At 50.2% G+C, this 567,049-nt stretch overlaps 10 protein-coding genes, 1 long non-coding RNA gene and 1 pseudogene across 39 annotated transcripts; 7 read left to right on the top strand and 5 right to left on the bottom strand.

Annotated features, from left to right (window-relative positions):
* The first annotated feature begins 8,658 nt into the window (after window positions 1–8,658).
* Masp2 (MBL associated serine protease 2) lies at window positions 8,659–21,352 on the top strand. 10 transcript variants are annotated; one of them, XM_021636186.2, is made up of 11 exons: window positions 8,659–8,705; window positions 8,780–9,008; window positions 9,119–9,296; window positions 9,747–9,878; window positions 11,731–11,927; window positions 12,195–12,342; window positions 13,701–13,819; window positions 16,405–16,483; window positions 17,892–18,023; window positions 18,508–18,582; window positions 19,585–21,352. In XM_021636186.2, the coding sequence occupies exons 1-11, from the start codon at window positions 8,692–8,694 to the stop codon at window positions 20,346–20,348; spliced, it is 2,067 nt and encodes a 688-aa protein (XP_021491861.1). In that variant the 5' UTR covers window positions 8,659–8,691; the 3' UTR covers window positions 20,349–21,352. The 10 variants fall into 10 exon arrangements, 7 of the variants coding, with proteins under 7 accessions (XP_021491861.1, XP_021491863.1, XP_060235054.1 ...); XR_009590479.1 differs by lacking the exon at window positions 19,585–21,352 and having other exon boundaries at window positions 8,661–8,705; window positions 16,405–16,491; XM_060379071.1 differs by lacking the exon at window positions 13,701–13,819 and having other exon boundaries at window positions 8,661–8,705; window positions 16,405–16,491.
* Window positions 21,353–21,593: 241 nt separating this feature from the next.
* Tardbp (TAR DNA binding protein) lies at window positions 21,594–31,594 on the bottom strand. Of its 11 annotated transcripts, none has more exons than XR_009590485.1 (8): window positions 31,458–31,594; window positions 30,231–30,482; window positions 27,730–27,893; window positions 26,497–26,637; window positions 25,299–25,469; window positions 24,768–24,912; window positions 23,680–23,819; window positions 21,594–22,957 (listed from the first exon to the last, which is right to left on the bottom strand). XR_009590485.1 is itself a non-coding variant. In XM_060379077.1 (7 exons), exons 2-7 carry the CDS (start codon window positions 30,466–30,468, stop codon window positions 23,764–23,766), a joined length of 897 nt encoding a protein of 298 aa, XP_060235060.1. In that variant the 5' UTR covers window positions 30,469–30,482; window positions 31,458–31,594; the 3' UTR covers window positions 22,839–23,763. The 11 variants fall into 11 exon arrangements, 8 of the variants coding, with proteins under 8 accessions (XP_060235060.1, XP_060235062.1, XP_060235059.1 ...); XR_009590486.1 differs by having other exon boundaries at window positions 24,786–24,912; XR_009590484.1 differs by having other exon boundaries at window positions 23,680–24,912.
* A 14,742-nt stretch (window positions 31,595–46,336) lies between these two features.
* LOC110548147 (uncharacterized) lies at window positions 46,337–72,878 on the top strand. The gene is made up of 11 exons (XM_060378645.1): window positions 46,337–46,419; window positions 53,442–53,542; window positions 56,165–56,263; window positions 59,468–59,592; window positions 60,573–60,716; window positions 66,372–66,410; window positions 67,815–67,952; window positions 68,463–68,547; window positions 69,605–69,801; window positions 70,025–70,148; window positions 72,745–72,878. Exons 1-11 carry the CDS (start codon window positions 46,337–46,339, stop codon window positions 72,876–72,878), a joined length of 1,269 nt encoding a protein of 422 aa, XP_060234628.1.
* Window positions 72,879–75,618: 2,740 nt separating this feature from the next.
* On the top strand, window positions 75,619–77,909 carry LOC132652938 (uncharacterized protein C1orf127-like). Its single transcript, XM_060379070.1, has one exon. It carries the CDS (start codon window positions 75,985–75,987, stop codon window positions 77,131–77,133), a length of 1,149 nt encoding a protein of 382 aa, XP_060235053.1. The 5' UTR covers window positions 75,619–75,984; the 3' UTR covers window positions 77,134–77,909.
* A 128,016-nt stretch (window positions 77,910–205,925) lies between these two features.
* Casz1 (castor zinc finger 1) lies at window positions 205,926–352,716 on the top strand. Of its 3 annotated transcripts, XM_021636204.2 has the most exons (21): window positions 205,926–206,056; window positions 240,606–240,756; window positions 289,841–289,890; window positions 300,662–300,700; window positions 327,170–327,658; window positions 330,790–331,624; window positions 332,561–332,629; window positions 334,096–334,186; window positions 334,923–335,087; window positions 336,051–336,223; window positions 336,405–337,252; window positions 339,263–339,395; window positions 339,643–339,706; window positions 340,862–341,016; window positions 341,134–341,256; window positions 342,148–342,486; window positions 343,913–344,111; window positions 344,879–345,050; window positions 346,561–346,712; window positions 346,815–346,956; window positions 349,406–352,716. In XM_021636204.2, the coding sequence occupies exons 4-21, from the start codon at window positions 300,685–300,687 to the stop codon at window positions 350,497–350,499; spliced, it is 5,259 nt and encodes a 1,752-aa protein (XP_021491879.1). In that variant the 5' UTR covers window positions 205,926–206,056; window positions 240,606–240,756; window positions 289,841–289,890; window positions 300,662–300,684; the 3' UTR covers window positions 350,500–352,716. The 3 variants fall into 3 exon arrangements, with proteins under 3 accessions (XP_021491879.1, XP_021491876.1, XP_060235052.1); XM_021636201.2 differs by lacking the exons at window positions 205,926–206,056; window positions 240,606–240,756; window positions 289,841–289,890 and adding an exon at window positions 300,108–300,281; XM_060379069.1 differs by lacking the exons at window positions 205,926–206,056; window positions 240,606–240,756; window positions 289,841–289,890; window positions 349,406–352,716 and adding exons at window positions 300,108–300,281; window positions 347,471–349,386.
* A 6,096-nt stretch (window positions 352,717–358,812) lies between these two features.
* On the bottom strand, window positions 358,813–498,464 carry Pex14 (peroxisomal biogenesis factor 14). Of its 3 annotated transcripts, XM_021636211.2 has the most exons (9): window positions 498,319–498,463; window positions 475,820–475,867; window positions 440,953–441,037; window positions 383,220–383,348; window positions 369,301–369,386; window positions 366,281–366,383; window positions 365,078–365,175; window positions 362,091–362,182; window positions 358,813–360,057 (listed from the first exon to the last, which is right to left on the bottom strand). In XM_021636211.2, the coding sequence occupies exons 1-9, from the start codon at window positions 498,352–498,354 to the stop codon at window positions 359,604–359,606; spliced, it is 1,131 nt and encodes a 376-aa protein (XP_021491886.1). In that variant the 5' UTR covers window positions 498,355–498,463; the 3' UTR covers window positions 358,813–359,603. The 3 variants fall into 3 exon arrangements, with proteins under 3 accessions (XP_021491886.1, XP_060235051.1, XP_060235050.1); XM_060379068.1 differs by lacking the exon at window positions 383,220–383,348 and having other exon boundaries at window positions 498,319–498,464; XM_060379067.1 differs by lacking the exon at window positions 475,820–475,867 and having other exon boundaries at window positions 498,319–498,380.
* LOC132652937 (uncharacterized) lies at window positions 497,690–498,838 on the top strand. 2 transcript variants are annotated; one of them, XR_009590476.1, is made up of 3 exons: window positions 497,690–497,873; window positions 497,994–498,126; window positions 498,560–498,838. It is a non-coding gene; the product is annotated as an uncharacterized LOC132652937 (long non-coding RNA). The 2 variants fall into 2 exon arrangements; XR_009590475.1 differs by lacking the exon at window positions 497,994–498,126.
* Window positions 498,839–504,413: 5,575 nt separating this feature from the next.
* Dffa (DNA fragmentation factor subunit alpha) lies at window positions 504,414–518,940 on the top strand. 2 transcript variants are annotated; one of them, XM_021636207.2, is made up of 6 exons: window positions 504,414–504,650; window positions 506,315–506,476; window positions 507,728–507,870; window positions 511,643–511,832; window positions 512,020–512,171; window positions 513,384–515,809. In XM_021636207.2, exons 1-6 carry the CDS (start codon window positions 504,515–504,517, stop codon window positions 513,594–513,596), a joined length of 996 nt encoding a protein of 331 aa, XP_021491882.1. In that variant the 5' UTR covers window positions 504,414–504,514; the 3' UTR covers window positions 513,597–515,809. The 2 variants fall into 2 exon arrangements, with proteins under 2 accessions (XP_021491882.1, XP_021491883.1); XM_021636208.2 differs by lacking the exon at window positions 513,384–515,809 and adding an exon at window positions 517,961–518,940 and having other exon boundaries at window positions 504,426–504,650.
* A 1,300-nt stretch (window positions 518,941–520,240) lies between these two features.
* LOC110548157 (large ribosomal subunit protein uL22-like) lies at window positions 520,241–521,628 on the top strand (annotated as a pseudogene).
* A 655-nt stretch (window positions 521,629–522,283) lies between these two features.
* Cort (cortistatin) lies at window positions 522,284–528,531 on the bottom strand. Of its 2 annotated transcripts, none has more exons than XM_021636185.2 (2): window positions 526,194–528,531; window positions 522,284–525,169 (listed from the first exon to the last, which is right to left on the bottom strand). In XM_021636185.2, the coding sequence occupies exons 1-2, from the start codon at window positions 526,314–526,316 to the stop codon at window positions 524,954–524,956; spliced, it is 339 nt and encodes a 112-aa protein (XP_021491860.1). In that variant the 5' UTR covers window positions 526,317–528,531; the 3' UTR covers window positions 522,284–524,953. The 2 variants fall into 2 exon arrangements, with proteins under 2 accessions (XP_021491860.1, XP_021491859.1); XM_021636184.2 differs by having other exon boundaries at window positions 522,285–525,172.
* A 146-nt stretch (window positions 528,532–528,677) lies between these two features.
* Window positions 528,678–538,320, bottom strand: Cenps (centromere protein S). The gene is made up of 5 exons (XM_021636183.2): window positions 538,199–538,320; window positions 534,561–534,684; window positions 533,799–533,832; window positions 530,486–530,552; window positions 528,678–529,279 (listed from the first exon to the last, which is right to left on the bottom strand). The coding sequence occupies exons 1-5, from the start codon at window positions 538,244–538,246 to the stop codon at window positions 529,142–529,144; spliced, it is 411 nt and encodes a 136-aa protein (XP_021491858.1). The 5' UTR covers window positions 538,247–538,320; the 3' UTR covers window positions 528,678–529,141.
* A 7,005-nt stretch (window positions 538,321–545,325) lies between these two features.
* Pgd (phosphogluconate dehydrogenase) lies at window positions 545,326–563,000 on the bottom strand. Of its 3 annotated transcripts, XM_021636182.2 has the most exons (13): window positions 562,847–563,000; window positions 562,374–562,449; window positions 561,165–561,344; window positions 558,136–558,201; window positions 557,273–557,391; window positions 556,403–556,472; window positions 553,982–554,116; window positions 552,844–553,033; window positions 548,857–548,987; window positions 548,554–548,687; window positions 546,443–546,542; window positions 546,210–546,332; window positions 545,326–546,122 (listed from the first exon to the last, which is right to left on the bottom strand). In XM_021636182.2, exons 1-13 carry the CDS (start codon window positions 562,852–562,854, stop codon window positions 546,003–546,005), a joined length of 1,452 nt encoding a protein of 483 aa, XP_021491857.1. In that variant the 5' UTR covers window positions 562,855–563,000; the 3' UTR covers window positions 545,326–546,002. The 3 variants fall into 3 exon arrangements, with proteins under 3 accessions (XP_021491857.1, XP_060235048.1, XP_060235047.1); XM_060379065.1 differs by lacking the exons at window positions 557,273–557,391; window positions 558,136–558,201; window positions 561,165–561,344; window positions 562,374–562,449; window positions 562,847–563,000 and having other exon boundaries at window positions 556,340–556,472; XM_060379064.1 differs by lacking the exons at window positions 556,403–556,472; window positions 557,273–557,391; window positions 558,136–558,201; ... (1 more) ...; window positions 562,374–562,449; window positions 562,847–563,000 and adding an exon at window positions 554,870–556,325.
* Between the last annotated feature and the right edge of the window lie 4,049 nt (window positions 563,001–567,049).

Genomic DNA, 567,049 nt, shown 5'->3' with positions numbered 1-567,049 from the left:
CCCTGGGCTGTCCTCTCTCCAAGGTGCTGAACCAACCCTCAGCCACACCATAGCCTCTTGCTCAGCAGAACCAAGGCTCTGGTTTCTGGAGAGAGGCACCAGGTGCAGGTCCTCATGCCTACTCTGCCCAGGAATGGCAGGGAAAGCTTGCTAGAGCCAGAATCACCAGCCCCTTCCTCACCTTAGCCAAGCAGCAGGGACCAAGTGGCAAGGAGAAGGGAATTTATGGGAAAGTTGAAGGCTAGCAGGGGTAGCAAGGTAGTTGGTCCCCTTCTGGAGTGATGCTAAAATCTCCCTCACTTAAGCAGCCATATACAGTCCAGAGCTGATAGGGGTAATTCTGGAGACCCAGGATCTGGCACACACGTGTGCCAGTGAGCTAGTTCATCCCCAGGGTTATAGCCTCAGCCTTTTTATTTTTTTTATGACTTATTTTATGTGCACTGGTGTTTTGCTTGCATGGATGTCTGCTGAATCCCCTTGGAGCTAGAGTTCCAGTCAGCTGGAAGCTGCCATGTGGGTGCTGGGAATTGAACCTGGGTCCTCTGGAACAGTAGACCATGCACCTAACCACTGAGCCATCTCTCCAACCCCTCAGTCTAACTTAGGTGCCCATTCCCAAAGCTCTCCTATCCAAATGTTGGGGTACTCATCTCTGCCCACCCAAGTGGAGGACAGAGTTGCTCCACTGTGGGCCTGATGCCAGGAGGCAGGAAGGCATTCACTGGCAGCTCAGCGCAAACACTTGGCCTCCCAGGGAGATGCCCATGGACCACCACCTTCCAGCCGGAGGCAGAAGTGCTGCTAAGCGGAGCGGGCGGGACGGCCTCCAGATCCCTGAGCTGAGTGGGACCAGGCTGGAGTGCAGGCGCCATCTGTCTCCCACTTGCACTGTAACTGAGTCCACCCAGTCCTGCCTGGCACCCTGGCCACCAGGGCTGTGGCTGCAGGCACAGGCATCAGCTCCCTGAAACAAGTCCCAAGTTGTAGCAGAGGGCAAGAGAACCAGCTGCAAAGACCAAGGGCTTTTCCCAGACACCTACAGGGCAACTTGTTCCCTGCTTTGAGTCCGAGCTTGTTGATACAGAGACAAGGAATTCTTGAATAGACGAGCTTACACTGGGGAATAGAATCATGATTAGTTTTTTTGGTTTTCAAGACAGGGTTTCTCTGTGTAGCCCTGGCTGTCCTGGAACTCACTTTGTAGACCAGGCTGGCTTCAACCTCCTAAGAGCTGGGATTGAAAGTATGTGCCACCATGACAATCTGGACATCCCACCTAGAGTTTTAAAACTCAAATTGACCATTACCCTGGTTTGAAGATTCCAATAGTCCCCTGTGCTGCTCAGGAGAAGCAATGAATCATGGGTTGATGTCTGGGAATCCATCTCTCCCACTTTTTTATTTTATAACTTACTCATTTGGTATTTTCCCCCCCTGGTTACAGTCACAGAATCTAAAACCCTTGGAATTTTTTTTATTTTTATTTATACAGTGTTCTGTCTCCATGTGTGCCTCCACATCAGAAGAGGGCACCAGGGTACCAGATCCCACTATAGATGGTTGTGAGCCATCATGTGGTTGCTGGGAATTGAACTCAGGACTTCTGATGAGGAGTCCTGAGGAGGACTTAGGATGAGGAGCTAGTGCTCTTAACCTCTGAGCCATCTCTCCAGCACCCCCTTTTAATTTTATTTATTATTTATACAGTATTCTTCCTGAATGTGTGTCTGTAGGGCAGAAGAGGGCACCAGATCTCTATATGATTATATGATGGTTATGAGCCACCATGTGGGTGCTGGGAATTGAACTCAGGACCTCTGGAAGAGCAGCCAGTGCCCTTAACCTCTGAGCCATCCCTCCAGGGCAGGGTTCCTTGGGATTCCTTGATGGGGGTGATTTGTATCTTGTGCTAGTGAGGTGGCTTGAGTGGGACACACAGAAAGCCTTGCACTCAGGTCACCACATAATTCGTACAAGACAGGTCTCTGGCCTCCAGGACAGAAACTGGAGGGTGCCATGAGTCTGTGGACACTGTGAGCAGAGACACCCAAGCATCCAGGTTGCTGAAGCCTGGGACAGGGACCAGAGGGACCTAGACTACGTGCCCCGCACTGCCCTCTGCCCTCTGCAATGTCCTGTGATGGTCCAGTACATGCTGCTTCCTTGCGTTCTGTGGATGGAACATGAAGAAGGGCTTGCAGGGACAAGATGACAAGCCACTACTCACGGTTGCCCTCCCAGATGAGGCTATTCTGGGAGTTTTTAGCTCTCACCCGGCTCTGCAGCCACAGCCCACGCACCACTGCACGGAGCCGTCTTTATGTGCTGTAGACTTGTGGGTGTGACTGTCTGCATGACTGTGGTAGAACACCTGCCTGGCATGCGTACAGCCCTGGCTTCCAGGCCAGCACTGCCAAAACAAGGGTTTTAACTCCTTCCCCTCATTCTGCCTGTCTGCCCACCTTGGTAAAGGGCTTAGGCTTTCATGTACAAGCTCACAGCAGGGAGAGAAAGTAGTCCACTGTGGTTTTATCTGCTACCAGGTTTTTCCCAGGATGTTGATTGCTTGGCTTGTTTTCACATTTAAAAAATTTTATAATATTTCATAGTTTTTAAGGAGCTATTTTATTTGCTTTTTCAAGGGTTCATCTGTTGTCCTGGCTGTCCTTGAACTCATATCCACCTGCCTCTGCCCCTTGAGTGCTGTGATTAGAGGTGTGCACACCACCACCTGGCATAAAAAACTAACTTGTGTGTCTGCCATGTGTGTATGGGTGCCCAGAGAAGCCAAAAGAGGGGTTGGGAGCTCAGTGCTAGGACTTGAACTCCGGTCCTCTGGAAGAACAGTATATACTCATAATCACTGAGCTATCTTCCATCTCCTTTCCTTACCTTTCTTATTGTGAGAAAAATGGTGTGTGACAAAACTTCCTGGGGAGATAACACACACTTCTTACTCCAGGAAGGGAATCTACGACAAACCAAATACAGATACTACCAAAGTCCAATTTAGTGAACCAACAAATTTTATTGGGGTTATTTACAGGAACAAAAATGACTCAAAGACATCTGTGCCACCCAAGCCCACCTCACATGGGTAACAGCTCACAAAGATAGGAATCTAGTTATACTGCACAGCCTGAAGGCAGCTCAAGAGGTTGGAAAATGTCTTTACCAGGTGCCTCAGGTGGTCTAAACATCTACCAGGCAGCTCAGCTGGTTTCTGCTTCTTCCAGGCAGCTGTTCTGTTCTGAGTCTTTGCAGCTTGGTGTCCTTTCATCAGAGTGGGACTCTAACATTTTGTTTACTCTGGCAGAGGGCCTAATGAGTCTTGTCTGTTTCAGGGACTTCCTGAACCTATTTTGCATAGTTTACTTTCCTTGCTTAAGAAGCTTTCCTGCTGGATGGAATATTTTAATCTCAGAGAAAACTTTAAATTCAGAATCAAAATGGAGTTGCTTGTGACAATGAAAGAAGAAAGAAAAGGAAGAAAAGAAGAGGCTCATGTCATACACAGATAACTCCAGCCTCCAGTTCAAAGACAGCCTGGCCTATATGGTGAAACACTCAACAAACAAGGGGATTCAACAAACAAGGTAGTCCAGTGTTTAGGCGCACTGGATGCTCTTGCAAAAGACGTAGGTTTAGCTCACAACACCTACATGGTGGTTCAGAACCATCTGCAACTCCAGTTCCAGAAGATCTGATGCCCTCTTCTGGGTCCCCAGGCACCAGACATGCACATGACACACACATACGCATTCAGGCAAACACTAAAAATAAAATAAAATTAAAAAGTCTTTAAAAGTTCAGCAAGGTGGCTCAGTGGGTAATGGTGCTTGCCACTAAGCATGACCAACTGAATTCAGTCCTGAGATCTATGCGGTAGGTAGGAGAGAACCAATTCTGGGAAGCTATCTTCTGACTTTCATACTTGTGCAAGTATACACACACAAAACAAATGTTAAAAACAAAGGTGTTCTAAATGATTCAGCGGATCCCAGCACTCAGGAAAGCAGAGACAGGCAGATCACTGTGAGTTTGAGGCTAGCCTTGTCTACAAAGCAAGTCCGGGACAGCCAAGGCTACATACAGAGAAACCCTGTCTCTAAAAACCAAAAACTAAGTAAGTAAATAAATAAATGACTCAGTGGAGCCAGGAAGTGGAGCCTTTAATCCTAGCACTTGAGGAGGCAGAGGCAGGTGAATCTCTGTGAATTCAAACCCAACCTGGTCTACAAAGTGAGTCCAGGACAGCCAGGGCTACACAGAGAAACCCTGTCTCCAAAAATCAAAACCCACAAATCCCATGTTTAGAAGCCGGAAGAAGAAAACCAAAAGGAGAAAGAGGGGTGGGAGAGGGAGGAAAAGAGACGATGCCTCCTGGAAAAATGAAAAGGCTGCTTTCAGATGGTGGGCGTGGCTCTATGGAGTTGGGTATATGGTCAGCATGAGGGAGTCCAGGGTTCATTCCCCAGCACAGAAAGCGGAGACCTGCAGGGCCACCCTTGGTAGGCAGAGCTCTTGATGTGCTCTTTTAACTCCTTTCTCCAAGAGCCAAGAACAATGTTTCTGCTGGAGTGGAGGGGAGAAATGGAATGGTCTTTTTTATTTTATTTTATTTGCCAAGTTTACTTCTTAATTTTTTAAAGTTTTATCTATGTGTATGAGTGTTTTGCCTGCGTACTTGTCTGGGCGCCATGTGCCGGAAGAGGGTGACAGATGTGGAAATATGTGGGTGCTGGGAGTGGAACCTGGGTCCTCTGCAAGAGCAGACAGTTCTCTTCACTGCTGAGCCACTTCTCCACACCCCCTACTTTAGATACGTTTTTTTCTTCTTTCACAGCTTCATACTTGACCAAATCCATCTAGCATCCTCTGTCCCCATCACAGACCCCTTCTCCTCAACTGGTTCTGAGAGATCAAAAGATTAAAAATCAGCCGTTATTGTTAAAGTTTAAGGCCTGAACTAGCTGGGTGAGGTCCAGTAATGCCCTGAACTAGCTGGGTGAGGTCCAGTAATGCCCTGAGGGGAAGAACCCGGCCTACAGCATTCTTCCCCCCCCACCCCCACTAGAGATAATGTTGCTAAGAAACTGGCCCATCCCCCTAAGGAAGGACACCCAGATCGTTAATGGTTTGGGGACCTTCCTATAGCCAATCATTTCAAAATGCAGCATGTTGGCCAATAGATGCTTGCCAGGCAGGAATCACCCCTGCTTTGGGCATGCTGGGAGGGACCAGAATCTTTAAATCACCCAACTAACCTGAGCACAGGGCTCTCGGCTCCCACCACTTCGGCGTTGGGGGGTGTGGGCCCAAGCTGCAGCTTGTAACTTGTAATAAAAAGATTCTCATGTGGTTTACAATGGACTTGACTCCTGATGGTGGTCTTTTGGGGTATCTCGATTCGGGCACAACAGTTTCCCCTATACTTGCCAGTCTTGTGGGGTCTGTGTGCCCCGGTGCTACTGCATTTAATTAATGCTGCTTGCATGAGGATGTGTGCAGTGTTACTTACTTGAGCAAGAGCTACTGTAGTGTGGGACTGTCCTCCTGAGCCAAGCAAGTACCATGCCATTTGGGGGCATTCGGCTGTGCTTCTTGTGAAAGGATTGTTAGCCACCCCCACCCCCACGAAAGGGTGGGGAGGGTCACAAGACACTCACCTGGGTGTCCAGCCACTCCCTTTCACCTGCTGTATGCAATTCTGCCTTAATTGCAGAGGCCTCTGGAGTTGCTGTGGGAAACTGAGGCAGGCAGACGGGATCTCATCAGGCTAAGACGGCGCTGCTGGAACAGTGAGGGGCTTCGGCAGAGTGAGCTCAGAGGGGCTGGGGGCAGGAGCATGCCCACGCTTACATAGGTGGCGCAGCTGCGGGGTTCTAACTATTCTGTGGTTTGACGGGGCGGGTTGTTTTCAATACCTGAGCGTATTGTTTCTGTAGGAGCGGCAGAATGGTCAGGCTGGGGCCAAGCAACTCTTTGTGGCTAGGGGCTATTGCCTCGTACAGCCTGACTCAGTTTATCACGACCTAAGACAGCGGTTATCCAACTGCCATTTTGGAGCGTTCAGCCGCGCACCCTGGCAAAATGATGATCCCAGCTGGCCTTGTTACCTGCTCACCCCTCCCACGCGGAGGGATGGGAGTGTCTCTTCCGCCCACTCTCTGCAATTCTGCCTTAAGGGCACCTAGCCTTGGGGAGGGGCTAGAGTACAAGGCCTGGGGAAGAGGAGGGGAAGGAGCGCTCACGCCCTGTAAGTAACCCTCTCCTAGGAGTTCAATTAGTTCCCCAAGTGAACTTTGGTGGGATCTTGTCCTTGGGACCTTAGGAGAAGGAAGAGGTCTAGACTTTGTTTAGTCTCCGCTCTGGGAAGGAGTTTTAGTAAGAGCAACTTCCGTACCAATGGCCTGGGTACAAGATAAAATGGCTTCCTGTGCCCGCCCCTCCACACTGGTTCCCCCCTGCGAGTCTCCTTCCTCTCTCCATGAAATGCCTGTGGACAACAATGCAGAAAGCATGCAGGTCCCCCGTCCCTGTCTCCCCAGCTCCTTGTCACGAGGAGGCGGAGACCCACCAAGAGCAAGGACATGTCAGCAGGTCCCTGAGGATGGACTGGCCTAGCAGCCGTGGCTTACAGGGGAAGATCTCCCCAAGCCGTGAACACAACCTTCTCCAGAGGAGGGAAGCGATCCTGAAGGCACACTGTGCCCTTCTTTTGACAGCTTGTGCTGGGGGAGGACAAAGGCCCGAGTACCTGCCTCTGGAGGTGTTGCTGGTGTGGACATGCTTTTGTTTTAATTCCAGGTGTGGGGTGTGGGACTGATTCAGAGGGTCCACGGCAGCAGACTTTTTGCCTGGTGCAGGCTTGGAGGAGCTCTTTGCCAGCTGCAGACAGTTTAATTCTGAGGACTCTGGTGAGGGAATTAATGCCAGAGCCCAGAGAGGGTTGAGGGAGCTCCAAGAAAGAACAAGGCTGCTCCTGCTTCCTCCCTGCTGCTCATGCTTGCTGTTGTGAGCCAGGAAGTTTGAGGGCTCCTGAAACGAGGATTGGGCTGGCTCCAAGAACCCCACGACCCTAACCAGCAGGACCCTAACCAGCAGGAAGCCGCTAAGAGAACTGAGCCTGCTCTCTCACCAATCCTGTCTCTCTCCTACCTCGTGTGGGGGTATTGGAAGAGATGGGAGTGGAGCAGGGAAAAAAGATAAGAAATGTAAATAAGCTTTGAAAAAGTATGCTAACAGGGAGGAACTTGTCTACCAGGAATACATTTCACACAGTGTCACAACTTCGGATCACCACGGCAGTGATAGGCAGCCGAGAGGAGAGGAGGAGGACCTCACTGAGCAGTCCTGCTTAGCTATCCACGCTCTCAATCTCCAATTAGACCTAAACCTCAGGCCCGGACCCTACAGGTAGACTGGGGAAGCCCAATAGACCTTTGTTCTTCCCTGTGGCCATGCTGAATAAATCTCAATTCTCTGCCTTTCACTGTTAAGTGTGTCTGATTAATTGGCCTATTTGAGGACTGGTAGCTGAGGCTAACTGCTCAAGTTCTGACCTTAACAATAATGATAAGGAGATTTGATATAATGAAGCTTGCTATAATGAAAAGGAGATTTGGTTTGTTTGTTCATTTGTTCGTTCATTCTGAGACAAGGTCTCTCTGTGTAGCCCTGGCTAACCTGGGACTTGTCTGTAGACCAGGCTGGCCCTGAATTCAGAGATCTGTCTGCTTGCCTCTGAGTGCTGCCTCTGATTAAAGTTGTGTGCCACCAATGCCCAAGATTTCTTTAAAAAGCCATCCTTGAGGCTGGAGAGATGATTCAGCAGTTAAGAACACTTGCTGGACTCAAGTTCAATATCCAGTATCCAGTTCCTGTAACTCCAATTTCAGGGAGTCCAGCGCTCCCTTCTGGCCTCCAAAAGCAGCACTCAGACACACACACAAATCTAAAAAAATGACTATCCTCATGAGTAATGAAAACCAGCCCCTCCAACAGTCCAATCAAAACCCCTTTCTTTTTCCTATAGGCCAAGCCTCCCCATTTCTCAATTTTTACTTATATAATTGCTGGGATAAAGTTCCCTCCCCACAGCATGCCAGAGGCAGGAGAATTACTACAAGTTTGAGGCAAGCTTGATCAACACAGTTCAAAGCCAGTCAGGCCTAAATAGCGAGACCCTGTCTTCAAGAGTAAAGTTACCTCTGAACCAGCACTGGTACCAGGAGCTGCAGTTTCCTGATTCTGCTTCAGACCCTCCTTCCACCTGCCACTCAGCATTCATGCTCCCGAGCGTATCAGTGTCTTGTTTTCTGCTCCATGTCCCATTTCCTCATAGGTTAATGTGCTTTCTTAAATTTTTCTGCTTCTCCCTGAGTTGGGGAGGGTGTGTGCATGTGTATGTGTGTTTCTGTGTCTGTCTGTCCTAGGCTGTCCGCATTGTCATGGAGACTCCAGACCATCTTGGTGGGTGGGTGAAGGTCGAGTTAAGGTTTGCTACCAGGCTATGGCCCGAGTCAAGCTTCTGACTCCCAGAACCACCAAACCTTCCTGCCTGGAAGTGAGGCAGGCAGGAGCCATGGATGGATTCCCAGAATCCTTGGGTTTGGGAGGCTGGGGGTAGGGCCAGGTCCTGGACAAACAGACCAAAGGTGAGTGGAGCTGGGCCTGCAAAGCTGGATGCACACCATGAGGTGGGGGAGCGACCCACGGCCTCCGGGGGAACGGGGATTAGGCCTGGGCCCTCATGTCCCTCTCCTGCCCACAGGCTGCTGATCTTCCTGGGCCTGCTGTGGAGTGTGGTGGCCTCACCTTTGAGCTCAAAGTGGCCTGAGCCTGTATTTGGGCGCCTGGCGTCCCCTGGTTTCCCAGGGCAGTATGGCAACAATCAGCATCGGTCTTGGACACTGACTGCACCCCCTGGCTACCGCCTGCGCCTCTACTTCACCCACTTCAACCTGGAGCTCTCTTACCGCTGCGAGTATGACTTTGTCAAGGTACCTGACAGGGTGCTGGGTCAGGGGTCCCCTTATAGGGTATGGCAAGGTCTGGCCAGAAGGGAGGGCGGGCGGGCCTGGTTCTAACCTTCCCTCCCCTCACCCCACAGTTGAGCTCAGGGACCAAGGTACTAGCCACATTGTGTGGGCAGGAGAGCACAGATACCGAGCAGGCACCTGGCAACGACACCTTCTACTCACTGGGTCCCAACCTGGAGGTCACCTTCCGCTCCGACTACTCCAATGAGAAGCCCTTCACAGGGTTTGAGGCCTTCTACGCAGCGGAGGGTGAGCAGTGGTTGGCCCAGGCGACCTGGCTGCAGCTAGGCGACTGTCTTGTCTTAGCCTCGTCCCCATCCTTGGGTCTCTTGCCTCCCACCTCTCCTGGGGCTCTGGATTCAGGTCAAATCAGCAGGAGCGTGCCTGCCATGGCCTGCCGTCATCCACCATGTGAATGCAATGAAACAGACCCTGGAAACTGCCGATGCCGTAATAATGCTGCAGAGCCCTGATCAGGATGACGCCACTGGGGTGATAGTGGCTGTTCCCCCCCACGGCCTGGGTGGCTTTGAACAGGACTCTTGACCTGCCACTGCCTTAGGGTGCTATTTGCAACTCTGACCCCAGGCCTGTGAATTGCTACGCAGCAGGCCTCCCTCGAGTGGGCCACCAAGACCTGAGCTCTCTATTCTATCTCCTTCCCTCCTCCCCCCCCTCCCCGGCCCTCTCCTCCCCTAGATGTGGATGAATGCCAAGTGAGCCTGGGAGACTCAGCCCCTTGTGACCATTTTTGCCACAACTACCTGGGTGGCTACTACTGCTCCTGCCGAGTGGGCTACGTTCTCCACCAGAACAAACGCACCTGCTCAGGTGAGGGGGAGGGGCTCCGCATCTCCACCCCGTTGCTCCAGCCCCCAAGGTAGGAGCTGTTTCTCGCTAAAGGCTGGGCCTTTCTGTTCCAGTGCTTTTAGCAAGCCTAACTCCTCACCTACCTCCCGTGGTGTACTCTCATTTCCTGCCCCCGCTCTGGAAACCCCCAGTTCCACCAGCCAATTACCCCTTCCTCCTGGGTGGTTCAGCCCGGCACACCTTAAGCTTCCCATCTACCACAGAACCTCAGGGTAGAGGGGTGCAGACAGGCTCAAAGACACTGTTCCTGATGGCAGCCAGCAGCTCAACACTTTTAGCCTCCTCTACCCTGTCTCTTGATTCTTTGCCCTGTTTCACTCAGTCTTTTTGATCACTCCCCATCTCTCTTCCAGAGCAGAGCCTCTAACCTCCCTCAGCTCCAGCCTGCTCTCTCAATGGGTCAGACGACAGTGCAGGGCCACGCGCTGCAGCGCTGTCAGGCTGGAGTGGCTGCCAGCGACAGCACCCTTACCCACAACAGTAATAAACCTGCCTCCATCTCCATTGTGGCTGTGTGTCTCTTGTGGGGGAAGAGTTGGAGGGCAACAGAGCAACCTGGGTTCCTTCATCTTTTTTATTTTTTTGAGACAGGGTTTCTCTGCGTAACCTTGGCTGTCCTGGACTTACTTGTGGACCAGGCTGGCCTCAGACTCACAGCCATCTGCCTGCCTCTGTCTCCCTCGGTGACAGAGGGATCACTGGTGTGTGCCACCACCTCCAGGCAGGTCCCTTCATCTTAATTCTCCTCCTTGCCTCACAGCCCTAACGTGAGAACCCCTTCCAGGCCAGGCTGTAGGCACTTTGAAAGGGCTTGCTTTGGCCCTTTGTTTTGTAGATGGGAACTGCAGGGACAGGGGTTAGCCTGAGCTCAGGCAGGGAGACCTTCCTACTGAGTCTCATGAGGCTGACCTCAGGACATCTTTAGCCAATTCTTGTTTATAGGACAATGCAGGTCTTTGGTCCCTGACCTGGGGGAGCATAATTCAGAACAGAGTCCAAAGGAGGGTTCGCTGAGGGATCCTGCCTCCAGGTGTGTCCTCTCTACCACTGGGAACAGCCTCACGGAAGGAAGCCAGTACAGAAAGTCTTCACTTCCTACAAGCCTTCTTACCCGTCTATCCCCACCCAGAGCAGACAGGCAGAACCTCCCTAAGAGACGGAGCTTGATCTCTACCTACAGGGCTTCTTGGCAGCCTGAGAAAGACAAGACTGTGTGCATACTGGTGTCCTAAACTTCCCTCAACTGTCCCTAGGGCCACTTCTAAGAACAGGGAAGGCCTGGGAAAGGCCTTTTCAGCCTGGTCCCCAGGATCGAGAGCTCTGGGTTGGTCCCTGCCAGACGTGGGTGGGAGCCCCCTTGTGGACTCACTTGGGAACTGCTGAGGTGGGCATTGGGGTGATTTGGGAGGAGGAAGCAGCGCTCAGTTCAAGGGGTCTCCATCCTTTCCCTCAATTCCTAGGGACCTTGAGGAGGTGGCCTGCTTCACTTCATGCCTCACTTCCCTCTGGCCTCCTTTCCTTTCCTCCTCCTCTGACCCTGTGACTCTGACCCTGTCGTAGGAGCTTGTGCCCTGGTAAACTATCCCTGATGCTACTTTGCTTCAGTTAAAGCCTGGGAGCAACAGAGGCCTCTTCCTGTCTCTCAGCATCATTTGGGGTGGGAGTTTGGGTCCTCTCCTGTCCTGCCTCTGCAGATAGTCAAGTACAGGGCCTTGGCCAAACCCAGGACACAGATGTCCCAGGTATTTCCCTACCCTCAAGTGCTGTCCCCCAAGGAGCAGAGCCATGCTATCCTGTCCTCTTTCCTTCCTAGCCCAGTGTTCAGGACAGGTGTTCACTGAGAGGTCCGGGGAGCTCAGTAGCCCCGAGTTCCCACGGCCGTACCCCAAACTCTCCAGCTGCACCTACAGCATCCACCTGGAGGAAGGCTTCAGTGTCATCCTGGACTTTGTGCAGTCCTTTGATGTGGAGACGCACTCTGAAGCCCAGTGCCCCTACGACTCCCTCAAGGTCTGGTTCTTGCATCCTTACTTTGCCACAGCTCTTCCCCCTCACCATCCCCCATATCTTTCAGTACTGCTGCCTATGTCTGTCCTCCAGTGAACCTCATCAGCCTCTCTCTGGGGAGTCTAAGCCAGGTTGTGGCTTCAGCATGAGGGATAGCGTACCCACCTTTTGACCCCAGCCTGTCCCGGACAGTTTGAGCTGGTGTGCTTCCTTCTAATACACGCTAGATCCCTGCCCAGGTCCTGCGGGTTAAAGAGTCTCTTTGTTCAGATTCAAACAGACAAGGGGGAATACGGTCCATTTTGTGGGAAGACGCTGCCCGGTAGGATCGAAACACACAGTAACAGCGTGACCGTCACCTTTGCCACTGATGAGTCAGGGGACCACACAGGCTGGAAGATCTGCTACACGAGCACAGGTGAGCAAGTCGACCCTGGTCCAGGCAGCAAAGGAAACAGTTTCTCTATGTTATGCAGAGTCAACAAACTACACAGCACTGGACTCTTTCCTGGCAGGCCTAGGAAGGGAGCCCAGACTGAGCGAGGTGGTCTGTCAAATGACGGTCCTTGATAGGGAAGTAGTAACAGCCTTCCCTTCCTCTTCCTGTCTCTACCCATCCAGCCATTTACCTAAGCAACCTCTTCAATTCTGGAATTTTGAGATAGGGTCCAAGTCTATAGGTCAGAAGCCTCAAACTTGTTCTAGCACAAGCCTTAAACTCTGATCTTCCTGCCTCAGTCCAAGTCCTAGCATTAGAGGTCCATGCCTCCTTCTGTATTCTCTCTCACCACCACCTACCCGGACATCTGTCCATTCATCCACCCTCTCATCTACCCACTTTCACTTCCTAGATATTTTTACCCATCCATCTTTATTTCCTATAGATATGTACTAAGAAGGGTGAAGATGCAGCTCAGTGGCAGAGTGCCTGCTTAGCATGCACAAAGCCCTGTGTTCAATCATCAGTATTGGTGATTGGTCAAAAATCCCAAAGATGTGTGCCAAGGATACTAAATGCAGAGGCCAGAGTCCCATAGTCTCTGCCCACAATCGAATGGGAAAAAGTCAAACCCCTGTAGCACAGCCTCTGAGCCAAGCACTGAGACTCCAGAAGACAGCCACACCTAACAGTCATTTTGTCTTGGTCTGTCCCTAAAAGGGACACTCTGGCTTCAAACCACATGTGCCATCCTCCTGGCACAGGCAACTCCATCATTTTTGCCTGTGGGTTTTTTTTTTTTTTGGGGGGGGGGGGTCAAGACAGGGTTTCTCTGGGAAACAGCCCTGGTATGTGCACCACCTTTAAAAAAAAGAAAAAAGTGCAGTGGTGGTACACGCCTTTAACCCTAGCAGTTAGGAGACAGAAGCAGACAGACCTCTTTGAGCTTGAGGCCGGCCTGGTCCATAGAGCAATGCCCATGGAGGACAGGTCAGATCCCTTGGAGCTGGGTCACATGGGGTTGTCAGCCACCTGATATGGGTGCTGCACTCAAACAGGAGTCCTCTAGAAAGCAGTGTTCTTTACTGCCGGACCATCTCTCCAGCCCTGTATCTGGCTTTCCTACCTGTATGGTGAGTCATGGTCAAACAAACAAGTCTTAATTTGTGCAAGCGACTTAGCTTGCTTTTTTGCCTTTGGTATTAAGTGTTAGAACCACCACGTGTGAAGCAGGCTCCCTCTGCCTGTTGTTTCATTTATAAACCAAGAATGCAGATTGCTAAATTCAGACCTGGCTCTTAACAGATTTCAAAAATAAGCCCTTTTCCTCTGCACAGCACAGCCTTGCCCTGATCCAATGGCGCCACCTAATGGACACATTTTACCAGTGCAAGCCAAGTACATCCTGAAGGACAGCTTTTCTGTCTTCTGTAAGACTGGCTTCGAACTTCTGCAAGTGAGTTACTAAAAAACTAAGTGCCTATAATCATGATGGCTTTGAGATTAGAGATGAAAATGGGAAGTCCCTAGGCAGAAAAGGAAAAACAAGTTTGCAGCAAACAGAGGAATGGCTATGGAGAAAATAACTGGGGGAAATTCCTGCCTTTCATTTTTGTTTTTGCTATGTAGTCCAGGCTGGTTTCAAGTTAAAAATCCTCCTGCCTCAGCCTCCCAAGTGTTGGGATGATTAGCATATCTATATGCAGTTCTGCCTTTTAAAATTAGGGTTTTTTCCTGTTTTTTTTTTTCTAGACGGGTTTCTCTGTGTACCCTTGGCTATCTTGGACTCACTTTATAGACTAGGCTGACCTCGAACTCAGAGATCCACCTGCTTCTGCCTCCCAGAGCACTGGGATTACAGGCATGTACCACCGTGCCCAGCCACATTATTTGAGTTAGAGTTTCTCAGTGTAACCCTGGCTCTCATAGGACTTCCTCTGTACACCAAGGTAGGCTGCTGGGATTAAAGGTGCGCACTACCACATCCAGCTGTCACTTTTTTTGGGGCAGTGGTTTAAGTTGTAGCCCAGGCTGGCCTTCATGACTCCCAAGGCTAGGATTATAGGTGCACATATATATGCTGACACCCAGCCAAAAGGTCTTTTAGTGCAGAGGACTGAACTCAGACACACTGTGCTCTGTGTGCTCAGACACACTGTGTATCACTGTGTGATAACCTACCTTGCACACCCCCCACCCCTGCCTGTTTCAAGTGCTCTTTTTAGAAAGGTAGGCATTAAAAAACCTCGCTCATCTGCACACTGCAGCAGCTCTCTGCAAAGTGGCTGAAACAACAGAAGGGAGTGTGTGCACCTTGCCCATAAGCTCTGCAGAGCTCGTGTTAAATTAAGCCTTTCCTGATCAGCTGACAACCTTCCCATGGTGGCCTCTCAGCCCTCAAAGATCAGACAGTTCTGGAAAGAGTACATTCTGCAAAGTTATAAATAGTGTGCACTGTTAAGGGAGAGGGAATATAATTTTAAAAACTGCTTAGCAGGCTGCTTCAGGGGCACAGGTAAGAGATTAACTCATCCTCCTTGTGTTCTTCAAAATTGCCAGCAAATCCCAGCAGTATAAAGCAATAGCCTGGAGTGACAGCTAGGGATGGAGTCCAGTCCATGGAGGGTCCAATAAGGGAGTCTCAGCTTGCAAATCTACTGTTCAGGTTCTTCTCTACTGCTCCTCGGACTGTGAGAGCACAAACTTGTTGGCTTTTCAGCTTCCTGTATAGGTGAGGGTAATGCTGAACTGATTCTCCTGCTCCCCAAGTGCTGGGATTGAACAATGGTCCATCATACCCAGGTTCTGGTGCTTTGATCAAACCTAGGACTTTGTGGATGTTAGTAAAGCCTTTTATATGCCAGATGTTTATCATTTAATTGAAAATAAATATATAAATGGAAACACTATAGCTTTTGCAAATGGCACCCTCTTTCTCTCTCTGGCCTATGTAGAGCAGGCTGGCCTCAAACCCACAGAGAACCACACCTTTCACTAAAAATGTGTACCACCACCCTTGACTTACTGTTTGACTGTCATAACTGATCTTGGCAGTTTTTCTCAAACATTGGCACTTTTTTTTTTGGGGGGGGGATGTTGAGACAGGGTTTCTGTGTAGCATTTGACTGTTGTAGAACTTGCTGTCTACCAGGCTGGCTTTGAACTCAAGAGATCCACCTGCCTCTGCCTCCTTGAGTGTTGGGCTCCTTGGCACTGGCAACATGCTGGGTTCCTTCTGGCACCTTTGAAAAAATTACATTTGTGTGCACCTGTGGCCACACACAGTGTATGGAGGTCCTGACAGTTTTTTGCCATGTAGGTTCCAGGTATCTAATCAAGGTTATCAGGCTTAGCAGCCAACTACTTACCTCACCTGTGAAGGTAGCTCACTGGTCCCACCTGGCACCTTGTCTGAAAACAGGGTGGAGAGATGACTAAGTGGTTAAACATACTTGTTGTTCTGGCAGAGGACTGGAGTTGTTCCCAGAGCCTAAATGGCAGCTCACAGCTGCCCTAACACCAGTTTCAGGGGATTCATGGCTGCCTTCTGACCTCTCAGACACCAGGCACACACGTGGTACACCTATATGCAGGCAAAACACTCAAACCCACAAAATAATAATAATAATAAAAAAATCTTAGCTGGCAGGTGATGGTATAGGCTTTTAATCACAGCACTCAGGAGACAGAGGCAAGTGGACACCTGTGAGTTCAGAAGTCAGCCTACATTGAGATCCAGGACAGCAGGGCTTCATCAAAATAAATGGTGGAAGGGGCTGGGAGCTAATCCTCCCCACCACCACCCAGAGAAAGAAAGCACTTAACAACTTTTGGCCTGATGTGTAGCAAAGAATATGTGGTAAGAACTGCAGCAAAGCTATGTATAAAATGCAGAGCTGCTGACAACAAAACATGAAGCAAGGCAGCTGGGCCACTGGGCCAAGTGCAGGCTTTCCATGGCTACTGCCCTGACTTGGGAGCACTGGTCTGGGGAGTGGCGTGATGTTAACAGGGAGCTCATTTTCTGAATTTCCCCTTCAGGGCTCTGTCCCCCTGGAATCGTTCACCGCCGTCTGTCAGAAAGATGGATCTTGGGACCAGCAGATACCACAGTGCATCAGTACGGTTGTATGGCTACAACTCCCTCCCGTTACTGACCATTATTGTGTTGTCCCTTCACGAGTACACAAAGAACAGTGGTTCTCAACTTTCCTCATGCTGTGAGCTTTAACATAATTTATGGTATAGCGACCCCAACCACAAATTTTTTTACATGGTTGCTGGGGACCTGAACTCAGGCACCTATGCTGATGCTGCAAGCCTCCCCAGGCCACCTATCATCACTCCTATGACTTCTGTAGTCATTCCCACGGTCCCTGCAAAATGAACTCACTCATTAAGGCGGAAGTTCCAGATTTACTTCTACTCCAGTCTCTGGACCAAGAGGAACCAAAGTAATGGGGAAAGGCAGTGTGCTCTGAAACAATTTCTAAGTATAAAATGGATGCTCCTTATAAACATATATATATATATATAGGGGGAAATGTGAGCATCTTTAATTCCCATCACCTCACAGGAAACACGAGGCTACACAGGTCTCTCTCTAGCTGTAAGCCTCTAACCCTGAGCACACATGTGCCAGTGCTGGGTGTCCTGCGCTATACAGCGTAGGCGCCCACACCTACCTGCCACACGCACAGCACGGCAAAAAGGGCAAACAAACACATCAGCATTCTGAAAAGAAACTTCTCAAGAGCCACATACTGTTAGTGCTCCTTCCACACATACCTGAAAACAAACTTCAAAAATCAATGAATCCAAAGACTACTTCTTGGCAGCAAGGCCTCACTGGCCTGGCATTCATGAGCCCTTCTTCCTAGCGTGTGCCAGCACACATCTTTGGCTGTGGACATGGATTATACAGTACAGTAAAACAAACTCCAAGAGATTGAAACGGTCTTACAAATTTACTAAGCCTTTCAGTGAACGATGCTCAGCCGGGTTTGCAGGTGTGGACACATGAGGTGCTGTTTCAGCTGTGGCATGGCGGAGTAGCCGCCACAGAAATGCAGACAGCCAAGATTATAAATATAGATTCCAACAACCACAAATAAAACCCCAAACACCCACCTCAGGGTTTCTACAAAGCTCAAGCTGTGAAAAGGACCAGAAACAAGTCTTTGAAAGAGCAGGGGGTTTTCTTCTGAGTTCTCCTACAGACCATTTTTGTGAGAGCTTCTGAATTCTCTGGAGAGTCCCTCCTCTCCAGAGTTCCTTCAAATAAAAAGCAGGAATGATGTTTCTTCACCAAACCTGAGTTATTCTTGCCACTTTCAAAGGTGGCATGAGTGCCATGCACCATGTAGATGAAAACAAGGCCAGCCCAAGTCCCGCCAGCCCTAGCAGGCCTCTGCACACCGGGCTGACCTCAAATTCAGTGATGCACAACCACCACCCTACACGGCACAGGCCTTTTCAGTACCAGCTCCAGGGTCCAAAGGGTTCTGTGCTTTGCTTTCCTTTCCCAGTTATCGACTGTGGCCCTCCGGATGACCTACCCAACGGCCACACGGAATATGTCACAGGCCCTGAAGTGACTACCTACAAAGCTGTGATTCAGTACAGCTGTGAAGAGACTTTCTACACAATGCATGGTGATGGTAAGTACGTTCTTAGAGGTGGGCTGGGTGGTAGTTGGAAGTTAAGCCTTAAAATTGAATATAAGCTTGAACCAGCCTTTTTGGTTAACGGAGACAAAGGATTAAAAAGGCCCTTCTCCCATACGCTAAATGAAATATTACAGTTAAAATGACTTTAATGTCAATTTGCAGGAATCGGAAAACAGATCATATCCAGTAAATGACTACTACAAACACACAATATATTCCAAATGGTTTAATTTAACAAGTCAAAACCTTATCATTAAGCACTTGAGATCTTGATACATATTCAAGTTACACATCTAAAAGGTTTCCACTTTGCAAGCAAACATGGTAATGCAGACACCTATTTATGAAATCATGTAAAATGGTTATTCACACACCTCTCCCCACCACGGATACTCAAGAATCAACATTTTTCAAGGGGTTATTCAAGCAAATGACAACTACAGTTAAACATTTTTGCTTTTCCAATGATTTGCAGGTAAATACGTGTGTGAGGCTGATGGATTCTGGACGAGCTCCAAGGGAGAAAAATCCCTCCCAGTTTGTGAGCCTGGTAATGGACACATTTATAAGAGCTTCACAGCTGACAGAGAATGGGTGGCAGACAATGGCAGAGTCTAGCTGGGGAGGCAGAACGGAAGCCCAGCATTGGCTCAGGCTGGTGTGGTGCTTCAGAGCGCTCTCATTACCCTCTCCCACAGGTTAGGTGCGGACTGCATCACACTTGTTTATTTGTGACCTTCTGACTAGGCAAGCATAAAAAATTAAATGATTCCTTAAACTATCTCAAACCACTTATACATTTACAAACATGAACTCTTGTTGAGTTACTTTTGCTCTCTGTAAAAATGCTATTAAACCCCAAAGCTAATAACTCCATTATTTCCCTAAGCAATTGTATTCAACGGCATCTAGATTTTTAAACATTAATGCAATTTGCCTTTTAATAGTACTTAATTTTTTTTTTAACCAGAATTGGCTCCAACAATAATAGTTCAGAATGCTTTTTTTTAATTGAAAGGTAATAATACAATCATTACCCATGTTAGCTGGCTTAAATTAGTTTTCTAGCCCTGTATTTGGCTGACATGCTGCTTCTAAGTTTTAATCAAAGTGCACGACCGCAATAAAAAACATGTTGCATTCCTGAGTAATTAGTTTGCAATAAACACTGCTAAAAGTGTTTGGAGGACTCACCCAGACCAAAAAAATAACAAATTTTAGACCCAGAAGCATCTTGGCTATTGCTTCATTTTAAGTTTTAGTAGTTTTACATAAAGGCAACAGTCATTTTGTAAATCATAACCAGAGTTCTATGCAGTACCACGTCTTCCCACATACTATTTCTGTCTGTCCCGGGTACAGGTTCCCTCATCTTAGTTCTCTTTTAGCAAAATTCAGTGTGTGAAATCACTTACTGATCTTTACGAGCTCATCAAGCTAAGCAAGGACTTATCAGAGCAGTCTCATCCAAACAGGGAGGATGCCTGCCTCTATTAGTTCCCGGGATATAGCTTTCTATGACACTAAATGTAACTTTGTGTTCTTTCCTCAGTCTGTGGGCTGTCCACATACACTCTAAGAGGCCGTATAGTCGGAGGGCAGCCTGCAAAGCTTGGCGACTTTCCTTGGCAAGTCTTGTTACTGGGTGAAACTACAGCAGCAGGTGTACTTGTACGTGACAACTGGATCCTAACAGCTGCTCATGTTGTGTATGGGAAAACTGAGGCACAGTCCTCCCTGGACATTCGCATGGGCATCCTTAAAAGACTCTCACCTCATTACACTCAAGCCTGGCCTGAGGCTGTTTTCATACACGAAGGTTACATTCATGGTGCCGGTTTTGACAATGATATAGCGCTGATTAAACTCAAGAACAAAGTCACAATCAATAGAAACATCATGCCTGCTTGTCTGCCAAGAAAAGCTGCCGCATCCTTAATGAAGCCAGGTGACACTGGAACTGTGGCTGGCTGGGGGCTAACCCAGAGGGGGTTTTCTGCTAGAAACCTAATGTTTGTAGACATACCAATTGTTGACCATCAAAAATGTACTGCTGCATATGAAAAGCAGCCCCACCCAGGAGCAAGAGTAACTGCTAACATGCTTTGTGCTGGCTTAGATGCTGGTGGCAAGGACAGCTGCAGGGGTGATAGTGGAGGGGCACTAGTGTTTCTAGATAATGAAACACAGCAATGGTTTGTGGGAGGAATAGTTTCCTGGGGCTCCATTAATTGTGGGGAGCCAGACCAATATGGGGTCTACACAAAAGTCATAAACTACATTCCCTGGATCGAGAACATAATGAGTAACTTCTAACCTGCATCCTCCAATCAGCAAATTTTTCCTTATTTTTACATGTACCCGGGAAACTTAGTTATAACAGAACCTGAGAAGCACGGACAGTCCACCCCAAAACCAAAGTAGATTAAACTGATACTTAAGATCACTCTAATGTCAGCTTTGCTGATATGTGTTCAGTCAATACAGTGGCTCTTATCTTTGCGAACCCTCAGACCTACGATATTAATTTGTATCTGATTCCTTACAATCTATTTCATTCTGGCTGTTCCTGGTCAACAAAGAGTTTTGTGGTTGACCCCCCCCCCCGCCCCCAACACACACAGGGTTTTCTCTGTATAGCCTTAGCTGTCCTCGCTTGGTAGACCAGGCTGGCCTTGAACTCACACCTGCCTGCCTGGCACTAAGCATGGAACGTGCTCTTACAGAGCGCAGCAATATTAGTTCCAGAATTACTGATAAACTCCTCTTTTGGGAGGTAAACTGAAAGCAGGCATATTATTTTCCTACTAAAACCCAGCAACTTAAAAATGAGTCCATTCCAAATACTGGGATTACAGGCATGGTCTACCACATTTATCAAATTGTCAGATAAAAAGCGACTTTAAAAGAGCAATTAATTCATCAATCTACTTCAAAAGCCTTATTTTAAACATCTTATTTTACAAACATGAGACCATGTTTTGGGCTGGTCTTAAGCTTGTGATGTAGCAGACACCCATCTTTTGTTTCTATAAACCAAGTAGTTAGAAATTATAGGCTGGTGCTGGCAATCGACTCAGGGCTTTGAACATGCTAAGCCAACTATGCTGCACCCTGACCTCAAAAATCACCATCTGCTTCAGCCCTCTAAGTGCCTATGAAGGGTGTGCCAGCCTATTTGCCCATTCTTCAGGGAGCACAAACCACTTCGGAGAGACCACAAGTGACAATGGAAAGCAACTGCACACAGTAGGCTCATTCTATCATGTAACAAAACCAACAGTGATTCACCGTGAAATAAACTGCTTTTCTCCTGCTAAGATGCTGCCTTAAACCTTAAACATCACACTTGACTTCACTTAGCTTGTCCCAAATTTGAGACGGCCTCCCTACAGAGCAATGGCTAGCCGGCACCTCAGAAGCCCATTTCAAATTCTGGGGTCAAAGGCATGTGCTGCCACACCCATTTGGAGACTCCCACCTTTTAAGGATGAAAATACTGTACTGCATCTTCCCACAGAAATAGATTTTTTTTCCAGTAAGATTCCAGACACTAAACTGTTGGTGGCAAGAAAACTTTTTATTCAACTGCGGTTCAAGGAGTCTTGTTTTTATTTTAAGAATGAGCGCATTTTGATGACCAAATACTTTCAAAAACAAATTGTTGCCAAGTTTATTTCTAAAACTTCATTTAGGGCAAGTAACTATCTACAGCTATGCCACACTATAAACACGTTAAGTACTCAAACATTGAAAGCCTTCCATGACCAGTAACTCTTTAACAAGTGCAAATAAGGGATCAAAACCATGCCATTGACAAGTAACTTACCCCAGGACTCCTGGACGGCGTGCCAATTTTAGTCTTTGGAGGTCCCCGAAAACCATTTTAATGTTACCATGTTACTGCTGCTGAGTAATAGTGCAAGTGCTAAAATGCAAAATTCAGATGTACAGGGTTTGGAAATCATGCAGGTTTATATGCAGAGAAAAAAAAAATTTACAATAACTCATGACCCTTTTACAGAGGATAATAATGAAACGTGTTCGTAACAAGTCTCTAAAGGATATAAAAATTTAAAACACAAAACTTGCAAAATGACAAACCTATTTGTCATAATCTAAGTAAGGGCATTAGGGAAACTACCAACACAAAAACGGTCACATTCTTCCACTTAGAAAACAAGCCCCTCCATTCTCAGTAGTTACAGGAAAATACAATAATCGATGTATTATTGCTTTTACATTCTTAACAATTCATTATGAGTCTAATCTGATTTTTTGAGCATATTTACTCATCACTATATGGCCCCCACACCCTGGAGGGTAAAAGCCCACCTCACTTAAGACTGACAACTCACCCTACTAGTTATATTAAAGCTATCAGGCACACGGTTTCTTGGTTTCTTCTAGTTCATCCCTATTGCAATTAATTCCACTTTTCAAATCCCAAACAGAAAGGTGCTTATCATCCCTCTTTTTCCATTGATATGCTCTGCTACAAAGCATTTGAAAACAAAATGTTTCCCCCCTTTTCCCAAATAATATTTTTAGAAGGCATGATTTCCCAATGGAGATTTATAAAGCCATGTAAATAGTAAATTACTCAAATGCACAGAGGCACTCAGAATAAGCTGGAGGGTAACTGCTTACCAGTTTAGGTGTGGTCACCCAGACTTAAGAAAAACTAGGTTAAAAGCAAAACCCAAAGAAAAGCTTTCACTTTGGACAATGCAAGAACAAATAGCAATTAAGTCTGGGTATCAGGTGTCAATGCATGACAGGTGATGAATCCATTTGACTTGAGACAACTTTTCAAATAAGTTTATTTGAAGCAAAATAAACTACTGCCAAGAAACTTTATGAAAGTTCCATCTCAAAAGGGTCAAAAAGGGGAATTAACTGCTATGAATTCTTTGCATTCAGGGCTGCAAAACAAAGACACATATTATTTAAATCAGTTTTATTTAAGAATTTCCAACAATGACAACTCTTATAAAAAAAGCATCCAAGCACAGGACACAGAACTGCAGCAAACAGCATTCTTATGAATAGCTAACAGACATGAGAACTTCCACCCTCCTTTGAGACACCTGAGCTCACTGGAGAACTCTGCTTCCAAGTTCTCCTGCAAAGCACTCCACAAGCTCAGTCCATGTTCGCAGCCCATCAGCTTCAGCTCACGTTCCCACACCTCCAGATCAGTGACAGAGGAGCGCACACACCATACAGCATTCACAGCAGTTGACAGAGGGGGAGGGAGGTACAAGTGTTTCACTTAACACATTCAACTAAAGTGGATTTTCTAAGAACAAAACTCAAGTCTTCCAACAGATGTGGGTGTCCTTTGATGCAAAATCATTCGTACGTTATTTGCTATCATTGCTCTCTGCACACTCTCTCACCAAAGCCACAGGGTCGAGTGACACATCTCTCCAAGTTAAAAAATATCCATTTTGCACCACCAAGTCTCTGCACGCGCTCTCCTTTTCTCGCTCATACTAGCCTTTCATGCCTCGGCACCACCATCAATCCCACACAAGGTTTCAAAAGTTCAAACAGCCTTCTGGTTCCATATCACAGCCTTGCGTTCATAGCGTTGATACGACTCCATGAAATAAAGAGTAGCGGATAAAAATGGAACACCCACCGTCAAAGACGCAGCCTGTGCAGCGTGATGACGAATTCTTGGATGAGAAAGCATATAGACAGAAGTATTCCTATGGCAGAATATTTACAGCACTACTTTCAATGAAGTGCTTCTTCCATAAACATTTGAAATGAGATGAACTGCAGAGATTAAATGAAGGCTTCATATTGTACTTTCGTATATGAAGGAAGACAAGTGTTAAAAACAAAACCAAAAGAACCAAACACCATGACATCATGATCTCCCAAATGGAGATATTCCTAAGGAAAAAATTCATAGGGTGGGATTCAAATTAAAATAAGGAGAAAATGTAGTTCTAACCAATGGTTTCTACTCTGAACATGCAAAGAATCCATTTAACAAGTCCAATGATAGATTACAGAGAAACCTTCTGAGATCAACTGTAGTGTTGGTTTACCAATTAGGCAAACAGCGGTTCACTTTCACCCACTCAGTATTTTAACCCTTTATAATATAACAAAACTTATAAAATTCATTTAGCTTTTCCTCTTTTTCTAAAGAAAAATGTCAAAAATACTGCTGAATATACTCCACACCGAACAAACCAATCTGAAAATTTAGTACATATTTATTTTACAATATACTTACCATGAGTTTAGAAAAATTTGAACCCCACCATTCTATACCTACCTACCCTACCTACCTACCCACCACCAACCAATCAACCACCCCCACTGCCTACATTCCCCAGCCAGAGGATTTATTAGACTCCATGCTTGAGCCAAAGCCTCCATTAAAACCACTGCCTGACCCTGCATTTGATGCTGATCCCCATCCAAGGGGGGCACCAGAATTAGAACCACTGTAGGAATTATTTCCAGAACCAAAAGCCTGATTTGGTTCCCTCTGCATGCTGCCCTGGCTTTGGTTATTACCAGATGGGCCTGACTGGTTCTGCTGGCTGGCTAACATGCCCATCATACCCCAACTGCTCTGCAATGCTGCCTGGGCTGCAGCCATCATCGCTGGATTAATGCTAAAAGCTCCAAAGTTCATCCCTCCACCCATATTACCACCCTGGTTATTTCCCAAGCCAGCCCCACCCCCTCTACTGTTACCAAACCCACCCTGATTCCCAAAGCCACCTGGATTACCACCAAATCTTCCACTTCTTTCTAACTGTCTATTGCTATTATGCTTAGGTTCAGCATTGGATATATGCACGCTGATTCCTTTAATGATCAAATCCTCGCCACAAAGGGACTGAGCAACCTGTAAGAAACAAGGGATGTAAATGATGATTAAACCACTGACTCAAACCACCAATACAGCAATAAAACCCAGATGCTAGTATAACCCAACTAAGCAGGAAGACAACAGGCAATCAATGCTAATTTCACTTAAACCCCATCAGCAATCTTTAGTTTTAGTAACATTAACAGTATTACTTGTAATTTAATTTAACAGACCCAAGTCCAAGTAATGAAAAGGGCATCACCAAAAGGTAATGGGCACCTCACTATCTAAGCCTACTCTACCCTCAGAAAAGGAGGGTGGCAATCAGCTCGAACAAAGACCAAGCTCAGCACCTGGTATACCATGCTGCGCAAATACAGTAGCACCAAACCAACCCTGAAACAAATTCAGAAGAAAAATACCTTATCATCTGCAAAGGTAACAAAGGCAAAAGCTCTGAATGGTTTGGGAATGAAGACATCTACCACTTCTCCATACTGACAGAAGAACTGTTGAAGCTCTTCAGCAGTCATGTCCTCTGTACAACGTCCAACAAACACCTTTCTGCTCCTTAAAGGCTCATCTGGGCTTTGCTGGTCAAAAGAAGGGAATAGCAGAAATAATAAATACATAAAGGCTACTTTACGTCCTTCCCCCCACTTAGGTGTTTTGGCCCTACCCCTTTTAGACAAGGTCTGTGTATCACTGGCTGGCCTATGGCCTCTGGTGTTGGGATTAAAAAAAGTGTTTTATCTTTACGCATCTATGCACACCAAGTGCCTGGCCTAGTGCCCTTTAAGCTCAAAAGGGATTTAGTCATTCAGAACTGTAGTCATGGTGGTGCTGAAAACTGAAACAAACCCTTTGCCAAAACCACTCAGCCATCAATCCCCAGCCTCGGTCTCGTGTTGTCCTCGCTATTCAAGAATTTCCTAAGTCAATGTTGCATAAAAATGTTCCCCATCATGATTGGCCAAGAAAAGAGCTGAAGAGCCTAGAGGGGCAGGAGTCTCCAGGAGGACAAAGATGTTGGTCTTAATATTCTGGAAACAAAAAAACTTGGGTTCTGGTGGGGCACAGTAGCACAGGCCTTAAATTAAATCCCAGCCTGGTCTACATAGGACAGCCAGGCCACATAGAGACCCTGCTTCAAATTAAATAGGTAAGCACTTTACTGACTGGCCCATCTCCTTAGTCAAAAGAAAAACACAATGTTCCAAATAAGTCATATTTGCTTCTTTGGATTAAGTTTGGGCTGAGGATGCAGCCTAGTGGTCAAGTGCTTGCCAAGAAAAGCACCGGACATTAGGTTTCCCAGAACATTAACCAGGTTGGCACACACTTTTAATCCCAGCACTCAAGAGGGAGAGGCAGGTGGATCTGAGTTCTGAAGACAATCTAATCTACAGGGTTCCAGGATAGCTAGGGCTACAGAAAACTCCTGTCTCAAAAAAACCAAAGAAACAAACAAAACATTAAATATTCAGCACACATTAATGCCTTTGGATTTCTGTAAAGTAAATTGATTCCTAGAATCATACCCTGCCATTAACTTTCTTTTAAGAAAGTTTGTCAGCAAAAAAATTCCCAAAGCATATATGAAAACAGAGCACAAAATACCTTAGAATTCGGAAGTTTACAGTCACACCATCGCCCATCTATCATATGTCGTTGTGACATTACTTTCACTTGGGTTTCATATTCCGTAAATCGAACAAACCCAAACCCTTTTGAGTGACCAGTTTTAAGATCTTTCTTGACCTAAGAAGACAATTCAAATTCATTTTACAAACACTATACACACAGAGTTGTGCAGCTTCAACTGAGTAACTTATTAAACTTAAGTTAGTTCACAGCAGAATCAACAGTAGGGAACTAGATCAGCAACAGTAGAGATAGTTAACGGTACAGAATGATTTACTTGCACAATACAATTTAGCCATGTTTTACAATGAGCACAAATGTAAACTACAACATTGGAAATGCAGAAAAATCTTCCATTAATATAAAGATCTACCATAACCTATTTTCTTTTAAACCAGTGGTTCTCACCTTTCTAACACCTCCACCCTTTAATACAGTTCCTTATGTTGTAGTGAGCTCCAACCATAAAATTATTTTCATTGCTACTTCATAACTATAATTTTGATATTGTTATGAACTGTAATATTAATATCTGATGTGATCCCCCTGTGAAAGGGTCATTTGACCTCCAGGTTGAAAACCATTGCTTTAAACATTCACACATGACTTGACAATATTAATTATATAGTATACACACAAAACCAAATTGTATTTTCAAAACCCCCCACTTATCAACATTCACAACGCATTGAAGGTGGCGCACGCCTTTAATTCTAATGCTGGGAAGCAGAGGCAAGCATCTCTGTGAGTTCAAGGCCAGCCTGGTCTACAAAGCAAGTCCAGGACAGCCAAGGCTGCACACCGAGAAACTTTGTTTCAAACAAAACAAACTGAACCCAGCCAGGCAGTGGTGACTCTAGCCTATAATCCCAGCACAGAGAGGGAGAGGGAGAGGGAATCTCATGAACTGGAGGCCAGACTGGTCTACAGGAATCCCAGGACAGTCAGGGCAACAAGAGAAACCCTGTCTCGAAAAACAAAACAAGGCGAGAACAAGTAACACCAGTGCTCATTCATGGGTTAAGAAAAGTTGTTCATGGGGACAGGAAAGATGGTTCAGTGATTATGCACTGTTTTTGTTTCCCAGTGCTCACATGGAGGCTCACAACTATCTGTAAGTTAGTTCCAAGAGACCTGAAGCCCTCTTGACCTCCAAGGATGACACACTCAGGCAAAACACACATACAAATAGAATAAAACAAAGTTTACCTGAACCATAAGAACCTCTCCAAAAGTACTGAAATAATCTTTAAGATCCTGTTCTGTTGTTTTCCAGGGGAGACCCAACACTATTAGATCAGATGTTTTTTGGACTGCTCTTTTCACTTTCACAGCTGAGGAAGCATCCGTCTCATCCATTTTTCTTTTGTTATCTAATCAAACAAATAGAAAGCAGTATTTAGCACTTAAAAAGTAGTACTCTTTAATCCCAGCACTTGGAAGACAGGAGGACCTCGAGGAGTTAGAGGCCAGCCTGGTCTACAGAATGAGTTCCAGGACAGCCAACAATACACAAAGAAACCCTGTCTCAACAAAACATAGCAACACTCGCTACCCTCTGGCAGATCAAGGCCAGAGAGAACCTACTTCAAAAATGAAAACCAAGGGCAGGAGGGAACGGCGTACATGTTGAATATCAGCACTTGGAAGGCACATACAGGCAGGTCACTAGGTGGAGGCCAGCCTGCTCTACAGAGTTCCAGAACGGCCAGGGCTACACAGAGATCCTGTCTCAAAACAAAACACACACAAACCAAACCAAACCCACGGACACATACATAATTCTTATCCAAGAAATTCAAAACCAAAACAAGACCACATCTGTGAACACGGAAAAACCTATGGGAATGTGTTGAGTGTAGAGGACATTTGTTCTTGCCTTCTGCCCTGTCAGGCAGGGTCTGTTTTGTTACTTCTGGTACTATGCAACTTTCCCTAGGCTAGCTGGCCTAGGAGCCTAACACCACAGCGTGTGGCTTTTACATGGGTAAAAGAGACAGATAGGTTGTCAGGCTTGATTTGCAAATGCTTTTTATCAGATCAGCTATCTCCCTGGCCCAGGTTCTGTAATTATGTAGTTATTAAATTAAAATAAAGAAAATTAGCAACTTTTATTTCTACATGTAAATTCAGGTATTTTCTCTTTCTTTTAGAGACAGGGTTTCTCTGTGTGACGTTGGCTGTCCTGGACTTCCTTGTAAACCAGACCTGCCTCTGCTGGGATTACCCAACTGTGTTTTCTGTCTTAATCCAAACTTTTAGCAACACAAATTTTGTTTAAAACCAACAAAATGAGATTACCACAGGCCTGAACCTCAGGTTATTTAGGAGAGAACTGATATTTGGTTATTTACACCCCTGAAACTAGTCCAACAATCCTCTCTTCTCATCCTCCCTGAGATCACAGGTGTATAACAACTCAATGACACAAATAACAGTCAAGAACTCTACTATTTAAAGTTCTACTGTTTAGTCAGACCTGAACAAGACCCTAGCTTTTAATTACCCCGACTTTTTCAGACATGCATTAGTCTTTGCGTACCGACCTAACTTTGTGGACTGCTGCTATATAAAACCAGGCTAGCCTTAAGCTTACTCTGTAACCTGGATTGGCACCTTTCTGCCTCAGCCCCAATGCTGAGATTGCAGGAACAGGTAGCACTTTGTTGCAATGTCATTACAATAAAAACAATTCACTTACTCACTCAATACTCCCCCAGACAGGGTCTCTATGTCGGCCTGGCTGTCCTCAAACTCTTGAGATTTTTTTTTTTATATTTAAGGAGGTTAAAAAGAGTAAGAATATTCCTGTTGCTTGACCTGGGCAGTGAAGGCACACAAATCCCAACACTTGGGAGGCAGAAGCAGGTGGATCTCAGGGAGTCTGAGGCCAACCTGGTTTACAGAACAAGATCCAGGATAGCCAAGGCTACAGAGAAACTGCCTCGAAACAAAACAAAACAAAACAAAACAAAACAAAAAAACCCCAAAAAACCAACAGAGCGCCTGCTGCTACTCTGGAGGATCAGGGTTTGGGTCTCAGCAACTGCATAGTAGCTCACACCACCCAGCTCTTAGTTTCTGAGGATCAGATGCCCTCTGCACCAGGCATAGTACAAACACACATTAATACACATAAAACATAAATCTTAAACAGGTGAGACAAAGATCATGTTAGGACTGCAAGGAAAAGCCAGGCACGGTGGCACAACCCTTTAATCCCAGAATTTGGAAGGAGGACAGCCAGGGCTACACAGAGAAACCTTGTTTTGAAAAACAAAAAAGGCTGCAAGGAAAATGGCTATGCCGAGTTCTTGACAAAACAGATATATCTTTGAAGCATTTAGTTTTAACAGCCCAAATCCAGCATCACATAAATTGGCAATGACAGCTCTCACAACTTAACATTTAAATAGACAACCCTCAAAAATAATCCTGCTTTTCAATTTTCACTTGTGTAGACTGGTGACTTGCCAAAGTAGCCTATGTCTAAGCAAAGTTTAAGAAAAGGGCAAGGCCACAGAAGACTTTCTGCCAGGAAGGCCAAACCCCAAGGATGGAGCACAATAGACTATTGCCTGGCAAACACGAAGCCCTGGATATTACACAGCCATGCTCCTCTCCCACAGAAAGAATAGCTACAACTTAGGACGGCTTACAAGCCTACAACCACAGTCCACAATGTGGCGAAACTAAAACAATTAACAGACCTTTGGGATAGTTGACAACATATACCAGATTGCCCCAGCCAGCATCTGGAGCGTGCAGAATTCCCTCCACCAGCCGGACGCCTCGCATACACTGAGATACTGGATTCCGGTAGCGCAGGCCACATGCCCCTGGAAACTGGGCTGTGACTGTGGACAGTAATACTGTTCCATCGTCTTCTGATGGTATTTCAATTGGTTCATCGTTCTCATCTTCTGTTACCCGAATATATTCAGACATCTTTGATTAAATTTCTTAAAGAAAAGATGAATAACCAAAAGAATTAGAGCAATTATCCCTAAAATTAGCCACCATCAAACCATATTATTGTTCCCACTTCCTAAAAAATTCTTGCCACCTGAAATTTGTTTCTTTGGTCGTCCCTGAAAATTGAGAGAAAACATGGCGTTTTCTAAAATAAAAATGTGATTTTCCTGCCAAGTCACTTATTAAGTATTTTCTCAGGGTTTACTATATGCTTCAGGCGCTAAATTCCCAACAGTGTTATCACGTGGCCTGTTAGCTACAAAACCAGACAAAAACAAGACGTTAGAAAACTAAGTATTTCTGCCCCGATTTTTCCCCCCTTGCAACCACTGTTCTTACCTGGAGCGCACAGATTAAAGGCTACAGTCACCACCCTGAAATAATGTATTCTAAAGCCTGAGACCCTAGACTGGATTTAGCACGTGCTTTAAGTGGGTGCAAGACATTAGCTATGCACTGAAATCAGGTGAATCCTGACTGTGCCTGAGGAGCACGGAAACCGACGATCAGACCAGAGAGTCAGTCCCTCTGTTCCTCATTTTCGGAAAGGAATAGCTAAAACGTCGAGGACAGCAACGACGGATCCTCCAACGACAGGCCGCCACTTCCCAGAAGGCCAAGCGCTATAGACGACGCTGACTTCACCCCCCGCCTTTCAACTCGCCCTGGGGTGGGGCTGAGAGAGTACAAGGCCCTTGGTGACGATTACTCCCAAATGTGAAAACCCAGAGGGGCAAGTACTGCTGGCGCCCCCGGGCCGCGACAAACTTCCGCCCACGGCTTCACGGACCAGCAGGCCCGGCGTCCCGCTCGGCTACAGCCCGCGCTAGGCCCTAACGACGCGGCGGCGCGAGGCCAACTAGGCCCCGCTCCATCAGCTCCCTTCCCGCCGCGCAAGTCGCCTCAGGCCTCTCCCGAAGCAACACCCGAGGCACGGAAGCGGTCCTCCGCGAGCAACTCACCCACTAGGCCGCCGCTAGGAAGCACAACGACAAGACAGAGACGGCGAGAAACCCGAAATGAGCCGAGCTACCGCTTCGTGCCCACAAAATGGCGGTAGGCCCGCCTCCCGGCCCCGCCCGCCCTCGGCCTCTCCCACCTGCTCCCAGCCAGGAGGGGAGCCCACCCGGCGGAGCCACAAACGTCCTCTCCTCAAAGTGGCTCTGACCCCGGCAGGGGCCTGAGCATACAGAAGTTCAGGGAGGAGTACGGGGAGGAGAGTGGCCGGGTCTGAAAACCTCAACGCTGAAAAGGTGTGGCTGTGTAACCTTCAGTTTCCCCCCACGTAACGTGGCAGATGGCTTCGCCCGACCAACCGCCGGCCCTAGCAGAGAAGCTCGCGCCCATTGAAAGTGCGCGAGACTAGCGTAGGCGGGGGAAAAGCGAGGCGGGACCGGAGCCGCTGGGCGGGGCTTAGGGGGAAGGGGCGGGGCCAGGGGCCGGCCAGGCGCGACAGGACCTGGGGTCTTCCTGTGGTTCTGGTCTAAATGCTGGTCTTCTGCTTGTGCCATTGCTTGGTAATTTCCAGACGTGGAAACACTGATTTTAGTTTACGAAATGGTCACTGTCCGAAGTACTATTTTGTGTCAAGTACCATTTTGCACCCTCTGGCTCTAGAGGAAAAAAAAAAAAACAGAGTCTTTGTGAATGGGAGGCAAGTGTTCTACTGACCTTGAGGTTAGGGATAGTTTTTGCCACCAAATACTGGTTTAGAGACAGAGATCTCAGAATAACTGTGGAGCCCAGGCTGTCCTTTAACTTAACCATGGTTCCCCCAACTTATTGTATAGTACGGGGGCACGTGGACTGTGGGACCAGGAAAACCGGCCTAGTGAGGTCAAGACGAGTCAAAACTCCGAAAGTTTCAATTTTTTTATTTTTTTAAATTTTATTTTGTTTTTTTCTTCCTTTTCTTTTTCCTTTCCTTTCCTTTCTTTTCTTTTCTTTCCTTCTTTTTTTTTTTATTTTTATTTTTCCAAACAGGGTTTCTCTCTATAACCTTGGCTGACCTGGACTCTCTCTGTAGACTAGGCTGGCCTCAAACTCAGAGATCCGCCTGCATCTGCCTCTCAAATTCTGGGATTGAAGGCTTGCACACAGCCCAGCAAAAGTTTCAATCTTGAGAATGTCAGGAGTAAGGCTTCCTCCTCCCACGGAGTCTTAGACCCCACCGAGAAATTCTCAAGATAGGCATGTAACCTCGCGCCTGAATTCCTCCCCCGTCCTCAGGCTCCCAAGTGTTGATGTTGCGCTAGCAGTGAGTTCTGATAGGGGTTCTTGATACTCTCCTCGTTCGGTAAGTGAGGAAGCTGAGGTACAAAGCAGCTAGGAGTCTTGCATGAAATCACCGGAAGAGTAAGCGGCTGCCCCGGGATCTGAGTCCCAAAACGGAGACTACTTGGAAGTTTGATTATTTCCGTTCCAGTTGCTGACGTGTCCTAGTTTAACTTTGTGAGGGCTGAAGGTTCACCACCAAGCAGTAGCCAGCAGTTAAATTTCTGGGTGTATCAGTGTATCGGATTCCAAGCTTAGCCGCAGAGGTTCACAGTCTTCGGAAATTGGGTCTTGCGGCGCCAAACAGGGTAGCCTTGAATTTGCAGTGGTCTTCCTGGGGTGGGGCTGGAATTACAGACAGGCCGTCACTCCAGGCTTAGTGCTCCTTCTTTAAATTTGTAAATGAACTCATTTCCTCCTCAGCAACCTCGTAAAGAGATGGCGTTGTGAGAATGGAGATTAACGTCTGCCCCTGAACTCCCTTTATAGCCCAGGCTGGCCTGGAACTCCTGCCTCAACCTTGTGAGTGCTGGGATTTTAGGCATGAGTTCTTTCACTCAATATTCTCTTTTTTTTTTAATTTATTTATTTTCATTTTTTGAAGACAGGTTTTCTCTGTGTAGTCCTGGCTGTTCCAGACTTGCTTTTGTAGCTCAGGCTGGCCTGAACTCACAAAGATCTGCCTGCCCCCTGCCCCCCGGCCCCTGGTCCTGCTGGGATCAACAGCAAGCACCACCATGCTGTTCTGGTTAGACGACAACATTCAGGAGTTGGTTCTCTCCTTCCACCATCTGGGTCCTTGGGCTTGACAGCTGGCAAGCTTGCCTGCTGAGTCATTAGCTGGCACCAACTATAATATACGGGTGTTTTGCCTGCATTTATGTCTGTGCATATGGGCATGCCTGGTGCCAAGAGAGGCCAGGAGAGGGTGCTGGAACCCCCGGAACTGGAGCTACAGATGGTTCTGAGCTACCATGCGGATGCTGGGTTCCTCTTGAAGGGCAGCCATGCTCTTCTGAGCCATCTCTCTTTTGTTTGCTTTTTAAGAAGGGGTCTGTGTTACTTCCTCTTGTTTGGCCTGGAACATTTCACAACCCTCCTTCGTCTCCCTTCCTAACACTTGGATCACGCCTCGCTAGTATTATTTGTTGACACAGGGCATTGGCCTTCTGATCCACCAGCCTCAGCTAACAATGGCTAGGACACTGCCATACCCAGCTTCTTAACAGAACCTGGGCTGGGAATTGAGGCACGGTAGGTAGTATGGTAGCATGCTTGTGCCCATCTAACATTACTTTTTGCTTGAGACAGGCTCTTGCCACGTAGCCCTGTCTAGCCTGATACTCCCTATGTAGCTCAGGCTATCTCTGAACTCATATGCTAGTCCTCTTGCCAGAACCTCTCCTGGGCTGGGTTATAGGCAAGTCCAGCTGGCTGCTGCTTCTGGGATCTCAGCTTCGTGGCATGTCCCTCATCTGGGGTTGGTCTGATGTTTCTCAGGATGTAAGAAGACTTGGCGAGAAGACCACTGAGGACATATGTCCTTGTGGAGAAGACCACTGAGGAGCTGCTGTGTCCTTGGCAAGAACAGCACTAAGGACATGCTCTTGTACATCTGTTGATGTGTTGGCTGTTTCCAAGCCATCGCTGGTATTTTTTACTGTACAGTTGCCATTTTGGCTTTTTTGGAACTAATTACCTAAGGGCTTTAGGTCTACTGATGAGTCTTGCTCATCACTTATTTCTAGGCTGATTGCAAAATGTGATTTTATGATTTTTTTTTTCAAATTTTGGTTTTTAAGACAGTTTCGTTGTGTAGCCCAAACTAGCCTGGAACTTGCCCCATAGACCAGGCTGGCCTTAAACTCAAAGACCTGCCTGCCTCTGCTCCTAAGTGCTGGGATTAAAGGTATGGGCCACCATGCTACTGATTCTATTATTTATTTACTTTATTTATTATTATTTATTTCTATGGTGCTATGCCTCAAGCCCAGGACTAGCCAAGAACACTCTGCCTCTGGTCCACAATTTTTTTTCTTGGTTTTTCAAGACAGGGTTTCTCTGTGTAGCCTTGACTGTCCTGGAATGCACTTTGGAGACCAGGCTGGCCTCGAACTCACAAAGATCCATCTGCCTCTGCCTCCCTAGTATGGGGACTAAAAGTGTGTGCCACCACCACCCAGCTGTCAAATTTTATACCTTTTAGATCTTTTTTAATCTTTTAAAAATTTAATGTACACATGTCTCTCTGTGTACATGTAGGGTCAGGTGTCTGAGTAGACCAGAGGGTGTCAGAGCCCCTGGAGTCAGAGTTGTAGGAGATTATAACCTCAAAGCCTGGTTTAGTCCCAGCTCTGGAAGCAAAGGCAGGTTGATCTCTGAGTTTGAGACCAGCCTGGTCTACAAAGCTAGTTCCAGGCCTGCTAAGGCTACATAGTGAGACCCTATCTCAAAAACACTACAAGGGGGACGAGAGAGACACCTGGAGAGATGTTAAGAGAATTGTCTAGTGCTCTTGCAGTGGTCCCTCAGTTCAGCTCCCAGGACCTACATCTGGCCTCTCCAAACTTGTAACTCCAACTCCAGGGGCTCTGAAGCCCTTTTCTTGATAACCTGGGCATATGTACTTATGTACAAAAACCCACACTCAAACATGTACATATAACAAAAATAACCCTTAAAAATTAAACAGAACAAAAGAAATTCCGACATGAAGAACACTTGAAGTAGCAACACAGTGCACGCCAGCACAGCTGCACCCGGGTGTAACTTGTGGGCCGTGGATTACTGTGCTCGAGAGCACTAAGGGAATCTGGAATGTTAAGCTCACAGAGCAGTTCCTTCAAGGGAAGGAATGTAAGACCTGTTGTCCATCCAGAAGGCTGGGAGTGGACATGCCTTCTAGCCTGGTGACCTTTGCATTGTCTGTGGGGCCACACCAGAGCACCCCCAGAGGCCTATGAGCTTGCTTTTCTCCGCTTACTTATAAAACCTATCTTAATGGGAAGTGTCACGTGTACTTTACAAAGAGTTTGCTGTAGTCCTGCCTGATCTTTATTTGGCTTATGTAATTCCTCAAAGAGATTTCTGTACACTTTGTTGTAGACACGAGGCTGAGTTAATTATCACCAGAAAAGTTTTCACCAAATTGTCAAGTGCTTAAATATGCCTAAAATAAACCATTCAAGGTCAGACTCTTAAAGTTTGAACCAACAACTGTCTGTGGAGTTGTGTTGAACCGAACCTCCTTCTTGTCTCCCTTGGAGCATCTTTCTGTTGGCCATGGAGGCTACAGAGACCCCTGCAGAAATTGGCTAATATTTTGTAATATCTGCTTATCTGCTTATGGATGTGTATAGGCAGCTTGTGTTCACTCCCCCACCCCCACCCCCAGGCCACTTGAAAGTAAGATGTCCACATTGCCACATTCAGCCTGCTTCTTCCCTAAACAAGGGCATTCTTCTACATGACTTTAGTAACCGTATGTAGAAAATGGGCTTGGTGGTACAGGTTGTCCTCAGAGCTACTCAGTCCCTGAGCAGCCCATCCCCAAAACTGCTGAAGTGGCAGCCCCTCTTCTCTGCCCCAGCCTGTGGCTGTCCTGAGACTCTGCCTCAGGAGCTGTCCACAGCACCTCCCCTACAGTTTCCTAGTGATGGTGCCTCAGCCAAAGCCACCTACAGCTGGGAAGGTCTTCCCATCCTAGTTCATGAGCCTGATGCAAGGAAAGGGGGTGAAAAAAGCCACCAGTCCTTAAGCAGGAAAACCCACCAATCTTTAAGCTTCCCACAAAAAACCACCAATCCCTGAACTCCCCAAGCTCAGGACTTGAAATCCCAACCATCCGTAGTCTAGAAATCTCCGCCCTGAAAGCTCCACCCACTAAGAAATCCTATATAAGCCCCTCCTCCCTTGCTGCGTTCCCTGCTGTCTTCTCTTGGAAGAAGAGGCAGCCAATCCTGGATTTGTCCTTCCACATCCTGGGCCCTCCCAGTAAATCTCTTTATGAGATTTGTTGACTCTCTCATCAGAAGCCAAGAAGCCCAGAGGAGAGGAAGTGAAGAAGTGGAGGGATGGCCAAGGCTCCTGAGCTCCGCCCCTGGGAGCTGCAATGTCTCTGCTGAAGAGACTGCTTCTCAGAGCTGTGTGGTTCCTGGGCTTCCAAGACCCAGGACACCTTTCCATCCATGCAGGTAGGCCAACACTCAAGAGGCAGTGAAGTGGAATAAGGTAGAAAGGATCAATTGTTAGTTGATGTTTTATGATTTTCTCAGTGATCGGCTTAAAGCACTTCTTGCACTCTATTGCCAAGCAGAACATAACTCACTACCAGAAACACAATCAACTGGGAAAGTAGTTGAAACAATAGGTCGTTGCCCTTAGCAACCTCACCACAAACTGTCAACAAGTCTGTCAAGTGTGGCACATGCCTTTGAAAACCAAAGCTAACCACCAAGTACGTTTCTGTTCCCAAGTACGCTTCTGTTTGCTTGCTTGCTCACCCCACCTTGCGGTTTTACAGTATAAAATGAAGGCTTTGCTGAGTTCTCCAGCTACGGTGCATTGGTGACGTCTCTGCTCTTCTTCTCCTTTGTTATTATCATCATCATTATTATTATTATTATTAATTTATTCTCTCATGATTACATCCTAAGCCCTTCCTCCCTGTTTGCTTGTTTTTGTTTTGAAACAGGGTTTCTCTGTGTAGCCCTGTCCAGGAACTCACTCTGTAGACCAGGGTGGACTCAAACGCACAGAGACCCACTTGCTCTGCTTCTTGAGTGCTGGGACTAAAGGCATGTGCTGGCTTTTTTGTTATTGTTTGTTTTTTATTTTTTGACACAGAGTTTTACCATATAACTCTTGCTGTCCTGAAACCATGCATTTTTTAAAGGTAAAAGAGTAGCAAGATAAAGTATTTTGTTTCAAGCTGGGCATAGTAGCACATGCCTGTAATCCCAGCACTCAGGTAAGGAAAGGTAGGCAGATTGCTGTGAGTTTGAGGTCAGCCTGGTCTATAAATTGAGTCCAGAACTGTTACACAGAGAAACCCTGTCTTGAAAAAAAAATAATAAAAATTTTAATATATATATATATATATATATATATATATATAGTATCATGCTATTCTTTCTTTTTTATTTTCTGCCTAGAACCTGCCAAAATAAAGACATGCTTCCCTTATTTGGCGTAGGTCTTAGGTTTTGTTTCTTTGTTTTTGTTTTTTTATTTTGTTTTCGTTTTTTGAGACAGGTTTTCTCTGTGTAGCCTTGTATGTTTTTAAAGTCATTTTTGTAGGAGTTGGAGAGATGGTTTAATGGAAAAGCATCTGCTGCTGCTCTTCCAGAGGACAGACGTTTGGTTCTCTGTACCCACGTAAGACAGGTGGTCACAGCTACCTGTAAATTCAGCTCCAGAAGAATCTGACATTACACATAAACATGAAATAAATCAGTAGTGGCACACACCTTTAATCCCATCTCTTGGGAGGCAGCGGCAGGTAGATCTCTGAGTTCGAGGGCAGTCTGCTCTACAGAGTGAGTTCCAGGACAGTCAGGGCTACACAGAGAAACCCTATCTCAAAATGCAAAACAAAACAAAAATAATTAAATAAACAGATAAATACTAATTCTAAAGTAATAAATATAACTCATTTTCTTGAGAAAAGCAGTACAGGAAAAAAAATAACAAAACCATGAATCTAACTAGGCTGTCCTCAGCTTGCAGTGATTCCCCTGCCTCAGCCTCCCAGGCGTTGGCGTTATAGGCATATGCACCATACCCCTCTTTAAAATTCCTTTTATAAAATGACATAGTATTTACATATAACCTATGTAAATGCTCCCATATACTTTAAATCGACTCTGCATTCCTTACAATACCTAATAAAATGTAAATGCTATGTAAATAGTTGTTGTATTGAGTTATTTAGGGAATGAGGACAAGGAAAATTTATGTGCATATTTAATGCATGATTTTTTTTTCCTACTTTTAAAAAACAGACTTATGTACTTATTTGTGTGTGCGAGTCTAAGTGTGCATACATGTGCCTGTTGGGGGCATGTATGTGCACGTTAGCCAGAAGACTGAATCACACACCTTCCTCTACCACCCTCTATCTGAATCTGGGACAAGTTTTCTAGGCTAGCAGCCAGAAAGCCATAGCTTTCTGCTTCTGCCCTCTCAGCGGGGGTCCGCAGACTCACACGGAAATGTCGCCTCTCCTATGTGGGGGTTGGGTTCCATACTGTTTCCCCACATTGCACGGCAAATGCTCTTCACCACTAAGCTGTTTCTCTGGTCCCACCACTACCACCACTTTCTTTCTTCTTTGCCCCTTAGCCCAGGCTGGCCTTACGCTCACTATGTAGGGAGCTCAGATGTCAATCTTCCTGCCATAGTTACCGGAGTACTGAAATGACAGGTCTAAATGTTTTCAAGTCCATTTCTTCTTCCACTTCTTCTTCTTCTTCTCCTCCTCCTCCTCCTCCTCCTCCTCCTCCTCCTCCTCCTCCTCCTCCTCCTCCTCCTTCTTTCTGACAAGTTCAATGAAGCTGAAGTTGGTCTTGAACGCCTCATCCTCTTGCCTTCACCTCCCAAGTGCTGGAAGTACAAGTGTGGGACGCCATATCTGGCTCTAACACAATTTGTTTGTTGAGACTGGGTGTCTTTGTGTAGCTTTGGCTGTCCTGGAGCAAGCTCTGTAGGCAGGCTGGCCTCAGCCCCACAGAGCCCACCTCTGCCGCCTGAGCACTGGAAGCGAAGGTGTGGGTCACCGTCACCCGGCCTTTGCACATATTTTAGAAAGAGCTAAAGGAGAGGAGTTCAGATGTGCCCAACACAGGGAAATGGCAAATGTTTAAAGAGACAGAAGTGCTAACTACCTGATTTGGTGATTGTATATTGTATACATGAGTCAAACTGTCACACCGTGCCCCACAGATATATGCAATTATTATGTGTCAGGTTAGAAATTGGGACTGAGGATGCAACTAATTAGGTTGCATGTGCTTAACATTGTCTGGGGCCCTGTGTTTGATTTTGAGCCTCACAAGAAAGCTTTAAAATATTGTTTTATTTATTTATTTTCAAGACAGAATTTCCCTGTGTAGCCTGGTTGTTCTGGACTCACTCTGTAGACCAGGCTGGCCTTGAACTCACAGACACCCGCCTGCCTCTGCCTCCCAAGTGCTGGGTCTGCAGGTCACTGCTCCCAGCTAACTTTTATTTTTATTATTTTTAATTACATGTACGTCTGCATGTGAGTATCTGAACATGCATGTAGGTGTTCCCAGAGACCAGAGGAATTGGTTACAGGCAGTTGTGAGCTGCCTGATGTGGGTGCTGGGAACTGAACTCAGGTCAGAAGAGATGTGCTCTTGACCACTGAACCATCTCTCCAACCCCACAGATAAAGTTTTATCAGAACACAGCATGCTCACACATGTATTTGTCTATCCTCCGAGTCTGTAACATTTGACATTCATAGTATCATCTTCGAAGCCCAAGTGTTTACTTTGTGTTCTTTACAGCAAAGTTCACTAACCCATAGTCCATCACTTCTAGCTGCTCACAGCATTCAGTAGATGACCACCCGGCTTCATGTGCATTCTCTGTCGTCCCTAGAGATCCAAGACACCGCAGAGGAGCAAAGCAGGAGCCTCAGCGAGCTACAAGGCTGTGTTCACGGAACCCATCTTGGCCCAGTTAACTTCTTAGCAGTTGATGTCAAGGGTTGCTTGACTCTTCACCGCTGTGAAGCTGGCTAGTACCATCTCCACGTTCCAGACCACCTGGAAGCACAGGCTGTGGTCCCGCCCCACCCAAACCTCAGCCGCACCTGAGTGCTTCTGTCCCGCCCACCTCTGCACAGCTTCCCCAACACTCCTCCTCGCTCGTTTCTGCCTCCTTAATTTTTGCACTTCTGATGAATGTAAAATGCTCTCCCATAATGTCACTTTGATTTGCATCTCTCTGATATCTACCGAGTCGGAGTATTTCTAGAATCTGGGCTCTTAACTGTTAATTTGCCTCTTGAAATCAAACTAGTATATTTTCTAAACAAGATTAAAAAAAAAAGGGGGGGGTTATTTTATTTTATTTTTTCAAGACAGGGTTTCTCTGTGCAGCTCTGGCTGTCCTGGAACTCGCTCTGTACACCAGGCTGGCCTTGAGCTCAGAGATCCACCTGCCTCTGCTTCCGGAGAGCTGGAATTAAAGGTGTCCAGCTGAAAAAGAAAAAGTTTTAATAGAGATGGGGGCTGGGAGACAGCTCCGGTGAGAAAATCAGAATTTGATCCCGGACAAAAAGTTTTTTTCTTTGGGTCAGGGTTTCTCTGTGTAGCCCTGGCTGTCTTGGAACTCAGAAAATCATTCGCCTCTGCCTTCACAGTGGAGTGGTGGGATTAAAAGTGTCCTCCACCTCCGCCCCTTCACAGAGAAAAAAAGCTGGATACAGTGACAGGCATCCTACAATGAAATGCACTCCTACAATGAAACAGGAGGCAGAAGCAGCCATCACAGGGCTTGTGAGCTACAGTGCTCTACCACACAAGGTGAACGTGAGAACTGACTTTTGAAATTGTCCTTTGAGCTTCTCTCCCTCTCTCTCCCTCTCTCTCTCTCTCTCTCTCTCTCTCTCTCTCTCTCTCTCTCTCTCCCTCTCTCAGAGGAAGGGATAGAGGGATGGAAGAGGTGGGCAGTAAAGGCACACACCTTTAATCCCAGCACTCAGAGGCAGGTGGGTTTCTCTGAATTCAAGGCCAGCCTGCTCTATAACTTCTAACTTCTCTATTTTCTTTAGTTTTTAAATAGTTGATTAATTTGTCTGGGTATGTGTAGCTGGGGAGGCCGCCTACACTGCTGTACGGAGGGAAGAAGGTGGCTGGTAGGAACTGGTCTTTCCTTCCTCTGTCTAGGTCCCGGGGACTGAACATAAGAGTCAGGTTGGGCAGCAGGTGTCTTTACACAGGGAGCCATCTCGCCAGCCCTTCTCTCTTTTTAAGGTTTAAACATGAGCCTCAGTGGGCCCTGCAGGTTCTCCTATGGTGAGTGAGTTGTGTACCAAGGATGTTTGACCTGGCCTTGGCATTCCTGTGTGAGGCTGTCTGAAGTGTGTGCTTCAAGGCTCCCTGTGAAGGGTCACCAGCTGCATGTCCCAGTGTGGATGTTTCTGTTTGGTGCAATGAGAACCTCCCAGCTGTGTGTAAACAGGGCCTGCATGACAAACTTTCAAGAATGACACTGAAGCCCAGTTCCTACCCGTGCCTCCTCAGGTGCTGAGAGTAAACCCTGGGCAGTGTGGGATGAAAGAATAAGTTAGTGCAATGGTCTAAGCGAAGGGAGCGAAACACCGAGGAGGGAGATTCCAGAAGGCAGGTCGAGCAGTTCTCCTTGTGCCCTGCTCTGGGTATTTTGAAAAGTTTGATAACAAAAATGGAAGAAAGAGCCAGTAAAATGACTCAGTGTATGAAGGTGCTTGCCACCAGCCCTGATGACTTAATGCCGGGGACACACATGGCAGAAAGAACTGAGTCCTGAAAGGGTACTCTGACACACACACACACACACACACACACACACACACACTGTATGTAAGTATGATGTAAGTATGTATATTGTATCTTGGCTTTTTGTTGGTGTTTTGTTTTGTTTTTCAAGACAGTTTTTCTCTGTGTGGTCCTGGCTGTCCTGGAACTCAGTCTGTAGACCAGGCTGGCCTCGAACTCTGCGTCCAGAGTGCTGGGATTATAAAACACCACTACCACTCAGCTGTACACATTAAAAAAGATGTAGCTGAACAGAGAGCTCTGGTAAAAAATAAAATAAAATAAAGTTTTCCCAAATCCCCCAATCCTAAAAGGCACAATTTCCTTTTAGTCTAATTAAAAATAATTTTTTTAAAATTGTAAATGCTTCCAGGCCCAGTGGTGCAGGCCCCCAGCCACACAAGAGACTAAGATAGGAAGATTGACAGGTGAGGGCAGCAGGGCTGCAGAGTGAGTTCAAGGCTCCCTGGGCAAATCAATGAGACCCTTCTCAACACACAGATGAAACAGCCAGGAGTCCAGCTCAGCCAGGGAGCGGACTGACTTAATTTGAGTGAGTTCAGCATGCTGAGTGGGAGGAAGAGGTGCTGGAGCCTGAATGCTAGCCTTTCCTGCTCTTAACTGCATCGCCATCTCTCAAGTCCCTGGTTTATTTTTTTGGAGACAGAGACATGCTGGCCTCAGTCTCCCTGTGTAACTGAAGATAACCTTGAGCCCTGGGTCCTCCTGCTTCTACTTCCTGTATTACAGCTGTGAAGGGCCAGGGCCAGCGCTTGCTGTGGGTTAGAGTATGTCCTTACAGAACCATGTCTAGTGCTGAGGATTCAGGCTAGTGTAGAAAGCTTGCCCAACATGTGTGGGGTCCTAGGTTCCATCCTCAGGACTGAAAAACACTTCTGTTTCTTAGTTTTGTTTTTCTGAGACTGGGCTTCTCTGTGTTGCGCTGGCTGTCCTGAAACTCTTGATATAGACCAGGCTGGCCTCGAACTCAGAACTCCACCTGCCTTTGCCTTCCCAATGCCGGGATTAAAGGTGTTTACCACTATATCCTGATTAAATTTTTTTCTCTTTGGGACAAGATCTCATAATCCAGGCCCAGGCTAGCCTTGAACTCACTGTGTAGCTGAGGATGACTTTTTTTTTTTTTAAGTATATATGTTTTGCCTATGTATGTGTTCCTCAGGTCTGCTGGAAGAGGAATTACGGACAGTTGTGATTTGTTCTGTGGATGCTGGGAATTGAACCCACAAGATTGAGCCCTGAACTGCTGAGCCATCTCCCCAGCCCTGAGGGTGATTTGAATTCCTAAACCTCCTGCTTCCCCAGCCTGGACTTTCAATAGTGGTTTATCAAGCAGGGTGTCTCAGGGGTACAGCACGCGCCCGTGTGATCTTCCTCAGAGCTGTGGGGGTCGTGCTTAGAGACCCTCTTCAATGAATTCAGGCTGAGAGAAAGAGAGCCCCTGCTAAGAAAAGGTGTCCTCCATTCTGCGCTGAGCCCGGAGAGCTGTCCAGCCTTGGCAGGACAGCCACCTTAATAGTAGGGTCTTCCAACAGGAAACAGGGACTAAATTCAAGTCTTCTGTAAGAAAAGAGCACTGCATGTTCTTTCCCTGCTGAGCCATCTCTCTGGCTCTTTAAAAAAATCTTTTTGTAACCAGGCAATGATGGCGCACACCTTTAATCCCAGCACTCGAGGCACAGGAGCAGGAGGATCTCTGTGAGTTCCAGGACAGCCAGGGCTACACAGAGAAACCCTGTCTTGAAAAACAGAACAACACAACAACAACAACAACAACAAAACAAAACAAAAAAAACCCTTTTTGTAAATCAAGTTTAATTTTATTTCTTTTGTGTATCTGAGGCGGGTTGTGGCTATACTGCGGAACACATACAGAAGCGAGAGGACAAATGATGGGAGTCAGCTCTCCCCTTCCCTATGGGTCCTGGAGATTGAGTTCAGGTAGCCACAGTTGTGGCAGACATGTTTACTCTTTGAGACAGGGTCTCTCTGCATAGACCTGGTTTTCCTGGAACTCTCTATGTAGACCACAGACAGAGTGACTTAAGCACCGATGTTCTGAGTCTGTTAGGGAGGATGCAGGCCCCACGTCTGGATGGGACCGCACGGATGGCTTCCTCCCAGGCTCTGTCTCCCCTGTGTCCTTTCATGGCCATCCCTCTGTGCTTCTGACCTAACGTCCTCCCCTCTGAGGACACATCAGACAGGGGGAGGACCTGCCACAGTTTGACTTAAAGACCTCTTGAGAGACGCTATCTACAAACATAGTTCTTGATGACCACATTTTTCTCCTTCCCATTTCCTCCCCACCATCCTTATTTTTCTCCCCCTCCTCCTCTTCTTCCTCCTGTTCTTTTCCTTGGAACCCAGGGCTTCCCTATGGTAGGCAAGCCCCCAACTTCTCAGCTACACCCTGGAATGTGTGTGTGTGTGTATATATATATATATATATATATATATATATATATATATGTATGTTAGCTTTTGTCAACTTGATACAAGCTAGAGCCTCAACTAAGGAATTTCCTCCATCATATAGGCTTGTGGCTATGTCTATGAGGTTTGATTGATGATCAGTGTGGGAGGGCCCAGCACACCGTGTGTGGAGCCACTGCTGGACTGGTGGTCCTTGGCTGTATAAGAAAGCAGGCTTGTCAGGGACCACCTGAGGGAACTCGCCAACTTCAGAGACCACCTGAAGGAGCTCACCAACTTGCCTCAACTTGCCTGTTCCCTTACCTGCAGTAAACATACTGCTTGGAGATGTCAGAGACCACCTGTGGAAACCCATCAACCTGCCTCAACTTGCCCATTTCCTTACCTGCAGTAAACATACTGCTTGGTAACAGCAGAGATGTGCTCACAGAACCATGGCTTATCACAAGATGTTTCAGGCCCCTGGCCGAGAAGAATTTGTAATTTTTCACCCACCCTACTTCCTCATCCTGAACCCTATATAAAAGCTGATTCTGCTCAGTAAAGTTGGTCCTTGACAAGCACCTGTTTGCTTGGACTCATTTCTTTCTCTCAGCCCATCTTTTCACAGGATCGGATTCTTTTCTATCCCCCGCTAATAACAGACTCTGCTGGACGGAGCACAGGCTGAGCAAGCCAGTAAGCATCATTCCTCCACAGCCTCTGCTTCAGTTCCTGCCTCCAGGTTCCTGCTCTGTGTTCCTTCAGTGATGGACTCTAATGTAAGATGTAAGAAACCCTTTTCCTCCCAAGTTGCTTTTGGTCATGGTGTTTACTATAGCAACAACAACAACAAAAACATCACCCCATTATTTTGAGGTCTCAAGAATAAAGCAATTAATGTCACCCCAGGGGACACAAAGCAACTCAGAGGTGTTGACACATATCTGTGCATTCTGGCACCTGGCTGGTACCTAAGTGACTCTTGGCAACCAAGGGCAGGGGACAGGCTGGCCCTTTACTCATGAGCTGGCAGCGCCACTAGACAGACTCCTCCAGGGGTGGAGAGAGCCACCAGGCTGAGGATGTGGGGGTCTGAGGCAGTTGTCTGGTGAGTGGCCTTTCCCAGGCCTCCCAAGAGGGTCTTATCAGGTCCTCATGGGAAATGAGGAAACAGGGGAGCTCTGAGCTTCCCTTATGACTTTTGGGGCAGAAACCAAATATTTTCTTTTAGCCTTCAGATGCTTCATGTCTAGAGAGGAAGAAGTGGTATGTGAAGCTTGGTCAGGTCTGTGGACAAGGGTGAAGAGAAGGCATGGCAGGGCCCAGGCTTCTCAGGGGAGGTCTGGCCAGAGTCACTCCCACCTTCCCAGCCTCCAAGTCATCCCTTGTCACACAGAGCACTTGCTAGCATGACCAGGGCTCAGCCTCTGCTGGCAAACAGAACGACCCCACTCAGAGCAGGAGCAAGGTCTCTGAGGCCAGCTTGAAGGTCAATAATAACTGGCAGTCAGCCCTGGGCTCCCTACTGCAGGGCTTTTGTGTGCTCTGTGACATTTGTAGATCTGCGGATAGCAAGGGCGATGGAGAAGCTGGGTGGGGTGGGCAAGCTGGAGGAGGTCTGGGTCCTGTGCCAAGAACCACCCACTTCTCAAAACTGCTCAGTGTGGGGCTCAGCTTTGGGCACGAAGGGTCACGTCTATCCCTAGACTGGGAAAGTTCAGGAGCTGTAAAAGCCAAGCTGGAATCTCATTCCTTGTGGGAGCCTGAGGAGGAGATCGGAGAGAGTGAGGGAGGAGAGTGAAGGGGTGCAGGAGGAGACGGAAGGGGTACAGGTTGCCCTGGCTCTAGCAAAGCTGGTGTAACCCACTTTCCTGCAGAACAGCATTCGTGGGAAGAGCGTGCTACCAAACAGCAGCCACGGCAGCTTGCTTCTCTTCCCTGGGTCTCTTCTTGGCCTCCAGCGGCAGATGCACCTGCCCTTGGAGAATCTTGCCTTACCTTCAACTGCAGTAAATGCATCTGCTTTGCAAAGTAATCAAATGGCGACAGTACTGCTCCCTGCTGGGAGCCAGGGGAGACTCCTGCTAGGTTCTGTGTCTTGGAGAGGTGGCAGAACCTGGGCTAGGGGTGAGGGGACCAGGTTGTCTCTAGAGAGAGGTTCCACTCTGGCTTGCTTGTGGTTTGAGACAGGATCTTGGTATGTCGTCTTGGTATGTCAAGACAGGATCTTGGTATATCAGGCTGTCGTCACGCTCCAGATAATCTTGCCTGTGTTTCCAGAGTGCTGAGACTGTAGGTCTGTGCCGCCATGCCTGGCTTTATTCTGGGTTTTGTATGCAGTGCATGGGTGAAGAGTAGGCAGTTGAATCTGGCAGGCTGCAGGCCCTGCTCAGATCACAGCTAGGGAAATTGTCCAGGCCAGCAGTTCTCAACCTTGTGACCCCTTTGGGGGTTGAACAACCTTTCACAGGGATCGCCTAAGACCATCGGAAAGCACAGATATTTACATTACAAATCATAACAGTAGCAAAATCATAGTTATAAAGTAGCAATGAAAATGATTTTATGGTTGGGGGCGGCCACTACATGAGGAACTGTACTAAAGGAACGAAGCATTTGGAAGGTTGAGAACACTAGTCTAGGCATTTTCTGCCAACCTATTCTGGAGGACTAAGGGCCTTGGCAATTGGTCTGATTGGCACCCTAGCCTTGGCTCTGAACTCATTTGACATCTAAGAACTAGAAAACTCAGTGACCGTAGCTTTAGATGGAAACCTAGTGTCCGTTCCTATCTTGTCTTTGTCTTAAATACTTTATTATTTGTTTTTCATGTGTATGAGTGTTTTGCTACATGTCTATGCAGTGTCCACAGGCCAACAGCTTTCCTGGAACTTCCTCCACATGGGTGGCTCGGACCTGAACCCTAGTCCTCTGCAAGAGCAGCAAGTACTCTTAACCACTGAACCATCTCTTCAGTCCCTTGTTTTTGTGTTTGAACAGAGTTTCTCCTTGTAGCCCTGACTGGTGTAAAGCACAGATTCTTCCTGCTTTAGCCTCAGAATTGCTGGAATTAGAGGTATCTATAGGCATGGTTGGATTGATTACGTAAAATATAATTTTAATTATTTACATATACATACACACATATGTATATATCCACTCATTCACAAATGGGAATTCATATACATTTTCTACTGGGATCAAACCTGGGGCTTTGTATGTTCTCTGTAGCCACACACTGTCCCAATGCTTCATCCGAAGCCCTCTGCTTGAAACAAATATTAAGTCTCCGGCTGGGAATGTAAAGTCGAAGTGTCCTCGAATGCGCAAGGTCCTGTGATTTACTGCCCAGCACTGAAAAAAACTAAATTGAAATATGAACACATTTCAGAGATTTTTATTAAATGTTGTTTTCAGTTCAAAAGAGAAAGTCCCCAGAGAAGATACACACACAGGCAATCCAGACGCTGAAATGAATTCCTTTCATGGTGGTCAGCAGTCAGCTGCACTCTACCTGGTGTGGTTTGCGTATTTACTTTTTTAAGACTTTTTTTTTTTATGTAGCCCAGACTGGCCTAAGATTTCTCATGCAGAGGAGAACGATTTTTAACTTCTGATACTTATGCCTCCACCTCCCAAGAGCTGGGACTGCAGGCATTCCTGAGCACTCCTGGAGGTCTGGAGGGCTGGGGGTGGAGCCCAGGGTTCCACGCATGCCAGATAAGAGCTCTACCAACCCCAGAGTCACATTTTTCTGCCTAAGGACAATTTTCACATCACTCAGGTTCCATAGGTTCCAGTGATAACTCAGAGATAAGGAAAGAGACACAGAATCAATCCTGAGTTCACTGGAGAACACCCAGTTTGTTTGTTTTCCTGAAGAAACTTAGTAAGTTTGTGGGTCCATTCAGGAGCCTTTCAATTTTTTCTTTACTCTCATTATTCTAAAGCAAACACCCATAGGACTAGCCACTCTGCCCAATCCCCTGCCTCCTACCCTGCCCAACCCCGCCCCAGTGACTTCCCTTTCCTCCGACGCTATCTGCACCTGCAAATGTAATGACTATGTCTTTCTTTGACCTGTCTATAAATACAGTCACGGAAAAGATGTTCTTTCATGCCTGGCTTCTTTCACTCAGCAAAACGTCCTTCAAGTGGCACATTGCTTTTTACTGCGCTCTGGCATCTCTTAGGGTGAGGAGGATCCCAGTGCGTCCTTCCATTCCACTGCTGATGGGCGTTTGGGTGATTTCCAGTCTGAGGAAATGACCCTGCTCTGTGGACCGCCTGGTGCATGCCTTTTTGGGCACTGTGCCCGGGGTGCCACTGGAATGAGATCCCAGTGGGATCAGCCTTAGATGGTTGCTGGCTTCTGAAAGTAGTGGCTTGAATCTCTCTCTTAGCTTCTGGGAGCTGGAGCTTTCTCAGTGGCCTGGGCTCTGCTGGCTCTCACAGGAAATGTCCAGGGCCATTTCCCAAATTCCACTTAAGGAGGCTGGCTTCCTGAAGAGTTTAGGCTCTTGATGGAGTCCTTCGAAACAGGACTGAAAAAAAAAAAAGAAAAAAGAAAAAAGGTTTACCCACTTAGCCTAGTGGCGATGGCACACACACTTTTAATCCCAGTATTTGAGAGGCAGAGGCAGGCAGATCTCTGAGTTGGAAGCCAGCTTGTACTGCAGAAGGAGTTCCAGGACAGCCAGGGCTACACAGAGTAACCCTGTCTCAAATCCCCAACCCCCCGTAAAATATTTACTTATTTTTAAAGACAGGTCTCAGTATGCCCGAAGCTCGCTCTGGAGGCCAGGTAGAGCGCGTAATCTAGGATGAAGAGTGCTGGGAGCTATCCCCAGCACTGCAGAACTCAGAGATCTGCCTGCTTCTTCCTCCCGAGTGCTGGAATAAAGGCCTGCATTGCCATGCCCATATGCTTTATCTTTAAAAACACTGGGCATGTGTGTGTATCTGTGTAGGGATATGTGCACATGAATACAGGACCTCATGGAGACCAAAAGAAGGCTTCAGATTCTCTGGAGCTGCAGTAGCAGGTGTGAGACACCCAATATGGGCACTGGGGAGACGAACCTGGGTCCTCTGCAAGAGCAACAAGTGCGCTTAACTGATGAACCATCTCTTCAGCTGCCTAAAAATCACGTGAGCATGGTGGAGCATGCACTTGAACCCGGCACTTGGGAGGCAGGGGCAGCTGAAACTCTGAGTGCAAGGCCAGGCTGGTCTACAGAGTGAGTTTTAGCACAGCCAGGGCTACACAGAGAAACCCTGAAACGCGTAGGATCCCGTGCCTTCCCACTTGGGGCTCTCCAGAGCTTCTGGTCATCTTCATGGCCCAGTCCGTCCGGCTCTGAGGTGTCCTGCCCAACCGCATGCCTACTGTGTGGGCCTCTGTCACTCTGTCCAGCTGCACTGACCTTTTTGTTTGGTTCCTTGATTACATCATGAGACTCCCTCCACATGCTTGTGGTTTGGCACCTGCTTTCCCCTCCAGCTGGAGCATACCTCCCTGGACCAGAGCTTGGAACTCTGCTGCCTCCTCTCTGCTCACATACCACAGCTCAGAGATGTTTTCCCTGACGCAGGAACTTCGCCGTAAGCAAAAGAGCTATGTGTTTATTTTAACAATGACTTATTTTGATGGACACACACACACCCATATGCTTTGCACACATGTGGAGCTGGGTCAGTCCTTTCACCAGGTGGGTTCTGGGGATCCAACTCCGGTTATCAGGCTTGGTGACAAGCACCTTTCCCCTCTGAGCCACCTCACAGACCCTAAGATTTAACAATTACTGGCTATGTCCCGTGGAAATGGCCTGCTCGGTGCAGACATTTTCTCTCTGGCTCAACCTTCCTTATCTTAGTTGTGATACTTTATTATTATTATTATTATTATTATTATTATTATTATTATTATTGGTTTTTGGAGGCAGGGTTTCTCTGTGTAGCTCTGGCTACTCTGGACTCATGTTATAGACCAGGCTGGCCTGGAACACAAAGATCTGCCTGCCTCTGCCCCCCGAGCGCTGAGATTAAAGGCCGGTGCCTCCCCGCCCAGCCCTATACTTTATTATGTTTATTGTTTATGTGGTGTATGTGTGCATACATGTTTGTGTGTGTATACCTTGTCAAGGGAGGCACACGTGTACAAGAAGGTGTATGGGGGGGGCGTGTGCATGCCCTGTGTGTGTGCAGGCTGGAGGTCGACACTGAGAGTCACCTTTTATTGTTCTTCACCTTATTTTTTTATTTACTTAATTTTTTTGCTCCATCTCTCTGTTTCATCCACATTATTATTATTATTATCATTATTATCATTATTATTATTGCTGGTGTTTTGAGATAGGGTCTCACTGTATAGCCTTGGGTGGTCTGGAACTCACTGTGTAGACCAGGCTGGCCTTGAACTCACAGAGATCCATCTGCTTATGACTCCCAGCTCTAGGATGAAAGATGTGACCACTGCACTGGCTCCACCTTGTTTGTTTAAAGCGGGGTCTCTCATGGAACCTGGAGCTCACCAGTGCAGACAGACGAGCTGGCCAGGGAGCCCCTGAAACCACATGACTGCTCCCGAGTGCGAGGATTATGGGTGCACATCGCCATGGCTGGCTTTCTACATGGACACTAGGAATCCAAGCCCCAGTCCTTGTGCTTGTACTGAATGCTGGAGCTGTCTGTCCAGCCCCTTTGGACAATCCTAGGGCATGTGAAGGATTCTTGTTTCGGGACTGGTGATGAGGATGTTTTACTCAGAACCTCTGCCTCCCGCTGCGGGTTAAGCTGCTTTCCAGTCTGTCTGCAGCTTCATTCCACTGGGTCTAGAAAAAAAAAAGTGTTCTTTTCTTTTTCTCTGCTTTAAACTGGCTGTAAATCTTCAGGGTTTCGTCATTAATAATGATTTTATCCTTAACACAGATTCATTGAAAAATCTGCATCACAATGTTGCCTTTTTGGGAACTATCTTTTTTTTTGGGGGGGGTGAGTGCTTGCTTTTCTTTTTTTATTTATAAATTTATTTTTTTTTCACTTTACATCCCTCCTCCCCTCCTAGTCCTCTGCCCTTTCCCTTTCTCCCTCTCTCCCCTCTTGCCTATTCCTCAGAAAAGGGGAGCTCCTTTTCCCATCCACCCCAGCTCATCAGTTGTATCAGGACTGAGCATATCCTCTTTCCCTGTGGCCTGGCAAGGCAATTCTGCCAGAGGGAAGTGATCAAAAAGCTGGCAAGTGAGTCCTTGCCCGATGCAGTCACCACTTCACTTACTAAAGGACCCACATGAAGCCTACGCTGTCTAGTTCATGCGTGGTCCTTGGTTGATGCTTCAGTCTCAGCAAGCCCCTCTGGGCCCAGGGTTAGTTGGCTCTATTGGTCTGCTTGTGGAGCTCCTATTACCTCCAGGTCCTTTTCTCTTTCCTCCCACTTTTCCACAAGACTCCCTAAGCATCTCCCAGTGTTTGGCTGTGAATCTCAGCAGCTGTTTTGAGGCACTGCTGGGTAGAGTCTCTCAGAGGACAACTCTGTCAGGCTCCCGTCTGCAAGCTTAGCAGAGTATCCTTCATAGTGTCAGTGGTTGGCACTCCCCATAGGGCGGGTCTTTGGTTGGGTCAGGCATTGGTTGGGCATTCCCTCAATCTCTGCTCTGTCTGCTCCATCTTTATCTCTGCACATCTTGTAGGCAGGATAAATTTGGGGTTAAAGTTTTTGTGAGTGGGTTGAAGTTCCCCTCCCTCTTCTAGGAGGCTAGTCTAGTTAGAGGGTGTCCTTTTCAGTCTCTGTGGCCTCTGTTACTAGGAGTCTCAGCTTGAATGCTTCTCTGCCCTCCCAGGATCCTACCCTGACTTCAGTCTCCAGCTTGTCACAGAGATGTCGCCACCCCACCCACCCCCCACCCTCGTTTTCTTTTCTCTACAGGCCTTCTGCTCTCCGCCCTCACTCTCCCCAGGTCTGATCTCCATCCTGTTTGTTTGTTTTTCAAGACAGGGTTTCTTGGTGTAGTCCTGGCTGTACCAGAACTTCTTTTGTAGACCAGGCTGGCCTCAGACTCACAGAGATGCCCCTGCCTCTGCCTTCTGAGTGCTGGGATTAAAGCGGTGGGCCACCATCGCTGGCGGAAACCACTATTTATTTACTATCTTTTTTTCTGGGAAATAGCCTCCCTCAGCATCCTGACTCCAGTTCTCTGTGTCTCAGCCCTGTTTCTTCTTCAGTGCTTGATTGCTATGGAGATCCCGCTATTTTTTTTGCACGACCTTGCTAGGCATGCAAACAGTGTATCTGTGTGGCTAGAGTGTAGTTCAGTGGTAGAGTGCTTGCTTAGCGTTCTGATGCCCTGGACTTGACCCCTGGCAGAGCAATAAATAAACCATACCTACATAAATATAATTGACTGGGCAGGCTGTAATTGAGATGGTGCCCACCTGTAATCTGGGCACTCAGTGGACAAAGACAGGAAGATTACAAGTCAGAGGCCAGCCTGGGCTATGTAGTGAGGTTAAGACTAGCACATGGTAAAAGACTGTCTTAAAACACAACACAACAAGACAATAATAAAAGCAAAAAAGAAAAGAAAACAAATCCCAAAAATGAGATATAATTACCTGACTGAATGACGGCAGACTAGGTGCTCCTGCTGGGCTGGGCACCCGCTCTATGCCCTTCTCTCTTCCTTGCAGGGCCATCTGTCTGGCTTGTATTCAGCCTGCCGTGTTCTCAGGGATCCTCCCCTTCAGGTCAAACAAGGACAGGCCTCGCCCAGCACATGGAGCTCTGACAGGTAAATCAATCATGGTTTTTCTGGTTCACAACAGGCTCTGGGCGGTCCCCGTCTCCTCAGACTGACTACCTGCCTGCTGTGGTTACATGGAAGGCAGGAAACATTCCTAGCTAGCACACCAGCCTGGAGGGCAGTCCCTTCTTTCAATTAGGGGGCCAATTGCTGGTGTTCCCAGGGACGGCTGGTGCCAGAGTCAGGACTGGGTTTCCTCTCACTGAGGTCAGCACTTCTTTCGAAATAACTGGCACAGGCTCGTGCACAAAGCCTAGCAGAGTCTTGGTGTCCACTAACTTGTTGTTTTGACCTTTGTTGTTCGTTTGTTTTTTTAAGACAGGTGTCTCTGTGTAGTCCTGGCTGTCCTTGAACTCACTCAAGGCCCAGGCTGGCCTTGAACTCAGAGATCCATTTGCCTCTACCTCCTGGGTGCTGGGATTAAAGGCATTTGCCACCACGCTTGGCTTTTCTGCTGATTTTTTCAAAAATAATTTTTAACTTTATTTATTTATTATTATTCGTGTGCATATGTGGGGGGCACATGTACCATGGCCTGCTCAGAGGGCCGCTCAGAGGGCCGCTCAGAGGGCCGCTCAGAGGGCCTGGTTCTCTTCTTCCATCCTTATAAGGCTTCCTGGTGTTGTGTGTGCGTGTGTCTCTGCGTGTGTCTGTACATATGTGTGGACTTGACACAAACTAGAGCTATGTGGAAATAGGAACCTCTACTGAGAGAAATACCTTCCTTTCTTTCAGGTTTGTTTTATTTATTTTTATGTACTTGGCCGTTTCGTCAGCAGCTTTTGCCTGCACACCAGAAGCCGGCATCCCACCCACAGGACCACAGTTAGGGAGTTCTTCCGGCCTGTGCTCTTCCACTGAGTCAGCTCTCCAGGCACACAGTGGTGTAGGGTTTTTGTTTGTTTAAAAATTTATTTATTTATTGTGCAGAAGTGTTTTACCTATATGTGTGTTCGTGTGGGGGTATCAGATGCGCTGGAACTGGAGTTACAGACAGTTGTGAGCTGCCGCTTGGGTGCTGGGAATTGAACCTGGGTCCACTGAGGAAGAACAGCCAGGGCTCTTAACCATTGAGCCATCTCTCTGGCCACCTGTTTGTTTGTTTTTGAGATGGGGCCTCATTATGTAGTCCGGGCTGGCCTGGAACTCAGAGATGCACCTGCCTCTGCCTCCTGAGTCCTGGGATTAACGGCACTATAACACTTGGCATTTTCTTGATTAGTGATTGAAAAAGGAGGAAACAGTCCACTGTGGGCAGTACCATCCCTGGGCAGGTGGTTGTGACTTGTGTAAGGAATCAGGCTAAACAGATCATGATGGGGAACAAACCAGTAAGCCCCTCTTCCCCTCTCCCCGCCACCATGGCCTCTGCTTCAGCTCCTCCATCAGGGACCTGCGCGATTTCTCTTTATGATAGACTACAACTGTAAGTGAAATAAACCTTTTCCTCCCCAGGTTGCTTTTGGTCACGTCATTTACCACAGCAATAGATACCCAAGTCACATGGCTTCTGAGGGTCTCATTTGGGTTGGCAGATTAATATGTTTGTGTGGCAAGGACCTTTTCATGCTGAGCCATCTCACTGGCTCCCATCTTTTACGAATTAGTTTATTTCGTGTGTATGTGCATGCTCTAGGTACCTGTCCGGGTATGTGCGCCCCTTCACCCATGTAGAGGCCAGAAGAAGGTGCCAGTTTTCCTGTTCCATCACTCTTTACCCTATTACTTTTTTTTTTTTTTGGCAGGGGGGTTTTAAGACAGTTTCTCTGTGTAGCCTTGGCTATTTTGGACTGGGTTTGTAGACCGGCTGGCCTTGAACTCACAGCAATCCACCTGCCTCTGCCTCGCTGAGTGCTGGGATTAAAGGTGTGTGCCACCCTATTGCTTCGAGACAGGCTCTCTCAGTGAACCTGGAGCTAAGTTGGTGGCAGCAAACCTTGACAGTCCTTCTGTCTCTACAACCATCGGCACTGGGGTGGGCATGCATATATGGCCACTCATGGCTCTTCACATGGGTGCTGGGGACTTGAACTCAGGTCCTCATGCTTGCTCAGCAGGAGCTCTTGCCCACTGAGCCATATCCTCAGCTCCCAGGTTCTCCATTACTCAGCTGATCTTTGAGAGAGGGGGTGTGAGCGTGGCATAAGAACAGGGGTGGGACCTCAGGCTTGTTCACTGGAGGGACTCTCAGGCCGCAGGGGGGGGGGCGTTTACCAGCAGTTGCAGCTCATCCTGGTGAAAGGATGAAGACTGAAATCAGACTCGGGAAGAGAACATAGGCTGGGGTTGCCATCGGTGTCTGTCATCGCTACCGTCATTGTCACCCTCCACCATCACTATTCATATCTTCATGGTCATCATATATATTCACTTCTAGGAAGAAACCAACTAAGCAACAGACACATGTATAGACACACGCAGACACACGCAGACACACACAGACACTCAGACACACACACCCAGATGTTCTGACTCCGGTGCCTACACTCACCCCTAAATCAAGCTGGTCCACTGCAGCAGTTGAAAGGAGGTCTGTCCATCCTCCCTCCTTTCCTTCCTCTCTCCCTTGTGTCCTGTCTCTGCCCTCAGAAGCATCTTCTTGTCCTACAGAGAAGGTCGAGTGCTTCTCAGACTACATGACCCTGAAGATCCCGAGGAGCAGCGTGCAGGGTTTGAGGCAGTGGCTGGCCAGGGTCCTGCACCAGCCAGGTAAGTCCTCATCTCAGGCCCAGGTTTTCCTATACTCAGCCATTGCCTGGCTGGAGCTTTTGCCCTCACGCTCGGGCACAGGGCTGCAGCTCCCTGACTTCTGTCTGGGATTTATGTTGATTCCTTCCCTGACAAACCTCCCCCTTTCTGGGCCTCTCCTGACCTTTCCTAAGGGCGCCCTTCTGGTTACACTCTCATCCCATTTCCTCTCGGTTCTGGCCTCTTACATGACCTTCTTCCCTTGTTCACATGCTTGTCATCAGTGCCACCATCAGGTGGCTGTGAGCAGGCACAGCCCTCGTGCTCTGTGTTGACAGCTGCTGTGTGTGCCTCCAGGACTAAGGACGGTTTCATGCTTAAGAGACTCCTAATAGATATTTGCTCAGTGTACAAATGGCCCCAAACCTGGATTGAGGTGCCCACCAGGTGCTAGCATGCCCCCAAACTTAAATCACACTATAAAGATAATGGGATAATTTAAAAATATATTCTTTAAAAATTCTGTTTATAGCTGGGTGTGGTGGTGCATGCCTTTAATCCCAGCACTCACGAAAGAGGAGGCAGGTGGATTGCTTGAGGCCAGCCTGGTGTCAACAAAGCAAGTCCAGGACAGCCAAGGCTACACGGAGAAACCCTGTCATGAAAAACAAAAAAACAAAACAAAACAAAATCTGTTTATTTTAGTTTATTAGTTGTGTGTGTGCACACATGCTCACTTGAGTGCATGTGTTTACAAAAATGTGCCACGGTGTTCACGTGAGGTCAGAGGATAACTTGCAGGAGTCAGTTCTTTCCTTCAACCAAGTGGATCTCGGGTTTTGAACTCAGGTTGTCAGGCTTGGTGGCCAGCGCCTTTAATCCGCTGAGCCATCTTGCTGATCCACAATTCCTTTTCTTTCTTTCTTTCTTTCTTTCTTTCTTTCTTTCTTTCTTTCTTTTTTTTTTTTTTCCATTTTAAACCATTACTGCATGTATATGGATGTTTTGCCTGCATGTAAGTCTGTGCCCCACCTACATACATTGGTAGTGGGGGCCAGAAGCGGGATTACAGTTGTGAGCCACCATGTAGGTGCTGGAAGCCTGGAAGAACAGCAGCCAGTGCCCTTCACCTCTCCAGTCCCTGGCCCACAGGTCTCTCCCTCAGAACCACTGTCACATGCTTGCTGGAAGAATCTCACTCCTAAAGCAGCCAAAAAGAAGGGCGCGCCATCACTTCCAGAAAACTTTGAGTTTACCCATTGCAAAGTGGGAAGGCCTTCTGGGAACTTCTCAAGAAACCAGAAGAGAGATGATGTGTCTGTAGCTCACCTCCTTTTGTACCTTTGGCCTCAGAGGCTGTGAGTAAGACACCCCAACTTTTCCTTTCTTTTGTGCAAAAATGAAGAAATTGAGGAGAAAAGTCTTCCCATCTCAGAATGTTTTTTTCCTTTTCCTTTTTTTTTTTTTTTTAAAGGCAGGATTTTTAAAAGCTGTGGCCAGACTGCCCTAGAACTCTCTGTGCAGGCCAGCTTGCCTCAGACTCAAGGCGGTTCTCCTGCCTCGGCTTCCCCAGGACTGGAATTACAGGTGTGAGCCACCATGCTTGGCCTCCTCTGGAAATTCTAAAGTGCTGTCAGGGATGGGTGTGTCCTGAATCCTGAACTGGCCCTGGTCAGCCATCCCCGACACCCGGGAGCTAAAGCTGCATTTGTGTATTAAAAGGCCACTTTTCCAGGAGAAAACGCAGTGGATACATTAAGCTGTCGCCTGTTCTTTGGAAAGCCATTATTAATGGAAAACAATAGATTAATAGTTTTAAAACGCTTGTTCAATAAGTAATTTTTATGGCTCTGGATAGAGCCCATTAAACATTTCTGTGTGTTATTATAAAGAAGTTTTAAGTGTAAAATCATAAAGTCAATAATCGGGGAATTAGTCACAGCAGCCAGCCACAGGCCATTAGTTTTAGGCGCTGTCAGAGACACCTGTGGCTTCGGAGGGAGAGCGGTTCTTTCCTCAGCAGCGCCAGGTGGGGCTGCAGAAACGACGCTGCCTGCTGCCTTCCATAAAGTCGGAGGGACGGCAAGCAGGTGTGAGCAGCGGGATGCAGGCAAATATTTACAAAGTGCAGACGTGAGTGGGGAACTGAAGCGATCCGGGTCAATTTGCACATCCAGGCTTAGACACTTATTTCCCCAGCGATCTGCCTTTCAGAGCCACAGGCTGGGCCTTGATCTCCTGCTAAAGATAGCCATGAAGGCTTCACACTCTTAAAAGGAAAGCATGTCACCAGAGAGTCCCTTACAAACAGGCGGCTGGAGCTGTTGCCTGCAAGGGTGTGTTCGTCTCCCATCAACACAGAATCAAAGTGTGGGCTTTGGGCGGGAGAGACTTTAAAAAAAATCATCTTAAAAGCAACACGAGATAATTATGGAAACAGAGGAAATCTAAAGACGATAATGAAAACTGCCTGTAATCCCTCTGCTCAGTGATATTCCTCTTTGTGTCTCACTCATCCAATAAATGTTTACTGAGAGCCCTCTATGCGCCAGACGCAGCTTAAGGCGCTAGGAATACGGTGAAGAACAAAACAGATAAATACTCTCGGCGCCACAGGGCTGGCATTTGAACGGAGGGCAACAAGACCGTTCATTGCTATAGTCATGGTCATATTTTTCAGCAGGTGAGGCGGTGATGTGTGATGCAGAAAAGGGGGTCTGGGAGTAGGGCCAGGTTAAGAGAGGGGTGAGGGAGGCTCCGCTGGCAGAGGCCTCATTGACAAGTGGGCTTTACCTAAAGTCATGGGAGTGGTGGGCTGAGCCACACAGGCATCAAGAAGAGAGTTGCAGGTAGAAGACACAATCAGAGGAAAGGCCCTGCGTGCACCCACAATGTGTTAGAAAGAGCAGGAAGGCCGGTATAGTGATGGCGGAGGGAGCGCAGTCAAAGGCTAGCCACACCTCGCTGGGGTCTCTGCAAGTGGAGTGAACCGGGCCTCTGTGGGCTGCTGGGGGGGGGGGCAGGTAGACTATGGTGGACTGAGGGAAGCAGGAGAGGAGCTAGGAGACAGGTGGAGGGAGAGTGGCAGAACTGACAGGCCCTGCTGGCGTCAGCCTTCCGAGACTATCTTCACTGTTCTCTGGAGCTTCAGGACAGGGCGGTCTGGGCTTATGTCTGACCTCGCCCTCTGTTGCTCTACCGTGGCTCTGTCTGTTTCTGTCACAGGCACCAAGAGAGCCCCCAGCCACCTGGATTCTCTTCTTACCCAATGTGGTTACCTGTTGCATCCTGCTCATGAGGGCGGCTTCATCTTCCGAGCTCTGTACTCTGCCTGCTTTGTACAGAAAGAGGTGGGTTTGAGAAACTACTCATTTCCTGTGCTGGGGTCAGAGCTCAGGGCCTCACACACGCTAGGATGCAAGGCAAGTGCACACCCACTGAATTACCTGGCTCCTTTTGTTGTTGCTGTGGGATACGGTCTTACTATAAAGCCATGGCTAGCTTGGGCTTATTAGCTGTGTAGACTGGGCTGGCCGCAGACTCATAGAGGTTTGCCTGCCTCTGCCTCCTGAGTGCTGGGACTAAAGGTGTCACCACCACCTCCAGCTCCCTCCCCCTTTTCCTTTTCCGTTTTGGTTTTTCGAGACAGGGTTTCTCTGTGTAGCCCTGGCTGTCCTAGACTCACTTTGTAGACCGGGCTGCCCTTGAACTCACTGAGATCCATTTGTCTCTGCCTCCTGAGTGCTGGGATTAAGTAGAGGGCTAGCCTTCCAGCCCACCTCCCCACCCATACCAGCTTTCATGTCCCCCCCCCAGTACAGAGCTCACCCTTGGTCTTCTTGCAGGGATGAAGGAGGTCAACGTGGGCACCTGTTGGGACCCCTCGGCCTGACAGGTTGAAGCTCTGTTGTAGAAATGCCCATGTGCTGTTTGCTTAGTTGCTCACATGATGCTGAGCCTCAACTGTCTCAGCTGTAAAATGGGACCAAGAGGTTTCTTACTGGGGTCAAAGGGAGCAGGCTATAAGCAGATACTTGTCAGGGATGATGGGCTACAAACTGCCATGCTGCCTCTTTAAGGATGACCTTCCGGAAAGGTACAGCAGTCCCCAGCCCCAGGGGCTTCCCCAGGGGCTGTGCCACAGGCCAGGATCTGCCTAGGTTCCCAGTCCCTGAGACCCTACCACTTGCTTCTTGGCTCCTCCATGGGTCAGGCCTCAAGAGGCTTGTGTTGGTCATGCCCACTGCGACCAGAGGCTGACCTGTAATTTTGGCCTATTAACTGCATTTTCTTCTTTCTTCTGCGTGTGTGAATTTTGCCTGGCTTCCAGGAAGCAAATTACAGGTTGGAAATCAGAATGTTTCAAAGGGGGGCAAAAAGGTTGAAGCAGAGCAATCGCTACATAATGAAGTGTCCCGTGAGCATGTCGAAGCTGGGTGAACAGAGCGTCCGCTGCCATCCCTCATTCATCCAGGTGACAGCTCGGGAGGGCCTGGCCGGGGGCTCGGGGGGCTTGAGGTGGTGGTGGAGCTTCCTGGGTTGGCTTCCCTGCAAAAGCTCAGGAAGAAGACTGTGGTTCCGGAAACTTGGGACACAGCCCAGCAGAGGTGACAGCTAAAGACGCAAGGTGGGACCTTGCTCTTTGGACCTTCGTAGTGCTGGCCGGGTGCCACCTTCCACTGGGCTTTTGAGCAGTGAGGCATGCATTGGGGGAAGGGGTGAAGTGGATAATGAAGAAGTCTCTGAAGCTCTGTTCTTCATGCTATCCAGTCAACATCCAAACATATGTGGCCAGACATGGTAGTGCACACACACCTGTAATCCCAGCACTTCGGGAGGCAGAGGCAGGGGCAGGGGCAGGGGCAGGGGCAGGGGCAGGGGCAGGGGCAGGGGCAGGGGCAGGGGCAGGGGCAGGGGCAGGGGCAGAGGCAGAGGCAGGGGCAGAGGCAGAGGCAGAGGCAGAGGCAGAGGCAGGGGCAGAGGCAGAGGCAGAGGCAGAGGCAGATGAATCTCTGTGAGCTCGAGGCCAGCCCGGTCTGCAAAGTGAGTCCAGGACAGCCAGGGCTACACAGAGAAACCCTGTCTCACAAAAGCAAGCCAAACAGAACAGCATTCATATTTTCCTCTCTGGATTAAGGGAAGTTGCTGTCTCGTGTCAGACTCTCTTCTCCCACTCCTCTCTTTCTGTCTGTCTTTCTTTCTATCTGTCTCTGTCTCTCTCTCTGTATTCATGAGAAGGAGCATGAGTCTCTTTTCTTTTTTTGTGACAGATTTCTCTGTGTAGCCCTGGCTGTCCTAGACTCGCTTTATAGACCAGGCTGGCCTCGAACTCACAGAGATCTGCCTGCCTCTTTCTTCCCAAATGCTGGGATATCAGGCGTGTGCCACCACCACATCCAGCTAAAGAGTTATGTATCTATCTATCTATCTATCTATCTATCTATCTATCTATCTATCTATCTATCTACACAGTATTCTGCCTGCACGTGTGCCTATATGCCAGAAGACGGCACTAGATCTCATCATAGATGGTTATGAGCCATCATGTGGTTGCTGGGAATTGAACTTAGGACCTTTGGAAGAACAGCCAGTGCTCTTAACCTCTGAGCCATCTCTCCAGCCCCCTGTGTAACAGCTCTGGCTGTCCTAGAACTCACTTTGTAGACCAGGCTGGCCTTGAACTCAGAGATCTGCCTGCCTCTGCCTCCTGAATGCTGGGACTAAAGGTATGCACCACCACACCAGGCTGGATTCTCCTTTTTAACCTAGGTCGTATCAAAGATTTATAGACATCAGGGTTGGGGGTGTACATGGTCCCAGGTTCCATCTCCAGCAATGAGGAGCAATGTATTTCAGATGTAACAACCCCATTGGAAAGAGCACAGGCCTACGGCACATTCCAGCTATGTGCGGTCATTGCTTGGTGCCATCTTTCTTCTTCTTCCTCCTCCTCCTCCTCCTCCTCCTCCTCTTCTTCTGTTTGAGACAGGGTTTCTCTGTGTAGCCTTGGATGTCCTGGACTCACTTTGTAGACCTGGCTGACCTCACACTCACAGAGATCTGCCTGCCTCTGCCTCCCAGAGTGCTGGGATTATAGGTGTGGGCCATCATCCCCAGTGCCTGGTGGCATCTTAAGCTCAAGTTACTCTGTAGCCCTGGGACGAAGACTTGGCTGGGAGCGGGAATGGGTCACAAACCCACAGCGGAAATGAGTATGCCAGACAGAGAAAGGGGTAAGGACTTGAACCCCAGCTCCCATTTCCTCAGCGCAGCTTACCTTTTCACTCTCCCGCTACGCCGGGCGTCTGTGGTTTCTTCATTTTGGTGTTAAGACTAGAACTCAGGACTTTGCATCTATTAGGCCAGTTTTCCACCGCTGAGCCGAGACCCTGCCCCTGCTTTGCCAATGCTGACCCATCTCAGCCTTATGGCACTGCAGGCTGGAGGCCCTGTTTAATCCCCAGCCCTCAGAATAGACAAGTAGGCCCAGAAATGAGAGTTTCGAGGTGTCATAGCTGGCAGTGGCAGAACGGGGCTATAAGTCCGAGGTGTAATGGGCCCTGGCAAGCTAGAACAGGCCCTACAGCCCCTTCCATGAGCTGTGTTAAGCTACATTGTAAAAAAGTTGACTGGGGGGGGGAAGTAGCTCTGTGATCCAGTGCTTTTTTTTTTTTTTGGGGTGCAGTTGTTTACTTACTTTGTAACAAGGGCCTCAGGGTGGCCTCAAACTCCCTGTGCTTCCATCTCCCAAGTACTAGGATTACAGGAGTGACGCCACACCTGGTTTATGTGACAGTGGGCGTTAACCTATGGCTTCACGAATGCTACGGGAACACTACCAACTGAACCCACCCCAGCATCCAAAAATGTTAACTTTAATTTGTGAATTCTGTGTGGCCTCCCAGCACTGCGGAGGCAGAGGCGGGCAGATCTCTGTGAGTTCAAGGCCAGCCTGTTCTACGGAGTGAGTTCCAGGACAGCCAGGGCTACACAGAGAAACCCTGTCTCAAAAAGACACACACACACACACATACACACACACACACACACAGTATGTGGCCAAACAGAATACTGAATGTTTGACGGTGCACATCAGTCTAGCACTTAGGAGGTTACAGGGAAGGACTGTAAATTTGAACTCAGCCTGGGCTACAGCGCAAGACCCTTCCAGAAAGTGGGTAAAGCTGCTTGCCACTAAGCCTGAGTTTGATTCCCGGAACACACATAGTGGAAGGAGAGAACTGACTCCTGCAATTTGTCCTCTGACCTCCACACATGAACCAGGGCACACACACGTACATACACCCACACAATAAATACATAAACAAAAACCCAAACATCCAAAACCCAAATGTTCAGTTTTTTTTCCTGCCAACTGAGGAGAGGTGAGGAGAGGTGAGGAGAGGTGAGGAGAGGTGAGGAGAGGTGAGGAGAGGTGAGGAGAGGTGAGGAGAGGACGTTCAAGCCGAGGTTGGAGGGAAAGACCTGCTAATGACAATACCATCCACTTAAGATGCATCCATGAAGCGCAGGCCGAATGCCAGGCTCCATGCGCGTGCCAGCTGATCAGATGTGAGTGGGCATTAGCCTTGCCTGGGGAGGGCCCTACAGCTCCATTCTCATCCGTTCCAGGCTCTGAAGTGAGTGTGCCGGCAGAGCAGAGCAGAGCAGAGCCTGGGACCGCAGCTCTGGGCCTGCTCCCTGCAGTCTTGCCTCTGGAGTTTCCTGCCACTCAACTTTAAGGAGTAATACCTGAGGCAGGAGGGATGTTGAGGCCCCATTGTGGTCATGCCAGGCGGGTGTTGCTGTTCCTGAGAGTCACAGGCCTCGTCCTAACGCTCTCCCAGCATGGCTGTGGAGCATGGGTTCGACAAGTCTGGGGCCGGTCACCTCTCTTTACACTGGCCTGTAATTTTGAGAGCGGCCACCAGGGGGACAAGGTTGCCCGTGTCATACAATACTGGACAGAAACCCAGAGGAAAGCAGAGCTAGTAGCCAGCCAAGTGCCCACTTTCTCCCATTTGACCTGCCAAGATCTCGTGTCCTTTCCTAGTGTAGGTGTTGGAACTGGGGGACCCTTATGACCCTGGGCAGAGTCCCAGAGAATCGGCTGTACGGCGGGAGCAACGGGTCTCAGCTGCCCCCGTCTCCTCCGTTCCGCTCCCCCGACCCCCCCCCCCCATCATAGAACCTCACCACCTCATCTAATTGACTGATTCATTCCTGGTGACTTCTGCAGCCGTCTCCACGGCTGCACCTTGAACTTGCATTAAGTTTTAATTAAAGCCGTTACACCAGCCTTGCCCTTGGCTAAATGCAGCTGTGGGCACAGGGCGCATAGATATTTAATACTCTGCCTCTCCCCGCTGATGGCACAGGGTGCCCAAGGGTGTACCCGAGCCATGCCCTGCTTGAAGAGATCTGCGAGCTTGCTTAAGTGTGCCCACAAGCCCCGAGCGGGAGGCTGCGCAATAACTATTCATTGCCCTGGGTTAAGTGTGCCCAGGGGCACCGGTAAACTCAACGCAGCGATTAGCAATTGCTCCCGAGGAAGACTGCCCGAGGTCCTGCTGAATGGCTGCGGGCCCTAAATATAGTCTGCTCGTGGCCACTTAGAGGGCATGGTGGGTTTGGACTGCGCACTTGACCCCACTTCCTTTTCTTTCTTTACACAAAATTGCTTCCTCCATGGAAAAGCCCCTCTTCTGGGGCTGCCCTATGCTGTAAGACTGCGGTGTAGAGATGAGAGGGAGCCTTGGGTGGCCGACCTGGGAAATGTGGAATCCCTTTACCATCTCACCGAACCTCAGGTGTCTTCCCCATTACTTCCTCTCTACTCCCGAAGTGAAGTCAGTCCCCCCAAAGTGAGGAAATTAGGCTCCTTGTGCGCTGTGCTGAGCCTGTTGGCAATGGTGGGGGATGGGAGGACGGGGGGGTGCGGAGGGGTCGGCACAGCTGTGGCACTGACTAGGTTGAGAAGATGGGGGCCATCCCCAACCCCATCCGCTTGTCTCTGGGCCTGGGAGAATGGACTCTGTACGTGTGGGGGGAAGGGGAGGTGGCCTTAGGTGGCAGAGCTGTTGTGGCTCATTAGTCTTCTTGGACTCGGCGTACTTAATTTTTATGGGGCGAGGGGAGTGGAGGTAGTCGCTCTCTGCTGATTTGACTCTGGCCTACGCCTCCGTCTCCCTGCCCATGCTGCAGTAAAGGTAAAGGTGGTGGGGGTCGGGTGGGGGAGGCAGTAGAAGGGTAAGGGGAGGGCTGGGAGATGGCTCGGGGGCACTGCCACCCAGGCCTGACAACCTAAGTTCCATCTCCGGGACCCACATGCTAGAAGGAAACAGCTGGCTCCCCTACGTTGTCCTTGGACCCCTACATGCAGACAGTGGCCGGTGCGCGCCCACACACACGCCACGCGCCCACACACACACACACACACACACACACACACACAGACATAATGAATACATCAATAATGTAGTGAAGGAAATGTAGGGAAGAGGGCAGCTGGGTACAGCTGGGCTCAGGCGGGTCCCTTTGCTGACACCCCGAGGCTCAGGTGCAGTAAGGGACCAGCTGTCCACGTTTGCCTGAGACCATCGGCATTTTAGCATTGAAAGTTCTTCATTGGGGGAACCCGGATGATTGGGCATTCTAAGCATGGTGCCAAGGGCGGGCACACTCGTCTATCTTTGCTCATTGGAGTCCGAAGGGAAAGAAAAGAGTGAGGAAGAAATGGGTGACTGTGGGTGAGATGAGGTGGATGTGGAAGAGGCCTGGGACCCGCCCCACCACGTCTTGAACAGCAGGGCCATGCTGCACATGCACACACACACACACACACACACACACACACACACGTACGCATGCACACACACCTCCGCCTTGCCAGCTGTGCTCTGCGCTCCAGCTGCCCTGCTGGCCTGGCCCAGGGCAGCAGCTGAGGCGACATTTCCCTGGGTCTGTTGACACTTGAGTCCCAGAATATAAATGATTTTCTTGTCTTAATGAGCAAACAATCGGGGCGGCACGGCTCTCTCGCTGGGCTCCTACTGAGGCGATTGCAGAAGCATTTGCTCACTCACCTTTGCCCACAGCTTGCAAATGTTGCTTCCTCTCTGTTTTGCAGGTCTCTCGGCCCCTGCCTCCGAGGATCGATGGTGGGCAGGTAGGTGAGGTAAGGGCATTGCTCTGGAAGGTTCTGCTGGGCTCTGAGGCAGGGCGTCATCACTTCCATGGCCCTTTGTAGAGAGTGTCCACGGACAGTAGTGACCTTTGTGGGTCTGGGTCTTGGCAGAACTGGCACTCCTCCTGCTGTGGTAGGAAGCCTCTGGGTGCTGCCATGCTAAGACTTTCTCTGAAAGGCACAGTGGCAGGAGCTGGCAAGGCCACCCATCCCTGAGGTGCACAGCTGTCATCTCTATTTTCCTTTCCTCACTTCCCCTCCTCTGCCTTCCTTTGGTTTTGAGACAGAATTTCACTATATAGCCCTGACTGGCCTGGAATTATCTATGTAGATCAGGCTGGTCTTGATCTTACAGAGGTCTACCTGCCTCTGCTTCCTGAATGCTGGGATCAAAAGGTGTGTGCTACAATGCCCAGGCTACCTCCTCCTCCTTTTTTTTTTTTTTTTTTTTTTTTAAATAGGGCCTTAAGTAGCCCAGGCTGGCCTTGAATTCACTAAGTAGCTGAGAATGACCTTGAACTTCTGGTTCTCCTTGAACTTCTTGTCTCCTGAGAGCCAAGGAGGGGGAACCGAGGCTCTCCTACCACACAAGTTTAGGTGGCCGAACTCCGGTCATTAGGTTCGGCAGCAAGTGTTTTTACCTGCCGAAGTGTCTTGATGTCCCCTACCCCTTCATTGGGTGTGTACCACATGATATAGATATAACAGAGCAGGGAATCAAATCCTGGGTGTGCTAGGCAATCACTCCACCAACGGAGCCGTGTGCCCCCCACCCCCACCCAGTATTTGTTGTTTGGAGAGAAGGCTTTACTAGGTAGCCCAAGCTGTCATTTAACTTGGAAACCCCCTGCCTCACACTCCCAGGTGTTAGGAACACAGGCACGAGTCGCCACACCAGAAACCGGACGTTTCTCCTGCTCTTACTCGTTCCCACAGCCGCCTGGGAAGACCCAGCCCCTCTTCTCCTCATACCGCTTTGAGTCTTTGGAGTCCATGCATGCCTTTTGTCCTGAAGTCCCCCCCGCCCCGACAATCTTGGACTGGGATGTGGTTCCTTCTTGTACCTCTTGTATTACCAGGAACCCATGTTTATTCAAAGCCCCAAGTGCCAGTGGTCCCACTACAGGGTGGCGATGAGAGCCCATGACGATGGGATGCCAGGCATGCTGTCCTGGAGAGTGCTCAGACTGAGTGGCTGGCCCTGCTCTTTCGGGCACAGTTCAGGTCTGCTGCCCTGAAATAAAAGGGTACCAGTATCTTCAATTAGCTGCCACCTACCCCGTAGCCAGCTGATCCTCTCTGTGACTCCTCTCGAGAGCACCCTTGCTCCTTGGCCCTGAGTGACCATGTCTCCCTGGTGAGCGTGACTTTGCCTTATGTCTTCAGACGCCATGGCTGCTGTCCCTTCGGGGGGAGCTGGTGGCTTCTCTGGAGGATGCCAGCTTGATGGGATTAGATGTGGATATTGGTGCCACCACAGTTACTATCCAAAGCCCAAGACAAGAACTTCTTCAGAGGCAGGAGGTCAGTGGTGGACTGCAGGCCCTGGCAGGCTTGAGTGTTTGGGGAGGGGGGTGGCTCTGTAGCCTGGCACCCCAAGGAGCCCTTTGTCACCCTGAAGTGCCAATTCACGTGTCCACCTGTGAGACTGGACAGATTTAGGCAGGCGGCTTGGAAAATTGGGCCCCATTAGTGTAAACTGCTCTGCTCGGCAGATGAGGGGCTCCGGCAATCATGTATTCAGCGCGTCCCGATCACGGTGGCAGGGGCATAATTACCATCTCTTTAAATAGCCCAAAGTTGCCGTGTAAGAGAAGACGGCTCACATGACATTTGCTCCGAGCTTGCTTCCTGCTAAAAATATCCTGGCTAAATAATATTTCCTGGTTGCGCGGGAGCAACAGGCCCTGGCCTGGGTTCTGACTCTTGGGGCTTTGTTCAGAGATGAGCTGGACGGTGGATTTGGTGGGGGGGGAGGAGGGAGTGTGCCTCTGGAAGGAACAGTGGCCACAGGGCGCCTTCCTGCCTCCCCAGGTGTGGAACACCTCCTTGGAGCTCCTGCCGCTGTGGCTGGTGAGCGGCTCCTACGCCTACTCCTTCCAGGCTGCGTGCCCGCTGGGTAAGACCCAGGAGTGCCCCTAATGCTCACCTCTCCAACTTGAGCATTGCCTGTCCCCCCTGTTTTCTCCCCTTTGCCAACCACCTTGTGCCCCTGCCCCCTCGCCCTGCTCGGCCTCCCCTTTTCTTAGCCCCGACCTCGGCTGAGGACTTCTGAACCGCCAGGTGCTGAGAGGAGTTTGAAGGGATGTGAACGCAGTCGGCGTGGTGTGTAGGGCGTGACTGAGCGGTGCCTTCTACTGAGGGCTGCAGACCTGGGGTCGGGAAACTTCCGGGGGCCCCAGGCGGTCTCTGGGGATGCTGAGGACAAAGATGGGAAAGGTTCTGTGGTCTTACTCTGCAAGGCTTAGAGGCAACGGCCTCTCTTCCCATGCACTGTCATACCCTCCCTTCTGCCCTGTGAAGAGGCCTGGACTTTACTGACCTCTAGGGAATTTAAATTCTAAAGCTCTCACTATGCAAAGTTAGACCCATCAAAAGGCTTTGTCCTGTGTGGGTAGATGAGAGATGAGGAACCCTGCAGGTTTGATTAGAATTTTATCATGAAATAAGTCTCAGAATGAGAACTCTGGGGAACTCGGGGGGCCTTGGGAGACGTCCTCGCCAAGTCCATACACATCTCCTGCCCTGTTGGTGCTATTTGAAATATCTTTATTTGGAGACAAATGCTTTCATTTAGCAACTGCAGCGCTGGCTCAGAATGTCCCCGTGAGAGGGCTGATACAACAAAATTCTTGCTAAAGTGTAAACAACCGATATGAGTTGTGCTTCCTAACAGCAGCTTGTAATGGAAGGAGGATCAGGCAGGGTCCTGGAGTACAGTGTTGGGAGAGGAAGGCCTTCCTGCTCCTGGCACCTGCCTTTCCACCGACCTTCTGGGAGTTAGGCAGGGCGGCCTCTTTTTTTCCTCCCCTCTTTTGTCCATGCAGGCATGGTCTCGGGACACTAAGTGGCAGTGTTAAAGTCAACGGAGTCATGTGTGGGGCCGGTCACAGCTATGGTCCGGCTAAGGCCTTGTGTATCTGTGACTCATTTTCTGGGTTACATTTCCTTCACAGCCTCATCCCAGCCGGGGTCAGAGATCTCAGTTCATATCCCCAAGCAGAGGCTGGGTCTGGTCAAAAGAGGATCCCGTGTTGAAGAGTCTCTGAGCCCCAGATTCCTTCGAGTGCGCCAGTCCGACACCTTCACAGTGGCAGAGGACAGGGACTTTGTGGTTGTCAGAATCCCAGCTGTGCTGCTGCTCCGGGACCAGGTCAGTGTCCTGGTGGCACCGCCATGCTTCCTCCCAGGCCTCCTGCGGGGGCCAGAATTCTGTCAGTGCCAGAATTAAACTGCAGAGAGCAGGACTTTGGGGCTGGCTGGGTAGTGGCCTCCCCTGGAGGTTCAGCTTTGCTTTGGAGGTGGCCCCAGTGGCGACAGCTGTAGGACATGAGATGCCTCTTGTTCCGTGTAATCAATGCCTTGCTGCCCTACAGCCATGCCAAGAGGCCAGAGAATCCCCAGGGACACGAGCTTTCTACAGGGTGGACCTGAGCCTGCGCTTTGCAGAGGCCGTGTCCCCAGCGCACTGGACGGTGGAGCACTTTTTCCAGTGTGCGGGTAAGTGGGGAACCCTGAAAGTGTACCTCCTGTCGACAGGCACACGCCACACAAGGTCACGTTCCCTGCCCTGGGTTCACTCTCCTAGGGCAGCGTTTCGTTCTCTGGCTCGGAGAGCCTCCACGCGTAAGCAGCGTAGTGATTCTTTCAGGCATGCTGCTGGAACCGGCTGGGACAGAGAGGCCTGGGTGCTGAATGGTGAAGAGGTGCCTGGCTGTGGGCGGGAGATGGAGGGGGGAGAGCATCGCTGTCCAGCCCAGCCTCTGTGCACGTGTGTGAGTGCGTGTGCGCATGATGTGCACACGGATATGGAAGGCAAAGGTTAACGTCCAATGTCTCCCTTATTCACGCAACTTGTTTTTTGAGACAGTCTCTCAGTGAATCTCAAGCTTACCTACTCAGCTAGTCTGACCAGCGGGGAAACTTCAAGTGCATGCTAAGAGTGCAAAGGGAGCTGGAGAGATGGCTCAGTGGGTAAGAGCACTGGCTGTTCTTCTGTAAGGCTCTGAGTTCAATTCCCAGCAACCACATGGTAGCTCATAACCATCTATAATGAGATCTAGTGCCCTCTTCTGGTGTGTACACATTCGTGCAGGCAGAGTATTGTATAAATAATAAATAAATCTAAAAAAAGGAAAAAGCTCATTAAAAAAACACAAAAACAAAAACAAGTGCATGCCGAAGCACGAGGCTTTAAAAAGCATTTCATTGGGATTTTTGTTTTGTTTTTTTTTTTCCAAGACAGGGATTCTCTGGGTAGCCTGGCTACCCTGGAACTCAATCTGCAGACCAGGCAGGCCTTGAACTCAGAGATCCACCTGCCTCTGCCTCCCGAGTACTGGGATTAAAGATGTACACCACCACCACCATTACCACCCAGATTTTTTTTTAAGATTTATTTATTTATGTATGAGTGTTCTATCTGCATGTTTGCCTGCATGACACAAGAGGGCACCAGATTTCATTATAGATAGTTGTGAGCCACCGTGTGGGTGCTGGGAATTGAACTCAGGACCTCTGGAGGAACTGCCAGTGCTTTTAACTGCTGAGCCATCTTTCATGTATGTCCATGTACCCTTTGTGTGCCTGGTGCTCATGGAGGCCAGAAGAGAATTTCCAATGCCCTGAAACTGGAGTTGGAGACAGTGTGAGCTATCGTGTGGGGGCTGGGAACCAAACCTGGTCCTCTGGAATCGCTGCCAGGGCTTTTAAGCCCGAGTCATCTCTCCAGCTCCACATCTTTTAAAGTTTTTTATTTTTATGTTTATTTTTTTTTTTCAAGACAGGATTTCTCTGTGTAGCCTTGGCTGTCCTGGACTTGCTTTGCAGACCAGGCTGGCCTCAAACTCACAAAGATCTGCCTGCCTCTGCCTCCCTGAGTGCTGGGATTACAGGCGTGTGCACCAGTGTGTCGAGAGTCTTTATGTTTAATCTTTTTTTTTTTTTCAAACAAGGGTTTTAGAGCTCTGAACTCAGGTCCTCAGTCTTACTCTTGCATGGAAACCGCTTTACTGACTGACCTATCTTCTATCTTTATCTGTCTGACCTATCTATCTTTATCTTTGTTTCTGAGACAGGTCTCAGTGTGGAGTTTGGTTGGTCTTAGACTCCCTCATTGCCCGGGTGCTGGGTTTGCAGGCATGTGCCTCTGTGAATGTCCCCTCGGTTTTCCATTTTGTTTTGTTTTGGGAGACAGAGACCCAGTTAATCTAGGCTGGCCTTGAATTTACCACATAATCAAAGATCACATTGAATTTCTGGTCCTTCTTCCTCTAGCCCACAAGTGCTGGGATCACAAGCAAGTGCCACCACGTCCGATTTATGGGGATCCAGCCCAGGGCTTCATGCACGCCAGGCAAACACTCTTCACACTGAGCTCCTGCCTGGTCCCACCTTAGTTCCACCCCTCCCCTCCCCCGCCCCAATCTGGAACAGAAGGCTCCGAGGCCGGTCACAAACACTGATCACACAGGTGACTCAGGAGACCACTGGCTCCCAGGATGCACCATTTCAGTGTGCTCCATCATCTCTGGGGGCTCCAGCTCCCCAGGTCAGACTGTGCATCGCACCCTTCATCCAAGGGGAGGGGTAAACACTGGTTCCGACCCCTGCCCGGGACGCTTGCAGCCCTGTTTCGGAGGGGGTGTCGGTAAAAGCCGCGCTACCAGACAACCTGGTATTCACACATGCAAAACCACCAGGAGCAAAACCCATTCAAATCCAGCACGAGGAAATACACATAATTCACAAATGATGTCAATCACTTTCATCTCAGACTTCCTAACTGTCCTCAATAGAAGACAGACGGAAAGGAGATTGAACTCAGATGTTAAAAGTGCAAGAATGCCCCGTTACCAGGATATGATGTCTCGGTGCTGCATAAAAATGTAATTATATTCAGAACTATATTTAAAGATTAAAAGGGGGACTGCCTACCACATCTAGCCCCAAACTCGGAATTAGAAACAAAGACAAAGGCGGGATGGGTTGGGGGTTGGGAGTGGGGCGTTAGGACGGGTCCAGTTCTAACCGGCTGCTAAAAATGGAAATATTTCTCAAAAGTTTTTACGTGTTTTGGCTGCTTTTGTTTTAACAGTTTCCTGCGGTGCTGATATTGATTTTGAAAGGGAGGGTTGCAACTCTGCCCAGGCAGTGCGCAGCCAGGGCTTGCAATGGGAGCGGAGGGAGGGAGCAGGGGCCACCAGATGGGGTCTCTTCAGCAACCTGTGAGGGCAGATAAGAGACTTCTGGGGAGCCTGGCAGAAGGCAGGTGGACTCAGGGCGAGGTGCTGAGATGGCCGGTGTCCTGGCCTCTGAAGGGTAGGTAGGTTCTTCCCGGAGAGATAATGAATAAAACACAAAAATAGCAACAGCAATAAAAACATTTTAGGGAGATTTTTTTTTTCCCTCCCTGGGAAGATTTACACGGGGAAAGAATGTTCCCTTTCTGGTTTTATTAATTTCCTATCAGCAGCCGGGATGAATCTCTCTCCTCCCCGGCCCCGATGCACCTCCTCTGCAACTCCCTGCAGCTTCTAGAGCTTTCTGTTCTTTTTTTAGTTCCTGCTCTGCGCCCCTGACTTTCCCTGCAGTCTGGAGGCTTGAGAGCGGGGCCTGGTCCCCTGCCGGTCCTCTCCTCCAGCTGTTTCCATCTTGCCTTAGCAAGTGCACGGTAGACCCAGTTTTCACCAGGAATTTTCACGAAATGTGTTTCTTTTGTCAACATTCGACTTGTGAGTTAGACACTGGATTAGCGCACTCCTTTGATCCCAGCCCTTGGGAGACAGAGGCAGGTGGATCTCTGCCAGTTAGAAACCAGCATGATCTGCAAAGTGAGTCCAGGACAGCCAGGGCTACACAGAGAAACCCTGTTTCTAAGAAACAAAAACAAACAAAACAAAACAAAAAAGAATGTGAACTGACTGTCTAAGTCCTTGTGCCTATGGGACTTTCCTTTCAGATGTGTTTACTTTGTTTTTTTGCGGATGGGTGATCTGCCTGCATGTATGTGCCATGTTTGTGTCTGGTGCCCTCAGAGTCAGAAGAGGGCACCAGATCTCGTGGAACCTACAAGTTCCAGGTGGTTGTGACATACCACATAGGTGCTGGGAACTGAACCCAGGTCCCCTGAAAAGAGCAGCAACTGGTCTTCACAACCAAACCCTCTCTTCAGCCCCAGGTTACAGATAAAAAAAAAAAAAAAATCCTCCCTGACATAATGAAAACCAACCAAAACAGTATCCTAACTGTTTCAGATGGCAGGTTCTGAGGGCAATGGTGTAAGTGGGGTGCCCGGCCCCAGAAAAGAAAGTTGATGATAGTGGGGGTGTCACTACAGTCATCTTCACCTTTGAAGTTGGGGAAAATGGCTCAGCAGGTAAGGTGCCTGCTGCCGAGCTGATAGCCTGAGTTTGACCTCCAGGAGCCACCTGGAGAAGGGAGAAGTGACCCATGCGGTGTGACTCACGTGTTTCCCTGCAATAAAACTTAAATATGTGAGTGAGAGGCCTGGATGGAAATGTTGGTGGGTGTCAGGTAAGAAGTAAAAACCAGTGAGGGTCTAGGCACCCCGGGCCCAGGTGGGGTGATAGAGCAGTGGAGTTTAGGATAGGGAGAAGAGGCGGGTGGTTCGTGGCAGCAGATGGGGTCAGACTGTCAGAGACAGGCCTGACATCTCTGGGGATGCGTCTGAGGGGTTTCTGCCCTGTGCAGAGGTGCACCACGATGGCCACGTCTGTTCACTTTTTTTGTGTGAAACTGATTATAGAAAGTGTTCTCTAGGAGTTGGGCTTGGTGCCTCACGCCTGTGATCGGAGCTGTGGGGGCTGAGACAGGAGGAAGGAGGAGTTCAAGAACAGGCTGGACTGCATATGGAAATCCTGTCTCAGACACAACACAACAGAGTCCCTTTAGAACAGAGCCATTTTAACCGCCCTGCAGCCTGAACCAAGAATGTCAAATGACTATACTGGCCTCACAGAGTTGCTAGTTAGCGTGTCTGGGGGATGATACCAGCAGCGGGTACCCAGAGGCCAGGGATGCTGCTGAGGTGCTCCACCTCACAGGAGAGGATGGTCTGGTCTAGAGCATCAGCAGTGCTTGGGCTGGCTAGCCTGAGAACACGTGGACAGGGAACACTACCCAGTTCTGATTGATTCCTGGGGCTGGGCCAAACAGTGAGTTGTATCTCAAAATACGAGCTGGCTCTATGCTGAAACCAGCTGGTAACATCCAGGCTGGGCAGTGGGCTGGGGTCAGGTGGTCTTTGCAGAAGCCTGGATTTATGTATTTTTAGTTTGTTGGTTTTTGAGACAGAGTCTCAAAGCCTAGACTGGCCTCACACTTGCTATTCAAGGATGATGACCTTGAATTTCTGATCCTTTTGCCAACATCTTCTTCGTATCTGGGATTACAGGTGTGTATCACTATGCTTGGCTTATGCTATGCAAGCTTGTGCATGCTAGGCAAGCCTTCTACCAACTTAGCTGCATTTCTAGCTTATACAATTTTATTTCAGAGGCTTGTGAGAGTCAGCCGTGAGGACAGCTCCTATCTCAGTCCTGGGCACTGACCACCAGGCTTCCATTCCATGGGGAAGGGGATGGGTACTCGCAGCCATCATGGCTGATGGATGTCAGGAAGACTTTTACTTCCTTAGGGGGAAGGCTGACTTCCTCTCTCCATTTTGAAAGGTTCAAGGGAAGAGTCACTTGTCTCAACAGCCACACCGAGGATGGCTCCACCCACCCTGGCCCCTGGAGGGGAGGCTCTTTCATCGGAAATGCCATCTGCTGCTTCTTCCCAGCTCTGGAGCCCACGAATGGATGCCCTGGGGCATCCCCCTCAGCATCTCCTGCAGCAGCCTGCTGAAAAGACCACCAAGGCAAACCCACAGTTGTGTCCTTCACTCGCACAGTTCCCCAGCCAAGAGTCTGGTCCCCATGAGGCAGTGATGGGGACCTAAGCCCTGTCTTTCGCCATCATTCATTCAAGGACAGTCACACTTTGATGGCCTCCCTCAAATCCCGCCCCCTCATGAATCACATTTCTTTCTTAAATTCAGAATGTCTCCCAGGGAAAGCGGGGGCCTAGGACACCTAAGGACAGAGCCCCTTTTGTCTGTCTCACCTGGCTCTTTGCCTTTCTATGCCTTGCGATGTGACTGAAGTAAGTGGCAGCAGGGACGGCAGCTGTATTTGCAAACAGGGGTCAGAAACTGAGGCACGCCTCAACAGTCTGGTAGTGGGAATTCTGGAGGCAGGCCCAGAAGCCCAGCCGGAGGCCAGTGCCCCATATCCTTCTCTGGGCTGAGGTCTGCCTTGGTGGTCCGGGCCACATGCTTTTATTTCTGATTCTTGTTCTTTCTCTGAAGCAGGAACCTGCATCGCCTTTTATGCAAATCCCTAGGCCTGCAGGAGGAAGCTGGGTGTTCATGGCTTCCCCCTCCTCCAGGGCACTGCAAGAGCACCAAGGTTCTCAGACTCCTTCAGAGAAAGCAGACTTAATTCCAAACCTCCAGACTCCAGCTACACTCTCCTCGGAGCACACAGAAGCTTCCCAGGCTGGCCCCGGACCCTCGAATTCCATCTTCCTGGCTCCCAATTCCCTGACTACACATTTGTCTTCAGACACCCCTTCTTCTGTGTGGCCTTCCTGGCGATCTGATGGGCTCCAAATGCTCCTGGATTCTGAACCATCTGTTACACTAACTGAAGTTCCAAGAGCTATGAGGGCTGAGCAGGACCCTGCCTGGCTATCAGGAAGTCCCTTCCCACTGGGAGAATTGTTAGGGGAGACTGTGAATTCAATAGCGTCCACGGAGCCCAACCCGAGGGAGCCTGCCCGAGTCAGTGAGGAGCTTCCGATGTTGATAAGGCCCTTCATGAGCAGCCTGGCTGAGGAGGGGTTGATTTTCCACCATGCCCCCAGGAGGCCTCAGGAGACACTACCTATAATTAAGGCTCAGGAGTCAGGGCAGAATGACCATGATCCCCCTCCAGAGGGGGCCAGAGGGAACCTGGACCTGTCAACCTCAGAATCAAACCAGGACATGGAAGGACTGGGACTCACCGTCTCGCTGGGGACAGATGCCACATTCCCCACCCCAAGAGGGAGGCAGCCAGATGCCAGGGTTCATCTGGGGATTGCAGGTCCAGAGCCTGCTGGGAGGCACAGGGTGGGCCCAGCAGCTCTCCAGACAACCTTCGCCAAGGGCCTTCTGGCTTCCACCGCGGAGAAGCCTTCTGGAGGAGGTGCAGACAGAACCTTGCAGCCAGAGTCAGCACCTACACAGCCCGAGGGCTGGCATGATCTGGGGGCTGCCCACGCCAGTCCCCTGTCTTCACATACCCAAAACCTTCTGCTTCCTACAGAAACCATATTGCCCCGCTCTGGTGAGCCTGGAAACTCCCTCCTTGACGGTCAGGAGGCAATGGAGTCCAGGTTGGCCCCTACCCCAGAGAGCCATCAGCCTCCTGAGCTTTAGCACACATGGAGGGGCGCTTTGAGAGGCCCCGGTGCTGAGGCTTTCTGGAGACTTCAGGGGTGAGTCATAGGAGTGTCCGGGGAGGGGAAGCATGGAGGAAGGGAAGGGCATGGTTTGGTATGCTCACACTTCCCATCAGGAAGCAGGCTGGGACAGCGCAAGAGCCCTTAGCCTCCTTGAACTGGCCCAGCTATGTTTTACAACTTCCCTCTATTAAATCTGGGATGGCATCTGGGCAGGGTGCTGGCCCTACAGCTGGGCCTACCCATGTATAGAGCTCTGGTCCCAGCGTCTCCATTCTGGCTTTGTAACCTCAGTGGGGAGGACTAGCCTTTCTGAGCCTCAATTTTCCCATCATTTGGATGGAAATGATATGAGTTTCTCCCCAGCGGGTTTATTGAAGGGGGTGAACAAGGATGACACAGTCTTGAGTGCAGAACCCTGCCCAAGCATGCTGGGCACCCCAGGGGAGGAGGATGGAGTGTCACTCCTTGGTTTTCTGCTCATCACATCCTGTGGTTTCTGTGGCAGCAGCAGCTGGTACCCTTCTGGCTTGGACAAACCCATTGATCTGCAGTGACCCAGAGCTCCCCAACTCCGTGGCCCAGTAGCCCAGTTGTGGCCAGGCACAGTGGCCTGGGCCGGAACCCCACTCAGTGCTTCCCTGAGAGGGCAGCATCTCACCCGCTACCCCCACCCCAGGCCGACCTGTGGCTGGAAGTGGGATTTGAAACGCAGCCAAGAAGAGGAGGCCAGCGGCAATGCCAGCTCAGAATGCAAACTAAATAAATAAATAAATAATCAGGGTTGTCTTGGCTGATAAACGGCCCCTACCTCGAAGACGACTTCTCCCCCTGCCTGCCCCCCTCCTTCCTCTTTCTCCGGGCAGATCCATCCCAGGCAAAGGCTTAATAGCCCCATTTAAGGCTTTTCCTTTTCACCACGGAATTGAGCTGCTCCTGCCATTACAAGGTTTTCAGCTTCTCTCTGAAATCAAATTACTGACTCCATTTAATTTTTTAAAAGCTCGGATGATTTCCCTTCTTGAATCTGAACCGTGACTCCAAGGCCAGCCCCCTCCCCTGTCCCCCAACAGGCACATCCCCAGCTGCCCGGGGATGGCAGCCCCCAGGCCAAGGCAAGCCTGACACCTACAGGGGAAGCCAACAGAAGGCAGTCCAGGTTCCATCCTGGACACATGGCTTCCTGGTCTTGGCTTTCCCTGCGTCTGTAAACTCACAGGAGTCCAGCGATCCCACACTGGCATATCTCCAGATGCCAGTGAGATCAGTGGTCAGAGCCCAGCCTGATGCCCTGGGCTCATGGTTATTCTGCAGGACCACCTCCCCACGCCCCACCCCACCCCCTTCCCCACCCTCGCCCACTGTGTCTTCCATCCCTTAACAGATGTCTATGGAGCCATTACTTTGTACCAGGTACCATTCCAGCTCCAAGGAGACCCTCTAGACACAGAAAAGTCCTTCCTTCTTTGTGCACACTTTTGTGTGTGTGTGTATTCCAGGGTTGGAGGTGTAATAACCACACAGGGCAATTCCAGATGTTTCTCTGCTCCGAAGAGAACCAAGCAAACAGCTGGGGTTGGGGTTGTTTTGCGTAAGAATGTCAGAACACGGCCAGGAGAAGGTCGGTCGGAGGCAAACTCAGAAAGAGCCAGGGGAGTCGGGCGCAAGGCACGGTGGCATGGGCTGTGAACCCAGTGCTCAGGGTGCTGAAGCAGAAGCCTCCTGAGGCCACCGGGGGCTACAAAATGAGACCCTGTCTCAAGAGTAACAAGCACAGACAAATAGAAAAGAACTAGCTGGGTGAGGTCATCCAGGCCAAGGTCATTGAAGAAGGTACTGAAGCAGGAAGGTGTGGAAGGTAGGGACCCTGAGGATTTGCATGCCCAGGAGACAGAGTTTTACTCTAACCTCAACGGCCATCTAATAAGGTGTGACCGTTAGGAGACAAGTGGCCTTCGGTGGGTGCTTTACAAAGGTGGCCATGGTTGGTCAGAGGGACAAGAGCAGAAGCCAGGAGCCTGGAGAACGTGGGCTGTTTCAGAGCTTGCCTGCTGTTTTAGAGGGAAAGTGGCTCCCCAGGTCCTCTCTGCACCATGCACGATTCCTGTGTTCTGAGGATGTGCTGGCAGGGACAGCGCATCCGTCCATCTCTGAGCTTTATTCTGGCTTCCGTGTTGCCCCCGGGAGTCATTCTGTGCCTTTGTTTCCTCCACCTTTCACTTTCTCTTCTCCATTTCTCCAAGTCCGCCTGGCTTTGGGACACGGAAGACCTCATGAGCATACCCAGGATTCTGTAAATTTTGAGCTTTTCCCCAAGTCCTCCATGTCTTTTACCAACCTGCATCCTTGGGTACCAGACAAAGAGAATGGAGTCGATGATGCCATCAGGCTCAGGGTCAGGGTGTAGCTCAGCAGGTAGAGCAGTGGCCTAGGTAGAAGCTCTGGGTTTGACCCTGCCAGCACTGCACAAACCAGGCATGGTGGCACACACCTGGAATCTCAGCAATCCAGAAGTGGATGTTCAAGGTCAGAGGTTCAAGGTCATTCTAAGATACGCGGCACATTTGAGACCAGCTTGTGGTAGATACATGAGACTATATCTAAACAAAATAAAATAAATAAAACAGTCTCCATACAAGGTCCAGCGATTCACGAGGCAGGAACTGGCCTGGGCTCTGGGTGCTCTTTCTGGCTGGAACAAACAGAAGTTTCTTCCCCCCTCAACCTGCTCTCATGCTCTCAAGAGTGAGAAGTCTTTAATCAGAAAGTGCTCGGGTTCTGCTCAGGACTCCTGTTCTCTTTTAAGATGTAACAGCACTGGCTCTGGGACCCCCCGCCCCCTTGATGTACCAGGGCCAGAATGGCGCCCATGACCAATTCTGGGGCTATGGCAGGCATATTTGTGAACATTGTCCCTGCCTTGGGGACATCTAATTCTCTTGCTGAGACCTCCCAGGTCTTGCAGGCATCTGTTTATGCGTGACACATCTATGTGCCATGACATCTTGAAGGGGTTGGGAGTGGGGTGGGGGTGGGGTAGGGGTCTCGGCCAGCCCAGGCTGTTCAAGGCAAATTAGACATCCCTGGGTGCCTTGGGTTCTCCTCCCCAGGGACTATGCGGAGTCCACAGACAGCATGCCTGCACTGTTCTTCTCTTCTGTCTGTGGAATAGTCAGTGCAGAGGCAAGAACCCTGGGTTTGCCTCTGTGAGCACCAACGCCGTGGCCCTGAACTCTCAGAGTTTGATGCTTCCTGTGATGGCTTTCTGTCACAGCATACCCTTTTAGCATTGGCTGCAAGTCTCTGTTGGGTATTTGAATCTTACTTATACTGGAATTGTAGTTATCAACTCAGTAATTCCCCAAATTACCGAGTAACCGGAGAGGCTGTGTGGCGGGGAGAGATTCTTCTGGCTGCGTTTGTGTGCGCCGGTGCAGATTGGTCAGGCCCAGGACTGCGGTGACCTCGGCTGTCGGTTCATTTGCTGAGGCTGGATTCAGCATGGCGTGTCTGGGAGCAGGGTGGCTGGGACCTCTGACCTCTGATAAGGCAAGTCTGTTGGTAGAAATGAAGTCACTGTGCAGGGTCCCTGGTCCCTAGCTCAGCCCAGGCCTTGCCATCTGCCCACATCTCTGCTTCTTTCAGGTCTGAGTTTGGGGGGTTCCTGTGGGCTGCTTCAGACATCAAGGTGAGCCAGGCATCCACCAGAGACAGGTTGTTCTCATGTACTTAGCCAGGGGTCACTTCTCCTTTTCTCCACAGCCGCTCCCCTTTACTCCCCCACCTATTCTTCAACAAACATTCAAGCACAGTCTCAAAACTCAGGATGTGTAACTCAGGATAACCTTGAACTCCCAGTCCTCCTGCCTCACCTCCTGAGTGCTGGGGTTACAGGCATGTCACCTTGCCTTATATCCATGCAGCGCTGGACATGGAACCCAAGGCTTCATGCATGCTAGGCAAGACCTCTACTAAGTCAGCTCTATTTTCTCTCTTCAGCCCTCCTCTTTCTTCTTCTGAGACCTGGGGTGTAAGCCATTCTACACCCCAGCATCGTGGCTCTCAGAACTCCAGTCCTCACACTGAGGTTCCCAGTGACACCAGCATTCCTTGGGAATTTACTGGAAATGCACATTATTATTATTATTATTATTATTATTATTATTATTTTAAGGCAGGGTGTCATGTAGCCCAGGCTGCCCTTGAACCCAATGTGAGCTGAGGCTGCCCTTGAATTTCTGATCCTCTGTTTCTACCCCCCAGCTGATGAGATCACAGCCATCTCCCGCCATATTCTGCTTAGACGTGCAAACTCTCAAACTGGGAATGCTGTAGCTCAGTTGTCACAGTCCAGCATGACCACTGTAGGAGGGAACAAACTGGGCCACAGTCCAGAGGACAGATCAAGAAATTCAGTCAGTGAGGTTTAGCCTTTTGCATTCTAACAAGGCTTCCCGAGGATTCAGCTCCTCCATTGCACACATGAACACAACTGTGTTAGCGAGTGTGGAAGAGGAGGAGGGGGAGGGAGAGGGGGAGGGGGAGGGAGAGGGAGAGGGAGAGGGAGAGGGAGAGGGAGAGAGAACTCCCTAAGTCAAAGGACACCCCTGCCACTAGAATAAAGGTGACATCCTGTTTCCAAAATCTTGCCACTCCATCTGTGGAACCACCTCTCTAGGGAAGAAAGAAATGCCTCTTCCCATTTTATGGATGAGGAAACTGCGGCTCATAGCCTTGTCCAAGGTCACAGAGCTGAAAACAGGAATTCAAGGTCATCTATCCTGGACTTTTTTTTTTTTTTTTTAGGCAAGGAATCCTTCCCGCACATGTTGGGTTTTCAGGATTCCTTAGACCAAAGAAACGAACGCAGGTCCTTGGGCCAGAAAGCAGATCCGCCTTCCAGCTTTCTGCCCAATTTCCAGTTGCAATCACAAGAGCGAGCATCCAGGAAGCATAAATTTTGCCTGGCAGTTGAGTAAGAGCTCTGAAAGGAGTTACACGTCAGGGAGATGGGACTTTATTTCTCAATGAAATAGCCTTTTTATGGATGGAATAAAAGTGCCGGGGGAGCCTAATGCCAGGAAGTGGCAAGCACACTTGATAAACTCCTCCAGCCAGGGCGGGGCTGCATGGGAAGTCGGGGCAGAAACCTCCAAAACTCCGGTGCATGTCTCTCTGCAGATTCGAGTCGCGGGAGAGATCTTGAGGCGGGTGGGAGTCCTAGTGGCCCTTCTGGAAGGAGAGTGGCTGACGCTGGACCCAGGGAGAGGGCTTGCAACGGGGTCTCCAGGTCTTAAGAGCAGAGCTGCAATGCGGAGAGCAGTCAGCAGGGGGCAGCATTACACACTGTTCCAGCTTGACCTGTGGCTGCTGCACGGGGAGGGGGAGGGGGCTTGGGTGTGGGGGCCTCTGGGGTGCAACCCTCAGAAGAGGTCAGCAGTAACTTTCTCCTCATTTCAGCCTTCCTCTCTTCAACCTCTCCATATCAAAGAACGTTTTCCCATAAGCAGGAGACTGTACCCTCATTTAAGTAATGGATGAGGTCGGGCTTTCCATGTCTCGCCCACCCTGCGGCTGGCTTCTTACGCTTCTACAGGTTTATCTTTGGACTTGACTAATAACCCCCTGACTTCCTCCCGCCGCGGTCTTTCAGACTGTCTTAGTGTAAATACGTGCAAATGGGCAGGCTTTGTGGGATGGGGGGGGCGCTGCCACCTTAGTAGTCACTGGGGGTGTGAGAAAGTCCTGAAGGACAAAGAGAAAGCAAGGAAATCGCCTCATTTGAGAGAGTGTGTGATTGGCAGGTTTACGGCCTCGAGAAGGTGCGTGGTATTCCGCACAATCAAGTCATTTTTAAAAATAATCTCCCTGCTTAGGTCGTACATGCTGCTAATTGCATTTTAATAAGTCTCTTAAAATCTTGCCATATTTTTTAATATCCTAATATTAGGTAAGTGATTGCGGGGGACACTGGAGGGCACGGGGAGTTTATGTAACCGAGGGAGGGCTCCAGTGAATCTGGAGGGGCTGGGAGGGGCTGCCAGAGGCCTGAGCCGCATGACGGTGTCTGCGGTGTGGGACACGGCGGGTGTGAGTGTGTGCACCGGGAGTGTGATCAGGGTGTGGGTGTCACGACCAGCAGTCCTTGCGCACCTTTCTCCAGTCGCTAAATCAAGAATCTGTGGAGGACGCAGACCAGAGCCCCTTTTCCTCTTCTAGCCCCAACCAGCAACATCTGAGCGTGAGCAGACCTCCGCCATGCTTGTCTTGCCCTGCGTTTTCCAAAGACCAAACGTGCCGGACTCGGAGAGGGGCCACCTGGCAAGATGGAGACCCCAAACCTCAGGCCGGACTGTGGCCATCCTCTCTTCCCGTTCCAGCCCGAGGCTCTGGCTGTGCCAGCCGGCCCCGGCGCCCTACAGTGCTGCTGTACCTCTGCCCTGCGCAGTGTGGGGTGCCGCTGTGGACCCCTTCCCACACACCTGGCGTTGTGCGCCGCTGGTTGACCACTTTCCCCTAAGTGACCCCGAGAGTCTTGGAGTGGACCTAGAGTCGAGAAGTAGCAGAGAGGACATCTGAATCTACAGTCAGCTCCTGTCACTAGTGGAGGCTCGTGTGTGTACGTGTGTGTGTGTGTGTGTGTGTGTGTGTGTGTGTGTGTGTGCATGAATGCAGGCATCTGTGGAGGCCAGAGGCTTCAGACACACTGGTTCTGGAATTACAAGCAGCTCTAAGGCACCTGCTGTGGGTGCTGGGGATTGAACTCGGGTCCTTTGAGAGAGTAGCCAGTACTCTTAACACCAGGCCATCTCCTTAGCCCCACACCCAGCTTTTTTCCATGGGTGATCTAACTCAGGTTTTCATCCTTGCCAGCACTTTACTGAGTGAGTTCTCTCCCCAGGTCCCGGCAGAAGGCTCATCCCGCCTGGGTGGGTGAGCTGGGGTTCCAGGGACTTGCTGCACAGCCAAGTAGCCAGGCCTGTGGACACTGTAGTGAGACAGCAGAGGGACCGGCAGAAGCCGGGGAGCCGGCCCAGCCACCGGGTGACTCCTGAGCTGTCTGTTACTAAGGGCAGGCTCCTCCAGCCAAGGTCACTGTTTCTGTACTCAGAGCCTCTGCAGGTCAGAGGCCCGGGAGAACCATGCCGAGGTCACTGGGTCCAAGCACTTCGGCTGGTCTTTGGAGGCTCCTGGATGCCTCTGCCGGGCCTGGCTGTCCCCCTGCCGCCTCCTCCTTATCCACACCGCCAGCCCTGGTGGGAGGCACATGTTGAGCGAACTTCTGAACAGGAAGCCATCGTCCAGGTCGGCCTGAGCCCCTTTTCATGTGGTTTCTTTAATCCCCCGGGCTGGGTTTCAGAAGCGTTTTATAGTTTCAGTTTTACAAAGCTATGCTCCCTTTAATGTTGGCGTGTTCGAGAGGTGGGGGAGAGGGCTTCAGTCAAAACATGTGTGCACTACCCCAGCCAGCTGCGGGGCCGCGCAGCCCAGGGAGGGGAGGAGACAATGTGGCCTCCAGGCTCCGCAACACGGGGCCTGAAGGGATGTGGCTGAGATCCCGAACGGGCACGGACTGACATCCGCTGGCCTCTCTCGCAGGTTCATGCTCACTCGCGCCTCAGCATGGTCAGTAGTGCCAGTGTCCACCACCCTGCCCATCTGGTGCTTCATTTGGGCAGGAGAAAGCTGGGCTTGGCACTCCTTCACACTCTGGGCCTTACCCACCAGCATCCTGTGCTGTTATTTAGTGCTTTACCCTACAGACATGAGCTAAGCAGAAATAGCCAGGAAGTGGTCAGTTTGATATGTCAGTTATATCTGGACGGTCTCACACACACAACCCCCACCTCCAAATATTTAACTTTGTTATTCTTTTTTTTTTTTTTTTTGAGACAGGGTTTCTCTGTGTAGCCCTGGCTGTCCTGGAGCTCATTTTTGTAGACCAGATGGGCCTCGAACTCATGTATATCTGCCTGCCTCTGTTTCCCAAGTGCTGGGACTAAGGCATGTGCTACCATACCAAGCACAAATATAACTTGTAAATGAGAAGAAAAGGCTAAAATCACACCATTGTCATGCATGGGAAGTCAGTACAACAAATATGTCCCCATTCTCTGGATAAGACAATTTTTTTAATTCATTTATTTTTTTTATTTATTGGTTTTTCAAAACAGGGTTTCTCTGTGTAGCACTGGCTGTCCTGGAACTCACTATGTAGACCAGGCTGGCCTCAAACTCACAGAGATCCGCTTGTGTCAGCCTCCCAAGCGCTGGGCATGTGTGTACCGTGGCCCAGAAGTCAGAGGACAACTTGCAGAAGTCAGCTATTTCCACTACGCTGGGACCCAGGGAGCCACGACCTTGGACTTGGTGGCCAGTACCTTTACCCTCCAGCAAGAAGGTCATAGGGTCGCCATAGTGTGTCCAGCCTCTTGTCCCCTCAGCACTCGAGGACTTGCAAGATGATATTGTGTTGGGGTTCCATCTGAAGTAATCCTGGGGGGTGGGAGTTGGGAGGGGTTGGCGTATACCACCCCTGGGAGGTGACAGGGCTGTGCTCCTATCAAGGCACATGCTTGTCCCTTGCTGGTCCCAAAGTTCTGTAGGAATTCCATAATCTGCAGCGGCTCATACCCCAGAACCCTAGCACAGCGTCCCTGCTCTGAGTGACCACCTTCAGCAGCCAGCGGCCTCCCACTCCTCACCTCTCTGATGCAGTCTTGGGGGTGAAGGCTGCTCCTGGAGCTGGTTCCCTTTCCTCAGAGGCTGCAGTGGTCAGTAGATTCCTCCAATGTGATGGACAGAGCTGAGCCCTTTACACATTACCTTCCGTCTGTCCTGTGTCACTCACAGGGAGGAAGCTAGAGCAGTGCCTGGCATAGGCTGAGTCCTCAGAAAGATTTCCTAGGACCGGGAGGACTATGGCTGGTTGAACAAGCATGGCGACCTGAGTTCAACCCCCAGAAGCCATGTGAAAAAGCTGGGTGCGGCAGAGTGCCTGGGATTTCAGAGCTGGGGAGGTGGAGACAGCAGGACACCCGGGGCTTGCCAGTCTAGCCTAATCAGTAAGTTCAGGTTCAGCGAGAGATCAGGCCTCAAAATGTAACCTGGAGAGTTATGTCGACCTCTGGCCCCTCTGGGCATGCGCACATGCGCACACAATTGCTGAAGTAAAGAGGCTTAGCGAGAACGGGCGGTCTCCCACGGCACTCCTCTTGTGTTTCTCTTCCAGGATTGGTTGCTGATGGTGGGTGCTTAGCCGCCACCTGAAGAGCTGTTCCCACAGCATTATGGCACGGTTCTGTGTGTGGCACCTGCTGCTTTCCTGTCGGGTGACTCTGTCCACTGACCCTCCCCTCCCCCCGATGCCCAGGGGAGAGCTGCCTTGGGCCAGGGGCCCCTCCTGCACCCTCGGGCAGTGAAGGGTTGGGCGCTGGCCCTGCTACAGCTGCTTGGGGCCCAGGGAGAAGAGAATCAAAGGCAGGCCATGTGGGCCCCCGCTTTCATCTCCCAGCTTCAAAGAGGTGCAAACAAACCCTGTCCCTATGCCAGGCGCTGCAGCAGCTCGCTGCTCACAGCCCTGGCCTGTCCTTCCCCATCTTCTCCTCCTTCCCAGAAAGAAGACAGGGCCCCAGGCCTGGTCCCAGAACACGCAAAGGGTCCTGACTGCAGGCAGAGCAGGCAGTGCTGGGCAGGGGCCACCGTGCAGCAAAAGGAAGGTCTGTCAGGCAGGACCAACGTGACTGAGACCATCCATCTCACACTCTCCAACTGTGGGCCAGCCTGGGATCTGGGGGCTCTCATACTCTGACTGGAACCTTCCAGTCAGGAGCTGCATGACCATGATGATGGTCATGAGTGGTTCCTGGGCACCCAGGATGGGGCTAGACCAAATGGACATGACCCCTGACAGTACCTAGTACACATAATGTCAGAAGGGTCCAGCACGGTTCATGAACCTTGTTTACATCAATTGGCCACTGAAATGGAAACAACGGGTGCCATTAGAATTTTAAAAATGTTAGTAAAATTAACTTTACCACCAGCTCCTTTTTACCCCTGTCGATGCGTGTGACAAGGAGGTTGGAAATGGCACGGGGTCCCTTTATTCTTTGGGAACATTTGGCTCCGGCTGCATTCCCATTCCTCATATGAGGGGAGGGGTTTTTGTCATACGGCTCCCCAGGTGATACTCAGCGAAAATCTATGGGATGGACAGGTTGGCAGCTGGGAGAGGCACGGATGAACCCTGGTCACAAGCAGACAGATGTCCAGAGTCTGGCCCAGAGCTTGGTGGATGTAACCATAGAATCAGGTCCCAAGTCTCTCTGGCGCCTGCGGCCTCTGAACAACAGGGAGAGAGCCACCAAGAGGCTCTTGGGTTCATACTCTGGGTTTTGCTGCTTTGCCCATGTGTGACCTTGGATTAGGCTTTGTTTGTTTGTCTGTCTGTCTGTTAGTTTTGAGACAGGGTCTTGTGTAGCCCAGCTGGCCTTACTTCCCTGTGTAGATGCAAGTGGCCTTGATCTTTGATCCTCCTGCCTCTACCTCCTGAGTGCTGGGATTATAGTGGGGTATGGGATTATGTGCCCTGCTACCCATTTGACCTGGTGCTAGGGACAGAACACAGGCCTTTGTGTCTACTCGGCACATGCTCTGCTAACTGAGCCACGGCCCCAGTCGAGACCCAGCCAGCCCTGACTCTGTAAGGTGGGGTGACATTATGGATACTAATGAAAACAGTGCTTGTTATGCCAACTCTTTCCCAGGAAAGCAGAGAACAGGCTGTGAGGACGGAAGGCACCTCCACTCCAGTCATACAGGACAGCGCTCCTATGGCGAGAGCTCCGTGTTAGGAATTGAGTCATACAGTGTCACTGTCCTGTGGGACACGCATCAGCCGAGGTCACGCAAAGCCAGGGTCTGGGCCAGAAGCCGCTTTGGTGAGGTGCCCCAGAGAGCTAGAGTCAATTCTGTCAGACACCATCGGACTAGGGCCGGGTCAACCCGAACAGGAGAGAGCTACCTCCCAGGGGAAACCTCTGCCTTCCCCTCTGCCATTTCTGTGGGTCCACCTGGGCCCTGGGTCTCTTCTCCCAAGACTGATTCCCCTCTGTCTCCTGGAACTGTCAATTCTTCCCTGACCTTCTCTGGCCCCACCCATCCATTACCCCAGCTCTGCTTCTGAGGTCCCCTGAGGGTGGCTTTGGGGCTTTGGACTGGAGTGCTCTCGGGCAGACAGGACTGAAGCTGCTCTTCTGAAGCATCCAGGAGAGGAGGGTACAGTGGGGAGGGGACAAGGAAGCTCCAACGATGGAGTAAAGAGACCAGGCTAATTGGGCTCCTGAAGGTCTGGATGCAACTTGGGAAGCTGTAATGGGTACCGTGAAATCCCGGGGCACCCCAAGAACAGGGGAGGGCAGCCACAGCAAAGGTCTGAGGGGCAACAAGATGAAACACGTTCAAGGTGGAGGCCGAGAAGCAAGGTCAGGTCGTTGGGGACCCCTCTGGGCAGAACTTGCTAAGGGCTGAAGGAGGAGGGGGCTGCTCCCACAGCTGGGGAATGGGGGTTCCCAGAGGTGGTAGCAGGAAGTGAGTCAATTGGAACCAAACAGGGCCAATGGGAACCAGATGTGATTAGGGTCGGGGCGCTTGCAGGGGGAGATGTTTTCCCTTTCCTTCCAGGCTGTGGCTGGGGGAAGGGGAGAGCGTGAAGCCCCACCCCCACTCGGTCTCCACCTCTGGCCCAGTGTGGCATCAGGAGCTTAAGATAAACCAGCAGTTCCTAAGAGGTAAGGAAAGTCACAGCTGGGAAGGAATTTCCCACCATCCTCCCAATCCCCACAGACGGTCTCTAGGGAGGGGGCAGGGCAGGAACCTCCTGACCTAGGCTCTGCCCTTAGGTTCTTGGGGATGTAGGCTCTGGGGATCTTGGGTGCCTGTCTTACTCTAGCTGCTTGCTGGTATGGCAGGCTCCTTGCTGGTAGGCCTTGGAATCTAGGCGCTGTGGCTGGCTTTCTGCTTCCAGTGGGCCCTCTTGAATCCTTAGGTCGGACCAAGTACCCGATCTGTATCCCTAGTGACCTTAGTGTATTTTTTTTGTTTGTTTTGTGGTTTGTTTGTTTATTTATTTGGAGACAGGGTCTTGTGTTGACCTTGAACTTAAGGCAGATTTTAATTAATTAATTAATTATTTTTGAGACAGGGTTTCTCTGTGTAGCCTTGGCTGTCCTGGGTTCACTTTGTAAAGCAGGCTGGCCTTGAACTCCCAGAGACCCGCCTGTTTCTGCCTCCCAGAGTGCTGGGATTACAGGAGGGCACCACCATGCTCGTCCTCTGCCTCTGATTTTTAAGTGCCCAGACTGTAGTGTACATCACCAGGCCCAGCTTTCTTCTGTATTTTGTTTATTGGTTGATTGATTAGGACAGGGTCTTTTGTAACCCAGATTGGCCCTTTTGCTATGTAGTTGAGGATAACCTTGAACCTCCAAATCCTTCTGCTTTTACCTCCTAAGTCAGATGTTTTCAACCTGTGAGTTGTGACCTCTTTGGAGGTTGCATATGAGATACATTGCATATCAGATGTCTCCATTATAATACATAACAGTAGCAAAACTAGAGCTATGAAGTAGCAGTGAAAATAACCTTATGGTTGGGGTCACCACAGCATGAGGAGCTGTTAAAGCGTCACAGCCTTAGGAGAGCCGCTAAGTGCTGGGATGGCTTGAACCCAGGGTCTGCCCATGCTGGGCAAGCACTCCTGGGCAGCCACGCCCTCCCTCAGCCCTCCATGGAGTTATGGTACAGGACCTCAACTGCTTCCAGCGAGTGGTGAGTTCTTAGAGGCCCTGTCCTCACCTGCCACTATCGGCATTGAGGCCGAGGCACAGAACACACAGCTCACCCCCAGACCTCCCTCATGCCAACTCACTTTCCAACTCTCTCTAATTCTGGGGTCACTTTGAAACACACACACACACACACACACACACACACACACACACACACACGGAGACAGAGGCAGAATCAGAGACAGAGATGGAGATGGAGGTAGAGAGACAGAGGAGCCATTCACCAGTTAGTGCTTTAAAAAAAAAAAAAAAAAGGCAAACCAGCTGGGCTATAGTGGCACCCAGGAGGCAGAGGCCTGAGTTTGAGGCCAGTCTGATCTACATACAGAGTGAGTTCCAGGACAGCCAGGGCTACACAGAGAAACCCTGTCTTGAAAAAACCAAAACCAACACCAAAACAAAACAAAAACTGGCAAACCACAGAGAAGCATGGAGCGTAAATGTGAAAGGCACCCCCTTACTCCCACCCCAGGCTCTCCCCAACCATGAAGACTACTGTTTGGCTTGGTGCAGGCTTTTCAGATCCTGAGTGCGTATGTGCCAACACACAGCAGCAAACTTGCCGCTTCACTGCTGTTAGGAGCACAGTCCAGTTGCTCCGGCAGCACACACACTAAAGTTGGGAGAGCACAGTCCAGGGGCACCAAGGGTGCATCGCTGACGTCATCTCCAGACCCTGCAGACCCTTTTCATCTTCTCCCACCGAAATGCTGCCCTGGGCAGAACTTGCTCCCATCAGCCCTCCCATCCCCCGCTTTCCTTCTGTCTCCCTGAAACCCGGCTACTCTTGGCCCTTCAAAGCAGCAGACTCCGTCTCTGCTTCCTGTGTTTGGATCATGTCACCTCGGGAACCATCCCCAAGACTCCCCGTGTTGTAGCAGGTGTCAGGACTTCTTTCTAAATCTTCACACACACACACGCACACACACACGCACGCACACACACACGCACGCACGCACGCACGCACTGTGGGGCTGGATGTAGCTCAGTGAGTTGGCAGAGTGCTTGGCAGGCACGCAGGAAGCCCTGGACCCCACCCCAGCACTGCATAGACTGGGCATGGTGGTGCACACCTACCAGGCTGGCATGTCTGTGTAGGTATGTACAGAGTGTATGTTGTTCAAGCATAGAGCATATTTCTTTTTAAATTATGTATACATGTACGCATGTTCATGTACATATGTGTGTGCATGTTCGTGTGTGCGCTGGGCATGTATGTATTTCTGTATGTATAAGCGTGTGGAGGCGGGAGAGCGAACCAGGCATCACCTCAGGAATGTTGTCTCCTTCCATTCACAGGCTGTCTTGCTGGCCTGGAGCTCCCTGAGTACACTCCACTGGCTGGCTGGAGAGCCACAGGGATCCTCCTGTCTCATCCTCAGCACTGTGTGTACCATCTCTCCATAGGTTCTAAGGGTTGAACTCAGGTCCTCAGGCTTGCAAGGCAAAACCTTTATGGACTCTGAGCCCTTTCCTGAGCCCCTATTTTTAACTTGAAGTTCTGGTCAAGGCTTTTGAAAAACACTGCCTACCTTTTGCATCAGCCCCCTTCCCTAGCATGACAAAGACACCCTGGCTCTAAGCCCTGGCCCACATGGGTCCACCAATCAAGGTGTACCCACTGTCTTTGTCTAAATCTTTCTCTACTTTTCAAATCTCTGGGGTGCTAAAGAGATGGCTTCGTGGGTAAGAGCATTTGTTCTGCAAGTATAAAGACTTGAGTTCAAATTCCCCAGCTTTCCAGTAAAAATCTGGGCCCAATTCCACATGTCTGTATCCCAGGACTGAGTGCTGGGGACAGGTGGATCCTGAGATCTGGGTCACTAGCTGGCCTAGCTCAAACAGTGACTTCTGGTTCAGTGAGAGATCTTGACTCCAGGACAATAGAAGGTATTTAGTGTCCTGTTCTGGCCTCTGCATGGAGACATGGGTATGCATACATGCAACACACACACACACACACACACACACAGAGAGAGAGAGAGAGAGAGAGAGAGAGAGAGAGAGAGAGAGAGAGAGACGGATCTGTTCAAATGCTGTCTTCTCTGGAAGGCCCCCTTTGCTCTGCAGAGGGACCAGGGACCTCTCTCTCTTTGGCTTCTTCAGCATTTTATACCCTAGCTCCTCTGATAGTGGTTGAGTCCCCACACTCTTCACAGGGTGGGTCACTAGGCCTCCTGGTCTTGCAGAAAGCATCTTTAAGAGCCACCTCCACTCCTGCCCTGAAACCTGTCCCATGTGAGTGCAGAAGGGCCAAGGCCAGGCTTGGTGAGTACTGCTCAGGTAACAGTGGTGGTGGTGAGATGTTAGTGATAGAAACTGGTGACATCACAGCTTCATGATCATGCGGCACCTGACACTTTAGATTTAGCATAGCTCTTACGTTACGCTCTCCCAAGGTGGAAGTCAGAAATTCACTTTTCCAGCTTCCTTTGCAGCTAGGATAGATCCACATGACCTGGCCTCTATCAATCTGGCACAGCCTGGGATTTTTGCTTGAAAGAGTCACTGGGCTGGTTTGGCACCATGAGCTCCTGTAGAAGCTTGGTAGAGACACAGACACGAGAGGCAGAGGTCATGGCAAGGGTATGCCTGACGTCCATTGTAGATCAGACTGAAGTGTCTTTTATGTGCTCAGAGACAGCTGCAGAAGTCTCTTCACCAAAGTAACCTGGGAGCCTGGCCATCTTCCACAGATGAGTCAGGAAAGCGTGGTGGCTTGAATGAGAATGGCACCCGCAGGCTCACGCTTGAATACTTGGTCCCCAGCTAGTGGAACTGTTTGGGAAGGATTAGGAGGTGCGGCCTTGCTGGAGGAGATCGGTCACCAGGGATAGGTTTTGAGATTTCAGGAGACTTTCGCCATCCCCGTGTACCATCTCTGCCTCTCGCTTGAAGATTCATCGGTAAACTCTCAGCTACTCCTGCCATCATGCCTTTGCTCCGCCGTCACGAAGTCTAACTCTCTGAAGCTGTACACCCCACTAAACATTTTCTTTTATAAATTGCCTTGGTCGTGGCGTTTTGTCACAGCAGTGGAAAAGTGATTAAGAGAGTGAGTTACCCTCCACAGACCCACATCCCAACTTAAAAAAAAAATACAAAGTTTTAAAAAAGATTTTAGTTTCACTTCTGTGTGTTTGCCACATGTGTGAGAGTATTTTCAGAAGCCCATAGGGGGCTCCAGATCCCCCCTGGAGCTGGAATTATAGGCAGTCATGAGCAGCTGAGCCGTCTGACATGAATGCGAGGAACTGACCCTCTCCTACCCCATGCCTTTTTTTTTTTTTTTTGTCTGAAAGGTTATTCAAATAATATTTACATACAGTAAGATTTGTAAAGCCATGGGTAGTGGCACATACCTTTAATATCAGCAATAGGGAGGCAGAGGCAGACCGATCTCTGTGGGTTCAAGGCTAGCCTGATCTACAAAAATGAGTTTCAAAACAGCCAGAGCTATACAGATAAACCTTGTCTCAACAAAACCTACAGCAACAAAAGATTTGTATGTGTTCTGTGTATCTTGATAGACTTACCCTATCATGTAACTGCTATGACCATCACTATATAGAACATTCCGTCACACCCCAAAGTCTCCAGGAATTTTCAGTCACCCAAAGGTGTACTGGAGCCAGCTGACGCCAGTCCATGGGAGTCAATAATAAATTTCCAGAAACTCTGTGAGTAGGATGTTAAGCCACTGAATCCCTCATTTCTGAGTTCTTTCAAGACATTTCCCTGTTCATTCACACTCCCTGGATAGTGGCCTTCATGTGTAACTATAGGAACCCATGCAAAGATGTGCTAGTGAGCAGCTTTTCCAAACTCGGGCTCAAACTGCATGTTGGCAAGACGATGCTGGCCATGGTAGAAGTATTTACACCAGAGAAATTGGCAGTGCCACAGATCTGGGTTTGATTGATTGCTTTGCTGATTGACTAGACATGAGAAATCAGCAGAGGGAAGGTGGACAGTGCTGAGGAAATTTAAAGTGTATTGCCTCAGCAGCCGTTCCCTGGGCACACACGCGCGCACACACACACATCAGGGAACTGTTCTTTCCGGATCTAAAAGCCATCATTTGACTCAGCAAAGTGTCACTCACATCCATGACGAGTGAATGAAGTTCTGACATATGTCTTGGTTGCTTTCTTCCTCTTTTGTCAATCGATGGCTCCTGAAATAGTTCCTGTGCTGCTGTTCAGTAACCAAACTGAGCGTGTGGCTGACCATGTAGGGAGGACATCGCATCTAGGGAGGACATCGCATCTCCAGAGTCCTGGGAGGACCGCAGAGTGAAGCCCAAAGGTGGAGTCTATTGAGAACCAGAAGCTTGCTGTAAGAGGATCTTTCTGAGCTTGGTGTGGGGCATATGCAGGCCAGCATAATAAGACCCTGAGTCATAAAAAAAAAAAGGGAAGGGTCTTCCTATATGGAAGTTTGACTCGGATTGAACTAAAGGTTACAATAGAGCAATGCAGATGAGTGGATGGAGCCAAAGGCATGCATCCCCGATCTGTTGCTGAAGACTGGTCCCAGAGCTCTGTGGGTGTGTGGCAAGGCCTCTGCCACAGAGCCACAGCCTTAGTTCCACAATACAGGACGTTTATTTACTTAGAGTCAGGGTCTCATTATGTGACCTGGCTGGTCTGGAACTCACTAGGTAGACAGGCTGGTCTCAAACCCACAGAGATCCACCAGCCTCTGCCTCTGGGGTGCTGGGATTATGTCAGGCCTGATGACCCTCTTTAATCCCACACGAGAGAAGCGGGGATCAGAGACAGGAGGGTTCTCGGAATTCATTGGCCAGTGAGTCTAAATTGACAAGCTTCAGACCTGAAGGAGGGAGAACCAGGCGTGCTGGCACACGCCTTTAAAGCCAGCCTGCACGGAGGCAGAGGAAGGCGGATCTCTGGAGTTAGAGGCCAGCCTGGTCTACAGTGCAAGTCCAGGCAGCCAGGGCTCCACAGAGAAACCCTGTCTCAAACAAACAAAAGCTAAGATGGAGGATGATAGAAATGGTGCAGTGGGTAAGGGTACATGCTACCACGCCCAGGACCCCAGTTCAGTCTCAGGACCCACGTGGTGGAAGGAGAAAACTGATCCTGAAAGTTGCCCTCCGACCTCCATGCGTGTGCCTTGACACAGTCACGTCACACGTACATACATGAATGAATGAATGAATGAATGAATGAATGAATGAATGGGTAAATGAATGCAGTTAAAAAAATAAAGATGGAGTGAGGCCCACAACACCTGAGGTCAACCTCTGGCCTCCACATGTGCACATGTGGAAACATATAAAAGCTGTACTGCCCGGCCCCCAAATCTATTGATTCAGCTCCTGTCAAAATTCTAGCGGCGTGGCAGGAGAGGGATAGCCCGGTGAAACACTCGTGTAGCACGCGTGACGCTCGGAGTTCAAGTCCCAGAAACAGAAAATCAATAGACTGTCAGACAGATCAGAAAAAAAAAAAAAGTTAGGAGGAAAACACCCGAAGAAGACAACCTCTGACCTCTGGCCTTTACACTGCATGTGTGTCCAGGGCACAAGCAGCCACACACATGGCACACATCCACATAGGCCCAACACACACATGCGAAGGTGTGTTCAAAGGCTCCTGTGTAAGGTGGTCATTGCTATCCTGTTTGTTGCAGGTGGGCTGGAAAATGGACATTTCCTGAATGCCCATCAATGGGACAATGGCGGGGCAGATGGCGGTCTGTCCACATTATGAAATACTATGCAGACTTCAAAAAGAACGAGACAGATAGTTATGGCTAGCCAAGGGAGAACGCCACAACACGTGGCGAAATGTTAAAAGCAACTTGCAACAATCCACGCAGGCCCGTTTATGGAAATGTACACAGACGTTTGTTTGCACAAGCGAGCGTCTGGAGCCACACATGCAGAACGATGAATAGAGTTAGTTCCAAAAGAGGCTTTCTGCCCTGACTGCTTCTGATCTGCTCGAGTTCTTTGCCTTGAGCAGTGACTTTAATCTAAAAATAAAAACCACACACAATCACACACACGAGGTGAGGTGTGCTGAGCTGCTTCTCTTTGCTTTAGAAATCAGGATATGGAGGCACAGAGGGGTGGTGCTGTCTTGACTTGCCCAGGTGGGCAGCCCAGGGAGCCACTGCAAACTGGCTCCTGTCTGGTTCCCAGGCTTGCTCCACCCCGCCTATTCAGAGGCCAGGGCTCCTGTTTTCCTGCTTGTCGCCCTGGCCTGCTCAGCTATGGAGGAGGAGGAGGAGGAGGAGGAGGAGGAGGAGGAGGAGGAGGAGGAGGAGGAGGAGGAGGAGGAGGAGGAGGAGGAGGAGGAGGCTGGAGATCGTGTTCTGGGCCACATCGTTTCTTCCCCTGTAGAGTTCCCCAAAGCCACTGACTATTCCCTGCTAGCTGGAGGGTGGATGGCAGGTGGGCCTGATGCAGGTTGTGGACCAGAGAGCTGGAGGACAGGTCCAGCTGCTGCAGCCTCCCCAGCAGACGCCGAGGGGCTGGTGGGATGCTCAGTGATTCAGAGCACTGGCTCTTCTAAAGGACTGGGTTTGATTCCATAAGGTAGCTCACAACCAATGGTAACTCCAGTTCTAGGGGATGTGATACCTCTTCTGGTCTCCATGGGCACCAGGCATATATGTGGTGCCAATCCATACATTCGGGCAAACACTCATACGCATATTAATTTTATTTACTTACTTGCTTAATTATTTACTTTTGGTGGGTTTTTTGTTTGTTTTTGTTTTTTTTTAAGACAGGTTTTCTCTGGGTAGCCCTGGCTGTCCCAGATTCGCTTTGTAGACCAGGCTGGCCTCGAACTCACAGAGATCTGCCTGCCTCCGTATCCCCAAGTGCTGGGATTATGGGCACGTGTTACCATCACTCATGTCCCCCACTTTAACACTCATAACACAATTTTTTAAAATAAAAATGCCAGATCTCACGTTCTATCTTAATTCTGCTGTATCTGAATTCCTTAGTGAAGGGAATGAAACCTGGGTTTATAGAATCTGGAGTACAACTTAAAGCTGTTTCTCAACTCTTTCCCTTAGAATCACCTAAATACTTAAAAGATAGGCCTTCCCCAGAAGCGCTTGGCCAGGGATGTCCGCACTTTAGTGCTGGTAGTGCTGATCTTATTTCAAAGCACTCTCACAGACTTATGATTATTATTATGTGTGCACACATGTACCAAGGCACACATGTGGAGGTCAGAGGACATCTTTGTAGGGTTGGGTACGTCCTTCAGCCTTCATGTGAGTTCCAGGGGTTGAATGCAGGTTGCCAGGCTCCGGCAGAAAGCACCTTTACCCACTGAGCCATTTTGCCAGCCACCAAATGACTTTAGTGTGCTGGTATCCAGGTCTTCACTGAAAGTCCGTTGGCATCTCTAGGCTGCGACTTTGCCAGTTGTAAATTCTTCTGATGACTGGAACATTCATCTTGTGGCTGGAGCATCAGAATTGACATGGAATTTGCTAGAATTACAGATTCCCACCCAGACTCACAGTGTCAAGGCCTGCACTTAATTTTCTTTCTTTCAATATGTCTTTTAGAATTATTTATTTATTTAAATTCATTCATTCACTCATTTTTATGTGTCTATCTGTCTGTATACCTGAATGTCTGTACTACAGGCATGCCTTGCATCTGAGGAGGCCACAGAGGGTGTTAGATCCCCTGAACCTGCAGTTACACATGGGTGTGAGCTGTCATGTGGGCACTGGGAACTGAACACGGGTCCTCTGAAAGAGCAGCCGGTAATCTGAAGCACTGAGCCATCTCTCCAGCCTTTTCCCTACCCCGTGCCTTTTTGAGACAAGAACTCCAAAATGCAGCCTTGGCTGGCCTGGAACTTGATCTGTAGACCAGACTGGCCTTGAACTCATAGAGATTTATCTGTTTGCCTCTACCTTCTGAGTGCTGGGATTAAAAGTACGTGCCAGGATGTCCTCCTTCCTGCCTTCCTCTCTTTCTGTTTTTGAGATAGGGTCTCATATGTTCCAGAATGGGCTCACGCTCAAAACCTTGAACTTCTGACCCTCCTGATTTCATGTCCGCTGTGCTGGGCTCACAGGCCTGAGTTACTCTACCACCCTGTGGTGCTGGGGGATAGAACCCAGGGCTTCATGCCCAGAATCTGAGTCTTGGGTCTCCAGGGAGGGCTAGAGAGATGGCTCAGTGCTTAAGAAGCTCTGCCATTCTTACAGAAACCGGATTCAGTTGCCAGACATCAGGTGGCTCACAGCAGCCTGCTGCTTCGGTTCTGGGGATCGGTTCAGGTCACTTGGCTGAGTACCTCAGGTGACTCAGATGTGTACCTCAGGTCACTTGAATGTGGATCACCATTGGAGATGCTCAAGAGGACTGAGCTTCAGTAGGATAAGTTCAGTGTTTCCAACACCCAGCCTTAGAATTGCCTGGAAGTTTGAAACACTCCCCATACCCAGGCAGCACCCAGACAGTCTCAAATCGGGACAAGTGTGGTTCTAAATAAAGATTCACAGGTGCGTCCTGTGTGCAGAGGGTGCAGCTGGGGCTGGCGTTTGGGCTCATACGGTGTTTGATGGGACTGGTCTCTTCACAGGTGAGGACATGCTGCCTGTGTGGGCTCAGCCTGCACTTCCTCCTGCTTCCCAGATTCCCATGCTGTGGGCATGCTCCTTCAAGTGCAGCTTCCTGGTCTGGGGAATGCAAATGAGCTCCCCTTTTTCTTTCTCTTGTCTCTTCTCTTCTCTCCCTAATCTCTTCCTCCCTTATTATCTCCCTCCCTCCTCTTATTTTCAGACAAGATCTCTTGCAACCCAGGCTAGTCTTGAAGTTTTTTATTTATTTATTTTTATTTTTCCAAGACAGAGTTTCTCTGTGTAGCCTTGGCTGTCCTAGACTCTCTTTGTAGGCCAGGCTGGCCTTGAATTCACAGAGATCTGCCTGTCTTTGCCTCCCTGAGTGCTGGGATTACAGGGAAGCACCACTACATCTGGCTGCCTTGAAGTTTTAATGTTGTCAAGATGATCTTGAACTTTCCCTCCTCCTGCCTCCATCACCTCAGTGCCGGGCTTACAGGCATTCACCACCAAGTTTATGTAGCTCTGGTGACTGAACCCTAGGCTTTGGGCACAGCACACTAGGCAGGCACTCTGACAACTAAATTCTCTCCACACTGAAGATCCCACTGGCAGTCCCACAGAAGTCCTGTATGGTGCGCACCTGTAATCCCGGCCACTGTTGGAACGGAGGCTTCCAACAGTTCTGATGATGGGCAGATCTCTGGGTCAGAGGGAAGTGTGGCCCTTAGGAGAAGTTTCCAGAGGTTGTGTGAGGAGGGACAGGGCTGCTGTGAGGACTAGGGAAGTTGGAGTTAAGGATGAAGCTGCCAGAAGCCAGGCTAGTGGGGTCTGTGCCCCACCTCAGCAGTTTCTGGACTCACCGAACCTCCTGAACTGCTTGGCCAAGCTCACCCCACGACCGCAATCCATCCTGAGGAGAGGAGGTAGGAGCCTTTCTTCCCTAGCCTAGGACAGGTGTTGGGCGCACAGGAGCAGAGGGGGGTCACTTGGCCAGTAGGAGTCTGCCCCGCAGGTGGGCTGCAGCCTTGACTCAGAGCTCACGGCTTCTTTAACTCGATCAGCACCCCCTTCCCCCCAGCTCCCCCCTCAACCCCAGAGGCTGGTAATTGGTAGACAAAGGAGTTTCAGACAGTTGGGGACCTGCGTCCCCGAGTCCCTGAAAACATGCTATTATTAATTAAAGACTCTGGCTTCGGCGGGGCCTGGGCCTGCCTCTTTCTGGCTGGGCCTCAGACTCACGTCTCTTCAGCCGTCTCTTCTTGCTAAATTTTTCAGTGTTTTTAACATCAGACTGATGTTACGTATAATTACCAACTTTGCACCCAAATTATATTTGACATGGCTTGTGTGCGAAATTAGACCATTTCAGTGCCTACAAATTCACCTGGGAAGCCGAGGCAGGCGTGCGGGCGTGCTGGGGGAAGTCATTTAAATATTACATGTGCCCTCCTGGAAATGCCAAAACTCTTCAAACTGCCAGGGAGAATCTGGTCTCCCCCTCTGTTTGCCCCCACAATGTTAGCAGGGCTCTGAGGGGAGGAGGCAGGGTCCTGTGCGTGGGGACAGTTCACAGGGGCCTGGAGTGGCTTGACGGGGAGGGGAGAAGCCTTGGCGGGAGCTGTGTGAGGAGTGCTGACCTCTCTTCCTCCTCTTGCCGGCACCCCTCTCCTTTCTATACCAAAGGAAAGGATGCTCTGCTTCGCTCATTGTGAAAGGCAAATCACAGCCAGTGCACCTGGACCCCAAGCTTTCCTGGGACCTCAGGGATTGGGGCTCCATGGTGAGTCTTAGTGGAGAAAATTAGCTCCCAGCAGGCCCTCAGTGGGGTTTTCCCTCATCATTTAATTTCTACAGGTCCTAACTGTGAGTGCTAGCCATCTTACTGGACATGGGCCATCTGGAGCAAAGTGTGAAAGTTCAGTCATGAGAGAACGCCAGTGTGCAGGAAGCCCAGGACCTGATCCCCTCACCCCACACTCACGGGATGAGGGGGTACGCACCTGTAATCCCAGAGCTCTGGAGGAGGAGGCAGGAGGATGGGAAGTTCAAGGTCGTGGGCTGGGGAGATGTCAGTGAGGAGGGTAGAGTCAGGCAAATCCCCAAAGCTCTTGGCCAGCCAGCTGAGCGGTACTGATGAACTTCAGGGTCAGTGTGAGAGGGAGATGCGTGAGCACACACATTTACAAACCTGCACTACAAGGACACATAGCACCCTGACACACAGAGAAAGTCGAAGAAGTGTGAGGTTCTTCTCATGGCTAGCTCACCAGCTTGAACTGCGTGAGACCCTATCTCAAAAACTAAACATGTTGGGCATGGTGGCGCACACCTTTGATCTTAGCACGGGGGAGACAGAGACAAGCAGATCTCTGAGTTCCTGGCTAGCCTGGTTTATGTAGCAAGTTACAGGTCAGCCAAGGCTACATGGTGAAGCCCCAAATTAAAAAAAAAAAAAAAAGTCCTAAATCAAAAACAAAACAAAAGTCATTCACTTATTCATCTGCCCCTTACCAAATGTTTATTGATTGCTTGTAGCAAGACAAAGAAATAATAATTATAACAATAAACCCTGCTCTTTTGCTGATGGAGGTTGTGGCGGCAGGGGACACCCATTGGCTCCTGGGTATTGCCACTTGGGCTTGTGGAGTTTGAGAGGAAGCAAGGCCCTGAATCAGCCCTGGTGGAGGAGGGACGGAAAGCTCAGCGTGGGGGTCCCGGTGGGATGCTTTGTCTCCCTCCCCTTCCTGCACATTGACCCTTGTGCCCGGCTCCTGGGGGGAGGGCTGTCTGTCTGGTGAATGTTGCTGTGTATCTGGCAGCATGAGGCCCACTGTAGAAGCAGAGAACAGGGTCAGCATCGGGCAGGCCTGAGGCTGCTGCTGCTGCTGGCCCTTCTACCTGGGACTGGGCCAGTCCAGCAAAAAACCAGAGGAGACAGCCAGTCCTGGAAAGGGAAACCATGAGAAAGGGTCTCCAGGGAGGCCTCAGGAAGCGGTTTGTGTGCTGGGAGGGGTGGATCCAGGAGCATCTTTGGTTGCCAAGGGCCCTCACCCAGAACATCAGCCTCTGCCCCTGGGTCTGGTGACTGGGACCCGGGTCTTCCAATCCCATTTTCTTTCTGTTCTCTTTCCACACCTACAAGAGAGGTCAGTGTTACCAGGTCTGTGTTTGAGTCATCTGTGACCTCGGCAGCCAGTTACTCTGTCCCAGGGTGCCATAGAGCTACTTCTGCCCTTGACAATCTACTTTCTAGGATCTGTGTGTGTGTGTGTGGGGGGGGGATACTATGTCTCCTCTCCCAGCTTCTGGACAGAGCTTTGTGGGCTGCTCCAGTGGGCAGCAGTGACATGGTGTGAGTTCAGAGCCCAGATGACTGAAACCCCACCCCGCCCCCACCCCGCCTTGTCCTTCCACACCTGTCTCTGTGAGCCTGTGCCACACGTGGAGGTAGCTCTGTGGGCCAGCCACGGTGGGAGGCCATTCAGCCAGAAGTCCAGGCAGGGCCAGATCTGCGAGGGACGTTCAGGATGCTCCATCTCTGCACTGCCAGAGCCACCCAATCTCAGGATGGTGGGCACACTCAGGATCTTCGCCAAGCCTGGTCTCAGGCCCTGGCTCGGGGGTAGTATAATAAAAGGTTTTACACCAGCTGTTTGGGGTTGCTGCGTCTTGCAGCCCTAGTTGCTGGGACAATTTCCCCCTGGATTTCTCTCCCTATTTGTCCCTCCCACGGATATCTAGAGTCTAGAGTTTGGCAGGTACAGTATGATAATTCCCACATTCCTGCTTTGGCCATACGGTGTCCCGCCTGGAATGCCTGCCCTTCATTCTCTAAGACTGAGTTAGCTCTAGGCAGGGGAATTAGCAGCGTGCCTCTCCTTTTCCAGGACACTGTCCTGGTCTCCTGGGTCTTTTTTTTTTTTTTTTTTTTTTTTTCTCTTTCATCCCTTCACTGATTTTTCTCACCAGCCTTAAAGCCCCCTTCACTGATTTCTACTGATTTGCCTGTTATCTCCCCTGAGCAGGCTGTGAGCTCCTTTGGGAACTTCCCAAGGGTCCTTGCTTCCAGCCTGACCAGCTGGTCACATATGAAGCACTCAGAGAATTCATTTTTACTCCTGGGGACCCTGAGGCCACACCTGGAGTGTGGGTGGGGGTCTCCCTGCCTGCCTGCCTGGAGGAACTTCTGTGAACGCTGGGCCTGATCTGGACTTAGTTTTTCCCATGAGGATGTTGACCAGGGAGCTTGCAGCTCATTTGCTCAGGGAATCGTCTGAGAGAGTGAGATAGCTTCCAGCCCCAGACTGACCACACAGGGAGAAGGAGACGTGTGGAAGGAAACTCCACCTTGCTTCCAGGCGCCTTTGCCTGGAGGTTGGTGACACGCAATAAAACCCACCTCCTTAGTTTGCTCATCTGAAGAATGGACACAGCAATCAAGCAGCCATGGAGAATGGGCGGAAGAGACTCCCAGAGGTGATCAGCACTGGATACATGGGGCATGCGCCCTGAATGTAGCCTCCACTGCAGATGCCAAGTGATACCAGCCAAGTAGCCCTCAGGGGTGATTAGCCCTGTTGCCGCTGGGCAGCCAAGGGGCCGAGGCTCGGAAAGGTTCCTGGACCTACTTATGACCACAAAGCCATGAAGCAATGCTTCTGGAAACCAGAACACAGGTCTGCCTGACGTGAGGTCCTCTTCCCACCTGGTGCCTGACCCCCTCGCCTGCCCCCAGGTCTGGGCCAGTGCTGACCAGCAGATAGCTCTGCCCAGAGAGCTAGTCACGGGCCTGCCCAGTTGTAGTTTCTGTTGTTGCTGTTGGTGGCGGTGTGTGTGCGTGCGTGCATGTGTGTGTTCCTGTGTATGGAGGCTAGAGACCACTCTCTGATCTGTTCTTCAGGAGTTATCCACTTTGTTTTGGGGGACAGAGCCTTTCAGTGGGATCTGGGGCTCCCCGATTAGGCTAAGCTGGTCAGCCAGTGTCCAGAGTCCACCCCTCGCCACCTGCCCAGTGCTAAAGTATGTACCGCCATGCTTTTTATTAAGGTGCTGGGGGCCCAAACTCCAGTCTTCACGCCTGCACAGTGAGCACTTCATTAACCAAGCTTTCTGTTTATCCCTGGCCTATAATTTCGCAGCAGGAGAGAGAGGTACCAGTCTCGTGCATTCTGTTCTGTGCTTCAGGCCAGAGCACACCCCCAGGCCCCAGGGGTGAACCCTCAAAGCGCACGGTGACTCCAGAGGTCCCCCGATCCTGCTCTGTGCACAGGCTCAAAGCCCCTCTCACCCCAGCCCTGACAGGTAGAGAAGAGGGGTAACCGTGCCAGGCAGGGGGTGGGCTGAGAGGAGTAGGTGAGTGACATTTCCCCCTGTAATGACAGCCCTAGCTGTTGGTGGCAGTGACAGCCCTCATTGGGGCCCTGCATACACACCCCACACAGGCAAAGGAGCACCGCCTTACTCCTGGCATCCCGTGCCCCAAGCCCTGAAGACACAGCCATGCTCAGAGGTACATGTGTCAATGTAACTCGTCATCCTGCACACCACAGACAGGTCTCTATAGAGACAGACACTGTGCCCTTTCTAGGCTCAGTCCTGAGCTCCGGAGACATGTGCTTCCCTCTCTCTCTCCCTTGGTGTGTGCGTGTGTGTGTGTGTGTGTGTGTGTGTGTGCGTGCGGTGTCATGGTGGGGTCTGGAGAAGGCCCCCTGTCCTGCTCTAGTGGCTCAGACTCCTGGGAGCTGATGTTATTTACCCACATCTCCTGTCTTCCCGGGTTCTCATCCAGTCCCGGGGACAAGCCTGAGAGGGAGTAGCTCTTTTCCTTTTAGCAGTAGAAAAACGGAGACATGGAGAGGGTTTGTTTCTCTGTCAGGGTCTCCTCTGGGCACGTGCATGTGGCAGAACTTACACCCCGAGGCTGTAGCCACCAGACTGTACTGCAGCTGTGGGGCAGGCTCGGTCCACCCTCCTCAACCTCCTCTTCCCCTTCGCCCCATGCTCTGTCCCTCAGCACTTTTTTTGTGGGGTCTTTTAAACACTCTGACATTCCAGTTGTTCCTCTGCCCTCTTCCCTCTCACCTGCCCCTCCTCCACTATGTGAGCCATTTGCCACTCACACACACACACACACAAACACAGACATACTCAGACACACAGATATACACACAGACACAGAAACAGACACACACACACAAACACGATTGAACGCATGCAATCACACATGCATTCATGCACTTTTGGGAGTGCTCACACACACAAACACAGACACAGACACACAGACACAGAGACACACAGACACACAGATAGAAACACACAGATACACACAGATGGACACACATAAACAGACATGCAGAAACACACAGACACACACAGATGGACAGAGACAGACAGAAACACACAGACACACAGGGACACAGACAGAAACACACAGATGGACAGACACACACACACACACAAACACAGACTCACAGACACACAGAGACATAGACAGAAACACACAGATACACACAGACACACAGGGACACAGAAACACACAGACGGACAGACACACATACAAACACAGACAGAAACACACAGACACACAGAGACAGAAACAGACAGATATACTTATACAGATACACAGGGACACAGACAGAAACACACAGATGGACAGACAGACAGACACACACACACACCTGCACACACCATGTCTTGCACACAGCAGTGACCGGGAGGGACTCCGGGACCAGGTCATCCAGCCTCCTGCTGTTTGAGGAGGTGGCAGTTGTGACTGTAGGAGCTGGGGTGGGGAGGGCTGGGCACTCCTTCTGCCGCCATGCTGGCTCTCCCTTTCTGGTGGAGTGTTGGTGCCCAAGCTGGGGAGGGCATGGTAGCCTCTGAGTTGAGCACAGAGCATAGAGCATCCTGGAGGTGGTCACTCCCTGTTTTAGCCAACATGGCTTCTCAGCTGCAGGCTGCCCTCAGACAAAGCAGGCTCCTGGCCCTTCCTGACCTCTCTGGCGTCCTGACCCAGACCCTGCTCCCACCTACCTGGTCTGGCCGGCCAGTGTTCACACCCACCACTAGGTGGCACCAAGTGCCCTCAAACTGCAGGGTAAGCTGCCCCTGGAGGGCTGGGGTGTGGTGGGGCTGGTCCAAGCACCCTCTGCGGGGCTCTGCTCCAATGTCCCCTTCCTTGAGTGACATAGAAGACCTTAAGAGTACAGCACTAAAAGCTTTTCCTGTTACCCTTGCAGACTTGCAAAAGCCCATGAGGTAGGTATTGTTCTTGTGCCCAATTTACAGATCAGAAAACTGAGGTATGGGCAGGTGCCTCAGTAGAACTGAAACCACACAGCTCCTGACTCCAGGTTTCATGTTAAAGTTTCTGCTTCTTGAGTGCTCTCCCCAAAGGGTCAAAGGCCTCAGGGTTGAACCCTGGGGCCCCAGAGCTGAGGGAAACCTTTGAGGAGAAAGACTGGATTGAAGGGTTCCAGTGGTCTGAGAGGAAGGGAATCCGGGGCGGCAAGCTGGTGGGAGGGGCTGTGGAAGTTGCCAGGCCGTCCTCTGAGGTGAGGCCCAGAAGAGCAGGAAAGAATAGGGAGCAAGGGGGAATTTCCAGCACCCCACATCTGGGAAGACTTTGGAGCTGGTGCTTGAGGGAAACAAGTCGCCAGATGTTACAAGCCGTGCTGGGCCAGATGGTGCAGGGCTGTGGAGGGTCTGCCTTCACCCACACAGTCTTCCGAGGGTCAGGCCCAGGGTGGGGGAGGTGGAGTGTCCAAACAGGGGAAGGTGGCCTGGCCCCGGGTTCCTTGGGGGAAGGGTATACTGCAAGCCCAAGGTTCCCGAGGCTCACAGACCCATCTGCTGCCTGTGGTATCAGCCAAGGAGCCAAGCGGCCCATCCGCCCTTCTTCACACAGAACACATACACAGACTGTGCAGGGGCCAGGAGCTGGGGACGCCACAGCGACCAGGACCAACTGGCTTCCTGTCTTCTCTCATCTTCATTTAGAGTAAACAAGCAATAAACAAGTAAATAAGAAACAGGTATAAGATAGAGACTCATGACCCGGGAGGCCTTCCTGGAGGAAACAGTGTTTGCCCTAAAGGGACCGACACCACTTCCAGCAGAGGAACTGGATGGGCACCCCAGCTGTCAGGCAGAAGCGAACTCAGTGGCCTGAAGGGATACAAGAGACTCACGGGAACTGCCACCAAGTGAGTGGGGGTAGCCGACTGCTGGGGTTGGCCGGGCTCGTGGTGTTGGTTTAAGAGGGGAGAAAAATGCATTTTGGAAGGTGACACATGGGAGCAGTGGATTGAAGCTGCCAGGGATGAAGCAGAGAGATGGTCTCAGGGATCCAGGAGCACAGGGCCCTGCCTGCAGACCTTCAAGCCCCTAGGTTGTTCAGTGCCACCACTAGGGTCCTCTGCCCCAGATTTGGGCTCCGGCCATGACACCCACCGCTGTGCGACCCAGTAAGTCACTGTCTTTCTCTGAGCCCGAACTATGGAAGGCAGCTGCCTGGTTCCTTCCCTGGGACACATGAGGGTCAAGGGTGGATGCGACAAAAAGCCCGAACTAAAGGGAAACTGGAAATTGAGGACCCAAGGTTACTTCAGAGAGCAAACACATCCCCCCACCAGCTGGGGTGCCAAGGAAGGGGAGTATTGTGGCTGAAGCCCTGGGTGCCCCGGCTCTCTAGATCCGGGGGTCCTAGCTCTGCTGTCTCTTTCTCGGAGGTTGTAACCCTCCCCCAGTGTCCCTCCGTCCTCCCCCCACCTTCTTTTTAGAATAAAAACGCTGGCCGCTCACGGCTCGCTGATGTTTATGCCCCAGTAATACATTATGTATTATTTTGTTTTAAGCGCAGCTTTTGCATCCTGACAGTAACAATAAAATGTGACTATGGGATTGCTAACACAGACAGACTAATGTTTCCATCGCCCGCCTCTTTTTTTTTTTGCGTCCTAAGCACTTTTGAAAAGCTCCTTTTATATTCCTAATAAAATTATAGCAAAATACATCGATTTACTGGAAAAGAGTTTAGGGTCGGGTAGGGTATTTCTCCCCCTCCCCGGGAACCGGCCGCTGCTTCCCCCTCAAAGGTGAGTGCGTATTTTAAATCAACCTTCTAAAGTGCCATTTGACCCTTAACCCCAGGTGATGTCTACCTACCTGCTGCTGCTGGTGTGGTGGTGGGGGGCAAGGAGTCAGGGTTGTTGGGGCGAAGTGGGGTTGTCTCTGTGTTGAGCGTGCTTGTTCATCTGTGTGTCAGGTTTGCCTGTGTGTCGGGGTGTCCACTCCAAGTTGGGGTGTGTGAGGATGTCAGGATACCTGTGTTTGCTGGGTGTGTTGATGGGACCTAGGTGAGAGGGGGTTTCCTGGGCTTGCTTCTCCCCAATGGGGAGTGTCCCAGGGCTATGATGTCAGAGTTTTCTCCATGGGAAAAAAATGGGGTTTCACTGTGACAGCCCACTGATTCCGCTTGCTGTGCCTGAGTGAGTCTGCCTTAGGCCCGACGGAATGGGACACGGAGAGGTTCTTCCTTGTGAGCTGAGGCCCTCACAAGCCTAGATCGCCTGCCTAGGCTCTCAGTCTGCTTCAGCCAGCAGACATCAGATCTCTTGGGTGGCTCTTCAGCTTTCAGGGGCCTTCTGGCAGGGTGACACGGGACAGCAGGCTGGAGAAGTGTCCCTCGTGTCCCGGGCCTATGCAGGAAAAGCTGCAGATGGAGGACAGGGCCTGTCTCCAGGGAACTCAGTGAAAATGGCAACAGGGTATGAGCAGGAGGCCCCCAAGGGCTGAGTGCCAACACATCCTTAAATTCCTGTTCAGGGATCATGAGGCAGTGGCCCTGCATTCCGAGACAAGGGCTCTTTCCAGCTCCTTCTATCATGTTTTGATTTTTTTCCTTAAGCACTCACTCTGCCCCCCAGAACCGAAACTGTAAGGAAGTGAAGAGAACCCCAGACTCTGCCCACTTGCTAGTATTTCCCTCTTGGGAGTCTAAACCCTGGATCCCCTAGGTGAGGGCTGGCCATGGTGGGGGTCTGACAGAGAACCCCACATCCGCTGCCCACCCCCAGCCTCCTAGGAGCTAAGAGCCTGCAGCAGCCCCGAAGCCCCCACAGCCCCGCCTGCGGCTCGCTTGAGCTGGCTTCCTCCCCACCACACGCCCTGAGCGTGTGTGGACTGTGATTCAGAAACAGCAAGAGGAAAAAAAAAAAAAAAGAAAGGAAAAGGTTTTGTATAGTAAGCACTTTTGAAGGCGATCTGGGGCCCCTAATCCAGAGGTTTCCAACCACCCCAGCTAATGCTCCCTGACACTGTGTTTTGATATCATTACTACATTATACTCACAATTTTTGAGTGAAAAAATACAGTACTTAGAAAGTCGAAATTCATAAATAAATTCATGTCAAACCGCACTTAATATTGATTTTGTTAGTGTTCAGATTCAATAATAAGGTACTGCGTGCATGAATATTTAAATATAATCATCATTTCTGCATCTCCTAATGGCCTCTGCTCCTCTACACTCAATTTAAACACAATTTAAAAACTATAATGTATTGAAAAATACTAGGATTTAGCAATAAATCATCATGGGGAGATTCCAGGCCTCTTATAGGGTGGCTCGATATGGCTTTCTCTCGGGACTGTACAATTAGATTCATGTTTTTAAACTTCTCAATTATCCATATACCATAATTTTATGTGAAAGTTTGTTTCGCTTCCCCCCTTGCCCCCCCTGCTTCCCCACCCCTCCGCAGCCCCCCCCCCACCTCTCTCTGAAGGAAGCAGCAGAATATGGCTTAAGTGTCCTCTTAGCTAGAGTGGAGTGGGGTCAAAGGTGGCCGTCCTCAAACTGAATTAGAAGCCAGGCCTGCCAGAGGCAGCCGGCGCTGAGTCACTTAATCACATTATTTGGGAAAAATATAGGGGGGAAAGAGATAAAATGACTTAAAATGAACTTGCCAAGGAGGAAGTGGAGTTTTTAGATTTATTTAAAAAGCAATCCTTGGCCTGATGAAATAGGCTCGGGCCTGTGGTAGGATGCGGTGGGTTCCCAGTCCCCGAGGAGGGCAGCAGGGGCTGGGCAGCGCATTCCGTGGGGGTGGGGGGGCTTCCAGCTGGTCCCTGAGCCCCATGGCTTCCTGAGGAGTCCCTGGAGGAGGTGGGGGGGGTGTTGAGCGGGGGTGGGGCTCCTCTGGGACTCTGAAGGCTGGCTTTGGCATCTGTGAGGAGAAGAGGGTCCCTGGGGTTACCTGTGGGAAGCACAGGGTGTGGCAGGGCCCTGGGGACATCTGAGGATTTCAACGATGCCCCAGTGGCAGCTGGCAGCAGCTGGGAGTGATGGAGGGCAGAGGCAGATGAGGGCCCAACACTCAAAGACTCAAGATCCTTTGCTTGGAGCTCCATGCTGACGTGAAAGCCCATTTTATAGATGAGGAAGTTAAAGCTCCGAGAGGGGAAGCTCTAAGTCCATGGTCACACAGCTTATGAGAAAGACTTGGGGCTTGCAGCCAGCACTCTTCAGATCTAACAAGCTTTGTTCCTGGCTCTAGGCTTCACCAGGAAGGTGCGGTTGAGGGGTGAGGGGCTGAACCTTGGCCTCTGAATTACCTAGAATGTGTCTTAGCTGTTCGTATCCTGGGGTGTGGACATGGAGTGCAGCCTGCTTGAGGTCTGAAGGATCATTGGAGTGGACCTGGGTCTGTTGCCAGGGGACCCCATATGTCGGACTCACCCTGAGGGGTCCCCGAGGTCTCCTGGAAACAAATGGGGGGGGCGGCTGCTAGGAATGGACATCTGGCTTTCTGGTTAAGGCTAGCCAAGTTGACTAAAGATGCCAGGTTAGGTGGGCCATATGGGAGAGGAGGCCACTTGGGGTGACCCGGTAGCTGTTTGTTGAGCCCAGAAAGGCACAGGAAGAGCCCAGCCCCCACTGGGAGGCTGTAGATGCAGCAGTGGCTCCAGGACAGCCCACTGTTCGACAATGAGTCTCACACCCCCACCTGTGAGCAGATGACAGTGCCAGCACCTGGCACTTTAGTGTCCCTTGCATGTCCCCTGAAGCCCAGAATAGCTGTTATTAGATGGCCAGGCTCCCATCTGCATTGGGCAGGGGTATTTTTTTTCCCTCCCAGACTGCTGTTTCTGTTCCTTCTGTGGGTGCTGTGAACTCTGACGGGGCACAAGCCGGGCTCTTACCTCCATCTGGCTCGGCAGCAGCCATACCCACAGGACAGAGCCAGACACAGGACCCTGGCAAGCAGGGAGTTCAAGAGTGGGGCCATCAGGCTTCAGTCGCTCCTGAAGCCCACGGGTTTCATAGACTCCTTCGGAGGCTGCGTCCTCTCTCACTCACTCGTTCGTATTCATTCATCCGTTTGCTCATTCTGAAAACACCCTGCCCGAGCCAAGCTGTGTGCACAGGCTGCTCCTGGTGGAGGACAGAGCCTTTGCCTCCTGTTGTGGCCTCAGCCTCAGTTTCCTCCTCTGTGTGGAGGGGTTAGCTTTATCTTCTTTACTCACTTCTGCCTCTGTTGTGAGAAGTCACAGAGATAAAAAGGCACAAGGAAGAAAAAAAAAAAAAGCCACCACCCAGGAGCTAGGGGTCTTTCCCCAACAAACAGGCTGACATAAATGGAGGAGTTCTGCCTTGTCAGTGCCCTGGTCGCTCTGGTCATGCTTCTTCATGGCCTCAGGTGGGAGCAGGGTAAAACACAATGAAAATAACTTGGGAGCTGGAAGCCACAGCAAGCTCTTAGACTCACGGCAGTCACCAAGGCCGTCTCTCCCAGTTTCTCCTTCCAAAAGGTCTGGGAAGGGGAGGGGAGAAGCTGGGGCATGTGGGAGGGTCCTGGTTGATGCTGCCACTAATTCCTGTACCCAGGCCCCTGTTTCCCTGGCAGGGTTATGGGTGTGAGGGAGGGACCTCCTCCCACCTCCCACGACCCATTCAAAGCTAATGTCTCAGGCCTGTGGGAGGAGGGGAAGGTTGCCGGGAGCTGGGCAGGGTGTAAGCATACTACATCCTTGGGACCAGGACTGCAGGTAGGGGCTTCCTCCGCCTCCCCAGGAATCTTACAGACCTTCCCGGACTCGCTCTGCCCCTCTTGACTCCTAACCACTCTCCGGGCCGCATACTGGCTTCGCGCTTCCCTCAGACCTAATTTTGCCTTTCTGTGAAGTGGGCAGTTTGGTAGACCCCTCCCACCATCGAGCCCCTCCCTCGTGGCCAGCGGGTGTCAGGTTGTCAACCTTCCTGGTGATCCTTTAGTACAGTTCCTTATGTTGTGGTGACCCCCCAACCACAAAACTATTTCCATTGCTACTTCATGACTGTAATTGTGCTGCTGTTATGAATTGAAATGCAAACATCGGATATCCAGGATATCTGATAAGAGACCCCCTGTGAAAGAAGTTTTGCATCCCAAGGGGTCACGACCCACAGGTTGAGAAGCACCGAGTCCCCAGGAGCAGGCACTGTAGAGAGCTTAGTGAGATTGTAATCGCAGCAGGGGCATGCCCCCATGTCCCCGTGTGGCCCTGAGAATCTCTGAGGTCAAGTTTTAGGTTACAGAGGACACCAGCCATGCCCAGGTCTCCCCAGGCCCTATCTTGTCACTCTGTATCCAGGGCTCATTTTTTTTTCTAGAAAACAAGCAGCATTCATCACAAGTGACAGCTGGGCGTAAATGCAATCTCAGTTAGAGCCATGAATTGCAAATGCACAGAGCCAGGAGGTTGCTCCATCGGAGTCCTCTGGGAGGGCCCAGCCTGGGACAAGGGTCTGGCCATCCATGAAGACATGACAAGGACCTAGCAGGGTGGAGGACTTCCTCCAGTCATCCTTGGCCAGGCTTTAGCAGCCAGCTCCTTTTGGGTCCTTGGGGTGGGACAGGGCTCCAGAGCCGGCAAAAGTGTGGCTGGCTGCGGGTGACTCCATCTACTTTTGTCCCTCTGAGATTCACCAAGGGAAAAACAAGATACCAGACAATAGGCTGAAGCGAGCTGGACAAGCAGGGTGGTACAGGAAGGTCCCTGGCCCTGACTCCGACATCTCACCTGCTTGGCTCTCGGGAGAGCCTTGCACAGGGATCAGGAGTGTGAATATAACCAGGAGGAGCCTAGAGTTTACCTCTCACTGCACATAGCCAGGACGTAGACCCCCTACACACACACACACACGCCCCTGGGCCCACCTACACGGCTCACATGTTCCCAGCTTTGCTCCATCCCAGGGCTGATGTCGCCTACGCACACGTGTGTGCCCCACAGTTCAGTCCCTGCACACAGCCACTGCTTTCCGCACCCACGTGTGCGCCCAGGCCTCACCTGTCTGTGCCCAGCCTGCTGCCAGCCCAGCTCTGAGTCAGGGCGTGTCTGTCTGCCTCTGGCACCCAGTGTAGACGGGTGGGTTTGTTTTCCTTGTGTGTTTTGGGTTCAGGGGGAGAGAAAAAAATATCTCCAAATGAGCTTCTCCTGGGGCGCTTTTCCCTTCTTTTTTTTTTTTTCTGCCCAGGTGTCTCTGAAGGGAACCTCATTGTCTGTTTCAAATTCATTTGCGCTTAACTCATCTGAAAGTTTTGCAAGAGCTGTTTGATGTCCAAGGAGCCTCTGAACACCCTTCCCCCCCTCCCCACCCTTGTAATGAGCCCTGCTCATGGAGACCTAGACCCGAGTCAAAGGCCCGTGCCCCCTCCCTTCCCCAGTGTGGGAGGAAAGTGCTCAAGGGGAAAGAAAGGCCGGGAGTGGCCTGGCCTGGAGTTGGAGAGCCAGCTTGCCCCCTGCCTTGGGACACACCATTTCACAGGACATCTCCGTGCTCCCCATCCAGTGAGTGCAGCCCTGCTGGGTGCAAGGCCCAGCTGTTGGTGCTCTAAGCCGACCCCACTAATTAATGGGTGCCTGCGAGGGCTGACCCAATTCGCCCCCAAATTAATCTCAATTACAACGATTTGGTAAGAGCCAAGCTAGCCAGCCTGATGGAGCCGGGATTTCATCACCTGAGAACAAGGAGCCAGGACAGCTCAGTCCTGATGTTATCAGCGGGGGTGGAGTGTAAGGGGGGGAGTGCTGGGTGGGGCTTGTGGCCTCAGGCATCTCAGCATTTATCAGTGCCATCAAATTAGTTCACACCAGCTAATATTCACATTGGCAGCCTGGTCCACCATCCCCACACCCGCTTCCCAGTGGCCAGGGATGGGGGATTATCACAGTGTCAGCAGGTCCCACCAGCCCGTGGTGCAGAGGAGACTGCTGGCTTGCCTGTGGAAGAGAAATGGTTAGCTCGGAGACTCCTAGTATCACAAAGCTTGGGATCTAGAAAACCTTGTCCAGTCTGGGTGCCGCCCCTGGGCACAGGGAGACGAGGCTGGAACGGGTTGGCCCGCAGTGGCAGCGAGGTTCCCAAAGGCCTCTCCTACCTGGTAGCACCGGTTGCTTCCTACACTATCCCCCTGGGGCAGGGCAGGGATCAGCGACTCCATTTTACAGAAGGGCAAGTAGAGGCCCAGGGAGGAGACACACTGGGTGGGTGAGCCACGGAGCAAGCAGGGCCCCAGCAGGAGACAGGACTCCTGGCCTAGCGCTCTTCTCCTGGGAACCCAGGCGGCAGACCACACCTCTCCCACCAGCTACACACGTTCGCTGCCGCCCCCGTGACCTGTGTTTCCTCATTCGCAAATGAAGGTGAAAATATTATAACAACAAAACCTGCTCCAAGACCACCACGGCAGGCAGGCTTTACACACTAGAGCCCTGTGCAACCGTGAACACATCCCGTCCCGTCCCATGCCGTCCGTTGTCTTTATTGACAGTGATGGATGGAGACGGTTGTACCTGAGAGCCTCCAGCTGCTCCTGGAGAGTTTTTCCAGGTGACAGGGGAGCCTGTGGTCCCCTCCCTGGGACACATTCGGGCGCTCTGATAGCAGGATGCGGGTAGCCGGAGCTAACAGAAGGAGGACGTGGCGTAAGGGGCCACTCCTTGTCACCTCACCCACCACATCCCGCAGTGCAGCCCCTGTGTCATGCTGCTCCAGCTCCTCCCACAGGCTGAGTGGGCTCTAATCTGGCCTCCCTGGTCGGCAGGGTGTGGGGACAGCTCTTGAATACACTTGAGTGGGCAACTCAGGAGACATTTAACACAGCTTAGGCTGGTTACAAGCTCTTTCCTCCTGGCCTCCCTCCACCTCTCCCCAAGGCAGGCCTGCCTCTCCGGCCATGCTCCACCCCTCATCCCTATACCTTGCAGTCTCCCCACCCCAGGAACGCCACCTTTCATCCCTGGGTCTGGCTTGGGCCGCTGAGGAGGGGCCTCGGGCTTGAGCGGAGCCCTTGGTGCCCTCTCTGACTGGTGCCCAGTGGTGTCTACCCACACCAGCCACATGTGCCTGCCACCCTGAAAGGGAGCACCAGCCCCGTGAGTCTCCTGTCCGCCCCCCCACTTCCCGCAAACCCAGTGGCAGGATGATTGATTTTGCGGGAAGCACAGTGCTGAGGGTGGGGGTGGGGAGCCGGGGCGCCAGGGGATCCTCACTCCATTTGCTTGTGGCTGTGAGTCAAAGCTGGGTCCCACTGGGCACCCTGTGAGGTGTTCCCCCGCCACTCAGTTTTGCTGGGGCGTCTTGGGATCTCTGACAGGGAGTCTAGAGCCACAGGCTGCCTGGCAGCGTGGAGGGGCCTCTGTGGCATTGGGCTTCTGCTAGATACCTTAGGTGATGTGGCTGACAGCTCCCCGGTGAATAGGGTATGTATGGTGAGGGTGATTGCTCCAGCCCTCTCTAGCTTGGTGTACATTTTTCAGGCACCTTGTGGTCAGGGTAGAGTCATGGGAAGATGAGCAGCCACCAGTCTGGCTGGGTCCCCTGCCCTTGGCTTAGGTTCAGGAGTCTTCAGAGCTTATTGGTGACCAATGTGGGGAGAAAGAGGAGCTCAGAGCTTTATAACAGCCATTGGTATGTGTGTTAAACACACACACACACACACACACACACACACACACACTTGAGCAGGAATTTACCTCCCGTTAGGGCTTTACCCACAAGAGCAAGCACCTGATGAAGGCATGAAGTATCATGTGGTGACATGAATAAATAGCAGATGGGTGAAGGCCAGGAGCATACCCATCTGTGGGCTCCCACGTGCCAGTAGCCTCAACAGGGACAGGAAGTGAGATTGTCTCCTGGTCCTGCTGGAGTCGGGACAGACCGAAACCCAGGGCAGGGCATGACTCAGGGCGCTGTGAGTCAGTAGGCTGCCCAGCCTGGCCTGGGAAGCTCCCTGGATTCAGGCCTCCAGGAAAACAAGTGATGCCTTCCCACTTGTCACACCTGGCCCTGCTTTCGGGCTTGGCATGAGGTGTAGGTGAGGCACCGCCATTCCCTTTGTTAACACACGAGGAGAGCCTTCAGCTGAAAAGAAGAGTCAGGAAACTTCCCGGACAAGGGACCTGCAGATTGCCTTTAGGATGGAGGGGAGGAAGTGGGGGGGGAAGAGGGGAGAAGAGGGGAGGAGGAGAGGGGGCAGAACAGTCAGAGGAGAGGAGAGGGAGAAGAGAAATGTAGGATGGGGCATTGAAAGAATTTGAGGAAGGAGAGTGCCTTGATTGGATGAAGGGAGAGAGGTGGTTTCTGGGAGCAGAGGGCAGCCAGGGTCTCAGGAGGTCAGGAAGTGAGGGGGTCAGGGGTTGGTCTTCTAAGGAAGACTGCAGGCCTTGTGTGAGATCTGAGGAAGTCCTTATAGCTAGCCTTGGTCAGTCAGGGCAGCAGGGAAGACAGAGCACCTCCCACAGAAGCATCCAAGGACGACCTGAAACCATGTCCAGATGGGGGCAGCACCCCACAACCCTACCTGAGGTTTACTCAAGGGACTGAGTCTTGAATGTTAAGGAGTGAGTGGGCCAGCATTGGGTGTGTGTGTGTGGTGGTGGGGTCAGTGCACTGGGAGGGCATCTCAGATGAGAAGAGGAACCCCAAAGACAGGACAGGCCCAGGCTCCCAGGCTCGCCTGCAGAAGTCTGAAGTGACCATGGCAACCCTTCCTGGGTGATGGCAGCACCCAGGTATCCCCAGGGCTACCTCACATCTAGACCTTTCCATGAGTGAACAGCAAGGAGCTCATTCTTCCTCTGCACGTGAGAATTGTGGCTTGCTTGGAAGTATCATGGTGGCGCAGTAAAGACTTGGAGCAGAGTGTTCTCTCTCTCTCTTTCTCTCCATGTCTGTAACATATGTAATTAGTTTATTATGACTGAGAAGTGGATATATGCTTAACGACTTCGGATGTCAGTGACAGGGGCAGCTCCCCATAGTTTTTATTTCAACAGTGATTTAAACTATTTTTTATTGCATTTAAAAATTATTTTTGTGTGCCCACCTGTCTACTTTCAGACTCACCTAGTCTCTCGAAATCATGGCTTTATCACCAGTGGACACACTGTGGAAGCAACATTTGGGACATACTGACACGTCCTTAAAGAAGAAGCAATGAACACTACTCCTTCCTGGGCTGGGGAAAGGGCTTAATGGGTAAAGCACTTGTGAGAGCTCGAGGATCTGAGTTCAAATCCCCAGGACCCATGTAAAGTCCCACTCAGAAGCACCCACCTTTGTAATCATAAAGCTCCTCTGGGGAGACAGGCCACTCCCCGGGGGCCTGTGGGCCAGCTAGCCTGGTGTGTGTGCAGGACAAACAAGAAAGGCTATCTTAAAACAGTAGAAGTTGAGGAATAGCCCTGACAGCCTTTAATCTCCACATACATGTGCATGCATTAAAACGAGATTTGTTTTATTTTAAAAACGTATGTGTACCTGTGTGAGTCTGTGTGCATGTGAGCACAGATGCCTATGGATACCAGGAGACTCTGGAGTTGGAGTTACAGGGCGTTGTGAGCCGCTGTATGTGGATGTTGGCAATTAAACTCTGGTCCTCTGTAAGAGTGGCAAACACTCTTAACCTCTGAGCCACCTCTTCAGCCCCATCACCGTCTTTTCTAGTCACATGCGCATGGGAATGTTTATACGCACACAGACACTACAGACACATGTGCATAACATACTCACGCATGCACACACACACGCACAGCAAGTCCCTTTCCTGATTACTAAGCTTTGCTGTTTTACATCCCTTGTATGAAATACAGAGAATGTGATATATTGGTCTCTCAGCATCTCAGCCTAGAAAAAAACCTCCTATTATTATTATTTCAATCCACTTCTAGCTTTTCTTCTTCTTTTTCTATTTGGTCTGTGTTCTAACTCAGGGCCTCCCACTCAAGCTGGGCAAGCCACACCCCCAACCATCCGGTAGGTTCTAGACAAGGACTCTCCACTGTGGCATGGGCTTCTCCCCCAACCTTTATCTTTTTAATCTTTGACCCCCTTGGCAGCAAAGGAAATGCCGACATCTAAACCTCAACTGGGATCATACAGTTTCGTATTCTGTTTTCGTTTTCTGCGTGTTAATGACTTAATAGCTACAAAAGAATATGTGTGCTATTTAAAGAGTATTAACTAGGGCTGGAAAGACGGTTCAGTGCTAAGGAGCACTGGCTGCTCTTCCAGAGATCCTGAGTTCAATTCCCAACAACACAATGATGGCTCACAACCATCTATAAGGGGATCTGATGTCCTCTTTTGTCAAGCAGGCACAGAGGCAAATAGAGCACTCATATACATAAAACACATGAATAAATATTTAAAAAGTAATAACTGAACAGGTGTCCACCGCTGGATTCCTGAGCTACATCCTGTTTCACTTAGTATGATGCTTCGGATGTTTCCTCACGCCATTAAATATTCCTTGAGAACCTGAATTTTAATGGCCTACTGGTAGTCCTTCAAAGAGACCATATTTTATTTAACAAATCCCATCTTCTTGGAAATTTAGATTGCTCCCAACTTTTTGCGATTAAAAGGACATGGTGAAGAAAACTATAATATGCAAATTTTGCCCATAAGCAGGACAACCAGGATTTCTTTATTCAAAGCAGATAGAGGGGTTGGAGAGATGGATGGATGGATGGCTAAGAGCACTGGCTCTTCCAGCAGGGGGGCGTTTGGATCGCAGCACCCACATAAAGGCTCACACTTGTCTCAAACTCTAGCTCCAGCTCGAGGGAAGCTGATGCCTTCTTCTTGCCTCCTCCAGCACCAGGCACCCACGTTGTCACAAACAAACATGCGGGAAACATGAATACACAGAAATAAAAAAATTAAACCTTTTAAGAAAAGAAGACAGATAGAAATAGAATTTCGAGAGAGTGGGAGTTTGGGGCTGAGGAGATGGCTCGGTGGGTGAAGCTGTCGCCGTGCAAGAATGAGGACGTGTGTCTCTAACACTTGTGTGAAGGTGGGTGCAATGGTCTGCGTCTGTCACCCCAGCCCTGGAGGGGCAGAGACAGGTGGATGCTGTGGGGGTAGTCACTGGCCAGTCAGTGTAGCTGCAACAGCGAGCTCAGGCCCATGAGAGACCCCGCCTCAAAAAAACACCTGTGTACAAGTTCGTTGAGATGTACAGCGTTTGCGCTAGGCAAGCGTCTTAATGGCGTCTTTAATTTAGCCATATGTGACGTTTTTGTTTGCCAGTTACTTAAAATAAAGTGTTTCCATTTTTTAAAAGTGGGGTTTGTGGAGAGTGATAAATGGGAGTAATTGAACTCTACCTCTGGCTTCTATGTACACACACGCTCAAACACACACCCAAGTCAATGTTTTTTTTTAATTACATTTATTTATTTTCCTCAGGTGGAAGGGGGCCGTGCACACACCACAGCACATGTGTGGAGAACAACTTGTGGGAATTGGCTCCTCTCACTCCCAGGTGGGTCCTGAGGCTCAAACTCCTGTCTTAGGCATGGTGGCGATCACCTTTAACCGCTGAGCCGTCTTGTTGGCCCATGTCAAAGCTTTATGATAGCTACAGCCAACAGGAGTTTCCTTGCCAGGCATAACCAGACAGCTTTATAGATGCAGCCAGTAGCTACTATTCTTGTCCCCACTGTGCAGATGAGCAAGCCGAGGGCTGAGGGAGGGGACTGAATCACTCCTAATCACATCCAAAAGGGCAAAGCTGGAGCCTGAGTCCCAGCAGCTGGCTCCCGAGCCTGGACTCTCAGCTGCTTTGTTTTGTTCATTCATGTGATACTGTTTCTTGCTGTAGCACGGGCAGCCTTACAGATGGCAGGTTGCAGCCTGGAACTACACTGTGTGTGGAGGCGACAGACAGCATAATGAGGCGCTCTCTAGGCTGTTAAAAGGTGGTCGGTCAGCCCTGCAGCCATAAGAGCTGCCTTAGGAAACAGAGCTGTTGAGAGCAAGACGAGAGTGGGAGGGAGGCCAGCTGAACCGCAGTCAGAGTAGCAAGCCAGCGGGGAGGTGAGGGAGGACGGGTGCTCTCCTGAGCTCTGAGGGGAGATCCTTTCCAGGCAGCGGGATCTGCCTGTGCAAGGGCACTGAGGCAGGAGTGAAATGACGAAAGGCATAAAGGCATGGGAGGGCAGGCTACCTTTGCTGCTGAGGCAGAGATGATGGTGACCTGGGTCAGGCTGGGTGTGTGGAGGAGAAAGATGTTTATTCTTGGCCCCTGTTGAGGACTGGAGTTCACAGGACATCAATTCCCCGATAACAGAATCAGGGAGGAAGGGAGGGGATGCAGCTCCGCTGTAGAGTGTAGGCCTTGCATACACAAGGCCCTGGGTTTGATCCCCAGCTCTGCATGTGTAGACCAGGCATGGTGGAGCATGCCTGTGTTCTTAGCACTTGGGAGGTAGGGGCAGGAAAACCAAGAAGCTAAAGATCATCCTTGGCTACAAGGAGAGCTTGAAGACAGCCCGGACTGCTAGGGATACTGCCTCAAAGAAAACAAAGAATGAAGACATTACAAATAAAACGGAAGAGCGGCTTGGTGCTTACCCAGCATGCAGGAGATCTTAGTTTCCATAGCCAGCTCTTGGGGAGAAAAAAAAGCACCAGTGTAGAGAGGGGGCTCAAGGAGGCCTCTAGATTTGGAGCTGGAGCTCTGGAGCAGGGGGGTGCTGTTACTACAGCTGGGGAGACCGTGAGTAGGTTGATGTGAACTTACATACTAATCCCTGCTGGATACTCATAAGGGCAGCGCATCTGGAAACCTTGAAGTCACCGTGAAGAGCAGCTGTGTGGCGGACTCTGGCCTGAGCTATGGGTGGGAACGATGGGGTAGATTCAGGGCCACCTGCGGGTTCCTTGTTCAGGCTATCTTGGGAGCCTGTGCCAAGGTGGTGCCTCCACCAGTTAGGTTCCTGGTAACTCTGGAAGGAGAGCCCTCTACCTACTCCGGGCTGGGCCCGTGTCACCAGAACGAAAGCAAGCAAGCCTTGTTTTCTGAAACACCGAGGTTCCAGGTCTGCAGTTCGTTGTCCGGCATGCTTTACCCTAATTGGCTTGTCTGTAGCACTTCCACAGAAGGCTGTGCGTTTCGTTCAGGCTGCACACTGGTGGAACGTCGGGGTCCCACACATGTGAAGGACTCCGTTGCAGCCATGCTCCTGCTCTCCCAGGCTGCTTATTTTGCTTGTCAGCTGCTCTGAAGGGCCTGACCCACCCTGCCTCCAGCTCCAGACTTGCCATAGCTACCTCTTGGCAGGGGTGACGGGCAAGTGCTCAGTGCGGCTGTGGCCTCAGGGTCTGGGGATAGTGACAGGAATGTGGATGTGTGCGCTTGGCCCAGCTGCTAGCTCCAGGAAAAAGCCTCCTGGGTTGGGCCAGGCCACGCCGGGGGGGGGGGGGGGGGGGAGCACACCCTCCAACTTTTGTGTGTCCTGCACAGACTTTAGGCACCGACCCAGCAGGGGGTATGGCTTGCAGAACCACCAGGCACACGAATTTGAGGTGGGTGTTAATCATCTGTAGGTGCCCCGCCCCCTTATACAAGGGATGCGCTGGGGTGTCTCACTCCTGGCTGGAGTTCATGTCTTGCTGGCCAGCCTGCCCACAGTTCAAAAAAGGTTTATGTGCATTTTGTGTGTTCATTTTCACTCTGTGTGTGTGACATATACATACGAGTTCACGTGTGTGTGTGTGTGTGTGTGTGTGTGTGTGTGTGTGTAGGTCAGAAATTGACATCCACCTTATTTTTTAGACTCACTGAGCCTGGAGCTTGCTGATCAGGCCAGGCTGGCTGGCCTGTGAGCTCCAGGCATTGTCTTGTCTACACCTCCCTGCTGGGATTATAGGTAATTGTGGCCTGAGCATTTTACAAGCCTGCTGGGGATCTGAACTTAGGTCTTAGCTCTTGTGCCATGAACGATTTACCCACGGAACCGTCTCCCTAACTTCCCATCGCCAGCTGTCTGTAGCTCAGTGAAGCATTTCTTTCTAATCTTCAGGGGCCTTTTTGAGCTGGAGGCAGATTAGGCGTGAAGCAGACAGGTGGACAGAGAAGTCAGTGGCTCTGAGAGAGGTGGAAACGACAGATCTAAATTCAGGAATTGCCTGAATGTGCTTGGTGTTTAAAGACTGAGGCATGGCAGGCAGGTCGCAGAGGATGGGGATGGGAGGTTCCAGGGAGGGGGCATGTGGAGAAGGATCAAAGGGCTCTCCAAGGCTTTCCAGTGTCCACAAGGAAGGCTCCCCTTTGTTTTAGAGTGCAAACAAGCAAAAGTGTCAGCCACAGCAGACCTAGCAGAGCCGCCAGGGAGACTTAGAAGAAGGCCTCCAACAAGCCAGAACTGGTGGTAGAGGCCTGATCTTGGTACCCAGGAGGCCCAGGCAGGAATAATAAAAGTTCCAAGCTATCCTGGGTTACACAATGAAATCCCTTTTAAAGGAAGGGAGGAAGGGAGGGAGAGAGGGAAAGCGGGCTCTCAGGAAGACAGTGACTTCTGACCACCTCAGACCTGGGTCCTGGGTCAGCTTCTGGCTCTCATGAGTGCCATGGACAAAGCATGTGTGGACAGGGCTCAAGGGAGGCCCAGAAAAGAGGCAGAAGAAGGCAACCAGCTAAGCTGCTTCCCAAGCATCTACCTGGCAGGGGGCAGCAGGTGGGAGCTGGAGCAGAAGTGGTGGAGGAAGGAAGGACCTGCCGGAGGAAAGCAAGGCTGTGGCAGAAGAGCCAGGATACCTGACGCTTTCTGCCACCACCAGTGACCCAGCCTGCTGTCTGGGAGGTAAATGGGGGTGGCGTCCAGAGGGATGTGTTAGCCAGAGATGGCAGAAACCACACTTCCAGTCCCGTCCCAGGTCTGCCACAGTAGCCCCGCCCACCCTGGGGAGTGGAGACCCTTTCAAGCAAGCCTCTTTTCCTGGGATCTGGTTCCCAGTATTTCCTGCAGGGTCAGGAATTAGGATTCATGCTCTGCTGGGCAGACGCTGTCCCACGGGGCTACATCCCCAGACCATCAGAGAGGTTCATTCACTTGCCCAAGGCCACACAGCTGTTGAGCAGCAGAACTAGAATTCAATCTTGATTTTGCCTCCCCCCCCCCCAAGCTGCTCCGCTGTCCAAGGTGGGCCGGGCTGATTGGGCTTCTGGATAGGCCTGGCTGTGCCTGGATTCCCCAGTGAGGTGCCGGGTCAGGAGTGATCCCCAAAGAGCTGGCTCACCCAAGTTCACAAACATGCTGTTAGGAGAGCTGTTTAAGGGTTGGTCGTGGTAATGCAAAGACAGGAATCCAAGTGCCTGGGGTCAGAGGTCAGAGGTCAGAGAAGTACCAGGGGTCAGAGAAGCCTTGGGTGGCTGGACCCCGGACTACCAAGCCTGCTGGGGTAGTTCACTCCTGTCATGCAGGCAATCAGGAGGCTGAGGCAGGAGGACCGCTGCAAGTTTGAGGCCTGATTGAGCTTCAGAGTGTCTGGCTCCTGTCTCACAGAAACAAAAGGAACGTCAGCCCTGGTGGTGTGCGCAGTGGGGTTTGTTTAAGACCTGGCTGGGCGCTATGGCGCAGTCCTGACAGAGGACTCAGCACTTGCACAGGGCTAGAGGCCGGAGAGGGAGAGGTGAGGGCTGTGTAGCGCCTGCCGGTTGGCTAGATCCCCCAGCACAGCGTCTTGCAGGAGCCAGCTCGCCCCGCCCGCGGGGGTCGCCCGTCCCAGGCCGGGGGCTTCTAATGCGCCCACAGCCTTTCCGGGGAGCGGTCCCCGCCGCGCTAATGTGCGGTCGCCCCGCCCGCCAGCAGTGGTGCCCCCGCGCCGACCCCAAGCGCAGATCGATATGCATCAGGCGGCGGGCAGCCCCGTCCCCTCCCTGCCCACACCCCTCTCTCTAAGCTCTTGTCCTTCCTCTTCTCTTCCCAAGACCCGCCTCCGCCCTTTGGCTTCCGTGGAGCCTGGGAATCCCCCGGTGAGAGGGCAGGCGGCTTAAGGCCAAAGCCATGGTCAGTTGTTACCCAAGGCAGGGGTCTGGGGAAGAGATGAATGAAACATTCCAATGCAAAACTTTAGGGGTGATGGTGGTCCCTGCACAAGAGAAGTCAAGATAAGGAAAATTAATGCCGGCTTTCTTAGCATGCAGGAAGTCCCAGGCTTGATCCTCAGCGGCACAGAAATTGGATGTGCTAATGCACACTTGTAATCCCAGCATTCACTCTGGAGTGGAGGCAGGAGGATCAGAGGCTACAAAGTGAGTTTGGGATAAGGGAGATCGCATCTCAAAATAAAATGAAAAGGCCTGGGGGAGGGTGGCTCAAAGGCTCAAGAGCTTGCTTTGCAAAGGAGAGTCCATAGTTCAGATCCCCAGAGCCTCTGAGAAAGATGGCAGGTATAGTGGCGCCCTGCTAACCCCAGGTGGGCAAGGGGGATCCTCAGAGCAAGCTGACTAGCTAGACCAGCCAGATTGGGGGAGCCCCAGGCTCGCCAAGAGACCCTGTCTCGGTAAATAAGTTAGGGAGTGGGGCCAGTGTGGGGGCACAGCGGTGACATCACTTACTGAGTGACCCTGGAGACCTGAGCTAGATCCAAGGAACCCACAGGACGGAAGGAGAGAGCCGACTTCCGCGCATGCTCCATGGAAGGCGTTCCGAGTCATTCTCCCAAGCCACGATAACAAGAAAAAAAGAATTAAAATTAACAAAAAAGTTAACAAGAAAGGTGGAGAGTGGTAGCGGTGAGCAGAAGTGATCCATACCTTCCCAGGAGCACACACGAACGTCCGAGCACCAGCACACACACATAACGCAGGCAGTAGCTGACTAAATACAAAAAATTAGAGGAAAAATTAATGCAAAAAAAATCCTCAGTGATCAAAAATAAATCAAAATTTTAAATGAAGCTAAGATCAGTAATGGCTGAGCATAGCCATATTGGAGCCTGGGGCAAAGGAAAAAAAAAATCAAGAATCTGGATCCTGTTTCATTTAAATGTTGAATACTTTGTTCATCACAGATTGTTCACTGGGGGATGGAGTGCGGCTGAAATTCGCTTTCGGGACCAGCAACGACTGGGGAGACAACTGACTGCCTTGAACAAATGCCATCACCTTGCATACCTTAGAAATACTGCTGGGGGGAGGGCTGCACGCAGGCCCTCCGTGGGCCAGCTCCGTGCTGTATCCCCAGCAGCCCCGCCCCTTTTCAAGCTGTGGTTGTTGCAACAGGGTCCCATGTAGCCCAGGCTGGCCTCGAACTTGCTAGGTGGTAGGGTAGAGTCTGGCTTTGAACTCTTCTTCGTTCTCTTGCCTCCTGAGCTCTGGATCTGCAGGCATGTGGCACCACTCTCAATGCAGTAAAAATTCCTTTTTTTTTAAGGCAACATCATTTGTGCTGACCTGGGAACTCTCCATCCTCCTGACTGAGTTTCAGTCTTAGGGTAGTACCATGCCATCTCTTAATTTTCTTTTCTTCCTTTCTTTCTTTCTTCTTCCTTTCTTCCTTCCTTCCTTCCTTCCTTCCTTCCTTCCTTCCTTTCTTTCTTTCTTTCTTTCTTTCTTTCTTTCTTTCTTTCTTTCTTTCTTTCTTAAATTTAAAAAAAAAAACCTTCATGCCTTTACAAGGTAATTTACTTGCCACACAATTCACGCTTTGAAGGTTTTCTGTGCCATGATTTTCACTATCTCCAGAGCCCTGCGGGCATCACCCAGTCAACTTTAGAGCACTGCCATCAGCCTTCCAGAAGCCTGTGACCACAAGCTAACACCCATTCTCTTTGGTGTCCCCAGACCCTGTCAACGAGGATATTTCCGTCTCTGCATAGATGGGATCATATGCTGGTGGTCCTTGCATCTCAGGGTTCATGGCTGTGATAGCATCTGTCAATCCGTCTTTCTTCAGCGTGTGCGTGTGAATGTGCTGTATAAAGCCTGTGCCTGTTGGTGCATATGGATGTTCTCATGGGCGAGGAGGCCGGAGGAAGACGCCTTCTGTTCCACCCTATCAGCCTCCCCTTTATTCCCTTGAAAGAAGGTCTGTAAAGGAACAGGGGCCTAGGCTGGTGGCCAGTAAGTCTCAATGATCCTCCTGTCTCTGCTCCCCACAGTGCTGGGGTTACAGGCAGCATGGGTACCTGTGTAGCTTTTTATGTGTGTGTTGGCAATTTGAACTCAGGTGTTCATTCTCTTATACAAGTACTCTTACCTACTGAGCCATCTCCTGGCCCCAGTATTGCATTTTTCACATTTTCGATCATGGGCCATTGTGTGGATAATCCTCATTTCTTCATCCATTCTTCAGCTGAGGGTTATTTGGGGTGTTCCTTGTACCTACTCTTCTCCTTTTATGAACAATGCATTTATGAGCACATGTGCTCACCTTTTTCTGTGGACCTATGCCTTCATTTTTATTATATTTCAAATGACTCCTTGTGCACACTAGTATGGGTGCACGAACATGCCTGCATGTGTGTGGGTGTGTGCATGCACATGTATGTCCATGCATGAGCGCATGGGTGTGTATGTGGGTGTGTGTCCCTGGTGGAAATCAGAGGACAATTTGCAGGAGTCAGTTCTCTCCATCCACTGTGTAGTTTCTGGGGATCAAATACAGATTTTCAGTCTTGGCAGCAAGCCATCTTATCAGGCAGAAACAGGGTCTCTCTGTGTAGCCCCAGCTGTCCTGGAACTCCCTCTGTAGACCAGGCTGGTCTCGGACTCAGAGAGCCTCCTGCCTCTTCCTCCCGAGTGCTGGGATTAAAGGTGTGCACCACCACACCTGGCTAGTCTCTTATTATTATTATTTTTTAATTATTTCCCTTATGTCTATCCCTAGAAGTATGGGGCCTATGATAACTGCATATTTAATATTTTAAGCAATTGCCAGAGCTTTTCCCAAAATGTTTGGACTATGGTCCTCTCCTACACGGAAAGTGTAGGTGGGTTTCTGTTTCCCCACATCCTCACTAATATGCGCTCACTTCAGGCCTTTTTCTATCCTTGTCTCCCTAGTACCACAGTGGGGTGTTTCTTCTGATTTCCTCATGGCTTGCACTTCTTGTGTGCCTACAGCACATCCATTTGTTTGGAGACCTATCTGTTCAGATGCTTTGCCCTGCGCTCACATATCTGAATCCCCTCTTTTGTAGGTGATGTCCTAAACACACGTAATGTTCTGACTGCCTTCTCCGCACCACCATACTTGGAGAATCTGTCTGTGGGCTCTATAGAGCTCCCTCACTATCTTCTTAAAGTTTAATTGTGTCTGTGGGTGCGCACACATGTGCTATGAGTGTGTCCAGTGCCCAGGCGGCACAAAAGAGAGCAGCTGCTCCTTTGGAGACTGACTGGTGCTTGTGAGCTGCCTGACTTGGTGCTGGGACCCAAACGTGGGTCCTCTGAGGAGCGAGACTAGGGAGTGCTCTTAACCACTGAGCCCTGACCTGCGTCTTTAAATGAGTCTTTCTAGAAGTAAGAACCTGAGAAATGGAACTCCTGGGTCCATCGCTTGCTCCTTCCCTCCTTTGGACACAACATCTCACTAAGTATCCCAGGATGGCTTCAACTTTTGGTAGTCCCCCTGCTGCAGTCTCCCAAGGCAGTGTGCCGAGTGCACATGCTGTCACACTTGACTCGAATATTTATTCATTCATTTAGACGGGACTCCAAGTGTCTCGGCTGGCTTTGAACTCACCATGTAGATGAAGATGGCCTTGAACTTCTGACCTCTTGCTTCCACTGCTGGGTGCTGGCATTACAGCACCATGCACAGCATCATGTCTAGTTTTATGGGACACTAGGGATAAACCCAGGGCTGAAAGTGTGCTAGACAAGCACCCTTGCCCACTGGGCCACATCTCCAGCCCCTGCACCAAGTATTTATGATTGTGTAACATGTGCCAGACCCCATGTGCAAAGATGTAGGCTGTGAGCTGGCTGGTGTTTGCCATGCTTAGACGGCCGTCCTCCAGAAGCTGTGGGCGCTGTCCACTTCGGGCAGCATGCTGGATGGTTGCCACACACGGAGCCCCAGTGTAGGCAGTTTTCTCAATGACTGGGTCCTGGGTCAAGGGCGTCTGGTGAACTACATAGTTCCAGGCCTTCTGGTGATTTTGGCAAAACTCAGACCCAGTGACCATTAAAGAACTTGCCACCTTTCCTGCGGACAGACTAAAATGTAGAGACAACTGATTCTTCCAAGAGCTCAGGGTACGGAGGTTGTAATTTCAAGAGGTTTGACCACAAATGGAAGAGAATAAAAAGGACAGACTTGAGCTGTGACCCTCAGGGTCACGGCAGACTTGGGACAGACCTATGACAGAAGTCAGTTCTTCTTTGGGGACCTCTCTAGAGAGTGGGGCAGACACGGGTGGGACAAGAACAAGAATGGAGGTGGCAGTCAGGTAGAAAGGCTCTCAGGGTAGGGAGAGGCCAGGTGTGGGTGGCTTGGGCCAGTCAGGCAGAAGAGGAGGAATCTTAGATGTGGTCTGAGCATAGGGCAGGGACAGCCACTGCAGGTCGGGTGGTGAGGACCAGGCGGAAGCTTGGCTGGGAAAGGAGGAGTTTGAGGTGCAGAGCAGGAGGCGGGAGTAGGAGTGTGGGTATCTGTCTGTCCTCAGGCTGAGGAGGCAGAGGCAGATGGGAGACGTGCTTTCAGGATGGTCAGAGTTACCACACATGCCTCAGTGCTCAACTCAGCAGCCTCATGCCACATGTGGCCTCTGAGTTCTGGAAATGCAGCTAACGGTACTGAGACGTGCTGTCACGATAAAACGGGCTTTGGATTTCAAAGGTGTAGGACGGAAAAAAGGGGGAGTGTTAGCTCATTAATGGTTTTTATGCCAATCACAGCTTGAAATGATAAGATTTTGGGTACATTCATTTCGGGAGCATTTAAATTATTTCATGTTTAAAGTGTGGCTTTCAAAAACATTTTAATTGGGGCTGGGATGATGGCTCCGTGGAGAAAGCGCTCGCTAGGCAAGCTTGAGAATTGGAGTTCAAGTCTTCAGTCTCAAACGAGGCAGAAGGGAAACACCAATGCTTGAGTTTGTCCTCTGACTTCCACATATGTGTCCATGTCTCATGCACGTCTGTTTACATACACGTGAACATGCAGGCACTGACACGTACACACACACACACACACACACACACACACACACACATCATATAGACACATCAGCTGCCTGAGGGATACAGCTGGACAGCACTGCTTTACTCCAGCTGTAAAGCAACAAAGTTGCCCTGGGAATGAGGTGAGTAGAGGCCCCAGGGCCAGTCCTCCCCGTAGAGGGGGAAAAGGGAATCACTGGGAGGGGAGAGGGCAGAGGAGGAGAGTCTAATTGTCCAGGGAGCCTGGTAGAGAGGGCCGTGAGGAGGGCGTGTGACCACCCCATGAATGCTGGTGGGGGTGGAGATCCTGCCTCACCACGCCTATAATCTCAGAGGCAGGAGGATCAAGAGTTCAGGGCCGGCCGGGCAGTGGTGACGCATGCCTGTCATCCCAGTGCTCAGGAGGCAGAGGCAGATGGATCTCTGTGAGGCCAGCCTGGGCTACAGAGTGAGTGCCAGGACTGCCCAGGCTGCTAATGCAGAGAAACCTTGTCTCAAACAAAACAAAACAAAAACAAAAACAAACAAGAAAAGAGTTTAGGACCAGCCTTGGCTACATAGTGAATTAAAAGCCAGCCTCAGCTATATAAGACCTCGTCTCATAATTAACCAGCCAATCAACAAACAGAAAATAAAACCAAAACAGAACAAAATCCAAAATGAAGCAAAAAAAAAAAAAAGTTACATTAGCATGTGTGAGGCCACAGCTGAAGAACAGCTTGCCCGCAGCTGGCATCCCTGAGTCCCTGCTGTACCAATAGTGTACAGAGAGCAACGGCACAGAGAGTAGCCCCTGCCCTCCTAGGGCTCAGGAAGCAATGGGGAGCTGAGTCCAATCATCAGGGGTGGCGGGGGCAGAGGAGCAGCAGAAAGCAGGAGAACTAGAGGTGCCAGCTTGGAGCCCAGCTCTGAGGGCTCGGGTGTAATCCTGTTCACATTAGAAAGCCCACATCCCTGGGACCCAACCCCAGCTCCACCCTCAGGCGGCAGGCAGGGCAAAGCGGTAAGGACAGAACCAAGAAGACTTGCAGTGGCTGTGAGCAAAGTGCAGTGGTAGAGACAGTGTTTGCCTGCCAGTGAGCGAGGCTCTGAGTTCAGTTCCTGGCACAGGGAAGGAGGGAGGGAGGGACGGAAACAAGAGGGAGGAAGGAGAGGAGAATAGCTTTTTTTTTTGGGGGGGGGTCTGTTCTTTCATTTAATTAATTTATTAATTTTTGGTGTGTGTGTGTGTGTGTGTGTGTGTGTGTGTGTGTGTCTGTGTGTACTGTAGGCCAGAGAAAGACACTGGGTATCTTTCTTTCATCTCTCTCTCTACAATTCTTTATTTCAAAATTTTATTTATTTTTATTTTATGTGTGTTTATTTGCCTGAATGTATTTACATGAGCCATGTGCATAGCTGGTGTCATATGTGGAGGTCAGAAAATGGCGTCAGAACCCTGGAACTGGAGTCACAGCCAGTTGTGAGCAGCTGTGTGGGTGCTGGGAACCGAACGACTTCTGCAAGAGCCGCCAGTGCTCGTGACCACTGGGCCGTCTCTCCAGCCTCCACTTTAATTTTTGGAGACGGGGTCTTCCACAGAACCTAAAGTGCACCAGTTCTGCTAGGCTGGCTGGTTGAGGAGGTTGATCTGCCCGTTTCTCCCTGCCTCACCCTCCGAGTCTCGGAACTCCATGCTAGGCAGTTTGTTTTGTTTTCCTTTTTTTTTCTTCTAACGTGGGCTATGGGGTTGGAGGGCTCTGGCTGCTCTTGCAGAGGACTGGGGTTTGAGTCCTAGTGCCCACATGGTCACCCACCAACACCTGTGACTCTAGCCCAGGAAAATCCCCTCTTCTGGCCTCCCCAGGCATGGCACTCGCCTGTTACAAAGTGATGCGAGCAAAGCAGCCATCCACGTAAAACAAAGTACTTTTTAAAAGCGTGGGCTCGGAGGATCTGAACTCAGGCCCCTGGGCCAGTGCAGCTGTGTTTCCAGCTCTGGAACAAGCATCTTCCCTGTTCTTACTCCCAAGCTCTCTGCTCCGTGACTGTGAGGATGACCCTGGGCTCCTCTTTGTGATGATGGATGTTTTTGAGCCTCTGAGGCCACGTTCCACCCAGCACAGCGGCGCCCAGAAGCCGAGCCGCTTCAGGTGACCTCACAGCCTCAGTTTGCTCCTCTGTTAAATGGAACCAATGAAACGGTAGCAACGGCACATTCGTGACCATGTAAACTGCCAGACAGGGTTAGGCTGTGTCTGTGCTGGAGCTCTGATACTGGCGGCATAGGGAGAGTGTGCAAGGAAACTGCGCATGGCCCCCCGGAGGAGAGGGAGGGCACCGGGCCAGGTACAGCCGAGGGACCCCCTGCCCTGGTTTCTCCAGAGCCCTGAGCTCTGCTCTCTGTGTCCCTGAAGTGTGGGCACACTTCCTGGCCCCTGCTATCCCCTCGTGCCTCCAACTGTCCCCTCCGCCCTGGATAAACAGCAGCTCCACCCGCCCGCCTCCTCATCCCCTCACGCTTCACCAGAATTAAATTCATCATTCATTTTTTATGGTTTATACATAGTGTAATTTATGTTTTCAAATATATTGAGGTCACACTTTAACAGAAAAAAAGTATTTCACATTGAAATTGAAGGCATGTGTGTTCCATTAAATGGGGATGTTTGGGATAATTTTAAAAGGCTAAAAGTAGTAGAAAGTAACATTAAAATAAAATTTGAGAGATGTAATTACTCCTAATCGCGCCATAAAATAATCAATACCACATTCCATTATTTCTGACTTCCCTAGTTATAGCTTTTTTTGTTAAGCTCTTGAATATTGATGAGGTGAAAGGGTCGTGTCTTCTGGCGGAGGTCTGATGGAGGTGGAATTAAGGTGGTGTCATCTCTGTTTAGCCAGGGAGATGGTCTCAGGCATGGATCCATCTCAGCTACAGAACCAGGCAGGGCCGGGCACGCCGGTCCCCTGGCCAGGGGGTGACCCAGCACTTCCGACAGGAACATGTGTGGGGGTGTGGGGGCATGGGGGCGAGGGGGGTATGGGGGTGTCTGGGCTGGATTTCTGGAGCACTTGCCAAGTGTGCAGCTCTGTCTCAGCCTAGCTCTCGGGCTGCATCAGGTCACTCAGTCTCCGAACAGTCCCCTGCAGTGAGTATCAGCGTGTGTGTGTGTGTGTGTGTGTGTGTGTGTGTGTGTGCATATGTGTGTGCGAGTGTGTGTGGTGGATGCAGGTACACACGTGTGCATGTTGTATGCCAGAGGTCAACCTCAGTTGTTCTTCATGGTTTTTTAAAAAAAATTATTTTTACTTTGTGTTCATTGGTGTCTTGCCTGAATGTATGTGTGTGTGAGGCCCTGTAACTGACGTCACAGACAGTTGTGAGCTGCCGTGTGGGCGCTGGGAATTGAAGCCAGGTCTTCTTGAAGAGCAGACGGTGCTCTTAACTGCTGAGCCAGCTCTCCAGCCTCTTCCAACATTATTATTATTCATTATTTGTTTCTGCGGATGTGTGTATTTGTGGAAGTGTATGTCACACGTGTGCAGGTGTCCACGGAGGCCAGGAGAGAACATCGGATCCCCTGAATTGGATTTACAAGTGACTCTAAGTTGTCCAGTGTAGCTTCTGGAATCCGAATCGGGCCCTCTGCAAGAGCAGCAAGCGCTTTAACCCACTGTGCCATCCCACCGGCCTTCACCAGCCGCTAAGCTCTAAGCCTCTGCTTCTTTTTTGAGACAGGCTTTCGCTGGGACCTGGATCTCCCTGTTATGCTAGACTGGCTGACCGTGAAGTCTAGGGACCCTTTTCTGTCTATCTCTACAGCACTAAGATCACGCGGGCCACACCACCACATCCTGCTTTTTCCGGGCGTGATGCAGGCAAAACTCATGTTCTCATGCTTGTACAGCAAGCATTTTAGAGACCGAGCCATCTCACCAGCTTGTGGCTCTCCGTTTCCAGATCGGCACCTCGAAGCTCAGTGGGCTAAAGTCGTCAAGCAGCAGCAGAGGTGTCTTTAGCCAAGCCTGTCTGGTGTAGACACAGGCTGAGACTGAGGAGCTCCCGGGGATACTCCAGCGGTTCCGAATTCACACGTGACCCTGAGGATGGCTGTCACTGGCTGCAGCGGTGAGGTCTAGCTAAGAAAAAGAAAAACCACAAAAGCCTCTGGTTCAGGAGCCGCTGGTCAGGAGAGCTTGCTGCTCTTCCAGAGGACCCAGGTTTGGTTCCCAGCATCCCAACAACCACCTGTAATTCCAGCTCCAGGGGATCTAACGCCCTCTTCCGGCCTCCAGGAGCATCCGAATAAGTGAACCCAGACACATGCAGGTCGGACACATGCCTAAGGCTAGACAGACTGATCTTTTACCATCACTGGGATAGGCTGCTCTGAAGCATAGCACCCAGTGTGAGGAAGCTGGTTCCCACTTCCAGAAGAGATAATCCAGACACTTGAACTATACATGTAAATAAATAACAAAATAAACCTTTAGAAAGGCCAACAAACTTCCGGTGCTCTGTGGCAACACCTGGGAACTCCCACCCCCTCTCCTCACTTCACACAGGGGGCTCCCTTCTGAGTCTCCACGTTCCCGCTGGTGACTTGGGGATGATGATGTTGCCCTCGGTAAGCTGTACCACGTTGGGACTCTGTGCTGAGCACCCTGCCAGCCACGTGGGGAGTGAGTCAGGGGCAGCCATGGTGGTGCCGGTGGTAGCGATGATAGCTCTCTCTCCTCTGGCCTGAGTTTCCCTGTCTCTAGAAGGCTCCCAGGTGGGACATTTAACTGGACAGCTGCAAAGCAACATGCTCTTCTGGTGGTGCGCAGAGCAGAGGTTCTACACATGCTCCGTTGTGAGGTGTGAAGCCCATCTGGCCCAGCCTGGGCCTCAGAGCAGGGCCATGGGTCTGAGTGTCCGCTGTACCTCCTCCCCACCACCTTGAGAATCTGCAGCTTCGGGGTTTGACACTGGACCCCCAAGGAGGGCCCAGAGGAATCCGCCTGCCTAAGGAGAGTGCCCCGGGGGTCTTCCGGCCTCTGAGCTGGGCGACTTCTGCCCAGCACAGAGAGACATCGCCATTTCTCCATCCTTGCCAGTTTTCACCAGAACTTAGATGGATCCATCCCTGTGCCCAAAACGTGGTGACCCTGGTATCAACACTGTGCACAAGAGTCCAAGGGGGGGACCAACACAAATGTCCAGCTGCAGATGGCAGTGAAACGACAGTAGGAATGCTCTCGGCCAGGGAAAGGGCTACAGTGTGGATGCGCACACTGCACGCAGCTTCAGGGACTACGAAAGGCAAGGCTTCTAGCGGTCCATGCAGACAGCCCTCTGCAGAGAGAAGGCTGCCGGGCACGGGGGGCGGGGGGCTGGATGGCTGCACCCCCCCCCCCGCACGCTTAGCCGATCGTTCACTTTGGCCATGTCTTTTTGCCACAATGGAAGCAACGTTTTACGAGTTGGAGCACCTTAGGGGCCGGGGGCTTGCTGAGAGCCCAGCTTCGCCCTGGTGCTACGCCCACCACAGGATCTCAGAAAGCCCGGGACCTGGGAACCGGGAGGCAGCTCACTCTGGGTCATTACCATGAATAATAAACAACAATGGCTTGTATTTTCAAAACTTCCCTAACAGAGACGCCCACGCAGTAGCGTGAGCACTTAGATTACCCACTGGTCCCCTAAAGATACTGACACAAAAGCAGGGCGGGGCGGTGTGCTGATGGCTGGAGGCTCCCAGCACCAGGGCAGTGCCTGCCTTCCCTCTCCAGCTCCATTTCTCAGCTTTGACCACAGGCTCTGGGGACAAGGGCCAGGGAGGGTTCTTGCCAAAGCTCTGGCCCCTTGACTTAGTTTCTCCTGGCCCCAACCTCCATTTTCAGGGACCTAGGAAAGGGACACTAGTCTGATTGCACCCTAGTGTTTTGAACAAGCCAGCAGAAGCCTTCTGCCCACGTTGACACGTCTCCCAGGGGCTGTGACCACACTGGGGACAGACTCTAGAGTTCCCAGAGAGACACTGCCACCAGGGACTTGAACCCCTCAAAGCTACTCTATCTTCCTGTTCTTGCATCTTGCTTGCTGCTTGGCAAAGGCTGGGTAGTCACTAACTCAAATCCTGGCATGGGGACTGTCCCTGGAGAATGTCAAGCGTGGGAGTCACCAGCCTCCACAGGAGGCCTCAGTTTCCCCTATAAAGGAGGCAGGGAGAGAGAAGTACCTTGAGGCGTGTACCTGACATGGAGATATAGTCAACATCTCAGGATAATAAAGCAAATGACAGTATTATAGGCCAAGGGCCCAGGCTGTATGGCCTCCCTTGGTCCACCAGGCCAAGACACGGTTGAAGGTCTATCCTACCATGTAACAAGCAGGTTGGATTCTGCCCACTGAGGCCTCTGTTCTTAATCTGATAGTTCTCTCAGTAGCCTGCTTTTTCATTTGTTTGTTTGTTTTTTGTTTTTTGAGTCAGGGTCTCTCTGTGCAGCCTTGGCTGTTCTGCACTCACTTTGTAGACCAGGCTGGCCTCAAACTCACAGAGCTCCGCCTGCCTCTTCTGGGATTAAAGGCGTGTGCTACCACGGCTGGCCTTGAGCAGCCCATTTTAAATAATCTATTTAATTTTATTTTATGTGCATCAGTGTGAGGGTGTCAGACCATCTGGAACTGCTTACGGACAGTTTTGAGCTGCCATGTGGGTGCTGGAAGTTGAACCCGGGTCTCTTGGAAGAGCAGTCGGCACTCTTTACCACTGAGCAATTTCTCCAGCCCCCAAGCAGCCCATTTTAAAGACAAAAACCCGAGGCAGGCCTAGAGAGGCAGACAGCTTGTGGAATCCAAAACCTACTTTCTGGTTGTAGCGCTGTTGCTTTAGACACTACGGAAGGGCTGAATTGAGGGGTTAGATGCTTCGGAATCGGAGCAGGAAGCTTGCAGTAATACCTTTCTCTGGGCTGAGGCCACAGGATCCAGGTGCTCTACCAGGGCTCAGCGGCCAACCCATGCTGTAAGTCTCCCCAGTCACTTCCTTCCTTGTGTCTAGTGTCCCTGCTTTACCCTTTAGCTTATTTAATTAAAATTAGTGTGTGTGTGTGTGTGTGTGTGTGTGTGAGTGAGTGTGTGAGTCTTTTTTTTTTTTAAGGCAGATTTTCTCTGTGTAGCCTGGCTGTCCTGGAACTCACTCTGTAGACCAGGTTGGACTCGAACTCAGAGATCTGCCTGCCTCTGCCTCCCAAGTGCTGGGATTAAAGGCTTTTGCCACCACCACCCAGCTAGTTTCTCCATTTTCAAGGAAGGAGTAGAGGATGGACATCTTTAAGGCCTCTCTGAACACTGGCATTTATTTGCTCTTAGGCCTTCCTCCTCCTCCTCTTTCTCTCCCCTCTTCTCCTTCTCCTCCTCCTCCTGTTGCTGACCTCTATAATACAGCTTTGCCACCAGCTGCAGATACATCTAGCAGCCAGCTCAAGGGCAAGAGGACAATCCACCCCTGACAAGGGACAGACAGCTAGCTCAGGATCTTGGGGCTGGACCTGCTGTACCATCCCCCCAATATTCCTGTTGTTCCCCTTCTCCTCTGTCCAGAGGCCCCTGACTCCCTCCACACTCAGTAAGCCCCGTGCCAGCCTCGGCCTGCCCATGACTGCTGAGACATAACCGACAGCGTGACAAGCAGGCTCTTCTAGGAAACTTCGGAAATGGAAGGGAGGCCATTAGGAAATTTACATTTGCGAATATGATGTTTAATTAGCAATACCAATAAATTAATAGGAGAATCTTGCTGCGGTTCGGGGTTCATAAAACACCAGTCTCGGTTAGCAGGAGGAGGAAGCAGCAGCTCGGGCTGTCTGAGGGGAGACGATGGGCTCCTCCAGGTCACTGCCATCACAGGTGTCCCATGTCCTGTGCCCAGCACCCTCCATCCCCTGCCCCAAGCGCAGATTCAGGAGTGCAAAGTAGAATGAAGGCACCGTCTGCCACAGGCTCCGAACCACATCCTGCTTTGGCCAAGTCCTCTGTGGAGAAAGCACTTAGCCTTGGTGGCCACGTCCTTCTCTGTCGAATAAGGACAATGATAATAACATCCTCCTTGTAGGACCGTAGCGATGATGCAAGGGATTAATGAGGCTAAGAGCACTCGGAGCAGAGAGAAGCCGGCACGGAATAAGTGTTCATTATTAGGCTGCTGTTCCTATTCTAGTCATTATTAATGGGATAACGAATGGGGCACACCTGGGGGGGAGGGGACTTGGTAAACACTGAGCACGATTGTCTTTTAAGTCTTTCCCCAGTCGGCCTCGCTCTTCTAGGCTCCCGGACTGATCACCCTGGGTAGCCCTCCCCGGGCGGCCAGTCTGATGACCCAATCTGGTCCCAGGGACTTTCTGCTTCTCACTTGGGGCTCCTGGTGTGGCTCGGGCAGATGCTATGGCTGGTTGATCGCCACGTCTCTGAAGCACACTCAGGCAAACACAGGATGCTCAGCACTTTCCTGCCATCCATGGCTCCCAGGGTCTCTCAGGGTCTCGCTCAAGGGCCATGGAGACGGCTAAGCCAGCAAAGGTGCTCTCTGCCAAGCTTGATGGCCCGAGACCAGGCCCCGAGACCCACACAGTAGAAGGAGTTTCACAAGTGTGCTGCGGCTCGAGCGCATGTGTGTGTAGACACATACATACTCAATCAGTGAAATAAAGCTAACAGTGATGGAAGGACCCCACTTGGCTCCTCCTCAGCCGCCTATGATCTCGGCTCTCACCTCCCGCCATGGGGTCGAAGGCACCACCTCCCGCCAGTACGCCACGCTCCTAAAGTTCTCCAGCACGCCAGCTCCCCTCTGCCCCCAGGTTCTCGCACATATGTTGTTCATTGCAGAGTGTCTGTCTGTTTTTGGTTGACAAACTTTTGCTTCTTCCTCAAGGCCCAGCCTTACTGAGTCCCCCGTGACTCCTAGTAAGAATTAGAGTCAGCGATGGGTGGTGTGGGGCCTGGGAGCACTTGGTCACTCGCCATCTTTCTCCTCACCCTTCTTCTCAACCCAGCATCACCACGCCCAGGACTTCATTGGCAGAGGGCCCCTGACCCTGACCTCTGGAGACTCAGACCTCTCACTTTCTGTGGTCCTGGAAAGACCCTGTCTGGCTGATTCCTCAACCTTTGTGTCCTCCCTCCCTTGAGTCTTGGGCATCTCTGCCTTCGAGTCTTGGCTTCCTAGGAGCTGGGCCTTTAATTTCCTGTGTGTTCAAGAGACAAATCCTGTTCTGCCTAAGTGGGTGACTAAACGAATAAATCAGGGAGTGGGCTTAAATGCTACCGCCTACAAGAAGGCCTCCCTGACTATCCTGGCTTTATTTGTAACCATTACACATATTTGTTGTCTGTCTGTCTGTTTCCCCCCACCAGACTATCAGCTCTTCAAGACAGGAACCTGTTGTTTTGTTTACTGTTGCTTCCTGGCACCTGTCCTGAAGACTGTCACATTGGTTGGTATGCTAATAAGTGTTTCCTGGGTAAGTGAATGAATGAATGAATGAATGAATGAATGAGTAAACGAATATTGGGATGAATGGGGGAATGAATGAATCAATGACTAACTGGACAAATGAATGAATGAACAAAGAAGAGAAAAAAATGAATGGGTGTGATTATGAATGCCAAGTACAAGGGGCTGAGAGACAGGGCATTTTCTTCTGAGCCCTGGTCCCTGCCATGAACTTGTTTTCCCAACTGTTTATTCTGTTGTATAAAGTGCATAGGAAACATGATAATAATTAAAGCAGACACAACAACAGGTAATTAATTGCATTTCCCAAATTTGATCCATGCATATGAATGAATGGAGGTCACAGATTCGGTTGGTTGTGCAGGAGCCCCTAAGCTCTTACTCTCAGGATCAGAGGTGGCAGGTCTGGGTGCGGCTCCTGAAGGCTGGTCCCCAGAGAGCTCTCTGCTTCCCCTCTGTGGGGCTCTCGCTCCCTGGATCCCGCTGGGAGGGAGGATTAAGGAAGGACTCTGCAGGGAAACTCAGTAGCAGAGATGCCCTCTGGCGCTTACAGCCACAGGGCTTCTTTAGCAGTGACCCTGTGGCCACCAGTTTAGCACAGGGGAAGGATCCAAGGCATGGCTGACTGAGGAGACCCAGGTGCTTGTTTAAAACATGTAGGAGCCGGGGTGGGGGGCAGATGTAGCTCATTTGGCACAGTACCTGCCTAGGGGGCTTGAAGCCCCGGGTTTGGTCATCAACACTGCTTAAAAAGCAGTAGTGGTCTCCCCCTGTAATCTCAGCACTTGGAAGGTGGCGGCAGGAGGATCAGAAGTTCAAGCTCATCTTCAGCTACGTACGGTGTGGGCTACGTGGTTACCTTGGCTAAGAAAGAAAAGAAGGAAGGAAGGAAGGAAGGAAGGAAGGAAGGAAAGAGTTGTAAAAAGGTAAAGATGCAGAAGTTGGAATCCTTTCGTGGATATTCAGATTCTGCATTCTGAAGGACCCTCTCCACAGTGTAAATAAACCCCACCATGCTGGAGACGTGGAAGGCTCTTTGGTGAGTCGGGACAGGTACTCACACCCTAGAGCTAGAACTGCCTGTTCTGTACTTTACTCCTGCTCCAAAAGAGTGTCTGGAGGGGCAGAAGGCACACAGTGGAGTCCAGCCTGGAGTTCTGGGTGACTGGAGGATACAGAGACACCTGCCCTTGCCCTGTGGCCCCCAATGCCAACCACGGAGGTATACCCTGCTCTCCATCCCCGTTTGGGAGGTCCACATCTCAGTTGAGTCCACAGGGCAGAGCCAAAGCAGACAGTCTGTGATCCAGGTCCCGCATGAAAGAATGAAATCCTAAGTTGGAGGTTGCTAAATGGTTGTCATAAGTTCACTGTCATTTCCGTGTTTGTGTGTGTGTGTTTGTGTGTCCCACTTTGCACACTTGCCATCAGTCTGTCACCCCAGGGCAGCTGTGTTTGCAACCCAAGTTCTCTCAGCTGTGCGGGGCTTGCAGCCAGCCTCCAGGCTGGGGCTGACCTCTTGGAGAGAGTTCTAGGACACCAGACTGTCTAGGTAGAAGGGTGGAGTTACAGCTCGGCCCCAGTGTCTCTGCGCATCCCAGCTGAAGGCTGTGGAGAGAGTGAAGCTCCGTTCGCCTCTGAGCACTGGGTTACGGAGCTGGGCCAGGTCCCTGGAGTAGATGAACCGTCACTAGAAAGGCCATGGGGATGGGAGGGGGGCAAAGGATACATGGGAACTGGGTCTCCTCAATTATCTGCCTGGTGGGAGGTGCGGCCAGCCTGGAGAACAGGTGCTCACACCAGGGGTCCTAGGGACAACAGGCACGTTGGTGGACATGCTATAGGATCATCACCCTCCGAGGATCCTCTGTCCCAGGGACATCACTGGGTGGACTCACTATGAAGACTCCTTTGTCTACAAAAGAGAGCAGGAAAGACCCTTCCAGGGACCTTCTCAAATGTCAAATGTGTCACACAAGTGTGTGTGTGACATGTCATACCTATGGTATATTAATATGTGTATATTTATGTGCATTTTTCGTTTGCTCTGTAAAGATCTGACTGTTTTTATCTCATGCATATGAGTGTTTTGCCTGCATGTCTTTGGGTTCATCACTGTGGAGGCCTGGGTCTTCTGGAACTGGAGTGACAAATGGTCGTGAGCTATCCTGTGGGTGCTGTGAGTCTAACCCAGGCCCTCTCCAAAGCAGCCAGTGCTCTTAACCCCTGAGCCATCTTCCTCTCCAGCTCACCTTTCTCCTTTCTGCCTGGGAGGGGGAGGAGGGTTTCACTAGGTAGACCAGGCAGGCCTTGAATGCACAGATCCTCCCGCCTCTGCCTCCAATTGCACATCCGGCTGCATCCTTTTAACTTAAAAAAAAAAAAAAACTTCATAATTTTTAGTGTTCAAAAAACTGGATTTCATTATGACATTTTTCCTGCATATACGTCATTGTGTTTTGCTCCACCCCTCCCCCATAAAAATGCTCCACAGCAACTTGGAAGAGCCTGTGATGTTTGCGCTCCTTTGAATTAAGACCCCGCGCTATCCAGGCTTGCCCTTCCCGAAGGCTGAACTCCAGTCTTAGCCCAAGCCGAGGTTCAGAGGCCCTGCAGGTGCCAGGTCCCCATCCCACCCTCACACCACACAGGACCTCGCGCTCTGCACGCTCCCCGACTCTGGCAGCTTCGCTTCCTGCTCAGCCTTGAGGTGCGGGAAGGCTGGAGCCGGGGTCTGGAGGGAGGAGGGTGGCAGGCGGTCGTGGGGCGAAGCTGCAGGGCTGCGGGACCGCTGCGTGGGGGCCGCCTGCGCCGTGTCGCGCGCGCTTCCCGAGGCCGCCGGTAGGGGGCGCCTTGGTCATGCATTATTCATCGGCAGCCCGCGCCGCTCGCCTTCCCCCGCTCGGGCTGCGGGCTGCGCGGAGGAGCGGGAGCGCGGAGCCTTCACAATATTGTGGCAGCTTCGCGAATGACGGCTGCGGGGAGGCGGGGGGCGCAGCCTCGGGTGGCGGCGGGGGCGCGGGCGCGGGCGGGGAGCGGCCCCGGGTGGGGGCGAGCAGGGGCTGGTTCAGGGCGAGGGCAGAGCCTGCGGCATCCGTCTGTACGTCCAGGCATCCTCCTTTCCATCCATCAAGTCAGCCAGCACTAGGGACCATCTGGCCGGGGCGGGCGAAGTGTAGGGGACGCGATGGGGAAGAGGGTAGGCCTGGTCCCTGTCCTTTCCAAACTTCATCTCCGAGCGGTCAGGAAGCTCTTTTAAAATCAAGCCGGTCACCCAGACAGTCCCACGCAAGAGTGCATGTGTAAGCGAACACCACCACGGGCACCGTGGAACACGCACGGCTTCTGAGAGGTGCCGTGTGCAAAGACTCGGGCGGCAAGGATGAACCTGACTTTGAACACTTCAACCTCTGGCGTCTGTCTGTCTCACTCAAGGCCTCCTAGGATCTCACAGGAGCCGGCTCCCCCGACCCTCATGCACCCAAGAAGTTAGGAGGGGTTTAATCGGACCTGGATGGGGTACGAAACCAGACTATGGGGTTCCTGCCTAGCCACTCTCTGGGGTCGACCTGGGATGGTGGGGTTTGGGCCGGCTCAGCTCGGCAAGGCTCCCGCCGCCCGCGTAGCCTGCTCCAGGGGAGGGGGCGAGGAGGGAGACACGGAGGGCGTGGGCTCAGGGTCACCAGCAGCGTCAGGTTTCCTTTCACTTGTACAAAGACTCGTTGACGCCTGAGCACATCAATACCCTTAATGACAGAGAAAGGAGCTAGGACTCCAGACCGGCGCCCCCACTCCGCCTCCCCTCTCCTCCCTTCTGGGCCTTCTGGGCCTTCTCTCTGCTATCTGTCTCCCTCCGTCTCCTATATGTCCCCTCTCTCCTTTCTTCTTCCCCTTTCCTCCCCTGTCTAGTCCCGGTGACTTCCTTTGCTTCTCCCCTCTCTCCTTTCCTCTCCTTCGACTCCTTTCTTTCTCCTTCCCTAGTCCCCACAGCTACTGAACGCGCACTTAAACCCTGCAGCTTCAAACCCCAGCTAGGCTTGCGTCTCTCCAGATCCCTTGAGGCACCAACCTCCTCAAGTCAGGGCCTAAGTGATGGTAGCACCTAAGCAGAGGTGGCTCAGCTTTTATCTTGCAACCTCTGCCCTAAAGGCTCACGGGTAGCTGCTCTTCCACTGCCCCGGGGCATGCTGGGGGACGGAAGTGGCAAGTTTAGGGTGGGAAGCTGCTGAAGAGCAGAGTTTGGGGAGGTTTTTCTGTTTTGTATTTTTTATGACCATATATAATTTCGCATTTCTCCCCTCAGCCTCTGCCTTCTTGGCTCCCAGATGTGTCCCACATTGAAGAATTATCTCTCCTCCCTAGAGTGAAATAAATGCAATCAATATGAGTATTGCTCTCAGGGCCTTGAAATATTACATTAATGTTCCATGTGGTGACATTTTAGCTGGAATTTTCAAATACATTATGATGGTTCAAATTAATATTTATCAGAGCAGCTTTTATATTTTGCAAAAGAGAGAGAGGGAGAGAGGGAGAGAGGGAGAAGAGGAAAGACAGAGAGAGCATTATTAAAATACAAAATGCAGATGAAGTCTAAAATCGATGGTCCATTTTCCCAGCACTTTCCAGGGGCTGTCTTTAGCTTTCTGGGTTTGTTTTAAAATTTATTGGTGTTCTAGGCAAATCTATTGGGCTCCCACAGCCCCCTGGCCGGCCTCCCCTCTCCATCCCCTTTTGCAGGCTACGGGTCCCTTCCTTTTCTGTCTTTCTCTCTTTATTATCCTGAAATGTAAATTACGACATTAGCCTGGTCCTTATTTTTTTTTTTAACTCTCCGATGATTAAATCTGCTACACGACATCTTTGTCCTTTCTATAAATTAAATCATCCTGGCTTTGCACCTCCAGCTCAGGGCGGATGCCACATGGGTGTCGAGGCGGCAAGCCTCGGATGAGGGGGTCTGGGGTCCTTGTCCCCTTCATAAACAGACATTGGGGGCATTCCGTGGGGCAGGGAGGATTTCCCCCAGCTCCTGGTTTTTCTGTAAATGAGAAATGTGGGGGGGGGGGAGTATGACAACATTCCACTTTATTTTAGTCACTTCCAAACTGATTACACTGTGAAGTGGAAAATCTAGGCAGATTAATGGTTCAATTCTCTTCTCTCTTTTCTTTTGCTCCTCTACCCCCGCTTCCTGTTATTTTTTTCCCTTCTCTAGCCTTTTTCTATTTTTTCCCCTTCTCAAGTTGTATTAAAAAATAATTAATGGGGACCAGCAATGTGGCTCAGTAGGTAAAGTGGTAGCCACACAAGCCTAACAACCCCAGTTCAAGCCCCAGAACCCACGTAAATGTTGAAGGAGAGAATTGACCCCCTAAAGTTGTTCTACGACCACAAGAATGTGGTGCCACACAAGTGGCCACACACACAGTACACACATAATTTTTTAAATAAAAAAAAATACAATGCAGCATCTTTGGGGACAATGTGTCTCCCTGGGAGACACTCCCCACTCTCACCCACACAGGCTCTGCTCAGGGGCTCTGTAAATGTTAACAGCCATCCATCTCACTCCTAACTTTTTGTCTTTGCAGTTTCTTTCTTTCTTTCTTTCTTTCTTTCTTTCTTTCTTTCTTTCTTTCTTTGAGTCTTCCTCAAGTTCTGGGTGAGATACGATGGGGACGAGTGCCTTTTGTCGGGAGCACAAGGCGGCCCGCACACAGCCGCAGCTCGCACACGCCAGCATGCAAACGCAGCCACAGGGACACTGGAGGACTGGCTGCAGAAGGCGCGCCACCCTCCCGGTTTCCCTCTGCTGCTGATCTGGCCAAAAGAACGACAGGAAACTCAAAAAAGAAAAGGAGAAGGGATCGATTATTCGACCTGTACTTGAACCCGACTGAAAGAGATAAAGCGGAATTTTCAATAGGTCCCCTGCCCTTTTCACCAGGAGGGAAAGAGGAGAAGAAAAACAAGAGATATTTATATGACAGCAGCTGCTGGAAATAGCATTTCAGAGCCATTAAAAAAAAAAAAAAAGCAAAATGAAACTCAATGGGAGAAAAAGCAAGGGACTCCTTGCCTGCTCCCCAAAAGGGCGAGACAGGCAGCAAGCGAGCATCCCGGCTGAAATGCACGCATGCCTCCTATAGATCTGTTTGAAATTATACTTGTCATTGAAAGGGAATTTATGCTTCTATTGATCTGCAAAAGGAAAATATTAAATGGTTTGGTTTTGATCTTTCGGTGACCCCAAGGTCAAGGGTAGTAGCAGATTAGTATTCATAGAATTCATCACGGAATTGCAGCTTGCATCCACTTTATGCAAACACGCTCCAAACACGCCTGGCGAAGCAGGCAGCAAATGGCCAATGACAAGGAAAGAGCCAACAGCCCTCCCTCCCACCCTGTGGGGCTCTCCTTCTCCTACCCCCTCCGGGAGAAAAGCGCAAAACCTGTGAAGGGGCCAGGGGATGTACAGATGGCGGACAGTGGTTCTTGAGGATTTGCACAAAACGTGGGCTCCCAGAGAGGGGAGGGTCAGTGGAGCCAGAGTGCTACGCACGGACACTCTAACAGGCGGCTTGAAGAGCCAGAAACCCGAGCCCGAGGGACCAGACAGGCAGTCAGGAGTATTGTACCTGGAGCAGGACATTATAGGAAGGGCAATGACAGACAGGCGCCCGTGCACGAGCTCCCCCCCCCCACATACGTGCGCTCACACTCAGCCAATGGAAGCCTGTGTTTCCTGAAGGAGGGAATGTAGCGAACTCTCCAAGGGTGACATTGCTGTTGCTTCTACGACCATGTATATCCTGAGAGCAAAATCCTGCCAGTCGGAGAGGGGGAGGAAGGCTGGGCGACAGACACCCTGTTCGCACGCACAGGCCTTCTCTCCCCTCTCTTCAGGCAGTGAATGCTGTGCCTGGCTGTGTGTGCCTCAAGAACACTAGCAGCTGAGTGGGCTGGTGCATGCAAGTAGCCCAGCATCTGGGACGTAGAGGTAGGAGTTTCAGGAGTTCAAGGTCAGCCTTGATTGCATCGTGGGTTTGAGGCCAGCCTGGGCTACATGGGAACCCTACTCAGAAACAACAACAATAACAAAATAGAACCAAAAAGGCCAAACAGCAGCTAAGCAGGCGGGGAGCAGGGTGAAGCCAGCGCCCCTCCCACTTCGCATTCAGCTTACAAGTGCCCTCTTAGCAGTGTCTGTCCCCAATGTGGGAACATTTGGTCAGTAACGGAGTTACTCTTGCCAATGCTCTAAAAATAACCCACCAAGCGTATCCCTGCAGTGGCAGGAATTCTGGCTGGCTCTTGTTCTGCCGCCTCGTTGGGGGGCTGGGAAGCGACAAGCTCGGCCTCTGAGGGTAACACAGCGAGCTAACTTACCTGCGCCCTTGTCTTGCTCAACACTCAGACAAGTCCAGGCAGGACTTGCCTTCTACCCATAAGATAGACGAGCAAGCTGAGGCTCTGGTCAATCTCTCTCTCTCTCTCTCTCTCTCTCTCTCTCTCTCTCTCTCAATCTCTCTCTCTCTCTGTGTGTGTGTGTGTGTGTGTGTGTGAGAGAGAGAGAGAGAGAGAGAGAGAGAGACAAGCTCCAAGCCTCAGCTCTGTCCTGAGCTGAAGTCATCTTGCTAAATTGCTCTGCTCCAGTGGCGGCCACTGACTCCACACTTTGAACAAATTACAGGACTGGTCTAGGGTTGGGAGGGAGAAGGGGTTGGGGTAAAGAGAAGGCCTGGAGGCCATGGAGAGATACAGTAATCCCAGCCCTGCCCCCTCATGCCTGCTGAGGAGGCTGGCTTTGGCCTGTTAATCATGTTTCATTTATATTAGCTTGACTCGATCTACTGTATATTTGAAATGGATTTAATTTTAGATCATGCGCTATGGAAGGGGGCCAGTTTGGTGTAAGGCACATTATGAATACTTTCCATACGCTGGGTATACATTTCCCGGGGACAGATATACGAACAGCAGCCCCTGGGCTCCTGGCTGGAGGAGGGTGTCTCTCTCTCTCCTCTCCTTCATTTCCCCTCTTCCCTGCAGCGGGGGGTCACTTGGCTTTGAAGGGACCCCTCACTGTACTCTGCCCCTATGAGGGTCCCAGATTTCCCTTACCCAGTATATCATTGCCAACGACCTTGAAAGATGTTTGCAAAGAGGGGAGAAACCAGGACTGCAAAGGTCTCAGGAGCTTGGCTTATCAGCTGTGCATTTGGGTTGTGGGACGCTCAGGGCCCACAGTGAGATATAAGAAAAGGCTGCGGTATGGATGCAGAAAGGCTCTGGGCCTCCACCTTCCACCTTCTCCAAACAGAGAAGTCAGAAGCCAACTGGTTGGCTTCCTACTCAGCTCAGGCCAGACCTGCTGTTCTGAGATCTCCCCAAGCCTGGGCGGAGATGGTGCTTTCGTGGAGATGGGTGGTGGCCTTGAGTCCTGGTGCACTAGCCCTGTCCAGGAACATCACCTCAAGGTCCTTCTTGAGCTGGCCTGGGATTCCAGACCAGACCCAACAGGGGAAACCAAGAGACTGACAGTATCCCCTTGGAGCCTCTGGGTGAGTCGGTGAGGTGCCCATAAGAAAATAACATTTCTTATTTTTTTTCTCACATGCTAGCCCAGAGAGCCACCACTTACATGTCAGGGTCAGGGCCACAGCCAGGCTGGGGGCCACAGACTGGAGCCTTGTACCCTGTCCCTTAGCACTAGAAGCATCATCCTTCAAGGCATGGCAGAGTACTTTAAACACAGAGGGAGCTGAACCCTTTATTTCCCTTCACCCCCGTATTGGTCTGCCTCCCTCCTCTCTCTCACTAAGTCAGTGGTCCCAACATCCTCTGAGCGGCATGTTTGCTTTGCCTCCACCACCCCTTCCTGCATCCTCATCCTCACAGTGACTGACCCATCTCCCGGGAATCATCTCTCCACTCTTTACCTCGTCTCCATTGCCCCCACACTCCTGGTTCACACAACCGCCATCTCCCCAGGCTCACAGCCCAGGCTTTCAGGAGGCCTATACAGTCCTGGCCATGCTGCCTGAGCTGCACCAAAGACACCAGCTTTAACACAAGCACATGGCCTGGGGTCCGGCTAGGTGCTAGAGTGATTGCCTAGCATGTGTGAGACTGGGTTCCATGCTCTTCAGATCCTAGATACAAGTGCTGGACAAAGAGGCTGTCCAGAGCTTGGCTCTGCCCTTCTATCCCCCCCCCCCCTTTTTAGCCCCTGTTATTTGCCAATCTTGTGCCATGGACTTCTACCCCAGGACCTTTGCACAGCGTGGTCCCTCTGCTTGGACCTCTGTACCTCATTCTTCCCCTGACTAGCTGCTTCTTAGCCCTTAGGATCTGCTTGTGCCACTCCTGAGGGAGGCCTTGGTTCATGCACACCCTTTCCACTCAGGGCTACATCAAGTCCCAGGAGTGTTTTTTGCCGGCCCACAACCAGGATGCCAGCATGCTTAGGGTCTGTCTGCCCACACCCAGCAGGCAGAATCTGCATAGGTGGCCATGCCTTTGCCAGGACAGGAAGCTGCTGACACCTCCACCTCCAGCCTTCACCCCATCCTCACATCCGTCAGCTTCTCCTTCGACAGCACAGAGCACAATGCGCCCGTCACCACCCCAGCCCGGCTGGCAGCCTTTCAGAAGTGGCATGCGACGCTGCTCTTATTCATTCTTAATTTAAGGTTTTGCAAGTTGTAATAACCCCCTTCCCCCCAAATCACTGGGGACGGGGGGCCTCCAAGACAGCCTGGGGCAGGGGAGTTGATGGGTAATTGCAGCGCGCGCACGCTGATGGGGTCTGGAGCAGACAATGGAAGCTGGGGCCCTGAGCCCGGCCTTGTTCTCTTCCCAGCGTGCCTGGAGGGTGAGAACCAGGCTGGCATTGGGGCTGGGAATCACAGCTGTATCATTTGTGATTCCCCAGGAGAAAGCAAGATGAGAGGGCCAGTGGTCCCAGTCTGGGGAGCTTAGATGGGGACAGATGCCCCAGAAAGTGGAGGACAAAACCTTCTTCCTTTAGTTCCTCCTGTCCAGCCCAAGCCACATGCTGTCTCCCTCTTTTCTGGAATCAGAAGTGGCTCCGATAGGAAAGAGAATTAGGAGGGTGGCTATGTGGGCTGGTGGCCTGTGGACACTGGTCCCACTGTGTGGCATCAAAGGCGCCCTTAACCTCCCTGAGCCTCAGGGGCTTCGTCTTGTTCTACTAGCTCTTGCCCCAGGTTCTGTCATGGAGAGAGAGCACACAGAGAGTCACTGTGTGTTTGAAGAGACCGTTTCCAACCTGGAAAAGCGGCTGCGAAGCTTCCACAACATTCAGTCAGGAAAGGTCTGCCCAATCTGTGATCAGCGGTGGAAGGTGGTCCTGGCTTGTGCAGGAGGAAGGGAGGGTCTTGAGACACACATGTCCCTTCACTGAAAGGCTTTTCCTCTTTCCCCACCCCCAGGAGGCCTTAGCCTAGTAAGAAAACTGCTGCTTTTCTTGTTGATCACCCGCCCCTCCCTTCAGACCGTAGGATTAGTGTACCGGTGCTGGCACACAGTAGGCGCTCAGCAAACATTAGCCCAATGAATGAGTGAGTGAGTGAATAAGTGAGTGAGGCCTGTAAAGGAAAGTGGAGGCAAAAGGCATGTCAGGGAGGGGCTCAGGTTGGAGGCTCTCAGACCCACCTGATTTCTGTCCTGGGTGTGAGGACAACCACCCTTGTCATTTACACACTTGCCCAGTCTTGTCCTAGTTGAGTCCTAGAGGGGGACCTTGCCTGTAGATTCAAGGGCTACTGATGAAGAGAGGGTGGGACTCCTCCTGAGTATGGGATGGGTAGAGGGTGCTTTCCAGGAGGGGCCGTCCCAGGCTCCTAGGACTCCCATGGCTCCGTAGCCTCCATCCTGACACCTGGAGACAGACAAAGCACTTGAAGCAGATTTTGAGGATGCTGGGACATCCTGTGCATAGAATTACAGGAGCCAAGGACAACAGTGGCAGTGTTGCTCCTGCATCTTTGGTCCATTCATTTCCAGCTCACCTAGATCTCTCACCCAGGGCCCAACAGTCTCCTGCCCAAGAAAGGCCAGCAGTTTGTTGTGGCCCATGCCAAGAGGGCTTGGGCCAGCCCTGTCTGTCGTGGGCAAGGGAGGGGGCACAGGACTTCCAGGGACCCCAGGGTCGTCAGGTTATCAGAGTACTGCTTGCTCCTCACACACAGCCCACAGCAGGGGACACACCGAAGCAAGATTCTCCTTAGGGAATCACTCCTCAGCAGTGAGGCGGAAAGAAAAAATAGATCTGACGACGGTGTTGACGCTGTCCAGTGTGCAGAGGCCATGTGCTGGCCCTGGGTGTTCTATGACAGAGGCAGAGGCTGGGAGAAGAGAGCCTGAGAGGGGGGAGGCCAGGAGAGGAGGTGGACATGAGAAGAGGGAAGGGAAGAGGGAAAGAGACCTGTAGAGAGACAGTGATGGATCCGGGAGAAGGGAGGAGGAGGAGAGAGAGGAGAAGGAAGATGCTAAGAGGTGCTCTCTGCGAGCAGACACACAGATGCTGATGTGGAGTGTGAAGCCATCTCATCTACACACATGCAGGAGATGAGTGGGTGGGTGGGGGTGAGGAGGGAGAGGATGTGGAGTCCCGGGGACCTGTAAGTTGTGTCCAATGTAGTTTGGCCGTGGCTCGTTACTGTGGGTGGAAGCTTCCGAGACAGGGCCATCTAGAACAGGAGCCCTTCCTTCTCATGCGACCCTTCCCCCCTCATGCGACCATTCCCTCCTCCTGTGACTGTTCCCGTGTGTGTGTGTGTGTGTGTGTGTGTGTGTGATCACATGTGCAGTGTATGCACTGCGTCAGTATGGGGAGGAGGGCAGGGCTCAGTTTCCCCCTCAGCTCTCCCCATGTCCCTCCCCACCCCAAGACTGCTTGCAGCCTTCTTACAGCCGGGTCACAAGTTGGAGTGGGGTCCAGCACAAGATGGAGTTGGGGAGCAGCACACACTGGCCTTGATCGGGGGAGGCTCCCAGGCTGTGGGCAGCCAAGGCCAGGGCTAGGCAGGCCGGGGAAAGTGAGCCGTAAAAGGGCTGGTTCTCACCGCAGTTCACTTGACACTCTCTACCCAGAAGCCACCTGTTCAGCCATCAGTCACCCCAGGAAGACACAGCTTTCCTGAAACTAGGAATTGGACAGCGAGTCCTGGGAGGTGGTGTGCGTGGGGGAAACGCCTGCCTTGTGCGACTTCCAGCCCCCCCCCCCCCGGCCCTTCCTGGGCAGGCTAAGAGTCAGGTCTGGCCTCTGAGATCTAAAATTAAAATACACCCCCGATCTAGCATTAGCTTGGAACACTTGGGGGCCAAGAGGGGACAAAGAAGTGGTCACTTCGTGGTAATAAAGGAACAGCTTGTGCCAAGGGGTAAGGACAGGCATGGGGGGAGGATGGCACTGGGGCTTGCTAGGGCTAGGGGGAAGGCAGGGCAGCTGGGCGGGGAGGGGCCTGGCTTGTGGGCAGGCCTGGGGCTCTGCCCAGTGGCGGCACCCTGGCCAGCGCAGCTCCAGCCATGCCCCGCCGTGCCCCGCCTCGGATGGCTTGTTAATTTCATCGTTTAGCCCGTTTATGGTGTTCCCAGTTGCTGTTGCTTTTATAAACAAGCATTTTGGTGACCTTCCCCTCCGGACACCAGCTCTGCAAGAATCCCGAGCCCTGAACATTTATAAATAAGCCTTCTCTCAAGTTCCACAACAGGTGTGCCCTACCCCCGCCCCCCTCCCCGTCCTGTCCGAAAACTGAACAGTTTCACCAAGCAAAGGGAAGCCGCACGGCCTGTCTTAAAGGGGTAATGGGTCCTGTGGGGGCCACAAGCAGCCTGTCTTAAAGGGGTAACAGGGTTGAGTGGGGGCCCTGAGTGTAAGGCCAAGAGGGATAATGGTCCATCTCCTCCTCTGCCTTCCCCAGATTGGGGGTCCCAGAAGAGAAGGCTAGGCTAGAGGGTGGATGACCCCTGACTGTACTTCCCTCAAATGCTCTGGCATTCCTTGGCTAATGGAGCTTATGGGAGTCAGGCTTCACACAAGGGAAATCTCACTGAGACCCCATCCTGTTCCTCCATCTGCTTTCCCCCTCTGCACACACCCCCACGCAGAAGCTGGCCACTTCACACACATGTATTCAGCGTGCCTTCCTTTATCCTTCAGACATGTCTGGGAACTCCTCATCTGAGCCACACCCTGTACTGGGGACAAAAGCCTAAGGACTCAGCCTGGCCTTCAGAAGCAGTGTCGTGTGTGTGTGTGTGTGTGTGTGTGTGTGTGTGTGTATGTGTGTGTGTGTCTCAGGGAGGATGTGTGCACCCAGGGTGCCAGGGCTCGTAGCTTAAGTGGGCAGGGCTGATCCTGGGAACAGGACAGGCTCCTGGACTAGGGGCTGGAGCTTCTAGGGGCTGGCCCTCAGATGAATCATCTCACAGAGGTGACACATTCCAGGCAAAGAGACTGACTGGGTAAGAGAGCAGAGGCAGGCACAGCCTTTGGGAACATGGGAGATGTTTGGTGCGGCTGTCACTCAGGGGTTCAGTGAGAGTGGCTGGGAGCAGGAACCCTCCTTACCCCGACAGCAGCACTGCTTGGGTTTTGGAGTCAGGCTTGAGGGAAAAGAGATTTGTAAAGATCCTTCAGTGTTGGTGACACCAGATTGTGCCGTTGAAGGATGATGGTGGTGGTGGTGGTGGTGGTGGTGATGACGACGACAGCTGGGAAGGAGGAGTGAGGAACGGGAGAGGTGATGCTAATAGCACTAACGATGGCCATGGCATACGGTGATGTGAACGCTGTGAAGAACAGTGATGATGGTGATGGTGGTGGCTGTGGTGTTGATAGAGTGGTGGTCATGTGGCTTTCCTGCTGGTCTCAGCGGTGTCTGTGAAGCCATAAATGGCGGTGGTGGCAATGACGGTGGTGGCCATAACAGTGATGGTGTTGGCTGCGACGGTAATGACGGTAACTGTGACAGAAATGGTATGATGGTGATGTTAGTGGCTGTGTTGGTAATGGTGGCGGCTGGGATGGTAATGGTGGTGGCTATGATGATGGTGGTAGTGGTTATGGCTGTGATGATGGTGGTGGTGGTTGTGCTGATGGTGGTGGTGGCTGTGAGGGTGTTGGTGGTTATGTTGGTAATGGTGGTTATGGCTATGATGGTGGTGGTGGTGGTGGTTGTGATGATGATGGTGGTAGTTGTGATGATGGTGGGGTGGCTGTGATGGTGGTGGTTGTGATGATGGTGGTGATGGTGTCTATGATGGTGATGGTGATGACTGTGATGGTACTGATGGCTGCAATGCTGATAACGGTGTATTTGTGATAACATTTGTGAAGTAACCCTATTGATGGTGATGAGGGTTGGAATGTCATGATGTTTGAAATCATGGTAGTAGTGATAGTGATGGTGGTGATTATGACGGAGACCATGATATTTGTGGTGGTGAGGGTAATAATGGCGGCGGTTGTGATGATGGAAGCAGAGACTATGATGGTGGTTATGGCGGTGATGGTGAATATCGGTGTCTGTGATGATGATGGGGAGATCATGATGATGGTGGTGGATGTGAAGGTGGTGACAGTGATGATGGTGATGACAACAGTGGTCATGGTGGTTACTTTGTTATCAGTGGAGTGAAGTCAGTTTATATGTCTATGGTGACTAAGGGGGTGGTGATGATCTTGGTGGTGGCTGCCAAAATGGAGATAAAAATCAATGTCAGCGGCTCTAGGCAGGAAGGTAGGGGAGCATAATCATGTCAATACTGGACTATCAAGGTCACAATTCAGTTCTTAGTGCCCTGTGTGAGAATAAAAGCAGATGAAGAAGCGAAAGACCTTGAACCGGAAGGGCCTAGTGGAAGTACACAGGGACCAGCCAGGGCTCAGGAGCCAGGTTACACAGGGACCAGCCAGAGCCCAGGAGCCAGGTTCAGGTCTGGTTCTGGGGGACCTGGGGGAAGTTGTCATTTGTCCAGTACCTAGCCTGTGCTAGGTGCATGTAGAGGGTTGGGATGGTGTCTGTACTCTCTGGGTAGACATGAGCCATGGTAATGCAAAGTCTTGGAAGTAGCCTGGAGTCTGACACTGGCAGAGGTACCTGGGAACTGAGATCTGTTCCCCCTTCTCTTAAAAAATGTTTTCTTTCTTTTAAAAAATAAGGTCTTTTTACTTTATTTATTTTGGTTTTTCAAGACAGAGTTTATCTGCGTAAACAGACAGGCTGTTTTGGAACTCACTTTGTAGACCAGGCTGGCCTTGAACTCACAGAGATCCACCTGCCTCTGCCTACCAAATATTGGGATTAAAAGTGCGTGCCATCACCGCCTGACTTTAAAATTTTCTGATATAATTCTATAGTTAGACTATCTCCTTTTCCATTTCAAACCTCCCCATGCACATCCTGGTCTCACTTCTCTTCCCGATGCTCTGAGTAGCTCAGGTTGGCTTCAAACTCATGACCCTTCCGCCTCCCAAGTGCTGTGACTATAGCTGCCTCTCCAGCAGTGCTGGTGCCCATCTTCTCTGGGTGCCTTGGCAATCTCAGTCTTCCAGCGCTCGCTGGGACCTTTCTTGCCACACAGAGACAGACCCTGAGCTCGCCATGGTCAGGAACCTCTTTTGATCTCTAGCTTCAGGTATCCAGCAGAACCCTGTTACAAGGTGCCCAGAAAATGCCAGCTGTGTTGATGTACTGGGATTTCTGGCTAGTTCAGGGCCCCTTTGCTGTCCTGAGGCTCTCCAGAACTGGTGCTCCCTGTTGAGTACAGGCTGTGTCCCAGGGGACAAAGAAGACAGAAAGGGCGGGCCTGGCTCAGCTGCCAGTCTACAAGAGCCTACTGTGGCTCAAGTCCTCCTCCTCTTAAAACATCAAAGAGTGTTGTTTTGTGAGTCTGAGTGTTTCGCCTCCATGGAAGTCTGCGTGCCATGTGTGTGCAGTGCCTGCAGAGGACAGAAGAGGGCGTCAGATCCTTTGGAACTGGAGTTACAGATGGTTGTGAATTGCCAAGTGGGTTCTGGGAACTGAAGAACAACCAGTGCTCTTGACCACTGAACCATCTCTCCAAATCCGATTAATACCTGTTTAAAGCTTCAGCTGTCTGTCCCAAGAGGTGGCTAGCACCTGGACACTGATTTCAATAGCATCAGACCATACTATCCATATCCACGCCTGACTTGCCCCTTCTTCACGGGCTGGGGCAATCTCTTGGATTTGCTTTGGAACAGTCAAAGCAAAGGCTGCATTTTGGCCAACAGGCTACAGAGACTCTGTGGCCCCTTCAGGGAACTGTGGAAACCCTGAATGAAATGCTGCACCTCTCTAGGGCTGAGAGGTTAGATTAGAGTCTTCCGTGCTTTTCCACTTCTGGGGAGATGCTGATATGTAAGAATGATGGCCATTATTTTTCTATCCTTAAGAACAAAGGGGATGAAAATACAAATTCAGGTTGGGAATGTAGTTCAGAGGTCGGATGTAGTGTGTGCATGTGTGTGCATGCCTCCGGGTTAGAAACAAATCTACAGAAGTATTATTGGTGATGCCATTAGAATAGGGTCAGCAGGTGCAGGGGTGTAGCTTGGTCAGTAAAATGCTTGCTGTGCAAGCATGAGGATCTGAGTTCCATTCCCACAGCCCATGTGAAAAGGCTTGTGTGGTGGCACCCTCCTGTAAACTCAGTGCTGGGGAGGCAGAGGCAGGATTCCTGGGTCTTATGGGGTAGCCAGCCTAATGTATTAGGGATCCCTAGGCCAGTGGGAGAACCCGTCTCAAAAATAACCAGCAAGATGGGGGCCAGCAAGATGGCTCAGTCAGTGAAGGGGCTTGCCATCAAGCCTGATGATTTGAGTTCAATCTGTGGCTAGAAGGACGGACTAACATGATGGCAGGAGAGAGCTGACTCTAATAAGTCGTCCTCTGGCTTCTAACACATGTGCCATGACATGCTTGAGTACACACGCGCACACACACACACACACACACTTTCACCTTTGCTCTGCTGGGGACTCATGAAGAGCACCGCACTTTCACACCTCCGTATGTCTGAGTCTTGAGGGCCAACAGGACAAAAATAATAGCGAAGACAGCCATGCTGCGTTCTGGCATGTGCCCAGCACTGTGCTCAGCACTCTGAAGGTGTCCCTGCTGCCTTCCAGCCTTGGCCCCCTGGAGCTGGCCGCTAAGCCCAGCACTCTTCACCAAACAGCCCTCAATAAGGGCCAAAGGACACCCTCTGTTGTCCAATGTAGAAACTGAGGCCCAAAGGCAGGGCTGGGTGTGTGGGTATCTGAACCCAGCTCTACCTATGTCATGGGTGTTCAGGGACTTACATGTTCAGCCAAGTGCCATGGCATGTATACATATATACATATATGTATTATTTATTTATAAGTATGCATTTATGCATCTATTGGTCTCCATATTTTTTGCTCGTCACTCTCTTTGTGCCAGGTGGTGTTTTAGGGCTTAGGGACACAAAGTCCCTGCCCTCGGGGACCTCATTCTGGCAGGTGGATGACCCAAGAGAAGTGGTAAGGAAGACAGCCATGAACTGTGACACGAAGCTGTTCATTCTTGCACTTTAATTTTGTGGTGTCTGTGTGTTTTTGTGTATATGTATGTATGTATATATGTATACGTGTATGTGTGTATGTACATATGTGTGTTTCTGTATATGTGTATGTCTGTGTGTGTGTCTGTGTGTGTGTGTGTCTGCGGGTCTGTCTGTCTCTGTGTGTGTGGACACTCACACCTAGAGGCCAGAAGACAGCCTTGGGTGTTGTTTTCCTGTCTTCCTCTGTCTTGCGTCTTACTGACCTGGAGCTCACCAGGCAGGCTAGGCTGGCCAGCAAGCCCCAGAGATCCACCCATGTCCACTTCCCGAGTGCTGGGATTCCGGGCGTCCACCAGCACGCCCGGCTTTTGTTTTCTTAAAACACATGTTCTGGGGATCAAACTTGGGTTCTCATGTCTGCAAGGAAAGTAATTTACAGACTGAGCTATTTCCCCCAACCCCTGCTTCAGGCTTGATACACAGTCAAGGAGGCGTCCTCGGGAGCCATTTTCTATGTCTCCATTGGCGTCCCTTCTCGCTTTCCCCGCCTTCCTCTTGGTACTTATTTGATACTGTCCAAATTACAGTTTACCTAGCTTTTGTATGTTATCCTCTCTTTTCTAACTTGGAGGCTGGAAGCCCACAGCTCAATTGATTTGGCCATCATGAAGCCAAACTTACCGTCTCTCCTTCTGATACCAATTAACTGGACAGAAACCTATGAAGCAAGGCTCTTCAGATACCTGGCTGCAGGTCACGCAAGATGGCAGCTGATAAGAGAAGGAAAATGAGAAAGACCCTAGTGAGTAGTGAGTAGAAGCTCGCTGCTTAGAGACACTCCACACTTTTTGGGAGAGGCAGGAGAAAGACCGTGTCCCCCAAATTCTGTGGGGCTGGAGAGGTGACTCAGAGTGTGTACTGCTCTTGCAAAGGGCCAGAGTTTGGTTCCCAGCACCCACAACAGGCAGCTTACGTCTGTAGCTCCAGTTCCAGGGATCAGATGTCTCTTCTAGCCTCCGTGGGTGCTGCATGCGTGTGCACACATGCTGCATGCGTGTGCACACATTTAATTAAAAATAAATCTTTAAAAGCATTTTGTAAGGCAGACTGTGGTGGTGGCGGTGGCGGCGCATGCATTTAATCTCAGCGCTTGGAAGGCAGTGCCGGCGGATCTTTGAGTTAGAGGTCAGCATGGCCTACAGAGTGAGTTCTAGGACAGCCAGGGCTACACAGAGAAACCCTGTTTTGAAAACCTAAAAACAAAAATAAAATGATTTTGTGGTCTACAAAAATGATATGAAATCCAAATTCCAGTATCTATAAATAAAGCTTTATTAGAGCACAGCCATGTTTGTTCGGTTATATGCTCTCACCTCCAGTAGCTGAGCTGAGCAGTGGCACCAGAGACTGTATGGTGTGCTGGTGGCTTTGCTCTGTTCCGTTCTGCTCAGACTATCACAAGCCACCGCATGGCAGTTACAGCTCACATTGGCCTCCTGGCACATCTGGCCTCAGTATTCATTCCCTGCTGCTTACCAGTGTCTGAGGATCTCTGCCTTAGCACATCACAGACCTCTGCATTAGAGAGAAGGTTTCGTGGGGACTTCCTGCCTCTTTATTGTTTGTTTACTGTGGGTGGTAGTTAATATTGTCCATTTGACGAGATCTAGAAACACCTTGGAGACACACCTCAGGGGGCATGTCTGTGAGGGGGTTTCTAGATTGGGTTAACTGAGGTGGGAAGACCAGCCCCAGCTGTGGGTGTCGCCGTGCCATTCTGTGCTCTGCACTGGGGAGAAAAGGAGAAAAATGAGCTGTGTTCCAGCTCACCCTTTCTCCTTCCTCACTGCAGATGCCATGCGGCCAGCTGCCTCAGGCTCCTGTTGCTATGCCCTGCCCGCCATCATGGACTGTGTCCCCACAAACTGTGAGCTCAGGTAAACCCTTCCTCCTTTAAGCAGCTGCTGTCAGGCACTTTTGTCACAACCATGAGACAAAATTAGCTGATAGGCTGGGCATACAGAACGGTGCTTAGACCTGCCTCTCAGCAGGAGATGGTAGCAAGGCCATGTTTACCCTCCTACCCTCCAAATACCAGAAGTGAAAAGCTACAGAGCAATGCCTCACCGAGAACACAGGCTGCACAGAATGACGATCCCCGAGAGAAGGAAATTGAAGGCGAGCCGCCCAGGTGCTGTAGCAGCTCACTGTGGAGGGTTACTGGGCCAGAGCAGGCAAGGAAGAGAGAAGGCTGAAGTGGAGGTTGTTAGCATCTCTGAGTCGAGATAGATTGTGGGGTTCACAGAGAAGGAGCAACAAAAATTTATGGAGGAAAATGCTTCAGAGGAAAGAGGCTCCGAGAGAGCACAGAGACCCAAGGAGGCATTTTGTTTTTTGTGTTTTGTTTTTGTTTTTGTTTTTTTTCATACAGGAGAGAATCTCTACCACATGGGTTGGAGATCACAGATAAAGGAATGGTGGAATGAACTTTGCAGTTGGCGATAACAGAATGAACTCAGGTCTGGATAGATACACACAGAAAGGATCACAGATAGGTTGCACATGTGGCTTGTTACATCTACTGAGAGAGCTGTGCAGCCACCAGCATCCCTAGCCGTGTCTTGGTTTCAAATTCCGTTGTCTGACAAATGGAGAAATAGCAGGTACTGGGTCCTGAGCAGAGAACACAGGAGACCAGGTCCCACACCTGACGGACCGAATGAATGCAGGCACCAACCAGCCTTGCCAGAGCACCCCCTGACCCAAGTTGGACCGATTGTGGATAGAAAGGGCTGTGTTATTTAAAGTCATTCCAAATAAAAAGTTTTTTTTTTTTTTTATGTCTTAAATCCAACAAAAGTTGTCCATGGATACTTAACATTTTCAAGGTCATGAAAAATAAGAAACTGAGAAACGGTCACAGACCTGATGATACAGAGGAGCCATGACAACAAAATGCAATGTGGGGAGTCTGTTTAGCCTTGGCTGTCCTGGACTCACTTTGTAGACCAGGCTGGCCTTGAACTCACAGCCATCTGCCTGCCTCTGCCTCCCTAAGTGCTGGGATTAAAGGCATGTACCACCATACCCAGCTTGAGACAGGGTCTTATGAAGCCCAGGCTAGCCTTCAGCTAGCTATGTAGTCCACGCTGACCCTGAACTCCTGACCCTCCACTGCCCTTGAGCACTGGGATTCCAGGCATGTTTCACCGTGCCAGACCCAATGTGATGTGCTGGGTTAGATCCTGGGACAGAAAGACCCAACCCTAATACAAAACACGAAATAGACAAGCACAGATCCACAGAGAACACAGTGGAGCCAACAGAGGAAAAGAGGCAGATCTCTCTTCCAAGAGGATTCCCAGCAGCACACGTAGACATGCCGTAGAGAGGTGGGGTTTAGTCCACAACCCCTTGGGTGCTAGCTGTGCTCTTTGACCTGCTTCCCAAGAGGAGGGGAAAGGGAACACAGCGACTTCGTATTCCTGGTGGAGAAAGCCAGCAGGCAGCGCAGAAACCAAGCCGTGGGCTCGTTTCCCTGGTGACGTTACCAGGATATTGTATGATGCAGTGGGAAGGAACAGTCACCTTCATGGTAGTCTCTCTTCAAACCCCTAAATCCAGCGTGATCACGAGACAGCAGCCAAACCCAGGCCAGGAACATTCTTTAGAATAGCTGGCTAAGCCTTCTGAAGAACGTCAAAGTCATGGGTCTAGTTTCCTTTCTGAAAAAACACTCAGGCCAAAAGCAACTTGTGGAAGAAGGGTTTATTTGTTTCACACTTCCAAGTCATGATCTGTCACTACGGGAAGTCAGGGCAGAAGCCCAAGGGAGGAACCAGAGGCACATTGCTGGCTTGTTCTTGAACTTACTATGTAGACCAGGTTGGTCTTGAATTCTCAGCCTCCCTGGTGCTAGGACTGAAGGTGTGCACCACCACACCCAGCCTAGCCGGCTTTCTTCTACAGCCTGGTACCCCTGCCTATGGCTGACGCTGCCACAGTGGGCGGGGCTCTCTGACATCCATTAACAATCAAGCCCATCTCCTACAAACATGTCCACAGGACAGTCTGACCTTGGCGATTGCTCAGTTGAGATTTTCTCTTCCCAGGTCATGCTAGCTTGTGCTGACAATAAAAAACAGTGCAGCCATGAACAATGAGGAGAGCCTGAGACATTGTCATGGACCGGGGGGAACACTCGGGAACCATGACAACTGAAGGCAATGTGATGTTCTAGGCTGGATCCTAGGATAGGGAGAGGAAATTAATGAAACAAGAGCTTAATTCCCCAAGTTTGGAGAGCTGCTTTATAGTGACACATCACTGTCAGTTTCTGGAGTTTTGACAAACGTTTCATGGTGACATGTGACATTAGCCACGAGGAGCACTGTATGGGGTGTGTGTGTGTGTGGGAATTATCTGCACTATTTTTTGAAACTTTTCTATAAATTTAAAATTATTCAGAAAAGAAAAGTTTATTTTTAAAAAATGTCCTAAATCCAATGAAAGTTACCAGGCAAGCGAAGGAGGAAAACATGACCCATATGTAGGAGGAAAAAAAAAAAAAAAACCCAGATCAATAGGGATAGACCCAGAAATGTCACAAATGGTAGACTTAGCGGACAAGGACACCAGCGTCATGCCCTTCACATTCAGGAAGGTGGAGGGGTTAACAGCAAAGCAAAAGCGATATAAACGGTGAGGAAGGAGGCTGGCACCGACTTTGGCCTCCTCATACGTAAGCATGCAAATAAACAAACCTACACACATATGACCCCTACCTCACCACACAAGTGTGTGTGTGTGTGTTAAATACCAAGACTGGGGCTGGAGAAATGCTCAGTAAACACAGTGCTTGTTGCCCAAGCATGAGAAACTGAGTTTGGTCCCACAGCACTCGTGTGAAAGCACAGATGGGGTGGTGGGCCCCGTCACTCCAGCACTGTGGAGGTGGAGACGGGAGGGTCCTTGCAGCACTTAGCCAGCTAGTCTGACGGACTCTGAGCTCCAGGTTCATAAAAAACCTGTCTCAAAAAATTCGATGGAGACTAATTGAGGGAGACACCTGACATCGCCCTCTCGGCTCCGAGTACGTGTGCACAAACACGTACACACCCACACAACACACACATAGTTTAGAAATTGATTCACTGATTTAAAACAAGAACAACAGGGACCGGGTCTGTTGCTCTGGGGTGGAAATGTGTCTAGCATGTGTTCAATCTGGCTTCAATCTCCAGCACTGAAACAAAAAAAGACTCAATTAAAATTTCAGGGGATATATGGAGTCAACACTTGGAAGGACATACACCCTGGATGGATTAGCAAATGGTTATATACCACAGAAGGAAATATCAGAGTCCTTAAAACCACAGTGATAAATGATAGAAACTATCTAAAGCACACTGGAAGACCGATGTCAAAGGGCTGAGCTGTGGCTCAATGGATAAGAGCACTCTCCCTTAGAAGCATGAAGAACCGAGTTCAAATCCCAGACATGCTCCCCCCCCCAACAAAAAAGCCAGGCATGGGGCTGGAGATGGCTTCCAGCAGTCATATTGGGTGGCTTGCAACTCTTCTGGACTTCTTGGACACCTGTTATTATGTACAGACACACAGATACACACACAGACACACAGATACACATACAGACACACAGACGCACAGACGCACACAATTAAAAAGAAAACAAAATAAATCTTTTTAAAGAGCCAGGCGTGGCTCTGGATGCGAGTCTACAGTCCCAATGCCAGAGGTTGGAAACAGGCAGATCCAGGAATTCACTGGCCAGCGGGCCTCACCAAAAGAACCCGACGAGCTTCTGATTTGGTGAGAGAACCTATCTCAAGGAGCCGAGGCAGAGAGCCATGGGAAGATACCAGGCGCTTTCCTGACCTCCTCATGTGCACGCCCAGGCCCTCACAGGGGTAAGGACCACACAGGAGTAAGTACCCCCTCCCCCAAAACAAAAAGCCACCCATAAAATGTGCCAGGGCCGCAGCAACCCACAGGTCAGAGATAGGTCTCCCACGTGCACAGCTGGAATTCTAGATGGAAATGTGGGGCTAGAAAACATATTTGAAGAAGTAACAGTAAGTTTTGAGGCCAGCCTAGCTTACAGGACACCCTGCCTGGGAAAACAACAGTTTTGTGTTTTTGTTTGTGTTTGTTTGTTTTGTTTTCTAATTAAGAAGAGGAGGAGAAAGAAAAGAAGAAACAGGAGCAACTGGGGGAAAATACCTTGGTCGGTAAAGTGCTTGCTCTGCAAGCATGAGGATGTGAATTCAATCCCCAGCACCTACACTAAGAAACAGCTCAGCTGAGAGGCGGGAGGCAGTGGGAGACAGCAGGAGGTAGCAGGGCTCTGTGAAGAAGCTGAACATTCTAAGGCGTGAGGAACTACCTGATCAGAACAGCCTGTGCTGCCACCAAGGGCCATGGTCCTGCTGAAGCAGGGAGCCCATGAACCATGCTACCACCAAAGGCCATTCGGAAGCTTGTGGTCTGGGCTGCTGTCTGCAGCCATCTGATCCGGCCCCACCCCTTACCTGGGTGGTGTGGGAAAGCAGGCCCTAGTGGCATGGGCATGGGATGGATGGCCCTGTTCCTCACTGGCTCCGGAGAGCTAGCCTTGAACCTCACCTGGGCAGTCTGGGGAAAGCTAGCCCTAATGGTGAGAGCACGGTGAGCTGGACCTGTCCCTGGGCCTGGGCAGCTTGTGAGAGCTGGCCCAGTGGCTTGGGCACCAGGAGAGCTAGCAGGCAGATCAACTCAGCTACCACCCAGGCTCGGATCCAGGGCTCTGAGTTGGCCCACCCCAGCATCTACCCCATCTATGAGCTGCTGGGGCACGTGAAGGAGCGGGTCCTGCAGAACTAAAGCTGCAGGATCTCCATGATACAGGGCAACAAGAGGATATCAGAGAGGAGTCCTGGGTCCAGTATTGATGGAGCAGAGGTTAGGGGCCTCAAACCACGTCAATGACTCATCAAAATAAACATTTACAAGTAAAGCTGTCTGGGCAAAAGGTATACTGTGTGACACTCTGTGACACACTGCAGCTCATGGCAAGATTTAAAAAAGAACATTTATTCATTTATTATTTGTTTGTTTTCTTTGGGAGGGAGATTGCCAGGGTAGAGGGCAGTTACGGAGGAACTGGAGGAGGACTGGGATTGGGAAGCATGATGTGAAAGCCGCACAGAATCAATAAAAAGTAAACAACAACAAAAAACAAACACAGCATATTCAGGCTAGTGGTACACCTTTAATCCCGGTGCTTGGGAAGCAGAGGCAGGTGGATCTCTGAGAGTTCGAAGCCAGCCTGGTCTACAGAGTGAACGCCAAGACAGCCAAAGCTACCCAGTGAGTCCCATCTCGGAAAACAAAAACAAAACTGAAAAACAAACAAAACCAGAACCAGCCAGGCATGATAATGTGTTTACCGTTCAGTCCTGGGAAGGCAGAGTCGGGTGGGTCCCTGGAGCTCATTGGCCAGCAAGCCTAGTCTAATTGGTGAGGCCCGGGGTCCAGTGAGAGGCCTGCCTCGAAAAAGCTAAATAGGATGGCTGAGGAACAACCCAAGGCTGACTCCAGGCCTCTGCGTGCAGGCACATACATGTGTGTCCAAACATAACCTCAGGGCCCTCTCCCAAGTTAAAGAAGGAGGAGGAGGAGAAGGAAGACGAAGATGAGGAGAAAAGAAATTAAAAGGGAGTAGGGAAATAGGTTTTTTTTTTTCCTGTTTCATTAAAAACAAGAAACGTAAATGGACTCCAGTAAGAAGAAATCTGAAAAGCATATTTGGACACGCTATAGCCATCCACGTAGTACGTCTTCAGTTAGCCTTCTTAGGAGGCAGCAGTTCTGGATCCAGTGAAATTCTGTCTCCACCTCTAGTGGCTGATGACCTGAGGCTTTTGATCTTGAACTAAAGGACTACCTCAGTATTCCCAGTTTCCTGTTTTAATAAATCAGGGTTCTCAACCTGTGTGTATCAACCCCTTTGAGGAGGTAGAATTACCCTTTCACAGGGGCTGGTCCAAGACCATCAGAAATATCAGTTATTTATGTTACCATTTGTAACAGTAGCAAATTTTGTTATGAAGTAGCAGTGGAATAATTTTATGGTTGGGGGGTCACCACAACATGAGGAACTGTATTAAAGGGTCACAGCGTTAGGAAGGTTGAGAGCCTGCATTAAATGCTTCTGAAATACTCAGTTGTCTAATCTATTCAGTGGGATCACACATAGCATCTACCTTCTCAGGGTTTATTTATCTTGTGTGTACGCATATGTGGCTTTCAGAGGACAGTTTGCAGCAAATCAGTTCTCTCCTTCCACCATGTGTGTGCTGGGATGGAACTCGGGTTGTAGGCTTGCTGGCAGGGACCCTCACCTGCTGAGCCATCTCACCAGCTCCTCCTCAGGTGTTTTTGTGAGACTTGGTGCCAGAATACATAGAAAGAGCTGGATCCAGCGTCCAGAACACAGGAGAGTAGCTGGTCCAGGCCCCCACAACTATTCGCTCTTCAGCCTTTGTCTACGAAGGAGAGACTTGTGTGGCCCCAGGGATGAGGAGCAGAGGCCAGAAGTGCTCAGGTTCGTCTCTGCCTTGCGATCCCTTAGCCGGCACTCTGGAGAACCCCACGTGGGCCCGGATGAAAATTCTGCCATTTTTGGACAGGGGGAGCCGTCATTGAAATCTAAGAAGTGCCTGCTGAGAAATGTCCCTGCTGTGAGCGCTGCTGGCTGGATTAGCTGGCATTCCTTCTCCTCCATTGAGTGGAGTCGCAAGCTAATAAATATTTCAGAATTGGCTGTATTCAATCCAGCCCTTGTCCCGTTTGACGTCTGTTCTCTCGGCTTTCAGAAGGAGACAGGTGCAAAGCATGAAAAGGGATTTAATTACTAAACATCCCCCCAACTCCTGATATTCGAACACACTCCAGGCCGTCCACATACCTACTGCACACGGTCACCCACGCCCCGTGCTCTGGCTCACGTGCAGAAAGCCCAGGGCCTACGTAGACCCAGGGCCTGTTAGCGTGGGCGTGACAAGGGCTCCCTCGGCGCAGGGCTGTGCTCAGTTCTCCCGCTGCGCCCAGCTCAAGCACCAGCCACCTAAGCACCGGGCACATCACATGTGGGCACGCTTGCACCCCAGTGTGACCACAGTAACCTTGGCTGTGAGTAGGAACAGGTTCGCAGGCAATGACTCTGAGTACGTGCGTACAGATGCTTTTGTAGCATACGCCACACAGATGCACAAACATCTAACTCATATGTGTTTCTTGGAAAAGTGAAATCCAAAGGCCTTGTCACTCTCCAGCTGTGGTTACCTTTCACCATGGGAGAAAGTGGCCAGGCAAATGCAAAGCGGGAATTTAGGACTTTCATCTTAAAAATGGTTTCTTCTTGATCCTTTTTCACGACTCATGGATGTACACCTGGGCACATGTCCTATGCTAAAAGTGTCTTTTTCCTGTGTCCCAGGGACTGTCAGGCACAGGCATGTGCACTTGTGAGCGCGTGCGCGCGCGCACACACACACACACACACACACACACACACACACACACACACCCTTCTGCTGGGAACCTCAGGCTCTTTCCTCCTCTCTGGGACCTGCTGGCTTCTCTTCCTGTGGTTGGAGACTCAAAGGCCTGGCAAAGGTCTGTTTATCCCAGGCTGCCCAGCCAGTGTCTAGCTAGTGTCTAGCGCTGATGTGAAGGGGGAGAGCTTGCCTCTGGAACCATGTCAGTGACAATAGCTCGGTGTAGGGACGGTTGGGAGAGAGCAGGCGAAGGTGGGCAGACTTGCAGCCCCTCAGTTTTCCTAACAACTTTCAGAGCTGGCCACTGGCCTAGGGGTCCAGGCTAATCCTCAGAAGTGCTAGGTACCCACAGCCTGGACATCTGAGAAGCCTGGGCAGCTGACACCTGACCTGTCCTCTCCTCACACCTTGTTCATAATTGGCAGGAGACAATGAGCACCTTCTTGAGGTCAGGTGACGCCGCAGATCTGTCCCAGGGAACAAGCCTGAAGAGCTTACTTCCCAGTGGGTTAGAATCAGCCCTTGGGGGCTAGCCTCAGCCTTCAGGAAGGCAGAGCCTAATCATGAACTTCTTCTTCTTTTTTTTTTTTTTTTTTCCAGGCAAAGCCATTGCAAACAGACAGGGTTTGGGAGGCTTTGAAATAACTAATCTTAGGAGCTTTCAAATAACCAATCAGTAGGCCCTATGGAAATGTATGCAAATGAAAGATGCAAATCAGCACTGTGTCTTTTTGCATCTGCAACTAGCAGGGACCACCTGCCCTGAGATCTCTTCTTCCCTGTGAGAGGATGGAGGGGAGCCTTGAGTCCAGCACGGCCGGGACATCTTCCATCCCCAAGCCCTCTGTCAGCTAACATTCCTCGTGGGCTTCCACGCTTGGGAGTGAGGGCGGCCTCCTTCACCCGCCCAGCCTCAGCCAGCTTTGGCTACAGCGAGACACACTCTCACACTCACGTTCAGCCCAACACATACTCAGGCATACAGGAATGACCACACGCCAATCCACTACCTGCACAGTCATTTATTTACACAACCGTTTGCATTCCTGACCTACGCGTGTGCTTGGAGACTCATTGTACACACTCAGTATTGTGTACACTCATTCTCTCACACGCATAGACCTACGCGTGTGCTTGGAGACTCATTGTACACACTCAGTATTGTGTACACTCATTCTCTCACACGCATAGACCTACGCGTGTGCTTGGAGACTCATTGTACACACTCAGTGTTGTGTACACTCATTCTCTCACACGCATAGACCTACGCGTGTGCTTGGAGACTCATTGTACACACTCAGTGTTGTGTACACTCATTCTCTCACACGCATAGACCTACGCGTGTGCTTGGAGACTCATTGTACACACTCAGTATTGTGTACACTCATTCTCTCACACGCATAGACCTACGCGTGTGCTTGGAGACTCATTGTACACACTCAGTATTGTGTACACTCATTCTCTCACACGCATAGACCTACGCGTGTGCTTGGAGACTCATTGTACACACTCAGTATTGTGTACACTCATTCTCTCACACGCATAGACCTACGCGTGTGCTTGGAGACTCATTGTACACACTCAGTATTGTGTACACTCATTCTCTCACACGCACAGACCTACGCGTGTGCTTGGAGACTCATTGTACACACTCAGTGTTGTGTACACTCATTCTCTCACACGCATAGACCTACGCGTGTGCTTGGAGACTCATTGTACACACTCAGTGTTGTGTACACTCATTCTCTCACACGCATAGACCTACGCGTGTGCTTGGAGACTCATTGTACACACTCAGTGTTGTGTACACTCATTCTCTCACACGCACAGACCTACGCGTGTGCTTGGAGACTCATTGTACACACTCAGTGTTGTGTACACTCATTCTCTCACACGCACAGACCTACGCGTGTGCTTGGAGACTCATTGTACACACTCAGTGTTGTGTACACTCATTCTCTCACACGCATAGACCTACGCGTGTGCTTGGAGACTCATTGTACACACTCAGTGTTGTGTACACTCATTCTCTCACACGCACAGTCATCTAAACTCCCGTGAGTGTTTGCACACTCATTCACACACATTTGCACCCTCGCACACGTCACTTTGGACACCCTCACATTAGGCATGGCCGCGCACACTTATCTCTGACTGTGGAAGAGCCTCCTCACTTGTGTCTCATCCAGGTCCCTAGGAGAGGCAAAAAGTCAGGCTTAGTGTCTGAGAGGCTTCCTGAAGGCTACCCATGGGGGCTGGTGGTCAGAACCCTGGCCTGGTTTGCTGTGGGCTTTGCTGGTGGAGGGGAGCGGGCACCAGAAGCAGCCCTGCCAGCCTCTGGGCTGGGCGGGAGGTGCTTTGGGATAATGCCTCCCTCAGGAAGCAGTAATTGAGGGGTAGTGAATTAGATAATCAACACCGCCAGGAAGTGGGGATGTGCCCGGGTTGCCTTTGTTCCTAGAATGAGCTTGCCACACTGCCACACTGTGCTGGGGAAGGGAGGGGACCCAGTCAGGCTGGGTGCGGGAATTCCCTCACCCCTCATCACTGTCTAGCCACACCTACAGCAGGATAAGTTGGACACCATTAGGCTCCCAGCACACCAGTGGGGAGGATCTTGGAGCCTGTTGGACACTGAGGGACCTGGGAGCTGCCTGGTTGTACAATTGCTGTGTGTATAGTCTATATAGCTGTGTGTACAGCAGAGGCTTCAAAGAATTCAGGGATGAGATGAGCTCCCATCTTGCCCCCTGTACACTGTCTGTATGAACTCTTCAAGCCCCAGCTACCTCCCATGACCCTTCCTGCAGGTGAGATACTCCTGTGAGGGCTGCAACGTACAGATAATTGTATTTGCCCACACAATGACCTTGACCCCATGCCCACGCCAGGCGGAAAACCCTTCAGTACAGCCTTGCCAAGTCTGCCTACCAAGTCCATGAAGTCGGGCCTCTGGCCATTATTCTTCCTATTTATAGATGACTGAACTCAGGCATGGGGCAGTCATCCAGATGCCTGGGGTTGTGCTCTAGGAAGAGGTAGAAGCCGAGTTTGAACCTAGATCTCATGGGCCACCATGAGTCCCAAGCTGCATGACATCTCATCACCCCAAAACAGGAAGTCATGGCGGTGACATAGAAGTGGGCAGCCAGCCTTTCCAGCGGCTCTTTGACCTCACATCCTTCTCCTCCAGGCTTGCTACTATCAGCCTCCTCACACACTCCTGAGCTCTGCTCTCCGTCAAGGCTCTGGCGTGGGGCTGGACGTTAGGAAGCTCCCGCACAGACTTCCCACACGGTCTCTGCGGCTGCCCTCTTAGGCCTTGCTCAGGTAGCTCCGTCACCACTCCTGCCCCTGACAGGGCAGTGTTTGGCACTCATTCCCTCCACATCCCCACTGCGCACATGCAAACGCTCAGGTCGAGGATAACACATGCTTCCCTAGGCCTCAGTTTTTCCTCTGGAGCACAAGAGGCTAGGATTCTCTCCCCAGCCTTTCTCAGGTCTCCTATTTCTGTCCCCACAGATCCCTGGTGCTTTGTGGCCAAGACCAGAGCTACTAGGACCAAGCTGGGCTGAGCACACACGGGTAGTGGCGGGGAGAGGGGGACGGACGGACATGTTTCTTTCCCACTTCTCTACCCTGATTTCTGTGGGATGAAGGATAAACTATAGTCAGGGTGAAGGAAATAGACACCCAGCAGCCCCCGAGGAGGCACCTTGTATTGGGCCCCAGAGCAGGAGGGCAGGACTTCTCAGACCACCGTGTTCTCCTGTGTAAAGCGGCATTCCCAGAGGCTACAGGAAACCCACACACCTGGTGTGTGTGCAGTGTGAACTCTATGCTGCGCGTGCCACCTGCCTTTACTCTAGTTCCAACAGCACCCTGCAAGGCAGGGCTCCTTACCACCCACCTGTTGGCCCCTCTGCCTGGCATGCTTGGTCTCTTCCGGGACTGACCGCCTTCCTCAGCCTTTCTCAGGCTGTAGCACCCCTTGACCTACCTGCCCCACTACTACGGCAGGGCATGGGGGCAGGGCAAGCAGAAAGATTCTCTGAGTAGTTGGAATTGGGGATGGCTAGAGTCCAGCCCTCCTCAGCTGAGAAGCCCACAGGCACCTCCCCCAACCAAGCCCAGGCCCAGCCAGGTCCTGGGTCCCTCTCTACGGGGTGGTAGGCAGGCAGTATTGCCCACCTGCTTAGGGACCAGAGGTGGGGAAGGGAGGGGCCGCAGGCCTGGGAGAAGCCTGACTCTTCCCCCTGCCTTCCAGCAATTCTGCTCCCTACCCTAGGCTGGAAACCTGACACCCGGAGGCCCATCTGCTCACTGCCCTCAGCCCACAGCCCCTGGAGGCCTCTGTGCCCGCGGCAGCCTAGCCGTGATTGTTCCCCACTGAATGGGCAGGCCTGGTGCCCACACCAGGTGCACCATTGTGACCATCGACACCTGCCTGGCGGGTCGCGGGCCTGCAAGCATGTGGACCCTAGCCTGCCTGAGAAGGGCTGCCTACCAGCCTCTTGGGATGGGGCTAGGAGTTCTAGGTCCCCACTGCTCTCCCAGGGTTAAGTACCCTAACGTGCTCCCAATCTTTGTTTGGAACTGTTTGCCAGAATGAAGGCGGTGCTTTGTCCCCTCATCCACTCACTGTCCCAGTCCTGGGAGGGGCTGCCTCTGTCTGTCACCGGCCTCAATTTCTTAACTGTAAAATGGGGATAACGGAAGAAGCCACCAAAACGAGCAGCTGGAAGATCAAAAGCCACACGGAGTGATGGAGAAAAGCCGTCCCTGCATTCAGACTAGCAGTGCGCCGGCAGGAGCCCGGGGGAGCTGGGCTCAGCCCCACAGGCCCGCCCCGAGCCCCGGCTGCCCCCCTGCCTGCCTCCCCTTGCCCGGCCTCCCGCCCCGCTCTATGAAAATTTAATGCCGGGTAATGACAGTCTGGGCTAATGAAAGAGGCTTCTCTTCTGGCAAAAAGAGAAAAACAAACAAAAATCAACAACCTGCAAGGGGGCATTAACTTTTCATGAGCTCTCTCCCCAGTGACACCCCGCCCTGGCTCACCCCGGGCAGGACCGCCCCCTCCTTCCCTATTTCTCTCGGGAGCTGGGCTGGGGCTGACAGGGTCGGGACGCAGCTGGAGGGGTCCTGATTCTTTGAGAGTCATCTTCTTGCGTTTTCTCTGTGGGGCACCTGCCAGTCCTGGGGAAGAGGGGGCTCCGAGGGTCTGGGGGAGCTCAGAGTCCTCTCTCGGCAGCAGGTGGGGGTGGGAAGCAGTCCAGAGCTGGTGAGAGAGAAAAGGATGAGGTCAGGGGTCCTGTCCCGGCCCCACTTGCCACCAGCCTCATCAATCTGCCGCGAGCCCCCTAATCCTAGCGCCCCCATCCCTGACTGCCAGTGGCTACAGAAAAGGGCACTGAGCGACGCTCCCTCTTCCCGTCTCTTTGTGGTGTCCTGGAGAGCCATTGGCTGCTGCCTGAGATATCCTGAGAGATGCGACAATTAATTTTCTTTTAATCAAGGTCGGATGAAGTAAATCGGCGCGGCTGTGCAGGCCTTCATTTTCTGTTTTTGCACTGGTGCAAAACAAATATGATCAAATTCTGCTCCTTCCCACCTTATTGAATTAGGAAGCATGACTGATCAGAGGGAGAGGAGACGTTCTGTAGCATGTAGGAGCCCCTCTTTCCCTGCCCCCGCCTCCGTCTCTCTGGGGTCACCGGGGACTTAGGGACCCCTGGAGGACAGGAGACAGTGCTCAGCAGAGTGGGTGCTCAGGAAGAGTGTGAATGAACGAAGGAGTTGAGTGAGTGATGCAGTTGATAACCTTGGGTTCTTTTTAATTTTTAAAATTTTAGCATGTGCGTGTGTGTTCAGGTGTGTGTGTGCAATGACAGCTTTCTGGGTCAGGGAACAACTTTTCTGACAAGAAAAGGAGGAGAGAACTTTTCCCCTACCATGAGGGTTCTGGGGATTGCCGGAGTTTCTGCCAGCCTTTCTCCTTCTCTGTTGAGGCAGGGTCTCTTTTTGCTGCTCTGCTGCTGTTCTCAGCTGCTTCCTGTTGCTGTGATAAAACACCCTGGAAAGGGTTTGTTTCAGCTTGTTCTTCCAGGTCACAGTCCATCACTGAGAGAAGTCGGTGCTCGCAAGTAGGGACTGCAGTAGAATCCAGGAAGTGGCTTACTGCCCAGGTATGTGGCTCATATTTGGTTAGCTTTCTTCTACAACCCAGACTCACCTTCCTGGGGACGGGGCCACCCACAGGGGGCTTGGCCCTCCCACATCAGTTATAAGTCAAGACATTCTCTCACAGAAGTGTCCACAGGCCATTCTGACCTGCGAAATTCCTCAGTTGGGGTTCCTTCTTCCAAGGTGCCTGGAGGTTGACAATAACAACTAAGCAGCACAGCTACAGACTTCGGGCTAACTGGCCTGCTTCCCATCTTATCACAGGATTGCCAGAGTTGCGGATGTGCACTGTAACGTCCAGCATTTGCATGGGTCCCAAGGATTTGAACTCGGGCTGTCAGGTTTATGCAACAAACACGATTTAGCCATTTACCCACCCCTCACTTTTGTGAGACAGAGTTTCACATAGCCCAGGCCGGCCGCAAACTAACTATGTGGCTGAGGATGATCTTGAACGCCCACTCCTCCTGCTTCTGAAGCCTCCCCAGTTCTGGGATGACAGGAGTGGGCTGCCATGCCCAGTTCACGCACACCAGGCAAGCTTTCTAGTAGCTGAGCCAGCCATTGAAGAGACATTTGAGAGAATCTGAAAAGGTAAATTGGTGTTGGCCCAGGGACCTCAGGGAGAGAGCTGCCAAGAAGGGAAACTACATCCTCGCAGGTCAGAGGTCAGCAATGTCCCCAGCAGCTGGACAGATGGTGGTTGGCCACCTGGAGGGAAAGGCACCTAGACCCAGGTCTCAGCTCCAACCTAAGGCAATTGAGTTGTCACCACCCTTAAACAGAGGATGAACATGTCACTCAAGCCAGAGCTGGGTGAGGTAACATTACGTAGGCGGGCAGTGACTGTCACCTAGCAGTATCACCTTTTATTACATCTGTTTATTTCTGATGCAAAAAGCAGCTGGGCTCCATTGGGAAAGGCCAATACCGGGCCCAGAAGGAGTTGGCATGTGGATTTCCCACCCTGTGGTAGGCCTGACCCATGGTGCTCAGAGCAGGGCTGGTAATGTAGGTGTCTGCCATACAAAACTGTCTTGCAGATCCCAGGAGACAGGGAAGGACCTCCTGGGCATCTCATTCTAGAGCAAAGCCTTTCTAGGCTATGGCTCATCACCCTTCCATGTGGGTCTCTGCCTGCAGCGAGGCTGCTGGGTGCCCTCTGATGTGTGGTTGGTTCCGAGGGGGTGCTGAAATCTTCTGCCCCTCCGCTGTGCTCAGAGCTCTGCCCTTCGCTGCTGGGGGAGGAGTCATTGATGATACACATGGCCGTTGCTTTTTCAGCCTTGCTCATCACGCATGGTAATAAGTCCCAGGAAGAAACATGAAGGGTGATACCTACACGTGAGAACATATACACCCCACAGGAGAAAAAAGGCAAAGGAAAACTGGGGGGAGAAAGGGGGAGGGAAGGCTGAAGTCTCCAGAAGCAAAGACACTAACCCAGGGCTGAGATGAAGACCAGTGGCTTAGAGAGCGTGTTGAAGCAGCGTGAGCTTCTTGGAAGAGGTCAGGATTTTCCGATTTGGGGAAATCTACGGAGTGTGAAGGCAAAGAGGAAAGGAATTCATGTGGAAGGCTGAGGTGAGTCCCTAGGGCCTATGGACAAATAGATCCATTTGTCACTCCAGAGAATGAGGCCTGAAAGAATATGCCCTCAACTCTGGTCCTCAGGAACCTCTGGTTCCTCTGGTGTACCTCCGTGAGTACATCAGGGCCCGCCTAGGCCCATGGAAGTCCCTGTCCCGAGTGGATAATAAAGTTTGAGGCTTACACCATGTACCAGGAGTAGACTGGGCACCTGAGGCAGGCTCTGGGCTTCCCAGCTATGTTATGCTGGGATTTCATGACCTTCAACCTCTCTCAAGGCTTACTGTGTGGCCCAAGCAAATTCCTCTCTTTTTGGGTCTTCCCTGCTTCAGGAGAGTCAGCTGGCTGGCTTGGGGTCCTCAACCAGGGCAGGAGTGTGAAAAGGGCAGTGCCTGAGCCCTGGGGCAGGTGGGTGACCCTGGGCATCACTCCGGAGCCTCCCTGGCATGTGCTCGCTGGGCCTCTGGGCCTGTGTCGTACACAGCCTGTGGGACCAGTCTCTGGGTGGGGAACTTGTCTTTAGAGCTGAGTCATCACTCCTGGGGTGCTGCAGTGACCCAGATGGGGCAAGATCATGACATGTGTTTATCTCTGCCATCTTCCCTGTACCTCCTCTTTCCTTTCCTCTTCCTGCCCTCATCCCCTCCTCCAGCCACGGGTGCGACACACTGACCTTCCCACTCAGCCCCTGATCTCTCCTGTGCTAAATAAGTTACTCTGCCTAGGCCTTCTGTCTCTTCTTCTCTAAGCTCGATGACAGTAGTCATAGCTGGCACTAATTGAAGGCTGACCAATTACCAGCCACTTTGCATATATTACATTTAATCCCTCTATTCGCCAGGCTAGTTGTTACTATTATTATCCCCATTTTACAGATGCCAAAAAGAAGGCTCATGGTTGAGTGGCTTGCCCAAGGTTAGGACTAGGAGTGGACACACTGGGTGGCACAGATGCCAGAGATCATTATCCTCCCGTGATGTCTCGTTTCTTTCCATCCTAACTTCCGAGGAGTCCTTACGGCTCTCAGAGCCCCCTGTCCCAAAGACATCTGCCTGTTTCCCATTAACCCTCAATTGTCCCAAATCCCAGCTCATGCCATCCATTCAACCAACTAGTTCAGGTTCTCAGGACCTTGTGAAATTGGGCAGAGGACTGGTCCAGAGACCAGGCCAGCGGAGGAGAGAAGCCTCCAGTGAGCCCCTCAATCTGCTCCAGGATAAAGAAGGGACGCAGCTGGAGCTGCACCCACTACCAGACGCTGCCCTCCCCAGACAGGGCCAGGGACTCCTGCATGAAGGGATGCACAGGGGAGGGGGAGGGGCACCAGGGCATCCAGCTGGTGAGCAGTGATCCCTCCTTATCCTGCATCAGCGCATCCTCCTTCCTCCCCAGGCTGGAGTTTCATGGCTCGGCTCACTTTCACTTTGGCCTTTGATCACTTCAGGGGGGTACAGTTGGGTCAGGGAGTCCTGTGGTTGGGAGGGGCTGAGAAGACTGGATTCCAAGGTGACACCCCTGCCCCCCTGTCTCATGCACACATCTGCCATCAGATGAGATGCTGTGAAGATGAGCACTGCCTCTGCCCTACTCTTGGGACTATCCCTATTACTGTTTTCCAAATGCAAATATCTTTGTTGGATTGTTTCCCCATGTATATCTGTTGCATGAGATCCAGGCAACACAGGAGGGGAAAAATCTCCCAGCCATCCTTCCCTGTGGCCGGCGTGGGAGAGGCAGTCAGCATGTATCTAAGCATATATCTAAGCAAAGGTCTCTTCTAGCACTCTAGACAGGTGCCCTCTACCCCTGATGCTGGGTCCAGTGTGTGTGAACGCTTCTCTATGGTGCCACCTTAAAGCGGTGTTTGGAAATCCTGTATGGCTCCAGATGCTTCGGCTAGATCACGCGCTCTGAGGCTGTGTCTAGCTTTGCGGTCAGTAACTGTCCCCCTTGGCTCTCCTCTCCAGGCTCTTCCTGCAGGGGACAGCTCAGGGCCATCTTCCCTGTTGTCAGCTCACTGGGCTGTGGCTGCTCTTGAGTAGCTAGAGTGCTTGCTGCTGCAGAGGAAGCCTGGGTGGGAATTCAAGGCGTCCAGGCTGGTACATTGCCCTGAGAGTGCCAACCACTCCACCAGGACTAACCTCTTCACCCTGTGAACCTCAACTCTCCAATAAAGAAGGAGGAGAAGATTAGACACCTGCTCTGCTGAGTTACTGTGAGGAAGCCAGGGGCTCAGGGTTGTGAGTCTGTTCGGTATCCATACTGGGCTTTGGATGTGACCGAAGGCTGAGAGGCTGAGACGGATCTGAGGCAGGGGCTCGGCAGGGTTCCTTCATCCTCACAGCTATATATCTCCCCCACCATCTCTTCATGCTGGGGATGGGACACAGGGCCTCAGGCGTGCTAGGCAGCTGCTCTACCACTCAGCTGCACCTCCAGCTCCAGCTCCAGCTCCATTTTTGTTTCACACTTCAAAAGTCACAGACTGGCTCAGATAGCTCAGTAGAAAGAACACTTGCCGGGGAAGTGTGAGGAATTGATTTCAAATCTCTAGAACCTTCTTAAAAAGTCAGGCATGGCCACAGACCTGTAACCCCAGCATTGTGGGGAGGCAGGCAGAAGACTGCTGGGGTCTGGAGGCTGCTGGCTTGGCTCAAGGCTCAGCGAGGCAACCTGTCTTCAGGGGGATACAGAAAAGAATACTAGAAGAGGATACCCATGTACTCCTCTGGCCTCCACAGGTGTGTATGGGCACGCAGACACACACACACACACACACACACAACCCCCCCCCCCCGACAATTGTAGCAGAATGAAAGAACACACCCAGGCTCTAAGATGCACACATAGTTCCATGGTGATCTGAGCCTGTGAGTGTTTTCTGGCCATGGGTCTAAAGGAAAGGTTCTAGACCTGGTCTGGCAAGTAGGGCTTAAGCCAGACTTGGAAGGAACTGTCCCATCTAGGCAGGTCAGCACACCTTCATCAGGTGATGGAGGAAATTGGAGGAGAGAGGCTGGGATGGTCTCCAGCTGGTGTGTGTCCTTGGGTGGCAGGCTTGGGGATATGGTCATGAGGGTGGAAAAGGATAGACAAGTGCAGGGTCAGTTGCCCTTAGGATAGTTCTTCAGGTGGGAAAGGGGATGAAGAAGGGAGAAAAAGGGTGCTGGAAGTGACTGTGCAGCAGTGTGGGGAGGGGTGGGGGCTGGTGGAAGAAAGACGATGGTGGGTCTTGAAAATGTGCATGTCAGCAGTGGGCAGCCTGGCCAACACTGGGAGCTGCCAGGCAGGCAGGCACTTTGAGGGTGAGCAGTGGGAGAGGGCCAAAGAGCTGAGCTAAGTTATAAATCTTTGGCAGGACCAACTCCCACCCCAAGAACCCGATCTCCTCCCACCGCTCTCGGGGGACCCTGCATCTAGGGGTTCTTCCATTATTCTTCCCCAGCTCCTCACCATCACCATCTCCCCAGGAATGTCCTTCATCGGGCCCTCGGGGTTCATGTCACCCCACGGAGCGCGGGCTCTGTGCCACTGTACACTTCGGAGAATCATTAGCAGAAGTCATTAGCTAGAATACAGCCTCCTTCATAAATCTCTCCTGCACCTGGATCGTTCGTCCGCGCCTAATTTCCATCTCCCGAACTTTATGATTTGCCCCTCGTTTGATGAGCGTTTCTCCCATCAATTGTGCCGTAAGTGCTTGCCGAGAGAGACCCCTCGCACTGACCCCATCTCTGACAGACGGGGTTCGAGCTTCTTATCCTACATGCGGGGCGGGGGAGGGGGCCTCGCAGCCCCCTCTCTGCTTGTCCCTCAAAGGGCAGCTTAAAGACACTGTGTTCCCAGACTCCCTTGGGGATGGGAGGCAGAGCTGGGTCCAGAGGCTTATATGATAGCAGAAGAAGGGGGATGGGAAGGGCTGTGGCTGGGTGAGTGACTTGGGTTTCTATGTCTGTCCCAACTCACTGTGTGACCTCAAGCATGTTGCTTTCCAACTCTGAGCCTCAGTTTCCTTATCTGACACACACACACACACACACACTGTTGTGTTACCCATCTTTCGTGGTTACTCTGAGAGTTGAGGTCTTGTTCATCCATATGTTCAAGCCATGCGTAGGTCCATTCAATAAGTGTGTCCTCAGTGAAGCACCCGAGGCTGTTCCCAGGGGGAAAGAATGACCAGAGACCCACTCACCTGTGCTGCTGGGAACGTCCTCAGAGGCCCACAGCTGGGGCCTATGTACTAGGAAAGATGTGGATTTGACCGAATCTTGAGTCTACCATTGATGAGCAGTATGAGCGTCTATAAAGCCATTTGACCTGGAGGCTTGGTTTTCTCTGAATAAATGGTGTGTGTGTGTGTGTGTGTGTGTGTGTGTGATGAATACCCCACTCAGCGCATGTTTTGTCACTGTGGGACTCAGAGAGGGTCAGCCCCACTCCTCCAGCATGTTGCCTAGATGGTGAATATTTAGGAAGATAAAGGCTGGCCAGAAATGAGGGGATGTGGCTGGGAGGGGGTGTTCCAAGCCTTGCTCTGCTGCCCAAGAGCCTTGAGGATGTCAAATACAGCCCAGATAAGAGGAGTAAGGACTCAGGATTCCTTCTCCTACAAAGGAAGAGTGTGAGCCCCCAAGGAGGTTCCTGACTTGAGGTGATGGTGCTGAAACTGGGAGAGCCTCCCAGCCCTTCTCTCTGGAGGCAAACCTGCCAATCCGGAGCCTTCCCCAGTGGTGATGCATGTATCTCTGGATGTGGGGACATGGAGTTCAGCCCCATCGCCCACAGGAGGGTGCTGGGAGAAACCAGGGCTTCTCTGAGCACTCTTGAGGTAGTTGGAGCTGCGGGTGTGGCCAGCAAAGATGCCAAGTGCCCCGTCAGAACTCGTGGCAGGGGCGGGGGTCATCAGCAGAGGAAGTGTGGAAAGGAACACCTATTTTAATGCTCGGGAACTGGTCCTTTACCTGGAGGGCAGGGGCGGGGCAGAGCCAGCCCCATGATCACCTCGCCTGGCATTTGTAGAGGTGTCCTTAATTTACATCGTGGGAGGCCGGGGAGCTTGCCAGTTGGGTACATAAGTCATGTGGCTTCAGGCAAGATACTTGACCTCTCTGGGCCTCAGTTTCCTCCCCTAAGAAAATGGATAATAAATATCACAGGCTTCGTATGGTAGTTGGCAGAATTAATTATACCCCTCTTACTACGGCGCCTGGCACACACGGGAAGCACTCAGTAAATGATGGCTGTCATTGGCCCGAGATCTGTGCTTGTCATGACATACTTCATTTTAATACCACCTACTTACACAGGGCAGGATATTTATGTTCAGTCTTTTCACTAATTAGAGAAGTTTCTGTAATCAATTTACTCCCATCTTAAAGGTAGAGAAATTGAGGTCCCAAGGCTGCTCAGAACTGAGCACGGTTCCCAGGTGTTGCTGGGAAGAGAATCCAGGCCTGCCTCCCATTCTTGCCATCCTGCCTGGCGGCAGACCCTGAATTCCCAGGAGCTAAAAACAAAAGACCCAGGATTTGGATTCATCAACACACTCCCACGGGGTGACTCACCAGAGCCTGGGATCTGCCCCAGCACATCTCCACCCCCCTTCAAGCTTGGCAGCAGCTGCCCTGCTGACCTGAGGGCCTGGGGAAGGGGTGCAGGGAAGGAGGGGGCGCTGGTGAGAGGCACCTCACCAGCTTCGCCCCCCCTGGGTAGACCACTGTGGCCCCACGCCTGCCCCCTCCTGTTCTCGAGCTCCGCATCTCTGAGGGTGTGGGCTCTGGGGACTCCATGCAGCCCTGCCCTCCTCTGGGACAGGAGGAACTGGGGGTGGGAGAGGGGTGTGGGGCCCGGCGCCACGGGCTGGAAGCAGCTTGCAGATTTTACAGGTCATATTATCTTTTATGGGCATCCTAAAAAGAATGTCAGGCTCTGGAGGGATCTCTCTCTCTCTCTCTCTCTCTCTGACTTTCATCACTGCAGACACCACTGAGAGATCTCTGGCCCGCACCACCCTGCAAGGGGGCTGTCATGGTCCCCAAGAGTGTGGGCTCCAGGGGTTGTTGGGCACCTCTCTGTGGGGTGTGGTGGTGGGTAGGAGTGATAGGCTCTCTCGTTCAGATTTGGAAGGACTTGTCATCCTCGTCATTGACATCAAACTGCATCCTGGAACAGTGTCCCCACCTCCCCAATGAACTCAACACTGATGGCAATTTAGGGTCAATATTCATCTGTCTACTCAAACTTGGGGTGATGCTGAGTCCCCAAGGGGATCCTGACCCTTGCCACCCTCTTTATTCTTCCCCTAAGAGCCCCAAATTCTACCTCCAAAAGAAGGATCCACCCTTGGGACCATAAAACACCAGCTTTGACACCGAGAAACCCTGTCCCAGTAGCCTCACAACCCTGAGATCTCTATCCACCTAGACATCACTCATCTCTAGCATCCTGTGTTTGGGGCTTGGGTTCATTACCTGGAGGGAAAACACCACTCAGGAGCAAGATGGGAGAGGTCTAGAAGACATGTGTATCTGTGGTCAAGAACAGTCTGGGCAGGAGAAGACACACCCACAGCCTATTTCTATCAGTGGTGATTGAAGGCATTTACTCCAGGTCCCGGTCTAACACTTACCACCCATCTCCTCAGTTTCCCCAGGTGGATCATGGGGATCATGAAAGTCCCAATTTTGTAATATTGGAGGAAACTGCTGAGTTTTCCCAGCATGGCACACAGTAAGTGCTCAATAAATGTCCATGATCAATGTTGGTCACGTGGATTCACCCAAGCACCTGTTGTCATCCTCAGGGGACTCCAGGAAGAGGGCTTGTGGGCTGACACTGCAGCAAGAGGGCCGTGAGGTGGTACAGCAGGAAGAACTGGAGGCAACGATACTGGGGTAAGGGGACAGGGGTGTGACAGCTCAGTGCTGGTTAAGAAAGAAGAGTGACTAGCCAAGAAAGCAAGTGACGCCCAGGAAAATTAGGCAGCGGGCCTAATGAAAACCAGGCAGCCGGCCAAGGGAGCAATGTGACCTTCTTCTTGCCTTCCCTTTTTCTTACTTTGGAGCCTGGGGCAGGATGGAACAGGGTCTTCCAGGCACCTGGAATTCAGGCTGGATGTTCTGTGAGGACCGTGTAGGGGAGGGGGCGCCGAGGGAGGGCAAGGTGGGCTGAGGCAAGGCATCTGGGGAGTGGTGGAGGACGGGATGAAGCTGGACAGCCAGCTCTGGCCTTAGCCAGATAGGCTGTAGGGCCTGCTGGATTTCTGTAGGCATTCCACTACACCTCTGCTGCTTTCCACAGAAACAAGGGGAGAGCAGAGAGGTGTTGTGGCCTACTGAGGAGCGAAGAGAACCAATCCCATGAGGTTGTCCTCTGACCCCACCTCATGACCCCACATACATCACCACACACAGATAGTAATAAATAATAAATTCATAAGGCAATACATATTTCTAATAATAAATAAAATGCATTTAATATATTATCCTAGGGCTGGGGTCAGTAGTGTGCCTGTTGAACTGGAGGCCTTGGGTTTAGTCCCTAGCACCTCAAAATAAAATAAGAGTCAGACATGATGGTACGTGTCTACAGTTCCACAGCAGAAGGACAGAGAGTTTAGGGCTACCTGGAGCTATCTGGTTTGAGAGCAGCTTGGGCAAGAATCTGTCTCAGGAAATAAAACCAAGTAGTAAGAAACAAATATAAAATTTTAAATTCCGTGGGCTGAGGAGATGACTCTGTAGATAAAATACTTGCTGTATAAGTGTAGAGGCCTGGGTTTCAGTCCCCAGAACCCCTGCAAAGCCAAGCACAGGGGGCTGCAGAGGGGTCCTGAAGAGAACCCAGGTTTAGTTGTCAGCACCCATGTGGATGGCTCATAGCCTCCCCCCACATTCACAGCTCCAGAGAGATCTGCTGCCTCCGACTTCCACAGAAACTGCACGCATGTGCACATGCCCACACAGAGATAAACACACACACACACACACACACACATACACACTTAAAACAAACAAGCAAAAACCAAGCTTGCTAGGGCACATCTGTAGTCCCAGAGGTGAGCCAACTAGCCTGGCATTTGCCGCATAAAAACAAAGCGACCCTGACTCAAGGTGGAAGGTGAAGGCTGACCTCTGACCTCCACACATGTGCTATACATACACAGAGAGATAAAAATAAAATTCCTGACGTGCAATCTCACAATAGATTATGTTGCTTAAATAAAAGGCAAATACCTTGGGAAGACGTGTCAGCGCTGTCCTGTGGTTTCATCTTCCTTCAGGATGTAGCAATATCTTCCCAGGGTGGGAAGGACAGTTCCCTCAGCTAGGGCAGCGCAGAGCCCAGTGGTCCATTCTGGACTTCAGGCTCTCAAGGTCACTGGTGTGTAACTATCACCTAGAATACAGGTGTCGAAGAAGGGTGGGAGGGAGGGAGGAGAGGAGGAAGAAAGGAAGGAGTCTGAGTAAGCCTTTCTAAGGAAATGCTATTCCAGCTGAAGCTGGAAGGAGAGACATTAAGTAGACAAAGAGAAGAGATAAGCCAGACAGCCCACATGAAGGTTCTGAGGCAGGAAGGGCCCAGAATGCTGAAAAAAAGCATAATTCCATCGGCTGGAAGATTGCTGTGGGAGGACAGAGAGAGACTCCATCTTGAGGAAGAGGAGGAGGGGTGAACGGGGTCCCTGAGTTCCTTTCCTTTCTAGCTGTGTTAACTTAGACAAGTTACTGGTTCTGTATGAGCCTCGTCCCCCCGATCTGTGAAGTGGGATAGTAAGAGACTACCTCAGTGAGGCTGAGAGGACCTGGGCCTGACGCACAGCACCTAGGCCCCTGGAGAGTCGTCGGTTCCAAAAACGATAACACGTGTTGTTGTGGTTACTATTATCCCAGTGACTTCCCAAGCGCTCTGTGCTTTATTTCACACCACATGTTCTGTCCCCAACCCAGGCCAAGCTACCGTCTGGGGTGTCCCCTTCCTGTCACACCCCTCTTAAAGGTCAGACCTCCTGAAGGTTATCTCTGGTTTTCACTGGATTCTGTGAAGTTGCACAGGTCATAGTCTGGGACTGAAAGCGTTGCTTTTTATAGCCTTCTCTGATGGCAAGGATGCCTGTGAGGCCTGTGGTGGAGTGGAATTGCTTCAGGGCCAGAGACACCTCTGGGGGCTCGGGGCCCCTGACTCACACTGGTCTGACACCCTAGCAATCTAAAGCCCTCTTAGCCAGGCCTCTAGCTGTGCCAGAGTGCCAGGGACGATGGCCACGGAAGGAGCAGTGTGCTGGATAGGTAGCCAGGATGCCCAGTCCCTGAGGGAGGGGCAAAGTATTTTCCCACATCAGATCTTGGCTCCTATGTCTGTACCATAGGGCTGTTGAGACCTTCATCCTGTGAGGTTTGGGGGCATTTTTCAGAGGACAGGGCAGGAGTGGGCCAGCACCCCCCATCTGCCATCCAGTAAGAGCAAACGGGAAATAAAAGGGGCCAGAGAAATGGAAAACAAATCCAGTGTCCTGGGTTGCTCAGCTGTGCAAGTCCAAGGCCCTGAGTTCAATCTTCAGGACATGTGTTTAAGAAGTTTCCAGCACTGGGAAGGTGGAGACAGAATTTCTAGGGATCACTGGCCAGCTGGCCCCTCAGTACTCATTGAGCCTGTGAGAGAGCCTGTCTCAGACCAAAATAACAACAAATTCCAAGGTAAATGCCTTCTGAGGAATGACACTCAGGGTTTTCCTCTGGCCTCCACACGCAGGCACACACATTTGCACCTAAACATCCATGTGAACATACTTACATCCCATAAAGCCCCACCCCCCGTATATTTATTTGTGGGGATGGGGATGAAGGTGAAAGGTCAGCCTGTGGGAGCTGGTTATCTGCTTTGATTGTGTGGGTCCCAGAGAGCGAATTAAAGTCATCAGGCTTTGTGAGGGTACCTTTACTAGCAACCCTCATTTCTTGTTTTGAAAGGTGCATGGAGGGGGACACCCCAGTGCATCAGACACTCCATTTCCTCTGATATCGTTATCCAGCCCGGATCTCTGCCTTTAGAGGTGGGGAGACAGACTGGAAGACTTGGTGCCTTTTACCCAAGGTCGCTGGACCTGTCATGTGGCCCAGCTGGGATTCCATCCAGGCCTGTCCCTCATGTGAATAGAACTAGCTGGCCACTCCAATAATGGCAGGCAGCAGAGGCCAGAATGGGTGAACTGTACCCTAGGGAAGAAGCCTCTTTTGGGGAGGCCTTGCCCCCGCTTCCAACAGCCTAGTGGCCTGACAGGCCCATCAAGCCCCTCTGGTTTCCAGTGTCCCCCTACCCCAAAGAAGGCAGTTAGCTTTGGGGTCCCTTACCAGGCCCTGAGAACAGCTAAGGGCTTGCTCAGCAAACCAGGCTGCACTTTGATTCTCTCCCCGCCCTCCCCACCCCTGCCTGTGCCTCCCCTTCTCCATTTAATCTTGTTCTTATCAAGGATGATAACATTCAGCAATCATAAACCCGGGTCCACTTTCTCACAGCTGATTGCCCCCACACCCTGATTCAGCGATCACTGGCCCCTGGCCTGTGCTGGCCCTAGGTACAGTTCCATGAAGCCGGTTCACCCCAGCTTTGGTCCCGGGGGGTTCAGCCCTCATTCCATCACCTGCACAGCTGGCAACCCCTCGGGGTGCATGGGGACGTTGCCATGCGGTCACCCATTGTGCCAACTATCTCATGGTGGTTTCCTCATCTCTAGGACTTGCAGAAAGAGCCTAGGAAGTGATCTGCACATCCCTCTATCCTAAGGACAGTGAGACTAGGTGGCTATTTACTGAGCAGCCCCCTGGCCCTGGATCTGTTGTGGTTTTGAACATATTCTCAGTGAGTCATGGATGACTGGTCCTGTCCTTAACTGTTTTGTTCGGAGTTGGGGCTGGGAAGTCCAGGAGGTCACATTGCCTGCCCAAGGCCACACAGCTCACTCAGATCAAAGATTCCTACCCCGTGCTGGTGACCCGAAGCACCCTGAACCCCCTAGGTAAGGAGCACCCAGCAGGCAGCAGCCATCCTTACATGACTGGTGCGGTCTTCCACCAAAGATGCTAGGTCCACGAGCCAGATCTACCCCTGTGTGCCACAAAACCTCAGTTACCAGAGTTGAGAGTTGGGGTTCCTGCTGAAGCCAGGGCCTGGGCCAACTGCCAGGCTTGAACCTGGGGTGCCTGCACCCCACGGGACCTTTGTCCCTTTAATAAGTCCTCCTGGGTACAGGATGTCCCAGGGTGGAGGGCGCAGCTGGTGTGCCAGGCCTGGACAAGCCCTGCCCAGGCACTCCCCAGCTTCACGACTGGGGGAAGGGTACCATTGTCTTTGTTCCAGATTGCAGCCATTGCTTTCCCCGCGGAAGAGACTGTGGCCCCGGTCTCTTCTTAGGCAGAATAGGGGAGAAGGGTCCTGGGTATGGCAAAGCCAGGTGGGCAGCTTGGCTCTTTTTCAAATGTTATTTATAGGTAGTACCTGGCCCTAGTGTTTACAAACGACCCCATCTATTTTCACTCTCAGTCCCCTGCTCCTCCCATCTCTGTCCCATCCCTCACCACTCATCTGCCCTTTTCCCTTCCAACTCCTTTGAGCCTCTCTCTGTCTCTCTCAGGCCCTGCCCATGGCACCCCCCTCAGGAAGCCCTCCTGACTATGCTGCTTGAAGCCGTTTCTCTTCCCCACCTGACACTTGGAAGGCTACAAGGCACACTCACACCATCCTGGAGGCCTACTGGGCCAAATCAGGCACTGTGTGTACTCTACCTGGCAGGGGCAGGGAGGAGACAAAAATATTGATACATGGTTCCGGCCTTAAAGATGTTATGGGACAAGCTGGGAGCAGTAGCACATGCCTGTGATCCCAGCACTCAGGGAGGCAGAGAAAGGCAGATCTCTGTAAGTCTGAGGCCAGCCTTGTCTACAGAGCGTGTTCCAGGACAGCCAAGGCTCCACCGAGAAACCCTGCCTCAAGCGAACAACAACAACCAAAAAGATGCTATGGGGCTATGGGGCAGGGGGGGAGAAGTCATCACACATTCTCAGAGTGCTTTTTGAGGTAGTGTTTCTTCCCTCTGGGTCTCCAGGGCTCTAGTGCTCGGGCTACAAGCTCAGCTACAAGGCTCAGGTGAGGTACCCATAGTAGTAAGGCCTCCACTAACAACTGTTGGAGAAGAATGAGTTGAATGCCTGATCAGCAGGAGCTTGCAGTTATCAGGTGACTCTGGCACTCAGGAAAAGGCAGACTCTTTGAAATATTTATTTGTTTGTTTGTTTGTTTATTTATTTATTTATTTAGTTAGTTAGTTAGTTAGTTTGGGTTTTTCAACACAGGGTTTCTCTATATAGCCCTGGCTGTCCTCTAACTCTCTCTGTAGACAAGGCTGGCTTTGAACTCACAGAGATCTGCCTGCCTCTTCCTCCCTGAGTGCTGGGATTATAGACGTGCATTGGAGAGATGGCTCAGAGGTTAAGACTCTCTGAAATCTTAGAGGAAGGAGGGATGGATAGTCAAGGAAATGGTGTCTCTGTGAGGCCAGCAACAGAGGAAGGGGATCAGGCAGAGAGAGCATCCTAGAATGGGCCATGAAACCAGTCCAGAGACAAGACTTGGGCATCCTGTGTGGCCTGAGGGAAGGAGAAGAGTTGGCAGGGTGTCAGAGCAGGGAAAGAGAAGGGAAGAAAGAGAAGGTCAGGCTGGAGAAGATGGCCGAGCAACCCGGAGAAGGAATTGGGGCAGCGTCCTGCTGGGCCTGAGATGGGGGCAGGCTGTGATGAGCTTTGAGCAGAGAGTCCTCAACAAGCAGAAACTGGGCAGGGATGGTCCAAAGTCAGCCCCAGAAGGAGGAGGCTATGGAGTCCCCACAGACTGGACTCCTCACTCTTCAGCACAGACCGGGAACTCCCATTCTGCAGCCCCTCATATTCCTCCGGGCTCCTTCAGCCTTATCTTCAGTTTTGGAGACCAAGCTGTGGAGGGGCTTGCACCAATTTGAGAATTACCTGAGACGAGAACCCAAACCTTGGACAAGGCCCTTTGTCCCACGCTGGCCCACTGGGCAGGTGGTAGGCACAAGACACCTGAGCAGGTGGCTTCTGTTCTGGCCTTGAAACAAACATCCTGCAAGATCGGGCATTTGAAGTGGCCAGAGAGAGTCTGAGAATGAAGGGGGCAGGGGAGAGGGGGCAGCTGCAGGAGGATTGGCTCCGGATGTCACACACGGTCCCCAGCCTTCTGAGTGCCCTTTATTGGTCACAGGCGGTGGCAGCAACAGCCACACTCTTTACGTAAAGCGCTCTTCACACGCTGGCGCCTTGCGTGAGATGCTCCGTTGCACCTTCCCGGTAGCCGTGCGAGGCATCGTTATTGGCCCGTGTCATAAACAAAGAAACAAAGGCCCCAGGCCCGTGAGGGGACTGATGTCACCGCTGTGAAGGAGAGAGTCAGGATTTTATGACTGACATGGTCAGGCTAGTTTGAGTCAGGCAGGCCTGTTGTTGAATTCAAGCTTTGCCATGAAGAGGCCTACTCATGCCTCAGTTTCCTCACAGGGGAGTGAGGGACGAGGTTTAAAGGGCTGCTGAGATTCTTTGGAGGAGGCCGTGTCTGAGGTGTCTGGAGAGCCTTTGTGTGGTGCCTTTTGTGTAGGAGGCTGCGGGCTCCCTCCCCAGCACGGCAGACAGTGAACAAATGAACGGACGTGTCCAGCACCCAGCGCAGCCCAAGGAAACCAGGGCGCTGTTTCCTCGCTGGGGCCTGGGCTGGAGGGCCCACACCTGCTCAGCACACTTGATCTCTGCCCTGAGCCTGTTTCATGCCAGGCTGCCTGTCCCCGCTGGTGAGCTGGGCACACCACTGCCCTGTGTGTGGAGAAAAGACTGTGGGACTGAGGGCCCCTCAGGACTCCTACCTTCTCCCTGCTGGGACAGAGAGACAGAGGAGGCCGGGCCCACAGGCTTGAGAGTCTGTGGCATAGAGAAAGTGGATGTCAACTCTGATCTTGCTCCTCAGCCCACTTCCTCAGCCACTGATAAAGGTGTTTAATGAACAAACAAGAAAGAGAAAGCCCATTTCTGGGGTGACTCTGGCCCCCCTGAAATGTCAGTAATAGTTTTCTTTCCTCACTTCCTTGACTAGCTCTGGGTTTGCTGTTGTAATTGGTGTGTGTGTAAGAGAAGTGTTTGTGTGTGTGTGTGTGTGTGTGTGTGTGTGAGAGAGAGAACTGTGTGTGTGTGTGTGTGTGTGTGTGTGTGTGTGTGTGTGGTAAATATGCACACACATGTGTTGTGTAGGCACCTGTGGGCATCAGACATCTGTGTCTTCCTTAGTTGTTCTTCCTCTCTCTCTCTCTCTCTCAGCAATAACTCATTATTGAACTTGTGAACTCTGGGAGAGCCTCCTGTCTCTGTCCCCCTGTGAGGGGGTCACATGTACAGGTGGCCACCTCTGAGTTTTTACATGGACCCAGGGTCCACATGCCCCTGTGTTGGATTCCTTACACTCTGAACCGTCTCACTGGCTCTCAGGTGCATGTCCCAGTCTTCTACATCCCCATCTGTACCTTGGGGATGAGACTGCAATAAAAAGCAGGTGAGTGGTACTTTGGTTCAATTAAGTGTTTTCCTGTCTTCAGTCTGAAGCCCCCCTTTTAAGCACCTGGGGAAACTGAGGCTGTGTCCCCAAGCTCCTGGTGACAAAAGAGGTAAGGAACTGAAACCCAGTGCCCCAGTTCTGGCCTGGCCTGTCTTCAAGGCAGTGCCTCAGGAATAGTCTGCCCTCCCCTCCTGAGGGCCCAGAGGTATTTGGACAACAGAGAGAAAAACAAGTTTCGGTCTGATGTTTTTCATTTTTTGTCTGAACAATGCTGTTTCTAAGCTGATTGCTAAGCAAATATTGAGGGAGGCGGAGCCCAGGGCTGACACAGGCCAGGAGAGGTTATCAAAGCCACAGCTTCAGAGCAGGGTCTGGGGCTGAGCCACCTATCCACAGGTCTTTCCTGAGATTCACTGAGTCTCCCTTGTTTGACCCTTCCCAAATCTGGCCACCCCTTGTGGGGAGGGGGGTCTCTAAGGTACCGGAGTTCTGGCTCTGAAGAAAAAGGCATTGTGAAAGAAAACAGTTCTGCCCAGCAGCCCCAGCCTTCCCCTGGATCCTTCCTGTCTGTCCTCTTCATGACAGGGATTCTGACAGGCTATCCCAATTCATGCTAGGTTTTGAGAGATCTTCATGAGAACAGGATTTCCAGCGTTAAACTTAAGATAGTCTCAAGTAAACCAGAAGGACTGTTTACCCAACAGTGCTCCAGAGCTAGGAGGGTCAAGCCAGGTGTGGTGCTGACAAATGTATTATCTCAGCACCCGGGGGCGGAAGCAAAAAGGAGTATTGAAGTCAGCCTGGGCCGTATAGCGAGGGCTGCATGCAAGCAGTGTGGCTCCTTAAACGATGCAGCCTCTCCCACAGACAAATGGAAATGAATGATGAGAGTCCAGTACGGGGGCGGATTACTTGAAGATGATGAAGTAGCTACTATGAACTCTATTCCGTGATTACCGTGTGGAGGGCACTGCACACAGGGCTTTATGTGTAGCACACATGTGTCACACATGTGTCATACTATCCCCACAGAAAGCCTAAAGAAAAGTGTTAGTCCATTTTACAGCTGAGAAAACAGGCCCAGAAATGGACTCACACAGGCCGTACAGTACAGCTAGAAGAATCTCAAATCTAATGTGATTCCAGATCTTCGGATCTTATTACCATCTACCCCACCAGGGAAGTTGACCTTGGCTAACCAAAGTTAGTGAAACTAAGGGCAAGATGAGCGGAGAGCACCGTCTCTCTCTCTTAATAATTTGTTATTGCGTCATTGTGAATTTCACATCACGTACCCCAATCCCACTCATCTCTCCTTCCCCTTGTCCCCGCTCTCCACCCTTGCAACCTCCCCCTCAACAGAGAAAAAAAATCTCGCTGTGGAAGCTGTAGTGTCACCGTGCGTCCACAGTGCACCTTTGTCCACACTTCTTTGCTTGCAAATGTTCGTTACAGTGCCTCGTTGGTCTGGTTCGAGGCCTGTCTTCTGGCCCTCTCTCAGTACTGGAACCTCACCTGACTCCTCTCTGATATCCTCATGTTGCCCTGTGTCATGGAGATCCAGCAGTTTTGGATCTGTAGGGCCGGCCCCTTCATGCACTTCACCTATGGCGCAGATGTTTGCGAGAGCCAACTCAAAGCCCTGGATCTGGGCCCGAGAGGTATCTGAACTGGTCAGCCTGGCTCTCACGCCCTCGGGGCAGCTCACCAGCAAACACCCCCCCACCCCCACAACCAAGGCCAGCTCTGCCCTGCTGCCCAGGTGCAGGGCCCGATTTCCCGAGTGTTGGAGCTGGTGAGCGACACGGGCAGTTCTCCCACTCTCGTGCCCCCGGGGCCAGCTCTCCCACCTGATGGAAAGGGGCAAGGGTGGGAAGGCTCTCTCCCTCACACACACAATGCTGCAAGGCAGACTAGTTGCAGAGCTAGCTCTCCCGAGCTCACACGCTCCATGCTGGCTCATCCTCACCCCGGCCATCAGGGCCAGCTCTACTGTGCTGCCCAGCTGAGGTGCAGGACCTGCTCTCCCTAAAGCACCCATTCTTCAACTGGTGCTTCCTTAGGGCAGCTTACAGCTGTCCTTAGGGGCCCCCTCCTGTTGTTACTAGAACATTTGCCTGCCTCAGGGACCCAGCACCGGCCAGCTGGCTGCGGAGAAGAGGCTCTCCTCTGCGGTGGCCTCCCAACTGGCCCTGCTACGGGACCTTGCTTTCTTCTGAGAGCCTGTGGCAAAGCCACACAGACTAAAGCTTCCTCATTCAGAGAAAGACACTTCCAGGGCACTGGCACGCTTGGCAGATCCCAGAACCCTAGCCCAGCTCCCCAGTTTCTGAGGGACAACAAAGGCAGGGATCAAGGTTAGCCCAGACCCTCTTCTCACCAGAGGCTGGGCCTGGGATCATACAGCCAGCCCCTCCTCTCTGCCCTAGGCTTAGCTGGTCCTGGGACTGCATGGCAGGAAGGGCATTGGCACTCTGGAGGTCCGTCTGAGGTTTCCTCCAGTGGCTGATGGCAGCGGGTACAGCTCACTAATTAATTAGCGCTTAAGTACTTAGCATCCTCCTGCATCGTGTCAAATGAGGATTTGAGTCTTAATTCCCTGTATAGGTAATGGTGGGAATGTGCTGGGGGGAGCGGTCAGGACTGAGAACGAGCCCAGCTGCAGACCGAGAACACAGGCCGCTGCTGGGGGCAGAGGTCCGAGACCCTGGGGTCCCTGGACCCCAATCCTGATGTGCCAGAAGCCCTGTCATGGCACAAAGTGAAGTTGGAATGTCACATCCAGATGCCTGGGTTCAACCCCCAGCCTGTTTCCTGCTCTGAATGAGTCACTTACCTCTGTGGCCCGGATTTGCATATATGCAGGTGAGGATGACAGTACCTGCCCACAGGACAGTTTCAAAGGCCAAACAAGCCACCATGGAGAAATCCTGTAGATTGTGCTGGCACGTGGTAGGGGCTGGTTCATAGGAGTTGTCATCCTTCATGGAGTCACCCTAGGGTGTGTTTTTATTTATTCAACAAACACATATGTGTACTGTGTACCTGCTGGGTGTGGGCTTGGGAGCCAGGGCCACTTTGCTGGGTCAGTGTCTGGCCCTCTGAAGCCCAGGGCTTCATTAGGGTGATGTAGATGCGAAAGACTTCATCACAAAGGGTTAGAGCAGCGGTTCTCCACCTGCCCTCGAGACCCCTTGGGGGCAGTTCCCATATCAGATGTTCTGCATGCCAGATATTTGCATTATCATAACAGTAGCAAAATTACAGTCATGAAGAAGCAGTGGAATTTTATGGTTGGGGTCACCACAGCATGAGGAGCTGTATTAAAGGGTCTCAGCATTAGAAAGGCTGGGAACCACTACCGGGTTAGAATGAGGCTTAAACAAAGGCTGGCGTGCTCACTGGGGTCTCCACAGCTGATCCACTGGGAAGGAGGGATGGGGCAGTGGCCCTAGCAAGCCTGGGCCAGGTGCACTGCAGGCCAGGCAGGGCGGTTCCACCTCTAGCCCAGGGTTGCTCACAAGACCTCTCTGGGAAAGAGAATGTGTGCCTTGGCTGTAGGATGCCCTGCTAGCCTTAGGGCAGGGCCATTGAGACCTCTTAGGAAGACTCCCTACTAAGCAGGAGTATTCAAAGACCGTGGGTGGGGGTCCTCAGCAAGGGTCAAGAGGTTGGGAAGAGCCACAAAGCATGTAAGAGCAAGTCTGGTCCTTAATTTTTTTATTTATTTATTTTTTTTCTAGATGCTTTTGGTGGTTTCCACTGTTGCTGTCCAGGACACGGCTCTTCTAGCCCTGTGATGCTGGACCACTGAGGAGTTGCCTCAAGCCTACAGGATTCCAGCTGAAGACTCAGAGTCCAGGCTACACCCAGGGGAGCCAAGCCGTCATCTGGAGCAGTGAGGGGTGGAAGGCAGGGTGGGAGAATGAAGCTGCGGGTGCAAGGTGGAAGAAGGTTTTAGAAGCCCAGCCTGGGCTTTCTAGATGGGACACCTGGCTCTTCTCTGTGGCCTGAAGAAAGCTACCTAACGTCTTTGAGCTTTGATTTTTTTTTCCACGTGAAACATGAACTACAAACCTGTGGGAGGCAGCATCTCCAGACGAGTGCTCTGGGAATTGGTAACATGTAAACATGTAAACCTTTAGTAACTGCTTTTTCAGTGCTCTCAGCTGACTAATGGGACTACAGAAAGCTTTGCCTGTTGTATTACTAACCCTAGTCATCAAATCCAACTCCGTACCCATGACGGTTCTTGTACTAAGTTTTACCCATAACATAAATGTGCACCACTAATTGCAAGGTCCACTCTACTCACCGTGCTGAGATCTGGACACGGACCCCCTCGTCCCCTCCCACAGGGGAGGGGCTGGTCACAGCTGGGTGAAAGCACTTGCCAGCCTTCTCTTGGAGGAGTCAAGCTGCAAACTTGATCTACGCAGCTGTCCTTGCTCCCTCATGAGTGCTTCCTGAGTGACCAGATGAACGCACAGCGAGGGGATATTGTGGACTAAAGGAGAAAGGTGACAATATTCGTGCCGTTTGGGGAGAAGACTGTCAGGTGTCAGCAGGAAAGATTTCCCCCAGGTTTGGGGCTACCTAAAGCCGCCCCCAGGTTTGGAGCAACCCAAAGCCGGTGCATATAATTGCACAGAGTTCTGGAAGTTTAAGGGAAAGCATGCATTTCGTGGGTCATCCGGGCACCAGCATCTCTTGGTAGCAGTGCTGTCCACATGATGGGTCCACCATGTGGATGGCAGCTGAGGGTTCACCCTGCCTGGGCTAGACCCGCCCTGCTCTCATGGAGCTGCTGGTAATGGTGAGCGAGCTGAACTTGAAGCATCTAGCTCAAGAAGGTGACAAACATATCGTGGACAGCAGGTAGGATCCCCCTTCATTCTCTATGAAGAGGTGAAGAGTTCTAAAGCAACATCCGGCCCACATCACCTGGCGGGTGCATTCAGACCCACCAGAGCCTGAAAGAAATGAGTGCCGGAGGGCAATGGGCTTGTGGCTCCGTGGTTGTCCTGGCTAGTTTTGTGTCAATTTGATTCAAGCTTGAGTCATTTGGGAAGACGGATTCTCAATTAAAAAAAAAAAAAAAAAAAAGATAAAAATCTCTGTAAGATTGGCCTATAGACAAACCTGTAGAACATTTTAATTAGTGATTGATGGGAGTGGGCCCAGCCCATTGTGGGTGGTGTCACCCCTGGACTAGTGGTTCCTGAGGACTATAAGAAAGCAGGCTGAGTAAGCCATGATGAGCAAGCCAGTAAGCAGCACCCCTCCACAGCCTCTGCCTCAGCAACTGCCTCCAGGTTCCTGCTTTGAGTTCCTGTGGTGACTTTCTTCAGTGACAGGGTGTGACCTGAGAGCTGTGAGATGAAATGAAACCTTCCCTCCCCAGGTTGTTTTGGTAATGGTGTTTTATCACAGCAATAGAAACCCTAAGTTAGTGGTAGGGCACCTTCCTAAAACTCAAGAGGCCTTAGTTTCGAACCCCAGAACTCTCGACACCCCTACCCCCCAAAAAGAAACAAAGCAAAACAGGAACTCTTAATCAACTGGTTATTCCCCCACCCCTCGACAGCTCGCATCCCCTTGGGCACCCACAGTGGACCAGCAGGGAGGTTAATACCTTTCCTCACAGTGTCTACATACATGGAGGTGTGGACGGGTCTCTCTGCCCAACAGCAAGCTGCTTGTAGGTAGCAGGAGCTGGCACCCAGCCCCCGGTGTCCCGACAGTGAGGACCAAATCCAGCTTCTCTCTGCTGTCCCAGCAGCCCCTTGTCAGTGTGGAGCAGTGGTGTGGGAAGGGTGGGAGAGGGCAGGGAATGGTCTCAGGCTAGCGGCTACTTCAGCCGTGGCCTCTAGGCTGCTGGAAGGAGGGTGTGCTGGCTGAGACTGAGGGACGTGTGACGCCTACCTGAGCATCTTGGAAAAACTCTCTGTAGGTTCCTGGCAATGTCCTTGTGGGAGCCAGCTCTTGTATTTCAAGAAAAAAAAAATCATTAAAGAAATCCAGCTATAGAGAGGCTGTAAATGAAAAATATTGGTAGTTTGACAGTATATCCCTAGCAGCCGTGATCGGAGTTCACCGCAGAACCGGAACTCCATGCCAGGAATGGATCGTGGTGGGTTTTCCAGATGGTTCCTGGGATGTCTGCCCTAAAGTTTGCACCTGCCCATCTACCTTGGAACCACAAAAGCTTGTGGATGCCATCAGCCAGGAAAGGAGAATGTATAATGACACTGGCAGAATGATGGAGGGAGCAAGGCCTCACTTTTGGAATGGTGCCCAAAGATCTAATTCTATAAACACCCCAAGTCCTCCTTTACTTTGGACGTTAGTGATCACGCTGATAGCCAGCCCCTCGAGTTGTGGCATTCTAGATGAAGAAAATCATGCTATTTGGCTCTTGTCACTGGGTGCTGTGGGTGCCGGGAACAGAAGCAGTTTGAACCACAGATGCAGCATCTGCTGGGCCCCTGGCCTGCTAAGTTCCTATTCTTTTCTGTGCCCAGCAGAGGTGTTGCTACTCAGTTCATGCTGTATTCTCTTCCTTTATCAGCGAGCCGCGGAGAAGGGGATAAAACGTTGGGAATCCCATCTGTTTTAAAGTGCTGGGGACCCCTTCTTAAGCTCAAGTCAGATTCTAGTTGGTGACAGCCCAGGTCTGGACCCTGGCCCATGCAGAGGCTCTGAGACTGAAGAGAAGATTCCCACGGCCTCACCGTCTCCCCCACCCCCCACGTCCGGGTGATTTCCAGCAAAGTCCCTGACCCCTCCCCACCTCCTCTTCCCAGCCAGGAGACAGGGAGGGTGACATTGAGCGCCAGCTCTGGGGCGTCCTAAGGGTTAACTAATTAATGGTCGGAAAGAGCTTTGAAAAAATAAAGTGCCGGATAATGGGAAGGGCAATTATGTTGGGAGAAACTCCTAATTTGGCTGGAATTGATGTTAATGATAAAGTATCTGAAACATGTAGCAAGCAGGCGTGATTGTATTTTATATGACGGAAAAAGACACTCACATGCGGGGACACAGAGAGCAGTTAATTTGGTTAAATAAAGTGAAAGATAAAAGGAACACGGACACCTTGGGACTATTTATCTGGACTTGGCGTAATACTTTGGAGCGGGAGCAGGCCTTAGGACTCTTGTTTATTTGTGATGGAAAGAAATGGGAACGTGTCTGGCGTGTGGCTCAAAGAGAAACCAGGAAAGCCAGCTTTGGTGAGGAAGCCTGACACTTCCAAGGGTCCTCCTGAGAGAGTCATGCAGTTTTGTGAGAACCAGTGTGGTGGTGGTGGTGGGGGTCTCCACTCCAGATTGCCAGAGTTAGGGGATCTTAGAGAACAGTCCTGTGCTTTCACCTTCTTGACAGAAAGTAACTGAGACAGGGGGATGGAGAGGGAGTGGGATAGGAGTCAAAGTAGGACTCAACACTTATTGAGTACTTCTACTTGACAGGCCGGCTGTGTGATAGGCTGTTCGGATCCCATCCCCTCCTTGAAGCAAACCTATATGTAGGCACCGTCTTTACTCCTCTCTCGCAGAGAGAAATGGAAGCTCAGAAAGTAATGCAGCGTGCCCAAGGTCACCCGGCTAGAGAGCAGTAGACCAGAAAGTTGGGCTCGGCCTGCCTGATGCTAGGAACAAAACTCCACAAAAATGATTTTGAGACTAATTAAGTGCTCTTGAGATTCATGGCTCTGCATTCCTTCACTCCATTTTTGCCTGCTGGTGCAGAGGAGTAGAACAAGAGTATAGGGAGGACTGTTGGTGTCCAGGGTGTGCTGCGAGGGGCTATACCGGGTGCCGAGGCCTCCTGACCAGGGCCTAGGGCAATGCCAGCACCTCTGGGGGAGTCCGAGCCATAGTCTGAGCCTCGAGAGGACAACGTAAGGCTGCCCCAAGGAAAGAGAGCAGCCTTGTTTTCTGGAAGGTCTGTGAGGTCCCTGCAGGTCCAGATTAGTATTCAGTATTTATAATATTTCCATAATGGTAAAACAAAAGAAAACAAGCAGAGAGAATGCATTTTTAATCACCAATCATTTCTCTTTGTTTGTTGTGAATGAACAGCGAGGTGAAATAGTATTTCATAATCACCCCATTCGAATTTTCCTCCCCACAAAGCACCGAGAAATCTCTAAATAAAATAAATAAACAAGCCAAGACCTTAAAATAAATTCCAGAGGGCAGAGTGCTACGTGTGGGTTATCGCAGCTGTGGGAGGAAGGGGCTGGGAGAGGGAGGACAAAGGGCTCAGCTCTTGTCAGTTATCTGCCACCAGAGACCCCAGGGCTGAACCCCCACAGGGCAGGTGAGGAGCAACTTTCAGATCCACAGAGCAGGGTGCTGCTGTTGGTTCCCCACCTTGCATTTTCGCTTCATCTTTTTTTTCTTCTTCTTCTTCTAGAATCTTCTGCTTCTCATTGTCTCACTTAAACCCAAGGGCATCCCTGAACCCTGGAGCTTCACAATCTCCTAATCAAACTTCTCACCCAAGAGACTTCTCTGTGAAGGGAGATGTCTATCTCAGGGTAGTCTGCCTCTTAGTGATTGAGGGAGAAACCATAGCAAAGAGAAAGGGATCTGGTCAAGGCCTCCCAGCAAACACATACAGATGGACAAATACAGATGGGCCGGGAGCTTAGAGAGCTTGACAAGCTGTCCAGTCAGCCCTTTCCCACCTGCACTTAGCTTGAGGAGTCTCTGAGAAGCCGCCTAGGCCCCTGGATTACTTTATAAGGTGTTCTGTGCGTATCCACATTGTCAGGTCCGTCAGCCCTAGAAAGGCGCCTGGCAGACGAGGCACTCATCAAATGTTCGTTGGATACATCAGTGTATATGAATAGATAGACGGACAGGTGTCCGGCGCATGGAGACTTGGATGAATGGACACGAAAATGGGTGTGTGGATGAGTGAAGGAATGGATGGAAGGATACATCGATTATTGAATGGATGGATGGTGGATAAAAAGTCGCATTGATTAATGGATGGCGGCTTGGATGTAAGGGTGAACGGTTGGAAGGATGGACGGGACAGATGGGCAGACGCAGGGATGAGACGCACAGATGGGGAGATCAGACACTAATGCTGATATTTGCTCCCTTCGCAGATCTGTGGGAAAGGCTACTTTCAGATGGCCACTGGCTAACTAGGCAGTTCCAATGGGAGCATAGCCTGGTGGACATTTGGGGTCTGGTACTCTCTCTGCTAGCAAAACATTTCAAGCAAAAAAAAATTCTCCAAGAAGAAATCTGAGGCAAGGGTCTCTAATGACCAAGTAAACCCCACTTTCAAGTAAGTCCTGTGGTAGGAGAAAGCACTGGCTGGCTCTGCTCCCATCTGCCACCAACTCCTGCACGTCACCAGAGTCAGTGGCCTCACTCTCTGTTCCTGGGTTTCCACCTCTGTGGTCTGGGTCTTGGCTCTGGGTCTAGGCCTTCTCTGTGGACAGATGACCTCTGTAATTCTGCTTTGCAATCTAGGTGGCCTTGTTCTCCTGTCTCCAACTCCTCCATGTCAAGGAGCCACGCTCAGTGCTACCCAACACTGCCTTGGCCCTGTTGAGGTAGCGGGAACAGTAGCAGCAAAAAACCGTCAGAAAGCCAGGCTAGCTATTCTCTGCAGCCAAGGCCCACGCTCCCTCTGAATCCTATTGAAAAAATAATAAAAAGGTAATTACTTTGTCATTACTGAACACTGGTTTGTCTTTTTTTTTTTTTTTTCCTTAAGCCCTGGCCATAAATAACCAAGCCATTACCTCTCATAGTGGACACACATGTATACAGGACCTGACTCCTTCCATGCTCCACTCTCCACCCCCACAGTCCCAACCCATCCTACCCTACCCATATATGTAATGTCACACACACACACACACACACACACACACACACACACACACGCTCCCACCTGTCAAACAGAGATGTGACTTGCTCACTTGACATTTTCTAAGCGTTCTGTTAGGTGCTGGAAATGATAAAACAGTTACTGAGTGTGAAGCCAGGCTGAAGTCTCTGTATGAATTATCTCACAGAATGTCTCCCACAATACGGGGAAGCAGATATGTTGGCATATCACAAATGGGGATACTGAGGCTGAGAAAGGCTCCAGGTCATAGAATAAGGAGTGGAACTGGGATTTTGAACCTGTGCGACCAAACTATGAAATCCGTGCTCCAACACAGAGATTATTTTAAAACACACACGCACACAGGCACTAATGCACATACAGTCTAACTTGGGCAGGGTGAAGGCGGAGGCTGTGGTACGCACTGACATGGGGTAGATGGGTGAAGGCTGCGGCAGCACAGTGGAGACCTGTAGCTCAGTCCTGGGCAGGATCACCTCATAGAAATGTCCCAGAGGTGACCACGCCTCTTGTTTTGACCTTAGTTAAAACAAGTTAGTTGTTGCTATTTTTTTTTCAGACAGGGTCTCATGTAGTCCCTTACTCTGTAAGGAGGATAACATCGAACTTCTGAGCCTCCTGTCGCTACCTCCTGAGTAGTAGGATTGCAGCTTGTTACCATGCCCGGATTTGGATTGGAGGTGGTACTGGAGGAACCCAAAGGCTTTGTACACACGAGTAGAGCAGTGTGCCAGCGGGGTGGGTGTCTTCAGCCCCTTGATTTGGTCTTAATGGGTGAGTGTGAGGAAGAAAGGCCTCAGGGCAGAGGGAAGGGCTGCAGCACAGAGGCCCAGAGGTGAGGGCTGGAGAGCAGAGCCAGGCTGTAGGTAGCTCTACCTGGCTGAAGCAGAGGGTGGCGAGGGGGTGGGGCTGGAGAGGCAGGCAGAGCGCTGAGTACATCCAGGCCAGCCTGGCAGAGGTGGGAGGTCCTCCCACCCACACTCAACTACCTGGCACTCCTACCCGTGTGACACGAGGCACTTCATTAGCAAAACAGCCCTTTCCTGCCTCCCTGGGCGGCCCCACCCTCTGTGGGACTTGGTGCCATAGGCAGCTGTCACCTTCCCAGGTCCCGCTGGGAAGAAGTGTGGCTACTTCTGGAGTGCCAGCTCGAGTTCCTGACTGTGCCAACCTCAGGCGGGAATCTGCCTCCTAGGCCCGGAGAGGCAGGGCCTGTGCTTGCCGAAGTGGGAGCTGATTTCAGATGCAGAGAAATGGGAGGAAGGAGACAGGACAAGGGCTAATGCTGCGTACGTGTGGTATGTAGCAGGGGCCAGGGAGTATGGCTCCGACGAGGAGGGCAAGTAGGGAGAGGAGAGGCAGGTCTGACTTTTCAGTCTTGAGGTTTATCTTGTTCAACAAGCCCTGGTGCCAGGCCTGCCCTGCCCTGGCAGGCGTGGGCGTGGCCAAGGTGTTGGCCCATGGCTCTTCGGGTAAGAGGTGATGTCAGCAGCCAGCCCTGCCCCTCACCTGGCTGTCCCTTTGTGTATTCAGGTATCTGCTGCCAACTCAAGAGCCTGCCAGGGTACAGGACACAGCCATACTTCCAAACCTTCTTTAAAGGGACACGGGGACCTGGCCTGGCAGTGCTCCTTAGGACGCTCCTTAGGAAGCTGAGGCCAGTAGATCAAAAACTTCAAGGCCCACCTGAGCTGCAGAGAAAAGTTTGAGGAGAGTGTGGGTAGCTTAGTGAGATCCTGTCCCAAAATGAAAATAATAAATTTGAAAAACTAGAAAAGAAAAAACGGGTCTGGGGGTATAGCTCCGTGGCAGGACCCTTGCTGACCACGCACAGGGCCCAAGTTCAGTCCCTGCTGTGGAAAGGAAGGGGTCCAGAGCCTTACCAGAAAACGCTTGCCCATCCAGCCCTCCCCATTCTGCCTAAGATGCACTCCACACTTGCCTCCAGGGTGGCTGACAAGGTGGGTGAGAGGTGATTTCAGCAGGCAGTGCCTGGGGGGTTTCCTTTCCATCTTAGAATCCATTCCACACCCCGATACCCGACCCCCAGACCCGACGCTCACAGTGAGCCTACAAGCTCACGGTTTGTTGACACCCCTCACCCCAAATTGTTTGCATTAAACTCTTCCCCCAACCTCCCCCACTTTTTTTTTTCCTTGAAATTTAACACTTTTCTTCTACTGGTAAGTGTTGTGGAGGTTGCTAAAGCTGTGAGAAAATTCGGTAGAGATTAGAGACAATGGGACCAGGGAATGTTTCCTATAAGAAAATATTAGTCATCCGGGACTCTTCCCGTGACCAGGCAGAGGTAAACACAAATACCAAAAATGTCAGTTAATGAGAATAAAGTAGGAAGAAGAAGGTCGTGGCAGCAAGAAAAACACCCAGCTCCTTGCTTGGAGCTGAGACTCAGGCAGGGAAACCGAAAGCAGGTACCCAGCGCTCTTGAGCGCAGGAAAACAGGTAGTATTTATGGTATAGAAATCCCTAAGGATTTTCTGTCAAGAGGCTTCTGGAAGGCGTAGGAAGAGGCACTGCTCAATCGAGGATGTAAGAGAGACCAGGCCCCCCTCACCCCCGCCATCCCTTTCCCCCGTGTGGGCTGAGCACACAGGCCCAGAGCGTGGGTGCTGGCTGTGGGTCTGAAGATGGGAACAAGGACCTCACTTTCACTTCCAGTTCTGGAGTCCTTCACCCATCCCTGCTGAGGCTGTGGATCTCAGCAAGGCCACTTGAACCTTGAAACAGCCCCTGCATGTGGCCAGCTTGGTTCTAATAAGGATTCATGACTGGAATCACGGGATCCTTCACCCATTAAATTAGCAGGGGTTAAAAAGAGAGAGAGAACATTGAAGGTTGGACAGAGTGAGGTGGTGGTGGGCTGGTACAGCTGCCCGAGGGAGGGCAGAACCGCAGCGCTCTCCCGGAGGGGCCGATCTGGAAATGGGTCTCAAAAGCTTTGAAATGTATGCATGCTCTTTAACTCAGCAAACCCACTTTAAAGAATTTATGTGATTATTTATGGACGAGGATATTCATTAGGGTTATTTATAATAATGAAAAGAATTGGGAACAAGTTCTGTGTCCAAAATTTTCAATAGTGAAGGATTGCTTGAATAAATTATCACCTAACTCCTCTGTACAGCCATTAAAAGTCACATTGTGGAAGAATATCTAAGCATGTGAAAAAAAACATGCATGTTACTTATGTGTGGCAGGCTAAGAAAGGTCAGAAGTTCAAGGTCATTCATCCTCAGCCATATAAGGAATTCTAGACCAGCCTAGTATATAATAAAAGAAAATTACATTTTCCCTCTCTGTTTGTGTTTTCTGAGTTTTTTATGGCAAATATATGTTGTGTACATAAGTAAGAGACAAATAATTGCGTACTTTGCCAGAGGAACGAGAGTGTGCTGGGGAGGAAGGACTCACAGAGCTTAACAGTCTAGATGGGATCTGAGACCCGAACTCAGAGTTCAGGAAAAAGCCCCTCTCCCTGCCTCCCTCCCGGGGACACTCCCGAGAGAGACATTCGTAAATAAAATGAATGAACTCAGCTCTTTTTATTTTTAATTACAACTTGCCCAGTAATCACCATAACCACGTCCCTGGCATTTGTTTATTTAGTCACTAGGCATCTATTGAGTACCTACCAGGACAGCAGCTTCTTGAGACACAAGGAACCTCCAAACCAGCCCCTACCTGAGGAGAGCCTCCAGGCAAAGAATGGCCCAGGCGAAACAGTTCCCTGTGTATATGATCTGCCATGGTTTTAGTGCCTGCCTGCTGTGTACAGGATACTTTGTAATGGTCAAGGGTTTTGTTTGTTTGCTATTTAGATCGTGACAAGATGTAAAGGAGCCAGGTCTGGCGGTGCACATCTTATCCTAGAACCTGGGAGGCTGAATCACAACGATTGTTAGAGTTTAAGGCCAGCCTAGGGTACAACAGAAATACCAGCCCACTCAGGGTGACGTAGCAAGACACAAACAAATCAAGCACACATGGAGAGCTAGCTACGCTCTTGCCTCCTTTCCCACTACATCTCACACGATGAATACTGACAGCAGGCAGACGCTCTCCTTGCACTCTTGCTGAGTCAAGGAGTGACTGCTGCTAACCTGATGCCCGCTTAGCTGGTCCTGGGTTGGGGGTGGGAACTCAGACTGTCGACTTCAGTTTCGGGGAAGATGTTCTTTGTGTCCTCATCTGTATAATGGGTATCATGTTCATCAGTGTAACTACCTCTTATTGTCTGCGGGACTGGTGAGACAACCCAAGTGCTCCTTGACACATAGTAACCACTTGATAAACATTGGCTCCTGATATAAGGTCAGGTTTTGCTTTCAGTCTTTAGAGGATTATGTACCAAAAAATAAAAAAATTATATATATATATAAAAAACCAAACGAAGAGGTAAGCTTAGCTGCAATAGCATCCAAGGCTTTCCTAATCATACTACAGAGACCGGCTTAAATTTGTTTGTTTCATAATCAATTATTCAGACACAGTGTTTGGCTCCTGATCTCCAGAGATAAAGACACTGTCTGCATTCAGTGGGGGCAGTGTGTATGGGGGAGGTCTCCCTGGAGACTTAGAAATAGGATAGGCTCTTGATTACAAGCATTCCAGCCAGAGGCAGGGGACTGTCCAGTTTTCCCTGGCCAGACACAGGCCTCTAGAGACACCCCCTGGCCCACTGTGGACTCCCCCAAAATGCCAGGAAGTAGAAACCCAGGTGAGGATCACTTCATCCACTTGTGATGGTTGTACTATTTCAACTGCGCCAAACACATGTTTGGTTCTCTCTAGTCATTCTTGCCTAGAGCAGACACTTCAAGGTTCCTTGATTCCAGTGACTGACTCATCAGTGAGGGAGCCATTATATTCCAAGCACTGCCAGAGATACCCAGGACACCAAGGCCCATCAAGTCCCTGTTTCCAGGATGCTTCCATTCTAGCAGAGGCAGCCAGAAAGGAAACAGGAATCGATGCACAAGCAAACTCATTGTATATCCACAAACAGGATAAAGTAACAGAGAAAGGCCAGAGCTGCTGCCGCAGGAATCAGCAGCAGCAGGTGACCATGCTCAATGGGAGCCCATTGGGCTGCTGCAGCCTGCGAAATGGGCTGTCCCGGGCAGGACCCAGAGCAGGAGACAGCCTGGTGCTTTCTAGGATGGCAGGGAGTCAGTGTGACGGAGAGGAAAGGTACAGGGGAGGGAAATGAGAGCAAGCAGGGGTCACATCTTGAAGGACTTGCTACAGAGGGAAGAGTTGGGGTTCATTGGAAGGAATGCTCCAGGATGTTTTTTTTTTGGGGGGGAAAGCAAGAAAATGAGTAGAAAGAGCACCTGGGTTCAGCCCCTCTTTGGAGTCAGGGTGAGCAACAAAGCCAGGAAAGCAGGGTGGAGCCAGGACGACCCAAGCGAGGCAGGAACCCACTTTTGGAATGTGATGTTCCCTAGTCCCTTACATGTTTTTCTGCCTTGAGTTAGGCGTGGGGCTCCAACGGTACCCTACTCTGTCTACCTCTCCCGGCAACCTCTTGCTCTCTGCCCTTCAGCCTTCCCAAGATGCTAGTCACCTACACAGGTGAGGTTCCCATTGAGAAAGTAGGAAGACCCTTGGAAAAGGGCTGTTAGAGCCCCGAGGGGAAAAAAAGGGGGTGCAGAATAAGTAGGTTAATGGGAGTTTAGTGGATGAGATAGGTTTGTGAGGTTGAGGAGACGGTGGAAAGAAATGTGTAGTGGCAGGGATGCTTCTGGTGGGAAAGGGGGCCGAGCCTGATGCTAGACCTGATGGTGACGTAGAAAGACTGGCCAACTGTCACCATCCTCTTCCTAGGCAGGCCTACTTCATTGTCTAATTCATCCGTCTCTCACCGTGGAGAGTTTGGGCTCAGCAAACACAGACCAAGTGAATGAAGGAGCAATGAACTACTCCTGGAGGAAAAGGCAGACAGGGAACAAGGAGGGACGGAGGGCAGGAAGGACCAGGGAGCAGAAGAGTACTGGCTGTCCTCAGGAGCAATGACAATTACTGGCACTTACCGATCAATATCTTGGCCTGAGCTCTTTTCCTGCATTAACTTACTTTAGTCTCTCAACGCCCCCAGGCAGTACATACTATTATTATCCCCATTTCGCTGGTGAGCCAACTGAGGCACGGGGAGGTCAAATGTCTCCTTCAAGGTCACCCAGCTGGTGAGTGGCTGGCCATCGGGCCCCTTAGGTCAAGCTTCTAACTGCTTCTTTGAGCTGCTTCGGGAGTAAATGGGGGCCCTGTCAAGCATTAGAAGACCTGCTTGGCCATCTCTCAGATGGCAGCGACTCAGTTTCCCCTTGTGTGGGCTGGCAGGATTGAGCTTGAGATCTCTGGGGGATGGGAAGGATGTTGCGTGTTCTCTTGAGTCACCAGGTTTGAGTATCTCAGAGATGTTGGGTGAGGAAATCCTCGCCCTTGGATGGGAGAGCAGGCCCAGGGTCTGCTGTGGCTGCAAATAGTTCCTGTGAATTTCCGGAAAAGGGAGGAGGGGAGACAACAGAATGAACCAGAGAGGTGTCTACATCCCTAAATCTGGTCTTCGTGAGCCGACCAATAGTTCTGGGGGCTGGAAGGTTTTGGTTTGGGTTTGGGTTTTGCTCCAGCTTATTTTCCAGCAAATGTGAGTGACTCCAGCTGTCACATTGCATAGCGTCTAAAGAGTGTGAGACACCTCACAGCCTGGCTGAAAAGTTGTTTTAGGGACTCTACCTCCTCAGGGCCAGAGAGCCAGGGTCCTCAGACTCTGGCCACTTGCCTCTGGACCAATGAACTTTCAGCCTGTAGCAGGGCACAGAACACATCCCAGCATGTGTGTGTCCTGGCGATTGCTGTACAAGATGTGGGGTCGTGAGGCTGAGCAAAAGCCTCAGGGTAGGCCTCAGTCCCTGGCCACCGGCACTGTTTTTACCAGCCTGTGACATTTTCTTTTCACCTAACGCACTGGGTAAAAGCACATCCCAAAGCTGGGTCATAGTTTGCATTTTTGTTCATTTATTCAATTAATAATTTACCTCCTTAGTACTATTGTGGTCAGTCTCTCACTCATCTTGTCTTATGGGATCCCCCTGCTATCCCTTCCTGTCTCACTTCTTCAATTTCCATCCTAAATTTCTGCAGTAGGAAAAAAAAAATAGCACCATCACTGGTTCCATGCCGGGGTGTGGTGGCCTGGCTGGGAAAGGCAGGACCCAGGCTGTGGAGCCCTAGGACCCACGTGCGCGTGGACAGAGGAGGCCCTGCTGGTGTGCAAGGATGCAAGGAGTCCTTCAAGAGAGATGAGAGAGGCTGTCACCTTCCGCTGCCAGGCCAAGCCAGCGGCTCTCCCAAGACAGTTGCTTTCTTTCGCTGTGGCTCTTCTCACTCTCCAGTATTACCTTTTTAATGTATGTGATCTGCCCTCCCGCGCACAGAGTAAGGTCATTCTGCGTGGCCTGTCTTGCTCACTTCAGGATTTATTTCTTGCACAAGAGCTAAGTGAACAAACCCCCCTCCCCCGCAGAGAGTAAGAGCAAAGAAAATATCAAACAGCGAACCATTCCATTCGACCCTTCTAACAGCCTGACTTGGGGGGAAAAAAAAGCCAGTTTTCATTGAAAAAAGTAGGACCCAAACTCGGGGCGTCAAGGGGTTCAGAATAGCTGGAAAGTAATGCACCCTTGTCCCTTTCTCTCCTCTGTCCCGGTCTCAACTCCATTCACAGGATGTAGAAACCTCCCGGAACCGCAAAACGGAGCAGCGCTCCCTGATGCTGCTTCGCTGACCGAGCTCCGCGCGCGCACGCGGAGCCCAGCCTGGGCGGTGGGTGGGAAGAAAGCGAGAGGGGACGGTCTGGGGGTGTGAGGGTGGAGCAGAGCTCGGTCCCGCGATCCGGCCCGGGTTTTGCATGCCACCCACTCGCCCGCTCGGCCGCGGAGAATTCCATAATCACAGCGGGCGAGAGCGGAGACTGGGAGCGAAAAATCCGGGATCCGGCAACTTTGGTCGCGCATGCGCGCCCGCGGCGCTCCATCCCAAACACACACACATTTTTCCCCGGACTTGGAAAGTCACCCAAAGCCGCCCCAAGTGCAGGTAAGAGACTCGGCGCTCCTTCCACCGCACCCCCCCAAGCCCTCCACCTCTGAGGGCCTATCGGGGCGCCCCCAGGCTTCACCCCTGTCCCGGTGCAGCCCATTACCCCGGGGGTTGCCGCTTGCAGCCGGGAGCGGGCGAACGAGCGAACGACAGAGCCAGCCAGCCCGAGAGCGGCGGCTGCCACCAAACTCCGACCGTGCGGGAGGTAGGGGGCACGGGGGGCTGGCACCCCGGCGCGGGGCGGCGCGTCGCCCGCAGTGACCCAGGGGCATGCCCGGCGAGCCGCTCCAGCGGAGGGAGGGCTGCAGCTCCCGGAGGGGGGGTCACCTACTCCAGCTGAGGGGTCGGCGGGGCAGGGGAGAAGAAGGGGAGGTGCCAGGCACGAGTACAGGACTTTGCAACTAGGGTGGGGGCGCCCTCCGCGCCCCGGGCTGGGGCGCAGGTGCCTGCCAATACCCGCTGGTCGTTCCTGCTCCCACGCCCCCCTCCTGCTGCAGAGGGGTCGCGAGCTGTCTGGAAAAGAGGAGGAGGCAGGGGTGAGGGGCTCCTGGGGTGACTTTGCGAGACTTTGCCCAGGGGAAGGGGTGGGTGGGGATCTTCTCCAGCCGGCTCTTGCGCCCGGGCACCGGGGTGAGTGTGCCGCCGGCAGAGGTAGGCAGCGTCCGCGTGGGCGCGGGGGTGCCAGGGGGAGCTCCGTGTGGGAAAGCCGAGGCAAGAGGGTTCTTGGAGGAAGGAGCGGCGCCCCCTCTTCTCCCCGAGCCTGGGAAGTTTATCTCAAGTGCGGCGCTCCGAGCGCGGCAAGTGGCGCTCGTCTCCCCCCCACCCCCGGGGCTCCCCGGCTCGGGCTGGCAGCGCGGCGCTGGGGCCGGAGAGTCGGAGCAGCGGCCCCGGCGGCTCAGCGGCCGGCGGGAGCTCGCCCGGGGCTGGGGAAAAGTTCCGAGGGAGTTGTGGCGGCTTCTGTGTGCGCTGAGAGAGAAGTTGCGCCCGTCCGGGGGTTTGGGACCCCGGGCTGGCAGGCCCGATTGCGGGTGGAGCGGTGAGCCGGGGCGCCGGGGCTGGGCTGGGGGCCCTCCCCATGGGTGGGGGGGGAATCGAAGGTGTCCGGGACCCTAGGTGGGCCGAGGAGCACCCAGGGGCTTAGCGTTGGGAGAGGAGTCTCCCTGAAGCCAAGGGCACGGGGCTGAAACAGGCTCCTGGTAGAGGGCAGAGAGGAGAGCAGCTTGAGGGGCACAGGGGACAGTAAGGGGGAGGTGGCGGGGCCACCGGGACACTCGGGTCAGGCTTCAGCGCGGGGGAGCGTGGAGCGCTCACTGCCGGGGTGTCGGGGCGCGGGGCTCCGGGGGGTGCGCGAGAATCCGGGGGGACCCCGCCGGAGGGCTCCCCGGCCGCGGAGCTCCGGGACGGGGGGCTGAGGCGGCCGGGCGGAGCGGCAGCCGGTTTATTTTTACTCGGTGGCATTTGCAGAATGTGCAGCTGATGACCGCCGGCCGCCAGGAAGTTTTGCTTTCTGTTCTCGCTCTGTCTCTCCGCAGCCAGCGCGGCCGGGAGCGGGGGAGCCGGGGAGCCGGGCCGGGAGGGGAGAGGAGGGGGCGGCCGCGGGGGGGGGGGGGGAGGGCCGGGGAGCCCCGGGGCCGCGGGCGGGGTGCCCGGGGGCGCCGGGCCGCGGGGCCGCGGCGGAGCGAGCGCCCGTGCCCAGCGGACCCTCCTCCGCCAGGGGAACAGGTGTATGCGCCGTCAATCACGGCGGAGGCACCGGGGGGCGTCGGGCGGGATCGTAATAATAGCTCTTTCTCCAGGGGGTGGGCGCGGATTCCTCCTCCGAGCCCCGCCGGCGGGGTCCGGAGCTGGGGGAGAGGAGGAGCGCGGCCGGGGACCGCGTCTCCCCGCAGACAAGTTTCTCCGGACTCAGCCCCGCCTGGCGGAGCCGGCCGGCGCGGCGAGGACCTTCCCCGGGCAGGGCGACGGCGCGGGCGCCCGGGCTGAAGATGCGCCCCGCGGGGCTAACACCCCTCCTCCGAGGCGGAGCTCCCCCAACCCCGGCTGAGGCTTGGGGACACCGAGGGTGTACGTCGCCTCTCCAGAGGAGTCTTGGGGGCGGCCCGGCCCTCGGCTTGTGTCTGTGTGTGACTAGTCCAGCCAGCGCTCAGAACAGTTACAGAGCTGGGGCTGGGACGGGGTCCGGGATGGAGGGGTCTCCGGACAAAGTTGGCATGTTCAGGCCGTCTGTAAGCTGGTGCCGGCGCGCGGTGAGAGCGCACAGGGGGACTGGGAAACAGATCGCCTGGCAACGTTAGTGACACCCCTACCCCGGGCCCAGCGTGCGCGCGTACACACACACACACACACACACACACACACACACACACTCTCACACACACTCACACACTCACACACACACTCACACCGCCGTCTTAAAGGGAGCTGTCCCGGCTGAGCAGGAGCAGCTGCGCCAGGCGGGGGGCGGGGGTAGTTGGTCCCCCGGGGCTGCGCCCCGACTGCACTCCACGTGCCCGGAGGGGGCGCTGGGCAGATCCGCCAGCGCTTGGCTGGAGCCCCGGTGGCGGCCAGGCGGTGCGTCCCGGGCGGTCCTGACGCCCAGCACCGTCTCAAACAATTGGAACCACTTTCCCACTTCCCAAACTTTGGCTGTTCATGCTTTGCCCCTCGCTGGAGCTCTCGGGCCCTTTCCCGGACACGGAAGGGGAAACTTCTGCAGTCTCCGCGGCCGTCCAGCGTCAGTCTCCCCGGAACCTGGCGCATCCGAGACACCCCCTCACCCCATCTTGCTAGGCACCTTAGAGGCAGTTTAACGAGGGTTTATGGGAATATTGTTGAACTTCAGTAATCAGGTTTCCAGCGATCTTATGCCTCCTGTTTAATTTATTAGACTAGTTATTTATTCTGTTGATGATAATCTGTTGCTGGTTTCTATGGAGATGTTAAACTGATCTCTTTCAGAAATCAAACTCCATATGCACTTAAAACGTTTAAAGAGCCAGCGCCTCCCTCTCTCCCCACCTTGCCCTTTTTTGTTTTATTTTGTTTTTTAGACTTTGCACCTTCGTGTCTCGCCCTGAATATCAGTTCATTTTATTTCCTTCTGACGAAGGAGAGGAGCCCGGGAGACTCCCGCTTCGTGGCAAGTAGAGCTTATTATGGCTAACAGAAAGAGAAGGCTTTGATCGGCAAGTTGCGTCATCATTTAAAGCACATCATCTCCCACCAAGCCCTCCCCCCCACACACAGAAGAGCAAAATTCTTTCAAGATCAAAGGGGCCAATCTGAAAAAGAAAAAAAAAAAAAAAAAAAAAAACTATTGTTAAAAAAAATAGGAAAGTCAGCTAAATAGGCACCTCCCCCTTTCTATGTGCCTGCCTTGTGTTTCAGTGATTTTCTGAATAAGGAAAACAAAATTCAACTCATTTTTCATTCTTATTAATAGTGTATCTTGCCCCCCTCTCTTAATTTAAAAAGTTCAAAGTTAGATTTCTCTGCCTGTGGGGGTTGAGGTATATTTACTTTCTTTGAGATCCTGACCATCTGTTTTTGGAAATTTTGCCTCTGGGAAGAAGGGGAAAGGATTTTGCTCAAAGTTAATAGAGTGCTTTAATTTTTCTCCCCCTTTTGGAAAGTAGTCACCCAAAAATTTTAAGTCCTAATTTTTTTCTGCTTTTTAAGAGATTAGTAATATCTGGTTGGTGTCTGAAAGCACACCAACTTTTCCTCTTTTCTCCTCGGTGCAGTTTTTTTCCCCCTGTACACTTGTGACTTTGGTGGTCATGATGGGGGGGGGGGTGTCGGCGAATCAAGAAAGTAAGGCAGAAAATAATTGTCTTGATTGGTGACATTCTGAAAAATTGCAAACCTACTCTGGCTCTGATATTTATCACACTGACAGATATGATACAAAGCGATTGCATTTCGTAATGATCCTTGGGGACTAAGTTGTAGGTAAAACCATTTAATGCATTTTTAATATTAAAGTAAGACCCAGGCTCCATTCTCTTGGAGGTAGGGGGAATGGGTGTCCTTCTACAGAGCTGGTGCTTTCTGAGTAGCCCCCCCATACATTTCCATTTACTTCTTGGGGGAGGGCAACACACAGGACATTTGGCTTTCATAAATAAATTTATATCTGGCCAGAAGGCCCAATACTAAATAAGAGCTCACTTAAAAAAAAAAAAATCAAGACTCCACCCTGCTATAAGAAATAAAACAGGCAGGACTGCCCCCCCACACCCCTGCTTCTCTCTTCCATGCTCTTATTTTGCAGAGGGGTGGGGTGATTGTTGCTTTTCAGTTCACAGGAGAGAGGGGGAAGCTGATCCTGTTATTTCCCTCTTTGCTATATTTTAAATTTTTGTTTGATTTGGATTGCAAACAGAGCGGAGGCTTAGGAGTAAAAAGAGCACTGTGGCTTTAAACTCAGGAGTTTGCATATTCTCCTTGTATCTTTCCCCTTTGCTAATTATTGTGTTGTTTTCAGAGCAAATATGTCATATCCATGGCGACCGGGCAGGTTTATTGTCTTTCTGAAGCAATAGCTCACATAAGTAATTAATGACTTTCTTTTTTTTCCTCTGGCTTAGGTTAAACAGATCATTCAAGGAAAGTCATCTCTCTCTCTCTCTCTCTCTCTCTCTCTCTCTCTCTCCCCACTCTTGTTTGTTTTTTTTTCTTTCTTTTTAAAGCTCTGTAACATAAGAACATGAGTTAGAACAAGAAAATACTTTAACTAAAAGAGTCAACAGTTTATTTCGCCCGGCTTCTTTTAAAAGCTGAAATGTCAGCCCTCAGACCTGGGCACTGTCATCTCCCACCCCTGAGCAGGGCCGTCCAGGCGTGGGCTGCCAGCCGCCCGGAAGGCTGCGCACAGGGAGGCCTGCAAGTGCTGGTGCTGGGTGTGGGGGGTGCTGGAGGAATGTGCTTTTGAGACTGGGGGCAGCAGTTCAAAGTGAGTATTTCTCCTGTATTTAGCAGAATTTAATTAAATTGTTTACAGGGAAGAATTAATGAGTTGGTGGCAACATGCCCCCATGTCCCCTCTTTTTCTCATCTGTTAATTGGAAGGATGAAGTTTTTTCTTTTCCTATTCACCTTCAGCATCCTCTGGCCTTTGTCTTAAGTACCTTTTCCTGGGAAAGTAGGTTTTGGAATCTCCTCTGGTTAATATTTCCAACATGATAGTAGACTTTGGGTTTCTCTTTTCTTTTTTCCTGTTAGACTTCCAAAGTGAGGCTGATTCTTTCTTGGGAATCAACAGTCTGGTCAGAACTTAGATCTTGTAACTTTGTTATTCCTTGGGGAAAGAGGACCCTTTTAGCATGGAAAATTGCATGGAGGAGGAAGCTCCCTACAGCACACTGTGACAAGCGTGCTGTGCACACAGCGTTAAGAAGGCAGAGGCCACCCTTTTCTCTTTCCTCAACAGTCACCTTGTATATCTGTCTTACATGGACCTTCGCTAGCAAGAAGGCTTATGATGTCAGCCTTTAACTTTAGAAATGTGTTAGGTTTTCTACCCGCCAGCTGCTCCTTCGCCCTCCCCAATAACATTAAGCACACTGACACTGCCTTCCCCACCTCTTTTAAACATTTCACAGAGAGCCAAGGTTTTGCGTGTGCCCTTCAAAAGCGGGGGGGGGGGGGGCAGTGGGAGGTGGAGAGAGAGGTGCTTGTGTTGTCCTCAGACACAATTTAAAAGAATATTTGCCTCCTTCTGAAGTAGGACTAGTTCAGGAAGGCTGGGAATCATCGGGAAGAGTCTTTTTTTTTTTTTTTTTTTTTGGCATTGACAATAAAAATCTAAAAAAGAGAGATTTATTTGGCATCTGGTTTCTGAGAAGGAGAAGAGAAGGCAGGGCTGGTGCTGGGGCTCCAGTAGAGCTCTAATTGAGCCCGTAACCTCTTGATGTCTATATCAGAGAAGCAGGCATGAGCGGAGGGACCGGGCTGAGGCAAACAAGCCTGCTGGAGGAGCTGGGGGCTGAGGCACGGGGAGAGGGAGGTAGATTTAATTTATAGACATTTTAAAAACTGTAATTTCATTAGGATCTGCTCTTCCTTTTCTCTGAAGGGCAGCCCGGCAGACCGATAAGGCTGCTCCCTCTGCCCGGGATTCGCGTGTGTTTGCTGGGCACAAGTCTCCGTGTCCTTGCCAGCTCTGAGCCCCACTTGGTTTCTTCTCTGCCACTGGCTGCTGCCTTCCTCCATCCCATAGTAAACCCCTGAGTAGCTGAAAGTCAGGTGCGGCTCTGGCTGCCCCGGGATCTCCCCTCTGGTGCCGCACTGCTCAGGGAGCGGGTCTGTCTACTGCCTGGGCAGTGGCGTCTGTGTGCCTTCCATCTGTCACCCGGCTGCCTGTGGCTCCAGTGGCGGGAGTCCACTGGAGGAAGGGGACAGCCCCGTCTCATCCCCCCTCAAGTCCACCAAGTTAAGTTGCTTTGGTTCAGAGGCCACAGCTTGGGGGTGGGGGCTAAAGCCTGTCGTAAATTCTGCAAAAATTAATCAACCGTTTAAGAGCTTCATGTTAACGAGATTTTTTTTTTTTTTCAGGCGAGCTGCCCCCACTCCTGTCCAAAGTCCGGCAGAGTGAGGGGTGGCCTGCCCTAGGAGAGGGGGAGGGCAGTTGTCTTCTAAAAAATCATAATAATTGAAGACAATTAGTGAGAGGCCAGAGAAAGCCCAATATCCTCAAGTGCCTTTCGTCAAGGTTGTCTCTCAGGACCCCCCAGCCCACCTCTGGTCTGGATTTTTCCCGTGTGTCTTCTGTGGAGAAGACACTTAGGGAAAGAGAGCAAGGGGGGTAGGTAGAGGGAGGAAGGGGGGGAGAGACAGAGAGAGAGAGAGAGAGGCACATAGCGCCTTCAGAACTCATTATCATTCTTAATAAGTCTTAAGGAATACAGAGGAGCATTGAGTGTAAATGCTGGGTAATCCTAACACTTTTCAAGGTGAGAGGAGTCTCGAGGACACAGAGGAAAGAGACAGCGGCAGGGGAGGGCCCAGAGACCCTGGGGGAGTAGAGGCCCAGGCTCCAGGAGATTCCTCAAGAGGCCTGGAGGTTGGGGTTGGGGCACCCCAAAATGTCTGAAGTGGGAGGGGTGGTCTGAGTGGACACGAAGAGGATCTCCAAGACTGGCTGTCTTCTTAGGGGAGAGGGCAGGATGATGAAGTCAACTGTGCCTTGCTGGAAGGGGGTGGGCAGGGGCAGCAGGGCCTTTGCCTCCTTCTGGGCTGTATCCCTAGTACTTAGGCCTCAGGCTCCTGGAGGAGCTCCAGGCTGGGGGGTTGGGAGAAGGGCCTTGCCTTGTTCCATATCCCTGCTACCGGAGGAAGTCCAGGCTGGCGGGGGGGGCGGTTGGTGGAGGGGGCTTGTCTTGTTCCGTACCCCTGTTCCAGTCCCTCAGGATTCCACAGCAGTAGCTGTTCTAGGAAGCTGGATGGACAAGTAGCGGTCAGAGCTCAACTCTGGACACTAGGTGGCTTAGAGGATCTGTGAGGCTCACCCAGCAGCAAACTGGCTGCTGGCTCTCAGTCTCTCAGCTGGTGGGCTCCACCGTGCATTCGTTCTGCCCACTCACTGCCAGGCAGTGCTGATGACAGGCAGGAGGGCAGTGGGCACTGGCCCAGCAGCACAGCCCAGCTCATGGGCTGGCCTCGTTCTGCTCAGTTCCCAGGCACAGCAAGGATAAACCAGGGCCAGCTTCCTAAGGAAGACACCGGCTGGGGACACTGGAGCCCATGTCTTCCTCTTACTCCTGCCTTAGCTACCACGCACTCTGAGCTTGACAGGGGTCTGAGATGTGCATGTCTCTTATCAAGAATCTCTTAATATTTAAAAAAAAAACACCAAAACCTCATAATCATAAATACTGCTTATACTTTGAGGGGTCTCTCCGTTCTTATAAACCCAGGCTAAGAACCCTCCAGGGCCCTCTGCTCCAGGAATAGGCTGCGTTCCAGTTCTCAGAGATTGGGGACAGCAGCAGGAAGGAGGCAGGATGGTCCTCACTCCCGCTCCCACCGGCTTGCCTCAGGCCTGGGAGAGGAGGATGCTTCAAACTGTCACCAGGGGGACCCTACAGAGGAAGCCAGGCCACACGCAGGTTGTCCTCTGTGGACCCAAACTGCGCTTGCTGTGGCGGAGTCTTGTCATGAGTAGCTTCTCCTTGTCCTGCTCATGTTCTCTAGGCATCCCAGACATTGCAGAAGGGTCTCAGCCAAGGTCACGTGCCAGACGTGGGCAGTTTACCCTGGGGAGGGAAGTGGGCTGCCACTAGCAGAATGAAGGTTTGGCTTCTCATAATGTGTTGAGGGGAAAAAAGATTAAAAAGAAAGAGAAGCCCAAACTCTGTCTTTCCCCACACTCCTGGGGAGCATTTGGAGCGTGTGTGGGAGTGTGAGGTGAAGGCTGGGGGCTGCGCTGGCGTGACGTCCACAGGGAGCAGGTCGGGTTAATGGCGGGTACATTCTGCCTTTCCGTGGTTTAAGAGCAGTAATGGCCAAATTGCATGCCCTGCGCGTGACTTGCTAACGAGATTTACCGAAAGAAAGCTGAGTTGTGTCTCCAGTGCTGGGTGGGTGAGAGTGTGTGTGGTGTGTGTATGGGTGTGTGTGTGTGCATGTACGCGTGTATGTGTATGGTGTGCATGTGTGCAAGTGTGGGTACATGTATGTGGTATATGTGTGTGTGTGTGAGCAGTGATGTGTGGTATATGTGTGTGTGAGCAGTGATGTGTGGTATATGTGTGTGTGTGTGAGCAGTGATATGTGGTATATGTGTGTGTGTGAGCATGTGATGTGTGGTATATGTGTGTGTGTTGTGTGTGTGCATGTGTGTGGTGTGTGTATTATATGTGTATGGTGTTTGTGTATGTATGTGGTGTGTGTGTATATATATCGGTGTATATGTGCATGTGTGTGTGCTGTGTGGTCTATGTATGTGAGATGTGGTGTGTGTGTGTGTGTTATATGTGTGGTGTGGTGTGTGTGTGGTGTTTGTGTATGTGTGTGGTATATGTACATGTACCGGTGTATATGTGCATGTGTATGTGCATGTGTGTGTGTGCTGTGTGGTCTGTGTATGTGAGATGTGGTGTGTGTGTGTGTGTGCTGTGTGGTCTGTGTATGTGAGATGTGGTGTGTGTATGTGTGTGTGTGTGGTGTGTGTGTCGTGTATGTGAAATGTGGTGTGTGTGTGTGGTGTGTGTCATGTATGTGTGTGTGCTATGTGTGGTGTGTGTGTCGTGTATGTGAGATATGGTGTGTGTGTGTGTGTGTGTGTGGTGTGTGTGTCGTGTATGTGAGATGTGGTGTGTGTGTGTGTGTGTGGTGTGTGTGTCGTGTATGTGAGATGTGGTGTGTGTGTGTGTGTGGTGTGTGTGTCGTGTATGTGTGTGTGCTGTGTGTGGTGTGTGTGTATAAATGGGAAGGGGCGGGGGAATGTGCTCTGCCAGGCCTGGCACCCTTCCCCAGAACTAATTGCTGGCAGGGTACCCACAGGGGCTGTGCCAGCATATAGCCGCCCCCTGGCCCCAGGGAGCTCAGCTGTGCAGCTTGTGTGCGAGGGCCATTTCCGGGCCCACTAGTCCTGGGGTTGCTTGGGAATTTCAGGGAAATCTTATTCTTGGGGAGTGGGGAGATGGCCCGCACCTCTGGCTGAGGGGAGAGAAAAGTGAGACACACGAGGGCAGACTCTGCTCTACTGTCATCCTGAGCTCCAAGTCTCTGTGTCCGCTGAGGGTCTCATGAGCATGGCTGGGTGTGTTAGGATCGGGAGCCTCTGGCCCACTTTTGGCACTATGCCACAGCACTGTGACCTTGGGTAGATCCTTTGCTCTCTTCCGGCCTCAGTTTCCTGTCTTGTCAAATGGCCTTTGACGGGACTGTCTTCGCAGGGTCGTCTTGACAGTCTGCCGGGTTCCTGGCTGTGAGTGTCCTTTGAAAGTAATTAGATGTAATGAAGAATTTATCATGGTCATGTTGTCAAGTGCGGGATGTCCCCAATGTCAGATGAGCCGGTTTTATGCAATCTGGTATGAGTCTCTAAGGGGGCCCCTGCTGAGTTCCACTCCAGAAAGGGCCCGGACACTGACTGTGGTGCTGAGGTTGTATGTCTGTGTCAGATTCTGAGCTGGTTCTTTTGCCGGGACATTGGGGTTACTTTTCCAGCAGTATAGGGATTCTACAATGGATATGCCGGGGGGGGTATGTTTCGGCCTGTGGCATCCCCAGTGACCGTGATGGGTTATGTGTACTTTCTAGCTGGTGAGACCAGGGGTCAGAGTCATGTGATTTCTCCCCAACGACTTAACAGGCCTCTTTTCATATGTAAAAGGGAAAACTTGCTCATTATCCATCTAGGGCTAAGAACCCATTGGTTGTAAGATGTTGGGATGGTAGTTGGACATCTGAACTTGTCTCACCTCTCTGGATATTTTAGGCAAGGTCAGGAGGCCCACATATGCGGTCAATTCTAAGCCGGGACCAGGGCCATTGCTTTCTCCTTCCCTTTGAGGTTGGAATTGGTGTCCAGTGGGGGCAGAGCTGATTGCAACAGGACATGGGAGATGGAAGGAGAACAGACCCAGGAACTGGCCTGGGGTACGTGTGGACGCTGCTGCGCCTGTGGGAAGAGCTTGCGGGTTGAGCAAATGGGACTCGGAGCCCAGCTGCACTGAATGCAAATCCTGATTTACCTGCTTGGGTGGATGAATTCTCGGATCTGTTGTGTCCATGTTCTGTAAAATGGGACTGGGACTGCCTCCCTGCTTCGAGGGGTTGCCGTGGTGGTTAGGACAGGAGGGTGTGCAGCTGGCATTGCTGAGGTTCGTCCTGGAGCTTTATGGCATGGCAGGTGCTTAGAGCCATTTTCTATCTGCCCTTGAGTGGGCCTGCCTGGAGCACTCCAGTGCGAGGAGTCCTAGGAGACAGGAAAGGCCGGGAGAGAAGGCAGAGAGGCATGGAGGCAGTGGTCTAAGGAGGCGGAGTGGGGGGCGCCGGAGGGGAGGGCGCTCATGGAGGATGGGTGTATGGAACTCCATCAGCCTCTCTCATTTCACTGCGCTACGCCAAAACACCCCGGTTCTTGTTTCACTATCTGAGATCTGGAGCAGGTTAATTTCCATGACGAACTCCAGGCCACAGGCTTGGAGGATTTATCTAATTAAACTGATGCTTTTTGCTAAGAAAGGAGGAGAGGGAAGGGGGAAGGGGGAGGAGGAGAAAGCACACAGTAGGGAGGGAAGGACTGAAGCAAGGGAAGAAGAAAGGAAAAGGCGAGAAGGAAGAAAGGAAGGAAAGACAGAAGGAAGAAGAAAAGGAGCAAGAAGGAAGGACTGGCCATATTCTGGTGGGGAAGCTAGGAGCCTCGCTGGCAGGTCATGCTGCATTTTCCTTCTTGTCTTCTCTCTCCTTTATTTCTAAAAGAGTTTGGGCTGGGAGGGAAGAGCTGGAAGATTTGGGGTTTGAAGTCCCAACTGGCTATCAAGTAGCCACTGCTCCGTGGACATTTCTAGAATGAAAATCTAGCTCAGGTATTTTCTAGTCACATGGGCCAGTGGCTAAACTGGCCAACACAGAGACACACGTAGAAACATACAGACACACACAAACATACACACACTAAACATACACAGACAAACATACACAGACATACAAACATGTACACACACATACACACCAATACGCATATACACAAACATACAGACTGCACACAAACATACACACACACACACACACACATACATACCCAAGCATATATACACAGAGACACACGCACAAATGTAGAGACACACATAGACACACAAACCCACTAACATACATACCCAAGCATATACACACAGGCACACATACAAACATAGAGACACACACAAACATACATAAATACACACAAACATACACACCCAAACATACACACATGCAGACACACACAAAGACACAGACACAAGCATACACACAGAAACATGCAGACACACACACACACACACACACACACCCCCTATCATAGAAGGTTCTGTAGACAATAACTCTGAGCTAGGCCTAGATTCAGGAGCCCGGGAAACAGTGATGAGGGAGGGCGAGGGGAGTTTCAGCAGTGGTACACGGTTAGAACTCAAAAACAAGCGGGGATCACTGGCTGGCAAGGTCTAATGGGCTGAACTCAAGCCCCTGGGTCTGCATGGTTTAAGGAGGAAAACAATTCCTGTAAGTTGCCCTTTGACCTCAACATGTGTGCTATGGTGTGCACAAAACAACGTATATAAAAAGAGGAGTCGCCCTGCTAACCATAATCATCATCGCTGTCTTCACGACAGGTATTGGAAGGCTTCAGTGACTGCAAGTTCATAGGGACATTCCCTTATCAAATGCTGATTTACCCACAAACCCTGTTTTGTAGAATGACTTTGAGTAGGGAGCCCTGCACCAAACCCCTGTTTCCTGGGAACCTAACTGAGGTCCTTTCTCTCCACTCACCCCTCCGTTCTCTATGCAGGACAACTTAGAGTTTCCTAGAGTTAACTCAATTCTGTTGAGAGGTGGCGTCTCTTCACTCCAGCACACACACACACACACACACACACACACACACACACACCACTGGCCGTGCCACATTAAGAGCAGAGCAGGAAAAAAACCCACCCCACAGAATTAAAATGGGAGTGTGGACGCGACCCTGCGCTGTGGGCTGGGTTGTTTCCGAGGCGGGCGGGGGTCAGCGGCCTCAGGAGGGCTACGAGTGTTTTCCCCCTGGACATTGCCCAGTGCCCTGTGCGCTAATGCGGAGCATTGTGCAGGCTCCTTCCCCCGTGAAAAGGCAATTGAGTCAGTGAGTTCCGACTGGATTGAAGCTGACAGTAAACGAGGATTTGGCATGGGTAGAAAAGAAGCTGCCCCTCGCCTCCACCGCCCCCTCCCCTCCCTCGCCCAGGCTCACATCCCTCCCTAAATTCCCAATGCTTGTTTGGCTTTTTTTAAAAAGGGATTTTTGTAAAGAATTAGGATTTCTTTTTGTATGTGTCCATATTGCCACTGGGGTTATGTCCAGGCCTGCCTTTCTGCCAGGGATGGCCTTGCTCCTACCCGCCAGGTGCCATCTCCCAGCCCCTAGCCGCCTCTGTGGCTCCACACCAGTGATCCTGAGTGAGTTAAGGGCTGAATCCACCCTCGACCCCGCTGTTCGCTTAACTCTGGGCTTGTGAATGAAGCGATGTGCTGTGCTCAGCATGATTGGAGACTGTCTGCCCCAGTGACCCAGCAGCCCCCACCCTGCTGGGCTCCACCATCTTTCCCGGGACCTGCTGCTGGGCCTCGGGACCCCCGCCCAGGCAGTCTTGCAAGCTGGTAGCCCGTGCTGGGGTGAGGGGGGCTTTGTCTCGTGTCCTCCTACCTCCAGCCTCCCATTAGGACCCCATTTGAATGTTGGAAGAAAGGGCACCCCATTTTGAGCGGGCATCACCCCCGGTTTGAAAAGAGGCTTGCAGCTTGGAGGGTTATGCCAAGGGTCTGGCCCCTGCCACCACCGTTCTCTTCGCCATGATGTCCATTCCCCACTAGCCGGCCGACAGATGTCCACATGCCTCAGCCCTCAACATGGCCCCACATCCCTAGACCTCCCCATTTAAACAGAAGGGAACTGCCCACCCCTGCGCGTCACCCTCCCCCACCTCAGCCACACTCTATGCAGTGTGTGTGCAGTGTGTATACAGGGTGTGTGCAGTGTGTATACAGTGTGTGTGCAGTGTGTGTGCAGTGTGTCTGCGCAGTGTGTGCAGTGTGTGTGCAGTGTTGTGCAGTGTGTATACAGTGTGTGTGCAGTGTGTCTGCGCAGTGTGTGCGCAGTGTGTGTGCAGTGTGTATGTGCAGTGTGTGTGCAGTGTGTGTGCAGTGTGTGTGCAGTGTGTGTGCAGTGTGTGTGCAGTGTGTGTGCAGTGTGTGAGCAGTGTGTGTGCAGTGTGTGTGCAGTGTGTGTGCAGTGTGTATACAGTGTGTGTGCAGTGTGTGTGCAGTGTGTCTGCGCAGTGTGTGCAGTGTGTGTGCAGTGTTGTGCAGTGTGTATGTGCAGTGTGTGCAGTGTGTATACAGGGTGTGTGCAGTGTGTATGCAGTGTGTGCGCAGTGCGTGTGCAGTGCGTGCGCAGTGTGTCTGCGCAGTGTGTGCAGTGTGTGTGCAGTGTGTGCAGTGTGTCTGCAGTGTGTCTGCAGTGTGTCTGCAGTGTGTGCAGTGTGCGTGCAGTGTGTGTGCAGTGTGTGCGCAGTGTGTGTGCAGTGTGTGTGCAGTGTGTGTGCAGTGTGTGAGCAGTGTGTGAGCAGTATGTGAGCAGTGTGTGAGCAGTGTGTGTGCAGTGTGTCTGCAGTGTGTGCAGTGTGTGTGCAGTGTGTGTGCAGTGTGTGCAGTGTGTGTGCAGTGTGTGCAGTGTGTGAGCAGTGTGTGCAGTGTGTGTGCAGTGTGTGCAGTGTGTGAGCAGTGTGTGTGCAGTGTATGCAGTGTGTGAGCAGTGTGTGTGCAGTGTGTGTGCAGTGTGTGTGCAGTGTGTGCGCAGTGTGTGAGCAGTGTGTGTGCAGTGTGTGTGCAGTGTGTGTGCAGTGTGTGTGCAGTGTGTGTGCAGTGTGTGCAGTGTGTGAGCAGTGTGTGTGCAGTGTGTGTGCAGTGTGTATGCAGTGTGTGAGCAGTGTGTGTGCAGTGTGTGTGCAGTGTGTGTGCAGTGTGTGCGCAGTGTGTGAGCAGTGTGTGTGCAGTGTGTGTGCAGTGTGTGAGCAGTGTGTGAGCAGTGTGTGTGCAGTGTGTGTGCAGTGTGTGTGCAGTGTGTGTGCAGTGTGTGTGTACATTGTATATGTACGGTGACATCTCTTAGCTTTACCATCCAGCCTCACTGTAAGGGCAAAGAGCCTTTCATTCCTGAGAGACAAGAGGTAGCCAGGAGGACTCTTGGACAGTATTCCAGCCTACTCTAGGGGCTGCGTCTGTCCCCTGTGGCTGGGGCGGCCTCTCAGGACTCCTTTCTGGAGAGGCCAAGTGGAATCTCCTTGTCTCAGAAGTGGGGCTGGAGAGCAGCGATTGAGTCCCTGGGTTCAGATCCAGGCGTTTTGTTTGTTGGGAGTGTGGCTTTGGACATAGCTAACTGCTCTAGCCTTGGCTTCCTCATTTGTAAGAGAGAATGGGTAATAGTGCCTAAGGTGTGGGGTTAGATGAAGCAGCCCTGGCAAGCACTTGGCACAGGCTTGGCACGGGCTTGGCACATGCTTACAAGTGGTTGCTGTGTTGCCACCTTTAATGCAGCAGGGTAGTAGGCTCAGATCTGCCCCTGTGTTTGGGCTCTAAGACCCTCAAGGCCACAAAAGCCCCAGCCCATATGACCATCCAAAGTTGGCCTAAATATGCTTGCCAAACAAGAAAGGCAAACATACTCACCCAGTGCAGAGCCCTGGGGCGAGGAACAAGGCTTTTGAGGCCCCGGGCTGTGCTCGTGGGTGTCCAGGCAGCAATGTCTGGGCTGGCCTGGACTGCCTGACAAAGGAGGAGTCTACTCCCTAATGTGACCACCATCGTGGTCTTCTTTCACCTCTCCTCATAGATGAGAGCCTTGCCCTCCCCCCCTACAGCAGCAGGTGGCCTTTGCAGCCTGGCACCTGTTCCTGGAGGGAGGCTGCTAGGAAGGTGCCAACCCAAGAATCACTGGCCTGGTGTGTCCTCCAGAGTTGCATGAGGGAAGTGTGTGTGCTCCCCGGAGGGGTGGTCCTGGGCCTGCCCCAGTGCGCCGGGTGAGCGGTAGAAGAGGGCCTTGTTGTCTCAAGCCAGAGCCCCCTCCTAGTCCTCCAGGTGAGTCTCAGGAGAGCTGAGGTCTGTGTGCTGCAGGCTTGCTGGCGTGGGGGGTGGGGGTGATGGATGAGAGGATGAGGAGGAAGTCATCGATGGTACGGGGCCAGGTCTTGTTTTGTCCCCCGGGTGCAGCATTGAAGCTGAGTTGCTTTTCCATTTCCATTTTACTAAAAGAGGAAGGAAAGACACAGTTTACTGAGCGCCGACTGCGTGTCAGCTCCTGTGCTGTGACTTTTTGTGAAATTGAAGGGCACAAGGCAGGTACTGGATCTATGGCCACTGGACCTCAGGAAATCAGCCTCCGACAGGCCACACAAGTCAAGAGAAGAGGGCCAGTTGGCTGTTGGTTGCTTGTTTTTGCTTTTATTTAGATAGGGTCTCCATTTGTAGCCCAGGCTGGCCTTGAACTTTCCATCGATTCTCCTGCCTTGGTCTCCTGGGGGCTGGGATTACAAGTGTGTGCCACCCACCATGCCTGGTCATGGTTTTGAGGGTTGGTTGATCTGACTGAAATGCACGCTTTCCTTCAAGCACCGAGAAATATAGAACCATCTCTTACAAAAAAATTTTTTTTTTCTTAAAGAAGTAAAAGGAAGAAAATTTACCCTGAACTTGATTATTGTGGCTTACTCTTTCTGAGCACCTAGTATATTTCCATTTAGCATTTTTTCCTTCTGTCACTGTATCTATTTATATAATGTGTATTTTGCATAATTGTGATCTTCAGAGATTAAGGTCTGAGTGGAGACCCTAGATGAGGTAGGAGGGTCTCCTGAGCTGAGGCCAAAGGGGAGTGACTGGCTGCAAAGGGGAACCTGCATGAGATGCCCAGCCATTTTGTCACAAGACTGTTAAAGTCGGCTAGAAGCAAGCCCGGCCAACGGGCAGGCAAGCAGGACCGGGTGTGCTCTCCTGGGTTAGTTTTGCCTGCTCGCTTAACTGGTAGAATGTTCCTTTTAACTCACTTCCCTTTCGCTTTTGACAAATGGGCATATTTGTACCATTTTCCCGAATGACCTTCTCTCCTTGGGGTAATGAGAAAATGAAAGTCTTAGCTAAGTGCTTTGAGATATTCAGATATAAAAATGGAGAGCAGAGTGTTGTCATGGGCCTTTTGCTGCCAGGGCGCTTTATAAAGAGGAAGTGCGGCTGAGGGGGTGAAGGTCGCTCGCTCCAGGATGAGGGCCATTGCGGGAACCTGTGTCTCTCTGGGTACAAGGGCAAAGGAGCACGGGGCCTGGCTCAGGTTGGTCGAGGTCTGGGTGGGGCTCCTGCCCATCTTCCAGGTACACACTCCAAGGCCAGGCTCCCACAGCCAAGGTGATCTAGGTCACTCAGGCAAAGCCCCCAGCTTGGGTTTAGATCTTGTGGATAAATGATCCGATTTAAGGATATTCCCCGTGTGCCGTCATAGTGTCCGCCTGTGAAGACACAGTGAGTAAATTCCACCTCACCTATACAACTAGCTATCATGAGGATGGTTTTGAAACATGAAAAAAAAAACTTTATTATATTTATGGGGGAAAATACCCCTGGATGCCCAGGGTTGAAGCAGCCACCAGAGAAACTATGAAAGCTTAGACGATGTCCCCAAAATGGAAATTACAGCGTTAGGGAGGTTGGGACTGGGGCTGATTTGTTTTTTATTTCATAACATTTTTTATTTAAATTCCCCCTGTGATTAACAGCCAACAAAGCTGAAGTGCCAGCCCAGCGGGGAGCCCTGGCAAGGGTGGGGGCGGGGCCACGCCCCAAGAGGGCGCCTGCACCCACGGCCCCCGCAGGGCTCTGAGCTCACCGGCTCTGCCAGCCCAACAGACCTGTGAGCTCTCGGGAAGCCGAGGCGGATCGGTGACTCAGAACTCCGTGTTGTGCTGTTCAACAATAGCTTTTGTCCTTTGCCCAAAACCCTGGGCCAGTGTGTGAAAAAAAAATTAGAAAATTATGAGATAGTTTGTACTTTCCTTGCCAGTTGGTGCCAGCTTTGGGTGCTTTATTTATTCAAGGTGGGGAGGTAGGGAAGGCAGGGTGGAGGTGAGGGAGAAGGGAAAAGAAAAACAAGGTAGAAACTCGGACAAGGCCCAAGTAAAGGTCTACACCTCGACAACAAACTTTCTTTGTTTCACGGGTGGGGAGGGAAAAAAAATAAGGAAAAAATGTAGAATGCCGGTCGGAACAGAATTGAGCTCCCCGCGTTCCGTGCATGCACGGGACTGCTCCTGGGCCGTGCCGCTGTGGCCTCAGTCTTGTATTTGTGGAACAGGGAAGCTGATGAGGGGTGCTTAAGTCTGGGGTGGACACAGGGGTCCAGGTAGAAAGACTAGATGGGAGCAAGGGCGATGTCCTGGCCCATGACGCCCAGCAGTGAAAAGCCTCAGTGCCCACTTCCGGCTGGGTTTCCTTTTCCCAGAGGCCAGGGAGACGGCTCAGTTGGTGAAGCACTGACCTTGAAGTCCGAGGATCTGAGTTCAGATCTCCAGCACCTAGGTAAAAAGCTGAGCCGGGCAGTGTGCCCCCGCAACCCCAGCCCGCACAACCCCTGCGCCGGGGAGGCATGGACGGAAGGATCCCAGGGGCTCTGTAGCCAGCTCTGGGTTCAGTGAGAGACCTTGTCCCACAAATAAGGCAGACATAGATACGGGAAGGCATAGAACATTGGCCTCTGGCCTCCACGAACAGTAGTGAATATGTATCTGTACATTCATGAACTGCACACACACACACACACACACACACACACACACACACACTACTCTTCCAGGAGGCTCTGCTTTTGTAGGATTTGGACTCTCAAATACCACATAGATCAGAGTTAGGCCCAGTGTGGCCTTATTTGATTTATTAAAATTTTATTTATTTTATGTGAACAAGTGTTTGCCTGAATGTATGTATATGAATTGTATACATCCTGGTGCCTGCAGAGATCAGAAGAGGGCATTGGATCCCTTGGAACTGGAATTACAGATGGTTGTGAGCCTCCATGTGGTGGCTGGGCATGAAAGGTGTTCTGGAAGAGCAGTCAGCGCTCCTAAGTACTGAGCCATCCATTTAAACTGGATGGAGCCTTCCACCCAATGTCCTCAGGAAGAGTGAGAGGGTTGGGAAGGGGGGTGGGGTGAAGCTCGAGTATTCTCATGTGTGTGGGATTAGATGTCAGGTTAAGTGTGTAAAAGGATTGCAGTTGTGTGTAAATGATGTGTGGGTGATGATGTGTGTGAGACTGTGAGATGTGTAAATGATTGTGTGAGTTTATATGTATAAATAAATGACTGAACATGGCCTAGGTGCAAATGGTTGTATATGAGTAACTGCATATAGGTTTGTGATTGTGTGTGTGTAAATGGGAAGTGACTGGCTGTGACTGTATGAGGTCGTGTGTGTGAATGATTTTATGGAAGTGATTGTGTAGGAGGTCGTATGTGATTGTGTCATGTGGGTGTGTGGGTAAATGAATCTGCCTGTACAGAGACTGTATGGTTGTGTGCGCCCCTTTAATTTTAACTGCTTCCCCCTCCCACCCCTAGTTTTAAAAGCAAGGTAGATTAAAATTGGGGGAGACACCAATTTCACCTTGTCTGCCTTCCTGCTATCTGAATGCTCCTAGGCGGAGGCCTGGGGCCTGGGCTCAGTGCCTGTTCTTGCTTCCACTTTAATGCTAAAGATATTGTAGGAAAACTTTGGGGTCTTTTCCAGAGACTGAAACAGGAACGAAAGGCTGTGGTTCCAGGTGAAGACCCAGGGGCCAAAGGTATCCTTGCCCGGGACTCAGTTGTCTGTGTCTGTTGCCCTGGCTAGGACCCCAACCCCACACACCCTGCTCTGGGCTCCGGAAGGATTGTCAGAGAAACTGAGGCTTTACCCCACCCACTTGATCTTTTTGGTCATTGTAACCTCCAGAAAGGGAGCTCAGGGATTATTGCCTTTGTGCAGGTGGAGGAGAAACTAAGGTGGGGAGAGGAGAGGCTGTGTGCCCACGGCCCCTTAGCTAGTCGGTAGCAGTTCTGGAATCTGGGCAAAGCCTTTGGGCTGCTGGGAAACACGGGACCCTCCCCCAGTGGCTTGGAGCAGAGCTGACCAGTTCTACACCTGAAGTTGTGCTGCCCTATACTTGTCCTTCTTGAGGATCAGATTTCATGGCGGTAACTGGGAGAAGGGGAGCCCGGCCCTCTGATTTAGGGGATGTGTCTTTTGAGCCCTGGATGGGGAGACATCTGAGGTGATTTCTAGTCCCACCACTGCCACCAACTAGCTGCACATGCTAAGACCTCAGCTTCATCCACACGGCGTCGAAGCGCAGGACCCAGCAGTCCCTTCATCTCTCCCAGTTTAGCATGACTTGGAACTTCCTGCCACCCTCTCGAGTCCCCAGCTGTGCCGTGTAGCAAGTCCTCTCCCACAACCTGTCAAACCAGAGATGGCAGTTTCCCTGGAGCTCCCAGGAGCTCCCGCCTCTGTCTTGTACCAGGCAGAGCCTCCAGCAGACTCGGCGGGCAATGCCCCTGGCCCGTGCCCTGTGCACGTCTCATTGATAACCATGTGTCTGCCTGTGCCTCGGGTCAGAGCCCTTTGATTTGAGCTTGCCTTGTACCAAGAGGCTGAGACGTGAGAAAATTATGAGCAGGGGAGAGGAGAGGGACCTTGTGACAAGTGGCAGCTGTGGAGAAAGGGGCAGGCTCCATGCCCAGGGTGAGCGCCATCTGGGCGGGAGGCCTGGCTTCCAGCTGTGGGGGCTCTGGAAGGGCAGAGCCTGGGAGGAATGATTCTGAAGCCACTGCTATGGAGATGAAGGGGCTGAGAGTGTAAATCTCAAGTAAAAAGGTAATTGAATGTAAGAGCAAACAGTGCTCGCTCTGTGTTAATTTTAGCTCTTCCCCTGGATACAAGACGCTGTATTAGTGTTTTATTACCATTTTGTTTGCACTAATAAAATAGTAAAATTTATTTCAAGGAAGTTGAAGGATGGTTTTACAATGCAAATTTGAAGAAATTGGACTTTTCATTTATGCCTCAGCTATTTTAAATCCTGACGGGTGTAAATTAGCTACAGGGACCGTGTAGACCCCACTGATGAGGATTTTGGAGGCGGGCGCCCTGGCAGAGGTTCCAGGCTAGCTGAGGGAAGAAAGGAAAGAATACTCTTTTGAAAGGCTGAAGCCATTCAGGTGCCTGACTGGGTGGGACAGGGTGGTGGGTGAGGGAGTGCCAGGCATGAAGGACTGCGTAGGCGGGTACATCACACACTTGGGTGGGTAGAGAGACCTATGTGACCATGGATTTCAGCTCTTTACTTTTACTCTTGGTCCTTTGGCCTTCTTCCTGTCCTGACATTGGCCTGTATTAGCCTGGTAAACCCCCAGGGGAGCTGAGCAATTTCTGTTTGGGCTAGACATGACAGGTAGACCAGTTGTCCAGACCACACTCACCCTCCACGAAGAGACTACAGGTTTGAAGGAGAGGAACCATTGGAACTTGGAACCTAAAAGCAACCAGAGAAACCACAGGCTTAAGCCAACCAGACAGGTTGACAGGCATGTCTGTCCTTCCTTGCTCTTTTCTTTTGAGAAAGTGGAATGAGGCCTTCTCGGTGAGCCAGCATCCTTTCAAGGAGGGACAGATGACCAGCCAGACCTAGGTGTGGTGGAGTCTATAAAATAATTTGTTTTTAAGTCAATAGTCCTGGATTTCATGGAGCTAAAGGTAGGTAGAGAGGGAAAGAAAGGAAAAGGGTGGTAGGTGAGATTCTTCTTGAGTTTTGGGTGAAGAATTCAGGTTGGATCTTGTTTTATCCAAACCGGTTTGTTTATCTCTGAAAAATTATCAGCAGCAATGGCCCAAAGGGATGCATTGGGGACCCACTTCCAAAAGGCAGGGAACCGAACAAGTGTTCTAGTGTCTGGCAGAGTCAGTAGGGTGTATTGCCCAGGGTTTTCTGGACATCTGCCTGGTGCAGTCGAAACAGTGAGTTGATTTGCTTGTTTTCAGCCATAACCGCCCCCCTCTGTCTGTCTCTGTCTCTCTTTCTCTCTCTGTGTGTTCTAGTATATTCTTGGGTGTGTATATATGCATACTCTCAAAGGCAAATGCAGTTAAGGAGAAGATTCGGTGTTGACATTGTCTAGATCAGAACGGAAGAGACTGGAGGGATCTGTCAAAGAAATTGGAGAAATTGCTGCAGAAAACCCTTAAGGATGGTCTTGACTGCTTGACTGCAGAATTGGCATTGGGGCCAAGAAGGGCAGAACATGCCAGGCCCCCAGCTTCTCCTGGTGGCTAATCTGCAGGACCATATCTGGAGCAGAGAGTACTCACACTGACTTAGGTGGTGGGCTACATCTAAGGATCAGGTAACCTCCGGTAGCAGGGCTGGCACTCCCACGGGGACAACAGCGCAGAAAACCTCTCTGCCAGGGCATCTTCAGGCTTCTTGCAGATGAAGAAACTGTGAATGGCTATCTAGGGATCAGAGGGTTTAGAATGTGCAAGAGACAAGGCCTGTAGTAAGCCAGGAACCTCCTCCCCTCCACACCAGCATACTTGGGAGGCCCTGAGCTGACAGCCGAGGGCCATAGAGACAGGGTCCGCATAGCCACGGCCAGGGCAGGAAGAGTATTGCCAAAAGGAGCAGGCAGGGAGGAAATTTAAAAGCGAGGGTGTATCGTTTGGCTGTGGAAATGGTCTATAGCTTTTTGACACAGGGAGATGCCCTGCTGTGTACCCAGGGATTTAGACAGGGCATCAGGCAGGGGGTTACACTCCAAGGAGATTTCAACCCAAAACTGTAATTACTCAGGGAACAGACAGAAAGAGGAAAGAGGATTAGTGGGGTGCCCTGCTGGGCCTGATGGTGCAGGTGGCACCGGAGTGCCTGGCCTGCGCATAGGCATTTGTCAAATCTCTTCACTTGGCTCTGGATTTGGGTCAGAGCTATGGTGGTCTTTCCTGAGAATGCCCAGGACCCCCAGGCACCTCTTTTCTACCTATCTACTCTTAACTGTCTCCAAGCTGCTTCTGGAACTGTGAGGACCCTCTCATCAGCTTCAGTGCTGGTACCCCACATCCCTCTTCTTAACATGTGTCAGCACCCTCTAAAAATAGGGCGCCTTGTTCCAGTTGAATTGACTTTGGGCCCTGAGGTACCTATGTGTGCACTGAGGACAGGTGTCCTGGGGGACACCAGCCAACAATTCTACCTGGGCACAGTAAGCCCTGATTTGTGTGATTTGGGGGAGCCTCTGGTCAGTGCCCAGGCTATCCTAGTTTCATTTTAATCTGAAGATGAGCAGGTTAGGCTCTGAGATCTTTTACCCAAAAAACTCTACCCTTCCTCTCATGCCACTCAGCTACCTCTTCCTCCCTGCCAGGAATAGCAGTGTTGTGCCCCACTATTCTGGCCCCCTGACTCACCGCCCCCCTTTCCTGCACCTGTCAGCTGTCTCCTGGACTGTCTGGCTTTGCTGCCTCCCGTCCCGTCCTCCCAGGCCAGCCCCACCCAACCTCCACCCCTCGGCCCCTTCTCCCCCCTTCCTGTCTCTGCCTACGGCTGTCTCTACCTGCCCATCGTCGCCTGCACGCCTGAGGAGCCCCAGCTGCCTAGCGGAGTGTAGCGAAGCTCAGGCTGTTTACCAGACAGCCAGGATAAGGTGTTAAATCCTGTTGCTGTCTTCCCAGGGCCAGCTTCCTCAGATGGGCTTCCAAATCCCTAATCTTGGGGTACATCCATGCCCAGCCAGTGTTTGATGGGAGCTTTGCTTTATGATTGAAGCTCAACCCAGCAGGATCTGCCGTTGGGTTTGGTCTGGGTTCCTAAACGCTGTGCAATGGTATGGGGTCCATCCCCTTCCTCTCTTTGGTTCTTCCTTCCGCCCCGCCTTCCTTTCTTTGGGAATCTTAGTAGGGGTCTGGATGACTCTCAGCCCCCTCACCACTGTGATCACAAGGCCACACTGGGAATGTGATATGTCAGGCAAGAGGGTCCAGTTTAAAGAGTTTGAGATGGATGATGGGTGAGGGAGGAGGTGAATAACACCCCTCTGAGCTTCTCATTGTTGCTCTTCAGACCCAAAGCACAGTGGCCAAAGTGGGGTTTGGTTGGGACATCAAATGCCCTGACCAGGTCTAGGTACCTAGAGCATAGCTGATCCTCACTGGTGTCTCCATGTTGGTTTGGGAGGTGCCAGTGCCAGGGAGGAGGCATGCTTCAGCTCACCATGCCCTCCTTAATCTGGCCAAGCCCCTGGGGTAATAGGAGACTTTGCATTGCTCCTGGTGAGCAGAGACACTGAAACACCCTGTGCCCCCCTCTTGGTGTGTAACAGAAGATAGAAGGCTCTGCTGGCCCCTAGCCTGTTCGATTCCTGGAGCAGGGCTGCAAGAGGCTCCCAAGCTTACTTCCTAAGCTGGGAGTCCTGAGAAGGGAAAGCCCAGAGACCCCTGAGTAGTGGTGGGGTGTGCCTGGATTCCCTCTGGGGACACCTGGGAAAGATGGCTGAATCATTTCTCTGAACTGACCGAGACAGAATCTTCTAGTTTCAGCATTTCTCCGTGGCCAAAGATGGCTTCTCCCCCCCCACCCCACCCCCACCAACCCCCACTCCAATCCCGGAAGCCAGAAGGCTCTTGGGTTTCCCAGCAGCTCAGCCTCCCTCTCTCTAGGTTTCTTCACCTCATTGCTCGTCTCCAGGTGCCACGTGGCTCCACCTTCCCAGTCTTGCCTCAGTCATCACTGTTGCCAGCTTTCCTCTCTGTTCCCTTTTGAGGTTTGTGCCCTGAGAGGAATACAGGAGTCCCCTGAGAGTCAGTTATGAAGAGACATTCACCTTCATGCTAGGTCCATGGTCAACTTCTTCAAGGTCAAGGCTATTAACCTATTGGCCGGGCTCCCTTGGGCTCCCATGGTACTAAACTTCCTAATTTTATTTGGAGCATGTGCTGGTGAGCAAAGATCAAGATGTGGTATAGAAGACAAAAGAGGGGACAGTGCCAGTCCAGAGAGTGATGGTTTCGAGTTGTTGAGGAGGAGGAAGGAGGTGAATTAATTCATTAGAAAAACTTGTTTACTGGCTTTGCTTAGGCGCCTCCATTTTAAAAGTTTACAATAACTCGCTAATTAAAATACGAAATTAAGCAACAGCTCTGTTCTCCCCCCTCACACTTTAATTGCATGATTTTTTGTGATGTAATTTCTGGAAACACCCAATGTACCTCACAGGGCTGATTGTTTGATAAACTAGAAGCACCTGAAACTGGCCCACCAAAATAAATACATGAGTTCAAGGGGAACTTAGGGTAGACTGGGGATGACAGAGGACTGCAGTCAGCAGGCACCAGAAGTACACAGCAATAGCAACTTCTAAGTAAGGTCATTTACACACACACACACACACACACACACACACACCCCGCACGCACGGACACACGCAAGCACCAATCTGTGTATCTCAGGGAGGGGGAAGCCAAAATAAAATCCAGACCAGATGGGCCTGTCACGTAGAGTCCCCTGCCCCTAGGTTGGTGCCCTGGGGGAAAACACAGCTGGTGTCCCCCTGTGTCTGTTTTGACTCTTGGCTCAATGGTCTGGGCTGTGCGCTTCCATCCCGGACTCTGCGAGGGATTTTCTTTGTTCCCCTCATTCTGAACTAAGCCCGAGAGTAGGCAGGTGACTGGGAATAGTGGCTGTCCCTCTTAGAAAAAATAAATCTGTCCATGCCCTTGCCTCAGAGCTGTTGTGGTCCCAGCCTGGGGCTGGCCCTGTTTTCCTGATTCCCATGAAACCTTTGGTTCCTGCAAGAGGAGGTGGGAAGTCAGGGTCCAAAGTGAGGCATGGATGCAGGCTTTCCCAGTCAGCCCCCTGCCCACCCTCACCACTCCACCCCCACTCTCCACCTCCTTTGAGATAGGGACCTAGCTGGGATCTCCAAAGTGCTAAGAACCTGCTCTGAACTGACCAGAGGCCTAAGGAGAAAGCTGGTGCTTGGTGGTCGGCGTGTGTGTGTGTGTGTGTGTGTGTGTGTGTGTGTGTGTCAGGCCAGCATCACTGAAGGTGTTGGCCCTTCTTGACACAGGACATGGGAGACACAGAGTGTCAAGGCCAGTTTCTTTCTCTATGTGGCAGCTGAGTTACTAGCCAGGGGCTCCAGTAATTTCTTTATATCTTTTGCTCCTAGTGAAAGGGAATCACTTCCTTTTAGGGTGTCTTTTAAAAAAAATATATATATATATATGGAATTGGGTGGCAGTGGCGCACACCATTAATCCCAGCACTTGGGAGGCAGAGGCAAGTGGATCTCTGAGTTCAATGCCAGCCTGCTTTACAGAATGAGTTCCAGGACATCCAGGACAACATAGAGAAACCCTGTCTTGAAAAACAAACAAACAAACAAATATTTTGGGGAGCTGGAGAGCTGGAGAGATGGCTCAGTGGTTAAGGCACTGACTGCTCTTGCGGAGGACTGGGGTTTGGTTCTCAGTTCCCACATGGCAGCTCACAATGGTCTGTAACTCTTGTTTCAGGGGATCTGTCATCCTCTTCTTGGGTACCAGGCAAACGTGGTTGGCTCACATACATACAGAAAGGCCAAACACTCATACACATAAAATAAAAATAAATCCTTAAAAATGTTTTTTCTCCAGCTTATGAGTAAGTATAAAAAATTAAATATAAAGAAAATAATTTAAAAACAGGCAGGGTATAGATAAAAGTGTTTTAGGGAAGTGCCAGCCCTCCACTGAGCCACAGCAGTGTGACCTGGGAAAATGATGTGGTGTTCCTGAGCCTCAGTTTTCTCATCTATACACTGGGAGTGATGGTAACCATAAACTTAATTGGTTAAGATTCTCTGTGACAACCCATCGGAAATAGTTAACACTGAGCCCGGCGTGCTGCAGCACACTTAAATATTAACCATTATTATAGTTAATAATGGTTATTCCTGTTGCATTGGGATAAAGGGGTTTTTAATTTTTTATTAAGAAAAGCTATTTTTACATCAATGAGATTATTCCTCTAAACCTGTCTTGTTCAATACAGTTACTCTCTAGTCGCATGTGGCTATTTAAATGTAAATTAATTAAAGTTAAATAAAATTAAAAATTTAGTTCCTTAGTCATATTCACCCTATTGCAAATGCTTGGTAGCCACACAGTCTCCCGGTGTCCAGAGACTTCCATATTGGACAGCACCGGAAGTTCTGCTAGGCAGCCGTCAAAACAGGGCCATTCAAACTTTTTCACCAAATCTAGGGGTTTGGTTTGTTTGTTGGGTTTTTTATTGTGGGGAGGGGGTTGGATTTGTTGTTTTGAGACAGCGTTTCCTCTTTGTAGCCCTGCTGTCCCGGACTCGCTTTGTAAAGGTTGTTCTACCGGCTGTGTAGTACTCCATCATATGGCTGGAGGCCTTTCTTCGTATTGGTTTGAGCTCTCTGCTCTCTCTTCCCTCCCCTCTCTGGACTCTCTGGACTTTGATTAGTTCTGCCGGAGTCACCTCTTCCTAACGCTTACCCTGTGTTGTTCTCTGATTGGTGAAAGGTAGTGAGGGATTCTGGGAAGATCAGGCAGCCTCCTGATTGGCTTCCAAGAAGGAGGGGCCAGGACAAGAGTCCAAGGGCTCTAGTCAGTGTTCCGTGCTTCCTTCTCACCGGCTTGTCCACTGTTTCACCTCACAGGGTGGGAGACAGGAGGGGCATGAAGGACCTGCTGGAAGGAGTAAAAATAAACGATAATGGCCTACCCTTTACTGACCAGAAGGCCCAAGGTATAATTTAGAGCCCAGGATAAAGAGAGGCAGCCCGTCTCCCTTCTCCTTTACCCCCACTTCCCCTCCCCCCTCTTTCCACTTTCTAGTGTAAGTGTGTCCAATATGTGTGTGTGTGTAGACTAGAGGGTGCCTTTCCCTTTTGCTTTCCTTAATTTTTGAGACAGGGTCTTTCACTGAGACTAGAGCTCACAGATTAGCTAGACTGGCCTGTCTCCACACACACACACACACCCCTCCGCCTCCCCACCCCCGCCCCAGAGCTGGGGTTGCACATACACACCGCCATCCCTAGCTTTAGTGCTGTGTCTGAACTCAGGTCACCAATGCTTACACAGCACGTACTTCACCAAGGAAGTCATCTCCCTGTCCCGACAGTCTCTCTTGGTGGGAAAAATGCCACCTAGTGAAAAATCAGGGACTTCCAGAAGGACACGGAATGAAGGTGTTGTGAGCTCCCAGGGGAGGGGTGCCGAGTCTCCAACTTGGGGGCCACCCCAGGAAGGCTGTGACTGTCCTTTGCCTGAGTGAGCAGTAGGGTGATGCTAGGGTCGTGGCCCCGCTTGTGTGAGCTCTGGGTGGAGGGCTGTGGGCAGGGCCAGCAGGGCCAGTAAGTAATCCCGGGCAGCAGGCAAGACAGATAGGGAGAGCCAAAAACGGACCTGCTGATGTGGCCCTTTCTGCTTGCAGCGGATCATAAAATATGGCTCAGATTTTCATTACGGGCTCTATCGATTATCTTCTGGGATGGATGAATTATAGAGAACATTAAATTTTTTTTTTTTTTATAAAAGCAAGTGAGAGAGGAAATATCTGAATGAGTTTGGGTGGTCGATGGCAGAAAGGCTGAGCCACCAAGCCTGGTCTTCAACTAGGATGAGAACAAAACCTTTTAAGGCAGACAGTTTGTGCCTCCAATTTGGCTTGCAGGACTCCCTGGGCATGCTGGTCAATGGGGAAGACCTAGGCCCCTCTAAGACCCCCTTGCCTATGCCCTGTCCTTCCTGAAACTTAGGTTCTCCAAAGGACTCCAACTTGGAAGCAGGACCTTTCCCAGACCGTCTGTGTCCATTGCTGGGAGACAGGGAGCCCACACTCTTATCCTTTTCCCTCCAGTGATCTCCTGATTCTGGAGATGCCAGCTGGGCAGAGAGAGGGTTCAGAGGGTGGCGCTGGTCTTATGTGGCCAGCACTGCACAGCAGGAACTCCTGCAGAATGTCTTCCCCGGCTCCTTCTGCCAGCAGTCACTGGCACAGAGGAGTTCTTTATTTTGTCCCCTGGGAAGAGAATCCTGGCCTACTGTGCCTCTCCAACCAAGTCAGGTTGGAGCCTCTAGTGCTCCTGAGCCTCTGCCCCTTGCTTGCCCTCTCACCCCCCACCTCAGCCTTCTCTTGCCCAGTAGCTCTGGATTCAAATGCTTCCTCTTGTGTGTGACCTTGGGTGTGTCCCATTCTTCTTAATTTTCAACTGCAGAGGAGATTAACGTCTACCTCACCGAGTCCTCAGGATGGTTGCATATGAAGGGGTTTAAAAATCCCAAGTACACAGTGTATAGTCATATGAACCATTATTTTCTCTCTTACTGTAGCAGGGTCTAGGAGCCCTCTCGCCCATGAAGTCCCTCTGCCTAGTTTCAGGAGTAACTCTTAGTATCTCCATTTTATGAAACTGAGAAACTGAGAGGGCAGAGTAATTTTTTCCAGGGCCACACAGTTCAGGGGTGCCAGTGCTTGGATCCATAGCTGGGCAATCTGGTTCTAAGGCTTGTTCCCTTAGTCCTTGTGGCCTGTTGCCCAGTGGCCTGGCACAGTGGTATGTGTGTACGCATGCGCACACACACACACACACACACACACACACACACACACACAAGCACGCCTTTGACATGCTGTCTGGTTGACTTGACTTCCCGACTCTCCACACTGAATCTGGCTACCTTGGTTTGTCAGCCACTCCAGCCTTTCCTCAGGCCGTGCCTGAAAGGAGCAGACTTCTCCATACCTCCACCTGGTCCACCTCACGCAGGCTTCACCTAGGCTTCTGTGAAAGCTGGTGCTTTCCATGGATAGCCGTCTCCCTCTGGCGACACACCCTTTTTTGTATAACTCTGTTCCCTAGAGTTGATTGTTTTTGGCACAGCGCTCTGTAAATTCATCCAACAATTAAAAGGGGGGGAGGGCGAGACAAAAAGGAGACACACAGTAGCAGTAGCGTGAAGGGTTTGGAGGAAAGGGGTGTGTGATGTGTGGCCCCTGGCCCATCCCCTTTTCACAGCAGGGTAGCCCCTTAAAGGTAGAAAGAGCCACGGAATGGGCTGGGTGGAAGCTAGGCTTTCGGAGTTCTGGTTTCTTCTATTTGAACTGTGTCCTTGTCTCATCTAATCTCACCTCCTAACAACTGAAAGGCCGCCTCTCAGAGCCAATGCAGCCAGCTCCAGAGGTCACGCGAAGCCGCAAGATGCCAGTTTGTCGTGATTTGAATATTTACTGCCCTTGTTTTGGTTAATTGTGTGTGTGTTTGCTCTGAGTGTATACCGTCAAATCCCGACCCTGCTGGGCGTACCCGTCGTAGGCTGTGTGAGATCACAGAGGAAAAATGCAGTGGAAAACACTTTCATGCCGCAACACATCATGTAGGATTTTTGTATTTAAGATGTGGATTTTTTTATTGTGTTTTTTTTTTTTTCTTCTTTTCCATACAACCCTGAAGTTGGGCAATACGCACGTCTGTGTTTTTGTTTTCACTCCGGGTGGCTTGTGAAATCTGTTCATTAGCGCTCTGTCCGCTCCCCACCCTAGGATCCTCTACCATCTCTCCTGGCTCGTGTGGATCTCTCCCCGCCATCTCCGTGTAGTCTCTCCTTTGAAGAGACTGCGGGTGCCTCCCTCCCTGTGGTGCACACACTCACCTAAGATAAAAACCAAGGGTACCCTACCCCTGCTCCCCAAACCCACGCCTCAGAGGCAGGTGTTCATTATGGTAGGAGGTCCTACGTGGGGATTTTCTGCCTCTCTGTGGAGGAGAAACATCAGTGGACCCCATATGGGGAGGAGCAGAAGCTGTCCCATTCTCACAGGACCTCCTGAGACAGCACGGTCCTGGCTGTCACCAGACACAGGCACGGGCAGGGCGCTAGCTGAAAGCCCGTTCACCAGGTAGATTCGGGTGTCCCTCCTGCTTGTCTGGTGTGCGTTCAGAGGTCTGCCCTTCCTCCCACTTTTAAGCCTGGCCAGAACACCTGAGCACAGACATTGCCTTTGGCTGCAAGGTCCAAATGCTTTCAGGCAGTCCTGGTGTGTTGCAGGAGACCTGTTTCCAGGCCGGGAGAGGTGAGAGGCAAGAGGGGCACAAACCCTGGGCAAGGGTGAGCAGTGATCACACAGGGAGGGATCGAGGGAGAACTTTTGGGGGGTCACCAGCTTCCGTACCTGTGAGCCATGTGACCTTTGGCTGGTCAATTCATATCTCTGTGCTTGCTCTCTCTAATCTATCCATACTGTTCCTCCCTTTGTGCTATAAAGATTCATCGTGGGCATGTGTAGAACACTTGGCACAGGGCTTGTCAAATTCATCTAGTTAGCTAACACTGTCCGTCCTCATGCGAGCCGGCTGGCAGAGGGCAAAAACCACTCGCCCACTGTGCCCTCTTCTCACCTGGCACATAGCAGGTGCTCAGTCTTTTAGGGGGAGGTCAGTTGCGAAAGGCTCAAGTAAGCAAAAGTCCTTTGGAACCCACGCATGGTGAATTCGATGGGCTCGTGGAGGAGAGACCAACAGGGAAGTTGGGGCTCAGGGGAGCCGAGCAGACTGGAGCATGAAAGCGGCCAGCGAAGCCATTCCGCTGGGTGAGAGGGGGAAGCCACGTCGAGCTCAGCTTGAGTGGGACATGAAATCAGGGACGAGTTCAGCTCCGCCAACACTTACGCCGCCCACCGTGGGCCAGCTGTTGTGCTAAGTGCCGGAGACTCGGAGATAATTAAGACCTGGGCTTTGCCCTTGAGGAGTTAAGAATCCAGTGGTGGAGACAGGCCTGTGAACAAATTACTCCAGTTCTGCATGGGATTTAGTGTCGTGAGGAAGGATACATGGAGAGTGGAGCAGAAGGGCGTAGGAGCCCTCTTGGGAGAGGTTCTGGAAGGTTCTTAAAAGAAGAGGGTAGTTATGATTTGGGGCAGCTCTGGAGTCTGTTTGCTGTCCTTGCTGACTTGAGCCTGTTGGGTGGGAGGGAAGATGATGCCTGTCATTTTCTTCCTTGCCCTTCCAGTCTTGTGAGGATCCCAAGCATTTAGGCGATTAGCTGGCTCCAGGGAGGGCCGTCTTAGAGTTAAATGGCAGACCTTGGCCTCAGTCTGCTGGTTTTGGATCTGCATCCCAGGGTTTGTCTATCACTGTCTTTGGCTTCTCACCTCTTCGCTTGGGCCAGCTGGTTAGAGATCCTTTAGGCTCTGCACATACTGACTGAGACCTGTGCCTCAGCCCTGGGGCGTGTGGCGTGGGAGGGCCACAGTGCTTGAAAGGCTTTGGGGCCTTGGTTTGGTAAATGGGTCAGGCCACTTGGTTGAGGAGCCTTGAAACAAGGTCATGCCACCCTAGCAAGGCTGGGCAGGGATGGCAGGAATGGGGAAAATTGAGGAGGAGGTGGCTTAGTCACGCCCTTTATTCAGTCCTTCTCTCCTGGCCAGGCCCCCACCCCCCACACGTGGTCTGGAAGAGACAATGGCCCTCTGGGGTCTGGAGTTTCCTCTTCCCTTCTAACTGGAACCCTTCTTGACCAGAGTATGAGACTCTGGGGCGCCTCTGGCATATGGTTGCACTGTTGTCTTCTGGATCCTTCTAGGAGACTGGGAGGTACATGCTTCTCTCAACCTCTTGTCTGGGCAAGTGTGAGTGCCCCATTGTGAAGCGGGAAGGGGTGTGTGTCAGCTCCAGTGGTGGATGCTGGATTTTTATAGGATACTGGGGTAGAGATCCCCACAGGAGGGTGGTCTGGGGTGCAAGCTCCTTATGGTCCAAGGCATCCTTTCCTCTGGCCCACAGCCATGTTTTTGGCCAGGGCCAAAGGCTGCCTGGGCCTTTGGGCTTTAGGAAATTCTGTACCAATAAGCAAGAGAGTTTCAGAACCCAAAGGAGTGAGTCTCCCAGTAGCCCTGAAATTCCCATTAAAGTGTTTTTTCCTTTTTTTTAAAGAAAAAAAATATTCCCAAACTGGAAAACAAAGGAAATCCACTTCCCCCAAATCACACGAAACTCACATTAGGGGCCTGGCGGGAATCCATGGAAACCAGGAAACACTCTGTTAACCCTGGTGGTGCTGAAGGGTGGGATGGGAGCCAGGCGAATCCGCCTCTCGCTCCCTGGCATCTTCCATCCCAGCTTTCCCTAGGGAAGCCGGTCCTGAAACATCAGTACCCCAGGAGAGAAGGGCCTGGTGCTGAAGCTGGCCTTCACAGAGCCAGCTCTGTTCAGCTCAGCCCAGCCTTGGGAGTCAAGAGAAGAAGGGGCCCACACGCCTTGGGGAGACACCCATGGGGGGACTTTGATGCCTGGTTAAGTTAGAAAACTAACCAGGCTGCTGCTGGTCCATGAAAGACCATATGGGAAAGAATGAGCCACTTGGGTAACACAGGGCCATTAGGTATGGGATGCTGCCAGCCCCAAGAAAGGAGGCCAGGAGACCTGGATTTCAATGTCAGTTCTAGATGCAGGATGGCTAGAAAAGTGGATAATGAGAACACCCTGGGGGTTCCATGCTCCCCACCCTTACGTTTTCAAGGCCTGACTGCCATGCCTGCGGAGCTGGGTGCTTGTTTGTGTACTTGTATTTGCACGCACATTGGGCTCTTTCTTTTTTCTTTTTCCTAAAAAGGCTGAAAATATTTACAGGTTTCAAGTTGAAATGCAAACAGGAAAAGCCCTTTAAAAAAGTGAGCGAAGTGGATATTCAAAACAGGAGTCACCATGGAAACGCCACAATATTTGCTTAAATTGACACAAAGGTTGCCGGTAGTAGGGCTCCAACTTTCTTTAGGCCACTGTTTTTGGCCCGGCACCTATCACAAAGGAGGCTCTCCCAGCAGCCTCCTTTGAGGGTGTGTTCACACCCTCTTTCCTGTCTGTGAGATGGAATAGAGCCATAGCAGAGCAGAGGGGGAAATGGAGAAGAAATCAGATTTACCCTCCTGGGTAGCTGGAGAGACACCTGTCGATTCTGTCTTTAGACTCCCACAAGGCGGCACAGGGGGTCCAGGAACAGCCAGGAGCTCGCCCAGTGGAAACCTGGAAAGAGCAGGGGGCTCAGAACCCAGCACTGGCTGTTTCTGTTGTGTGGGTCTGATCTGTTGCCAGTGTTGAGTTGAGCCATTCTCAGGCTGACCTTTCACCCCAGGTGCCAAGCCTTGGGTGTGATCCCTCCGTTGTTACCCAGGCTGGCACCCGATTGGCCTACTATTGTTTCTCCATGCTCGATTCTTTTATTAGGTATGACACTTCAGAGCAATTGGCTAATAATTGTGCAAAGGGCACAGTGGCTGCAGAGTCGAGGTGGCACGCACTGTGGCAATGCCACCTGCTGATTGGCAAGGCAGGTCCAAGAAGCTCCTGCTTCACTGACTGGTCACCACACGGGGTGTTGGCACTTCCCCATTGTCCTTGTGTATAGTAGCATGGTGGGTTCCAGCTGTGATCTATCACCTTTAAAATATTTAAAATTATATTTATTGCCTTGTGTGTATATATGTGTACACACACACACACACACACACACACACACACACACGCACGCACGCACACTTGAGCACATATGCCATGGTGCAAGTGTGGAGCTCAGAGGATGACTTGTGAGAATCGGTTCTCTCCTTCCACCGTGTGTGACCCAGGAATTGATCACAGGTCATCAGATTTGGCGGCAAGTGCCTTTATCAGCTAAACCATCTTGCCAGCCCAGAAACTTAATCCGTTTCCCTCTCTCCTCTTGGCAGGCACACAGACCTTGCTGACGGAAGGCGGACCCCCTCAACCCCACCTGCCCTCCGACTGCCTCAGCCACCCACTCCTCCTTCCCTGGGGGACCCCGAAGCTGCCCAGCGTGCATTGGAATGACTTCGGACCCTGGCCTCTTGGAACGCAAAGGTACCTTCCCTGGTTCCCAAGATGCTCTGGGAAGTGTGGGCTGGCTAGTTGGAGGGTTGCCGCTTTGGGTCCTTACACTCACCTCTGTCGCTGGCCTGTGCCCCGGTAGCTCATATACCATAGATAGGGGAGAAAAGTCACATGGAGCCGAGAGCAGGACACCTGCATGTCAGCCTTGGCTTTGCCATCAAACTTATTTCTTGCACACCTCCGGGTCTTGGTTTCTTCACCCGTGAAATAAAGAGGTTGGTACAACTGACCTTAAAGAGTACTTCCAGTGATCTTAGGGATATGACCTTGAAGGGTGCAGCAGTGGGCAAATACCCCGTCTGATGCTACTCCAAGATCAAAGTGTTAGGTCACTCTGAATTTCGCTTGGGGACAGCAGGGTGCAGCTGTTCTGTGCACAGCGGCTGGCACACAGAATGTCTCACAGGCTGCTCTGCCCTAAGTTTGTGGAAGGAGCTGGCCTGGGAATGACCCGTCAGGGCTATCTCCAGCCCAGGCTGGATGTTTTTTTAGTGGACAAGGTATGGGTGCCTTTGATCCAGGCATGAAAACATCCCCTCATCTCTGGCAAACCACTTAGCCAGCCACAAAGTGCCTGTAGCTGTACTATCCTATCTGACTGCGGATATCGGTATCAGACATAGCAGTTCTTGGTGGCATATTGGTCATCAGTCGTATTCTTAAAAAAAATAAATAAATAAAATAAATCCCCCCCCAAAACCAAAAACCGCCCAGAGTTCACACCATTGATGGGCATGGCCTTAGAAAGGAGCCTGGGGAGGAGGGGATCAAGACTGACTGTCTGGGGAGGGCAAGACCGGGGGCCTCTCGTCCTACATGTGCCAAAGGACTGTCAGCATCTCTGGCTCCTCCACCTATGCTCCCCTCCATGGGAACCTGGCAGGAGGGTCCTTCCCTTCCCTCTGTGGTCTGGCTCTGTAACTTGTTTGTTTGTTTGTTTGTTTGTTTGTTTGAGACAAGGTTTCCTGTCCTGGAACTCACTCTGTAGACCAGGCTGGCCTTGAACTCAGACAGCCACCTGCCTCTGCCTCTCAAGTGCTGTGATTAAAGGTGTGTGCCGCTGCCCCCCACCCCGCCCGCGCGTAACTCTGGCCTCTGAACTCGGAGGTCAGGAAGCACTGGGAGAGCTGAGCATCTTGCCATTCATCAGGGGTTTACAAGGTCCCCGAGGCTGAGACTTAACTTCATTTCAGGCCGTGGTTCCTTGGGAACCATCTGAAACCCCGGATGTAGCCCAGGCACTTTTAAATGAGATGCAGATGTAGCCTTTGGTCGCTAAAGTGGCTGAGATCCTCCTTTCTGGTGTCTAGTGTGATCATGCTCCGGCCTCAGTCTGTCTGTCCTCAAGGTGTGTTGCTGCTGTCCTGTCCCACAGTAGCGTCGGGAGTGTCAAGACTATTGCCTGAGAAAGCCTGTGTGGAGAATCGCTGCCCCAACGTCTCCTTTGGGCCTGATGCTGACATCTTGACTTTTTTTTATTAGAAAAAAAAAGATTGTTATTACTATTTTATGTGTTTGAGTGTGTGCTTGCATCGTGTGTGTGCCTAGTGTCCTCTGAAGTCAGACAGGGTGCCAGATGCCGTGAGACTGGAGCTACGGATGGTTCTGAGCTGCTGCTTGGGTGCTGGGAATCAAACCTGTGTCCTCAGCAAGAGTGACAGATGATCTTAGTTGCTGAGCCGGCTCCTCAGCCCTGAATATGGACTTCATTGCCTTCCTAGGCTCTTCTGGCCTGACTCTACCTCCTGAGAGGATTAGAACGCTGAGGAGGGAAGAACCTCGGCCCCCACCCCACAGCTTTCTAGTGCCCTGCCACCAGCAGGCTGCTCACGTGCCGCAGAGCCCCATTAAGGCACGAATGCCTGCCTGTCCCGTTCTTCATGATAAGCTTTTTGTTTTCTTCTTTCTCTGGGCAAAACATGCCCATTAATTTTTCCCTTTCTGAAGTTTCCACTCACTGTTGACTCCCAGGGGCCGTGCCCGCTGGGAGTAGCAACCCAGCACAGTGTGTGGGCCCAGTGGGTCCAGAGGGACTCCTGCATCCTGGCATCGGCTGTCTCCAGCTCTGACAATGAAGCTTGGGAACTCCGAAGAGTCGGAGAGGGAATGTCAAGGCTGGGTCCCTGCTCATTGACCCAATCCTTCTCAGAGACGGACTCGACCGAGGACTGTGGTCATTACGGCAGGGATGCCTTACCAGGGTGTGGCCACGGAGCCCCTCTGGTTCCGGCTCAGATTTTTTCCCCACTCCTGAAGGTCTTGCAGAAGATCTGGTTGTATTCAGTTGGCACAGAGGGTGTGATGTCTGCAGCTCACTCCCGTGGACGACGTGAGGGAGAAGCCCCTGCTGCCATAGATTTCTGATAGGAAATGTGACAACAACCATACATGCCAGACCTTGGGACTCGGGATGGAGTGATAAGAAGAGATTGGACATGGTAGGGTGTGATAGAGCCAGACCCTGAGGAGGTGGCAGCTGATATTAAAGATGCCAAGTGGACAGCTACCCAAAGAGCAGGCAGGAGAATATTCTAGAAAAAGACCACGCGTGATTTAAAGGTCCTCGGGGGTGGGAAACTAACTACTTTCAGTGACCAGAGTGGTCACTGGTGGCTGGGGAGGCTGGAATGTGCAGCACGATGTGTGCCAGGGACAGGTGGAGGGATGCCTGGGGGGAATAAAGTAATCTGGCTTACTTTAAAGGACAGCTGAGGGTGTCCTAGGGAAAGCGCATCGCGGGAGCAGCAAGAGGAGACACCAGGAGTCAGAGGAGCAGTGGCTTCGGCCACCAGAGGAGGAGGATGGCTGAGATGAGGAGAAGGTGGCAAAAGGCTGAGAAGAGAGCAGGCTCTGTGTGTGCCCGGGGGAAGAGTTAACGTGACTTAACCAGTGAATGGGGTAACCAAGAAAGTTTCCCCAGGATGCCTGGAACATGCTGAGCTCCCCATGCGCCTGCGTCTCCGCTCTCTCCCGTGTCCCATGATCTCAGTGGGTTCATGTCCTGTATATTAAGGGAGAATGCCATCTTGGAGTCAGGCTGGCTGCTAGGTGTGCCGCAGTCACCGTCCCTTTGCTCTAAGACTGTGCCTTTCCACCATGGGTTCGGTGCAGGGCTTGGTGTCCTTTGGGTTTCTCTCCCTGTGGCTTTAAATGTGATCTGTGTCACCAGAGCTGACTTTCCCTTTCCTGGCCATCCAGATCCTCAGACAAGTGTCTCCAAGGGCTGACAAATTGGTTAGCTAAGACACACGGAGCCAGCATGGCCTCAGCCCACCTGGCTGGCTGGGATCCTAACATTCTTTCCACATAGAAAGGTGTGAATTGTAGGCATGCTGGGAGACTTGAACCCAGACTCTCTCCTCGTTTCTGAGGTTTCCTCTCCTGTATCCTGGCATTACCTATATAGGTTGGCAAAGGCTACCCTGGCTATGAGGCTGTAATGATGAGGCCATCCTTGACATCTGTGAGGCTCTAGATGCTGCCATGTATCCCAGTGGCAAGCCAAAGGTCTGACTGGGCGGGAGGAAAGCTGTCACTGCGGGCTGCCGGGCCTCATGGGTACTTACTGGTGCTGGCAATGTATTCCCAGCCATATGGGCCAGCTCAGCCCTCCAGGAAAGCTCAGGAGGCTTGACCTCCAGGGGGAGTGACAGGAAGGGCAGGCTGGTGACATCTTGCAGGGGGCATAGGGGGGTGTCCCAAGTGGGAAGCAATATGTGACACAGCAGCTCAACCCTCCAGGAAGCTCTGGAGGCCTGACCTCCAGGGAGAGTGAGGGATTGAGCAGAAGGGCAGGCTGACGCGGGTAGGGGCTGCTGGGGATATCCCAGGCCCACAGCTGGTGCTTCTGTCAGGGATGTGAGGGAAGAGTCAGCTGGTTGTCCTGGGTGTGTCTGTTTGCCTCAGGGGAGGGTGGATCTGGGTGCACACGCCTGTGTCTCTGCATGCGTGGGAGGTCCCTCTGCTCTCTACCTCCTCGGTCTGCACTAGATCCGTGACCTTCACTTCTAACTGGACTGGACAGTTCTAATGGCATCCTCCAAGGCTTTGATCTGACGGGAGGCTGGCAGCTCCCGAGCAGGCAGCTGCTGTACAGGAGGGTGGGGTGGGCAGAGGGAGGTACCGGTGAACGGAAGTAGGGGAGTCTGTCTCCACTACCCCAGGGTGTGGAGGTGCTCTAGGGGACCCCACCTTGGGGTGAGTGGGTGTGTGACTGAGAGATGGTTCAGCAGAAGTCACTGGTCTTTCTGTTTCCATTCTGGATAACGCAGGTGCCTGCTGACAGCTCTCCTCCCCAGTTTCCCTTGTGCCTCCTGCCTTCCGGTGGAGAATCCTGTTTAGCACTGGTCCAAGGGAAAACAAGGGAAGACTGGCAGTGCCTGCCAGGTTTAGAAACACCCAGGAGGGTAGTTCTCTTATCGTGACCTGGGGGCTTCTGAGGGTTGACTGACCCACAGGAAATGGACACTCTGCCTGACCTTGACCCAGAGGCTTCTGAGTGTCCACAATGAAAAGGTACTGACAGGAGCCAATGCTCGAGGTTTTACATCTGAGAGGAGTCTGGAGCTAGGGTTGTGGATTCATCTGTCTCCTTTAGACCTCAAGTTTCGCCTGTTGTCCCTGCTTCCTTTGGCTCTGCATTTGTTTACAGTTATTTATGTGTGTGTGTGTGTGCACATGTGGAGAGGACAGAGGACAGTTTGCAGGATGCCTGTGTCGGTCCCAGGGGCTAACTCTGGTTGTCAGGTTTACCTGTACTTGCTGATCTATCTTGCCAGCCCTGATTTTTGTCTTTGTTGCCTTTTGTTTCAGGCTTTCTCTGCGTAGCTTTGGTTGTCCTGGAACTCGGTATGTAGGCCAGGCTGGCTTCACACTCACAGAGATCTACCTGCCTCTGCCTCCAGCTCCTAAGTGCTGGTGTTAAAGGGGTGTTCCACCACTGCCTGACTTTTTTGTGTTTTGTTTTGGTTTGGTTTTTTGGGGGTTTTTGTTTGTTTGTTTGTTTGTTTGTTTGTTTTTGAGGTAGGGTCTCACTTTACATCCCAGGCTGGCCTCCAACTTGAGCTTTGCCTGCCTCAGGTTCCCATGTACTAGGGTCACAGACATGCACACCATGCCTGGCCCTTGTCTTATCTTATTCTGGCATCAACACAGGTATATCCCTGGCCCAGGTGAAGGTGGTTTAGCATGGAGGTGGGACACCAAGCTGAGGCTCCTGTGGGGTGCTTGCAGGTGCTGCCCACAGTTGACTGCCTGTCGCTCCTGTCAGGCTAGTGGAGGCCTTCGCTCGGTGTTCTCTCTCTATTTCGTTCCTTGGCCTCCCTTAGGAATGGGAGTCTCTTCTGACCCTGTACCTTGCAGGGAACCCCATGGCCAAGGTAGGTGAGGGGAAGGGAGTATAATTACACATTACTTTCTCCTCCAGAAATGCTAATCGGGAAAAGCAATTAAAAGCAACTTTTTTCCCTTAGTAATCTGCGTTAAGAGCTGGTAATGAAGTTTAGGGCCGTTGTGACTCAATATTTCAGCTTCAGCGACTCAAGTCAAAACAATCCAAGCCCAGGAGTTGCTAGCAGTTGAGCTGGGCCCAGGCAGCAGCTGTGAGTCCTCATGCTGCCTCTCGTCACTAGCGGCCCATCCTGCCTGCCCGCTGGACAAAGCAGAGCAGAGCCAGCTGGGCAGGGGGTCAGAAGACCAGGACGGTGCGTGCCCCTAGGTGCAGCGGCACTGGCGTATAGGGGCGGAAACCAAAGAAAGGTGAGATCCGAGAGTCTCCGGGAGGAAGAGGGTGCTATGGGAGACCACAGGCTAGACCAGGGTTCAGCCCCGACCTCTGACCTTTGCTCATTCTTCTCCAATCTTCATCCACTTACTCATCCTTATTGAACCTCTCATTTAAGGAAGTGAACAGAAAGGGTCAAGACCTCTTGTCCTCTTGGAACTTCCATTGGGTGGAAAGAAACAAATGATAACGAGATAAATGAAGCAAATGGGTATCAGCGGCCACACATGCTAAAGGGAACATTAAAGCCACTTTGGAGACTGGAAGAAAGGGGGTGGGGGAGGTGGCTGGCATGTGATTTTAGGTGTGGCTTCTGGAGAAAGGGTCACTGGAGTGAAGACAGAAAGGGAGTGAGGGAGCCATCCATGCTAAGTAGTATCTAGGGGAAGAGCAGTTCCCGTCAGAAGGAATAGTAACCGTGAGATCCCAGAGGCAAGAGCCTGTCCCAGCCCCGCCTGTTGGAGGCAGGCAGGAGGCTGGTGCATGAAGATCCTGTGTATTTTGTAGACTGTAGTGAGAATTCTGTTTCGTTCTTAGTTTCCCGGGTGAAATTAGGCTCTTACTGAAGAGTTCTGAGGCACATGATATGATTAGGCGGGCGCTCTTTATTAAGACGCGTGCCCCAACTGTCCGACCCCTCCTGTCATGGTCCCCTGGGTAAAGGATCTCACCAGCCATGCATTTTCATCTGGGAGCAGACTCGGGTATGTGTGTGTGTGTGGGGGGGTGTCTGTCCGCTTGCCCTATCTCTAGCCTCAGTCTCCTCCCAGGAAGCAGTTTACAAACAGGGTCTTGTCACTTTAAGTAGCCCCCAGCTGGCTTCCCTGGCCTGCTTTATCTGGAGCCCAAGTGCAGTTGTTCTAGGGCCGATCCGCTTTAGCTAATTAATAATCTGACAGGAGACACCCAGGGGATTAGCTGCTGAGCTGAGCTCCACCAAGCCTTGGCGAACGAGCCCTGTGCTCCTTGGGGACGTGGAGGTGACTTTGAGGGGTACAGGCAGAGGGGACCCACCACAGGTGAGCAGTGGCACAGGGAAGTGTAGGAATAACCACTGGAGGGGATGGGGACAGTTAGGGGAAGAGTCCTAAGATGGGCAGACATGAGTGGAAGCTTCCACTGCCCCTGGAGATCCTGGAGAGCCCCCTAGCACCTCAGGTGTCGCTGCTGAACAGCCTGGATTGAGTTGCCAGCGTTAGCCCATTAAGATATAGGACCGAGAGTGAAATTTGAGGTTCAGATAAATGGCAAAAAATGATTTTTAGCATAAGTATGTTCCATGTGATATTTGGGATATACTTACACTGAAAAAGTATTCACTGTGCAGTCGACATTGACATTTCCCTGGGCATCCTGTCTTTCCTCTGCTGTCAGGCCTTCCTGGAGAGGACTGGAAACTTTGGGGCTTCCCCTCCCAGGGAAGCAGGGGCGGGGTGGGGGCGGGGGAGTTCTTATCGGAAAGAAGTGGCACTCCTTGGGGAGCTGTCCGAGGACTTTGCGAGCAGGGCGGGGCCGGAGTCGCTGTGACTTCCACTGCTTTGCCCAGAGAGAGGAGGTTGGAGGCGAAAGGCTGCCGCTTGCCGGAGTCTCTCATCCTGTGTTGGGTTCAGGATGAGATCCTTGGATGTGTAAGTCCCACTGGGGCATCTGGGCTGGAAGCGATGTCCTGTGGTCACTTACTCTCAAGACACTATTATCTAGGAGCAGGCTTCAGGCTTCTCTTGAGGGTAGGCCTGAGGTTCCTGGGGTTAATATTGGGCACTAAGAGCTCTTTTCTGAGCTCAAAAGAGGTGGCAGCCATGGCTATGTGTGGGGGAAGGTTAAGTGAGGGACAAAAAGCCTGCTATGTAGGGCTTCCTCCATGTCTGAAGCTTCTGAACAGAAACTGCCATCTTCAGACCTCTGGAACCTACTTCTCCAAGGCCTTGGAGTATCCCTGTGCCAGCTTCAGGAAGGGCGGGCCATCCAGAGAGCCGGGCTGCCTAGAATGTCATTCTGGGTGCCAGAATTGAAAATCTTTATTGGAAAACTCGACGGGATCCTAACTGCTCCCTCTTGTGACCTCTGTCACCCTGGCTCTGTTCCCCGTGGTCAGGGAGCTCAGTGTAGTAACAAGGGCCTGCCGCCAGCTGGTGGAAGTCCAGCTTGCAGCAGCCAAGGGGCCTGATGCCAGGAGGGCAGTGCCCGAGGTGGGAGCTCTCTGGGCTGCAGGAGATAACGCCATCCTCACCCTCAAAGGGTTCCTCTCGCCAGCCCCCCAGGCAGCCTCCTCCCGGCCTTTCCCAGCACCACCAGCTTGGGAGTCTTGCGGTGGGAGCAGAAGGGCCTGGGGGGGTGCAGAGCTGGTGGGAACCTCTTCCGCTTCCCGAGCTCTCAGCCTCTTCCCCAGTGTGCCCAGCGGTTTGGCCCTGGTTCTTGAGCCGTCTGCTGCCCGCGCTGCCTCTGACCGACATCGTTAGCGTGGGCATTTATATTTCATTAACGACATTAAGCCCAAATGGCATTAAAAGCAAAGCTGGTGATAAATAGCTTATTAATAAACAGGGAGTGCTCCGTGCTGCCTGGCCTCTCCCAGCCCCTGTGTTAACCCTTGCTGCCCTAGATAAATAGGCTTCATCCCAAAGATCATTCTCTGAAAGATGGGGCCGGAAAGGTCCCGTCACGTGACCACCTTCCATCTGGTTCTGCTCACGTCTGTGTGTCTTGGAGTCCACGGGGCCAGCTCTAGGTCACTGGGGTTCACACAGACTGGCCAGTCACCTCACAGTTTCTAATCAGATCTCTCTCCTCCTTCTCACTCGTTTTGATTCGAGGGATAAAGAATTTAGAAAATGTAGCGTTCAATGCCACTAACCAGTCTTCTCTCATTTCTGAAAGAAGGTCTTCTGAAGGCTGTTTAGAGTCATGATGCCTGTGAGAGAGTCACAGGCCCAGCGGTTTAGCCCAGAGGTTTAGCCCAGCTAGTGTAGTCTGCATGCCGTGAGCATGTGTGGTAGCTCCAGTCATCCCACAGAAGCATCCTGTTCAGCTTCATTTCACAGTGAGAAAAATAAAGCATATTTTGCCAACCAGGGCTGCTCAGTTGGGCGAATGGTTGCCTAGCATGCAGGAAGTTGTGGGTTCAGTTCCCAGCAGCATGTAAACAGGTGGTGTGGTGCTTGCCCATAGTCCCAGCACTTGAGAGGTAGAAGCAGGTGAATCTCAAGTTCAAGGTCACCCTCAGCTACATAGCACATTCTTGCCCAGCCTGGGATACTCAAAACCATCTCAAAATGACAAACTAAATTGGCAAGCCTGATGCCCAGGGGAGCAAAGTGGCCTCATCAGCTAAGGCTTGTATCACACAGCTGCTGGGACCCCTCTTTCAGTACACCCTTCCCAGAGACGAGACTTGTCTCAGAGGAGGCCAGCCCTGGCTCCTGAACCACAGAGATGCCAGGGCTTCTCTTAGCTCCCTGCCTTTGGGACCCTGCTGTTCTGTCGGTGTGACACTCCTGTGCAGGGAGACAGGCCCGAAAGGTGGCTAGTGACGCCTGGAAGGTCAGTATTCCTCCCACAAATCTGAAGTTCTGTTTCATCTTCACTGGAGCCCTCCCCAAGGGAGGCCTGTCTAGGCCTGGCTTATTGGGGTTTAAGTCAACAAATATGGCTGCAGGGTGACCCTTAACATATCTGAACAGCAGGGGCAAACTCAGTCCTGGGGGCTCCCCTGCTCCAGCCTCAGGCAAAATCAGCTGTAAGAAAAGTAAGAAAAGAAATTAGAGCCCCTCGTCCCTCCACTGAAACAAGATTCTTGTCCTGTGCCTGCCCGTTTGGCACTGTTTTGGTCCCACACCTGGCTGGAGTGGAAATGGGGCTTTCTGAGTCTTTCAGTATAGGGAGGAATAAAGGAAAGAGAGTAGAAGAGGAGAAAGTGAAGATTCTGTGAGGTCCCACCCAGAGGACAGGGCAGAGGTCACATCCTGCCTCCGTCTGGTTGCTCTAGTGAACACTCATGGAAGATGGACAGCCTGTTAATAAGCCGACATCTGCTGTCTGCCAGGGGCCTGACTCTCCCAACTCCTTTTTGTTTGTTTGTCTGTTTGTTTTTCAAGACAAGAGTTTCTCAGTGTATCTCTGGCTGTCCCAGAACTCTCTCTGTAGACCAGGCTGGCCTTGAACTCACTGAGATCCACCTATCTCTGCCTTCCAAGCGCTGGAAGGCTTGGCTCACCTGTTTCTCCTATTAAGCTATGGCTGTATAGGTCTTGGCTGTCACAGTGTGGCTTGGTGAATGGCACAGCAAAGTCGTGATTGTCATCTATGTTCTACTTCAGCTGAGCAAGGCATGTGCATTCTGGCCACCATCAGAGAACCCAGAACAGGAGCCACTAGTCGGGAGGGATAAGGGAAAGACAGCTTTAGGACTGACAGCCCTGGGTAGCAATGCAGGCCCACCATTTTGCAGCTGTGTGGCTGTCATTTCGCCATACTTGGGCCTCCCTCCGTGAAATGGGCACAGTTGTTGCTTAGTTGCAAAGATGTGTTCTCTAAAATGCCTGTGGCAGAGCTTCACCCTCAGAAAATACCGAACGGGGGTGGGTGGCTGCTGCCCAGGAGGCCTCCTAAGCTGTCTCTGACTCTTGGCCCACCTCACCATCCCCCAGCTCTGCAACACCCAGGGCTGTGGCTTCTGCCACAATTTGGCAGGTAGCCCATTGAGGCAGCCCCACCTGTGGGACTGGCTCACCCCTGAATTGTACCAACTTATAGGACAGATGAGAGCATCCATTCCCCCTGCTCCCTCTGCAGCCCATTGCCTTCCCCAGGGCAGCTTCTACTCTCTTCTCAATCCCACCTCAGTATAGCCCGTTGTGTTCTCCAAGGACAGGAGCCGGGCAGGGATTCGGGACTATGGTGTCTGGTGTGAGGTTGCCTTGCTCCAGTGAAATGGCATAGCCTACCAGTGGGCCTCCCTGCCATGACGCTTGTCACCTTGAGGATGGTTGAACATTTGCTTCTGCCTGGGAGGGATCAGACAGGAGAAGCCAGGGGTTACTTGCTTTGTCTGTGTGGCCTCAGAGCCATCCAGCCACATCTGACTCCAAAGAAAGAACTGTCATTATAGCCTGGAAGAGAGAGACCTCAGGAATGAGAGACAACAGTATTGATAAATATCTCCACAGCCAACGAGGTGGGCCTGCGGCTTTGATTTAGAGGCCTTCAACTGAGCCAAGGCCATGCCATATCTTTTCTTCACTCCCTCATGCGGAAGGGTAGTAGAAATATCTAACTTTCCCCTGGGCCTAAGGTATCCAGCAAGAGGTCAGCCTTGGTGGGCTGGCGTATGGATTAAGCAGAGCCTAGAAGGACAGGACTGGCGCCGTCTTGGGGAGTAAGACAATTTAGCTCTGTATGTGCCTCTGGCAATGGGCGCTGGCATCCTGTTTGTTGTGAACACTCTCCCAACATCCGCCACCATGGAAGCATTTGGGATGGGGAAGGCAGGAGGGGTCCCGTGGTCTTCTCTTCTGGAAGCGTCTCTTACTTTCAATTTCTTTTTTGAAACTGTTTTCTTTTTTCCTTGGGGTCTAATTAAAGACTTGGAGACGTTTACAGCCTGTGGTTGACTTTTTATTTGAAGCCTTGGCAATTACCTTCTGCCCTAAAATAAGTTTCGATGGAATGGGGATAGGACTTTTCTTACTGGCTATGTTCTCACTTTAACTTTGTGTGTGTGTGTGTGTGTGTGTGTGTGTGTGTGTGTGTGTGTGTGTGCCAGAGGCACATGACAGCTTCCTCACTGTCCACTTCCAGTTCCTGCCCCCTTGTCACTGTCCCCATCTCATACCCCTTGGCCAAGGCAGAGGCTGGACAGTGGGAACAGTATGTTCTCAGCTTTGCTCTGCCTCCAGGGAGCTCTGTGACAACAGGTCAGTCATCTGTTGACTCTGTCCCAGTTTCTTCACTTGTGAACGGGGCAGGGGTGGGCATGCCTGAGGCTTCTCTGCTCTTTGTAAGCAGATGTCTTACCACAGCTCCACTGGGTGGGAGGAAGCCACCAGCACCGACCCTGCCACCATCCAGCCTCATTTCTCATGGTCACTGACACACCTTAGGTTCTCACCGGAGTACACGCTCAAGTTCCCAAAGCTTCTTTACCCGTTTCCTCCTTAATTTGCCTAGCCACTGCATGAAAAGGCGTCGTCACCCCACTTCATAGCCAAGCCCTATAGCCAGAGATAATTAATGGCTTTTCTGATGTCACTTGCTTAGGCGGGACGGAGCCTCGGGATCCAAACCCAGGTCCTGAGGCTTTAAGTCATTCAGAGACAAGGAAATCATAAATGGACAACGAAGATTGGAAAAGAACTGTTTTCTTGGGGTGGCAGGTACAGCTTTGGGGAGTCAATTTTCTAGTCTCATCAAGCGGCTGTGTGAGGTTTCTTTCTGTTAAGCCAAAGCAAATGGTGACCTGCCAAAAATATCCAGGTCATAGTAAGTTCTGATCGCTGCGTTGCAGGTTGAAGGTGAGGCAGCTCATTCTTTAAATAGATCTAGAAATGTCTTAGATAGCTTTTTGGAGAGTTGGAGTAGCTGTGGAATATCATAGAGTGATGGGTGGGTGGATGGGCATGGCGAAGCCTGGGCCTGAGTCTGATGTGTTATGTACTGGGGTGCAGGGGAAGTAGGTAGTGGATAGACGCACACACCCACGCAGGAGGATGCGGCTCTCCTGCATGCCTGGCAGCTGTTTAGACAAGAGCTGTCGGGACGGATGGCTCTTGTTGGCTTCCCTGGGGAGAATGAGAACGTGTTCCCTTGTCACTTCATACCTGCCCATAGTCTAAGAAACCTGGGTATCAGCGCCCTGACCCAGGTCCTACCTTGGCTCTCTCTGATCTGCCCGATACCTCTTCCACAAAACTTCCTCCCAATTTTGAACCTTGGACATGCGTGGAGGATGAAAAATGCTCTAAAAGCATTTCTACGAGGTGGGGACAGCTTCCTCTTATTTTGGGGATGGGGGGCAGACTGCGAGTCTCCCAGGTGTAAGGTCTGAGGCGGTTGGTAGTGGAGGACGAGAGTGCCTGAGTTTCCAAGGACTGATTAGATGGTATGCCAAGTGTATTAAATTTTGCAGACATTTTAACAGCAATATGCTAGATAGTTGGGTGTCCCCTGAGGCAGCTGGATTTTTTATATCCTTCACAGAAGGTCAGAACCCTCTTCTGCCTGCCTCTCCCCCCTCCACCCTAAGCTCTCGGCTCTTCCCTCGCTCACCCTCCCTTTCCTCAGCAATTTCTCTTGCTTTTTGCTCTCTGCTTGTGGCAAACCTAAAGGGCAGCTCTGGCCCTTGCCGGAGAAAAACGCTGGGTCCCTCCTGCCCTGCTGGGGATCTCCCAGGCTCGGGAGGGGTGTAGAGGGGGACTTCTATTTTAGTGTCCCCTACCCCTTCTCTCCCCATTTCAGAGACTGTTGTGAGACCTACTCCCTCCCTCCTCATTTTTATAGAAAAAAGGCAGGAAAAGAATCCATCTGGCATATGAATAATTGAAATGCTCAACTCTCTTCCTGTGGCTGCTGTTTGTTCTCAGCTCCCCCGGCCCCCACCCATCCCCCTGAGCACGGGTCTCCAAGTGGAGGACTGTGGGCATTCTTCGGAGGGGCTCCGGTGAGGCCTGAGGCTCTCCTTAACCTGGAGCCCTCTCTCTAAATCGATAAACTGGAGCGGAGCAGGCCGTTTGGATATGCAGCTTCTATAGCGACAGCCAGCCCCTGGCCAACGTCTCCCTAAATATCAGTCAAAGTCAAATGGCTCACTTGGCCCTCCTAGGAATAGTTTCCCTTGACTGTGACCGCTCCCAGTGCTCGCTGGGATTCTCTGGTTTACACCGGGCTCATACTGTCCCTCTGCCCCAGGGCCTAGGGCACTCCTGGAGCTTCAGCTCCTGACTGGGGCTCGTGGCCTCTGCGGTGTTTACTGTGTGCTTTTCCAGCCCCTCACCCAGGCTGCTGATGGGACATCTTGCTTAGGTGCCCCTGAGACCACAGTTCTCTGCCTGGGCCACCCCACTGTCACCTAGCCAGGGTTCCTCCACTTCTGCACAGGTTTACCGAGCCTTTGCAACGGAAAGCTAAGAAGAGAGCTTCAGTTTTGTTTTCTACAAGTTGAGAAAGAGTCTCTGAGAGTTCGTAGGAGACTGGGCCAGGACTGGGGGTATCATGGCCTCAGGCCAGCCTGGAGCAGGCTGTCCGCTCTCTGGAGTTGAGACAAGGTAAAGCCTCAAGCCTGCTGTCCAGGTTGAGAATTCACTATCTCTTTAAAATCGCTTAGAGGAAAAGCAAAAGAACTTTAGTGCATTAATTCTAGATGAAGGTGAGCCTCCCCATGACAACTTGAGCCACATAGGTCCCTGCAAGCCAACTTCCCGTCCCCTTCTCCCCTCCCAGCTGTGGCTCTCCATCCTCATTCCTGACTCTTGCTTTGTGAAAAGCTGACAAGGAGTTGTATAAAGTGTAATCATGGGCTCTCTGCTTAAAAAGTCAATACTTTTGTTTGTCTGTTTGGGACGTGGCCTTTGTGTCTTAGATGAAGTATTGACTCGGGCCCTGTGGTTATAAAGGTTTGGGGAGGGCACAGCGCTGGCACAGATGGCACCGTAGAGCAGTGAGGGGGACCCTTATTCCTGTGCCTTCTGGGTTTTGGTACACTTTTTTTCACAGAAGATAATGCTCCACCCCAAGAAAGGGGGTACGTATGAACAGTACCAGAACATTCTAGCTTTTTCTGGGTTTGGGAAAAAACAAACCAACAACAACAAAAACTGCAGTAAGCAAAATATAATTCAGACTAAATTTAAATCAGGTTCGTTAATATATAACTATATAATACGCATATAGGGCGTTTGTAGAGACTCCTACACCTGTTATAAAAACTGCCAAATGTCTGGTATTCCAGGTCCTGGTACGAATAATTAGATATTTATATCCAATAAAACTGGTTTGATGGGGAAATTGCTTCCCACCATGTGGATTCTCAGTTCAGGATGAGTTTCGGTGGTTGGGTTGTTTTTTTTCCTCCCCTGACAATAAAACCAAGTGTTTGGCACCCACAAATGTATTTCCCGTAAATATCTAAATCTCTTTTTTTCCCCCCTAGCTTGAGCTCTGCTAGACGGGCCCCATCATGCCAGCCTATCCTCCTGCCTTTTTATTTGTGCTAGAGAAAGCTGTACGCAGGCTTCAGCTCTGACCCAGAACCAGTGCTGGAGGTTGGGAGGGGCAGGCGTTTGGTGCCTGCTATCTCCTGTTCCTTCGAACTCAGTCCTGGTCAACTCTAGTGGTTTCAACTCTTTGATTTTGCTCTCCCCACCTCCTCCTTCTTCAAATAGTTTCCTAGGATGGGGCTTCTATTCTTATTAACCCCAAAAAGCCCAATCTAAGTCTTTTTCTTTTTTTTTTTTTTAAATTAACTACCTTCACTGGTTTTCAGTTTCTCTTCCTTGACCTCCTGTTTGTAGACCTTTCTCCCCTTCTTCCCTTCTTTTCTGCTTCTCCCCCTCCATTCTTCTCCCTCTTCTCCCTTCCCCCTCCTACCTTTGTACACCACACTTTTCCCCTTCCTCCTTTCTCCCCATTCCTCCTTCCCCTCCTCCCTTCTCCTCCCTCCTTCCCCCTTCTCTCTTCTCCCTTCTCCCTTTCTCCCTCCTCCCTTACCCCTCCTTTCTTCCCTTGTCTCCCTCCTCCCTCCTCCCTTCCTTCCTCCTCCCCTCCTCCCTTTTCCCCCTCCTCCGGTCTCCCGCTCCCTTCCTGAGCACTGTTGGACTTCCTGGCTCACAGCCTTCAGGTTCTCCATCTTGAGAAGTGAGGCCCCAGGGAGGCAGTTCACATCTCTGCCCTGGCCTAGGGAGACCTGCCCCCACCCTATCTCCCCTTCCATCTGTTCTGCAGAGGTGAACAGATGGAGCCAGAAGGCACCACGGATGGGCTGTGATTTTTCTCTCCCATTATATGGATGTAGAGCCGAGGCTCTGGTAGGTGCAGATGGCTGGAGTGTAAACAGCTTACGGTTCGTTTTGTTCGTTTGTGTTTGTTTGTTTTGAGACAGGGTTTCTTTGGCTGTCCTTGGCTTTGGCTGTTCTAGAACTAGTTCTGTAGAGCACGGTGGCCTAGAACTCACAGAGAGCTGCCTGCCTCTGCCTCTTGAATGCTGGGATTAAAGGCCTGCACACACACACACACACACACACACACACACACACACACACACACCACTGGCTTGAGCTCTTCAGCAAGCCTCGTAGACTTCCAGCTGGTTCTGGCAATAGAGGAGATACAGGACTCGCTGTCACTTGATCCACCGTGAGACCTAGGGCAAGTGGCTCACCTCTGTGCATCTCCGTTTCCTGGCTGATGACACAGGGTTGGTGCTGTTTCTGACTCAAGGCCGCTGAGAGGAGAAGGGATTGAACTCATGGCAGACCTCCCAGCTGGAGCCGGGCAAATGGGGGTGACTTCCCAGGAGGCGAGGGGTCAATGTCCACCATAGCCTCAGAGGGAGGACACACCCAGGGAGCTGTGATACACGACTGATAGCTTGTCCATGGGCCGCCCCCTATGGGGTGGGACCTGCTTGTTCCTGAGCCCCTCTCCCACTTTGTGGCCCTCAGAGGGCTGCATGGCTTTACTTCACCCAGGAAGAAAAGGGTTGGAGCCATGGAGGAGCTGGCCAAATTCGTATGTCAGGGTGGTCGGGGCTCCAGGAGGTATTCGGCCTGTAAAAGGACTGCCCAGAGAAACAGAGAGATGGATTGCTGTGCTTCTGAAAGGGCACAGCCCCACTCTGTCCAGGACTTTTGGGCCAAACTGTAGTCTGGGCACTACAAGGCCTGGTAGGTGGTTGTTCTGACAAAAATTATTTGTATTGAAGATAAGAAGCCACCGGAAGACTGTGTGGCCAGTGTGGCCTTTTGAGGAGGCTCGGCTGACCCTAGCAGGAGACACTGCACTTAATTATAGAAGGATAGATGGTGAAAATAAGCCCCAAAGTGCAGCTGGGGCTGCCATGCCATGCCACCAGCACATGCCACCCACTTCCCTTCCCCCATTCTGGCACCCTCCTTGTCCTCACCGAAGCGTCCTCTATATTTGTGCTGGACATGGCCAGCAAGCCCTGAGCCCGGGGAAGATGTCCCAGCAGTGATATGAGAGTGCCACTGCCTATAAGCTTCCCCTGTGCCCCTGCCTGAGAGCAAGCAGGAGTGATCCAGAACACCTCAGGGGTGCAGAAGCTGGACCCTGGCCCCAAAGCAGAAGCCACCTGCCAACAGACACCTGCGTGACTTGTCCATTATTGTCTGTTTCCCCTCTTTCCTTCTTTGCCCCAAATCCTAAGTAAGATAAAGAAAGAAAGGAAGGAAGAAGGAAGGAAGGAAAAGGAAGAAAGAGAAAGAGAAAGAAAGAGGCTGCACCCAAGCTTCCTGTTACTGGCTCCTGAAGAAGCCAGTCAAATCTCCCCTTGTTGAGAACATTTTGACAGCATAAAATTGCTGCCGGAATGTGACTTTAACGAAAGTAAAAGAAAAAAAAAAAAAAAAAGAAAAAGAAAAAAAAAAGAAGAAAAAAACCTTCCTTCATGCATATGGAGTTTTTTGGAAAAAAAAATGGTATTTTAATGCTTTCTATTAAATTGGGACTAAAAGTGGTGTCTTAATTTGCATGCATTAGCATATTTGCATATAGATCACTGAAATGGTGGAAGAGAGAAGAGCCTTTAAATGAAAATTCTTTTAAAGGCACAGGCTTGCCTCCCTCTCCCTCTGGGGTTTGTACTTGATCTTTTCCTTGCACCTAGAGCCCTTGTGTCTTGATCTAGCTGGGAATAGATGGCCGACCACTACACTGCCTTTCCGAGCTGGTTCGCTGTGGAGTCAGGGGTCTGGAAAGCCCTGGCTCTTGGTCATCTGGCTTCTCAGTGTACCAGGGACCCAAGCTGGCTTGTCCCAGCAGTGGCTCTGGGGGGAGGGGCTTGTGTCTACCACCAACATGCTGCTGGCCTGGCCCCTGGGCCTCTGCAAGCCCTTGTCTTCCCTCATCTTGGGTTTTTCTCCTCTCACCTGTCTTAGGCCATGCTTTTCGCTACAAGTCTACTGTAGACACCCATGCCAGTTACTGTCCTAGACTTACAGCCGTTTTGCACCAACAGAGGGGGCAGATGGAGTGCTCGTCTTTCTCCGATACTCGCTGCCGTGCCTGCTTCCTCTTCCCACCTTTCTGACCCAGAAGGCCCGGGCTGCTGTGCTCCCTTTCTCATTTAGGCCTCATTCAAACATCCTCCCCTCAAACTGTAAACCCCGCATACTCCTCAGGCACTCTCCGTGTTTTAATTGTCCTCCAAGAACTTGCGATTAGTCGACTCAATTGTTTGTCTCTTCTCCACCACTTCCGTCCTTACCTGGGATGAAAATGGAGATTGGCGTCCACCTTGCTTATCCGTGGAACCTCCAGTGCTTAAGACAATGCTGGGCATGTGGTAGGTGTGGCAGGTGTCCCAGTGAGTGTTTGCTGAGTGAGTAAAAGGGGGTCAGAAGCCTGGGCAGGGCTGAGCAGCATTCTCGGGGTCACTGCCTGACTGTGCACAGCACAGTCTCTCTATCGGGGCTCAGCTCCACCCAGGAACAGGGCTGAGGGATCAGTCAGGGACCTCCAGGCTACCCAGAGGTGCACGGATGGCAGGCAGGAAGCAGGGGCCTGGTCTCGGCAAGCAGCTGGGGAGGTGGCTTGTGTGCACGGTACAGCTGGGGGGAACAGTTTTGACTAATGGAGCTAAGAGTCCTCTTGTGGCAGCCCAAGGAACCCCAATCCTTACAGCCAGGCAACTCTCCCCCAGGCACCTTTCTTCCAGGTGTGAGAAACTTCAGCGTGTGCAGTCAAGGGCCGCAGCATTCTGTACCTGAATTGTGCTGCTGGGCCAGCCCTGTGTGGCCGAGGCACTACCCTTGCACACAGACAGGCAGGTGAGGTCTGGCCACTAAGTTCCACGCCACCTTTTGATTCCCCACTCTGGTGGGCGGGGATTTCTGACAGGCCCCTCCAAGCTGACAGCAGCTTCGGGCTCCATGCCCAGCCCGAGGAGGGGAGGACCCAGAAAAGGTGGGGGGTGGGGGACACCCAGGGTTGGAGAGGGGCTGTGCCTCCACCACTAATGAAAATCGGAAACCAATTGAGCAGGACAAGGTGCCCAGCCAGCAGGTTGTGGGAACGAGGGGCCTAATGGATGTGGCTGGTACAGGGGAACGGATACCTCATTGATCGGCCCAGTGGCTATAATTATCCACCTTGGGTCCCTGGACCCAGCAGCTGGATGGTACAGGGATAAATAAATGGCCACTGAAATATTCATGAGCTGCACATGCACATCCGTGGTCAGGGGGACTGCCAAGGGCCTTTGCTTCCTTCCTTCACCCTGTCTCTGCAGAAGCCTTTCAGGAAATCCCTCCCACCTGGGCCAGGTGAGGTGTGGCGCAGCCTCACTGGGCACTCAGCCCAGCCTACCCTCTTGAGAACACCTGGAAGGCCTCGGCCCCTCCTACCAGGGCCAGGCTGATGCCCGCCTTGCTTCGCCCCTTCCTCGTCCCAAAGTGATGGACTGAACGAGTGTGGCTGTGGCTGCTCGCTTGACCCTGTGTTCCCTGCTGGAACTCTGCAAGGACGGACTTGTAGCTCGCTTGTTCCTGTGTTTCCCACATGGCCTGGCATGGCGCTGATGCGACCTTGAGAGGGGGCCATTGTATGTGCAGCAGGACTCAGAGAGGGGCTGAACCTCAGCACTGCCTTTTCTTAGCAAGTGACTTTACCTCCCAGGACTCAGTTTCCCTCTCTGGAAAAAAGGGGGGGGGGTGTTAAGAACAGTGTGGAACTTTGGGGTTAGCTGGGCCTGCTAGAATTGGACTCCCGGTGGGATACACTAAGGGCAGGGCTCTGGACCTGTCGAGGCTGTTGAATCAGACTTTCCCAAGCTGGCGCCTGAGAACCACACAGATTTTACCCAGCTTCTCAGCCAACTCACCGCTCACTTGAGTTTAGAAGTTCTAGTCTGTGGCTCTTGATACTTCTGTCTAGGGTAGCACTTGGCCACCGGAAGGCCAGAGACCTCTTTTGTGTTATCCAGACTCTGAGACCTGGGACCGGAAGTGCAAGAGACAGAGAATGGCTCTAGAGTACTTGGCAACCAGATACCCTGGTGAATCTGCCTGGCAGCGGGGTAGCAGAGCCCAGCTGAATTTGACCCGGCAGTGCCCCGTGCAGGGCTCAAGGCTGCCTATCTGCAACAGGTTGGGACCAGGATGTGGGGATCAGGAGTGTCATCTATGTCCTGGCTGGCTGGCTGCTAGCCCAAGCGCTCAGGAAGGCCTGGACTCAGTGCTCTTTGGGGTCCTTTCTCTTCAGTTCTTCCCCACTGAAGGAAGGTCTGGGTGGTGGAGGGAGTGTCATTGATACAGTCGCTTGATGAGATCTGGCTGAACAAGCACATTTTCAAGCAAATGTGCCCATAGCTACTCATAACCACAGGCCTCTGCCTCTAGATGCCTACAGCTCACAGTGTGCCCTTGGTGGCACATGTGCTGATTGCCTGTTAGGTTGCGCGGGACTTGTCCTTTGGTGGTAGAAGTCCATGACTTGAAAACTACTGGACCCATTTAAGGACTGAGAGTTAAATCAGCCCTCCGCGGCGAGGCCCCGAGGGCTCAGAATACAGAATGCAGGAGTCGTGGAGGCTGGGTGAAGACCGAACTACTGTCCCTGGCACTCAGCTAAGAGGCGCCTGCCAGCCCACCCCCTCCCCCAGCCAAAGTTTGATCCAAACAGAAGCAAACTTTGGGGACAGCCTTGGCGCTGCGTGGAGCCGGGCTGGGCCTGCGGAGTGCAGCAGGAGCGGAGGGAGGCAGCCCCGGCAGCCCTGGCGCCTGACTCCACGGTCCCAAGTCCCCTCCCTGCGCTCTCGGTCCGCGCCACGTTTACAGGCGCCTCTCTAGTCAGCTCAGAATGCAGCTTGGGGCCCGTGGCGGCTCAACCTTTCCCTCTCCCAGAGCCCCGGTCTAATCAACCCCTATAATTTATGCAGAAAATATGATTTATATTTAATTTCACCACACTTGCATTGTTAATTTGAGATGTAATTAACCCGTCGCCATGACAACTAATTTTGTGATGCCGTAAATTACCGCCGTCTTTTCATCAAAATTCAGTTACTTTGGCTCCTGTGTGCAATGTACTGATGCAATTAGGTTGCTAAGGGCAACTCAAAAGTGTTCAATTTCTTTTGTGCAACTGCAGTGGGATAGAAGCTCCCTTGAGCCCCTCCCAGGGTCCCGATGGCCATGGGCAGGGAGCTGGGGCCCTGCGGCCGCCCTAGAGGAATGCTGCTGGAAAAGGCGGACTGGGTGGGCACTGGCTGCCTCTGCTCCTCTGCCTCGCACAGTCTTCTCTCCAGTAATTGTTCTTAAACATTGGCCCCTGGACGGCTGCCCTCCCATTCCCCACCCGAGGACCACAGGGCTGCCCAGGGGCTCTCACCAGCTCTAACTCGGCCTCAGACTTTCCTGTCCCAGGTGTCTCCACGGAGCCAAGGCCACCTCCCCTTTCTTCTCTCCTGGTGTCTAACTTGTTTATATAGATCTTTCCCTCTCTCTCTTTCTCGCGCTCTCTCTCTCTCTCTCTCTTTTTTCTTTATTTAAAACAAAAACCCTCTGTGTTGCCTTTGTCACGTTAATTCCCATTTTGCCAACACCAGGGGCCCAGGCAGGCGAGTTACCAAGGAACACAAAATTTTAATTAGTGTATTTTAATCATTCAGGCTTTCCGAGCTAATCCACACGCCCTAGAGAATTCCCGAGATGCAGCTCTGCCCTGCTTTACCATTTATTGTTGAGTCTATTATAATTACTGTTAGCAGGTGGGAACTGGGAGATGTTTATTATGAGTTTTTCATCTTTAGTATAATTACCGAAAAAAACAAAATAAAAAGATGTCGTTGTATTTTGTTTCCTAGAATTTTTTTTTCCAGGGGAGGGCATGGCCGTGGGATTTTTTTTTTTTTTTTTTTTTTTTTTTTTGCCTGTTCTTCCCAGGTAGGTAGGTGGCTTAGAGTTCTAGTGCCAGGAATCTCTCTCCTTAAGTTTAGTGTTGAGCCCTAGTCAACATGCCACAGGCCCAAGAGGGTGGGGTGGCTGTCCCCTCGGATGTGCGCGCTTTCCTGGGTTTGGGGGTTGTGCTCTGAGAGCGAGGTCTGGGGCCTCAGCTGGGAGGGTGCTGGTGTTCCCACTTTGGGCTGGTGGCCCTTGCTGGTTCCGGTCAGTCAGGAGATCTGGCCAGAGTGCCCCTGTTGGAGGCGAGCCCAAGCATGCCCCATGGTTATAAATGGGCTGTTGACACTTAATGCGTGTGTAGCATGTACCTAGCTAGCCCCATGCTGTCTTCTTTAGCTGCATAATTTTGCTAAATCCCTCAGCCACCCTCTGCAGCAGATACCCGATGTCAAGTCCTATTTTATGTAGAAAGGCCAAAACACACATACCAAGCTGAGAAGGAACGCCAGAGAATTTAAACCCAAATGTGTCCTCAGAGCCCAGGCTCCCTCTGACTATACCACTACCACGAGCAGGTCCTCCAGGTCTCATAAGAGACACCTCCTCCCAAAAGCCTTCCTGGATTTCCAGAGGCTGAGGGATGTGTTCCTCTGAGCTGTAGCTGCCTGTGACTTCTCTGAGCATCTGACTACCAGTGAGGGCGGGAGTTCCGGTCCCTGTCCCTGCAGAAGCTCAGAGTCTGGTGCCTCTAGTACAGGGGCAGCTTGTAGGAAGTCTGTGGGGTAGGCCAGTGTGCTGCACTTGACCCCAGCAGTGCCAGGGTCTCTGTGTGTAGACATCTCTCAGAGATGCTGCTCTCAGCAGAAGCCAGGGGCCCTGAGTTTCTGATTCCCACAGGAAACGGTGGCTTAGGGACCCAGGTCAAGTCAAGGCCTCATCCTGGGGACTCTTGTGATACAAACCCTTAGCTTTGGCTTCTATGTCCCCAGGATGGACAGATGGGGACACACACACACACACACACACACACACACCATATGGGAACCTAGAACTTTCCTTTTCTTTCTTCAGGGTCAGTTTTCAGATGTTTTCCCCTCCGAGTGGTGATTTTGAAGTTTTTCTGGAAAATTCCACATCTCTGCACTAGCACCCAGGTTGGGGCCATTAACTTTCCCAGGCATCGTGGGGCAACATGCCTTGGAGTCAGCCTCTGCTCCTTTCCAGCCTCCTTCCCCAGGGAGGTGGGGGTAGATAATTGGCACATCTCTGGGAGAGGGCCTAGGGCAGGCTGTGAGTTACACACTGCTGGCAGGGCTCCCTGGTAATCCCTAAATTCCTGGGCACCCCCACCCCCACTGGCTCAGTCCTGTCGGCCCAGATGGGTTTACCCAGCACCACCCTCCCCTAGGAGAGTCAAGTCAAGAGTGGACATGACCTGCTCTCCCAAGGTGATGTCTTCAATACTAGCCATCAGCATGGAGCGTCTGACCCCCCCCCAAAAAAGTTGCATGCCCCAAGGTTGCCACCCTGCCAGGTGGTATAGACTGAGTATCTCAAATCTGAAAATAATACTCCAAAATCTAGAACTTGAGTGGGTCCACGATTCCCAAAGTGGGAAACTTCCCACCCCCTGACCCTACACAGTGGAAGCACTGAAGACATGGCGGGCTGTGTAGCCCAGCTGGTGACGCTCTCCCTCGGTGAGCACGGCGCCCTGGTCCCATGTCCAGCACAAACTGGCCGTGGTGGTGCAGGCTTGTCATCCTGGTTAGAGGCAGGAGGGTCAGAGTTCAAGGTCATCCTCTGCCACATAGTGAGTTTGAGGCTAGCCTTGGAAAAGAAAAGGGTGGAGAGTTAGTGAGATAGCCCAGCTGGCAAAGGTGCCTGCTGCCAAATCCAAACCAAATTAGACCCCCAAGACCTGTGTGGTAGAAGGAGAGAACTCACTCCGGAGGGCCGGGAAGCTACCCGCTAATCTCCACGTGCTGACTGTGGCACGTGCATCCACACAGAGACTCACAGAATTGAGACTGTATCTAAGTCTGCCGGACTGATCTGGAACTCTCTGTGTAGCCCAGGCTGGCCTGGAACTCAGAGTTCACAGAGGAATGCTTGACGCTGCCTCCTGAGTGCTGGAATTGAACTCGTATGCCTGGCCAGCACTCCGGGAGGCAGAGGCAGGTGGATCGCTGTGAGTTCGAGGCTAGCCTGATCCACAAAGGGAGTCCAGGACAGCCAGGATTACACAGAGAAACCCTGTCTCAGGGAAAAAAAAGTGTACGTCTGTAAAATAATAAGTAAATAATTTCTTTCAAAGAAAGAAGGGAAGACGGGAACTGTGTATATAAGTTATGTGTGAACGTGGTGGATTTCACTTGTAGTCTTCAGTACCTTTTTCCAGATATCTCATGATATACATGTAAATATTCCAAAGTCCAAAAACATCTAAAATCTAGAAACACTTTTGGTCCCAAGCAGTTTTGATAAGTTTTCCACCTCCATCTCCAGGAGATGGTGTTTTCCTCAGATGCCCGGCAACCTCAGCTAAGCAGGCCCTCGCCAACTGTGGAATGAGAAAATTGTCCCTGCTAGGGCCACCTATAATCCCATGGCATAAACTGGCCTGTGGTACTCTATGACAGTGGCTCCCAAATATGCTGAACCCCCTTGAATCCCTCCCCAGCATTTATTTATTTATTTATTTATTTATTTATTTATTTATTTATTTATTTATTTAAACAGGGTTTCTCTGTGTAGCCCTGGCTGTCCTGGAACTCACTCTGTAGACCAGGCTGGCCTAGAACTCAGAGATCCACCTGCCTCTGCCTCCCGAGTGCTGGGATTAAAGGGATATACCACCACTGCCTGACTTGTTTGCTTATTTATTTATTTATTTATTTATTTGTGGTGTGAGGGGGTTGAGACAGGGTCTTGTCATATAGCTCAGGCTGGCCTCAGACTCATGATCCTTCCACCTCAGGTTTCTGCACACTGGTCACTAATGTGCATAACCACACCCCTTTACAAGCTTGAAAAGTATTGAGCACAAAATTTTAATTTGTATAAATTTTATCTATTAATTAGATATTAACACCGAGGTTTAAATTTTTTTTACTTAGTACCTTTAAAAGTAATCACTCAAAGTCCATTACATGGCAGGTTGTGGTGGCCCAGCATTTGGGAGGTAGAGGCAGGCCGATCTGCCCAGAGGAATCCAAAAACAAAGACAACACAAAGGCCGTTATGTTAGCATACAGGACACATTTTTATAAAAATGAATATTTTCCAAACAAAGCATTAGTGAGAGGGGCATTGTTGCCTTATCTTTGTGTGTATACATGTTACGTGTGGTGTCTGCATTCACGTGCTGTGTGTGCATGTGTTCTGTGTAGCGGATGCACATGTGTATGTGTAAGTAGTTGTGTGTTTCTATGTGAGCGTGTGTTGTGCGTAGTGTGTGCGTGCACATGTGTGTGCGTGCACGCATGCCTGTGTATGTGTGTTTGTTCATTGGAAGGCTTCCTTACTGAGCCTGAAGCTCGCTCTTTCAGCTAAGCCAGTTCTCAGTAGGCACTGCTATTACAGTCACATGTGGCCATGCCTGGCGTTTATGTGGTCACTGGGGATTTGAACTCAGGTCTTCTTGCTTTTCATAGTAAGTATTCTCACCCACTGAGTCATCTCCCAAGGTCCCATCTTACCTTTTACATGTCTGACTTAGTAAAGGTGGCTGGCTTTCTCTGTGTGCTCCTGGGACCAGCTGGTTTGTGCTGTGAAGAAAGTGCTACTGTGTGTGGGGTGGGGGTGGGGCTGGGGGCGGGCAGTGGTGGTGCACACCTTTAGTCCTCACACGGGGGAGGCAGGTGGATCCCTTGAGCTCCAGGCCAGCCAGGGCTACACAGAGAATCCCTGTCTCGAGAAACCAAAACCAAAACGGAAAAAGGAGGCCTGCTTGCATCCTTGTAGATAGCTGCATCTCCTTCTTTGCTTGTCTCACCAAATGTAAGTACCCCTTACTAGAGGTTCTGTGCCCGTGCAGAATCTGAAAGCGCATCCGAGAGCTTGGGTGCTCTATTGCAGGAAAACCTGCTGGTCTGTCTCACACTCGGAATGACTCATTTCCCAGATCTGCGATTTCGTAACTTTGCACATGGGTCGCTGAGGCATAAGAGCTATTACGTGTGAGGACACCGTCAGAGTCGGCCGGGGATCCAGGTTTTCTGCCGGAAGGTTCACTGTGTGACACTGGTGAAGCAGTTGTCAGTCCTCCTGGCTTGGGGTGGCAACCGCTTTAGAGAGTGCAGCCGCTCCAAGGGCTCTGGTCTGGCTGATCTCAGCATCTTGCAGAGGGGAAACGGTGCCACCTCCCCTCCCCAAAGAGGTGGCTTGCTGTCCACTTGGCTCTTTCACACTTTGGTCTGTTCAACCAGGCATTGGGCTGGGTGCGCTCGGGCCTCACGGGTTAGTCTTGTTCAGGGAATGTTAGTGGGCTGGAGATGCGGCTCAATTGGCTGAGCGCTTGCCTAGTGTGCATGAAGCTCTGGGTCCAATCCCAGCACCACACAAGCCTGCACAGTGGCTGTAGGTAGGTCTGCAATCCTGGCACTGAAAGGGAGGTGGAGACAGGAGGATTGGAAGTGCACAATCATCAGCGGCATAGTGAGTTCGAGACCAGCCTGGCCTTTGTAAGACTCAAAAGAATGAAAGGGTCAAGATCTCATCAAGATTATCACTATGTCTAGCTTTGAGGGGAGGGGTGTGTTTAAGTGATTGTGGTGTTTTGTGAGATGAAAGGGAACAGGTTTGTGGGGAGTGATGAGTGCTACTCTTGGTTCCTGGTGGAGGCCTGTCCTGCCTCCCCACAGTAGAGGCAGGTGGTACGATCCGGTTACTAGGAGTTCATGGGGCCTCTGAGAACCTGGTGTCAGCCATCCCAGGCTCCCTCTTGTCCGGGCATTAGCTTGGTTTCTGCTGTCTGGTAGGACACTGCTTGTTCTGACTCTATACTTGTCTAGGGCTTTCCAAGGGGCTCTGGGCAGCGAGAGGGTACTCCCCAAGCCTGTCTGCGCGGCAGCATGACTGGACGCTGGCAGTGGATGAGGCCTCCCACTGGTCCTCTATGGTTATCTTGCCGCTCATTAGGGCTCAGACCTGTCTTGAGCTTAGGCTCCCAGTACCTCCTGCTGCACGGAGGCTCAGTTTCCCATCAGACACCTGCCTCTCACTCAGAGTCCTGGAGCCAAAGGCAGGCTCCTTCCCTCCTCCTCCTCCTTTTCCCTGCTGCTGTCCTTGGCCTCCCTCTCTTCCTCTTCCCCTTCCCCCAACCACCTCCCCCAGCATGGTAGCTTGTCCAAGACACTGAGTTTTGTGCCTTCCATGGGGCGCCCTGAGAGAGAGAAAATGGCTGTACAGTGAGGGGGGGCGGTGGGGAAGCCTCTTGTTTTCACCTCTAGACTGGTTTCTCCAACTTTCCCATCCCAGCTCCTGATGAACAAAAGGCCTCTGGCCCCGTGTGCTGGGCTGGGCCCAGCGAGAGGACTCACCAGCGACTCTTTATTGAGTCTTCAAGCGCAGGCCAGGCACTCCATTAAAAAGCCATTCCCTTTGTGCAGCCCGGCCCCCAGCTGTCCCCCCTCTCATGTGACGGTCGGTCACAGTTGTAAAACAACAACACACAGAGTTGGCAACTAACGAGGCTTTTTTTCAAGTTCAGGTCTCCATGGCAACCTCTGTCAATCACCCCTCAGGAGCGCTTTAACCTGACCAAGAGAGGGAAATAAAATAATAATAATAATAATAAAGAACAAGCCAAGAAAGAGTTAGAAAAGAGCAACAGAGGCCAGTAGACAACCAAGGAAGGGGTTCAGGAAGCTTCTAGAACACACATGTAAATGTAATCAATTGGGCGGGTCAGTGACAGGAAGGGAACAGTCGAATTCATTTACACATATGCTTTCTATGTTGTCCGAACCTTGTGAAGTCTCTTAACATTGTTCTGTGTGCCGTAAAATGACGGACCATGGTTGGCTGTGGACAGAATGTAAAAAGGAAGGCAGGCTCAGGAAATAGATGGTACCATGAGCCCAAACCTAGAGGTGCCCAGTTGATGGCTCCAAGCCAATGGGGACAGTCATTTGGCACTTGGCTGAAGTCCACCAGAGTGCCTGAGCCCTTCCATGTGCGGCCCGGTGCCAGTGAGGATAGCCCACAGTATGTGGCTGGCATGGTGCCAAAGGGACACTTGAGGGGCCCCATCCTCAGTGCCATGTAGGGAAAGGCTCAGACCTACCACTGTAATATGCTGGAGGGGAAGCCCGGTGTGGTGGGCAGCCATAGGACCCCTCATTCTTCACATGCTGCTGTGCCAGCAGATGCCCAGTTCCTGAGCACGTGGCATCATGCCCAGGGTGAGTTCAACCTTCCACATGTTGGCATGATGCCGGGGCATGGAAAGCTTGAGTTCTCCCCCCACCCCCACTTTGCCCCCTGACACTCATACATGCTGTCTGGCAGCTAGCCAGGGACTCCACAGGTTCCCAGGTCTGCACAGTCTGGGCACGGGCTGTGGGTAGCCTTGGCAGCTGCTGCCTGGCTCTTCTGCTGCCTCTGATCGGGAAGAAGGCAAAGGCTGGCTTCTTGGGCCAGCCTTCATTGCTCAGTATCCACAAGCCTAGCATGTAGACACTTTGTTTGCCCGGAAGCAGTGAGAGGGCAGAAGTTCCTATCCTGGCTGCCGGCAACTTGGGGAAGGGTTTTTCTCACTCTTGGAGTCTAGAGACTCAATCTGAGGCCTGAGTAGAGCAAGGAGGGGGATCCTGGGATGCAGAAAACTTACAGAAATGGAGAATTAAGGAGTATTGGCTCAGAGCACTGTTGGACAGTTCTGGACTCCTAGAACCCCAAGCATAATGAAGCTAAGATGCTTAAATCTGAGTGTTGGGAGACTGGACTTTTTTTTTTTTTCTCAGACTTACAAATCTGGTATTCAAAATAGCAAACACAGTGATGAATGAGTAGATAGATGCTGAACCCAGCTAGAACACTGAGTTTCAGGGCTGCTTCCCATACATAAGCCTCATGGCTCTGCAGCCTGTTTGCCACCCTACCCTGGTCATGACGCTTCTTCTGACCCAGTCTGGACCCTGTGGTGGACTACCCCCTGCCTCTGCCCAGCCCACCCGCCTATCTTCTTCTGCCTGTCTGTCCACACTGTCCCGGACCCAGGCTCCCACGACTTCCCTCTGTCTTTACTCGGTCTTTAATCCTCCTCATTCCAGTGCTCTGCTTGCTTCCAAAGATGAAGCAAAAACCTCTCTGGTTGGCTTTTCTCATGTCCTCCCCTTTGTCCCAGCTTACACAGTGGGAAGCTGGCCAGGGGTTGACACGGTGCCACTTCCACGACATCCTAGTGGGTTTACAGCAGCTGGCTCGTACCCTGAGCCCACTTCTCCAAGACAAGACACCGACCAAGAAAGATTCCTGGGCTCCTTGGCATCCTTTCATGGGAGTGCCATGTGCCTGTTTCAGGAGCACGCTCCAGGGACTACAGTGGCCTTAGGGGAGGGGGGATTCTGTTTCTCTCCTTTCCTGGGTGCCCCGGGAAGCTCCTGCAAGAAAGGAATGCTAGCAATCTGCTGGTGTGGTGAGCTGGCATGGTACCCAGGCAGGGCCACGCTGTGCCAGAGCCTAGTAAAGACATTGGCGAGGGCTGCCTTCCCCACGCCTGGAGTTTCCTCCGGCCGGGCTGGCACGCAGCCTTCAGCTTGGCCTCAGGCAGAACAAGGACAAGGTGGCCTTCTCCTCAGGACCTGGAGGGCTGTGTCTCTTCCTTCAGCTCCAGAGAGGGGGGACATGATGGCAATGAGGATTCTCAAACGTCTGTGGAAGAAGAAATAGAGTAGGTATGAAGGACAGTGTCTGGGATTCTCACCGCCGATCTGTGACTCCAAAACCTGGGGCCAGCCCTCACCACCCCTCCCAGCCTCCTTTTCTCTTCCGTAAACTGGGGTGTGAACTGTCTTCTCTGCTATTTAATGAGTCAAGATCTTAAAAAGCTTCAATCTGCCAGGGACATGGTCAGCCTTTGCTAGGCAGGAACTTTTTTTTTTTCTTTCAGTACTATTAAACCCAGGGTTTCTGCATCCACTCTACCACTGATTCCTGGGTTTGTTTTATGTTTTCACATCTCTCTCTATCTCTCTCACACTCAGTATGTCTGTGTGGTATATGTATATGCGTGCAGGCATGCTTGCTTGTGTATGTGGACAAGAGGTAGACATTGGGTCTCCATCTCTGTCACTCTCTACCTTAAACATTTAACGTGTATGGGTGTTTTGCCTGTGTGTGTCTGTGCACCTCATGCATGCCTGGTGCGTGAAGCCAGAGAGGCCATTAGGTCCTGGAACTAGAGTGACAGACAGTGGTGAGTCACCACGTGATGGCTGGGAATTGAACTCAGGACCTCTGGAAGAGCAGCCAGTGCTCTTAACCACTGAGCAAGCTCTCCAGCCCCTCCACCTTATTATTATTTTAAGACAAAATCTCCCACTGTGCTTGGAGCTCGTCATTTTGGCTGGCCAGCAAGCCCCAGGACTCTGCCTGTTTCCACCTCACCAGCTGGGTTGTAGGTGTGCACTATCACCCCAAGCTTGTATACCGGCACTGGGGATTTGAACTCAGGTCCTCATGTTTATACAGTAGGCACTTTACCCACCAAGCCATCTTGCCAGCCCTGATTTCCAATTTTCATTATTTTTTATTTGTACTTTTTCTTTCGAGACACGGTCCTATTTAGGTTGCCCAGTCTAGCCCTTAAACTCACTCTTTAGCCTAATAATCCTTCTGCCTCAGTTTCTTGAGTAGCCTGGAATGTAATTGTATGCCGTAAATGCTGAATATAAGCAATTAAGGTGGTTGTGAGAGCAGGAAAGTGCCCACCCCAAGGGTGGTGTGAGGTGTCCCGGAGTAAAGTGCTGAGCACAGAGCGACCACAGGGAGTGTCAGCTAGCATCCCAGTGAGTACTGCTGCTGTTGCTATTTCCAGTACTCTGAGGTGACGCTTGACTCTACTACTGCTTCTCGGTGACCGGGAGAACACAGCTCCCTCGAGGGCCCACCTGTCCCTCTAGAACATTCGGCAGTACCTCTGACCCATGCAATTATGCTCCAACACCTACCCTGCTATCTGAAGGCCCCCTCTCTTCCCCACCCACTCCATGGTCCCTAGCCATCACTTACCTGTTCGATTCCTGGGTACCATCCTCTCTCGTGTTCCCTAGCAATAAGGGCTTCCCAGGCTGTGCCCCCCCCCCCAAGCAAGGCCTCCCCCAGGCCTGGAGTCTAACTGTATTGTAACATAGTAGCTGAATGAACTTCAGTTTCAAAGGTTAATATCAAAATCTGGAGTGGATTACCTAAAAATTACTTACAACACCATTAAAATTCTGAACTCTTTTTGTTGTGGCTGTAAATTAATTTAAAATGTCAGGTTTTTTGAGAAATCCAATAAGAAATTGAGCCAACAGAGCAATCTGCAAACTGTCTGGCAAAGAGGAAAGTGTGTCTCTTCAATCGACAAGGAAAAATATGGAGCTTAACTGGAACCATATGGCTGAGTACTTGAGAGAAGTCTGCGGAAAAGGGAGGGGGAGGGGGCAGGAGCTCAGCTGACAGCCACACGCACACAGCAGGCTGGCTGTGGCCTTGGCATTGGCACAGGAGAGGGGCCTGTCGGACGCCTGGCACACAGCCTACTTGGCTGCCCAGTGCCCACAGTCACCAGGCGGCCCTATGCTGCCGCCCAGTCAAGTCCCCGATCCTAACACGTTCTCTCTACGACCGACCGTCCAGGGCCCTCTGGCCATCTGGGGAGCCTACACCTGACACCTAAGGGGGTCTGAACCCCCTCCCTTCGGGGAGAGCCTAGGCAGCTAGCGTCCCTGCCCTGGACAGCCACCTGCATGTCTCTGAGGGCCGCCTCCCCTCAGTTCTCCGTGGGCTCCCTCCAGGCTGACATGTGGTCCCCATTACTCCTGAATTCCCCCAAATTTACAACACATTAAGTAATTTGTAGGTTATTTCAACTTCAATCTGCTAAAGTTGAGAAAATCAAAATTAAATTCAAACCACAAGGAAACTTCAAAGAAAGAGGAGGAAGAGAAAACTTGAGTGCCTTCTCTTTCCAGGTCCCTGTATGTCCTCTTTCCGGCCCCCTCCCAGGGTCCCAGTCAGCCCCCACTCTCGCCCCCCTTCCTCTGGGCCTCCCCTCTCTGGCCTGTCTGTTGCCCCAGGGTAGGCAGCATCCAGGTGGCTCTTCAGGTGAATGTGCGGAAGTGCAGGGGCAGCTCTGGAGCTCGGGCTGGGACTGGAGGGGTGCTGCTGGTTTGTCAGAGGTGAGAAGCCACTCTGTAGGGTCCAGCACTGCCTCTCCCCTCCCATAAGCCCTTGATGCTACTGGTGGGTCCTTCCTGGCCTCCAAAGCCTGTCTGCTCACTTTCCTGACCCGTTTTGGGGGTAATCTTCACCATGCTGTTCTAGCTCCGGCAATGCCTGGGACAGCTGGCAGCTGCTGGGCGCCACCTGGCCCCTCCGTTTAATAGCTCAGGTTACTCTATTTTGTCTTCTATCCTTTAAAACAGCCTTGTAAATAAGCAAACACTCGGTGCCAAGCACCTTCGGCATCTCGCCAGGCTGGTAAATATTTTAGTAGTGACTTGGTAACAGTTGTGTTCACTTTGATTCCCTCGGAAAGGTTCTCGGTGCTGGGGAAGGGCCGGGCTCTGGGAAATGATTTGCTGGTTATTTATACTCGACTCTGACCACGTGGCCTTCGCTCTGTCCCATGAACTAGGTGCTGGGGTGTCCTGAAAGCTCAAGTGGACACTTGCCTTACACACTTCAGCAAGGATGTGGAGAACTCCTCCTCTTTCTCTAGAGGTGCCCCATGGCAAAGAGCTGTGGGATCTGCAGTTTGGGAAAGTGGATTTATCCCTACCCATAACCCAAAGGGATCTGGGAGACATGGCGGATGTCAGGGTCTGGCTGTGCTTGTGGGGCTGATCTGCTGCTGGTCATCTGGGAACATCTTGTTGATCTTCCTTGGGTTGAACCCTAAGGAGAAAGGGAAAGAGGACTCTGGGTTTGGGGACGTGTGACACCAGGAGGTATCAGATTAGAGAGGCCACCTGAGATGACCCTGGAAGACAGTTGTGACCCCAGCCTGGGGTGCTTAAGAGAAGTGCAACAAATGGACAAATATCCTAGGTGTCTAGTCTTAGAGGGTCTGTTCTTACCATGGGGCAGGGAAAGCAGGAGACAGCCGAGGAAGAATGGCAGGGGACAGGAATGAGCCAGAGTGTCTAACGTGATGCCCCAGAGCCCAGGCCTTCCCTCCAGGCCTGGGCAGGAAAACCTGCACAGCACAGGGCCTCCCTGTCCATTGCCAGGAAGCTGGTCTATCCAGACCCAGCTTTGCCGTGTCTAGTGAGGCCCATGAGGCCGTAGGCTGGGTACTAGGGAAGAAATGGGTGAGGCAGGGGGGTGGGCACGGACGTCTGGCTTTAATAGACTGCACAGAGCCACAGCCACTCAGTCCTTTGTTTTATGAGTGGTTTTAATGTACAGATGGGTTTGTTTTAAAGGGGCTCTAAATCATGCCATGGCGAGAGCAAAGTATTATGCCCCACACCCCAGTGCCCCAGCCAACTATGTGGTGAACCTGCATGAGGTAGCACAATCAAAGTAGGGCTTCGCTCTCTTGGCTAATGTGGTAGACGGGCCAGGGGAGAGTGGGGGACCTTCATCAGGTAAGATGGGCCCACTATTGTATAGAGCACCCTTTCTCTCATTCCCCTTCCAACCTGCCATCTACAAGGAAGGGCGGGGCCTTCGAACTCCAGCTTACAGCTAGGGCACCATTCAGCTGACCAGCTAGCCTGCTGCCACTCCCAGCCGCCTGCCCTTCCTCCCTGGGCTCCTGGCGCCATGATGCGCGCCACCCGTCTGCACCCACGCACACCCTATTGGTGCTCAGCCGCCGTGGGCGCGAGTCAGGTGAGCAGGAGACATAGTAGCAGACCCAGCTCACCTCCTTCCCGGCGGGACTGGTGCCAGGGCTGCTCTTCCCGGAAGGCTTCCAAGCTCCCCCGCTCGGCATCCTGCTGAGCCTGTTCTCAAGGTGCGGGGGCAGGACTTTTTTTGGGGGGAGAGTGTCTGCCCCATGCTGCCCTGGCGCCAGCTCTTCCTCAAGGCCCTGGTGGAATCGCCCGAGGGAAGCAGCTGGGCTGGAGCAGGAGCTCAGGTACTTCTGCGATGAGAACCAAGAGGGAAGCCGCCATCTTCCTCCAGCACTAGCTCGTCTTTAGTAGCAGACGCACAGCCTTGGACGAATCTATGTTGGCGCTCACTGTGTGCTTCTTGCTTGGTGGCTCCTCTGTGTGTTGGCTTTTTCTGTGACTTCCAGCAAGATGCAGAGCCCAACACTCAGGGCAAGTCTCGAGGACCTCTTTGACTGCTCAGCCCTTGACACTCTGGTTGTCCCACCCTAAGTTTTCAACATATTTGGAAATTTGGGAGAGTTCTGTGGAAGGGACAGGAAGATAGGTTCATATCTAGTCCAGACTAACCTCAAACTTGCTTTGTAGCCCAGGCTGGCCTGGAACTGACGAATCTCTTGTTGCTGCCTCCTGTCACAAGCCGCAGAGTGCTGGCATTGTGAGTGCTAGGGTTATAGGTATGTTAAGAGGTCTTCACTAGCACGTAAGATGTTTATGTTTCACAGTCAGAGACCAGCCCCTCAAGGTACCAGGCCTCAAGTTTGGTATCCTTTGATCTCCCTCAGTCCTGGCCCTGTGTGGGGAGAAGGCTGCTCTAGAGAATCGCTCACCATCCATTCACCTTGCGTCTGGCACCCAGAATGCTCTTGTCCTTTACTAAACCACTTGAGCAAGGTACGCCTTTCCCTTTCCCTTGTCTTCTGGGAATAGGCATCCCTTCTGCCCTCCTCTCCTTCCTTGATGTCCCTGGAGCACAAGAGGCAGCAGAAACCCTAGATCCTTTGGAAAATGGTCTCATGGAATGACTCAAGGATGCTGGGGTCCAAGCCCACTGACCCTCCCCCTTTGTTGACCACATGGAGGCAGGGCCAGGGCACAGGTGTCTGCCCAGTTTCGGCAGGCATTTAGAAGTCTTGAGGGGTTTCCATGGAGTCTATATATCTTCTGAAGGAAAGGACGCCATGCTACGTGGAAACCTCCGTTTCCCCAGGTACTGGATAACTCAATAGATTCTATGATGACCTTGAAGTTAACAAAAAAAAAAAAAAATGAGTGACAAGAAAGACACAGAGGTTGGTGACTGAGAGGATCCAGAGGCAGGCCTCCAGGGACACCTCTGCCCCGTAATAGAGGCCTGCTTCTATTTCTTTCCAGTGAGATTCCGGGTTGACTGGGCTGTGGCCAGGTGGGGCTTCTACTTGCGAGACCTATAGATGCTGGAGCTCGTCCCACTTTTGCCAGTGAGCACCTAAGATGTAAGATACAGCCTAGCAAGGGAGGTGAGCCAGCCAAGTGAGGAAGAGGGTCAGAGACAGACAAAGGGGGACCTGAGCCACATGGACCCTCTGCCTCACCCGGCCCAGCAGGGGGTCTCATGATGAGGGGGACGCGCTGGCAGGTAGCCAGTTGCCCTGTTTCTCCTTGATGCCCGCCTGAAGTGAGTCCTGGTTTCAAGCTCCCTGCGAGCCGGGAATGGAGGAGATCCTATGAAAATGATGATATGTGACAATCAGTCACAGCAATTAGTGTTTTGGTTAACAGGCCTTTTTTGTTTTCTCTCACCCAGACAGAATGTCACAAATAAATCCTCTCCTGCATTTGCATATTAATTGGATCGGAGACGTCAAGCATCTTTCATTAAAGAAAATGATCTGCATATTTGGAGACATAAAATAGTTATTTTGATGGGTTTTTTTTCCTAAGATCAGGGGGTGGGGGAGGTAGGTGATAGGAGTTCTAGAATGGAGGTAGAGTGAAGGCAAAGCCAGCCACCCCTCTGTCTAGTTAACCCTCTGCAGTCTGGACTGGATGGGCCAAGGTTGAGCAGAAAGATAATTAGTCCGAAAATAAATCAAGGCTCTAAGGGGCCCCTAGGCCCAGCGTGGCTGTTAGGCAGAAGGGCCCCTCACTGGAGTGATGGGTGAGGAGACAGGCTTGGAGCTTAGTCTTGTTCTTAAATCCCTCCCTTGGGAGCAAGTAGCTGGCCTGCCCACAGTGTTTCCCTGAGACAGTGGGCATTAGGGCCTGGTCAGGTGTCCACCGTGTAGCCTGTCCGGCTGACAAGTCCCTCCTCACCTTGGCTCACTGGTCGGGTCCCATAGCTCACCCATCTGTGCCCCCTCTCTCCATGAGCTGTGCCCTTGCCCATCCTGTGTCCTTTCCATTTCCTTGCCAATTGTCCTCCCGCTCCCCTACCCAGATGGAAAGGTTTCTGGGAGCAGCAGAAGCTTAGAGTCATTATCACAGGAACTCGAAATAACCTAGAAAGCTACGGGGCCCATATTAGGGCATGAGTCCCAGGGAAAGCAACGTGAATGCACAGTTTTTGATAGGCGACTGACTGTCCGCGTCATCCTCGTCTCCCCTTGCTGCCTCCTGGAGCCATTAGTTCAGGTAGGCAGCAGGGATGACCTCACTGGGACAGCTCTGAGCTCTCGCAGGTGATCTCCCCAGGCTGCCAGCCCCAAAGACACACTCCCTCACCAGATACTAGTCAGGAGGAGATAGGGATGACACTTATGACCGCGTCACCTTCTGCACACAGAGTGTAGAGACTTTACACAGGGCTCCGCACTCGCTGCCTCCCGGTTCTGCAGCCCTCTGAGACAGGCACTCTGGTCATGTACGCTTTACTGATAAGGAAACTCGACCTCAGGGAGGACAGATAGCATGCCTAGAGGTGCCCATCAGAGCTCAGAACTTCCGGCAAGAGTGGGGCTCTCTGCGGCCAGGTTGGCATGCGGTGGGGACAGCGTAGCTCCCTGTCTGACCCCAGCCCATTGCCTGGGCATGAAGATACTCAGTGATATAGCACAGCGGGTTGCAGGGGCTCTCTGCATGGGTGGCCCCTCCACCCCATGCGAAAGATAAGAAGACCTGCCATCCCCCTGGAGATTAGAAATGGCCGTGGGTATCTCTCGTGGGCTTTTCTAATGCTAAAGCGGTATCTTCCACCCATACAATTTATATACAGTTTTGCTTAGAATTTTGAAGTGCTCATCATGGCTGTTTTCACACTCCTCAGTCGTAACACACACACACACACACACACACACACACACACACACACACACACACAGCCTCTCTTCATGTCCTGGGTAGATAGACCTGGATATTCCACAGAATCCAGTGGTTTGGTACTGCCTCCCCACTACCCAGACTCTAACATACACCCCCAAATGCCCAGCCGTAGGGGTTGTACTGGAGCCAGGCGCTACTTCCCAGCACAGGGCCAGGGCTCTAGAAGGTTTTCTGAGTCAGGGGATGGGGGCAATGGCATCCCAAAGCACCTGACAGCTGTACCCCAGCTTGGTCCCTGGCCACCCTCCGGCCCTCCCTGACTTCCAGCCATGCCTTCTTTTGATAGATGAGGAACAGAAGCAGGGGTCAAGTGTCCCTCAGATTTGGGAATTTTGGATGAAGGTCCTGAGGTGCCCTCTAGAGGAGCAAGAAGACAGGCGGGGGCTTTCTGGAGTCTGGGGGAGTCCTGGAGCAGCTGTTTCTGTTAAATGCCAAGAAGCCAAGTTGGTTTAATATGGTTGTAGCTGCTGGTTTGATAAATCAAAATAATTAAAAATAATAAATTTGATTCTTCTACCAGCAAGCTGTGTGTGGGCGCAAGGCCTGGGCTCTTGAGGTAGGATGGGGGATGTGGGAGAGGACCCTGGGGCTCAGGTATGGTGGAATCATAACTGAGGCGGGGGACGGAGCCTGACCTAGGGGTGAGCTCTCGGAATTGATTAAGGGAGAAATGTCTTTTATTGTAGGAGAATCAGCCGGGCAGGTCCGAGCCCTGCTGGCTTTGCCCCTGGCTGCGTGGAATGGGGCCAACCTTGGTTTCCTCATCTGTCCAATGGCGTGATAGCCCTATCGGCCTGTGGGGCTGTGTCAGGAGTCAGGGCTTGGCTGAGCATATGGTAAACAGGCAAGCCCATGGGCACACAGCCCTCATCCTGCAGGCATTAAAGGGGCTTCAGTACCCACTTCTTGTCCCCTCTTTGTACCAGCTTTCCAGTTCACAGTGCCTGGGCCACTAAACAGGCCCACAGCTTCCGGGGACTCCTCCACCTCCTGTGAGCTCCTGTCCTAACTCGGGATTGTTCTGTTTATGAGGATATCCCCTCGTTTGGGGTGGTTTCCAGTGACAGTATTCCTCTGGTTCCAGTATGGGGTCAGGAAGCAGTGTGCCACACCCTGGGGCCAGCCCTGGGTTCGAGGTGTCAGCAGCTCTGACTGGGAAAAGCAGGACCTAGAAAGGGTTTGTCTCTGCCCCCCATTCCCTGCCCCCATCTCCATCCTCAGGAGCCGTATTTGGTGTCAGGGCAGCTGGAAATCTGAACTGAGTGGAGGGGGTGGGGACAGGGAGGGACAGGGTGTCTGTCTCTTTAAATGCACTTTGTGTCAGTGTGATAAGGAATTTGATGGCTTTATCAGAAATACCAAAGCTTTATTTAGCAGGGTGAGGCTCACACCACTCAGCTCCACACAATCTGCTGATAAATAGCAAAAAAAGGAGGGGGGGAGGGAGCCGTGGACAATAACTCACCAACACCCCAGCTTAGCAACCAAGAAAAGATGAAGCAGAGAGAAAGACACAGAGGGCAAGTTGGAAGTTTGGGGGAGTCAGGGAACCCACTAGACAGAGATGGGGAGCAGAGACAGCTGCAGTGGAATTCTGGAAATCACGGACAGGCAGCCTTTCGTCTGTTCTCCAGTGGAGGCCCTCATGGACTTTTCTGTTACTAGATAAAACTGCTATGATTCCAGAAAAAAAAAATTATAATTTATTGAAGTGCCACGCCCTCCACAACTGACGTTCCCACTGGCCACTTTTATCTCCCGTCTATTTCTCTACCAGCCCAGCCTGTTGGTGAAGGCTCAGGGCCAGTCTCAGCCTGGGTCACTCGGGGAAGCAGGGAAGCTATGGCTTGACTTTACCTACCTGGGACATTCTAGAACATTCTTCTTTTTCTCCTCCTCCTCTTCTTCTGAGACAGGGTCTCCCTGTGTAGCCCTGGCTGGCCTCGAACTCATAGAGATCTGCCTGCCTCTGCCCTCTTAGTGCTGGGATTAGAGGTGGCCTCAGAACATTTCTCTGATACCTGCCAGCTGGGCAGTTCTTAAGCTTTCCCTCTCCTATCCTGGCCATTTTGGATTTTCCTTGCTTTCAGAGGCATCTCTGTTTCTTCTTCCTCAGACCCTCTCTTCCCAACTCTACAATTGTTTTCCTACCCCTGCATGGGAGCCCCTTGCCATGGTCAGCTCCATGGCCAGAAGGAGACTCAGAGAATACACTACTGGACACCCTCTTGGCTGTCCTCCCTTGATGGATATAGAGCAAGTTTAATCTGTGGGCCCCGCCCACATCTCTCTATCTGTCTCCCAAAGGTTGTGCCTCTTCTAACCAACTGTTTGTGAAGTTTTCTGTGGGTACAGAAGCAGGTTTCAGCACCCCATGCCCAGCTGTGACCGACAATGGATAGGGAGCGGGGAGTGGGAGAGGAGCAGGGAGGAGGAAGTATCTACCCTTCTCTCATGGCAACCCTGGTTCAAGAGAACCAAAAGCTTGAGTCCTGGCCACTACTCTAGGTTCAAAGCTACTTCTCCTTATCATGGACAAGTGTCACCTCTGAGTTGGTTGAGCGAGAGAAGTCTCTGCCCCACAGGGCCTCTAAATGCAACAGATGGACCAAAGCATTCTAGACCTTTCCAACCGGATGTTCAAAGGCTGCTTTAGGGGCAATTACAGGAACCTAGACTGGGGTTGGCTGAAGACTGCAGTGGACTGACTTTAGCCCCGCTCCCCAGAGCCACAGTGGAGCCTAGTGAGGGAGGCCCAAGATCCCTTCTAGTAAGCTGACCACAGGGAGCCTGAGCAAGGCTGGCCAACAGGCTGAGGGCCAGGCAGGTCGCCTTACAGGGATCCCTAGGCTTTGGATGGTGGGGCAATGGGATTAGCTGGGTTGCTTGGGTAGGGGAAGTTCTGGGCGGGAGAAACAGGGGAGCTGGGGGAAGGGGAAGCTGGCCAGGGCAGAGGCTGGAGGAAGCTGCCGAAAGGCCGAGGCCCAGACAGACAGGAGGCATAAATGGAAGTGACAGGGTCAGGCCAGACCTTTGTCCTGCAGCCTGATTAGAAAGCCTGCCCTGGATTTCTGAAACTTTGGGATGTTGTCGGACAAACTGGAGCTTAATTCTGTCAGAGCGCTGGGGAGATTAGAATTGACATCCTGGGAGCACATTCCTGGCTGGGCAGAAATCCAGCCCCCGCTGGGAAAAACCTGTGAAAGCATGGCCAGCCTATGGTGGCTGTAGGGGTGCTGTCAGCACTGGTGCCACTCCAGCTTTGGGGATTGGAGCCAGGAGTCTCTGGAAGGTTGGTCAATTTAGACAGGATGTGTGGAGAGAATGGAAGCTGGGCCAGGCCATTCCTGACACCGAGCGTTTTCTCTTGGTGGCACTGCCTGGAGCAGAGTTCTGACGGACCGACCGAGTCTGCCTTCCAGACCCCTGGAGCCTTTCTTTCCTTCAAAGCAACATTGAGAGGGCAAGAGGGATGCTTCCTGCTGAGCTGTAATAGCCACGGCCTGGTGGAAGGCAGTGGAGGTTGTCTGGTTGAGCTTCCCTGGGGGGGGGCAGCCAGTGCCCACCAGCAGGAAGCCAAAGCCAAGTACTGAAAGGCCTCTGCCACTGTGCCAACTGGGTGTCTTCCACCAGAAGCCCCATTAGCCTCGAGAAACCAGGACATGTCTCTAAAGATACATCCAACCCTCTCTCCAAGCTCCCAGGATCCTCCACAGGACTAATCAAGAAGAGAGTGACAGGCAAGACCTGTACAGGGGTCACCAGGCGGGATGGCCGCCCTCCCACCAAGAGATGGGTCTGGAGGACAAGACTGGTCAGCACCATAGTCCCAAACAAGGCTGTTCCCAGTACCTCTCCCCACTTCCTTCCTGTCTCTAATGACTTTTAAATATTGGTAAATATTTTGGCTAAAACAGGCTTTCGTGGCAGAGAGCAAAGCTGTACGCAGTTCAGGACCTACAAATTATTTATTAAAGATCTGAGATGCAGTGCAATTATGTGGAAAGAACCCAAAAAATTAAATAAATAAGTAACAAAATAAATAAATAACAGCCCCACTGGCCTCTTGAAGGCTTGGGGAGCTGCTCACATGATTGCAGACTTGATGAAATCCCCCCGGATGTAATGAGCTGATTTTTCTGCTGTTAATATTGCATCTGCTGATGAAGGATTCGTTAGGATAATGGAACGAAGCTAAAATATAAATGACTCCCTGTCAAGATGCAGCTTTTGTTTGTTGATCTCCTGACAGTTCCCGGGCCAAGGCAGGGGTTTCTGTGTGTATACGCATTCAGGAACAGGCAAAAGGGTGGGGGACGAGAGCTCAGGGGACCCCCGTAGCGCTCAGCTCTCCCCTACACCCCCAGTATCCTAGGCTTTTTCTTCACGTTGGACTGCCCGACCTTGGGAAGCTCTAGAGCTCTGGGGGCAGGGAAGTCATCAACTCAGAGTCCTGTGGAGGGAGCTGCACAGGGAACCAGGGTAGGAGCGGAAGTTTCTGCCTAGCTGGGCAGAGGGCTATGCGAAGGCGGGGCCGGGGTGCTGGGATTCTCAGAGGCGCTGTTTGCTGCCTGTGCATGCAGGGGAGGGATGCTGTACAGGAGATGGAATCACAACTTAGGTAGTATCCTAAGGGTGGGGTCCGTTATAATGTGCCTTTCCTCCCTCTCTTCTTTTTCTCTTTCTTTCCCTTCCTTCCTTTTCTGACAGATTCTAGCCCAGAATGTCGCTGTAGCCAGTGATAACCTGGAACTTCTCATCTTCCATCTCCCAAGCACCAAGCTTTCAAGTGTGCACTACCACACCCCATGTATGGGGTGCTAGAGATCAAACCCAGGGCCATGTGTATGCTCCACAAACATTCTACCCATTTAGCTGGGATGAGGGTAGCTCAGATGGTGGCTCAAATCCTGCACAGGGCTTCCAGGAAAGAGAGCTCATGTGAAATTACTGTATCACCCTTTGACTTCAGCTTGCCTCATCTAAAGCCTCTGCTGAGTTCCCAAGGCTGATACCTTCTCTTCCAAGCTCTTTTCTTTTCCCCTGTTGTATCATGTAAATGCACATGCCATAGAGTTTGCCAATGTGACCATTTACGTGCTCATTCAGTGGCATTAGGTACACCCACAGCTGTACAGCTATTTCCAGTGTCTAGTTCCAGAATATATCATATATATATGTATGTATGTATATTTGTATGTATATGTTTATGTGTATGTATGGGTGTATGTATGTGTATGTACATGTATGTATGTATGTTGGTTTTTCTTTTTTTAATAATTTATTTAACTTTATTTTATGTTCATTAAGGTAAAAGTGTCAGATCCCTTGGAATGGGCATTACAGGCAGTTGTGAGCTGCCATGTGGGTGCTGGGAATTGAACCCCAGTCCTCTGGAAGAGCAGACAGTGCTCTTAACCACTGAGCCATCTCTCCAGTCTGTATGTTGGTTTTTCAAGACAAGTTTCTCTGTGTAGTCCAGGCTGTCCTACATGTAGGCCAAGCTGGCTTTGAACTCACAGAGATTAGCCTGCTTTTGCCTCCCCAGTGCTGGGATTAAAGGCTTATATCACCACTGCCTGGCAAGTTCCAGAATTTTTTAATCACCCAACTCTTCCTTTCTCCAGCTCCTGACAATCACTAATCTCTACAATCCACTCACTATAGTCTAGATCTTTTTTTTTTTTTCTTTTTCATATAACTGGAATCATAGAATTTATAGCCTCCCCTGTCTGGTTCCTTTTCTTCCAGTGTATGTTGTAGAATGCATCAAGTCCTTACTACTTTTTAGAGTTGTATAATAGTCCATAGTGCGTATAAACCGTGTATTGCTTAGTCCTCAGTGATGGGAACTCAGACTGTGTCTGCCTTTGGTTGTCCTGAATAGTGCTACTATGAACATTTGTGTTTGAATGCTTTTAGTCCCTATGGCCCACCTTTGAGGTCTGTACCTTGGAGTGATGCTGTGGAATCTCTCCCACAAAGTGCCTTAGAATCCAAGATCAAGGGATAATTTCTTCATGTGGCAAAACTGTGTTAAACAGGCTTTTACAGGTTCCCACAGCACCCGTGTCCATGCACACGCTGAGTCCTGAGTGGAGAATGAGTGGATCAATTGATTGCTGCCTCTGAGCTCTTCCCTAGCACTCGGAACAACCTTCTCGATGACTCCTTGTCCAGCACTACCCATTACTGACCGGGCCACCAAGTCAGACCCCATTTCCTAAAGAGAACATAGGTCTTGTTCAGAGATAGTAGAGGTCTTTGTGGTGATCAGGCAGGGACTCTGGGAAATGGTGATGTTCCTTTCTCTAGAGGGAACTCCAGGAACAGGGATAGGTGGCTTTTCTCCTTGAGAAACCAAGCAGGACACCTCCCCCCATCATCTTCAAAGCTAGGCAGAAGAACTGCTTCAGGAAGCACCCATCCGCACAGGACTGTGGTCCTGAATAGGGAAGGCTCAAGACAGAGAAGGTGAGGGGAGCCAACACCAGCCCTGGCCAGCATAGGCTTTACCAGACGCAGGACAGAGGGGCCAAGCTGGGCTCTCCCTGCTCTTCTGTTATGTTACTCTTATTAAAAACACTCCTCCAGGAGGGGAGGGACAGCTCAGTTGGCAAAACACCTACTGTGTAAGCATGAGGACCCAAGTTCAAATCCTTAGCACCCAGGTAAGAAGCTGGGTGTGGCAGTACATGCCTTTGATCCCAGCCCTGGGGAGGCAGGGGACACAGAATCCCTGGGGATAGCTGTCCTGCCAGGCTAGCCAATGGGCCCCAGGTTCAGTGAGAAACCCTACCTCAAAAATTGAGGCGAGGGGCTGGAGAGTTGGCTCCGTGGCTAAGAGCGCATGTTGTTCTTGCAAACGACCCAGGTTCCATGTGCAGGTTCGCCACCTCCTTGGGCACCAGCCATGCATGTGACACACGAGGCGTACATGCAGGCCAGAGGCCAGACACTTGAATATGTAACATAACAATAAATCTAAAAAAATAATAAGAAGATGCTGGAAATCGATAGGAAAAGGTACCTGATGCCAACCTGCTCTGGCCTCCACATACATGCATACATCTGAAAGAGAAAGCTAGGAAATCCCTTCCCTGCCTCCAGCTGACTAGCCCCTCCCCCTTGGCCCTGTATAGATTTCTTCAGGATTCTGGCCAAATTCCAATCAAGACTATTTTGGGAGAAACCACAGGGCTGACCCAGAGCCCACTCTGACTTGTTGCTGGGACAGCAGAGCCTCTGCCCCTCCTGTCTCCTCTCCCTGTGCAGGGACAGGCAGCCTGCTCTGGCTGCCACCTCTGTCCAGATCCGTCCCCTGCCGGCGGCTCACAGCCCAGCGGAGCCCTCTCGTTGTCCTGCTGAACGCTGTGTAAAAGTTCCAGGCTTTATTTGGGCTTTCTGCTTTGCCCGGTTATGCTGCGGCTGTGCCTCTGATACACGCCCTGGCAGCCTTGCAGGGAGCAGGGGACCACCGGCCCCTGGATGTTGCCTTTCTCTTCCAGCCCTCCTTCCCTGTAGCACTTTTTATTCTTTCTTTTCCCTTCTATTTCTCCCTCCCTCTCTATCTTTTTTTTTTTTTTTCCTATTCTTTCAACATGGTTTTCCTAAAAAGTTTTTTAATCAATCAAATTTGAGGCAGAAAATAGGTTTTGTCACGCCCGGTCCCGGGATGGTGTGACTCTCAGTCAGGCTCCTGACAGCTCCTCAATGCAGGAAGGAGGCCAAACAGAATATTTCTCCGGGAAAGTGCCCGTTTCCATGACACTGCCCCTTGTCTGTGCTGCCCCCTCCTCAAGCTGCCCGGCTGACATGGCCCCAGCCCCTGTGAAAGCCCCAGCCGGGGAGGGTGGATGAGGATGGGGAGGTGGGCTGGGGTAGCAGGGGGTGGGCAGCCAGGCAGCCTGACAGCTGTCCTGACTCTCCATGGCCTGAGAAGGCTGGGGAGCAGGTCGGAACCTCAGACAGGAGCCTTCCCTGAGGCTTCACGCAGATGGAGCCAGGCAGCGTGTGGGAGAGACTGTGGGGCCAGGTCCTAGAGAGGTTTCAGCTCTAAACAGAAGAGATTCCCCCAGAGTCAGCTCCTTCAGGCCTTGGTACCCTGCTTCTGCACATCTTCCCCATCCCCACTTCTTCTACCCCCTTGCCCATCAAAGATTCTCCCATCATCCTTGGCTTCTTCCTGGTCCTTCCACTCTAGCATCTTTGGTCCCTGCCAATCTCCTAGGTTCCTACTCCCCAAATCAGAGCTCTGTGAAAGCCCTCTCAGTCTTTTCTTTCTAGCCCCATTCCTTCTCCTTTCTTCCTGTCCCCATCTTTCCCCCTCTCCTCTCTGCTCTTCTCGTTCTCTTTTATAATTAATGATTAGTTTTAATTGGTTTACTTAGGCAGCCTGACAGCAAATTAACAGAAGCCAGCCCAGGGCTGCAAGGCTCGGGTGGAGACCACTGTGTACTTCAGGCCTGGTCAAGGAAAGCGAGGACATGGCTGTCTCTCATGAACATTTCCTGTAGTGGGCTCCTGTGGACAAGTGCAGCAGCCAACAGGAAGAAGGCAACGGGCGCTCTGAAAGACGGAGGACTCGCTTTGTTGGCTGTCTGTGTGCTTTTGTCTTCTTTCTCCTCATATCCCCCCTGTACCCTTATCAGAGATGAGGGTCAGGTCAAAGATGGGCATGGCAGATACCTTTAGACTGGAGAAGGTTTGCTTTTGGTGCCATTGTTCTTGCCTGTATTGTAGCTGATGGGGTTGGCACCTCTGGGCCTACCCTTTCTCAAGGACAGGAAGAAAAAAGCCACTGCCACTGAGATCAGCTACCTAGGGACAGGCAGCCACCATGGCCTACAAACTCCAGAGCCCGGTTCTGATTATCACACTCCTTTGCACAGGGCCCAAAACCTTTCCATTCTCAGGGTAGTTAGGGTTAACCTTGGACAGGTGGATAGAAAAGAGATAGAAAATGGATGAATGGATTGGCAAATGAAGGATGGATAGACGGGATTGTTATATGGAGGGTGGATGGATAGAAAACTGGTAGTGGCTGGGTGGTGGCAGCACATGCCTTTAATCCCAGCACAGAGGAGGCTGTGAGTTCCTGGTCTATAGAGCAAGTTCCAGGACAGCCAGGACTATACACAGAAACCCTGTCTTGAAAAAGAAATGTGTGTATGTGAGAGAGAGACAGAGAGAGCACTGGCAGAGAGGATGCTCTGACAGCACTTGGACACCTCTGCTATGACTCCATAGTCCTTTTCTCACTCAGCCTGAGGTGTCCCCCTCACCTTAGCCTCCCTGGAGGCAGGGGCTCTCTTCTTTATGTTCTCACTGCCGCTGTCCCCTCCCCACCCTTGCAGAGCCCTTCCTTGACAATGCCAGCCTTCTCATTCACTGCCACTATCTGGTTGTGCCAACCACTCATCCCTACAAATCAGAATAAGTCATCAGCACTAGGAGGGGCAGAGGCAGAAAGTTCCGGAATAAGTGATGAAAATGGCCTACTGGCTGCTGCTCAGGTCCTCACTGGAAACCCAGAATCTATCTAGTGTCCCAGATCCGACGAAGAGATAATGGAGCCCCTGCTGCCGGCCAGGCTGCCTGCCCTGGACACACAAGGATGGGACGGTAGGGCGGTAGGGCAGTGCATATCTTGGTGCCCGTGTTTATGCCTCCTGCCCCTCCCCCTCCTGCCTCCATCCCCAACCAACTCCTGGAAAGTTTCCTCCCGATTGTTCTGTGTGATCAGATCTGCAAGTTGCTCTCTAAGCTTCTTGTCACATTTTGACTTAATGAAGTGCAACTGCTAAGGGATTTGGGTTCAGCGCTCCGGTCTCCCTCGCTCCCTTGTTGTCAGAAAACAGGGGTGGTTGGGGACGGCAACACTGTGCTCTAAGTCGTTATCATTCCGGTCAGTCTGTTTAACACAAAATTAAACAAAGAACTAATTAGTGCCTCATGAATTAATAAATGCACAGTTGCCAGGGAGGAGGGAAGGGGAGAAAAAGGTGGTGGAAGGGAGATACTGGAGTTGTAGAGTTGGGGGGCTTTGGGGGTTCAAGGAAGGCTGGCTGGGGCGCCTTGACGGATCTCAAGAAGGAGAGCTTGGGATGGACAGGACAGCGATGATGCCCTTGCTGGGGCCTAAGGCTCACTGGCCGCAATGTTCGCTCTGCCAGCCGAGCCCTACCTACTCCCCAGCATTAGCTTCGGGGTCTCCATTGCCTGTTTCCCCGGTCTAGCCCATAGTTTCTCCACTTAATTCAGCTCACCTCTCCTCTCTAACTCTGTCAGTTTTCTGCTCTTGAGGCTTCAACAGCCTCTTCCACCTCTGCCTGGAACCCATTTTCTCTCTATTGCCCTTTACCTTAACTGGTCCACTCAGTCCTCTGCGGACCCCTCAGCTCCTACCTCAACTGAGTATCCTCAGCCCACAGAGAAGCCCTCCCAGCCCACTTGATGATCCTCAGGCTCTCGACCCTTTTATGCAGCCCAGTAGGCTCCGCCCCACCGAGCACCCAGCATAGTCCGTCACACTGGCCTAACAGAGAGCGGAGCCCTGCTTAAGAGGACATGTCAAGTACAATTAGCTTTAGCTGTCTAAATACGTCCTGGGAATGAGGGAGCGGCGGTGGGACTGGGCGGCATTCTGGGAGTCCTGGACAAGGTCACCTCATCTCCTGCAATCCCCCAATCTGATTTGGGGATTACATAGACTAAGGAAATTGGTGCTATTCTTCTTGCATCATTGATAAGCCATGAACAAGGGAGAGGGAAGAACAAGGGAACAAACAGCAAACACTTTGTCCGGCAGGGCAGGTGCTAAGGCTGGGGCATGGGGCCTGGCCCAGGCAAGGGCAGAGGGGCCTGGCCCAGGCGGGTAGGCACAGGTTCCTTGGGTCTTGTCCCTCCACAAGTGTACTCTGCCACATTTGAACCTGGATCCTCATACTCCCGCTGTAGGCTGCAGAGGACCTGAGCCTGTAGTAATGATGAGCTACATTCCATGTTAGTTAAAGACACTCCAGTGTTGTTCCTTGCCCTGTCTGAACCTTCTGTGGGGGTGTCTTGATTCATCGGGGTGGAAGGTGCTGGCCACAGTCTGTTTGTATGGAATCGTAGCTTCCTGATCTTGCCCCCCACCCCCACCCCAGGCACTCACACAGTCACTTGGGAACACCTTGGCATTTGTCATGTTTGTTTCTAGGGCCCAGAAAAAAATCAAGGAGTGGCTGGCGCTACATTCATTGTCTCCAAGAATGCCTACTTAGCCACTAAAGGTTCATGGGAGCCTGAAGGCCTATAACCAGCGTACACATGTGTGCACACATACACATATTTATACAAACATACTCACGCACACACACACACATACTTCTCACCTTTGCCCCCACTGGGCAGTGCAGTGTGCAAAGCAGTCTGACTATCTTTTTCTTTTTTTGGTTTTTCAAGACAGGGTTTCTCTGTGCAGCCTTGTCTGTCCTGGAACTTGATCTGTGGACCAGGCTGGCCCTGAACTCATAGAGATCCTCCTGCCTCTGCCTCCCCAGGGCTGGGATTAAAGGCGTGTGCCACCACTGCACAGCTAAGCAGCCTGACTTTCTTTGGGTAGCAGCATCCTAGGAGCCATGTGTTCCATGTAACAGCTGCTACTGCTTCCTGGATTTTCCAAAGCAGAGCCCACTGAGCATGTCTGAATAACTGACCCGTCTGGCTAACCCTGGGGGTCAGCCCTTCAGCCCATAGCTGACAGAGAACCCTTGGGCACAGAGGGGTCAAGACAGCGTGCTTGAGGGGGGAAGAAGTTGTTGGCTTCCTCTTGGAAAGACTAACAGGCTCTTCCTTCTCCCCAGGATGAAGTGACGCCCCAGTTGTGTCTGAGGAACCTCTAGGACCCGCTGAGGTAAGGCCCGAGCTCCTCCCCCATTCTGTGTGTTGTGTATGTGACTGCTGCTGTGAGATCTGTCACCCTGGGCTGAGTTTAGCTCCTCTAAGCATCCAAGACTGATGGGATGGGGTGTTGGAGACAGGGAATGCGAGCCACATGGCTACTGGAACCTGTCAGAAACAATGGTGGCTCAGCAAGAGCTGTTTGGCTTTTATGCCTGGGATGGATGGCGTGCAGATTGAGAGCAAGGAATGAGCTCCAGGCAGCAGGGGTAGTCAGACACCAGTGCCATGCTTGGGCTGTCTATAGGACTGGTGTCCCGCTCTAGCCCCACTGTCTGTAGCTGCCTCTGGCTCTCCACGGAAGTTCTGCTTCTAGCTATGCCTGGAGAGCAGAATGAGTATAACGTCGGCAACTCCCAGCTCTGCCTCCCCTCTCTGAGGCTGAGTCACCTCAGTGGAGAACAGGCTGCCCTATACTCTGCCTTATCCTAAGCCCCGGGGGCTCCCTGGAAGCCAGGGACTCAGGACTGCCCTGGTCTTCACAGGCTGTCACAGTCCCCTGGTGGCTGGAGGAACTGCGGGGCCACCGGGCCTTGGCCCCGGGCAGTGCAGTGTCAGAGGTGACCGGTGGAACGCCAGTGTTATGTAAATAACGGGGCCTGCCCGGCGGGCGAGCAGGCTGGCTGCAGCCATCCATCATCCCGGCTCGGCGGGGCGGGGGACAGACACAGCACCGTGCGCTTGGCTCCAAACCTGTTTGTTTTCCCTTTGTGTCTCGCATTTCGGGGGGCCGGGCTGCGACCCGCTCCAGTTTTGTCCCGCTGGCCTCCTCCCCATAGGGAGCACCGCGGCATCCCTTTCGGACTTCAAAGGCTCCCCCCAGCATTGTCTGCGCCTGCGGGCAGTGGCCCTGAAAACGTGATCAGAGGCGGCCGGGTGTAGGGCAGGCCCGGCCCGCGCCCTGCGCTCTAGCTGGGGCCGGTGGATTCCTCCCTTTGCCGCCAGCACCACCCTGGTTACAGCGCAGCTCCGGGGCGCTCGCTGTTCTTTCTCTCCTGGCGCCCCTTCTGGCTCCCTCTGGTCGCTCCTTCCTGCTCCCTAGCCTCGCTCCTGTCTCTGCACATTGAGACTCTAGAAATAACCAGAGCTGCGTGCAGCCTTCCACTCTCTCCTCGCCTCCTTAAGAATCCCGAGCCCTTCAAAGGGTTTCCTGGGATGCTGTTAGGCGTAAATAAGCTTCCCATGCCAGATCTGATTCTCTGTGCTCACCAGCCCCCCTCCCTGCACAGGACATAGGAGAGCCTTACTTCCTCGTAGACAGTTTGTCCCCAGGAATCACCTAAATCCTCAGAGGGACGATGCTTCCATTTGCTGGCCAAACCCGGGCAAACTATAGTTCCTAGGTCACATTTGGCCCACAGCCTGTGTTTTGTAAATAAAGTTTTATTGGAAAGTGGTGCCCATTCATTTTCATATTTTCTGTGGCTGCTTTCACTCTACCATGGCAGAGCTGAGTGACTACAGCAGAAACTGTTTGGCCTATGAAGCGTAAGATTATTTCCTACCTGGCCCTTTTACAGAGAAGTTTGCTGGCCCAGATTCTGGTCCCTGATTTCTGCCCCCTCTCTGATGAACTATGCATTGTGAGAGATTTGCCGTTGTAACCTGCCTAAGTGTGTACATCCTTGGGCGTCAAGTGACTCTTCGGTGTTGTGTGGTCACCATAGTGAGGCTGGGATTGCATAGGAACCCTGTGCTGGGGTTGGTTTCAGGCTGCTTGAAGTCCTGCTCTGTTGGAGTCTCTGCCCCTCCTCTGCTGCCCGCTCTGTTCAGTCCTTCTCACCCTGAAGTCCCACTTCTCTTCACACCAGCCTCAAGCCCCTCAGAGCCCCTGCATCCAGCGTCCCTCCCATATGTAGCCTTTGCCTCGCATTTTAAGTTCAGATCTGCAGTTGTTAGCATGCCCTCCCCCACCCCTGGCCCAGGTGAGCCTGTGTTCCATGCCGGACTGTTGGGGTAAGGCAATGTGTAGGCTGAAAGCAGCCATCCCAGAATCCAACAGGAAGGGCAAAGGGCTTCCTCTCGGCCAGTTTCCCTCGTGAGTACAAGATGCAGCCTCCAGCCCTGGGACGGTACTGTGGAGCTTTCCTTGACCCCATCTGAGTCTGAGCCCTTGGAGACAGCAAAGTTTTTGAGTCCAGGGGACCTTTGGAGAAAGAATGTCCCCTGAAGAGGGCACTGGGAAGTCCTAGGCCCCTCACATTTGTTGCTGGACCCAGGAGTGTGGCCCAAACTCTTACACCATTAGCTTCTATAAAGTAGGTGTCCTACCAACCAGGCTCTGCTTCACGGCCTGAGCTGGCTGGAGCTGCTGGGAGGAAGCAGGCCAAGGGAAGAGTCTGGGTTCATGCTTAAGCCTGTGAAGGTGCAAGCCAGGCTGTTGCATTCTGCTGAGAAGGCCCTGGGGGTCAGTTAAGTGGGTGCTTCCCTTGTCCAGGGTCAGTGATCAAAGCTGTCCTGCTGTGACACCATGGCTGTGGAGTAAACCTGGATGCCAGGCTTCAAGTCAGAGGGGGGAAGGTTGGAGGTCTGGGACGGGAGCTGTACAGCCCAGTTTTCGGGGTGTCTCTTTTGTTGCCTCTGCTGCGGTCCCTCCCTGGTCTCTGCATCTCTCCTCCCCTCCAGGCCTTCTCTGTACTCCCCATAAGTTTCTTCCTTTTTGCTTCCCACCACTCATGCTGCCCCCCCCCTTCAACTCATGGCTTGCTCTCCCTCTCTCTCTCTCTCCTTTTCATCTACTCGGAAGGCTTTACTTTACTTCCTTGTCACCCTAATTGATTGCATTAACCTTTCAGCGTATTGGATTTCCCCGGCATCGTGCAGAGAGCCCCGTGCAATATGCTTATAATCTGAGCCATAATGGACAGTTTGCAGTCAACAAGCCCTTCTCCCATTGGCCCCGTTGACATCTCTCTCTCTCTCTCTTGCCCAGGCCACCATGGCCATGTCTCCAGCTGGCAAGGGTGAAGTTATAGAATGGGACTTAGGAGGAAGTGAACACAGGATTGGATCTGCTAATGCATGTCCCTGCCTCTCCTGTCCCCCCCGGCTAACTTTGCTCTCCTTTTCCAACCTCCAGTTTGCAGTCTCTGTGAGTCCTCTTGGCTTGGCTTTCTGCTTCTGAGGCCTGCCTGATGTGTGGCTGCACTTTGGGTTTTGTCAGTGAGAGAATCACCCGTTGTACCCAGACTCCTGGTTACGCCTTTATCTCCCACATCGGTCTGGGGCTTGTGTAATTTGGGGTGGCAGGGTATGTCTTGAGGTCATAGTTTCCCACCTGTCTTTGTCAAGGAAAGAGAAATGACCTAGGTACCCGGGCAGTAAGCCTGGAAAAGCCCCCAGGATGGACTCTGTGACCTGATAGGAAAGGTGGAGTCATTGCGGAGGAAGAGGATGAGTTTGTAAGATGGACTCCATCAAATTGGTTTCCTGAGGGACACCTGCTAATCTAGCAGCAGGTAGAGGAGACAGCCCCTTGCCAGCTGCCTGATCTTTGGAACCCATCCCCAGACTGAGTCCCCATCCCCTGTGTGTTCCAGCCAGGCCCTGGGCTCAGCAGCCTCACTCACGTCACTCAGGACAGGATGGCTGTCAGGTTGAATACATTAGTGTCAGCTGGAGGAGCAGGACGGGGGGCTCCTATTAGGCCCCGTGGTGCTTCCCTCTCTCCCAGACCTTCTCTCTCCAGCCCTTTGCCCAGCATCTTCTCCTGCTGACCATCCCCACCTCCTGCCATCACTCTATCACTCTAAAGGGCAAGCTTTGGCAAGAGAGGGCTGGACCTCAGTCCTCTCCATCCTCTCCCAAGGATTTTGGGGGTGGGCAGAGGGCACAGCGGGGAGAAACCAAGCAGCGAATTAAAGTTTGTGATTGTCAGTGTCAGGAGAAGCTAAATAACCCTGTAACTAGTATGAAGGTGAATTCACGGTCTGCTGCACATGGAGAATATGAGTGTCTGCAAGACAGCGAGTGGAGCTCGGGAGTCTGCCCGCCACGGTGGGCAGCCTTCTCTCCAGGGACCCAAAGGAGGCGGGAGGAGGCCGTGGACTTCCCACCCCCTGGCAGGGAGCAGCTGCCCAGGATCCCCCACCAGGCATGGGGGAGGGGGAGCCCTCAGTGGCTTGACAACATGCTGAGTGGCCCAGCAACTCAGATGCATTTATAAGCACCAACAGTATACACTCACAGACACCAGCCCAAGCCCCATATTAACAGTGGATACTTACCAGTCACTGATGCCATGTCAGGCGGAATGTTTTCTTCCGGCCTCTGTCCCAAACAGATGAGGACCCTGTCACTCCTCTCCCCATTCTCCCCACACTATTTTGTAACCTCTGTATTGAAATATAATCCACATGCCATCAGATCTACCCATTTTTTAAAAATGTACAATCTAGTGGTTTTATAGTGTATTCACAAGGATGTACAGTGCAACCATCACCACTGCTGGCTGTAGAACTCGCTCGTCTCCCAGGAAGAAACACCTATACTCCCTGGCAGTCTCTCTCCTCCCCTTCCTCAGCCACAGACCTAACCAGCTGCTAATAGTTCTCTTTAGATAGGAGGAAATGTAGCCCCAGAGGAGGACTGGCGACCTGGTGAGGATTACACAGCTTGCTAGCATTTGAACCCAGGCAGAAGAATCCCAAAGCCAGCATTCTGTGTCCTGGTGTCTGCCCCAACCCTGTGCCCTCCCCTGTGTTTCTGCTAGTCTGGGCTCAGGCATGTACATGCACCATCTGAACATGTAGGCCCAGGCAGCAACACGAAACTCTCCTCTCCCCAGGTATGCTCATGACTCCATGCAGAAAAGCCTCACACACACCCCCTCCCACAACAGCCTGAAATCCCTCCTCCCCTCGCTCTTTTCCCTGGCTTGTCTTTCCCAGCCCTACTCCTGGAAGGGAGGCTTGGCACAGAAACAGGACGGCAACAGGGCAGCTAGCGTGGCCAGTGAGACCCAGGTGGCTTTGGTGGTGGCTCCTGAGAGATCCCAGCGCCTCCTGGTAATTGTGACTGAAGTAAAGTGCCAACATAGCATTGTAGAGCAGGGCGCTGCCAAGAGGGACTGCCAGCAGGGCTGTGGCTACAAGACACCTCTCCGGTGGGCGCCTGCTTCATCTCCCAGGCTTCCTCCCATCTTTCTCCTGCTGCTCTTCTGCTGTTTCTCACCATTTTCTTCCCACCTGCCTCTCTTCTCTCACACCCCGCTTTCCCACCTCAAAACGTAAACAACAACAACAAAAACTGCCTTTGTAGCCCCGTCCTCTCGGCATTTGCAAAAATTGGAAATTTCTGTGAAACTGTCACTGTTTCTGGTAAGTGACAAAAGAAGGACCAGAGACAAAGAGAAAAGTAGACGCGTAGAGAGAATGAGTCTGTTGGATTGGGCTTGGTTTTTTTTTTTTTTTTTTTTTTTTTCCTCCTTCTTTCTCCCTCTAAAGCGGAGGATCCGGCCGGGCCAGTTTGGATATTTATTAAGAAAAAGCCAAAGATAATTAACTTTTTTGTTTTTGTTTTGTTTGCGGGAGCCTCCCCTGCTGGCACTCCAGGCTGCCTGGCAGATCAGACCTGCTCCCTGTTCCTGGGTGCCAGCCTGCTGGCAGGGCCCCGCTGACTCCCCTAAGCCGGCCGGGGCCACCAGCTGCCTACCCAGCCACCTAGCTTGGGTTTCAGGCAGGGCAGACCTGATGCTGCCACCAATGCCACCTCCCCAGGCTCTCCTGAGGCACAGAGCACCCCGCAGAGGCCGGTAAGTGTGGAAGAGGTGGTTACTGCCAGCCATCATGGCCAGTGTGTCTCTTAAAAGGGCTGGGGGTAAGAAGGAGTCTCTCCTTGAGGCAAGGGAGTCCCTTCTGGCCAGCCTAAGGCTGCTGACTTCTCCGGGGAGGGAAAACAGAGCAGAGTGAGCAAGGAGTACAGGGAGAGGCTAGATTTGGGCCAAACTGATCTCCCTCTTGCCCCAGGAAGCTGGTACCCCGCCAGGACCTGTAGCGTCTGGAAATGCCTGTTAAGAAGTCTCTGGGACACAGGACCATCTTGTGCTCTGTCATTCTGTTCCCATCTCTGACCCAGCCTTAGCCATCAGGGGGCCCGCTGTAGTAGTTCTGGGAGCACACTTAAGCGGAGCTGTGTGCCCCCAGCCCCACCAGCTGTGGCCCAGATCACTGCTGAGGAGGTAGCATTGAGGACCTGAGGCCTCACTGTGAGAGACAGAGCTGAAGAGATCTCAGGAGCCAAGGCTGCCAGATCAGCGAAGATGGCTACCGTCCTAGCTGGGCTTAGGGGTGTGGTTAGCTCCTCTGTTAGTGGATCTGTCTGGGCCCCTCCCCTGCAATGGTGCTCCCCTCTGCTCCCCTGGCCGCATTCCTGCAAGCAAAGAGGCAACAGTGACCATGAGATCCCTCCAGGTAAGGAAACTGCTCTGGAGTTGGACAGAGGAGAACATTTTTGAAGGATTTTGCTGGCCTTTTTTTTTTCTCTGAAATATAAGGATGTGCAATTTTTTTGGTTTCAATTTAGCATTGGAGAATTTTATAATTTAGTAATTAAAATCTCTGATAGGCTTTAGAAATTGCGGCTAATTGAATTTAATGGGAAGATGATTTTCAATTTTATTTGATTACCGGGACCCCTGGCATCGGTATTTATGGGAAAAAAATGGGAAATGTGCTGTGTGGGCTAAGATGGCATAATTGAATTAGGGATAATCGGATTTCTCCGTCATGAATTTCACTATAATTTTCCTATAATTTTCCATTAGATATCTAGTTTACAAATATTCACAAAGAAATGAAGCTCTTTCGGAATGGAGATTGCTGGCTAACAGGATTATGGGCCGAGCGTGCGGCTGTGCCAGCCCCTACCCGGCCCTAATGTGATCCCTGTGTCTGCCTTACACTTAGCGTGGCCTCAGGAGCTTGCTCTGCCACCCACCGCACCGCTCCATCCTAGCCTTTGTTTCCTCTTCCTCTGTGCTCGTCCCCTGGCCCAACACCCACCTGTCCAGGGTCCACACTCTCTGCCACCTGATGGCTGAGCCCAATCCCAACTGAGGCCCAGGCCTCACGGAAATGGCTCCGTCCTTCTGTATCCCCTCTTGCTTCCTGTCCACACTCTGTTGGCTCCCAGTTTTTCCTGACACTCCCCCTCCATCCCTGTGGAGCACTCTCAAACACACGGGCGCCCTCGCAGGTGCGAACACGCTTGCTCACATGCACACACAGTCCTCTGGCTAAGGCTTCTGTGCCCTGGCCCAGTCGCCTCAGAGGGAACCAGTTTATTGGGATCCTGGGGTGGGGTGCAGGAACAAAAGGAGCTTTGTTCAAGTTTATGTGAAAGTTACAAATTCAAAATGAGAGCAGATAAAGCAGGAGATACCTGATGTGTAAACAGGTCGGTGAGTGAGAAGGCCCCAGGCTGGGGAGGGAGGGGGAACAAGTGGGCACGCTGGGGGTGCAAGAGGATGCCAGTGGGAATGGCAACCTGATTGGGGTGAGTGGGGACTGGTATGGGCCACTTGGCTGGATGAGGTGGCTAAAGAGGCTTCTATTCTGCTTGGGGTGTCCTGGAAAGACCTGGAGTCTCTGAGCCCCAGGCCCTGGAGACCAATGGACAGCATGGAATGTTCTCACGATTACTAGTCTCAGGGTCTCGGGGGCGTCACCACATCAGAGAATCAGAAAGGCATAGATGAGCCACAGCCCTAAAAGATGCTGGCTCTCCAGGCTTCCCCCATTGGTGTGGGCGCAGAACCGAGAGCAGAAGAGATCGGCCCACAGCCCCGATGCTTCAGCCTTCGGCTCCATCCTGAATCCTAACATGCCGAGTTGGCCTCGGTTTCTTACTTTTCTTCTCCTCGGCTACACATGCCTACTTACTCTTGAGTTTAACCTACTCCACCACTGGCGCCCGATTGTGACCCACTACCTCGGAATAGAGGGTGCCTTCCGGGCAGCTCTTCCCCACTGTGGCACGTGTGGCAACCCCTCTTGCTTGCCCTGACCTGTGACCTCCTCCTAGCTCTCTCGGCCCTGCCCTGTCAGCCTTTGCCCTCCAGAGGCTCCAAAGGTATTGTTCTTACCTAGGTGACTGGAAAGGAGAGGTGGTTTCCTGCTCACGCAGGCCTTCCTGGGGGTCAGCCCTGATTATCATCAGCTGAAAACCAGGACATTCAGAACAGACCAGAGGCTCTGTCGGTCTCCTATGCAGGGAGCTCCCTGTCTGTGCAGACACCCTCGCCGCCCCTCCATGCCTGGCGCCAGGCTTCCTTCTTCACCTGGTTGCCCACACCAGGCTGGGGTGTGGGGCTAATTGCCTGTTGTTACAAGCCAAGGCTACAAGGGGGTAGAATCCTTGTTGGGTTTTTGGGGGGTGGGGTAGGGAAAGGCTTGGGCAGCACCCACAGAGCTTTCTCAGGGCAGTCCTGGACACAGAGATCCCACAGGGAAGGTGGGCTCCTCGTTCTCTGTGCCTGGCGTCCCTGGGCCCAGCTGTTGGGGAGTGTGGGGTTTGGTTTAAGGAACCCTGTTTCCTTACTCAGGGGTTTAGGGCCAGGTAAAGTTAGGTCTTTGCACATAGGGATAGTGATGGTTCTGAAGTATGAAGGGTGTGTGACAACTTTGTCTGGGGTTGCCAAGAAGGCCGTAGGGAGGGTGGCAGACCAAGAGAGAGATGCTGTATTCTTTGCGGAGCCATTTAGAACGAAAGAGCAATCAGAAGAAAAGAAGGAAAATACGGAGAAAGTAGGAGAAAGAGTAGATTGTTAACTCCCGTGATGTCTTTGCCTCAAGGCCTCCTTGGGCCCCTCCCTTTGCAAAATAGAAATATTGCAAAAATAGGCCAGCGCCATTTTGCTGAATGCTGCCCAGACAAGGGAGAGCCTAAGCCCATTCTCCTCCCCTCAGCAAAAGGCTGTGTGGCCCGTCCTTCAACACAGGACAGTAGAGAGAGGTAGACTGGCCACCGAGGGACAGGAAGCTGGGCACGGTGGGAACAGGCCTCAGTAGGTCCTGCTCCCTGCAGGATGCTTTCCTTGAGCGCCTCCAAGCCAGATGGTAATGGACCATTAGGATCTTACAGGAGGAGGGCATGGCCGAGAGACAGGGAGAAAGGGAAAGTCAAGAAAGAAAATTGCTTGGTCCAGCCCTAAGAGACATCAGAGTGGGCAGGGTGTGGTTCCGAGGGAACAGGTGTCAGGACGCTGGCCAACTTGGTTGAGGGGTGTTCAGGGATGGAAAGGAAGCCCAAGTGATGACGTGGATCAACAGAGGAGATTGTCTAGAGACTGTGAGGGAAGTAGGAAGGGGAAAGGAAGGAGAAAGGCCTGGGGACTGGAGCGTGCGTGGCCTGACGTGGAAAGACTCCCGGGCCATCTTGAGGGCAAAACGCAAAGCGAAGCGGTGTCAACTTCAGACTGCGCGTCTGCGGGAGCGCGGCGGCCGGCGCGCGGGAGTGCGCACGGGGGAGGGGAGCGCGAGTTTCTCCGGCACACCCAGCCAGGCCGCCCGCGACTCCTTTCTTCTCCCAACTCCAACAGCCACAACAAAACGAGGGAAGTAGGGTGAGCGAGGGAAACAAAACCCCTTCCGTGCCCGCCCCACCCGCAGCCCAAGGGCACCTCGGAAGCGAACGGCAGGAGCGCGCGCGCGCGCGCCACAAAAGCCCCGCACCTGCGCTCGCTCCCGCGCGGAAAAGTTTACGCGGGCGCGCGCAGGGCGGCCGGCGGCCCGAGCGGCCGGGGAGAGCGAGCGGGCGCGCCCGCGGCGAGCGTGGGCGCGCGGGCACGAGTGCCAGCTCCTCGCTTCGCTCGGGCGCACGACTTCCCCACACAGCCGCGCAGGGCGCGCAGACACTCCGGCCTCCCCGTCCCTCGCACGCGGCCCCACGAGCGCCGGCCCCGCCTCCCTCCCCTCCGAGCTCCGGAGACCCACCGCCCGCCCTCAGTCCGCCCCAGCCCGTGCGCGAGAGCCGCGGGCGCGCGCGCGGGGCGGCGCGCGTGCGGGAAGCGCGCCCGCGCGCCCATTCACCTTAGCGCCAGGGCGAGGCGTGCGCGCGCGCGGGCGAGCCTGATCTTTCACCTGCCGGAGCCGCGCGCGCTCCCGCAGAGGGGCGGGGCCACGGCCACCCTGCCAATCACCTCGGCGCCTGGCAGCGCCCGGCCGCTCCCGCCCGCCCAGCTCCCTCCTGCCAAACTGTTACCCTGAGTGTTACCGTCAGGAGCAATGACATCAGGATTTTAAAACAACTTGTTATTCGGGGAGTAATCAGTTGCAATTAGGCATTAATTAAGTATTATGAAAGTTGATTATTTAAGTGAATTCGGCTTTCGACTCTCCGACTATGGTGAGTACCGGGAGCGGGCGGGGGAGGGCCGGGCCGGGCCGGAGCGGCGACCCCTGAGCGCTCGGGACGGGGCGTGGGGGCGGGGGGCCCTCGGCCCGGCGGGCCCGATCCCCAGCCGAGCGGCGGCCGCGGCAGTTTCTGTTGTAGTTGAAGGAACTCGGAGCTGCCGGGAGCGTGCGGGCCGGAGCGTGAGAGCGAGCGTGAGGCGCGGAGCAAACTTTCCCCGCCGCCGCCCTCCCGACCCGACTCGGCCCGGCGCGCGTCCCCCCCGCCCGGGATGCGCTCGGCCGGGCGGGGAGGGACCGCGGGCGGGCGGGAACAGGGGGCCCGCGAGACACTAAACATTCTTTTCTCTCTTCTTTTCATGACGCTTCTCGAAGAGTTTGGGACCAAGGAGCGGAGAATGGATCTTGGAACAGGTACGCGCGGTGGGAACCCACGGGGAGGCTCTTTCACTTTTCTTTCGGTTCTTTGACGGAAGTTAGTATTTTCAGCCCAGTGAGCTCGCAGCTGAGTCGAGGGTACCGGACAGGCGCCAAGGGTCTGTGCCCATGGTCCCTGCTAGCCCTGCTTTCTGGATGGTGATATTGTTATTTGTTACTTGCTTAGTGACTGTGACTAATTTGATGGTTGTCATTATGAAAGAACCGAGGGGACAGGGAGCTGGGGGGCACCCAGAGAGAGAGAAGAGTTAGGGGTTTTTTGTGGGGGATTTTGTTCTCCGTGTTTTTTTTTTTTTTTTTTTTTTCTCTTGTGTTTTTTAGACACATGCTTTTCCCTTTGCAAAGATCTCTGTGTGGCTCATGGGGTGTGTGTTTTTATTTTTTTAGTGGGGGGTGGTTTAGTTTTTGAAAGCAGCGTCCTGTTGGGAAAGGTGGTTAGTCTGGTTTCGGGGCGACTGTCTCAAGGTAAAGGAATTTAATTTATTTGGGACAAGGCTGTGTCGGATGATCAAGCTGCTTATTATGGCTAATGAGTGTTTTTCACCTGAGAATCTGTGGGCTGAGGTGGCTGTTATCAGTTCAAAGTAAGGGGCCCAGGACTCTCTCTCTCTCTCTCTCTCTCTCTCTCTCTCTCTCTCTCTCTCTCTCTCTCTCTCTGTCCCCCTTTTAGCTCCCACTCTGGGAGGTGATACCTGGGTCTGGGAAGCTTGGTGTGGGACTAGGGTCAGGCTCCGGCTGGTGCCCCGGTGGCCTGGGCAGAGTTTACGCTGTAAGTTATTGTGTCTTTCTAGTTTTGATTGAATTGTACTTGGTAGTTCTCTTCTCATGGAGCCTCCTACCTGAGCCCAGCGAGGCTTGCTTAGTTCTTTGGTCTTCCACCAGCCTCCTCTATCAACACCAGGGGCCACTGACCACTGCTGTTTCGTTTGGGAAAGGAAAGGTGGTATGAGGCAGCTCTTAGGAGTTGGTGTTAGACTTGTCCAAGTTCATGGACACAGTCCCATGGGACCCTACAGAGACAGCTGCCTCTCGGAGGCGGAGGGGGCAGGAGAGGGCAGTCAGGGATGTGTGTGTGGGGCAGGGAACCTTCATAGAGTTGTTGGACTGTAGGGACAGGTGTGTTCTTGGGGAGTGGAGGTCTCCTGGGCACCTGTGCCTGGGAAGGGCACAACGCCCCCTGCTGGGCAAATTGGGAAAGCTGTCTAGTAGCCATTGCTGCCACCCTGCCCCTCCCTGTCCTCCATCCCACAGAGAACCAGCCCGCCTCCACCTCTAATCAGGTGTCTCATCACCACCCTCTCAGGACCCGCCCCCTTTTCTTCAGAAATGGGGGCCCCACCCGTCCCAGCCAAGAAGCAGACCTAAGAGACAGGCCCAGTGTTTGGCACCACCCCCTACCTGGCACAGGAAAGCCTGCTCGTGGGCCAGCACAAGGGACTCAGGCATTACTCAGCTGGAAGGAGGGCCCTACTCTCTTCCTTCTGACCTAAGTGCCAACTGGAGCTGGCTCCTGTCCTGCCATGCCAGTCTCTCCGAGGCTGCCATGGAGGCGCGATTCCATAGCCCTTCTGGGGAGTGTCATGATGGCAGGGCAGGAGGCAAGTGACAGAGCCTCCTGTGGCACCTTAAGGGCTCTGGGGAGACTTACTGCTCTCCACTCTCCAGGGACAGGCTCTGGAGACTTTTCCTAGAAGCCAGAAGGGCCAGGAAGTCAGCCGGAGCAGGGCACTCCCAGTGGGACCCAAGTCTGGACTCTGGCCACACAGAGAGGAAAGGTCCATGGTGTCAAAGTTCTGTTTCCTGGAGGAGTTGTCTAGTGATAGCTCTCGTCTCTTCTCTGATCTTGGGAGTTTCACTTAATCTCAGAACTTCAGAAGAAAAGCACTTTCCCCTCACTTCACACAGAAAGGGGAAGCAGAGAAAGACTCAGTCAGATTTGCTCTCCCTGAGCCCGTCTCTGGGGCAACTCCGTTCTCATCTTCAGGAGCTGAGAGCATCTCCCTTGACCTCCCTCATGCACAGGGGTGTGCCAAGCCTTATTGCTGGTGCAGGGCAGGGCGTCCTTCCTCTGGGATTAGCCCAGGTAGCTCCGGCTAAAGGCCTCGGCACGGTGTAAGGAAGTAAGCCCCACAGAGTTGCCAGTTCCAGAGACCTCCAACAAGTCTCTAGGTGGTGGGTTAACTGTCCCTTCCAACCTTGGACGCACCCAGGTCCTGAAGCACTCTGGCCATAAGTGATTCAGTGGTGGGGGAGAGTTGAGGTTTCTTTGGAGGGGACAGGAGGATCTCAAGACCCTCAAGGGCCATGTGGACCCCTTTTCCCCACCATAGTTCAGCCAAGGGCTGGATCAGTCTGGACGTCTTTAGCAATAAAAAATGCCGATGTCGTCCTAATTCACCAGGCCCCGAGATGACAGCAAATTTACATTTTTTAATTAAACTAGCAGCCAGTTTTTATGAGAGGGGGTTGGGTTATGCAAATCAAATGGTTGTGTACGGAAGATTAGGAGAGTTTGGGAATAAATTCCACAAATGCTAATAAAAAAAAAAGGGAAAGAGAGAGAGAGAGAGGGAGGGAGGGAGGAGAGAGGAAGAGAGGAGGACATGGTTCCATTAGGCCCTTTTAGAGTGATTTCCCTGGGGGAGGGTGTTGGGAGGGGGAGGGGGAGCAGAGAGGAAGCTTTCAGACACAGGTAGATCCATCCTGTAGTTGGGAAGCTCCCCAGGATTAGCCCCCACCCCCACCGTAGGCTGATTTCTGGGCCTGAACACACAGGAGCCTGGGTAAAAATGGCAGTGTGAGAGCAGTAGAGCTTCGACAAAGAACTTGTCCTTGATTGTCTGGAATCTGTTGGTGAGCCTCTCTTAAGAAGGGGGAGAGGATCCTGTAGAGGATCTGAGGTAGGCTGTTCTGGGTAAAGGGCCAAACAGGCAAGAGAGCACATTCAAAGGAATGGCCACTGGGCACAGAGGGAGCTGGCTGCAGGACCCTGGGGAGGACTGGCTGAGCAGGACTGTTGCGCTGCTCTGCTGGGACCACCCAGGACCCTTTCTCCTGGGCAGACCCTCTGGTCCTGTCACGTAGCCTTCAATGATAGGGAGGTCAGGAAAGATGAGGCCAAGAGAACTGGCCAGGAAGCAGCCCAAGGCAGGAGAATGGCAACAGACTCCCACTAGTTGTGTCTCAGTCTAAGGAGCAAAGAACTTGGCTTTCCACCCTCAGCTTCTGCAGCCAGGGTATCATCACCCAGAACTTCTGTGAGCCAAAGGTTCAAAGCCAGGTATTGCTGGAAGTGGACACGTCCACAAACCCTCGTGGCTCTGGGTACACTTTACTCAGCTGCACCAGGGAATGGGAACCGTCTTGTGCTGCCTTTGGAAGGATTTCATGTTGGGTTGGGTAAAGCAGATCACCCTCAATTTTTCTTCCTCCAGACTGTACTTGGCCAGATACACCCACTCAACCAGTCTAAGCCGGGGCCAGGCTGGGCACCGGTTTTGCTAGTCTGCAGGGGGCGGGCGTTCTGGTGCCATCTTGGCAGGAAGGAGGCATCAGAGCCAAGGACAGCATGGGCTGTCTTGGAAGCGGTGTGTTTCCTGGTACCATTCAGACAGGCTGGCAGTGACACTGGGAGGGACTTGAGCATCAAATGACCTTTAAGGTCTTTGACTATCAACTTGATTTTGCTCAGTGGGGCAGGCATCCAGGGAAGAGTCACTTGGTTGAGGTGAGAAACGTATCATTGGTCCCATCTCAGTAGAAAGCGTTTCAGACACCAGCAGCCCAGGGCTGTGAACCAGCACTGATGCTAGTTGCAATGAAGCGAAATGCAGGATAACAGGGCTAGCTTAGTGTGGTCATTCTCCTACAGCAAAAGCAGGTCTACAAGGATCCCCACCTCAGATGTTCTTCCCTGGTGGGGACCAGCGAAGGGAACTCACAAACTCTTAAGCACAGGGTGGTGTGGGGTGGGGGGATATCACCTCTCCCTGCTTCCCTGGCACTGCAGATACTCCCCACCCCCACAGCCAGGGAATCTGGCTGAGTTGCAGCTTGAGTTTTTATGATGGAAAATAAAATAAATGGAGGCACCTTTGCAGGGCTGAGTCACTGCAGCAGCATCTCCTCATTAAAGTTGCTGCCCCTGGCTCAAGTCCCTGCCCACTTCCCCAGGCAGGGAAAGGGGTGGGGCTCTAGACTTTTCTCTTTGGACCCTGTCAGGTCAATAATACATCCCTACCCCTCCATCAGCTACTTTGGACTAGCCCACCCTTCTTAGAGAATCAGGCCTTCAGCTCACCACCAACTCCAGAGCCCAAGGTTCAGCACTCCTGAGCTTGGTTTTGAGTCTTCATCAACCACTCTCCCACTGATGCCTCCTTCCCCTTATACAGCTCTTCCCCACCTTCCCCTCTCCTGGTCCTCATGCTCAGAGGAGGGAAGTTGCTCCAAAGTCATTATGAGAAATGGGTCCCCAAGGCAAGCATCAGCCATTGGGGTGAACAGATCAGGGTCTACCGAGAGTCAAAAGGGGATGGAGGCCAGAGGCCATGGAATGTGGAAGAGAATCAGTTGGGCAGACAGCCTCCACGGGTGGGTTGTGAAAGGTGGCAGGCTGGTGGTCTGGCGTGTACCTGTCTGGCTGACTGTACCTCACACCTCAGGCTTGTGGATCACGTGTCCACGTCAGGGAAGAGCCCCTGTGGGCGGTGAGGCTGCAATTCAGTGAGTCCTAAGGAACTTGGCAGAAACGGGTGCCTCATTGCCCGGGTTGTAGGCACACACCGTGTAAGAGAGAGGCAGCATCTTCTTATACTAAGAGGGGCTGGAGATGAGGGCCGGGATGGTCATGAGAGAGTGGCCTTAGGGACACACTTCCACCTCTGAGTCTGCTAGACCTCTCCCAGGCCTCTCCCCTCAACTCTGAGAGCAGTTACCCTCCATTGTGCAACTGCATTCTTCTGCCTGTCTGCCAGGCCACCGGGCTCCGGCAGGTAGGCCCTTCCTACTCACCTTGCTCCCCCACGCCCCTTGCCAGCCTCATACCCAGTTGGCCCTAGAAAAAGATAAGAGATAAGAGGCTGGCTGGGGCCTGCTGCTCGGAGGAGCCAGTTCTGCCCGTGACATTGGTGTGCCAGGACAGCATTCAGGTTTGTGTGCCTCAGTCCCCAGGAGGCCCAGACCGGGGACCTTGTTTTCTCCTACCACTACAGCTCTTAATGCTGACCATTAGACATGACCATTAGCCGCTGTGTTGACATCCCCTCCCAGGGCTGGGGCTGGGGCTGGGGCTGGGGCCCGTGCCTTCCCACCGTAAGTGCTGGCGCAATTGATTGATGGAGATTCCTCTTCCCCAAGCGCCTGCCCAGCTCCTGAGTGGGGCAGGAGGAGGAAGGCAGGAAATGTTGACTGATTCCCTTAGGCCCTGGGTTTTAGCTCCTCAAGAGTTTCTACGGCCTGCTTTACAGGAAGTAATGGGTTGGGATCATGGGTGATGTGAAGGGGCAGGGGGTCAGTAAGACAGCCGCCACTAGCTGTGACTATGCCAGAGTATCAGGTCAAGCCACTGCCCAAGGGAGCAGGAGAACAGGAGCCAAAGTAGTCTGGGCTCCTCCTCTCCTTCCTCTGTGGTCCAGCAACTGTGAATCCCCTCCTAGAAAGCAGACTTCACTGCAGAATGTCTGTTCTCCAGTGTTTGGCCAGTGTGCGCGTGAAGGCCAGAATGAGGGACTGGCCCAGACTACCAGAGCTTCAGAGCTCTGCCCTATAGTAGAGTGTGGGCTATACCAGAAGAGATGGTTCTTAAGACCATCTGCCAGGCCTGCCCTCTGGGGCCAGAGGCCCAGGCGCTTGGCTATTGAGACCCCTTCCTAAAACCTGTCTTCAACCTGGGCTGAGGCTAGGGTACTCCTTGGCTTCGCATACTTTTTGTCACTCTAGATACCAGGGATTCCCAAGGGGTACATTCCTGAGTTAAGCTTTTCTTATAAGGCTCTGCCCTTGAATTAAGGGGACCCTGGGAGGGAATGTGCTGCATGAGAACAGAAGACTGGAGGATCCAGGCAGAGCCACCTAGGTAGGGATCCCCACCTAGGTTGGGGGCTTTGTGAAGAGACTTCGAGGTCTCAGCCTTCATGTCCCCCTGATTGCCTCTCTCCCTGCTGCCTGAGAGGCCAAAGCCACAGCAAGCCAGGCCTGGTCAACTGAGAATTGCTGACCAGCAGGGGGCGCCCCACTGTATCTGCCCCAGTCCTTTCAGGGATCTGAGCATGTGGGCAGCCCTGGTCTAGACCTTCTGGCTCTGCATGGGGGAGGGGTAGCCTACCTTCCCCACCCCCAGAGGTTCCTTAGCTGAGTTTGTTTTGCCAGGGTGACCTGTTTAATCATCTCATTTTCTGGTGGCCGTTTATTCCTCGTTTCCACGGTTACGGCCCCATTAAGGGGAGAAGCAATAAGGCAGCGAGTCAAACAGGTAATAAAAACATTAAAGCCCATGTGCACAGAGAGAGGATGGGTGGGGGGAGGGGGCTCAGTGAGGTGAGACCGGTCCAGGGAGCAGCCAAGGTAGAGGCTCCCTGTCCTCAAGGAGAGGCTGTGGGAAGACCCAGTATCCCCTAGACCCAGTATTCAGCTTAGTCCCCAGCCCTCGATGCCTTGGCAACAGGCTGCCTGTTGAAGGTAAAGCAGGAAGGAGCAAAGTGAGAGGGAGAGTAACAAAAGCTCCCCAGGACTGTCCCCTGAGAGAGTTGCATGACCTGTTCCAGGCCCCACCTCACCCTTGCTGGCCAGGGGGTGGGGGCTAATTTCTGACATTGTTTTGAGCTCTAGAATTTTTTTTTTTCTGCCAACTTTATCAGAAAGCATATTTGTGGTGAGTGCTGCTAACAGGGCCAGTCTGGTGAGTAAATATTCCCGGTGTGGACAGCCCTGTGACCTTGAGAGGGAAGAACACAGCAGTGGGAGCCAAGGGCATATGGAAAGAGCAGGGCTGAGAGGACAGGAGCCTTTGCGCTAGGTGGGAGACCTTTCCTAAGAAGAGGTCAGGGGAAGGTGACAGCTCCAGGCTTGTACCTAGCAGACACTCTCAGCAGTGGCCTATCCCAACCTCAAGTACCACAGCACTTAGCCTGGTTATGTGACTTGCTCTTGGTAGCTGGGCCAGTTTTTGTGGCAACCATAGAAGACTTGCTGGTCGATTCTCCCAAGGGCTCCCTTCCTCTAGGTGGACACCGAAAAGCTATAATGAAAGCCAGCCTTTTGCCCAGCTGGTCTGGACCCAGGGCAAAGAGCTGTGCTGGCCAGGGGGCAATGTCAGGAAGTGTGAGGATGGTACTGAAGTGGCTGTGCTTGTGTGTGCTGGAGCAACCACTGTTGCCCTGGAGCCAACACTCAGAGAGCACAGGAGGCCAGGGCCAGCTCTCAGCGTCTCTGGGCTATGGAGGAAGCTGCCTTTTCTTTCTTTCCTTCTTTCCTTCTTTCCTTCCTTCTTTCTTTCTTTCCTTCTTTCCTTCTTTCTTTCTTTCTTTCTTTCTTTCTTTCTTTCCTTCCTTCCTTCCTTCCTTCCTTCCTTCCTTTCTTCCTTCCTTCCTTCCTCCCTCCCTCCCACCCTCCCTTCCTCCCTTCCTTCCTTCCTCCCTTCCTTGCTTTCTTTTTTAATCTTCTGTCCTCTGATCTCTTGCAAATACACAGAGGCCTGTGTGTCTCTGATTATTAATTTCAGCGTTGGTTCTGACTAGAAAGGGGAGAAAGAAGGTGTGGGAAATGGGGGAAACCCTTTGGTTGGGAACTGTGCCTTGGGAACGGGCCTAGATGAGTTAATATTCCGATCAAACAATTAAAAATAGAAAATGCTCCCGCGGCACCAGCTGCTGGAGCTTTCGGCAACTGTCACCAGCGGGTTCAGGGGGCAGGTGGCACTGGAGGGAGCCTCTCCACAAACGGCAGAGTTCAGAGATCTCGAAACGTGGCCATGGTGCTCTCAGGATCAGAGCAGAGGTCGGGGCTGAGCCCTTTCCCTTTAGGGGCTGCAGCAGGGCCTGTGCAGCTTCAGGGCTGCCCTTCTCCCCTGCAGGGCCAGGGGTGTGGTGAAGTCATCGCCAGATGCCCTGGTAATTGTTTTAAGAATCCAACTTAAAATAAGATGAAAACTTATATTCCTGGGTGAGGAGTAATTTCCCATCTAATAGTAAATTAATGAAAGGCTTATAGCAGGCAGCCTGGCCAGGAGGCATTTTCATCTGATAAATCCAACGTCTCAGGCCTGCTAGACCTGGAAGTGCCCACACCCAAGCCAAACCCCACTTTTCATGTCCTCTTGGGACGCACCATGTCTGCTTAGATAGAAGACACATTCCAAGTGTGTTTATGGGACCTGCCGATGATAAGGAGCAGCTATCAAAGACTCCAGTGGGAGAGGCTGGGGTCTCATCCTTAGGTGCCTGAAAGACCCAGAGTCATCAGTTACCCCGAGACGAAGGGACCTCAGGAACAGGTGACATGCAGACTCTGGGCAGAGCATCCGCCCTTCAGATCGACACGGTGACCAGAGAGAAGGTCATCCACTGCTGCAGCTTACCTGGGTGAGAAAGACCACCAGTCTGTGAGTCCCAGGTCCCACATCAACTAGGACAAGCTTAGCCTTGACTGGAGGCTCTGGCAGAGGTTGCCTGATACAGTCCTCCCTCAGGGTCCCGGAGAGGCTAGGGACCTCCAGAGCTCAGTGTGTCCTCTGCAGGAGGGGCCACCTACAGCCAGCTCCGCTGATACCACTCTGCCCTGGCCAGCTGTGTGGTCTGCTGTGTCCAGCTAGGTGTGTGTGTGTCCTCACACAGGCACGTAGATGGCACCCAAGCAGGACAGGACATTGCCTGGAGACCTGGGGGCTAGGAAAGGATTTGTAGTGGCAACTCTCTATCCCTTTAACGCTGGGACATCTCTCCCCGGGGATCACAGATGGACTGGAGCATCTGGAGAGGACATGAGCCACCTGACCTCACACTTCCTTTCAGTTTCTACCTCACACCTTCCTTCTGAGAGACCCAGAGCATGAGTGTCACACCTAATACCCGTCTTAGAAAAGGACAGGTTCGGTGTGTTTCTGCCTGTTTCACAGGTGCAAGGGGACGAGCTTAGTGGTAGAGCCACTTGCTTAAGACATGTTCTAAGAATGGTTCCATTTCCAGCACTGAAGGAAAAAAAAAAAAAAAAGAAAGAACCCAGAAAACACAGGTGGGGAAACAGGAGGCCCATAGACGTTGCCAGACTTGTTCCTAAAAGCCAGGAGACAGACACAGTATGGAGCTTCCTCGCCAGGGGAAGCAGGCTTCCCTGAGGACTGTTCCGCATGGCAATGTCGAGGGGAAATTACAAAGCTTGCATCCCTGGGTATTGACTGTGTTATTCAGTCTGTGTCCCTGAAGGGCTCCAGATCCCATTTAAGTCCCCTTGTCCCCTTGGACTCCTCCCTGGGCCTACCTACTGCGTGGTGGCTGATGCAAATGCCTGCTAAGGTTTCCAGGAAGGCTTACTTTCCTGCAGGCCTTCATCCCTCACAGCTCCTGTCTGCAGGGAGGGTCGCCAGCGTGGGACACTCCTACTCAGTCCTAGTGTAATGGAGGTGAACAGAGCAGCCCAGGTCAAAGAGGCCGGAGAAGCACTCTAGATTAGCTTTGTTCTCCTAGGAGACTCTTCTTCGGGGTTGTGTTTTGTGTGTCTGTGAAGGCAGAGAGGGCCGATGGGGTGCATCCCTGGCCCACTGGGAGGCCGCTTCAGACATTTCAGGAGCAGTACCCTTCCTCTCTCTGCTGCTGCTAGAACCCACAGGGTTACCTTGGGAACTACAGAGAGCAAAGTGGCTGCTTTGAAAGCTGCTGTCTGATGGAGTGGGGGCTCAGCCTGAACCCCCACTAGGTTTGAACTAGGTTTGCTCCTCTCTGCTTATATGCGTTTGAGAGAATCTGAGTTCTTTGCCAGACTTGACCATATTGTGAGTTAGGGGCATCCCCGTGTATTTAGGGAGACTTGGGGGTATTTGAGCCATATCCACCCTGGCGTCCTACATCTACCCCACCCCAGAGGAAGAAGTTATGAAGGAATAGGGTTGAGGATGCCTCGTCTAAACATCTGAGGAAGGTGTGCTCAGAGAGGGAGCCAAGCCAGAAACACAGCCTGTGTGCTTGGATCAGAGCAGAGTGGAAAGGAGGTAGAGCGGGAGATGTTCTGTAGCCATCGATGTTCGAGCTGACACCAGTCAACTCCAGACCCTCCTTTGATGTACTTTCTCCAGCCTCCAGCTGAAGCAGCAGGTGGGACAAGCTGGAGGGCAGGAGATGGGCAGCCTAGAAGTGCCTGCCTCGCCCTTCCACACCAAGCTTACCGCCTCATGCCAGTGGGGTCATGACCCTCTTGGTTATGAGGGTCATTCTGGGCCTCCTTGGAAGTCTGCTGATGGCAGCAGAAGGTAGCTTCTGAGGAACCTGAAGCAGCCTAAGAGCCCCTGAGAAGGAGCCTGGATGTTTTCAGTTTCCAGGTCCCTTGGGGGCCCAGGGGCAGATTGAGACAGGCTCCTTGCAGGGGAGGTGTTAACAAACAGCAGGTGATTAAACATGACAAGCGGTGACATTTCTGTTCAGGGTTCTCAGTCCCAGCAAAGCCAAGAATGAAGCTATAAACCCTGACATTTTGTGTTATGCACTGAGAGGATTTTAATAGACCTCCTTGCTCCCTCTTCTCCAGTCCTCTTCTCTCCCTCCTCACCACCCCCATCACATGCACTATCCCACAGAGCGCCCTGCCATTCCGTGTTGCCTGGCCTCCAGGAGCCTTCTGGGCTGTCTGAGTCTCTGCCTCGGGCCTCACAGCCCTCTGTGCCCGTGATTCCTGGCCAGATTACGACCTCCACCTTCTTTGGCTTTGATCTTTCCTGTTGTCCCTCTGCAAACCCCGCTTGCCTCCCTTCATCCTTTACTTTCTCACCTCCTTTTTTTGGGTCCTGATCTCACAGCCTGTCCCTTAGCTGCGGCTGTTGCAGTTGTCAGGGACAGCAGGTGGCTGTCCTTGTGCCCTCTTTGTGCTCAAAACATTTCCAGACAGACTTGAGAGCGGGTGTAGGGAGATTGTGGGGCTTGGTATGGGCTCTTCCCCCATCTTTTTTTTTTTTTTAAATCTCCTTTTCTCCTTTTTGGGACAAGGACAGAAGGCGGAGGGAGAAAATTGCCCTACACTGCAAACAGTTGCTGGGTTTATTCAGAAAGGACTGACCGGCAACAGTTGTTCCTCTTACAGAGAAATGCTGGAACAACTGGGGCCTTCTTTGTTCTCTGGGCAGAGTCCTGTGAAGGGCATTTGGAGGTGAGCCTGGGGCTGAAGAGGGCGAGATACACTCTTAGTGTCCGTTCAGTCCCACCGGGGAGTCTCCACCCCAGCAGGCAGGGAGGGTTCCTAGAGCTAGACAGGGTCTGGTTCCGAAGTCAGGCCACGCCCTGGGTCCCCATCTCTGCCCTAGTCAACGCAAGAAGCACTTAGCTTTCTGTGTTCATTTCAGTAAATATTTATTGGGCCAGACGCTGTGCTGAACAGTGGTTCTGTCCTGTGGATCTCTTGGTCTAATGAGGTGGACAGATGACTTGTTACTGTAGAAGGACTACAAACAGTAGTGGGCTCGGAGGCAAGGAGGGGGTGATCTGGAGAGCTTCTCAGAATGTCGCTAGGACCCCTGAAGGATGCCTCAGAGAAAGGATGCCAGGCCCCGGAGTTGAGGGAGGTCCTTCTGCTGGGGGCTCAGTGTGCTGAAGGCCTGGGGTAGAAGCACCAGCTGCCATGGGGAGAATTTGGGATGTCTGTCTTCCTCCAGTAGGTGTCCTTTGATCTCTAGGACCCTGAACTGGCTTCCACCTCTACCCATCTGGGCCAGGCATGATGGTCTGGACAAAATGGGAATGAGGCGCACCCCAGTTCAGTACACAGAGAGCAACGAGAAGGGAGCAAGTGCCCATAGACTGGGGCCACTGCAGCCTCCTCTACCTCCTACCCCTTGAGGTGATGAGGTAAAGAGGCCCATGTGACAGGCCTGGTGCGGGAAGCAAAGGAACGGGAGAGCCTCATGTCTCCTTCCTTGACTCTTCACCTGCTGACCTTGGGGCTCAGCAAGGCCAGGTAAACTCAGAGCCCTGAACTCTCTGTTGCTGCCCCTCCGCTCTCTTAGTAGCTGTGAAGTGCTCAGTGAGTCCTCACTAGTGTCCAAGCTTCCTGAGACTTCAGACTATCCTCTAGGATCCCGAGGGCCAGAGTGAGCAGTGCCGGCAGGGAGCAGGCAGCTGAGAAGCAACACAGAGCAGGAGGAGGGCTGTGTGGAAGGATATCCAGCGTGTGGGCAGCTGGTCCCTAACCGCAGCTTCCAAGTTCAGCTCCCCATCGGGAGGGGCCGCGCACCCCAGTGCTAGACAGCCATAGCCATGGGGCGAGAGTAGGACCTGTTGCCTGGAAGGGTCTCACACAGCCCATGGGGTACTTTTTCTTTACTGATTTGCCTTTACCCAGGTGCCATGCTGAGCACACCCTACCAACACTTGGGTTCCCTAAGGGAGATCAGGCTGGCTTCCTTACCGAGAAGAGCATAGAGAGTACAAGGCAAACTCTGGGTATTACTCCTTTTCCCCACCCCACCCCGCCTTTCTGACAAGCTTTGTCCAGGTCCCTTGATGCCACCCGTGTTGCTCACTTCCCAGAGTCTAGCTGGAACTGTGTGGACCTTCTAAATGCTCTTCACTTGACAGCATGGCCGGGGGTCACTGTAGAGAAAGGGGGAAGAGAGGAATCCAGGAGCCCAGACTTGGCCTACTGCCCCTGAAGGTCCAGAGCCAGGTTTTATTATAATCCCTACATCCTGTTGCAGATCCTTAATCAGCTGGATCCCAGGTTGGACTAGACCCTGTGGTGACACTCGGGGCTGTAGCATGGAAAACCTGAAGTGGAGTTTCCGGAGCTGGGGTTGGGGCTATGAGGATAAGGCAGGTGGCAGGGAGGAGAAGGGAGCCAGCACAGCACAGGATGCAGACGGAGCCCAGACCCACCACCCACCAGCCAGGCTGGGGGTGAAGAAGCAGCTGCTGGAGACTGGGAACCATGGCTACTAGGAGGTGGGGGCAGAGAACACTAGTCCGTGGGGGCTGCTGTGTTGCCTTGTGCCACCGAGACAGCTGGCTCTACAGTCGCTCTAACAGTGGGTAACAACTCTAGCCAGGAGTCAGTAGAGGGAACCTGGATGATGTTGATTCCAGGGTCTATACAGACATGCTAAACTCCAAGACTTAGAGTGTACCTGCTCTGCTAATAGCTCTTGTGTGGGTAGAGGGTCCAGAGACCTGTCTGCTATGAGTTTGGGTAGCCAGGACGGGAAGCCCTGTTGAGGGGCAGCTGGTAAGGGGAAGACCCCAGGATCTGTGGGCTCTTGCTTTCAGCAGAAGCAGACAGAGCTCCGCGCCAACCTGGCCTAGCCCTGATGCCTCTGCATGAGGTCTGGGGCAGAGCTGGGGGATAGTGGGAAGGATACCCACCAGAACCCTCAGTCTAAGGTATCATGGTAGAGAAGATGAGGGGACATGCTGAAGGCAGAGATAACCAGGGAATGGAAACCAGAGTGGGCTGGCTGGCAGCGGGTGGGCAGACGGGTGTCTGTCCTGCCAGGGGCCCAGGCTGGCTCTGTAGACAGCCTCTTTTCTATATGGAAATGAAGAATTTAGGCTAATGGAGCTCAACCATCTCTAATTTTGCGATGGCAGGAGGATTTTGATTGAAAGTAATTAAGCAAGCTAGCTGTAAAATTAATTAAAGCAAAAGGGGGGGATTTTTTATTGGATTGGATAGCGATATAGCGTCTGTCAGGCGGGGGACGGATGGGGGTGACCTGAATCCTCTGCCCTCCCCCCTCCCACTCGGGACGTTTATGTCACTTTAATCTCCTTACAGCGGCTGCTGTGCATTTGTTTGAAATAATCAAGGAAATATGGTCAGAAATTGTCAGCTTTCAGATCTAATTTACCTGACGGCCCCTGCGCAAGCCAGCGAGGCCTGGGGAGTGAGCAAGCGTGAGCAGTGGGGGAGCTGAGTGGGCTCCAAGCACACTGGGCTCCTCAGCCCACACCCTAGGCCCAGGCACCTTCCAAGGGGGAGGGAAGGTACCAGCTAGGCCTGGGGGCACCTCTCTGGGCTTTGCCTCTTTCTGGAACAGACTCCCACCCCCCACCCACCTGCTGCCTCGTCCCCGCACTAACCAGCTTTAGGATTTAGGGAATATAGGATTAGGGGGGTGATTGTAATTCCTTATTCCAGATGGCTGACAACTGCTAAACCCCTCCACCAGGGCCACAGTTTTAAAAATACTCCTAAATTAGTCCCCTCATGTCCTCCTCACTGTTGGCCTTAGAAAAGGATTGAGTCAGTAGGCTGCAGAAGTGGGGGGGTGGGGGGGGTGGACTGTTGCAAGTTGCCTCCCTGGGGCCATGCTTACTACCCAGGGCCTGTCTGTTTCAGGCCCTTTTCTGATTCCTGGGTACTTCTTGCCCTACTTCCTTTTCACAGCACAGCCCAAAAGGACTGTGGGAGCACAGTCCCCGCATCGGGAAGGCCCCTCCCACCGCCACAGCCTCTCCGTTTCCAGTGGATAAGCCAGGAGAGAGCCCTTATAGAACTGGTGTGCTGGACTTCCTGCCCTGTACCCTGAACCCCAGAAGCTCTGCTCAAAACTGTTGGGTTTCTCAGATGGGGTGGAGCAGTGGGTGGCCTAAATCCCCCCAAGAAGGGAACCCCTGTGGGGACGAAAGAAATATTCTGGAACAGTCAGTTTCCAAGGTTGGGGAAGGTCCCTTTAAGCAGAAAAGGGCCTGATGACCTGGGCATGAGAGGATTCAGGGTAGGAACTGGGTCTCTTGCTCTGTCTGGTCCTGGGCAGGGAGTGACCCTGGCTTTCAGCAAATCATCTTAGGCTTTGGCCCCCTTGTAGTTCTGAAGCCTGGTGCAGATCTAAAACAGCCTCCATCTTGGTAGCTGTTTTCTAGGGTGGGAAGGCACCTGGCTTCCCTCCATCAGGAACTCCTTGTTCAGCCTCAATTCCTTGCCTGTTCCCCTGGGATAGACAGCAGGTTCTAGAAATGGTTCCCACACATCCACTCTAGAGCAGGCCCATTAGAAGGGCTTGTTCCCTACCTGCCCTCGTTGCTGCCACCCAAACACCCTCTGCCTTGTCCTTTCACCAGAATTTCCCCTACCCTGGAGGACACCCCCAACCCCAGCACAGCTCTGGGGCAGGGTGACTCAGGCTGCCTTCTCCAGCAGTAAGGGAGTGTGAGCACCTTTTGGAACATGGCAGCTGGAGGCTGGAGAAACATCACCTACCCCCTTTGAGTTCTTTCTGCTCAAGCCTCCACTCCCCGCCATTATGAGTCACTCAGAGTTGGGTGTGTGTGTGTGTGAGGAACGAAGCCCCAGTGAGCTATCCAGAAAGAGGGAGAGAAAAGCTGTTGGCTGAAGACCCCGCGGGGCCTAGGGCACAGTTGTACATGCCTGACATCCAGGTGGCACTGGGGTCTTTGGAGACCCACACTATTCCCCTTCTGCCTGTGCCCACAGGACCTGGCCAGAGACAGAGTCCTTGCCTGATGTGTCCATCAGCTGCCCAGGACCCAGACTTCATGAGACAGGAGGTTAGAATGAGCTCGGCCGCAGCCTCACCTCACCTGTGCACATGGCTCACAGCCACCCCTGCTAGCACTTGTCTTTTTGGTGTGGAGGGACCAGCCCAGGGCTCTGCAAGCAGAGCTGGGAGGGCCTCTGGCCGTAGGCTGGGGCTTATCTCTGAGCTCAGTGTTGGTATGGAGTTGCTGATGGCAGGTACCAAGGTAGAGAGAGGCTCTTGAGGAAGGCCTACTCAGGCTGGCTGAGGTGTAGACAGAGATGGGGAGCACAGGAGCCCGGGGTGGGGTGCTCTTTTGCCCAGAGGAGAGAGGAGAGACCTCGTTATGGTGTCCTGGAGACCACTCCGTGCCTTAGAGGGAATTAGGGTGCTGTACTGAAAATCCACTTTTAAGATTTTGTGTGCTGAGGAGAGGACGTTGATTCTACAGTGACTCCTTGAAGAGGAAGGGTGGTGATGCACAGTGGCAGACAGGCATCAAGATGGGCCATGGGCACTGGGATGGGAAGACCGGGGAGTAGCCTGGGGTCAACACACGCGCTCGCTCAACAGGACCTACAGCAGTGAGGGTCCAGGAAGTCTGGGGAAGAGAAGAAGCAGGAGGGAGCTTAGGTTTGGAGGTCAAGGACTGGCTCAGCAGTACTTTGATGCCTGTCACCTGGCCAGCTTGGGTCGAGCTTTTCCTCTTCTCTGGCACCAGAGGCTTTGAGGACAGCGTACTGAGGTACTGGCCTCAGTACCAGGCTGGGCACACTGTGACTCTGCCTTCCCCTACAGCCGTGGATCTGAGCCTCTTGTGTGGCTGGGATAAAAGGTGAGGTTGAGGTAAGGGGAGGCCTTGCCAGCCCCAGGATGCTCTTGTTCTCTGGAGGTCCCTGTACATCCTGGGCTTCGTGAAGTCTTCACAGTGGGGGTCTGCCTGAGCAAGCTTTCTGGGTACTCTCTTGTTCTAGGTGGGTCTTGGTACAAGTTAAGATGGCTGGCCTCCTGCCCCCAGAGCAGGCCGAGGAAGGCTTTCCTCACAAAGTCTTTATTCACACATTTAGGAGAGTTCCCAGGGTGCCTGGCCGCAGCAGCTAGGAATAGAGTAAGGAAGGTACCTGCTTGACTGGGTGAAAAGTGTGGCAGGGGTCCAGTTCCAGGAATCATTAACTTCAGGGTCTCCTAGTGCCAGGTCCCTGCTGGAGTTGGCTAGATATGACCAGGCCCTGGGCTCCCGGAAGTGCTTGGTGCCAGGCAGAGCCAGACCATCAACCCTCCTGGCCTTTCCAAAGCCCCTCCCTCCAGTGCTCTGCTGTCATACTTTCTTCTTTGTACCCATGTGCCTATCCTGTTACTCTAGACCATCATCCTTTCCAATCTGGCCTCAGTTTCTCACCCATCAGGCCTCAAGTCTCCCTGGCTCAACCCTGGCCCGTCCTCCGTCCCCCCTGGCTTCACAGTCACATTTTGCTGCCAGCGCAGGGCACTGAAAAACTGCTGGCACTGCCAAAAACCCTGTGTGCGCTATGACTCCCCAAACATCCCTTTATTTTTATTGTTCTGTTAATTACTGTTTAAACTTTAATAAGTCACTTCGTCAGGAGGGGGGACCTGCCGTGAGCTTTTCTGTGCAAACATGGGCCGGGAGTGACTCGGGTGTAATATAACCCTTTATGCGATGTGGGAATGTTTAGATTGTAACAGAAACTTGTTATTTTAATGACAGTTGGGGGGATCTGAGCACAGAAAAGGAGAGAGGTGGGTGCTCCCCTCCATTCCCACCAAGGGCTTGGAGTGGTCAGGCTTCTCTAGGGCAGCTCACTTTCTGCCCTAGAGGCCTTTCAGAGGGTCAAGGGAGCTGTGGGCTACCCACGGGGCAGCTGCTGACGGAGCGGGGCAGGCACTCACTCAGGAGGTGCCTTCAGAGGGGCCTGGTGGTCTGTGGTGGGAGGGCCTGGCCTGGTGAGGCAGAAAGAGGAAGTCTAGCTTCTGCAGATTCGGCTTAGGGGGGCATGGCAGTCACTGAATCTCTGGACAGAGCTGGCAGCCATCTGTACATAGCTTCCTCTAAGGCTGCAGAAAAGAGGTCTCTGTGGTGATGAGCACTATAGAAGTGCTCCGTGTGCTCATCACCTTGTCCCAGACAGTCATCCCTTAAGCACACTCTGTTACAGATGTGGACGCTGGGGCCCAGGACAGGGGAGACATGCTTAAAGTGGCAACTTCTGGAGAGGAGCAAAGTGTGGACTTGCGGTGTTTTCGCTGATTCTCACCTCAGGAGGCTGCATATACCGGGAGGGTGGGGATGGAGGCAGCGAGGCCTTCCTCTGGATCTGGGGTGATTCTCAGCAGCAGCGGAAGAGCTTAGGCAGGATTCACCCTCAGACCCCTTCCTTCTATCATGAGCAACAAGGAAGTCACCCAGAATTCTGCTGATGGGGACCCCCTGCCGTCTTCCCCTTGTGGCTTGCTTTCCTTCATCTTCGACCTAGAGTCACTTCTGCCACACACCTGCTTCCAAAGTGGGGACCCCTAGGGAGGGCATTTTGTCCTATGGGGCTCCTTGTGGGCCTCCAAGACGACTTAGGACAGATTTCCCTGCTTTCTTTCTTTGCTCCATCTGTCTGTCCATGTCTGCATGCAGCCATCCCTAGCTGTCTCTAAAGCAGCAGAAATGAAGGAGCCGAGTGCTCGCCGTCAGGGCCTGCTCCTGACTGGTGTTGACGAAGGGGTTTGGGGAAGGGTAAAATTAAGCAGGGCAGCTTTAGTCCAAGGCAAGACTGGCAGGGTCTAGTCCAGCTGAGGAGGCAGACCCTTGCATACTGGGCTCACTGGTCTAGCTCTGACTGCCTCTGTGGAAAGCACCACTGGGGAGGGGGGAGAGAGGTGGGGGTTCTGGCTCTGCCCTGCTCCTTACCTCCTGCTGGGCAGGGCAGAGTCAGAGGTTCTGGTCCCAGGTGCCCTCGGGCTAAATGGACAGCCCCCAGATGGTAGCCACGGCATGGACCACGAATCGCTGAGGTTTTCCTTTTCCGAGCAGCGCGTTTCCCTAAATTGTCTTTGACTGCGTGCACGGGTAATGAAAGTTTATGCCCTTGTTAGAAGGACAGGCGGCCAGTTCCAGTTAGAACTGGGCTGTCTCCCTGCCGGCCCCTCAGCCCCCTCCCCAGCAGGAGAGAGAGCTAGGGGTGTGTGTGTGTGTGTGTGTGTGTGTGTGTGTGTGTGTGTGTGTGCACTCAAAAGAACAGCCCCTCCTTCCCTGGTGAATAAGAAGGCTGTTAGGGGAAGGGAGAGGGGACGAGGAAAAAAAAAAAGAAAAAATTTCCATATTTGTGTAAGTTGCTTTAAAAGCATTTTATCATGTCATAAAAAAGGGAAAGTACTCTCAGAAATTGATCCTCTCTGCCAGCCCATTGGACAGAAGGACGTTGGGATGTTAATGGCCATCCTGCTCCAGGGTGGCTTATTAAAAAATTTATACATAAATGCTTAAAATTGCATAAATTATTTAAAAAAAACCAACAAAGTAAGCAATTTGAATTCCCTCTTTTCCACCCCTTCACTCGGTCCCCCCTTTCCCAGCCTCTCCTCAGGGCCCTCCTGTCTCCTGGCTCCTGAGCCCTCCTCGGGGTGTTCCCCCTGCTTTCTCCACTTCCCGCCACACCCCAGACGCAGTCTGCCCTGCCTTCCTTAGGGGTTTCCCTGCCTCACCCACAAATTAATGAAACAGCCAGCCCACCAGCGAACGCTCACACGCACACTCGCTAATAAAAACACCACTAATAATGCCCGAAATCGCGAAATTAAATATTAAGGCCAAAGGAGGCGGCCGTGAAGTGGGGCTGCCGCCACCGTCGCTGAAGTTGGAGCTGATGAGTGTGTCTCTCGCAGGCGTGGAATGTCACCCACACATCCTGGAGACTGGAGTGGGGAGTTTTATGATGGTTTTTCATTGATTTGTTTCCCCAGCGCAGCTGCCGACCTCTATTGAGGGACAAACATAATCAGCACTGACGCAAATTAGATGGTTATTCGTTTTGAAAATTGACAGAAAAACAATAAAAAAGATGAAATGCTCCCAAATCAATAGATATAATGAAATTCAAATAATCCGAGAGATGAGGTCTCCATGGCAACTGATAATGTGGAAAAGAAAACAATTTAATAAAGGACAGACACACTTTGAAAACAGATTGGGCCCGGGGAGGGGGGCGGGCTGGCGGGCGGAGGGCTGGAGCGCGGGCGAGTGAAGGATCACTGTCCGTCCCAAGGACACCCGCCATAATTAAGCGAGGCTTTCGGCCCCAGAAAGTGCAGATTCAGGTTTTAATACACAAAATTATTTCAGGAGCAGTGAATCGGAAAGTCGTTTGTAATGACCTTCCTGAGAGGCCCGGGCGCGGGGCATGTTGGAGGCTGGGCGGCCAGGCCGGCTGAGTTATGGCATATTTGTGTTTTTATAGTGCAGAGGGGAGGGGGCGGTGGTGGGGAGGGGGGGGAGAAGGTTAAACAGTATTTACAGCTCAGTTGTTTTCAGAGAGGAAAGAGAAATAGAGTTCATGGAGAGATGCAGCGGGCAGGCAGGCGGGTGAGCCTGGGCGGCCTCCGGCTGCAGGGAGGGAGGTAGGCCGGGCAGGTCTCCCCCTCAGGCTGTCTGACCTGTGTCTGTTTCCCAACTGTAGAGGATACTCAGAGCTGCCTCCCTGCTCCAGGTCCTGGTATGGCTGGGCTAGTAGTGTCTTCTAGGTCTGGGGCCTCACCGAGGACGTGAGCCTATGTCTAGGCTGTGTGGACACCAGGCTGCACCACTCAGTAAGCTGGGGCACTCGGCGGCTGCTGCCAAAGGTTGCCCCGCTGAGTCTCACAGCCGGGGCCCGGTCACTCATTTATGTCGTTCTTTCCTTCCGGAGCCCGGTGCTGGCCAGGGCTCAGTGGTAGGAACACAGGTGCCCATGTGACGACCCCCTAGCCCTGTCTCTGGCTCTGCCCCCTCATACAAGCACCTGCCTTGAGCTCAGTTTCATCATGTCTGAAGAGCTGAGGGCCACAGGGAGGAAAGGGACCAAGCTGATCCTCTCAACAGCCCTCCAGAGCCACTTGCCTGCAGCAGGGCAGTTCAGGGATTGAGAAGCCCTCCCTGGGGGTGGGAGGGCTGGCATCCCTCTGGCAACAGGAGCTGTTTGTGTTCTATTACCATGACCACAGGGCACTTCCAGTGAATGGGCCACTCTGTGGGCACATGTGTAAATACACACGTGTGTGTGTGTGTGTGTGTGTGTGTGTGTGTGTGTGTGTGCGTGTGCGCGCGCGCGCAGCCATGCACACACACACAAGTAGGGCAGGCACAGGTCTGTGTGTATTTGCTCAGTGTGTGTTTTAAATCTCCCCTGGGTGGCAACTCTCTTTTTTCTCCCCTTCCTGTTTGGCTGTGACCTGGGGGAGATTGATAGCCAGCGTGTGCGGTGGATGCTAACAGTTCCCCTGATTTATAGAGTTACTTACGCTAAGTGAGGCCACTTAGACGCGTCTGGGTAGTAAACCTTTTAACTGAACTAAAAAAAAAAAAAAATCATAATAAATAAATAAACAAAGGGGGGCAAGCTAGGGCCCAGTGACCAAGCCCCGCCCATTCTCCTGCTCGGATCTGTCCAGGGCCAAGAACCCTAGGGTAGCAGTTACTCCTTCCTCCCTCCAACACTCAGAAGCCCTTGTTCCCAGCCAAGGTTGGGAGCAGGCCCAAAAGGGGACATCCCTCTCCTAGGGGACAGTTCCTGGCTAGGAGAGCCAGGGGAGGGAACTGTTCCTATGGAGATAATGAGCAGTGGATTGTGGGGGAGAAAATGAGGGGGTCTGTGTCCAGTACCCTTTCTTCACTAACATGTTTTCATGTCACACCTATGCTCTTTGCCACAGTGATGGCTCTTGGAATCACTTTTGAAATTTGTTCCCACATCTGTACAGAACAAGCCACTCTGTAGGAGCCAGGCTGATGCAGGAAGCCAACCGCCTGTCTGATTTTCACAGCGTAGCCTCCTGTTTGAAGCCAGGCGCTGGCCTGCAGGCAGAGCTCCGAAGTGGCTGGGACAGAGGCACTGCACTGTCAGCCTGGGGCTTGCGGCCCGTGAAGTTTAAGCTCCCCATGGGTAGCCAGGGTGGAAACTCCCAACAGCACGCCACCTCTGAGACTCCGGGACAGCTGGTTTGAAGGCTGTGGGAGGCATGTATGGTAGGGTTTAAGCCTGTGGCCTTGGACATCTGAGCCTGGTGGGAGTTGTGCTCTAGTGCTGACTGGGTGACAGAAAGTAATTACCAATCTCACGGCTTCCGCTGTCTCAACTAGAAACGGGGACAGCACAACTGACGCGCTGGGATATGAGGGGGGTCACCAAGGTATGTGCCCAGCATAGACAAGGTGCTCCGGGGTGTCACCAGCTGTGTGACTGGAGATACTGTGGGCTAGGGCAGTCACCAGCGTGGCACAGCAGTTCCCGTGGCCCCTGAGCTCTGGCCAAAGGCAGGCAGGACCCCATGCACCCCCACCCCCACCCCAGGGGACTGGCTGCTGGCCCCTGCCTCCCCACCTCCTGATATACAGCGGGCATTAGGCCGCCCAAAGGGGATACTGCATCCTTAGGAAGAAATATGTCCTCATTTTTCTTAAACACCGTTTCCACTGAGTGAAATGTTTAGAAGGGACGCGCAGGGAGAACTTTATTTCCTACCAGGGAGTTCAGAGCCACCAAGCAGAGCCCATAAAGCACCGGAGCCCGGTGGCTGACAGGCAGCCTGGCCACGAAATACATTACTCATGGGGGGTGGAGATAGGGGGCTGCCAGCCTGCCCAGCCCCGTGGGACTGCCTCTACCCCACAAGATCAGCCACTCCAGGACCCAGGGCTGTCAGGCACCAAGGCTCTCCTGTTGTGCCCAGGCTGCCTACGGCAGAGGGTCTGGCTGGACCAGCTGAGGAGGGAGCAGTTCTTCTAGCTATGCCTGGTGTTTACTTCATGGTCAAGGAGGTGGGGGACCTGGGGCCCAGGTGCAGCCCTCTGAGCACCCCCTTCTCACCAAAGCTGGCAGGAGCTCTGGCCTTCCCAGCCTTCAGAGGGAATGATGAGATTCATGCCATATCGGGCCCTTCTCCTGAGGCCCTCCCTTCATTCGATTTCTGAAGCTGGCTGATTTGAATATTTATAAATATCAGTAAATTATTTATTGTAGCAATCTGCTGCACCATTTTATCCATCGCAGTTAACACTTTAGGGGGCTCCGAAGTTATGGGAACAGGAAGTGAGGTTGAAGAGGAAATGGGATAGGGGACGAGAGGAACTCCTGTAGGGAAGCCAGGGATGTTTCCAGCCCAGCCTCAGTGGCTCTTGTGAGCATGTCCTCATGCTCTGGGCCGGGGGTGGGGGTGGGGATCAGCTTTCTTCTCTGACAAATGGGATTATCATGGTGCCTGCTCAACTGTCCTTCGGAACCGTCAATGAGTCCCTGCTGGAATGGTGGGCAGTTGTGCCTTTCTTTACCAACTCTGACAGGCTCTGCTTTTTGCTTGGATGCCTGCTGGGAGCTTATTGAGTTTCAAGCCTCATGAGGAGAATTGGAACCCGGGGAGTTAAGAGGTGGCTGAAGAGGAAGCCTGAAGGAACCACCTCAGTCCTCTGTCTGTCCTTTCCCCCTATTTCCCTGGGTCAAATGAGCTTTTCCAAGGTCTTTGTATCTTGATTGAGATGTGACATCCACCTGCCTGTTGCCCCTTTCAGGACGCAGCATACTTTTCCCAGTCCTTGCTTCCCAGGCCCTGTGCATGGCACAGACAGACCTCACCTTGCACTTCTGCAGTGCTTCTTTAGGGAGAAATCCGCTCCAGGCTTGGAGCTCACAATGGGCAGAGCCAGACTGTATGCTCAGGGCTCTGACTCCAGGACTCTAATCTATACTGTACACTTCCTAGTGTTTGCCCTGCTGGTGTAGAGCAGCTGGGGTCAGAAACAGGCTACCAGAAGTGGAATGCATACTTCCAGGTCCTCCTTAACTCTCCTCTCTTCTTCCCACCTTCACAGCCACCCCTGAGTCTGCCCGTCTGTGGGTCAGCAGACCGGGAGCCCCCTGAGCTTCCCACCCTCCAGCCCAGCCTGCCTCCTGGGCAGTATTGTTCCCAAAGGAAGTGTCCAGTGTAAATAGAGCAGCGGGCAGGCTAGTGGCGGGAAGGAGATGAAAGGGGCAGTGACAGGACCGGGGACGGATGGCTTCCTTCCATTGAGGCCTGGCCATGGCGTTTATATTTTAGGGAAGAAAGTCAGAGGAATGTTTACACGGTCAGGAGTCTGGGGTCAGACCAGTGGGGGGTGTGTTAATCTGGAGGTCCCAAGGCCTTGATGGAGGGGCTGGCTGAAGGTTCATGGGGACCGGAAGGCAGGAAGACAGCCTAGCTCTCAGCCTCATGCATAAGCCCCTTCCTGCCACCCCAGCCTTACACGCGCGGGCACTTAGGACTGTAAACCTGGCTCTCACCTCTCCCTCTCTGTCCCTGTGTCCTGGGCCCAGACACCTCCTACTTCTCCACCTCCACCCTTGGGACTATCAGTGGAGTCAGGGGGAGGGCAACATCTGGAAGGCAGGTGGTCTGGGGCAGAGCAGCAGCTGGAGGGCAGGTGTAGAGGGAGTTGTCTAGAGCAAAGGGGCTTGGAGCTGGGGGTGGGCCCTGAGCGCACAGCTGCATCCCAGCTGGTGGGGACCCAGGCAGAGACTCGGCTCCATGCCGAGATGGAGAGAGGGTGGGTTGTGCTGGGTGGGCCGAAGTTCAGGGAGGCTCCAGGATGGGTGGGGACCAGAGGAGGGGGTGTTGCCAGAAGCAAGTGCAGCCCTGAGTGCTTGTGCTTCCCTCTTCCTTGGGATAAATATTTATAGATTCATTTGCCGTCTGCCATACACACTTGGCTGCTTACCTCCTGGTAAAAATAGTGCAGGTTCCTCCACTCCCGCCTGCCTCTTCCCATCCAAGACAGGGACAAAGGGTCCCAGGTGAGGCCTGCTACCCTGTGGAAGTCATGTGTTACCACAGAGCCCGATGGTCTGCCCAGAGGCTAAGTGGGATGGGGTGTGGCCGTGAGCCCTGTCACTGAGTTTCAAGATAGAGCCACATGTAGGTGCTCAGGGATTTGTGTTGGACAGCACAGCCCTGGCACTGTGGGCAGACATGAATACAGGGGGCTCTGGTTTGGGCAAAGCCATGACCTCTGGACGAGGATTATGGGAATGGGACTGAGCAGATCTTTCTGTAGCCATGGACTAGGCTGGCTGGCATTGGCCAGTCCCTTCTGGGCCGGACAGGGCCTTACATATCAGCGGCTGTGACAAATCAGGGATCTGGGGCCACTGGGCATTGTATATTTGAAGGGGTGGTTAATCTGCACGTGCAAGTCAAGGAGGTTATCTTTGTGTGGCATGAGGCCTCTAGGCAGACACAGATATAGCCACAGGTGGGTCCTCAGCGTGTGGGTTTTCATGGTATTTGACCATCACATGTCATAGCTCCTGAGAAGAGCCCCTCACGCAGCCTTCTGACCCATATGGGTCATGCCAGTTTCCCTGGCAAGAGCTCTCGAAAGTAGATGGGGACCCTATCCGCAAAGGTTTGGTGTGCAGAGAGCGTCCACACAGCCACTACACTGTAGGACCTCCCTAAATGGATGGGTGGACGGCTGGCAGATCCATACGTGGGGTTACAGAGTGTATGGGTGTGTGCCTTTGTTAGTCTTCCTGGCCAGCGTGCCCCTGAGACCCTAGAGGCCTACTGAGGCGAGAGGACAAGCTGAGCAGTATGAGGGGATGGCTCAGTGGCTGTCTCTAGAGATTATACACAGGATCTGTAGGTCCAACTGGTCCCAACCTGTCCTTACCGAGGGTCCTCTGGGTTGGGAAATAGACTTCTCAGCCCCAGCTAGACTTTCCAGGGCTCCAGGAACTAAACGGAAGATGGAGGCCCTAAGAAGAGTGGCCACGGGAGGGTTGTGAGGAGGTCTGTGTTTGTGGAAAGGAAGCAGCAATAGGAAATGGCCAGACTCCATGTGGGGTAGAGATGTGAAAAGCAGAAAAGAGTGATGGGAAGGGAGGCCTTAGAGAGGACCTGAATGGCCAAAGGGAAGAGCCCTGCCATCCAGGGAGCAGAAGTAGGAACCAGGGGCAGGGGGCAGGGAGAAGAGCTGCCAGAGAACAAGGTGCTCAGGTGGGGAAGGTGCCAGCCAAGAGCTGCCGGATCGGTGAGGCAGGAGGTTGGCACAGGCTGGAAGCTGGCTGCGGCTGACTCCTCCCCAGGGACCTGTGGTAAGGTAGAACATTCAGAAGTAGGGCCACGCGGCCAGCAGTGCCGCATTGCCACTTGCCAGCCTTCCCTCACACCAACCCCTTCACCTGTCTGTGCCTTCATTTCCTGTGTTAACAGACATGTCACCTCACAGAGGGGCCATTTCAGGCAAGGCAAGCCTAGGAAATTCTTTCAGGAATCAGGCACCGGAATTCTTGTTTCCAAGAGGGATTCATTCCTTTTTCTTTAACCACCTCCTCATGTCAGGTTCTGTGCTGGGTTCTCTGGGTAGGGGAAATGCGAGTCCAGCCTGGAGTACCCAGGCTAATACAGGAGATGGGCACCTGCCAGGTGGTCTCAGGGCAGCTTGACCAAGCTGTAGCCAACCGAGGGGGGTGGAGCGCTCCTTGGGGATGGCTGTTCTTGGTGTGCACGTCTCACCTCCGTGTCCCGCTCCACCCCTGCAGCTGAAGGCACCCGGTGCACCGACCCACCAGCAGGCAGGCCTCCCATGGCAGCCAAGCGCAAAGGCGGCCTGAAGCTCAACGCCATCTGTGCCAAGCTGAGCCGACAGGTGGTCGTGGAGAAGGGAGCAGAGGCTGGCCCCCAAGCTGAAGGTAGCCCACTCCGTCCCCGGGACAAAGAGCACAGTGGCCCCGAGTCTGGGGTGACCCGGGCTCCCCGAAGTGAAGAAGACAAGAGGCGGGCAGTGATCGAGAAATGGGTCAATGGGGAATACAGTGAGGAGCCTGCACCCACGCCAGTGTTGGGGCGCATTGCCCGTGAGGGCCTGGAGCTACCCCCGGAGGGCGTCTACATGGTCCAGCCACAGGGCTGCAGCGATGAAGAAGACCACGCAGAAGAGCCCTCAAAGGAGAGCAGTGTCCTGGAGGAAAAGGACTCAGATGGAACGGCTTCCAAGGGTGACGGCGGCCCCAGTGCCAAGCAGGCTTCAGGTGTGTGTCTGGCCATGGGGGAAGGGAAGGGGAAGGCTAGAAAAGGACCCAGTTCCCTGGAGAGGCCCAGCAGGCAAGAGTGTAATCCAGGGAATTCTTCCTTGTTCCTCCAAACATTGGAGAGATGGGGTGGGAGTGTGTGTTGGGTGGGGGGGCAGGACAGCAGTGGCAGCTTCCTGAGTCTGAGCAGGGCCTTGGGGGCTGCTAGCAATGGGGCTTTGGGAGGCTTTCGGGTCAGGCAGACATGTGCACAGATAGACCGGAGAGATGAATGGGCAGGTACTTGCACACCCCTGCAGAGCAGGGGGTCTGTTTGCGGCCACGTGGTACCTGGCCATGGTATGGGGACCAGTCGGATTGTAGCAGTGGCGGCAATGAACAGCATGAGTTCTCTTCTCTAAGCCTGCTCTCAGTGGCTTAACCAAAATGTCTAGAAAGGGCTTTGTGCCCTAGTCCACCCTGTCTCCTTCCCTGTGCCCCATCCTGCCCTCTGAAGCAGGGGTTCTCAGAGCCGCAAGCCTGGCTTGGCCCAGCCAGCAGATTCCCCTCAACATGCAGCTGTCCTGGACATGTTTCTCGGGTTGACCTGTTTCCCACAGGGCAGCAGAAGCCTGGCTTCATCAGTGTCTCCTTGTCCTTAGGACACAGCAGCCTTCCCCGTTTCTGCTCCAGGGGAGGGCTGGCCTGGCATTTCAGACCGGAGAGGGGTCTCCTCTTGGACTGGAGCTGGGGTCCTGGCTCTAGTCCCCAGTCCCCTTCCAAGGCTTATTCCTGGAGCCCTGTGCCTCCCTTGCCTGCTCCCCTGTCCCCTTCCCCCTGCAGCGAGGGGCGCATCTCCTCCCTGTGCGGGGAGCCCTGCGCAGCCACATAATTATGCATATAAGATATAAACAGAGCTGTTTAATTATCCTTCGCCACATCAGTGACAGAGTAATTAACAAACATTGCAAGATCAATGAGGAAAAGTGTGACCTTCAGTTTCCTCTGATAGGAAAAGCCCTTGCTGTTGCCAGACACAAGGTGATTGTGCTGGGCCTGAGGAGAGGGGAGGGGTGGGTACAAGGGCTGCTGTCCCCCAACACCCTCACCCCACACCCAGCTCCACCATGGCCAGGGCCATCAGGTAGTCTCTCCTCCGGCCTTCTTCCCATACCCCAGGAATTGGGAGCCAAGAAGGCAGAAGCAGGGCGTGGACTGTCGAGTCTGTCTTGCCCCTCAGCCCTGAGCACTGGGTCTCTAGCCCGAGCCCTATCTGCCCACCATGGGTTTGGCTCCCCCAGACTTTGGCTGTCTGTGGGACCCCCGCTGGTCCCCTCCCTGTTCGATGCTGCCTGCCCTTCTGAGCCTTCTGTTTCTCTGCCATATATAGTGAGGACTCAGCTGCCTCTAGCTATTTTTAGCCCTTTTCCCTGGTCCCTGAACCACTTCATCCAGCAAGCAGAGCCCACTCCCAGGACAGCCCCCAACCTGTGTGTCTGGAACTCAGGCCTGTGCTGACCAATCAGCTTGCCAAAGCAACTGTCTGTGAGCTCCTGGAGTCACTCTGTGTGTCAGGGGAGTGTCTGATGGTCCCCTTTTGTGTCTAGTGGGGACCTGCTGCCCTCCCCATGATGGCTCAGAGCCCCTCCGTCTACATCCTGCTGGGCTTTCTCTCCTGCTAGGGCACACTGCTCCATCAGATCCCCTTCCAGGATGCTCTGAGACTCCTAATGCTGGCAGGATTGGAGGGAGTCAAGGGTCCCCTCTGGCCATGCTCTTAGGGCCTCTAGCCTAGAACCTGGTTGCTCTGAGTGTGCTCACGTGGAGGGAGCATGGGAGCAGGTAAAGCACGGGAGTCCCTGCGCTGTTCCATCGTGCTTGCCTGTGTGTACCTGACCTGGTGCTGGGGACAGCCCACAGGAGCTGTCTAACAGGAGTTTGGTGGAGAAATGAATGAGCTTGTGTATGTTGGGGATTGTCCATCTGCAGTGGTGACACAGCGCAGAAGAGGCGATATGAGGAGCTCAGTTCCTCCAGCCCTGCTGAGGCTGGTCCCGGGGCTTGGAGGATTATGTAGTGTCTGTGTGTAGAACTGGGGAAGTTATCTGCGGATATGAAATCAGTGTGTATGTAAACGTGGGCACAGTATTATGCGTGTCAGTGTAGTATGTGAGAGTATGTCTGCAAGTATGTATGTGAGAATATGTGTGTGGTATATGAGTATGTATATGTGTCCTTATGTGAGGGAGGAAGGGCAGGGGAGAGAGACACACACAAAGAGAGGAGGCAGAATTCTCAGAGTGTAGGGCATGGGTAGTGGGGAAGATGGACACCCTGCCCTCAGGCCTGGTACCCTGGACCCAGCATGGCTCAGTCTTCACTCCAAGTAACCCACCCTTAGATGTGAGCAGAGGGAGCTGCAGGGTGGCCAGGGGCTCTGAAGGGCTTGTCCCTGATACAGATCGTGGCTCAATTGGTGGTGGTGGGCGCTGATTAAGTCTGGTAGGCACACTGATGTGCTTCCTGCATCCGCTCAGCTGTTATTGGGGGAAGTTTGAGGAGGCTGGTAAAGAGCTCAGATCTGAGACGTCTTAGGCCAAGTCTTTCCTCTGCCCAGGGATCCTTGTGGCATTAGGCTTGATCCTCCAGCCAGGCAGACCCCAGACTCACAGTGGCTTCCCCTACTTTGGAGTCCCTCCTGGCTGTCCAGTCAGTGGTTCCCAACACTACCTGTTCTGTTCCTCGTGACCACTGTCCCCGCCTCAGAAGGCAGGTTGGGATCTTGCCTTACTTCCAGTAAAATGGCTTCTCTTTCATATTAGGCCAAGGCGAGAGAGCGGAGACATTTATGAAACTTTGTTTAATGTACTGAAAAGCCATCGGCCAGAACATTTAGGAAATTGATTTTCCTGGCATTGATGAACTCGTTTTATTTTACCCCAGTATTAATTACTTTTTTTTAAAACAAATTAATTTAAGAGTCGTAAAACCTAACAAGTGAGCCAAATGTCCATAGATCATGTCCTGCTCTGCCCCTCCCACCACTGGTCCCCTCCCTCCATGGGTGGGGGCCCAAGGTAGAGGGGCTTCTTCTCCCCTGCTCCCTCCCAGGAATGACCCACCCCTGTCTCCCTCTCATCCCCCCCCCCCAGGAGAGGCCTCTTCTTTGAGGGACTACGCTGCTTCCACCATGACCGAATTCCTCGGCATGTTTGGCTACGATGACCAGAACACCAGGGATGAGCTGGCCAGGAAGATCAGTTTTGAGAAGCTGCATGCAGGCTCGACCCCCGAGGTGGCCGCCGCTTCCATGTTACCCACCTCTGAGGATACCCTCAGCAAGCGGGCACGTTTCTCCAAGTATGAGGAATACATCCGCAAACTCAAGGCCGGCGAGCAGCTGCCCTGGCCAGCCCATGGCAGCAAGGCTGAGGACCGCGCAGGCAAGGAGCTGGTGGGCCCCTTGCCCAGCCTACGGCTACCCAGCCACACCGCCCACCTGGAAACCAAGGCCACCATCTTGCCGTTGCCGTCCCACGGCAGTGTCCAGATGCAGAACCTGGTAGCCCGTGCCTCCAAGTATGACTTCTTCATCCACAAACTGAAGACGGGCGAGAACCTGAGGCCCCAGAATGGAAGCACTTACAAGAAGCCATCCAAGTACGACCTGGAGAACGTCAAATACCTGCACCTCTTCAAACCCGGGGAGGGAAGCCCTGACATGGGCGGGGCCATCGCCTTCAAGACAGGCAAGGTGGGGCGCCCTTCCAAGTACGACGTGCGGGGCATCCAGAAGCCAGGCCCTACCAAGGTTCCGCCCGCCCCCAGCCTGGTTCCTACACCCATCGCCAGTGTGCCCAGTGGTTCCAGTGCCCCTGGACCTGGACCTGAGCCGCCCACCTCCCTGTCCTTCAACACTCCCGAGTACCTGAAGTCAACCTTTTCCAAAACGGACTCCATCACCACGGGAACTGTCTCCACCGTCAAGTAAGGAGCCCCCGCCCCCACTGCCACCATAAGCCCTGGACAGGGAGGCCTACCTCTTTACCTACAAAGCCTTCTGTGTTGGGTGCAGCCACGGTGCCATGCTTACATGCACACACACGCACACACAAACATGACTGCTCGTGTGCCCTCATCCCGTGCCCTCGCACTGTCTGTTTTTACACCTTGCACGTGGTGCACCTCCTGTGTACCCTCACACTGTCACAACCCTCTTTGCAGTCCTCATCCGCTAAGCCCTGTTGCCGTGGCCAGTCTCCTCTGCCCACTGGTTGGTAGCAGTGACTCAGTCTGGGGTCCAGGCGGTGGCCTTGGCTCCTGGTGTACAACCTGGTCCACTGGAAAGACAGAAAGATGGTAGGGAGTTAAGTGTGGGCTACCTCCTGTGAACCTGTAACCCAGGGACAGAGGACTGGCCCAGATGCTAAAACATTGGGTCTGGTTAGGCCAAATGGCACCCTTTCCTCTGCAGCGGCAGTGAGGGCTGACAGGTCCTGGAGGCTGTGAACCGGGCAGATTCAGTCGACACCCTTTGGTATGAGGGTGGGAGGTGAATGGCCAGACCGAACACATGTGTCCAGGACAGCCGTCCTCTCCTGCCTCCTCTCTGGTTGGCTGGCGTTTCTCCTCAGCCATCACTCTGCTTATTCCCATTGTGTGCTGGGGCTTCCACCTGGGCTAACTGTCGGCCTGGCTGGGCCCTCCAGCCCTGCCTGCTCAGGGTCACACACTCTCGTCAGAGGTGGGTTAACTGAGCCTCTGGGCTTCTGCCAACAAACTTTTCCAGTACTGCCCTGAGTGTCTCAGAAGGATACAGGAGAGAGGAGCCAGGGCCCAGGGCAGGGAGCTGCCTGTCAGATGCTCCTGGGGCCTGAGGCCACCCCCATCCACTAACTGGCTGTGCCCTGTGTGTCTTACCAGGAATGGATTGCCCACAGATAAACCAGCTGTCACCGAAGATGTAAACATTTACCAGAAATATATTGCCAGGTAGGCCCTTGGGGCGGAGCCTGTGGACAGAGGTGGGGAAACCCAGCAATGCCCAAGGGCTGTGGAACCACCCGAGGATCAGCTCACCCCTAGGACCAGGGGGCTGCTTTCTCCGCATCTCCTCTCTCTCTCTGTCTCTAAGCTCCCCCAGAAAGGCTGCGCCTGTGCCCATCTCAGACCTCCTTTTTGGGGTAGTACAGGCAACTCCGTCCTTAGGCAGCTTGTAACCTAAGTAGGGCCAGAATGTAGGGGAAAGCCTTGGTGCCAGGCGTGCCACAGGTGAATACATGAGCCCCGTGGGCAGCTGACCTGGGTCCTGCCTTCTGTGGAGCCCTGGATAGAGTGCAGCGCGCAGTAGAGCGATTGGGTTAAGGGAAATGGACAGTCATTCTTCTTCAGCCACGGCGTGCTGGGATCCCGGGGGCGGGAGGAACCCTGATGAAGCCAAACTTGAGATCCATCCTGCAGGAGCCAGGATTGGCAGATGAAGATCCGTCTCCACACATTCCCAAGTTGAGCCTCTCGAGGGACATGTGGCAGGGGTCACGCCCCGGCGGCATCTGTCTTCCTGCGGTCTCCCACGTTCTTCCTTACCCTCTGTCTTCTCTTTATTGCTATTGCCATGATTACTATTAGTGCCTCAGCAGACGGCCTTTTTGGCAGCTCCCATTGAAATCCTGATTGCCGGGGGCTTGTCCCCACCCACACCCCCTCATACAGTGCGTCATTCACAGAAGGGAACAGGCCGGCTGAGTGCGAGTGCCTCCCCAGGGCCCTCGCGGCTGGCCATCACCAAGACTGAGAGAGCCACGCCCTAACACGTCTAGGCCTAGAGAGGGGCCATTCCGAGGCCGGCAGTGTAGGGCTCTTGACGGTGCACTTGGCTGGAAAGTGAGCTCCCTGCCTCGGGAAGCCGACCAGATGCTAGGCTTTAAAAATTCATAACTCTGGACTGTTTCAAGTGTCAGGAAAAGCCCAGAACAGAGAGAAAGCCTTTAACACTTCTCCGCAACAGCCCAGGGTTGGCCCAGCCAGAGGCCCCTCCCGGGCTGAGCTGCCAGGGTAGCGGGTAGGGGGTTGGTCAGGCCGCTACCTGCTGAAAAGGCCTTTGGGTTGTGTGGGGATCTGTGTCCTCCCTGGTCCTTCTGTTACTCAGACTTGATGCTGTGGCCCGTCCCAGCTGCTTCTTCCCCACCCGAGTCCCGACCTCTGTTCCGTCTGGCACTGCCTTCCAGGCAGTTCAGTAGGCCCGGGATCCCTGACAGGTGTAATCACTGGTTCTGGCTTTCCCAGTCTCTGCTATGTTACCCTTGTCCCCCTGTATTTCCACCCAGGCTCACTAAACCCCAGAAGTATATCTTTGGGGCCAAGGCAAAAATAGCTGTTCAGGCCTAGGTTCCCAGAGAGTCCTTTCTGGGACTCGCATCCTGAGATGGTTCTGACCCTCCTCCCGCTCCCGTTTTCAGGTTCTCAGGAAGTCAACACTGCGGCCACATCCATTGCGCCTACCAGTACCGAGAGCACTATCACTGCCTGGACCCAGAATGCAACTACCAGGTATGGGCCACACTGTGCTCACCAGCCAGCACAGACTCTCGCCGGAAGTAGGTGTGGGGGGAGGGTCCTCCACCAGCCACCTGAGCTTCACCTGGGTAAGCAGAGGGCGCAGACTAGTTGTCTGCGTTCCTAGGCTCCGGCTAAGCAGGCAAGCAACGGGGTCTGCAGCAGCCGTTGGCGTCTCTGTGATGCAAATCCCAGCTCCCTTTCACGGGGAGTCTAGCAGGGACCAAGGCTAGACCCGTCGGTCTGAGCCGCTGACTGTCTTTCCAGGACTTTCAGAGGGCAGCCTTCCTGCTTCGTTTTCAAAATGAACTGCTGAGGTCACATGTTCAGGGCCTCTGCTGGCAAGGGCAGAGCTGGCCAAGAGGTATCCCTGGGCCATCTGCACACACTCGCACCCTCTGTCTGGCCTGCCCAGCCTGTGCACTGAGCCCTGGGTAGCATGTGTGTTCACCCTCGGAGCCCCGGCCTTGAAGGCCAGCCCAGCGGTCTGTGCTCCTGGGTGTGGCCGTTGGGAGAGATCAGGAAAGGACTGTGGTTTCTGAGTCTCTGGAGCCATTCCTACCGAGGGCCAGTGTGCCGGGAACTGGCTGGGCAGCCTGAGCTGTCTTGACCCTAAGCAGGGTTATTTTTAGGGTGACCTGAGGGCCTTGGGGCCAGCCCTGGTCCAAGCACTGTTGGCACAGGGACTGGGGGCACGGGCGCCTGCCAACTTGGTGCTCTTCCCTGGCAGAGGTTCACAAGTAAGCAGGACGTGATCCGGCATTACAACATGCACAAGAAGCGCGACAACTCCCTGCAGCACGGCTTCATGCGCTTCAGCCCGCTGGACGACTGCAGCGTCTACTACCACGGCTGCCACCTCAACGGGAAGAGCACCCACTACCACTGCATGCAGGTGCCCGCGGTGCCAGAGCCCGAGGGGCCGGGCCGTCCCGGCAGTCGAGGCCCGGCGGGCCGGGACCCTCCTTTTCTCCTGACCCAAGGCAGGGGTGGCTGGCGAGTAGGGTCCCAGAAGCTCCGATGCTGGCAGTGTCTGGTGGCCAGGGTGGGGCCTTCCCTGTTGCCATACTTGGTGTGGGGGAAATTCAGGGAGCTGTTTATATAGACCGACATTTTTCGGGCTTTAACACCAAGAGCAGCATTGCAAATGATTCCTGCAGAAGTTTTTTGTTTAATTCTTTGTTTTAATGCCACTCCGAGTCTGGGCTTTTTCAAGGTGTCAAGCCCAGGAGGAGCAAGCAACTTTGGGTTGCAAATAGCAGCCTGCATGCCTCCCCCGAGCTTGTCAGGGGCTGTTATGGCCTCTCCGAAACAGGCCGGTGTGAGGAGGGGGGGCCGCCCTCGGGGCCTGAGATGGTGCAGACACTGGCACAGCCCAGCCTTCGAGGGTGCTCAGAGCCACTGCTTTTTTACTCAATATGGCAACGTTGCCTGCCTGGCCCAGCTGCAGTGGGTGGGAGGGCCCCGTGCCCAGGAGCCATCCACTAAGGAAGTCCTGGGGTAAAGGTGACCTCCAGGGTCCAGCCCTTGTCCAAGCCTAAGGCCTTAGAGATAGTCACCAACTAGAACCACACCTAACTTCTCCAGAAAGTGGGTCCCTCACCTGAGCCTAAAAGTATATGGGGCCCCAAACAGTCCAATACTCAGAAGACAGATGGAAGTCCCTCCCCGGGAAGGCTGGAGTCCCTGGAGGTTTTCTTTGCTTCAGAGCCTGGGTTAGCCTGAGGGGTCTGAGGTTTGGAGCTGCCTGACTCTCCCCTGAATAGAAGCCCCACAGCCCTGGCTCCGGCTGAGGCCCTGAGCTTGGCTGGCCGGGGGGACCTGGCCGTGTCCCCTGACCGCCCTCTGGCCTCTGCAGGTGGGGTGTAACAAGGTATACACAAGCACCTCGGACGTGATGACCCACGAGAACTTCCACAAGAAGAACACCCAGCTCATCAACGACGGCTTCCAGCGCTTCCGAGCCACGGAGGACTGCGGCACAGCCGACTGTCAGTTCTATGGACAGAAGACCACACACTTCCACTGCAGGTGGGTGACTGAGGCTGCAGGAGGGACCAGCAGGGAGCCAGGCCGGTGGCCCACCAGGGCCCAGCGCCCGCTGTGAACAGAGGCAGGCGTCATGGCCCTGCCTTGGCGTTCAGCCTGGGTCTCCCCTGAGGGACCACCCCTCCCGGGAGACCCTGTGTCAGGCTCCCCGTGTCACACACAGGCGCCCGGGCTGCACGTTCACCTTCAAGAACAAATGTGACATCGAGAAGCACAAGAGCTACCACATCAAGGACGACGCCTACGCCAAGGACGGCTTCAAGAAGTTCTACAAGTACGAGGAGTGCAAGTACGAGGGCTGCGTGTACAGCAAGGCCACCAACCACTTCCACTGCATCCGTGCCGGCTGCGGCTTCACCTTCACCTCCACCAGCCAGATGACCTCGCACAAGCGCAAGCACGAGCGCCGGCACATCCGCTCCTCGGGTGCCCTGGGGCTGCCGGCCTCGCTGCTGGGCACCAAGGACACGGAACAGGAGGAGTCCAGCAACGACGACCTTGTGGACTTCTCTGCCCTGAGCAGCAAGAACTCCAGCCTCAGCGCCTCCCCCACCAGCCAGCAGTCTTCTGCGTCCCTGGCCGCCGCAGCCTCTGCCACCACCACCGAGGCTGTGCCCGGCGCCGCCAAGCCTCCCAATAGCAAGATGGCAGGCCTGCTGCCCCAGGGCCTGTCTGGGTCCATTCCCCTAGCATTGGCCCTCTCCAACTCAGGCCTGCCCACCACCGCACCCTACTTTCCTCTCCTTCCTGGCCGTGGGAGCACCTCACTGCCTGTGGGATCTCCGGGGCTCCTGGGCTCCATGTCCACTGGGGCCGCAGCCACAGCAACCCCTGACATGCCGGCTCTGGTGGCTTCCGGAGCTGGAGACGCAGCCCCCACAGCTGCTACCTCTCTCTCGGTGCCCCCTGCCTCCATCATGGAGAGGATCTCTGCGAGCAAAGGCCTCATCTCACCCATGATGGCTAGACTGGCTGCGGCCGCCCTCAAGCCCTCTGCCACCTTTGACCCAGGTGAGCAGGCTGGGCCCTGCCCAGTAAGCAAGCACACTTGGCAACTGGCATCGCCCAGTCCTCAGACTGAAGAGCACGGGGCAGGCTGGGAAGAGTGTCCCGCCCGTCCAAGCAGCTGCGTCTCCCACCCAGCAGCTCCTTCTCTTTGCCTCTTCTCTGTCTCCATCCTGTTGGTTTTCTCTTTGGGGGTCCCTCATTTTGGCCATGCACCCAGGGACTTTGTGCCTCTGCTTCTCTACACTTGGAGCCTGTCAGTAGTCCCTGTCTCTGAAGGCGTGGGTGTTCTCATGGCGCCAGGTCTCGCTGGCTCCGTCACCAGCGAGTCCCTGAGCAGAGCTCCCCCAGGCCACCTCGTCTCTTGGGTCTTCTCCAGTTGACACAGAGTGGAACAGAAGCCCAGGGAATAGGCCTTTCCATCCCACACCCGGACAGCACCCCAGGCCAAGAGATGACTCTCGGGTTTTCTCCCCTTGTCTCCCTCTCTCTTTCTCTGTTCTTCTTCCTTTTTTTTTTAAGGTGTTTGTTTGTTTGTTTGTTTGTTTGTTTGTTTGCTTGCTTGCTTTTCCTGTTTTCCCTACCCCTATTCCTCAGAGGGTAATCAGTGCTATTTGGATTCCTGGAAAGAGTTCAGCTCACACCTGGGCTATGGCTCCTTTTGTTTAGTCATTCAACAACCACTGGTGCTTACCCAGAGTACCTGGCTGGCTGTTTGCTGAGCTGCATGATGAGGACAGAGAGAAAGGCCCTCCCCTGTAGAGCTGGTGGGGCAGGGAGGGAGATCTGCGCCCAGGCATAGCCTCAGCAGCCTGGCTGCCCAGGCTTCCTGCTCAGCTCCCATCCAAAACCCTTTCAGACACAGCCAAGGCTGAGGGTGCAGACCCCTGTGGGCTCTCATCCCACCTCTTGAGGATCTTAGTTGGCGAAGGGAGCTGGGCTTTTCCTCTGGAGCCCACAGTAGGATAAGTGACTTCCGGAGCTACTATAGTGCGGACTCCCGAGGACTGTTCTCTCCGTTCCCCGAGGGTCGTGCCCAGTCCGGAAGCCCTGTCTTCCACTCCAGGCGTGGGAGGAGTCTACACTCCTCCAGCCCGGCTCCTGCAGGTAGAGCCACCAGAGTCTTCAGGCTACCAGACTCTCAGGTCATTTCTTTTCCCTGGAAAAATCTCTCCCCCTCATCCTACCCCCAAAAGAAAGGTCAGGTAAAGGGGAGGGGAGCTGTTTCCCTTTTATTTTTAATAAAATGTCACTTGCGTCTGTGGAGCAGCTCTCTGTAAGTTGTAGTGCCTTGGGGCAAATTAATATTTCAGTCACTTGGGGATTGTGGGGAGCAAGGCTCACTGGATGCCATCCTGTCAGCAACTTCCTTTGCCCCTACCCCGTCAGCCTCCTGTGGCCTCTTCCACAGAGCTCCCCTCGAACCGGGCGGGCCACAGTCTCTGCCCTGGACAGCTTGACAGACAGACGAGGTCACATAGATTGAACCACCCTGATTGGCCGTCAGCCTGGATAGCCCTGACACAGCAGATGCCCTCCTCAGGCATGCTCAGTGCAGACAGGGCTGTCGCCTCGGTAACAGTGGGCAGGGACTGCGGAGGGGCCGCTCCCAGTCCAGATCTGCCACTTTCCCTCAGCATTAACAGAGTCTTTAATAAAAGCTTAAGCGGCAGCCCCACAAATCGACTGTGACAGTTGGTAGAGGAAATGAAGGGCCCCTGTCCCCGCCCAGGCCCCCTCCCCAGCCTCCCGCTCTCCTCCTCCAGGAGGCCCTAAGCCAGGACAACTTTGACATAATTTTGCAATAATTATCACTTGAAGAATTGCCACACAGGGGTACACGTCGCAAGTGATCTCGTCATCGGGAAGAATCGCTGACCAGCAGCCAGTCCTCCTGGGGGCCCCGCCTATGCGGCCCACTGCCCTTCCTTTGGGTTTGGAGGAGTGGGGGCACTAGAGTTTGTGCTGATGTGAAACCTGAGCCCCTCTGATCCCATCTTCCCCCCTCCCCTGCAGGAAGTGGGCAGCAGCCCACCCCCACCAAGTTCCCCCAGGCCCAGGCGAAGCAGGAGCCTGACAGTGCTGGCACCCCAGGCCCCCACGAGGCCTCCCAAGACCGCAGTCTAGACCTGACTGTGAAGGAGCCCAGGTGAGGCAAGGCCGGGGAAGCGCCTGCAGGAGCTGGCCTGGGCCCCAGAGAGGTGGCCTGGGCCCGCAGCTCTCAGTTGGCCCGGGGACCTAGCTGAGCTCGCCCTCCCGTCCAGGGTTCACTCTGGCACTGAGCAGATGCAGCAGAATGGAAGTCTCAGGCGCTAGGCTGACTGGCTGGGAGGGAAGGGCCTCTGGGCCTGGCCCCTTGGATGTCTGAGTTGAAGCCCTTGGTTTGTGTGTTCTAGTAATGAATCAAATGGCCACGCAGTCCCGGCAAATTCATCTCTTTTATCCTCGCTTATGAATAAGGTAAGAATCATCCATCACACGCCTCCCATTCCCCCACCCAGAGAAATTAAAGCTGTGCTGGGGGGCTGGGGGGATGTGTTTGTTTTTTAATGTTTTCCCTCTAATAAGATGAGTTTGTACCATTTAAATTTTGAGGCCATTTTTCATCGAATATAATTTCAGAGCCACTGCTTACAAATTAATTTAATGAACTGGCTGAAGAAATATATTTCAGCCACTGACACCTTTTTTCCCCTTCGGATAGAAGGCTCCAAAAGCTTTTCCAGAACCCTCTAACTTCTCTGGCCCTCAGTTATTAATGTTATTTATTTATTTTATATATTTTTGTTTGTTTAAAAAGGGGTGGGGGAGGGGAGGCTAAATTGGGAGCAAAGCATCAATTTCCACTTTTCGGCTTGAGTAATGGTCTCAGACGCCTTCCGGAGAGGTCGCTCCAGAACATTTATTTTAAATAATGCAGGGTCTTTGTAAATTATACATCATCTCAAATATATTTTCCCCTTCACATGATAAATTTGACTGCAGCAAGATTAATTTGGTTACTGTACACAAGCGACTGGGTTGAAGAGGGCGCTGGGTCTGGGCTGGACCTCATGTGGTGGGTGGGTTCCAGCTGGGCAGCATCAGTGGAGAGGCCCTGCTGGCCGCCCTCTCCTGGTTGCTCTCTGGCTGTCCTTTGCCCTCCTCCGGTCGCTGCCCCGTTCCTTCCCCAGGAGCCCACTGGCTTCCTCCCCCATCAGCAGCAGTGGACATGTTTGATCTTACCCTATAGGGCTGTCTCATCCTCCTTTGGATGGCTTTTATTCTCAAGAAATCCATAGGGGTCCGCCCCCCCACACCATCCCTTCTCCTGCATTTCTTTTTAATACCTCCTGGCAGGAGAATAACCAGGGAACAGCCAAGTCTAGGGAAAGGTGGGCCGCAGTGTGCATCCTGAGCAGCCACCTACCTCAGTGTGAGTGATGATGGCTGCAGCAGCAGGCTAGCCCCGTTACCTGAGGCCCTGCCTCCAGGAACCAGAGCTGCAGGCTTTCAGATGGGCCTCCTCTCTAGCCACGGCCAAAGGCGTCTGTGTGTCCCCTGCTTCCAGCCCCACAGGGCTCAGGCGTTGTCCACGCTGAGGCCCCAGCTCCAAGCTCGCCTCTGTCCTCACAGATGTCTCAGGGCAACCCCAGCCTCGGAAACCTGCTGAACGTCAAGACGGAAGCGGAGGGGAGCCCCGCCGGGGAGTCCTCGCCTTTCCTGGGGAAGGCTGTGAAGGCGCTAGTCCAAGAGAAGCTGTCAGAGCCCTGGAAGGTCTATCTGCGCAGGTGAGGCCTCTGCCAGAGGGCGGCGAGGGGGAACAGAGGACTGTGCTCTCGCCCACCCTGGTGGCCAGGGTCCCACCTCTGACCGAGACCCTCTAACTGGTGAGCTCCTCTGACTAGGTTTGGTACCAAGGACTTCTGTGATGCCCAGTGTGACTTCCTCCACAAGGCCCATTTCCACTGTGTGGTGGAGGAGTGCGGTGCGCTTTTCAGCACCCTGGACGGGGCCATCAAGCATGCAAAGTGAGTGAGGGTCTCTGGGAGGGGGGCGGTGGGGGTGACCCTTAAAACAGCCCCATCTGTGCTGGGCCCTGGGCCTGGTGGGGGACGGAGGTCGAGCAAGGCCTCTAGCCCTCTCCAAGAAATATCCCACTGCAGTCATCAGCAGGCCACGCACTGAGTTCCTCATAGGTGCTACCCCAGGAGGGAGCAGGCTTCCCTCAGTGTGGACCACCAGCTGCTCCCCGCCAGACCTACTGGGGCCAGCTACCCTGCATAGCCCCCTGAAGAGTGCTGAGAAAGGCCAAAGCCCAGCCGGAATGACTTAGTTTGGACCCAGGAGAGGCATCCTGGATGTGGGCCTCTCTAGCACCATGTTACGCCTGTCTTTGACCTAGTGAATTGCAGTAACTTTGTGATTTCCATAGAGTTAAAAACGCAGTGACAACTGCGCTGCATGTAACAGCACTCAGAACTTTTCTAGGTTCCTCAGCAGGCTTTCCTCTCCATCTGCTGCACCAGAGCCTACCAAACACTTGAAGCCCTCCTCCCTGTGAAGCCCAGAGCACCCCCTTGAAGGGAGGGACCTGAGGAGACAGGCCTACCCTCTCACACACAGCCCAGGTGTATTGAGGAGCTCAGGGCACAAGTCAGCAGTACGTGGAATTAGATGGAGTTAGGGTCTAGCCCAGGTTCAAAACGATAGTGGGACCGACAGTTTTTTCTCAAGTCCCTCTGCCCAGGTAGGGTCGTGGGAGACCTCCAGAGTGCATGCTGGGAATGAGGTAGGAACACTAGGCTCCTGAGCTGTGATAGGTCACATGAGGTACCAAGTGTGCGCAGACAGGGAAGGGCTGTCCTGGCAGTGGGTCCTCTCGATTGATGTCCTGAGACGCCCTCCTCTGCCTCTCATAGCTTCCACTTCCGGACGGAGGGAGGAGCAGCAAAGGGAACCATGGAGGCTTCCTTCCCAGCCTCTGCTGCCGAGACCAAACCTCCCTTGGCACCCTCGTCCCCACCGGCACCTCCTGGCACCATGGTCCCTGGGCCTTCTTTGGAGGGGCCCACTCCCAGCCCAGTCTCCGTGCCCTCCACTCCCACCCTGCTCGCCTGGAAGCAGCTGGCTTCCACCATACCCCAGATGCCTCAGATTCCCTCGTCAGTGCCTCACCTGCCCACTTCGCCCCTGGCGACGACATCTCTAGAGAGCGCCAAGCCTCAGGTCAAACCCGGGTTCCTCCAGTTCCAGGACAAGTGAGTCCCTCCGGGAGCCGGCACCTGTCCCTGTGGCTTGGGAGTGGGTGTGGCCAGGGCAGCAAGGAGGCTGCCCCTCACCCTGCAGTTACCCTGGCTGTCCCCAGCCGCTGGGACTCAGCCTTCCGGCTGTACATTTTTACCAAGCAGCCAGTGGGTGGGGGATGAGCATGCTAGTGGCCTTAGCCCCAGTGGTCCATGGGGATCCTGCAAGGACTGGCTGGGGTGAGCTGGGTATGGTGGTTCCTCAGGAAACTTCCTGGTCTTACAAAAAGGGTATGTTCCCTCTGGTCCACCTTGCTGGCCAGCTCTGTGGTGCATACCCAGGCTGAGTCAATAGGGCATGGAAGTCGAGGGTGGGAGCAGGGCCTAGGCCCCTCAAGGCCCACACAGTGGTCAGGGGTGGAAGGGACCTTCTTCACTTCATGGTGGTGGTTTCTTGCGGCGAGAACGGTGACTTTGTATCATAAAGTGTGTGGCTTCCTGTTCTCAATAAAAAGTAATAAATTGCATTATTTATACCACCTGAAAACAGCTGTCCTCCCTCTCTGAGCACCTGGGGCTGGGCCCATGGCATGGAAGGGTACAGTGCTCTCTTGTCCTCTCCTGTTTCCCAGACTCCCGTCCCTTCCCTGACACGGTAGCCTCCTTAGCTTCCCGAACCTGGCGAGAGTGCCCACGTGGGTCCAGTCTCTGGAGACCACATCTCTCCACAGCCCTCTGTAGCCTGGAGGCTCCCAGCCATGGCTGCAGCTCCCTGGCACTCAACCCTCATAGACACTAGTGGGCGGCCCAGCTCTTCCCCACACATCAGCACCCCCGCTGGCCCCTGTCACTCCCCAGGCTCCTATGCTCTCTGGTAGGTGGGCACGGCAGGCCCCAGTTGACCCTGCGATGTCCCAGCAGCTGTGAGCCCTAGCAGGAACTGACACCAGGCGCATGTCACCACTTGCTCACACCCCGCAGTAGTGGCACTTCCTGGTAGGGCTGCCCACCCGTCTGCAGTCTGTCAGTCAGCCACATCCACGCAGTGCCATGTCTTGCCAGCCAAGCCCTTGCTGGCACCCAGCCAGGACTGGCAGCGCTATCCATTATTTTTATGCCCAAGAAGTTATTGCAGTCATCTTATCTCTCTAATCCTGAGGTGTGGCCTTGGAAACTACATGTCCCAGCATGCACTGCTCTGAGCACCCTGCATATGGCAATCCCCATGTACCAGGCAAGAGTTTCCAAAAGGAGACAGGGATGCATGCTGGGATCTGTAGTCTCTAGCTGAGTCTTCGCGATGAGCGGGAGGGCGGCCCCCTGCATTCCCCTTGACTACACCCCTGGTGACTGAGAAGGGAACCCTAACACAAGCCAAGTGAGGACATTCGTGGGAGGGCTTGGGATGCCAATGACCTTCTGGGCTGTGGTTTCCTTCCAGCGATCCATGCCTGGCCACGGACTGCAAATATGCCAGCAAGTTCCACTTCCACTGTCTCTTTGGGAACTGCAAGTACGTCTGCAAGACCTCGGGCAAGGCTGAGTCCCACTGCTTGGACCACATCAACCCCAGTAACAGCCTGGTGAACGTGCGAGACCAGTTTGCCTACTACTCTCTGCAGTGTCTCTGTCCCAACCAGGTCAGTGAGGCGGGGCGGGGGAGGCCCAAGGCCCAGGGCGAGCTCCTCCTGGCAGAGACTCGCTTTTCACACCATTTTTAAGTTGGCCTGCACCAGCCACTGGAAAGGACACTCACTGTCTGTCCCCAGAGCCCCTAGAGGCCCTTGGGCAGGGTCCAGCCCGATGCTCAGTTGGTGAGGGCTATCATTTCAGGCCTAACTAAATGCCAGTGGAGACTAAATGCTATCCCAGCCACTGTGTGCTTGATCATCCTTACCCATCCTGGAAATAGCTATATGCCCCTTTCCCCAGAGGCCTAGAATTTTAAAATAGGCACGATGGATAAAGAAATTGACTAGTCCATGCCTAGGCAGAAAAAGACAGAGCAGGTTCACTTCAAAGGCCTAGTCCCGAGATTGGTAGGCTGCGTGAGCAGTCTGAGTATGCAGAAAAAGACTCCTGTGATGGAATTAGTGATGTCTAACTAGGTTTGGGCATACAGAGAAGAGGACTGAGGTAGATTAGTGATGTCTGCCTAGGTCTGGTCATGCAGGGACAAACTTGAAAATAGATTAGTGATGTCTGCTCTGGGTGTGGCATTAGCAAAGAGCCAGGATTACCAGGTCGGATGACTTAATGAAGTGACAAAGCGGACATACTGCTTTACGCAACTGTGTTCTAACTCAGCGCATGGAAGAACGCAGTCGCAAAGATTCCACAGCCCGGAGACAGCAGCCCACGGATGTCACTGCCTGTCCTGACACACATACCCCTTGCCTCCCTGCAGCACTGTGAGTTCCGGATGCGCGGGCACTACCACTGCCTGCGGACGGGCTGCTACTTTGTCACCAACATCACGACCAAGCTTCCGTGGCATATAAAGAAGCATGAGAAAGCCGAACGGCGGGCAGCCAACGGGTTCAAGTACTTCACGAAGCGCGAGGAGTGCGGAAGGCTAGGTACCCGAGGCCAGGGGTGGGCAGGGACTTCCGGTAGGCTGCACGGCGGCTCTGACCTCTGGGGTCCTGGGCCACCTTTCCAGGAGCTCATTCCTGCCACCCCTAGCCCCATGATGTGTGAAAGATGTGGCAGATGTCATTCTCCGGGTGTGGTCGGTCAGGTTGTAAAGCATTCTGATGTTGAGCAGGTCCTCCTGCCCAGACATCCCAGGAAGACGGTAAGGGTGGCCCTAAGCATTGATCCCGCCCCAGGACAACACCCTGGGGCCGCACCCTGGCTTCGAGAGCTCCACTGCAGCTGCATCCCTGCCACCCAGGGCTCGGCTGCTCTTGATTTACTTTTCACAGTGAGTGAACAAATAAGACCTAGCCATCCCGTGAGCTCTTTCATTTTGAGGACTTTTTCCAAAAGGAGCTGAGGCTGCTCATTTGTTCATCCAGCTCAGTTATTTATTTACTTTCTTAGGCCTTTAGCATATGCTTGCAGGTAAACTGAGTGCCAGAAGCCTGCAGTCAAGTACATTAGGGGCTCTGCTAAAGTACACTGAGCAGGAGACAGAGGCCACCCGGGTTTCTGAGCTCAGCGGCAGGTGTCTCCTGGTGCCTCTCCAGGTCAAGGCACTGGGGGCCCCTGTAGGGAGGAGCCCCAGGCCTGCAGGCAGAGGGCTCAAGAAAGGGCAAACCTCTGTGGACCTGCAGATGTGAGCAGGAATCCCCTAGGAATAGAGCAGAAGCTGGACGGTGGGGAGCGGCAGGCAGACAGACAGTGCCTGCAGGCTGGGCCACTCCTTGTCCCGCGGTCATGGCGGCAGGGCCTTGAGGGAGTCCATGCGGGCTGCTGCCAGCTGCATTCTGACCCCTCCGTGGGTGAGGGCTGAAGCACTCCAAGCTAACTGCCAGAAAAGAGAGAACACAAACCTTTCCTTCAAGTGTTACTCAGGAAGGCTCCGTGGCCCGAGGAGGGCCGTAACCGAGCGACAGGTGTCCACACCTGGTCCCTGCTGTAGCAGCTCGGCTTACAGCTGTCAGGGGATTCTGGAGTTGCCCTTATTTACTCAACTTTTGGTGGTTTGGGTAGTAGCTGGGGCCAAACAAAGCTGGGAGATGACATAAGACACCTGGCCAGCCCAGTACCATGGCAACGGGCAGGCCCTCGCCTGCCCTTAGCTGATGCCATTTCGGTCCTGCGTGCTCTATTTGTTCTCAGCCTAGAGCAAAGAAGGACTGGGGGTGGAGGCCAGCTGACCAGCTCTGAAACAGCGCGGCTTGCGGAGAGGGCCCGGAAGGCCCTCTGCCCCGAAGCTGTGGTTTCTCAGTAAATGGTGCCACATGCCCCCAGGCAGGTCAGAGGGGAGGCCAGGGTTAGACAGCCAGGCAGGCCTGAGCTTCCCGGGATGAGCTGGCCGCAGGTGTGTCCTCAGCGAAAGGACATTTCCCCCAACGCCATCTGCCCATGAGCCACGGCACGCGCTGCCCGGGGAGGCTCACGCCGGCGTGCTCACACCCGCAGGCTGCAAGTACAACCAGGTCAACAGCCACTTCCACTGCATCCGGGAAGGCTGCCAGTTCTCCTTCCTCCTCAAGCACCAGATGACCTCGCATGCCCGGAAGCACATGCGGAGGATGCTGGGCAAGAACTTCGACCGCGTGCCCCCATCCCAGGTGAGAGCACGGCCAGGCGGTCCACCAGGCGCAGGCCGAGCTGCCCGCGCTGCCCAAGGAGCCCGCGGGCCACTTCCTCAGGGCCCCTCTCCTTCCTTTCAGGGTCCCCCAAGCCTGATGGATGCCGAGACGGACGAGGGCGTGGATTACACCGGCTGCAGCCCTGGTGCCGCGTCCTCCGAGTCATCCACCATGGACCGCAGCTGCTCCAGCACCCCCGTGGGCAATGAGAGTACCGCAGCAGGTGAGGGGCCCAGGCCCGGCCCTGTGAGGCTTTCATGGGACAGAAGGTTGACAGCCAGGTGGCCCGTGTGACATCGGTCATTGAAGCCCCTCCTGCCATTCTGCCCACCTCCCTCCTGTCATCCCTCCAGGTCACTTCAGTTTCCCCAGAGAGGGACCAGGGCTTGTCCCATAAGCCCCTGAGAAAACAGCCTAGCCCCTGTGCCAGCCCTCCTACTGGCCTTAGTCCCAGCCTCCATCCAGAACCCAGGGCCCCAAGAGGCTCCCGCCTCCCGGCCCTGTCCTCACCAAGGCCCTCCCTGGACACCTGGTGCCCTCCATGACCTCTGCCCACACTGCATCTACCAGCCTGTCTCCTCTGGCCCTTCCTCCCCCTCTTCTCTGTCATATTTCTCTGCTCATCTCTCCACATATTTCCATACTGCACTTGCTGTAGCCATTGGGTTTCTCATTTGGGTTCTTTTTGTTTGTTCTCTGTTTTGTTTTGTTTTTCTGCTTCTCTCCACCCTCTCCAGGCTGTCCGGTTCCTCCTCCTCCTCCTCTTCCTCCTCCTGCTGTGGCTGGTGATGAGGCTGCTCTCGGGGCTGCACCGCCCACCCTGACTCCATCCTTCCCACCGGCTGTGCTCCGGCCAGCCCTCCCCTCCCTCCCATGCCTCTTCTCTCCGTCCTGTCTGTCATACTCTCTGCTCAGTGCCACACTCGGAGCCAGCCGGGGCCTGGCCCGCCCCGTCAGCAGCCCGCCCAGCTTCCCGCCCATCACAGCCACTCCAACTCCAGTAAAAAGCGAAGCCCCCCTAGTTCAGGACGCTGCAGGTAACTCACACATGCCTTCTTGCCCGTGTCTGTCATCCCGACTGGACCCTTTGCTGTGGCCAGCAGAGTCAAGGGCAGGGCCACCCCACACCGCTAACAGCCGAGTACCTTAGACAACAGACCGCCATGCCGGGGGCCGGGGGCCTGCCAGGTGACCTGTGAGGGCAGAGCCGGCTGCTATTCTCCGTTCACTCGGGAGCTGCCCAGGTCCAGGGGGCTCTGACACTGGTTTGAGCCTCTCCCCTTTTCCAGAGCTAGGCAGGGAGAAGAGCCCTTTGGAGCCTTCAGGCCCGCCCAGTGCTCGGTGGTACACAGATAGCCCTCGCCATCCCTGCCCCGCGTCCAGTGCCTGGTGGAATGGTGTGCTTGCCCTGCTCCGTGGGTGGACATCCCTCAGGTCCCATCCACCCAGTCCTGCTTCATGCAGTGACTCAGCCCAGGAGCTGAGCCGTCACCAGGGATGGTGGCCCTGAGCAGGGCAAAAGGAATTCAGCCCACTGAAAGCTGCTGCCGGCATAATCAGGTGGAGGCCCGGGGCTTCAAGCTGCAGTGCTCTGCCCCTCCCCCCCACACTGATTTTTCAGACCTGAGCTGCCCCCTTGCCCCTGCCTGGATGCTCTTTGCCATCCCGCCCTTGGTTCCTCTTCATCTGTCAAGCACGAGCGACTGGGTCTTCTTTTCGGTACACTAGTGCAGAATTTTGAAGGCACAGTGACAGAGAGCCAGGCATCCGGGGATGCCTCCGTCTGCCTGGGCAGGGCCAGGCCTGGCCTCTTCTGAGTGATGGAATGCCAGGGTTGGCTGCCTCCTTCTCAGTGCCTGTAGCCAGCAGGCAGCAGCTGGAGGGGTCTTCAGGGTCCTCCCAGAAAGACAGAGAAGCCGTGGTCATAGCCTCCCCGATCCTTGAGAAGCAGGCTAGGGACGGGGTGGCTGTCAGAGAGCCCAGGTCCCTCGGAGCTGCTGAGTTCAGGCCTCAGGAAGGGCTCCGAACAGAGAGGGCGGCAGAGCCTCTTCATGTTTCCCAGGTCCAGGCCAGGCAGAAAAATCCAAAACCTTAAAAGAAACTTGTGCTATCAAGGAGAAGACGCTCCTAGGGGCAGATTACAGCCCCACACGGCCTTAGGGCACTCAGCATCCCCGCTGCCAGGAGGCAAGTCCGCGGCACAGAAGCAAGCAGGCAGCCGGAGACTGGGTAGCTGGCAGGAAGGGAGCCAGCCTGTCCCTCATTAGAGGCAGGCGTGTGATGGCGTCCTGGCCTGGGTCCAACTTGGGTAATTACACTCTGCCGACCTAGATTCCCAGCTTCCCCTTCAGCTTCAATTAGCGCTGGGATGTGTCCTCACTTCCCACCCAAACTGGCCAGGAAGCAGCCACCACATCCCGGCAGAGCTGCCACGCGGGATCCTGCAGACCTGAAGTCAGGGGAAGCCTGGGACTCCCTGCCGCTCCCCAGGGGGCGGCGGGGGAGGCGCCCTGCCAGGGGGGAAGCCGGGGCGTCGTTCCTAAGAGGTGTCTGCTGGCCACCGCGCCAGACTCGGGGCCCCGTGTGGGTGTGGCCCTGGGAACGCTGCCCACGTGGGCACTGCTGCCAAAAGGGCACCCCTTCCACGCTGACCTCTCTCCGCCCCTCCCTAGGGAACACCATCTCCATGCCGACGGCCTCAGGGGCTAAAAAGCGCTTCTGGATCATCGAGGACATGTCTCCCTTCGGCAAGCGGAGGAAGACGGCCTCCTCTCGGAAGATGCTGGACGAGGGCATGATGCTGGAGGGCTTCCGGCGCTTCGACCTCTACGAGGACTGCAAGGACGCAGCCTGCCAGTTCTCGCTCAAGGTCACCCACTACCACTGCACGCGGGAGAACTGCGGCTACAAGTTCTGCGGGCGCACGCACATGTACAAGCACGCGCAGCACCACGACCGCGTGGACAACCTGGTGCTGGACGACTTCAAGCGCTTCAAGGCCTCGCTCAGCTGCCACTTCGCCGACTGCCCGTTCTCGGGCACCAGCACGCACTTCCACTGCCTGCGCTGCCGCTTCCGCTGCACCGACAGCACCAAGGTCACGGCGCACCGCAAGCACCACGGCAAGCAGGACGTGATCAGCGCCGCCGGCTTCTGCCAGTTCAGCTCCAGCGCCGACTGCGCCGTGCCCGACTGCAAGTACAAGCTCAAGTGCTCGCACTTCCACTGCACCTACCCGGGCTGCCGCCACACGGTGGTGGGCATGTCGCAGATGGACTCGCACAAGCGCAAGCACGACAAGCAGGAGCGCGGGGAGCCCCCCGCCGCCTCGCCGGGCGCGCCCGTCGGCCTGGACGGCTCGCTCACGCTGGCGGCCGAGCAGGGCTCGCTGCTCTTCCTGCAGACGGCGGCCGCGGGGCTGGGCCTGCTGGGGGACGCGGCGGACCCCGGGCCGCCCGCCGCCGCGCTCGGGCCCCGAGACGGGCCTGCGGCGCCTGCCCCCGCCCCCGCCGCCGCGGCCGGGGAGTCCTCCCAGGAGGACGACGAGGAGGAGCTGGAGCTGCCTGAGGAGGAGGCCGAGGAGGACGACGAGGAGGACGACGACGACGAGGACGACGACGAGGAGGAGGAGGACGACGACGACGACGAGGACCTGCGCACCGACTCGGAGGAGTCGCTGCCCGAGGCTGCGGGCGAGGCCGGGCCGCGGACCGCGCTGGCGGCCCTGGCTGGGCCCGGGCCCGCGCCCGCCGCCGCGTCGCCCTAGCCGCGCCGCGCCGGCCCCTCGAGGAGCGCTCTGGATGCGACCCCTGTGCACAGCCCCCGCCGCGCCGCCCCGGGGAGGGAGGCGCCCTGCCCCGCCGGTGCTTCCGGACCCCCGGTCCGTCTCAGGGCAGAGGCGGGGACCCCCTGGTGCTCCGGGCGCGCCCTCCCGGCCCGCGCGGCGGGTGTTCAGGGAACAGCAGGTGCTGTGTCGGGCGGCCTCGCTGACCTGCGTTCCTCCCGGCCCCACCCCCCGCTCGGGGGCTCCCGCGGGGTCACCGGGTTGGGGGCAGCAGGCGCCGGTAGCATCTGGCTGCCCCCACCCCCACCCCGTGCAGCTAAGACCTCCCCCGCCCGGGGAAGGGTCGCCGAAGACGGTCGGCATCAGCCGGAGACACTACAGACACGAGGAGGGACCGGCCCGCGCGCCTGCGCTCCCGCCGAGGGCTGGCGACGGCCGGGGCGGCTGCGGAGGTCAGGCGCCAGCCCACCCGCCAGCGAGCCGAGCCGTGGCCCCAAGCAGGCACAGCGGCCGGGCCCGGAGGCCGAGGGTCCCCAGCACTCTGGTGCAAGCAGGAAGGATGCGACAGTTTTTGGCTTTAATAATCAAAATAGAAAAAAAAAACCCAAGAAAGTTGTACAGTATTTTTTCCTGTAAAGGTTATTATTCTACATAGAACAAAAAGAGAAGAAGGGGGTTTAAAAAAAAAAAAGAGAGAGAGAGAAAAGCAGGTGGGTGCAAGAGAGCTCCAGACCAGCCCTGGGATTGGGGACCTGAGTGCAATTTCTCCTGTGGAATTGTTTAGCATTTATTTGAGAAGCCTCGTTCGAGGCTTTGTCTTCACACTAGCACTGATGGGGGCTGCGTGATTCCAACTTTTAACTTGAATTTTGTAGAGACGAGGAAAAAAAAAAGACTATTCTCTTGATACAAGTTTGTAGCTAATTTAACATTTGAGGGTTTTTCTGTTGGTTATGTGTGTGGCTTTATAGGGCTTTTTTTTTTTTTTTTCTTGTTTCAGTTTTGTTATAATTATTTTGTTTGGGATGCTTTTGTGCCGGTGCAGCCCACCCAGATTCCGTTCCTTTTCCAAAATACCCCTTTCCTGGAGGCCACGAGGCTCACCTGCAGGCACCGCGCCAGGGCCTGCTCGGTCCGCAGTGGGGGCCGGCTGCCCGAGGCCAGGCTTGGGGTGTAAACCTGTGCGGTCCAGGTTCTGGCCCATCAGGCTGGGGACAACAGGCTGGTCCAGCCAACAGAGAGGGGTCTGGAGCCCCACCAGGAAGCCCCCTCCCACGGGCTGCAAGGGGGGAACCTGCCCAGATGGGACAGTGATTTTATCTGTGTGCGTGTGTTCGTGTGTGTGTGTGTTGTGTGTGTGTGCGTGTGTGTGTGTGTGTGTGTATGTCCTCTTGGCTGCCCACAGGCAGAAAGCCAGGAGCGTCTGAACTGGAGAGGGAGCAGGGAGGGCGCAGAGGTGAGATGAGAGTACCCAGTTCAACAGGAAACACGCTGATCTCTGAACAGCCCCGGCCAGAGCCGCCATGCTGCTGCTGAGAGTTCGCCCAGATTCTGACCTACCGCGGGACCCTGCCTCTGTGGAAGGGGGTTTGTAATGGAAAAATAAAAAGATAAAAGATTTTAAAAAAACAAAACATTTTTCAATGTAGCAAAATCAAACAGAAAATTTAAAAGAAAAAAAAAAAAGAAGATGCGGAGAGCGCGAAGCCTAGCCTTCTGTAAGCTTCATATTGCACATTAGGACTATAAGCCATTGCTAGCTCATTTTGAATTTTAATGTGTAATTTTTGTTTTACTTTCTTTCTGTGAGGAAAACGATGCCTGATCCACCGATGCTCTTTTTAATGTTTTATAACTATGTATGTGTATATATATAAATATAAAAGTAATATGTATGCACATATGTGTGTATATATCTATATGTATATACATATATAGATATAGAGAGATATATAGAGAGGTTTTGAGACAAAAAAAAACAAAAAAAAAACTGCAGACCGTGAAAGAGAACTGAACAGCGCGTGCTCTGATTACTTGAATCTGGTCTCCTCGGCACCTGGTTATTAAGAACTGAATATTTTTCCACTTGAATTTAGTGCTATTAGAAATTTAATATATGTGTTTTATTTATTTGATTTTTTTTTGCATGACTGATGCAAGGTTTGACATTTTCACTCAATAAAAACTGGAAAAAAACTATCACGTTATATTTTATTTTTAAAATTATCCCCAGGTGGTTGGCCACGACCCACTGTGTGGGGTAGCCCAGACGCAGCCAGGATCTGAGTACCAACCCAGAGAGAGGAGGAAGGAGTTGGCCACCTTAAAGCCCAGCAGGGCAGGGGTGCAGGAATGGACTAGTTTTGCCTCTGGGCATAAGGTCAGGTTCTCCCACTATTTGCTAGAGAGATGATGCAGGGCTCGGGCCTTGCTCCTCCCCTCAGCTCCACCTGAACCCCACCTCAAGCTCAGTAGCCACTGCTGGGAGGCTCACCTGGCAGTGAAGCCTTAAGCCTCCCCAGGCCCTAGACTCTGGCCAGCCCCCCCACCCCCCCGTGTTTTCTCTGAGGCTGCAGGACTGCCACTTGGCAAGGCGATCCCTCAGCTCCTTCCTTCTTCCTGCAGGGACCTGCCCAGTCTGGGAACAGCATGTCCCGGAGTGCTGGGTGGCAGATCCACAGGTGCAGGGTCTGCGGCCTTCACGCCAAGGCCTAAGCTGCTGGCCTGGTGGAAGTAGGCAGAGGACAGCTCTGGAAGCTAAGCCGAGCTTGGGCCAGGCTGGATGACAGCGCAGGCGCCACGCAGCTTGCAGAGTTCACGTGGCCTCTACCCCAACACTTCCAGCTGGGGACCTGCCTCTCCATCATCTGCATCACGCCTGCCCCACTCTGAGCCGGTCTGCCAGTGGCCAGAGCTGCCGAGGCCTCCAGAAAGACACCTGTGAGAGCCCCCCCCCCCCCCGCCTTCCCCACTGAACAACATCACACTGACTTGTCAAACTCCTGCCACAGGGAACATTGTGTCACTTTCCCAAGGGTCTCAAAAAGCTGGGTCCGTGCAGTGCACCCATCCCCTCGCTGAGCGTGGGTCACTCGGGCTCCGGCCAGCGTGGGTACCGGGAGCAGAGCACAGCCTCGCCCAGGGGTGCCAGGCTGGGTGTTTCCCACCCCAGAGCCTCTCCTCAGCCCGGCTCAGCGCGCCCTTCCCTTTCTGCTTTGCTCCTGGAACTCGGCCCACAGGCTATTTACATAAATATGTTTGTAACAGACATGAAAATAGAGACTTTTTTTGGTCTTATTAAAATGTTCAAGTTGGAACTCGCCTGTTGTTTGTGGATATCTCCATTCTGTTAAATAAAACAGTGACTAATTTATGGGATAAAACACAAATTCAACAAATTAAAGCCATTATTGGAGCTTCACCAGTCCTGGTGGGCTGCGTGGCCTCCCGTGGGGCCTGAGGGGAGGCAGGGAGCCAAGCTCCAAGCTCAGCTGGTGATAGGCTGGTGGGCGGCGTGGCCACAGGGCTCCTTCCCGGCACCGCACAGTACCATCAGGGCAGGGCTCGAGGAGTGAAGGCAGTTTTGGGGGTAGACTCATGGGGCCCAGAGGAGGAGGCTCACTAATCCTGACTGGCCTCCCAAAATAACCCCACATCTCCTGTCTCTGGGCTTTCTGGGCCTGGCTAGACCTTGGCAGACCCACACCCTGGGGACGACAGAACCAGCTTCCCAGCAGCCTTCAGGCAGCGCCCAGGGAAAGCACTGTCTCTGCAGAGAATGGGTTGCTGACCCTGAAGGCCAGGAAGGGCACACACCCGTGTCAGGTACATGGGCCCACTTAGGTGGTGCTCCAGCCCTCCCCCCAGAGCTGGGAGGGGAGGAAGCTGCTGTGGTGGCACCCGCTCCCGGGCCCAGGCCCCATGAGGTTCCCTGTGGCTTGTTGGATTTGATACAAAGTGCTGTAAAACATGTTTTTGTTCTGGGGTTTCATTAGCTGTGGTGGTGTGACACTTCAACACCCAAATTGGGGCAAATTCAAGAGTTTTGTAACATCGAGGAATGAGTTAGAAGCAGCTGTGCAGGCTTGCAGTGCATGTTTGTGGGCAGCCGCCCTCCCAGCCAGGGCTGGCCAGGGTGCTCCAGCAACAAGGCCAGCTGCTGGAGGAGGCCTCCCCCCAGCTCAGGCGGGGGTGGGGTACACAGTACAGCGCCCTCCCTGGACAGTATACCCAGGCCACTGGGCAACACGGCTGTCTATTCACTGTCATGAGAGGCGGCTCCAGCTCCTCGGGTGGCTCTGGCCTAGAGCCAGGACACAGGGATAAACACTGCTAAGGACAGGGCAGGTCTCCAAGCAGGCCCCCAGAAGCTGGAATCTGGAGACCTTGCAGAAGTAAAGGGGGTCACCTGTGCCATCCTTTCTGGCAGAGCCGTCCCACTTAGGGCAAGTGGACCGAAAGTGAGTTCAGGAGGTGGCCTCCATGGGATCACATCCCTACTGGGAGACACTCCTCCACCAAGGCCTCCCCCGCACCTTCCAGCCCTTAGCCTCGCCCCAGCTTTTGGGGGAACCAGCTGGCACACCCTGCATCCATACAGGGCCCTTGCAACAGCAGTGCCTGAAAATGACGCCAGAGGCAGGCTGACCGGCCAGCCAGGCGTGAAGCCAAACACGCCCAGGTTGCCAGGGCTTCACTTAGGTTCCTGGGGCTGCAGGAACGGCTCTGCTGCTAAAGCACTTGCCCTGCAAGTACAAAGACCCACGTTGGATCCCCAGAACCCACATAAAAATATTGGGCACGGTGGTACACACCTATAATCCCATTGCTGGGAGGCAGGAACCGGCAGATCCTGGCCAGTCAGTCAAGCCTGACCAGTAAGCTGCAGGCCAATGAGAGATGTCTCAAAGGAGGTGGACAGGGTCCCTGAGGACGGCGCCAGAGGCTGTCTCTGGCCTCCATGTGCACATTCTGGTGTGTGCACAAACCTACCAACCAAAGCAGTTTAACCAGAAGCAGCGGTCGCTCAGTCCACCAGCCATGGCAAGGGAAATGGCCCCATGACAGTATGCCAGTATGCCATGTTGCTGTTGGCAGGGGAGGGAGGCTTGGACACTAGTGTGTTATGTGAATTCCCCACTTCACTTTTCAACTTAGGGTGGGTTTGGTGGCCGCCTGTAAAGCCACGCCCCGCTGCTCCTCTTACTTGGGGCTCCTTTCTCTGTCTTTCGAGCTGGCTAAGTCCTCACTGCTACAGCCCCTTGGGTAGCTGGGACAGAAGGCACATGCTACTGGGCATCCCTGTCCCTTTAACGTCTTCTCGGGTCTCCCCACGCAGCAAGGAAAGGCTCTAGGCATCTCCTTATAAAGCTTCAATAAAGCCGCCCTCTCCCGGAAGGCCGACTTCAAAGCCCTCCCAGAAAGCAGCGAAGACCTGTTCATCTTTCAGGAAAAATCACCCCAAGATGCAGGCTGAACTCTCAAACTCATTTTGATGAAGAGTCTTGGGGTTGTGAGCTGAGAGCTGGGCTGTGCAGGCAGGGACGCAGAAGCAGTAGGCGCCTGTGGCTGTACGTAATGTGTGTAATACCACAGACAGGTCACCTGGTGGAAAGACCCTGAGGTGGCAGCTGACATCTTTCCTTTAGCCACTTGGCCAAACAGGATGGGTCTGGATGGGAAAGACCTGTGCCAAGACCAGAATTAGGCTTGAGGACAGTAGCCAGGACCCACCTGCCAAAAAGACAATGAGGCATGGGCCCCACGCCCAGAGAATACTCCACATGCGTGGGACCTCCCTGGTGCCTCCCCCTGGAGCCCGGGACCTTCTCCGGTGTCCCACGAAGTGTTTAGACCAGGACAAGGCAGCCCAGAATTCAGAGTGCTCCTGAGAACGACTCCAGCCCGCCTCCTCCTTCCCTGGGCACTGGGGCAGTGGCAGGACAGTCGCTAGAGGAGAGGCCTTCCCAAGACCCTGGAGGGCCAGTGTCTTCTCAAGTCTGGTTGGGCTGCAGAGTAAGTATCGGGTATGAGGGCCCCAAAGGACAATCATCGACCACTCTTCTATCAATGGGCAAGCCACTCAGCATGAGGAGGGTTGCATCATTAAAAAACAAACAAACAAAAAACAGTAAGTGAGGGCTGGACAGACGGCTCAGTGGTTAAGAACACTGCTCTTCTAGAGATCCTGAGTTCAATTCCCAGGAAACACATGGTGGCTCACAACCATCTATACTAAGATCTGATGCCCTCTTCTGGTGTGCAAGCACAGATGCAGATAAAGCATTCATATACATAAAATAAATAAATATTTAAAACAAAGCAAAAAAAAAAAAAACAACAACAACAAAAAACAGTGAGCGAGTGAGGCAGAATCCGGTAAACACAAGCCATAACTCAGCCATCCAGGGGGAAGGTTCCTCTACTCCCAAGTTTTTCCTAAATACATGTATTTAAGCACGCACACAACAGAGAAGCCCAATATTTGGGATACAAACTTAGCAGTCCCTGGGCATTCCTTTTCCCCACCAGCAGCGCCTGGGAGGCCTGGTGCAGGCCTCAGACAGACCCCAGCGAGGAAGTCTGTGTCTGCCCTCCCACCCCCAACCTCTTTCCTCCCTGGGTGGCACTCTCCACCCTGTCCTTTCTGTACTGCCCCAAGGTAGCTCCAATGAGTCACCCTGCTCTGGGGGAGGCCAGAGTCTGATGGGAGCTTGTGCAGGGGGGAGGGGGTCAAGCCAGCTGGGCATGGTCTACAAGCACTGGGGTTCGTCCTCTCCCAAACGACACTTTATAAAAAGACATCGTAATTGAGTTTAATAATGTACTCCCTTCCAGAAAGGGCCTGACAGGCGCTGCCTGCTGTTCACTTCTGCCCCATTCCAAATATTTTTACCTTATTTGGATGAAATGCATTATTTTTCTAATGAAAGGCTTTTTTTTTTTCAAAGGACCGTTTCCCCTGTCCAGCAGCCGCCTTTATTAGGCAGCCCTCACGCAGTTTTGGGGAGGGGCTTCTCTCTCCCTGAAGTCACGCCAGGCTGTCCTCAAAAACTGAACCCAGGTTTCTGTCCCTTCTCTTCTGAGCTGGAGCTCAGAACCTTCCAACCTGGTAACGCCCCAGGTGGGGAGAACTGAAGCACAGACTTCCTCTCAGGCCAGCTCTCATGTCCCCAGCAAGCAGAGCATTGTGGGGTGGACGAGGCTGCCATGCTAGCACTCCTGCCCCAGCCCCCACTGTGGCTTCATTTCTGTCCCAGGGCATCTGTCCTTCTAGTCTTTTCTGGTGCCCGTTTGAAGGGACGTCAGAAGTTACAACAGAAACAAATGGTTTCTGAACCAAAGGGGGCTGTGTTCCCAGGATCCAGGTGTTCCCTTCAGGAGAGGGGCATGGCCCAGTCCTCTGATGGCCCACCTCAGGTCTACCATCCCTGCCTCCTCACACTGGAACTCCTTGGGGCTGCTGGGAGAGTAAGGTCCCCTGGCCATGCAGCCTGCTCATCCCCAGGAGTGAGGAAACATGGCTTCCTAGGGACATGAGGAGGCAGGGACAGAGAAAACCAGTGAGCATAGGGGAAGCTCTCGCCAGGCTCTGCTTCTCTCTAGGGACCAGGTGGCTAGAGGTCCAGTCCTGGGAATTCGGTAAGGTGATAAAGGGAAGACCAGAGACAGAAAGAGGAGAAGGAGGGAGGCATCTTCTGGGATAAGACATCCCAGGCCACACCCCTCAGCCACGATGGTATGACCTCCCCTCTTGGTGGCCTGCAAGGCCACTTGAGGGGCATGACTCCACCTGCTGCGGTGGCCACATCACGGGCCCACGACCACATGAGGCACATGACGGGACACTTGCCCCCGGCTCCAGGCATGACCAGCCCTGGGTGGAAAGAATTGAGAGTGTCCCTTGGAAGGTGCTCCTCCTGCCCCAGCTCTCTGGTCATAGCTCAGCACACTGTGAAGGTTGAAGGGAGACAGGGAGGGCGTGAGCGAGCGAGGGACTGGCAGAGCACAGACAGGCTCCTGGGGAATGCGCATCCATTTAAGGAAGGCAGCTCATCCCGCAGCACCAGGTCTATATACAGTAAGGAGTCCCTTCCCTCCTGCTCTCAGGGGAATGTCGCCCTCCACAGACACCAGCGCAAGGAAGGAGGCCCTCCAGTTCTGGGTGAGTGCCTCTGACAGGTCCCTGGGAGCCCCTCATCCCTTAGGGCCCTGCTCTGGTGGTCACCTGGTGGAGCTTTAGCTGAGACCCACCTCAGAGGCACAGCAGCTAGCAGATGAGGTCAGAGCCAGGAATTAAATATGGCAACTCATATTTATTACAATTATGTACAGTCATATCTTATATTCTGAAATCTATACATGATCACATAAATGAACATGTGTTTCTCAGTGGAAGGACAGACATGGCTGTTGGTCAGGAAGGCCCTGCTGCCTGGCTCCACCGCAAGACGTAGAGCATGCCTCGCCACCGAGCAGCCAAACCACGACACAGCAAGCGAGGATGGTCTTGTGTGGTGAGGACAACAGGGCAGGTGGGCTGAGCAGGTGCCCAAGGGCGGCATCCGTCAGCCAGGACCTGGTAGTGGGGAGGCTGGGTCCTGGCAGGCCCACACGATGAAGAGCAAGTCCAGAGCCCTGGCTTCTGGAACAGGCAAAGAAGAAGCCACAGGCCAGGCCAGGGCACAGTGGGAAACAGCAAGACCAAGGGGGCCGCAGTTCCCCCTGCACTGAGGTGACAGGAGGCAGGAGATGACATGAGCTCTGGCCATGCATGGTGTCAGCTAGTCAAGATACTCAGAGGACACACCTGGACAAGACACCTGTCCAGGAGGGGGCTCGGCAGGGGCTTGAGTGCAGAGCTCCCGAGTCCTCCGCCTGGCTTGTGGACAGCCAGAGCCACTGGGGCTGGGGCTGGGGCTGGGGGAGGTGTTTGGGAGGCTGGTGAACAGAAAGGCAACCCCACACTGCTGCATCCGAGGACAGCCCACCCCTACCTGGGTTGCCGGGCCCCCTCATGGAGGCAGAGCCACGGCTCACGCCCACCTGCCACTGATGTCCTGGGGAGCAGGGAAGGCAGGCCAGCCCTAGTCTCGCTCACTTTCATTGCTGGCGCCCTCTGGCCGCCTCAGCTTCTCTACCTGCTCGTTGATCTGCCCGTCCCCACCTCGTCTGTCCTCCCTCTGTACCCCAAGGACGTCCTCTTCGTCCACATGGCTCACGTCATCGTCCTCATCCTCCTCGTCCTCCTTATCCTCCCTCTTCTCCTCCTCCCCCTGCACCTCCATCCTCACCTGGCCCTTGACATCTAGCACCCCTTCGCCCTCCTCCTGGGGGCCCAGCAGGTGGTATGTGGCTGTGGAGCCCTCAGGACTGTGGCTCTCCTTCCCAGGAGAGGACGAAGTGGACTCGTTGCTGACGGGGGAGATGTCGCTGCTGCTGTGGTGGTTCACGGCCGCGGGGCTTGAGGGTGATGGAGACTTCACTGGGATCTGCCAGGAGGGGATCTTCGGGGCTGATGGGGAGGGAGGGAACTGCCTCCTGGCAGTGGAAGAGGAAAAAGAGGTTGGTGACAGGGTCTGGCTCCAGTGTCACACATCCCCTTGGTCCCTGATCCCTGAAGGCTCAGTGATGCTGAGTTTCTCCAGAGCCACAGGCCAGGAGACTGGATAGAGTCCCTTTCCTTTTCTTTTAAGAGTAAAGCCTCAGCCAGGCTCACTGTCATATGCCTGTAATCTTAGCACTCTGGGAGGCAGAGGCAGGCAGATCTCTGTGAGTTTGGGGCCAGCCTGGTCTACAAAGTGAGTCCAGAACAACTAAAGCTACATAGAGAAACCCTGTCTCAAAACAAAACAAACTAACAAAAAAACAACCAAAACAACAACAACAACAAAAAGAGTAAAACTTCTGAAGCTGGGTGTGGTGATGCAAACCTTTAATCCCAGCACTTGGGAAGGCCAGGCAGGTGGAGCTTTGTGAGTTCAAGGCCAGCCTGGTCTATAAAGTGAGTCCAGGACAGCCAAGACTACTCAGAAAAACCCTGTCTGGAAAAGCTAAAACCAAAAAATCTTCTAAGAGTAAAGCCTCCGGCCCACCAGAGGTCTCACCAGCCAAGCTGGGCACCGGAAGTGTGCCGTATTGCCCAACAGTGCCCTAATGCAGCCTTGCCTCACAGCAGGACAGGACTACCTGCCTTGACAGCTGCTGCTCTGCTAGCTGGGGGCCCAGCAGACTCTGGAGCTTGCCCCACCCCCACTCAACAATGTCCCTGCTCCACTCCTGTGACCAGACGGGGAAAAGAAAGGAGGCAAAAGGGGCCAAGGCTGGAAACCCAAGAACCCCCTGGCTAACGTGCCTATGATCTCAGCAAAAGGCAGCAGTGGGGAATCCTAGCTACTGCCCAGGGGGTCAGAGACAAGAGCCCTTTGCTGCAGACCTCGGAGCCCAAGCTTTGAGCAAGAAAAAGCCAGCTCTCCTTCTAGGCCCTGGTGCAGCAGACAGCCTAGACTGAAGCTCAATCCAGGACAGACCTGGGAAGTTGGGTCAGTGTGGTCATGGCTCAGAAATGCAGCTCTCTGATATGAAATCCAAGAGACAGGTCCTCCTCCTGCCCAGGTCTGTGTCACCTCCCACACTGGCCACAGAGTCAGCCTTCGACCCCAGAGTCAACCTGCTGGCATATGTACCACACCCTGCCCTGCACTACTCAGTAGTATGAGCAAAAGAAACTGCTGTTTCCTTGGCTTCAGGGTCACCTAATGGCCTGCAACTGTCCCCTAGCCACAGAGGCACTCATCTTGTAGGTTTAAAAGGACAAAGACTTCTAAGAGCAATCCACAGGCCCTGCCTGGATTGGCCACATCTTTTGTAGAGATACGGCCCCCAAACTCAAGATGGTGAAGTGGGAGGCTTTAGGACATGTGTTTCTCCAGCCTGGGCTCCTCAGAGCACCCCTGACCCTATCCTTGCTGCTCCCAGAAAGCCCACCTTGGGTGTCATGGTCTTGCCTTACAGGTCCTGAGCCCTTGGCCCGGCAGACACACATGCTGGCACAGCCCGCTGGGGCACACTCAGGTGGACTGACTGCTCACTCCAGCTTCCTGAACACTGCACTTTCAGCTTTAAAGTATGGCTGCTTCCCAATCAGGGCTGCCCTGGGAACAAGGTGCTGCTACTTCGGGGTACACCAGGAAGCCTCAGGAGCACAGGGCTGGTTCTGCGGATGCAGATCTCACACCCCGCAGCCCTCAACCTGGAGAGGTTACTAGGCTCAGGGAGCGGTGGCCACCCCAGGCGCCCTGCGTCAGTAGGTGACATGTACCACAGAGAGCTCAGCCTGCAGGTCCTGCTCGCTGCCTCAATACTGTCCCTCTCAGACAGTCACCTATTGTGCAACACTATGGACCCTGCCCCCGGTGCGGGAAGGCCCCTTGGGAGGGAAGGCAGGGGTGCCTAAGGTCCGGTTCTTCATCTTCCAGCTCAGTCCCTCCTGGGACTGCTGGGCCAGCCCACAAGCCCCTCTCCCCCGCCACGTTGACCTTGGGTAAGACAGAGCCCTGGGCTTCCTCTCCTACCGGTTCAAAAGAAGCCCTTTCAAGGAGTTGATTTCCGATTTGAGCTCATTAATGTTCTGGGACTCCAGGATCCAGTTGGTTGACGTGGTGGCCTGAAAGTCAGAACACAGGTAGTGAGGGTCACGGTGGTGCCGGCTGCCAGCCCGGTTTGGGGCTGGGGACTGAGGAGGAGCCTGGGTGGGACAGCAGCTGCAAGCCATTCTGTGTCCACTCTGCCAGCGTCACTCCTACCTGTCTCAACACCCTACACCAAACAGTCCCCAACCCCTGTTTGGGTGTACAAGGACGCTAAGAAGTCATTACATGTTCTTAGGTGGCTACAGGATTCATGTGTAAAAGCAAAATAACAGAGAAGCATTCATCTGTCCCACAGACACCAGCAGTGTCTGGAGCGGTGGGTGATGTGTCTGGGGGCAGTGGGAGGGGCTGCTGTAGCCATGAGAATCTTTCATGTCTGTTGAATATTTGAAGCTTTTATCAAAACAACCACTAACAAACACAAGCCAGCTCACAACAACCCCTTGTTGAAAGCTCGCCTCCCTCAAGAAATCAGCACTAATAAGCCAGGGTACCAGTCCCGCCCGAGGGCACCTAGGGAGGTGGCAGACAGGGAGACCTGAGCACCTGCGCAGCCACGGCTCTGCCTTTGAGCAGGCCAAGAAGGCAGCCTCACCCTAACACAATCGCCATGCTTCTCACTGCTCAGGGTCTCTGGCTCCTGGCTGGGACCTCAGGTCACCAGAGGCTTCCCGGGGTCAAGGAGGTTGCCCACGGGCAAATCCCACTGTCAGCAAAACCACCTGTGATCACTCCACCCAACCTTATCCACTCTTTGGGACAAGTCGAAGCTGAGTGGGGAGGACTCAACCTGGTCCCCAAAGGGCAGGGGCAGGGCACTTTCTACCACTAAACCTTGAACCACACCGTACTGTGTGAAGAGAAAGGGCCAAGCAGCTGTCTACAAGTCGGGGTTGTAGGTGGCCCCAGTGGGTCTGTGCTGCGAATGTGTGAAGGCATGAGAGGCAGGAGGCTCTCCCCAGGCGCTGAGGGGACAACCCCGGATCTTCCCTGTGAGCCCTGGTTTCTGACACAGGTGGGGGCACTGTAGGCCAGCCTATATGGCCACTGGGCACACCCCTGCAGAAAGAAGCCTCTCAGCTGCAGGTGTGAGGAAGAAAGACCTGGGCAGTCTGGGAGGGAGCGGGAAGCAGACCAACATCCTCACACACATCCCCACAGGGTCCCGACCCCAGACCACCAGACAGCTAGGCCCCGGGAGCCACTGTTCTGGCTTCTCTGAGACCTTGAAATCTACAGCAGCCCATTAACAAGGGAGCAGTTTTCACTCACTGGCCACAGAGGACTCAGATTTCCAAACGCACATGGTGCCAGATGCCAGGATTTAGAAATAAAATCTGACATCTGGGGCTTTTTAGCCAGTCTCTTTAAAAAACAGTTGTAGCAAACTCACAGGCTTCAGTTTTATGTAGGATTTTAATTACTTAAAGCTCTTCTTTTCATTTTTTACAGTGCTCCAGTAGGAGTTTGGAAGGCAGATATAAAAACTTACATTACAGCTGAGAAAACATAGCTGGAGTCTTTGGTTTATAGGGTAACAGGAGTCCTCACACACTGTGGGCCTGAGTGCCAGGCCAGAGCCCCACTTCAGCAGGGAAAGGTTCTCTGGGGCAGGAGCTATGACAACTGTGGACTCTTCTAGACAACAGCAGGCCCCAAACCAGCCAGCCCCACCATACTCAGAGCTCAACACGTGGTCTTCATCTCAGCTTAGGGCCTGAAACAGTTTTCCAATTTCCGGAATAGCTGCTGGCCACTGGCAGGCCACAGATATGAATGATAACAGTCAGGTGGCCACACTCCCTTCCTGCCTGCTTTCCGGCTGCCTGTAATGGACACACAGTCCAGCAGTGGTAGCACCCAGCCACCCGAGCAGGAAGTGAAAAGCCTGTGCGTGAGATGAAATGGACGCTGGGAGGGGGCTCTTGGGAAACCTTACTTACAACAAAGACCCCAGGCTCTACCAGAAGTGCAAAGATGTTCAGTTTCCTGGATTTCTTGGTAAAAATATTTTCTCGTTTTTTAGTCTGCTGCTTTTTCCAAATGATGGCATCCTTTTCCATGCAGCTGTAAAGAGGGGTCAGCAGCCCTAGAAGCAGCTCAGGTGGGACCCTTCAGAGGAGCCAACACATGTCTGTCTAAGATAATGAATGCCTCGGGGATGGCACTGCCACACCCAATGCTGAGGACCTGAATCCTGGGCTCTGGCTGGTACCAGGCACCACTCTTAAGCACAGAAGCAGTGCAACAAGGTAGATACTGGTCACAGCTCCATTTTACAAAGACTCAGAAAGGTGTAAATAACTCACCTGTGGTCAAATAGCTAGCAAACGGGAGAGCCCTCACTTTTATCCCAGACTGACTGATCCTTCAGTCTGCTGCTGAGCAGACCGCTTCAGATCTGGGTGGCAAGGCCTGAAAAGCACTTTTGTCAACCCTACTCAGGATCACCTGACTCCATGAAGTCTGGGTCTGGAGAAGTGCCCGCTGCATGGCAAACCCAGCGCCTTAGGCAGGAGGGGAACTAGAAAACTGCCCAGGGTGCATTCTCCTCTGTTGCCCGGGCTCCTCCTCTGCCAAGCTGTGACCTCTGGCCCAGCCTTGCAGGGGCATGCCTGTCATCAAAGGCCAGCCAGCAGAAGGTGGCTTTTCCTCCCTGCTGTCAGGAGGTGGCACAGAAACAGGAAGGTTGTCCTTGATAGTTGTGTGCTACACCAATGCAGTGTGGTGCCTCCCTTTTTCAATGAGATGGGTAACGTCAATCCCTTATGGGTCACCCTATGACAGAAGGCAGTGAGTGGAGGACAGTCAGGCACACAGGAGACAGTACACAGATCATGGAGGACCAGGGCTTAGAGCTAAATGGAACAGACCTTGGCCTTGGGACCCAAGTGTCCAAAGATAAGTACCTTGGCGGCGGCCAGCTCATGGGCCAGCTCCTGGACCTTCTGCTGCTGCTGTCTCAGTAACTCTTGGACAGAGGCCAGTGTCGTCTGTACCTGAGTCACTAGGGAAGAAAGCGTCATGTCTGGTAAGTCAGTGTCCAAGGTTCCTTCCTCGCCCACACACCTGCAAGCTGCTCGCCTCCCTGTTACCTGTAATTTATACCCCGATGATTTATCTGGGGCTGGGGTGATCCGCCCGCACTGTGTGTAACCTCTGGTGTTTCTACTTCATCTCTCCATTGTGTGCTTGTCCGCGGTCAACAGTATATCCGTCCAAACCTCTCCCCTCTAATTACGCCTGGCTGGGACGTGCCTGAGTTCTCTAGCTCCCAGCATGCTCTAATCATTCATCTCACTGCCCTCACAGTGTCTAGGGTAGCTTTAGTCCCAGGAGGGCTGAGGCTCAGGCTGCTGCCATATCCAGGAATGGGAAAGGCAAGTCCCATCTGCAGTGGTTTCTCCTGTTCTCTATCGACCACCATATGTCCCGTTGAGGCCTGTAACTACTAGGAGCCCCAGACTCCTAGGAGCAGTGGTCCATGGGACGGATGAGTTAGAGGGCTCCAGACACCTCTACACAGGTGCCAGTGAGGGGCGAGACTCCTGCCTGGGACAGGTGGCTCTCTTGCCTGCATCACTCAGTAAACAAGTTCATAAGGAGAAGAGCCACCTCTGCCACAACAGGTCCCAGCTAATCCGGGCCATCACTGGGGCAGCAGGTACTGAGTGCCACCCCTGTGGAGTCGATAACAGAGGAGGTGGCAGGGGTCCCGGGAGCCACAGTAATTACAGACTCTCTTGACCCTGCATTGGATTCTTCGAGGGAAGGGGGAAAATCACTGAAAACCCCCCTGAAAACCTCATAGAAGCAGAAATTAAAAATGAACTTTACAGCCCTTAGAAAGGCTGTCATTTTATTCCCCTTATTAATATTCTGAGGTTGGGAGCCTTTCCGTAAAAACATAATTAATTGAGGCCGCGCCGACAGTAAACAAGCAATTTCAAATTAAACCGAAATGACGGCGGCTTCATTTGCAAATGTGAACAGATTCTCAGAGCAGATAAATGAAGTCACCACAGAGTGGAGACGGAGGGAGAGGGAGGGGCCGAAAAGGGGCTGCGTGAGGACGCTTTGAGGGGTGACTTGATGGAGTCATTAATCTTTACCTGTCTGGGCCACGCTGCCACTCAGCTCGGAGAGACTCGCCGCCATCCTCTCCAGCTGCTTCCTGTCCTCTCGGCCTCCTAGGATGAGGGGCAGCAGGTACTTCTGCAAGAAGTGGCCAGGTAAGGAGGTGGCCGGCACCAGTCTCTCAAGAGCCCACCACCCAACTTGCCCTGATCTTCTGCAGCTTACTTTACAAAAGATCCACACGCTCCGTACTAGAAAAGAAAGTGCTTGAAAAAGTTAGAAGACTGAGAGTCCAGCCTTGGAAGAACTTCCACCTGAACAAGGACAAAGACCAAAAAGAAATGAGCCTCCAGGTGTGGCTACAGGTGTGCCTCGAGCTATCCCTTAGGCCTCAGAAAGGCCTCTCTTTGTGTGGGAGACCTTAGTCTTTTCCCTTAGGTTTCTTAGATACAGATTTCTATGATGATTTTAAATACCGTTTGAAAAGTGCTAAGGAGAGACTGCAGAAGGACGTGCTAGCAACTGGCCCTATGGGTGGCTTCTGGGAAGGAGAGCAAGGCCGCCTTTCGAAATCTTTCACACTTTAACTCTGCGAATGAAACAAGCTGCCTTAGCCATCCAGACACAGCATTAGATCTGAGTAAACACTATATATTACTGGAGAAACCAGAGGAAAACCAACAGACTTCTGGGATCATTGATCCTCCACGGTGGGGATAAGGCACGCACAGCGGAAGCCTACTACAGAGGTCACCGTCGAGTCTCTAAAGAGCAGAAGGGGCTTCCCTCACAAACAGCCTATAGCCTTCCAGAACTGAAAGACAGGAGACACAGGAAGCCTACGCTGGTGACTGCAGGACCACCAAACAAGGGTATTTAGAACCATCATTTAGGGAGGCAGGGGTACAGCTGGTGACCACCTGTAGGGTGTGGGACAAGGGTATCCAACAAGAATTGGAGGTAACAGGTGTTAGGAGAAGGAGGAGAGAACTGTGCTTTGCCACCACAGTCTGGGTCCTGGAGACCTTCTAGGTGCCCAACCTAGGGGCACGCCAACCTGAGAGCACACCGTTTCTGCCAAGCACGCGAGCCTGGCAGGTGCTCCCCAGAGAGAACTTAGGTTCTTAGTCTATTTGGGTCCCAGACAGGTAAAAAGGGGGACTGCTCTCCAGCACAGGTTCTGAACTAGGGAAGAAAAGCAGGTCTCACAGGGGCTGGCGGGAGAACTCATTTCAAGAGAGACTCAAAGGGAAGATTGTCACTCAGCATACGCACAGAAGCCGTTTCTATTTTGCAAAGTGCTTTGCAGCCACAGTTTGAGTTATTACCCACAACTGAGCGAAACTCATCAACTGCAGCCTGATGTTTCCCAAGTATAAAAGTCAAGAAATTCTCAGCTGCATAACCAACTATCCCCCATTCCTAAGAGCCAAGAGCAGGGGGCGCCGCCGCCACCACTCTGCTGAAGCTCTGCGTCAGTACAAACAAGACACCCCCCACTCTTTCTAACCTTAAAGAAAGCTGCTAACAGCTGTTGAAGACACACTTCTGTCACCATTGTGACCAACATTTCAATGTTTCCTTTCTTTCTAAAACGGGCTGGTGGCCAGAGCTCCAAGGAAACAGATGGCAACCTCTGTGTCACATCTGAACCAAGGTGCCACACCTCCTATTCTCTGCGGGGTGGGGAGGTGGGTCACTGGCAATGAGCCAATCCTGTGCTGCTCACAGGGCCGAGGTACTTGTGAACTCTGTGTTGGTGCTTAGCTTGCAGCAAGTGACCTCAGAGAGGCCGCCCCACCGGAGGCTCCACAGCAGCTCACCGCAGGAAGTCCCACGCCTGAAACACTTTGCTTCTGAATTTCTGAGCAGAGATTTCTTATTCTGGCAACGGACACTACACTGAAATGTTATATTCTGTCACAACTCTGTCATTAGCTTCTGTATGAAACTAGGAATTCGAGAATGCCAGGTTTAAACACGTTTCATGCGGAAGCCTGGAAGTTCAGGAGAGCCCTTTAAAAAGAGTCACTAAATGCAGGCTGCAATGGTGGGAGGCCTCCAGAGAGCATGCTCCTCCACAGTACGCAGGCCTGGATGTGGGGCCATCCTGGCTGTACAGCTTGCAGACCAGTCTCTACATCAAGGCCAGGCCTTGCCACTGCTGGCAGGAAAGGAAATGTTTGTTCAGTGCCTTCAGCTCTGCTGTGAGCATCAACTCTGCTCTTGAGGGCTGGCTGACTCACAAGGCCCAGGGAAAACCCGCATTTATACAGAAGCTACCACAATCCCCAGAAAACAAGAAGTGGCGCCCCGAGCTCACTGTAAACACCGGGGTGGAGCAAGCGCATTGACGGGGCTTCCTGAGTGCCGGCAGGCAGGGAGCCAGCGCTGCTCTCGCATTATTCCGGGACCGACTCCGGCCCCTCACGGCAACTGAGGCCAGTTCTGCAAGGGCCATAAGCCAGCATACCCAGAAAGTGCGTTAATATACCTGACTACTGAGCAACACTGCACTCCTGCCGTGCGGTCACTGCTCACCATGCTTGCTGGCGCAGCTGGGCAAAATCATCAAATCAAAGCCTCTCAGTGCTCGCTGTCTGAACTCCTCTACTGACTGTTGTACCCAAACTGAGGACTGATGTGGGTGGGCACACTTTCACACTTCTGCAAAGTCAGACCATCTGTCTCAGCCCCATCTTATGGAGGGAACTGAACTCTGGTTCAACACTCGCAGCTACGCGCCAGTGTCCAGGCTCAGAACCACTCAGTTGTTCCACCTCTAGTTTACACACTTCTCACTGGTGCCAGGCCCGGCTCTAAACACCTGGGCCAGCCTCTGGATCGTGCTGCAGGTGGGATCCAGGGCGGAAAGGTGAAGCAGCAGTGCTGTGCGCCCTCACGCCTCTCCTGCTGCGCTCCCATCTTCCACCACAGCCACTGTGCTCTGGGCCAGGCACCCACTGAGTGTAGTGCCTCTGTAAGTAAGCAGGGGCCAGGACAGAGGGCTGAATGCCATAGGGCATAACACTGTGGCCCCTGGGAGGCAACTTACCTTGTACAGCTGGTGAAAGCCAAATGCAATTCCTGCCATGATGATGGCCAAGGCACCGTAATCTCGCCATCTGGAGCCTCCAGAGCCTGGAGGTAGGAAAAGAAGAAGAAAGTGAGGACAGGTTTCCAGCTTCCCTCCCCAGGATGTCTCAGTGGGCAGGCAAGTGAGACACACAGCTGTAGAAAGCGTCATGTGGTCATCACAACGTCCACTCAGCTCTGTTCTCTCTTCTTCCCAGGCTCCCAGAACCACCTGTCTCATTCAAGATGGAAGTGACCTGACATGAGATGCTGGGTATGAGCTATGAGAGGAAGCCAGCTATGAGCTGTGTGTCCAGCTGTGGGGGTCAGAAGGCAGAGGTGATGTGAGGACCTTGGGCCTGGCCTACGAGGTCACGGAACAAGGGATCATTCTAGAGGCTAGTGTGTGCCCACCCACAGAGCAATAAGCCAGGGCCACTGTGACCTGGGCCTCCCTGCTCGCTCAGTCCTTAGTCTCTGAGGACACAAAGTCAGCAAAAGACTAACAAGGCAGCTTCTCAGGGTACCAAGGGACAGGGCAAAGGCCTGCGTCCTGTGTTCAGAGTGGGTGGGGTGGGGAAAACAGTCAGGGGCCCAAGTACTAGCCCACAGCAACGGGTGGCAGGGAAGGGCTCAGAGGAGGAGGTGCCACAATCAGAGCTCTATAACTCAGGAGAACACTGGTTTGCCCCTGGGGCAAGCCAGTAGTGGGGGACACTCTTGCAACAGGCACAAAGCCAGATCAGGGCCCGGAAGTTTCAGGAGTTCTTCTAAATTTGCCATTTTGTTGAGGAACTGGAATGAGCATCCAGTGTTCACCTCAGGGCAGGCTCCTGTCCAGTTCACACTGGCCAGCACATACAGGCCCACTCAAACTTTACTGTGTTTTTCCTTTCTGTAACTGTGATCTAAAACAGTAAATAAAAAATTCCAGAAAGGAAGAACCCACAGGCTTTACACTTACTCCACTCACAGTAGCACGATGGACTCCCAGCCAGCCAGCGCTGGCTACCCGGGGCACAACTTAGCTCTGTCCAGCGTGTCCACGCTGTATATGCTACTTGCCCATCACACGCTGGTTACCATCTTGGCTATCAGATGGACTGTTTCATTATCTCAACACGAAATCTAAGTGAGCCTTGTTTCACTTAACAATGACCTCAAAGCAGAGACACTGATAACTCTGCCTAAGAAAAAACCCAAATGTTCCCTTCAGAGAAAAAAGTTCTCAATAAGAACAAATCACACACACACACATATACACACACACACACACAATGCCTGACTGCCAAGATCAAGGATACAATGGGGAGGAGGGGTAAGTGCCTTTTTTATAGCACACTGTCATAGTCACACTTTGTCACTGTTAATCTTACTATGCTTAATCTGTAAATTAAACCTAGCACAGCTGTGTATTCACAGAGGACCCAGCCTCAGGCTTTCACTGGGGTCCTGGAAAGTGTCCCCTATGAGCAAAGTCCCCACAGTTCCAGATGAGAGTCTACTTGCCTACGAGAGGTGGGTTCTCCACACTCCCACAAAGGATTCACAGAAGAAGTGGGGGGACTGGTGGATTTAGGGTATGAAATCTGGCCAGCTCTCTCCAGGCCTCTGGAACAGAAGGCAGTAGGCCTCCTCTCAGGGGAGCTGCCAAGAGGAAGGACAGAGACAATGGTGGGCACACTTGGCAGTAATGGCTGAAACACTGTCCACAAGGTGCCCGCCAGGCTCTGCTGAGAAGGTGAGTCTGGGAGAAAGGAGGGACAGGAGCATTGTGGGAACCCTCAGTGGAGGGCTGTTACCACTGGGCCTTTGGTGCTTCAGAGAGTTTTCCTGCCCCTTCCTTCCCTCTCCAGCTGGGCCTGCAAGTTCAGGTACTGGCCTCCATCTGCTATCTCAGGACCAAAGGAGAGGAGCAGGGCTTCATGTAGGCTTGTGGTGGGATGTGGGCACAGAGGAGGGGTTGTGGGTCTGTGGCCAGCCAGGGAAGCCAAGTCACCATGATCTCTCCTACCTGGGCTACTGAACAACGCTCTCAAGAGGCAAGAGGGGATCACCAAGAATGTCTCCTTTACTACATAGTCACCTGTACTCATTATTTCCCCAACATGGCCCAGTTCATCTTGGCCACAGTTTTATGGGAATCTGGGAGTTTTGCAATCAACATAATGGCCTTTCCCAGCCTTCAACTCCCATTGTTTTACACATTCTGATGAGACTCATAGTTTAAGCATAAAGTAGCAAAAGCCAATCTAGTGTAAAGAGGCATTCTCGACCACAACAGCAGCTGTCCATAGCTCCTTGTGGCTCTTCCCAAGAATGTTACACACATGTAAAGCACAGGCACATGTCTGAATTCCCTCTTCTCCCCCGTTTCTCATGTCTTTCCCGCAGCTGTCCGTGTAACCTCCCTGCTGGCAGACCCTGAGCTCATCTCCAGTCTGTAAGCATACTGCAGACTTGTGCCAGCTCCATCCAGGCAGTCCGAGCCCCCAAACTTCACAAGGACATGGGTCAGAAGAAAGGCAAGGTTGTGATTCTGACAGATGCTGCCCGAGTCCCTCCACAGAGTGGCGAGTCCACCCGCCACCCGGCAGTCAGTGTCTGTTCCAGCGTGAGCATCAGATGTAGGTTCTGCCAGTCCTGTGGCGGCAGAATGGTGCTTCCCTCTGCTTCTCCTGGGCACCCATCTTATTTCGTCTACATTTTCCTTTTGGCATAGTTGTCGTTTTTTGGGTTTTTTGTTTTGTTTTGTTTTGTTTTTACCATTTTTCTATTTCATTTTTTTCCCCTCCTCACTTTTGAGAGACTTTTTATACAACATAGATGTTAGTCCTTTGTGACAGACTAAAAAATACTTTCTTTTCTTTGGTTTCTACTCATGGTCTCAAGCAGCATGCCGATGGTGTGTGTGTGTATGTTCAAAGACGTTTGCCAGTGTTTTCTTTTGTGGGTTCTGGGGTTTGTGTTACAGTTAACAAGGATGTCCCCACCCTCCATCTGGACTACACAGTGATACCCAGTGAGGCGTTCACATCTGAAAAGGCCATCCTGTGAAGGCAAGGACTGCCTCGCCTGCTGTGGGGCATCCCTGTGTGAGGCAGATTCCCTCTAGTTCCATAGGAGGCTCTGAGACTCCTGAGGTGGGCGAACCTCTCACTGGACCCTGGGATGCAAGGTCTCTGAGTCCTGTGTGGGCTTTTCCGTTGCTCCATCTTTCTCTTCTAGCCAGCTCTGCTCTCCATGCCAGATGCAAGATGCAACCTCTATTGAGTGGAAGTCATTTTTAGGAGAAAAATGTGGTGGAAGAGTGATTTCCCACACTTTGAGAGGTCCTTGTTCCAGAGGGACTATCAGTCTATGCAACTCTAATCCCCAGAGAACACCTTCCCGTGGTGCTGCAATCAGCAAACCACATTCACCGTTACCTCTCAAATGGCCACTGGCCACTGAATATCCTATGAGAAGGCAATTGCACTAGGCTGAAACCCAGACCCCAAGCCTGCTGCATCAGCTGCCTCCCACATGCACACCTCCCATGCTTGGGCAAGCGCAGCCTCTTTCTGCTGACGTTGAGACCCTAAGGCCAAGCGGCCGCCAGAGCTTGTAATCTGGGAGCTCAGACCCTGCACAGCTGTCCACCGTGTGGGAGCTCTGCCCTCCCCAGGCCGGAGAAACACCTGTAGTTCCTTGGCAGCTCACCCTTCACCCTCACTGCTGCCGCATTCCTGCCAGGCTCGCGTTAAGAACATTTTATTGCCCCCTGGTTTTCATTATTAATGAAAAGGGACCAGAATGATCTTTCCTAAAGTTCAGAGAGTCTATAAAGACTAGAAGCTGAAATGCCATTTTACTCGTTTTAGAGATGTGTGATACAATTCTGTCTGTGGCAAAATGAAGAGAGGAAAAATTCAGCTGCAAAAGCCTTTTCCACTGCGTGGCTTCAAGGGTAAGAGGCTCCATTTAAGTAGCACACACTGGCTCACCCCTCCAGCCCCCACCATTGGCCTCCTGCCCGACGCCCACTCTGAGGAAGGGTCTGCTGAGTGCAGATGTCTCCCCAGTGTCCGAGAGCAAAACACAGGGCTAGCAACTAGAAGGGTCCAGCCGGGAAGAAACAGGAGATGAAAAACCTTTTAAAAAGATGACTGCATTTACTTATACACTCATCTGTGGATAAGGGATGAATGAACACATACATGTGAGGATGCCAGGAGACAACTTCTCTGAGCGTGTTCTCTCCTTCCACCTTGTGGGTCGCAGGGATCACACTCAGGTCATCAGGCTTAGGGCAGGAGGCTGCACCCACTGAGCGAGCTTCCCAGCGTGAGTAAGCTATACTCCTGGGGCTGCAGCGATGGCTCCACAGTTAGGAGGGCTTGCTGTTCTCTCGGAAGACAGGCGTCTGGGTCCCAACATCCACACGGCAGCTTACAGCTGTCTGTAACTCCAGTTCCAGGGGATCTGATGCCTCTGGCCTCTGAAGACACTGCACTAGTACACACACACACACACACACACTGAAAAGTGATAAAAATAATTGTTTTAAACTGTACACTAACTAAAAAAATTACCTGGTAGCCAGGTAGTCAGACCTATAATCCTAGTATTTAGGAGGCTAAGTCACAAGGATCACAAGTTGGAAGATAGCCTGGGCTACATGACAAAAGTGAGAGTAGAAAGCTGGAGAGAACAAGAGCAAAAGCACCCTGCTTCTCTCAGACCCTGACCCCTGGTGGCTCTTTCCTGAAGGCCCCATCACTGAAATGGTGGAGTGGAGAGCACCTGAGCGTCTCTGGGCCTAAGTCACAACAGAGGTCAGACAGTACTGGCACACACCTTTAATCCCAGCACTTGGAAGGCAGAGGCAGGCGGATCTCTGAGTCCGTGGTCAGCCTGGTCTAGGACAGCCAGGGCTACACAGAGAGATCCCTGGCTTCAAATCCCTTGCCTTAAAACAAACAAACAAACAAACAAACAAACAAAAACATGGTAGGGGACAAACAGCCTTGGCAAGAAGGAGTAGGGCTCTTTGAAATTTGACACCCCCGTCAACACCTTTGAAGCACCCTGAGGCAGCGTGGGCACTGATGGCTGCATGGAGGTCTCCTGCCCAGAGGCTCAGGATTGGGGTAGGTGTGGGGACACTGGCCTTGGGGAACATCTCCAAGGCTCTTCAAACACCAACAAAACCAGAACCACTAGTTTCACTATACCTCCATTAACACAGAAATCCTCTTAGCACATAAGAATAGACAAAAGCAGGCAGGAAGGCACGTAAGACTGCAGGTACAACACAGCCAATTTGAGCTGAGAAATACGGTCTCATCAGCTCCGGCAAATGCTCATCAGCAACAGCCCTGGAACTTGGCATGCGATCATGCTGCTGAGACAACACACTCCAGTGACTGCCCTCGGGAGGCTGGCAGCCCAAGCCCAGGGCAGGGCAGCAGCAGACATCCGCAAGACAGCTGCTCTTCCCTCCCTGGTCATCAAGGCTGGAGCTGTGTCTCTACAGAGGTGGGCCTAGCTCCTCAAAGCAGCCCGCCAGCTCCACTCAGAAGCCACCCTGAAAATTAAATGCCAAGACAGGCTCACACGGTAGGGTCCTGGACAAAAGCCAATCCACAAATCAGCACCTGCGACAGTGCGGAGTCACTGGGTCTTTTGCACAGACAGCAACTTAAGGTACTGCAGGCCAGGCTAGGCCAGGCTGGCTACAGCACGAGGTACACAGAAGCCCCTGGCTGTGGCTGGCAATGTGGAGAGAGGGAAAACTGAACCTAGAGGCAGTACAGTAAGGCTCTGTGCGCAAGAAGTAAGCAGCGCACAGTTCAACTTGAGCTCTTCCACACGATGCTGATTTCTGGCAGCTTATTATTCACTGGGCGTGTTATGTCACACATGAAGGCAAAGAACCTTCATACCCAGTTGCCAAGCAGCAGTCACAGCGAACAGGTCCAGGCCTGGACTCACACGTACTTCCAGTGAGACATGATCTTCTCCATTTCTCACGGGGCTATGATACTACCAGCAATGTCCTCTTTAGGCAGAAAGGAGAGTGAGCAGTGTATCCAGATCCCCTCATCAGACCTGAAGAACTATGAGCTCTGAAACCAGCTGTAGTGTAGACCCAGAAACTCAGGGCTCAGCCCAGAAGAAGCTGAGGATGAACTCGGACAACACAAGGAGGGTCTCATCAAGCAAGCCCAGGGCTGGAGGTATACACGGCTCAAGGCAGAGCATAGGCCTAGCATGTTTCCAGGCCCTGGGTTTGATCCTTGACACCTTAAAAAAAATAAAATAAAAGCCAGCTGTGGTGGCTCATGCCTGTGGTCCTAACCCTTGGAAGGCTGAGGCTTAGCTTAAGTTTGAGGCACAGACTGGTTGTGGAGAAAAAAAAGCACAGAGGAACTTTTAGAAACCACAAACACTCTCCTTTTGGAATTTTCTACTTTGTGATTGGAGTAGTGGTCACACAAATAAACTGAGTTACAATTTATCAAACAGGATCTGAAACACCAAGACTCTTACTGCTTGTGCGTTATACTTCAGAAAACTTATTAGAAAGAAAATAATTAAAATCCAGAAATCAGAAACTTGGTATCCAGCAATTCCATGCTAGGCACCGCCCAAGCATGTGTCCACAAAATTTGCACACCAATGTTCTCAGCAGCATTATTCACATCAGCCAAAACTGGAGTTGCGGCCAGAGGCACAGCTCAGCAGCAGAGAACCTGCCTAGCATGTTCAACTCACTGTACGCAAAAACAAACAAACAAACAAAAGAACACAAAAGCATGACCAGGAGAACACCTTACTGTCCAAAAACTGATGAACAAAATGAAGACCATTCGTATGATGGAATACTAACCAGCAGTAAGGAGGAATGCCGCCATGTGGGTGAACCTCAAAGTCATTATTTTAAGGACAAGAAGCCAGGCACAGAAATCACCCACTCTGTGATTCCATTTCCCTAAAATCCCCAGAAGAGGTGAATTTACAGTGATGGTTGCCTGGGGATAGGGGCAGGAACAGGGATTAATAGCGAATGGGTCCAAAGGGTCCTACAAGAGCCTAAGAATTCTCTCTGGCTGGTCTATGACAATGATTGTTCCTCTCAGTTGAGTTACTAAAAACTTGAAACAGAGGAGCTTTGTGATATATAAAATACACTCCAGCAGTTCTAAAACACTGTTTGAGGGGCTGGTGCGATGGCTCAACAGGTGAATGTGCTTGCTGCCAAGGCTGGTGAGCTGAGCTCAATCTCCTGAACCACGAGAGAAAACAACCCACTTCTACAAGTTGTCCTCTGACCTGCACACGCGCACTGCAGCACGCATGTGCATGTGTGTATGCGCATGCACACGCACACACTTTAAAAATTAATGATAAATAAACCAAAAGAAAATAAAACTGGACTCAGAACTGATGCAGAGGTACAGACTGACACAAGGCTGAGGTTTCATGCCCAGTGCTATATATACCAAACACCATGAAACATTCTTTCTAGGAAAAAAAGGCAAAGGCCATGGATAGTGAAAGGAGGTAGGTGTAGCTACAGGCCACCAAAACTACCGTCTTTTCCTTTTCAAAGGGTAACGTAAAAAGGCCAAAAGCCCTCCCCACCCCACGAGATGGTATCTATCAAGTTCAAAGCATCAGCTCTTTCGCGCTATAAGTGGAAGGCAAAAAGAACAAAGACTGGTAGGTAACACACCTCTCTGACAGGACACAAAGAGCTCTTCTAACTCTGTGAGTAACAGGCAGGAGACCAGACAGACATGTCCCAAGAGCAGGCGTGCAGATGAGCAACAAGCTCAGGAAGGCACTGCCCTGAGCGGGCACCACAGAAGGGAAAGCCAGCATGGAGTCAGCCCTGAACACGCATCACTGAAGCCCCAGCTTGAGAGCACAGCTGCTGCCGAGGCTGAGGCCTAGTGGAAGCTGACAGGGCGAGTGCTCTGGAAAACAGTTTACCAGTTTCTTATGAGGTTAAACCTACACTTAACGTACAAACCAGCAATTCTCCTCCTCGGCACTCACCCAAGAGAGATAAAAGCGCAGAGACTTGTACATGAATGTTCACAGGAGTTTTATTCATAATGGCTAAACACTGGAAACAACCCAAAGTCCATCAACTGCTGAGTGGATAAACAAGCAGCAATGCCTCCTTCCATGCGGTGGGATACGGCTCAGTAATAAAACGAAGCAACTTCTGACATGCACAGCAACTTGGATGCAGCTCAGCACTACCCTGGGCAGAGAAGCTGAAGTGTACATGCCATCTGATTCCATTTATACAAAACTCTGGGAAAGAAAGATCTTATAGGCGTCGAGAAAAAGCAGAGCCGTGGCTGCCCTGGATGGAGGACGGGGTGGACTGACTGGAAATGGGGCACAAGGGAACCTTTTGGGGTATTGGAAATGTTCTACAATGTCGTGAATGGTTGCAGGAAGTCCACACTCAAAACTCAAATAGTGCAATTACAATGGGTGCATTTGATTCCATGTAAAATACTCTCATAAAGACCACATGCACACACCCCTGTTCAATGTTTTTTCAAGGAAGTCACTGGTAGCTGAGAGCAGAACCCAACAATACAGGTGCTAAAAGTTTTCCCCAACCCGCTAGCGGCTGAAACCAAGGGAGAAACATAACCTAAGGATTCTAACACAGCCTGGAAAATCCATGCCTGATAATGCTCGACTCACACAAGAGGAGCTAACATTTAAATGTTATAAAGAGCGATAATAAAGTAGCAAGTCTTACCCTCCTAATATGCCAGCTGAACCTTTCTAAATACCACAGTAGCTAGCCACTGGAGCCCGCACAGGCCCAGGTAATACCACCCTGAGTGTGAGTGTCCCCAGCAGCACCAACAACACCTTGCTGGGCCTGGATGGGGAGAGCAGGAGCAGCTTGGACAGGCACAGCCCCCAGAATCTGCCACCACTTGTCAGCCTCCCTTGTGGATGGGGAAGACTGTGCAATCACACTCCAGCCAGCAAGGAGGAGATGAAGAGGAGATTTCCAAGTGTCCTCGGGAGGCAGCTGGTCCTTTTCCTTCTTGTAGACTGTTGGACGGCAAATGGGAAAGATGGGGCTGGAGCAGGTGGGAAAGACAAAAATGGATGCATGTAAGCCGTCAAAGATACAGACTTGGGTCCCTGAAGACTGCAAAGCCTCCATGGTGGGCTAGACGGCCTACATTTAGGCAACAGAGAAAACCTTTTTTCTGAGATGTAGCCTTGACTTAGTGACATGCAAGGCCAGTGCAAGCCCCATCTTTTCAAGGCTCTGGAGAACACCATTCTGGGCATCCCAAATGTCGTTCCTATGCACTGCACAGAAACTCTTGAGATCATGACCACACAGCACAGCACTGGCTAGTTGTCTCCGTCCTTCCCCAAATGCCAGGCTTCCTTCTGCATTACAGAGTGATCTTCTGAGAGCAAGCCTGTCCCTTACTGTTTCCACAACTTGCCCAGAACAGCCTACATAGATTGGATAGGAAAAAGGTCTGTCTGCTGGACAGATGACCAAATGGGCACTGTCACCAAGCAGCTCCTTCTCAGCTCTCAAGCACATCTCCACCATCGCTCACCCAGGCAACAAACATTTCCAGACACCTGCTAAGCCAGAGCCTCCAGCCATTAGTTCTTTAAAAGCCTCACGACTTGACTTACAGATTAATAGGGAAGATGCTGAAATAAGCATGTAAGTGCAGAGTGGTGGAGAGTGGGGGGCTTCGAGAGCCACAGGCACCGCCATCAGGTCAGAATGAAGCACTGGAAAGATGCCTGAAGCAGTGACAGTGGACTCCAACCCTGGGGAAGAGCACTGTGTTGCTGGGAAGACGACAAGGAGGGCGAGAGGCTCAGGCAGGCAGACACACCCATGTGAATCTGCCTCCAACACAAATGATTTTAACATTGGTCTAAGGACAATTCTGTCAAACAGACAACACAATTTCAGAAATGACCAGTTACCACATGTTGCTAGCTATCTTGTCAGTGTGATGGCTTAGCTGTCACTTTTTGCCCCTGCCTCAGCATGCCCCAGCTTCTCGGATCACATGGAGATCCTTAAGGTCGTCATGTAGTTTCCTGTCTTCACACTCTTGTCCATCCTGTCAGATCACTGAACCCGTCACCCGAGGGGTCAGTAAAGCATCTGCTGTCAGGCACTCCCCTTCCTTTCCCTCTTCTGCACCAGCTTCCTCCCTGGTCCTGCCTCCCAGGCATTGACATGCTGGCTTCTCTGTCTCCCAGCAGATGGGAGCAACTGCAGAGAGCGGTCAGGCTTGTGCTAGGGCCTGGGGCTTGCTCCCCAGGTGCTCTCAGGGGGCAGCGAGAGCTTCAAAGTCTGGAGGGAGACCCTTAGCCACCATGGAGTAAAGTAAAGCCTTCCTCTCTTTCCTTTCATCTCTGACCATGACACCAACAGTTTCTCTCTGTCATATGCTCCCTGCCATTGTCACCCAAAACCCATAACCAGCGAACACAAACCAACAGGTCAACCAATCACAGACTGAAACTATATGCCAAAAATATTACTTTTCCCTTTCTAAATTGACTCTCTCGAGTCTAAGCGATGGAAAACTGATTAACGGATCTTGTTAATGACATTTTTGTCCAAGAGGTCTAACACCATGCCCAGTACCTGGGAGTCACTCAATAATGACATCATGCTCAGTGAGTTAAGATAATCGCTATAAGCGTATATTACCAAACACGCTGTAACAGCAGCAAACTGAGGAGAATTCTCTCTCAGGACTTCTAATCAAATGACTCAAAGCTTTTTCCCAGCCCAGGTATCTCTGGTCTATTTTAAGAAGAGGCAGCTAACACCCAGGCCGCCTCTGAAGGGGCTGTACTATTCATCAAAGACAAACAGTGGCATCCAATATTGCCCACAAAATTTGCACGGGCCCTGCTCACACCTCAGAGCTCACTCTCTGGGTGGAACAAGACAGATCAAATCGGCCCAGTCAGTCAGCTCAGCATGGAGCAGGGCCCAGAGCCTAGCTCACAGAGCTTGTGGATGCACACTCACAGTTCCGTCCCGTTCAAAGTCAAACAGCACAAGGCCAAAAGGAGAAGCAGAGTATCACGTTTCTTCTTGGAAGTTAGCCTGGCTTTTCTTAAGCTCTGCCTGACTTTCTCTGGAGCCCTAGGAACTGGCGTATTCTCACACTGTGACACCAGGCTTCCTTAGCTGTGTCACCTCCTGTTACTTTCACAAAGCCTCCTGACTGCCTTAGCCCACATTGATGTTTCTCTTTTCTGTAATCTTATGGAACTTTTTTTGTCGGTATAATTAATTTTGGCATTAATTCACAATGTCTGATATTATTCTCTTTTTCTTAAGAGCCTGTAAAATTCTGAAAGATCATGCTTTGAAACTCTAGAAAAACAGAGTTGAGCATACAGTAGGCACTTACACATGAAACTGAACAAGTACCATTCTGGGAGTTTTCCACGTGTTCTCTTCACATGTGTTCACTAACATTGCAAGGTCAAGTAGATTCACCAGAGAGCAGAGATAGCAAAGGAGGCACCAGCAGCCCCATGGCCCCCAAGCCAGGGGCGGTCGGGAAATAAAGGTATACATATGTTGGCTTCTCCAGGAGTTCTCAAAAAGAGACCCTAAGCCTGACATAAGAGCACGGGCTCAGAGATGAAATGTCTTTAAACAGCTGAGAAATGGCAAGGATAGGGCTGCTGTGGTTAGGCACAGAAGGATAGGCACAGAATCAGCAGGAACACACATGAAGAGGCCATAAATTCCTCTCAGACACAGACAATGCCTGGGCGATAAGCATGCAGACTGCACACCTAGTTCAGAAACTCCCCTGAGTTTGCTTGTAATTAAGGGGGTTAGAGAGGTAAGAAAAATATATAAACCCAATTAATCATTTAAATATTTAAAGTCAGATTTTTTTCCTCACTCCAGGATTAGTATATTTCATAACGCCAGCAGCAGACAGCCCTGGTTTTTACTGGGGTTCATTTTAGAGCATGTTTAAACTAGTCAGATTGAGTGATGCTTCCAGCAACTAATCGCATGTCAAATAAAAGATATTTTATGTAATAAATTACCGCTACAAGTAATTCAAATGTCATTTATCAGTTTTATTATCAGTCAGGCAAAGTCTTGTTTCTCTATATTAATCAAAATCAAGCTTTTTTTTTTTCTTTTTTTTTTTTTTTGAGCAGTTTTGACACCTCTTGGCAAAAGTACAGAAGTGAAGAACAGAGTCACCCCGGAGCTGAATGGAGCCATGTAACAGTATGCGGTATGCGAAGAGCGAAGTGCTGCAAAGAGCGAAGTGCGAGGTGACAGCTGAAGATCCCAGCACTAAAAATTACCACTGCCATTGTTTCTATGCTAGTGTCAAAGCAGGAGGAAGGCTGTCACTAAGAAGATGTGTGTTACTGTTAGGGCCAGGAGACGAATAGGACCTACGCCTGCACGCCTGAAGGAGCCTGCTCTCGCCACTGCTGCTGCCCAGCCCAGAAAACCTGTCGTTAACTCTGTACTTCCAGAAGGCAGGCAAGCGTATGATGTTTGATGCCAGCTCTGTGACCGACCAGAACAGTTTGTTCCGAGCAGGAAGTTTTCAGTAGCGAAGAGACCTGTTTGGTATTCAGCCATGGGAGGAAACAGCTGGAACAGGACAGATGTACATCTTAGGAAATTCTGCACCCCAGCTGCCACTGCCTATCCTCAACAAATCCCATTAAACGGCTGGGCTCAGGGACACAGCTCAGCAAAGTGTGGACACTTACTTAGCCTTGGTTAAGGAGGCCATTTAGAGCCTGAAGCCTACACAACAGACTGAGAGGACTTGGGCTGGGAAGGACAACGGAGTCCCCTGCTCACAAACGGCAGAAGTCTGCTCCTGAGGTCTCCAAGTTCTCGAGCCAGCTGCCAGGGCGTGTGTACACTGGCTTTGCCACTCAGCTTTACCCGGAAAGCAAAATGACTCTCTAACTACAATCTGTGACACACACAGAAGCCAACCCTCTGCCTAGCCCCCCCACCTGACACCAGGAGAGCACCCTGCTGGCCGTGTCTGCTGCCCAGCTGCAGGTAAGCCTGATGAAAATGCTGAGAAGAGGAGAAGATGACCACGTGTTCTGGGATCAAAATAAATCCACCACTTTAAAATCTGGTCTTGATCTCTCTTTTAAACCACTTTTTGAAAAACTTTTAGACAATTAAATGAAGACCATTTTAGAAAAGATATTTTGAAAAACAACAGAGCCTGAGCTGAGTTATGTAAAAGAAACCAATGTAAGCTATTTCCCACAGGCTGGAGACGATCTGAAGGGGTGACGGTCTCTCGGTCTCCTGTCTGGACAGCTACGTCACGCTGTGGCTGTCACTACAGTGGCCTCCATTTAAACAGCCGACTCCCCACCAGCCATGACTCCAAGTGCTCACTGAAGGACCTTTGCATTTACTCTGACATTCCTGAGAATCTGCCACTACAATGAATATACACAGTGGAGTCAGGACAAGGGCGCGAAGGTTGGCCAAAACCTATGAATATTACCTTTAAAGAACAGAATTAGGAGACAAGTCACTTTCACAGGCCAAGGAGAACCCTCTTAACCCCCATGCTTATGTTAGGGAACTGAGGCTCAAAATCACTGGGATAAGAAGGTGGTGGCAGAGCCGATGGTCTGTGTGACCAAAGCGCCCGAGACAACATAAACGGTTGGCTCAGTCCCCCGCAGGCTGCGCCACAAGCTTACAGCTGTCTCTAGAGCCTTCTGCATCAAGTGGGGAACCAAGGTCTTCCAGTTTGCTGAGATGGGCGCTGCAGAGCACTGCTCTTAGCCAGTGTCCCAGGCCCAGTTAAGCAGGACTTGGAGCAGGTGACTTACTGTATGGCTGCGAGATGAGGTGAGGGGGCTGGATGGGAACCACGGGGGTAGGTGGGCCCAGGGGGGGCGGGTCATCGGTAGCAGTGCCTGACTGCTGGAAAGCCAGGTCAATCTCTTCATCTGTCAACCCTGCAGAGAAGAGCAAAGGACACAGGTGAGTACCTTTGTCAGCGTCCTCCCTCAGCAGAATCTTTGCAAAAAGGCCCTGATGGCCACAGAGTGCCTTGCATTCAAGTACGCTGCCTCCTCAATTTCGGATTCTTGGGAACCTCTCTCAGTTGCAATTTAACCTTAAGCGACAGAATATTAGCCTCAACACTGCTTCCAAATGTGGCTCATTCAATTTCCTTAATTTATCCTTGAGTTTATTGCTGCTTTTGAAGTCGCTCCGTACTGCAATTCTCCATTCTTCCCCCGAAAACAGATACCATCAACTGCAAATGTGGCTCATTTTAATCTGTAATGGTGTTAAAAAAAAGAGGGGAAAAAACTAACAATAATGCATGAAAACAGACAGGGAAACAAAAAACTAATTATTGGGTGAGACGGCTAATTAGTGTAGATCGTTTCCGAAGACGGGAATAATTTGCTTTATTTTATGACAAATGCAGAAATAAAAAGAAAAATCAGGACTGACTGTGATTAGTATGAATGGGATATAGAATGTAAAGACGAAAATAAAACAAGAAAACAGATCAAAACAAGAGCAGGCCCGCGCTTTCAGATGACTATTGCTCCAGCCTATCACAGGCGCCTGGATCGCCTTTGGCTAGTTCCCCCCCCACACACTCTTTTTTTTAATCCTTCAACACTCTAAACTACCCTGCACACGGGGTATCAGGAAATCGCAGGGCGCCATCTGCAGTGGTTATAGCACGTGGAAAGGATTTGCCAAGAAGGAATGGAAGCCGAGTAAAAGCCTATCAAGATTCTGACCCCAGTGGGCTTGGGGCAGAGAGATTTCCAGAGGGTCCGACCACTGCTGGAGGATGGTGGCACCGGCTGGAGGGGAGTATAGAGCCCGGGTTTGTAACAGGATTCCCACAGGGCCCACTTGGGAAATAACGGCGTGTACAAAAGAGATCCTCCCTTGAGCCTGTGCCTCTTCGGGCTCTCCCACCTGACTGCCGACTGCTCTTCCTGAAGAGCAAGGGGCACTCCTCTTCAAATGCTGAAAGGAGGATGCTGCTTTAACCAGTTCACAGTCCGCTGCTGGGGAAGGAAGCAGGAATGAAAAAGCAGGTGAGAGGTCACTGCTAGTATGCAGAAGACAGCTCAAGCTGGTCCAGGCTGTTCCGGGAATCCCAATATCCAGTAGAGCCACAACACAGAGCTTTTAAACCGGGGCCAAGAGCTTTTCCACATCTGGTCGGCAGCTCTCCATTAGAGGCCACAGCATGGTATACTTGCCCCTGGGGGTGGATGAAGTACAAGGCGGTTCTGAGGATCAGCATCTTCAAAGTGCGGTGGCTCGCACTCTGTGCCTAGGGGCTAATACATGGTGCACATTAATGCTTTAGAGCACAGCTCTGCCCTGCATCATATTGGCCTGAGTCAACTCTAGCCATCCCTCAGACCGTTAGCCCTAATGCTAACGGTCAAGGGAGTGCCTCGACTATTCAAGATGGCCCTTGACCTTTTCTCTTTCATGCTACAGCAGCACTTTCTCTCTTCACACACATGAGCTAGACAGAAGCAAGCAAGCACTACTGCTGCCAGCCTAAAGTGCTGAGCACCCGACAGCATGCACCTAGCCGAGGGCAGGTGACAAAGCAACGGAGAATCTAGACCGGGCTGGGCCAGGGCATTCCCACTTCTTGCATCCATAGCTTGCCACAGACGGCTTGCTTTTCTCATCATTTCTCCTCCCCGGACCAGGACCGGACAAACAGAGAAGCCAGGAAAACAAGAGGACACAGCTCCCTCAGCTCCCTGGAGCCTGAGCCTCTTCGGGCTCTCCCACCTGGCGGTGACTGCCGACTGCTCTTCCTGAAGAGCAAGGGGCACTCCTCTCCAAGTGCTGAAAGGAGGATGCTGCTTTAACCAGTTCACAGTCCGCTGCTGGGGAAGGAAGCAGCATCTGCGACATCAGCACAGGCTGCTGGTCACTGGTACACCACGGAATTCTATAAACCTGGTGGATCATGTGCCTTGTCAGCTGCTGGCTGCAAATGAGGATAATTTTCCCAAAAGGAGCATTCAGTTGCATTCTCATTTTCCCTTTTGGCTCTTTCAAATATAAACAAGTACGATGATGTTTAACGCTGGGGAAATATACAGCAAGTTACAGGCTGGGCCTCGGCCTTGCTAGCTGGAGCTGGTTAAAGGAACAGGACTTTCTGCCTGCTGTTCTGCCCTCTGGCCCCAAGCTTTTACGAAGACTATTTTCCTAATAAGAACACACCTTGTATCACCTCGGCGGAACCCACAGTGAGGCAACGGTTTAAATGCGGTCAGCACTTCCAGGCTCCTGCTTCTCAGAGGCCTTATCATCTGATGCTCCCAATCTGCACCGGCTAGAATTTTATACACCTAGTTCTCAGGGAAGCCGGGATTTGATTTAGTTTCAATAAATGAGTCATTTTTCTGGAAGGAAGGAAGGAAGGAAGGAAGGAGGGAGGGAGGGAGGGAGGGAGGGAGGGAGGGAGGGAGGGAGGGAGGGAGGGAGGGAAGGAAGGAGGAAGGAAGGAAGGAAGGAAGGAAGGAAGGAAGGAAGGAAGGAAGGAAGGGACGAGGGACGGAGGGGGGAAAAGAGTGCAATTTTGGAATGTTATCTCAGCCACTGTCCCTACTCAGGAGATGAAAAGCCTGAGATAGAAAATGAGGAATGCCTAGATCAAACTTGTCCTGGAGAATGGCGATGCAGGTGACAAGCAGAGTTACAAACTGGCAGATTCAGAATTTCAATCTTACATCTATCAAGATTTAGAGAAAGATCAAGTTCCTTTCTCCCATGCTAGCGTGGACCCCACCTGCGGGGAAGAGCCAGGAACTAGTTCATGGGGTATAGAAACATGGGCATAGACAGCCTGGGCCAGACCTGCAACTGTTAACTGGACAACATTAACAGCACAGAGTGATAAACAGGGCGTCCTCACCCTCATCTTACTCCAGACAGGCCACCACTGTGCTTCCTCGCATGTCATCAGCTCAGGCGGCACTGGCCAGTTGCAGGACTCTATTTTGAGCTGGGTGGTCCACCTGGGACGCAGGAAGACCAAGTGGGGGTCACTCCCCTCTCTCTGGATCAAGACCAGCTACCTACTCAGCCACTGGCTCCTGGTGCAGAGATGCCCCTACCTCTGTGATAAGCTGTTGCCACAGGACCCATGCATAAACATGCAGACGCCCTAGCCCTGTCTTTCCTACCCACCCCACAAGACAAACAATGCAGATCTTTGATTGAGACCTTGCAGAATCCAAAAGGTTAAAAGGAATAATAAAGGAAGCTGCCGATTGTAAGTGAATTATATTTGGCTCTGAAAGCCAAGGCGCAGGCTATATTATAAAAGGCATCTCCTTGCGTTGTTTACCATCACCCTGACTAATGCAGACCTTTTTTGTTGTTGTTGTTTTAAATAATCTCATGCAAATTAGACACACACTTCCTTCCAGTTGATTGCTATCTGTGAGGAATAATCTAACGCATAGGGACTGAGCCATGGCTGAACAGAACAGAGAGCAAAGGACTTTGCCACCCTGCAATCGGTGAACAAGCCTCCTGCTCCCTAACTGCCTTTGGAAGACTTAGTTCATTCTGATAAAGCTCACATTTTCTTCTTAGTTGAGATGTCGATTGCTGTTATCTGACACCACTAGGACTTGGCATTTGAATCTTCTTCCAGTAACTTCCCTTCTACCACAGGGTGATTTTTCTAGAGTTCCCATCCTATTATTGGTAAAGAATAACACTAAGAAAGTCCTGGTCACATACTCTCTCACTCAAGGAGGGAACAACAGAGCCCGTTCAGGAGGGGAGGAGGGGGCAGTGACAGGAGCTGTGACTGAGCACAGAGAATGCTGTTTCACTTGCAAAGCCCTCCAACGGAGTAAAGGCCCCCAGCACATTTCTTGTTCCCCTAGTTCCCTCCAAACATCTGGAAGTGACCACTGCTGCCCCTGTGCAGATCCAGGCCAAAGATTTCTTCTCCAACACTTCTCTAAGGGCCGCGTTTAAAAGAATGGAAACTTCCCGGTGACCACAAAGAGCAGCTTCCCGGTGACCACAAAGGCAGGCTCTACTGCCATCTGAACTGACTCAGGACAGGCACACCTCCTATTGTTATCTCCTAGCAGATAAACCATCTGTCTTCTTATCCTAAAAGTTTGTATTAGAATGCAAATAAAGCCAAGTCCACTGGGGTGAGCATGATGCCCGCCCTCCTTTCCCACGACTCAGGCCAAACCCAGTACCCAGCCGGCTGGCTGTTTTCTGTGGGACTGCCTGCGCAAGGGCTTCTTGGATCAAGCAACTCTACACTGACTCCCGTGCCTGCTGGGCACAGCTCCTGGCCCGACTCTGTGGAGGTGCAACAGAAACGTGACAGGTGACAGCACTGTTCTCTGCATCGCACAGGGCAAACAACCAAGGCAGAAGGGCTAGTGATGGTTTGAGACTATGCAAAGTAATGAAGCCAGGCAGCACCTTCCTGTCTGGACTGAGCTTCACAACCAAACTGTAGAGAATGAACGAAGCATGGAGGGGTGTAGATGCAAACCCCAGGCCCACAGCCAAGGGCAGCATCAAAGGCCTAGAATTCAGATCATCCTCCTCTATCCACAGCCCCTCCATTTCCAACTCATCTGAGACTCTGGAGACTGAGCAGGGTCACCTCTCCCAGAACACAACTAGTTATCTGCCTCGCGCATTCCAGGAGGAGGTGACAGAGGCAGGGAAGACAACTGGCTAAAGATATCCCCAAATTAAAAGAAAAATCAGCTCCCTCAGAAGGGGTTGAGGAAGGGAAAAGGGAAAAAGTATTTTTATTTTTTAACCTTTTGTTGGAACAGTAGAGTACAATAAGGGCTCTTGGAGCCTCTAAAAGTCGTTGGATGACCTGTGGACCCCTATTTCCCAGTGCCTTGTATAAAATTGAATTTTTTAAACATAAATTACACGTAATGACGACACTGTAAAAACTAACAGTAATGGAAAGCTGTGCTGTATTTCATTAGCCTGTATTATTCCGTGCCACCTGATCCAGCCGGGCCTTGTTTATGAGTTAGTGTGCTAGCAGATGCCGATGGAAGCATTTGCTTCGACCTTGCTCTTCTCATTGGGGCATGAAATTACGACGGCAGCACCTTGATATTACAGCCATAAATACAGTAAACTGCAAATTTAAGCCAACGGCTCCTATTGTCTCTGAACATAAAGCTGATCGGTATTTATTTAAAAGGAGAACAAAAAAAATATTATATATCACCTTGTTTATGGGCCACCCCACCCACTCTCTTATCCCCTCCCCCAGGTCCCCAACCTGTCTAATCTGCTAGGTTAAAATATTAAGCAAATAAGCCAAACACTTTCTTCTCTGCTGATAACTACTCTCCAAGCAGCAAAAAACAGTTTTTGAGAAAAACAGTTCTAAATATCACTAGCCTGAATGAAAGTTTTTTAATGCAGATGCAGCTGGAGGTGGGCTGGCTCCCACCATCTTGATACTGATATATAACTTCAAGAATGGGATCAGAGCTTTTCCCCTCTCCTTAAAAGAGGGGAGTCTGTACAACTGGAGAAAAAGTTGCTGCTGATGCCTTGAAACTGGATGCTCTCTCAGTATCCTTCTGAAAACTGTTCCACAGAAAGGCTGCTTCGGGAACAGCAGAACCCTGCCTCCTGCCACGCAGGGAAAGAACGATATCTAACCATGAATGTAATTCTCACCTCCACACAGAGTGCTCGGACCTCTCATTAAAACGTGCACCAATCCCTTCCTTATCCCAGGAACCATAAAGACAAAACATCCTTTAAATGATCAAATGTATTAAACAAAGACAAAAGGACACTGGTGTCACCAGGCACCCCTCCAGTGCAAATCAGTGCTCGACCTACTTCACCGCCAGCTTACTGACTCGGAGACCTGCAGGCATCTGCTTACAAGCCTAAGGAGAGGACGACGGGGCTGCTTCCCTCATGTCAAGGAGGGGTCCCCGAGGAGACAGGGAGCTGTGAACATACAGCTGCAACCAAGTGTGGAGCTCTCAGGAGTTAGCGGACAAAACCAGAACCTCATCAGGCAAGCGCAGAAGTCTCTACCAACACAGCACACAGGAGGACCATTTCAGCCTAGAACTAAATGCATGTCGGGACTTTAATTTCAAAGCAGACAGGCTGGGGTCATAGGGCCTAGAGCCCCACAGTACAATGACACAGGAAAATCAACCAAGATCAAAAGTTTCTGTATACTTTTGGCAGGTTATTTCACAAGGCAGATGTACTCCCTTGGAGCCCTAAATTCTAACAGCCACACCAGGCTTAGCGCCTTCACATAAGGAGGGAACTTTCTATAAAATTTATTGAGCGCCTCTGGGGAGTAGTATACCTACTCAACAAGACAGAAGGGAGCTGCCCTCTGTGTTACACAAATTGAGACCTCTGTAGGAAAGACTGAGAGGTTTCAATAGGCATCCATGATGGCTACCTCTAGCTCTGTACAGTCTAACGGATGCCCCCATTTCCTTTCCATCCCTCTCTGACCACACGGAAGAGAAACACAAATGGGGCTTACTTTTGGTGAGTGTCATCAATTCTGGAGGATTACAGACTGCTGCTCTGCTGGGCAGAGGCCAGCCGCTAACATGCAGGTCTTTAGCAGCAGGCTGAGGCAGCCTCTTCACAGGCCCAGGGGAAGCGCAGTTGTTTGGAAGCCCAAGGCCCGGTGAGTTTTTGTAAATGTGTGGGAGAGCCCAAGTAATAACACTTTCATGACACTTAAGCTTCACCCATTTCAGAGGAGAGCATGGTGGCTATTGGCTTTTAAAAAATTACATTTATTTCTTTTATGTGTGTGAATGCTTTACCTGCACGTGCACATGTGCAACATCTGGGCCAGTCTCTGCAGAGGTTAGAAGAGGACACTGGAGCCTCTGGACTGGAGTCACAGACAGTTGAGAGTAAGTTCGTTCTGGGAACTGAACCCAGGTCCTTTGCAAGAGCAGCCAGTGCTCTTTACCACTGAGCCATCTCTTCAGGCTCCTTATTTGCCTTTTAAATTTTACTTATAATTTTATGTGTGTAAGTGTTTTGCCTGCACATATGTCTACACCACGTGCATGCAGTGTCCATGGGGGCCAGAAAAAGGCACTGAAATTCCTGAGAACAGAGCTACAGACAGTTGTGAGCCACTAAACATGGGTCCCCTGAAAGAGCAGTCAGTGCTCTTAACCATGAGCCACCTCCCCGGCCCCCTTTTGCCTTTTAAACAATAGCAACTCATCTTTACAACCAAAGGAAGTCAGAACAGGAAAACAAAAACAAAAACAGAAAACCAAATCAAACCAAAACCCTTCAAGTTCTTAGGAGAATCTATCCCATTCTCTCTCCCTTCCTCCATTTTCGTTTACAGATGAAGAAACAAACAAAAACACATAGAAGCCGGTCATGCTGGCTTTAATCCCAGCCCTGGAAAGGCAGAGGCAGGTGGATCTCTGTGAGTTTGAGGCCAGCCTGGTCTACACAGCAAGTTCCAGCCAAGGCTATGTATGGAGACCATCTCACAAGACAGGAGTAGTGACTCACCAGTCCACACTCCGAAACCCCAGATGGGGCTCTCAATACTACCCCAGGGTGAGGGGGACACCCAGGAGAGCCTGTGTCCACTGGCACCTGACAGAGCACATTTTCAACAGCAAAGTTTTGGCACAAATTCCCCCAAAAGAAGAAAAGCGAAAAAGGATAGTCAGTGGAAAGGGGACCCGAGACCGCTACACCGATCAGTGGGTCCTTAGTCACAGTCAGACAGGGGCAAGAAGAACGGGGAGCACAGTGGTCGGCGCAGGGAAGGATGACACGGCACATTTGAATGTTTTCACCATAAAGAGGTGATTCTTTGAGGAGACAGATGTGACCCTGATCTGAACCTTGTACAACACACACATCTCAAAATGTGATGTGAGACCCTACATATGTGCACAACTTAAAAAAATATGAAGGAGGACATAGCGGCTCAGGCCTGTAATCCCAGCATTCCAGAGGCTGAAGTGTGAGGGCTAGAATTTGAGATCAGCCTGGCATACATGGTGAGTTCCAGACCACCTGAGCAATAGAGTGAGACCCAGCCTCAAAATGGAAGAAATAAAAACAAAAAACAAGTGTGTGAGGGGCGGGGCTTACTGGTTAAGAGTTCATACTACTCTTGCAGAGGACCTGAGTTCAATTCCCAGCACCCACATCAGGCAGCTCACAACTGCCTCTAACTCCAGCTCCAAGTGATCTGATGTCCAAGTTATGCACTCATGGGCAGGCACACACATGCACACTAATGCACACACACACAATCACAAATAATAAATCTTTGTCGAAAGCTTCAAAATAAAAACGAAATGGAAAATGTTGCTGTAGAAATTATTTGTATAGACACATACTTAGCTGTGACTAGCATAAAGCAGAAATAGGATGCATGGGAACTGGAAATATGGACTAGAGAGAGAGAGGAGCCACCAGCTGGGGGCAAAAACTGAAGGCAGAATTTCTACTGCGCACTCTTGTGAATTTTGATGCATATATATACATTTAATTCACATAGACAAGCTAATTTTTATTTTGTTGGGTTTTGTTTTTGTTTTCGTTTTAAAACAGGGTCTCAGTATGTAGCACTACTTGGCCTAAAACTTGCCATGCAGACCAGGCTGGCCTTGAACTCACAGAAATCCACCTGCCTCAGCTTCTTCAAAACTGAGATTACAGGCATGTGCCACCATGTCTGGAGGCATGAACACAGAAACTTTAATCCTCTACACTCACAATGGTTGTTTTCTAGAAGAGAAAAACCAAGACAGAAAAAGGCGCTGAGCTGGCCTAGCACCTGAGACCACAGCAAGTGTTCAAAGTGAAGCAACAGCAGTCAAGTCTAAAGCAGTTTGTTTGTTTGTTTGTTTTTGAAAATGTGTTTTTAAAAGGCAGACATCTGTCTGGTTTTGACACATCTTGGCTGCTCAAGTGTTTCTTTCAGCTCTAAACATTTGCTTCACCAATAGAAATGTTTCTACCACTGCAGCAGAGCGTGTGCTTGGGACGAGAGGACGGCCAGGCCTGACGGGGGAGGCAACTCCACTGCAGAACACAAATCAAGGTGGTCATTGCCAGCCTCTGCGGGAAGCTCTGTCATGGTCCTTCAGTGCGGCAGGCCACTCCAGTCACCAGCTGGGTGCCACAAATGCGCCTTCAGGAGCTTCTCTTACATCCTAAATCTTAACTCCACAATTGAAAGAAAGGGTTTATCATTTGATATTCAACTTACTTCCCCAAATTTAAAATGACCAGGTACCCATCAGTGTTTTAAAAACAAAACAAAACAAAACAAAACCCCTCACCATTAAGTTGGTATTAACACATCAACACATTTAATGTCCTAACAGGTCAATATAGAAATTATTTTGTCACCATCTATGTGTGTAGCTCAAAAGCATGTGGTATTGCATTCTCCTCAGCCCCCAAGGAGCACCCCACGGCTAGCCCAGGCTCTTCTCAACTCTACAACCCAAGGGGAGGATATCCCAGATCTGTTCAATACGAAGTCCCCAACTCAAGCTTAACACTAAAATGCACTGGTGTGGTTGCCACTCTATTTTACACGGCACTGGCTGCTGTCTAAGGGCCCAGCAGAAGTGCAAACCAAAAAGCTTCTGAAAGACAACTTGGCATGCTGCCTCAATAACTTTTAAAACATTCATACGTTTACACTCAATGATTCTACTTTCAAGGCACACTAATAAAACAAAATAGTATGGACCAAGATGGTCTGTCTTTTTTTTTTCTTTCTAGAACTGGGGCTTGAATTCAGGGCTTCATACATACTAGGCAAGCACACTACCATGAGTTACATCCCAGCCCTAATGTTTTCATAACAACAACAACAACAACAACAAAGGACCTAGGCGTGGTAGTACATGCATGTCATATCATCCCAGAACATAAGAGTATGCATAGTGAGAAGAATTAGAGTTCAAGGTTCTGCATGGATTCAGAGTGAATTTGAGCCCAGCCCGGACTACATGAAACCCTATACATCATAGAATAACACAAAATTAAAACAAAGAAAACATTCAAAAATTAATGATTAAGTGATCTGTGGTACATTTCAATAATGGAGTATCATCCAAATGTTTATGTTCATCTGAAAATTTCTCATGATGTTTTTGATACATCAAGACATAAAGAGCTGATATAATATTCATAGCAAATCTCGTCATTAAAAAAGAATAAAGGGACCAGACAATGGTGCATACCTTTAATCCCAGTACTCTGAAGACAGACGCAGGTGGATCTCTGTGAGTCTGAGGCCAGCCTGGTCTACAGAGCTAATTCTAGGACAGCCAAAGTTACACCCTATCTTCAAAGAAACCCTGCCTTGAAAGAAAATAAATAAATAAATAAGCAAGCAAACGAATAGATAGATAGATATAGATAGATAGATAGATAGACAGACAGACAGACAGATAGATGATAGGGAGTCACAGAGCATCGCTGTGTGGGGAGGGGCACAGCTCACTGGTACAGCACTTGCCCGGCACACATCAGCACCCGCGCTCAATCCCTAGCACTGTACAAAGGGGAGGAGAAGAAAAGAGAGAAAACATTTCTAAAAAAAAAATCACGTAACTGAGGCTGGAAAGATGGCTCAGAGGTTAAGAGCACTGGCTGCTCTTCCAGAGGTCCTGAGTTCAATCCCAGCAACCACAGGGCAGCTCAAAACCATCTATAAAAATATCTATTGCTCTCTTCTGGCGTGCAGGTGTACATGCAGACAGAACATTGTATATATGATAAATAAGTCTAAAAAAAATCACACAACTGCATATAAACAGAGAGGAAAGGGCCTATCACTCTATCTAATGAGATCCAGCCTGACAGTAGGCATGAGGGGTAGAGGCTTGAATCTACTGCTCCCTCACAACCTCATTCCCATCTGCCCTTCCAGGCTGAAGCCTTTGGTGCAGGCTTTCTCTCCCCTTATTTCCTGGCAGCCATACGCAAAGTCCACCATGCTATCTGGTAGAAGACATGGCTACGTGGGATTTATTTAGTGCCCTTCTAAGGAACTTTTCATAATTGTTTTTAACTCTCATGGTACAAAATTCTAATAATACATAAGGGTTACAATGAAACACAGGCTTCCTTTTCCTGCCACCTGTTCACATTGTTAGATCATTTAAAAGAAATCCCAGGCACTAGCTTTTATGTAAAAAGCATGTGTATATACACATGTGTATGTATGGACATAGGTATTTATATGACATGTATGTATACATATATGCCAGCATGCTATACACAATTTTATATCTTGCTATTTTAATTAAAATTAATTAATATGGGGTTGGCTCAGTAGTTAAGGGTACAAACATACTGCTTTTGCAGAGGACCTGAATCCAGTTTTCAGCTCCAAGGTGACCTGATATTTCCAGCTTCTGTGGGCACATGCACTCATTTGCATAGACACACAGAGATACCCCCCCAACACACATATAACTTGAAATAATAAATCTTAAATAAAATTAATTAGTATGTTCTCAGAGAACATTCCATATGAGCACATCTACAGAGCGCCACCATTCTGCTTAATGGAGTCTGTTACTCGGAGCCACCATGGTCTGTGCAACTTGTCTCACACCACAAAAAAGACTCTGAGTGGAGTCTGTGTGTACAGTGTATATCACCAGGAGCCCCAAGCTGAGGTTGGACCTTTTGGGAGACACTTCAGTGTCGGCACGGCATGTGTGTCAAGCGTCCTGTCAAGAATCCTGACTGGTTTGAGGACGGCCTTTAACACTGCCCCAGTGACAGTCGTCCAGCCGTTCCCTCAGTCCCATTTACTCCTTCCTACGCACACACTAAGACTGTGCTGTTGAATCTAACGTGTTTCATTATGAACGTCCCTGGTTGCAGCCATATTTTTCACTTCTCTCTGAAGTTTTACCCTTTGGTTTCACTTTTAAGTCCATCATATCTGACGTTAGTATTGGGTTTCTTGTGGTATCTGCATCATGTTTTCTCCTTCCAGTGCTTTATTTTTAATCCTATGTGTCTGAGCCAGGTGTGGCAGTACCTGAGAGGCCGAGGCAGGAGGAGTGCTGTGGTTTCAAGGTCAGTCTGGGCTATGTAGTGAGTTCCAGGCAATCCTGGGATACAGAATGAAACATTGTCTCAAACCCAAAAATGTTTTTAAAAATTAAAAATTTATGCTGGAGCAGTATACACCCTTAATGCCTGGGAAGGCAGAGGCAGGTGGATCTCTGTGCATTTGAGGCCAACCCTGTCTGCAGAGTGAGTTCCAGGACAGCCAAGAGACCCTATCCTCAAAAAGCAAAAACATTAAAAGCTTGTGTGTGATGTACGCAGCGCTGACTGGTGGCTAGACAACTTTTTAATCTGATCTGGACAGGCTTGTTTTTAACCTTTGTTTACTTACTGGGAGGGGCAGCATATGCGCCCGTGGAGGTCGGAGGACAACTTGCCAATTCTCTCTTCCATTACAGAGAATCAAACTCAGGTCGCCAACAACAGCAAGCAAGCATTTTCACCCCCAACTCACAAAGTTTGCTTTTAATACAGTATTTTATACATTTACACTTAATATAAATGTTGATCCCTGAGGGCTTCTATCTATACCTTATGATTTGTTTTCCTTTTGACCTAGTTTATTTCCACTTTCTCTGCCTTCTTTTTGGTGTGATTTTTCCTGTCTATTGACTTGTGTTATAAAACACAAGCTTACAATGCACTTCTCACTATAAAGTTACTATCTTCTCTTCTCTAGTTATTAAATAGTTTGGGAGGAGTTTCTGCTGTCTATTTTTCCACTCTCTTATTTTAGTGAACATCAGATTTTCTCTGCAGTAACAATGACTGTCTTCCTGATGGGCCAGTGTTGTTCTTCCCACTAATATTGATCTTTAGACAGGGTCTCACTGAATAGACCAGGCTGGCCTCATCCTCACAGAGCTCTATCTCTGCCTCCCACGTACTAGGATTAAAGGTGTGCTCCTCCAACTGTCTCTGCTTGACAGGGCTGTCAGGTGGAGTCCGTTAAAGCATCTCTCCTTTGCCTAAAACTGATGATTCCCAGTTATGAAAAATAAGTCCAAACTCCTCAGAGGGATCACTGTCTCCTAAACCATCACATGACTGTCACTGCAGTGACCCTGCCTCTCACTACTGCCCACCCTGCCCTACAACCCTCCATTCCTGGAATTTGCTAGATATGATTTTTCCCTCTCAGGCGTATGTCCTTCCCTTTTCATAGAATTCTTTCTCTCTAAAAATTCATGAGTTTGCTTCCTCATTTTTTTCAAGTGTTTCTCAAAATGTCACTTTAGAGGGGCCTTTCCTGATCATTCCATTTAAAACTGCAACTTCCTAAGAAGTGTACTGCCTTGCTCTAGTCACACTGCATCCACATTTTACCTGTCTGCCGTGGCTCGCTTCCTCCTCGCCACCGGAAAGTAAGCTCAGAGAGGCAAGGCATGGAGCTCTTTTAATCACTGTGTTCCTCCCTTCCAGAACAATGCAGTCCAGCAGTCTGAATGTCTTGCTTGGGTGCGTCTTTCTGCTTGTCAGGTCTGGAGGTGTGGCTCAAACAGTAGAGTATACCTTGTTTGTGCAAGCCTTGTGCCTCAACAACCCTGAAATACATACACACACACACACACACACACACACACACACACACACAAAGACAAAGGGAATAATGACCAGAAGTATGGCTGACTCAAAATCAGAAATTATGCACCCACTAACCACTGAACAGTATCCTCAAATGGTGAAAGAGGGCTGGTGAAACGGTAAAGGCACTCACCACCACGCCTCATGACATAAGGGCCATCCCAGCCCCCACACGGTGCAAGAAAAGAACTGACTTTCACAAGTTGTCCTTTCATTTCCACACAGAGGCGCACAGAATAAATGTAATAAGCATACATGTGCATCCTGCTCATGCTTCGTCACACTTCCTGGGCTGCTTGATCATGTGCTTTTGTTTTTAGTCACAATTGTGGACCATTCTCAGCCAGTAACTCTTCTGCCTCCCTCTTCTCTCCTTTTGGGGACTGAAATTACCCTGACAGTCAACACGACTTTGAGCTACATCTGGTCCTACCCTCCTCATCTACCTTTCCTCTGTGTACTTTCTCTGTGTGTGCTTTCTACTGGTCTGTGTTCAAGATCATGGATCCTTTGTTATGTCCAACCTGCTGCCAAGCCCACCCAATCAGTTTTCTTTTCTAATGTGAATTTGTTTTATATGTCTGTGTACGTGTGTTGGGTGCACATGCAGAGGTCAGCAACAATTCATAAGAGTTGACTTTTTCCTTCTACCACATGGGTCCTGGGGACCAAGCCGAGCAGTGAGCACTTTGCGATGAGCCAACTCACTGGCCCTCACTCCAGTAAAGTTTCCCCTTTTCACTCACTTTTATGTGAATTCTTCAACATTTTTCAAAGTTCTTGTTAGTCTTAGGTATACTAACATCAAAAATCTTTCTGTTTCAGCAAGGGCCGTGGGATTCTAGTTTTGAATAAAGGACAGCTGGTGAGGCCCTGGCTTCTCTTCTGAGAGAACAGGCTCAGCCTTGGTCCTGGGAAGCAGTATTTGTCCTAGTAGTGTTCCTTGTGGGGTTTGAGAACTTGCCTCTTTTGCCTCAGTGCTCAGCCCCTGAGTTCTGCCTCTCCTACAGTGAGATCTCTGCTGGACCTGTGTGCTTCCACTTTGCATGGGCAGTTCACGAGGCAGTCTAGCACTTGGATGAGCTTGTGTATACAGAACCGGGAGCTACCGCCTTCATGGCTCCTTTCCTTGACTTTCCATTCTCAAGTTCCAGCCACTCGCCAGTCTTAAAACTCCCCCACAGTTCCTCAGATCAATAATACAGCTTTCCGCTTTAGTTTTATTTTGTCACTCAGATAGATGAGGAAATGCCTCAAGAAAAAAATGACCACAAAAGTGGCTTTCAGATTGCCCTCCACCTTCAAGAATCAAATCTAATCAAATTTATGCTTGCCTTGGAGGTGTTTCAGTACCTTCAATGTTTTAGATATACTTTCTTTCCAAAATTCAAGTTTTTCATGGTTGGGAATATTATTGTGACACAAGCTTCCCCGTCATCCCTGAAAGCCAAAACGCTGACTGTCTTTGCAAGAATGATGAAGCACATACTAAAATTTATAATAAAGACATAACAATTAAAACCCAGTGCCTCCCATGTAAGAGTATACAGGCCAATAAAAACAGAACGGATATCTCTGAAAGAGACATGTTATACACTAAAATTTAATATATGATAAAAGAATGACAAACAAATGATTTATTCATTGACGGACAGTCCTGGCGACTGTTGAAAGGAGCCTCACAAAGCTTCACTCATACTACTTTACAGATGTTAGCTCAAAACGTTAAATATAAAAACCACAAAAACTAAAACAAAATATGGGGAATATTTATCACCAGTTCTGTGTTCATGGACAAACTACTTAACCACTCTTAGTTTCTTTCTCAATTGCAAGAAGATTCAAAACCAAACCAAAATAAAAATAATAACCCTCAACTCAAAAGGACGCCGTGCTTATTGCCTAACATCGATCAGGCCTCAGTAAGTTCTGTTACTGTAATGATTAGGACTGCTTAATGATTATAGGGAAGAATATAAAAAAATTATAGATATGATTATGTGAAAATAATCAATTTTATTTATTAAACAATGCAAAAGTTGAGAAACAAAGGGAAACATGACAAGGAATTAATAAGGGCATTTAAAAATCAACAAGCAAAGTCAGGCATGGTGGTGCACACCTTTGATCCCAGCGCTCAGTGAGGCAGAGGCAGGCGGATCTCTGTGAGCTCCAGGACAGCCAAGGCTGTCCTGTCTCTGAAAAAAAAATCAGCAAGCAAGGTCAAAGAGATGGTTCAGCGGGTAAAGGTGTTTGCCATGAAGCCTTGATGACCTGAGTTTGATCCCTGGAACTCACATGGTCCCTCCCTCTATGGTCTCTGCTTCAGTTCCTGCCTTGCTCTGTGGCCCTTACTTCCCTTGATGATCATACTATGACCAGTGAGTTCTGTAGTGAGCTCTTTCCTCCTCAAGCTGTTTTTTGGCCTGTGTTTATTGTTGTTTTAAATTTTATATGTGAGTGTTCTGCCTGCATGTCTCTATGTACACCATGTATATTCCTGAGGAAACTGGATAGGGATTCCTTGGAGTTGTGAGCCACCACATGGGTACTGGGAATTGAACCCTGGTCCTCTGGAAGAGCAGCTGTTGTCCTTAACTGCTAAGCCATTTCTCCAGCGCTTGCTTTATCATTGCAACAAAAAACAAACTAGGACACATGCTACCATGCACAAATAAAGTTTTAAAAATCAGCGAGTAAAGCATAATCCCAGTAGAAAATAGGGGTGAGGTGTGGGGTGAGGATCAGCAACATTTCTAAGATACAAGCATTTCTACTGGGTGTGGAGTGACTGCAGGTGTGATGGTAGAGCCAGGATGTTACAGCAGGACAGCAGGGTCAGGAGTTCAAGGACAGCTTCCCCTACACAGTCAGTCAGTTTGAGGCCAGTCTGCGCAACAAGAGGCCCCTGACTCAAATAAACAAGTTTAACTATGGTATTGAATACATACAAATGAAGGCAATCTGAGAATGCTTGCTTTTGGGTGGCCGCTACAGCAGTAACGTGAGGGAAGCTCTCACTCCCCGAGAGGGAACTGGTGAGCCCTATTTGGGAAACTATGGCTGTGTGTGGGGTTTTGAGCCTGTGAGTCAATACTTCCTCATTTCAGGAATCTATCCTAAGGGACTATATCAGGCAGGGCTACTCACCATTCTTTTCTAATTCCTCTTAATAAAAAACAAGGATGAAAATAAATTAAGGACTCATCTTAAGAAGCCAAAAGAAAAACATTAGAAAAATCCTAACAAGGTAAACAAAAAGAACTGTGCTTTAAATTTTACGAGGGTCCACATTTTTCTCACAGGGTTTCTGGTTCTAAGTTTTTGCTTTACTGCCTCATGGAGAAGAAGGGGGATAATATGATTTCCACCTCTTGGGCTTGGGATATTTTTCTTGGTGAACAAATGACATAATTTTCTATAAGTGAACCAACATTGCTGAGCAACTAAATAGTCTGTTCTCTGTGTACCAAATTCTATTTATTAATACAAAAACAAGTTTGTTCATGGTTATTTAATTATTTCCCATGAACTCTTTCGCCTGTTGCTTTATTAGATATTGCAGTTTGTTAATATCACCAGTCGCAGCTGTGCGTCTTCTGTTTCAAACGGCTACTGCTCTAGATACTTGATACACTACTGTAAACACACACAGCTAGTTCTCTGATGACCATCATCTTGCAGGTGGACTAAACTTGCTAACAAGAAAGCTGACTTTTCACTCTTAATTACTTTGAATTGTGTATATGAGTGTGTGTGACTGTATGTAGGTGTGTGCATGTGAGTGCAGGTCCCTGCGGAGGCGAGGGCTACTAGATAGCCCAGAACTGGCCGGACAGGTGGTGGTGAGCCACCTGATACAGATGCTGAGAACCAAACTCAGGTCCTCTGGAAGAGCAGTACATGCTGCTAACCACTAAGCCATCTCTCCATTCCCAACTCTTCACTCTTTCAAATGTCTGCTGCCTTGAACGTGTAGCCTACTTCCAATAGTGGGGTCATTTCTTCATCTGCTGCTTTGCATTATTACTCCCTGTTGCCTCTTCTTTGTTTCAAATGTCCCACGGTTTAATATGTGTCTTGTTTATGCACAAAACTGCCCTGTCCTCTTTTTCACTGGGTCTTAATTCGTGCGTGCGTGCGTGTGTGTGTGTGTGTGTGTGTGTGTGTGTGTGTACATTTACATTTCTTTATTTTCTTCTCTGACCTTTACCTATTTAGTCATCTTTTAACTCTGACTATAGTCTAAAAGTTCTAAATCCCAGGGCTGGAGAGATGGCTCAGCAGTTAAGAGTACTGTCTGCTCTTCCAGAGAACCTGGGTTCAATTCCCAGCACCCACACGGAAGCTCTAAACTGTCTGTAACTCCAGTTCCATGGAATCCAACACCCTCACACAGACATACATTCAGACAAAACACTAATGCACATGAAATAAAAAAATAAAAATTTTTAAGAGGTTCTAAATCCCTAATTCCAGCACTCAGGAGACAAAGGCAAGTGGATCTCTTGAGTCTGAAGGCAGCCTGGTCTGAATAGCAAATTCCTGGCCAGCCCGGCTACATAGGAAAAGCCTAACTCAAAAACAAAATGAAACAAAAAGTCCTAAGTTCTATTTTGTTCTAATCTAGTAATGTTAGCTTGATTTTTTTTAATTGAGAATGTCACATTTAAATGTGCCAAGTATACCTACCTTAGGCAACAGCTTGGTGAATTTGTACAAATACAGATACATGTGCAGAGATCTTTTGCACACCTTTAAGTATTGAGTTACCAGGGGCAAGAGGGACGGCCCAGGAATCAAAAGCACCTGTTGCTCTTTTGAAGCATCCAAGTTGAGTCTGTAGCACCCACAAGGTGGCTTATAGCCATTCCTAACGCCAGTTCCCGCCATCCAGTGCCTTCTGACCTCCACAGGTACCAGGCATGCACATGGTGCACACACATGCATGCACACAAAACACACATAAACATAAAATAAATATAAATACACACACATACACACACACACACACTAACCAGTCCTGGCTTTTTGGTCAACTTGACACAAACTGGAGTTATCTGTAAGAGGAACCTCAACTGAGAAAGGGCCTCCATCAAGGCTAGAGCGCATTTTTCTGATCAATGCTTGATATGGGAGGACCCAACCCATTGGTTGTTCCAACCCCAGAAGGGGGATCCTAAATGTATCAGAAAGTAGGCTGACAAAGCCACAAGGAACAAGCCAGTAAGCAGCATTCCTTCCTGGCCTCTGCTTCAGATCCTGCCTCCAGGTTCCTGCACTGACTTCCCTCAATGATGGAGTCTAACCCGAAATAAATTCCTTTCCTCCTCTTGTTCACAGTGTTTTATCACAGCAGCAGAAACCCTACCAAGGGCCAGAGAGACGGCTCAGAGGTTAAGAGCACTGGCTGTTCTTTCAAAGGTCCTGAGTTCAATTCCCATCAACCACATGGTGGCTAATAACCATCTACAGTGAGACCTGGCGCCCTCTTCTGGCAGGCAGGTGTACATGCAGGCAGAACATTATATAAATAAATAAATCTTTACAAATTTCTTGGAAAAAAGAAACCCTAACTAATCTGTGGAGCATTTCCCAGCATGCCACATGCTGCCCTTTGCAGTCAGCAAGCTCTTTCATAGCACCCACTGTGAATTTGATCATCAGTTTCCTTTTAACTTTCTTTTAAACATACAATCATTGCACGTATGCATACCTGTGTGTGGTGCACTCACAAGCATGGAGGTCAAGGACCATTGCAGCAGTGGGTTCTTCCACTACCAAGCAAGTTCAGAGGATCAAATTCAGACACTCGGTGACTCTGATGCCTGCTGCACTACCGTGGTGCCCAGGCGGCAGCATTAACTGTGCCTGTTCTTGACATCATAAAAACAAGCACCACTTTTGGTGGAAGTCATCGTCACTATTGTCACTGCGGTCACTGTCTTCATTGTCATTGTTTTCTTCCTCCTCTTCTTATGAGAAAGAGTCTTGTGTACCCCAGGCCTGTTTTCACACGGAGCTGGAGACTGAACCTAAGACTTCCTACACACTGGGCAAGCACCCTACCACCTGAGCTGCGCCCACAGCCCTTCTAGTGGGATTCAACCTTCAAGCATGCAGTTTTGTCAATCAGAAATATATTCCCTTCCCCTGCTATGTAATTCCCCTGATGTGTCTGTTCTGTAAATTAGAAACTCCTCTGTTGATGGACATTTCCCTCCAGGTTGTGCCCTTTTAAACAAAGCTGCAGTTTATACCCTGTTCATCTCTTTTATGGACAGATGGACTCATTTCTTTTGGGTTTATATCTAGTGATGGAACTGCTAAGTCACAGAACAAACACTTAACTGGTAGAAAGTGCCAGGTTTTCAAACAGCCTCACCCTCAGCAACACGTGAGGGTTACAGCTGCTCCACATTCAAGCCAACACTTAGGCTTCTTCTTTTAGGCATTCTGACCAGTGCATAAAGATAAGCTGGTGTGGTTTAATTATATTACCCCATGGAAAGCAAAGTTGGGCATCTTCTTGTATGCTTGTTAGTCATTTAGAAATGTTCTTTAACACAACACCTGTCCAAGTCTTTTCACACCTTTGAAAATGGAATTAACGGACTTTCTTTTCCTGATTTGAGGTAGCTCTCCAATGACTCCTGAAGCAAGCCATCTGTCAGATAAGCATCTTAGACTAGTATATGGCTTCTCTGTTTGCTTTCATAGTGTTACTTTTCCATGAATAAGAGTTTATATTTGATGGGGTACTTTTTCTTTTATGGTTGGTGGATTTAGTGAGCTAATTAAGAAATCTTTATATATCTCCATGGTATAGGGATGTTTTTCTTGAAGCTTTGCAAATTTATTTTCCTCATTTGGAATATGGTGAAAGGTAAGGGTCAAGGTTCATATTTTTTTTTCCACAAAGGCGTCATTCAGGACTGGTGTCAGCGTGCTGAAACATGCTGTTAACTTAGTCTCCATCACTTTGTCATTAAGAACTAACTAAACCGAGCACTGCACAGGAGCGCAACCAGTAAACGAAACTGCTATCATGTTGTCCTCATGGAATTTAATGAGTAGTTTAATAAGCTCAGTCTGTTGGCCTTTTGCTTGTTTGTTTTGTTTTATTGAGACAGGATCTCAAATAGTCCAAGCAGGCCTCAAACTTACTAGCCAAGAATGACCTTGAACTTCTAATCCTCCTGCTGGGATTCCAGTAATGTGCTGCCACACCTGACACAGGGCTTCAGCCTTAAATAATGGACAGCCAAAGGTCATCGGACATTTATAGAAATCTTAGAATTTAAAAATAAAACACCCCACCTCAACAACAACTGCCCAAACACAATTAAAAAAAAAGAACCATAAGAAACAAAAATTTTATATAACAACACACTGTGGTGTTCTGAATAAGAATTGCCCCATAAGCTCATATACTTGAATGTGTCATCACTAGGGAGTAGCACTATTTGAAAGGATTAGAAGGACTAGGAGGTGTGGCCTTCCTGGAGGAAGTGGGTCACTGAGGGTGGGCACTGAGGTTTCACAGAGTCTATCTCTTCACCTATGGATCAGGATATAGCTCTCAGCTACGGCTCCAGCAGCTGCACACCGCCGTGCTCCCCACCATGATAACGGACTAAGAATCTGACACTGTAAGAAAGCCCCCAATTAAATGCTTTCTTTCATAAGAGTTGCTGTGGTCATGGTATCTCTTCACGGCACTAGAATAGTGACTAAGGCATATGCTCAGAGAATGAAAGAAAGAAAAGCCAGGTTTAGTGGTATACACCTTTAATTCCAGAATTCAGGAGGCAGACACAGGTAGAACTCTGTGATTTTGAGGCTAGCCTGTTCTACACATTGAGTTCCAGGACAACCAGGGCTACACAGACAGACTCTGTCTCAAAAAAAAAAAAAAATTATATATATATATATATATATATATATATATAGAGAGAGAGAGAGAGAGAGAGAGAGAGAGAGAGAAGATGCATTCATGGAATAAGAACAGAATGCTGAAACAAAAGGCTATTCAGGGGCTGGAGAGATGGCTCAGAGGTTAAGAGCACTGGCTGTTCTTTCAAAGGCCCTGAGTTCAATTCCCAGCAACCACATGGTGGCTCATAACCATCTATAAAAAAGATATTCAGAAATTCAGATCTCATAAATTACATATCTGAGAGCAAAAATAAAAAAAAAAATTAGGAGAACTTTTGAAAGACAAAGTTAATATAAGATAAACTTTTGAGAGAAATATATAAAGTGGAACTGAAAAGATGGAAATAAGAAAGAAAAGTTCTTAAAACTTGGAAGATTAACCAAGACATCTGTCATCCAACTAACAGGGGTTCTAGGAAAACAGAACACAAACACAAAGGAGAGAATATTACCAAAGAAATCACCGAAGACCACATCACAAAAATAAAGGGTGACAATTCTCTAAATGAAGGGGCCATGGGATACCCAGCCCTAAGGCAAACACAAATATGACAAAACAAAGAAAATCCTGATGTACGTTATTATGAAACCACAGGACACCACCTGGAGATAAGAAATAAGGGTTTTGGAGAAAATAAAAAGTTCACATAAGAAGAGACCCACATAAGAAGTTCACATAAGAGTCAAAGTAGCCTCATACACCCCAATAGCAGACGGCAAAACTGGCTGTTGGGACAATGGTTTGTCCCTTCAAATTTCTTTAAAAACAAAAACAAAAAACAAAACAAAACAAAAAAAAACCACACACCAGTATCTGGATTTTTCCAAATCTAGAACTTTAAACTCAGTCAAGTGAAAATGGAAATGAAGGTAGACTCATTTTCTAAGTCTGCATCCCATATACCTTCCTGGGAAGCTACTGAAGGATCCATTTCATCAACCCAAAGATGAGAACCAAAGAGGAGCACAAGGGAAGCCAGGAAACCAGAGGCACTGAGCACAGGAGAGCTTGGGGAAGCTGCAGATTAAGAGGCCAGGCACATTGTGATGCCACAGCTCTAGAAAGCAAACAAACTACAGCCAGGACAAAGGGTTCCCAGAATGGCACCAAGAAATAGTGAGCTTTCTGACATCTTTCTAGTGTCAAGGAGAATGCCACAAAACACGCAGTGAGTATGAGGACTGATTAGCGACTAGGGTGTAGCTAAGCAATCCCAACTCCCAGTCAGAGCCCATTACACCACTAGGAAAAGGTATAATTTTCACATACTACAAGGCTCATGTAAAAATGCTTATTATATGTAGTCTCTATGAGTTTACTAAGAAGACTGTCCTATTTTCAATGCCTAGGATCTGGAATTCACACTTTTAGCAATGTGCAGTGTGTAATGCCTCTCATTCTGACAGAGATCCACGCTCTACTCCAATGTTTCCAAACATTCTCCAACTATGATAGCTGAAGGCACAAACACAAAAGAGAGCCAGCCTCAGAGAGATTTCTCCTAAATGCACAGAAAACAACAGCACATAGATCTAGTACATTAAACACCACAATCAACTAGAATTCATGCTACTAATACAATGATGATTCACTGCTGCCTATTATAATACTTTATTATATTAAGAGATTAAAAGACAACAATGATATGATTATTTCCGCAAGTGAAGGGCATTTGATATAATTTGATATCCACTCAATGAAAACTCTTAATAAAATGAACAACATGAATACTTCCTTGATGTGACTGAGCGTGAGCAGATGGGCTAGTGTCACTCTCCGAAGTTGGCATGATGGTTTATGAAAAAAGACGTACAAGTGTATTGTTTAAAGAAAGGAGCAGGACAAGTGTGCTCACACACATCTGCTTTATTTATGTGGAGCTGATGCAACTGGAAAGAACAGAAGCAACATGAACAATGAAAGCGGCAAAAAGACTAGAAACTCCAGGTCTTGATAAGGTGTGTCCTCAGGTACTCAGAGAGAAGAGGTCCAGGCCCGTCTTTGAGTACAGGGATACAATTATGTTAAGGGAACAGCTTTGTGTCTAAGCAGATCACAGCAGTTACAGAATCCCAGGCTAACCCCTCGGTGACCGGGCCTGATGCTAGTGGGCCCAGCCTGTCACAGGGATAGAGGGAGACTTCCCCTGAGCACTCAGCTTCTGTCCCCTGCTTTGTCTCCTTCAGAGGCCTGGCTTCCCTACAGTTGCAAGATCCTTCAACTGTCATGAGGCCGGTTGATTGGACAGTATAAGAAAACTGAATTTATCTCAAGAAAATCAGGATTAACAAAAAGGTTAATACTTGCTATACTCATTCCTTCATGAAGGGAATCTTATCAGTTTTCATCTATCTGTAATTTCTGCATTGTCTTTTTTTTTTAAGTACTAGGGATTAAACCTAAATTCTCACACATGCTAAGCAGAGTCCTACCACTGAGCTATAGCCCCAGTTCATTCTTTTTTTGTTTTCCTAAATGATCATATAATGTTTGAGAAATTTAGAAAGCCAATGAAGATTTTGATTAAACATTTACCAAGGGATGGAGGGAGGGAGGAAGGAAAGAAAAGGGCAAAAAGTATTCTCTTCAGAGCAAGAGGTGGGTGGGGCCAACCTGTCAGCTGCACGGTAGCAGGGCTGAGTCACAAGCTCAGCACACAAAAGTGAAAAAAATAAGAAACAAATGTGTGGGATGTTTATAAGATATGGAGAAAACTAAAAAAGCTACGTGGAAATAATTGGCTTTTTCTCCTATAAGAAGTGTCAATATTAAAAAGACAAAAAAAAAAAAAAGAAGTATCAATATTATAAACATCATTTGTCCCAAGTTAATCTGTAAGGTTAATGTGATTCCAATGTTTGAAATACCAACATTCTACATTTTCCTTTTAGCAGGGCAAGGTAATTTTATAAATTATATGTAAGGTAATAAACATGAAGCTCTAAATGAATTCTGAATAACTAAAAAGATGACAGGATGGCTTCATTCTAATACAAGGCACATCTCAGAGAGCATGACACTGAACAATACGAGGGACAGAGTAGCTCAGGACACTACAGACATGATGAAGTTTTAGTGCAAGTCAGTGGGGAAAAGACCCAGGGGTTACACTCAGGCTGCTGTCTGTTTTGGTTTGTTGGAATGGGATTTCTTTTCGAGGCAGAGTCTTGTTTGACGCACTGGCTACCCTGGAACTCTATCAAGACCAGGTTAGAGCTGCCTCCTCCTGCTGGGATTAAAAGCATGCGCCACCGTGCCCAGCCATTTGTCCATTCTGGGATGGTCTTCTAGCTAAGAACAGATTTTACACTTCTTTACACAGATGTGGGGAAAACAGGATCATTTTGTGACATGTCAAGAGCATATGAAACCTAAATGACAGTGTCCATAAGAGCAGCGTTCCTTCTCATCCGCTCCTACTGTCTGAGCAGCACTGGGTAGCTCCTTCACTGACACAGACCCGGAGCCTAACAAACACTGTGTGGATCTTTACAAGAAGGTTTCTCTCCTTCTGCCATGATATTACACTAAAAGCCACTGACTAACTGAAAAAAATGAAGTCAAATGTAATGGAAGTTTTGGTTTCTTTAAAAACTCAGGTAAGTAAATTTATGTTTTTGTTTGAATCCCCAGTGTGGGGTTTTAGTTGGGCTACAGTTTGTTCACAGCTGTTAATTATCTGGGGCAGGCGCAGCTTTTGCCAGTTGGTAGCGGCCTTACCCATGCGGCACGGAGAGGGGCGTGGTCTGGGACTCTGAGGATATAAACTGAGAGCCCAGAAAGCGAAGGCATGGTGTTTGGTGTTGGCCTGTGGCATGGAGCAAACGGTTTGGAGCAGACAGATGGAAAGAAACACTTCGGGGTGCAGAGGCTTGGAGGAGACTGCTGGCTGCGTCTTCTATTGACTCCTCAAAGACCCACTGACCCTAAACAGCCAGGAGAAGTAAAGGGGCCCTCTCTCCCTTCTAGCCTTCTCTCCTATGTAGGGCTGGGAGGTTGGAAGGGAGGTTGAGGCCTAAACACCCCAAATAAAGTATAAGGTAGAGTTTTTAAAAAGCAATACAGTCAAACCTTTATACCCTTTGACCAATATACTGAGTAGCTGAAGCCTATGGAACAAAACTCAAATCGCAAAAAAAAAAAAGTCAAATAAGGAGGCAGGCAGGATGGCTCAGCAGGTAAAGGGGTTGCCATGCAAGCCTGGCATCCTAAATTCAGTCCCTGGAGCTCGCGTGAATGTGGATATAAAGAACTGACCCCACAAAACTGCTCATTGACCTTTACAAGTACACTGTGGTATGTGAACTTAAACACACATGCGTGCACACACATACACTCTAATATTGAAATTTTTCAAATGTCAAAAGAAAACATTTTAATGGAAAATTAGAAATTCCGACCCACTAACGCACTGTAAACACAGTTGACATAACTCTGAAACCAATAGGCCCTAACACATATCCCAGACACAGAGCAAAGTTCCTGGCATTCAAAACTGCCATTCAGTTTCAAAACACTAATCCCCATCCCATGAAAAGATGAAAAAGCTGGGTATGTGGTGGTGGACACCTACCTAAAATCCTCCACACTCATAAGGCTGAGGCAGGTGGATTACATTTTTCAGGCCAGCCTGGGCAACACGGAGAATTCTAGGCCAGCTGGATGTACACAGTGAGACCCAATCTTAAAAATAGTAATCAAGGAAAGGAAAATAACTGAAAAGACAACAGGCAAAAAAAGTAGAGATAAAAATGGCTTCAATTAGTTCTGGTGAGGCATGCCTGTAATACCAGCACTGGCAAGGCTGAGGCAGAAAGATTAACAGTTGACAGACAGCTCTGCTATCAGGAGACTCTACCTCAACAAAACAAAATGCCTGGCACGGTGGCTAACTGATACAGGTCCCAACACCTGTGAAGTAGAGGCAGGCAGATGTCATGTTCAAATCTAGCCTTGGCTACAGCAGCAAGTTCCAAGCTAGCCTAAATTATAGTCCCTACCTCAAAAAGAAAAGGTAAAACTACAAAAACAAAATGAAACAATCCACCCAAAGGAACTTATTTCAAAAGAGAAATTCAGAAAAAAACAACATTATTGCCATGCCTCTAATCCCAGCACTCAGAAGGTCTATACAAGAGGATCAGAAGCTACAGACCTGGCTCTGCATAGGGATTTTAGTGGATACTCTGGCTGGAATACAAACACGCCCAGTACACACCTTTTTTTTTTTTTTTAAGAAATATTTATTTATTATTTATACAGTGTTCTGCCTGCATGTGTGCCTGCAAACCAGAAGAGGGCACCAGATCTCACTATAGACGGTTATGAACCATCACGCCATTGCTGGGAATTGAAGTCAGAACCTTTAGGAAGAACAGCCTCTGAGCCATCTCTCCAGCCCCTCAGTACACATCTTTAATCCCCCCCAAAATGAAGGTAAAGTTAGTTTGCAGAAGGAAGCACCCATGTTTGAAAGTGATGCCTAATCGAGTGGCAGAAAATGTGACGAATCAGAGAAAGATTTGACAGATTAGGATATGCCCAAGAGAGAGGAAAGGGAAGCTACTTGAGAGCCTGCTTCTCTCTCTCTCTCTCTCTCTCTCTCTCTCTCTCTCAACAAGAACAAAAGTTTGCTCAAGAGTTTCAGTATCTAAGGTGGGTATCTTTTTAGACCCAACAAATACTGAGAACAACTGATAAACAAATCTATTTTAAGGCAGTAGGGAGCTGCCAATGCAACCAAGGCTTGATCATCCAAGACCCCAGAGAGAAGAAAAGTGCAGACAGGTGAGCAGGTACTCCAGGTGCTCCAAGGCAGAGCATCTTTGTCTACCTTGAGATGAACGAGAGAGACAGATATAGAAAGAGGTCTTCAATATCTCTAATCTGAAAATCCAAATTCTGAATACAATAGTTAAGAGGAAAAGCCACAGCTGGCTTTGTGTGCTGGGCAGTGCTCAGAACACAGCTACACTAAACAAGACAATTACTTTCAGGTGATACAAACAAAATACACACAAAACAAATTTCCTAGTGAGTACTGGGTCCCACTTGTGAGACACTGTGAATGTCTGTGAATGAGGACAGTAATCCCAGCACCTGAGGATACAGGCAGAGGGCCAGGAGTTCAAAACAACCTTGAGCTCCATAGTGAGTGTGAAGCCAGCCTTTTACAGGAAACCCTGCCTCAAAGAAAACAAAAATCCTAAAACCCAATAACCAAAAAAGATATTTCACTATAAATAATATGCAAGTATTTCAAAACTTTTATAAAAGACTGTCAAGATGGCTCAGTGGGTAAAGGCACTTGTGGTACAAATCTGATAGTCTGAGTTCAATCCCTGGAACCCACCATGGAAGGACAGAACAGTTTCTTGGAAGTCTGATCTTCACACGTGCTGTGATACACACACACACACACACACACACACGCAGACTTTAGACACATACAAACACACACTATGGGAAAAAAATTAAAAATCAGAAATGTGAAACACACCTAGTATTAAGCATTTTTGATAAAAGATATTCAACCTTTAAAAATATATAGACAGACTTAAAAACTGCTCACAGTGCAGACAGAACTTGAAGAAGCCCAGATGCCCTGGAGGAAGAGGCGAGGTGACCAGGCATCGAACATGGCTTCCATGGATGCATAAACAGGATCAGGACGCTGTGTTTTCTTCTTTTCTTGCAGCTTTCTGAAGTCTTGCTATGCTGTCTACCTGAGTTTGCTAACTTCCCGCCTCAGCCTCCTGAGCACTGAGATCACAGGTGTGGTCACCGCACCAAGCCACCAGCAGACTTCTTAAATGACATAAGAGCCATGAAGCAAAATGGAAATGATGGAGTGGGACAGAAAGGTGACAGTTTTGCCTGTCTCAGAGCACTGGCTAGATAACAGGAGAAGGCACCTTAACATTTGAAGTTCTCAGTTGACCCAGTGCAGAAATACACAAAGGACACGGTGGACTGCAGGAAGAACAAGACTTACACCCCAATTCAGCTCAGACTTGAACTGAACCAGGCTTACACGGCCCCTCTAGACCTAAGCATGAACTTCAGAGGAAATTTTCAGCTATTTTCAGCTAGCTTATTCATACCCACATCTGTACTCAAAATATACAAAAAATATATAAAGAGATAGACCACAAAGGGGAGAAAGAATAAGAAAACAAACTTATAGAGAAGACAGTTGTTTTCTTTTATTAGTTGTTTGTTTGTTGAGACAGAGTCTCACTATTTTTGCTCTGGCTGTCCTGGAACTCACTATGTAGGCCTATGAACTCACCGAGATCTCCTGCCTGTACCTGCCAAGTGCTGGGATTAAAGGCATACACCACTACCACCTGGCTGATAAGGCAGTTGTTAAAGCTATCAAAGACTCTAAGAAGGCTGGTGAGATCACTCAGCGGGTAAAGGTGCTTGCTGCTAAGTCTGACGACCCGAGTTCAATGCCAAGATCCACATGGTAGAAGGCGAGACCTGAGAGAGTTCCCACCAGTCTGCTCACACATGTACGCACACCCATAATAAATGAACGCATGTATTGATTGTTTTTTTAAATGACCCCTTGCGACTCTGCAAAGTCAGGAATCTTGCTCTATAAATTTGATTATTACTTTTGATCACGGTTACGTATGCAGTGGGTGGGGCATGTGCCATGCATTTTGCCTGCGGAGGCCAGAGCTGTGAGCTGCCGTGGAGCTGGGGTTACAGGTGGCTCTGAGCCGCCTGCTGGCTGCTGGGCCTCACGCGGTCCTCGGGAAGGTCATACACGCTCTTGAGCACTGAGCCATCTCTCCAGCCCCCAATAAAACATTTTTAAAAAGACTTCAAGAGAATTGATTAATAGAAGCCAGGAGTAGCAGCACATGCCTGTACTCCTAGTACTACCATGGCTGGGGCAAGAAGACCTTGAGTTCCAAGCCAGCCTGGGTTATAGAGTGAGACCAATCAAGAAGGAAGCGGCAAAACAAAGTTTGCTAGAAAACCATACTTTAAAAGGACCCAAATACAAACCCTGTAATTGAAATGCAATAACAAACAAGAACTCAGTAACAGATGAACCTCACAGCAGCCGGTCACAGCGGAGCAATTAGAAACTGAAGATGGGCACAACATTAAAAAAAAAAAAAAAAAAAAAAAAAAAAAGGAACTAGGAAAAGGTCTACTATAAATATAGCTGTAGTCCAAGAAAAGAAACAAAACAAAAGCAAGACAGACCAATACTTAAAAATATAATTGCTAATTCTGTAAAAGTACATCAAGGCAGATAGTCAAAGACTCTGTGAAACCTTATCTCAAAGAAATTCAGTAAACTGGGGGCTGAAGAGAAGACTCAGCAGTTAAAAGTATGCCCCACTCCCACAGAGCACCCCTGTCCCAGCACCCACATGGGGCAACTCACAACTGCCTGTGACTCCAGCTCCAGGGATCTAATGCCCTCTTCTGGACTCCTTGGGAACCTGTACACATTTGGGAACATACATACACATACACACACACACACACACACACACACACACACACACACGCACACACACCCCAAATAAATAAATGAAAAATAATCTTAAAAGCAGGCAGAAAAGATAATGATCCACTAACTCTCAAAGGAATACAAGACTGACACATAACAGCAAACACGGGAAAATAAGAATGCATCACCATCAAGTGCTGAAGGAAGCCCAGGAAGGAGGCTCCCTTCTGTCGGTTTAGCACTTGAAAGGCAGAGGCAGGAGAACTGGGAATTTAAGGCCAACCTCAGCGACTTAGCAAGTCAGAGGCCCACCTGAGCTACACAGGAATGACTTGTCTCAAACAAGCAAAAATCATTACCAGATGGTAAAAACAACAGGTGGAAATCAATGGAAAATAAAACACACGGCCTTAAAGCCTCCTTTTAAAAGACACTAATTACAAAGGAAATATAATTCTACACTGGAAAGCCTGCAAATGCCTTCTCAACCAACAGGCCAAGGTGAAATCACCAGCAGTGCGGGAGAAAAAAAAAAAAGTCAATGTTATATACTTCCCGTTAGGAAATAAGGCAACACTTCTATATCAAAAATGCAGACTACATCCAGTCATGAGACGACACACAAAAATCCAAAGCACAGTGCAGTACATACAATTGCTGTAAGTCCTACCAAAAGGTGAAAGTCGCAAGACAAGGAAAGACGAGGCAACCCTATTCTAAGTTAAAGCATGGAGAGGACAAGGCACTCACTGCATCTTGTGGCCATGGAGTGTAGACTTTCTGTTCATTTTTGCTATTGTGGTTAGTCGTCACTGTCAACTTGACAGTGCTTAGAATCACCAAAGGGACACAATTCTGGTGTGTCTATGGGGCACCTCTGGAAAGGCTGAGCTGCCTGGGAAAGACAAGCAAACACAGCATTCCAACAGGCGGCCCTGGTACACAAAGTGCAAGGAAAAGCAGTGTGTGCCTGTCTGCCCTGCTGTCTCCTGGGCAAGTGTACCTCCACTGGCAAGGCCTTCTTGCCCAGACATCAGACCCTAGCTTCTCTGGCTTTCAATGTGGGCTGGACAGCAGACACTCTCCATGGGAGAGTAGAAGCCGAGACGGCCAGCTCACGGACTGAGCTGCTACCAGGCGCTGCCTCTCCAGCATGCAGACAGACACCATCATGCCAGTCAATGAATAAGCTCCATTTAAAAATCCATTCTATTGGTTCAGTTCCTCTAGAGAACCCAGCCTTGAAATGTCTGTGGAGGGCTTTACTAAGACAACTGACTAAATCTGAACAAGGGCTGTGTGTGTGTGTGTGTGTGTGTGTGTGTGTGTGTGTGTGTGTGTATAGAAAGGGACAAGACATGAAATATTATTAATATTTTTGGAATCTAGATGATAGACATATGGGAATTCTTTGTACTACCAAAATTTAAAATATTAAATATTGAAAAACACTTCAAACTAAAGGTTTTTTTTAAAAAAAGAGGAAAGCCGGTGGAAGAAGTGGCTCGGGGCAGGTGAGAGCACTCACTGTTCTCATAGAGGATGCAGGTTTTGTTCTCAGCACCAAATCAGGCAGCTCACAACTGCCTGTAATTCCAGTTCTGGGGATCTGATGCCCTCTTCCGGCCTCAAGACACTGTACACATGCAGCGCACATACAAGCAGAGAACATGCACATAAAAACTTTAAAAACTGAAGAAGATACCAAAACCCTCAGCAGTATCGCACTCGCCTAGCATGTTTGCCTAGCCAAGGTTTGATCCACAGCACCAAAGAGAAAAACATTCCTTTTCAGACAAACACTAGCGTTCATCACTTGCAGCTCCCTCCCCAGTAAACCACAGGGGAACATGATAGTACACAGAAGCATGGGAATATAATAAGTATAAGCTTAGAGGAAAGAACAAGTATAAATGAATATTGACTGTATAGAATAATAATGTCTTCAGGGCTTAAAATCAATGATTATGTCTTTTAGAATTTAAAATCTATGTAGTGCTACACAGATCTGCAAAGATCACTACAATAACAACAACAACAAAAAAAGGTAGAAAAATGTAAACGGAGTTAAAGTACTCTAAAGTTTGGGGCCTGTGAGATGGCTCAGTGAGCAGAGATGGCAGCCGCCAAGGCTGATGACCAGCCTCTTGATCCCCGAGGCCCACATGGTAAAAGGAGAAAATAGACTCCTGCAAGGTGTCTTCTGACGCCAAAACATGCACTATGGAGCATGTACACTACCTACACACACACACACACATGTAAATCAATGTAAAGACATGAATGAATGAATGAATGAATGAATGAATGAATGAATGAATGAAGCAAGCTCTCTGGCACTGGCATCACTGGTGAGTGGTAGCCCTCATGCACACACATTGCAGGAGTCAGAGATGAGCCCTGTCCTCTAAGGCACTGATTTCCCAGCATCTTTGGCTTCTACAGTCTTCAGATACCTTAGAGATTCCCAGAACTATTACTGAGCATACAGGTGCTAATCCTCCACAGAAAATGAGAACTCAGACTGAACCTGGTGCAGCAGCGCACACCCAGCATACCAATGCTCAGGAGGATTGCCTGAGTGATCACCTGAGTTTGAGGCTAGCCTAGACTACAAGCAGTTTAAGTAAACCTTAAACTTTACCCACTAAGATAAATGTTGATGAGAATACCGGGTTTTGTAAAGCCAGATGTGGTGGTATGCTCCTGTGATCTCAGCCCTTAGGATGCGGGATGCAGAGCTTTCAGAAGTTCAAAGTCACCCTCATGCACACCACAAGTCTGAGTCCAGACTGGGTATTATGGAGTGGGGTCTCAACAACGCAGGCAAGAATGCAGCCAGATGCTGCTCAGCAGGCACTTGCCAGTGTGCAGGAAGCCAGTCGCTCAACACTTGCAAATACCATTTATAACTTTAAAATTATCTTATAATAAAGCAGAAAAATAAGCATATCAAACTCTTGGATCAAGTTTTGCATTATAAAAGTAATATAAATGTAAAATAAGAAACAAAAATTAAATCCAGTCATGATAAATTTGGATTATATGTATATGTAAACATACATATATCATACAAATAAATACAAAAAAGAATTCTCTGTGTGTGTGTGTGTGTGTCTGCGTGTCTGTGTAAAAGAAGCCCGGAAGCCTGTGACTAATGTCTGGGCCTGACTTCCCAGCATCATTCTCACTAAAGAAATCTTGAGAAGCTTGCTTGAGGGCTTGAGTCCACCTGAGACATGTTTCCCAGGAAGCAAGAGAGTCAACCTGAGTGTGACCCACTGGACCAAGCCTGAAACACGAATCAAGTACTGCAGACTACAGGATAAACAGGACAGTCAGACATTTTGTTTCAGAAGTCTCACCAAGTAGTCCTGGCTAGCCTAGAACTTGCTCTATAGAGCGGGCTGGCCTCAGGCTTGAAGTGGTCCTCCTGAACTTGCCTGCATACTGCTGGGGTTACAGATAAGAGTACACGCCATTCCATCCAGCAAATAGTGCAAACAATATTTCTGCCAGAAGAGGAAGGATATGAAAGCTCTTAGCCAAAAAAATGTGTGCTGATAACTGTGGCACACTGGGTAATCCAGATATAAAGAGTTCAATGTCATCCTCAGGTACTTAGCAAGACGGATGGAGCTCAAGAGATGGGCCAGTGGTTAAGAGCAACACTGCTCTTCCAGAGGACCCAAGTTCTGTGCCCAGAGCCCACGTTAGGCAGCTCACGACTACCTGTAACCACAGCTGCAGGGGAGCCAACTTCTCTAGTCTCCACTGGCGCCTGTGCACACACACACACGTATACATATACAAAGACACAGGCATATATACATAATTAAAATAAATCTAAGCATTTTTTAAAGACTTAGATCAGACTGAGCTAAACAAGATTTAAAAACTATAAAAAATAAAAATAAATGCATGAGAAACAACATATATAGGAAGTCAAACTTTTTTCTAATTTCAAAGAAAAACTCAATTAAAGCAAACCTCTCCACTGATGTTAAAGGTGCCAAGTGAAGGCAACAAGCCCTTCTTAGACTACTTTTTAATTATGCAAAGGAAAATGGCCCTTTATGACAGATAATCGAGTAATCACCTCGATAACCAAATGGCTGCATTAGCATTACCAGCAGCAGAGAACTCTGACATTCCTCCCTTGTAATGTACTACAGTAATGAGTACCTAACATCACTTATTAAGTATTCTTGCCAAAAACATGTGATCTCAATTTTAGGGAACAATGAGACAAGCCATGAATAGTCAATAAAACCAACCTGATTTCTCAATATAGTCAATGACAACTCAGACAAGAAAAGGCAAGAGGGCAGGTCTCCAGAGTCAGCAGGAAAGCAGGAGGTGTGACCCCTGGCTGTCTCCTGGAATGGTAGGCTACAAAGGGGGCAAATAGGCAAATGTAAACACGGAACAGACATATCAGGTACTTTCAGAGATTCATGTTTATTTTCTCCCTGTAATATGTGAGGTGATCGTGTGGAAGAACATTCTTATTTGAGGAGATATGTACTAAAGTAATTAGTTGATGTGCCACGATATCTACAAGTTCCTTTCACATGGCCATAGAAAAGGGTATGCAACATGAGTGTGCATGTGTAGATGCATGTACAGAAAGAGCAAAGTCAGATAAACATATGTGACAAAATGTCAGTCAGTGAGAACCAAGAGAAAAGCTATCTGGGTGCTCTTACAGTGTTCAGTTTTTCTGTGGATTTGAACCGTTCAATATTGAGAGATTGAGGAAGAAGTCAGATTTGAGTAATGCCAGCACTTGGCAGGTAGAGGTGGGACACTCCAAAATGTAACCTTATTCTTTACAAAGAAGTTTGAAGTTATCCTATCTCTATCAAAGAAAGAGAGAAGGGGGCTGAGGTGATGGCTCTATGGTTAAGAGCACTGGCTGCTCTTGCGGTGGACCTGGGTTTGGTTCCCAGCACCCACACGACAGCTCACAATGGTCTGTAACTGCAGTTCCAGGGGATCTGACACCTTCTTTTGACATCCATAGGCATTACATGCACCTGGGGCACATACATACGTACATGCAGGCAAAACACTAACACACATAAAATGAAAACAAATCGTTTGAAAGAGGAAGAAAGGTGTATGGGGGGGTATCCACAGAAGGGATAAAGAATACCACAGAGGGGTAAGGAATACCAGCCGATAGCCTAGATCCAAAATGCTGATGCAAGGAAAAGAAAGCTGAAAGCCACCGAAAGCTGAAAGCTGCCCCCATCAGAAGAGGTGAGACTAGAAGACCACAGCTTGCTCTGTAGGAGAAAAGGAGTGGGGGAGGGGGGAGAAAGTCCTTGTCTTTCCATAGCCATCACTTGGCATTGGTGAAGTCAGCAGATGTCCGATAACACAGGAACTGCCATTGTTAGGGGCCCTCTAAGTGAGGCTCCGCCTCTAGGTCTGTGAAATAAATAATCACTTCTGCATACCACTGTTTCCTGTACAGAAGCTTGCCCTTCTCTCGTCAGACTTAGCACTGCTGAGCCCCTTCCAAAGCCCTCGGTGTAGTGCTTTTGCTTTACACAGGAGACTAAGTCACCTGTATCTGCCAAGTGACTTTAGGATGGATTCCACTGTACTCCAGCTTTTCTGCTTGAAAAAACAGAAGTAACACTGACTTTCTCATTGAATAGAAGGCAGCAAGAAGCACATTAAGCAAGTCTGGCCAAAGGGTAAATATCTTGGAGAATGCTTTAGTTTGTTAGTTTGTTTTTTGTTAAGTCCTTCAGCAAGGGAGGACCCTGAAAAGTCTAGGGATCATTCTATAGTGATGACTATTTCTTTTACGGTCCTGGGTGCCGTGTTTCTAGGCAGGAGGCAGCAGGTTTATACTCTTTTATTGCCTTGAACACTCATGCCCAACACGGTTCCGGACAGTCTAGCAAATAATAATAATAAGGTTAAATAACACAGGAGGGGGAAAAATAATATTATTTCCACTGAAAAATACTAAGAGAACCAATAACAGTCATTAGGACTATTACAAAGAACACAATAAATTTTAAATTTTAAAAGCATAGAAGTCAACAGTTTTCCTAAGCAAAGAACAGAAAATATAGTGGAAATAAAGGTCACAAAAATAAATTTTAAAATACTTAGGATTAAAGTAACTGTATAGAAGCTAGACAAGAATTCTGTCAAACCATTAACAAGAAACACAGTTCACTGGAAAGAGATGTCACAGTCACACAAGGCTGTAGTCTGCAAAGATGTCACTCCTGCCCCAGGTAAATTCCATATTGAAGGTAATTAGAATTAGAATTCCAAAGAGACTGACAGAGGGTAGGGGGAGGAACAGGATCAAGAAGAGGAGATGTAGGACTGGAGAAATGGCTCAGTGGTTGCAAAGGGCCTGGGTGTGATCCCCAGTACCCACATGGTGGCTCATAGTCATTTGTAACTCCTGTTTCAAAGGACACCCTCTTCTAGCCTCCACAGGCACTTAACGTATGTAGTGCACAGACATACATGCAAGCAAAACACACACATACACACACACACACACACACACACACACTAAAAATAAAAGTTTTAAACTTTCTAAAGGAAGAGATACGATGAAGGACTGTAAACACCAAGGCTCTTCTAATCAACAACAACAACAGGGAAGTACAACTTGTGCTAACAAAGCAGGAAGTAACAAATCTAAAATAACAGACAAGGCAGCAGGAGCCCAACAGACAGGGACATCAACCAATGAAAACATTCGAAATGCAATATGACAAAGTGACATGTCACTAAGTGGTGCTGGAACAATCAAATTGGCCACCAGGAAAATAAAGTTACAGTTCCTGCTGCTCAGCTAACAACAAAATAAACCATGGAAGAAAACTAGACCCTTAGAAGAAAAAGGGAGGCAAACATGTCAATGTCCTTAGAGTGTGGGAAGGATTTTCTCTGATGTCAACCAGAACAAGGAACTATGGAGAGCCCCGGCCTGGAGAGCACCACTGAGGTGGGGGCACACACCAACATAACCTTTCCATGGGTCAGTAAAGTGGTGCATATTAAAAAAAAACAAATTCACTTTCTATAACACACTGATTAGCAACTGGGTTTTTAGAGTTTTTACCCTCAAAGGGCAATCACAAAAGTAATACCTGTTTCTCCAGGGCATTTAAAGATGGGCTGCTGTAATGGTGAAAAATGAAAATAATCTGGGTGTTCATCAAAGGGGCTGTTTAGAATAAATTATGGTGTGTATTCTCTGTCCAACACCCAGCAGTTATTAAGACTGGCAGTAGAGATCTGTATTTACAGACACACGCTATGCCTGACAAAAAGAAAGACAGCAGAAGAGGCAAAATCCATGAAGATTTGCAAAAGGGAAAGCAGGATCCAACAGCCCCAAAAGAAGGCAAAAGGCTGAGGGCTCCAACCAGTCTTCAAATTGTGCTCTCTCACCGGCCCAAGCAACAAATTCTTCTCAGTACCTCAGTCCTCATAAAATGGTAATCCCAAACACCCAGCAGTACATTGTCCTGCCCTGTGTTGTCCCCAGGGTTCCCTGGGTCTGTGAAGTGTGCTGCTGGACTGGGTTATTACAGCAGATTTTCCATCAGGCTCACCAGGTCTTTAAAGTTCTTACATAAAACTGAAGAACTTTAACTGAAATGCCCCAAAGACAAGCAAGCCAGGCAACAAGGAAGCTGCAGGAGAGACATCCTAGCAACCCTCTCCTCCACCCCACCCCAGGTGCAGTGCTGGCAGCAAGGCTAAGCCAGAGTTTCATCAGCAGTTCCCTTGGGATGAGGTCATCACATCCCGACTACTTCTAGTCCTCCAAGGGGACGATTATCACACTGTCACCAGTGTCCCTGGGGCTCCTTATTAGTCTAATAGAAACCCTTCCAGCTTGTGTAGAGACTGGCAGAGACTGTGCGCTTGAAATGGACTTGTGTCTATGGGAAGCACCACCCCAGGGCCTAATGGGGGGTACAGAGCCACGGATGTGACTTCCTTCACACACGCCAGCCCATCTTCTGGAATTCTGACGGCACCTGCCAGGCTCTGGGGATGTCTAGGGAGAGGTGGAGCAGCTTCCGGAGGGGCAGTCTACAAGCAACGCCTCAGACCACAGCCAGGCGCTCAGAAGACAAAGGTGATGTCACTAAAGGGCAGATGGGACACCGCTAGTCCCTGCCACTTCACAGGGGGACAAACAGCATAGAACTGGCGACCTCAGAGAGGGATGGCAAGAGGTGCTCGCTCGTGGAGACCTCCACAGCAGCCTCCCAAGCTGCCCTTTTGGTCCAGCTCACTGTGGAATATTGGCTATGGGCACTAGACCAGTAACATGCAATGCTTTGTCCTGCACAGGAAAGACCAAGCACCTCCTTCCGGACCGTTCCGCTCTTCTCGACCTCCAGTTGCTGTGTCTCTCTCCCTATATGTCACCCTGTCTCTCAAATCTATTCCTGTGTGTCTCAGGGGACCAGAGTGAAGCAAGTTCTACCTACATGATGCAACTACCAGTCACAGGTGAGGCCTGGCTCTTCTGAAAACCTAATGAACAGGCACCAGCAGCTTGCGTGCTTCTTGACAGCACACAGGTGCCAGTAAATATTCCCATGGGTGTTCCTGGTAAACACAGGCACCAGCCCCTCACCCTCACATGAACATACACTCTCCGACTCAGACGTGTACACACACACTTCCTCACACCTTGCCAGCTCTGCCCTAGAACCCCAAAAACAGATTTAACCATTCTCTTTCCCAAGGGTCAGAACTCCAATTTTGAACTTGCATCTCTTTGTCTCTCACAAACCCAGAACATTCTGATAGGTTAAATGCTGCTGTTTAATTACTGTAATGAAAGGTGCTTTTGGAGGGTTTCTGCAAACATTAATTTTTTCCATCTTATCTTACAGTGAAAATCATGGTTCAACAAGTGTTTTTTGCAATTCTCCCTCTCCTTCCTCTACTTCCCTGTATACAGGGAAGCAAGGAAACTCATTAGTCAGTGTCCCCAACAGTTACCGGAGGTGAGTGGATATCAACACTAGATGTCTAAACCATTCATTTAAAAATTAAATGTTAAACATAAAGAAAAAAAGCAGGGCCAGGAATAGTGGCTCGCATCTATAATCCCAGTACTTAGGCTGTGGCAGGAGGATCAAGAGGTCAAAGTCATAAAAAGTGAACTATCACCATGACCCCTCCGTGTGAGGGACAGGGGAAGTCCTTCAAATGTAACTGAGAAGGAAGGGGAGCTGGGAGTGGTGGCACACATATGTAATCCCTGCACTTGAGAGACCGAGGCAGTGGGATCTCTGGGAGTTCCAGGCCAGCCTGGTCTACAATTCAAGTCCAGGATGGCCTATCCTATACAGAAAAACCCTGTCTCAAAAAACAAAAACCCAAAGAGAGAGACAGAGACAGGACCGGCTCCAAGGTTGTCCAGCACAAGCTTTAAAGGCTGTATTCTGTGAAAAAGCTGGACAAAGGAGACTGAGCAAGACGGCTACAAAAGAAAAGAGATTTGCTTTCAACTGTGCTTAAGTTTTAAAAGTGTAGAACTTGATGCTTCTCGCTGCAGAGCCTAAGTGCCACCACACAGTCCCACACAGAGCCTTCTGGCCCAGGCTCTGACATCCGCAAACACTGAAAAGAGAATGTTAGCACAGACCCAGGGCTGAACACGGATTGAGCTGGAGCAGCAAAGGAGGGAAAACTTAGAGGACGGAAAGATGCTTCTGTCCCAGCTGCTGCAAGCTGACCCGGAGTCAGGATCACGCAGTTCACTGGCTGCGTGAAGCTCTGACATCTCCCAGGAAGTCAACTAACAGACTGATTGTCTTTTTCCTCCCTCTGGAGTCCCTGACCTTTAGGCTCTGTACCCCTGAGCCACACATTTTTACTTTGTAGGCTGCACTGATTTAAAAGCAAAACAGCCCAGCTGCATCCAGAAAACCAAGGCTCACAGGTCAGGTAACCACACCACAGCACCGTGCACCAAAGGACCTCGAAGTGTTAGAGCCAGGTCAGCAAACGAACTGACCAGCTAAGAAAACCAGGAAATAGACATGACGCAGTCAGAGAAGGGCAGAGGGGAGCTCTGTAGGAGCAGAGCTGTCAATGGTGCGACAGGAACAGCTTCTTAGAATTGTGGTCTGATGCAGTGGGACCCTCCCATGGCAGAAGGGGCAGCTTTACCAGGAAACTGAGTGACAGGGCTTATCCCAGAGAAGCCATTTCTAGATAAAGTAACACTTGCTTCACAAATGTCATCTTCTCTTTCTTCCAGGGTCTCAGATTTCAGTGAAACCACTTAATGTGTAGAATGAGAGCAAGCTCATCAGTCTCTTGTGCAAGCAGCTTAGCACCAGGGGTCTCTCCACACTCCTGTGGGGCCCCAGGACTTGCCCCTCCCCCTCCTCACTCTCAGACCCACTTGCTTTCTCTCACCCATCAGTGTTCATGCCTAGCTGTCCTGACCTCACAGAGAGTCCTGAAAGCCTGATACAGTACATCTCTACACACAAAACTTGCCGCTGACCACATTAAAAAATCCAAACACTTGAGCTAATAAACAAGGTCCCCCACTTGACAGGCTGTTTTCAGAATCTCTTGCCTCGGACTCTGTCTCCTTGCACCGTCTTCCAAACCCTAAACAGAACTAATCCTGGTGGTCTTACGTGAGGACAAGCTCTGAAGGGAATTACCTTTTAAAACTCTTTGTCCTGCAGAGCTGCCAGCCCTGCACCCCAGTCAATGTTGCCCCTTGTGTTTCCTGTTTCTGTGCCTAGCTAAGTATCATGAACCTCACTCAACTGCAAATATTAATTCTGATTTTTTATATTACTGGTACTTAAAACATATGGTGAGGCAGTAGAAAAAGGTTTGATAAACGACCGGTGAATAAACGGATAGATGCATTTTCCACGGACTTGCATTGCTGTGTGCTGAGCTCTCTGGGAACAAGCACATGACACAAATTACACACATACAGAAACGACAGACAAAGGAACAAGAGAAGGAATCCAGAGCCAGAGTCTAAAGAGCATATCAATTTTAAATGTTGAGGAGTCATGTATGTTTCAGAGTAACTTTCTGGGATGTTTTGTTAGGTGAAATTAGTTTGCATCTTTGGTACCACAGTGGTCTGCAGGCAAGCGGAACTACTGCGAATTAAAGGAAAACTGGTTGGCGATGATAGTTTTGTGATGAATCATTCACAAGTGAGTAGCTGAGAACGGGCTGCACTGCGTACTCTTGGCTCCGTGAAATCCTTTTAAACAAATACCCACCATTTCCCCAAAACAAATAGGGCAATTATGGGAAAGCCTTGTTAGTGTTCAGCAGTATAGGAGCTGCACGCCCACTGCCCTGGAACCACCTCCATCTAACTAATCCCCAGTCTGCCGTGCACCGGGGGGGGGGGGGGGGGGAGGGAGGGGCAATGCTCCCTAATGCACCCACCTCGGCGCGGCATAATGGCATCGAGCTAATGGAGATGAGCTCTACTTCCGAGGTTCGACTCCTGAGGAGGGATCTTAAAGGTGAGGCACGGCAAGCAGCACAGGAGAAGTGGATTTAATTTGTGTAACATCATAAAAAGGGACATTTCCACATGGACGACAAGGACATGAATATCATGTGTGTATGGCAGAATTATAAACGCATTTTTGGAGAAATTCAATAAAGCTGATTCTACTGCATAAGGTCAGCAATTTACTGTAAAAAATGATATGATTGCAACTTTTAATCTAACCCGTGTATTTGCTGCAAGATGCTCTAGAAGACTGTAATGTAACCGCCCGACCTCTCCACAGGAGCGGAGATCACCCGTTTACCCTTCACTGTCCTGAGAAAAGGAACCACACGGAACTACCGCACAGCAACAGCATTTACTCACCAGCCAGCCGCTCTCTTCAAGTCCAGCACTGCCTCTCCTCAAACTGAGAACAGAGCTCTGGGCTAGAGCCCTCACAGAAGGCAACAAAAGAAAGACGGGGAAAAAAAAACCTCCACAACTCAACAGAACCATCAGTTTCACCCGTCACAACCCTAAGCAGTGACACTAGAAATGGTATGAGTGAGATACACCTCTATAAGAGCTTTTCTAGAATCCACACCTAATAATGTGAACCTTCGAGAGATAGCTCAGTCTTCGTGAGTCCTTGTGACAACTCACCTCGATACCTTCAGACTGGGTGTGTGGCCTGTGCTACATGTCCATCGTCCTCGTACTTGTGAAAGGGAGGTAAAGTCAGCCTTGGCTACAGGAGGCCACTGTGGGCCTCTCTCAGAGGAAAAATTAAAAACAACTAAAATAACAGAGAAAGAACCTGAACATCTCAGTGATGACAGAAACCTGGTCCTTACATTGGTGGCTCCTTCCCATGGACATGGAAAGAATGACCCCACCCCCCAAGACAGGGTTTCTCGGTGTAGTCTTGGCTGGCCTCAAACTCAGAAACCTGCCTGCCTCTGGCTCCCGAAGACTGGGGTTAAAGGGGTACACCACCTCGCCCAGCTATGGAGACTTGAGGAAATGGGTTATCATGAGGATTAAATGAGCGATATGTGAGATGCTTTTAAGCTCTAACAGAGAACACAAAGGCTAGGGGCTTCTGTGGTCCCATTGCCAGTATCTTCAAGGTAGGAGCCATTATATCCCCAGTGTTCTCCCAACAGCACCCAGAGAGACAGGGGGCTAGGAATGTTTGGTAGCTTGAGCTGGGCTGGATTAAGGGTAACATGACATCAATAAAACTTGTACCAAACTCCACCTTCAGGCCAAGGCTGCTTTCAGTCACTGCAACCGACTCACTGTGCCTTCTAGATCAAATCATGCTCCTCCCCAGTGCTGGAGCCTGAGTCTGATGACTCCTCTGCCCAGAGCCACATTCCCAGAGCAGCCCCACCTCTTATTTTCTCTTATGGCACCTTGCTCCACTTTCATTATCTTGCTTATTTGCTGTATCTCTGGAGGAGCCTGTTTCTCCCCCAGATTTGTCTGCTCTATTCACAGGGCAAGCACAGTACCTGGTGAGGTACACCCACTCAATCAATACTTGTTGGGTGAGTGGACAGATGGACAAAGGGACAGTAGGAATCATTTAAAACCAAACAGAAAGATCTTCCAAGCAATGCCACTATTTTTGTCATTTCTAGCTTAGCATTTAAGTCTCCTCTTGGCAGGACTGTTTTAAGTGGAGTCTTTGATTAGAAGAAAAAAAAAAGTCAATATCAAAAATCATGGAGCTCCATATTTGTTCTCCTTCAATTACATTCTGTGCAAATCACATCTATTCGTAAGTTAAACGGACTCCCTAACTGCCTCTTCTTCAAACTCAACCTGTGTTCTTTTGGCCAAGACCCCAGATTTTGCAATTAAAATAATATAATTCACAATTCCACCTGTGACTCGAAGACTGGGGAGGATCTGCCTTTGTTCTTCAGTTTCGCACACTGACAGTAAATAGCAAAATGTTGTTCTTGTCGGACAAGAGCGGTGATGCGGCTTGAAGCCAAAGCCAGTTGGAGAGTCCTATTCCCATGCACTGTGGCTTCACTGAAAGGATGACAGTTATGTGGGTGCGATATTTATCAGAGGGTCAAGATGGTTGGGGTTTTTTTTTCCCCTGAAAGATAAACTTCAACTTTATGAATGAAAACCTTTGCAATTATTTAACAAACTCAAAGCTGCGCAAAATTTAAAGACCATCATTTTACTAAAGTTAATCTACTCAACAATTTAATTACAGAAAGATTACTTTTAAAGGGCTTTAAAACTAAAAAGAATAACCACAGAAACAGAGCCCTCCTAAACCCCATGTCTGAGAGGCAAGCTCTGAAAAGACAGGCTCCCATCAGGGTGATCTGCATGCTCAGAACTGAAAGGGGCTTACTAGGGGTGGCCAACACACTAGTAATCCAAACATACGTGTGCGTGGCCCATCCCCCTTCTCATTTAGGACCTCTACTTGAACTGCATTTACCTACCTCAAATTAGGCTTTGCTCCACCCAGCCTGCAATCCCAGCTACTTGGTGCTTATGAAAGAGGATTACAAGTTCAAGGCTGGCTTGAGTACCTGGTAAGTTCTCAGCCAGCCCAGGCAACTTGGTGACAAGATAAAATTTAAAGGGCTGGATATAGCTCAATGATAGAGTACTTGCTTAGTGTGTGCAAGACCCAGGCTCAATTCTCAGTGCTACACGTGGTGGTGGTGGTAGCAAACAAATTAAAAAATATAACATTAAATCTGGTGAATAAAAAACTAGCAATCTAGCAGTAAAAAATAAATCTAAAATCAAGGTACATTGTCTTATGCTTCCCAGACAAGGACACTACAATACATACACAGTTAACACCAGTAAACAAACTTACTTTTATAAGGCACAAATGTTGATTACAATAATGAGGTAAATTAAAAAATACTACCCAAAGTTTAAGTCTAACTACAGCCCAATCAATGTGCTTTTCAACAGTCACTGCCTTATCATATACCTTAGGTTTCAAAATCCTTGCCTTCAACAGCTCTTAACAGTCCCAGCAAAACTCATGCTGTGGGGGCTGGTCTCCTTGTCTCGCTTAGCAGATCCACAACCCTAAGAAGCCCTTCTGTGAGAGAGGTCAGATAAGTGTGACAAGCTTTCTTAAAACCATCTCCAAAAGCCAGTGACGTACTCCTTCAATGAACTGGAGATACCTTTCTTTTGTTCATTATTGAAGGCCTCGCTCCTCGGATTAAAAAGGTTCCCTTCCCTCATGCATGCATGCATGATACTGGCTCTGTGCCCAAAACACGATCCCCCTTCACTTGGAGGCTGTGTATCTAAATGGCTTCAAAAATACTAAGCTTCACCTCCCCTTCCCTGAAAAAGGGGCTGGGGGGAAACGTGCTGTGCTATTTGAGGAAGGCTTTTTCAGTCTGCAAATCTTTTTTCTCATATGGATTTTCCTGATACAACCCGAATCCTGACTTTTCCTGCTCTGTCTTTATCATGGAGACTGGAATGCTCAAAGCCAAGTTGTCCAGACTCCTCAGGCAGCTGGACAAATAAAATGTCTTGAAGTGAGAATAGGGCTCTCTCAGTGAGATGCACCCATGGGTGCTTTGGAAAGTGGAAATGAGGCAAACGGCCAGTGATCTGTTCTTGCCACTGCCGCCTCCCCGTCACTGTGCGTGCATGGGTGTGTGGGCACACCTGGAGTCCAGACGCTGACAGCCACTTCTTCAACTGTTTCTTTTTTTCCTTTTCTTTTTAACAGGTCTCTCCCTGAACCATAGGCTCACCTGCCAACGCCCACGCCAGTGTCGCCATAGTAGCATATGTATCTCTTGAACTAACGCTGTAGTACCAATAGCAAAGGTGGTCAAAATTGCAATTAATCTTGGGCAGGACATATGGGAGGAGGGTTAACAAAGGTGTAGTTAGATTTTGATATAGAGAGGGACTTTGGCAGGCTTAGCTCCTGACTTTCCTCTTCACTGGTTAGCAATAATGAAACTATATTTGAGGTTTCTTTTCCTTTGTTTGCTCTGATCAAAAAGTTTTTAGGCCAAGATTACTTGTGGGTACTGCTTTATGTTTGACTGCATTTTGAGTTAAAATGTAAACTTTGTATTCTTGGTAAAAAGTCTGAATGTTCTGGGAAGTATGCCAGTTTTAAGGTGCATTTTGTATAAAAATACTAGCTTGATTCCAGTAAAGTTGCAGCAGAGTCAAAACCATCAAGGTGTCTCTGTCTGTCAATTCTTCGCCGAAACCGTGTCTTCTTGTCCAAAGCCTTGTTCTCCCACGGACGACGGGAGCCCGACTGGGCCAGTCCGTGGCACTCACCATTTCAGCTGGACGGGCTTGCCAGTGAGCCCTGGATTTCTCTGTGTCAGCCTTCCCAGCTGGGCTTACAGATGTCACCTCCCTTTCACAAGTGCACAGGGCAAGCACTTGGTCCACTGAGCCATCTCCCCAGGCCTCTCTGCTGCAGGTGGAAGCATCGCAGGTGGAACAGGAAGATATTAGAAGCACCAAGATTCAGCTGGACACAACAGCGCTCCTTAATCACAGCAGCTGGGAGACTGAGGAAAGAGGACTCACAGCTTGGGGCAAACTGAGCTATGAGGGCAGTTCAACACCAGCATGGATGACTCGCCCAGTCTCTGTCTCAGAAACAACAGTAAAATGCCACCGGAGCTTCCTATTGCAGTGCACAACCTCTGACCTCATAGGGATCACTTTTTAAATTTTTTTATTTATTTACTTATTTATTTTTTTGTTTTTTTTTTCAAGGCAGGGTTCCTCTGTGTGACCCTGACTGTGCTAGACCTACTTTGTAGACCAGGCTGGCCTCAAACTCAGATATCTACCTGCCTCAGACTCCCCAGCGCTGGGATTAAAGGTGAGCACCACCACACCTGACTCATGGGGGAAGCCAAGCTCACATTCCAAGGCTTCCGTGACTGCTTTTATGGGGGTCAGAAGACACCTGAAGTGGTATCAGCAGCAGCTTTCTGGTCCCTAGATCATAGACTGGATAGTGTGCTCATGAACTCAACAGCTCCACAGGCAGCTTCTGACCCATTGCCTGACCCAGACAGACAGCAGTAACAACGGCCCTGGAAAGTTAATTATTCAATGCTCTGGGCATACCTTGCTCCTGAAGGCCTGGCTTGAGTCAACTCCTTCAGCTCTTTGTGTACGTGTGTGTGTGTGTATACACACAAGCGCGTGAGTAATGTACATACATGGAGGTATGCAGGTGTACCTATGCACACACATGAGAAGGCCAGAGCAGGACTGTGTCCTCTCTACTGGCTTCCGCCTTGGTCTCTCACTGAACTGAAAGCTCAGTTTCAACACTCAGGCTCCTCCTGTTTCCACCTCCTACTGCTGAGGTTACAGGCATATGTGGTCATGTCTAGTTTTTTATGTGAATCTGGAGATTTGAACACAGGTCCTCTTGTTTGAAGAGATAATGTTCTTACCCACTAAGCTACTTTTAAACCCCACCCCTCCTTAAAACAAGGTCTAGTGAGATGTGGTAGTGCACACCTTTGATTCCTGAATTCAAGGCCAGTCTGGTTTACAAAGTCAGTTCCAGGACAGCCAGGACTATACAGGCTAACCCTGTCTTAAGACAAACAAAAAAGACAAGGCCTCATGTAGCCCTAGCTGGCCTCAAACTCACATTAGCTCTTCCAATCCTCCAGCCTCCCAATTCCCCAGTGTTGGGTCACAGGTATGACCACCAGGACCAGCAGACCCTCTGTAGGATCCGCATCCCCAAGCCGGTCAACGAACGTGTGACTTCTGCCGACACGTATAAAGTCCTACCAGTTCCTACTGCATTAAGTGTTACACCACCATCAAGTTCATGGTTTCAACCTGCGTCACAATGAACTCAGTGCAGTCTTGTCTGAGAGAAATCCTTCCCACACCTCAGTAGATGCCTGCAGGTACGGGCCTCTGTAAACTGCTTATATACTGTTCTATGCATACACACATATACACCTGTGTCGAGTTTAGTTTATAAGGTAGGCACAGTAGGAGATCAACAACTAACAAAGTAGAAAAATTATGGCAACATACTGCAATAAAATTTATGTAACTGTGATCTCTTCTCTCCCCGCCCCCAGGTATCTTACTGTTCTATGCGCACTCAGCCTGCAATGCCAACAGGAACAGGAGTAAAGGGGTGCAGGCCTGGCAGCACTGCACTAGAGCTTACACTGTAAGGAGCGGCACTGTAACACTGGGACAGTCTGATACCTCCTACCACCACTAGGTGGCTGACAGATGGTAGGGCATACACAGCGGATCCAATGGACAGAGACGGCACACATCCCAGTGAGGACGGCGCAGAGCAGCTCGAGATTTCGCCACAGGACCCAGAAGCTCCATGCTTTAAAACTTATCAACTGTTATTTCTGGAAATTTCCCTTTTAATATTTTCAGCCTGAGATGGGCTGTGAATAACTGAACCGCAAAGAGCAAACCTGAAGGTGAGTGAGGGCTCCTATCAGCCCATCAAAAACATCTTCTGAGGGCAGTGGGAAGGGGGTTGAGTGCGAACAAAGCATAATGGCACATGTGCATAAAAATGTTATAATGAAATCCATTACTGTGTATGCTATCTTTAAAAAACCACTCCATCAAGAAAGGAGTACATTTTCTAAAGGGTATACACTACTGACCACTACTACCAACACCCAAGGCCTCATTTTCAGAGTAGGCATTTTTTGTATTATTTTCACTTAATTCTAGCAAGACTCCTTTGCGCAGACACTATTATTAACTTCATTTTACAAATAGAGAAACTGAAACACAGTGGCTAAGTATTTAACCCAATGCCGAGTGTGAACCCAGGTAGGCTACGCACGATGCTACGTAGTGGTTTTTTGTTTTTTAAGTTCTTCTACTTGTTTGTTCATTTATTTATTTAAATGACTGCTCTACCTGCATGTAGAGCCTGCACGCCAGAAGAGGGCATCAGATCCCAGGACAGATGGTTGTGAGCCACCATGTGGGTACTGGGAATTGAACTCAGGACCTCTGGAAGAGCAGACAGTGCTCTTAACCACTGAGCCATCTCTCCTGTCCTTATGGTAGTGGTTCTTAACCTTTCTAATGCTGTGACCGTTTAACAGTTCCTCATGTTGTAGTGACCTTCAACCATAAATGTATTTTCGTTGCTACTTCATAACTGTAATTTTGCTACTATTATGAATCATAATGTAAATACCTGATATGCAGGAGGCCTGATATGTGCCCCTAAAGAGGTTGAGAACCACTGCAACTATAGCCTCCCACACTTAAGTTTCTAAACATGACCTATTGTTTAGTCCTAAGGCTGCCTCCATGTGGTTCTACTAGTGGATAATTTGAGCCTTAATCTTCCTAATTTCTATGTTCAAAATACTGATGCACAACTACTGAGAAGAGAAATAATATAACCACCTTCAAGCAACAGTTGGGAAGTTTCTTAACAACAGAAACTCAGGGGGCCCAAGAGATGGCTCAACAGGTAAAGGTACTTGCTGCCAAGGCTAACATGACCTGAGACATGACATGACCAGGACCTACATGGTGGGAAAAACCGACTCCAGAGTTATCCTCTGACCTTAACATGTATGCTGAGTCACACACACACACACACACACACACACACACACACACACCCCTCCCTCTCATACATGCAATCAGTTAAGTATATTCTGAACACATGATTTCGCCGTTCTAGGTACTTCCCAGAAAGCACTCATACTCACCTCCAAGTCTTACTCATGGATGTTTATATCAGTTTTAGTTTTAATGTTCCCAAACCAGAAACAACCCAAATGTCCCATGAGTGAACAGGTAAACAAATGAGGCCAAACAACTACTGATCCACAGTACATGGATAAACCTCAAATATCATATGATTACATTTACAAATAAAGGCTAAACAGATGTTATAGGATACTCTCCTAATCCCAGCATTTCAAAGGCTAAGGTAGGAACAGCAGGAGTTCAGGGCCAGCCTTCGATACATAGCAAGACAAAACAAGCTGCCATTTCTGTTTCAATTTCTCTGCTACCACTCCAGCCCAGATCCCCCACAGCTGACTAACAATGTACTTGGATACCCTTTGGAGCTGTTTGGCAACTGCCAGGCAACCTTAAGTCCAGAACCTAGCGTGAACGTCTCTAACAGTTTTGCAATGCTCCAACTGGCCCACGAACTGCTGTCATCACACTCGCGGTGGCTGCCTACGCCATCAACTTCAGTTCTTTTCTTGCTTGACATCCCCACAGGTCAGTCTCGCTAACTGCCCATACCCTTGCAAGAGCTTCCCATCATAAATGGCTTCCTGCCCATTCTTCTCCATCTAAGTCAGGGGCCTCCCTCCAATCTAAGGTCAAAACTAAGCTTTGGTGACCCCAGTGACTGGGAAGAGGGTTCTGAGCAGACAGAAGACCGAAAACAAATAGTCAGAGGCCTGAAGGCTAACAACTCTGAAGCTGCACTTTTAGACTGGCGCAACTAAATTGTAACTTTTTTAAAAAGGGAGCTGAAGGTGGGATGAACATGCTGGTCTCTTCTAATTGCAGCCATTCCTTCCTTAGCCATGCATCCATTTTCAGACTCTGAGGGTTCTGGGTACTGAGGGTCATGAAAGTAGACCAGACGACTACCCGTGAGCTCAGCAGAAGGAAGATGACGCTTCAGCCTCCTCTGCCCTGATTGCTGACCCCAAGCCCCTCCTCCTATGCAGCACCTACTGCAGTGGCAGGTGCCTAATAACACTCTGCAAACAGTAGGTGCCGAATTAGGGCTGAGCATCCCAGTGGCCATTATCTCATGAATCATTTAATCACAACCAAAGAAAGTAAGTCTACAAACTGTACTTGAGAACAGATGCTATCCCTCCAGTTTCTGGAGCTTCTTTGAACACTGACTTTGTAAACTTAGGAGGCAGGGAAGGCGGCACACACCTGTAAGTTCAAGAGTTCAAACCAGCCTGGGCAACACAAACCCCATCTCAAATAAATAAACTGATAAATTAGTCAATGAATTAAAATTCTGAGCCTATTCATTCAAAAAGTGAAGGATGAAGAGATTCTTCTAGTAAGTTAGTATTACTGGGGTAATCAAAGACCAAACAGTCCATCAGAATCCAAACTCACGTGAAGTAGTCATAGCAAGTCATTATAGTGTCTTTTTTCTCTTAATTTCTTTAAGCCAGATAAAGTGGCTCATACCTGTAATCTGAGCACTTGGTAGAAGTAAGAGAATCATGAATGTGGGGCTAGTCTGGGCTATAAAGAGATTTCTAGGCCAGCCTGAGGTACACAGTGAGACTCTTAGAAAACAGTAATTTTTTTCAATAATAATTTCTATGTACAGTTATATGTTTATATTTCTATTAGAAAATCAATTTGTTAACCAGGTGGTAGTGGCACATGCCTGTAATCTCAGCACTTAGGAGGCAGAGGCAGGTGGGTGTCTCTGTGAGTTCCAGGCTAGCCTGGCCTACAAAGCGAGTTCCAGGACAGCCAAGGCTACACAGAGAAACCCTGTCCAAAAAAAAAAAAAAAAAAAAAAAAGACACAAAGAAAATCATTGTCTTATATCCTATGAAACTTGAAATTTTATGGAAGAAAAAGTTCACATTAGCCTGCTGATTGATCACATATAAAAATTCTCTTATTTTTTTTTTTTAGCATGTTCCCAAATTGATACATGGTCAACAATCTAACAGTATTCACTAGGCCATTATCTGAAACAGTAAAAGATAAAATAAAAGACCAAAACACAAACCTGAGACTGATTTTCTAAAAGTATAATGTGTGCACACAATGGAATACTATGCAGCCAAAGGAAAGAGTGAAGTAAATCTGTCTACTTCCACACTCTAAGATCTACAGCCAAGTTGAGGCCAGAGACCCATGTTTCTGTGAGGGTGAGGGATGCTCAGTTCCTTTCTTTCACACTGGGTCACTTCTGGACAGAGACTCCAGAATCTTCCAGGAAGAACAGGGCAGGGCACAGGGACCAGCAAGAAGATGGCACACTTTTCACTGCATGTCCTCAACTTGGTGCATGTGTGGAGTCAGAGACAGCGCTGTGGAGTCAGCTCTCTCTCCTACCGTTATGTAGGTTCCAGAGACTAAAGCCAGGTCACCAGGCCTAAACAGCAAGGACCTTTACTCGGAGTAATCTTGCCAGCCTCTTACTAAACTTTCAATATCCCAAGAAGAAAATTAAAATTTAAATGTTAGTAACACAGGGTCGATACCGTCACTTTGTCTTTGCAGTAGTAGCAGGGTAGGCCCAGAGTTTACAGAAGAACCCTCCAGTCCTTTCAGAGTATCTGGAAAATCCTCAAGAGGCTCCCCCACAGAGAGGGCTCTCTTATACAGAGAGCCCTGTATAAGAAGCTGCACAGCTCTGCTTCTGGGACAGCGAATGCTATCCATTTGAGGGGCTCTCTTATACAGAGAGCCTCTGTATAAGAAGCTGCACAGCTCTGCTTCTGGGACAGCGAATGCTATCGGCCCCTCAAAATGAGACACCACATGTCTGTTCCCAGCACTAAAGCTGCTTCAGCCTCTATAGGCCTCTCCTGTATGCTGAGAAAAATCTGTGGAGTTCAAGACAAGTTTGGATAACAAGGGAAGCAGGAAAATTGATGGGGAGAAACCAGTCAGCATGATGAATAGGCTGGTCCAGAACAGCAGGTGACGGATATGCAGATGCAAGACTGGCAGGGAGGGAAGATAGTCCGTGCACAACAGATGGATGGAGATGCTCAATCATCCTCAGGAATAGGCACACAGTGCCACACAGCCCTGTGTGCTCCGGCCGGCTCCTCACTTCCCTGCAGGGTGCAGCCCCCACTCAGGGCAGGCCTAGGGTAAAAGAGCAGGAGGAGGGAGGAAGGTGGCATCCCTGCAAGCCGACTGTAGGCCAATGGTGAGTGCCACTCTTCACTTTGCCGTCTTCCTCCTGCTCCTAAAGATGCCAGTTCTTCGTCTCTCTCACTGCCTCACACTCCAAGAAAAGCTTTTACTGTTTTCCCGGGGCAGAAAGGCTATCACCACAAGAAATTTAGTGCATACTGGAGTGACAGGGCAAACTGGGATTGCTGTTCCACTGTCCACAATCCTGTTCTTTCCATCATCACAGCTTGTGACCGAGAACCTAGAGCAACCTGTTTACATCAAGTCTGTGGCAGCAGAGCTCATCAAGTTAGGGGTACTTATTTCTCTAGTAATCTAAGACTAACAACAGTAAGAAGACACACTCACCTTGGGCTCAAAGGCAAAGCACTTGCCTAGGATGCCCAAGACCCTGGGTCTGATCCCTAGTACAAAAATAATGAGGAAGAAAGGAAGGGAAGGAGAGAGGGAGAGAGGTAGGGAGGGAGGGAAGGAAGAAAAAAGAAGGAACGAAGGGAGGGAGGGAAGGAAGAAAAAAAGAACAAAGGAAGGGAGGGAGGGAAGGAAGAAAAGAGGGAGGGAGGGAGAGAGGTGTCTCAGTAGGAACAACTTTAAAAATGTCTATGATGTACCCAGGTTCAATTACTCCAGCAAACACTGGAATGAATCTAAACCTTGATGCCATAATCCATGTCTCATGAACAAAGACTCAGAAGGGCCAGACGGCCCCTCACAGGGCCAACACTACTCCTTCCAGCTCAAGCAAGGGGTGGTGCTGGCAAGATGTCCACCCCCTGCCCCTAAGCTATCTGCTGGACCCTAGCTCCAGAAACAAAAGCTCTATAAAAAGACTTCTGGTTTCACTAAGACACACTAAAAAATTAATTATAAAGTAAAGCTGAAGGAGAAAATTAATTTTAGAAACACAAGAGGTTACTTTTTTTTCCTAGAGATGGGGGAGGAAACAGTTATTTTCGTTTTCATCCTGGGGCACAAGCTGGGAGCTGTCCAGTCGATAACCTGGCCATCAGAACAAGGTTTGTAATTAAAAGGTCAGTGACCTGGAAAGCCAGGCCCACTCCCAGAGCTTCTCAGTAATGACGGAGCTATTAAATTAAGACTGTTATGAAATCAATGCTAAAAAAGCTTTCATGGTAACGAGATTCCATTCAAGGACATGCAAACTACCTCATGAAATGGATGTAAATGATAAAAAAAAAAAGAAAAGTAATAAAAGAGAGTTAAATTGAAATCTGTGTAAGAATTTACTCCCCCTTAAAGGACTCCAGTGAGAGAAGCCCTTCACCTCTACCCCACCACCAAGGCTGACCCAGCAGGATGCTTTCTTCCCCAGTTCCTGTCCAGAGGGGGAGCTTCGCTACTGGGGCTCCAGCTTCCAGGAACAGAAGGATGTGATCTGTTCCACCTTTTACGAGAAGAAAGTACTCCAAGGATGAGGAGCGAGCCTTTTGTTTACACACCTGAGGAGGGTTATGTAGAAAAGCTTACAATGGCTTTGAGAGGAACATTAGGGCAGTCAACTGACAGCTCTGTCCCTTCCTCCGCATCATCCTTCTTCCACCTCCCGAGCGCAGGTATCTCATTTGCCCAACCAGCACTCAGCCTGTGAAGCGCACTGGGGAGTGGCTTGCCTCCTATCCCACATTTTGTGTATCAAGTCAACAGCAGCTCATGGACAATACTTTCCGAGCCTCTCTTTGGACTGCTGCTACTGCTGTTTCTAAGTTACTCTGGCCTCCTGGGCTGCAGCCTGCTTAGAGGCCAGCTGCCTGGCTGGCAAGAAAAGCGCCTATATATAGACCAGCTCCTTGAGGGTTTAAACCCCACATAGTCTAACACATGTGGCTGCCTCTACCATGGGTGTGTCATCTGCAGAACCAAGAGGCTAGACACTGTACACAAACACTTATTCAAATATTCTGAAGGTGAACAGCTGCTTTTCTCTGTCATCCTAAAGAGAGAAAAAAATCCTGATAATAGGAAGAATTGCTGTAAATTACATAAAATGGCAATGCAAACTTCAAAGAAAATGATAAATGATTCTAATAACTTCATGTTTCTCATTAATGACTCCATATCAAGACTTTAAAAGAGATCACAAAACAAACAACAACAACAAAACAAAGAAGACAGACACTTGCAGACCAAGCTCTCCCATCTCAGCACACTCCCACCGCCCGTCAGAGCTCAACACTTAACCTGTCAGTAACAAAGGCCCAGTGCAGCCCTGCTTTGGGCTGTGGTTTCACAATAAAACAAACTGAGCTGATGCACCTAAAGTAACCCTCATTTTCCACTGAACTGACATGTACTACAGGGACCTCAATTTCTATATTAAATATTAAATAATATTAAAAGAAAAACAAAATTGGATTTGCTTTTTCAGGAAAGAGATGTTTATTAAAAAAAGAAAAAAAAAAAAAAAGATAGATTATAATTCAAGTCAGTACTCTGCTGCAATTCCCCAAAGTGACATTGCTAGGAAAAGCCAAGGCCACAGCAGCTGAGAGCTCTCCCAAAGCCAGTGCCCTGAGCCCCTACTGCCATGGCCCTGCAGAGAAAAGACCTTACAGCCAGGTGTCAGGGCCTCAGTCAGCCAACCCTCCCCCTTCCATAGCTGAATGATGGTGCCGAGCGCACTGGCTATGTAAGCCTGACCCAGGAAACAGTAGAAATTTAAAAAGTGAAGCTTAAATCTGTGAAGGGGTTTTTCCTCCCCAGACACCAATCAAACTTTGCAATTCTTCGCCCAGAAAAGGTCCTGCCAGAACTTACCCTACTGGGATTCACCTCGGAAATGGGTAATTACGGACTGAAGGAGCATTTTAGAGGATAATGGAGACAGTTGATTAGCTTCAGAGATTCCAGGCTTAAGCAAGGGTGAACCCATGCAGGTCTCTTTAGAGCAAGAAGAGCTGTACAGCCTCCCCAGGCTCCCAACACCCACATTTCTGAAGACTAGCCTGACTTAGAGTCCACTCTCCCAACAAACATCCCTCCCTTTCGCACCTCTGTGCACACCTTGATCTCAGGGACACCTGACAGCCTTTAACTCAGATCCTCCCCCAGCCCTGGCTGCCTATCCTCGTTCCCTGCTTGGCTTCTTCCCCAGCACCCCTCACCTGACACAACACAGACTTCACTTTCCCACTTGTTCACATCCTGTCCCTGTTAGAACAGAAGCTCTGTGAGGACAGGGTTCTGTCTTGTCAGTTCTCAGTGAATTCCCAATGGAGAGATTAGGGCAAAACACAGAGTGGGTGTTCACTCTTAGGTGAACTGACTGATCAACCAACTGAATGTCCTTCCTTCCTTCCTTCCTTCCTTCCTTCCTTTTTCTTTTAAAGAGCAACCAGTAATAACTGCATAAAACAGTTCCCCTTCTATAGTGGTTATAAGCCAAGTGACTCAAAAGAAGTATTATTTGATCCAGAGTTTCTCCCTCTCCCAGTCAGGGATTTATTAAAATTAAACAGATTAGATGGAGCTCCTGATTCTAAAACTGCTCCGCCAAGCCTGCGGTGGGGAAGTGCCGAGCAAACACCAGAGACATTTGTCTCTAAATTGCTCTAAATACCTTCTGCAAATGAAATTCTAACCCAGCTGCGTTTGAGAGAAAATGAGGACTAACTGGTCATTGTCAGTGGAGGAGGAGATCGGACAGTTATAACACTGCGCAACGCACTGGGCTAAGGATCTCTCAGCAACCATAGATTTTGTCTCAGGTTACCCCGGGTAATCAGCTCAGCTTTTAGGCTCAGCTTTCTCTTGCTTCAATGCTTTGATGAGAGAGCTGAAATCCCCAAGCTTTTATGATTAATTACTCCCTATAGGTACACATATTTCAAGGAAAATCTCTTTTATGGCATGATGCTTGCAGAGTAGAGAGGCCAGCCAACACACTCCAAATTTTAATAATCTCGTAATGATGGGGTGAGCGTCATGCAGCCAGCACGTATGCAACTCCTTCATGGGGACCCTGCCTCGGGTCTGCTGCTAAGCAGCTGCTGTGAGCGCAAACCCTGCGAGTGGGATCAGTGGAGAGAGCACCAGTGTGGGCCCCAGAACAGTGCTTCAGTGGGACTCCACAGGGATGCTTAGACTATGCCATGAAAGCATCCCATCATCCATCCCAGTTCTAAAAAAAATTACAGAATCACCAGAATTTTGAGGCCAATATTCTAGCTTTTAAAGAAAAAAAAGTAGTTTTGGGGTGAAGTATGCCACCCCACTCCCTAGTGTTACATAAAGCCCTCCAAGTAGCTTCTAGAGCTCTAGAAAAGCCCATGTCCTAAGAATAAAAAGCCTGCCTTCTTTTTTCGGTTGCACGGTTGGTTAGTTTTGCTTTACAAAACACCAAAAATATCCTAAATTCCAACAGAACCAGAATAGGTTCTATCTGTTTCAACCAATGAGAACAAGTGAGGATCCATTTTACCCCAGCTTACAGAAATACCATAAGAGCCAGGAATTTACCACTGCAAACTAGAAATCAGACTGACCCCTGGCTTGACCTTAATCCTGACTGTGTTGATTCAGCTCTTTGTGGATCTTCACTGAAGCAGCTGACCTCTCCTAGCCCAAGCAGGACATGTGGAGTTAGGGTCACAAACAGACTGACCAGAGAACCAGAGAGCAGGAGCCCTCCAATTTGATTCAGTAGGCCAGCTCTGCCACTCAGTGCAAACAGCACAGTGATGCTCTTGGCCGCATGTCTGAAGCTAATTTTTCAAATCCTGTAATCTCTCTGCTCTACTGGGAGTAAGGAAATGTGCATTCCAGAGGGGTGGTTGCCTCACCCCTATTATTTACACTCCACATACACGAACGCACGCACGCACGCACACACACACACACACACACACACACACACACACACACACACACGGAGAGCCATGGCGATCCCTGATATAGTTGGCACCTGTCTCTAGCTGTAGTTTCCACCTGCCTCAGCCCCAACCCTTTCTACAAGACCACTCTACACTGCAAGGAAACCTGTACCTTTCTTCTTAAGAAATGCTCTCCTGGTCGCAAGTGGACTCTGCCGGACCCGAGAATTCTGTAGGAACTTCACTGCTGTGGCAATCTGGTGGGAGAGATAAAACAGAGAGAGTAAACTTCAGTAATCTGAGTTTCAAGACCAGAAATCTTGAGTTCCCAGGGCCACAGACAGAAGGACACTGCTGGGATCAAATATATAGCAGGCTACTTCTTCAACTAGAACTCCACCTCAGTAGAAGACCGGGTGTCTCCTGGCATCACTGGCTTCCTGATTCTGAGAGACACAAATCTCATCTCCACCACTTAGTGTTCTGGACCTGCACTGAACTTTTCCTGTCTTCCTGGCTCAAGCTGCTGTTTGGCCATGCTTGATCAGTCACTACCCTTGTGCCGCACACACCCTCACTCTGGAAGGCTTCCCTTGCCCATCTCTACCTGTCCACGCATTACATAATGCACCAAAATAATTTTTTGCACGTGTGCATGCACACATGTATACACACAGAGAGAGAGAGAAACAGAGGGAGAGAAGGAGGGAGAGAAGGAGGAAAGGAAAGTGGGGAGGGAGGGAAAGAGGGAGAAAGAACCTATACAGCCTGTTCTGACTCCTCAGAGCTTTCCCTAAATCAGCAAGCTCTTCTGATCTTCCTCTTCTCTCTTTAGTTCTTCAGTGCTGTAGTGTGTACCATATAATTGAGACATAATTATACTGTCTTCTCTTCTCATGTTCAAGCTGCCTCCCCAACTGCACGCTAAGGAATGGCAGGACGAGACCATGCTCCCTGTATAGTACCTGGCAAAGCACTGGAGCTGAAGGAGGCTGTAAAGAAGACACACATCACTAGAGGGGCCACACTAGCCCCTCTAGTGCAGGGGAGCGGAATTCTGATGAGCCTTCAAAGTTTGGGATTCCCTGGCTACAAGCCAATACATGGACAGAATCTCTACCTACCCCTTTGATGAAATCTCCATGCATACAGGTAAGTCAAGAAGGGGATGGAAGAGGCATTAGCACATGTCTCCATGCTGCCTGACTGCCATCCACAGCAAACACTGGTCCTACAGGGTGGCACGTGCCAAGCGACAGCAGTAGGAAAAAGGGACGACTTAGAATGGCTGGCACTATTCACCTCATCAAAACCAAAAGAAAAGCATGGGCCCTGTTAAGGGAAGGCTAATGGGTCTTGCAGTTCACTTCTCGGGGCCAAAAGCAAGGACATTTCTGTGATCCTAAGCCGAGATTAGAACAGCAAGTGCTGTAACTGTGAGTGAAGTTCAGTCTGCACATCACATCCCGAAAATAGAGTTCTCAGAAACAATTGAAATGAAGACAGAACAGAAAGAAAGAGGAGAAGAGGAGGAAAGTCAGGGAAACCCCTTATTCTCCTGATAAACCCTCAGTGGGAGCTCACCCTGGGCTCAGCATCCTGACTTTTCAGATCTGGACCTGTCACTCATAAGATACTACTGGTCTCCAGAGCCCTGTGGGCGAGGTGGGCCTCCAGCACTGCAAGCAGCTCTGACCACCACAGATTGCAGGACAACCAATAGTTCCAGGCTAGAGAAAACTCAATGTGGGAGCCTGTAGAACCCCAAGCCTGATACTTAACTAGATCACCTCAGGTTACGCTGGCAAAAAAGAGAAATCTCACAAACCTCTACAGTAGTATGATGAGACTGGAAAGGGAGGGGTACAAGAGAAAAGACAGAGGAGATACAAGGGGGAAAAAAGGGGAACATGCAAAAGAAACCTGAGTCCAAGAGAAAGGGGGATGAGAGGAGGGGAAAGGAAAGAGGAAAGGGAGGATACACTATGCTCCAGAAAGAGAAGGGACAGGCACCTATCATAGGCCCTCAGGGGTCAACACCAATCTGCACCACTCAGATGGCCCAGGGATAATTGTGTCCACCTGAGAAAATAATGCATCTCTACATGGAAGAAAATGACAGTATTGGCACCATGCGGCAGCCGCTGTGGCTGTGACATGTGTTCCAAGTGTCACAGGAAATGGGATGAACAGGTCTTGGGCAGCTCCTATCATTCACCTATACAAAGAGAAACCCTTCCTGCATCCTTCCAAAATTTCCCGTGACAGAGAAAGAAGACAGAATCACACCACTAAAACGCCAGGTTTCACCTTGCTCTTTTAATACAGTCCTTGGTATATGCATTTCTGGTCAGAGAGCAAAGTTCTGATGGGTTTAATGGTGCACTCAATGCAGTGCTTGGCGCATTCCATCAATTTTTTTTTTTTAAAAATTGCATCTCTTATTTCTTTAAATACATTAATCAGCCTCGTGTAGGCAAAACGGATCCATCGGACAATGCAATAAACATGAATTATCATCTATCCAACACGCATAATGGCTTAAAAATACATAATAGCAGGTGTAGTTTAAATGATTAGTTATTACACCTGTGGTGGGTCTGATTCAATTGGGAAAAATCATCTTTAATAGGTTAAAAGGTTTAGATCACCATGCTTTCCTTAAAGTGGCTGCAGAGAGGGAATGATGGAGTGCTCTGTCATTAGTAATTCATTTAAGAAAAACGTGGGGGATATAGCAAAGAACAGCATAAACGAGCGAATCCAATTTAAACATCAGGTAGAGTAGAAAACACCTTTTAAAAGAGCAAGATAAATGAATTTGGAAGGGAGATGAAATTGACGTATTTATTTTAACGGGAATTTGACAAAGTCCCGGCACACTTCAAACTTGCAAAAATATGAACAATTTCTTTTAAAGTTTCCACTCACTAATTTCAAGTCATATAAAATAATACTGCCAAACACCTACGTAAAGTGTTTCTGAGGCTTGTTTATGTTCCCCTTGATCTTTGTCTAAAAAGCAGGCGACAGGCAAATCACATATTTAACAGCAGCGATATCACTACGCCAGATGCAAAAATATAAAGCACCCCAACTAATAGCCTCAACATAACGTGCTGAATAAGAAAGATACCCAGCTAAGCAGCTATGTGTAAGCATGAACACAGGAAAACCACTCTCCTCCTTTCACTGATTATTTCTCCAACCACTCTTCACTCTACCCTCCCCCCCACACACACAGGACACTAGCACACTGATGGAAGTAGGGTAGGGTGGTAAAGGACTTGTCCAATCTAGAATTTTATAGCCCCATGATTCATGCGCTGATGGTAAAGGATTTCCCAAAACTCCTTACCCATAATGCAAAGATCTTTGCCCACTGAATTAACTGCCAAGGTGCTCAGTTTGGGCTTTCACCAGCCTATTGTTGGACATTTTTCATTAACTTCATGAAACAATTCAACTGACTTCCCTCTGCAGAGGACCAACACACACAGCACGCTTTTGTTGGATTAAATGATGGGGTGCCTTCGGCCTGTCCTGTATTATCATTTGATTTTCTAATTAGAAGATGAATGTGACTATTCATGGGTTATATTTGTGCCCAACTAAATTACATAAATTCAGGCCAAATCTTCCGCCTCAATGTCAAAGATGTAAAACGGAGACAGGAACTTTACTGCACATGTTGTGGGAGTGCAGTGAGCCACGGAGAATTGTGGCGCAAAGCTCCTGATGCCATTGTTGGGCCACTTGCTGAGGAGTCCATTCCTCAACTCTCAGACTGATTGAGTTCTTAATGAGTGTACCTCAAATTAGTAGTAGCTAGTTTGATTTTTTTTTTTTTTAATTAAAGATGAACTCCGGAAAAAAAAAAATCAGAAGCAAAGTTTCTCATTTCCCCCAATTGTCCCAAAGGGCAAAACAGAGTAACTCTACCAACCACTGACTCCATGATTGTAGGGAAGTTTGTAATTTCACTGCTTATCCCTTTAACGTTACGGAAAAAAAAAAAAAAGTGAGGACTGTATTCTCTTCTCTTCTCTTCTTTGTAACAGTGGCTGCACTGGAGTCCCTGACAGTTACCTAGGGAGAAAGCGGGGGAGGGCTTCAGGCTGTAAAATACCTTTGGATAACTGGTCAACTGAGCAAGATCTACCTGGAAGACCAGGATCTGTAACTGCAAAATGGAGGGAGCATGGTGTGTTCCAGGTGCCTGCTACAATCCTAACTAAGCACACTGCATGGGGTCAGGAAGCCTGAAGGGAAGAATCTAGGATCTTGACAATCTTCATTGAAGAGACACTTCCTACGTGCTTACCTTTCTCCCACAAAAGACCCACATGCTCTAATCTTCAGAGCCTGCCTAACAACAAACCCGGGGTCTGAGGGAGTCTTAGGCACTCTGCACTTGACATGTACGCCCTAATGCACCAGTCGCTGGTGACATTTATTTGGAATGCCACCAATTCCTGCACTCCTGTGTACTACGCACACATCTATCTCTTAAAATGTGAGCATTCATTAGCCAGCTTAAAATATTAAAAATATTCAAAAATTAATGACCTTAACAACCAAAGCCAATACCCTTTTAACCCAGAGAGATGGCACCTACAGGGCAGGAGAAATGACCAGCACACGGGCCTGAAACCCCACTCCAGTACCCCGCCACTCCAGCACTGCTCACAAGATTAAATTGCCTGTGAAAGGCTCCTCCGCTTCAGCTCTAAAGCAGACACCCAGAATCCTGTTAACAGGCGCTAGACCAAAGCCAGATCAGTTTTAACAAGGGCTGACTTTAAAAGCCAGGCAGTGCTGAGGAGAGAGCCCTCCTCGAAGCAGAAATGTTGCATTTTAGTAAGAAATCAGTACTCTGTCAGGAGTTCCTTGACAAATATGGTCGTCGGTGGCACAAGGAAATAGTTGCAAAGCAGCTGTTAATCAGAGAAACACAGCGTAGAACGCTGATGCTAGCACTCGTGAAAAAATGCAACGGGCTAATTATGAAGCCATATATCTCACTAAAGAGGCTGTGTGCCTTGAGATTTTAGGCAAAGCACACTCAGATCTAGGGTCCTAGGACAGCAGATTTCTGGTTTTCTGCACCCAGAAAACCAGCTTCCTCTCTGCTCTACTGTTCACAGTGGCAGGCTCTCTGTTCTTTCTCAATTCTTTCTAGGTAGGGCACAGGCTAGGGAGGGAAGGAGGCAGAGGCAACCAGAAGCCCCACTGCAGGAACACATCCAAAAGGTGACAGACCTTAAGTCAAAGCAGAAGAAAAGTCTATGAGCCTGCAAAAGAAAAGAAATGTTGGAAAGGAAGAGCACCAAGGGACCAAATGTGTGGGAACTTCGATGGGCAGAATGAAAAATAGCGGCAATAAACAAAAGATAGACACAAGGCATCCGAAGCTTAAAGGAAGAAAGGGAACATCCAGCTACCTGGGTGTGAAATTCAATGCAGAAAAGCCAAGGGTCTCCCAGCCAGGTACAGGAGGGAAAGTTAATATGCTGAGGAAGGCTCGGTCAGCCAAAATTCAATACGATCTGCTGCAAGGACAAGGAGGAACAGGCTCCCCGAAACCAGACTAGAGGAGGGGGAGGGGCGCCACAGCACACTCAGAGCAAAACCACTGGAATGGCAAGAGGGGAATAACCTTGAGATGGACATGCAGTCGGGAACCCAAGCACAGAGCCCAAGTGCCCCCTAGCCGGAGCCAGTGGAGGCGCAGGCCAGAGGTGGCCGCTGGGCTAACTCACACAGCCCAAATTAAGTGTTTTCACTCAGGGAAAATGAAATGTTTTGCAAGATGAAACAGAATGAAAATTGAGGTTTTAGGTAATTACTAGTTGGCATTTACATATCACGGGCTGGTTCAACACCTATTCATTTTCCTCTTTTATTTAAAAAATTGCTCATTAGAAATGAACAGATGACAGTGACAGGGTTTTGGTTGGGGGTTTTGGTTGGGTTTTTTGTTGTGTTTTTTTTTTTTTTTTTCAATATTCTTTCCCCTTCTCTGAGGGCTACAAAATCAAGAAGTACGTTTTAGCCCATTTATCTACAAATTAGCACACAAGTATGCAAGCATGCACGTGCAAGCATGGGTGCATACATTTACGTTTAATTTACATTAAGTGGAGAATGAAGAAAGGAAAGTCTGTTCATAAAACCCTGAAGTTCACAAACTAAAGACAGTGAACTTAACATAGCTAGCCCTGTACCTAGGAAGAGATGAACTATCAAGTGCCCTGGTGCTCAAAGAGTTAAAGGAAGGAGTCTCTCTCAGTTGGAATTTCCTGGTTGTGGTCATTGTGTCCTTCCTATTGTTGATGTGGGTTACAACCCCATAGTAACTATGCTTGGGGGTCTAACTTCCTTTGTTTTATTTTCCTTGGTCCTTTTGTTTTTCACATTAAAGAATAAAATACCTCTGGTAGAACAGCAGAAAGAGTTGACACGACACAACACAGTATATTTTAGGGACTATTGTGTAAATCTGTATTTAGGGAATTCTAAAGCATGCATTATTGACCCTAGTCTCTCTTAAAACATTGATATATGAAGTAAAGCCTGTATGAAAAGTGGCAACTTCACATGCGCAAAAACTACCTTTCAAAGTGAAATATCTCTGTCATCTACATTTTTTTTTCTTGGTCCTAGTTAAAAATATTGCGTGAGCGACTCGCCAGAATGCCACTGTTTTGTTGTTTTATGGGAGTAGTTCTTCCAGAGAAGTATGTAGCCAGACACCACACACTACTTAAATACCACACGACAGGGTTTTAGGGAGCCGGTGACTTCGGAGAGGTTTTTCTGCTCAGCAGAGGACTCTGTGCCAACTTACAGCACAGAGGGAGCTGGAGCAGGGAGCAGCGGAGCCGCGGGCTGCAGATGCTGCAAGCCACTGAGCGTCCTCGCTGCAGAAGGAGCCAAACACACAAGCTTGCTATAGAGGAAATGAAAACCCTGGCCTCTGGGCTGAGAAGATCAAAGTTCCTTTTTAGGAAAGGTTGAGAAGGAAAAGGATTTTCTCCTTTGGGCAGAAAGAAAAGCAAATTTAAATGCCTTGTCCCCACGCACCCCCACCTGAATTTCCACAGCAACCCCTCTAATTTCTGATGCAGCCAACAAAGCAGTTACCCAAAGAGGGGAGAAAAAAAGGATGACATTTGCCTTTTCCTTGGCTTTGAAATCCAACTGGCAGCAGATTGTTTGAAGTCCTGTGTAGAGAAGAAACTGTAATAGCCTCCATGCTGAAAAGAGGAGGGAAATGCCATTATACACGGATCACGGTAGCAGTGACCTCAGCAGAGAAGGCAGACGAGCTGGCTGTGAGCCGGAGGTGCGGCTAGCTAGCGTGCCAGGAACAGAAATAAAAGGTTTATGTGCCAGAGTTGAGTGGCAAGAGTTGGGTGCTTGGTCCTGGGAAGCACCAAGAAGAGCAAGGAGCTCGAAGCCCAGCCCAGCATCTCTCAATAGCTTCCTGATGCTCTCCTCCCAGCTCCCCTGATTTTATAATTTCAATATTCTTCTAACTCCCAGCACTGCTAAAGAGGAAGCAGAAAACACCCAGGCTTCGTAAAATTAATGAAGGTGTCAGGCTGCTGAGTTGAATCACTCCAAAGGAATGTAATGACTCAGTGTCCACGATGCTCCTTAGGAGAACTGTGAGCTCACGCAGTGGCGGCGGCTGGTGGGTGACTTCAACACTAAAAATGTGTATAGCACACGGTCCCAGGGCCTTCCTGGTAATACCTAGGTTCTTTCCTCTCTGCTGCTGGCTGAATCTTATGCTTTCGCAAAGTACTGCTCCATGCACAGCTTGGAGCTTGGCTGATGGAGTACTGCTTCGGGACCCACTGCTCAAGTCTGGGCCAAAGTTCTCTCTTGTCATGCATGACTAAGCTGTGGTATGACTGTAACAGGAATGAAGAAGAAAAAAGGTTGTGTCCCTGAAAGTGGCAGTCTTAAGTCACCAGGTAGTGTGCAGAACACTCCCTCTGGAGGGCTTGACTCTGATCACAGGGCAAGATGGACTCGTGAATTCCAGGGGAGAGAATCTCCGCACTAGGAAAGTTTGTCTCCCTCACATACATAAAACTAAAACCTTTGTATTATTGTTTGCTGCTGTGCAGCCTAGGCAAGCCCAGAATACACAGCCCTCCTGCCCGGGCCTCCCCAGAAGCTAGGATCACAGGCGTGTGCTGAAATGTCTGTAACAACTAAAATCTTTTGAGTAGTCCTTAACTGGCACCTCTGACAGACATAGATGAGGGGGACAAAGACTACACGTTAACGAATAGATATGAATACAAAAAAGGACCAGCCACGGCCTATAAATAGCTCAAATCCCAAGAATCTAGAGAGATGGCTCAGCAGGTAAGAGGACAGGGGACGTGACCGGGGTCCTGTTCCCAGCACCCACAGAGAGGCTCACAGCTGTCTGTAACTCCAGTTTCAGGGGAGCCAACCCTCTTCTGGTATCTGTAGCACCAGGTACCAAAGTGGTACACAGACATACATGCAGGCAAAACTCTCATACACATTAAAGAAAATCAATTAATTAGAGCTAGCAAGAATTAGAAATGACAAATTTGGATAGCTAAAGATCACCTTTAGATCCACCAAGAAGCAGACCTGTGGCTAAAGCAAGACTACCAAATCCTAGTTCCAGTTGTTACTCTAGAGAATTTCATGGCCCAAGGGAGAAAAGAAGAATGACTCCCAGCAGCATGATTCATGAGAGCAAGCTGGCAGACTTGAGAACAATCAAAGTGACAGTAAAATGACAGGGACCGGAAATGCAGCATTACAATGGTGGAGGGTGAGCAGCAACTCTTGGAGAGAAGTCATCCTCCTCAGCAAACCCAGGCCCAGAGTGCACAGAAATGGGTTCTCCACTGAACCAACTCTGGCAGTAAGTAGGGTGCAGGTATCAGATGTAGCTCATATACCATGGAAACAAGTTCATGGCTGGGTCATAAATTCTAATAACAGGGTCCCAACACAAGTCGAATGAATGTCTGTAGACAACTTCCTAAGTGTCCCCTGCACACTGTTCAACACAGAGGAACCGCTGATGCTCATGAGAAAGGACGGACGGCACAAGTGGTTCTAAGGCCACTGTCAGACCAGGCTGCGGGGCACTTCTTCAGTATGAAGGTGCAAATATAAAACCTTCAAGCAGCTCTTCCAACAAACTCCAGTTTAGAAATGTGGTCTGATGGTCTCACCAGCCCTGGGCACCTAGGGCAGGCCAAATGATGCACTACACATGCCATTAATGCTCGCTTCACAGCTATCGCCGCTGAGAGCCAGCTTTACTGAGTGTCCTTCTCAAAATCAAGGGTAACTCACTTCCAACACCTTCTACCGCTGCCTGGCGAGCAAACGGAAGTTCACTTCTGTTATCCAGAATTATGAGTTATCACCCTGCTCTGCAGTCTCCTGAATTCCTCACACTCTCTTTGTATGGTCAAATACTTGAAAGTCACAAAAATCCCTGAAATGTCCTCAAATTAGCTTCTTGAAGCTCCGCGAGTTTCCCGAAACATCATCGCTCACTGCCTTTTGCTTGCTATCTCCTCTCTCTCTCTCTCTCTCTCTCTCTCTCTTTCTCTCTCCCTGACTGTTTAAACACATGGACATGGAGTTATTAACTTTTACAGGAAAGACAAATAAAATAATGTCGGAGCAAGAACGCAGTGATGTCAGTCTGCAGCTAGCACCACTCATCTGTGGGAATCTGATTAGCCCTCGAGTGGCAGAGCTACCTGGAAAAGTGCTCACAATCAAATAAAAAAATGATACCAAAACACTAACCTGATGGCTAAAAACTCCACATTTAAACAGTTAAAGTAATAAAGGAGCTTTTATTGAGTATTTTTTATATTTCATTATGCCTCAAATTGACGAGGACTCCCGGATACATTTTCTAGACTTTTGCTTCCTCAAATCAAATGCTCTCTTTGACTTTTTATATATATATAACTAAAAGGAAACAGCATTTCTTGTAAATTTGAAAGGATTAAAGCTCCTACAATATCGACATCAGCCTTGAGTGCAAACACAGCCACAGCCACAAACAACGGCCTCAATCTGCTCACCAGACAGCACAGTGCTTCTCTCCGTGATTTCTTTAAAACTTTACACAAGTGTCTCCATTTCCTTATTTATACACAGTCTGCTCAAAACAGGCAGAGATCAAAGCTAATGGTGTGGCAGGACAGAAAGTAAACTGGGTCTTAAGAAAGCCGAGTACAGTGTCCAACTGATGCTCGCATGCCTTGAAACCAAGCTTCTTGCATCCCTGTATCATGACTGAGTCCTCTGCTTTTATAACACATGACTTTCATGACCCCTCATCATGCCTTTTGTTTGCTTGCTTGCTTGTTTGTTTTGTTTTTTAAGATAGGGTTTCTCTGTGTAACCCTGGCTGTCCTGGAACTCACTCGGTAGGCCAGGCCGGCCTCAAACTTGGAGATCTGCCTGCCTCTGCCTTTTGAGTGCTGGCATTAAAAGCATGCACCACCACTGCCCAGCTCAATTTTTTCATTTCTAAGTCAATTTCATTAGGAGGTCTAAGATACCTACCTGAGCCAGGGATGCAGTCTTCGGACAAAGACAGTTTGGGAAAAGGGCTAAAGTGATGGCTTAGTGAGGGAAGCCCTGCTGCCCAAGCACCAGGAGTAAGCCTGAGTCCTCACAGCACATAAAGCCAGACCTGACTGCATGTGTCTAGAATCCCAACACAGCTACAGCAGAGATAGGAGTCCCTGGCAGCTCATGGAACTGCTAGTTTGGTGCAAGCAGTGTCAAGACAAGAGAGACTCTGCCTCAAGCAAAATGCAAAGTGAGGACTGATGCCTGAAGCTGTCCTCTGGCCTCCATACAAGTACCTGCATGCCAACTACACATACACATCTCATATGTGTAAGAGAAAGATAGATAGAGAGGCAGAGAAAGGAAAAGGGAAAGAAGAAAAAAGGAAGGAGAGAGGGAAGAAGGGATGGATGGTGCATATGTGTATACGTATATACACAGATTTAAAAAAAAACACTTAAAATTTAAAAGAAAAATTAGGGACAAGACGCAACTTTTTATTTTCTAAAAAATTACATTTAGTGGGCTATGGTGGCACACACCTTTAATCTCAGCACTCAGGAGGCAGAGGCAGGAGAATCTATATGAGTTCAAAGACAGCCAGGGCTGTACAGAGACCCTGTCTTCAATATATATATATATATTAAAAAAAAAAGCAAAACCAATTGGGAAATGGATGGGAATAGGAAAGGGTAAAGAAAGAAGTACCACAAGAAGATGTGGAAAACTCCATCTTTTACTCACACTTTGTATTACTTATTCTAACGCAAGCTTGGTTATCTAGTGTCAGCAGAAACAAGCCAGCAGGTAGAGCGCCACCTAGAGAACAGAGACACTGCAGAAGGAAGAAGAGAAATGGCTGGCAGCAAACTCAATTGAGGAACACCCATGAAAAGCAAACAAAAAATTCTAAACGTTACTACTTTGGGATCACTTAGTCTGATGAGCCGCTCCAAGCAGGGGCCAATACAAAACACATCTGTATTTCAGCAAGCTTTGCAAACAGGCTATGCTTACAACACAACATAAACATCTATGTCTAAGATGATGCTACCAAGTCACCAGGATTAAACTAGATCCTAGATACTAAGCTTAATAAAGCAGGAACACGTACAATCCATCTGCAGTCATTCCTAGTCAGCAGTCAGAAAGGGTTTGGTTCAGTTTTTACGTACATCTCAATGCCACTGAGAAGATATAGCTATCCAGAAGGACTCAGGAGGTAGGGGAGAGGACCATAGACGCTGGTTTTCTGAATTGAACATGAAGAGTTTTTACACCAGATAGATTAAGAATCGGGAAGAAAAAAAAAAAAGAATCAGGAAGCAGAAAATTAAATAATGAATAGATACTGAGCATTCACTGGGTCCTCAGAGAAGCCAAGACTTAGAAAATCAAAAGGGACAGGAAAGATGCGGCTCTGCTGCCATAGTCTAGGATAAGGGAAGAAGCCAGAAGCAACCTGAGGCCACCTGGTCCCACTCACGATCAAGGACTCCTCTCTTCAATAACCATGACAAATGATCATTAAGCCTCTACTTAAATACTTACAGTGGGAACTCATTCCTTTATTCCTTCAAGAGCCTGTTGACTCACTGCCTTTCCCCTTCCTTTCTTTTCTGTGTGACAAACCTCCCTACGCAGCCCAGGCTTGCCTTCTACCCCAGGTTCCCAGGCCTGGCTCCCAGGCTGCTGGATTACAGGCGTGCATACAGAACTCCTCCTAAAAAAGATTTAAATTCTCCTTTCCTGACCTTGACACCCACTAGTCCTCTCAGTGGACAAAGCATTACCTCCTGACCTACACTTTGAAACCCTGGAAGAAGAGTGAGTGGGGCTTCCTTTCCACAGACACATGCCTGCTGCTCAGCAACCACGTTGAGCGCGGCCCTCACTGCAGCAGACATTTTGAGAATTCTGCTCTTTGGCTTGACGACAGGAGCCAAGCCCTTTCTGGAGAGCTAAGGCTACACCTGTAATGTCAGGACGCATTAGCAATAACAAAGGTCACAGTAATGAGAGAGACCACTTCATACACACGTCATTCCAAAGTGGCTAAATTCAATCAAACATGGCAGCGTTTCCTACAACACTCGGATCACTGGGGCCAGCGTGTGTGACGTGGGCACATTTACTGGAAACTGCTGGAATCAGAGTGAGCGCCTCTGCTTTGAGACCATAATGGACAGGGTTTTTACCAGCCTGAAAGTGGTTTGGCATCCTTCTTTCTCAGGAATTAACTAGAAATTCATTTAACATCTGAAGACTGCAAATGAACTCCAGAAGGTTCCAAGTCCATAAAGAGAAGGGAGAAAGGGAACAGTATTTTTTTATCACACCTTAAATTCAGGAGGGAAAAGTAAACTCCACTAAGATGGTAATCAAGAATCAAAGCCAAAGATACCCCAGATTTAGTTATACTTCAGTCACCAACTGTGTCATTGACCTTTCAGAGTCACCCATCCACCCAGTTTCTACACCTGTAAAATGGACCTGGTGCTGCTTCAGACACTCACCAAGGTTACAAGGAGTAATTAGTTAGCATTTATACAGCGCTTTCATCTTCAAAGAGGGATTAATACACTATAAAGCAGAGTAGATGTGGTTTGAAAAATCTTTTTAAAACCAAACATAAAGCACGTAAGCAAACAGAGATGCAAAACTGGCTGACATCACCTCCTTCAATCAGAAGGCTCTACCTCCAAGCACCCCTTCCTCCTCATCACTAACTAAGGGGCTGTGGAGGGAGACAAAGGCACAAAACATTGCAGGAGAAATGGAAGGAGGCAGAAAGGAGAAAAAAGGGAAAGGTTTGGAAAAAGACAAGACAGAAGAGAGAGAAGAGACAGGAGGAAGGAGGAAACAGAAAACAGCAAGAAATAAGGAGGGCAAGTAATATCCAAAAGAAAAGCAGAAACAGGAAGAGAAGAAAAAAGAAAGGGTGTGTGCAAAAGCACCAGATTCATTAAGGAAACATTTTTTCCTTTTTTTCCCAAGGAAAAAGAGGCTAAAAGTAAAACTTCAGCTTTTTTTTTTTTTTAATCTAAAAAAATGAGAGAAAGAAAAACAAAAACAGGACACTTTCAGGAGAATGTCTGGAAACCAGAGGCTGGAAGAGAAATCATTAGCAAGTCCACAGTGTGTCCACAGTGTGTGTGGATCAATTCATTTACCACTGCCTATACATTTACAGAAAAGTACCTCTGATATAACAAAGGCTCATAAACACGCAGAAATTGGGTTAGACCCGTTTCGAATTCCTGCCAAACAATGGTTCAGAAAAATGAAGCTCTATTTTAATTAGCTGGGTTCGTGAGTGATTTGATAACAGCAGATGCTGTCTGGGTGCTTTCAGCTTGATGGGCTCCACATACATGAACTTAGAGTGGTTTTGATGCAATTAGGTATTTCTTTCTGTTCCAACATGCCAGGCCCAAGGACCTGACATGTCACTATTATATTTATTTGCACATTAATATTTCAAATCATGAAGATGAGAAAAATGATCACAAGAGATAAATCGAAAAATCACTTTTTAAAAGTCATTGGTGGACAAAAGGCTTCTTTGTACCGAGTAAAGCAAAGTTGGATAGCTGAGAAAGCCACAGAGAGAAAGCACCGCCAACGCCCCAGCTGAAACACGTCACACTACACAGACACCTCCAATTTTCCAATTGCAGCCCAGCATCACGGAAAGGGGTTAGTGCGCCTAATGCGCAGCCAGGCCTAGGACTAAGTGGCCTTCAAAATGTCTTTGTAATCAGGTAGCCTATTAGAAACCTAGAGCACCATTCCCTGGGACACAGGACTCAGGATCACAGCCCTGAAAGTCCAAGTATCTTCACCAGGTGCTTTCAAGCCTGGCACCTGGCTGCCCCCTCTCCCTTTTAAGCACTCTCTCTTCCAAAGAGCACTCCGCACTTTCCCCACAGTACTCACTGCCCTCGTCCACGAGCACTTAGCGCAGCACCACCCATATGCACTAAAGGGCCGGCAGAAAGCATAGCTGCTTCCAGCGCTGGGCCTCATCTAAGAGGAAAAAGATACAGTCAGCGCGTTATCTGCCTTGTGTCGTGGCTGGGCTGAGAAGGGGAAGGCTAGAAATGAGGGGTGCGAGGGAACCTCTGCACAACTTCAGAGGCGTGCTGCTCTTCTGAAATTCTGGCTCTCAACATCATCCCCAGGTGGGTGGTGTACACAGGGGAGTGTGAAGTTCCCCCGTCAGGCGGCACACAGTGTGGAGTGTGGGTCCCTCCTTAGAGAGCGCACAGTGTGGAATAAGGAGTCTTCCCCCGCCCCGTGTTCTGTGTCTGTCCACCCGTCACATTCCAGCCCCCCGACACCTTTAGACGCCGTGCAGTGTGGAATACGGAAAAGCGAATGCAGAACGTGGCACTGCTTCCACAGGCACACGGGAGGAAGCACGACTCGCTCCTTTCTCCCAGAGGACAAAGCGGACACAAGAACCTTCACACCATCTTCCCTTCAGCAGCGCCAACAATCTGAGCACTGTAAATCAAGGATGAAATTCCAGTCCAGAAAGTGACGGAGAGGCACTTTTTCTGTAAAGAGCCCCAGTGCCACCTGCTTGGGAATCAGCATTTCGGGGCAAGAGGCAGGGAGGTGGGGAGTACTGTGGCCGCAGGTCTTCACCTAATAAACACAACTTTATTATGTACAATGGCCTTTCTTCAAAAGTTATTTATTTCACAGAACCACTCTGCTAAATAGAGGTTTCAATCTAATTGACTCGCATCTGCATATGGTAAACGCACTGAGTCTTTGTGATTCTCATTCTATTCCATAGCTGAAGGGTTCACTGATTCCCCAATATGCACACACAAGAACAAGAGCTAGAGGACTGTTCCTTAAACTACAATCGTTGTTTCAGCCCTTCACAGAAGACAGGATTTGCAAAACAGGATGTGTTTGCAACACCCTGAAGGCAGGAGCGGTGGGGCAAACCGTTTATCCCAGCAGCCAGGCGGAGACAGGGGAGCTCTGCGAGGTTGAGGGCAGCCTGGTCTACAGAGGTAAGTCCAGGACAGCCAGGGCTACAGAGAAAACAAAAAACAATACCAATAATACCGTGAAGGACACAAACCAAGAAGGCAGAAAGGGGTTCCTGAGACATGGGACCTACGATTGTGGGTGGCGTCTATGATGCAGGTGTTCAATTCAGAATGCACCCACCCACAACCACCTCCTTCCTCCTTTCTTGGGGAGATGGGAAGAAAGCTTCTCTATCCACCTCTCCCTAACTCTTCCTGTTCACACCCTCTATCCGCCTAGCCCTAACTCTCCTGGCTCTTGGCCACACCCCACAGTAGCCAGGGGAATTAAAAGAGAAACAAATAAAAAGAAAGGGTTTTTTTTTTTTTTTTTTTTTTAACAATAAACAAAAAGTATCACTAAATCAAGCAAAAAAAAAAAAAAAAAAGGATGGGGCAGGGGGTGTTGTCCTTAAGGAGAAAAAGTAACCAAAACAAAACATCACCTATGGATAACTGAAGAAACTTTCCCAAAGGGCTCATGTTAAAAAGGTGGCCTGTGACACAGGAAGAAACACTGTTCGGAGGGGAACAAAGCAGGGACTCAGCTCCTAGAATCCCAAGGCTCACTCCCGGGCGAGGGAGGTCCTGTCTCCCAGCAGCAGGTAAACAGGAACAAGAGAAAGCCTCTGGAGTCCAGAGTGTGCTCGGACTGAGGTCCCTGTCCTATACTCACTGTTTCTCCTCCCTGGTCCTCTTGCTCAGGTTAAAAAGAAATGTAACTTTTTCAAGAAAAGCATCCCAGAAGACAGCCCCTGAACCAAAAGGCTAAGCACCTAAGCTAGAAAAATTCCTTTCTGGTCTCCTGCTCCTCTACTAGACCAGCCTACTGATACAAACTTCATCACCAAACTTCCTATTAAAAAGAGAACAGAAAGTTGACAAGAACACAAATTAGAAGAATTCTGCCTCAAGCTGAGCCTCCCAAATCTGGTTCAGCCACATTCTTGCCCACAGCCTGCGCCTCTTGGTGCCTCCCTACAGTTTCAAAATGCAGCTGCACAGATCTCTTCAAATTCAGATTTCTAGCACCTCTAATTACAGGCCTCTTGAGCCAGGCTCCTTTAATTAATGAACCTGACTCCTCTCTCTTCAGAGGAAATCTGCATATGAGATGTACGCGGTGAGCTGACCCTATCAGTGCCGAGTGATAGCTCCTAATGGCAGCTAGCACCCTGCACCCAACAGAAGCAAAGGTGTCTCCGCCCCACTGGCCAGTCCAGCCCACGCTCACCCGACACGAGCCAAGTATGTGGTTAAGGCCATAAAACAGTTCTTGGAACTCAAGAGAAGAGCTTTGCTGGGTGTGACTAGCAGAACCCAAAGAGAATCTGCTTCTCCCGGGCTCACGTGTTCCCTTGCTTTCCACTCTCTCTCCTCGGCCAGGGTGAGTGCAAAATGCAGGCTGGAGAGAGGACCACGAATCAAGACTGCACCAGCCATAAACAGAAAAGGCCTGGATTCTAAAATCTCTGGAAAGAAAGAAACACAAGAGGGCTGGACCAAGTCATCACAGGACTGAAATAAAACTGGTTAGAACCTTAATATAAGCCAGGCAGGGAAAGGCTCAGGAAACAGTCCCACTGCCCACTGTCCACCAGGTGTGCAGAGAACCAGCACATCTCAAGAGCAGTACAGGCATTGGGGTCCCCTCACCCATCCTCCATACCACTCCTCAGCTGTGCAATTTTCCGCAGAGGCAATTCTGCCTATAGCCTTTCTCCTGAAAGTGGTTGTGAGGCGGCTTGTAATCTGGAGAAGCACACTGTCTCTGGACTTCACAAAGTCTAGAAACATAAATAATGACAGAGGCCAAATTCAAACAATTCCAGCTAGAGTTTCAAGAGACTCTAACGGGTTTGGCAAAAATGAAAGCTGGTTGTGTTTTGTCCCTACCACCCAACAGCCATTTCTCAGGATCCTACAACAGCCTAATGGGACAGCCTCTCCATGGTTACAAATAAACACACCTCTTCTACAAGGAAATACAAGTTCTCACCTAGAGTACAAAACCAGGCTAGGAATGATGAAAAAACAAAAAAAAAAAAAAAAAAACTGCCAGGATTAAAATGACAACTTAAAGCACAAAATCCTGGCCACTTATGTCTTCCCATAATGGAGATGCCCAACATTTTCAGTGAGTTTCTGCCACTATGAACCCACTTGTGGAAGGGAGAAACAGTGTAGCTAAAATCATCAGTGTAGCTAAAATAACAGCCAGGCCAGCTCATCGACACAGAGGCACGCTTAATGACCGCTGGGTCTTCCTGCCCAGCACCTGCCTTGCTTCCTGACATGGCCACTTACCACCGTCATGCCCAGTGCCCAGGGGCGAACGTGGGCCATCATTTCTGCAAGTCCCACTACATCCAGTCTCCAAAGCTAGCCGATTCCTTATTCCCAAGGCACAAGCAGCCACTCGTGGCCAAAGGATTTTTAAATTCGGTTTGGTTTTCCAACCAAAACATTTTCTAAGTTCATTGTTATCTGAAGTGGAAGCATTTGATTTTCTATCAAACAAACAGGTAAAAACATAAGATTGGAGAATGCAAAAACTAAAGATGAACGTTGGGATGCACAAAATAAGGGGCTGTGAGTAGCTGAGATCAGGAATGTCCAGGGATTCTTGGCATGGGAAGCCACACCAGCCAGCCAGGCACTCTCTTTCCAGGGTGTCTCAAGAGGAAATCACCCATCGATCCTAGGACACACGCTCTAGGACCAATCCCTTACCTCAGATATGCCTCTGCCTCAAATTCCTGCTTGCGCTTTAATGTTTAAATTATTAAATGCATTAATGTATTTACATTATTCAAGTCTTCTGTGCATTTTTTCTAAGATAATTTATGTATAAGAGTTTGGATGTCCATGACTGTTAATGTCTACAACCCTTCCTGTTCATTATTGATTCTGGAAGAAAAAAAAAGTCAGAGTTTTAATGCCTTATTTTTAATGTATTAAGAGTCTGAATAAGTGCATTCTCTTTTTTCTTTTGTAATTTCATAATTTAAGTAGTGCATTTATTAAACTGACATAGTATGAATTGTGGTGAAGCCTGGCATGGCTCCACGCTGCCTAGCAGCTCACTGCTTCTCCGCTCATGGGCGACCAGGCATCAGCAGCACTCTCGGGCTGAGCGCTTCCACCTCCGCAGCAGGGGAGGAGCAAGCGTTAGCCCACTGCATACTTGTAAAGATTTTCTGCCTCCTCTTTCAGGTTCTTGCCCAAATCCACCCTCCTTACTACTTGGCTTCTAGAATGCATTAAGAGGACCAGTCCTCCGCTCATCGGAAGTCCTCATCTGGATGCACTGCGGGTTACATCCAAACAGAGCTTGCAATCAGCACACAATTTTCAAGAACAATAAACATGCTTCAAGCTTAACATAACAAAATCAAGCAAACAAAACAACTACTTTTTGAAAGAAACTTCAAACATCTCCAACACACAACATCTCCAACTTGGAAAATAAAACTTGTTTCTACTGAAATCTATTCTCCACCCCCCACCCCCCACCCCCCACCCCGCAACAAAGAAATCACTTTCAACTATCCAGCCAGTAGATCGACAGTGACACCCAACGGCCCATTAGTTTAATCCCAGCTGAGCACCCCAGAGGCTGCCCCTGAGGAGCAAGGGTTTAAGCAGAGCTCATGTGTGACCATGGGATGGGGCTTGAAGGAAAAATCAGTTACCAGCCACCTATCGTGAAGCTTTATTGCTAACGGGTAAATGGCCTGCCCAAGCTGGACCAGAAGCACGGTCTGTACCCACATGCGCAAACCCTGCACAGGATGACAATCAACAGTCTCCTTCTTGTGGGAGGGGGGAGAACATGTGCACGTGTGAACACCTACACAGACAGGCGCATGCACAAAAGCAGCCCTGAGCAACACTGTCCCGATCAAGTGGGAGTGGAAAAGGGAACCCAGACGCTTGCTGCTGCCTGTAGAGCCTGACTGCCATGCCATGTCTCACACTGAATGCACACATGCATGCACACACACCCCTACACATATACCATTTCATGTATTTTCTCCCTTTCTTTTTTTTCCTTTTTCTTTTTTTTTTTTTCTTTTTCCTTTTCTTTTTTGGCTACTCATTACCATTCTTTAACTGTTACAATTTATATCAGCATATAATGTTAAATAATTACAGGGAACGGAGCTCACTCTAGTGAGGATATAAACGCGCTGTGGGAATCTACAGATTTAAACAAATAACACTCACGGCAGGGGGTGAGCGGATGAATTAGCATCAATATCCTGCCTGGGAGGTCCCAGTGCACTGGTACTGCTTAAATACAGATCTTTTCTGTAACAGTCAAGATGACAGCTCCCGGCAATACGGCCCCTTTCCCTTTCCCAGTCAATATAGCAGCCAGTGAAAATAGAAACGTCCCTATAGCAATCAATATAGCAGCCAGCTAAAATAAACCTTTCCCTTTTAAGGGCTATATAATAGTCAGCTAAATGGAAGAATTGGCACCCCTGCTGGATAGCTCAGCAGCAGAGCCAAGGAACGAACAGGCCACGAACACTAAAAGATCCTTCAGCTCCTTGAAACACAGGCCTTGCCTAGAAAGGAAGAAGAAATGCCTTGGGAAAGAACCAAGTGGGAGCCCCTGAAGGATACCAACGGGCCGCCTCCAGGACCTACGAGTGACCACCAGATCGTAAGCAGTTACAGGACCACCCACACCAAAGCTTAATTAAGATGGCCAGGAATGCTGGCATAATTTAGAAAAAACTTTGTTCAAACTGTTGTCCTCAGAAAGGAATAGCAAAATCTGGATTTGAACCTTGTGCCTGCTGTTCCTACCTTAGCCTGAAAAGGTGAGAGTACTAAGTTAGCAGGTTTGTGGCTTTCAGATTGCCAGTAACAGGGCTAGCGAGTGAAACGGCAGCCACGAGAACGAGGAGTCCAGCATGCTGTGTGGATGGTTCATACAGGGCTCATTCTAAGACACTCAGTCCCTGACCTCTTAAACACTGTGATGAGACCATTCATATCTGCACCCACACACATCATGGAAAGTAGTCTCCTTGCTTTGAGGCTTACAGGGGGAAAGTTTACTACAACAGAATTTAGGAGATGACTCTTCTAAAGGCCACAGACCTTCTAAAAGGAAGAAAGAGAAGAGGACAGGGTGTTTGAACGAGAGGTTCCTATACTTCTGAAGTTACTGCTAAGATCAGTCCTGCTGGACTTAAGGGTTTGACGATGTGGAACACAACCGTTGACACCAGTGCAGGTTTCCAACCAACACGCCCTGAAGTTAGTGCTGGGACTGTTATGCTCCAAAGCAGCTGAGCAGCAGGGACCCACCCCATCCTCATTAAAATTCGACAATCTGTCTGCCATCCTTTGAGTAAATCCACCGAGAGTCCCTCTTTCCCTGGCCAGGTGTTTAACACCCAGTGATGCTCATGTCATCAATCAGGTGACTCAGTCAAGCGCCACAGTGTCGGGTATCAGGAAAAAAAAAAGAGTCTCCAAGTCCTGGTTGAAAGTCCTTGTACTTAAAATCTTAGATCACCCCACCCCACCTACAGATACCTGCTCTTCACATCAGAATTCCAGTTAGACATCTCCAGGGTTAAAGGGTTATCATGATTAAGGCCTTCTAATAACAATGCATATTTGCTACAGTCTTATAGTAAATAAATGCCTTAAAAGTCACAGGCCTTAGTCCCTACATGTCACAGTCCCTTAGAAGACACTGCAGCAAGCTCTAATGCAGTTGGTCCTCCTGTGATTGTGACAGACTTGGCGGATAGGCCCAAGATGCCTCTTATCTTACAAAATATGCAATCATAAACATGGGTTACTGCTATGACTTGACATGACTTAGTTTCCAGCACTGAACCCGATGAGTACTTTATAAACCCTGGCATGCAAGGACAGCTCCATTTCTACGCCAGACACAAAAATTTGAGGGTAGGAGCTGGAGAGCGAGCTCAGTGGTGAACAGCATTTGATGCTCTGCAGAGGACCCAGGTTTAGTTCCCAGCATTCACATGGTAGCTCACAAGCATCTCTAAGTCCTGTTCCAGGGCACCTAACGATGTCTTCTGATCTTTGAGTGTCCCAGGCACACATGTAGTACACATATACACATGCAGCAAAACACTAACATACCTAAAACAAATCTAATTTTTTTTTTTTTAAATTGGGGAGTAGACACTTTCAACCAAGCAGCACTAAAGCTAGAGAGAATGTATCATGATGTTGGAAAAAACTCCAGCCACCATAGTCATCAAAGGTGAGCAGGAGGCAGGAAGGAAGGGAGGGACAAAGAAAGAGAGAGCAATTAAAGAGAAAATAATTCTGAAAGGGAAGACGGAAGAAGAGACATAAAAGGCAAGATAGGAGATAACAGAAGAGCTCACAAAGAAAGACAAAACCCTCTCTGGCATTTGCAGCTTACAGCTTTTGGGGCATTTATGAAATGACAGTTGCAATAAAACAAACAGAATGGTGAGTCATCTGCTTTCCAACTTGAGTCAAAAGGGGCTGTTTCTAGACAAACTGAAAGAAAAGCATCTCTGCCTGCGCACTTAACGATGCCTATCGTGGACCACAGCTACAGGACAGGATGTGGGGAGAATGGAGGTGGGAGGGAGCACTGTCTTTACTGGTCCCAGTGTCACTGCAAATAAATACTGTCAAGATTTAAACCATAATAATGGAAAGGCTATAAAGGTCTCAGTTATAATGCTTCCTCTGATGTTCCCGTTCATAAATGCCCTCTTTATGTTGCCCACGTGGCAATGCTCCACTACACATCAGTATATGTATACCTCAGTGGCAACACTGCACCTTAGGTTCCCAACAGGAAGCCAGGCAGCAACTGAGCAATCCATCTCCAGCCTGTGTGAGTGAGTACATACACTCACTTCCATCCCCCAAGTGTGGACTGAGTGACATTCAGAAGCTAAGAAATATAGTACCTGGTCAGCCATCCCATAGCAGGCCTAGCACAGTGTTTACATGCCAAATACCTGGGAAAAAACAGACACAGATGTCTTCCATGTGGACACACATCCATGTAACATTGAGATTCCTTTACTGGTTGGACACCTAAAATCCTTCCACGCATGCCTGGTGGCCTAAAGGGAAGTGCAGCTTCCTTTGCTTTGTGCTTTGTGTAGACTGCAGATCAGTAGCACTTAAAAGGCGGCTAACTGGGTGTTCACAGAAACACCTTTACTTGGACTCAGCAGGCAGAAAGGTAAAGAAAACCAATGGTTTCAAGAGACCATTCCCCACTGGGATAAAGCTCAGTGAGTACAGCATACACAAGACCTTGAGTGCGCTCTCCAGGTAACACCAGAGAACCACAGTGGAAGGTAAAGGGCAGGGGTGTAGCTTAGTGGGGGAGCTTTTCTCTAGTGTGTATAGGCCTCAGGTTTAACCCCCTAGTACCTCTGAAAATAAAGAAACCCTGTCTCTTAAAAAATTAAGACTACATGCATGAAGGTTGGGCATAGTGATACACACAGGTGAATCTCTGAGTTGTAGGCCAGCCGGACCTACATAATGAGTTCCAGGGCTAACCAAGGCTCGGTAGTGAGACCCTGTCTCTTACAGAAATACCTCAGATGCATGAAAAGAAGATATAAACTAAGACAAGGTGAATAAAAGAACAGATGCTGGGATAAAATGAAGCTAAAACCTGTACCAGGAAGAGCATGAGAGAACATCAGGGAAGTCTAGGTACAAAACTAGGAAAGGAATGACATGGGAAAGCCAACTTGGTGGCCGGTTCAGGGTGACAGCTCACATTTGCTAGGTGGGCAGCCAATGCCAACCACAAACCACCACTGGGCTACCTTCCCCGTTGATCTGTAATTGGTGAGCCCTGTGATAGAGCCAGCAATTATCCCTAGGTCCCCTGTATTTACTTCACAGACAAAGGCAAGCAGGAGCGACCAGTTAGTAATGAGTAAGTAATGACCACGAAATACACTGTATTTTATGGAGCTGCTTGGGCAGGAGAAGCTATTCAGAAAATAAAAAGTGAAAGAATAAAATGAGCTAGGGAAACTCGATTTTCTTCTCCCTTCCTCCCAAAGCCACACTTGGGATAGAATGAGGTTCCTGCAGGTTAATCCTTATGAGGTAAGAAAAAAATGATTAAATACATTTAAAAATCAATTGTACATTAACCCAAATCCAGGAACTGCAAAAACAAGCACCACAGAGCTCCTCCAGCCAGTTTTAGCTACAGTCTGGTCAACAGGGGATACCCCCACCTGACAGGGTCGGATGAGGTAATGCGGCAGGGCAGGCGGGGGGCAGAGCACACAGAAGAGGAACTGCCCATCTATCTGGATTTCACTGGAAATAAAGTGATTTCTAAATACTACAAAGAAAGAAATTCCTATAAATGAGCCTCTGGAGATCAAGATGAAATCTTCAAAATTCCAACAGAAATAACAATGATAATCATTTGAGAAACAGAAGTTATAAAATCAACTCACTATTAAATAATTTGCAACTGTTTCTAGTTATACCTCCTGCTCATTAAGGAAGTTCATTAACTGTCATTTTAGAGGGACAACAGAACTAGAGAGGTGAGGCTGATATGCTTTTGTCTTTGAGGGGCACCCACATTTTCCAGGGCACCAGGAGCCTCAAAGGAAAGTCTGTCAGGAGGCAAAGCCACAAGAAGGGCACTGGCCACTCGCCCTCTCACAGGGGCCAGGACACCCCCTCTCAAGGCCGATCCTCTTCTCTGCATGTACCAATACCACCTAGCTCTATCCTTCTCCTTGACAGGACTTAAGATCATGGCCGGGGTGGAAGGGGGTGCTTCTGGGAAGGGTTACCTAGTTTAACCACTTCCGACAAAGCCCAGTGTGCCCAGCCATCAGTCTCAGACCCCAAAGTTCTTCCCTCAATGTACTTCTAACACAAGCCATTTGGAATTGTTGAGAAACCTCTGACACCTGCCAGGATTACAAGGAAAACAGGTCATCAAGCACGCAGGGCAGTGCCTTCTCACCAGAGTAAGACAGGCCTCCTGTCTCACCAGAGTAAGACAGGCCTCTGGGGGCCATTTCCAAACCTCACAGCACTGTTAGAGTGGTTATCGATGGCTAGCAGTTGGCAGCAAGAAGGAGCTGACAAAAAGACTACACTCCCTTAAAGGCATCTCCATTCTCTTATCTTCAAAGCGGGTGAAGGCTGCTGCCATACCTGACAGGGAAGAATGTGTGGACACTGATGGGAATACAGATAAAGGATTTACCTGAGGGGCAGAGGAAGGGGAAACAGAGGATCCTGGATATTGAGCTTCCTTTACTTAGGTGGATTCCGGTGACTCCCGGAGGACACGAACAGCGCTGCTTTAAGAGCTCAGAAAGCAGACTGCTCACTTGTCCAACCTTCACTCTGCCAGCAGGAGATGAAATAACAGGCAGCTGCTGCCCCCTAGGAGCTACCTGAGATGTAGCAGCTTGCACAGAGACACCAGATGAAAAGATTCTATTATCTCCCTCCATCTCACAACCTGTCATTAGTGAGGTACATGGGTGCAGACGCCTCCTCCGAGCCTGAGGAGGCGCACATCACCTGTGATAAATTAATAGGTGCCTTTTCAACAGTGAAGACGCACACAAAAGACTCCAACCAGGGAGAACACAGTAAGGCAACAGCTCCTCAGAGCAAGCGCAGAGTAGCAGGCAGCCCCTGCCACAGCCACAGCCTGTCTGTGCAGCATCTCCATGACAGTGCCAGGGAAGGTGAGGTCGACACGGTACCCAGCTCGGCATTTCCCATCCACCCAAGTTCATCAGGGTGGGTCTGAGACTTTGACTCTCAGCCCACCCCACGCTTGCTGTGAAGGCCTGACTGCCCTAGGCCTCAGTCCCCACACTGAACAAGAAGGGTAGTCCTCGCAGGGGTGTGAGAGCCGAACCTGACAAAAATAAAGACACAGACACTGAGGCTACACAGTTGCCCTCCTAGCCTATGAGACCGGAGCTAATAATTGCTCAGTTAATAATTTTTTTCAGTTAAATTGAAGAATCATTAAAAACGGAGCCTGTTCTACATACCTTCAACATTTTATACTAACTGAAAACCTATAAATGTGCACTCATCCACTAATCTTTTGATGTGAAGCCAAGACCTTTCCTTTGAGTGTGGGCCCACAGACTAGAGTTCCCAGACATCTTTCTCCTGAACAAACCACACCCACAACACACCTTCTGCCTTTCTAAAGCAAAAGCAAGAGCCTGCAGACAATACAAAAGCAACTGCAGTGTGTATTCTTCTGGATTTTTATGACTTTGCCCCAATGTTTATCATTTCATGCTGAATCTGATGGCAGTTCACATTTACCACACATGTAACTTCATTTTGAATGGAAAATGCTTTTCACGTTAATCTCTACAGAACACAGTATTCTTGTAGAATCCTCTCTTCACGTGCCTCACCTGTTTATCTCATAGTTAATGAAGCAAGGTTGCTCAACAACAAGCACACTCGGTCTAGGAACACAGCTTTAGGAACTGGCCGACTAATGCTCTGTGTCAGGACCAGGCGGGGACCGAGTGGCCAGGCTGTCTCCTGAGAAGCCTGGCCATGTAAGAAGGTTCTAGAGGCAGGAAAGGCAAAATGGTCAGTTACAGCTTCTCAACCTTCCTCATGCTGCAGCCCTTAATACAGTTCTTCGGTTGTGGTGACCCTAACCATCAAATCATTTCTGTTGCTACTTCATAACTGTATTTTGCTACTGTTATGAATCATAATGTAAATACCTATGTTTTCCGATGGTCTGAGGCGACCCCCGAGAGGGTCATAATCCACAGGTTGAGAACCGCTGAGTCACAGGCTGTCAAAAGAAGCTCTTGACACTTCTAAAGAAATACATGCCTAGGGATACCCTACTTTTTTTCACAAGAGATCTGAAATAGCTCTCAAAAAACCACACAGAGCCAGTGAAAAGGCTCAGCAGTTAAAGACACTCACCATCAAGCCATGAAGGACCTGAGTCTGATCTCCACATGTATGCCATGGCATGCCTGTGTGCACACCAACAAACAAACAAACAAAGGAACAAATAAATGTAAGGCAATAAATATTTTAGTGTACATGTAAAAGCCAGGAATGATGGGAAACTGAGGCAGGAAGATCACAAGTTCAAGGCCAGGCTGGACTATAAGAATGGACATAAACTTAAGCCGAAAAGCTGTAACAAAAGAAAAATCCAGGAAAAGGGGAAGAAGTGTTAAGTAAACATTATTCCTCATCTCCAAAATCCATTTCCAGTGATGTATGGGGGAAAAAAAAATTTATGCAAACACACAATTTGGGAGGTGGATTCTGTTGGCAACCAGCTCCTGGCTACCACAAGGCTAGAAAAAGAGGCCCTAACCCTAAGATCCCTCACTGTTGGCCTGGCTGAGTCACAGCTGACACCAACAGTGAGGGACCTCCTGAAAGACCTCTGGGTAAAAGGGACAATCATCCACCTGAGCACCACCCAAGACTCGGCAGACAGGAGCTGCAGCCACGGTGGCTCCTAGGCAGGAGGTCACAAAGGTGGCAGTGCAAGCATCTTCTCGACAGGGCAATTCATCCTCACGCACATCCGCTGGGGGCCATGTGTTAGCGCCTCTCTGCCTCTGACTGTCAAGGGGTGCCCCTAGACAGATTTACCTCCAGAATCACTCAGTGTCAGCCCATCTCGAGGCTGCTCGGACAAACTCATAATGGCAGAGAGAAGATTTGTGGAGCAACAAGCATAAATCTTGGTTATAACTACAAACCATAAAAGAAAGGAGAGCTGGGAGGGAGGAGGGCAGGGCGGCAGATCCGTCCTTCTCCCAAGCACCACTTTATCTTCCTGCAGCTCTGCACCACGCACAGGGGATTAACTATGGGACATATTTTTCAAGCCCAATCAGTCTGTGTAGTTTGACAATGGGCTCAAACATTTTAAATGGAAATTACCCTGGAAACGTGGGGCACACGGCTACCCTAAGAACAGCGTGTTCAGGGCTCTTCAGAGGGCCACGGGGGCTCCGTGTTTGCACAGGAATACCCACCCTGTAGGCTGCACTAAAGGATATTTAAATGTGAACAATTTTTCAAGTAAGATAATGATCAATTTTAAACAAAGGAATAGCATTCTTGGAATGTCCCTCTGTCCCAGTAAGAGGCGTGGATTCCACCTTGAGCAGCAACTGCCGGGCAGCTGAGAAACTCAGCCTACACCTGCTAGGGCAAGGGGGCCACAAGGCTTCCTTCTTAGAAGAACTATGTTGGAGCTAGATTAAAGACAGACCTCTCTCAATCAGCGTGCTCAGAAAAAAAGGTATACAACCACTCCAGCCTTGGATCCTACATCTCCAAAATAAGAGCACTGTTCAGTGAGCTACAGGGCAGGGCCTCCCTCCCCTCACCGGAGCCACAGAAAACACAAAGTATAACCATGAAAAGCCAGGAAGCTAAAGCATAAACAAAGGTGAAAACTGTCTCAGTGCCATTTCTCTAATTATTACCCCTAAGAGTTTCGATTCATCTAATAATTATTTGTAAAAGAATACCTCCAAACTGAAAAAACAACCTCCTCAGCTACCTGAAAGAGGAAACAACTAAAGGACACCGCCTAGCCTTTTCCATAAAGCTCCTCAGACTGCAACAGGAAGGATGGAATAGGAAGAGGCAGTAATTTCAAAATCACTAAGTGGCATAGAGATTAGAACCGCCCAGAAATGGAATGAGGCTTTTTTTTTTTTTCCAGTTCATCCATTCCAGCCTTCAGAGATAACCAGTTTTCCTCCCAGATCTGTCAGGAAGAGAGGGGAGCACAGGCCCCTTCTCAACCAGGAGTAGGTCTACGTGAATACTGCTGGTAAAAAATGGGAATGACTTTCTCACTAGAAAAGGGGCGTGGGAAAGGAGGAAAGCCAACATGTCTTCCTAGCCTGGCTCCAGTCACAGGAAACAGCCTCACCACCAAGAGGCACCGTAAGACCCAGCTACATGTGGTTTTGTTCCCGAAGCTTCTCAGCAGGCAAATAAAGCCAGTAACAGTTCAGCTGGTCAGAAGGCTGAGGCAGAAGGATCACAGCGTCAGCTTAGGCAATATAATTCTGTCTTTTACAAAAATAAATTGATGGATTTTGCACTATCTGTCCTGACAGAGGTCCTGAACAAGAAAATGGCAGAAGTGACAAACCAGTAATACTTAAAACTACTTTGCTATATTTATGATCTTCCTGGAGAAAAAAAAAAATATCAATTTCCTAAAATTACCACATTTCTAATTTTGTTACTCATATGTGTAAAACACTTCTGTGAATCTATCAAAAACAAGTTTACTGAGCCAGGTGTCAAGGTATATACTTATAATTCCAGCACTTCGGAACTGAGGTAGGAGAAGTGCCATGAGTTCAAGGCCCAACCTGGGCCACATAATGAGTTTCAGACCAACTGAGAGACTGTTGAGTGAAATCACCCTAATGCCTCCATCCCCGCTGAATTTTCCCACAGATACTTTGAATTTTATGCTCTCTCTACATTTGTTGTGCTATTACATACACACATGTACAAACTTGCATACATGAGTATACACAAAGAAATGTATTGAGCATGTGAATGTCATCCTTCAAAAATGTTCTGATGGGGAAAAAATGAGGACCATCTATCTACAAGGCTCCTGCCAACTAAAAAGCAAGTTATTCTAACCACAAAAGTTACAAAAGACACCACCCTGGGGAAGACTGTCAGGAGTTCACCTAGAAATTTTAAGAGACAGGCAGCTAGCCATAACCATTCTTAAAGAGAAGCTCATAGTGCTGGCTGGCTTTCTGGATCGGTCAAGATGTTGATGGCCCTTTGATAGCCAGCCTCTGGTGAATTGAGAAGGAGCTAGAAAGGAAACCTGGTGGTTAAGAGCACCTGCTGTTCTTGCAGAAGACACGGATTCGGTTCCCACCACCCACATGGTAGATCACAACTGTCCGTAACTCCAGTCCCAGGGGTCTGGTGCCCTCTTCTGGCCTCCTCAGGCAGCTGGCACATACATGGTATACATATATATACACCAGGAAGGCAAAACATCCATATACTTTGAAGATCAGGGAGAAAAGCTGAGCTAAGCTGTGTAGCACATGCCCAATAGGCAGAGGCAGGCAAATCTGGTTTACAAAGTGAGTTCCAGGCCAGTCATGTGTGTGCGTGCGTGCGTGCGTGTGTGCGTGCGTTCGTGTGTGCAGGGAGACTCTCAGGAATCCTGGGTGTGAGCTTCCTCAAAAGAACTAAACTCAAAGACGCTGGGGGACCCTACAAGATGACAGGATTCCACCTTGATCTCAAGAGCAAAGGCCAAAAGCTACAAGGAGCACCACCAGATCCGCAGTGGTAAGAGCTCAGTATATTGAGATGGCTCAACAGGTAAAAGCCCTTCCTAACGGTCCTGACAACCTGTGTTCAATCCCCCCAACACGCATGAAAAAGAAAGAAGAAAGCCAATTCCCAGAAGTTGTCCTCCGACCTCTACACAAGTGTTGTGGCATGCTAGGACTACCACCAGCACTACACACACACACATGCACACACGCACACACACACACACACACACACACACACTGTAAATGTTAAGATCATAATAATGTAAGCTGGGCATGATGGTGAACACCTGCAGTTCCAACCCGAGGGAGGCAGAAGGGAGAGAATCACCAAAAGCTCAAGGCCAGCCTATTCTGTTTGGTTTGCTTTGGATTTTTTCCAAGACAGAGTTTCCCTGTGTAGCCTTGGCTGTCCTGGACTCACTTTGTAGACTAGGCTGGCCTCAAACTCACAGAGATCCACTTGTCTCTGCCTCCCTGAATGCTGGAATGAAAGGCGTGACCACCATGCCCAGCAAGGCCAACCTATTCTATATAGCATGTTTCAGCCAGGTATGGTATACAGTGAAAATGTCTCAAAAAGAGAAGACTTTCATCTAGAAAAGTTGTCAAGGGAGAAATTACCATCCTTTTTGGATTATTATGGAGGAAGGACGCAGGGAGCAAAGATTAAAAGGAAGAACAGCAGGGTGAGTAGCACACACCTATGATCAGCACTTAGGAGGCAAAGGCAGGCCACATGAGGAAGCCTGAGCCACAGAATCAAGACACTGTAGACACTGTAGCAAAACAAATAAGTAATCAAATAATAAATTAAAAAAAAAAAAAAAAACTTATACCTACAAACCAGAGGCAGCAAAGACAGCAGAAGACTCACCCATTACAGAGAATTTGGTGTCCAAGAACAAGAAGCTGAAATTCTAGTTGAACCAAACACACAGGGCCTGTGTAAAGTAGGTGAGTAACAGTGTTGCTGAATATTGAGAAACAGAGCGGAGACAAATGAACAGATATGCAAACTAAACCTTATTTATCACTTATTTCAAATAACCAGAAATCAGATGACTAAAGGGAATTCTCAGATTGCCTAAGCCCAGTTTCAGCACCCAAGCAAGACAAGAACCAAGCTGTCCCATGTACTCTTTCACTTTGTGTTGGGAACCGAACCAGGGCTTCACATACACTAGACAAGTGCTCTACCGCTGAGCTTTCCATGCACAGGCTTGTACCACAAAGTTCTAAGGTTGGCCTTGAACTCACATTCCTCCTGCTTTAGCTTCTTGAGTGCTGATATTACAAGTGTACACCATATGCCCAGCTGCCCTCCTTCTTAAAAACTTTTATTTGATGTCCTAGGGAAGTACAGGGAACCAGATGCAGGTCCTGTATGAGCTCCAGGATAGGCAAAGATGCATAGCCAGAGTCCTAGTTCTACAGGAGAACCACAAACTGTTTTCAACAGATCTGAGACAAGACAGAGCCCAACCCTCTGGAGGGCTGTCAAAACCCCTTCCCTTAGCACCAGGGAGGCAGCTCAGTAGGTAAAAGTGCTTTTCATGCAGGCCAGAGTATGATCTGAAGAACTCACAGTAGAAAAAGAAAACCAACTCTCACTGTCCTGGAACTCAGGTGGAGATCCACCTGCCTCTGCCTCTTCCTCCCCTGTGCTGGGATTAAAGGCGTGCACTACCATGCCTGGCTCTGAACTGTAGCTTTTAATAAGCCCTTTATGTTTTTAATAAGGAGAAAAAATTACTTCAAAATGATCACCTAGGGTTTGGTAAGACAGCTCACCAGGTAATAAATGGTATTTGTCACACAAGACTAACAACCCGAGTTTAATCCCCAGAGCCCACAGTAGGAGGAGAGCATCAACTCCGCAAAGCTGACCTCTATCTGTAGAGAGCACATGGAGTGCTGAGGCATGTGTGTGCCCACATTCTCTCTCTGTCTCATGTACGCACACACACACACACACACACACACACACACTAAAAAATCCACTTTTAAAATGATCATCTAGGTTTTTTTCTGGGTGGTGATTTGTTTTGTTTTTAGTTGGCTTTATTTTTGAGACAAGGTCTCTCTTAGCCCAGGCTGTAGCTAAGGAGGATCCTGACCTTCACTTCTCCCCAAGTACTGCACTTACAGGCAGACGCCACCCCTCCTGCTTCATGTAGTTCTGGCCATGGAACCTATGGCTTCATATTTGTCACGCAAACATTCTACCAGCTAAGCCACAACTCTGCCCTGCCTTGAGCATCTTGTGCTCAGTCAAGCCAGTGCAGAGCCCAGAGAGCAGCCACTAAGAATTTTGCACAAAATTCATGATCAAGCAGGGTACAAGGGTACACACCTTTTTTTCCCAAACTAGGGAGGCAGAGGCAGGTGGATCTCTGAATCCCAGGCCAGTCAGTCTACATAGTAGTCCCAGGACAGCCAGAGCTACATAGTAAGAACCCATCTCAAAATTAAAAGAAAAAGAAGAAGAAAAAAAAACTACAGTCAGTTAAAAGTAAGCATAACTTTACCATCATGTTCAAGACCTAGCTTCAGATAGCTCAGAAATTATCCCTAAGTTCCCAGCTATCAAACCCCTCCTTCTCTGAATGAGGAGCCCTCTTCAACTTACAGCCAGGCAATTCTGTACCAAATTATACACAACTTTGTGCTGCTTCCTAAAATTACAGTGTTCCCTTTTTGCTAATTGTTTCATGTATACAAATGCCTTTTCTTCCCCAAATAAAATACCCAAATTACTTAAAAACAAGGCTTGTTTGATTTTTGCAATTGTCTATCCTCCAGTGCAGCAGTTAAGCTCTCAGGAAGCAGCCAGCACACCGGGCCTCAACAGCCTCCCTCCCCGCTGAAGGAGCGGAGCACTGAGTGCTTCCAAACCACACCCTGTGCCGAGCTATATGCCTGAGCTGCTACCTACTGCTTCTCCAGCACCCTGGGATGGTCATCTAACCAGGAACCAGTCCACAACGGCCAAGAGCTCTCTTGCCACTCAACCTGTGTCCCTGGCCTGCCCCACAAGCTAGCCCTATGAGGGCTCCTCTGCCTGCCACCCTCCTGCCGCCACTCCCAAAAGAGAGGAGTTGTTCACACAAGAGCATATAGCTCGGCTGGTGCCCTCATTTAATCAGGCTGCTGCAAATGGCTGGCCAAAAGCAATAAGGGCATGACTGAGAGACTGTGGGAGTTTAATATAAAAAAATTAATAAAAAAGGAGGGGGAAGGATAAAGGGTCTACCTTTTAATAGGGCCCTAATTACCCAACTCACAGGATCAGCCCAAATGAGATGGGAGTTTATTTCGGGTTTTTTTTTAATTATTGTTTTTTTTATATATATATAAATTGCTGCTATGTGTTTTCTTTCCTCTGAGCAATTATGCAGTAAGTACGTAAAGAGGAGAAAAAATATTAATTAAATATAAGGTAATTGTAGAGTTGGCCTGGAGAGAATGAGTCTGAACTCTGGACAATCGCAGGCTACCAGGGTTTGAAGGCTGCTCAGGGGCTCCCAGAAAAGAAAGAAATAACATAACCAGCCAACATGCAGATGCACAATGCAGCGGAAGGAGCCACATTCAGAACCCTACAGCACAGGCCTGCAGGGCCCCCACAGCCATGAGACAGCCGGCAGAAGACACTCTGGGCTTCCAGAGAGCTTTGCCAGTCATGCTCCCAAAAGACAGCCTGGCCTCAGTTGAGGATGGAAAGCCAAATCAGGAAGTTTCAAAAGAGCCCGCAGCAGTAAGGGATAGAAAAGGACCACTGTGTTGAGTCTGGACCTCAGTGCAAATCACAACTTCAGTCTAAAAGGCACAGAGGCAGGCCACAGAGCACACACATAAGCCTGGCAGAGCAAAGTGTCCTAAAAAGAACCAGGAAGTAGCAAAAGCGTGAAAAGAGGTTCTGCAGAAGTGCTGGGATGTGAGCCATAACTGGTGACAAACGGTGACATGAATAACACCACCATTCCCCTGGAAAAGTCTTGGAAGTACTTGTATCCTCTGGGCCTATCTGCAGTTCATCCAGATCCATCTTACCCTTTGCCTAGAAAGCCTTAGAACATGCTAGAACCTGGCCCTGTTCATACCAGCCAAGGACTTCACATCATTCGCTCTAACTCGGCCAAGAGAAGAGTGAAGAAAGCAGGAGAGACTACTCGGGCTGCCGAAACAAAGCCTGGGCAGGGCACCCCTGTGCCCACGAGCTATCACCCCTCCAAGAAAGGAAAAGCTTGGCAACGTTAAACGGAGTGCTGGCGTGAACCTAAAACTGATCCAGTTTGCACAGAACCGGTCTTACTACCCAGCCCACAGGATTTACATCGAGTCCTGAGATGCCAAACAATGAAAACAGGGCAGGCGGGCAGGCACTCCGGCTCACCACCAAAGCAAAAACACTCTGCAGAGAGTGGATATGGTGCCGTCCGTCTTCTAATCCCAGCATGTATGAGGCTGTGGCAGGAGAGCTGTTGTGAGCGTGAAGCCAGCCTAGCTGTGTAGTGAGTTCAAGGATACACTGGGCTATGGCCTGTGACTCTCCTTGCTTAAACAAAGAAAAGGCTCCTCAGCCCTCAGCAGGCCTCTTTCCTATCAGAGTCGACGATTCTATGGGTGCTGCCTCTCACAGACGGAATCACATACCAGGAGACACCAGAACCCCTCCTCTCACCTGCTCCTTAAAGGTGCTTCACTGGGAAGCGAAGAGTGGCTATACACATTCCTGATAACCAGAAGCTGACAAGGAGGGACCTTGGTGTCACCCAATTCTACCATTAGCAGCAAGCAAGATGCTGCATGGCTGCCACAGTGAGTGCTCTCGATTCCAGAAAAGGACCAAAGAAGTCTTGCTAATACCTTCTGCTAAAATAGAAGTCAGAGGCCAGAGGTCAGGGCAAGGCATCTCCAGGTAACACCTACTAACACGTTGCTGGGCACCTTCACGTTCACACAGGGCTCCAACTGTTGGAAAAGAATCCTGTGTACCTTCCATACTTACCAGTGGCTCTCGGGGCACCACATTCTCACTTCCTGGAGAAGTGCTTGGCTGCAAAGAAAACCAGAAACAAAAATAAGATCACAGTGCCACCCAATGGACATCAGAAAAACAAGCAGCGCACCCAGGTCTCTGCTGTTCTCCACAGGCTCCAGTAAGAAGCAGGCACAAGGCTGAATTTGCATACTGTTTCTGGGTTCACTGTCATGGCTCCTCACAAACAGGGCTTGCTTTTGCTCAGGATGACCAAGGATCAGATGTAAACAGTAGGGATGGGGCCATCACAGACAAGACCTGAGAAAGGCCTAAGCAGATACCTACATTTCTTTGTCTCACCTTCCCAGATGAAGTCAACTACAGAGCAGAGCGAAAATGTAGAATCAAAAGCGGCCACAGGGGGGCAGCAGCTGCCCATACTCTTTGAGGCAGGGTTTTTCTGTGCTGCCTTGGCTGTCCTGGACTTGCTTTGTAGACCAGGCTGGCCTTGAACTCACAGAGATCCAGCAGCCTCCGCCTCCCTGAGTGCTGGGTAACGGTGTGTGACACCCTGCCAAGTACTGCTTTTTGTGGGTTGTTTTGCTTCTGTGACAGGGCCTCCAAGAAGCCCAAGCTGACCTCAAACTCACTATGTAACCAGATCTAGTCTTAAACTCCTGATCCTCCTGCCTCAACCTACTAGCTAAGAACCGCCCATCACAAAAGAACCCTACTCCACAGTTAAGTCTTTCATGTACATAATCTAGTGACAGGCTGAGAGATAAGCAGACCAACCTAAGAGCAAGCAAACAGCACTGTGACCAGACGGCCAGGCTCCCATCTGTTTCCGTCTGGGCCACAGCCTTTCTGTCACACCTTCAACCCAATATTAAGAGCATGGACACAGGGCTAAGGCAAGACACAAATCCCCAGAAGCATAAGACAAGCAGCCTGCCTGAGTGGGCTGTGTTTAGTTTACTGTTACTGGCATTAGAGTCAATTGTCAATTTTCTACAGATAAAATCCAGACAAGTGCAGCTAAATGTATGTGTCCCAGAAGCCGTCCTCCATTCCCCTCCCAGCCAGTTCAGATGGCTGTACCAGCCTCCTATGGAAAGGGCAGAAGCTGGAAGAGAAAAGAGTCTAGAGAAGGTTCCTAAAGACTGCCTTACCTCACAACTGCCTGCTACCACACAAAAGGCGCCCAACAGTGCCAAGGCTTCTCCCTTTCCAGCGTCCTAACCTAAGAGCTCTGCCATCCCGGGCAGCTTGAAACAACTGGAGGTTGGTCCTCATACCTGAGTGACTTTTCTCTCCTCCTGCCACCCTCCCAGGCTCCCAGCCATCGATAGCTCACACATTTAGATCTCTGGGCCAGATCCTGCCTCCCCTAAGACTTTCAAGTCTTAGCACAGACTCCCCTGCCTCATGCATGGATGCCCTCTTCCAGTGTGGCTGGAAAGCCTTCTTCAAGAGCTCTCTCTCCTTCTCCCCAAAGGTACCCATTATCTCCTCCTACCAATCTTCTCTTCTAAGTAGCCAAGGAGTCAACCCTCTACTTCTATTTATCTCTGCTGCCATCACTTTGGTCCAAGCTCCCAGAACCTGGACCACTGCAAATGCTTTCTAATCAGCTTACCTGGATTCAAACTGGCTCTCTTCCAATTCACTTTCCACAACACTAAAAGCAAATCATTTACAGAGGAAAACTCGATCACCTCCCTTGCTTACTCATCCACACCCATAAGCAACATTATCAATAACTTCTTACTGTTCTCAGAAGACAAGAAAAAGCTCCTTGGTGCAGTGTTGGAAGCCTCTCATCTATTCTAACCACATCTCAGGTCTCATGGTTTGCTGAACTCCCAAGCTCTGTGCACAACCAACACGCTGCCTTCTGTTTTCTTAGTCAAGAGGCTTTGCACAGGCTGTACTTCCCTCTCGTCCCAGACACTTTAGCATCCGTCAGAGCCAGCTAAGGCGCGCTGACCTTAGGGTGCACTCCTTCTAGGGCAAGCTTGATTAGGTCGGGTCTCTCTACTACACTCACGAGGTGCTGAATTTCTCTGCACCAAGAAAAGCAGCTGAGGGCTGGAGAGATGACTCAGCAGTTAAGAGCACTGGCTGTTCTTGAAGACCCAGGTTCGACCCCAGCACCCCATGGCAGCGCACAATCACCTGTACCTCAGTTCCAGGGGAGCCAATGCCCTCCTCTGGCCTCCGAGGGCACTATGGACATATGCAGTGCACAGACATCCATACACAAATAAATACAAATATTAAACATTTTTTTTTGAGACAGAGTTTCTCTGTGTAGCCCTGACTATCCTAGAACTAGCTCTGTAGACCAGGCTGGCCTTGAAGTCAGATATCCACCTGCCTTTGCATGGGATTAAAAGTGTGCACCACAACTCCTGACTTAAACTTTTTTTTTTTAAACAAAGAAGATGAATATGCTGGCAAAGTTTTTAATTTCAGCACTCAAGAGGCTAAAGTGGGAGCTTATAAATTAGAGGCCAACCTGGATTACAGCAGGAACCCTGTCTCAAAAAAAAGAAAAAAAAAAAAAAGAAGAAGAAGAAGGAGAAAGGGGTAGAAGAAAAGGATAAAAGAAGTCAAGAAAACAGGCAGGGAAGAAAAGGGACCGGTGAGAGGAGGGAACCAGGGGAAAGAGAGAGTACGGGAGAGAAGGGCAAAGAGACAACAGTGAAATTCACTGGTGAAAATTAGGCCCTGAGGTCAATCCTCAGCAAACAAATCAATTACTCTAACTCACTAAATCACAGTGGTTACCTACTCAAATTCATCTTCCTGAAGGCTTCCTTCACTAACAAATTATTTATTTTTATGTGCATTAGCGTTTTGCTTGCATGGATGTTTGTGTGAGGGTGTCAGATTCCCTGAAACTGTTACAGACAGTTTGCTGTCAGGTGGGTGCTGGGAATTGAACCTGGGTCCTTTGGAAGAGCACCAGTGCTCTTAACCGCTGAGCTATCTCCCCAGCCCCCGGAAGGCTTCATTCAGCGCAGCTGGCAGACACTAACGCTGCGTGCTAACAGCCATTTAGCTCTTTCTTCACTTCATTCTACACTAGGTGTACAGAATTATTGCTGATGAACAAACAAAAGCAAAAGAGGTCCCATGACTCACCCACAGCCTCAGCAAGCAGTGGGATCATCGGGATTTACACATGTCTAACTAAACTAAATAATCAAATTTTGCTTCAATCATATTTCATTAAGCAGCACCCTTAATTTAATGCTACCCCATGAGTAATAATGTAGCCTATCTGACCAGACAAAACAAATATCAGTGAGATGGTTCAGCGGGTAAGGGCACGCAACACCGAGCCTGAGCGCCTGAGTTCAGCCCCCAGAACCCACACGATGGGAGAACCAACACCCACAAGTTGTTCTCTAACCTCCACACGAACATGCCAGTGAGCGCAGACACATGCACACACCTAAACACAGACACATAAACGAATGTTTAAAATGAACACAAACGGCCTTAGCACTTAAGAAGTCTCATTTTTAACCCAAAATTTTCTTCTTGAGATACAACTAATCATCATGAATCATCAAGAAATCTCCCTTAAATCAGCTTAACGAAGGCCGAGATGTGGTGCCAGTCTAGCATCCACAAGGCCCTAAATTTAAAGCCCAGCAGCTGGGTGATCTCTTCAGCGGCTAACGTGGGCAGAGGGACACACTGCCGACAGTGCCAACTACATTTTTTGAAACACTTCAGCACTTTTCCTTTAGCAGGAGGTGCCAATGATTAAATCTAGAGTCTTGCCAACCAGGAGAGGTGAGAGAGAAAAAAAACAAAACTTTTTTTTTTCCCTTTCTGGAGACAGGGTCCCACTATGTAGCCCAGGCAGACCCCAAACTCATGACGATGCTCCTGCCTCTGTCAAGTACTGGGAGTACAGGTGTACACGCCGTGCCAATCTTAAAATTCTTTACTTAAACAATTTAAACAAAGGAACCACTTGGTGTATACAAGCCCAAAGGAAGCAAGCAACAACCAGGCTGTGCCTTTCTCTGGAACCAAATATGAACGTGACCCTTCACTTAATGCTGCGGCCCAGTACTTATCAGCTGTGGGGCAGCATCACTCCCAAGAGACATCGCGACACAGGTGGAGGCCTCTCTGACTCCAAATGCTCCACAGGCACTTAGAGACAAGCAGACTATGCTACAGCACAGGCAGTACAGACCATTCAGTCCCCACACCCTCCGGACCCTTGGGGAATCCTGACCACGCTCACCTCTTCACACGAGAGGGCAGCCTCCCCCTCCCATTACTCCAGGCACTGCTTGGAAGACGAACAAAGAGCGCTGAGCGCCGGCCCAGGCTGGATGAGCCCGGCCAGTCTGCTGCTCTGACTACTCAGTCTAGCCTTTACAAAACGCCCAGTATGGTTTTGAGTACCTACACCTTGATCCACCTCTCTGAGTGGTATCTAGTCTGAAAAAAGATCCTTACAAACTAAATTCCAACTTGACTCTGGAAATCTTCAAAAGATCATCTTTAAAGGAGAGAGAGAGAGGGAGAGAGAGATTGGAAGTCACCAACTGATGTCTACAGCAGAGGTCTAAGGAGGAGGAGGCGTGGGGCTGGAGAGACGGCTCAGCAGTTAAGAACACTGGCTGCTCTTCCAGGGGACCCAGGTTCTATTCCTACGTGGCAGCTCATAACTGTCTGTAGCTCCAGTTCCAGGAGATCTGGCACCTTCACAGACATAGATGCAGGCAAACACCAATGCACACAAAATAAACAATAAATACATTAAAAAGGGGGTTCTTCTTAAACCCACATTCAGGCCCCTTTGAGGTCAGAATGGGAAAAGAGCAAAAGATTAAGAGTGCTTTAAAAGACCACAAGTTGGGGGACAGTGAGGTGGCTTAGTACAGACACTTGCCACAAAGCCTGATGACCTAGGTAAAGGTACTTACTGATAAGCCTGGAAACCTGAGACCCACCACATGATGGAGGGAGAGAATAAACTCTAGCAAGTTGTACATACACAGAAAATAATTTTCTTTTTTAATTTAAAAATAGCTGGGTATGCCAAACAGTGATGGCACACGCCTTTAACCCTACACTCAGGAGGCAGATGCAAGCAGATCTCTGATTTCAAGGCCAGCTGATCTACAGAATGAGATACAGAACAGTCAGGGCTACACAGAGAAATCCTGTCTTGGGAAAAAAAAAAAAAAGCAAAAAAACAACAACAAAAATTGAACTAATTTTTTTTAAATGCTGGGTGTAATTCACACTTTTTTGTTTGTTTGGTTGGTTGGTTTTTGGTTTTTCGAGACTGGGTTTCTCTGTGTAGCCCTGACTGTTCTGTAACTCACTCTGTAGCCAGGCTGGCCTCAAAATCAGAGATCTGCTTGCATCTGCCTTCAAGATTGCTAGGATTACAGGCGTGGGCCACCAAGCCTGGCTTGTAATACACACTTTATCCCAGCACTCAAAAGACAAAGGTAGGCAGATTCTGTTGAGTTTGAGGATAGCCCGATCTACATAGCCAGTTCTAGACTAGCCAGAGCTACACAATAAGACCCTGCCTCAAAATTAATTCATTAACTAATAAATGATTTAAAAGTTAGCGGGGGGGGGGGGGGGCTGGAGAGATGGCTCAGTAGTTAAGAGCACTGTCTGCTCTTCCAAATAGACCTGGGTTCAATTCCTAGCACCCACATGGCAGCTCACAACTGTCTGTAACTCCAGTTCCAAGGAATCTAACACCTTCACACTGATGCACACAAAATAAAAATAAAATAAATTTTAAAAAAAGTTAGCGGGGAATGGTGATATATGTATGTAATAATCCCAGCACCTGGAATTTGGAGGCAAGAGAATCAGGAGTTAAGAGCCAGCCTCAGCTACTACATATTAATTCAATGCACATCCTGGGGAGGTGGAGGCAGGAGAATTCAATCCAGTCTACCAGGATCCACTGGCCACACAACCTAGCCTAACCTAGTGGGAGACCCAGTCGCAAAAGGAAACAAGGTGGATGTCCTCCTGAAATGACACCCATGGAGAATCTCTGGCCTCTACATGTACACATCCACATGCATACATGTAAGCACACATACACAAACATACACTATTTTAAGTAAAATATTAATAAAAGAGCACAGTGGAGGAAAGGCAAGTGCTGTGCCTTTCAGGACAGAGGTGTGGCCTCCCCCTGCTGGGGAGGTGCTGACCTTCCCCTGCTGGGAAACTTGCCAAGTGTGTACCTCTCTGCACAGCAAAGGCCAAACTGGCAAGAGTTCATGAACTTGAGCAAAAGGAGAACCTCCAAGTCCATAAACCGAAGTCAGCGTCATTCTGTGTACGTCCTGAGCCAGTCTATACAAACTGCTCTTTACTGGGAAGAATAAGAGCCAATCCACAAATTCTCTGCGGCAGCGGTATGTGGAGAGGGTTTGTGTGGACTTGGGCATTAACAGCTGAGTGACTGGGTGTGCTATTCACCCTAGCAAAGCCTCAGTTTCCTCAGCCATGGGAATGATTCCACAACACACACCTGAGAGTGGAAAAGATAAACTCTATCAGGCCAGCCCTCGGCTCCTCTTCTCACTGCAATGGAGTAACAGATGGGCTAATTCTCCCAGTAGGGAGGCGCCTGCAGGACTGTGCTCCTGTAGATACAGAACAGTACGGAGGATCTGTGTCCTTACACCACTCTGGCTTTCTGCCGTGGAGCACAGTTCAAACGAGAGAGGAGGCTGTCCAGCACCGCACAGCAGTCTCTCTCTGTGTTGAAGAGTCAGAGACCACATTTCAAGGAGGCTGAAGCAGGAAAACACTGCAGGTCAGAGTTCCAAAGAAAGCTATGCCAAAAAGAAAGTTCCAGAAATCTACATGGAGGTTTTTTGGTTTTTGTTATTGTTTTTGAGACTTTGTTCAATAATAAAATCTGTGTGTTCAATAATAAAATCTGTGTGCACTCCTGCACTCAGTAAAATTCAATGAAGGTTGAAAAAAAAAAGAGAGAGAGAGAGAGCCAGGAGCAGTGGCACATGCCTGTAGCTCCAGCACTCAGGGAGGCAAAGGCAGTTGGATCTCTGTGAGTTCAATGTCAGCCTGGTCTAGAAAGGAACCCAGGACAGCCAGGGCTACACAAGAAACTCTGTTTTGAAAAAAACAAACAAAAAAGTGAGGAGGAAGCTGTGAGCTGAGAATTGTCAGGTTGCTCAAGTTGCTCAAAAGGCTCAGGATCCCAAGTTATCAAAATACGGTGTCCTGCTTACTCAGAGCTTTCCATAGACACCTGAAAAGTCTGCACCTTTGGGGCAGAGAGAGCTGTCAAGTTATCCCCAAAGCAAATGCTACTCTAACAAAGCTGAAAAGTGGGACGTGAGGGGCTGGAGAGGTGTCTCGGTGGTTAAGAGCATGTGTACAATCACAAAGACCAGAGTTGGAATTCCAGTGCCCCTGTAACAAGCCACATATCCCTACATACACACTGATAACCCCAGGAGGACAGAGACAGACAGACAGAAGGATCACTGGGGCTTCCGGCATAGATTTAAGGTGACACCCCGCTTTAAAAAAAAATTGTCAGAAAAATTGAAGTGGACCCTCTTCTGGCCTTGACACCAGCACACAAATGCACATAAGAAAAGAAGGAAGGGAGGAAGGAAAAAAAGGAGAGAAGGAAGAGAGGGAGGAATGAAGTGAGAGGGAGGGAGAAAGAGAGAGAGAGAGAGAGAGGGAAGGGAGGGAAGGAGGAAAGAAGAGGAGAGGAAGAGGAGAGCAGGACTTGAAAGAATCACATCCTTGCCTTCAGAACAAAGCCCAACATTCTTTAAAGAACACAAAATCCCAGGCCCAGTGTGTTGCTACACACCTGTAATACTATCATTCAAGAGGCTGAGATGGATCCTTAGTTCAAGGCCAGCCTAAGCTACATAAGAAGACCGTTTCAAACAAACAAGCAAAAAACCCACAAAAGAGGCCAAGTGAGACAGCTAGATGGGAAAGCGTGCCTGGTACCAACCCTGACAACCTGAGTTCAATTTCTCAAACCCCCATGGTAGAGAGAACTGACTTCTACAAGTTGTCTGACCCCCACACACGCAGACACATACTCACACTAAATAAATTCATACTAATTTATTTTTAAGATACACAAAATCCACATCCTAAAGATAAAATTCACAACAGTAGAGGTAACATTTACAATAGGTAGCATCCCATCAAAATTCTCTGTTGAGCATGGTGCTAGAAGGCTAGTAATTCCAGGACCTCCAAGTGAAGGCAGGAGAGCCAGAAGTTCAAAGCCAGCCTTTGAATACACAGAAAGTTCAAAGAACCTAGGCTACAAAGATCCTGGAGAGAGAGGTAGGGAAAACATAGAGCGGAACAAGGAGTTGGAGAGAGAATAAATAAATTTGAATAGTTATATTCAAGTACCTAAGGAAAAATATATACTGTGAACTGGAGAAGTAGCTCAGTGGTTAAGAACATTTGCTGCCCTTGGGGAGGCCAGTGGTTCAGTTCCCAGCAGCTACATGATGACTCACAACTATCCTGCATCCTGTTCCAGGGAATGCGATGCCACTTCTGACCTCCCTCCCCAACTTCCCCCACACTGCAGGAACATGATACACATATATGAACACAGGAAAAACACTCACATACATGAAACAAATCTTTTTTAAAACAATGAGGAAAAGTGTCATATAAAATAAAAATAAGTCCTTTGTGGGTGGCAGTGAACCTAAAGAGCTTTGGTATCAGGCTGCATGGTGGCTCCCATAGTGGCACTCACTGCCTGCCAGAGCAGGAGCCGCATGCAGTCCTGTGGTGGCACCAGCTTCCAACACTGCACGTATGCCTCCGCTCCACAGACACCATCAAAGTGGACAGGAGCCTCGAACCACCTCAAACAATTCTCCATCGTAAGCTCAAGTCCCAGCTGCCCACTACAAGCTGCTTCACCACCACCTGTCACGAGGGAAGACAGAGTGGTTTCCTAAGCAGCCAGGCAGCAGCTGACTTGCTGAACCCAATTCTTCCCTCTAGAGGCAGGCCCAGGCCCTGCCAAACCCCAGAAGAGAACTGACAGGAAGAAACTGCTGAGGCTGGAGAGAGGCCTCAGCAACGAGCGCATGCTGCTCAAGCTTGAGGACACATTGCAGACCCCTAGAGAAACGCTGGGCATGGAGCCCACTTGTAACCTAAGCACTGTGGAGGCACCCGCCTGGCTCCAGGTTCTGTCTTAGGGGCACAAATTGGAGAGTGACATCCTCCTCTAGCCACCATATGTGAGCACACGCACACGCACACGCACACGCACACGCACACACACACACACACACACACACACACAAAATCTTCCAAGCGATCTAAGAAAAAGAGCAATCCTAAGATTACTCAGAATGAGCCATGGCCAGATACTTCAGAAACCACACAAGCTACAACCAAATAGAATGTAACTGTCAAATACCACCAGTGGGCTGTCAGTTCACACTCGAGCCACTGAAGCTGTCTTTCAAAAATGAATACAAATGGAAGCAAAGGAGGGGGAGGGATGGACTTGTCAACAAAAGGCAGTAGAATTGGGCCTGGTGCCTCCGGTCTACTGGTAATCACAGCAACTCAGAGCTGACACAGGAGAATCACAAGTTCAAGGCCTGCCTGGGGAAAAGTAAGAGAGACCCTGTCTTATAATAAAAAGTAAAAACTTAATAATAATTTTTAAAGAGCTAGAAAAATAGCTCCAGGGTACAGTACATACCCAGCATTCCCTAGGACCTAGGATCAGTCTCCAGTACAAAAAAAAAGTATATTAAGACTTTCAAACAAGTTGAGCAAGGTAACACACACCTTTAAGCCCAGGACTCCTGGATACTGGCAGGTGGATCTGAGTTCAAGGCCAGCCTGGTCTACATATGGAGTCCCAGACAAAACAAAACAAACAGGTAAAACTCTTTCAAAATGTCAGGGGAAAATCTGAGAACCTGGACACTTGAGAAGAAAATGCCTTGCCCCAGCAGTTAAAAGCGTGACCTTGAGGCTACAGAGGCTAGGAAGAAAAACCCTGATCAGCCAAGCAAAGACGAACTCTTCTCAGAACTAGCATGTGTTCTGGTCAGTTGTTCCAAAAGTCATGTGTGAGAGGTGGCCCTTAGCCATTAAATCCATGACGGGGGAAAAAAAAAAAAAAAGAAGACTCTTACTACTGTCACCAAATGATAGTACCCAGACAGGAGCTTTGCAAAAATGCCCAGATACTGTCCCACTGAAGAGGAACCTTAAAAGCTACTGAACATGGAGGAGGGGTAGGTAATTCCTGAAATCACCAAATAAGAAATCATGAGCAAGGGACCTCTCGGTCATCCTCACGAGGGAAGACAGAGTGGTTTCCTAAGCAGCCAGGCAGCAGCTGACTTGCTGAACCATCTTCCCTTGAGTAAGTCCTGTGCAGAACACACCAGACATCTCCCATCATCACCTTATACATCTGTCAATATGAAAATCTCCCAAACACTGTACTGAGATTTCAAGAAGTGCTGGAGCTGGAAAGGCGGCCCAGCGGTTAAGAGCACTATGGCTCTTGCTGAAGAACTGGCCTTAGTTCCCAGCACCTACATGCTAGTCCACAACCACCTGTGACCACTGTGCCTTTTCACCTAGCCTCTGTGTGCTCCTGAACACACATGCTACACATAAACCCTTACAGATTCAAAACAAAGTAATAATAATAATAATAATAGGGCTGAAGAGATGGCTCAGTGGTTAAGAGTGGTGTCTGCTCTTCCAGAGGTCCTGAGTTCAATTCCCAGCAACAACATGGTGGCTCACAACCATTTATACTGGGATCTGATGCCCTCTTCTGGCATGCAGGTGTACATGCAGATAGAGCACTCATATACATAAAAAATAAATAAATCTTTAAAAAAATAAATGTGGAGGCTGGAGAGATGGCTCAGTGGTTAAGGGGACTGACTGCTCTTCCAAAGGACCCACGTTCAAACCCCAGCACTGACATGGTAGCTCACAACTGTCTGTAACTCCAAGATCTGACACTCTCACACAGACATACATGCAGGCAAGATACTAATGCACATAAAATAAAGGTAAATACATTTTTATTATAATTTTATTTATTACTATTCACTTTGTATCCCAGCTGTAGCCTCACCCCCGTCCCCTCCCGATCCCACCCTTCCTCCCTCCCTCATCTCCCTCCTCCCATGCCCCTTCCCCAGTCCACTGATAGTAGAGGACCACCTCCCCTTCCATCTGACACAGAACACCAACAGCACAGGCTCTAAGATCAACAATCAATAAATGGGACCTCAGGAAACTGAAAAGTTTCTGTAAAGCAAAGGGCACTGTTGTCAGAACAAAATGACAGCCTACAGATTGGGAAAGGATCTTCACCAACCCTATATCTGACAGAGGGCTAATATCCAGAATTTATAAAGAACTCAAGAACTTAAACAGCAACAAACCAAGTAATCCAATTAAAAAATGGGGTACAGAGCTAAACAGAGCACTCTCAATAGAGGAATACCGAATGGCAGAGAAACACTTAAAGAAATGTTCAATGTCCTTAGTCATCAGGGAGATGCAAATCAAAACAACCCAAGATTTCACCTTACACCCATCAGAGGACATGGAGAATGGGGAACCTTCCTCCATTGCTGGTGGGGATGTAAACTTGCACAACCACTTTGGAAATCAATCTGGCGATATCTCAGATAATTAGGAATAGTTCTTCCTCAAGATCCAGCTATACCACCCCTAGGCATATATCCAAAAGATGCTCAAGTATACAACGAGGACATTTGCTCAACCATGTTCATAACAGTTTTATTCGCAACAGCCAGAATCTGGAAACAACTTAAATGTCCCTCAGTTGAGGAATGGATACAGAAATTGTGGTACATTTACACAATGGAATACTACTCAGCAATTAAAAACAAGGAAATCATGAAATTTGCAGGCAAATGATGGGAACTAGAAAAGATCATCCTGAGTGAGGTATCAAGAAGCAGAAAGACACACATGGTATGTGTGTCTTTTTTAAAAAGATTTAAAAAATAAATAAATGTAACTTTTAAGAAGCCATGAAAGAAGCCATGGGACAGTGAGATCTTCCACATGCATAGAAAGAACACAAGGTTACAGAACAACACACAGATCAGAAATCCACAGGCTTGTACATTTTATAGAAAAGGCGAGTCCTCAGCGCCAATAAATGCAACTTAGGGTAAATGCAACTTTACCCTAATAGAATATATCCTTACCAAATGACATTCTAAATGTCTCACCAAGAACTTAAGCAAACTGATACCTTTAAAAGGAAGAGGGAAAGGGAAAGAGAGAAAAATCGAGCCAGCCAGATGCTGTTGTAAATGCTTTAATCCAGGCCTCAGTAGGTGGAGGCAGGAAGATTGAGAGCTGGAAGTCTGCTATCAATGAAAGCTGTCTCAGAAAACCAATAATGGAGGAGGTGGCTTACAAGGTCCCACTCCACTTCAGAATCTACATGCAGTCAGCAGCAGCCAGGGGAGAGAAGTTTATTTCAAACCCCTATAGGTTACACACCCTATACCCAGGTGTACGTGGGCAACACTAATTGGTCTCAGTAGATAATAGATAGATAGATAGATAGATAGATAGATAGATAGATAGAGACAGAGATAAAGAGATAGATAGATAGATAGATAGAGACAGATAGATAGATAGAGATAGACAGATAGATAGTTAGATAGATAGAGATAGACAGATATAGAGAGATATAGATAGATAGAGATAGACAGATAAGATAGATAGACAGATAGAGATAGACAGATAGAGAGAGAGATAGATATAGATAGATACATGGATAGACAGACAGATAGATAGATAGACTGCTATTTAGATAGACAAGTAACAAGTTAAGAGCACTTAAGACCCAAGCTGAAAAAAAAAAAAAAAAAAGACCCAAGCTGAGTTCCCAGCACACCAACATGGTGGCTCACAACCAACTATATGCCTTCCTCTGACCACCACTGGTACTGGGTATACATGCACACACACATACACTCAGGCACACACACATACAACACTCAGGCACACACACATACACTCAGGCACACACACATACACATACAAAAAATGTTTTTAAAGAAAAGAGTGAGCAACATAAACTGCATAAACGTGAAAAAAAAAAAAAGAAAGGAAGCCTTATGCAAACCTAGATCCACTGGCCAGGAAGCTAGAGAAGACCTAGCCTGCCGAACAAAATATCTCCAGCTACGGTTGTTTGTGGCTTTGGTTTGGTTTGGTTTGGTGTTTTGGGTTTGTTTTATTTTCCCAGAAATGGTTTCTATGTAGCCCTGGCTATTCTGGAACTCACTCGGTAAACCAGGCTGGCCTCAAATTCATAGATATGCCTGCCTCTACCTTCCAAGTACTGGGCTTAAAGGCATGTGTCACCACCATGCTGGGTTTTGTTTTTTCAATCTATGTTATTTGAAACAAGGTCTACCTCTGCAGTTAAGGCTGGCCTTGAACTCTCCATCCTCCTGCCTCAGCCTCTTGAACAGTGGGATTATGGTATACCTGGATTACATGACCCCATCGCAATCAATCCATCAATAACAGAAAGAAAGAAAACTTTAAAATTAGTAGCAAAAACTAGTAATTTTCATGTTTCCAGAAATTAACAACAACAACAAAGTTTAGAGAGCCTTTAATTTAACCCCAGCACTCGGGAGGCAGAGGCAGTGTGCTCTCTGTGAGTTTGAGGCCAGCCTGGTCTACATAGTGAGTTTCAGGACAAATCCCTGGAGTAGGAGTTCCATGTGGGTTCTGCAGTTTCTGGTCCTCTGGAAGGGCAACAAGTATTCTTAACTGCGCACACTATAGCACCACATACAGTATTTGGAGAAGAAAACACAAGGACAAGAAGTAGTGACATCTGTCTCTGGTTCTGCTAGGGCACAACACCTTGAGCCCAGGAGTTTGAGGCCAGCCCAATCTACATAGCAAGTTTTAGGCAACCTGGCCTACATAGTGAGACAAGGAAAGAAAGATAGAAAGGGAGGGAGGGAAGGAGGGAAAGAAGGAAGGAGGGAAAGAAGGAAGGAAGGAAGGAAGGAAGGAAGGAAGGAAGGAAGGAAGGAAGGAAGGAAGGGAAAAAAACTAGATCAGCTACTGTGGTGCACACCTTTGACCCCAGCACTCTCCGGGAGGCAGAGATCAGCCTGGTCTACAAACTAAGTTCCAGGATAGCCAAGACTAAGTAGAGAGACCATGTCTTTAAAACAAAGAAGTATTAGTAAAAATCAAACCCAACCAACCAAAAACTCAGCAAGCGAGAGAATAACGGTCTCCTCAACTTGACAAAGGGAACCTACGAAAAGCACACAGCTAACGTCACACTGCACTCCCTCGAGCTCAGTCACAGGAAGAGACGTTCACTCTCACTACCACTTTGAGCATCATTCTTAAAGTTCTAGCAATAAAACAAAAAAGTAAAAGGAGCTGGACACGACACAGTGGTGAGAAAGAGCAGCTGGGAGGGAAGAGGAAGGGAAGAGGAAGGAAAAGGTTAACTGGAAGAGGAAAGGGACAGTTGCCTTTATTCGCAGATGATACGATCACCTACACAGAAACCACAGAGAATCTGCAAAATGCTACTGAAATGAAAACCAGGTCTAACAAGGTTGCAGATACATTGCCAATACACAAACCCATAATTTCATTTTTTACACTAGCATTAAATAATTAGAAAGAGAACTAGGTGCAGCGGCACACGCCTATAACCAGCACTCGGGGAGGCAGAAGCCGGTGAATAACTGTGAGTTCAAGGCCAGCCTGGTCTACAAGGCAAGTCCAGGACAGCCAAGGCTATCTGTCTCGAAACTCTGTCTCGAAACAACAACAACAAAAGTAATAATTAGAAAGCTGGACATGGTGGCACGAGCCTATCATCCTAACACTTGGGAGTGAAAGCACAGTGATCATGAGTCCAAAACATAAGCAAAACCTATGAATACAATGGCATGCTCAATACAGCATGCTTAAGAAATTTAACAGAATGTGTCCACGACCCACACACTTAAAATTATAAAGCACACGGAGAAAAGCCAAAAGATCTAAGTAGTGCAGACATGCTTAACTAGGAAGGTCACATGAAATGATTGTTCCTTCCCAAAGTGACCTACACTCAATTCCCACAACTCCAGCAAGCTTTTATGTAAAAATTTTTAAAAGGATATTTTGGGGGGAGTGTGTGGGGAGGGGTGAGATTCTGTAGCCCAGGCTGGCCTTGAATTTACACAATCCTCCTGCCCCAGCCTCCTACATTCTGGGATTACAGGCATGACCAGAACTATCAAATTTACTGCTAGAGACTGAGAAGATGGCTCCTACATTCAAGTACTTGCCATACAAGCATGAGGACCTGACCTCAGATCCCAGGCTGTATGAAAACCCAGGTGTGACCGTGCCTCCACAAGCCCAGCACTAGGGCAAGCAGCCACAAGATTCCTGGAGCTCACTAGCCAGAGAGTCAAGCCAAATCAGTGAGTTCTAGCTTCGATGATCCCCAACTGAAAGTGGAACCAGACAAGGTGGCACTAGCCTTTAATCCCAGTACTTGGGAGGTGGAGGCAAGCAGAATTTCTGTGAGTGCAGGCCAGTTTATAAGTTCAAGGTTGGCCAGAGCTGCAGAGAGAGACCCTGTCTCAAACAAACAAAAACAAACAAAAAGTGGAGAGTAACAGAGGAAAACATCTATTATTGCCCTCTAGTGTCCACACACACAAGCAGGCACATACATGAACATACACACAGGCACACAGGAAAGCTTTCGAGATGAATACAATTACAGCAGGGCCGAGAGATGGCCCAAATGGTTAAGAGAGCTTTCTGCTCCTCTTGAGGACCTGAGCAGTCAGTCGGCAGTTCACAACCACCTCTAACTCCAATTCCAGGCCATCAACATCCTCTCCTGGCTTCTATGGGCACCTGCATACTTGCACACAGACACACATACACATGAATAAAAGTATGGGGCTGGCTGAGCATGGCAGTGCACACCTTTAATCCCAGCATTCAGGAGGTGGAGGCAGGCGGATCTCTGTGAGTTTGAGGTCAGCCTGGTCTACACAGTGAGTCCCAGGACAGCTAGAGCTACTTAGTGAGACCCTGTCTCGAGAAAGCGAGATAGAGAGAAAGAAAGGGAGGAAGGAAAGAAGGAGGAAGGAAGGAAGGAAGGAAGGAAGGAAGGAAGGAAGGAAGGAAGGGAAAAGGAAAAGGAAAAGGAAAAGGAAAAGGAAAAGGAAAAGGAAAAGGAAAAGGAAAGGAAAGGAAAGGAAAGGAAAGGAAAGGAAAGGAAAGGAAAGGAAAGGAAAGGAAAAGGAAAGGGGTGCAGGGTGCAGCTGGAGCTCTAAGTGGCTCAACAGTTAAGAGCATTTATTGCTCTTGCGGGTTCAGGTGTCAGCATCCACATGGTGGTTCAGAGCCATCCATAACTCCTGTTCTATGGGATCCGATGCCCTCTTCTGACCTCCAAGGACACCAGGTTCACATGTGGTTCACAGACACACATGCAGGCAAAACATTTATACACACAAAACAAATAAATCTAAAATACAGTTAATAAAAGAAAAAATCTTAAAATTAGAAAAAATAGTTACAGCAATCAAAACAGTATGCTATTTGCAGTAGGCTTATAGATACACAGAATAAAGTCTAGAAACCGACCTTTGTGCATACTTAAGATTATTTAATTTTTAACAATGGTAGTACTAATTTAAGGGAGAAAGGGCAATCTTATCAACAAATGGTTCTGAAACAGGGTTACCTACAGGAAATAAAAATGAACCTTAACACAATGTAAGTCAACATTAGTTGTCACATATGTAAATAAAAGCCGTGCAGCAATTCCACCACACAGTCACCAGAATGGTTAAAATCAAAGGGCCAGGCAACACCAAGTGCTGGGGGGAGTGTACAAATAACCCAAACTCCAGGATACTGTCAGGGAATAAAGATATAAAAACACAGCTTGCTAAAGAGGCCCATATAATGCTAAATCCACACTGAACTCATGACCCCGATCTACTCATGAGAATTTACCAAAACCATGAAAATGTCCTTACACACCCTCAACATGAATATTCTGGAATCAGGACTATGGGGAGCATATCCCACAATGACCCCCAGGATTCCTACCTGCTGCTATCTATGCCCTTTTGTGTGTCCTCCCCTAGAGTGTAGGTGGAATCTGTGACTTGCTTCTGCCAACAGTATGCCAAAGAGGACAGCATGCATGTAATTATATTGACGTGGGGAAGACGTAAGACTACGATGTCCCTTTAAAGGCACAAACCTTTAATCCTAGTACTCTGAGGGCTAAAGCAGGTGGATCTCTGGGACTCCAAGCTAGCCTGGTCTACATAGCAAGTCCTAGAACAACTGGAGCTACATAATAGAGAAATCCTCCTCAATTAATTAACCAATTAATTTAATATATGCTGTGTTTTGGAGCAATAGAAAACTACTGCAGTCCAAAAGCTCACCAACTAGTGTACAGATCAACTTTCTGATGGTCAACTCCTTAGTATCAAGTATGGAGGGGCTGGACTAACTCAGAGGTTAAGAGCACATACTGTTCTTGCAGAGAACCCAGATTTGGTTCCCAGCAGCCACATAAGTAGCTCACAACCACCTGTCACTCCAGCTCCTAGACATTTGATGCCCTAGACTCCACAGGCATCTTCACTCACATACACACACAAAAAAATAAAACAGACTCAGGAGGCAGAGGTAGGAGGATCTCTGTGAGTTCAAGGCCAGCCTAGTCTATACAGTGAGCTCCAAGACTGCCAAGAATATCTAGAGAGACTTAGTCTCAAAAAATAAAATAAAGCCAGGCTGGTGGCCTACACCTGTAATCCCAGCACTCAGGGAGGCAAAGGCAGGAGGATCACTGTGAGTTACAGGTCAGCCTCATCTACAAAGTGAGTCCAGGACAGCCAAGGCTACACAGAGAAACCGTCTCGAAATTTAAAAAAAAAAAAAAAAAAAAAAAACCATAATAATAATAATAAATCTTAAAAAATCCAGCCTGGTGGTGGTGGTGGTGGTGGTGGTGGTGGTGGTGGTGGTGGTGGTGGAACACACCTTTAATCCCAGCACACAAGAGACAAAGACAAGCTGATCTCTGAGTTTGAGGCCAGCCTGGTCTACAGTCAGAGTTCCAGGACAGCCAAGGCTACACAGAGAAATTGTCTCAAAAAAAAAAAAAAAAAAAAAAAGAAAGAAAAAGAAAAAAAAAACAAAACTAAGAATGAGGTATCTAGATGTCCCAGTGGGTAAGGCACTTGCTCTCAGTCTGATGATTTTAATTCAATGCCAAGGACCCTTGTGGTGGAAGGACAAAACCAATTCCCACTAGCTGTCCTCTGATCGCTACATGGTCATGGCACGTGTGCACACCCACACACCACACACAAATAAATGTGTCTTTAAGGTAATGAAGGGCCCCAAGGTCATGAATGCAGGTGAGCTGGACCTGCCCCTAACCACCAACTGCAGCACTTGGGAAAGTGGGCCTGGCACCTCGCCTGGGCACCACAGCAGACTGGCTCTTAAGGTGTGGGTGTGGATGAGCTGGCCAGGAGGGCATGAGGGTGGGACAGCTGACCCTGCCTCCTGCCAGCGGCAGCATTGGTTGGCCTAGCCAGAGCAGTACTGGAGGGCTCACCCAATGGTGTGGGTGCAGGAGAGCCGGTGGACCACAAGCTCAGCTCCCTCCCAGGCCCAGATCCAGGGCTCGGAGTTGGCCGATCTCAACATCCATCTCATCTATGAACTGCTGGAGCATGTGACTTCTGGATCCTGCAGACCAAAGCTGCAGAGTCTCCCTAACACAAGGCAACAACAGGCTACCTGGGAGGAGGCCCAGTGAAGATCCAACACTGACGGTGTCACAGGAGACAGGGACCTCAAACCAGACCAATGACTGACTGCAATGAACATCTGCAAGTAAAGCTGTGTGGACGGAGGGGTGCACTGCGGGGCACACCGTGACACACTACAGCTTCCTCGATGAGATATTTGTATGCTTTGTTTTGTCTGTTTGTGTGTTTTTCTTTCTTTTGGGGGGAGGTTGCAAGGAAAGAGGATGATTACTAGAGGACAGGAAGGTAAGTGGAACTGGGGTATATGATGTAAAACTCATAAAGAATCAATAAAAAGTTTTTTAAAAATTAATGAATTATAAATGGTTCAGGATATATGATCACACTATGAACCCTGAAATTTATATACTGGAAAAACCTGTTTCTCATTGTGGTGTGGCTCAGGCCTAGCCTACACCTTTAATCCAAGAGCTTTCTGTAAACAGGATTAAATAAAGTCAATCATAGGTCAAGAGTAGGAGCAAGCAACCAGTTGACAGAAGTGAACATAGGAAAAAACCATAGAGATTGAGAGGAAGTCCAGAGGATGCACAGGAAATAGAAAGAGGGATCATTGCCGGATGTGGTGACAAACGCCTTTAATCCCAGCACTTGAAAGGCAGAGGCAAGTGATCTCTGTGAGTTTGAGGCCAGCCTGGTCTACAGAGCAAGTTCCAGGACAGCCGGAGCTACACAGGAAAAAAAAAAAAAAGAAAGAAAGAAAGAAGGAACTTTTTAAAAAAAGATTTATTTATTTATTATCTATACAGTATACTACCTGCATATATGCCTGCAGGCCTTGATGGGTTGTTTTGTTTTGTTTTGAAGACAGAAGAAGGAGCTTTTTCTTTCTGGGACATTGGTTGAGGAGGAAGGGTCACCTGGGTGCTCTCTCTGCCTCTCTGAGCTAGCAGGCTTTCACACCAGCATCTGGCTCCTGAGTCTTTATTGGTAAAATCGAAAGTTTGGGATTTTGTTTAAAAGCAACAGATAAAGAAGGTGGAAATTTTCACAAACATTATTATGACCAAGAAAAGCCTAAAAGAATAGGTTATAAACCATTTTATCACTCCTAATGACAGAAGCCAGAAGCAGAGGCTCAGCAGGAAGGAGCAGAGCACTAAGAGATACAAAACTGTTTTGCTCTTGATCCTGGTGGTGATAACAGAGGTACATCACAATTTCTCAAAACTGAGTAAAGTAACCACACCACACACTCATTAGTGAGTTCCAGAACAGCTAAGGGCTGCATAGTAACACTGTGTCTCAAAAAAAATATAAAATAATAGTTCATTAATTAATTAAAAGTTTTTTCAAATATGTATTTAGTTATTATGTATATAATGTTCTGCCTTTATATAGACCTACACACCAGAAGAGGGCACCAGATCTCATTCTAGATGGTTGTGAGACACCAAGTGGTTGCTGGGAATTGAACTCATGACCTTTGGAAGAACAGCCAGTGCTCTTAACCTCTGAACCATCTCTCTAGTCCCTAATTTAAAGTTTATTAATTTGAGGCTGGGAATGTAGCTTAGTTTGTACAAAGCCTGCCTAGCATATACAAGGTCCTATTTCAGTCTCTACCACCAACAGACTTTGGCGGCACATGCCTGAAGTCTCACCACTTGTGAGGTAGAGACAGGAGGATCAGAAGTTCAAGGTCATCCTTGGCTATGTAAAACTCAAGGTTATTTGGTTTACAAGAACTGCCGTTTCAAAATAGGTAAATAAACAAGTAATGCTTCAGTGGTGCACGCCTGTAATCTCAGCATTCAGGAGGCTGGGGCAGGAAGACAGTATATACATATATACACATATATATTTTAAGTGTGTATTTGCAGCTTATTGTTAATGATGGAACATGACAAAGAGTTCAACTTTTTCCTCAGGCTGCCACAGGTTCTGATGCAATGCCATCCGTATCAGCTTGGGAAAGGAGGGCAAAGGAGAGGCAGAGCTGAAACCAAACAAGTGTTGGCCAAACCCTTAAAAGACCTTAGACCCTTTCCACATATACAGAGGGTGATGTCCAGAAACAAAGGAACCCTCAAGCACACCAAGGCTTCCAAGTGATTAGAAACACTTCTAGTATCCTTCATAAAACTGGAACATGACCTGGAGGAATCAGAAACTGTGGACACAGCTCCCATTCCTAAACAGTTCAGAAAAAAATTGAGGCCCTGACGCATGGGGCACTTTAGCAAACTAGGTAAGCTAACACAAGAAAGGGGGCCCCTCTTTCGGGCACCCCAGATGTCTTAGAGCATACACACCATTCCTGAGTTACTCACACCACTAACAGAGGCCGATCTAAGTGCCCAACTCCCTTAAGTGTGATCCTCTAATTGACTTATCGCGAGTAGAAAAGAATATTAAGTGATAGTCCTCTGCCTAGAAAGGAAGTGAAATATTGGCAAGTGGTTGAAAACTCTTAGAAGTGCTCCAAGGAGGTGAGAGATGAATGATGAGACTCCCAGGTGAAAACTGTTTTCTTCCCGGGTCTATCCTAATTAAATTTAAACATAAGATAGCCAACTAGTGGAGTCACACACTGTGTGGGCTGAAATCAAGGCTCAATGATGCCCGTAATTTAGGGCATGTTACAAAACCTTGCTACCCACTTCTGCACTTTACAAAGGGAGGAGAGATGGCTGAGCAGGTAAAGGTGTTTGCTACCAAGCCAACTCCGAGATCCACATGGTGGAAGAACCGATTCCTACAAAGCTGTCCTCTGACTTCACCAGCTCTGTGGTGAGAGCATATAAACACAAGAATAAGCAAGATTCCAAAGTAAACATAACAGGTCCTCTGCATGACAGCAGGCAGTAAAAGGGCTGTCTCTTAGCAGTTTTCCTCATCCGCTACCGAGAGCTTATCATCATTATTTCCCTACACCAGAAGCCCAAGCATCAACACTGGCCCATAACTGAGGCCGAATCTAGTTAAATCTGCAGGTGAAAAACTCGGTGGCGAATCCCTGGTTAAAAAAAAAAAAAAAAACACCCTAGATAAGCACGGGTTGGTTCCTCGGCCGAAAGCTCAGTGGCGTCTCTTATTTAGAGTATATCCCCTTTCTACTAACGCGCTAGAGGGACGGAGTCCTCGGAGCGACGCTCTAACTTGGCAAGGGAAGCCCCAAGGTGACTGAAGACCAAGGTGTGGGGTACTCGAGGAGCTGAGGGGCTGGGGAGCAGGGGCGGCCGGGCGCCTCCCCTCAGAGGACAGCCGGGTACCAACGAGCCTTCCCCACCTCTCCCCAGCAGGCCTCCTAGCTGTGGGCTGAGGACCTAACTGGGGCCCGCCGCCCCCGACCAAGTCCAGCGGGCTCCGAGGGGCCGCCGGGCAGCAAGCGGGGCCTCGAGGCCGCTGCCGAGACCCCAACTCCGGAACGTGGTGGGAGTGGGGTCACCGGGGGAGGAGCCGGCGGGGAGGACCCGGAGAGGGGCGGGGCCCAGAGAAAATCGAAGTCGGGGGAGTCCTCAGCCTCAAGGACTCAGGGCCGCTGCCCTGCTGCCAGCCGGGCGCCGAGCGCCGCTCCAGCCCCGACCCCTGCCAGGCGCGGCGGGGCAGTCCCACTCCCCTCACCTGGTTCGGCTGCTCTGCCTGCTCCGAGGACGCCATCTTTCTGAGGCCTGACTAGTCGACCGCCGCGGGCCCACGTTTCTCCCAAGAGCACTCGCTCTCGCTCTCCAGACAAGACCAAAGTAGAAGGACCTGAGCCCGTCGATGGGGCGGGCTCCGGGCAGAAGGGTTGAGCCTGGTGTCCAGGTTACCTGGCAGTTTTCAGGAAAGTCCATAGTCCAAAATCTTTTTTCTTTTTTTATAGAATATCGTGGGGCCGAAGAGATGGCTCAGCAGTTAAGAGCACTGGCTGTTCTTCCAGAAGACCCAGGTTAAATTCCCAGCACCCACATGACAGCTCACAACTGTCTGCAACTCCAGTTCAGAGGATCTGACATCCTAACACAGACATAGGTGGATAGATAGATAGATAGACAGACAGACAGACGGATGGATGTAAACACCATGGTTCAATCACATCCACTTCTAAGTTCCTCTTCCCCCACCAGGTTCTTCTTTTTAAAAATAAATTTATTTATTTACATGTTTGTGTATTTAGAGGTTTTTTTGCTTGTTCGTTTGTTTTTGTTTTCTGGATAACTCCTTATGTAGTTCAGAGTAGCCTCAAACTTAAAGCCCAAGATAAACTGCGTCCACTCTTGCCTCCCTCTGGGGTACTGAGATTACAGGTATGCACCACAGGCCCATATTTATTTTTGAATTAAATCTCTCCCTGTTCTTATAGTGCCATGGGTACATCTAGGGACTACTTATTTAGTACATACATGAGGATATAAATTAAATTTTAGCCATCCAGTAGAGTATGCTTCGTTGAGTATCTACAATTCTCAGAATTACTCAGAAGCCAACACTCAGCAACTCCCTCCTGAGAAACCCATGTTCCACATGTGCAGTGCTTTCTCGGGCTGTGTCTCCTAATGGCCGTCCTTCATCTGTATTAGAACTGATGGTGCTTTACATGGAGTTGGAGGCTCGTTGGTCAAGTGGAAAAGTAACTTTATTCACCCTGTCGTCTCTGGGGCTTGCTGCCTCCATCTGCTAACGTAGGCCTAGTCTTCGCACCTTCTAGCCTCTCTACATTATAATCTAGGCCTAGAATGTTTTCAGCCCCTGAGACTTACGGCTGAATAAGCTCACCCCTTTCTAGTTCTGAGCTCTTGCTTCCTGGTTCAAACTGCCCTGTGTGTCCTCAACCTAACTCTACAATCTATTCTAATCTTCCGGCTCCTTCTCATCCTCTTGCTCATTCTGTCTTCACCTGTGTCTAGCTTGTTCTCTCTTCAACCCGTTTCTCTAGAACTGTCCCAGTAAAGCTGCCCCTGAATTCCACAAATGGAACTGCCACAAACTCAACTCCCCTGCAACTGCCTCTCCACTCATTGACTAACCCAACCTGCCTGAACACAACTGGCTAGAACTCAGAGATTTGCCTCCTGAGGGCTGGGATAAAGGTACAGACCTTCCTCGGTACCAGGATGGCCTTGAACCCAGAGATCTGCTTGCCTCTGTCTCCTCAGATTAAAGGCATATCTGTATCCCAGCTGGATCACACAGACCTAGAAGGCCTTTGGAGATCTCTTGACAGAGCAGCCATGTTCTAAATTAAAATTCCTCTACAATAAAGTGCTTACCTAGAATGCATAAAAAATTAGGTTCCAAGCCGAGCTCGATGGTTTATGCCTGTAATCCCAGCACTCTGGAAGGCAGAGGCAGGTGGAGCTCTGTGAATTGGAGGCCAACCTGGTCTACAAAGTGAATCTAGGACAGCCAAGGCTACACAGAGAAATTCTGTCTAAAAAATAAATAAATAAATAAATAAATAAATAAATCAAAAAATAAAATAAAATAGGGTTCTAGCACCATAAATACCTGGTATGGCAGTACATGCCTGGAATCACAGCACTTGGGAGGCAGAGGCAGTAGAATCAGTTCAATATCCTTGGCTACATACTGAGTTCAACCTAGACTACATGAGACCCGCTATTTAAAAAAAAAAAAAAAAGACAGAAGATCCAGCACCCAACCTTTGCCTCCAACCCCAAACAAACAGACATACATTGGAGCATCTGAGAACTCTGGCATCTATGGAGAGAAGAGCCTTCTGTGAACCGTCATCATGGCAGCCAAATTGTTAGATCTTTATGTTTTTGAGACAGGATCTTACTATGTAGTTCAAGCTGGCTTGAACTCAAGATCCTCCTGTTTCTGCTTCTGGGTTCTGGGATGACAGGTGGTGTCCACATGCTCTGTTAGACCTTTTATCAACATCACCACCAGCATCATGATTTTGTATGAATATGCTGCCAGCCCCTGGGCAAGTATGCTACCACTGAGCCACACAGCCAAATTCCATTCTTTTCATCTTAATAACTAGTTTTTCTGGAGGAAAGAAAAAACAGACTTGTATTAGAGCCAGGATGGACGTGTTGTCGAGCAGTGTCTGAACATTTCAAGCAGCCCTGTGATTCAGTTTCCCTTTGCTTTCTGACTTGCGATCTTATCGTTCTGCCTTGCCAAAGGACAAATTTTCTTAATTTCCATTTCTGTTTATTTTCAATTATGTAATCAGGCATCACTTCATTCTATAAAATACAGTTGATTTTTCCCAGTGAGCAGAACAGAAAGGGTTGATTTTATAGAAAAAGTACAAAAAAGAAAGAGGCTTTTTCACTTCAAAGTTACTTTCCTTCTAAATCAAAGACAAGGAAATATAACAATAGAAAAATAACCGGTTAGTCAACACCATGTCACCCCAGGTTACGTTTTTGTGTAAGAATTAAGGCAGAGGGAACTTCATGGCCACGCCAAGCAGAGTTAGCCTGTTTGAGAAATCTGTCTATCTCGCTAAGCTTGATTTCTGGGAAGTTCAGATAAACACTTTATTTTGAATTTGGTGATAGGCAATCTTAGCAAAAATGTCTCCTCCCCACCCACATACTAGGAATCAAACTTCAGGTCTTGTTCAGGCTAGGTAAGTGTTCTGGCACTTAGCTACCCCGAGTCTGTATTTTGAATTTTTTAGCCCAGTTTGTTAGTGTCTAAAACAACAATTTAGTCTACAGCAATGTCCTCCTGTAATTGCTATTTAGCAACTTTTTTTATGTAATTAAGGAGAGATGGCTAGTGCATGGCTCATCAGTTAAGAGCAATGGCTGATCTTGCAGGGCAGCCTGGGTTTGATTCCCAGCACCCATATGGTAGCTCAGAACCCGGCAGCACTCCCGTTCCAGGGCATGTGTCGTCTCTTCTGGCCTCAGCAGGCAGCAGGCAAGTGTGCAGTACATAGAGATACATGGAAGCAAAACATTTATACACATAAAATATATAAATATTTTAACTTTTTTTTTCTTATGTGACTGCATTGCATTTTTGGCAAAACTGAAAATTAACGCCCCCGTGTTTAAAACTGACTTCCTTCAAACCTTCCTGAAGGTTGGGGTATCTTAGAGATATAAGTAGGATAGAAAGACCAAGAAAGCTCAGGGACATACATACCTTCAGAATCTGGTTTGCATCTCTTGACATCGAGAATCAAAACTCAAAAAAGCCCAAATAATAAAGAGCACCATTAAGCTTGCCCGCATGGAGACAATAGTCCCGCCTCCGGGCAGTGTCTGTTGAAGCAGGTACTGAAGCTACCTAGTGAGTCAAACTTCTGTGACCTTTGACTTCAGCAGCATTCCTTTCTCCTTTGTAAGCCTGAACAGCAGACTCACAGTGCTGCAGGCCTGCAGTCCCAGCACTCAGGTTCATGCACAGCATCCTCAGCTACGTGGCAATTTTCAGGCCAGCCTGGATTACATCCTCAAACAAACAAACAAAGATAAAGAATAAAGACAAAGAAAGCATAATGTGGCTGGGAGATGTTTCAGAGCATAGCTGTGCAAGCAACATCTGATTTGCCCAGTTTGTTAAGAGCATCCTGGGGTCTCACTGGCTGGCAAGTCTGTCCAATCAGTGACCTACAGGTTCAGTGATACAGTTCAAAAGCCACTCTAATACAGTTCCTCATGTTGTGGTGACCCCCAACCAAAAAAAAAATTATTTTGTTACTTAATAACTGTAAGTTATTGCTGCTATAATCAAATATGTAATATGTAATAATTATATGTAATATAATTGCTATATGTTGCTGCTATAATTGAACCATATCGTAAACACCTGGTATGCAGGGCATCTGCTCTGTGACCCACAGGTTGAGAAGCACTTGCCTGTAATCCCGGAGAGGGACTAGAAATGGAAGGGGGGAGAAGGTAGACCCCTGGAAGTGCTAGCTAGCCTGGCCTGCCTGCCAACCTTCCAGGGAGACTATCTCAGATAAAAGTTGGAAATAACCCGAGGATTACAACAGGAGTTGTTCTCTGAGTGCCAGGCAGGCATCTTGCACCAATCTGCATCAACATCCGGAAACACACACACACAAACAAACAAACCATCTTAATGCCTTCATTTACAAAAGAAATTTTTTTATTTATTGTTAGTTAGTTAGCTTTTTCAAGACAGGGTTTTTCTGTGTAGCCTTGGCTGCCCTGGAACTAACTCTGAAGACCAGACCGGCCTTGAATTCACAGAGATCCACCTCCCTCTTCCCCCGCAAGTGCTAGGAGTAGAGGTGTGCACCACCACTGCCCAGCCACAAAACGAAGTTTTAAAGAGAAATAAGTAAACCAGCTCTTTAAAAAAATTAATAATTTTATAGCATGTATTTATGTGTGTGTGTAAGCATACGTGTGTACGTGTGTTCACACATATACCACATTGTGTTTTTGGAGATCAGAGGACAACTTTTGGAAATCTGTTCTGCCATGTTGGACCTTGAGATCAAACTCAGGCTGTCAGGCTTGGCAGCACACACCTTTACTGAGCCATCTTGCCAGCCATTTAACTTAATGTCAACTTTTTACTTACTCTTTCAACTTCCTTGTAAATCATATCCTTTGAACACTACAACTTCAAAAGCCACAGAATCAGTCCTGAAGTGCTTGCTTAGCATGCATGAGGCCCTGAGTTAAGTCCCTAGCACCAAAACACTAAAACATCAGCCAGACACATTGGTGTGCGCCCATAAGTCTAGCTACTTAGGAAGCTGAGAAAGGAGGATGATGAATTCAAGGCTTGTCTGGGCAACTTAGCAAGACCCTGTCAAAATAATAATAAAAATAATAATGATAATGGCTGGTGATACAGCTTTGCAATAAAGCATTTGCCCAGCATGGGTAAGGCCTGTTATGACAAGAAGAAGAAAAGCCGTGTTTTTAAAACACTCAGGCCAGTACCTTCCTAACCCCTTCCATTGCTCTTAAAGCTGGCATGCACCCTATTTTCCTTAGTAAACCCTTTCTTCAATCTAATTCATCCCGAGATTCTTCAGTGCAGCCTAAGTCAAGATTCTGGCTTCACCTGGGTACTGCAGAGCCGTCAAGGCTGGGATGCAGATACACACACACACACTCCTTGACAAGCTGGAAGGAAACCCCAGGCTGCCTTGGAACTCAAAGATCCTCCTGCCTCTGCCTCCTGAGGATCAAAGGCCTGCCCCACCAGCCACCACGCCCAGCTCAATGGCAACTCTGAAATAAAACATAAAGACTTGGCTGGCTGGCAATGCGGTGTAGAACTGTGCTTACCATACATGAGACCCTGGGTGTTCCATCACACAGTGTTTTATTTTTTTTTTTAAAGATTTATTACTTTTGCAATGTGTGTTAGCATGTACACCTGCACGCCAGAAGAGGGAACCAGATTTCATGTTTAGATGGTTGTGAGCCACCATGTGGTTGCTGGGAATTGAACTCAGGACCTTTGGGAAGAGCAATCAGTGCTCTTATCCTCTGAGCCATTTCTCCAGCACCCTCACACAGTGTTTTAAAGAACAGAAGAAGAAGGGAAGGGGGGGAGGAGAGGTAAGAGAGGGAAGGAGAAAGACCAGAACAGAAAAAAAGAAACCCAACTCCGACCCCCTTTCCTGAGCTGAATCCCTGCCCCCGGCTTTGAACCCAGAAACTACAACTCCCGTCGTACCCTGGAATGCATGTAATTAGCCACCACTAGCACTACATCTCCCGGCGTGCCTTGGTCTTCGCGTAACTTGCTGTAGCGAAAACTACATTTCCCGACAGGCCGCTTAAGGGAGGGTGTCCGAGAAAGTGGCTCTGAGCTGCCAAGGATTTCCCAGAGTCAGTCAGGTAGCACTTTGAGGATGGAGCTCTCGCGGGGAGCCAGCGCCCCGGACCCGGACGATGTCCGGCCTCTTAAACCGTGTCTGGTACGCCGCAACCACAGCCGCGATCAATACGGCCTGGCGGCCTCCAGCCTCGAGGACCTAAGGAGCAAAGGTTGGCTGCGGAGGGGACCGGGCGGGGTCGGGAAGGTGACCCCGGAGCCTTGGGACTGCAGCGGCCCACGTGTCTGCAGCGATTGACAGGCTTTTACTTCTCTGCAGTGAGAGGCTCGGGGAGGGGACCGGAAGCTCTGTGCAGGTCCAGACTTACTGGCCTGATTTTGGACCAAACGGAGTCTAGCGTATTCTCTCCACTCTGGCTCATAGAGGCGGTACTGGGGCCCCTGGCGGGGCGGTGGTGGGTGTCCACAGTCCGTACCTGTTCCACTAAAAGGAGCTGCCAGTGGCTGCCCCTTAGAATCCAGAGAAGGATCGTGAGCTGACCCAGGTTCTGAGCCTTATGCTCCCCCATCTTTGGCCCCTTGGTTTTCTCAACAGTGTAGTGGCTGTATTTCCAGCCTTGCTTCAAAGGCTTGTTGGGACGCTCAAGTGAAATGGCCTGTCCAAATTCCTTACGAGCGTTATTAGCCCGTGGCGACAAACAATATATCCAAAGAAGTTCTTGCAGGTCTTACATGTAGGCTAGCTCCGGGCATGTAGTCATAGTGTGTGCCAGGGTGAGGAGCACTTCCTGAGAGCCACTGAGACCCAGGAGCAAGGTTTGATTTGGTGACTTGGGGATTCTGCCACATTGAGGTTTGCGTTTCACCCCGGCACGAGGTTACTTCAACTTTCGTGCCACTTCAGTTGTATTGGTTGGGTGTCTTGGCACAGAGGCCTTGTGTTCTCTGCAGCTGAGCCTATAGGAGGCTGGCTGGTCTATTTTGGGTGATGACAGCATTGTGGAAAGCCTCTTGCCTGGCAATAATAAAAAGGAAACGATACTGGGACAAGCTTCTGCTGCTATTGTAATTTCCTTTAGTCTAGAACAGCTGTGAAGGAAGATAGCCACAAAGAAATGAAAGCATGTTTCTCTTATTTTCCTCTGACATTTGATGTGTAGAATTTAAGGCGGCCACTGAATAAGTGAACGAGAGACAGAATTATTTGTCCACAAGTAATCAGACCAAGCTCTGGTTGGGTGCTTATTTGAGTAGACTCAAATGCCTCCTGTGTTCCAGTGCAGAATAGCTGTGGGAAACACATTTCCTGGAACCACACTGGGTTTCAGTCTCAGTTTGGGGTGCTGGATAGATGGCTCGGGTGTTAAAAGCACTGGTTACTCTTGCAGAGGATCTGTTTTCAGTTCTTAGCACCCACATGGTGGCTCATAACCCTCTATAACTCAAGTTCCAGGACATCCAACGCCCTCCTTGGGCACAAAGCATGAATGTGGTCCACACACGTACATTCAGAAAAAAAAAAAAAAAACATTTGTATGTATAAAATCTAAAAGTTTTTACATCTCAATTGGGCCACTTAGTGTGTGATTTTGAATACGTTCCGTTCCTTGATCTCTCTGAGCTTGAGTTCATTGTGTGTAAATCAGGAATAATAACAGGAACTCCCACATAAGATGAGCTTTTTACCTGAAAAGTAGCTGAAACTGTACCAGGCATGTGCTAGGTGGTACATTAGCGCTAAAAGTTATCGTTGTGATTATATTGATTATTGTCTCCCAGGAATTCTGATTGTCCCTGGGCCATCCTGGAGAGTACTAAGGAGGATGTAATTCCCTTATGGCTGTTTGTCACCTGCCGAATATGTTGTTTTTCTCAGCCTGTGAAATACTGGCCATTGATAGATCCCTGACACCCATCACCCTGGTCCTGGCAGAGGATGGTACCATCGTGGATGATGACGATTACTTCCTTTGCCTCCCTTCCAACACGAAGCTCGTGGCGCTGGCCTGCAATGAGAAGTGGACATACAACGATTCGGGTGAGAAACCTAAGCTACACAAGCAACAGCCATCACGATTCGTCTGGCTGTGCAGGCCAGTGGTTGCTGTTTGTCTGTCTGTCTAAGTGTTTACTCAGCAAATGTTGCCTGAGCCCCTCTGTGTGCCAGGCATGGTGCTAAGGCATCATCGTACATAGACCCACAGCAAATGAAACCCAGCATGTCAGTGCAACTGGGGGTGTGAATCTGGGCTCTGCCATTTCTAGCCAGGTGACTGGGCAAATTACACAGCCTTCTGGATCATTATGGAAATAATAATTACAGTATCTTTCTGTCCCAACTGTGACAACCAAGAATGTCTCCAGATATTGCCCAAGGCATTGCACTAAATCTTATCTGGTGCACAGAAAGGTCTCACTAGAGGGTAATGACGTCATTATTATCACTGCAAATTCAGCTGGCCAAGAACTCATAGAGATTCACCTGCATCTGCCCCCCGAGTGCTGGGGTTAAAGGCGGGTATCACTATGCACATCAAGAAACCTCTTTTAAAGACCATTGCTACTAAATTGAGGAAATCTTCCTTCAGCCTTGGCTTTATCAGTCATCACTGTGCTTGCTGTCCCTTTGGCTGGCCCAGTTAAGGAAAGGATCAGTCTCTACCTCTTCCCCTCCCTTCTGGAGAAGTGCTGGTAAGAGTGAATATCGATATATGAAAACAGATCACAGCCAGGCATGGTGGCAGACACCTGTGATCAAAAGTCCTTGGCTACCCTCAACTACATAGTGAATTTAAGTCTAGCCTGGACTGCATGAAACCCTAATTCCCACTTCTCCCCACCAAGCACCCACATACAAGCACAAAGATTATCAAAAGAGAGGTGTAGTAGGTCCCTTGGCCCATACATTACCATACCTTAGGGTTAAGCAGCTGCTGCTTTCTTTTTTCCTTTTGAGACAAGGTAGATCAGGCTGGCCTCAGACTTGCTTCAGTGGACCTGCCTCAGCCTCCTGAGGGCTGGGATTAAAGGTGTTAGCCACCACACTCAGTGTGAATTGCTTTTCTCCAAAGAATACAGGACAGTTTCACACAGAAATAAGTTGAAGACAGAAGAGGAAAAGTTCAGGCCCGAGGCAGGGAGTAGCTCTTCTGTGAATCCCTGAGAAAAGGTGCCTCCCGGTCACTGACATCATCCGAGTGGTCCTTCAGAAGGACTTGCACATTCTCCACAGTGGTATGTGTTGGGGCGTCGGAATTACTGACCTGACTGGCATTTCTCTGTATACCAGACGGAGGAACAGCCTGGGTTTCCCAAGAGTCCTTTGATGCAGATGAAACAGACAGCGGGGCAGGGGTCAAGTGGAAGAATGTGGCCAGACAGCTGAAAGAGGATCTGTCCAGCATCATCATGCTGTCAGAAGAGGACCTCCAAGTAAGTCTCCTCACAGCTCCACAGCACTCAGCAGCCTCTGCTGTCCTAGGACTTTTGGCTCTGTGCCCCAGCTCCCTGCCACAGTAATTCCATGGTTATATTGTCTGTTGATACCTTGGTTTCTTTTAACTGTCCATTTATTTGAGATTTTTTAAATCTTTTTTAAGTTGTTTGTTTGTAGATAGAGTCTCACTGTGTAGCCCTGGCTATCCTGAAACTCATTCTGTAGACCAGGCTGGCCTCAGACTCACAGATACTCACCTGCTTCTGACTCCCAGGTGCTGGGTTAGATGTGTGCGCCCCTATGCCCAGCTAATATTTATTTTTATTTGTATGTATGTGCATATCTGTGGGTGTGCGCAGAGGCCAGAAAAGGGCATTGGATCTTCTGGGGTTAAAGGTGGTGTGAGCTGCCTTACATGGGTGCTGTGAACCAAACTCCAGTTGTCAGGAAAAGCAGCAAGCACACTTAACCACCGTCCTGTTTGGGTTGTGTGAGATGGGGTCTCGTGTAAGCCAGACTGCTCCTCCTGCTGCACTGCCGCAGTGCTGGGGTTGCAGGCGTGCCCCACCCCAGTATTTGTGCTCTCTAAAATGGTCTATTTAGTACTAGGGACTGAGCGTGCCAAACCCTGTTCTACCACTGCGCTATCCTTCCAACCACTTACTTATTGCTGAGCCATCTCTCCAACCCCGTTTTTATTTTATTTTGGGTGTGTTTGTGCAGCCAGCGCTCGCCTGTGTGTGTACATGTGGAGGCCAGAGGTCCATGTTGGGCATCTTGAGCCGTTTTGCAGAGATGCTTATGTAAACTAACTTCCGAATGTAACTTCTCAGTTAAAGGGCGTGTGCACTTGGAACACTGGCAGGTTCCCAAGAGATAGCAAGCTGAGGCCTCAGAACAAGATGGAGCCTGCGTAGGGAAGTACAGGCTGGGTCAGTGTTCTGGACAGAGGGAAGCCAGGTGCCTTTCCGTTTTCTCGTATTTTTGTTGTGGGTTTGAGTGTGTGAATGTGCTTGAGTGAGTTCAGGTGCTCATAGAAGCCATGAAGAGAGTGTCAGGCCCCCTGGAGCTAGAGTTACAGGAGAGTGTAAGCTGTCTGATGTAGACACTGGGAATCCAATCATTGCAAGAGCCGTCTCTCCAGACCTTCATTTTTATTTAATTTTAATCTTTTCTAAGACTTAAAAGAGTAGAAGGCATGGTAGTTCAGGCCTGTAATTCTAGCACTTGGAAGGCTAACAGTTTGCCAAACAGCCAGCCTGGACTATGGTGAGCTCCAGACCAACCTGGGCTACAATGGGAGACTCTGTTTCCAAAAAAGCAGGGCCTGGGATGTGGCTCACTCGGTAGAGAGTTTGCCTAACATGGACAAAGCCCTGGCTTGGGTCCCTAGCAGGTTATACATGTTGTGAGTGCATGCATGTGTGTGCGTGTGCACGTGCATGCATGTTTGTGTGTGTGTATGAATGTGTGTATGTGTAACTAATCTCAGTACTGTGGAGTTGGAGAAAGGAAGATTAGAAGTTCAAGTTCATCCTCTGCTACAAATAAAGCTGAGTCTATAAAAGTCTCAAAGAAATAAAAAGTACTTATGAGGTCAGCTACCCATGAATAAAAGAGAAATGTGGCCATTGAGAGAACTGGGCCGCGTAGGTAATAAAATGCCATTTCCTCATTCATAACCTATATTACTCAAGAGATGTGAGCTCTTTCTATTGTGGTGTTTCTTTTTTCTTCTCTTTCTTTATATTTAATTAATCTATTTTAGAGACAGGGTCTCACTATGTATCCCTAGCTGTCCTAGAACTTGCTATGTAGCCCAAACTGGCTCCGCACTCACTAAGATCCACCTATCTCTGCCTTTCCCTTGGTGGGATTAAGACATGTACCACCACAAACAGCTTTTTCTTTTTTTTAAAGCAAGAATAATTTTATCATTAGCCCTTCTTGCTTGTTTTCAATACTAGAGGTCAAACCCAAGGCCATGTGGAGGTCAGGCAGTCACTCTGCCTCTGAGCCCCACCCTAGCTCTCTGAAATTTGCGTGTTTCTTAAGCTGCATAGCAAGCTAACATGCCTCTGAGCTTAGGTCTTTTCTTGTGAAGCGACTCAGTTGTTGATTTGAGCCCAGTCCTGTGTATTCCAGACTAGCCCTAACACCTCCATGTTGCCATGGAAGTGCTGGGATTACGGTGTGCGCTCCCATACTAACTAGCTTCCAGTTTATGCTGGCCCAGACTCCCGACATAGCTTCATACTGGCCAATATGCTACCAACTGAGCTGCGTCCTCAGCCCTGGCCTCTGTAGCCAAGCTAACCCCAAACTCTTAGCAATTCTCCTGTCCCAGACTCCTGAAGGGTATAATTGTAGACATGTACCGCCATGTCTAGCTTATTTTTTTAATTTATTTTTTGAAGCAAAGTTGTTTATTAAAGAAGGGTTTTAATATACATGTAATGCACTGGCATTAACAGAGAGATGCTTAGGCAAAGGACAGTACAAGCCAGGCACGGTAATGGCTCATGTCTGTAATCCCTGCTCTTTGGAAGCAGACATCTGTGAGCTCCAGGCCAGCATGTTTTACACAGTTCTACACCAGCAAGGGTTACATAGTAAGACTTTTTCTCAAACCAAACCAAACACGCTACAGGACCCAGCACATCCAACACATAGTTGTGGGCTTCTCAAGAGAGTTCTGCCTAAACCTACTCTTCTTAAAGGATTTATCTTACTTTATGTTCACGAGTGTTTTGCCTGTATGCATATATACACGTGTGCGTGCCTGTCAGATCCCCTGAACTGGGGTAACAGATGAGTGGGAGTCACCGTGTGAGCACTGAGGACCGAACCTGTGTCCTCCACAAGAGCAAGTGCTCTTCACCACTCCGCCATGTCTTCCTGGTAAATGGAGAATAAACAGCTGCTGTCTTTCATCCTTCCCAGGTTGCACATGACATCAAAGCTCAGTGTGGTTACATTTTAGAAACAACCTTGGGTGGAAGAGATGGCTCAGCAGGTGAAAGTGCTTGCAGCGCAGGCCTGATGACCTGAGTTCAGAGCTCCAGACCGCATGTAAGAAGCCAGGCTACCTTCTCATCTCCGCATACTAACAAAAATAAATAGGTATTTTTAGGATAGGGCCAGCCACAGGCTTAGTGGATAAAGGAACTTGCCGTCAAGTCTTGAACGCCCTTTCCTGCCCGGTACCCACATGGTAGAGACTCAGATCTCACAGCGATCTCTCCACACCCCGGCATCTTGACGCCTATACTCCTGTACGCCACAAACACAGTAGTAAACACAATAATAATATTTTAAAATTCTTTATATTGACTTGTTGTGAAAATGATCAGTTGCCTCCTTTAGTTTGTTGAATTTCTTTTCTTTTCAGATCAGGTTTTCTTACGTGTGAGGGTTGTGTGTATTGCAGGGGTGGGAGTACAGTGCTGGTAGAGGCCAGAACTGTGGCTTCCCTAAAGCTGGAGCTGAGTGCTGGAACTGAGCCCAAGTCCTCTGCAGTACACACTCTAACCGCTGAGCCATCTCTCCAGCCCGTGTAGTGGAATTTCTAAGTGGAGGTTAATTTTGTTTTTAACGAGACACCAATACTTCATTTTCCCAGTTTTCACACTAGATTTTGGAATGTCAGGTTTTTTTTTTTTGTTTTTTTTTTTTTGTCTCAAAGTGACTTGAATAAGAGATGAAATGGGTATGTTTGGGAGCTGCAGCACTGCCCCGAGCTTTCTCAGAGCCTCTGTTCAATGCCAGGCACTCATCGACATCCCATGTTCAGAGCTGGCTCAGGAACTCTGCCAAAGTTGTGCCACTGTCCAAGGGCTCCAGAACACACTCCAGCAGCTGCTTGACCAGAGAGAAGAGGCCCGCCAGTCCAAGCAGCTCCTGGAACTTTACCTGCAGGCCCTGGAGAAGGAGGGCAGCATCCTGTCCAGCCAGGAAGGTAGGGCACCCACTGCAGCTCCCCTGGGAGTACCCTGGAGGGCGGGGCCTGGTTTACCGAGCACTCTGACTGCCTGAGGATGACAGTGCCCTGGGAATGATGCTCCTCTCTCACCCACTGACGATGCGGGCTGGGTTGGGTGGTGTGATTTTATAGCCTGCTGCTTACTCTCTTATCTCCTTTACAGAGGCCAAAACTGTCCTCGGTGAAGAGATGGATGCAGTTGACACAGGCATCGGCAAAGAGATGGCTTCAAAAGTGGCACTTACAAGCCAGATCCTTACTGCACTGAAGGAGAAGCCTACTCCAGAGCTGAGTTTATCTAGTCAGGATTTGGAGGTGGGCAAAAACTAGGGACCCTGAACTGCAGAGAATGACTTCCCCTAGAAGTATAGTTTGGAGGTGCAGAGGCCTGTATGTGATTTCTTTCTCCTCTGCAGGCTGACTCACAGCTGCAAAATTCCCTTTTAACACAGCCACAGCATTTGCAGACATCTCAATCTAAATCCAGGTGTCTTTTTTTTTTTTTTTTTTTTGGTCAGGGGTTTCAAGACAGGGTTTCTCTGTGTGGCCCTGGCTATCCTGGGATTTGCTCTGTGGACCAGGCTGGTCTCAAACTCATAGAGATCTGCTTCTGCCTCCCAAGTGCTGGGATCAAAAGAGTGCACCACCACCGATCTGCTCCAAGTGCCTTTTAAGAGAAAAGGGATGTATTTCCTTGGGCCATCAAACATTAGTCTCTAGTCCAAATTGATAATGATCTGACCGGGAGAAATTGCAGGCCTAAAGCTTTCAAGGTATAGAGAGTCAAAAATCCCTAAGTCATCTGAGGCCAGTATAGTAGCACACGAAGGCGAAATTAAGGCTGGGGGCAAAGATCAGCACTTGGCCAGCATTCACAAGGCCCTGGGTTTGGTCCCTAGTGTCATGGGAAATAACTAAGGCAGACCTATGGGGCCTACCTTGTGCTGACTCTCTGAAGAGTAGAGAGCTAGTGGCTTGACAGGATGGCTGTGAGTGTTCTTGTTCCTGTGTACGAAGTACCTCCCAATTCTATGTAGAAAGGAAGGAAATTATATCAACTTGAGCTTAATTCAATTTCCTGTTGGGCTTGAGTCATTTTAAAAAGCCACATGAGCATGTGCTGTGAAAGGTACATTATAGCCGGTCATGGTGGAATATGGCTTTAATCCCAGAACTCAGGAGGCAGAAGCAGGCGGATCTCTGAGTTCGAGGCCAACCTGGTCTACAGAGTGAGGACAGTCAAGGCTATACACACACATAAACCCATCTCGAGAAACTAGAAGAAAGAAGGAAGAAAGGAAGTGAGGAAGGAAGGAAGGAAGGAAGGAAGGAAGGAAGGAAGGAAGGAAGGAAGGAAGGAAGGAAGGAAGGAAGGAAGGGAGAAAGAATAGACAGGCAGGCAGATCATAGTGTGCGCTCCTGGCCAGCCTGGGCCTCAGTTCAGGGCCCTGTCCTAATAAAGAAGAGGAGAGGGAGAAGCACAGGAGCACAGAGCAACACTCTCAGTGGTCCTTGCTCTCGCCACAGCTGGTTTCCAGGGAGGACCCCGAAGCCCTGGCTGCTGCTCTGAGCTGGGACACAGAGAAGGCAGAGACAGTCCAGCGGGCCTGCAGCGAGGAGCTCGCCCTGCGCTTGCAGCAAGTGCAGAGCTTGAGGTCGCTCAGGAATCTTTCGGCACGGAAGAACCCACAGCCCGGGGAGCAGCAGAGCCCCAAACGAGCCAGACAAGACCCCGCCTAGCTCAACTGGACACAAGCTTTGCTGAGGAGAACCCTTGGTTTTGTCACGAGTGAACTCCTTTACCCCGATTTTACGGCCTACGTTCTACCTCCTGCCGCCCAGTATGCTTTTCTAGCACAGGTGGCTTATACCCCTCCAGAAAAGCTGTTCCAAGTCTACACATACACCCTTCCGCCTCCACCTAATGTACTTAGATTTCCGTCTTTGTTTTTTGTGTGTGTGTTTTGTCTGCATGTATGTCTGTACCATGAATACCAGAAGAGGCTGTCGGGTCCTCTGAAACTGGAGTTACAGACAGCTGTCAGCACCATGTGTGTGCTGGGAATGGACTCCGGGTGCTCTGTGAGTGCAGCCAATGTTCTCTTGTAGTGAGCCTTCTCTCCAGCCCCAGAATGTCCTTATCACATAATGGGCCTTAGGTTAAGGTGAAAGTGCTTACCAAGGACAATTAAAAACTGTCATGCTGTGGACCCAATGTCCTTATCCTACAACTTGAACAGTTGAGTTTTAGACATAGGCAATGGTAGAGAAAAGGCTGTCTACCAGAGCAGCAATCATGGCCATGAACTTACTTCTCAAGTTAATAAATGCGGTTGCTGTTTGTATAAGGCGCATACTACATTTGTAGACCCCGGGACATGGAGTCTACTCCATTTCTAATATCTGACTCAGTGTTGGGAGCTGTTGCCATGGTGAAACCCCCTTCTATTTTCTAATGTGTTTTGCCGGTGGGGGTAGAAAGAGTCATTAAGTGCTTCCCATGCTCTGCAGCTCCAGGTCTCTCTGTGCAGATGAGCGCACTTCTGGTTTTCTCTGCTGTTTCTGCTCAGACTTCTGCAACCTCTGCAATCTGCAGTGCTGTCTGCTTTCAGGGAATGGGTGCTTAGCGACGGGGCATCTGATTTTTATGCATGCTGGGAAGAAAACAGCACTACCTTGCAACACCTGCCCAGTTTTTAATTTGTCTGCCAGCTTGCACATGTGTGTGTGAGTGTGTGTTTGTGTGTTTGTTCTGGGTGCTGGGGATTGAACTAGGGATGCTCCCTAATGAACCACACCCCAGCTTCACTTTGGCCAGTTAAGCAAAGAAATGAAGCATTAAGTCTTGGGGCAAAGGCGGGGTGCAGAAAACAGATAAAAAGAATTGTTTCCTTGCCTACAGCGGTCAGGTCTGTGGGCAGCTTTTACATGTTGTGCCTTATAAGATCTCGTCCCAGCACCCCCCACCCCCGCATCTTTGTAGTGCTTCTCAATCCTTAAATAAAAGCCATCGCTGATCACCCACCCACTGTTATTTGTCTAGAAACATTAATCCCTTTCAAGTGTGATAGTACACAAACACAAAGGGAAATACTTTCCAATAGAAGAGTATATGCCACTGTCTGTACTGACCAGCGCATCAAAGCTGGCTGGTGCTTGTAATAGCATCAGGTTACCTTGAATTTGGCCGAGGTAGGCTGGCAGAGAGTTGTCAGCAGCACTGGGCCGACAGTGAGATTTTCCCAAACAGTGAAGTTCTGAACAGAATAACACCTGTCCTTGGGTTACAGGTTAACTGTGTGTGTTCCTAGAAATGCAGTATATATTAAAACTAAAAATAACTTTTAAAATAATCCCAGCACTTGGGAGGCAGAGGCAGGGGGATCTCTGTGGCTGAGGCCAGCCTGGTCTACAGAGTGAACTACAGGCCAGTCAAGGCTTTATTTTCTCAAAGAAAATAAGAAAAAAAAAAAAAAATTAATGGAATTAGGTTTCAAACTAAGATAATTTTGGATGGGTGTTTGCCTTCGGCTTATATTTATTTATTCTCTGCACGGAGCACACATGCATGTAAGTATGTGTGCATGCATCCTACTGCTAATGTGGAGGTCAAAGGGCAATCTGTGGGAGTCCTTTTTCTTTCCTTCCCACCATGAGGGCCCTGAGGACTGAACTTGGTTCTTCAGACTTGGAAGTAAGCGCCTTTACCTGCTGAGCCATCTTGCTGGATACAAAACAAATTTCTATCCACATGGATTCTCAGTCTGCTCAAGTCTTTCAAGAAGCCAGGCACTGTGTGATGGTGTACTTGTTACCTACCCGCTTGAGAGGCAGAGGCAGGAGGGTCATTTGAGGCCAGCCTGGACAGAATCATCTCAAAAAGTAGCACTGCAGGATATGGAATAATTCTGTCTTGTACAATTTTAAAGACTTATTAAAAATGTTTAGGTTTACTGTGTGTGTATGAGTGTTTGGTTGCATGTATGGCTGTGCACCACGTGTGCCCACAGAGATCAGAAGAGCGTGCTGGATTCCCTGGAGTTACGGTGATTGTCAGCTGTGGGTCCTGGGAGTCAACCCCAGGTGCTCTTAACTGCTCAGGCATCTCTCCACAGCTCTCCAGGCCCCTCTCATCTTTAAAAATGCCATGTCTGCGGGACGGGGTGGGATGTGAATGCAGGTGTTGTGGGTACTAGGGATTAAGCTGAAGTCGACAGGCTTGTTCACTGGGCACCTTTGCTGGCTGGGTTGTCTCATCAGGCCAGTACACCAGGTACTAAAGCCACAAGATTGACGTCATGTGAGGTGCGACGGGAGGAAGTGTAGTGCCCCGACTGGGGAGAGTGGTGCCTTTCAGTCCTAAGGTCAGGAGGGAGACAGGGGCGGTCAGCACTGTAAGGGAGCTCTGCCCCAGAGATGGTGGGAGAGCAACTGTAAAGCTTGAGCTCACCCCATGCCATTCACCCCACACTGCCATGGCGCCCAGCCTTCTAGAGGAAAAATGCAGCCACTTGCCATTATACCCAGAGCTGGACAGGGTGAGCGAGGCCTGCCTGTCCAGGTCAGGAAAAAATGTCGAAGCCAAGCAGGGACTAATGAACTCTCCATTAGCCTTACTCCATTCTTCTGACACCAGTCAAAATGTCGGTCTCCATTAGGCAATTGGCCTTGGCAGGAGCTCGGCTAATTACCACTTACCAGCCTTTAATTTCTGGGGAAAAATGAATGGATTTTTCATTTTCCAGAGAGAAAGGACTAATGGTCATCTAAATATATATACTAAATTCACTACAAGTGTTATTAGTGAGTCCTTACTAGATTGTTTAGCCTTTCAATTTCTCAGAAGCTATTTGTCTTGCTTCTTCAGAGTTTGTCTATTATATTTTATTTGTAGAATTTTATGCATTTGGGGTTGTTTTTTTGGGGGGGGTTGGTTCTTTTATATTTCTCAAAGTTTTAAATATGGGAAGGTTTGTGTGTGTATAAATATATATCTGTATATATATATATAATTATATATATATACTGTAATTATATATAATAAGTTAGATATAACTTGTGGGTGTATATAATATATAATAAATTATATATGTGTGTGTGTATATATATATATATATAAAATATGTGGGTTGTGTGGGCACATGCACCATGGAAGTTATGTTGGGACAACCTCAGAAGTCAGCACTCTTTCCACCCAGGTGGGGTCCTGAGGGTCCAGCTCAGCTTGCAAGCTTGGCAGCAGTCCCTTTACCTACTGATCCACCACAGTGGCCGCTGCCTGTGGCTTTTGAGAAACCTGGAGCTAGGTGTGGTGGTGCACACCTTTGATCCTAGGTCCGGGAGGCAGAGGCAGGTAGATCTCTGAGGTTGAGGCCAGTCTGGTCTACAGAGTGAGTTCCAGGACAGCCGGGGCTACACAGAGAAACCCTGTCTCTATGATGATGATGATGATACAGAGAAACACTGTTGGAGGATGTTTGTGCACTGTGTATTCAAAAGCTAATTTTTGTACCGCAATTAAAATCTGGACAGATCTGGTTACAGATATGGTCGTTGGCATGGTCATTTTTAGGTGGTTGTGAGCCACCATGTGATGGCTGGGAATTGAACTCAGGATCTTTGGAAGAGCAGCCAGTGCTCTTAACCTCTGAGCCATCTCTCCAGCCCAGCATTGTTATTTCTATAAAGCATTTCCTATCTTGATGGCAGGAAAGATTGTGTAAAAATTGTTCTCCATTACTTTTGATTGGTTAATAAAATGCTGACTATCCAATAGCTGGGCAGGGGAGGATAAGGCAGAACTCCCAGGGCTCAGAGAGAGAGGTTCTCAGGAGAGAACGAGACTAAGATGGCAGGTAACAGGCCACATGGCTGGGAAGTAGGCCAGGCCAGTATTGTCTGGTTAGAATGGCTGAGTCTATCCCAGCTATAGTGCCTGAAACTTTTAATAGATATCAAGGTCTCCGTGTTCCTATTCAGAGCAGAGTGGGCATAGAAAAGCCCTACATTTACATCCTGTCTCAACAGTAAGAGGAGGAGAGAAAACTTGGAAGTGATTGGTCTTCGTTTAGACACATGCCCAGCTGCCCAAATTCTCCACACAGCTTCCCTGACAAGTCCTTCAACCTGTCAGCAAAGCCCGAGAACAGGCAAGAGGCTCCCAAGGCTCCCACTCTGGCCAAAACGCTACATTTCCAGATGTCAGAACCATGAAGAACTACACAGCACGGTGCAATCCCAAGGAACTGAACCAACGGGATAATACACAGGTACTCAAGGTTCTTCAAAATTTTTTTCTTGTTTTTTTTGTTTTTGAGACAGATCTTACCAGATAGCCCAGGCTGCCCTGGAACTTGAAATCCTCCTGCTTCAGCCTCCCAAATACTGGGATTACAGATATATGCTACCACAGCTAGATCAGTTGCAGGGGGGCTAGATCAGTTGCTTGGCTGCTCTAGCTGCTCTTCCAGAGGTCCTGAGTTCAATTCCCAGCACCCACATGGTGGCTCACAGCCACCATGAGATGTGGCATCCTCTTCTGGCCTGCAGGTGTACATTATAAACATAGTAAGTCTTTAAGAGAGAAGCTGCCTGCAACTTGAAGGATAGCTTAGTTAGTGGAGTGTTTGCCTAGCACACAGAGCACCATTTAAACTCAGGGCGCTGAAGCACGCCTGTTGTATTAGGTCATTAATATTTCCTATTGATTTTTTTTTATTTAAGCAGCAGTTAGTCCTAAGCAGCTGTATAACCAAATCACCACACAGAGACTAGGATTTAGTTAACCTAGAGCACAATGCTGGGCAATAGTTACTCCATCCTAAACCTCCAAACCCGCTTAGTTTCCTCCCATTCAGATTTCTCCCATTAGCCTTGCTTTTAGTCATATCTTAAGTCCAGTTCATTTCTCCACGTGGTTCTGAGACCTCTCCTCCAGCTTCTCCTTCTCCCTCTCCTCCTGCTTCCTTCCTCCTCCTCCCACTCCGGACCAGGATGTCCCACCCAATCCTCTCCATTGCTCAACATTGTGGCTGGTTGTTTTAATTGACAATTTAGAGAATAAATGGTGGCATGGTTACACAAATTTGAGACAGGTGATGCTTAGAATAAGCATCACAATGCAGTGTGATTTTTTTCTCCCCAGATAGTGGGGGAGAAAAATCAGCATCTGAATGAACAAGGGTAAATTGTATACATTCCAAAAGAACATTCTACCAGCACACACCTGAAAATTCAGCACTCAGGAAGGTCAGAAGCTCAGAGTCATCTTCATCACTATGTGGTTCAAGTCCAGCCTTGCGACAGTCTTAGTTCCTTTACTACTGCTGTGATGAAGCACCATGACTAAGGCAGGGTATAAGAGAACAAGTTTAGGGGCTGGAGAGGTGGCTCAGCAGTTAAGAGCACTGGCTGCTCTTCCAGAGGACTCGGGTTTGATTCCAAGAACTAACATGGTGGCTCACAAGTGTTTGTAACTCCAGTTCCAGGGTTATGTGTTGCCTCTTCTGGTTTCAGCCAGACATGCGTTGCACAGATACACATGAAGGCAAAACACATAAAATACATAAAATAAATGCAAAGAAAACCCAAAAAAAGGTTAGTTGGATTTAAAGTAACAGGTGAAGAATCCCTGGTAGCTGAGCAAAGGCACAGAGGAGCACCGAGAGCTCACATCTCGCACTGCCATCAGGAAACAGAAAGAGTCCTCTGAAACATCACGCCCTTCCCAAGTGACATACTTCTAATCCCAAACAGCCTCCAACTGGAAACCGACTATTTCAGTGCCTGAGACTTAAGAGGACATCTTCAAACCACCACAATGACCCAAGACACTGCCTCAAAAACAAGTTATAAATAGTGGGTTGCTTGGATTGCTCTCGTTTCTTCCTTCCCCATCTAGAAGGGGGTATTTCCTTCTATTAAATAACTAGATGGTTCTTTCCTGGTTTGTTCACATAGAACTTATCCCTCTTCAAAACTACTCCTTAAGATGTGGAATGTGGCTCTTCCTGAAACGTGAAAATAGTTCGCTACTCTCTTGACCCAGAAAACCCTATGAAATCATGCAAATCAAGAGGTTAAAATCTTCGTGTTCACTTTAAGAACACCCGGGAAACTGCCCAAGCGTCAAGGGTATACATATCAGAAAAGCCAAGTATCTGAAAGAAAGATGTCACTTTAAAGAAGCAGTGTGAGGGGCTGGAGAGATGGCTCAGAGATGAAAAGCACTGTCTGCTCTTTCAAAGGTCCTGAGTTCAATTCCCAGCAACCACATGGTGGCTCACAGCCATCTAGAGTGAGATCTGGTGCCCTTTTTCTGGTGTGCAGGCTCACATGCAGGCAGAATGCTATATAAATAATAAATCTTTTTTCAAAAATAAATAAGGAAGCAGTGTGTGCCATTCCAGCCGTATAATGTTGGAGTTGGGAGGTGTGCCAAGGCCAAACAGTGGGGCTGAACTCAGTCGGTGGCGAAAAAAGTGCTGAATTTTTGCTGCACATGCTTAAAAATGCAGAAAGTAATGCTGAACTTAAGGGTTTAGATGTAGATCCAATAGTCATTGAACATATCCAGGTGAACAAGGCACCTAAGATGCACCATCAAACCTACAGAACTCATGGCCGGATTAACCCATACATGAGCTCTTCCTGCCACATTGAGATGATCCTCACTGAAAAGGAACAAACTGTTCCAAAGTCAGAAGAGGAGGTTGCACAGAAGAAAAAAAAAATATCTCAGAAGAAACTAAAGAAACAAAAGCTAATGGCATGGGAATAATAAATTCAGTATAAAATAAATGCAGATAAAAGTAAAAAAAAAAAAAAAAAAGGTGTGGAATGTACCACCAGCAAGTTGTGTAAGTGTATCCCATGAGTTTCCTGGCCCAAGGCTCCAAAGTCTGGCATCCTCTGCTGTTAGCCCCGAAATACCAATCCCATGGAGAACTTTATAGATGGCTAGAGTCAGTTCCTCCTCAGCACTTAAACACCTGATGCCAAATACTGGACTTAGAATGGATGAATTACATCTGTCTTGTTGACACTGGCCATTGTGGGATAGAGCCAGGCACAAGAGATTCATTTGGGAAGATATGAGGACAGACTCATGGTACCCGAGCAGAGGTAACCAGCCTTGTGGCAGAATGCAGATTAATATAAATGGGTTATTTTAAGTTATTAGCTAGTCAGAAAAGAGCCTAATTATATAGCCTAGGTATTTGTAAATATATTTTGAGTCTCATGAGTCATTATTCTGGGAACTTGGAGCCAGGAGGAAAAATTTGCACCTGACTACAAGGATCATTAGCAATAAAGTCCTCCAATGAAACATAGTTAAAGTGAAGTCCAGTCTTTTGGACAGTATTGTGGATGTAAACATGTTTTTGATCACAGGTGTAGGATATGGGACTGAATCCAATTGTCCACAGTAACAAACTATTTGCCTTGTGCAGGCTCAAAGAGGGACTCTGCCAGCTGCAGATAGTTTAAATCTAAGGACTCTGAAGAGGGCATAAATGGTAGGGCCCAGAGAGAGAGAAGGGGGCTCCAAGGAAGAAGAATGCTGCTGTTTCTTCCCCCTTGCTGCTCCTGTTTGCTATTGTTGCAGTTTGACAAGAAGTTGGAGATATCCTGAAATGAGGATTGGACTTTCCCCAAGGAACCTGATGACCCTCAACAGCAGCAAGTGACTAAAGAGAACTCTGCCCTTTCTCCTCACTAATCTTGTACCTGATATTGGGGTGTTGGAAGAGACTGGGGTGGAAAAGAGAGAAAGAGGTATAAGAAACATAAATAAAATAGATTAAAAAAAAAATCTCAAAGACCGATTTCTGGTGACTGGCCTTTCAGTCAGGTATCTTCCACCAGTACAGAACTGCCCCTGAGGCTGCTGTGTGGGAAGTGGAATGTCTTCCATCATCGCTATAGTCTTAGTAACTAAGACTGAGCTCAGGTCTGCAGATGCCAGAGCCACGTCAGCAGTCACAGTTGGAAGCATCCCCCAGTGTCCAGAGAAAAGGATGAAACTTGGGCATCTCCAGCTAGCCATGGGTACTTGCTCAGTTTAGGCCTGAGTGTCAGAAACACATGGAATTCTAAATGCACATCTGTCAACTTTGAGTTTAGCATGGAGGGAGTTGAGTCCCCGTCTCTCTCCACACACTGACAGTCCACCCACTGCAGTGGCCCTCAACCTACTGTCAGAGGCTTTTGAAGAGGGAGAAAATAGGCTCTCACTCAGAACTAGGCAGCCCAAGCTGTTCTTGAACTCACAGAAATCCTCTTAACCCTCTGAGGGCTGGATTACAGCCCTAAACCACACACCTTGAGGCTCTCTCTCGTTCCTGGGGTTGTTGGCAAACAGTCCTCAGAACAAGGAAGCAGAAACGACAAACGGAGGATTTGGTGGGCTGTGAGCACAAACGGAAATGACCTTCCAGGGCCAGCTTCGGGGAGGCAGCTCTAGTTTATTCCAGGTGAACGAGGGTTACATAGAACTATGGGGAGGGGGTAGGAATAGCCAGGGTGGGCAAAGGTCACTGGTTGAAGGGCTAAGGTGCTGAGGTGCCCCGTGTACACGGAGAGGCTTTCCAGGAGTCCCAGGTACTTGCTGAACGGGTTCTTATCAGGAGAAAGGGAGTCAGACCTGTAATTTCCCGAAGGACTACATGGCATTCCTCAGACAGAGGGTGTGGGGATTCAAGATCCCCCAGCAGAGAAGAGGAAGCCTTATAGACAAAGGGAGTCCTCCATTCTGTGCCGAGCTCAGGCTCTTCAGTCATGGAGGATTGTGGACTGAGACCTGAGCAGCAGGGTTTCCCCGACACACCTACCACACCCTTCTTGATAGCCTGTAAGATGACTCAGTGGGTAAAGGCTGTTGCTCCCAAGCCTGATGACTTGAGTTTGATCCTCAAAACTAACACTGTGGATGAGGGAACCAGATGCCTGCAGTTGTCCTCATGCCTCCTGCACACTGAGACTACAAACAGTTTAGCATCTAGAACCTTCACATTTGGTGTTTCTCTCAATGCCTATGGCTCAACAGTTAAGTGCGTTTAGCCAGAAAGGATTTCAGTGCTATGAATTAAAATGTGCTAACTTTAGCAGGGCTTGGCCACACACATCTGTAATCCCAGCACTCTGGGAAGCAGAGGCAGGCTGATTTCTGCCATTTCAAGGCCAGCCTGGTCTACAAAGCGAGTCCAGGACTACACAGAGAAACCCCTTCTCAAAAAAACCAAAAGCCACAAAAAATGTGCTAAGTTTAGAAACAGCGACTTCCCCCTAGCTTTCTTGGACAAGACCAAAATCCTGCTCAGCTATGGACTCAGCAGTTGCTTGTTATATAACAGAAAATGGAACTATCTCTCACCTGTTGTTCACTGGCAATTGAATGGAGAAGCTAGTGTGACAATTGTGCCTAGAGCATTTTGCTGGACAGTCCGGATGCTGGGTTTTGGGGGTACCTGCCTTAGAAGTCAAGGTAGGCCAAGCATGGTGGCTCACAGCTAGTGCCAGCACAGAGGCAGAGAGAGCTGGATCAACGTGAATTGGAAGCCAGCCTGGTCTGCATACCAAGCTGCAGGCCAGCGAAGGCTAAACAGTGACTCCCCGACTCCAAAAGCAAGTGGAGTGGACCTCAGGCTAGACGGGAGCACTGCCCAGTTCAACACTTTGTCAGTAGATGTCATTCTTCACCGAGTAAAACTGAAGCTACGACCAGGGAAAATAACTGCAACAAATTAATACTACTAATTAAAACTACTGTATAAGGAATTTGAATATAACTTTTATAAGCATTTCAGCATGGTGCTGGCTTAATAGCACAACATTAGTTTTAAAATTAGCTTTAGCTAAAATATGAGGAATAATCAGAGCTCAAGAGCAGTGTTGCTAACTTGCTTGTGAAGGTCACAGTGCTGAGGCTCAAACTCAGGGCCTCATGGCTGCTAGGCCAGCACTCTGCTGACCCTAAGCCTGGAGAAATTTTGTATTTTTAGTTTTAAAAATTATTTATTCACTGTATACACCGATTGCAGCTCCCTCCCTCGTCTCTTCCCGTCCCCCCTCCCCTTTTCCTGAGAAAAGGGAAGCCCCCTCCCTGGCCCCCACTGTACCAACACAAGTCCCATCAGGGCAAAGAGCATCCTCTTCCACTGAGGCCAAACAAGACAGCCTGGGTAAGGGAAAGCAATCCCCAAGCAGGCAAAGAGTCCATGCCAGAGACAGCCCAGCCCCATCCCCGGCTCTACTGGCTAGGGGATTCATGAAGACCAAGCTGCCCATCAGCTACATATTTTTAGGGGGCCTAGGTCTGCTGAGATTTGTTTTGTTTCTTTTTGTAGCCTTGGCTGTCCTGGACATACTTTGTAGACCAGGCTGGCCTCGAATTCACAGAGATCACCTGCCTCTGCCTCCGTGAGTGTTGGATTACAGGCATGCACCATGGTTTCTGGCTCCGGAGACAAATTTCTCAAATTGGACAATTCATATTTAAAAAAAGACTGGAATACAGCTGGGTATAGTGGTGCACGGCTATAATGCCAGCACTTAAGAGATGAAGACAGGTTGTGAGTTCAAGACCAACTGGGCTACATGTAAGACCCTATCTCCAAAAGCTAAAAATAAACTGAAGATTCTTCTTTGAACTCTTAACTGTGCAGCGTTGAGCTGGGCATAATCCCAGCACTTGAGAAGTAGAGGCAGGAGGATCATTTCAAGGTCATTCTTGACCACATAGTTTGGGGCCAGCCTGACCTAATACAGACATTCTCTTACACAAACACACACAGCCTTTAGCTGTCTTGAATTGAGAGACAAGGCCTTCACCTCCCAGCACCAGGAAGGACACAGAAGCCCAATGGTTCTGCTGGGTACACTCCAGCAAGAATCACCACCATTTTTATTTGGGGGGCGGGGAAGGAGTATGTGTCTTTGAATTTCCAGTTCTTAGCTGAATTACTCTTGGTCATGGCTGGCTGTGGCCATTACTGAAATTTACTGATTTCACACTGCACGGGAAGAAAAGCTGACTGAAGAAAGCGCCCACCGCTTGGCACTCTATTCAAGCCGTGGTAGCATTTCACAGGGTGGAGTTACTTGCAGGAGGAGAAGGTTTTCCAGAAGAAGTTCTTGCAGGGCTTTTTCTCCCGGCGTGGGGGCTGCTGCAGGGGTGGGCCTTCCTGCCGCTTAGACACCTCACGGGCGTCCCCTCCGACGACAGCTCCAGAGCTGGCTTGGGAAGCCCACTCATGCCACCAGGCAAGGAAAGTCAGGAGGCCAGTTCCCCTCCTGTCTGGGTCTGTGGCATCCTGCTGTGTTTTCAGAGAAGCAAAGGAGAGAAAAGCAACCATTGACTCACTCAGCATTAGGAGATGCTTGCTCCTCCCTCACAGAGAGCAAGCCACTCCTTAACAAACCACTTTTCCAAGTGAGTCAGAAGAACCCTAGAGAAAGTGCTCTGCAGAGGGAAACAGACAAGAAAAAAAACAAAAACAAAAACAAAAAAAACCTGCTAATTTTCCCAGGCATGATAGCACAAGCCTTCAACACAGGCAAAGGCAGGTGGATTACTGAGTCTGAGGCTAGCCTAGACTATACAGTGAGACCTTGTCTCAAAATATAAAAATGAATTGTTACTTCCACCTTATAATCTTTGCTGAGGTCCTTAGCTATGCGACCAGGAAAGCTATCAAAATGACTGACTGCTGAGAAGCCATGGCCAGCTAGGCTCATTTAGCTTGTTTGCATCTTCAGACATCCTCCTGGATGTTCAGAAATCAGACCCACACGTGACGTCTAGTCTTTCAGACTCCTTAGGAAGGTTCTAGGAGTATTCTGATGATAAATGACCTGTCTGAAACTCATCTGGTAATCTCAGAGAAAAATCCATTTTTGATGGTCAACTTTATGTACTCTTTCTTGGAACTTTTTCAAAATGGAAAAAAGAGAAAGTAAATCACTTGATGAAATTATAAATTTATAGCATGCAGAATCGGATGTTAGGAATTAATTTGAGTGAGTAAAAGCATAGCTGTGTATATAAATTAAGGCTCTGGAAGTCTGTGTGACCAATACTGGTAGGAGCCGTCCACAAGTGCACTGGGACAGCCAGAAGCAATCTGTGTGTACCCAAAGCTGACAGTAGCAGAGAGGCGTCCCTGAACAGACACAGGCTAGGACAAGTGAGGGCAAAATGGAGATCAGTGGTCTGAAGGGGACACTGCAGTATCCTGGGGTCACACACACACACATACCACACCCATCACAGGGTGCTCAGCATCCCAAGAGACAAACTGAGCGGCCCAGCCTGTACAAGATTGGGGCTGTACTCACCACACTGTCCTGGCCACTGGGATCACTCTCCAGGCGAAGGTCGGTGGCTGCAGTCCCCCAGAGCAGCAGGAGCAGCAGACCGAAGGCTGACGGCCACTTGCCTCTGGCACTGGGGCCACCCATCCTCTCCGGCAGTCCTGAAGTCTGCGGTCTGTGGCTGAGGGTCTCTTCTTTGGTATTTTAAGCTCCAGTGCTAGCTGCTTTGGGGTCCACACACGTCCATTGGAAACTTGCATGCCTCTCCACACTCATGAGGTGACGCACAAGCCGGGGCAATCAGTTCTCACAAAAGCATTTGTGGGGTTGGATTTAGCCCCTTAATTGAAGACTCAGGACTTTTGCTGTGTTTACAGCGAATCTGCTCTTATTTTAGAACACGGGCGCACTTGCTATCAGGAAGTTCTGTTTCCTTATAATTGTGCCTATAGCAAGCAGGAAGCCGTTAGAACAAAGCCAAGTGATTTAACAGAATATGAAATTATGCTTGGATAAAGAGCTTAGGATGTGGGATCTTACCCACATGAAAGCAAGACTGAGGGGCTGGAATGAGCTCAGCACAGCACGTGCTTGTCATGTGTGAGGCTCTGGGTTCCGTCCCCAGCACCAAAAACTAAATATGTCTGAGTCTGCTGCGAGCAAAAGAAACTAGATTCCATGAAGACTCGGGGACACAGGACAGTGCTGGTGTCTCACCCGATCACAAGCGAGGATGAACCAAGAGCTTGTCCTGGCACTGTGCTCTGCCTGGGCCAAACCTTGCTTCTTCAGCCAGACCTTCCACTGCTGAAGTACAGATGCTGCCGCAGAAGACAGAGGAACCAGGGCCCTCTGCGCCTCAGAGACACCAGGGCCCTCTGCGCCTCAGAGACACCAGGGCCCTCTGCGCCTCAGAGACACCAGGGCCCTCTGCGCCTCAGAGACACCAGGGCCCTCTGCGCCTCAGAGACACTGCCACCAGCATAGTTCTTGGTCTGGGCTTTCCAAACTCCCAGGTTAGCGAACAGCACATCTCTTAAGAAACAAAATTGGGCCAGTGAGCTGGTTCAGCAGCTAAAGGAGTCTGTTGCCAAACCCGATGGCCTTAGTGAAACCCCTGGAACCCTCACAGCAGGAGAGAAGTGATTCTCTCAAGTTGTCATATACTATGCATCCCATAGCACATGTGCGCTCACACATACACACATGATAAACAAAGGTAATTTTAAAAAATTAATGGCCTTGCATGTTGACATATACCTTTAATCCCAGCACTTGGGAAATATATACCTTTACTTTATTATTTTGGTCCAAAAAGGAATGGTCAGGACTTCGGCGGCAGAGGTAAATGGATCTCTGTGAGTTCAAGGTCAGCTTTTGGCTGTTCCAGGACAGCCAAAGCCACATAGTGAGACCCTACCTCAAAAAAGGAAGGAAGGAAGGAAGGAAGGAAGGAAGGAAGGAAGGAAGGAAGGAAGGAAGGAAGGAAGGAAGGAAGGAGCGAGAGAGAAAGAAGAAAGAAAGAAAGAAAGAAAGAAAGAAAGAAAGAAAGAAAGAAAGAAAGAAAGAAAGAAAGAAAAGAAAGAAGCAGAATTACTGTTTATGGAATCGTCAAGATGGCTCAATGAACACAGCACTTGTAATACAAACCTGATAACCTACAGCTTCACCCTGCAACCTGCATACCGGTGCGGGGGGAAGAACATACTGGTGCTTTAACAAACTTGTCCTCTGACCCGAACACACATGCCCCTCCCCCAGTTGCAGACATCTTTTTCTTTCTCTTTCTTTTTTCCCCCGAGACAGGTTTTCTCTGTCTACAACCCTGTTGTAGACCAGGCTGGCCGTGAGCTCACAGAGATCCGCCTGGCTCTGCCTCCTGAGTGCTGGGATCAAACGTGCGCACCACCACACCTGGCTGGAGCCTTTTTAAAATTTACTTTTAAGAGGACAAGTTGCTAGATGGGCAAGTGTAAGATGCCTCTCTGTGCAGGTTACACTCACTATCTGAGAAACCTGTACTTAGCCAGCTGAGAGCCCACCTCCATCCTAGACAGTGGCAAAGTCCTGGGCCACCTCCCATTCCTCATGGGTTCAGAATTGTGGGGACAAATGCAGACCCCTCATAGCCAGCCAGACCCAAAAAGCCCGCTTCAGACCACCACAGACCCTTGAGATCCAAGGCTTACCACTGAAACAAAGCAACTGGACAGACAGCCCCTTCCTACAGTAAGATCACAGCCCTCCTCAACTTCCAGGGCCGGCTTCCTTCCACCGTGGGATCACACTCAGGACTGCACTGGGCTGGCCCAGATACTGCCTGTGCCCCTATCACTCTGTAAGGGAGAGAGCCGGCCCTGAGCATCACACAGCCCTTGGGACACAGGGACAGTAGAACAGGGCTCTTTGGACACTCATGGCTCCAGACTTTCTCCTCAAGCAAAGTTCTGCTCAGGAGAGTCAAGGCTTCCTTACAAAATTGCTAGAGAAATCACACAAAACCATGTGTTTGAAGAAAATCACCTTTAAGAAACTTTCACTTCCAAACACCATCTTTCCCTGGTGATCAAGGGGCTGCGGGCCTGAAACCTTAGTAGCCAGAGCTAAGTGAACACGGCTTCGCTCACCTTTCAGAGACCGTCATTTGGCCTAGAGAATAAACAGTGAAGGACTGTGCTCACCCCCAAAACATGCAGCACGCCTGACTGCTAGCACACACCATCAGTCAGCAGCTCACAGGGTGCCTCCATCCGAACACAAGCCTTCCCTGTGCCGAGTAACGTGTGCGATGGCTTTGCAGGAACTCCCAGCTCTTACAAGCTTCTGCTGAGAGGGACTTTAAACAGGCAGCACAAAAAGGTGCCCAGCCATTTTTTATTTTTCGTTTAAACGTCTCTACTTATCCTTTCAGGCTGCCCTTGGCGGTGTGCAAATCTCCCTGCTGAAGGCTCCCTCCTCCAGGTGGCCGGAGCTTAACTCTCACTGTCCAGCACCTCAGCTTCCGGCTCCCGAGAGCTCCTGTTTTCATCCTCCAGCTTCTTTTTCTTCTTGGCCCTTCGCTCTAGGTTAAGCTGAGCAATCTCTTTGTTCTTCTCTGTGATGTATTTTAGCTATGTGTGTATATATAAAAAGCAAAACTATGTTAAGTCTTTAAATCTGTCTATAAACCATTTTAAACACTTACAAATAATCACAACAGCTTATACCTTCTCCACTATTCCAAGAGAACCGAGTGGAAAGTCATGGACTAAACTATGTATTGAGCACTAAGACTCTCTAAGAAATGGAGACAGACACAGTACAGAGAGTCTCTGCTCTTGTGGAAAGGAGATCAGAGGAAGGGCTGCGATCGCCGAGTTCTAGATCTGCCATCAGCCACAGCCAGGTGACCCTGGCACCTCTAACTGTCAGGTGTCTTCACCTAGACACTTGTCAAAGTGATTCTTTAGATGTGAAAAACTAGAAATTGTGCTCTCTTCTGCATAGCCAGCCTTGCAGACTTCCATCCATCCCCGGCCCACCAGAATTCCTGGGATAGCCTGCCTGGGGGCACACATGTAATCCAGGCCACTGGAGTGCTGCTGACACAGGAGAGCCTCATGGTCAGAGCCTGCCTGGGCTAAAAGTTCAGCATGCCCCACCGAATAATTCACTACAACTCCGTCTCAAAACAAGAAATGGGTCTGGAGAGACATATCCGTGGTTAACGACATTTGTGGCTCCAGCAGAAGACCCAGGTTTGACTCCCAGCACCCACACTGCGGCTCACAACCACCTGTTAACTCCAGTTCCAGGGTATCTGACACCATCTTCTGACCTCCAAGGGCATCAAGCAAGCATATGGTACACACACAGGCCAAACAGTCATTCACATAAAATAAGCTTTGCCAACAAGAAGCAAAAGGGGGCTGGACGCACAGAATAGTGGCACAGCACTTGTCTAGCATGCAGAAAGCCCAAGGTTCCATCCCTAGCACTAGGAGGTGGGTGGGTACCACAAGGAAACCATCCCTGTAGACTAATCATGACTAGTCTGTGACATCATGTTGTAAATGAAACATGGGGCCAAAGTTTTGAGATGGTACAAAAAAGGTAAATTATGGAATCCAGAGAGAGCTGATTAGAAAAATTGAAATTGGCTTTGCAAGATCCATCATGATGAAAGGAGGACTATAAATTACAGGCAGGGCTGAATGGTTCAACTGTCTCTAGTTTTTAATGCAAGGTGCCCTGAGGAATAACTGTGTGCCGTCAAGTGATTAATTGGGAATAATGTATTCTGGTGGGGAAGGGGAGGAAAGAAATTCATCTCTCACCAGTGAGTTACTCCGCCTGGCTAAGAGCTTCACGTCGTCAGTAGAAATTGTGCTTCTTTTTGCATGTCTGCAGAAAGGGCAGAATCAAGTCACGAAACATTTGGTATTAAAGTTTTGGTGAAATATAAAAGTTCATGGTCAAACTTGCGATGAGCAGGGATGCCTGCATGCACAGATGGTCAGATTAAAACCATCAGGTAAATAAAGACACAAAAGTGAGTAGAGTTTCTAGCCAAAATACCAGTTCCACAGAGGACACAGAAGCCCATCTCTCCACTGGGCCTGAGGACAAAGCGTGCTGGACAGCAGAGAAGGGGTCTAAGGGTTAGAAGCCTTCTAAAGTCACCTTTCTTGTCTTGGTAGTCAGTTTGACCACAGACTGCGCAAGGTGAGTGTACAACATTGGTGAAGAAAAAGCACATTGTAAGATACAAGAATGCTCTGCTTAACTAGACATTAAATAGCAAGAAAAACCCACAATGCTGACTTCTGAAGCTGTTCTCCAAGGGCTGAATTACAGGCGAAACACATGCAGCTCCTCCTGGGGTGTACATGCATGCACACACACACACTCACTCAGACACACACACAGACCTGAGCCTGGCAGAACAAAGAACTCCCTTTAAACTGGTTCTGCCTCCTGCTCACAATTTGGACCCAGAACATCACTGCCGTCCTCCAACCCTCTCTATGAAAGATGGGCTAAGAGGGATGGGGCTGCAGACAGGACTGCTCCCACTCTGCAGAGGGTGGAGTTCAATTCTCAACATCTGCGTCTGGCAGATCACAACTGTCTGTAACTGCAGGCCCAGGGCCCACTGCCCCTTCTGGCCTCCGAGGGCTTCCATACTCTTGAGCATATACACATATACCTGAGATAATGAACTGTTCTGCAGCATCTATTGCTGAGATCTCATTTCCCACCATGACCAACTTCTATCCAAACTAAGAGCAAACAGGAATAACTTGTATCTTTAATAACTAGCTCAAAGGTCAGACCCAATTAGTCCTCACAGAATGTCGGCTTGCTCAATTGAAGATGGAATCATACCACCGGGTATGGTGGGCACGGGTTTAATCCCAGCACTCAGGAGGCAGAGACAGGCAGATCTCTGTGAGTTTGAGACCAACCTGATCTAAGGAGCTAATTCTAGAGCAGCTAAGGCTACACAGAGAAACCTTGTCTTGAAAAATCAAAAATAAATAAATTAAATTAAAAAAAAACTTAAAAATAAAACTACTAGGGGATAGAAATGTAGCTCAGTTGGCAGAGTTCTTGCCCAGCATGCAGGAAGCCCTGGGCTCAATCCCAGCACCACAGAAACCAGCTGTGGTGGCAGAACACACCCGTAATCCCAGGAGTTGGGGGGTGGAGGCAGGAGGGTCTGAAGTTCAAGGTCATTCTCAGATACCAACATGTTTGAGGCCAGCATGGAGCATATGTGACCTTGTCTCTAAGTTAATTAATTAATTAAAACTAGTAAATAAAAACCCTGGGATTTCCACGCTAAATATTAAATTCATAGCTGGGCACGGTGGCCCACACTGTAGTCCCAGCACTCCGAGAGGCAGAGGCAGGCAGATCTCTGTTGAGTTTGAGGCCAGCCCAGCCTACAAATTGAGTCCAAGACAGCCAGGGCTCCATTACACAGAGAAACCCCAGGGACCTCCTGGCTACCCCACCCCACGCCCACCTCAGGCTTTCAGGAGGCTGAGGCAGAGGCACATGCATCACATACAGAAAGCTTTCTTTAAAGTAAAGAGGCTCTCAATGGTGGGACAAGTGACTGCCATGCACAAGGCCCCAGGTTGAAGCCCTATATGCCCGACCATGCAAACCAACAGTCCAGGCTATCAGGAAGCTTAACACGTTACTACAGTAAACATTTCTATTATCGTTCTCATTATACATTTATTTTGGAGACCCAAGCCCATCAGATCTTTTATGCCAACCATATGTCTGTCACTGAACTACACAAACTCCCGGTTTCTGATTTTTTTTAAATTTATTTTTGTGTGTATGTGTGTATTGTATGCATGTATGTCTAGTGCCTCATTCCTGAGGAGGTCAGAGAGGATGTGGACAATTGGGAGCCATCATGTGGGTCTGGAAATTGAACTCAGGTCCTCTGCAAGAACACGTGTGGAGCTACCTCTCCACCAGGTTTCTGGATTTTTTGACAAAGCGTCACTATGTAGCCCAGACCAATCCTGAACACGTGATCCTTCAGCTTCAACTTCCCAAGCACCAAGATTACCGGCATGCCCCTACCACACCCAGCTTGTTTTTGGAATTACATACACAAATTTTTTTTTTTCGAGACAGGGTTTCTCTGTGTAGCCTTGGCTGTCCTGGACTCGCTTTATAGGCCAGGCTGGCCTCAAACTTACAAAAATCTGCTGCCTCTGCCTCCCTGAGTGCTAGGATTCACAAAAACATTTTTAAAGCTTCCATTGACTCCCATAGCTAACACAGAAAGGGGACGAGAAGGCAATGGACACCTCAGGACTGAGAGGTGGGCAATAAGCGGCAGCTGGATGGCAGCGGGGTGAGCTATTAGCATCCCATAATACTACCTTATCCCTCTTGGCTAAGCTGATGATGCTAAGCAGTTTTTAGGGACTGATAATATATGTGTAGAAGGGGAAGATTTAGAGGCCCCTGAGAACCCACTGCTGTAATTCACCGAGAATATCCATCCCAGGACCAGAGCGCAGAGCAGCAAGGTGAGGAGTGAGGCTGCGAAGCTGAGCGAGCAGAAGCCTCAGTCACTCCAACTGCTGGGTAAAAGCAATGGTCTCCAATTACCTGAGCACTAATTGCAGAGAGAACATAAATCACCTGTAAAAGCTCAGGCCGCTCCAGCTGAGAGCAAGCCTCCCCCCCTTCCCAGGAAGATTACGTCTTCCTCACAGAAAACACGGAATGAAAAGCCCATCCTTCTCTGTATACCTGCAAGCAATCGGAGCTTCGGCACCATGCGGCCTTCTCCATGGGGGACCAACCCCACCCCCACGTTCCCAGACCCTGGGAAATCAAACCGTCCCCAAGAAACAGTTTTTAAAACTGGCAGCCAAACACGTGCAGAGTCGGGGGATGCAATCCAGATCTTTGTCAGCAGGAGCTGGGTAACTGTCAAAGAGTCGGAAATGGTGAGACAATCTGGGCTGACGTGTTCCGAGCAGATGTGAATTCCCTGCAGCATCGTGATCAGCCACAAGCCCCCAGAAAACAAGAACTCCTGAAATACTCCACCAGATGGGGACAATGATGTCAATGGACCTCACGTTATACAACAGCTTCTCTACCCACCTGGCAAACATTTCGAGGTCTTTAGCAAAAGTTTCTGAAAGAGAGGGGAAAAATAGATTTTAGCTGGCTTCTCTTCACCGTCAGGGCTGAAGCCCTGGCTTCTAGTCAGCACAGCAGCAGCTTTTTAAGATACCCACCCCTCGCTGTCCTTCCCATCACCCTCCATGCTTCTTATAAGTCTGGTGTCCTAACTAACTAGCTGATGACACTTTGGTCCCTAAAGAATATAGACTATCCTTTCTTTTTCTTTGGTCTTTGAGCCAGGGTTTCAATATGTAGCCTTGGCTGACCTGGACTCGCTTTGTAGACCAGGCTGGCCTCGAACTCACAGAGATCCACCCGCCTCTGCCTCCCAGAGCAATGGGATTACAGGCCTGTGCCACTACCGCACCTGGCAAGACCATCTTTTAAATTCTGCTCTAAGTTATAGCTTGTGAGGACACTACATTCCTCAAGTCAGGCAAGTGCCAAGGCCTCCGGTTCAGCTGTCACATACATTATGGACAGCATAGGGGTGTCACACAACACTGAAATGGAGACAGCGTCCAAGGTTCCTGCCACCAGGGCAGTTTAAGCCAGGTGCCGATGCCCGGGGCTGGCACAACAGGGCAGCCTAGCAGTCCCTCCCACACAGCATCCAGAGGGTCCAGCCGGGAGGCGATCAGGGAGGCTGTGGTCAGTGCTGTGTGAGGGGATGAGACATGCCATAGCCTCCGAGGCACCGGCCCCAGCAAATCCCGAATCAAAGGGCAGCGGCCTTACCGCACTGACGAAAGGTCACCTCCGAGATGGCTGCGATGGTCTGTTTGCTGAAGTGCGTCTGTTTGTCCCGAGCAACCTCCTGGCACAGGCAGCCGACTGTGTAGTGCACCGCCGCCTTTAGCCTCTGCGGGGAAACCAGCGTCCTCAGGGGCTACAAAGAAGAGCTCCCACATCTTTGAGAGCAAGCCCAAGCAGGGGGCTGCCTAACTCCTGCAGGGCTCGCCACCACGGCAGTGTGACACTCTCCGGAGTGTGACTTGGGAAATCCTGGCTTTCAGCTGATGGTTTTGATTTAGGTGACACCAGCGCCTACCCTCCCTCAGCTTCTGTCCAGCTGCTCATCAAGGGCCCATATGGAGAATACGAGGAGAAACCAGTTGTGGCCTTAACGTGCCTAACGAAGACAGAGAGCCCCCATCTCTCTGTTCAAGTCCCTAGAAGCCTCAGCCCTGCGTGTGCAGGTGACGGGCCACTACCAGGAGAGACACCTGACCACCTCAATAGCCTTCGGGACCCTCAGCAAGAGCTGGGAACCAACCCAGGGCCTCACACGTTAGGCAAACACTTCCACTGAGTCACAGCCCCAGCCCCCAGAAGCCCTTTCCAACACTGAAAACTCTCGCTCTTCCCCACTGAGGGGGAGGGGAAGAGGCTCCGAAGGAGCTAAGCAGCAGCCCTGCTCTCTCTCCACTGATGTGTGAGCTCCTGAATCTAGACACCAGCAAGTGTCCACTGCATAGGCAAGACAAAGATCAACTGCAGAGATAAGTCCAGGACAGGCAGATGAACTAGGGACATGTCCCTAACCCCTTGTCTGCTCAGACATCGGGCAAGGGAAACCCAGGCCTTTGGCAGAAGAGATAAAAGAACTAGCAGCCTAGCCTTACGATCCTCTTTCAGGTAGGGTGGGGGCTGGGAACAGGACATGGACCTCTCTGAACACATCTGGCTTCCGGAGGTTTTGTCTGCCCCTGCCTTCCCTCTTCCGCGCTGCAGACTTGGTGGCTAAATCACCAGACCCCAAACTCAAGGGCAGGACCCTTCCACCTTGCTGTCTACGCACCAAGAATGCCAGTTGGGTGGGCGTTGGGGCCTCCTCAGGTACACCAGAGCTGAGATGCAAATTTAAACTCAACTTTACAACCTCATCTCATCAGTAAGTCTTTACTGTCTGCTAAGGGCCTGTCTGAGAGCGGAGAACACAGAAACAAAAATGTAGCCACCATTGTAGTAAAAAAAAACTACTGGCAACGCAATTCAGAGGCAGGGTCCTCGCCTAGCATGTACAAGGACCTGATTTCGATCCCTAGCACCACCTAGCACCTAGAAAGAGAAATAATAATACAATTAAATAAAAAATAAAAACGACTTCCAGGCATGGTGGCGCATGCTATTAATCCCAGAACTCAGGAAGCAGAGTCTGTATGATTTCCAGGCTAGCCAGGGCTGCGTAGTAAGACCCTGTCAAAACCAAACAAACAAACACGCCACACTGATGCACAACTGTAATCCTTCCTCTCTCCAGGAGGCAGAGGCATGCAGATTTCTGTGAGTTCAAGGCCAATCTGATCTACAGAGTGGGTTCCAGGACAGCCAAGGCTGCAGAGAAACCTTGTCTTGAAAACCCAAACCAAACCAAAAACCAAACAAACAAACAAAAAAAAAAAAAAAAAAAACAAATGAAAGTGAAGACCAAGGAGACAAAAGTAACCCAATCTTTGATTTGATCCTAGATGAAGGAAAAAGGACAACTAAATCTTGAGGACAAATGCAGACATTTGACTACAGACTGTATATTCAACAATGTAATTCCATCCAAGTTAAACTTACTCTGATCCCTTCTAGGCCTGTAATCCCAGCATTTGGGAGGTGGAGAGAAGATCAGAAGTTCAATGCCAGCATGCACTACGGAAGACCCAGTCTGAAAACAACTAAGCAAACTTCTGCAATGTGATAGACTATCGGGGAGGCTGTCAGATGGCACACCACTATCTTGCCTGCTGGAGATGCGAGCTGAATACGCCACCCTGAACTTGACCTGTACTCTCATCTAACTTTCATTTTATTTTTTTAGACAAGGGCTGGCCTAGAACTCAGAGATCTGCCTGCCTCTTCCTCCTCAGGGCTGGAATCAAAGGGGCACACCAGGCTTCATCTGAACCTAGAACCTCCGTGTAGCAGGCTGAAATGGAGCTCAGCCGATCCCTAAGCACGGCCAGGGCTTTAATACCTAAATAAGACCCTGGAATAGCACTTGCTACAAGAGAATAAATAAGCAGTGTTTCTCTACCTTCCTAATGCGGCAACACTTTAATACAGTTACTCACATATTATTTTAATTTTATTTAATTTTAATACATAAACCATAACATTATTTTTAAATCATTTGTTTTTATTTCATGTGCACTGTGTTTTGCCTGCATGTATGTCTATACGCGGGTATTGGATCCTGGAGTTACAGAGAGTTGTCAGCTGCGTGAGTGCTGGGAGTTGAACCCAGGTCCTCTGAAAGGGCAGCCCCTCCTCTTATCCACTGAGCCATCTCTCCAGCTCAGAAATTATTTCATTGCTTCTTCCTCACTGTAATTTTGCTACTGTTATGAATCATAATGTAACTATCGGATACACAGGTTGAGAACCAGTGAAACAAAGCAAGCTGTCAACAATGAAAGCAGACCGTGGGCACTCGGGTGGCCGGTCCGAATGTCTGAAGTCCTTAAGAGGGCAGGGCAGCCGGCTGCCGGGACTCAGAGCTAGCTAAGGAAGAAATCCCAACCCTTAGCTCGCAGTTCCCAGCTGAGGCTGCAGCCCTGATTCATGAAACAACTGGCTCTCACAGCACCCTGCGCGGCAGTTATTCCTATTCCAACTTTGCAAGGGAGAAAACCGCATTTGGGTCCCGGCAAACTGAAGCTAGAGGACTCAAACCACACCCACGGCAGAGGGCGGATTCCAGGGCGGCCTGCCAGGCGCTGGATCCCCGCCCTGCAGCACCGTTCTCGCACAGAGCACAGGCCGCATTTCCCAGGTCCCTCCGGGGACTAGAGAACTGCTTGGATCCTCTCTTGCTCTTTACTGACCGGTCTCACTACTAGGCTAGCCTCGAGCTCAGACATCTGCTTGCTCTCACTCCTGGGTGTTGGACTTCAGGGCCTGAGCTGAGCCCCCAGGCCCTGCCCTCTCTTGCTTCTGAGACAGGCTATCTCTAGGTAGCTAATTGACGCGAAACTCATAATCCTCCCGCTTCAACCTCTAAATCAGTGTGTCTCAGTTTCCCCTCACCCACCCCCTCTCTCTCTTTTCGTTTTCCGAGACAGGGTCTTTCTGTGTAGCCTGACTGTCCTGGACTCGCTCTGTAGACCAGGCCGTCCTCGAACTTGGAGATCCGTTTGCCTCCCGCGAGCTGGGCAAAACTCTGCCAACTAAGCCCCGTCTTCTTCCTTTAACACCCACATCGCACCCTCACGGCCCCGCGAACGATCGACACGCGCGGGCGGGACGCCCCTCGCGGAGAACCTCAAGCCCGCGCTGCAGCGAGCGACGCATGCGTACACGCGGAGGCGCCTAGGGACTTGGGGCCTTGCCCTCCCGCAGGACCCCGCCGCGCCGCCCTTGCTGGGACCCTGTCTGCTTTGTACCTGCCGGTGAGAGAACTGCCGCTGCTCCTCAGCCTCCACCTCCTCCATCCCGGCGGACTACCCCAGCAGGCGCGCCACTGCCGGGTCAGATTTCCCGCGCTACCTCTGCAACGGCAGGCGCAGAGGGTCAAAACGCGCAGCGCCTCCTTCCCGCCCCGCGCCCGCCACCTAGCGGCGGCTCGCGGAAGGGTCTTGCTGGATCTGGTGTGACTCCAGGATCCGACCCACCAATCCTTTGATACCCAGCAGGCTCTTGTTTCCTAATAAAAAGAAAAAGTTAAGAACAGACACAAACGGAAATGTGAGGGCGATGCATTAGCATTTAGAAGGAAAATCCCGGGACAGGCAAGCTTGAAATCCTGAAGGAATCGAATGGAGAAGAGAGACATGGAGGTCAGCCCCATGGCCCGAAGCCTGCCACACTATGCTAATCCCAAAGATTTGAGGAGAAAAACCACCCACCCAAACCGTCATGGCCCAGTCAATTAAAGCAAGCAGTTAATTAAAGCAACTCTTTTATTTGTGCACATGAGCTGCCTCGCTCTAAGGTAGGGTTTGAGAGGTCAGTATTGAAGGTGAGGGAGACAAGGTTTTTATAGTTCAGCAGAAAGGGGTTTCCAAATGGGGGGGGGCAGGCAAATAGACAGAGTCATAGGAGCAAAACATAAGCAGAACAAGGCAGTCATAACAACCTCCTGAAACAAAGACAAGATGGTCGTAACAACAGGGAGTCCTAACCAGGTAGTCATAAACTTTTGAAACAGAAGGAGGTTTGCAAGATGGTAATAACAACTTTTTAAAGTCATGGTTGGCATTTCCTGGAGCAGCAGTACAGAACCCCCTGTAGTTAAGGTTACAGGTGGGCACAGCACAGTCCTTGAGAAATAGACTTAATCACAAGCAAGAATGAACCTAGTTTGTCTTTACTGTAAGATGGCTTTTCAGCCTGAGATGGAGGCCAAAGCACCCCAGTTGGGCTCTGGCCAGCCCCAGAAAGAGAAAGATAAAAAAAAAGCAACCGTTCTGAGTGGGGACTCAAAAGGGAGACAGAACACTGAAACCCGTGGCAGCAGTAAGGACAGCACTAGGGAGCAGGGATCCAGGACAGAAAAGTACATAATCTCAAGGTAAACTTGCCTTTCTGGTATGTCCTGGCCAGGCCCCTGAACTGCCCCCCTGGAGTCTCCCTAAGGGAGAAGACAAAGGTATGTCTCCATCTAGAGCTAGATTCCAGTGTGTGTGTGTGTGTGTGTGTGTGTGTGTTTATTTATTCCCTTTACATCCTGAACACAGCCCACTCCCTCCTCTCCTCCCAGTCCCATCCTCCCACTCTCTTCCCCCTCTCCTCTCTCCCCTCCTCCTCAGAAGAGAGAAGCCCCTCCCCGCCTATCAATCCACACCAGCACATCAACTCACATCAGGATTGAATGCATCCTCTTCCACTGAGGTCAGGCCAGGCAGCCCCACTAGAGGGAAGTGAGCAAAAAGCAGGCAACAGAGTCTGTGCCAGAGACGGCTTCTGTTCCACTTGCCAGGGGCTCACATGCAGTCCAAGCTGTCCGTTAGTTACATAAGTGTAGGGGCCCTATGACCAGACCATGCGCGCTCTCTGGTTGGAGCTTCAGTCTCTGGAGGCCCCCATGGGCCTGGGTTAGTTGACTCTGTTGATCTTCTTGTGGAGTTGTTGTCCCCTCCGGATCTTTCTATTCTTTCCTCCACACTTCCACGAGGCTCCACAAGCTCCGCCAAAGGTTTGGCTGTGAGTTTCAGCATCTGTTTCTATCTGCTACTGGGTGAAGGCTCTCAGAGGACAGCTATGCTAGGCTCCTGTCTGCAAGCATAGCAGAGCATCATTAATAGTGACAGCGGTTGGCTCTCTCCCATGGGATGGGTCTTAGATTGAACCAGTCATTGGTAGGACATTCCCTTAATCTCTGCTCCATCTTTATCCCTGTACTTCTTGTAGGCAGGCTAAATTTTGGATTGAGGGTTTTTTTGGGGGGGTGAGAGGGTTAGTGTTCCCCTCCTTCCACTAAAGTCCTGCCTGACTAGAAAGTGGCGGCCCCTTCAGTCTCCATGTCCCTCACTGCTAGGAGCCTCAGCTACAGTCACCCCCATAGCCTCCCGGAATCCTGCCCTGTGGAAGGTCTTCAGCTTGTCTCAGAGATGGCCCCCCTTGGTTTCCCTTCTCTCTTCCAGCTCTCTTACCTCCTGCCCCTGCTCTCCCTGGCCCCCTTTCTCTTTCCATACCATCTCCTGCCCAGTTTCCTCTCTTCATCCACTTCCACTGTCTATTCTATTTCCCCTTCTAAGTGAGATTCAAGCAACTCCTTTGGGCCCTCCATGTTACTTAGCTTCTTTGGGTCTGTGGATTAGTATGCTTATCCTGTACTATACGGTTAATACCCACTTATAAGTGAGTACATACCATGTGTGTCCTTCTGGGTCTGGGTTACCTCATTCAGGATATTTTAGTTCCATCCATTTGCCTACAAATTTCATGATTCCTTTGTTTTTAATAGCTGAGCAGTATTCCATTGTGTAGATGTACCACAGTTTCTTTGTCCATTCTTCAGTTGAGGAACATCTAGGTTGCTTCAAGTTTCTGGCTGTTATGACTAAAGCTGATATGAACATAGATGAGCAAAAGTCCTTGTTTAATACTGCAGCATCTTTTGGATATATGCCGGGGAGTGTTATAGCTGGATTTTGAAGAACTATGCTCAATTTTCTGAGAAACCTCCAGATTGATTTCCACAGTGGATGTACAAGTTTGCACTCCCAACAGCAATGGAGGAGGGTTCTCCTTGCTCCACACCCTCCCCAGCATGTGTTGTTACATTCTGATAGACGTAAGATGGAACCTCAGAGTCATTTTGGTTTGCATTTCCCTGATGACTAAGGAAACTGAGCATTTCTTTAAGTGATTCTCAGCCATTAGAAATTTCTCTGTTGAGAATTTTTGGGTTAGCTCAGTGTCCCATTTTTAAATGGAATTATTTGGTTTGTTGGTAATTTTTTTTTTTTTTGAGACAGGGCTCCTCTGTGTAGCCTTGGCTGTCCTAAACTCACTTTGTAGACCAGGCTGGCCTCACACTCACAGAGATCTGCCTGTGCCTCCCAAAGTGCTGGGATTACAGGCGTGCACCACCACGCCTGGCTATGTTGATGTCTTTGATCCACCTAGACTTGAGTTTTGTGCAAGATGATAAATATGAATCTATTTGTATTTTCTACATGTAGACAACCAGTTAGACCAGCGCCATTTGTTGATACTTTCTTTTTTCCATTGTATGGTTTTAGCTTTAGCTTATTTGTCAGAAATCAAGTGTCGCTAGGTGTGTGAGTTCATTTCTGGGTCTTCAATTTGATTTCATCAACCAACCAGTCTGTTTCTATGCCAGTGCCATGCAGGTTTTTTATTACTATAGCTCTGTAGTACAGCTTGAAATCAGGGATATAGATTCCATTCTTTACAGCAGTAGGATCACACAAGTCAGTGAGTTTTAATGGTTCCTTTTTCTTTTTAAGCCTTTGAGGTTTTTAATCAACACAGTCTCCCCAATTTTCTTTTTTCTGAGACAGGGTTCTCTGTGTAGCTTTGGCTATCCTGGATTTTCTCTGTGGAACTGGCCGGCTTCAAACTCAAAGAGAGCCGCCTTCCTCTGCCTCCCGAGTGCTGGGATTAAAGGCACGCGCCACCATCACCCAGACGTCTCCCCAGTTTTCACAGCAGCTTCTCCCCACATGAAGCATCTATGTTGCCAGGATGGTGGAGAACACCTTAGGCTGAGGCAGGGGGATAGTGAGCTCAAGAGCAACTTGGGCTACTGAGCAAAACTGTCTCAGAAAGACAAAACAAATGACACTTAGTTCTCAGTCAGTCCCCACTCTGTCCTCACATGCTACCTCTTGCTGAAGCAACCAGTTCCCAGGGTTAATGAACATCTCTGTGGTGACGTGTGGAACTTGAGAGGACAGACTGAACAGACTGGGTCTGAGGCAGCGCGGTGTAGGATCCTGGCCGACTTTGGAACTATTTCCAACTGATAGCGCAGAAGCATAGACTGGCCAGTAGATGTCAGCATTGTGCCACTGCGATCAAGGTCAGGGCTGCCTGGTTGTAATTTTGTAGCTAGCCCTGAGCCCTGGTCTTGTTCCCTACAGGATCATGTGCTTGCTTTCTGTCTCCTCTGCCCGAGAGAGGCCCACTTCACCAGTAGAAATACCTACAAGGACCAGAGTTTTTCACGGGAATAAACTGCTTTGAAGTGGGTAAAGGCCAGATTTTATCCTGAACAGCCTAGACCCTGTATCACACTCATTCCCATCATCCTTGAGACAAATAAGACTTTTTGAGCCCTTTTCAGCTGCATTGAACAGGACACCACAAATATTAGTTCAATAGCACCTCTCACTGTTTTCCCTTACGCTGAACTGTCAAGCAAGGATTTGGAAAGCAGACTCCATTAACGAATAGCACATGGCAGGACTTCCTGCTTCTCTCACACTGGGGAAACGGCACCCAGTACATAGCGGGTGTGTGGTTAATGTGACAAGTGACTGAGGGATGCTTATGTACAGATACCTGGTTTGAACATAAGGAGAGGTAAGGCAGTCTCATTGCCTGGCCCCTGGTATCAGATCACCAGGGTTCAAGTTCCTGCTCTATTGCTGAACAACTTAAACTCCTGTGATTCATCTGGCAATTTGATGCCGCTGAGTTCAGGTAATAGAGGAGTCAGAATTCACTTAACACGTGGCCTACTCAGGTTTGACACACACTGTCTTATGGGTGTGCCCTCAGGTAACCCAGAACAAGGCACAGATTGCCCATTTCTACCAGATGCCACGGAGAGGCATGAGTGGCCAGTGTTCTGTTCTTTTCTTTTCAAGACAGTTTCTCTGTTTAGCCCAGGCTGTCCTGGAAAACTCTCTGTAGACCAGGCTGGACTCACCTGGGAGCTCCACCTGCCTCTGCCTCCCCAGTGCTGGGATTGAAGCGTGCACCGCCACTGCCCCTGCCCCGCTGGCAGGTGCATTTTCTGAAGATTGCCGAATGCGTGCCATGACAGACACTTCTGCTCTTGAGACGGGCCTGGTTACCACCTCTCTCCTTCTGCTGTCTTTTGAGACAGGGTTGTCTCAGGCACCTCACACTGGCTATGTAGCTCAGGGTGATCTTAAACTTTATTTTTTTTTAAGATTTATTTTAAGTATACAGTATTTTGCCTGCATGTATGTATGTGTTCTGTCCGTGTGCCTAGGACGTCAGGGTAGGACACTGGATTCCCTGGGCTTCACAAATACCTTTTGATCCCAACATTTGGGAGGCAGAGGCTGGCAAATTTTTGCAACTTCAAGGCCAGCATGGTCTATACACAGAGTTCCAGACAAGCCAGGAGCTGTACAGTAAAACCATGTTTAAAAAGAAGAAAGACAAGCTCAGGTCACAGGCTCTGAGGAAAAACCTATGTGTTGTTTACTAATTAAATACTATGGCAAACTGCAGGGTGGGTGGAGACTCTAGCATTGAACCATTCTACCATGCTTTCTGTTGGCGCCTTCTTCCTGGAGGAAGGTAAGGGGTCTAAGAGGGTTTTGATATGTGTAGGCTGGCCTTGAACTCTCCACCCTCCTGCCCTCAGCTCCTTTCTGCTGGAGTTAGGCAAGTGTGTCATCATGCCCAGCCCACTACACACACTGGCACAAATGTGCACAGAGGACAGCTTTCAGGAGCTGACTCCCGGCTTCCTTTTGGGCCCGAGACTGAACTCAGAGGGTCAGGCTTGGCCTTTCCCCGCTGAGCCATCTTCCCACTGTCAGGAAGTGCTGTGACCACAGCTACTAAGAGATGGGGCCAGATCAGAACCCACGTAAAAAGGCCAAGATCAGCAGGCACCAGGCATAAGCTTGAAATCTCAGTGCTGTGGAAGGAGGCAGGGGCAGCTGGATCCCTGGGGCTCACAGGCCAGGCAGCCTATCTGAATGGGTGAGCCTCGGCTCACAATGAGAGCTCAGCTCAGAAGAGCAATAGGCCTCCACATGCACTAGCACATACATGTGTGTGCTCACACTGCAGAGTGCCTGGCTGCGTGAAGAAAACGCCACTCGGACAGCTCTGAGGTCAAACCCTACCCCACGGCCTCAGTGACTGTACACTAGTGCTCTGGCAGCTTTGCTTCTTGGTTTCTCTTGTGTGGATTTGTGGTTATTTGCATGTATGCCCAGAAGCATAGACAGCAGCTGAGAGCTTACTGGAAATGCAGAGCGCAGGGAACCATGCCAACCAGCACTTTTTCATTCTACAGGGGGACATCGTGCTGGTGGCACAGTGCAAACAGCTCCAATCTGTTCTTAATTAGTACACCTACTGTGTGCTACACACAGGACACTGGCCAGAGGCCTTCTCAACATTGGCACAGAGTGAACTCCTCACCAATGCAGCATATCCCTGGCACAAGGCAGGCCACATCCCACACGGCAGCTGCTGCCACTTGTGCGGGTGTGCTCTTGTGGGAGACCCTTAGGACAGTTTCCCATGAGAACACACCCCAGACAGGAAAGGATTTTTCCCCAGTTACACAGCTAGAAAGAAATGGGGCTGGGTTAGAAACCTGACCGTAGCCTCCAGAGGTGAACTAGCGAGGGCCGGAGTTGAGCCTGGCTGGCCCTCCGCCTCTGAGCAAGGATAAGGGGTGAAGCAGCCTATAGGTAGGTGGGCAGGTGAGCCCCAGCCCTCCCTTCTAGGGAGGGGGTGTGGGGATGTACCCTCTACCCCAAGAGGCTTGAGGCAGGAGGGTCAGGAAGATTTGATGAGAAGCTGCTTTCCCACGTCAGCTCTGCCTGCCCTGCAGGCTTCTGAGGCTGAAGCCAGATAGAGGAGATGCCAGCTGTCCAAACAGGCGCTGTTTGCTCTGCTGTCGGGCCACTTTTGGGACTCTAAAACAGTCCAGAAAAGGCATCACAGAGCAGAGTCCAAGAGTCAGATGGCCCCAGGCCAGATAATCCGGTCAGTAAACAAATGAAAATGAAAAGCCTGGTCCAGGAACAGACTGAGGGCACTACAAATCCCAGGGCAGACCAGTGTCAGACGCAGACAGATTCGGTGCAGGAGACACAAAGAGGACCAAGCCAGTCAAAAAAGTTTATTACAAATGTGTGACGGGAGGATGTTACATGTAGGTACCCAGAAAAAAAGACCCAGCATGAGAGCCCCTGTCCACCTACTCCTCACCTTCCTCCAGGCTTAATCATTACCCTCAATTTAATGTGTCCTGTTTTATTTGGAGGCTTACAAGGAAAAAAAATAGCCAGACTCAAAAGCAAAACAAATCACTTCCCATGTAATGAACTCCGCGTACAACTTTCTGCTAACAGGACAGCAGCTGGCACGTCCAGAGGCCAGTGTAGAAGAGTGTAACCACATACATCTGTTCCTGAGTGGGGGCGGCAGCACCCACACGCATGATCCACGCTCAAGGTTGTACAATCCCACACACCCACACTCCGTGTGCTAAGAGCGCAGCCTGTCTGACCCACATGGCACAGCTCAGTCAGGGAGCGGTCACGCAGTGGCGCGCAAGGGCAGTTCCTGGCAGTGCAAAAGGTCGAGGCAGAATACATGGTGGCTCAGAAACTACTGGACAAGAGACCCTGGTGACTTCTTCAGCAATCATAGCCAACACTTGGCTAAAAGATCTGAGCAGGAACTAGGGCAGAGAGGAGTGCTGTGTGCCAGCCCCACAGGGGCTGTTCCGTTGCTGGGAGGGAGGAGGAGGGGGAGGGCGGAGCCACAGGCCTACTAGGCATTGTATGAAGAGGATGACACGCTGCCACCGTGGCCTGTCCAGTTGGTATGGATAAATTCCCCTGGTTTGGATAAGAGTTCATAGGTGTGAGCCCCAAAGTAATCCCGCTGAGCCTAGGAGAGAAATGCAGTTGGTCAGGTGACACGCAGGCACACCCTCAGGAAGCAGCCAAGGCAAAGGGCTCCCGCTCCCCAGCTCACCTGGATGAGGTTGGCTGGCAGCACTTCATGTCGGTACCCGTCATAGAAGGAGAGGGCAGTGGTGAAGCAGGGCATGGGGATGCCGGCTTGCACCCCAGTGCTGACCACCCGTCGCCAGGAGTCCTGAGCACAGAGAGCACAAGGTCAGTGGCTCGCCTTGCCCAGAGATGCTGAGGCTCCGGTCAATGCTGTGAGACCCAGAGAGCCCAGCACCACCGATGCCAGCTACGTACCTGGCAGTCGTCAACTGCTGACTTAAAGAAGTCGTCCAGCAGTAGGTTCTGAAGTTCTGGGTTTCGCTCAAATGCATCTTTAATTTTCCCCAGGAACACACTGAAACAGTTTGCAAGAAATCGATCTTAAAGAAAAGTCAGTTCTCACGCCCCAGAGCCAGCTGAATGACCTTCAGAATACAGAGGAACCAATGAGGTGGCTCAGCGGGTAATTCTGAATTCATTCCTGGTCCCACATGGTGGAATGAGAAAACTGACCCACACAAATGGTCTTCTGAGCTCTACATCCAACTGTGGCACACGTGTGCCACCCTACAAATGCAGTGTGTGTGTGTGTGTGCGTGTGTGTTGCCTGCATGCACATCTGTGCACCAAGTGCATACTCAGGGAGGCCACAAGAGGGCATTGTACCCCTTGGTAGTGGAGTCACAGATGTCTGAGTCACTATGCGGGTGCTAGGGGTTGAAACAGTCTTCTGGAAGAGTAGCCTGTGCTCTTAACTGTGCTCTTAACTCCAGCCCCATAAGAATGATTTAAAAAACACTCTGTACAGAGAGTGCAGAGAAGACAGAAGAACCAGGAGCTCAAGGCCAGCGGCTGTGTGAGACCTGACTCCTATCAAACAAGAGAGGGAGTGGGCCCTAGGAGGCAAGCCCAGGGACATGACACTTGTCACGAGCTACACAGGTGTGCTAGAGGCAATCGAGTGGGAGACACTGAGCTGTCCCTCAAGTGTGGACAGGAGATGGGTTCAGTCAAAATTCCTGGGTGCTCAAGCCCCCCATAAAACAGCCTAGTATTTAATGGGCCAGTGACTCGGCTCAGTGGGTAAAGGGCCTACTGCCAATCGCAGAGAATGGAGTTTAATCCCCGGACCCACGAGGTAGAAGGGAAGACCTGAAGGTTAGTGTAGGTATTGTAATGGACAGCACAGTAAAGTGAAATTACAGTCATGTAACTTGTATGGACCTTTGGTACTGGCTAATCAGTCATGGGATTTCCAGGAATGAAACAGATAAGAAGCAGAAAAACGCTCAAACAAATGAAAGAAAGGCTACATTGGATCTTAATAAGATGGAATCTCAGCTCCTGAGCCAATTTTCAGACCCAGAACCCCTTGAATAAAGGGAGACCTAAAGCCTTTTACAAGGTAACTGTGTACTGGGGGCTAGGGAGAATCACTTTCCCGAGGCTACCGAACACCGGTTCTGAGCTGACATTAACTCTGGGAGATCCCAAGAAGTACTGTGGTCCTCCAGCTAAAGCAGGGGCTTGTGAAGGTCAGGTTTAGTGTAGTTCTGGCTGAGGAGGTCCAGTGGCTCCCTAAACTTTTCCTGTGGTTACTTCCCCAGTCCCAGATGTACAACTGGGATCAATATACAATACTCACTACGTCAATGCTACACAAAGGGGGTTTACTGTTCTGCCCAGGGAGCAATGCCACAAAAAGCAGTCTAAATGTTCAGAACCTTTTCTGGTGCTGGACTCTGGGGCCTAGCAAGCTCTCTTTCTACACACTGTTTGTTTACTTGTTTTTTGTTGTTGTTTTTGTTTTATTTTATTTTTGAGACAGAGTTTCTCTGTGCAACCCTGGCTATCCTGGAACTCACTCTGTAGACCAGCAAGGCCTCCAACTTACCGACATTCACCTGCCACTGCCTCCCCAGTGCTGGGATTAAAGGCTCACAGCATCTCACGAGGGTCTAGATTTTTTTTTCTTTCTTTCTTTGATTTTGAGACGGTTTCTCTGTGTATTTTTTTCTTTCTTTGGTTTAGAGACAGGATTTCGCTACGTAGTCCTGGCTGTTCTGGAACTCACTAAAAACCAGGCTGGCCTAGGACTCAGAGATCTGACTCCCTCCCAAGTGCGCCATTAAAGGTGTGTGCACCATCACCCCCACTCATTTATCATTCTTATTCTTAGTATCTTTGACCTACAGTTGTTTTAAGGTGTGGACTCTTAAACAGAAGGGGTGCAGCATAAGACAAGAGTGGGCTGTGACAATGTAACCCACACTGTTGCAGTGTTGAGTGACAGGGCCTGTCGCAGTCACAGGGAAATGCAAGCACTGTCCTGGCCTGTGCCAGCCCTGAGCTTGCCTCTCACTTACCTTCTGATGATACAGCCCCCTCTCCACATCAGGGCAATGCCACCATAATTGAGGGTCCAGCCAAACTCAGTGGCTGCCTGTCTGAGCAGCATAAAGCCTTGGGCGTAGGAGATGATCTTGGAAGCATAGAGGGCCTAGAAAGTGACACCAGACTTCAGAGCTGTGGTAAGTGGAGTAGCCACACCCACCTCTCAGCTTCATTCTCACCCCAGAGAACCCAGAGAGGCTGACAAGGAAAGGCCAGAAATGAGAACAATGCAAAGGATCTCTATAAACCTTACCACAAGGTTAGGGGCAGCCCACCTTGCGAATGTCCTCCAGGAACGACTCCTTACTGCCTTCCAGCTGGACCTGCTGGGGGCCCTTCAGCTTTCTGCTGGCCTGAACTCGCTCCTCCTTCAGAGAAGACAAGCACCGAGCAAAGACAGCTTCTCCTAGTGGAGAAGAGAAGGCCGATCAGAGACCCAACACCTGAAACCAGAGGAAAGGGGTACGGACAGCCAGAGCAGGGGCCAGAGAGGGATCTAACTGAAGGCTTTGACCACAGTTCTTCCTTAATCTGGGTTGGGGGAAGTGTTAGGGAAGCTCTAAGCTGTTACTTCTACAACAAAACTCTCAGCCTCCCTACACAAACGCAGGTATTCAAGCACAAAGTTCAACCTGAAATGCAAAGGGAGGTCTCCAGCTCAAACAGCTAAGTCAGTGATTACATAAATTACTCACTGTTAACCCAAGAGTAAGACATCAGTTTCCATTTAGAAGAAATTAATTTTGTAAGATGTGATTTCATAAAGTACAAACTGACCTCTAACTCATTACATGGCAGGGAACGGTCTTGATCCCTGGCTTTTGCTCCTACCTCCCAACTGATCACACTTGACTCGAGAAATTTGTTTTAAGTGCTTACCAAAGAGGCAACTTACTGTCTTTAAAAAAAAAAAAAAGATGTTTATTTTTGTTTGTTGGAGACAACAGGGTCTCTTTACATAGTGCGGGCTGTCCTGGAACTCACTCTGTAGACTGGGCTGGCCTCGAGCTCAGAGATCCCCCTGCCCCTGCCTCCCAAGCGCTGACGTTAAACTGGGTGTTGCCCCGTGCCTGGCTATCTTAAATTTACTATTTCATGTGTATGGGTGCTTTGCCTTCCTGTGTCTATGCACAACCTGCATGTAGGGCCTTCAGAGGCCAGAGGAGGCCATCCAACCCCTTGCAGCACTGGCAACACGTGGGTGCTGGGAGCCCAGCCCAGCCCATCTGCAGGAGCAAGCACCATTAACCGTAAGGCCGTCCCTCAAGCCCAGGCTCAGGCGACCCCCACCCTGTAAGATTATTTTTAATTATGTATATGTGTGTAACTATGTACACATGAGCACAAGTGCCCCAGAGGCCAGAGGAGTCACAAATCCCCGGGCCGGAGTTAGTGTGTTGTAACCAACCTGACGCGGGTGCTAGGAGTCCAGTCTCTAAGAGGACTACCTGCTCCTAACTGCCACGCCACCTCTCCAGCCCCGAGGCTGTTTGAACACCCAGAACCACTGGTTTCACAATATCCTCCCACAGGGTACGCTGAGACATTCAACACTTTCACAAACCACCCCTTCCCAACATATTTGCTCAGTTTACTTAAGATAAATGAATTTTCTTTTCCTGCAAACAAGATGGGCTGACTCTCTGGGAACTAACATGCATTTCAGTTTTGGGAAAAAGGTTGTCACTTGAGAACAAGGTGCTAAGGAGATGGCTTCTTGCCCTTACCCAAACACTTTCCTTCCCTTCAGCGTGACTTGACATTTGTGGAAGGAAACACTGTAAGACTGCTGTGCAACAGCAAGTGTGGCAAACCCAGCGAGTTAGAAGGGGCCTGACTGGGACAGCTTTCCAGGGTTCATTAGGTACCCTTACTCTTTGTTGCCAGCCAGCCTGCTGGGAGGGAACCCAGTCTCTACACTTGAGGAGGTGCTTTTGAAGACGCAGCACTGTGACGTAGAGTCTGTGGTGGACAGATGTTCCCTGCACACAGGGCCACTGGGAGTGGCCAAAACGCAGCCAACTTCCTCCTCCTCCAGCAGGCCTCAGCAACCCCACCTGTCTTACACAGGGTGAGGCATGACTCATCATAAAATACAGGGAAGAAGGGGGAGCCGTGCTTATTCGGAGAATAAGCAGAATGTCTGACTTAATTCCCGCGCAGCCGCCTGCCAGCACCTGGCTCTGTCTTTTTCCCACCTGGGCGGAGGGGCAGTCTATCCCTTAAAAAAAAAGCCAGGGTGGGTAGAGCGCTTGCCATGTAAGCATGAAACTGAGTTCAGATCCCCCAACATGCCAAAGGTGGCCACACATAGCTATGACCACAGCCCACGCGTGTCAGAGACCAGCGGTTCCAGCTACTCTAGCCAATCAATGAAGAGAATGTCTCAAAATAGTGAAGTAAATAAGTAAAGGCAGAGAGTGACTGAGGAAGACAACTGATGCTACCTCTGGTCTGCGTATCTGTATGCATGGAAACGGCCACCTGCACCCTGCATGTATGTACACACATGTACACTATATAGACACATGCCCAAGGTGATCTTGAGCTTCTGTCATAGCTTCCTGAGTATATATGGCTACAGAGGCAGAGTGTACCTGGCTTTTATTTTATTCCTTTAAAGTTTTTTTGTACTATTTCTCTGTGTGTATGTAGATGTATGAATGTGTATGGAGGTCAGAAGACAACTTGTGGAAGTTGGTTTCCTCTTCCTACCTTGTGGCTGTCAGGGCTTGAACTAGATCATCAGCCTTGGTAGCAAGAGCTTTCTCCTGCCGAGCCATCCTACCAGTACCTAGCTACTTTTATTTCATCCAATCATTCACTTATTTATTTTAATTTTTCAAGACAGGGTTTCACTGTGTAGCCTTGGCTGTCCTGGAACTCACTCTGTAGAACAGGCTGACTTCAAACTCAAAGACCCCCTGCCTCTGCCTCCCAGGCCTAGGATTAAATATGTGCACTATCACACCGAGCCCCAGTTTCTTTAAAGCCACAGGCAGGGGCCACTGAGATGGGGCAGCAGCTTTGTAAAGGTACCTGCTGCCAAGCTGAGATGGACCACTAGGTGGAAAGAGCTGACTCCTGAGGTTGTCCTGACATACATTCCGTGGTACTGAGCCTTTTTATTCTTTCTTTCAAGACAGGGTTTCTCTGTGTAGCATTGGCTGTCCTGGACTCACTTTGTAGACAAGGCTGGCCTTGAACTCACAGAGGTACACTTGCCTCTACCTCCCCAAGTGCTGGGATTACACGCATGTGCCATTGTGCCCAGCTGATTTTATTCTTAAAGAACAAGATTTTGTACTCAAGAGGCATAAACAGGCAGATCTTCACAAAATCTAGGGCAGCCAGGGATACAGGGACACAAAGGCATAGTAAGACTCAACTAAGGGCTGGAGAGATGGCTCAGAGGTTAAGAGCACTGGCTGCTCTTCCAGAGTTCCTGAGTTCAACTCCCAGCAACCACATGTTGGTTCACAACCGTCTATAATGAGATCTGGTGCCCTCTTCTGGTGTGCAGGCAGAACACTGTATGTGTAATAAATAAATCAATCTTAAAAAAAAAAAAAAGACAACTAGTTTTTGTTTTCTTATTCTCTTATTTTCTGGGTTTGGTGTTTTGCAGCGCCAGGGATCAAACCCAGAGCCTCATACATGATAGGCAAGCACTCTACCAACTGAGCCACACTCTAATCTCTGAGCTCTTTGAGTTGGATGTATAGTACATTAATAAAAAAGTAACGTGGGGAAAAAAGTAATGTGGACAGTGTTTTTCTTCTAAATTGAGAAGGAACCTAGGTTATGCCCTCTTTTTCCAGTATCTGTGGGCAGAACCTCTAAAATATTAGTAAGTGCTGACTACACAAACAAAATGTTTTAGTCTGTGAACTTTTGTTACTGAACCCATTAAAGAAATCTTAGAAATCCAACAAATAAGCCAAAGAGCCAGGCATGCGTGCATTCCTGGCTCTCAGGAGGTTGAGGCAAGAAATGTGCACTGAAGGCTAACCTGGGCTACTTATCAAGACTGTTTCAAGAACCAACTAGACAAAGGTCTCAAGTTACTGACTACAGTTAAGTCAGATGATAAAGAAGCCCAAAGTTAAAACCATACAGCAAGGACATCTACGTGCAGAGAAAGGAGAGGGGGCAGGGAAACCCGCCGGGGTCAACAGACCACCTCCAGCAGGTGGAGCTCCAGCAGGACAGCAGGGTCCGTGTGGTAGGACCAAGGGTGCAGGGGAGAGGTGTGACATTACCAATAAGGGTGACCGGCATGCCGTATTCCAGCGCCGAGATGGCGGTCCACTTTCCAGTGCCCTTCTGCCCAGCACTGTCCCGGATCTTTGGTAACAGCTCTTTGCCATCACTGTCCAGGAACTTGAGAATATTAGCAGTGATTTCAATCAGGAACGAGTCCAGCTCTGTCTTGTTCCACGTTTCAAATGCCTACACACAAAAGAGAAAGCCGGGTCAGAGGGTTCTGTGGGCTTCCTGACTCACCTGCCATATCCTTGCTTCTCTAGATAGCTGCTGGGTGCACTGTTGAGCAATGGGGCCTGCAGACTCCTCATCCGGCCCAAGCTCCTCCCTTCATCTGGGTCTGTGCACATTGCTACCTTCTTGCTTTATCTCAAAATCTACCTCCTGGGACTGGGTACTGCTCAGTGGTGAGGGTATTCTGTGTTTTAATATTTTCCTAACAAAATGTTGGAAAAAAGCTTGTGCTTCCCCAGTGGAATGAACTTAATAAAAAAAATTTATTATTGTTTATTAGGATGTTTATTTCTTATGTGTTGGGTATTTTCCCAGCATGTATTCATATGTTCCATCTGTATTCAAGGCCCACAGAGGTCAGAAAAGGACACCAGATACCCTGGACGACTGTGAACCTCCACATGGGTTCTGGAAACCCAACCCTGCCACCCTTCTCCAAGAGTACCAAGTGACCTCATCCACTGAGCTATTAGCTCTGGACCCTGGGATGAACTTTTTTGAGTAACTTCCAGAGCTCCAATCCTACCTTGGTCAACAAAGACAGCTACTTAGCTCCCTTTGGGAACACAGGCGGGAGTAAGAAAGAGATGGCTCGGTGGCAGAGTACTGGCCTACTATGCCTAAGGCGAGGCCTTGCAGTCCAGGGAGGCATGTATATGAGGCCACACTCGGTGCCTGACACAGCGTGGCTCACTAACTAATCATCCGCCAGTGATTGCTGCTTCATGGCCGCCCATCATGTTTTATGATGCCATTACCGTGGCTTCCCTTACATTAAGCTGAGTCCCTGCAGGCCACCAGACAGCCAGGCAAGCAGGAAGGAGGAAGGGTTAATTGTCAGTAGCAGTCTTGCTCTTACCGAGCTGTCTTGCCTGGGTGGAGGCAGTGCCTGGGACTCACCTGGGCCATCTCCTTGTGCTGCATGCCCAGGACGTCCTTCATCAAGTGGTAGGCCTCACAGATCAGCTGCATGTCGCCATACTCTATCCCGTTATGCACCATCTTCACAAAGTGCCCAGCACCCTCATCTCCCACCTGCCAGGGCAAAAAGCAACGAGGCCTTCAGAGCAATAGACTACTAAAGAAAATCCTCAGTGGACCCGAAAGGCTTCAGAAAGACTCCCTCTCATACAAAACGTATCATTGGAAAACTGCTTTTTAACAGGAACCTCCTAACATACCCCAAATCTCCCACTACTTCTCATTACTAAAGCAACTCCCTCCTCCCCAGCTCCAGCACAGGTTAGTCTTTATGGTCCTCAAGTTAACACTTCTCTGGCAACAGCTTGTTAAAATAAATTAAATTACTTGTATTTGTCCTAGATACAAATGTAATACAATTTTTCCTAACAGCTACTAAAGGTGAAATGAGTGAGATCAAGGTCTGTCGTGGGCCTTTTAAATCTGTAAGTGTATTCTCTGATGGTCCCATCACCGGTAAGGTATTTACTTTACTAAGTTGGTAGGATTATCAATTTATCAGCTTATCAATTTATCACAGCATTTAAGGAGGGCCTTTCAGGAGCTAGACAGATGGCTCAGCAGTTAAGAGCACTGGCTGTTCTTCCAGAGGACCCAAGTTCAATTCCCAGCACCCACATGGCAGCTTAAAACTGTCTGTAATTGTAGTTCCAGGGGAGTCAACACCCTCAGACATACATGCAGGCAAAACACCAATGTACATGTAATAACACACAATTAAAAAAAAAAAAAAAAGGGAGGGTCTTTCAGCTGTGTTGCGCTGCTTATATGATACTACGGTGTTTCTCTCAGAGGCTTCCCATCTACCTTTATCGCTGGCCGGCCCCTTCCAATTTGGAAACTAGCTGTGTCGTATGAGGACATCCTACTTCACTCTTCCTCTTCCTGTTGCTCCAGAAGTGAATGAGCCTAGGATCACATACTTTCAATTTATACCATTTATTCTTGACCTGAACCCAAGCCTGCAGGCTACAGGAGTTGACTCTAGCTGAGTCAAGACCCACTGGTGCAGCTGGCTTTTCCTTTACTTGGGCCTAGAGGAAGCTGAAAGGAAGTTACTGTCACAGCCCTCTAATGGTAGTGCCCTGCCACCAAGGGAGGAGTCCCTTTCTAGTCCCTTACACTAAGATTGGAAAGACTGAGCGGCTTTTCGCATCACAGCCTTTGACCACACTTAGCAGAGGATAATGGAACTTGATACTGGTCCTTGGGGAAAGGCAGGCACCAAAGCTGGCAGTTAGTGGGAGTGTTTTCCTTGTACCCACATGCCTGGGTCCTTATGTTATCCCTAAACTTAATCATACACATTAGTAAAATAATAAAGTGAGCACATAAAATAACAGGTATAAAAAAGGGGCATGAGATGTGGTGGTGCATGGGTCTGTAATTCAGGAGACTGAGACCCAGCGCCTGCCTGGGCTACACAGTGAGGAGACACTAGGAGCTGGGGATAGTAAGATGGTTCAGGAGATAAAGGTGCTTCTGCCAAGCCTGAAGACCCGAGTTTAGTTGTGGCACAAACATGGTGGAAGGAGACCACTGACTCCTAAAAATTATCCTCTGACCTTCAAACACAGCTTCTTCACACCCTCCCACGAATAAACCAGATAGATAAACGTAAATCAGAGGCAGACAGGGAAAAAGAGAAAATGGAAGAGGAAGAGGAATAAAAGGGAAACAAGTAAAATTAAGGAAAAGAGAAAGAAAAAGAGGGAGAAAAGCTGGTGACAGCGTAGAGCTTATCCAGCACAACTGGGCGTTTCTCAGATGAGCCTTTGTGTAGTGATCAGTCCCGGGATGGAGACAGATCTGTTAACTAAGACCATTGGTTAACGAGTGCTAATGGCAACTCTTGCCTCCCTGCGCTGGTGTGCTTTTCTCATCCATTGTCCTGAAGCTGCAAGATGGGATATTTATTCTCACAGCAACACCAAACAGGAGGGGAAGAGTCTGTGGCCAGACTCCTGAGCTTTGGTGAACACCCAAGTACAAAAAACCCGAAACCCAGGCTATGCAAAAACGTTCATGCATGTCTTGAGACATCTGATGTGGCAAGGTGGCAAACCCAGTTTACTTTCAGCATTTGCTGGCCGTGGAGTAAAGAGCTACAGAGACCCTTCGCTTCCCCTGCTATTTACGAAATCCTCTTTTTAGTCAGCCTTAGGAAGCTGCTTTTAACACAGTAACCTCCTGGCCCTGGAGGGTTGGTTAAAGCACAGGGACATTAGACAGCTGGGAGAGTGACTTAGACTGAGAAGCTTAGAGCACAGAGCTAACCACTGGGACCACGGTAGTCTTTCTTCAGCTGTGTACTCCGTCAAAGGGTAGCCCCGAACTTGCCCAGTCACAGCAGGGTTCTCCAGTTCCTACTTTCGCAGCGATGGCTTGGAAGATCGTCTTGATGTGGGGCCTGCGGAAAGGAGAAGTGTGGTTCAGCCAACAAGAGAAGGCCTGAGCTTTCAGTTCAGTGCTCAAGGACAACACTCAAGGCCACCACCCAGAGTAGCGGATCTCCATGCCCTGTGTGTGGGCCTCAGAATACACGCTATACAACACCTGAGTCAACACACAAAGGAAAAGGCAAGGCAGAAGCAGCAGAAGAGGGACGTGGCTGCACGGTTAAAGTACACAGTTACCATGCAAGAGGCCTTGGGCTCCATCCCAGACCTCACCGACCCGACCCCACAGAGCACCAGAAGAATCTCCTACCACTTTATTAGAACAAGCAGACTCAAGAGCAAGCAATACAAGAGCATTGTCTGGACGTCTGTTACCATGACATGACCCTATACATTCGGGTCAGACAAGCTGGGACTGTGTGGCACTTTCAAGAGATGCTCTCGTCTGGAGCAAAAACAATTCTTCCTTTCATCCCGCTCACTATGAACTCACAGTTGATCCCTGAGCCCGTCCCTTCACCAGTCTACCCTCTACCAAAGAAAAGTACGTATTCTCCAAAACGTTTGCTACAGACTCCAAAAGTCGACACAGGCAAGCTCAATGCTTAGGACTGGGCTAGGGTCGCTATACCTTAAGCTTCCAAAGGTCAGGGATCTGTCTGTGACAGGACAAAGGTAAGAGAACATGCACACACGATGCAAGAGCAAAGTATCTAGATGACAGAAATGTGCCCAGTGCCTCCCAGCTCTCACTCCTCCATCTCACACCAGGCTGTCCTGTGCTGAAATACACAAAGCATGATGTACTCACCAAGCCTCTTTGTTCCCTCCTGGCATGAGTGACGGCCCATACCGGGCCCCTTCCTCACCACCGCTGACTCCGCTCCCTACAAACAAGATCCCCTTGGCCTTGAGATCCCGGCATCTTCTCTAAAACAGAGAAAAACAACTTCAGGGTTTTCTCACAAAATAAATTCCTTCTGATGAATGAGAGGAGGTATGAGACCAGTAGAAAGAGTTCATATTTGCAAGTAAATGACCCAAGGGCTCAGTAGAAAATGACCCAAGGGCTCAAGAGCAACCATACAAGGTAGTTTATTCATTCAGTGCTGCAGTAACAGACTCCTAAAACTCAAAACACTCAGGAAGCCAAGACAGGAAGATTACAGGAGCTTGGGAGTTGGCTCGGCAGTTAAAAGCACTGGCTGCTCTTCCAAAGGACCTAGGTTCAATTCCCAACACCCACACAGCAGCTTACAACTGTCTGTAACTCCATTTTCAGGGGACCTGACACTGTCTGTCTGTCTCTCTCTCTCTCTCTCTCTCTCACACACACACACACACGCATATAAGCAGGCAGAACACCAATGTACATAAAATACAACCATGCTGTACAGTGGTAGCATGTGATGCATTATAGAAACAGGGCTCCTGCAAGAAGCTCTCAGCCTGCTGTATCTAAGCCATACATAAGCCTGCTGTATCTCTCTTGAGTTATAAACTCATGCAACTGGAGTCTCATCCATCAAGTGTCTTAGCAGAAAAAGGCTGAGATCCAGCATGCCAATACCAATCCCCAAAGGATCACAAGACAGCTCATTCTTTGGTCACATGCGCAATGCTACTATTTCTTTCTAGAATGTTCTCAAGACCTGAAGGAATCTGAACACTTACTGTTGTGTCCCGGTACTCAGAATTTCCTCCATCAATGATGATGTCACCAGTGTCCAACAAGGGTACCTGAAACCAAATACTACCTTAGGATGGACCAAAGGCAGAAATAAAACATACCTTGGCCACTGAAAACAAAGATTTGTCCCATATAAACAGTGGGAAAGCATTCGTTATGTAAACTCCAACAACCTTCTTTGGCCAAAACGGCACCTTTAAGTTTGTGGCTGCCTAACCCAGTCAGACCCCTGCACCGTACGCTTGTGTTTTCCTTCTCTCCCTCTCCTCTGTCCCTTCTCTCCTGAGGCAGGGGCTCACCATTCAGTCCTGGGTGGCCTGGAGTTTGCAACGGCCTCACTCATATAGACCCGCCTGCCTCTGGAGCTCGAGGATTAAAGACATGACCTCCATCCTGGCTGGGTTTACTCTCTATTGCTCAGCCCCTCCCCCAAGCTCCACCTCAGACCACGTCAGCACTTCCCTAGGTGGCGAACAATCAAGAAGCTTTCAGCCCACTGTTTGGGAGCGAACGGTGGGCAGTTTGGCATCTTTCTACACGGGAAGCTTAGTAGTCTTTTCTCTTGGCGTCCTACCTTCCTAAGCCACTCACTGAAAAGATTGCCAGCTGGTTACAGGTTTTTCTCTTGGAAACAAGTCTCCAATAGCAATACTCTCCCTCTGTGATCACATCATTTCCACATCATTTTTAAGTCAGTGCCTTGGTTTTTTTCTCCAATGGTTATTATAGTTATTTCTGAATATCTAAAATATTTCTTTCTACCTGTTTCCCTTCATTTGTAAGTATATTTTTCTTCCCAAAGTACTCTTCTTTTAAAAATATTTTTATGGCTCAGAGGTTAAGAGCACTGGCAGTTCTTCCAGAGGGCCTGAGTTCCAGTCCCAGCAACTTCATGGTGGCTCACAACCATCTATAATTAGATCTGGTGTCCTCTTCTGGCCTGCAGGCACAAATGCAGGCAGAATACTGCATAATAAACAAACAAACAAATAAACAAACAAATAAATGTGTGCATTCCCATGAAGGCCAGATGTTGGATGCCTTAGAGCTGCCATTACATATGGTTGTGAGCCACTATATGGATGCTGGCAATTACACTCAGGTCCTTTGGAAGAACAGCCAGCGCTCCTAAAAACAACTCCAACTCATTTCTAAATAAAACCTGTATTAGACACTATAGTTTACTACCAAGTAGCACTAAACATTCATACATATCACAGTCAACACTGCAAGATACCAAAGCTGGGGATACATTCCAGTGATAGAGTGTGTGCAAAAAATGAAAGGCCCTGAGTTCTATTCCTCAGGACCAAAACAAAACCAGAAAACACAGAGGTATGGTGGACGGTGCCTGTAACAATAGCACAAAGTAGACTGAGGGAGGAGAACTGTCAAGATCAAGGCCAGCTTGGGCTAATACATAGTAAGCCGGGTGGTGGTGCATACCTTTAATCCCAGCACTTGAAAGGCAGAGGCAGAGGCAGGCAGATCTTTTTGAGCTGGAGATTAGCTGGTCTACAAAGTGAGTTCCAGGACAGCCAGGCCTACAAAGCAAACCCTGATCTTGAAACAAACCCCTATCACCCCCCCCCAAAAAAAAACCAACAACATAGTAATACCTTGTCTCAAAAACAAAGAAAAAAAAATAAAACAAACAAAACAGAGAAACAGCTGGGCTGTGCCTGAGGGGCAGGAGCTTGCATTTAGCCATCATGTGCAAAACCCTGAAATAGGTCTCTGGCTCTGGAGCCAGAGGAACCCAACAGGAACATACACAACTGTCAATCAAAGACAGAACATGGATGACTACTGTTCAGATGCTACTAGTCTTCAAAAGCTCTAGGTGAAATATCCTTAGTGTCCCGTAACTATGACCACCCAAGAATATACCATTATGGGCCAGCAAGATGGCTCAGTGGGTGAAAGCACTTGTTGAATAAGCCTGATCCTGGAACCTTGATCCAAGCTTGATCCTGGAAACCAAAGCAAGGTTGGAAGAAGAAAGCTGACTCCACAGAGTTGTCTTCTGACCTCTGCCTGCATGCTTTCATGCCCCACACTACAATAATAACAAATAAAATAAAATCTTGAGCCAGTGAGAAGGCTCAGCGGATAAAGGCATCTGCCATCAAGCCAGACAACCCGAGTCTTTCCGGAAACCCCATGGTGGTGGTAGAGAACCAACTCCCTCAAAAGTCCTTGACTTCCACATTAAACTTTGTCACACACCCACACAAATACTAAATAAATGTTTTGTTTTTTTGTTGTTTTAAATAGGGGCTAGAGACATGGTTCAAGGGTTAGGGCACTGGCTGTTCCTGCAGGGGACCTGGGTTCCATTTCTAGCACCCACATGGCAGCTCACAACTGCCTCTAACCCCAATCCCAAGGAATCTGTCTCTTCTGGTCTCCTCAGGCACTTCATGCAGGTGGTTTGCAGATACACATGCAGGCAAAACACTCATACATATAAAATCAAATGAAAACTTTTTAGAAAAAAATATAGCTGGGTGGCTGTGGCTCACACCTGTTAATTCCAGCACTTGGGAGGCAGAGGCAGGCAGATTTCTGAGAGTTTGAGGTCTATAGAGCAAGTTCCAGGATGGCTAGGGCTACATAGAAAAACCCTGTCTCAAAAAACAACAAAACAAGCTGGGCATGGTAGTGCCCTCCTGTAATTCCAGCACGGGGCGGGGGATAAGAGGTGGAGAGGCAGGCGGATCTCTGTGAGGTTGAGGCCAGCCTGCTCTACAAAGTGCGTCCAGAACAGCCAAGGCTACACAGAAAAACTGTGAAAAACAAAAAAGCAATATCAAAAGAACATAAAAATAATTACTATTACATAAGTGCCAATCAAGCCAACCAAGATAGAAACATTTAAGCATTCATTTCATCAGAACTGATCAGTTTATATCCAGAAACTGAAACACATCTCTAAAGTAAGACACGTTAGAGGGAAGAAAAGGCAAACACTCTGAGTGCTAGCAGTGTCTGAGAACAGAGCTGGCCTTACCAGTTTCTCGATGAAATCATCAACAGCTTGCCCAGCCTTCACAAGAATTATGATCCGGCGGGGCTTCTTCAGCTTGGAGACCATCTCCTTCAAGGACTGTGCGCCGACCACTTTGGTTCCCTTTGCCTCATTGGCCAAGAAGTCATCAACTTTGGAGACAGTCCTGTTGAAAGCACAGACCTGGAAGGACAAAAGGCCCGTTAGAGGATCTGGGACACACATGGCTCTCAGGTGGTGGATCCAGCCACAGAGAAATGTCTATTCCGCCCAAGGTCTAAAGAGAGCTGACCCGCCTTCTCTTTTTAAGTGCCGGGTGATCCCAGCAGGATGAAACAGCAGAGAACCAAGGCAAAGGCCAGTTGCCACTTGTTGCTTATCAGGTTTAGCCTGTCACTGCTGCCTGGTCCTCTGTCCCTGGTAATACTGGTATCTAAGCCATGTTACTATTTAGAAAGAACATTCAGATCCCATAGACAGGAGGATCCTCTAGCGCCAGCAACTCAGAAGACTGAAAGGATCCCTTGAGTCCTGAAGGTGGGACTCCAGTGTGGCAACATCATGAGACACTGTCTACAAAGAAAAAGAACCCCCATTTTCACTTACCCCGAGTCTCACTAGCCAACTGAGCTACAGCTCTACATCCTTCAAGATCTGGCTCCCTTTACATCTGTGGTTCTCAACCTTCCTATGCTGCGACCCTGTAATACAGTTCCTCATGTTGTGGTGACCCCAGCCATAAAACCGTTTTCATAACTACTTTGTAACTGTAAATCTGCTACTGTTATGAATCACAGTGTAAATATTTATGAAGATAAAGGTTTGCCAAAGGGATCTAGACCCACAGCTTGAGAACCACTGCTTTATATTTCTCTCCAAGCAGGCTCCTTCTTCAAGAAGAATAGCAGAAAACAGAAATTCCTTTTTTTGTTTGTTTATTTGAGACAGGGTTTCTCTTGGGTAGCCTTGCCTGTCCTGGACTCACTTCGTAGACCAGATTGGCCTCAACCTCACAGAGATCTGCCTGCCTCTGCCTCCAGAGTGCTGGAATAAAAGGTGTGACCACCAAGCACAGCTGCAGAAATTCTTTTACAGAGACGACTAAGCAGCAACAGGGCTAACTAATCGAGAAGCACGTTCCAGACGCCTTGGCGTCTGTGAAAAACCGCGTCAATGCTCACCGCGGGAAGGCAAGGTGTCTCTAGCACTTACCACAAATCCATGGTCATTCATGTTCAAAATTAAGTTCTGGCCCATGACAGCCAGTCCAATCAGTGCAATGTCAGCTCTGGAATGCCAAAAAAGAAAAGAAAGGACGTTAGTGCCACTTGATCGCTTTTAATAAGCCAGGAAGGGAGCCCACACCCTCCCCGACTGACTGCGCCCGCACAGCAAGCACCGGGGAGTGCCCGCGCCCTGCTGCCCCTGGCCATCACTCCCGCTGGCCCGCGGGCTCCCCCCGCCCGGGGCGGCCTCCCTTCCCCGCGAGCAGGTCGCAGCCGCGAACTCCCGGGGCGGCCGAGCTTCCGCCACCCACGGCGGGGGGCCCTGACGTGCAGGGGTCCCGGCTGCGCGAGGGGGGCCAGGCGACCCCCGGGGCTGAGGAGAGCAGGCAGGCAGAGCCCCGCCGCCACCACGCTGGCCCCGGAAGTCTCCCGGGCCGGCCGCGCGTGCCGGTCACTCACTGGGCCATGGCGGCGGGCAGAGCAGAGGCGACGAGGAAGAAGAAGGAAAGACTGAGCGGTCCGAGGCGAGAGTGGCGAGGTCCGGCTCCCGGCGCCTCGGGAGCTTTGCTGCCACGCCCGCCAATCGGAAGGCAGGGGCGGGGCGATGCCCCACGCTATTGGTTCTCTCCGGCGCCTGTTATACCACCTGAGGGCAAACGGGCCCGCCCACCCCCGGAGCCAGATCTGTAGAGCGCCGAGCGGTCGATGGCCCACTGAGCGTTTGCGTAAGCGGGCTGCGGGAGGCCGACGGCCTGGGCAGGGGCTCGCGTCTGCAGCCCAGCGTGAAAGAGAAGACCCGGGCTTAGTGCAGCTCGGGTGCGGTAACTCTGGTTAGACCACACATTACAATTTACCAAGCCCACAGGCGGCCTGCTCCTGGGTTGCACCCTCCCTTCCACTGTAAGCTCCTCAGCTCTGAGGCAGGAATCACATTGTCCTTCCGGTGGGAACCCGGCGTGGTCAGCGTGTACCATTTTCGCAGGTCAAGAAACAGCGGCGCACCCTGGGGCGCGGTGGTCAGCAGGTAAAGCGCCAAGAGGGTGGAAATAGAACCCGCTCCACCAAGTTTGGCTTCTGAGCTCCGCGTGCAGCAGTGCGCGGGCCCGAAAGGCACGGAAGGAAGAGAAAAAGGCAGCGGAGGAGAGGCTTGAGGGGTTTTCGGGTTTGTTATGGCTTGAGTTATTATTGTTCTATTTTATGCGTGTGGGTTTTGCCTGCGTGTATGTCCGTGTAGTTCGTGCTGTGCCTGGGGCTCAGGGCGGTCAGGAGCGGGCGTGGGATCATCCCCCCCCCCGCGGGACTCGGACCTGGGTCCCCCGGAGCAGCACCCGTTGGTTTTTAACCTAAACTCGGAGGCTGGCAGAGTGGTTCCCTAGCATGCACGATGCCTGGTTCTGGCCTCAGCGGCAGCCGTGGTGAACGTCCACAGTCCCGCTTTCTTTGCTGTCTTTCCCTTGTATGTGTCTGTGCCTCCCTCCTCCACGTAGGAACACTGGGGTTGCAGCCCTGCTCATGCTCTGGGTATATGGGTACTGGAGATCTGAACCCAGGTCTTCGTGCTTGCTTAACAAGGCCCTTACTCAAGCATCTCACCAGTCACGACCCCTGTTTTTGTGCCGCGCTGAGGACGCATGCCAGGCGAGCACTACCAGCTGAGCTACACCTCAAGCCCTACTTTAGTTAGATATGTCTCATTTGCCATGTTCCCCGGGCTAGCCTAGAGCTCCTGGACTCCAGCAATTACCAGCCTCCAAAAAGCAAACATCACTGCTCATAACTTACCTTTTTCTGGAGTGAAAACCCGTGCATCGTCTGTGACTGCCTGCCTCAGTCTGAGCTTCCGTCTCCAGGAGCCACCTGCTTGTTAGCCAGGATGAAAGCACAACCCTTCCTCAGCCGGATCCCCAGAGGATGATGTCCTGGTACAAGACTGGAAGACTGGCCCGGCCGGCTCGGCTTCACTGTGCACACTGTAGAACACACAGACTCATCCTTTCCTCAGCCCGCCACACTGCAGATTCAGAGTTTCTGGCTCCTGAGTAAGGTCCAGGTGCTGTTTCGCCTGCTGGATCCCACCACCTTTTAGTCTCAGTTTACTTTCCCGTTCAGACTTGGGTGTTAGTGTGGTGCTTTCTCTTGCCTTCAGCTTCGGCCATCTCTCAGGAGTGTCTATCATGTCCTTCAGGGAATTCCTTTCATCTTTCCCAAGTTTTGCACACAGAACATAGGCATATATACTTGATGGCAAATGAAGAAACTGGTTTGTACCAGTTTGAGTTTTTGTTTTGTTTGTTTTCCTCTCACTACAGTACTAGAGATCAAACTGCAGGCTTTGAGCATTCTAGGCAACACTTTCCACTGAGCCACATGCCCTGCCCTGTGTGGCTTTCTGTCTCTGTTTTTGTGAGTGTCTCTCTGTGTCTGACAGGTGCCTGCTGCCCCTACACCTCCAGCCCCCTGGAAACACCAACAGTCAGATCTGCTCCAACTCTGAGCTTGTCATACCCTTATTTCCAGGACAAGAATGGAAACTGGGTTCCAGGTAGGAGCTGCTCCAGGCAGCTTCTCTTACAGTCCTCAACCCATTGTCTAGCCTGTGCAAGGTGGGGGGGGGGGGGAAAGAGGTCGGGTTTCCAAGTTTATGTTTTGCTTTAATTAAATAATTGATTGATTTTGAGACAAGGAGACAAGGTCTCAGTACACAGCCCTGGCTTCCAGGCTTTTGATTGTTTTTGTGGTGTTTTGTGGAGCTTGAACTATTTTCTTTTTCTTTCTTTCTTTCGTTTTTTTTTTTTTTTTTGAGGTCTCACTTTGTAGCCTAGGATAACCTCAGATTCCCATCAGTCCTCCTGCCTTAGCCTTCTGTTTTTACAGAATCTGCCCAGCCTTGGCACTGTGAGTCTACAGATGAGGCCTTCGCAGTCCAGGGCCTTGTGAAGCACATTAGTACTTACCACGACTGCGTCTCTGCCTTAGTTGTTGCGCACCCCATGTTTGTTCATTTTGTGTGCTTGTTTGTGTTTGTGTTTGGGCACACATGGAAGTCAGTTGTGCTCTTTCTCTGCCATGTGGGTTCTGGTGACCAAACTCATGTCATCAGGCTTGGCAGCAGACACTTTACCTGCTGAGTTATTTCATTGGCCCTAGTCCTTAGCTGTTGTGTTTTTGTTTTTGCTTATTTAATTTATGTGTATATAGGCAAGTGTGTGCAGGTTCCTGACAAAGCCAGAAGAGGGAGCTGGAGTTGTGGGCTGTGAGGTGCCTAACATGGGTGCTGGGATCCAAACTCGTGTCCTATGGAAGCAGTGCATGTGCTCTTGGCTGTTGAACCTTCTCTTAGTCCACAGGTCTATAGTTACTAGATTTTTTTTCTTTTTCTTTTTTGAGGCAGCATCTTACTGTATAGCTCAGGCTGGCCTCAATTTTGCAATTCTTAGCTCCACATCCTGGGGTTAACACCCAACTCTAAGGCCTTCCTCTTAAGTCCAGAGGGAAGGAGTGGGCCCACTGAGGAGGAGCTGGAGCAGCTGGCCTTCCCTGGAGGACCAGAACACTTTGCAATTACTCCTGTACTGGATGCCACCACCACAGGCATCTCTCTGTCACATGCTGGATTTGTCACTTTAGCCTTAGAGCAAATGAGGATAAACCATGGCTCAGATAATCTAGGAGAAGGCTTCACACAGATAAAAGGATCGCCGTCCACTGGCTCATGATAGTCCTCAGGCCATGATCATGGGCTCCTGCCTCTCTTGCTGCTTTCCCAGGACAGAGGATAAGATGAGGGAAGCCCAGGTTCATGCTTCCGTATTCCCAACACACATACACACGAAGGCAAATGAGCAGAGTGGGCGAGGTGGCTCTTCCTGTGATTCCAGCATTTGTCCAGCAGAGGCAGGAGCACTGCTAAAAGCTCAAGGTCACTGGGACTGTCTTTTGTTTGTTTGAGACAGGGATCCTTTGTGCAGCTCTGGCTGTCCTGGAACTCACTCTATATCAGGCTGGCCTGTAACTCAGATCTCTGCCTGCCTCTGCACCATCACCACCTGGCTGAGACTCAACAACAAAACAACTCTCTGTCTCTCACACATACCATTACATAACAAATGTGTGCATATGGATATATGATACACTACACACATACACACAGTCTCATATAGCTCAGGCTGGCCTGGAACTAACTCAAGTCTGATCTTGCTGTCCCAAGTGCTGGGATACAGACGTGTGTGCCACCGCACCCCATTTCACAAAGTGCTGGAGATTAAGCTGAGGGCTTTAAGTATTCTAGGAAAGCATTCTACCACCCTACATCCTCTGAGCAAGAAACCATTATTGTGGCTTGAGTGATGGCTCAGTGACTAGGAGCGCTGCAGTGTTCACCATCATCTGCAGCTCTGGTTCCAGAGGATCTGGTGCCTTTCTCAGACCTCTGTCGGTGCTGGACACACGTGGTGAACAGACATGTATGCAGGCAAAACATCCGTACATAAGTACAAACTATACGAGCACACACACATTTATTTATTTAAAGTTAGAGAAAACAAACGAAAACGAATCATTCTTCCTTCATCTTGCGTGAGGAGCTCACGGAACTGACTTTCCCAGCCAGTCAGTGACAGAACTGAACTTTAACCCTGGGCCCAGCTGGGATTCTTTCTTAAC

Source organism: Meriones unguiculatus, chromosome 3 (assembly GCF_030254825.1).
Source record: "Meriones unguiculatus strain TT.TT164.6M chromosome 3, Bangor_MerUng_6.1, whole genome shotgun sequence".
Classification (NCBI taxonomy): domain Eukaryota; kingdom Metazoa; phylum Chordata; class Mammalia; order Rodentia; family Muridae; genus Meriones; species Meriones unguiculatus.
The sequence above is the reverse complement of the archived record's forward strand: the minus strand, read 5'-3'. Positions and strand labels throughout refer to the sequence as shown.

Coding starts and splice junctions, on each gene's coding strand:
- Masp2 (XM_021636186.2), top strand. Junction 13,820..16,404: donor CTGGCTTCGAACTTCTGCAA/GTGAGTTACTAA, acceptor TTTCCCCTTCAG/GGCTCTGTCCCCCTGGAATC. Junction 18,583..19,584: donor CCTCCCAGTTTGTGAGCCTG/GTAATGGACACA, acceptor TTCTTTCCTCAG/TCTGTGGGCTGTCCACATAC.
- Tardbp (XM_021636199.2), bottom strand. CDS start 30,468: ATGTCTGAATATATTCGGGTAACAGAAGATGAGAACGATGAACCAATT. Junction 27,894..30,230: donor TGTTGTCAACTATCCCAAAG/GTCTGTTAATTG, acceptor TTGTTTGATTAG/ATAACAAAAGAAAAATGGAT. Junction 26,638..27,729: donor GAGAGGTTCTTATGGTTCAG/GTAAACTTTGTT, acceptor TTGTCTTCTTAG/GTCAAGAAAGATCTTAAAAC.
- LOC110548147 (XM_060378645.1), top strand. CDS start 46,337: ATGGAGAAGCTGGGTGGGGTGGGCAAGCTGGAGGAGGTCTGGGTCCTG. Junction 53,543..56,164: donor AGCACATGGAGCTCTGACAG/GTAAATCAATCA, acceptor CTTGTCCTACAG/AGAAGGTCGAGTGCTTCTCA. Junction 56,264..59,467: donor CAGGGTCCTGCACCAGCCAG/GTAAGTCCTCAT, acceptor TTTCTGTCACAG/GCACCAAGAGAGCCCCCAGC.
- LOC132652938 (XM_060379070.1), top strand. CDS start 75,985: ATGCTTTTATTTCTGATTCTTGTTCTTTCTCTGAAGCAGGAACCTGCA.
- Casz1 (XM_021636201.2), top strand. CDS start 300,233: ATGAAAGTTGATTATTTAAGTGAATTCGGCTTTCGACTCTCCGACTAT. Junction 300,701..327,169: donor GAGAATGGATCTTGGAACAG/GTACGCGCGGTG, acceptor CCACCCCTGCAG/CTGAAGGCACCCGGTGCACC. Junction 341,257..342,147: donor GGGGCCATCAAGCATGCAAA/GTGAGTGAGGGT, acceptor TGCCTCTCATAG/CTTCCACTTCCGGACGGAGG.
- Pex14 (XM_021636211.2), bottom strand. CDS start 498,354: ATGGCGTCCTCGGAGCAGGCAGAGCAGCCGAACCAG. Junction 383,349..440,952: donor AGCATTTCTTAAGAAGAAAG/GTACAGGTTTCC, acceptor TCTTCTCTGCAG/GGTTGACAGATGAAGAGATT. Junction 366,384..369,300: donor GCTTTCACCAGCTGTACAAG/GTAAGTTGCCTC, acceptor CACTTCTTGCAG/AAGTACCTGCTGCCCCTCAT.
- Dffa (XM_021636207.2), top strand. CDS start 504,515: ATGGAGCTCTCGCGGGGAGCCAGCGCCCCGGACCCGGACGATGTCCGG. Junction 507,871..511,642: donor TGTCAGAAGAGGACCTCCAA/GTAAGTCTCCTC, acceptor GTTCAATGCCAG/GCACTCATCGACATCCCATG. Junction 512,172..513,383: donor TATCTAGTCAGGATTTGGAG/GTGGGCAAAAAC, acceptor CTCTCGCCACAG/CTGGTTTCCAGGGAGGACCC.
- Cort (XM_021636184.2), bottom strand. CDS start 526,316: ATGGGTGGCCCCAGTGCCAGAGGCAAGTGGCCGTCAGCCTTCGGTCTG. Junction 525,173..526,193: donor CCAGTGGCCAGGACAGTGTG/GTGAGTACAGCC, acceptor CTGAAAACACAG/CAGGATGCCACAGACCCAGA.
- Cenps (XM_021636183.2), bottom strand. CDS start 538,246: ATGGAGGAGGTGGAGGCTGAGGAGCAGCGGCAGTTCTCTCACCGGCAG. Junction 534,685..538,198: donor GGCAGTTCTCTCACCGGCAG/GTACAAAGCAGA, acceptor GTTTCCCCGCAG/AGGCTAAAGGCGGCGGTGCA. Junction 533,833..534,560: donor GGTGACCTTTCGTCAGTGCG/GTAAGGCCGCTG, acceptor CCTCTCTTTCAG/AAACTTTTGCTAAAGACCTC.
- Pgd (XM_021636182.2), bottom strand. Junction 556,473..557,272: donor GGAGGGAACAAAGAGGCTTG/GTGAGTACATCA, acceptor TCCTTTCCGCAG/GCCCCACATCAAGACGATCT. Junction 548,688..548,856: donor TCCTGGAGGACATTCGCAAG/GTGGGCTGCCCC, acceptor GTCACTTTCTAG/GCCCTCTATGCTTCCAAGAT.